This window comes from Dermacentor albipictus, chromosome 1, assembly GCF_038994185.2.
Source record: "Dermacentor albipictus isolate Rhodes 1998 colony chromosome 1, USDA_Dalb.pri_finalv2, whole genome shotgun sequence".
Taxonomy (NCBI): Eukaryota; Metazoa; Arthropoda; class Arachnida; order Ixodida; family Ixodidae; genus Dermacentor; species Dermacentor albipictus.
This window is the reverse complement of record NC_091821.1, coordinates 80,165,737-80,706,021: the sequence shown is the minus strand read 5'-3', so window position 1 is coordinate 80,706,021 and position 540,285 is coordinate 80,165,737. Positions and strand designations below refer to the sequence as shown.

The 540,285-nt window shown below is 46.5% G+C and overlaps 2 protein-coding genes and 1 pseudogene across 3 annotated transcripts in view; 2 read left to right on the top strand and 1 right to left on the bottom strand.

The window, feature by feature from the left end:
• The first annotated feature begins 56,181 nt into the window (after positions 1–56,181).
• LOC135915098 (frequenin-1-like) lies at positions 56,182–348,881 on the top strand. Its single transcript, XM_065448095.2, has 8 exons — positions 56,182–56,692; positions 267,444–267,468; positions 274,861–274,909; positions 291,199–291,288; positions 313,349–313,427; positions 316,062–316,150; positions 332,280–332,354; positions 336,618–348,881. Exons 1-8 carry the CDS (start codon positions 56,629–56,631, stop codon positions 336,708–336,710), a joined length of 564 nt encoding a protein of 187 aa, XP_065304167.1. The 5' UTR covers positions 56,182–56,628; the 3' UTR covers positions 336,711–348,881.
• Positions 348,882–385,206: 36,325 nt separating this feature from the next.
• LOC135915070 (uncharacterized) lies at positions 385,207–402,414 on the top strand (annotated as a pseudogene).
• A 30,544-nt stretch (positions 402,415–432,958) lies between these two features.
• The window catches only part of LOC135915097 (frequenin-2-like), a 305,612-nt gene continuing 198,285 nt past the window's right edge, over positions 432,959–540,285 (bottom strand). For both annotated transcript variants that reach the window (XM_065448094.1, XM_065448093.1), the window contains exons 2-8: positions 498,218–498,242; positions 488,367–488,415; positions 482,105–482,194; positions 447,134–447,212; positions 443,120–443,208; positions 442,188–442,262; positions 432,959–436,361 (exon numbers count right to left, since the gene is read on the bottom strand). In XM_065448094.1, coding sequence (XP_065304166.1) covers positions 436,269–436,361; positions 442,188–442,262; positions 443,120–443,208; positions 447,134–447,212; positions 482,105–482,194; positions 488,367–488,415; positions 498,218–498,242 — 500 coding nt within the window. In that variant the 3' untranslated portion in view covers positions 432,959–436,268. The remainder of the gene's footprint in view (positions 436,362–442,187; positions 442,263–443,119; positions 443,209–447,133; positions 447,213–482,104; positions 482,195–488,366; positions 488,416–498,217; positions 498,243–540,285) is intronic.

Sequence of the window (540,285 nt, the reverse complement as noted above, 5' to 3'; positions counted from 1 at the left end):
GGTGTGGGTTTGGCCGTTCTTTCGAACATTCGCTTTCTTTTCGGCTGATTTTCTACCCTGTGCACGCGGCTCCCAGTACCGGGAAGCCAACTGAACATTTGCTCGCGTTAACCACTTTGTCTTTCCTCTCCAATATTAGTTATCGTATACCATATTATATCATAATTATCGTCCAGCACGTGGAAGTACGTAGCATGCCACGCGATCAGCCAGGCCACCGTCTCCAGAATAACATTAAAGTATGTATATACCCCTCCTGGCTAGCTGCGATCATCTTCTTCTAAGTGCGTACATCAAGGGGGCGCCGTTTTCCCCACGTCTTGAGACACGTGCATCTCGCGCATTAGTATTTGGAACGCCGGCATCCTGCATTCGATGCGCTGTGCCTCCGTCGGTCGTTCTGAACTCGCAGCCCCTCCCGAAAGCCTCTCACACCAAGGAAAACGCTGTCATGGCGGGTGTCTGCCCCTTGGCCACGCAATGGGACGCGAAGAACTCGTCGTCGCTTAACATGGCCGGCCCGAGCAAGACAGGAAGAGGCCCGTTGGCGGTCGCCGTGACCGCCACGGGGAACCTGTTCCCGCATTCAACATCCATGGATCCAACATTCCTGGATGGGCCCTGCACTTGCGTCTCCGTGGGCGGCAGTGGAATTTTGGCCGCTACGCTCAGCCTGCACGAAGTCACGCCCTTGTTCACCATGTGCGGAATCCATGGGTTGCGCCGGTTCATTGTCCACAAGTGCCGTCCAGTGGAGCCCATGGCGGCGGATGCGCCTGGTGCTACGGCAACAGCTGAGGCGCCTGCGTCCAAATCGCTAGCAGGTGTGTCCGGTGGCGACGTCAGGCCTGGGATTCGCGGCGGTGAGGCGGCCGTTGTTTTAGTGACCTGCTGCTTCCGATGACGGCTCTGGGAGCGGGAGGACCGCTGGTGCCACTCGAGGGATCGCGGCCTCCCGAACAACGGCTGGGCTGCATGTGCTTGGCCGTCGGAAATTTAGGCAGAAGGTGTAGCCATTCGACTGAACTTGGACAATCTGTTTTTCCCGAAAAATATACGCTATGATGTTTCACTTTCACTGCTTCTATGCTTGCTTTGCCGCGCGCATTCGGAGCTAGCTTAGATGTCTTTCGTAGACAGGGTACGAAGTAAGTAATGTAATGGCGAGGGCAATAAATTCAATTTGCCAACAGGTTTTGCTTCACGTTTGACAAGTTGGTTGCAATTGTCAGTTTGTAAGAGTGCTTGGCTGTCTTTGGTGCATGCAGTTATCGTGTGTTGGTTATCGCATCAGGCGAAACCCGCTTCCCAAACGAATGTAGGCAGTATTTATTGAATGTCCTCGCGTTATTCAACTGTTCGTAATTACAGGTGCCAGCCAAACGTTATGTCGGACATGGTGTAAGCGAAGGAGGCCAGCCAGTGGCGGACAGCACTTACGAACAAAAGAACTTGGTGAACTGGAACCATAGTGTCCTTATTCAACATTGCGGCCTTGTTTTAACACGCAGCCGCTGGGCGAGCCCATGGGCATAGCTTACGTGCGACGTCTTTAATAGCACCACTTTTATGGTGCGCTGAAGGATCATAAGGAGAACATTTGCCTCACAGGCTTGTTTTTAAACACAATGAAAATAGAAGCAATGCGAGAAATAGCATGCTCTGGACATGAGGAGGCGAATTCGGAAACATTTGCGCTGTTAAGGACTGTTTGTAATTGGCAGGACACCTTCGGAAGTGTTATGTTTCCTATCACAATTTTCCGGCGCCTGTTCTTACGAACTAGATTCGCCTAAGAACAGCTATGTCAGTACGGGGCCAGAAAGCTCTATTCCTTTATTCTTTATTCATCAATTACCTTGCAGCGTCCAAAGGCGTTACAGCAGGGAGGTTACAACATGGAATAAAATACATCTTCATTCACACAATGCACTCAATTGCTTTTCAGTCAGCCTATTCCACTGTTTATATGTTCGAACAAAAAAGAGCCGGCATACATGTTCGCCTTGGCAGGGTATTCGAGGATTTTGCAACTATGATCAGTTTGTTTTGAAATGTAATGAGGTATCCGTATGTAAATTTCCCTATTAATTCCAGTTTTATTATAGTAAATCGAATATAGAAATTTTAATCTCAGTTTATTGCGGCGGGCAGAAAGAGATTCACTCTAGCTCAGCCTTCATTGCTGTGCAGCTCTCCCTCCTTCCGTATCGTCCCAAGACGAACCTGACAGCACGGTTTTGTATTTTTTCTAGAGCGGCAATGAAGGTTACCTCGTGGGGGTCCCACACAGCACAGTCATATTCTACGAGTGGTCGAACACAAGTTCTATATGCCATACGTTTTAAATTCGTATGTGAACAGCGCAGGTTTCTCTGAATGAAATTCAAAGCTTCACCAGATTTTGCTATGATACTGTCTACCTGAGGTTTCCGCGAACATTCAGACGACAGTAGCACACCTAGATACTTATACGTACTGCCTTGCTTCAATAGTACATTGTTCAGATGATGCCGTGACTGAATTCGCTTCTTCTTTTTAGTAAATGCGAGATGTACACACTTTGTTATGTTCAAAGTCACTTTCCATTTAGTACACCAATCATGAATAAGTGATAAGTCGTTCTGAAGTTCAATTGTATCATGGTGGTGGGCAATTTTTTTATACACAACACAGTCATCCGCAAACAACCTCATAGAAGATGAAATTCCGGCAGAAATATCAATAATGTAGATCAAAAATAATAGCGGACCCAGTACGGAGCCCTGTCGGACTCCTAACGTAACATCTGCGTATTCGGAACATTTTCCATTCAGTATTACACATTGCCTTCTTTGGGAAAGGTAACATTTATTCCATTTAAAAACAGTTGCATCAGTGTTTATGGTATTAAGCTTAAACAATAAGATTGAATGTGTTACCGTGTCGAAGGCTGCTGCAGATAACCTATTCGGAGCCACGTGCGCTTCTCCGCGCATGCGTCGATGGTCCCTCTTTCCTTCCTTCTCTCGTTTCTCTCCTATATATATTTCCGAGCTGGAAATAAAGCGTCGTCTTTTTGCTGTGCGAAGCGGCCTGGATTTCATCGCGTAGCTGCCGGCGTTTGGCCGGTAGAACTGACAGTGGCGACGAGGATTCTGCTGCAGCAAGGAAGCTAAGCAGAAGGAGCCCACCACCGACCATGGCACACAGGCTACCGGAATTTGAGGACGAAAAAGATAAGTGGCAGGCGTACGTAGGGAAGGTTGAAGCCTATTTCGAAGCGAATGATGCGAAGGACGATGCTAAGCAAAGAGTCCTGCTGGTAGCTGCGCTTGGAACAAGGACAATAGAAATTTTGAACGGAAAGGTAGCCCCGCGAAAGCCTAAGGCCTTGACCTACAAAGAAGTTGTGCAGACGTTAACAGCTACGACGAACCGGTACCGAATGAAATTTCTGAAAGTTTCAAGTTCTTCCATCGCTGCCAGCAAGAAGGGGAATACGTACTACATGCATTCATAGTGGCAATACGGCAGATGGCACACAACTGAAATTTTGGAACTATGCTGGACAGAATGACAAGGGACCGTATTGTGTGCGGCGTCAGCCGAGGCTCTTGCCCTTGCCGTGTTCTTAGGGAAGCGCGAAAGAGGAGTCACGCTCCAGTACACGTTTCATAGAGAACTTGTTTCTACGGTGGCAATGCACCGTGCCGCTATATTTATTCAGTGCTAAACGCATTACCGTCGAAAGTCATTGTGAGATGGGTTCTGCTGAAGTTTTTCTTCAGAGACACGGGGTTTTCACGAGGGAAATGTTTCGCCTCTTACTGAAGTTTTATCCGACGCGGTGGGTCAGTGGCACAGGCGTAGCGCTATTGAGTACGAGGTCACGGGTTCTATACCGGCGGTGGCGGCCTCAATCCCCTAGCGACAGGCAAGGATGCACGTGTGCCATGCTTGGCTTACCTGTTAAAGAACCCCAGGCGGCTCTTATGGCCTCCCTCACAATCCACTGTGCATTTTCGTGAAGTTAAACCCTACAATTTACTGAAGTTTCCTAGGGATACTGCCTTGTTCAGCGAGTGGTAACACTGAGAAGTAACTGTTAAACGTCACCAATCATCTAGTTTAGTAGGGTTTTGCTGCTCATTTGTAATGGGTTGATTTGAGGGAGTGGAGTCGTCGCATGTCTTCGTTGTGTCTAGTCGCCTTGTTTTTCGTTGTTGACAGCGATTGCGATAAATGTCGTGGTTACACCATATGACCTATTAAGCATGTTTAACCACAAATGTTAAATGGAGACACACGAATCGAGACAGTGCCGCATGCCTTTGCCGTGCAATGCACGTAAAGCCCCGTGCACGACGCTCCTACTTATCTCGTTAGAAAAAAAAAATTAAGTGTGCATTCAATAGGTGACCTTGTGATTGTAGGGGAGAGAGGCAGGGATAAACGAAAAGGGAAGAGGGAGGTAGAGGGTTCTACTGTTCTAGGGAGGGTGATTGTAGGTGGAATTCTTAACCATAAACGATAGGTTGGTTATTCAGCCCGGCCCAATCATGCGTCTCGCTATACGTGCGGTGAAAGTTGATACCAGAAGATGTGATTACAAGTTTCCGTGCACGGTCAGCTGCAGAAAGTTACGGCTTTCCATTTTCCAATTCTCGGTCCTCTTCTCCTGATATTCTCTGTTCGTTGTCCGTGTCCCCGTACATGGTACGCAATAGGACATTCACTCTCGTTAATCTATTTGTCTGTGTTATCCTAGTTCTCTTTCTCATGGCTATTCGCAGTCGTTTTCTTCTATGCAGGTAGATTAAGGGGGGCGCTGCGGAGTTTTACCCACGTCTTAGGGCGCGCGCATCTCGCGCATTAGGCTCTGGAACGCCGGAATCCGGCAGTGGATGCGCTCCGCCTCCCTTGGTGGTCTGGACTTTCTGCTACTCCCGGAAGCCTGCTGTCGCCACATAAACGCCGCCGTGGAGGGTGTCTGCCCCCTGGCTACGGGATGCGGCACGAAGTACTCGTCGCTGACTACGACCGGCCCGTGCAAGACAGGAAGAGACCCGGTGACGGTCGCCGCGTTCCCCTGCGAGTACCTGTTCCCGCATTCAACATTCCTGGATGGGCCCTGCAGGTGCGTCTCCGTGGGTGGCAGCGGAACATTGTGTGTGACGCTCAGTCTGCCCCAAGTCACGTTCATGTCCACTGTGTGCGGAATGCATGGGTTTCTCCGGTCCATAGTTCGCAACGGCCGTCCAGTGGCGTCCTTGGCGGTGATTCTATGGCTGTCGCAGCCCGTGGCTGCGACAGCAGCTGTGGAGCCTGCGACCACACCATCGCTGGCAGGTGTCTCCGGCGCGAACGCTTATCGTGGGTCCACGGTGGTGAGGCCACCGTTGTTTTAGTGACCTCCTGCTTCCGATGGCGGCTCTGGGAGCGGGAAATCTGGTGGCGCCACTCAAGGGACAGCGGTCTACCGAGGGCCGGTTGGGGCGCGGCGCAGTTCGCCAGGCACGGCCATGGATCGGGCGGCGGCACCACTTTGACATTTTCATTATTGTAGCGTTAGAAAGTGAGCCATTCCACCGGAATGACATCATTTTTGTTGCGATAAATATAGGCTATATTTGCCTTTCATTGACTGCGTGCTTATTTTGACGCATACGCGCGGCGCCTGTGCGATCTTGGCATTACATTACATAATTGCAATTAATTATGTAATAGGAGACGTACTGTCCTAGTTATCAAAGTGCCAATGAGGCATATGTAGGCACCCCCAGACACCCGCAAATGGCATCTAACTGCTGCCCTTTCAGCGACGTACTGATAGGGTGCAGTTTTTTCCGACTGGCAAACCTCACGAAATATGAAACATGCCACTTGGATGCGCTCCCACTCGCATCATAAAGCAGTGCGCTCGAATAAGTTAATTGAAAGCAACTGCATTGCCTGTCGCAAACCGCAAGAGACAGCGCAGCACCTTCATAATGGTACGGACGGAGCACCAATAGCAGGTTTCGAGGATTTGCAGCTATTCCGTCCTCTCAAAGCCACACTTATTATCCGTCTGTCAAGGCCGACTGATCATATTGATAATAAGTCCCTTGATAACGCGGCCGAAGCGCCACTCTGACCACGCACGAAATGCGAAAAGCAATGTAATAGGCATCATCATCATCATCAGCATCATCATCAGCCTAATTACGCCCACTGCAGGGCAAAGGCCTCTCCCATACTTCTCCAACTACCCCGCTCATGTACTAATTGTGGCCATGTTGTCCCTGCAAACGTCTTAATGTCATCCGCCCACCTAACTTTCTGTCGCCCCCTGCTACGCTTCCCTTCCCTTGGAATCCAGTCCGTAACCCTTAATGACCATCGGTTATCTTCCATCCTCATTACATGTCCGGCCCATGCCCATTTCTTTTTCTTGATTTCAACTAAGATGTCATTTACCCGCGTTTGTTGCCGCACCCAATCTGCTCTTTTCTTATCCCTTAACGTTACACCGATCATTCTTCTTTCCATAGCTCGTTGCGTCGTCCTCAATTTCAGCAGAACCCTTTTCGTAAGCCTCCAGGTTTCTGCCCTATATGTGAGTACTGGTAACACACAGCTGTTATACACTTTCCTTTTGATGGATAGTGGCAACCTGCTGTTCATGATTTGAGAATGCCTGCCAAACGCACCCCAGCCCATTCCTATTCTTCTGGTTATTTCAGTCTCATGATCCGGATCCGTGGTCACTACCTGCCCTAAGTAGATGTATTCCCTTACCACTTCCAGTGCCTCGCTACCTATCGTAAACTGCTGTTCTCTTCCGAGACTGTTAAACATTACTTTAGTTTTCTGCAGATTAATTTTCAGACCCGCCCTTCTGCTTTGCCTCTCCAGGTCAGTGAGCATGCATTGCAATTGGTCTCCTGAGTTACTAAGCAAGGCAATATCATCAGCGAATCGCAAGTTGCTAAGGTATTCTCCATCAACTTTTATTTCCAATTCTTCCCACTCCAGGCCTCTGAATACCTCCTGTAAACATGCTGTGAATAGCATTGGAGATATCGTATCTCCCTGTCTGACGCCTTTCTTTATAGGGATTTTGTTGGTTTCTTTGCGGAGGACTACGGTGGCTGTGGAGCCGCTATAGATATCTTCCAGGATTTTTACATATGGCTCATCTACACCCCGATTCCATAATGCCTCCATGACTGCTGAGGTTTCGACTGAATCAAACGCTTTGTCGTAATCAATGAAAGCTATATATAAGGGTTGGTTATATTCTGCACATTTTTCTATCACCTGATTGACAGTGTGAATATGGTCTATTGTTGAGTAGCCTTTATGGAATCCGGCCTGGTCCTTTGGTTGACGGAAGTCTAAGGTGTTCCTGATTCTATTTGCGATTACCTTGGTAAATAGTTTGTAGGCAACGGACAGTAAGCTGATTGGTCTATAATTTTTCAAGTCTTTGGTGTCCCCTTTCTTATGAATTAGGATTATGTTAGCAATTTTCCAAGATTCCGGTACGCTCGACGTTATGAGGCATTGCGTATACAGGGTGGCCAGTTTCTCTAGAACAATCTGACCACCATCCTTCAACAAATCTGCTGTTACCTGATCCTCCCCAGCTGCCTTCCCCCTTTACATAGCTCCTAAGGCTTTCTTTACTTCTTCTGGCGTTACCTGCGGGATTTCGAATTCCTCTAGGCTATTCTCTCTTCCACGATCGTCGTGGGTGCCACTGGTACTATATAAATCCCTGTAGAACTCCTCAGCCACTTGAACTATCTCATCCATATTAGTAAGGATATTGCTGGCTTTGTCTCTCAACGCACACATCTGATTCTTGCCTATTCCTAGTTTCTTCTTCACTGTTTTTAGGCTTCCTCCGTTCCTGAGAGCCTGTTCAATTCTATCCATATTATAGTTCCTGATGTCCGCTGTCTTACGCTTATTGATTAACTTAGAAAGTTCTGCCCGTTCTATTCTACCTGTAGGGTTAGAGGCTTTCATACATTGGCGTTTCTTGATCAGATCTTTTGTCTCCTGCGATAGCTTACTGGTTTCCTGTCTAACGGCTTTACCACCGACTTCTATTGCGCACTCCTTAATGATGCCCATGAGATTGTCGTTCATTGCTTCAACACTAGGGTTCTCTTCCTGAGTTAAAGCCGAATACCTGTTCTGTAGCTTGATCCGGAATTCCTCTAGTTTCCCTCTTACCGCTAACTCATTGATTGGCTTCTTCTGTACCAGTTTCTTCCGTTCCCTCTTCATGTCTAGGCTAATTCGAGTTGTTACCATCCTATGGTAACTGCAGCGTACCTTGCCGAGCACGTCTACATCTTGTATGATGCCAGGGTTCGCGCAGAGTATGAAGTCGATTTCATTTCTAGTCTCACCATTCGGGCTCCTCCACGTCCACTTTCGACTAACCCGCTTGCGGAAAAAGGTATTCATTATCCGCATATTATTCTGTTCTGCAAACTCTACTAATAACTCTCCTCTGCTATTCCTAGAGCCTATGCCATATTCCCCCACTGACTTGTCTCCAGCCTGCTTCTTGCCTACCCTGATGAAGTCGCCCATCAGTATAGTGTATTTTGTTTTGACTTTACCCATCGCCGATTCCACGTCTTCATAAAAGCTTTCGACTTCCTGGTCATCATGACTGCATGTAGGGGCATAGACTTGTACCACCTTCAATTTGTACCTCTTATTAAGTTTCACAACAAGACCTGCCACTATAGAATTCCTGTATGTTACCAGCTATTTCCTTATGAATCAGGAATCCGACTCCTAGTTCTCGTCTCTCCGCTAAGCCCCGGTAGCACAGTACGTGCCCGCTTTTTAGCACTGTATATGCTTCTTTTGTCCTCCTAACCTCACTGAGCCCTATTATATCCCATTTACCACCCTCTAATTCCTCCAATAACACTGCTAGACTCGCCTCACTAGATAACGTTCTAACGTTAAACGTTGCCAGGTTCAGATTCCAATGGCGGCATATGTTTAAAAATCCCAGCTTTAATTAATTGCTCGCACCGCATCGACAGAATGCGCGCGCAGCTATGTTTCGCGCCAGGAACTTGATTCGGACCAAAGCTAAATGCAAGTGACGGTTTTAGTTGTCATGAGAGTGTATAAGTTCTGCAAAAACAGGTTCATGGCACAAAATAAAAGCAAATGAACAGACCGGGAAGTGACCCACGTGTTAAGGAAAGGCAAAACCGATGGGTTAAAGAAAGTAAATAAGCGCTTTTAGATGAGCCGAGTAGGTAATCGGGACGACTGCTGAAAAACAAACAAAAAATACATCAGATTTCAGTGTGCCCTTATTACCTATGTATTCGTAAGCGCAGTAGAACACCAGCGTAGAGGACGTGTTCGAATAAGTGTGTTTCAGCAGCCTCCCCCCCCCCCCCCCCCGCACACACGCACGCACACACACACACACACACACACACGCACGCACACACGCACACACACACGCACGCACACGCACGCACACACACGCACGCAGTACCAGATTCCGCTTCATCACATCTTCGGTGGCTTTCTTGTTGACGGACGCGTGAATTCTAAGGGAGGCATCTGTTATCCTTGTCTAGAGCAAATCTGACGTCCATGTGGATCATGTAAGCACAATCTTTCACATAACTGCAATGAAAGAAATTGAGTGGAAAGAGGTAAGGTCCGCGCCTTCCAATCTATTGCGCATGAAAAGTCGCATCCAGTCTGTTTTGTCCTCGGCAGATGTGTGCTGGTGCACCGTCTTGCCAGTACCACAGAAGTGGAAGACGTGACAGCGGGACTTCGCTGAGAAACTCATCCACCACTCCTTCAAGGGTTTCGTCCACGTAACGCTGTCCGGTCAATGTGTGATCGAAGAAGATGGGACTGATTATAGCACCGGCGTAAATTCCGCACCCCACATTGAACGACCACTGGCACTGGCGCCGATTGCGCTTTACCCAGTGTACATTGTAGTCACTCCAATAGAGTGCATTATGCAAATTTACCTGGGCGTTTCTCTTGAAAGTGGCTTCATTTTTGCGCATGCATGATGTTGCTCAAAAAATTCGGGGACCCATCCGCTTTTGTGGGGACCGGATTCGAGAAATTCAGACGATTCTACAGGTCCCTATCTTGCAAACATTGTTGTTGGGTAAGGTGGTACGAGTGGAAGGCCGTCGTTTAGAATCCTCTAAACTGATGACATGGAAATTGGTACCTGGGCGGCCACGTCCCGCACGCTATCATTGGGGTTTGAGGCCATTAATGCGTGAACATCCGCGCGTAGGCTAGGACTTAAAGATGGAGTCCTACGCCGCTGTTTCTTGAAGCTGCGGGTTCGTCTGAAGTTTTCATCACTTCTGATGATAGTCGACGCGTTTGGTCTACCGTCACACTCCTTCCTCTTGTTGTTTTTTGCAGCTCCCAAGGCAAGGATAAATTTTACCTTCTGCTCATTAGAGAAAGACATGAACGACTGGGAGGAAACGAACCACACCTTTAAACATTTGCACTGATGTTGCCAATTCGCTTTTGTGTTGATAGGTATTGTGGCAAAAGAAACAAGAAAAGCCGTTCAGTTTATTTATGTTAAGACAACCCCAATCCCGGCTTGTTTCCAACTAACACCAAACGCGACGTGTTCGGCCGTAGCGCGGCAGATAAGGCACTAGCTCGATCACGATGTTTTTCGTTATTTCCTTTATTTCGTTCTGGATAACTCAGAGGGAGCATGTTCGAGGGCGCTGCTTTTTGATGCGGGTGGGAGCGCAGTCACGTTGTATTTTTCATATGTCGCGGGGTTTACTTATCGTCCGAAAAGATTACTACGTAATTAGTACGTCGCTGAATATACCACAATTATATGTCCCTTGGCTGTGCCTACAGGTGCCTCGCTAACACTTTGATGATTAGGATTTTAGTTCTTGAGTTAGAAAATGAGTTACAATTACCTAAATGAATCTCAGCGATGAAAAAATTACTGGCACATACTCTACTGTACCGGAAACAATATGCAATAGGTTTTCTTCGAGTAACGCAATCGCTCTTCTTCTTTAAATTTAAGTGCATGATATTTAACTGGGATATCCTGTATATATTTATGACCTCTCGGTGCAAGTGACGATGTTTCATTTCCTTAAAATGTTGTAAATTATGAGAAAAGATTTTTTTATGAGTCGTTAGCACTGCTTAATGCAAATAGAAGCAATAGTGAGACAGATATCATTCAGGTTCACTTCACACGCCATTGATAAAAGACTCTGCCGAAGGGGTGACTGAAGTATACAGGTTTTTTCAGGGTGAAAAAAGCACGCAAAGCAATATTAAACGAGGTGAACATACAGCAACACATTCATTCTTTAAGCATTTATTTATTTATTTATTTATTTACTTAAGATACTTTCAGGGCCCGAAGGCATTACAGAAAGGAGTGAGCGAACATAACAAAACATTTGTGCAATATACAAAGACAGATTCAACGTGGCGTTTCATGAATGCTGGTTTTGAAGGTGTCGGTATCCAGGATGGCTGCAACGGTGGCGGGTAGGTGGTTCCAATCTTTGCTTGTGCTAGGGATGAATGCATTACTGCAAAGTTTAGTACGTGAATACGGCACACCAACTTTGAAACTATGGTCAGAGCGAGATGATATGTATGACGGTTGGGTGATGAGCTGTTCTTTCAACAAAGGGTTCTGGTGGTATATTTTATGGAATAGCGAAAAGCGGAAGCATCTACGACGGAAAGAAAGTTCTGGCAAGTTAAGTGTTGTCTTCATTGAGGTAACGCTAGCATGTCGGGAGTAGTTTGATAAGATGAAACGCGCTGCACGATTTTGAATGGCTTCTATGCTGTTTATGAGTATAATGTTAGCTGGGTCCCAAATGGCGCATGCGTATTCAAGTTTGGAGCGAACTAATGTTTTGTACAGAGTTATTTTCAGTGACGATGGTGTGGATGAGAAGTTTCGGCGCAAATAGCCCAACATGCGATTGGCATTGCTACATATAATGTCGACATGCATGTGCCAGGAAAGGTTGCTGGTGATGTTTAGTCCAAGGTATTTGTACGACGAGACAACTGAGAGAGGGCTATTATTCAGGAAATATGTATGCAGATTAGTAGTATTAGTACGCTGCGATACCCGCATGCATTTACATTTGCTTAGGTTAAGCTTCATAGACCACTTGTTACACCATAACAGAACGTTATTAATGTCGTCTTGGAGTTTACGAGAATCATTGAGGTCAGTATTTTATTATATATAACGCAGTCATCAGCAAAAAGTCTAATAGTTGAAAATTTCACACAGGAAGCAAGATCATTAATATAGATTAGAAAAAATAGAGGACCGAGAACCGACCCTTGCGGCACGCCTGACGTTACCGCGAGGGGCGCAGACGACGAATTCTTAGCGATTACGTATTGTGTTCTATCAGCAAGAAAGTTTTTAATCCAGTCCAGTACTAGCGGGTCAATGTTAAGAAGGCTAAGTTTATAGATTAGTAGGTTATGGGATACGGTATCGAAGGCTTTAGCAAAAATAATTTTTAATTGGCTACCTCCTTGTAATCCGAAAAATATAATAATCTTTGTGCTGTGTGAATATTTAAATATAATTTCTATGTGCATGGTGTTTACAGTGGAAACTTAAAGCGATGCATATAGAAGTGAGAAAATATGAATGAGGCAGCCGCTACCAGCGCTTCTAGTGCGCTTGTCTTCCTACTGTCAGTATTTGCAGAAATACAGCGGAAATAAGAATTAAAAGGCGTGCACGTCAGCGCCAACCATGATGCAGCAAGCTCTTAGCCGCAATAAAATTTGAAGTGATAAGGTCGAGGCAAGCGAAAAAAAACCTCAAATAATGGGGGTTACAAAACTGGCAATGACACGATAGGTCGAGCGGGGGGTAGGCATCGGCATCGACGGAAAAGGAACTCAGCCCCCCCCCCCCCCCCTCCTGGAAACTCTGGAGGGTGCTCGGGCCCCGGAGCCCACCGTTGTCGGCTCCTATGACCGTGGCAGGGGTCTTACTCCTCGTTGCTGAACTTTCATCTCCACTCGCACTCCTAGAGCATGTGTGCTAGAATGGAGGTTTGCCCGCAGGACGGGCAGGCGTGGTCGCGATATACGTCGGGGTACACTTCGTGTAGAACGGCCAGACACGGATATGTGCCTGTCTGTAAGAATCTAAGAGAAACGACTTGCGCCCTATTCAAGTTCGGGTGAGGGGGTGGAAAGACACTTCTAGACATGTAGAAGAATTTCATAACTTCCTTGTGAGTAGCGGGAGCGTCCCTATGGCCGTAGGCGGGAGGAGATTCGGTGGTCTTTAGAGAGGAAGCGTGGTCGGTGAGGTCACACGCAGCCTCGTGAACAGACTCATTGAGATTCGGGGGAGCACCCTCGACCGACCCTACGTGAGCCGGTAACCAGTGAATCGAATGATGCGTGAGAGCACACGGACTAGAGACGCTAAGAAGACGAGCAGTTTGCGCGTCGATGCAACCCTTCTGAAGAGTTCTAAATGCTGTTTTGGAATCGCTATAGATCTCGAGCCCATGACCGTCTAGCAGGGCGAGGGCGATGGCGGCTCGCTCAACGACTTCAGGGTCTGAAGTGTGAATCGAGCCGCTATTGGTAATCTTACCGCTGAAGTCAACCCCGACGGCGGCAAAGGTCTTCCCATCACTCTACTCCGCGACATCGACGACCCTTGCTCTGATGTCTTGTTGCTTGATCTGTTTGAGGATCGTTGCTGCTCTGCCTTGCGTCTGCACTTGTTGTGGACGGGATGGACGTTTCGGGCCCCCCGGGCCACTTCGAACTTGCCTCGCACATAGGGATCGGGGTACTGACAATCTGGAACCTCGCAGGGTGGTAATCCAGCTCTTAGAGGATGCATTCGAGGTCACGTGAGTATGTGGCAATGCGTTCGTATGTGCCGCTCTTCAAGGAACCTCTTTCACGCCGAGATGGGTCACTGTAGATGCGGGACTGGGTAGGTACCGATGCCCAGTGAAACGTTACGACGGCGATTTGGAGCATTGGGTATGCGCCTCTCGGTCTGTGCTGGTCTTAAATGAACCTCTTTGATGCCAGCTTGGATATTTGCCAGTAGGTGTGTGGCGATTTTCAATGAACGTTTTTGACGTCCACTTGGGTAACCGTAAGGGCAACTGGCAATGTGCGGCTCTACAATGAAAAAAAATGATCCTTTAAATTTCTCCGATACTTGTTAGAATCGAACCCGCGTCAAAAGGGTTCCTCAAGGACAGCAACACGACGCTTTTGCAAGATGCCCCACAAATGCACTGTGTATGTGCCACCTTTTCATGATTGGATTGGAGTGAACTTTATTTATGCCTGCAGTTGGGCGCTCGCGCGCCCCGACGAGGGCCTACGTCATCTAGGAAGTCGCCGTTACTCGGCGCGGGTCTCCGCTCGCCGTTGCCGGCTCGCTGGGTCCCTGCCTTTCGAGTGCCTCGAAGACCTGCTGGACGGCCCAGAGCTGTTCATCTCAGTCGTAGCTCTTCGCGGCTGCCTGGAACCGCGGTGGCAGCGTTCTTGATTTTGCATCTTCTGGATTTGTAACGCAGTCCCACAAGATGTGCGTGTAGCCTGCGGTCTCCCTCCGGCAGACTCTGCACTTATCGGTCGGATATGTCTCAGGGTACATACGATTCATCAGTCTCGGCCTCGGTAGCGATTCGGTCTGGAGCTGTCTCAGTACTACCGCCTCCGCTCGACTCAGCCTCGGGTGCGGGGGTCGGAGAGTCCTGCGAGCCAGGCGGTAGGCCTTCGTTATTTTATTGTAATCCGTCATGCGGTCCTTGGTTTCTTCGGACGGTCTGTCGCCGGGGCGCGGTTGGTTAGCACTCGCGCCGCTGCGTGTGCCGTCTCATTGAGGTTCTCATTGCGTTCCGACGCGTCGCCCGCATGCGCCGGGAACCACTTTAGTCGTACTTTTCGTTATTGTAGGCTGACCGCTCGCAGTACGCGTTCAGCCCCCTTGCAGATTTGACCTTTGGCGAAGTTTCGCACCGCCTGTCTCGAGTCACTGAGCACCGTGTGGCAGTCTGCGTCGGCAATGACCAGGGCGATGGCTACCTCCTCCGCTTGTTCCACTCCGGCGCTTCTCACGCTCGCTGCCGTCCTCGTGGCACCGGTTGACGCCTCTATGACGACCGCTGCGAAGGCGTTCCGTTGGTATTCGGCCGCGTCCACGTACCACGCGTGTTCGTCGTTGGCATGCTGGTCGATGAGAGCCTTAGCCCTCGCCACTCTTCTTCCCTTTTCATGAAGGTCTTTCACGCGAACGCTTTAGCGAGCTGCGCCATGAATGTACGGGGCATGTGCCACTATTCAATGAACCTCTCGCCAACATGGGCCAATCAATGAGCAAGTGCCACTGAGTATGCGGCAAGCGCGGGAACAATTTTCAGCGTTCGCACGTACCGACGCGCTTCGCTTCTTGTCTCTGAGGCCACGCGTGTGCTTCTCGGCAGCGCGAATAGATGGCGCCGCGTGTCCAAACGGAAGGGCGTAACAGGATCCCTGTCGCCGTATGACGCGTTCCTTAGCGTTCGCACATACCGGCGCGCATTGCAATTCGAGGGCCACGCGCAGGCTTCGTGGCGGCGCCGCTACATGACGCTGAGTGTTCTTAGGGAAGCGCGGAAGAGGAGTCACGCTCCAGTACACGTTTCACAGAGAACTCGTTTCTACGGTGGCAATGCAGCGTGCCACTTTATTTATTCAGTGCTAAACGCATTGCCGTCGACAGTCATTGTGAGATGGGTTCTGCTGAAATTTTTCGTCAGAGACACTGGGTTTTCAGGAGGGAGATGTTTCGTCTGTTACACACCACGCGGTGGGTCCGTGGCACCAGCGTAGCGCTATTGCGTACGACGTCACGGGTTCGATCCCGGCGGCGGTGGCCTCAATCCAATAGCGACAGGCAAGGACGCACGTGTGCCGTGCTTGGCTTGCCTTTTAAAGAACCCCAGGCGGCTCTTACGGCCTCCCTCACAATCCACCGTGCATTTCGTGACGTTAAACCTTACAATTTACTGGAGTTTCCTAGGGATACTGACTAGTTCAGCGAGCGGTAACACTGAGTAGTAACTGTTAATCGTCACCAGTCATCTTATTTAGTAGGGTTTTACTGCTCAGTTGTTGTGGGGTTGATTTGATGGAGTGGAGTCGTCACATGTCTTCATTAGGTCTAGTCGCCTTGTTTTTTGCTGTTGACAGCGATTGCGATAAATGTCGTAGTTACAACATATGAACTATGTGGTATGTTTAACCAAGAATGCTAAATGGCGACACTCGAATGGAGACAGTGCATGCCGCGTACCTTTGAAAGGCTAACTCCACCTGTATATCTTGGACCATCTTCCGTAATGTCGTCTGTGAAACCTTTCGTTGAAACCTACCCCGTCTTTCTGCGCTCTTAGACGTTCATCACCACATAAATCCAACTATGGCTGATGGAGAAGCCATAGGTTGGGTACCACTGATGTTGTCTATTGGAGCAAGTACTCTGAACTTTAATTAGTGAATTTTAAGAGGGCCTCCTGGTGACGCGACCCGTGTGATGCACATAAAGCCCCGTGCACGACGCTCCAACTTCTCTCGCTATAAAAAAAAAATTAAGTGGGCATTCAATCGTTGACCTCGTGATTGTAGGGGAGAAAGAGAGAGGGACAAACGAAGAGGGAAGTGGGAGGCAGAGGGTTCTATAGGAAGGGTGATTGTAGGGGGAATTCTTAACCATTCACTGCCTAACCAATAAGTTGGTTATTCAGCCCGGCCCATTCATGCGTCTCGCTATACGTGCGGTGAAAGTTGATACCAGAAGGTGTCACTACCACTTTCCGTACGCGGTCAGGCGCAGAAAATTACCGCTTTCCACTTTTCCCATTTTCGGTCCCCTTCTCCTGATATTCTCTACTCATTTTCCCTGTCCCCATACATGGTACACAATTGGACATTTGCTCTTGTTAATCTCTTTCTGTGTGTTATCCTAGTTCTCTTTCTCATGGCTATTCGCAGTCGTTTTCTTCTCTGCAGGTACATTAAGGGGGGCGCTGCGGAGTTTTACCCACGTCTTAGGGCGCGCGCACCTCGCGCATTAGGCTCTGGAACGCCGGAATCCGGCAGACGATGAGCTCTGCCTCCGTTGGTTGTCTGGATTTTCAGCTGCTCCCGGAAGCCGCTTGTCGCGACGGAAACGCCGCCATGGAGGGTGTCTGCCCCTTGGCTACGGAATGCGGCGCGAAGAAGTCGTCGCTGAATACGACCGGCCCGAGCAAGACAGGAAGAGACCCGGTGATGGTCGCCGTGGCCCCGTGCGAGTACCTGTTCCCCCATTCAACATTCCTGGATGGGCCCTGCACGTGCGTCTCCGTGGGTGGCAGCGGAACTTTGGGTGTGAGTCTCCACCAAGTCACATTCATGTCCACTGCGTGCGGAATGCATGGGTTTCTCCGGTGTATAGTTGGCAACGGCCGTCCTGTGGCGTCCATGGCGGTGATTCCATGGCTGTCGCAGCCCGTGGGTACGACAGCAGCTGTGGAGCCTGCCACCACACCATCGCTGGCAGGTGTCTCCGACGGGAACGCTTTTCGTGGGTCCACGGCGGTGAGGCCACCGTTGATTTTGTGACCTGCTGCTTCCGATGGCGGCTCTGGGAGCGGGAAATCTGGTGGCGCCACTTTGAAATCTGCGGCACCACCTTTGACATTTTGATTATTGTAGCATTAGAAAGCTAAGCTATTCCACCAGAATTAGATAATTTTTGTTGCGACAAATATAGGCTATATTTGCCTTTCATTGACTGTGTGCTTATTTTGACACAAGCGCCAGGCGCCTGTGCGATCCTTGCATTACATTACATAATTGCTAATAATTATGTAATACGACACGTACTGTCCTAGTTATCAAAGTGTCAATGAGGCATTTGTATGCGCCCCCAAATGACATCTAACTGTTGCGCTTTCAGCGCTGCAATCGGGTGCATTTTTTCCCGACTGGCAAGCTTCACGAAATATGAAACATGCCACGTGGATGCGCTCCCACTGGCATCATAAAGCAGCGCACTCGAATAAGTTAATTGAAAGCAACTGCATTGCCTGTCGCAAACCGCAAGAGACAGCGCAGCGCCTTCATAACAGTACGGACGGAGCACCAACACAGGATTCGAGGCTTTACAGCTATTCCTTCCTCTCTAAGCCACAGCTTATTCTCTAATTCTTATTCTCCGCTTATTCTCCGCTTATTCTCCGCTCTAAGCCACACTTAGGCCGACTGATCACATTCATAACAAAAGACCCTTGATAACATGGTCGAAGCGCCGTTCTGACCACGCACGAAACGCGAAAAGCAATGTAATAGGTATAATGTTTCAAAATCGCGGCTTTGCTCGCACCGCATCGACATAGTGCGCGCGCAGCTATGTTTCGCGCCAGAAGCTTGATTCAGACCAAACCTAAATTAATGTGACGGTTTTAGTTTTCATGAGAGTGTATAAGTTCTGCAAAAACAGGTTCATGGCACAAAATAAAAGCAAATAAACAGACCGGGAAGCGACGCACCTGTTGAGCAATGGCAAAGCAGATGCGTCCGAGAAAGTAAATAAGCACTTCTAATGAGCCGAATTGGCAATCGGGACGGCTGCAAACAACAAAAAAAGAAAAAAAAAGAACGTCAGATTTCAGTGTGCCCTTATTATCTATGAAATCGAAAGCGCATTAGAACACCAGCCAAGTGGACGTGCTCGACTAGGCGACTTTACCCAGTGTACATTGTAGTCACTCCAATAGTGTGCATTATGCCAATTTACCTGGGCGTTTCTCTTGAAATTGGCTTCTGTGCGCATGCATGATGTTACTCAAAAAGTGTGGGGACCCATCCGCTTTTGTGGGGACCCGATTCGAGAAATTTAGACGATTCTACAGGTGCCTATCTTCCAAGCAAAGTTGCTGAGTAAGGTGGTACGAGTGAGCGGCCGTCGTTTAGAATCGTCCAAACTGATGACTTGGAAATTGGTACCTGGGCGGCCACGTCCCGCACGCTAGCATTGGGGTTCGAGGCCATTAATGCGTGAACATCCCTGCGTAGGATAAGACTCAAAGATGGAGTCCTACGCCGCTGTGTCTTGAAGCTGCCGGTTTGTCTCAAGTTTTCATCACTTCGGATGATAGTCGATACGCTTGGTCTACCATCGCACTCCTTCCTTTTGTCGTTATTTGCAGCTCCCAAGGCAAGGATAATTTTTACCTTCTGCTCATTAGAGAGAGACATGAACGACTGGGACGAAACAAAACACACCTTTGAACATTTGCATTGACGTTGGGAATTCAATTTTGTGTTGATAGATATTGTGGCAAAAAAAAAAAAGGAATCCGTCCACTTTATCTACGTTAAAACAGCCGCTATCACAGCTTCTTTCCATCCAACACCAAACGCGACGTGTTACTTCGGCCGAGGCTCGGCAGGGCCGCTATTTTGTAGCGATGCCTTATGCCTTATTCTATGCTATTTTTATCATCCACCACACAGGGCCGCCTGATCCCGTTGATAATGTGGGCAGACCGTCGCTCTGACCACTGGCCAAGCACGAAGAGCCTGAAAACGCATAAAATCGGAAAAGGCATCGCTACAAAATACCGGCCCAGATAAGGCACTAGCTCGATCACGATGTTTTTCTTTATTTCCATTATTTCGTTCTGGATAACTCAGAGGGAGAATGTTTGAGGGCGTTGGTTTTTTATATGGGTGGGAGCGCAGTCACGACGTATTTTTCATATTTCGCGGGGTTTATTTATCGTTCGATAAAATTACCACGTAATTAGTATGCCACTGAAAATACCACAAATATATTTCCCTTGGCTGCGCCTACAAATGCCTCGCTGACACTTTAATGATTAGGATATTACTTCTTGGGTTAGAAAATTAATTACAATTACTTAAATGAATCTCAGTAATGAAAAATTTACTGGCACCTACTCTACTGTACCGGAAACAATATACACTAGGTTTTGTTCGAGTAACGCAATCGTTCTTTCTTAAATTTAAGCGCATGATATTTAACTGGGACGTGCTGTATATATTTATGACCTCTCCGTGCAAGTGACAATGTTTACATTCCTTAAAATGTTGTAAATTAAGAAAAAATATTTTTTTGTGAGTCGTTAGCACTGCTTAATTTAAAGAGAAGCAATACTGAGACAGATATCATTCACGTGCATTTCACACGCCGTTGATAAGAGACTCTGCCGAAGGGGTGACTGAAGTATGCAGGTTTTTTCAGGGTCAACAACATATTCATTGTTTAAGCATAGGCTATCCATACCTTTAGAAATAATTTTTAATTGGCTACCTCCTTGTCTTTCTAAAAATATAATAATCTTTGTGTTGTGTGAATATTTAAATATAATGTGTATTTGCATGGCGTTTACAGTGGAAATTTAAAACGATGCATCTGCTAGTGCTTCTAGTACGCTTGTCCTCCTACTGTCAGGATTTGCAGAAATAAAGCGAAAGTAAGAATAAGCGAAAAGAAACCTCAAATGATGTGGATGACAAAACTAGCAATGACACGTAGGTGGAGGAAGGGAGGGGTAGGCTCCGGCATCGCCGGGAGGGGCGCTCAGTGCCCCCCCCCCCCCCCACCCCGAAAACTCCGGAGGGGGCTTGGGCCCCGGAGCCCCCCGTAGTCGACTCCTACGGCTGTGGCAGTGGTCTTGCGCGAAGACGAGCCGCAGCCGTCTCATCGACCTTTGATGGGACGCTTGGAGCTGACGCCGCTTTGCTTGATTGCGTTCTTATCGGCTTCCCTGGATTGCTGCCAAGGCGAGCCTGCTCGGGCATTCAGGATTTCACTCCATGCCGCCCGGTCGAATTCTGCTGTGGGCATATCCATGCCGCTCACCTTGTATTAAACGAAAAACAAAAAAAAAGGTAAATAATAAACTTCCTTGGATTAACCGGGATATCCTGCACCTGTCACGCCGGGTCAGTAGACTATGCAAGTCCAAGCATTCTATTCCTGCGCTTCGCGTTCCTTTTGAAAAATCCAAGGAAGAACTTCGTACTCGTACTAAAAATGCTAAAGATTTCTATATTTCGGTACAGCTCCCTCTACTACTTAAATCAAATCCTCGCAGTTTCTGAACATCAATTTTACCTAGTGCAATGTGCCGTACTTCTTTCAAGATTAACGACGCTATTACTAACGACCGCGCCGTAGTTTCGAACGCTTTTAACTCGTACTTCCAATCTGTTTTCATCCTCGATAACCATGTAGTTCCAAAGTTTATTTACGATACACAAACTAGTAAATTAGGCGATATCGTAATAAGTTTTGATGGTGTCTTAAACCTAATATTGAATCTCGACACTAAAGAGTACACTGGTTCAGATGGTATCCCGAACTCTTTCCTTGTAAAGTACTCCCTACGGACAGCTCAGTACCTTGCTGTAATCTTCCAGAAATCCTTAGACTATGGTGAAGTACCAACTGAATGGAAAACAGCCAATGTCCTGCTTTTGTATAAATCAGGTGACCAACAACCTCTCTCTAACTACAGGCCGATGTCTCTCACGCCGCAGTCATGCACGATGTTAGAGCACATTATTCACAACCATATAATCTCATTCCTTAACTCCAATGATGTTATAACATCTGCCCAGCATGGTTTCCGTCGTGGTTATAGCACTGTAACGCAATTAGCCGATTTTGTTCATGATATCGCTTCTAACCTAGCCATAGGTAATCAAGTGGATGCCGTATTTATTCAATTTTCTAAAGCTTTGGCTCTGTGATTCATTCTAAACTACTGGTAAAATTAAACACCATAATAAATGAACCTTGGCTTGTTTTTTAGATAACCAGCTTTCTTCGTTATCGCTCACAAATTGTTTCTTTTCATTCAGTGACTCAACTCCTGTCGACGTTACGTCAGGCGTTCCTCAGAGATCTGCTTTAGGCCCTTAATGATTCCTAATATACATCAATGATTTCCCTTGTAGCACCTCAGCTAAAATCAGACCTTATGCAGATGATTGCGCATTATACGAATATATTAACTACACTAATGACCACGACCGTCTTGCCCAATCCCTTATGTCTTTCTGCACTTGGTGCAAAACGTGGCAAATGAGCATCAACTGTAGTAAAACAGTTGTGATGTCATTTACCAATAGACAGAGCCCCTTCTCGTTCGATTATTCTCTGGATGGCATCCAACTTAAAAGAGTGTCTCAGTATCAACACTTAGGTGTTTTTCTAACGGAACGTCTTTCACGGTCAAACATGCTAAATATGTAAACGAGACAGCCCTGAACAAATTAGCGAAAAGAAAGCCTTTCGCTTCTTACGATCTGAACAAATCCGGTTATTTGCGCCGCACTTTAGCTAAGACCCCCCGCGATGCTAAACTGCCATCATCATCATCATCATCATCATCATCATCATCATCAGCAGCAGCAGCAGCAGCAGCAGCAGCAGCAGCAGCAAAGCAAAGCAGCAAGCAGCAGCATGGCTACGGCCTCTGCAGGGCAAAGGCCTCTGCAGGGCAAAGGCCTCTGCAGGGCAAAGGCCTCTCCCATACTTCAACTACCCCGGTCATGTGCTGATTGTGGCCATGTTGTCCCTGCAAATTTCTTAACCTCATCCGCCCACCTAAATTTCTGCCGCCTCCTGCTACGCTTCCCTTCTCTTGGAATCCAGTCCGTAACCCTTAATGACCACCGGTTATCTTCCCTCCTCGTTACATGTCCTGCCCATGCCCATTTCTTTTTCTTGATTTTAACTAAGATGTCATTACCTCGCGTTTGTTCCCTCACCCAATCTGCTCTTTTCTTATCCCTTAACGTTACACCCATCATTATTCTTTCTATAGCTCGTTGCGTCGTCCTCACTTTAAGTAGAGCCCTTTCGTAAGCCTCCAGGGATCTGCCCCGTACGTGAGTACTGGTAAGACACAGCTGTTATACACTTTTCTCTTGAGGGATGATGGCACCCTGCTGTTCATGATCTGAGAATACCTGCCAAACGCACCCGAGCCCATTCTTATTCTTCTGATTATTTCAGTCTCATGATCCGGATCCTCGGTCACTACCTGCCCTAAGTAGATGTGTTCCCTTACCACTTCAAGTGCCTCGCTACCTATCGCAAACTGCTGTTCTATTCCGAGAGTGTTAAGCATTGCTTTAGTTTTCTGCAGACTAATTTTTAGACCAACCCTTCTGCTTTGCCTCTCCAGGTCAGTGAGCATGCATTCAATTGGTCCCCTGAGTTACTAAGCAACGCATTATCATCAGTGTATCGCAAGTTACTAAGGTATTCTCCATTAACTCTTGTCCCCAACTCTTCCCAATCCAGGTCTCTGAATACCTCCTGCAAACACTCTGTGAATAGCATTGGAGAGATCGTATCTCTCTGCCTGACGCCTTTCTTTATTGGGATTTGGTTGGTTTCTTTATGGAGGATTACGGTGGCTATGAAGCCGCTATAGATATCGTTCGGTATTTTTACATATGGCTCGTCTACACCCTGATTCCGTAATGCCTCCATGACTGCTGAGGTTTCGGCTGAATCAAACGCTTTCTTGTAATCAATGAAATATATATATAAGGGTTGGTTATATTCCGCACATTTCTCTATCACCTGATTGATAGTGTGAATATGGTCTATTGTTGAGTAGCCTTTACGAAATCCCGCCTGGTCCTTTGGTTGACAGAAGTCTATGGTGTTCCTGATTCTATTTGCGATTACCTTAGTAAATGCTTTGTAGGCAACGGACAGTAAGTTGATCGGTCTATAATTTTTCAAGTCTTTGGCGTCCCCTTTCTTATGGACTAAGATTATGTTAGCGTTCTTCGAAGATTCTGGTACGCTCGAGGTCATGAGGCATTGCGAATACTGGGTGGCCAGTTTTTCTAGAACAATCTGCCCACCATCCTTCAACAAATCTGCAATTACCTGATCCTCCCCAGCTGCCTTCCCCCTTTGCATAGCTCCCAAGGCTTTCTTTACTTCTTCCGGCGTTACTTGTGGGATGTCAAATGCCTCTAGACTATTCTCTCTTCCATTATCGTCGTGGGTGCCACTGGTACTGTATAAATCTCTATAGAACTATAGATGACCACAACAATCAAACCTCAGCCCTCAGTCCACGCAGCAGAGGGTGCTAAGAATCTCTGGTTCCGGACAGGCCCACTTGGAATCTGAACCTGGCAACGTTTAACGCTAGAACACTATCTAGTGAGGTGAGTCTAGCAGTGCTATTGGAGGAACTAGCGGGCAGTAAATGGGATATCATAGGGCTCAGTGAGGTTAGGAGAACAAAAGAAGCATATACAGTGCTAAAAAGCGGGCACGTCCTTTGCTACCGGGCTTAGTGGAGAAACAAGAACTAGAAGTCGGATTCCTGATTGATAAGGAAATAGTTCGTAACATACAGGAATTCTATAGTATTAACGAGAGGTTGGCAGGTCTTGTTGTGAAACTTAATAAGAGGTACAAATTGAAGGTCGTACAGGTCTACGCCCCTACATCCAGTCATGATGACCAGCAAGTGGAAAGCTTCTATGAAGACGTGGAATCGCCGATGGGTAAAGTCAAAACAAAATACACTATACTGATGGGCGACTTCAATGCCACGGTAAGCAAGAAGCAGGCTGGAGACAAGTCAGTGGGGGAATATGGCAGAGGCTCTAGGAATAGCAGGGCAGAGTTATTCGTACAGTTTGCAGAACAGAATGATATGCGGATAATGAATACTTTCTTTCGCAAGCGGGATAGCCGAAAGTGGATGTGGAGGAGACCGAATGGTGAGACTAGAAATGAAGTAGACCTTATACTCTTTGCTGACCCTGGCATCATACAAGATGTGGACGTGCTCGGCAAGGTGCGCTGCAGTGACCACAGGATGGTAAGAACTCGAATCAGCCTAGACTTGAGGAGGGAACGGAAGAAACTGGTACATAAGAAGCCGATCAATGAGTTAGCGGTAAGAGGGAAAATAGAGGAATTCCGTATCAAGCTACATAACAGATATTCGGCTTTATCTCAGGAAGAGGGCCTTAGTGTTGAAGCAATGAACGTCAATCTTATGGGCATCATTAAGGCGTGTGCATAGAAGTCGGTGGTAACTTCGTTAGGCAAGATACCAGTAAGCTATCGCAGGAGACGAAAGAACTGCTATTGTATAAAACGTCAATTCGCTCTGTTCTAGAATATGCATCTGTCGTTTGGTTCCCCTACAAACAATGCGACGTAAGCTCGGTCAACAACGTTCAACGAAAATCTAACTGTTTCATTTGCCAAAATTACAGCCGCACTTTCTCACCAACACAGGCTCAACAGTTTTTTAACATTGAGCCATTACTTTCACGTTATCGCGTTGAAGCCTTAAAACATTTATATATATTAATAACTCCACCTGCGGTCTTTCTGATAATAACTATATCACATTTACTAACGCAAATTGTACACGTAGCTCCTACGCCTTGAACATACACCTATTTATGCCCGCACTAACACATTCAAGTACAGTTTTTTTCCACTTACAATAGAGCGATGGAATTCTCTACCCGATAACATTCGTTCACTATCACTAAAAGATTTCATAGGTGCCACTGGTAAGCACTTCGCTAACATCTAAAGCGCTTCTCCTTAGTCATTCATCTTTTTGTGTTTATGTGTGTTTTGATGTGTAAATTGTAATATGTAGTAATGTAAAATGTTCCCACACCTGCTACAGCCCTATATTGGGCTGCAGTATATCCAAACTATGTATATATATATATATATATATATATATATATATATATATATATATATATATATATATATATATATATATATATATATATATATATATACACGTGGCTGCCCTACAGACTAGTAAATGCGCGAGCCATAAGCCGGTGCGGTTGGCGTTAGAGCTAGCGAGACTGCGTTCCGCGGCTCAGCCGGAGTCGATGTATGCAAAGTTCCGGTGATTGATTCGAACCTACGCGAGATCACATCACTACAAGGCTGTACGATAGTCGAGGCTGAAGAAGCGGCCGTCGCTCTAGCGGCAGCGGAGGGATATCGGTCTAAACGGCCTCTAACAATCATTACAGACTCGCAAACAACGTGCCGCAACTACCTACGTGGCAGAATAGGGCACGGAGCGCTCCGCATACTCCGCTCCGGAGACCACATAACAGCACGACAAACAAAAGAAGAACGAATTAGGCATACGATAGTATGGGCGCCGGGACACACGGGAGTGGCAGGGAACCAAGAGGCGGACAGGATAGCTCGAGGGTATACTTATTACCGAGCATCCAACGTAGGCGACCTCGAGGAGACCGAACCTGTACCCCAAGACTATTCGGCGATACTAGATTACTACAAGGGCTGCAGAAAGCGGTATCCACCACCGCACAACTCCCTTAGCAGAGAGGACTCTGTCGCGTGGAGGCAGCTACAAACGGGCTCGTACCCGAACCTAAACGTACTCAGCAAAATTTATCCGACACAATACAATGACAAATGCCCCTGGTGCCACGAAACACCCACGCTGTACCACATAACGTGGGCATGCCAGAAGATAGACGTGGTCCCCGTTATACCAAATCCGAGTGCTAGAAGATGGACGATTCCATCTGAAGACCGCAGAAGACCAGCGAATCTAGAGCTAATAATGTTTTTCACTCACTCACTCACACTCCGCAAGAAAGAAGAGATTTGAGGCACTTCCCAGCAGCTTTCGCGAGGTGTTAGCGTTCAATGGAAACCACTTTTGGCACCATAAAAGCAGTCTTTGCTTTGTCGAATGCGGAGCTCATGCGAGGCACATCAGTCTTGCTCGGCCACCTATAGCGACGCTCCGCGTGCTAGAGGGAATCTCGTTCCTGAGCGAACAAGTTTCCCAACTGCGAGAGGAGAATGAACGTCTTCATAAAAACTATTCCGGTGGTGGGGAGCAACATACCAAAGCCCTCGCTTTCCTTCGAGCATAGGTTCGTTGCCTGCGCGACGAGCTGTCGCGACGTGCAAATACGTCTGTCGCCTTCGAAAGCTCTTCTGCCTTTACTACCACTTCTACTCCTGGCTCAATACGACCTGATGTACCTGTATTTCAAAGCACAGCTGAACAACGAGCTGCCGTTTCCTTGCATGATCTAGCTTCCTCCGCTGGAAAATCCCCGGAGACTGAACAAAAAAGCAGAAGTCCTGCCTTGGTTGGAGCCCTAAAGACTTCGACGTTACCTGCAGCTCAACGGCCGCAACGATCTAAAGCTATTTTTGTTTCTATGTTGAGCGCAGAAACGACCTCTTCCGACCTAACCAAGCTCTTGAAGGCCTTGAATAATATATTCATATGAATATAATATGAATATGAATATCAGTCGTATTCCTTTCACGTAGCCGTCAATGATGAAACTCTTGAGTGCCTGAACGACCCGTCAATGTGGCTAATGGCATGCGGTGGGATTCTACACGACGACATGCTTCATGCTTCCGAGATAACCCCCAAAGATCAAAGTGGCGTGTAATTTGGACATCTTTCATCAAAACGATAGTTAACTTCGCACCATGGCGCTTGCATTTTTCCGCAGTCCTTTAGTCTTCTGTTCCTATTTTTGTTATTTCCGAAACTTTGCTTCGGAGTGAAATTTACTCTTCAGGCTTCTTCAAACCGCACTACAACGTCTTCCGCAGTGGCTAGGACTTGTTGCCACGCCTGTTTCTCGAACCTCGACCGGCTTTACTATTGGGTAGCGTGGCGTTGTCGGCGGGCTGCAGGCGTTCCGGTAGACCATGGCGATCAGGCTGAGACGAGACGTTTTCTAGTGCGAAACTTGCACTGTTTATTCAATGGTTGGAGAAGAATGACAAGAAGAGAATGAAAGAATTTAAAAAGTACATTGCGGGGCCCCTTAAATAGGCCCACTAAAATCGTAGGCGGGATCTTGCTCACGTCAACGTCGTGTGACATGCACTGAGTACCCGTTGTTGCTTCGCGGCTGCTCCACTTTCCTAGGCGACGTTGCACTTGCCTGCCTCCGCTGGCGGCAACCCGCGGGTACGAGATGGGCAGCTGATCCTTTCTTCTAGGCGACGTTGGTTCGCGGAAAGGGTCTCCTCTAGAGTCGCACAGTTTGTGAAAAGGGTTCTCCGCTAGAGTCTCACACCCACAAAGGGGTCTGTAAGCACTGCGGGGCGCCTGCCAGACCGGCAACCACTCGAGAGGACCATAGCCAATTAGGAATCCATCCTTCGTTTAAATTAGGCATGGACTTTGAGCATCCTTTTTGCCCCGGGTGTTACACGCCAACCATAACGGACTTCAATGGATCTCAACAAAAAGGTGGTGGCGTATTGACTGCTGTTGACAATTCACTGGGATATGTCCGGCGCAACGACGTAGAAAGTGTACAGGAGTCGATTTGGCTAGAAGTCAGCCTGGCGCGCTGGGAAAATTGTTAATTAGATCTTTCTCTGTAGAGCCGAATGTTCCGCCTGTTTTGTTTCATGAGGTCATATCTTCTATCGAAACTATAATATTTTCTCACAGCAAGCACTGAGTAAACCTTCTTGGTCATTTTAATACGCCTGTGATTGACTGGAACACACTTACATATTCTCATTACAATCGTTACGTAGAGAAGAAATGCAGCCTGTTGTTGGACTATTCGTTCTTCTGTTGCCTTCAGCAACATACCTTGATCTCCATCAGACGTTTCTTTTAACTGCGCGAGAAAACGAGGACACGCGAAAGAACCACACACCCCACCACGAGCGCAGACTCAAATCGCGTAGTTAAAAGAAGTGTCTAAAGAAATGAACCAACTAGCCTGCCAGAACGTCCTACTTAATCTCCAATTCCTGTGGCGACGTCTTAGACCTTTGCATCTCGAATGTTCAAGTTTTACATGCCTCTCGTTCTGAAGTGTACCATGTGCTTCCCTATAAGTTTCATCCGTCACTAAAGATAATTGCCTCCTAGTCAGCCCTGAGGCAGAGCTCCTCCAATGGTACAAATGATTCCTCTCGCTTTACTTTCAAGCGTGGTGGTTATGTTGGTTTATGATGTCTTGCCCAACACCAATTGGTCACTGCATGGTTACAGACAAAACCGATGTTGGTGACTAAGTATATCAGCTGACGGAGCCTGTTTTGAGCAGTATGCGCAAATACATTTCCCAGTACAGACCTAAACTTACTAACTATCCCCACTGGTTCTCGTTTGAACTTATAAATGGCCTAGAGCCTAAAGAAAACAAGCACCGAACATCAATACTTATTGTGCCTAATGAGTGAAGAGAAGAATTACGCTTTTTTAGGGATCTCTGTAAACGACTTTATATAAGCGGGATCACGACTCGTATATTGCATTCTTCGAAAAGAGGGCATTCGACTGACCGGCGGAATGGTGGTAGTTTATCCGCAAGCACTCTAATAAATGTGGAGAGTGTTTTCGCCTGTTCGAGTCTAGCGGAGTAGAAGTCCCAGCACTCGCGGATTGTTTTGCTGCCCATTTGTTAGCTGGGTGTCCCAGCTAACTTTAGCCAGAGTTTAATGATATGCAAATTCCACGTAGCTGGACCGAACCAAGGTAATGATGTCTGCTGTCGCTTGCAGATAATCAAACATGTTTTTTCATTACATATAATTAGATAAATAATCTTAATTTATTAAACCCCTTCCGAAATATTTTAATTTCAGGAAAAGTGTCAATGAGAAAATTGTAGAGGGACACGAAAAACTCCCGATACAGCTTTCTGCTGATCAATACGTGCGACATAAAAGTGTTTTTCCGAGCGTGAAAAAAGCGCGCAAATGCACGCAACGTGCCTTGAGCGGCCATTCGCGCGACAATTTTGCATGCATTCGCGAGCTTCAGCGTGTATTGTAGTACGTATTTGCGGGCTTTAGCACCTATGTAGCACGTATTGAGCAGCACAAAGCTGTATCGGGAGTTTTTCACGTCTCTCTACAATTTTCTCATTGAGACTTTATATCCAATTATAATACTTCAGAAGTTGTTTAATTAATTAAGACTAATTATCGAATTATTTGAAATGAAAAAAAAATAGTTGGTTATCTCCAAGCGAAGGCAAACAACATTACCGTGGTTGGGTACAGCTACGTGGCATTGGTATATTATTAAACTCTGGCTAAAATTAGCTGGGACACGTCTGTGTATATGTTCCCTTCCCTCTCCTGCCTCTACCACCTTAGTAGCTTCCTACACTTTACGCACTTCACACCTTTTCCCACTCCTAATGCTAACGCACACACACAACTAAAAAACATCCCAGTGCGGAACCGCACGAATTCTGTTTGCGTGTCGGCATCTCAACGCCCGGCGTTACGAACGGCCTGCAGGGGCTGGCGAACTAGCGGAGAAGCGACCGTCGAAACCTGCCAGCCCACTGCGATGACTCGCTTTGGGAAAACAACAATGCGCCGAGTCAACAGCCCACCGGTGCCACCATGTCTGCTGCGGCGACTCACTTTGTAAGGACGACAATACGCCGCGTCCCCAAGCGAGTGGCGCCGGGATGTCTAGACGCAGTCGGCGGCCCAAGTATTGTTTGTGGAGTCGCCGTTGCCTTCACGGTTTGATTGGAGCGGGGGAACTCCCGGAAGAAGAGGTTTCGCGGTGCCGTCTCACAGTTAATAGAAGTCGTCAGTCAATGGACAGACGCGGCGGCCACTGTCTGCAGGGTCAACTCTGGGACCAACAGGCGCCGGCTCAGGGCAAGACCCATGTCTGCGAAAACCCTCTCACCTCGGTGTGGTCAGTGAAACCTGTGCGGAAGTGAGTGTGTAAACCCTCCCCCTCAAAGGCGGGTCGGCTACGATGATTGGAATGCGGCCGCCGTGGCCGCGATTCGATCCCGTGACCTCCGTGCTCAGCAGCCCAACACCATAGCCACCGAGCAACCACGGCGCGTTTGCCCGTAATGAGTACAGATGACGATAAATGTAAACGAGGTGAAGAGAGAGGGCGCTTTGAGGCACCGCACCGCGACGACACTGCCTAAGATGACCATCTCTATGTGTATGGCTACTCTGGCTGTACAACAGTAAACTTCATTGCAATATTACATAGCATTCATGCTATGTATTAAACCTTAGTTTCTGTCTCCATGTGCCAGAAGGACCATTTCTTCCACCTCCTGACAAAGTGTTCCCGTGGCCATGCAGAGAAGTCAATAGCACTCTGCGGCATTTTACCACCACCACAATAATAATAATAATAATAATAATAATAATAATAATAATAATAATAATAATAATAATAATAATAATAATAATAATCAGCCTGGTTACGCCCACCGCAGGGCAAACGTCTCTCCCATACTTCTCCGACTACCCCGGTCATGTACTAATTGTGGCCATGTTGTCCCTGCAAACTTCTTAATCTCACCCGCCCACCTAACTTTCTGCCGCCCCCTGCTACGGTTCCCTTCCCTTGGAATCCAGTCCGTAACCCTTAATGACCATCGGTTATCTTCCCACCTCATCACATGTCCTGCCCATGCCCATTTATTTCTCTTGATTTCAACTAAGATGTCATTAACTCGCGTTTGTTCCCTCACCCAATCTGCTCTTTTCTTATCCCTTAACGTTACACCCACAATTCTTCTTTCCATAGCTCGTTGCGTCGTCCTCAATTTAAGTAGAACACTTTTCGTAAGCCTCCAGGTTTCTGCCCCGTACGTGAGTACTGGTAAGACACAGCTGTTATACACTTTTCTCTTGACGGATAATGGCAACTTGCTGTTCATGATCTGAGAATGCCTGCCAAACGCACCCCAGCCCATTCTTATTCTTCTGATTATTTCAGTCTCATGATCCGGATCCGCGGTCACTACCTGTCCTAAGTAGATGTATTCCCTTACCACTTCCAGTGCCTCGCTACCTATCGTAAACTGCTGTTCTCTGCCGCGACACCTAAACATTACTTTAGTTTTCTGCAGATTAATTTTTAGGCCCACCCTTCTGCTTTGCCTCTGCAGGTCAGTGAGCATGCATTGCAATTGGTCCCCTGAGTTACTAAGCATTTTACCATAGGACAGGATAAAGTTTAATCTGATGAACTTGTTCGAGAACCGGTTCAGTGTTGCGAACCAGTACACGAACCCTTATAAATTTTTATTTCTCCGAACCGGAATTTAACCGGAGCGATATCAGAGACGATGAGCCCGAACCCGAACCAAACCAGTATATTTTTCTGTTTGACACTCTGATTAACAGCACAACCAGCGTGTTCGTTGTGCCACAATCATGAGGATGTGAAAATTTACGTGTCAGTGTGCCCAGAGTCCTTCGAGGAACGAAAAGGTGGCCTTGACGGGCTGGAGCGTACAGCTGACCCATGTGGTGACCATGGAGGGTTTGTTCTTTCTGAAATACACTGAATATGCAGGAGGGAGGTTCTTAACTTTTTATCAAGCTGTTTTGTTAACCTTCCAGTTTCTACCCCATATCTTAGCAGAGATATCATGAAATAATTGTAGTACACTTTTACTTTCAAGGATAGCGGTAAGCTGAGGGTCATGACTTGGTAGTGCCTGCCGTAGGGCTCAGTACACCGCCATAGCTGTGCCTAACCATCTGTTTCCGGACAGAAAAATCCTTTTTAATTCAGAGGGCAGTGTTTGGAAGAGGCTTTGTGGGTAACTTGACAGTTGGCGCACTTCAAACCAATTACACGGCTGTTGTCTTCTTAGTGGGGCTCGATGCACCGGGGGACAGTGCGGGATTTCTACAAACGCCCTTCACATGACCGATTTCTGACACTTATGTCATTGCAGTGTTTTAGGAATAAGCTGCCGAAACTAGTGGCGGAAGTTGCCGATCTTCACGTAGGAGGCAGTCAGCCTTGAAGAAAGTCAACCTTGAACACTATTCACACACAGCACGTGGTACCAAGGTGACCGGCAGGCACAATACAGTGGCGTAGCCGGAAATTTTGTTCGGGGGGGGGGGGGGGGGAGGGAGGGGGCTCACGTTCCAGCTCGGCCTTCTTCTTATAGAATTTATCGAAGCATCAAATACATGAATAACAGCATTGCCATTGCCAAAGATGCTGCGAACGAATTCTTGAACGCTACGCATGTCAAGGCAACTAAAATATGTATTTTTTCATAAAAGAATGTTCTCATATGTCTCAAAAATTGTGCCCGAAATAACGTATATCAATGCTTCCATGTTTTTTCTCTATTCAATAAGTAAAGAAAACATCACATGAACTTTAGAACTATATCAGTTGGAAACCAACAAACCAGTGCATGCCGCTGATATGAAAAATGTAAAGGCCATGAAATGAACAAGTTGAAGACAAATATTTTAACGAAACTTTGTCATTCAAGAACGTTGCTTACGTTTTTGTACATATGCAACCAGAGAAAAATCTTAATGACGCTGTCCATAGGTTCAAATGTATTGTAACCATTGCTGTCAACGGTCGTGTATTGTATATGCACCGATGTCATAGTTGCAGCAGAGAGCACATATAAAAAGCCATTCTGTAAAATATACGAGGGTGATTCAAATAAAAGTGAGCCTACGCGAATGTGTGACAAATGGGGCACCTTATTTAAAAGTAGTTTCCATGAGCACTTAGACATTTGTCCCACTGACTAACGAGTCGCGTGATTCCCGTGTCATAAAACTCATTGGGTTGCTGCTTCAAAATGTCGGTAACTGACTCTTTCACGTCATCGTCCGACACGAATCTGGTTCCCCTGAGCTCTTTTTTTCTTCAATTTCGCCAAGATGGGGAAGTCGCAAGACTACAGGTCTGGACTATATGGCGGATGTTGCAGTGTTTGCCACTTGAACTTTGCGAGTTTTGTATTAACCACATCAGCGACGTGGGGATGGCCATTATCGTGGAGCAAGATGACCCCATTCGACAATTTTCCACGTAGTTTGCTCTTGATTGTGACACACAGCCGATCCGGCGTTTCAAAATATCAAAAACGATTGATAGTCTCTCCTGGTTTAGTAAATTCGATCAATAATGGGCCCTGACGATCGAAAAGAAAGTCAACACCTTTCCGCAGAAATGATTGCCTTTGCTTTGTTTGAGGCTGGCGAATTCAAATGTTTCCGCTGTAAGCTTTGCCATCGTGTTTGAGGCTTGTAGTAGTGGCACAATGATTGGTGCCTGGTCACAATTGCAAACAAAGAGTCGTCACCTTCATTGTGCTACCGGATTAGTTGAGTCAAGGCCGCACCGAACCTCTCCGTCTTCTGGAGGTGGTTCAAAATCTTAGGCACCCATTTTGCACACAAGAGCCGATAGCCGAGATGTTCATGAATTATGGCGTGACGCGAACCGCGACTGATGTTCACACGCGCCCTACCAATTGATCGATGCTTATCCTCCGTTCTTCTCTAATGAGCTCATCAGCCTTTGCAGTTGTGTTGGGGGTGATTGCATGGTGGCTTTGGCCCGGTCTTGGATCGTCTTTGCAACTTTCACGTCCTTCTTTGAACCGTTTGCTCCAACGCTTCATAGTGTCCAATAAAATGCAATGTTCAACGTACACTGCAGTCATACGGCGACTAATTTCTTTTTGGGAAACACCTTTAGCTGTCAAAAACCTCACGACACCACACTGTTCAACATTTAGAGTGTCCATTATGTCACGCAACCATGTTCAACCCAGTGTATGAAACCATTAAAGAACGTTTATCCTCACACCTGCATTTAACTTGTAAATGAGAGATGCCTGTGTGCTACGCGCATGCTTCGCAGATAACGAAAAGAACCATTATTGCTCCGGGTTGGTTGGCTCACTTTCATTTGACTCGCCCTTGTACATTAGAAATGCGAAGATATACGGAATATACAAATGCGAAGATACAGCCTGAAAAAGGGCAAAAAAGTGTCACAGGAAACAAAGTTCACTGCACGTATACACAAAACCTCGCAACAAGATATTTAAATATACGGATAAGTCTCCAATAAATCTACGTATCTAAGAAAACATCACTCTACATAACGCGCCAAAAAAGGCAAATAAACATGTTGCGCAACTACAGACTCGGAGATCACAGCCCCTCTTCCCTCCACTCCCAACTGATCTATCGCGCACGACAGGAGGCGGCGCACCTCCTCCCTGCTTTTCTCTCTTGTGTACACAATACTGTGCCACCATCGTCGTCGGCTCTCCCATGCCACCCCCACCCAACTACAATTTCACTTTCACATACAACACGCGTCGCGTGGTCACAATGTTATCGCCCTTGGACTTTGTACGGAACATGAGGACGACGGCGATGGCAGTAATGTGCCTTGAGCGTCCATATAATTGCTGCCGCAATAATATAATAAGAATATCCGGCAACTGAAGCGTTCCGTGGCCCATTACATTACGCATAAGAAGAAGTAGTAACAAAATCGAACTTTCACCATACTACAATTTGCTGCCCCGCAACAATGTGTTTTTTCTTTTGTGGGGCGGGGTCACGGAAATGAACAAACGCAAAGGAAAGCATATTGGCCACAATCGAATGTCTACTTTGGGCACCTAATGTGGCTACCGAAGGAATATCGAAGAAAACGTGAGACGCTTGCTCCACAAAGAACCATACGCATACTGCTCGGTATCCTACACCGGCGAGACAAAATTTTCCAGAGAGGTTGCGCTTCACCGAACGCGTTGCAATCCGTCGAGTCCCCGCAGCAGGGTTGCCAGGTTTTTGGTAGAAAAAGTAGCCGAAAAAGCCCGAAAATAGCCAAAAAAGTCGCCAACTGCTGCAAAAGCTGTAATTGGTAGCCAAAAATCTAGCCACGGTGCGACAAAGGAACATTTGCCAATTTTTAACGCGAAAATAAATGGGTGAGAAAGACCTATAGTTTCCTGCTGCGCCGATGACAACCAAAAATCAGAGAACGAAACAGTAGTTATCACATAATATTGTATCGTAACTTAACATAATGTCTGACCAACTGATGTTCTTTGATAATTTCTGCCGCACACGTTCGTGTGCGGCACACTTTCGACTTCCCGAGATGCATATGATGCATCTCGGGCAGTCCTGGGGAGCCTGGGGTGACACGTCGGAGAGGCCCATCGAACATTTGGTGGCTATGATATATTTTCAGCTCATGAATTTGCTTCCGGAGCTTGCAAGACACACAAGCGTGGCTTTGAAGATCTGACGCTTAGAGGGCGCTCTCGGGGTGAGTGTGATTCGGCCACTACCTATACCAATTACCACCTTCAAAAGGAGCGATAAAGTAGCCAAGTCCCTAAATACAATTTTCGGTCGCCAGGACCTTCTAAAAGTAGCCAATTTGGCGAGAAATCGCCAAATATAGTGATGACGGCGAGCGACCATGCATTGTTTCTTTTTCTCGTCTGCTAGCCACAAAGCGTCGAAAACATTGCCCGGCGAAAATCCACTCGGCAAGAGAAAAACGAACGCGCATCGAAGTGCTCCGCGCAATGGTCGGGGCAACACGAGCCAGAGCATGCGCTCTCATACCAGTATACAGCGCTTTGTCTCATCGGACCTTACTGCGTGCTTTGACAACTTGTCTGATAGTGTGTTGAATTGGCTTGTCTCGTCGTATGGTCCGATGTTCTACTTTAGAAAAGTCAATGCACTTTTGGCGTCAAACGTTTATAACAGCATTAAACCAATAAGGTTCCGGAATTGAAAGTCTAAAGCACGACTTCGGAAATGTCAATGTACCTTTCGCATCAAAAGTTTATGAGAACTTCATACCCGTAAAGTGTCAGAATTAAAATCCATGCGCTCCGTAGATTCCGTGGCTTCCCCGCGATGCCGCGACGAGCCCGCTCGTCATCAAAACGCCCTTGGAAACTTTGTGCTCGGATGGGGCTCCTTGCGTTATGTGACTCCCGGTACATGGGCATTGCCGTGAAATCCAGCCCGATTTCGCAATGTTCACGTTGACATGTCTTTTCGAGCGTGAAAAGGACATTCTAGACAAAATCCAGAATGATTTCCAGCGCCGGGGTTTGTGTTTGGCGACGGTGCACGACAGCGCGAAAAAAATTCGGGGGGGCTAAAACCCTATAAGCTCCCCCCCTTGGCTACGCCCTTGGCACAATAATAGTGTTGTCTCTGGTTAGTATGACAAGGAACGAAATATGGACATTCGGGATGTCACTGTCAATATCGTAGATGAAGCCCGGTACAGTGAGTGCACTGTACGGTGGGATTATGGATAGGACCTAGATGTCAGCCAGCTACGTGATATGCTGCTGAGTACTCAACACATTGATGCTCATGGCATCGATTGCCAGTATATTTGTCCTGGTGTTGAGCCTCACACTCTTGATCTAGTTTGGTGGGATGTTTATAAGAAACAAGGCTAGAGCTTGCCTGCTGAGCACATGTAAGTAATTAAGAAACGTTTTCCGCAACAAACAGGATGGTATGAGGCCAGTGCTTAAATGCAGTTTCGACGGTGGATGGACTTTACGACAAAAATGCTGACACTTTTTGCTTTGGCGTTGCCTTGCAGCAAAAACTTAAAGCCATCTTTCGAGGACGCATCAGTTGATGCGGAATAGAATGCTGTGTCCTCGTTGCTAATTGACGTATTTCCTCGCTTCCTCGAAGCAGTTCCAGATTACGGAACGGAATCGGCCGTGGCCTCGGGAAGTTGTAAATTTATCGCCGCATGATTGGCAGCGACGGCTCCCAACACTGCGGTGAAAAATTTAGCGAAACAGAAACTGGCAAGTTGTGTTTCGTTAAAAAATGACCTTGTCATCGTCCCCTCGTCGAGTACCATATGCAACACTGTGCTGACGGTGAAGAACTAAGCATTGTCATATTTGTGAGTTAGAAATCTTAATCTACATTGGGCGAAGTTGTGTACGCAAAAACAAGCAAAACTCCAATTACAACCGTATAGCGGCGAGCACACTCGTCGGCCGTCGAATCTAAAGTGACAGGTCATGTTCGTTCGCTATTCATGATTCACCATACATTCCACAGTGATTGCAGGAACTCGCGTTCATTCGAGAATGTACAACGCTGTTCTTGTTGGGCGTGCAATCTGGTTAGGCAGGACACTTTGGCTACAGAACTGGTGACAACACGCCGTAGTGAGAAAAAGAATTGGATAGAGAAGGAGTTTAATTAAAGCTGAATATGTAATAGTTGGTTAGAAGCACGACGACCGACGTAGGAAGCGAAAGAAGGGACTTACAAGAATTTTTTTGCGCAAGCAGAACAGGTTTAATATACCACGTGTTGGCACAACAGAAGAGACAGGACGGTGACACGTGTACGGATATTCGCTTCCAGCATTACAGCAGTAAGATCATGTATATAGATAGCGCAATTCTTTGTTAGACAATGACAGTGAAGGGGAAGTTACACAGAGCTATTCGGACTTGAGTATTGCACGCGTCTCAATTATCCCTCTAGTTTGCTTTTGCGGTGACTGATGATTTGTGTGCCTTCGAAGATCGGTCTGCAGTGATAGAGTTCAAGACATGGTTCTTATGCTCCTTAAATCATTAATTGAGGCAGTGCCGCGTCTGGCCTTTGTATTCTACCATTGCAGAGCGATCTTCGAAAGCACACAAATCATCAGTCGGCAGAAAAGCAAACGAACCAGAGAGATAATTGAGGCCCATGCAATACACAAGTCCGGAGAGCGCAGTGTAAGTGCCCGTTCATGGTCACTGTCTGATAAAGAATCGCAATATCTAGATACGTACATGCAGCTGTCTGTTGTAATGCTGGAAGCCAAGATCCGTACACGTGTCACCATCCTGTCTCTTTTGTTGTGCCATGGCATGACATATAAGGCTGGTCAATGTGCGCAATAGAGTTGCTGCAAGTTAGCGTTATTATTGTCCCGTCTCCCACTTCCTATCTCGGTCGTCGCGCTGCTAACCACCAAAGATACAACAACAACAACAACAACAACAACAACAACAACAACAACAACAACAACAACAACAACAACAACAACAACAACGACAACGACAACGACGACGACGACGACGACGACGACGACGACGACGACAACAACAACAACAACAACAACAACAACAACAACAACAACGACGACGACGACGACGACGACGATAACAACAACAATTATAACAACAACAATTATAACAACAACAATAATAACAACAACAATTATAACAACAATAACAACAACAACAATTATAACAACAATAACAACAACAACAATAACAACAACAACAACAATAACAATAACAACAATAACAATAACAACAATAACAACAATAACAATAACAATAATAACAACAATAACAATAATAACAACAATAACAACAATAACAACAATAACAACAATAACAACAACAACAATAATAACAATAATAACAACAACAACAACAATCTTTATTTCAGACAACAAGGTCTCGGATACAAGGGCAAAAGGCAGATGTGTTCTGCCTGACGGGACCCAAGCACCCGAATATACACACTCAAAGCCTGTGGCAACAGAAAGAACATCATACACTACCGTCACATATACAACACAGTTTTATACAAAGTAAAAAAAAAACCGAACAATGTACAAGCTAATCTTAAAGGAAAATTGGTACAAATAAGGAACCCGAGGATCACAAAAAAATTCTGTATACACAACCTATTGATTGTTAGGCCAGGAAAGGAGGTAAGCTTTAACATTCTTTTTGAAAGAGTTCAGGGACACACATTCCTGAATAATTTCTATGGCCTGTGTATGTCTGTTTAGAAGACTGGGAATTAAGTATGAAAGCATTTGGGTTCCGTAGTTGGTCCTCACCAACTACGGAACCAAAATTCGCGTTCTTCCACCTTTATAAAGATGTCAGCCGTGCTTTTGCAGTGCTTGCAACTTCATATGAGGTGTTTGAAATGACATAAATAAAAAAAATAACTTGAAATAAAGAAATTAAACCTATATGACTGTCAAAACGTCGAAGAATGTCTTGACAGGCGTAAGTATAACAGTGGTGCCATCATGGCTCGGATTGCGTCCCCCCTTCTGTCTTAGGGCCCTAGGAAATCACTAATCTGTATTTGTGCTCGTGTATCAAGTGAAGCATTTGCTGGCTGCTAACCGCGCTGTACTGTTGCGGCGGCAGGCACACAGCACGTGCTAAATATCACCAGGTTACTTGCACTCGGTGCTCAACGACGTACGCAGTTGCCTCCTTTTAAACAAAAAGTTTGGAGGATGCTTAAGCTTCGCCCTTAAGAGTGGAACGCGATAGCATTCAAAGATACCTTAGTGTTTCTCATGCTTCCTGGCAACTGCAGCTTATGTCCCCGTTATTTTTCCTGTAAACGCTGGCGGCGAACGCTATGCACGAAGGCGGGCATTCTGGGGTGCGCCGCTCCTGCTAAGACAGACCTCAAACGGCAGCTGCAAAAAGCGATTGTGTTTGAGTTTTCGCCTAACAGAATTATATTTTCTTGTATATTCAGATTACAGCCCGATGCTATCATGCCTGGAGGTTGTGTGTGAGTCATACTTTATGAATTTTCTGACGCATTTTACTTTGAGATATTCAATTAGTTCAGTAATGCCTATGCGCCACGCGGAGGGCCTGCGTGGATCGGGATGTGTTGTTCGGGATGATTTTTGCCATACGGACGACGTCGTCGCCGCCGACACCAACACCAACGCCGACACCAACGCCGGATTTTCTTCTACGCGGTGTCTTTAACGTTATCGCCAAGGTAAATATACCTGGTAGTGAAGCTTTCATAGGAGCCCATACGTTCAATACATGGCGGTTAATCGGCGGTTCATGGGGCTTACAGCCATCTCTATGTGGAGGGAACACTTCCGGTGGAAGAAAAAATGATGTGATGCCATATCCTTTGAAAACTGAAGTGAGGTCATTTTGTTTTCGAAGGCGCGAAGTTTGTTTTGTTGGCCTGCCTTTAGAGCTATGTATTAAAATGCCCCGCCTTGCGACTTGATGGCCGGAAAGCAATGCAGGAAATGGCCAGCCGTACTGTTGTCGAAATCGTACCCCTGCACAGAACATACTTTCTTTGGAGGCCGACGAAAGCTTTAGGTGTAGAATGCTGATCCTATCGTCGAATGCCAAGCCCGTCGGCCAGCGCAGTCACACGGAAAAAAATACACAATTATCTGGTGGTCGTAACTCAGTACTTTTGACTAACAAGCTTAAGAATAGATGAAGCTAGCCGCGTCACCAATTTCAGACAAACTTCGACAAACGAAAAAGCACAACGTGTGAGGGGTGGGGGGGGGGGGGGGGGGCGTATTTCAACAGGTGAACTTTACGAGCGCGCTTTTCTGCACATTTCGAGAGGTGTATTGCATTGCGAGTGATAGCGGCGTCAACGCCCCCTGTAACAATGGGTGCTGAAAAGAAATGCATTTATTAATAATAATAAAATTAAATTAACTTGTATTTTCTTAACTCGTCACGAATATTTAAAATTGACCAAGAATGTTATTTTCTTTGAATGAATCTAAATGCGTCCCGCTTGAATAAAAAAAAAAAGCTCTTTTTTCTATCCCAGTGTTTGTTCCCTCCAAACATAGTCGCGCTTCAATCGCTGCTCCCATAACCATCCTTGGTGATTTCGGTGACAATTTGTACTGAACCGCTTTTCACCTGAAGCTTCGCAACCTATTTGGATCGACCTTGCTATCGCGTTTACACTGCTCGTGTGAGCTACACACAGTCTCAACTAATGAATGGCGCCCTCAGCGTGCTTGTCTAGCATGTCCAGGAATTCTGGACATTCTCCTTCGGAACTTCACAGCAATGCACAAGTGTAACTCAAGGGGAATTTTTTTTCAAAGTTATATTTCAGAATATCGGCCGAGAGTCAAAAAGTTTCAACTGACTACAACAAGAGGGTAGTCCCTTCTAACAACATATGCATTTTGGCACTTGGTCGGAACATTGGTGGTGCGTTAAATCAGTTAAAGCAGGTAAGAGAGGGGCGGTGAAGTCCCACGACAGGAGGAAATCGTTTTGCACTCTCCCGGCAGATGGCACATTTACTTGAAGAGCGCCAAATTTAAACCATGAAGCGATTTATTGCAGTTGGCATTGAGACGGTATAATGGTAGAGGGAGTGTTATGAAGTCTGTTAGCAGGCGCAGGTTTTTTGAGAGGCAGCCGAGATGGTATAGAGTGGTTATGCCCGTGCATGTCTTGAGCGTGCTTGGGTATGGTTGTATGCGAGGGCGTCTGTGTTTGCCCATGTGAGCGAACATTTTTCTGCTTACACCTACTCTTGGAAACAAACACGATGTGGAGACCATTAAAACCCGTATTTAAATCCACGAGGCAAGAACGAATGACACTGCATTTGTTGCATTATCTCTTTCTGAAAGCGAAACCAACGCAAAAAAAGCGCCTGTGACGTCAGTATTGCCGCCCTTGGCTGGCACGGCCCCTTAAGAAGTAGCCAAGTGGTTCCCTTTCGTTATCTTGCTTCCGTCGGTGGCAGCGCAATGTCTTGAGTGCAATCACGCGCTGAATCTGCACTATCATTCAATCGCGTATCGTTTCTGTGACCAAGCAAGCTTTCGGCAGCGCACGTTCGTTGCTACATTGACATTTCAACTTTAAACGGCTTGCTTTCGGAAAAACAATGTGAATATAAATTAGTCGTCTGGCCGCAAGGAACAGGCTCACGGAGCCATACAACTCATGACAATTGTCTCAAAAGGCTTGAAACGGTCAGGTCGATGTTACCCTCGATCTTTTTTTCGCATCAGTTACGCTTTTGCAGAACACCTAATTGCAAAATATTTGTTCTTAGCTCTTACAGGAGCATCGTTAATAAACATAGTTCATTCAACTACACTATCTCGAAGACAGGCTCCAAACTGCTCATTTGCTTTAGTCACCTAGGATCAATTATTTGAAAGATAATTAACATACCTTCGTGAATTACGCACACAACTGCTCAACTTGCTCCGTATCCGGAGGCTACCACCTGAACACTCGAATAATAACAATAATGTCAGTAAGATTTACATTTATGTAATTCTTTAAATTTGGTGCCGTTAAAAAAGACCGCTTGTATATTGATAGTGTAGGCATCTGATAAAGCAGGTGCGAATGCTTGGACAGGTTTTCTTGACGCAATTCAAGTTGATGAACTTAGAGCGCATGCGCCCAACCGTGCACCTCTGTCGTTACAATGTATTCACCTACATTGTACAGGAAATGCCTCAGCGCCACGGCACATCACAAAAAGTGTGCGGGAGCATTATTTGCTCCCTACGCGTATATATAAAGGGTGTCCCACGTAACTTGAGACAAACATTAAATATATATAAATGGAACGTAGCTAGACAGAACAAAGGTAGTGTTGTTTGCCGTCGCTTGGAGATACTCAGATATTTTTTTTTCATTCCGCCTAACTAGATAATTAGTATTAATTAATCAAGTTCTCAAACATTATAATTATATAGAAGGTATCAATGAGAAAATGGTAGAGCAACGTGAAAACTCCCCGACACAGCTTTCTCTTGCTAAATACGGGCTACATAAAAGTGTTTTTGCGAGCGTGAAAGAAGCCCACAAATGCACGCAATATTGCCGCGAGACTGGCCGCTCGAGGCACTTTGCGTGTATTCGTGGGCTTCTTACACTTGCGGAAAAACATTTTTCTGTGGCTAAGCAACAGAAATCTGTATCGGGAGTTTTCATGTTGCTCTACGATTTTCTCATTAACATTGTCCATATAATTATAATATTTGAGATGTTGATTATTTATGACTAATTAGGTCGAATTAGGTAGAAACAACACTACCTTCGTTCCGTCCAGTTACGTTGTATTTACATATTTTTTATGTTTGGCTCAAGTTACTCGGGAAACCTTATATACGCATAGGTATTTACATTGTTTGACTATGGGTATGACTTTTTGTTGAATTCACACCATGTAATTATTAGTCATTTCATTAAAGATCATCATTCCCGATTTCTCTGTGCAAATCTAAGGCCTAGGTTTGTCGCTGTGTTGCCACAGAAATACAGAGTCCACGTGAGAGAGAGTTTGATTACGGAGATGAAGAGGAGGGCGCTATTTCCTGCAGCAATACAGAAACTAATTAATTAATTAATAACCAAACAAACTGGCTTACTGAGCACCGGGAGAAGCACGTCTTAGCACTTCGCGAAAGGGGCGAGGGATATCAAGAGAAAAAGCGAGAAGAGTCCTGGTGGCAGGCGAAGTCCCAATTCTAGAGAATACAAGAGGGCGTTGGTCAAACCAGTTGAATTCCAGTGTAGATGCGTCATGTGGCGAGTAAACGATTGCAGACACAACCCAACATCCATCCTTTGCAGTGGTATAGGCACCCGCAGTTCATGGTAATAAACGCCTCCTGAATACCATTCTTGGCAATTATTCCGTCATTGGCCATACCTTGTTGCGTATTTCTTAGAGGCAGGCACTGTGAATTACAACTCCATTGTCGTGACAGCTTACAACTTAGAGAACAAGTCCCGCTTTTGACTCTTGCGATTGTGGGAATACTAACAATATGGGTTCAGCGAAACGCTATTCTAAACAGGCAGTTTGAAATAGCGTATCTCGGCTTACATGCGTAGGTGAGATACGTTACATGTGTTAAACGTAAGCAACACTACCGCATGTTACGGTGCGCGTCCCTTCAGAACTGAGTTTAGTGTACGGGAACGCCAGCATAATATGACGTTAGAAGACAGGGTGCTGTTTTGGGTCTCCTGACAAACATATCCAAGTCATCTAAATGCATTAGCAACCATCCTGTCGTTTCTAGGCCGACGCATCTGTTAGAACTACGGAGGATGGACACAACGCCTGACGCTCCCCTTTCGGCTCCAGGAGCTTAGTATTAGCCACTTGGATGGCAGACTGCGCATGGAGGAAAATGCCTCGGAAACTTGTCCTAAGTACTAATAAGGTACTCAAGGCCACAAAGACAAACTGTGCTTTTCGAAAATGACTTCAGACTGTATACGAATGCTTGCGACTGTTAGCGGTCATTGCTCTTGGAGTTTGTCCCCTCTGGCTATCCCTTCGCTATTCTTGTTATCTTTTTTGTTGTTTATCTTTCCCTCGTTTTTTCTCTACTCGTTATCAGCGTGCAAAGAAGGAACTCAAATGAACCGTTTCGAAGTGGACAGACCTTTAAATATGCTAAGGATATTTTTAGGTGAATTTCCCTTTTCTGCCGTCCGGTGAAACCTGAATAAAAAGCAATAAAATCTTCTTTTCTCTTGAGATATCCTGCTAATATTCAAGTTCCTCTATTTTGCAATCTGTTAGAGGGAAGATTTAGTTGTTATCTGTAAAAAATTTTGTTAGAAGAGTAAACGCAAGCGGAGCAAAAGTATATGGTCCATTTACCCGTATTCACTCAACGAAAAGGTAGCATATCTTTACTGTCACGTACAAGGGACAGTGAAGAAGAAAGACATTTCCAAAATTGTGAGTCGTGAATCTAACCCTATATTTCGCGCACTTGTCCTCTGAAAAAGAAGTAACGCTGAAAGCACAACGCACTGTTTCGCTTTTACTGCGAAGCTCTATATGGCTACAGTTCTGTGCACTTTTGTTCTCCGTGAACAAAAACTATCATCATCAATGGCTCATACCTCCGTAAGCATTCATGCTCCCATAAGCAAGAAACAAATGCAATGCCTCATAGCCTCGTAAGGCAGAGGCTACAAACACTCAGCAAAGTGAAGCGAACAATGCTTAAATTCTTTATAATCACGCATATAACATACAAAACAGCATGTCGAAAAACGTCATCATCAATAGTTCATACCACCGTAAGCAATGGCGCATATCCCCCTACTGAACCCTTCTATCGCGTTGGTGTAGACCTCTTGGCACGTTTCCCCACATTTTACTGATGCAACAAGTGGATTGCCGGCTAACTGATTTTACAACTTTGTTCGCGTTCACCTGAGCCCTTCCGCAACAGACGTAGCCTACTTCCTGTTGCACAACACCATTGTTCACCGCGGCGCTCCTCGTCAACTCCTTACCAACAGGAGTCGCTCCTTCCTCTCTACAGTTGTGGACTACTTGCTCCGCTCCTGTTCTACCAAACACAAAGTTAGTACAGCATACCATCGTCAGATGAACGGTCTTATACGAACAATAACGACCAAGCTTTCCATGTGTGTTTCTAATAACCATCGTGATTAGGATACTGCTCTCTCTCTTTTGTCCCATTCGCGTACAATTCATCATGCCACGACACAGCAGGTTGCTCGCCATATTATTACTTGTACAGCCGAGATCCAGCATTCTTTTTTAATACAATACTGCCTACCACTCAAGAGTCCGTGTCTCAGTATACAAGTGATGTCAATGCTCGAGCCCAAGAAACACGCCAAGTTGCTCACCGTCGACTTTGTGATTCTCAGAACAAGCGGAAAAGCATTTGTGACAGTCGTCACCAGGTCGCCGATGATATTACCGCCCGCCCCTTCGGCCTCTCAGAAAAACTGATGTCCCGCTACTCCGGCCTTTACCGGGTCCTCTGTCAGGTAACCGACGTAACCTAGGAGATGTCTGCGGTCGCACCTACTACTCGCTCCATCCAGACTTCCCATCAAGTCGTTCAGGTCAGCCGCCTAAAATGCTACCAGTCCTTTTCTGCCTAAAAAGCAGCAGGACGGCGCTTCCACGGCAAGTGGAAATATGTGGCGCAGCTCTGCACAACGCTGAGGAAGATGATCACGAGCTTAAGTCCGAAGAAGTGAACGCTTCAATGACTAGCCCTTTGTAGGCTTGGATTTGTCAATTACTGTAAATTACTGTACATTCTGTAAATTAAAAAAATAAATTATGGGGTTTTACGTCCCAAAACAACGATCTCATTATGAGGCACGGCGTATAGTGGGGGGAATTCGGAAACTTTCAACCACCTGAGTTTCTTTAACGTACACCTAAATCTAAGTACACGGGTGTCTTCGCATTTCGCCCCCATGGAAGTGCGGCCGCCAAAATGTAAATACGCTACTCGCCTTGCTTCATCTCTCAGCAAAAATATTATTATAAATCGAACCTAACGAGAAGCTTTAGCTCCTACATGAGAAATGAGCAATGCTTTCTTCTGACAGCCGCTGCACCGCAATTCATGAGTTATGTTGAACCTAAAAGAAACAGTTAACATGAGATTTCAGAAAGCAAATATCTATCTAGCTTCCACTTTTTTTAATTATAAGAAAATACGAGATTTAAAGAACCAATACTTGAAGTATACGACTCTCTACCACAGCAATTAAAAAGATATCAAAATTCTGTAAGCTGCACCTAATATTTCATTTAATGCGGACAAAAATGATATATCATATGGCACCGTGAAATACACCACTAACTCGTGAATATGGCATTCGCAGAATTTTTACAGGCATTGTAACAACTTCACATAACTTATAAATTCATACATCTAATTTGAGCGATTGAGATTCTCCAAGGGATGTAGTTTAGAGAGATGCGATATCAGTTTTTATCCGAACTAACGGATTTGTAAACTTCGTACTTCTATTCTTTTTTCAGATTTGCCGATTTCCGATAATTCTTGTCAATAATACCATGGCCTAATTCAAATTATTATGGCAGCGATCACTGTGATCTAACGTTCTCTCTTGAATGCAACAATTCTCATTCAGATCGGTTGAATGGTTCAGTGATTTTCTCATGAAATCATTTATGCTTTACATGTATTTGATCAGCCGGCATCGAAGAAGGGCCCTAGCTAAAGCTTCCTCTCATTGAATCCCACCAGTTCTTAGAAAACACACGAAACATAACGCGGACCATACGGAAGCCCGCGGCCGCAGTCGTGCACAAATAAAAAGACAAAACAACGAAGAAAGGGAACCCAACGGAAGCTTTGCGGGAGCTGTTATCTCAGCCAGACATCTCACCCGGAATGCCGACGAGCTGTCTGGCAAGATGTCTAGCAAAATCGTCGATTCATTGTCAGTCGAGCAAGTAGCAGGCTGTCTTCAAGATAAGGCTGATACATAAGCGCGCTCGGTTCTAAGTACCGAGGTGAAGCAACAGTCTCAGGGTGAGCTTCCTTTTATTAAGCTTTCCTTAGCTGTGCATCATGACATACGTCACGGCACGAATTTCAAATCTTTAAGGTCGATACGCCACGTGGTGGCGAAAAAAGAAACTAAACGTATGTCCAGAATTCCTGGGTATGTCTCCCGGGGACGCTGCTGGTCAATGCAAAAAAAAAAAATAGCATCGACGATCAGGGCCAGTCCAACAAGTTCGCAATCCGATGTGCAAGATAAGAGTTCTGAAAGATGGGATGGAGGAAAGATGGGTGTGTCTCCTTAGAAATGGCGTCTGACTTGACGCTTCCTATAACGCTGCCATATCCAGGTAACCACTGCTAAGGGAGCTTGTGACTATCACACGTCGTTCGCGCTTGTATAGAGCTTACTTCATAAAGTCATCATGATCAGTCTATTTTTAATGTCCACTGCAGGACAAATTACCCCTGTATTGCGCTAGCTGATTTCAACTTGCGCCTGCAAGTTGGAATTTCATAGAGTAGGTGTCCGATAGTATCAAGAGGTAAGGGTGGGTATGAAAATTATCCCCTTTTGGGCCGGCTGATTAGGCGCCTTTTGCGCCTAGCGATAACTAGATAACAATAATAATACGGTGAAGAATGACCAGCAAAAAATCTATAACAACGTGCGCTTGACAGTAGTAAAGTTTTTCAAATACGCGCGCACCTCAGTGCTGTCAACCCCGGAGATAGACCGGCTCTTTAACACAGAAGACGACGAACACGCAACGACAATTAAATCGAGCACAACGATTTATTGAGCATTTGTAGTAAAGCGTGCTGGCCAGTGAGATATCGAAGAATCTTTACAGTGAGCGAGGCTGCAAAAAAAGAAAAGCAGGCATGAGTGGATTTGAGGTATTCACCGTTGAACCGTGCCGCCGCCTCCAAGCTTTCACCTAACCGAGCTCCCGATCGCTTCTCCCGTTCTTGTGCTCCCGATTGCGGCTGCTTCTGTCGTCGCTCGCTTCAGCCAATCGCCGGATTTCCGCGGTCATTTGGGACGTGATTGCATGAGTCGGGCTTGTAGCTTGTAGGGTCTTGGGAGCGGTGAGTGTGCCCGGCGAGGTTTTTCCGATGCGCCCCGCAGCATGGGAAGTACAACAGAATTCCGCCCCCCTTGTTTTAGGTTAAAACCATTTCGGCCGTGAATTTTTTCCTTCAGGATATTTTTTTTTGCTTGACATATTTAGGGTGAAAACGCTGTCAGAAACATTATTCAAAAAGAAAAAGAATTAACATGACAATTTTCAGCAGTGTTGCGGGTATTGCGTCAAATGATGCCACCAGGGCTCAAAAGTTGTGAATCAACGGGTGTGATGTATTCTCTGAAAGACGTAGAGCTTTCTTGCATTTTAAGTTAAAGCGACTTGAAAAAGATGGATTTTATTTTCGTCAAACGTTACGTTGGATCCTGCAATGTTCAAACAAAGAAATATAACTGTGCCAAATACAAAGAAGCTTATCACAGGTGCCAAGACCTCCTGTTCGAAGTCGTGGTACGCGCTGAGTTCTAGATATTGTTGGCCAAGCTACTCCGAAGCGATCTTCAGTTTCATTTTCATCTAGCGAACAGGTAGGGCGCACGAATTCAGTGAGTCTTCTTTCTTTTTATTGGTGAATAATCTACATGCTCCTGAACGTCATATGGGGTTTTATCAAAATTCCAGCTAAATAACAGCCCCGAACGATTGCGCATACCGAAAAACAACAAACATACCGACTATGCTTCTGGAAAATGCGTCGGAAAATATATGGAAGAAAACAAACTGACTACTTCCAATCTCACTTTTACAACGCCTGAGCCCTGATGGCGTCAAATTCGCATACTACAAAGTGAGCTGCTATATAAGTAGTGAACATCTTTTGCTCACAATTTTTTTTATTGAGCAGCTATTCAGCATAATTTTATTGTACAATAAAATAATGAAGCCAGATGTCCAAGTTGTTTGGCGCTGAAGACACCCTAAAGTGAAATTAAGTGCGTTCCTGCTATTGTTGAATGTTTTGTTTGATTTTTCCGCAGAACAATTGTTGTCTTGCACTAGTCGACCTTCTGGCGATTACCTCAAAACTGCGCTGGCTTCCGGGTGAACGCTTAATTTTTTCCACGAGGGCGAATCAGAAAGTCTTTGTCCTTATTTTTTTAAAGCCAAATTACGGCTGTATATGCGAAGTCAAAATATCCATTCCCAGCTGTAGACCTTTCTTGTTCGGGCCTGGCCCTAACTGCCGGTTGCTCTGCGGCAGGGCGCTGCTGTCCGTTGTTGAAGATGGCGATTGTGCTTCATAAGTCCACGGCGTACGAGCAACGAAGTCTGGCAATCAGAACTGCCGACAAGCTCCAGTCATTTCACTGGGAGAGTCTGGACCATCCACGTTACAGTCCGGTCGTCGCCCCTTGCGATTTCCAAGTTTTCGGTCCGCTGAAGAAGTTCCCGGCAGGACCGCGATTGACGTGTGACGATGAAGCCAGGACAGCAGTCCCACGTTGGTTTCACAGTCAGCCGGGTGAATTATACCACGGAGGCATCTCAGATTTAGTGCTGCGATGGGACAAATGTCTGAACCGGTGCGGGGACTACGTGGAAAAATAGTGTAAGGTACGTAGAATAGTACGTATATTTGTAATTACCTGTATGTACCTTATTTTGGCTAGTAAAAAATAGGGACAAATACTTTATGATTCGCACTCGTATTTACTTTGTATTATGAATTGTGTGGGAAGTTTTCTATAATGTTGTCAATTGACAGCGCCAGGGCCGAATCATGAATAACTTTGCGTATTACGTTTTCCCCGGCCTTTACTAAATAATGGCGAGAGGGTTGTAATACATTTTAGCCGCAGGTTCAACGACTGCCTTTCAATGGTACTGTTCGCAGTAAAGCCCGACCCAAAGAAGTGCTATTGGCAGCACCGTGGCATGGCGTTATGTTGTACTTTCTAGTCCCGATCGTAGTAATAATTGCGAGAGATTCACTGTCGGCAGCGTTCTCAATGCAGAAGGGTGTAACAGGTGTTCATAAGTATTAAAAATCACAACTTGTCTGTATTGCCTACTCTAACCTATAAGTTTGCTTTGCCACCGTAATTCCAATAGAAGAAAAAAGCCAGCTTTACAGGCACACCATAACGCACACATAAGGGTTAAAAAAAAAAAAAAACTGGGAGGAAGCTTAAGCTTCGCCTTTAAGAGTAGAACGCGATAGATTTCAACAATCCCTGACTGCTTGTCACGCTTCCAGGCAACCGCAGCTTTCTTGCGGATGCGCGGAGACGAGCGCGATGGTGTTGCCGGAAGGAAACGAGCGGCACGCGCCCCACGGAAAACGGGTTTGCATTTGAGTTCCCGCGTAGCAGAATTATGTTTTCTGGTATATTCAAGTTAAGCTCCGACGCTATCATATCTGTAGGTGGTGTTTAGGGCGTACTTTACGATTTTTCTGACGCATCTTACGTTGAAGAATTCAATTAGTTCGGTAACGCCTCTGTGCCACGCGGAGTGCCTGCGAGGGTGTGGCTTGGAATGATTTTTCAAAAGCCAATGACGTCCGACGCCGACATAATTTTTTTTTGCGACGCGGGGCCCTTAACACTATCGCGTTAAAAGGCGCGTTATGAAGCAAGCACAAAAATTCGCTGTTTGTTTATTCAGACTTTAGTACAGAAAGGGATTGCCAGCGTAACCACTTATATTTTGAATGACCTAAGCATGTTTCGACGACATGTGTATTGAGATTTCATTTCATCATTAAAGCCAAGTGCGTAAATTATTTAGGGTTCTAGCTACCGCGCCTACTTCCACGGTACTAAGGGATCTAAATTTCTAGTTTCAACGGGCAATTAATTTAATGTGTAAAAGAAGGCAGGAATGTTCCAGCGTGTTATTTTGTTAATTGAGTGGTTGTTGTGCTATGGCGTTTACAACGTGGTGCCTGTATTTCTCGGAACTTTCAGGATGCCCGTGGACTAGTTGCAAAAAGGAAAAAGGGAAAAAATTACTAAAGAGTTATTAAAGTCCTTTCATTTGCTGTGGGCTACAATATCTTTATATTGTGACACGCTAAAAGGCTGACGCGTTGGTGTGATTTTAGTACTTTTGTTGACAGAAAAATAAGTTAGAAAAGGAACAACCATACAGACGTGTATCTTCTGTAATTACTATGAAAAGGTACGTACAGAATATAACAAATGCTGAATCAATCAATCAATCAATCAATCAATCAGTCAATCAATCAATCAATCAATCAATCAATCAATCAATCAATCAATCAATCAATCAATCAATCAATCAATCAATCAATAACTGTCCTTCTTACAACTCTTGCATGTCGTCATTTGGCAGCGACATAAGACGCAGGCAGATGTAGCGCGCAAGGAAATGGGAAGTTAACTGTTTATTGGCTGAACGTTTAGCTGCTCCTCAGCAAAAAGACTTTTCAGTGGTGGGGATCATGACGGTGCTGTCAACGTTGTCGGATCGAATGACAGCTTGCTTATCAGACATCATTGTGCGTTTCAGATGGACTGGTGGCCTTCGCAATTTCGAGAAGTTACTACACGCATCTATTATGACGAGCTCGTCTTTTTGAAAATTGTTGCAACAATTGTAGGCAGAATGCAGCCTGAAAGGAAGCGCGTCTTGCGCAAAACCAGAAACACGATACGGGTGGCAAAAAAAAAAACACGGAAGGCATGCACAAAGAAACACGCGCCGCAAACGCCCATTTTCAAGAAAGCATCGCCTCGATCCTGGAAGCGGAACATGTAAGCGAAAACGAGCTGAAAGCACCGAAAACTTCGCATAACCTTCAAACAATAAACAAAATGCGATCGAACAGTTCACTAATGCACGAAAGATACCTTCAGGCGCACGACGGGCATAACTTCAGGGCCAGCGAGACGTAGATGAATCTGCGTCACTCCGTTTCGAACGAATTCATCGTTCTCGGCTCGTGCTGACAAAGCAGTTCGTATGCCAGAACGGTTCGTAAAAGCAGGCACCTGCCAATTTTGATAAAGAACATATCATTACCAAAGGCTTTCGGCCAACAGCTGACTATTGTTGCGAACTAAAGTATTTGTGAATTTGACCGAAAGCCAAGTCTGTAAACAATTTAGGGTTAAAGGTGCCGCGTCTACTTTCATGGTAGTTGGGATCTAACTTTCTCATTTCAATTGGGCAATGCATTTAATATGAAGATCATCATGTAAGGAACAAAGCACCAGCTGAGTAGTTTCTCGCTATTTCCTCGTACATGAAAATGTTCCACGCCAAAAACACATTTAATAAATGTGTTAATTGCGCCGGCATAGAGTCGGTTGGCTGTTGGCTTGTAATCTGTAACTGAGCAAGCAACTCTTGGGCATGACGCAGAAATTCGGGGACGTCAGGGATAACTTACTTCTGAATAACTAGGCAGCAAGGCATCAAGATTGCCATAAAGAGTCTCGAATAACCCAATTTCTATCGTTTCTTGAATGGCCACGTTGTGTCCCCTTGAATAATCGTAAACGTTTGTCTACGGGACTTGCTTTTTGCCAGATCGACTTAATGGTGGTGGTTCACGAATCATGGTTATTGAACTGCGTGTAAATTGAACCACCTGTTGCATAGCATGACTCCATCTCACTTTTAAGCTCAAAGTGTTGTACGTGCGACAAGTTCAGTGAAGGCACTGTCATGTTTTTCGCGGGAGGTTCGGTGTGCTGCGTTCCATCGTGACCAGTGAAGGGATAGCTTTCTCTCTCTCCAAAAGCATGCAGCCGATAATCAATTTATTCATTTAGTTGCTAATAACATAACGTTTATAAGTTAGTCGTTTATTGTCATTAAAAAGCATGACATGACTGTCCTTAACGTAAACCGATATTTTATTTGTTTAGAATTTGAAGGTTGACGTGAAGTTGCACAGACAATCATTCTACCACCTTTAGTTATTTTTTTCCCTACTGCAGCGTGCACTGCTGCGGAATAAAATTAGGCAACTTTGCCAATTTTTACCAACAGACCATCGTAATTCGTGATTAAGGTAAACGTGATGAATAAGGAAGGCTCATGTCCGATTTTCTGTTTTCGACGTCAACGTTGTATGGCAAGCGTCTGGTCCAAGCGTTCCTGCAGACCATTTGTTTGTGCTGGAACGTGGGTGGGAATTACAAGGAATTATTCGTGCGACCTAATAATGTTTACATTGACGATATTGAGATCTTTTTTATTTAGGCGTTGTTCACTTGTTCGCGCTGAAATCTTGTTGAGATGCTTGATGTGTCTCCGTCATGTTTCCACTAGCGTCCTCATATTTTTTCTAGCTCCAGAAAAGTGCGCGCTGCTTCTGCATCCTTGCCCATTCCGCTCGCGAGGAAAGCCCGGGATGTCGTACCGGCCAAATTACGCGTCGAGCTTGTGCCATGTCTTGTCGTGCAAGACTGAGCACGAACTTTTATTACTAGCCGAATATTTATGCACGGAGGTTGGCTGTTTTCATGTCAGTTCAACGTTCTATGGGCTGCGCGGGCGCAAAGTGGGACTGCGTACGTGCCTTTCGTGACTTCCAAGAGCGCATCTCGTTAACATCGTTGCAGGGGAGCAGCGCCGGCGTCTGACGAAGATGGAGAGAGGCTAAGAGAAAACGGACACATAACGCTGTGCGTGCCTTCGTTTGTGCCTCCCTTCGTCTTTGTCAGATTACTGCGCTGTTCTCTCGTATAACGATGAAACGACTAACAAGCCCAACGCTAAACAATATCAGACTCAGCTATTTGTTTCTGCATGCTCCAGTCTGTTTTGGAGTACGTCGGGACCTCGCTCACGCACTATGGCTTTCTTCGCGCTTTCCAAGCATGCTGCGGAGGGTGTGAACCGTGGGTTCGGCTCCTACCGGTGGCAAGTTTTTTTGTTCCACCTTTAATTTTTCTTTACCTTAGCATTTCTACACTTCAATTAAAGACATCCAATAATTTTCCTTGTGCTTTTCTTGGCTTCACATGGTTGTGACTAACAAAAATTGGGCCCCCTGTTTCCCCTTCTTTCCGACCACGTGGTGTTTCTTTTTTAATTATTTTAATTTCTTCCATGTGAAACGGTGTAGCCGCTGCGGTTATACCTTGCTCAATATCTTAATGTCATTATTATTTCAAGAAAAAGGACCTTGTTATCTTTGCGATTTGAGGTCACTTACCAGAACACACTTTTGATAGTTCTGAGCGTGCACGTACGCGTACGTGTGCTGAATCCAATATGCTGCCTCGTTTGCGCATGCGCCGTTACGGTAATCCTCTGTCTTGAACTTGCTCCATATTGTAGCATAGAAAGGTTTACCGTAGGGCTACCGTATGATAATCGGCATGCAATAACTTCAATAGTAAGCGATAATTACACCACATCTTAGAAACAGTAGTGACGTCTGCGTGCATACACTCGATTGCCGATAACTAGGCGGACGCAAGGCACCGCGAATGACTACTGTAATTACAGCGCGCGGTGCAAACCTCGCTACAAGGTATCGAGGCGACATAGGTCTCCTCGTCGCGGGAAAAGTAAATTTAGCAACCTCCACTGAGTTGAGTGACCTAATTACCGACAGAAGACGGATGCCAAGTCCGCTTATTACTTTAAACATTACAGTCTGTGCGCTTCATTTAGGTGCATCCCTCGCACCTTATGAAATACGTTGCGACGACGCATCGACACCTATTTAACGACGTTGGAGTTGCGGTTCCTGCCCGCGCGCTTTTTCGCTCATTGAACGGAGGCATGGAAACGGCTCGCACAGCTTTGTCGCAGCGGCTCCGGCTAGTAGCGTGCCGCGCACGGGCAATTCCTTTTCTCCCTTCTCATTGTGTACCGGTAATGCCCAGCGAGAGATGGCGACAGTGCAGCTTAGCTAAAAGTAGGACTTCGCGGCAGGGGCGCCGTGGCTCCGCCCGGCGGCGCACTTCTGTAGTTAGTCGTGAGGTGGTGCTTTCACGCGCGCACACAGACAAAAGAAAAATGTAACGATTTTTTTTTTCTTCGGCCGTACTGCGCCGATCCCTCGCTCTTTCTCATCGCGATTAGATTGGCCGGGGAGAGAGCGTTCGCCCCCTCCCCGCATCGGCGGCGGCGGCAGCAGCGGCAGCTCGGTTACGCGCGCGCCGCCGTCGGAGCCCGAGCCGAGGTTTTCGCTCCCGCACACGGCGGCAGTCGGCGCTGGCGCGGTGCGCACACCGTGTGTAGCTAGCCGTCGCTGGTGGGCCCGTGTCCGCACCCGTCGCGCTCTCGCGTCGTCCGCCACCGGTGAACTCGAGCCGCCGAACGCTCGCCATCAGATATCGGGACACGAGCTCGGCAGACCACATCTCGAGCGCAGCGGCCGGCGCTTCTGTGTCTGGTCGGGCGATGCGGCCCTGCCGCAGCGACCGGAGGTGAAACAGCCCCCGCGGGAAGGAGAAGCCGACGAACAGGCAGGCCCCGTGATACCGCGGCGGCGGTAGGTCGTCCGTGACCGTCGAGGCCCGACCTTTTCCCCGCCTTCGAGCGCGAAGCCGGCCATGGGCAAGAAGAACAGCAAGCTCAAAGGGGAAGTCGTCGCCCGGCTTGCCAAGGAGACCTACTGTGAGTACACGCCGAGTGTGATGTCCCTTCCGCAGAGGAAACGCAAAGTGTTGCATGGCAGACACTTCTCGTCTGCGTCGATCCACACGCGAACGCCCGCCAAAGGCCTTCTGCGTGCGAATCGACGTCGAATAGTGGCACACTGGCCCGTTGTGGGTGGGCGCACTTACTCGCACTGGGCGCAGACAGTGCCGCAGCGGAGTGGCCGGAGCAATAGTGTGCAGATCTCGTGCAGGTCGCACGAGTGCCCATAAAACAAGAAAAAGACAGCAAAATAAAACAAGACCACGGAGACTTACAACAGCGCTAAAAGAGGCTGTTGATTGGCACAGATGTTGCCTGCACATCATTCGCGGAAACAATCGCGCGTTTCGCTCTCGAAGAATAATTAGGCAGCGGAACGAAAAGCTCTGCGCTATTACCTATAGTTCGACTCTCGAAGGTCGGCCTCGCCAGTCATGGGATTTAGATGACACTTCTGAACGGTTCCGATAGTGGCCGGCGAGGAGGCCAACGTCAGAGAAGATACGCAAGCACATTTTGCCGCTTACATTGATGCGCGCGATATAACCTGGAGAACGAAACTGCGACGTTTCGAGTGTGCCCTGCGACGGTGGCAGCGATCGCAATTAGTTTAATTACCCAGGCGCGTGGAGGCAGCTGAGGAAGAGCGCGTGTGCGAGAGGAAGGGAAAGAGGAGGCTGGTTGATGGCTTTTCAATTGCTGTGCAGCGCGCCATTGGCAACAGCACGAGCACAAACTCGCCGCAGGAGAAGCAGTCGTTGCTTACACAGTTAAATGCAGCGCACTGACGCCTCTATTCCGCAGTACTTCAACAAAATAATACATGCTTATTTTTATCACTGCTGGCCACTTCCCCCAGATTCACTGAATACCGATAAGCTGCTCATAGGCACCCACATGCACGCTATACTATTCGCGTGCAGCTGCAGTCTTCGTTTCAATGTTGTGAGCTTGTTGCTTCGCACAGAAACCGAGTGAACGGGCATCCGTGGAATCTGGGAAGGCGCTTTAACTACCCTATAGTTGCATAAGATTGTGCGTTGCAACACACTATTGCTTTTCCTTGTTTTCGGAAAGAACGTGTTTATCGTCATCAAGCAGAATGCTATTTGGGATACAGTGTTGTTCCACGTTGAAAAAAGCCAGGAGGAGGGGGCTTGTCCCTTCCCTGGTGCCCCGTCCACCTGTTGTCACAACTCGAAAAGTGCAACTGCAAGTGAGTGTTATATCAACGCGGCGACCTCCGCTGACGGTTACTGCATATGCAGTGAAATGCGGGCTGACTGGCGAACCGTGTGCCCTGGTTGTTGCATGCTGCAGCTACAGTGGTGTATTGTATTACCTGTTTGTCAGTCGTTGATATTATGAACATTTGGATATTCAGTTTGCCCGCACCGCCACCACGCGGCGCAATACGACTTCCATGTCGCTCAGATTTCTACATTTCTGCAGTAACTTAAACAGTGGCATTTATCACTGTCCTCGATTGATCGACGCACTCAATCGGTGACGCAACGAAAAGTAACGCCCCAATGCCAAAACTTAACTAGCGAACATAAGTTCGGCCTTCGCTGAATGACGTTTGCAGTTGTGCGCACGACATGTTCTTCGTAGAGGCAGATGTATATTTGCGACTATGCTACAGGAAAACTGCGATTCAAGAACTCATACAATGCATGCCAGAGACGCGCTGTTTAAAAAAAAAAAATGAAAGCAGATACCTTTTTCTCTTACCAATTTTCGTTATTTCACTCTATCAGATGCCTTCATCGCAAACGGTCCCTTACTGCGCGGAAATCTGGTGATTTAATTCCTCTCCCGTATTAACTTCCCAAGCGTTAGGAACCAAGTTTCTGGCAAAAAAGGAAAAAAAAATCGCTTTATTTCTGGCGTGTGGCTATGTGTACATTGTACAACATAAATGTGGAAACAAAGGAAAAAGGGAAGATTTTCTATTTCTACTACAGAAAATTTCTTTCAATTTAGGTAATGGAGATTATTTCATTGGAAAAAATTACGTTTGTGTTTTCTGTTTATCGTCAAAGACAGAGTTTTTCTTGATTTTCACTGATTTGCCCCTCATAAGGTAAAGTGAAAAAAATACCATCAATACTGTGAGCGAAATTAGATTTATTCCTCCCTTTACTATCCTCAATTAACATTTGTGTGCAGCTGCATCGGCCACGCAAGTTCAGGCATATCTTGTACGCGCAAAGCCAGTTGGTCGTAGCTTCTGAACAAGGTACGGCTACAATCAGAGCGAGTATTGAGCTTCACTATATAAAATCGTAGAGAGGTTACTTGAATGTGTCGCATAGGGCCTGGTGTCTTGGCGTCAGATGTCTTACGTTCACATGTCATATGTTCTACGTAGCGTGCTTATCTGTATAGGTACGTTCTGTGCATGTACAATTGTATTCCACCATTTGACTCTTTCGTGCTACGTGAACGTTGCAGTCATGAGGAGAGTAAAAATTATTCCATTAATGAAAAAAATCTATCTAACATTTCTTTTCTATAAAGTTACGTAAAGGAATGGAATATTTTGGTGAAATCACAGAAAAACAAGCTAACAAAAGGGAGGAGAAAAGATAAGTTACAAAAATTGCCGTACCTTTTCTTTCTTTTTCAGAAAGATTTTTTAAGTAGGATGTCTCGTCTATAAGGCGTTACTAGTCAGTGGACGCTGTAATAAGATATTCACGAAATACGGTGTTGTAGCCTTTACTTGCTTTTAACTAAGTTATTCATTTTAGGACGTACATTTTTAAAACACTGAAGCCACGTAATAATAAAGTCGTATCCACTGAGCGGATATTTTGAAACTGGCATCAGTTTCGATCTCCAGAATCTGGTAAAAAGTTGCGCATTGCAATTAATAGAGTCCCGAATTTCTGTAGAGTGAAATTTTGAGGATATTAGCTGTAGCGCCAGCGTATTTTTCGTAACGCACTTAAGTCGACAGAAAGTGGCACTAGTCTAAGGATCTCTGCTAAGCAGACATGCCTTCACTACGACTCGGCTTGAATCTCTCAATTTCAACATGCATCCTACGGTAAGTAATTAAAAAGTTAATTACTGAAAGTTTCCTAATCAGGTGACTGAACATTGCGATTCGTCGTGAAATGAATGTCTACCTCTCCAGAGTGAACAGGCGGAATTGTGCTGTACGCCCCGGGCGAGTTTAAGCAATACCTGTTCGAACTAGTAAAAAGAAATGGAAGGAGAAAGCACGGCGCGTGCCCTACATTTTATGCGTTCACGACGATGACGACGATCTTTTCATCCCGAATTGCTGCATTCTACAAGCTTTGTATCGACATATGCGACGTCCCCCGATAAATGATAGGCGAGCGCATATATAGCTTTAAACATCATCAGTCGCACCGCGATGTAGGCGTTTTGCATTGCGGAAGCGCATGCGTAACGGTATGAAATGGTTTCTGCTACGGCCTGGGCGATAGTGTTCTCGATAACAAATACGACTTAGTTAAAATAACCTCTTCTGTTCTATTTTGTTATACAGGGGTTGCTGTGGAGATGATGAGGTAAAGAGTACCTCGGCTGCTCAGTTAGGTAGTACAAAATAACGGAATAAATCATAATCTTAAAATAAATGAACGACAAATGAACTGAAACAGATAAAGAGAACATCGCAACGGAGAGTTCACTGAAGTCTCTCTATGCTACTACCCAACTAATACATAAGCTTTGCACTCCTTACATTGGCGCAAGAGTCATCCACACACTAAATAGATGGTAGACACGTTCGTTCAAGTTCAGTCCACGGTACAGAGAATACGCGCGTCACTTCGTGTATCACTGAACAGGTCTACTTGTCATAAACGCTTATCTGGCTCTGTGTGCACTAAAAACAGTATTTTTAAAACCTAAAACCCCATAAATGAACGCGTGTCGTGTCTGTCTTTCTAGAACCGATTGCAATTATTAATTGCGTTCAGTTGCCATGCAGTTTCCGCCTCACTTTTTTTTTAATTGTGAGCAATTCATCCGTTAACGTGAAAACAAACAGGACAACAACGTGCCAATCAGAATATATGTTATCAGAATAGAAAATGTATACACTACTTTGGCGCCAACACTTTTCGTACACTTAAGTATTTTTTTAAAGGACGCTTTCTTATCGCATTCAAGATGCAGCTTGCCCCAAATTGATATTCAAGAGCCGTACTCGCTGACAGCTGCGTGTGGCAAAGAAGGGAAAGCTACTGGAGTGGAGCTGCTGCTTGTGTGTTACTGCGTCAATTATTCCGGCAGCGTTATACAGCGCTTCTGGTTTCTTGATTCAGATACTGAATCAGCGTAGCTTCCGCGTGCGATGGTTTCGAATTTGTCCAAACGGGGAAGAGAAAAGCATTAAAAATAAGGGAAATTTAACACTTGGTGTGACGTAATGGTTCTGCGGAACCCGCAAGGTGGAGAGAAGTAATTCATGAAGGGAAAATCAGATATCCACCCATTCGTATACCAATTGCGACAAAAGAAACCCATACGGGTTCCTCGAAAGAAAAGCCTCGCAGTTAAAAAAATTCGTCCTGGTCCGGGACTCAAACTCGGGACCACCGCCTTTCCGGGGAAGATGTCTGATTTTCCCTTTATTAATTACTTCTCTCCACCTTGCGGGTTTCCGCAGAACTATTGCGTCAAACTCTTGCCATTGCTTCGAGTTGTTGACAAATTCGACTTCGCCCTGCCACCTGCTAGCCGCCTGGTTAGCTCAGATGGTAGAGTGGCTGCCCCGGAAAGGCGGTGGTCCCGGACGAGGACAAATTTTCCTTCAACTGCGAGGCTTTTCTTTCGAGGAACCCGTGTGGGTTTCCTTTGTAGCAATTGCTACGAAGGGGTGGATGTCTGATTTTCCGTTTATTAATTAACACTCGGTGATTTATTTTGTCATATTTTGATGTTGTACATACTATGGTTACGCCTTCTCTTCTCCAGCTTAGGCTAACGTTGACAATAATAGCATTTTTTTAGAAGCGCTCTTACTTGTGCGCGCTTACATTCGTAGCTTTGCCTTAATTTCCACAGAAAGTTGTTAACGAGTACCAATCAATCAATCAATCAATCAATCAATCAATCAATCAATCAATCAATCAATCAATCAATCAATCAATCAATCAATCAATCAATCAATCAATCAATCAATCAATCAATCAATTAGCGACACAATAGCCGTAATACATAAGGAATTTCTATGCAGAAGTTCCCAAGGTTAGAAGCCGTTGAGGGGACTTATATTATTACAACAAAACAAAAACACTACTATAGCGAATATGTGATAAATAACAATATCAGTATGTTAGATATAAAATAAAATAAAATAATAAAATTCAGCGTAGTTTCAACGTGGTGGAAGAAAGAACCACAGTAAACATAAATAGCGAGTTTAGATGCGGGTGCACATGGTAGGCTATACACGAACGGTGAACTATATCCACCGTTCCGTGCGCATCAGTTTCAGATAGTGCTTCTCCGGTGAAGCGCGAATGCCGGGAGCTTGCGGGGACCCACCTCTACAAAGTCCCTTCCCGGACTCTCTCCGTTTCCGGGTGAAATGAAGCTACACCGCTCTTACGAGTAACCTCTCAAAAGCAGTCGATGCCTTTCGGGCATCGAATTTCGCTCCCTCTTGCACGGGCATTTGACCTTGTGTGCTCTATACAGCTTTGATCAGCGAAAACTGTGGTACTTGCTTTATCGCGAATCCTTTCATCCCCGTGAGATTAAAGTCAAGCAATTTTAGGAGCGGACGGTCGCTATAGGAGGCCTTTATTGAAGCGAAGCGCAGTGTATCAATATGTCTCGAGCGGGCGCACCGATTAGTTTTCAGGCGAGAAGCTCAGCTCAATGCATAAACTAGGCAAAAAAAAAGATAATAACGAAAAACTATGACGCAATGTTCACCCATATGCCACTTATCGTTGAGTGGAATGTCGAGCTGCCCGCCGTGGGAGAGCATTTCGCTGCTGAGCAAGGTGGCGTGAGTCCAGCTGCAGCGGCATCAATTTCCGATGGGCGTTCAGTACTAAAACCCGTCTGCGCTGTGGTTTCAGTGCACGTGGTCATCATTATTCTATGGCCCTTCATTGTACGCCGTCTCTCACAGTCCGAAGGCTGCTTTTGCGCGTTAAATCCCGTCAGTCTAGAGTGCAGAGTCTGCACAAAAGTGGCTATGCCTCTCTGGTTTGATGGCATCAGCTGAGTTTGCATTAGCGGTTCGTCGTTCCTGCATATTTTGACACAGCATAGACCTGTTAGAACAACTCCGCATTTAGTAAAGTTCCTGCTAATAGGGAACTAGTTCGTCGATAACTATTGAGTTGTACGGCTTGATATAGCACAAGAAAACCTAGATCAGTATACGGTATCCTGCTCACCGTGTCCAGCGATGACTGGCGTTGGCTAGTAATCGACGCAGCGGGAAGCACGCTGGTGGGGATAGCAGCACTACTGTAACATTTATGACCTAATAAAACGTTCATTCAGCTCTACACCCAAGTGTAAAGTTCCAGATGTTTGTTCATTGCTTTTATACGCGCTTCACGTCTTGTTCGCTGGTTTTTACTGCACATTTTCTGATCCTTTATTATTTTCTCCTCTTTCATAATTCTTTCTCGTGGCAAGATGACCAGCCCTCACAGTAAATAAATGTCATGTAAATTTCGTAGTAAAAACACTTCCATCTCCTCCATCTAGAAGTGATTCGTTTTTTCTGCTTATACTACGTGCTGTAGTACGCGATCAACGGGTACTAAATTGTCAGAGGGCCTACGCTTTCGTTTTTCGATATTCTTAAGTACGATTTGTAAGAGCCTCACCTAAAGTAATACCGGTGTCACAAGGGGGCACTTTCTATTGTGGTCTAGCCCAATCAGAATCGATCGCGATCGAAAGTGTCTCGTGTGACCTGGGTATAAACCTGCTGACGGCGTCCACACTTAGCTCGGAATCGTCTCGCTTAATATGATCATGTTCTACGATATTATGTTAAAGTGCTCTCTGATCAAAGCGTCTTAAGATGAACCTTCACAATCATGGCTAGCGACACCCGTGTACTTAGATTTAGGTGCTCGTTAAGGAACCCCAGGTGGTCGACATTTCCGGAGTCCTCCACTACGGCGTGCCTCGTAACCAGAAAGTGGTTTTGGCACGTAAAACCCCATAATTAAATTAAATTAATCATGGCTAGCGCATAAAACTATCTCCCACTTCGTCGTAGGCTTCGATGTCAGCGTATTCCTTGTAGCTTTCGTTTTGTTCTATGCACTGCAACGTTCCATTACTGCAGAGGAGTGTTTAATGCGCTGAACATATACAAGTCTTCGGCTTACCTTTCGCTTAATTTACCTGTAGGTATCGCGGACAGTAGCATTATTCACGGGGGAGTTACTTTGGATACCAACAAGATTTTTGTTCTTTGTTTTTTGTGCAGAGCTCCGAGAACCGAATGTGGTTGATGCTTAGAGGGCCCTCGTGCTGCACTGTTGCATTGCTGTATGGCATGTTACAGTGAGAAGAAGAAATGTAAAAGGGGTTAGAAAACAAATGCTTTTATGTTAGATTTCCACTATCCACCACCTAAGAGGTTCAATTAATACATTCACCACCAAATACAACATTTGCAGTGTATTCCCAAGCCGGTCAATCCGCCTTACTTCTGCAAACGCTGAATCCCGATTTCTCTTTTCGCATACTTCCAGAAATTAACGCGCAAAATATAGCGTGAGGCACTCGTTAGGTGTGACGCAAATACAAGACGAGAGCAGTTTTCGCTTCAACGGTCCAAGCGAGCGCCAACAGCAGGCAAAGTTGCATCAGAAAAAGTAGGGGCGATGGGGGGTCGCTTACTCAACACTGTTGCAATGGCAATCATATCTTTAAGATGGGGGAGCCTGGCTGGGGATAGGTGGTATTCGCCCCCGACATGTCACCTCACTTGCGCCGCCATCGAGTTTCCCATAGTAATTACTAGAGGAAACTCTGGCGCTGTGATCGTGCAGCCACCACGTAATGGGAAATACATGGATTTGTCTGCTCTTGGGGCTTGTGGATTCAGACGCTTCTGTGGCTTTGTTTACTGTACGCTTTATCTGCCTTTCATTGTCCTAAATTTCAGAGCAATGTATATTTTTCTTAGTGCAGAGTTATCTGCGAACACAGACACACTTGCTACTAAGCGCAGCGTTTCAGCCTGTTGAGGTAGCCAAATCGAAACGCGCCCAGCGTCTCGACGGGCTGATTTGCCCGCAAGAAATTCACACGGGGGTTAGTTCTATGCCGATCGTCGATGCATGCGTCCGTGGCGTAATGGTTTCAATATCGGGCCTCTGTATCATAGTTTTTATGTTCGAATCCTGCCGTAGGATAGCTCTAAAAATGTTTATTTATTTAGTTATGACCCAGTATTTCGTCACGAAGCCGTTTGAAGCTAGAAAAACGAAGTTTAGGCAAATCCACGTACTTCTTATATTTACCATGCTGGCTGAAACGTTCCGATTGCATCTCCCATAGACACTAGCCTCGGATTTCTCTCTAGTAATTACTGTATGAAACTCTATGTGCCATGCGAAAGGGCACCGCAGAATTACCGTTTCTGTTGAAGCTCCCACTTCGGCTGTTCGGCCAGCTCACAATCATCATTAGATACTCCGTAAAACGCACATGTTAGGACACACTGAACGCCATAAAGACGGTGTCCTCGAGAACTAATTAGTTCATCCTCACGGCTTCTTATAAGAATAGCACTGCCGTCGATAATAATTGCCGTCACCTTCTCAGGCGCGGCAACAGCGGCTGTAAACGGTGCGGGAAATGTGCTTTTGTTATGTGCTATGTTTCAGTGAATGTTTGGCGCCACCAAGCAGAACACAAAGCTTCTAGATTTCTGAAATCACTCCCGGGGTAGAAAATACTTGATTCGGACTTTTTTTCTTTTCTCTTATTCTTTTTTCTTTTGCTTTTAATCAGCTCAAGACTGTGCATCCCGTGCAGTCGCGTAAAAATATTTTCGCGATGCTTAGCAAAAGCCTGCCTTGTTAGTGGTTCAGATGCATCAATATCCTCACGTAATCTTTTTTTCTTTAAAGCAATAATCCGAGAGAAATGTGACATTCTGACTTTTTTCTTACAGAAATTTGGAGCTGTAATCTAGGTGATCCAATGTGAATATGCGCTTTGTCAATTATCGCACCACCAGTCCAGTTATATATACCGAAGACGAAAAAAAAAAAAGAGTAACTATGCTACTGTCAAGGCGTGGAATCTAAGCCCACCTCATGCAGACACAGGCGCGCTCACAAATTAACTTTGTTTTTGATACGTACATAAATATTTCTCCGTATCTTTGCAGTCAATTCGTAAACTGCAGGTCGTTGATAATGACGTGGTTACTCATTCTTATTAAGGTGTCTCGACTGCAATATATATATATATAAAGTAGGACCAAGCACGGGAACAGCGCGACCGCTGTTCGCGTTGTCGGAATCTGTACACCCGGATCCTCAAGGCAATTTCCTCAAGGCATCCTCAGGGGAATTCACTTCAGTATTGTCGCTTGTAATCCCTGCGCATGCGCTATACTAGTATATTAGACGTAATGTCTTTTATTGTTTGATATATTCACAATGTTTTCCTCGTTTCCAGTTTGCAGTGTTATATCCCTAAATTGCAATGCGGCATTTCCAAAAAAAAAAGTTATTACGATAATTTAGTTGGCACCATGTTAATTTGCTTTTAAAAAATCCATGCGCTTACACGTCTCGCAAGATTAGTACTTTAGGCTAGGTGTGTGCGAGTATTCGAAATTTCGAATACGAATCGAGTAGTCTCGGTTCGAGAATTGCCTATTCGAAATTGTCGAATCTTTGTTTCGCTTGAATACTATAAGGGACAACAGTCCTTGCAGTATACAGGAAAGAAAGGCTGATGCACACGGAGACTCATCTGGATTATTATTTATTTAAGCAGGTCCACATTTGTTGTACAGACGATCGAGTTCGTCAACAAACACACGGAGGAGTTTAGTTATGCATAATAATTACTCGGACATTTCATATTTATTTTTATCCTTTTTTTTCTCCCACTCTCTTCTGGAATCTTTTAATCCCATTCCCCATCCCTATACAGAGTAGCATGCCAGCGGTTATATACGCGCCGCAAAATTCTCTGTTCTTCTAATAAAGAGCCCTCTCTCACCAGCCGTTGAGCAAGCATGTCTCATCTTAGGCAGCCGAAGAGTTCACTGTTTCGATTTAGGCAAATAAACATAGTATTTGACCAATCTCGTCATGTTTGTGTTCCATTAATATGATGCCCCTCGCTGTAGTATTGTCCTTTTGTGCTACTTAAGGACGACGGGCTTGTGCGACCATCTGTGACTATTACTGCAATTTCTGTAAGGCCACACACGTCAGCGAACTCACCGCAATTTCCTTCTTTCCTTCCCTCCTCTCTTTCCCTGCTATCTTTGTTTTCCCCTTTCCCATTCCCCCGGTGTAGGGTAGCAAACCGGACGTTATTCTGGTTCACCTCCCTGCCTTCTCCTTATCTCTTTCCCTCCCTTTGCTCTGTCAGTGAGCATTAGACACACTGTTACATGGATCTGGGATCCATGTTTTTATCGCTTTCAGGGTCATCGTACACCAGATGGGATCGCACTGTGTCACGGTGCGCATGTACTGAATAATGTAAACAAGCCTTATGTTCCAGTACAGTTTCCTCAAAATGTTTCACATTACGTTTTTAGAAATTGGAAATATGCGATACCGTATCCGACATTGGACGGTGGGTTTTCTCAAGTACTCGCATTCGCGATTTCATTCGAAAGTTTTGGTATTCGCTCAGCCGTGTAAATTTATATCGTTTTGCCCGTACTCACTACGAATGAGAATCAAAGTAAGAGCACGACAGAGGGAGGACGCGTCGAAGCACCGCACCGTGTGTCACATCCTCTGGCGACGGGACTTCCCAAGATGACCGTCTTTATGTGCATGGCTGCTGTATCTGTGCAGCATTAAACTTCATTTTGATCTGTCTAAGAAACAGTGTTCTTTTTCTGCTCACGTGCCAGAAAATCCATTTCTTCCACCTCCTGACAAAGCCGTTGCAGACGCGATGCGGCCAAGTCGATAGCACTCTGCAGCATTTCACCATATGTGGCAGGATCAAGTTTACTGCGCTGAACTGGTTCGATAACAGATTCAGTGTGGCGAACCGGTTCGCGATCCATTAAACATTTTTATTTCTTCGAACCGGAAGTGAACCGAAAGGGAATTAGAGCGCGCCGAACCCGAACCAAACCCATATTTTATTTCGCTTCGCGACACCCTGGTTAAGCACCATCGCCGCCATCTCAATTTCACAAATGCCCCGAGAAACTCGAAAGTCCAGAAGGTCGCACACTGTCGAAGTACACGCACCACAGGTAGCTTGCCGCGACCGAAGACTGCATTTTTATTGTTTACCTATGCTGTCTGCGGCCGAAACCGCGCGTCTGCCAGCTGAATGTCTTAAACACACGCCGAGTGTCAGTTATCGCTGCGCTGTCTGTAGATTTTCACTCTCCATTTATGATAGTGCTCCGCTTTAAATCGAGGCATCGCGTACGTTATTTTCTGCGTATAACTTCGCCCGTTGAAGTGGTCAACCGTGCGCCGCGGTAGCCTAGCGGCTACGGCGTTGTACTGCTGAGGTCGCGGGTTCAAACCCGACCGCGGCGGCGGCATTCTTGTGGCGGCGAAGTGGCAAGCGCTCGTGTATACTTAGATTTAGGTGCACGTTGAACTACTCTACTACGGTGTCCCTCATAATTACATCGTGGTATTTGCACGTAGAACTGTGGTATACATATGTTTGAGTATCAACAGATGGCTCTAGCGATATTACTTGTTCGACCATTGTTGATTACTTCGTATCCGTCTTCCTATGAACCTCTTGCCTTTGAATTTATTTCGGGCCCTGAAGGTTGGCGTGAGGGGACGGTGACTTGTTAAGGTAAATGTTAAGATGAATTGAAAGCGCAACTGGGGAAAAAACGGCACGGGAGAAAACAAACCTGGTAAAACAACCTTTTTTCCCCCCAGGACACAAGTATGCTCTGTTAATGAAACTTTCTCGAAGGTGTTCTTTTGGTCTCTTTAAAACGATCTTTTTGATTTTTTCCCCTCACGATACCAAAAGACCCCTAAAAATGGCTCTGCACCTTCTTTATCTCTTGTTTATATATATATTCCGTCATTGAAGTTAAATATGTGCAAGGTGTGGGAGAGGGCATAAAACAAGATGTGCCAGTGCGCGCTCGTCATGCTAATCCGGGCAGGACTTGGTCGGTAGCATATGGAAAACGCGGATTTTTGGTTGCCATTGCCGAACACGACAACTTACGGTTCGTCGCCTAACCTTTAAGTCTGCAGCTGTCGTGTATGGGCCGCGGCATGCTCAATTTCACACGAGTGCTGAGGAAAACAAATGCTGCCAGCCGGGGAAGGGGCACTATTTGGCTTACTCGCCGGCTTTGAGCAAAGGTGGACATGCCTCTGGATGCGATATTTTTGAAAGAGGCGCTTCAGCGCGAATTTGCATTTATATTGGCAGCACGTATAGACGCGTAGATGTGTGTTGGCTTGCATGTGTATTGCAGTAAAGCAGGGAATGCGATGTAAGCACGCTATCAAATCTCGTTGACCGACGGCCTATGAATCGTCCCCCCCCCCCCCCCCCCACCTTTTTTTTTGTTCAGCATGAGTTTTCAGAATGTCGTCTGCAGCATGTGTGCTCGATAGACGTTAAATGTATTTGCACGTTATTTGCGGAGACAATGACATAATTTCTCATTCCAAGATGGCTGTCCAAGCATACGGCAGCTGTGGCTTTCAACAACAGTATGTGTCTACCCCACGGTGATACAGTATTGTGAATGAAAGTTTCAGGATGCAATAGAAATCGATTTTGTGTACTGACTTTGCCATCGATACGGCAAGCTTTGATTGGCATCTTGGCTATACGCGCCGCTCGAAAAAAAAAAAAAAGTCATCAAACATCGCTGAGAGAATCTGGAACGCTATTCGCCGAGCTCTTCTATCGTAGTCATTCGTCTCAAACCTAACTTGAAGCTAGCTATGACGGAATAACCAAGTTCGCAACACCATTCAAAGCGCGAAGGTTCATTGCGGATTATTAAAACATTACTGTTATAACAAATAGTGTCATTCCCCAAGTTAAAGACAAATACTTTAATGATACGCTCCCTAATCTTACGAAAACGGATCCTCCAGAAACTATGGAATATCGCGAACCCTAAAGGTATCCACTCGATGTACCGGTATTGACGAGGGAAGGCGGCATCACTTTACCGGTAAAAACTGTACCGAAAAATTCACTAAACACTTCACTGAAGAATTCACTAACAAACGTCCACTAAATGATTCGCTGTCGCTGTCACAGCTGTCCATTTCACACCCTATCCCAGCAATGATAATTACGGAACACGGCGCAGCTAGCGCTATCAGTCGACTTCCACACAAAACCAGTATTGCTGCAGATGGCATCAGCGCCAAACTACTTAAATTAACCTGACATCATTCAGCTAACCTGCTCACATCAATCTTCCAGTAATCCCTTGATTCTGGCTGTATACCGACCGGCTGGAAACCTGCATATGGAGTCCCTATATTTAAATCTGGAAACAGCAATCGCCGTAACAACCACAGGGTGATTTCACTTACGTCCATTTCGTGTAAGATACCAGCGCACATCATATACTCACAGGTGATGAGTCATCTCAGCCGTACCAATTTACTTCTTGACACCCAGAATGGTTTCCGCGAAAAATTATGTCAGACACAACTTTTCGAACTTTTGGCAAGAGAGAGAGAGAGAGAAAGGCAAAGGAAAGACAGGGAGGTTAACCAGAGATTTTCTCTGGTTGGCTACCCTGTACTGGGGGAGGGGAAAGGGGATGCAAAAGGTGAGAAAGAAAGAAGGATAAAAAAAGGAAAAAAAAACTAAGCACACAAACCTGACACTGCACTACATATGCCCGTCTACGTCGATGTCATTTTCATATACTTTTCAAAGGCTTTCTACCGCGTTCCCGATAATCGGCGTAATGCGTAATCAGCGTCTCGGTGAGAAAACCACTCCATGGATCAAAGAATTTCTAAACAGTTGGTGTCAGTCAGTTCAACTTAACCATTACATATCTAATCCGACTCGAGTAACCTCTGGGGTGCCACAAGGGAACGTGCAGGGCCCTCTTTTTAGTTTACATGAATGACATGACATCTGGCATATGTTCGTCAATCCGTCTTTTCGCGGACGATTCTGTAATTTATGAGAAAATAATTTGCACAGCCGATGTCGCAGAACTGCAGTCTGATTTCTCAAGGTTAAAGGAATGGGGCAGTAATTGGCAAGTGGAAATTAACGTCGAAAAAACCGAGCACTTAAAATTTACTAACATTTATTCTGCATGATCTCTTATAAAATAACTAACACAGTAATAGAAGAATCAACATCATTTAAGTACTTGTGCGTCATACTTCCCATTTCAGCCGGGCTGCTCATATCGCGCATATACGAACGCTTTCAAGAAATTCGGCCTCCTTAAACGACGCTTGCATTTCGCTAATAAAGATAGAAAACTGCGCGCTCTCAATTAATTGATTCGGCGCTCTCTAGAATACGCTTCTATCATATGGCATCTTCACCTGGTAGGTCTTACTAACATGCTCGCAATGGTACAGAATAAAGCCGCGCGGTTTGTCACATCATCCTATCCACGTTTCATAAGCGCTTCATCACTGAAAGCAGAACTTAGTCCTGCTACACGTGTCATGTGCAGGCAACATACTCGACGTATCGTTCTTTCCCGCACTTTCCCACAGCAACGCATCGTTCGCCCAATGGCACAATTTTCCAGCCCCTCATACTTAAACCCGTCTCGATCATGTGCACAAAGTAACGCCCATTTTCGACCGGGCGAAGGAGTTACAAAATTCACCTTTAGCATTGTGTGTAAACGAATGGAACTCCCTTCCGTCTAACGTCGCCGAGGTATCAAATCATTCAGCGCTTCACTCAGCGCTGCTGGGCTATTTACAAAATGATAAACATCGCTTGGCTGTATCTGCCTGTCTTCCTTTTATTTATGGTCTTTGTACGCGATATGTATGCAGTGTTCCAATGTATATCATCCAACGTATTTATCATCAGTGTTTTGATGGCTCTTTAATAAGATGTTCTGTACTCATCAATGTATTTGGTCCATTTTTTTTAAAACCATGATGCTCTAGACACCTTGGTATAAATTACTCGCTGTTTCGTTTTTCTTGTTTTGTTGTTAGTATTCTTGTCTTCGATTTATATTGTCTATAAATAAGATTTATATTCTCATTGCATTGAGTTGCCTAGGCCGCCGGCCACTCGGCGCATGTGCCTCCCCGTCTCCCCTCCTCTCCTCCGCTTTCTGCCTCATGGTTCCGCTGTACCCTTCTCTTGCGATAGCGCTTTTCTTTCATCTCCCGCTGAGCTCCGCGTTCGCTTTCATTCTTCGCGGCGCTGGTTCACTCGGTTACGCCGAAACAACGCCGACGCTCGCCGCAGGAATGGGCACCTATAAGAGCTGCGCTCTGAAACGCGCAGATGACCTCATCGTTTTCGTCATTAGCGTGCGGGTTCTATTCGACACTTGAATCGCAGCTCGCGGTAGTACATGCATCCAGCGAACAAGCCTTGTCGCGCGCTGACTCGCGTGCTCTGAGGGAAATTACAGTGTCACCCGCAGGGCCGGCAATTTTATTGCTCTTTCCGCGTTGCTCTGGGAGAGAAAAAAAGGACGGAGGATTAACAAGGGGGCACAATTTTTTTGTGGACAGCTGCGAGCAACGCCCACACAGCCGCTCTGCGTATAACGGCGATGATTTTCCAGCTGAGACACGCGGCGTTGGAGGCGACAGGCGGAAGTGATTTACGCGGCCAGCGTTACGCCCTGGCCGTTTCAAGCCGTGCTTCAGACGCTAAGTTGGTGCCACCGCTGCTAGGGGCAGCAGGAGAATGCGAAGTTTGTTCGCTGGATGTGTTTGTGCAGCGACAGTTTTTGTTTTGCCGTAACTTACGTCCTCCCTGTGCTAGGCAGTCTGAGGGTCGAGCTTCCATATGCGCCGTCCATCGACTTGCGCAAGGATGACAACGTCGCTACAATGGAGGAGGCTGCCGGGCACTGCGCTTCACTAAGCTCCGTGTCAGCTTTTACGGTGAGCTAGAGGCGATTGCGGAACGTTCGGAAGGTTTCGGACCGCCTAATGTCGCGCACGTTCTCGTGCGTTCGGGTATAATCTCGGGCGCTCTTACACAAGCGAGTCGGGTTTTTATTTTCGCTTTTATTCTTGCTTTTCTTGCGGTTGAAGTAGTAAACCGTGAGAGAATTCAACGTGTGAAGAAATCAGTGTTGAGAACTTATGGAACTCAAGGGAAGGGTCCTTAATCATGTTCTGGGGACCTGCGGCGAAATACATTTTGCTTTTTCTCTTTGTGTTCTATTCTTATTCTAGGGATCTTAAAAGCAATATTCGGAAGTCAGTTATTGTTTTCTGTGATTTTTTTGAAACTATATTGCCACAGCAGTATGTCGCGACTTCGAGCTATTTTCTTACACGTATGTCAAGGCATTCTGGAATGAGGACGCCTCTCTAAAGCTACATTCACCCAATAAAAAATGTTTATTCTCTTTGTCTCCTAAAGTAATACGCCTGTCAACATATTAACATTTCATGTCAACATATCAACGTACTCTGCTTCTTTTGAAGAAAAATATGATGCGTTATCCATATATGGGTATCGATGACTCAACGCTCAGCTTTGATTTTCCCGGCTAATTTGTGGCCACTGTAGTGATCGTGCGTTGGTCCCTCGGTATCAGTCACTGACCCGCATCACGGGGCACGAATATGTGGCGGTTGATTGACGACTTTCGCCTTTAAACTCAAACCACAAGAGGTGCAGCTGCTAGCAAGGGATTGTCGCGGGGAGATAATGCAGCTGTTACAAGAAGCACAAGTCAAGGAGGGCAAGCGAATTGCCAAGCCCGTAATAAGTAAAAGCGCGTGAACTGAGAGGGGCGCGGGCTCTACAGTCGATGACATGCGTGTGCCATATTGTCTCTCCCTGCCTGTCCCTGGGACAAGACAAGTACGAACGAGACGCAAGCGTCCTTACGGAATACCAACGGGCCAAAACTGCCACACCCATTTCGGATATTCTAGCTCCTCGGTGTGTTTCCCTCCTTCCGGATTCAGTGACGTTGCATGTGCTTTGGGTCAAGCTCTCCTCGGATGAAGATTGCTGCAGGCCTCCAGATTGTCCGAAAAATCGTATCATCTGCCGCACGCAGGACCCAACGTAACATACGCAGGAAAGAGACGACGAACTTTTTGGATGACTTATTCACTAAACGTTTAGTGAGTCTTCCAAAAAGTGCGTCGTCTCTTTCCTGTGTGTGTGTGTGTGTGTGCGTGCGTGTGCGTGCGCGTGCGCGTGTGCGTGTGCGTGCGCGTGTGCGTGTGCGTGCGCGTGCGTGCGCGTGTGTGCGCGTGTGCGCGTGTGCGCGTGTGTGCGCGTGCGTGTGTGCGTGTGCTTTTGCGTGCGTGTGCTTTTCTGTGCGTGTGTGCGCGCGTGCGCGCGTGTGTGCGTGTGCGCGTGTGTGCGTGTGTGCGTGTGTGCGTGTGTGTGCGTGCGTGTGTGTGTGTGTGTGTGTGCGTGTGTGTGTGCGTGCGCGCGTGCGTGCGCGCGTGCGCGCGCGCGCGCGCGTGTGTGTGCGCGTGTGTGTGCGCGCGTGTGTGTGTGTGAGAGGTCGTTTTGTTGAGAGATCGGCAATTTGAGTTCGAACTCTCCTCATCGTCATTCCTATGCTCTTGTATGTGCATATTGGAGCATAATGCAAAAAGATAAACGTTGTGTTTGAAATAGGTCATCAGTGTTTGGCGAAGGCTTGCAATTCTTACTCCAACACGATGTATGAAGTCTCACGTCTACGGTCCGGCGGTCGCAACACTACCTTAAAATTGCATGTCGTCGTCGCGATAATGAGTTGATCATAATGTTATGTTTCTGAAGATTTTGTGACTGCTTTTCTACGGGGACTTAATGCAAAAGCGCCATTTCTAGACAATTTTAGTGTAGACTGAAAATCCCCAGGTGGTCTTATTCCGGTGCCCCCCCCCCGCACTTCGGTACGACGTATCGCTTAGCTTAAGCATTGCTTCGTGATGTAAAAAATCAATCAATCAATCAATCAATCAATCAATCAATCAATCAATCAATCAATCAATCAATCAATCAATCAATCAATCAATCAATCAATCAATCAATCAATCAATCAATCAATCAATCAATCAATCAATCAATCAATCAATCAATCAATCAATCAATCAATCAATCAATCAATCAATCAATCAATCAATCAATCAATCAATCAATCAATCAATCAATCAATCAATCAATCAATCAATCAATCAATCAATCAATCAATCAATCAATCAATCAATCAATCAATCAATCAATCAATCAATCAATCAATCAATCAATCAATCAATCAATCAATCAATCAATCAATCAATCAATCAATCAATCAATCAATCAATCAATCAATCAATCAATCAATCAATCAATCAATCAATCAATCAATCAATCAATCCAGACTTTGAGGACTTTCATTATGCCGAATGCAGCGTTCACCACAGCTATTTGCGAAACCCAAGGCTATAGTAAAGAGCACTTGAACTGTTATTTGAACAGAAAGCCTGCCTAGTGGAACAGTGCAATTCTTTTCCTGGTCCTGGTAAAAGTCCTTTTGGAAACTGAAGACTCCCTATGCCGTTTCAGCAAAATTTGCTGTATGCGAAAAGTGATGTCCTAAGTGGAACCCTGTTAAGGTAGAGAATAATTTCAAGCCAGGGGACTCGAAGAAATATACCAAGAGGATCTGATAAAACAGTCGAGCCAATCAGGGATACAAAAAGAACATCTTGGAGTCCGATTGAATCACAGCGTAGCTCCGAGCTTTGTTTAGCGAAGGTTTAACGCCCAAGCATACGGAAATGAACGGAAGGCAAACATAACCCCAAGTTAGAACCATTTATTGGAACACAAGTGAAGCATGCAATCCACCGACGGCAATCATTGTGAAAGATATGCAAGCGCATTAAAGAACAAGATCAATCATGGTCTGCTGTCTTTCTTTGTCAATCAGGAATATCCCGTGGATATCGAGCTCTTTTATTTATATATATATTTTTTGCTTGACTAAACAGTGGAGTATATCAGGCATACTTCATGAACAACAAGGAAGGGAGATCAGCGGAACGTCGGCAATCCTGTTTGATAAGGAACTTGTTGACGTCTCGGAGTGATTTCTCACTGTCGGGTATTATATTCATTACGTTCAAGTTATACACGATTGCTTGAGTTGTAATGTTTACACTTCCCCACCGATAAAGTGTATTAAGTTGGCATTTTGCTTATCCTCTTTGCTTCACGTCCCATCCTTGAGCTGTCATCTTAGGCCTTCGCGAATCATGCACCAACCGGCCGAAGTAATCAGCTTACCGGGCCATGTCGATATTGAAGCAAACGCCCCCAATGCAATTTGCTGAGAAATGTGCTTCCGGAAGAACAAAGAAAATTATACCACTGTTTGGAACAGAAAGACAGGATTACTCCTCATACTTTGCTCACGGCCGCATAAATATTGTGATTCCTAACCCTTATTGTTATCTGCAGAAAGGCGGTGGCACATATTGTGCTCGCTGCAACTCATCTGCATTGCCCTTTTTGCTGCCGCCAATGTTGGAGCCCAGTTTAGCAACGCCGCCTCCATCTAAATCCCCTTCCCGACATCGCCTTGCCTCTCGTGCCGTCTCGCAGCTGAAGCTGACGGGACGGGGCCGTTTCCGAGCAATTCTCGCGCGTGCTTTCCGTCTTATGAAACGGTGGGCACGACAGAGTGGATTCCGCAAAAGCGCCCGCTGGCGCGAAACGTTCAGCCAGCGAAGGCGAGCGAAAGTTGCGATTCGGTTCGGTGGTTAATCCCTGCTGTTCTTTCCCTCTTTTTGCCGTCTTACAAATAGGGGAAGACGTTTCGTAAGATGCAGCAAACAGCCCAAAAAGGAGGCTCGAAATTAGATTACTTCGCGAAGGAGTGTAAAATTGTTCGCCGTATTCTTTCCTCCGTTTAGTTAGCAATGGCGGCCACCTGAAATTGGATTGGAGCGTCGAGGATACTTCGCCATCAAAGATTGGGGTCCTTGGACAACAACATGCGAGTTGTGTCAGCACAGCGCTCTTTAGTTTTATTGTGATAGGAATTATATGGACACTCCAGGCGCATTTGTGCCATCGCCGTCGCCGTGACAATCCGCATAAAGTCCAAGGGCGATAATAGTCGTTGCACGCCGTATGCTGTATGTGCGAGTCAAAGCGCGCGACGGTGAGCCAATGATGGCGGCTCTATCTCATGCGCACACAGGAGAAAAGGGGGGAGGAAGCGCGCCGTCTTCGGTCGCGCGCAAGGCACCGAGGATGGGCGTTCTACTCCGGCGGCTGCTGCGTATGGCCAGAATCCTTCCAATTTTTGAGTCTTTCCAAAAATGGAAGGACTCGGGTATCCTGCGATGGGGACAGAGACCACCTGCGATGGGGACAGAGAGCACCAAGTACTGATAGCTTCGTGTGCGCTGTGTTTTCGCCGCTTAGTTCATGTTGGAGAGGCAGCACGCAGGTCAATCCGTTCGCTGCTGCTGCCGCACTTCTCAGTCCAGTTTTTTAAAAGCGAGTTTCGGCGATCATCGAGTGAGATGTGTTCACGTTTGCTTGTGCGCGCGTGACACCATGCCTGCTAATTTATCTAGCAATCCAGACGCGTCGCAAGAGCGCGTTTGAGCGGTCACGGGTGAAACACGCTGGTGCCACAATGATATGATGTTTCTGTCTCGAGTGAGGCTAAGTTCAGACTACGTACACAATGCGCGGATATTTCACTAGAAAAGCACGCGTAAACGTAGCTAGCGTAAACATTTTATTCAGCCTAAGGGCTGTAGGAATCGAAACAGGCGCCAGCGTACTTGTTGAGATGCCGAACAACTGCTACATGGATCCAGCTACGACGAGCCTAGGTGGCCAATGAATGTTTAAGTTCTGGTTTTCGTTGTCCGCTCTTGGAACTTCCGGCATTCCCACTTAGAGCGACGGCTAATCCACAGAAGCGACGTGTACTTTTGGGAGCCACTGCTTTGCGAACTGTGGTGGCCCCTCTGCTTGCGTTGTCTATTTGTGTTTGCGGTGCGTCGACCATCAAATATTTATTTGTGTAACCTAGCTGACACTGCAGACATCGATTGGCAGACACTGATAGACATTGTAGACGTCGACTTAATTTGCCTGTCCTGATATATATGAGTAACTGAGATGCCAACGTAAACGATCAGCAGCGTTTAACATAACGATACAGCGTAACGATACAGCTTATGATCGCTTTGATAATGATTCGACCGTAGTTTGAACGTAGTAAAAACCAACTGCATCGCTCTCACGGTTTGTAGTGCCGTTAAACTTGCCGCCTCCACGGCTGTGGGGGCTATTATGGCCTTTACATCGACCGACACGCATGGTGCTGCAAACGAGCGCTTAGATACAACAAATAGCGCAATATTCTATTCGCTTATGACGTTTTCTTTCACGATATACATCGGTGTAAATATATTTCTGCATAGAAAAGAAGAAAAAATGGCCCTGATTGAGCAATATACTGAAGCACGCAGCACTCGTGATCAGTCCCGTGCTTGCAATGTAAAGAATATATATTTTTCCAAGCGGAAAAGTTTAGCCTGTGTGATGTCTTCTCGGATTTCTCGCACGGCTTGAAATGTCCTCGATTGGCGATACAAAATCATTTGGCCGAGTGCCGCAGTTGCTAGCGTAGCAATTCATCGGTGGCTCGTCTTTGCTGTGCCACCCGCCACTTGTTTAGGACCACTGCGCCTGACATTTTCGAACAGCAAGCAACGCCCTGACCGTATCAAGATTTGAAGGTGTCAGGACATCAGAGCGCTCAATTGGTAGGCAGATGAACTGCTCATTTATTACTGAGCGCTGCCTCGTCAGTAGTTGACTTCAATCCCTAAGCATTATTTTGTAAGGATTTATTTCCCACTCTTTCCTTATCATCCAATAATGGCGGCGCACTGGCGTCCGAGCCAATGACGAGGATCGAAAGAATGAAAAAATAAGTGCCTCGTTGCAAACCAAACACGTTCTTACGTTCCTTCGGTTGGAATCTGGTTTGGCTTAACATTGATTGACGTGGCCGATGGAAAAAGCGATTTATCACAGTTTAATGTGCGAAAACAAACACAACATTCGTTGCAGCGATATATTTTTTTAAAGCGTCTCGCTCTCTTTCGGAAAAAACCGCGATTTCCTTATGACCGTCTAACCGCTTCTGCGGGTCGATCTCGAAGATAGCGCAGTATAACAGAGTGGGAAAAACCGCACGGTGGTTATGGTACCACCATGTGGTCGTGCCGGTGATACGAACAGCGTTGGTATACGTTTGGAGACGCTGTGCCTTTGGTTAAGACGCAGATGCTGCTGTTTGAGACACTGCGCGGGGTTCCGAACTGATCTTTGAAGACGTGGAGCTTGAAGGACCGGTTGGCTCCCGCGTATGGGTAGGCACGGTGGTAAAGGGAGCGCTACTCCTAATGCATAATGCGACGTAGTGCCACGAAAAATCACTTTACGAAGCACGCTAAACGCATTCTTGGATAGCAACCGGGATTGGCTTTCCGTAGTCTTTTTTCTTTTTGTTCCGTAAACTCAAAGTAATAGAGCATTTTTACTTTTCTCGTTTCATGTCTTCTTCCTCACCTTTCTGTGGCTGAGTGGCTGTGACGTCCTGCTGCTCATGAGACTGAGTGTTCGATTCTCTGTCGCGGCGGCTGTATTCCTACGTATACCTCTCTGTGTCCGTTAAAGAACGCCCCAAGTGGCCTAAATTATTCCGTAGTCCTCCGCTACGGCGTCTCTCGTATGGCTTTGGGACGTTGAACTTGATAATTTGATATTCTTACCCGCCGTGGTTGCTCAGTGGCTAAGGTGTTGAGCTGCTGAGCACGAGGTCGCGGGATCGAATCCCGGCCACGGCGGCCGCTTTTCGATGGGGGCGAAATGCGAAAACACCCGTGTACTTAGATTTAGGTGCACGTTAAAGATCCCCAGGTGGTCAAAATTACCGGAGTCCTCCGCTACGGCATGCCTCATAATCAGAAAGCGGTTCCGGCACGTAAAACCCCATATATTAATTTCATATTCTTCCCTGCATTTTATAGGATATTTTTAAAATATTATTTACGACGCTGCCACTCTTAATTTTAAACACGGGAAGACTTCTTCGGCAAACGACTCTTGCATCATCCGTCATTTGTTCCAGCCCTCTTTAACAAATTTCACTTCCTGGACAAAGCAGGCTGACTAAGAGGCGATGGCGTGACGAACGACATCTATGCCTGTGACGTCATGCATCTTTTTTTTTCGCGACTTTGTCTACGCATAAGTAACATAGTCAGACGAGTCTGGAGGCTCGCAATATTTGTCTTGTTGGTATTTTCCGCGCTAATTGGGAATCAAACTGAGCACGTTATTTTCGACCTTTTTAGTTCTGCACTCGCAGCCTTAACCTGGAATTCGTTTCGCCACAACGCGGAAAGGTCTTTCCATTGTCTTTTGTCGCGCACTTTCAGCTTCGGGTCGGAAGCATCCAGCTTCGACTAATGATACGTTTGCTCCGCACTTGTTCCTATGCTGTACACGCGGGTCTAACGCCTTCTGCCGAGTGATGTATCGTTTGCGGCCTGTACGATCACTGCTTACCGGTCAAGAGGGGCGCGCAGATCAAGTGCCGCGCTCAACAATGGTTCAATATCCAGCGGTGCTCGACGATGAATGCATCGAGGTCTCCTTGCACACCGGTGAAAGGGAGCCCCAGGGAAAATGGTGAAATATATTACGAAAGCAAAAATAACACGGGCGACGCTAGTTATTTGTGAATGTGCAATGGAAGCGTTCGATCCGCATACGCGGAAACTGTTCCGGATAGCCTGTCATCAGCTAATTGAGCTATAGTCATGCGTATTGCTGCAGTAGTGCAAAATTGTATATTTAGTCCCGTTTAGTTCAAGTGCGCGGAGGTGCCGAAATAAATAAAAAGGTAACACGAATAAATCATAACCGCCGCAGTGGGGGCTGCACTCACTTAATTCGCATTGACAACTCTCAACAAATAGCAACCAAACAACAACAAACAAACAAAATCGGGCCTCAAAAATCTTGTGGGCGGTGCGGAAGGTACACAAACGCCTTCGAGGACCCCCTAAGGGACCTCGGATCGGCATTTGTGTGCCATTGTTCTGGACGGCAACCTCATTAACAATTTTTCTGGTCGCACGCATTCGCACATGCGCCCCAAGTGTAGAGGCTGAGGAATGCGACGAGCAGAGTACTATGCCCTTTCCGTTCTGCAAAAAAAGCTCCGTGGCCCCTGCGCTCGATGCATGTGCCGGCGCAGTCGGAACAGGGACCCTCCATCGCTTGCACACGAACCAATTGGACAGTCTCTTAGAAAAAAATGCTTGTGCCTTATTGTTGCTGTGGCGAGAGTAGGCAGCAGATACAAGCGCTGTAGGGGTTGAGGGACGGACTTCGGGATGAAAACCCAAAACTTGGGAGGGTTTTATTCTACATTATGTACATAGAGGTGAGCGACAAGTAACAGTTGTACAGTCATTACGGGCCAGCAGCAACTCGGACGCTGCGGCCCGCGGCAAGAAGTTCGAGAGAGGTGAATCAGGGAATCAGGGAATGTCCCAGAATGCTCAGGTCTCTCTGGAAGGCTTCTTATAAACCCTTCGAGCACTGTAAGTCACGTCATGTTTGACCAATGGGAGAGTCCGCTCCGATGACGCCACTTTCAGCCAATGGTAGGCGCCCGTGTCGCGGTGTCACACCTGGCGGCTCTCTGTGGTCTTGCCTCGCAGACTGGCAATGCACTTCTAACGAGGAGAAGGGGAGGGCTGCTCATGCTTCATTGTCCGAGGCCCACCTGCTAATCCCGGCGGCGCACGAACTTGTTGGCACGTGAACTTGTTGCCTTAAACTTGTTTGCTCGGCCGCTCCTCTGGAATGTGCTTTCCTGCTTCGGCATTCCTCAATTAGCTGTGCTGCGTTTCGAAGTGGTTTGGGGAACTCGAAGTAGCCTCAGGAAACGGCGCCATATCTAACAGCTCGTCCTCGCCCCGGTAGTTCTGAATGGCCGGTGAACTCAATTCGCTGGCCATGAGGAACGCTGAAAGAAGTTGCAGGGTACTGGGGTCGAGCCTCGTTTGACAACCCTCGGGATCCTGGGCCCTGGAGAACAAACGTCAAACAAACAAAACAACACAGCGCTGCACCACGCGTAAGCGCAGGCTCTTCACCCCTGACTCGCCAGACTATTACTGTGTCAAAATCAACCCTGATCTTTTATTTCCCCAATTTCGACAAAACAGTTCCAACCACCCTTCCAAACAGCTATCCATTTCTCCTCGATTGCCGACAAGACCAGAGTACTATTGCTGTTGCAAAACAAAAGGGTCGTTGACGATGCAAACAACAAATGAAAACAGCCGAACATAACTTAAGTGGCCTAACTACACGAACAGCATGTTTCCAATCTATCGTAGTGGCGTACTTATCGCACGTATTGGTGCCACTGAACAATCTGGTCAACCTCACAAGTACATAATCACAAGCGCACTAGCCTTGTGGTCATTAAACAAAACGCGTACTTGCGTTGTAGGCAAACTCTTCATTACGCTTACTCACGTTTCTTTCCTGAAAGTCCTACAGGACACGTGACTTAAACGAACAATTAAACTCGCGGGACTTACACACTCCGCAGAACCCTTAAAATGATGCGTCTTCTACTAACTCTCTCCACGCACGCTCACTAAAGAAGTCAGAATACGGCTGCCCTCCACACACACTAGCAACCCAGTCATAAAGTCTGCTTCCTTCCGTCCACGCAGGACACGCGCTAATGGAACTAAGAACGCTTCTCCGTGCAAATCATGCACTCACTGAAAATCTACGCGCTTAACCTTAGAAAATTCAACGCTTAAAAAGAAAGAAGGTTAAATAACACACGCGCTTTACCATAGGCCTTTCGACGATAACCTTGACCTTCAGGTTACTCACACACACACAAAAAAGCCTATCTACTTATTAATGAGCATCTCGCGAGACTACAGGTTTACCAAAAACGCATCTTTCAAATCTCGAGCTTCTCGAACGAAAACACAAACAAAGCTCAAACCTTACATATTGAAAGAAATCCTAGTCTCAAATCGCGAAAACATTCCGATGCTCAAAATAACAAACAAAATAACACGTTTTACTACGGAAGCTCTCTTGGCCTCCCTTTCCAGACGCTTATGTCTGACTCATACTCTGAGCCGTCCCCGAGCTGGTCGCGGCTTGAAAACTACTCTGGCTGCCGAGAGACTACAAAAGGGCTGATTCACTATCAGCTCCCCCAAGACGTTACGGTCTCCTGCCAATTTGCGTCCTGGCGCCCCGCTTTCCTCAGAAACTCGACTGACCGCGTCGCTACTCCCCACCTGGTCTCGTCCTGCCACCTTGCGTTTCTTCGAACTGCACGCTGAGCTATGAAAAGAACTACGGAACGACGAGGAGATTAACTGCCTCGTGCCCTTTGTCCGCGCAGAACATGCTTCGCGGTCCCCTTTTGACCTGTGGCTCGAACGTATAGGATGCGTCAACATCGTCAGTGACCACCGCACCTTTCTTCTCCTCGCGCCCTGCCCATTTGGGTTTTTCGCCATGTTTGGCGGCGCTACATTAATTACCGACTTTCGGTCTTTAACGCGCTTCTTTTTACGGCGCTTTCTCTTTGCACTCGCCTTCATGTCGCCTTCTCGTGCCTCGTGCTGGCCGGTACACATTTCGTCGGCCCGGATCGGTCTCTTACCCGCACAGTCTGAGTGATTCTCACTTAAATCAACACTCGCTCTGCCTCGACTGGCGGACAGCTCAACCAACTCTGGCACAATGCAGCAGGCTTTACTCGAGTTAGACAACTCGCACTCTTGCGAACTGCCCTCTGCTACATTGCCCAGCTCACGCTGTGCATCGGCACACAGCCCGTCGGTATCGATCGCTGTCTCACGCGCACAGTCCGAATGATTAATAAATGAAGCATTCCTATCTAGGTTATCTAGACTGGCGGAGAGCCGCACCGATCCCTGAACAATGCAGTTGCATTCTCTTGAGCTACGCAGCTCACAATCCTGAGAATTACCCTCAACTGCATCGCTCAGCTCGCACTTCACTTCTGCACGCACATCTGGCTCTACATGGGTGCTCGCTTCTGTCGGATCAACAGTACCCTTTTCTTCGCTAGCAACCTCGCTAACATTACCAGCGACACACACGCTCGGTAACTGTGCCAATTTGTTCGCAGCTGGCCTAGCTGTCTCCACAGTCATCTGTTGGCACAGCACCTCGTCGCTCTCACTGCGGCCTTTAACGGCCTCTGTTGCCACTAAGGCATCGTTAGCGGCTAGCCTTTTCCCTTCACTTATGAATCTGCAGCTAATCTCACAGGCACTACTCTTCTCGTCGGCTTTTGGCGAAAGTCCGCTAGACACTTCCTCATTCTTTCGCTCTGTACTACCTACAGAATTCTCAGACAGCCGTTGTCTCTGTGCCAATAACTGATCACAATGCTGTATCTCTTTGATCAGTGCTGCCTTCTCTCTCTCATACTTTTGCTCACGCTCAAGCTTATGTTCCTGATACTCACGTTCGCGTTCATTCTCACGTTCGTGACGCTGACACCTAAGAGTAAGTTCTTGAAGCTCCTGCTTCCGTTCATTCTCGCGTTCTTCACGCTTAAGCTCACTCCTAAGTTCACGACACTCCCGCAAACGTACACGACGCTCTCGCTCCCGTGGTTCCTGTATCACCTCCCAAGCAAGCTCAATGCTTTTATCATCATTGCCACTATCATTAATCGCCTTTATGATAGCTGGCGTTTCCATCCGTTCGTTCGCCTCAACTCCCAAATCGTCGCACACCAACAACAAGTCTAACCTCGTCAACCTTCTAAGATCCATGGCAGCTGCCCCGACAGGTGGTCAAAACTGTTTTCCTTAATTAATTTGTGCAAACACACAATGCATCAAACTCCCGATTCCCAGAACTATCAAAATTGAACACACAACCTTTGAGTCTGGCGAATCATAAGGAAAAAAACCACGCGCTCACTTACGGTTGCAGCACCCTGCCATCCGGTTCATTCGTCCGCTGTTCCCGGTTCCTCCGGACTCCCTGGGTCGAAGGCTCGCTCCTTCTTCGCTACTCCCAGTTTCTTCGGACCTCTTTCGACGAAGGCTTTCTCTTCTTCGCTCTTCCCGGTTCCTTAGGATCTCTCTTGACGAAGGTTTATCCGTAGCGCTGCCACCAGCTGATGCATTCGGAGGCGATCCTACCGCTGCCAACCAGATGTAGGGGTTGAGGGACGGACTTCGGGATGAAAACCCAAAACTTGGGAGGGTTTTATTCTACATCATGTACAGAGAGGTGAGCGACAAGTAACAGTTGTACAGTCATTACGGGCCAGCAGCAACTCGGACGCTGCGGCCCGCGGCAAGAAGTTCGAGAGAGGTGAATCAGGGAATCAGGGAATGTCCCAGAATGCTCAGGTCTCTCTGGAAGGCTTCTTATAAACCCTTCGAGCACTGTAAGTCACGTCATGTTTGACCAATGGGAGAGTCCGCTCCGATGACGCCACTTTCAGCCAATGGTAGGCGCCCGTGTCGCGGTGTCACACCTGGCGACTCTCTGTGGTCTTGCCTCGCAGACTGGCAATGCACTTCTAACGAGGAGAAGGGGAGGGCTGCTCATGCTTCATTGTCCGAGGCCCACCTGCTAATCCCGGCGGCGCACGAACTTGTTGGCACGTGAACTTGTTGCCTTAAACTTGTTTGCTCGGCCGCTCCTCTGGAATGTGCTTTCCTGCTTCGGCATTCCTCAATTAGCTGTGCTGCGTTTCGAAGTGGTTTGGGGAACTCGAAGTAGCCTCAGGAAACGGCGCCATATCTAACAGCGCAGAATCACGGCGTTCAAGGCATGGCGCATCACTAAGCGAACGAGGCTCTTCGCTCGCTGCGTCACATATAGAAGGAAGCGGCGATGTAATTTCCAGCAGCAACTACGGCTGTGACATTTGCAGCTCTTACGCCTGCTATTATGAGTTCCTAGCTTATTACGTAGGTCGCATAGTACGCCGTGCGTTCATCAGGGAACACGCGAGACTTCTTGCTAAACAGGTCGCAAGGTGGCGGCGAACGTGAGAGTTCTGTGCCTGTTGAACGATGCCGCCTCTACCAAGGCATGCGTAAACTCGTAGCGAAGCTTCCATAAAAGCCCACATGGCAAGAAAATGGCGGCTCGTTGCAACCGTCGTCGTTTACGTATCGGGGGGACAAGTAAGAGCAAGCAAAAAATAACAAAAAGTAGAGTGACGTCACAACCAGAAATGGTAGTGACGTCAATATATTGTGCTTCTTGGCGCGAATGTTTGAATTTCTTTAGCGTCAGGCATTTGGACCGCTACGCCAGCTTTTTTTTATTTTTTTATTTTGAGGCTGAAGCGGAATTGTGACTCGCCTCAGCTGAAGTGCCAGCGTGTCATTAAACTATAGGAGTGGCGTATGTGTTAATGTGAAAATAATTAGGCTGTTATTGACGGCAATTGCTCCAGTAGGTTCCTTAGAAAGTTTAGCGAATAGGACCGAAATAAATGATAGTGCCACAGAGATTTCAAAAGCAACTTCACTTTTATTGGTCTAGAATAATGGAACCAATATAACTGACGAAACAAAACATGTTTCAGTGGATGAGAAGTAGTATGGCCAGCACACAGTCGTGATGTATAGCAACATATGCGAAATCTTTTCACAAAATCATTCGTAATTCCGTGCGACAACATGTATTCATATCCAACAGTTATCCGACAAGACAACGTTGCCCTACATTATCATTCAGAAAACATTCGACTAACTAATTTTGCTGCCCGTCGGACACTCAGAGCCTATTTTACGGAGAGTGAAAGAACATAGCGCGACGTTTCTTCGCAGAGCGTTCCGCATTTATCGTCACGACGAGACAAAGCGCGTCAGATTCCACTGCGCGAATTTGCACGATAACAAAATACTTACTAACACCTTTCGCCAATGAATGGCGTTCGCTAGGTCAGACAAAATTTGAAATGAAGCCCCACCACACTTTTAACAAACAAGCAAGGAAATAATAATAAAAAAATGGCAGTGGCTTAGCTCGGCTATGCCAGGATATACGTAGCGAAAGCTAAGGCATAGCATGGTGAGCCTTGGTTAATCTTGATTGCAAGTCCAGGTTAGTCTGGTTGTCTAGCTATGTTGTTGCGTTTCGCCAGTCGTTCGGCGCGCTGTTCGCCTGTTTCCTGGGTGATTCGTTTCCTCGTCATCTCGTTCCGATGTCGATTCCAGGTCTCCTCCTGCTTATCAGAATTGTCGCCGTCAATACTGCCGCTTCAACTGTGGTTGCGGCGCACGCGAGCTCTCCTTTTCAATCCTCCGACATATTACCAGGCATGCGACGCAGCTGGCGAAGCGAGCGGAGGCGAGCGCAACGACGAGGAACGCAAGTGGCGTCATACCAAACGGCGGGTGCGGATGGGCGCGGCGCTGCGCAGCGGCGGAACACCTGTGGCTCGGTGCTACTAGTGGCGCATGCGCAGTAGTAACTAGGGAGCGAGAAAGAGAAATACCTGCGGCGAGGCGCGCGTTGTGACGTCATGTGCCTCCTCGGAGCACTAAAGCTTTCGCTTAAGAGAAAGCTTTAGCTCGGGTGCTATCTAAATACATGTAAAAGGAGAACTAATTTTTCTCGGCAACCACTGCACCAAATTTGACAACGTTTGTTGCATTTAAAAGAAAAACTTAAAATGTAGTGACTGTTGGTTTCTAATTTACGAGTTAGGTCGTCAATTTTTTATTAAAAATTGGCAAAAATCGAAAATTTCCGAGAAACGGGACTATCAAGTTTACAACTCTGTAACTCAACAACGATAAATGATAATACAATTCTGGGAATTGCATCTAATAGCGCATCTAAAGCGGACAAAATTTATATGTTACGCATGAATATCAAAAAATTTAGAAATATGTAAATACAGCTTTTGTAGAACCTTTCTAAACAAGTAACAAGTGCACGTAAGATGTTAAATGACATATCGATTTTGTCCGCTTTGAATGATGTAATAGATGCTTTGTACAGAACCGCGATATCTGTTCTTGATGCAGAGCTATGAAATTGTAAACTTTGCACTTGTATTTTTTTCAAACTGTCGAATATTTGGAAATATTTTAAACAAAATTCAAACCCTGAATCGAAATTACACTTCCAATAGTCATTAGAATTTAACCTTCTCTCTCAACTGCAACAAATTTCATTAAAATCGGTCCAGGGGTTATCTCCGAAAAACGTTTTTGCGTTTTACATGTATTTGAATAGGCCGTGTCGGAGTTCGGAGCTAAAGCTTCCTCTTAAAGAAAAAAAAAAAAACTCGGATGAAACCGCCTCGTTCAAGTGAGCAACGCCGTTCTGCACGACATAATAGATGACTTGCACAGTCTTGCCAAGTCCTGAGCCAGTATCACTGGTTACAAGAATACCTTGATTAGTGCGAGTTGGTTCATCTTGACAGAGTTCATAAGAAAGCGCTAAAGACGAAGAAGAAGGAACACAACGCCAGTCCTGTAATATGTGTTCTTTCGTCTTCGTTGTTAGCGCTTTTTCATGAAAACTGCCAATCACTAGTTGGTAGGGGTCACGTAGAACGACCTCATGAATTGTGAAATAGAAAAAAAAAATTAACATTTGTTGTTTTAGTGCAGCAAAAATATTTGAAATGGAATATTTGCTCGTATGAGAGTATCCTGATTAAAATTTTCGGTTTCACATAGGTTTTCTAGTATCAGTGCTTGTCCCCCCTTCACCTAGTCACGCTTCAATCGTGTACCACTAACTGATATCTCTGGCGATCGGTTATGGCGCGCTTTTCATCCCAAGCTGCGACCTATTTAGATGCACCTTGCCTGTACTCTCACGGGCTCACTTTCTATTTTATTTTCAGGAGTGATCTGTCACGTGTCGTTTGGTACAACTTAACAACATAGCATAAAATAATAAAAAAAGCCTTACGCAAGCAGACGCTATACTTTTTTCGATGTTTCTATAACGTCTGGCCTTAACAAACAGGAAAAAAAAAAGACATGAGTTCGTTCTGGCACCGTGAATACCACGTCACCTTTACGCGCTGGAGCTTATGCAGGTGGTCAATCCGCGCATCATCAGTGATTTACATCAGCCAAGAGGATAGCCTCCGCATTTCGTCGGTCGCATCTGTAACTCTAGCGCGAGAGGTGGCGGCGGCGATAATTTGTCCGAGGGGGCAGGAAGAGAAACGGGATATAGCGCAGCCTATCCCCTGCATCGGACCTCCTGCCGTTATTGTTAAACTTGTCACCGGTCGCGCTTTATTCCACCGCAATTTTCTACCGCTTGTAGGGATAATGCAAAGCGCTGCAACTTGCACCGCGGGTCGGATCGCTGTGCGCGGAGTGTCGTACGTAGGCGGCCGGAAATCGCCACCCAGTTTTCTCCCCTCGCGCGCCGACAGCCAGCCCGAGTCGTGCCGGTGGTGCGCGCAGCGATTGTTATCGATTTGCTGCGCGCCGCCTCCAGCTCGCGGCGGTACACGCCGCCGGATTTATTTTACGACGCGCCCGTAAAAAAAAACAAGAGGCCATAGCGCTGCTGCTTTGCTGCGTCTACGAGAGCCCCCCCCCCCCCCCCCCCCCCCGAGCCGAAGCAGCAGCAGAGGCAGAAACGAGATTTCCGCGCGCAGTGTTTCTCCGCTAAGCTTTGTTTTTCCGGCGATGTCGACCTCCTGACTGTTCGCAGTAAACAGCAGCGCCGAGGGTTTGGCTCGGCTCTAAGTGGCTCTCGAGTGCGCTGTTCTCCCCGCCTGTAGCCGCGACTGGCGCGCACCCACCATGGCGCCTGTGCACGGGCGCGATCAAAGGTTTTTCTTTTTTTTGGTTGCGCTACACTGCCAGCCCGCACTGCAGCTCCGCACGGGTCCCGCTTTGTCGTGCACTTGAATTACCAGAACAAGTGCTGCTAGCGCGATGGCAAAAAAAAAAAACTGTCCCTAATTCATAATTAAATTATCGAGGACTACAATAGAGAGATAAGACAGCAATTATAACGCGCTGTAAAGAATATTGGGTGGTGACTTCATAGCGAGCCGGTGATGTTCCTCAGCTTTGTGAATGGGGACAATCAGTCTATCAGTTAATTTTTCCAAAACAAATCAGTGCAATAGTAGTCAGCCCACATAAGTACAAGGGCTTGTGTGCGTTGCTGGTCACTACGTACATAGCTAACTCTGTATATAATCATTGTGTTGGCCCTGAAACAAAACTAGAGGAAAAAGAACAAAGAGGAATAGAAAAAAATATATGCTCAGCCGGATAGGCTCAGTTTGAGCTACGAAGTAGAGGGAAAAGCTTGGGTCAATTTCCTTCTTGGCAACGCAGCACTTCGCATATCGTGACTAGTTGGTCGAATGCTGGCAGTGCCTCTGGGTGTTTGTGGGACTATCTGGCGATAATCTCTCTCTCTCTCTCTTTCTCTCCCATACGCACACTCTGCTCATGACTTAAAGTTTTGCCTAATGCTGATATGTGTACGCCTGGGTGACTGCAGTCGAGAAAGAGGCACCATATTGCACACATTATGCTCATTTTTCTTCACCGCAAGTCGCCATCACCATAACAGTTATCCAGCGAAATTTACGTTTGCGATGTAGCCGTCATCATTTATCTATTTGCCGAATCCCTTCTATTCACAGAACGTCAATTTGTCTAAACGATGACCTTGCCAACGGGAAGTAACTTGGATTAGTTCTTGTTAGCCGAATCGGCAATGATAGAGCGGTATACCACGAGAGTAAAAGAGCTGAAGATGTTAGCCCAGCAAAATGCCTGACGCGCTGTACTCAGTTGCTAAAATACTTTGTGCACAGGTAGCGAACTAATGATTTGCTTCTTGCCGATAGCCCAACTGTGCGCATTTCAGTGAACAATGGTAAAAGCAGGAACTATAGGGCCAGCAAAGTGTAACGTTTTACGCAATTACTTTCCTTTTCGCTTATCTTCAGTGATCCGAACGGCGCTCTGCTTACCTTAGCACCATGACCGGCCGCTCGTGATTGGTGGTGCGATAACGAAAGAGCAGAACCCACTGAAACGAGTCGTTACGTTATACCTTCCTAGCCATGGCTTACTTCTGATAAGGTGAGGGAGGGGAGGGGGGAGGGTCATAAATTTTTGAAAGTTTCAATTTTCTTAACAGGAAGCCCCCTTTTATACATGCGCACGCGCTCACAGACCACCGCAGCTGAATTTAAGCTCGGGACGGGCAGCGTTTTAAAGCAAATATGGGTATCGGTAAACAATCTTCAAGTAAGTTTGCAAGGCCTTTCTAAGAGAGATTCCGCCTGGGTTATCTAGGTTATAGCTAGCGCTCGCGAAACTTTTTCCGCGAAGCACGCGCCAGAATGTTATCCTGAATCCCATACTTGAACATCTTTGGGGCAGGTGCTTCTTACCTCAACAAACTCTACTCTCGAGGGTACGGCAGGTAAGAAAAGGATGCTGTGCTTCGGTGAACTATGTTGAGCCCTCATGGTAGGTGGGTCCACAGAGGCCCTGAGCATCCGCCGCTTTGCTTTCTGGTTCAGGACAGTCACGTAGTCGTCGTCGGAGCTGTCATCGCTCTCGGTCGAGTCTATCAGGGTAGCCTCGCTGTCGCTCGATAGGCAGTTCCGCTTCCTTGAGGCTCCGAACACGGAAGCCGTTAAGTCCGGTTTAAGTGCGGGCGACTCCATTTCCATTCCCGTCGAACAGGGAACAGTGTTCCACTTAAAATGAGGCTCTTCAACAGGCAAGTTGCATCGGTTGAGCTCAAGACACTGTTGCCAAATGGCATTGAGGACGTCAGAGTCAACTCTCGGAAGAATGTTGTTGCGGTAGAAGTAACTCAAGCGTCAGCGTTAAACTCTCCGAGTGCTGTCACTGTCCTCGGTGGCATGAATCTTCGTGCCATCATCCTGCTGGGAAAAGAGGTTATACAGGCATCATATATGACATTGATGTGGTCATCTCAAGCGAGAATCTGCCACTTTTGATTAAGCCTGCCATCGATGGGACCCAACTACTCCAGGTGGCTCGTCTCCCCAATGTGTAAAACTCATCTTTAAATGTGGATGACTTCTATTGCATGCCAAGGTCGGTCACTTCCGACATGCTGTCCGGTCTTTTGTTCCCAGGCGACTTCTGTGTAGAAAATGCGAGAAATTCAGTTGCGTGAGCACCGTCCGTGGAAGATCTACGATATGTTGCCGTTGTGCAGCACAACATTCTGCAGACAACTGCCAGGCTAAAGCTTATAAGTGTCCAAACTATCAGGAGCCCCACGACACCACATCAGAGGATGTCCAAAAGTTAAGCGGGGACTCTCCGTCTCGAAGAAAATGGTGAGGGATCGTTCGACTCATCGAGAAGCAGCTGCTGACGTCAGGGAACATCATGCTCGTCGCAGCGACTCATCAAAGAATTCTGCTTGGTGCACAGAGAATATACATTTCGCAAAGCCTCTTGATGTCGACTTCGCTCCACCATCGCTGCAGAATGTAGCTAACCCGCGCATTGATAATGCAGCAGCTGAAAAGAATGCCGTGGATGAAGCATGGCCACCATTGCCAAGGATAAGCCCTGCGGATAAACTGCAACAAGGAGTGACACAACAATGTTCCACACTTCACCTATAGGAGCTGACAGAGCATGACCACTGGAATGTGAAGATTCTCAAGTCTTTGATGAATGTGATTCGCATGCTTGTGGGCAACTCGAATGCGTGAACAGCTCGGAAGCGCAGTTCAAGTGTTGGATGCCCTGATCCCAGTGCTTGTAAATCTTGCGTAGGCACAATGGGTCTTCCACTGCCTTCACTCCGTGATGGAGTGCGTAGTGCGACGATAATCTAGTGGAGTACCAGATGACTGAAATCATGGATCTCATGTTTTCGTCAATACGTTTTCACCAACCGATTTCCTGTAGTGGTAATATGTGAATACAACGTGTCAAAAGCGATAAGTCCCTCTTGGTACGAAGCTTTTATGGCATCGACGTGCGGAGAATCCAGCAAAGTAATTGTTTACAGTCACACAGAACTAACTTACATTACTAATTTGGTGGAACCTCATGATGAAAACCAATATGTGTCTCAGCATTACAAAGAATAAAGTGGCCTTCACCCTTATCGGCGCCTACATCTCCTCATCTAGTCGGTTCGAGGGAGACCGACTGCGCTGCACCCTGACGGATACTCCTGGACGCTGGATTTTAACTGGTGTCTTAAATGCATACCATTTGCTTTGTGGAAGCTCTAGAATTGATTGCATGGGCTGGAAACTTGTGGAATTTCCTTCCGACCATGAACCAGCATCTTGAATGATGGCAGTCCACGTACTTGCGTGGCTCGACTTATAGCAATTGCTTGGATTTGAGTTTGGTGTCACGACGTCTTGGTCAAAATGTTCGATGGTTCCGACCTAACTTAGAATCACAGGGTTTGGCACCTCCTCCTTTTCTACTTCCCGACAAGTAAAGTGGCCAACCTATAAGACAAAGGTGGAAGAGTCATGCATAGAAGGTCTTGCCTGCAGCATTGAGGACCTCATACACAAGTGTCCTGGAAACGTCTAAGTACACTTTTACATACACAAGAAAACGTACTAATTCCGACATGGAACTTGAGCGACTTCGACCGATTCGAATGGCCGAGAGGCGATACAGGCGCACCAAATCAATTCATAACCTTAGATACGCTCGACGTATACAAAAGAAATTCCAACGTTGTATGGACAGACTGGAGGAGCAACGGTGGAAGACATTATGCGAATCACCTGACCCTCGCAAGCCACTGTCTATCATATGAAAGACGGTGCGCGGCCTTGGCTTGTCTCCACAACAACGGCATCCATTCTGCACCCCAGCCCTCCATCAAGGCCGTTCGCAGATTGATATAGCCGAAGATTTCTGTTTGAAGTATGCGGGTAGTGTGGTCACCGTCAATGGCAAAATTCTGGGTGAGGTTCCTGCGACACGCTTCCCAGAATTAAATGTGTCCTTCTCCCTCCAGGAACTGGACGCTGCTCTGGCCACATACAGGCGCTCATCGTCGCCAGGGCCGGACGGCGTCACCTACGCCGCTTTATGCCGCCTAGGGGGAGATGGCCGAGGTCCACTTCTGGAATGTTACAATCAGGCATGGAATGGTTCCGTCGTTCATCAACGGTGGAAGTCCAGTCGCTTGGTACCACTCCTGAAGCCTGGAAAGCGCCACTTGACCTAGCAACTTAGCGACCCATTGCGCTGTCCAGCTGTGCTGGGAAGGTAATGGAAAAAATGGTTCTTACACGCCTAGAGTTGTCTTGCGCGCCACGACGTGTACCTCGAGGCCATGGTTCAATTTAGGAGAGGCCGCTCCTTTGTTGACAACATAATCGACCACGTGACATTGGCGCAACAAGAAAAGCACCCTAAACTTATATCGGTTGTGCTTTTCCTCAATGCGAAAGGCGCCTATGATAATGTAACGTATGAAGCCATTCTTGATGCCCTAGAAAATAATGTATTTGGTGGACGAATGTTTCGGTGGATTCGGAGCTATCTATTCAAAGGTACTTCTTTGTGCAAAGTGCGGATGGCTGATCCGCTGACGATTACACATGCGGTGGCGTCCCGCCGGGCGGGGTTCTCAGCCACACTTTTGCAATCACCTTGCAATCATCGGACTTGCCGAGGTTCTACCACACACTGTCAACCTTTCCATATATGCTGACGACATACGCATCTGGGCATCGCCAAATACACGGCCCCAGTTGAGTTGCGTGCATGGCTCCAAAAAGCAGTGACCATGTCATCGTACCTGCTTGCTCAAGGCCTTAGCATTTCAACCGAGAAGTGCGCCTTAGTCGCTTTTACCCACAAGCCCTTGACCTGGTAACCCATTTCTATCGACCACCGAACATTTTCATCTCGCTGATTCTTAGGCGTTATTATTGACAGAGACCTTTAATGGAGCCCCCACATCTCACACTTGAAGAAGAGGCTTAGCTCTATCGCCCATATACTGTTTCGCGCCGATAAAAGGTGGGGCATACCCGCTGTGATTGCTTAGTGGCTATGGTGTTGGGCTGCTAAGCAAAAGGTAGCGGGATCGAATGCCGGCCACGGCGGCTGCTTTACGATGGGGTGCGAAATGCGAAAACATCCGTGTACTTACATTTAGGTGCACATTAAGGAACTCTAGGTGGTCGAAATTCCTGGAGTCCCCCACTATATGGCGTGCCTCATAATCAAAAAGTGGTTTTGGCACGTAAAACTCCATAATTTAATTTTAAAAGGTGGGGCACGTCAGTGACATCTGTGCTTCAACTATACAGGAGGATCTTTCTAGCATACTTGCGATATAGCACACCAGTGCGGTCCAATGCTAGAAAAACTAACATCCATGTCCTACAGAGCATTTAAGGCCAAGCCCTTCGAGCATGTCTGGGGTTACGTCGATGTGCTTCAACCATAGCAGCCACTGCCATCGCGAGAGACCACTAAATAATGACTTCTACAGCTGTCGACGCACTCTGGGCGCATGTTCGCCATATATCAAGAGTTCCTGACCACCATCAAGCTCTAATGCGCGATAAAAGACCCAAGGTAGCACTTTCCAGATCAATTGCGGCTCACCAGCACTCTTTGTCATTGACATACTCGCCCGCAACAAGAACGCCATATCCTCTGTGGTGCTTGAAAAAGCTTCCTGTGTACCTTGCTCTTCCAGAAATTGTGAAGAAAGCTAACCTGACCTCTCTGGCTCTCAAGCAGATCACATTGAAACTTTTGCATTGTTCATACGCTAACCAAATTCATGTTTACACGGATGGTTCCTCTCTGAAAATTCGACCGGCCCCATTGTTATACCATCTCAATCGGTCGTCATCAAGTTTAAGATTGAACATGTCACAACATTTACAAGTTTAGAACTGGTCGCTCTTCAGGCTGCTGTGGAAGACATTGAAGAAGAACCACCTAGCAAATGGACAATATTTTGTGACTCGAAAGCAGCCCTCCAAAGCCTGCGAAGTTTACGACGTGGAAATTGCGACCAACTGGTGTCCGAAATAAACGAAATTTGCCATTTCTTTTCTCAAGAGGACATGATATAATCGTTCAGTGGCTGCCGGGACGTTGTGACATCGTTGGTAGTCACCTCGCCTATGACGTTGCCCGATGTGCCAGGCTGGAGTGCCGACACTCCTTATACATTTATCGAGAGTAGACGCTCCAAGAGAGCTTCGCAGTCTCGCGCGTACCATCACGCTGTTACTTGCGTACTCGGCCGAACTCTAACCATCGATTATACAGTCTCGACCCATCACTGAAACTGCAACTACCACCAAACCTTTCATGACGTGGCGCAACACTGCTGCGTTGGCCGTGGGTAGTAGTAGCCTTCACTCACTCCTACAACTATCGCATTGGAATGTCGGACTCATTCATGTGCGCAAAGGGCAAGCGTGAGGAGCCCATCGATCCGCTGTGGCACTGTTCTCGGTTTAATAAACTATGCCAGTCTCTCCAGTGTACATTGAATGGGCTGGACGATAGGCCATTTACAGAAGCAAGGATGCCGGGAATCTGACTTCACAGCTCAGGAACCGGCAAAGCCATTCGAGCTCTTCTACATTGCCTGAAGGCGACAGACTTGAGTGCCTGACTTCAGATATGCCGCACCTGGCTCACTGCATCTGAAAGTGCGATTAAGACTCACGTCTTCTCTCCCTCTTTTTCACTCCCCCATACCCCTTTCCACGTGCAGGGTAGCAAACTGGACAAAGTCTGGTCAATCTCCCTGCCTTTCCTTCCTAGCATCTCTATCTTCTCTCGAACGTCCACTTCCCCGTATACATTGCTTATTTAGTTAAAGTATTATATATATACTTCTTCCTTACTTTCTTTCTGCTCCTACGCTTTTGATCCCCCGGTTATTGTGCAGCTGAGAGAGCAGCAGTGGACAAGGCATATCTTCTTCCTGTGGTTGGGACAGCACAGGGCGCTCGTAAAGAGCGACCTCCGACGGAGTCGCGGGTAGAAAAGAATCACTCAGGCGAGAACAAGTGCAGAGTGCAAAGCTGCAAGGCTTGTAAGCATGGTCTTTTTTATTAAGAGCACCCGGACGCAAACTGGCTGAAAGGAGCGTTCGATAACGGCGACGCGGAGGAAACCGCACGGACGAGAAGAGGAGCTGCCATGGGGCAGAGGGACACAGTCAAAACTAAGCGCACTCGTTCCATGACTGCTGATGTCGCCACGCAAGACAAGTGCGACGACCAATCGCAAACGGGCAGTGTGCGTAAGCCAGCAGAGCGCTGACCTGTTTTCTCTGCCTTGAAATTTGCATCAGTTTTGGTTTGGGGGGTGGGTGGCAGCTGGCAGGCGGCGAAGCAGACGGGCGCGCGACCTTGCGAAAGGCGATTGCGACACAAACAGCGGGGCTCATCCGTGTAGAAGGTGAGAGAGAACAAGAAAAATGACGAGAAACAGTTGCTGGGCAACGATCTCAAGAGGAAGAGAAAGCGGAGCACTCGAAGAAGGGCTCTACGATGTGCTAGGGTAAGCGGTCGTCAGGATGAGAGGACGACATGTCAACCCACCGACACCTCTCTGTGTACGCGCGTTCTTAATCAAGGGAAGCGGAATAACAATCGTGAGCGGAACACTGAAGCCATGTTAACTACATCTCCTCAAGTGCCTCTCTTCCATTTCTCCCTCCAATTTCCCTCCCCATGATGCGGCACTGTCACCGGCGCGCCGCATAGAAACAGATGCACCCATTGCTGTCCCTTAACACGTGGATGATATTGAAATATCAGCTTTTTTTGTGATATTAGTAAAGCATTCTGACCTTCTGACTCGTGGCACGCAACGGCGTAGGGCGCAAACAATACGAAATTCGCAGCTATGAAACTTGGGAGCCCGGGAAAATTAGTCGTCTCTCATTTGTGAAGGTTCAAAAGGACAACGGGAAAATCTAGGCATTATTGGGCAAACGGATAGGGAGTTCGACGACCGAGCTCATTTTCTTCGCGATAAGACAATAGACAGAAGGGACTAAAAAAAAGCCCTGCAACATTTTCTGTTGCAGGCGAAGCAAGTATATTAAATGGTCAATTTTGTTATCGGTTCAAATATCCGTAAATATCTTCTTCCCAGTGTAGGGTATATGTACCAACCACGCATATATTCATTGGTTGATGAAATGTTTTGTTTTGCGAAGGGGCACTCTTTGGCCTAACATGAGGAAGGGGAAAGAGTAACGTATTTTGTAAGCGGAAGGCGACGCTACGGGAAGAGCTGCATCTACAACCAGTGTAATAGCCCGGATTTTCTGGCAAACGTCTGGGCTGACTCCAGGGATGCGCAACGGTCCTTTAGTCCGCCCACCGGTAGGATCCACTCCTCGTAGCTCGGCAACACACACAATGTCGCTTCTACGAGATTCGCTTCACAGAATAACTTTTTAGTGGCATGGGTGTCGATAGACACTTTTGTTTCTTGCGCAGAACTTCCGGTTCACCTCCTGAGACGACTGGGGACGAAATTGAAATTAATCAGAAAAGAAAAAGTCGTACAGCACAAAATTTATGGGTTATCGATATAATATCAGAGCATAAGTTTAGTTACAAGTTTAGTTACTGAAGTGTCTGGAATAATTAGATTTAATTAAAAATCACCGTTTAGCGCACATCAAAGCACAGAATCGTAGGCTTTAGAGACCCGCCACGTGGAGCACGACTTTGGCGAAATTCCTAAAAACCCGTAAACAGAAAGCGGAAGTAATGACGTCACTAATTAGGTCACACACAAGCTGGTAGCATATTTAACCGGCTAATTAATGGAAAACAGTTTCCTGGCATAGACTGAACATCTCCCTAGCAGAGCGGATGTGACGTCATTCCCTCGCCTCTCGCTTCTCCTCTCCCGGTGCTCACCTGCTCGCTAGTTCGCTCGCTTGCTGGCAACAGCTGCGCGCGTGCGCGCGCGCGCTCGTTACATGCTCTGACGTCAGCACCGGAGAGGGCGCGCAAGGTGGCCTTCGTGCGCCGCTTGCTAGGAGGCTACGCCCCGCCAGGTGGCGCGCGCTGCACTTCCTCCTCGCCCTCCCTCGCTCGTCGCTCGCATATCGCGCCAGGGGAAAGACGTTCGCTGGCTTAACTTAAAGAACACCAACGCCGAGGTGCGAGTGCCAATAAGAGGCACCCAAGCCAAAGAATAGGGTAGCCTACCATTTTTGTTGCCTAAACCAAGGAGTAACTATGGGAAATTCTCCACAAGCTTTGTCTCAATTTCACTATGGAACCTCTTACCCACTAAGTTTAAAGAATATTCTGCCATTAGTTCAAAACAAATTCGAGTTGCGCGCGTTCTTGCAATACGCGTAAAATTGACTTAATATATATTTCATGTATGTTTCTTTTTTCTTTACTTTATAGCCTATGTTTAATTATTACGTATTTAAGCTAGTACTTTTATCTTGTATAATACGTCAGTAACAAATCTTATTTTCCTGTTGTAAGTATTAACAGCAGGTCTCGCCGTTAGAGTTTTTGACTATGGGACCTCTTTCTGTATATATTTCATACCTAAATGTAGTTATAGTATGTGAAATAAAAAATTCAATTTCAATTGCGCTCTGTTGCTCATCTCTCTGTACTTCGCCGAAGTGCTGGTCCCCCAGAATCTGAACTAGGCTACACCGGTCAGCCGAAGTTTGTACCGTGTTGGAGAGCCTGTCAAGTGCTTTTGCTCGCCCTGTTACTATTCTTCGCGATGCTTGAAAAGCCGAACACACTGCTGAGAAACCACGCATGCAAACCACCAGTTGCTTCTACGAAAATTGTCTGACGCCACTAAACGTTTCACAAACGCGTAGGGATCGTATAAGCGCTCACATGTCGTTCAAAATTTAGCATTGCGTTTTCTCAGCGAGCAGGGAAGAGGAGCGTCGTCGGGTAGAGGGTCTTGGTTCTGGTTGGACTCTTTTAGCATGCCGTTACTGCACACTATGTACCAGACGTTATGTGAGCCAGTTGAGCTACATTAGTCATAAATCTATCCAGTCAAAAAAAGAAAGGACAGACAGAGAGAGATGGAAAAAAAAAGCTCTGTAGTATTTCTCGTCACTTTGCTTCTTAGTGTTGTCTTGCCTCCATTTGGTCTTCTCCACTTTTATACAGGGTATGTGCTACAGTAGTCACGCAGCAATTAGTTCGCAACGTAGTTCTATTGATCTTTTCTCACTCTGCGTTCCCGTTGAAGAGAGACTACCTGCACTGTCACCTTTATCTCGCATAACACAGTAATCACCACCAATAATAACCAGTGTGGGCATTTCATATTCAATGCGATTTTTGTGCGGTCGTCAGTCGTCACTACCTGCTCGGCCACGTGCAAACAACCTACTAGTGAAGATTGAGCAAGCGATGTTATTACTAATATTTATTATTATTATTCTTTGTTCACAAGTGTATAACATGTCAGAATTTCAGTTCGGTGGACACCGCAAGAACATTGCTTCAATAGCATGTATTGCAATTACAGCAGCAGCGCATCAAGACATTTATACAGAACACGGTAGGACTAACATTTTGTTCCACGTGGTCTATCGGGAAAACGAAAGGTTTCCCCAAGTTTCCATCGGGTTGGTGGTTCTACTTCCGACATCGGATTGGGAGGTCTGACGTAAACTGCGTGGTTATTTTGGGGCCGAAGATTCCATTTTCCATGTTTTGCTTTTTCTGCTGCGGAGGACCTCGTTTCGCGCTTAGCGCGAACGCTTTGGTCTTTAGGTCGATAAATTTTTCAGTCCTCTCGCGAAGGACCGTGCCTTCCAGCTTGAATTATATACTGGGTGTTCCAGCGAACACTTTCAAACATTTAAAAAAATTGCCTGTGGCAGATGGCACAATTCTAGTCCATGGAATGTTCTACTCGAAGAGGCGGACATTGCTTGGGGAAAAAAATGAAATGCATAATCGACGAATTAACAAAAAATACTAATTAGGTTTCTAACTAATAACCTTGTGGCACATGTAGCAGTTTACAAATTCTAGCCGTGGAGTTCGCCAGGCGGATCCACTTGGAACGAATTCTCAGGATGACATCAGTTTCGAGGTATTCCCGAATTTTCCGGAGAAATGCATTGGCGATTCAGTTGCTTTGGTGCTTCAATGCATACAACGACGTTTTGCTAAGGAAGTAAATGGAACGACTGTGCATTTTTACCGCATGTTTGACGGCGCATATCTCGTAAATGGTGTCATCTGCACAATTCTTTTCAAGTGGGTATGCCTTGCAGTCTCACCCACTAGAATTTCTGAAAGAGAGAACAAATGATAAATGCAAGGTAGGGAGGTTAACCAGGACTGAGCCCAGTTGGCTACCCTACACTGGAGAAAGGGAAAAGGGGACGGAAAGATTAAAACAAGAAGAGAAAGTCCACTGGGGATATCATTCAGTCACTCAGTCAGGATCACAGACGCTGACTCAAACCGGTAGCTTTCAACTATCGCAGCAGTGCTTTTGTGGCCTTTTGTAGCTGCGATATGCGAGGCCATGGTCTCAAGATCTTGCTCAACGTGAACGCCTTTCTATCTATTTGATTGAGAGCTGTGCAGAGGTCATGTGTTTCATTTTCAAAAGATGGGCAGCAGCACAGTAGATGTTCTATAGTTTCCTCGACACCGCAGGCATTCCAATAAAAAAAACGTATATGTATTGGTGAATGCGATGCCCAAGCATAAGCGGCACAGCATTGTTTCCTCATTACGCGGAAGCCCTGGCAACAGCCGCAGTTGCATAGGTGGATCGAGGGAATGCAATCGATGCTGGGTGGATTCAGGTGTGTGCCACTTTTCCAATATCATGTGGTGCGCTAGCTTGCTTAAGTGCTGGGCTGCGTCAGTCCGCGAAAAAGGTACAGAAACAAGGTTTGCCCTTTCGTGTGCTTTCCTAGCAGCTTCATCAGTGAGGTCGTTGCCAGAGATGGCCTTTGTAGATTGCAATATGTGCCATAGGGTAATAAAGAACTTAATTAGCGAATTGTCGATTAGTCCATTACGAATTTCAATTTATTGTGGAAGTAATGTCCGCCTCTTCGTGTAGACCAGCTCATGGATTAGAATTGTGCCATCTGCCACAAGCAATTTTCAAAACGTTTTAAAATGCTTTGCCGAAACACCCTGTATATTTTTTTCAAGATTACCTACAGCTATGCGATTAATGTTCTTCAAAATGAAGACGTGCTCTGTGGAGGCTTCTGGTAAAAGACGTTCGTGCTTCGCACATTTTGTTTCCGCGTTTGCGCGCTTTCGTTCACTAATTAGCGTCTCAAGTATTACGTACTTCCCTTTCAACACTCTATACGCCAACGCCGCTTTCAACGACTCACTTAACGTTGAAGATTTTTTTCTCATTACTGGGCACGCAGGTACGCATGCATACGTCCGTTTCATGGAATTGCTGATTTATAGCATGTTAAGGTATCAAAAAGGCTGCCATGTTCTGCTTGTCTGGCGAGCAGTTCGGAACATCGGCGAGGAGCGGGATTCTGGCCTCCCTCTCTCGCCGGCTTTCCAGCTGCTCAAGAAGGCCATGCAGTATTTTTTTTTAATTCTAAGGCAGAAACCTTTTATGGCAAGATATCCCGCAAGAATAGCCCGTCAGAGGCTGCCGCAGCTGTGATGCAACTCATCAAAATTTTGCCAACCATTCACTCCTCGCGTACGTTTCGTTTGAATCGGGATGACGACAAATAGCCACCTAGCCCGTGCAAGTTTCTTACGCGTAACCATATCGTACTGTAGAAGTCTGCCTCTCTATGCCTCTCTCTATGCATTCCCTCTATGCCTCTCTCTGTAGAAGTCTGCCTCTCTCTATTCCTTAAGGTTGTGGAGGCCTGTGACGATCCCGTCCTGCTTTTTTTCCACCAATGCTGTAATCGTTTCTTGCTGACCCGCGCTGGTAAGCTTTAAACCCCAGCGCTTCTGGCAGGTGGACGTTCTCTATGGTTATACTTCTAGGTGAATATCGTGGCACTCGATTAAAGTGTGCCGAGTCTTCTCCGAAACTTTCTGCAACACACTAAAGTATAATCCTGTGGCGAATATCTGTTTGTGTATGTTTTAATGCGACTAGCACTCTTTGGGAACTTGGCCCACTTTGAGAGAGAGGGAGAGGAAAGACATTGCTGTTAACCAAATTCACCCTCATTTTGTTAGCCTGCACTGGGAGAAGTGAACACAGAGAAAGGGCGGAAGAGTGAGAGAGAGCACTAATTGCGCACACTTGAAGGTGAACAGCAAGTCTACGAAAGGGCCGCAGAGACCTGCCTACTTGTGGTATTGCAGGAATGTTTTCATCACTGTCTGCGCCGGCCAGGCGCACAGCGAAGGACCAACGATATTCGTTTCTGAAGAGCAATGATGCCTGCTGAAGGCGTGCAAGCATTGGATGCAGTGCGCCCAGTACATGTAAGGCACTTTAAGGTGACGGTGCCCGCTGCCTAATATAAAGCATGCGAAGAGCGTTAACAAGTAACTGCAGCATGGAAACGATCTGCCTGTCTTGCTCTGGCAATTTCTGGAGAGCTGATGGGCAGTTCTATGCTGTCGCTGTCCCTTGCAAGGTAGAAAATGGATGGTGGAGTGTAGGTCAGGAAGCAGCCGCCGCACTCTCCGGAGCTTCCTTGTTCTTGGCATCCTTCTCCTTAGAATCACGTCTAGTTGACCTGGGTGACAAAGGAGGTGGCGACAATGGACGTCGCCTTCGCGTAATAGAAGGTGTGGAGGTCCTTGGTGAATGTTGGCGAAAGGAGCGTTTGTCGGCGTTGTTTCCTAACGTCAGCAGCTTCTCTGTGATACGAGTGGTTCCTCGCCATCTGCTTCAATATGACCATTCCTTTTTGAATGATGGGACATTCCTTGGAAGCCGTACCATGGGGTCCGAGACAAAGTACTTGAGAACGATGACATCGCAGCTGTAGCAGCGGGAGCACTACGTGTCGGTTGTGCACAAACTGCACCCATGTCCAAGCTTCAGGCACTTCCTGCACTAGAGTAGTCCTCGTATAAAGAGACAAACTGTATGCCATAAATGGCCGTCCTTGAGGTCTGTGACGGAAGCAATTCGCCATGTAATATAACATTCACATTATATTACACCGTGGACGTACCTTCGTGCGCAATAACAGCGTAACAACAGCTCCACCTGTAACATACTTAATGCGTATCGGCAAATCCGCGTTGATAATGGTCTTCTCGATATTGTAGATGACACCATTAGTGACCTCCTTGCCGGGCAGAAAATGAGAGTGGACTTGCATACCGGCCAGGTTGGTGACCTAACTCAGGGTCTCTGACACGGCCGCATGCTCTACAGGATATTCTTGCGGGTGTTGGTTCAGACGTCCTTCGTCTCATTTGGCACCAGCGCCTCGAGATGCATAGATACACTTTTCCTGTTCACTGCACCTACTTTACGGTATGCTGTCCATACAGAGCCTCTTTAACATACCGACCCAAGTTGCGTGCTAGCTTTGTCCACTAGGTATGTTCTGGCTACTGTGTTGCCGAGCAGACAACATGAACCACTGGGTCTGTGCCTCCGAATAGACAACTTGCTCCTGGCTGCTGTCTGGTGTAGTAGACACCTTGGGTAACTGGTGATGTGCCTCTGGATATGTGCTCGAATGGATGCGCCAAGGAGACACGGGGGGTATGCGACCTTAAATATATTAACACAATAACCCCTCATCTACGTAACTTCGCTGCAATAGCTATTCGTCGAGGCTATCACCGACAGCCGAAAGGCTGTTGTTGTACTTGACGATGTTGTGCTTTCGACCAGTGCTGGTAGTGGTGAACCAGTCAACGCTTCATCCTGAAGTGTGTGCACATATGGGTATATAGCGAAAATGTAAATATAGAAATGTTTATAGAGCGAAAATGTATTATAACAATTAAATGTAGCACGTCAAGCTCTTTAATAGATACAATGCACTTGCACATATCACATCTGTTTCTCATTACGCCCATCATCATAACTATCACATTAATCGTCATAATATTCATCATAACAAATACAACATATCATCAGCGAATTGCACACCCGTCACAAGATAGATTTCTCATCGTATTAACATCGTCACTTATCTTGGGCGAATGACATTGAATTGGAAAGGCTTCGTGCACTACGTCGCCGAGCTGAAAGGAGGTACAGGCGCACGAAGTCAATTCTTGACCTCAGAGAAGCTCGGCGCATGCAAAAGAAGATCAAACACCGTATGGATAAGCTAGCGAATCAAAGATGGAAGTGTTTCTGCGACTCACTAGACCCCCTCAAGCCATTGTCCTGTGTATGGCGTACCCTACGGGGTCTTTGCTCAAGTCCCCAGCAACGACACCCATTCAACGCCCTTGCTCTCTATCAAAACCGCTGTGAGATAGACGTCGCAGAGGAATTTTGTGCGAACGTCGCCGGCGGCACAATTTTTAGTCCCTGACATGGCTCTAGGCAACATCCCCGGCCCACGAGATGCAAGTATGGACGCTCCATTCTCTATGGAAGAGCTAGAAGCTGCTATGGCGCTCTGTAAGCGTTCGTCTTCACCAGGGCCCGATGGCATAACATATACTGCTTTGCGCCACCTAGGCAGAGAAACACGAAGAGAACTCCTCTGCATTTTTAATAGTTCATGGCAAGATGGTGTCGTCCCACAGGAATGGAAACGCAGCCGCCTGGTACCGCTTCTAAAAGCAGGAAAGTCACCGCTCGAACTGGCATCCTATCGGCCTATAGCTCTTGCCAGCTGCGTCGGGAAGCTCATGGAACGTATGATCCTCATGCGTCTCGAATGGTACCTTGAACACTACAAGATTTACCCTGACTCTATGGCGGATTTTCTACGGGGTCGTTCATCGATTGACAATGTCATCGATCTAGTAACATCTGTGGAACAACAAAAATATCGGAAGCGATTATCAGTAGCACTCTTTCTTGACGTGAAAGGCGCTTACGACAACGTTTTCCATCAAACCATTCTAGACGCACTTTTGACAATCGAACTAGGGGGACGAGTATATCGATGGGTCAGTAACTACTTGACACAAAGGTCCTTGTTCGTACGAACGGAAGATGGTCCGACTACCGACCACTACACATGCCGAGGCGTTCCCCAAGGTGGTGTTCTAAGCCCTATTCTTTTCAACCTTGCGCTTCTTGGGCTGGCCGAATCTCTACCGGAAACAGTGAGTGTTTCAATCTACGCCGACGACATCTGCATCTGGACATCAGCGGTCACTCGCCTGCAGGTTCGCGCACGGTTACAGAAAGCAGCAACACAGGCATCTGACTACCTTCACGCACAGGGCCTTACCATCTCAACAGAAAAATGTGCGTTAGTCGCTTTTACGCGAAAAACGATGACTCCTTATCCGGTATGCATCAATGGTCAGCCTATCTCCTACAAGAGAAATCACCGGTTCTTGGGCGTCATTGTAGACCGAGACCTCACTTGGAGCCCTCATGTTGCCTACTTAAAGAAGAAGCTCACATCTATTGTTCACGTTTTCAAGTTCATCGCCGGCAAAACATGGGGATCGTCAGTAGGCTCCATGCTACAGTTCTATCGAGCACTGTTCATCGGATTCCTACGCTACAGTTCTCCCGTGCTTGCTAAAACATGCAAGTCTAATCTTCGAGAACTTCAGAGCGTGCAGGCGCAGGCACTACGTGTTTGCCTAGGCCTTCCGCGCAGCGCCTCAACAGCTGGAACCATTGTAATGGCTCAAGACCATCCGATCACGACTTTTATTAGTACCGAAACGCTTAGAGCCCATGTTCGTCATGTTTCACGGATGCAGTCAAGCTCTCTTGCGTGCCTGCCGGAACGACGACCACAGGCGTCCTTCTCCAACAAGGTCAGCATCCATCGTGCCTCCTTACCATCGGGTTTCACACCCTATGCACGTTCAACCTCAGCTTTGTGGTGTTTAAAACAACCTCAAGTGCGTCTTACGGTTCCAGGAATAAGAAAGAAGACCGACCTGCCTACCTTGGCCTTGAAGCAAGCAGCTCTGGATTGTTTGCACACTTTCTACTTTGATCGAATACACATATATACGGATGGCTCTTCCACTCAGACCAGCTCCACCAGCGCAGTGGTTATACCATCACGATCACTAAGCATCCAATACAAGATTTCTCATTTGACAACATCGACTGGTTCGGAGCTTGTTGCCCTCCGAGGTGCCGTTGGTTATATTAATAACCAACCGGCTAATCGGTGGGCTATATTCTGCGATTCCAAGGCGGCCTTACAATGTCTTCTGGCATCTCTTCGTCGCGGGTCATGTGAACAACTCGTGTCGGAGATACGAGAAATGCACCATCTCATGATCGCGAAAGGACACGACGTCGTGTTTCAGTGGCTGCCTGGTCATTGCGGTATCTCCGGCAACGACCTCGCTGACGAAGCTGCTAGAAAAGCACATGAAGGAGCAACCCTTGTTTCAATACCTTTATCGCGGACCGACGCAGCCCAACACTTAGGCAAGCTAGCGCACTCTTTGACATTGGAGAAGTGGCACACATCTGAATTCACTCACCATCGCTTGCATTCTCTCGATCCCTCTATGCAACTGCGGCTGTTACCAGGTCTTCAGCGAAATGAGGAAACAGTGCTGTGCCGCTTACGTTTGGGAGTCGCATTCACAAATGCTTATGCATTTCTGATTGGAATGGCTGATAGCGCCAAGTGCAATGCCTGCGGTGTCGAGGAAACCATAGAACACCTACTGTGCTACTGCCCATCTTATGAAAACGAAAGGCAAGACCTCTGCACAGCTCTCAATCAGCTGGATGGGAAGCCGTTCACCTTGAAGAAGATCTTGGGACCATGGCCTCGCATATCGCAGCTACAAAAAGCCACAAAAGCGCTGCTGCGATATTTGAAAGCGACCGGATTGAGTGAGCGCCTGTGATTCGAACTGAGTGACCGATTGATGTGTCCAGTGGACTTTCTCTTCTTTTCATCTTTCCGTCCCCCTTTCCCTTTCCCCAGTGTAGGGTAGCCAACCGGGCTCAGTCCTGGTTAACCTCCCTACCTTCCTTTTATCATTTTCTCTCTCTCTCTCTCTTGGGCGCAACGCCAACTTTTTTTTTTCCTCAGGCAGTCACCTCTGGCCTGAAAAAGCAATGCACCGCCCTTTGTGTTATGCAACTTGGGGCGTCCCTAAACAGCGCCCATAGAGGCCGTAATCGGGAAACAAGCGCGGTTTCTATGAAAGAGCGTCATTTTTTGTGAGTGTACACTCAGGCGACCAACCGGAAATTTTCTGATGAAGCATATTTGCCACGCCTAGCTACATTTCACGAATGAGTGGCATCGTTTCTCGCGGCGGAAAACTTATCCTGAAATTGCATGCATGTTTGGAGATGGCGACTGTAAGGAAATCGGTCTTTCTTTCTTTTTTTTATAGAAAGGCAATTTGCTCTGACACTGCTACTTGAAATAGATTTTCAGTGACTTTTCTTTGTCACGTTCAGAAACTCAGCTTTCATCTCGTTGTAGCAGCGTGTCTCGTAACAAAATTGCCCAAAGGCGTCTGTTTTCATAACGCAGTCATAAAATCAAGTGCCGAAACATGGATATATAAAAGTGATCCGAGTCGCGAAGGGCTCTTTCAAGGCTTAATAACTAAGCACCCGCCGTGGTGGCGTAGTGGCTTTGGCGTCGCGCTGCTAAGTTGACTACGCTACTCGGCGATTTTCGAATTCTCTGCGAATTTTATGTAGCATGCTTCCAATTTACTCTGCACTGACAATAGACTATGAAGCGTTAAGTCTGGAATCCATCTCTCCAGGCTTTTTCTCACGTTTTTCGAAGGATTGTTGTGCTTTGTGTGCACAAATGCTTGAAACGACTTGTGAGTGGCGGTGATTTCAATATTAACATTTTACTAAATGTGCCGAAGTCACGCAGACTACGTATTCTCTTGGATTCAGTTGTATGCAGAAACGTAATTACAGTAGCCACATGCACTTGGGCTCATGTCCGAGAGCCGGCTTGACTTGTTTGTCACAAATTGCGCAGACAGTTGTCTGCAGTCTGGTGTAATCGCAGGAAACATAGGCGATCACTTGTCCGTGTATACGTTCCGTAAAGTGAATCGTGCATGTAGGAGCTCGCATCATTCTGACTCACTTCTGATTCAGTTAATTAATCTGAAAACTCTTAAATAATTTCGCATAGAAATCGAAAAAATAAGTTTCAGCCTGCGCTTGATTGCACAGAAGCAGATGAAGCTTGTAACATATTCATGCGTACGCTTCTCAACGTTTACGAATAGTGTTTTTCCGTATAAAAAAGTAAGAAAACCGAAAAAAAATGAGGAAACCATGGCTTACAGATGACTGCCTCAGAATGATCCGCGAAAAAAAAATTGCTCTATAGAAAATTCGTGAAGACTCGGGAACCTGCTGATTTTGGCTCTTTAAAAAAATACCGAAATTTTGTGAATACATTTCTCGGTAACGCTGAGAACAAACGTTTTGAAAACGTCTTTAATATAGCAGTAATTCGGAGCGATGTCGTGTGGCGCGAAGTAAATAAACTTCTACTGCCTGAATCTCATCACAGCAAGAGTTAGAGCTAACAGTTGATAACAAAGCATTTAGTGGTGAAGATTTAGCTGACAAATTTAACGAATACTTCACGTCACTAAATTTAAGAGAAAACTTTAGCTCGGGTGCTCCTATCTAAAAACATACATGTAAAAGGAGAATTAGTTTTTCTCGGCAACCAATGCACCAAGTTTGAGGAGCTTTGTTACATTTAAAAGAAAAACTTAAAATCTAGTGACTGTTGGTTCCGAATTTTCAGAAAACGAAACTATCACGTTTACAACTGTCACTCAGCAATGAAAAATGATATCATAATTCTGTGAATTGCATTGAATAGTACATGTAAAGCGGACAAAATTGATATGTTACGCATGAATCTGAAAAAAAATTAGTAATATGAAAATAGAGCTTTTGCAGAACCCTTGTACACAATGTAACGAATTCACGTGAGGTATAAAATGACACGTGGAATTCGTCCGCTTTAAATGATCTAATGGGTGCCGTTTACAGAATCACGGTATCCATTCTTGATGCAGAGCTATTAATATGTAAACTTCGAGCTTCATTCTTTGTGAAACTTTCGAATTTTTGAAAATCATTTTAACAGAATTCAGGCCCTAAATCTAAATTCCGCTTGTCACAGTCACTAGAATTTAACCTTCTCTCTCAAATGCAACAAATTTCAGTAAAATCAGTCCATCGGTTATCTCGAAAAAACTTTGTTGCGTTTTACATGCATTTGGATAGGCCGCGTCGGAGTTGGGCCCGAGCGAAAGCTTCCTCACGCATGGCGTAAATGCGACTTCCTTTCCAAAAAAAGAAAAAAAAAAACGCAGACACACAGCATTTTTCGAACCTGTGGCAGCAGCAGAGGTATACTCGGCTGTTATGTCATTAAGGAACAGCACATCGCGCGATTTAAATGTACGGGAGATTAGACCCATTACTTTTGTGCTTGGCTTTTCTTTTCTTGTTGCAAGCCCTTACTCATATCTTCAAATATTTGTTTATCTAGTGGCATCTTTCTTGAGGAAATGCAGCACGCGAAAGTGATCGTTTTATTTAAGTCCGGCATCAAGAACGAGTTAACAAATTATAGGCCGGTATCTGTACTTACTCTGATTTTTTAGGGCCTAGAAAAGATCATTTGCAAGAAAATTTCGTCATGTTGTTATAGGTACACTATGTTATCAGATATGCAGTTATGCTTGCGGCATGGAATGTCTACAGAGCTTGCTCTGCTAACGCTGAAAGAATTAATTCCCAATAATTTTGAGAACAAAATGTTGACACTAGGCATTTTTGTAGACTTCTTCAAAGCCTTCGATTATATTAACTACGAAACCCTATTTGCAAAATTAGAGCATCACGGCTTTCGCGGGATCTCCCTTAAACTTTTGCGGTCACATCTTCAATAGCGAAAACAGTACGTCTCTGTTGGATCAAAACTTTCATCAGTACGGACATTAACACAAGGTGTTCCCCAGGGAAGTGTACTTGGACCTATTTATTCTTTATATTAACGATACCACAAATATTACTAAGAATGCACAGTTCATAGTCAACGCCGATGATACTGCCCTTTCTTTTTTCCTCGATCAATTGGCATTGCGCATCTTTAGATTTAGCAGACACGGCTTTAAACTTATTATAAAAATTGTAGTAACTCAAATTCATTAGTGATTAATACGAACAAAACTAAGGCTGTACTGTTTACGCCACCGCAAAATCACGTAATCTGTAACACTGCTCTTTATCTCGGCGTAGACTGAATAGAATTAGTTGACAATTAAAAAAAAAAAAACGTTAGAGGTGATTTTTCACAAACATTTAATTTGGAATGCACACGTAGAACGTATTATGTCTAGCCTGGCAAGAAGATGTAGTATACTTTGTCGATAACGGTGGAAAGCCTACTTTGGACACTTAATGTGGCTACCGAAGGAATATGTAAGAAAACGTGAGACGCTTGGTCCACAAAGGACCATACGCATGCACCGGCGAGACAAAATTTTCCGGAGAGGTTGCGCTCAAACGAACGCGTTGCAATCCGTCGAGCCCCCACAGTGATGGTGGCGAGCGACCATTGTTTCTTTTTCTCGTTTGCTAGCAATAATTAAAGCGTCCAAAACTCTGCCATGCAAAAATCCACTCGGCCAGAGAAAAATGAATGCGCATCGAAATTCGCCGCGCGATGGCTGGGGCAACACGAGAAAAACGCATGCACTCTGGCTGGTTCCGGCAGCCCGCGGGTAGCGAGAACAAAGAAAATTTAAGATGCTCAATGTGTCCTCGCGAATAAATGTTTATAACATTAAACGCACAAAGTTCCGGAATTGAAAATATAAAGCACGACTTTGGAAATGTCAATGCACATTTCGCATCAAAAGTTCATGACTTCATACCCATAAAGTTTCCGAATTGAAATTTATGCTCTCCGTTGATTCCGTGGCCTCCTCGAGATGCCGCGACGAGCCCGCTCACCATCGAAACGCCCTTGAAACTGTGCTCGGATGGGGCTCCTTGCGTTACGATATGTGGCTCCCGGTGCATGACAAACCCCCCCCTCCCCTGGCTACGCCCCAGATGTGCGGGTAAATGTATTTTTTAAATATATATGTTTGTATATGTATAGCTGTGGATGTGTTTTGTACTTCTGTAATTTATTTGTCTATTTTTTATTTGCTGTAACTGATTGCCAAGGAAAGGGGCAGGAATTCCGTCAAGCTGCTGCTGTGTAGCTTTTCTTTCCTGCCATGGCATTTTTTCTTTCCTTTTTTATGTAAGAAGAAAAAGGAAAAACTACGGAAAATGTGAAATAAAGTTGAAGGTGAACTTAATAAACGCCTATGTTCCATGCATTGGGTGCACGTTCAAGAACCCCTGGGTATCAAAGTTAATCTGGAGCCAAGTTACAGAGTGAAGCTAGGCGAATCCGTGAGGCCTCCTCGTGAGTCTCTTGAAGGTATGCCTCTAAGATTAATACATGTCGGCACGGCGGGCTTTGTCGCAGCAACCGCGAACATTAAAATTCGTGCGCGCGGGAAACCGAATTCTTCGACGATAGTGCGTCATGTTTTGCGAATGGCGCCGAAGGCGTTTTGTGCTGCGCGCACACTTCTTCCTGCCGCGATCGCCTACAGTTGTAGCGCTTGAGCAACCACTGCGTGCGAGGGTCTCCGGGCAGCGGATCTCCGATGGACAATTGAAAGGCGATCGGGACGCTACTGATGGCGCAGCCAAATGGGCTTTCTTCGAGCGGGGGGTTCGTTTTCAGGCACCCCCGCGTCCCCTACCGCCCCCACCCATTCGGCTCCTCCGTGTGCGGACGCAAGAGTGGGCCTTCCTCATTCATCTCACTTTCACTGCGCGCGACCCTTTCCCTCATTCGCTTGTATGGGTGATCACCTTTCACTGCTCTCATCGCAAACAGGGATCGATCAGATCAAAAAGAGAGAAGATAAACAAACGTGGCGCAGGCGATAAAGAGAGGCACCGAGGCCAGGCGTGCGGCGAAGGTGTACCGGTCGGCGAGCTAGTTACCATTGCGGGCAAGAGCCGCAGTTTCTTTTCCACTTGCTCTCTATCGAATAAGGTTGGTTCGAGAGAGACCTCCTTCGGCTTTTTCGCCAGTTTGTTTACGTTACTTTTATTCTCTCATTTGGGGCGTATAATTCGGGACCTGCAACGTGCGCTCTTCTTTCTGTTGCGGTATCTTTCACTGGCAACAGAGGAGCTCCAAAGAGATAATGAAGGTGGTGTTGGGTCTCCCGTCGTTGCTTTTGAGCTTTCGCTCAGTTTGCTCGTTGCTTTTCTTTGCCCGTTCGCGCCCCATGGGGTCCCATTTAACGGGCCCATCGTGGACCACAGGTATAAACTTCTTCATCCAGGCTCTCAACGTCGTGCGGCTTGTAGGGTGGGGAGTGTAATGCCGAAAATGAGGACACAGATGTGCACGCCACCTGCGACGGGGACCAGTGTAAGGAGACAGCGCATCGGAGTAGTAGTGAGATGGCACTCGAACAACTGTCTTTCTCCGGTTCTCTTCATTATAGCGCACTCGAGTGATGTTTAGCCTAGTCACGCAGAGTAGAATAACTGCAAACGAAAAGAGGCGGAACAAATAATCGAGACACTAGCCACGCAGGCGGCGTATCAAAGCTGCCCGCAGCAACGGCTCTTGGAAGTGGCCCCTTTTCTCGTCTTTCGGGCAGGCCATCGGCCAGACCATTCCTAATCTGTAGCGGCCGGGCCGGAACAGCAGCGCGGCCAGCCGGGCGCGCGCGAACGAGGGCTCCCTCGAGGTTCCTGCGCGAATCAGAGACGCGCGAACGCCGGGAATTCGGCAAACGGCACCGCCCGAGGCCAGCGGTCATCAGGGCGTGTAATGGCGGTGACAAGTCCCTCCGAGTGGATTTCGCTAATGACCCGTGCTGCGGCTTGGGCGTCACCTCTTTGCTGCCCAGCCCGGCAAACGACGTCCTCTCTCGCGCCATGAAACACCCACTTGGCGCCGCGGTGGAGTGGCAAGCGTCCAAGGTTAGGAAGAGCGAAGACAGCGCGGAACGGAATGAACGGAAAAAGCTGCGCAATTCAAGGAGAGGAGCAGCATTCAGTGCTGCATGCCGGGCTAGTCAGCGCAATAAATGGTGCAGCGCATGCTTGAACTAATTACGTAAATATGGCCCGCGCAGCCGCTTAGCCGAAACAATAGTCAGTAAAGCGTATATGCTGTACATAGTATACATGTACGCATACACAGATGCGTCGCCTCCGGTTGGTACGAGGAAATCTAACGATTATAAAATATGCATTTTCATCCCGAGATATGTACCGTTGAGTAAGCTTCATTTTAGTACACCTGAGCGTTGTAAAAGTGTAAGCAAAGAAAAAAGGAAAACGGTAGGGTTAGGAGTATGGCATTTTTGATCAACGGGTCATCTGTAGTCGGACGATCGCTCCTTCTTGTGACGCGGGCACTTTCAGGTTATACCTCCCGCAGTAGCTTAGTGGCTATGACGTTACGCTGTTGAGCTCGAGGTGCCGAGTCCAGTCCCGGCAGCGGCGTCCGCATTTCGGCGGGGCCGATATGCAAAAACGCCCGTGTACTTAGGTGCACGTTGAAGAAACCCAGGTGGTCGAAGTCCCGCACTACGGCGTGCCTCATAATCATATCGTGCTTCTGGCACGTAAAACACCAGCATTTAATTTTAATTTCTAAATCATAAAGACAGGTGTTTTAAGTTGCCGTGAGGTAGGTCGGAGGAAACTGAGAGCGTGTCGCGTAACATAGTATAAAGTCATCCAAGTTGGCCTAGCATGTGATCATGTAACGTCAGAGCGCCCGGTGGGTTTTTGTGACTCTCGCCTTGGGCTTTCTGCAAGAAGGCGAAATGGTCGCAGCAAAAACGTGCGTCTGTGCGTCCTCACGCTGCGACGAGGAGAACGAGAAAAATAAGCATTTGTTGCAAGAAACGAACATAGTTGCACAACAATATAGGGAGGAAACGTTTACAGCGTGGTTGGCGCGGAACACTCGAACAAGTGCTCAACGGCTGAAACCTGTTCCGGGAATCAAACATTTCGATCCGAGTTCTCCGAGTCTCAAAGGTTGCATGATGGGCCAATTTTTGGATCCACAGAAGCGAAATAAAGATTAAAAAAGCAAAGGGAAATGTGTTACGGACAGTTATTTGCCGAAGGCTGTCGGCATGACGTCATGCTCCCTCCTGGGTTACTTCATTCATCCACGTTTCATGGCTTTCCTTTCTTTTTTTGAATACTGCTTGCATTATTGCCCCTAATATCAACATTCACTCGGTGTTAGTTTAAACAGAATTACATTTGATACTGTAATATGATACGTTTTAACAGGTACAGAATAAGTAGCACGAGAAGGTATCCCAAAGTTAAAAACTGTCGGGGGGACGCACTAACAAAAAATATAAACGTTAAATTTTAACATGCGACAGTCAGTCGATTACAGATATTTACATAATTTGAACAGAACATCTTGTACAACGCAAAATGGGACTATACAGAAATATTAGCAAAATAACACTGCTAAAAAATTATAACAGAGAGAGAGAGAAGCGCACACTTTGTGTGATGACGAAAGAGATAAAGCCGCAGGACAGGCGCTACTCGCATATGACGTTTAATCAGGGCAGACAATACACAAATGAAGTAGGGAATTAAGGGGCACAGAGCACGCCACTCATAAGCGGAAGATACATTTCCAGCCGTTTTCCAATCTGGCAACACAGCCTAATGGCAGCAATTTTTCCATAAGCTCTCTGCTCATTGTTCTCTCCCTTTCGCCCTCGTGTGAAGTGTGCACTAGTTCAAATCCGCAAATATGAACAAAGTGGACCAGCTACGCGTTAGTTATTTCACGCAGTGGTAGGGACGCAGCGTGTCACGTGCTGGCGGCGTTTAATATTGTAACAGGATCAGGTAATCGCGGACGCAGGTGAGTCCTTCTTGCGGGGCAAGCTTAGCGTACAGGAGATTTTCGCTGGTCCGTGCCCTACATGTACACAGTGCTCAGCAATTGAAACGCGTGTGGCTGCCTGTAATATATTCTGCCAGTGCTGGACGCTGGGAACATAAAGATCCCGCATTTTTTTGTGTCGCATGAAGACACGAGTGTTTGAGAGGCATTGTCACATGTATTCCACCCCTCATCGAACACCGAGCGCTCCCCGGTAATGGAAGAAGCGCTCACCCCCATGCTGTTCGAATATAGCGTTTATATGGCTGAGCACTATACGTGAGTGTCCTAGTTGGATTTTTCCACCCCACCCTGAGGTCTCTCGATCACCTCGCCGGTAGAAACTCACGTTATATCTGAAAAAAGAAAACAAACAACAAACGCGGCGGGGTGTTTAATAGAAATTGGTGGATTACAGGAGTTATTTTTACGTTATTTACCGATGGGTATAATGTCCCGCGTCGACGCAGGTGTTATATGTCAGAGGCTGTAGTGAAAGGCTCTCGAATAATTTTGACCACCCGGGGTTCTTAACGTGCCACAAAAAGCTCGGTACGAGGCCATTTTGCGTTCTTCTCCCGTTCGCAGTGTCTGCTGGAATCAACGTCGTTGCCAGAGGGCCCGAACCACCGAGTTACCGGTGTGTATGTATCACACACTGAGTATTAGGCGTCGCCGTGTTGTACAGGCCATACGCTGCTCGCAGGCATCCATCTTGGCCCACCCTAATTGAAGTTCAACCGTATAGAGCAATGACGCGTAGTGGGTTTAAGTATTGCGTTTCTGCGGTGCTGCAGCCCACGCCAACCCTAGGTATAGGGGCCCTGTGCTGAAGCATTTCACTGTAGGCAGCTGCGCCAGAACACGCAGTCTGGCGAGCAGAAGAAGCAAGATTGGAGGGACCGATAACTATTATAATTATTTATTATTATTATTATTCTTAAGTTACAAAAATGGAAAGAGGCTTGTTTAGGGCGAACTGTCCCGAGATTCCAAACATACTACTCAAGCAAGAACAATGGAAAAAGAAAAGCAACGACGGAAAAATTCTCAACACGCGCTAGACACGCAAGTCACAAGCACAAAAAAAAAAAAGTGTCTCCACATGGGGCATTAGCATAGGCAGCATAGTCGGGTATAGCTGGGACAGTCATCGATCACACAGGGCGAGGGTAAGAGTGCACACAAGTTCTTCAAATACCTATCAGTATATGCAACATCCATATTTACACATACACCTGATCGCAAGGGACAAAGCTGCCACGATCTCTACATGTTGAAAGAAATCGAAGCCCTGATATCAATACGTTCAAAAACAAGCACAGTACAGAGCAGACTATAAGGTAATACCATTCATAGGCAGTGAATCAGATTGGCGTCCACTAAAAAAATCACGAAGGGCACGCCTCTGCCTATCAGGGCATGACCGTGGTTCGAGCACTTGGCTCAACGTGAGAGGACGTCTCTCCAGGATCTTCAAACGGTCACGCAGGCGAACCCACTGCTGGTGAGAGCATCCTATAATAATTTGCTTCATTGAAGCGTCGGAGTTGTTGCTCAAACTACAATCTGGAGACATTGTTATGATGCGACGCTAGGAATAAGGCGTGAGGGCTACGCCTAAACGTAGAGAATGGAATAGCGTGTTCTATCAATAATTTTGTTACGTTATTCGCAATGGCGCTTCAAAATGCTCTCATCTAGGCAAGGGCAGTGCGTGAATGGGACAGCACGAGAGTTCCCAAGCTTGAGCTTTGGACTAGACAAAGGTCAGCGTCTGACACTAAAACAGACGTCTCTTAGTGTTTGGAAGGGTGTTTGATTTTCCTCGCAGTACTCTAGCTGCTGCCGTCCGTGGTACTGGTGGTATAAATGAGTCGCAGCGTCCCCTGGCCGGTGTAGTGCGGTGACGGGGCAGTCTTCGGGGCACTTTGGTTCAGTCAAGAATAAAGTGTACGTAGCATTGCTCTGCCTGCTTGGCTCCTGGCCGCTTTCTGTGGCTGTTAGAACCAAGTCGCCTTTTCAACAGCCTCCGTTCTTTATTTCTTCCCGGGAATCCTAGGGTAGCTCGGCGTGCACAAAAACAGAGGGGACAGTCCGCTCTGCAACGACCGTTCGACGATAATCGCCACACGTGAGGATGTGAGAGTGGGCCGTCGGGTGGTTCATTCAACCCCATTCCCCCCAGTTCTCCACCGCCTCGTGTCTGCAGGAGGAGGGAACCGTCGCCGTGTAATCGATGCACTTGCCAGGCTTGGCGTTGTCGGCGGCACTCCGGGTCCCGCGCCGCCGTATACATTACGACGCCCCGCTTGTCGGCCACCCTGCTCCGCTTTCTTACCCCTGTGCGTGCGTGTGTGGGCAAGAAAGGCAGCCGCCGCCTCGGTGTCTCTGCTGAGGCGATACTACATTTGTCGACACCGTAGAATTTGCGATACGACGAGAGGGGAAATGTGGAGGGCCTGTCTGTCTTTCGCAGGTTTGGTTTCATTTTAAACGCCAAACATTCCCTGAATGTTTGACATCTCAGTCTTTAGTATTCGCCTCGCGTGTTCCTTGTTCCACCTACCACGGCTGGCGTTTTGCAAGGAACAGCAGCAACAGCGAACTTGTTTTGTTAATTTGTTTGTTAAACCATCCGAGTAAGGGATTTTGGACGTCGCTACGGGGTGCCAAGGCGAAAGTTAGTTCAGTCCCGAATCCAAGCAACAGCTACCTCTCAGACCTCAGGTGGCTTGCCTTTTGCCTATCCGGGAATGAGAAGTCAAGGGTGTCGATAATTAATTAATTCGTTCGTTCATTCATTCACTCAATTTTTTTTCTGCGAATACGTGGGGGCATTTCATCAAGAAACGTTGAACGCATATGCGTGTTTGTGTTAGCAAATTTGCATGAAAGAACGCAGACTGTGTCTTGAACTATACAACCGCACATGCCCAGTAGCCTTTCTGTTGGTTAAATATGAGGAGGCGAACCGGCGTAAGCAATTAGTTTGCACTACTCTCTCTCAGCAACAGCTGCGATTCAGCTTTTTGGCAGGCACCAAACACGCCGTATATCGTTCGCAGACGCTTCGATCTCGGGTTCGCAAGTGCAAAGTGCGCTGTTCGACGTGGGCAGATGATTGGAAAATAAAAGTGCATGAGGCGGCTCTGTTTGATAACCCCATCAGCGTCGGCTTTGTGTAAGCCTTAGCTCCTAGTGAGGGTCGTGGAGAAAGAATGAAGGCGAGCTGGTGAGCACCACGGAAGTTCTTCTGCGCGGCACGGGAGGGCCCTTGAGCTTTGGCGCACCCCTTCGATAACAAGCTCTCGGCGGCCTCCTACAGAGCCCACGGAGTGCTGATTAAACCACGCGAGCTCGTTCTGGGGCACTGGAGCTTCGCAAATGCAGCCGTATTTGCTCAAAGTTGCTCGCAGACGTCACCGCCTCGGAGAAAAGCGCTTATGCGTGTGGGCAAAGGCGACATAATAAAATTCACCGATGGAAAAGGCGGCGTGGGTTTGAGTTCCAAAAGATATGAGGGGATATGCAAGTGGAGGGTGTATTTTTTTTGGAAGTTCTTGTGGTCTGGTTTCGCCTTTGATGAAACTTGTGTTCTTTTTCAGTGTCCTTTCTAAATGTTCGGGTTTTGTAATTTCTGCATTTCTAGAATTTCATTAGTTTGCACATTTATGTCGATGTGCTTAAGTCTTGCAAGAGCTTTCCGGGACCCTAAGGATGCCTTTGCAGTTATTCACATGGGGGCAACATTCAGGTGCAGCCGTATGACCGCAACTTCTTGAGAGAGGATGAGCAGAGTAGAATAGCTCTGAAGACGGCCAATTGCGAGTCGAAGTGCCCTAGATTTGATTGAATGTTGTGATAACTAACGACGCCCTCTAAGAAGTAAGTGGCATCTTCCATCCAATTTTCCTGAACGAAGTGTCACTGCGATGAAAGAATGAGCAGCAGCTTCTGTGGCGACGTCTTGCGACGTAGCTTTCAATCAAAGCGCGTGGATGATTTGCTGAAATTGCCGACTGCTATCCAGTGATGTGCTCTGCGCAAACGTCCCGGCAGCGAGAGAATCGCGAAAAAGATAGTTTCCTGTCTTTGCTGTTTCAGACTCGTGTCAGACGCGAACGTGGCCACTTTATGGTTGATCACAGAGCTACGATATATGTCATCACGCCGGCAGTGTAAGCCTATACGCTACTACTCCACTATGCTTTCTGCTATAATATCTGCTAACTTTTAATGTTTGAGCATACCACGTTAGTTCTTTACTTATCCTGTGCTGTTCCTGTTCTGCACATATACAAGGTGCTTCACGGGAAACTTTCAAAAATTTTTAAAATTGCCTGTTGCTGATAGGACAGTTGTAGTCCATGAACTTGCCTACTCGGAGCGGCGGACATTACCTGCAAAAAAAAACAACAACTAACAAACATGAAATGCTTAATTGACTAATTACCAAAATTTCACTAATTCAGTTTTCAACTAACTGCCTTAAGAGGAAGCTTTAGCTCGGGTGCTCCTATCTAAATACCCGTAAAAGGAGAATTCGTTTTTCTTGGCAACCACAGCACCAAATTTGACGGGGTTTGTTGCATTTAAAAGAAAAACTTAAAATCTAGTGACTGTTGGTTTCGAATTTTCGATTTAGGTCGTCAATTTTTTATTAAAAATTGGCAAAAATCGCAAATTTTCAGAAAACGAAACTATCAAGTTTACAACTCTGTAACTCAGCAAGAATAGGTGATATCGCAATTCTGTGGACTGTACCTAATAGCACATCTAAAGCGAACAGATTTGACATCTTATACATGAATCTAAAAAAATTTATTAATATGTAATTACAACTTTTGCAGAACCCTCGTAAACAACGTTACAAACTCACGTAAGATGTAAAATGACATATGAAATTTGTCCGCTTTGAATGCTCTAATGGATGCCGTTTACAGAACCGCGATATCTGTTCTTGGTGCAGAATTAGTTTGTAAACCTCGTGCTTCTATTTTTTTCAAACTTCTGAATTTTTATAAATCTCTTTAACAAAATTCAAGCCCTAAATCAAAATTCCGCTTCCAACAGTCACTAGAATTTAACTTTCTCTCTCAAAAGCAACAAATTTTATTAAAATCGGTCCAGGGGTTATCTCAGAAAAACGTTTTTGCGTATTTACATGTATTTGAATAGGCCGCGTCGGAGTTGGGCCCGAGCTAAAGCTTCCTCTTAAGGCTCATATTGCAATTTACAAATTCTAGCCGGGGTGTTTCGCAAGTGGGATCCTCTTTTAACGAATTCTCAGGATGACACCAGTTTCAAGATTCTAATTCCCGACCTTCGCGGAGAAATTCATTGCCGTTCTAGTTACTTTTGTGCTTCAATGCATAAAACGACGCTTTGTTGAAAAAGTAAGTGGAACGACAGTGCATTTTTCCCGCAGGTTTGACGGCTCTTATCTCGGATATAGCGTCATCCAGACAATTATCTTCAAGTGGGTATGGCTGACAGTTCCACCCGCAACAATTTGTAAATTGCGATAAGTACCATAAGGCAATTAGCTAGAAACGTAATTAGAGATTTTTGTTAATTAGTCGATTATGCATTTCAGTCTCTTGTGCAAGTGATGTCCACCGCTTCAAGTAGACCAGCTCATGGACTAGAATTGCGCTCTCTGCAATAGGAAATAATTTTTTTTTTTGGAATTGTTCGCTGAAACATCCGGTATATATATTGTGAGCGCAATGTACGACTGCGTCTTTCATCTTCCTCATGTGTATGTAACATCACATGCAAATATCCCTCACGTGTACATATCATCAGCGCGCGTCGCATCTTCGTCGCGCCAGCTCGAGCTCGGCGAGAATAAAGCTTCGCAGTCTATAGAGCTGCCTTTATTCAGTACAGTTCTACTCTTACTTGGTACTCTGGTGTTAGGATACAGTCACAGGAACGTTTGCCGAGTCGTTTATAACTACCTCTGCGACACAAAAAGATTACATTATTGATATTTCCTATTCTCTATGATTGATATCCTATTCAATAAATATGAAATAATAAAATTGAAATAGCAAAAAGACAAATTCCCAACAACGACGACGACGACGACGGAGAAGACGACGGAGAAGAAGACGACGGAGAAGAAGACGACGGAGAAGAAGACGACGGAGAAGAAGACGACGGAGAAGAAGACGACGGAGGAGAAGACGCAGAAGAAGACGACGACGAAGACGAACATGCTTATTCTTTACATCGACCATTTAGTTTAGCAATTTATAATATGAAGTTCTTCGTGCTTACCTGCTTATGCGAGGCTGACTAAATTATTACACACCATTTTATTTATTATCGGTTTCTTTCATATCTTCGGTTATACTCCCTCTCTCCCCCCCTTTTTCTTGTTTTATCACATTACCACCCATCGCTTGTGCAGCGATTCATCTCATATTCGTCTGCCAGTGGACACAAACTTGCGAACGCTGACCCGCGGCATCGTTCGTGAAGATCTTCGCGGGAGATGCTCTCCCTGTGCTCCCGAAGCTACCATCCCTCCACCGACCGGCTCGCGCGACACCATTGAAGACGAGATCGCGTGGGCCTCGCTCACGTCTTACGTGTTCCGACGTTTCCACGCTGTCCCCTGTCACCTGCAGCGTGAGTGTACCTACACCGTGCGATCATGCACCTATGACTTCGTTGACACGACCATTATGTGCACGGCCGTATCGCTCCACTTGGCGTTCCTGCCAGCCCTACTTGTTATTACTGTGGCTATCGAGGGCGCATCTCCCGGTTCTGTCGACGGCCCCAGCAAGATGGGCCCCGCGACTGCGCTCTTCAGGAATGTAGCGACGTCCGTCCACCCGTGAGCGACCAGCGGACGTCCTACCACCGGCCGCCATGCACCGGTTTCCTGCAGGGGTCGCTCTCTCCTCCATGTGCTGCCGATGTTCTCAACTACCGTGAATCTCGACTATCGCGCCTTAAACGAAATCACACGCAAAGCCGTGTATCCCCTGCCACCAATCGATGACGCGTTGGACTCGTTCCAGGGCGCGGCGTGCTTCTCCAGCCTCGATCTTCGATCTGGCTATTGGCAAATACCGATGCACGAATTCTACAAGGAGAACACCGCCTTTGCCGCCCAGTATGGGCTCTACAACTTAAACGTGATGCCTCTCAGACTCTGCAACGCGCCTGCCATATTCGAGCGCATTATATAGGCAGTGTCATACGCGGTCTCAAATGGAAGACCTGCCTCTGCTATCTTGACGATATCTTTGTATTTTCTTCAACATTCCTGCAACATCTCCAGTGTTTGGACGAAGTGCTCTCTTGTATTGCCAAGGCTGAACTGCAGCTGAATACGAAAAAAAAAAATTCCGCTTTGCGAGCAAGACCATCAAGATTCTCGGACATTTCGTTAGTAAAGGAAGAATTCAGCAGGACCCCAAGAAGACTGCGGCAGTACCAAACTTTCCCCCTTCCTTTGTACAAAAAAGACCTGTACAGTTTCCTCGGTCTCGCCTCCTAGTTCCAGCGCTTCATACGCAACTTCTCAGTGCTTGCGTCCCTGCTCCATGAACTTCTCGCAAGTGCCGCGCCCTTCGTCTGGTCAGAAGACTGCGAAAACGCGTTCCAGGCTTTGAAACGCGTCTTCATGTCCGACCCAGTATTGTGCAATATATATATATATATATATATATATATATATATATATATATATATATATATATATATATATATATATATATCGGTAACGGTAAGCAGTAACGACCAACTTAAAATTCAAATTGCGCAAATGACCAAACTCAACTGGCCAAGCAACCAGTGCAACCAATTACGCGCCTGCTCATTGCAAGGGTGGCCCGCGCGATCTGGAACGCCAACGTTCAAGTTTCCCGGACCAGATCTATTCCATCGCAACTGCGCTTGCATAGGGACGCCGGGGCGTTCACACTCCAACGCCCTCGTGCGTTACGCGTTTTGCATGGTAGCCCAGGGAGTGCGCTTGTCGCTTCCGTTGGATGTTCTGCGAGATTCGCGCTTGCCGGCCCCCGCCGCTGCTGCGTTCAGGTTCCGCTGTAAGGTCGCAAATGCGCGTGCTCGCGCGCTCGTGCATTTCTGTACGTGACTCCCTCTCTTCTTGCTTTCGCTTCTCCGAGCAGGCGTGTACGCGCCACTTCCTCGCGCAGCTGTTGCGCGGCCTCTGCGCGCAGGTGCCATCGAGCGAGCGCGGCTGACGTCATTGCAGGGCTTCTTCGCCGCGTGCGCGGAAGTGCAACGCCGCGAGCTCGCGCGCTTTTCCCGGAACGGTTGTGAAGCGCGGTAGACGACGACGGCCCCGCGGCCTGTGTGCGCGCATCGCCGGCTGTCTGCGGTAATGCGACGCCGCTTGTAAATCAAACCGATGAAAACAACTACCACGAGGCTGACTCGTCAGCTGAAAGGACGAGCGCGCGCGCCTGCATGTATACCTGTGCTACCGGGCGCGCGCAGCTGCTGTTTGTCTCGCGCAGCTGCTGAATGCGTGGCCATTGGGTTATTGTATCTTGTCGCTCTTATGATGGCACGAACGAAGGCTGACAGGGTGGATGAGTGATTCACAAACGACGACGCGTTCCAATATGTCTCTCATTTTCCTTCTCTCACTCTCTCTTTCTCGTATATGTACCCGATGATATAAATAATGATTAAGCGCTCGGTTTTAAATTTCATCCAACAATTAGAGTACCGTAGTAAATTAGTTCGTCGTTCCGTCTTTTGGTGTGACAACGGTGAATTCGCGACTGCAGTACCGGGTTATAGCCAATTAATTCTGTTGGCCTGAACCGCACCCTTTGAAAGGAAAGGATAACGAGGTGAAAAGACGAGCCGCTAGATTGCTCCTTCGTGAGCAACAGGAGGCCTGTTAAGTGATTAACATTATTTGGGCCCACTTGAACTTACTGCATGAAGCGGGTAGCGCGGGAAATTTTTGTACGGTAAAGGTCGGTACTTGAGGAACAGCTGGCCACCATATTTGTAAAAGCCAAGGCGGTGTCTAATCTAAACCAAGGGCTTTTACTTCCTTTGATCAGTATGAAAGCTGAAATGGAAATCCAACCATGATGAACGTCCGGTCCGCTACCACTCACTAGGAAAAGCGTGTAGATGGGGAAAGGAATAATAATAATAATAATAATAATAATAATAATAATAATAATAATAATAATAATAATAATAATAATAATAATAATAATAATAATAATAATAATAATAATAATAATAATAATAATAATTCCATTGCCCGTCTAATAAAAAAAAAGTACAACTATCAGGCCTGCCAAAGTCACATTGTGCCCCGTAAAGACGCCAGCGATCCTTTGGGGGTTGAATCCTCCCGCCTTTAACCGTGCGTACCTTAGCCGTGTCTGGGGAAAAGGGATCCTGGGGGTTGAGTCGATGCTGAATGTTTGAACCTTTAAGGCCCCTCGGTGGAGGCAACACACCCCTTTGGCCTTGGCTTCACGTAGACGGCACCCCTGGACCGACCCATCTAGAAGAAATCGGTAGTTCCCTTTTCATGTCCTTCTCATCAGTCTTGGTCTTTCTCTCTCACTTTACATGTCTTCTATCTTCTGCTCGCTTCCTTTTACTTCCAATTTTTCTCGGCAGCAAGGGTTAATCTGGTGTAGTTTACTCAATCTTGGGTATAATACATTAGGTTACAGTAGCTAACTACAGCTGGACGTGTGCGTTTCTTTCGGGTCTGTTAGCGTTCCCTTGTTGGCCCGGAAACTGCACTAACACTTCCGGAAACTGCGCTAGCACGCTCCACCGTACGAATTGAGACGGTGCCCGTGCCGCATATTCCCGATCATGCCCTACGTGGAAAAAAAGAGAAAGGTGCCATTACACTGAAAGCTAAAATGAACATCTGCTTTCAAGAAGAGCAGAAACACGCTTCCTACCTTTACACCGCAGGGTATGCTGATGCGGCGCGTAAGGGGGCCGCGCCGCAGCAGACTCCAGCATCTGCGCGGCCCACGAAGAGTGTGGCCGCGGCTGGGCCACGAGCCCCCCTTGGCGACAGTAGCCAGCGCTGCTTTGCCGTCCCTGAAGGAGGGCCCATCGACCTTCGGGTTATTGGGCTCCAAGACTTCGTCTCTCGAGGCGAAGCCTACACGACGTACACATCGCTCGAGTGTCCAGCGTTTTGCAGGAGGCTATGGACGCTACTCCAAGCAAGGTGGCACAGCCAGCGCCTAAGGAGCGGTGAAGTTCTCTCGACCACTCTAAGAAGAGAGACAAAACCAGAATTACAGGGCGGGAAACGGCTCTGTAATCTAGAGAAATACTTCTTTTTCGTGCACAGAGCACCAATTCACCTTCAGTATGGACACGAAAATTATACAGTGGAACGTCAGAGGTGTTATCAAAAACTTTGACCATGTTCAAGAACTTCTCCATGAACTCACTCCAAGGGGGCTGTGTGTACAGGAAACCCATTTAACATCTAGACATAGATTTCCTTCTCCAGTATGTTATTTTCCGTAAATATCGCGAAGATGCTCTCGCATCATCTGGCGGTGCAACCATTATATTGGAGAAATTTATAGCGTGTCGGCATTTACAACTACGAACGCCCCTTGAGGTAGTGGCTATTCGAGCCGTACTTCTAAATAAACTTATTATCGTCTGCTCTCTCTAGATACCCCCACATTTTCAGCTCCATAAACATGAATTCCAATCATGAATAGGTAACTACGAGAACGTTATCTGGTTCTTCGTGATTTATTTGCACACAGCAACCTATGGGGCGACTCTCAATGCGACGCGCGAGGTCGCCCGATTGCAGTTTTTTTTTCTTCTGGTGTAGCCCTTTTGAATAGAAATGAATCTGCATATTATAGCCTTGCAAGCAAAACATATTCCTCTCTAGATCTTAGCATTGCATCGCCGACCTCTTTACCTCATACATCTTAAATAGAATGTTATTAAATATTCTTACGGGAGTGGCAGTTTCCCGATAGTTCTGTGCACACCGAAATAGAATGAATGTCTTCCACTGTTTCCTCGGTGGAAATCTGATTCAGCCAACTGGGAACAGTTCCGAAACCTCTCTTATATCGTGGGCTGTCATCTGTGCTCTAAGCGTAGATGCTGCGGATGAGTACTTTACGGCTTTTCTGATGCCGCATCCAAATGTATTCCTGAAACAAGCGGATTGTCTAGCAAACGCGGTGTTCCATGGTGGAACGATGAGTGCGATAACGCGTGTAAGAAGCAGAACAAAGCATGGGGGCTGCTTCGCGATTCTCCCACAATGGGAAAACCTGATTAATTTCAAGCATGTCAAATCCCAGGGAAGGAGAACGCGCCGAGAAACCAGAAGATAGAGTTGGCAAAAGTATATGTCCGGAATTAACTTTGCACAGGTGAGACAAAGGCCTGCAATAGAGTAAAGAGAATAAAAGGTTGATAACCTTACTCGCTACCCTTAGTACATACTCAGGAAGACAGCATGGAAGACCAGGCGAACTTTCTGGGCAGACATTTTGAACACATAGCCAGTTCGTCGCGCTATTATGAAATATTCCAAATATACAAAACACCAATCTAACGACAGCGGTTAGAACGAAAAAGTGCAAATAGCGAGGTATATAATCGACCATTTTGCGTAGCAGAGCTTCAAGCATCGCTAAACCGCTGCAATAAATCTGTACCGGGTTCCGATCGCGTAATTCATGAAATGTCAAAACACTTACCCTCTGAAACACAATAAACCATTATTAGCCGGCCATGAGTGATAGATGGTAAGAAAGGATTAGAATCGAGTGAGAGGAATCGCTACATTAAATCGTCCCAGATCACTTTCAATTTTTATTTTTTCTTATCATCCGTAGCGCCGAGTACCTTATCCCAGAGATAACGCTGTCGTGGCGGGGATCGAACCAGTGACGGATAGGGATAGTAATGACAAATGAAATGCGGCGTAGCAAAATACGTTCGAATTGTTGATTCACTTAGCTGTGGCCGGACGGCCCGTCGTATATGAACAGCTTTACCGGCGAGAACTTTGTCGACGGTTTGCTTGAATGCGGTAGGGAATCTGGCCACCCACGATATATCCGACGATGCAAGCCGCACCCCTCCGTTGGCGTCACCAACCCTTGTGCGTTCCGGTATAACAAGTGACCAAAGGGGATATCAGCACTCATACGCCAATGGGCAACAGTATTCCTTGAACGTCGACAAATCGACAACGGGCCCGTAGCCATAGAAAGCTGCTAATCGAAAATGAGTTTAAAAACAGTACCATAGGCCATGTTTACTGACCGCACATGCCTTGTGTTACGTCTGTATTCTGTATCATATGCGCGCTTGCTTTTATCATTCATAGTGTGTGCGTGTGCATACATGCTCTACATCAATCATTGCCGATGACGTTTGACTGCCACGGGTCATGTTTACGTTCTGACATTTTCCGGCGGAAGATTTATATGTTAGGGTATGATGTACTATCGTGAGCAATAGGAGCGGGGACACGCGAACACGTGGAAAATAGCCTAGAAACCGAGTTGGAGCGGTACGCGGATGGCGCTGTCGAAAACAGAGGGGAAAGGGGGGCGCTCTTCCGCCAACTGTTGGCACTCCCACCGCGCCTGCGTTCGTCGAAAACGGCAGCTTACGGCATTTAACTGGCTGACGGTAGCCGATGAGACGGTTACGTGCACAGTAACTTAGGTATTAATTTTTTTTTCATTCATTTTTTTTAGTGCGCAGCTCAAGGACGTCCTTTCCTGCGTTTACCGTAAAGTATTTTCAGATATACCCTCATAGGACCTGATGTATATCTTATGGAACGCTTCGTGTCACGCGTTCCATAAAGACGGACAGATTTCCCAGGGAAGTAGCTCTCGAATGTTTACACTTCCAGACAGTGTGGCTATTGGCCACGCTTCGGTGCACAAAGTTATCCGTAACCGCAATATCAAACATCTTTATCAATGTGCGCTGGCAATGCGAAGTTCCACACTTTGTAGAAAGAGACGCGCGGTGGGAGTGTTAACGGTTATTAGAACGGCGTCCTCCTTTGCACTTTGTTTCCGACGGCGGCCGCTATATGTCGCCCATAGCAGGGTTCGAGGCTATCTGACACGCACTCCTGTGTTCCCGCTTATCTTGCTCACGATAGTACTTTCCTTAATGCGAAGTGTTTTTTGCCTCACTCTTCGCACTTTGCGGCAGGTAGGTAGCGAGATAGGTTCCCGTCTGGCCTCGCTTTTAATAAAAAAGAAATATATGCGTGACCGACGGTGGAATCGAACGTCAGCCGTCGAGCACAGCAGCCCGGCGCTTTAATCATTAAACCACGATCGCTTTTTACAGCGAAGCCGTATATCTCTGGCATCCAAGGAAATTTCCGTGTCGTTGTGGTAAGCTAAAAACTCGCCCATACGTCTGCCGATGCCGAAGATAGTGCAATGCCGGGTCGACCCGCGGCAGAGGTGCAGTTCGCCATTAAGGGACCCACATACACAGCTTCACTGGTCATCCTTCTCCGCAGAGTGGAAGGGCAGTGAGATTTTTTTTAGAGCGAAGCTGTTAGCCTATAGTTTGTAGATTCTTTGCTATCACGCATGCAACATTCAGCACAGCATTCGTTTGAATTAAGAACAAGCACGAAACAAGCATACAAACCACATAATTGATGGCGAGGCGCTCCTGATAACAATGCACAATACGCAGCGTTTCCCGCATACGTTTCCTGGTAAAGATTACTGTTGCACAAGCTGTCGCGGCGACAGCAGCTTGCGACGTGGGGAGTGACGTCACTAGCATTTCATATATAACAGAACCAGCCTAGCAACTGATTTTATTGTCGTTGCAGTACCGCTACGGGTAAGCAACGCATACTTAGGCCTCCCGAAGAGTAGCGTGAATACGAGTAGCGGCAAAGGGAAAAGAAACGGCAATGCAACCAGTGGTGGCGTGCTGCCCAAATTACAGTTACTCCCTTTACTACCATTACTCAAACTGAACATTACCACCATTACTATAAAGCAATAAAGCGTTGCATACTCACTTCAGCAGTTGTAGTGGTGGTTTTCAATAGCTTCGCTGGACATCCATTTTCGCAGGTCCGGGGTGGCAAGGGAATTTTTTTTTCTTTTTATTTAACGCTTGCACGCATAGTTCTCTCGTTCCGAAGCCAGCCAGCTTTTTAGAGCGCTCAACGCGTGCGCTTCGTATGCTGTTCGGGGAGCTTTGGCTTGGTTCACATTTCGGTTAATTAAGGTATTCTATGTAGCCACCATCATATTGTCACGCTGTAGTGACGGTAAAGAACACTGCCGAAAGCTGTGAATCACGAAAGTAACTTTATTGGGGGAATCTGTGCCCAGAAAAAAACAAGCAACAGTCAAGCACAACGATAGCGGCGAGCACAGTTCGCGATTGTCGAAAAACTGGTCAGCAGGTCGAGTGCGTCGGCTTTTATGCATGGCTCGTCTTAAAGCCTACATAGCCGGACCATTTCCGCTTTCAACTTCATTGTGAACAAGGCTCCCGCGTGGGAGCCGCAACGTCTTTTATAAACATTTGTCGTTGGTGTCCGCTTTTTTTAACTCTTGTCATGACTCGTCGAAAGCATAGCCTAAGGTTCCAGCGTGATCGCTGGTGCCCGCGTGCCTTGCAGAAAGTACTGCACAGTTCGCGTCGCGCATATGATCAGATTACACGAGGTGCGGTGGCAAAAGACAACGGATAGAATCATCGACAACATTCGCGAAACTTGCGATTCATGCAGGTGCGTCCCGCGCTGAGCGACAACGTTTAACATTTGTTAGCCGGTGAAAAGTGGTCACCGGATAAACAAGTAGTACTACAGTAAAAAAATTGGAGGACGCTTAAGCTTCGCCTTCAAGAGTGGAACGGATAGCGTTATTGCGCCCCGTTCGCACCGCCCACTCATTCGCTCGGCATGCTCTTGAGTCGGCCCCAATGCGCACAAACGAGACGAAGGGGAGAAGTGGCCGAGTGGCGCGCCACCTGTCGGGGCAGCGCCGTACATTGCGAGGAAAGAGTCTTCTGTGTTTGCCGCAAGATTGCTCTGCGTGTGCGCCAAGCGCAGAAGAAATGTAGCGGAAACGTACTTCGCTACTTCTTTAACTGCGGCTCCTGTAATTTACATGCTCATAATTACTGATATACACCGCAGTATAACTTTCTACGGCACGTTTCTAAGGCAACACCGCATTCACTAGAGGCCATCTCCGTCTCACACTCCGGAGACCCTGGTTCAATTCCACCCAGCCCATCTTGCAAGTTGTTTTTATTTAGGAATTGCCTCTTGGGATTTTTCACTCATGGCCAACGCCGCCGACACCGACGACACCGGCTTTTCTGCTTCACCAGCTCTTTAACGCTGTCGCGTTAATATACGGCGATGATACATAGCGTACCTTTCGCTGCCGCGTAATTTCACAAAACACGAGCAGACTCGGGTTCTTTGCCGTATTTTAAAGCTTCCTCTCCAGTAAATGTGGGCGATTTCCGGCGTCCGCTACAGACGCGGCCACATCCTGTACGACAAACGTTGATGAACTCGTTGACCATTCATCGTGTATACGTTGCGACGAGCCCAGGCGACGGAACTCGTTTGTCGGCTGTAACTGTACGGCAAACGCGTGCGCGATAAGGCTTTACATGCGTCGAGGCGGAATTTTTCATCTGTAAGTGAAGCCGGCATGTTTCTGGCTCGCATTAATACGCGAAGGAATCGCATCGTGCATCTTGTTCACGCTTGCAGTATAGCCGCTGGGGCCGTCAAATGTTCCTCCAAGTTTCCCGGCGCACCTTATACTCCTTAACAATATATAACTTCGCGCTGTGGTGGAGTTGTATATTATTCAAAGTTTAACGCTACGACCCCCTCTCTTCATGGCCGTTTCACGAGGTGAAAAGAAGTAGTGAGTGTGAATTGGTAAAAGCGTTTACATAGCCTGAAGTTCTTTCACCCATATCAACTCCAGCGCAGCATGTGCCCACGTCGATGAGTTTATTCAACAGGTCGTGCACCTGGTAGGACGGGTTCGGTGGAGTCTTGGCCGGTATTGCGTATAAGTTACAGCAGTGCTTTGTCGCATTGCTGGTACTGCTGTAGTGTTACAGCGCTCTTGCGCTATAATGCAATGTAGAGTTGAGAGCGCTGTAGATTTTGGAGCACTTTGTTGCAGCCATTCCTAAATGCTTCGACACTTGGTGCAAGGCTAATGGTGCGGAAATCGAAACGTTTTTTCTCTCTTTTTACCTTACCTGAATTAGTAAATGATAAAAATTCTGCCTTGCTGCCAGGTTGTCTAACCTGCGACCAAGGGGTTTGAAGCAGAACACTTGTATGCTTGAAGCAACCGCGGACGATACAAATGCGCCCCTGGACGCACAGATTTCCATATGGAATGTTCCGAAATCATTAGTATAGGTTTAAGATTCGATGTTTCCAAGATCCCTCCACATTGGTGGAAAAAAAATTGGACAGCGAGTCCGGAACAATCTTGGTTAAAATAATGTTGGCGTGGCCGCTAGTGGTTTTCTTTTTCCCGGTGAGGTGCAGAGAAAGCTCATGAATAATTCACCCTACTGCCACGTCGCGCCCTTATTTCCGTAATGCAAGCGCGATACCTTCCACCGAACATTTCCGCTGGTAGAAGCTGACTTGTAGGTGCAAAATGGTCGCCGCGTGAGTGGCGAGCAGACAGCTTCGATCACTAGAAGCGACTTGCTCGCCGACCCTGTAGACCGGCAAACACATGAGCGTATACTGTCGAACGAGGGTGCAAGACACGTGGCAGCTACACCAGGTACGTCGTGGTACAGGCAGCATAAGAGGCCGGTGCACCTTTTCTGCGAATTAAGCCGAAGCGCGGCAACGGGGCGGGGCTCTCGTGGCCGTATGTTTGGGCCCTCCGCACGTGTTGGTGTCTTCGGATAGACTGTGCAGCACGACCTTGGAGCACCGGGAATTCGTTTCGCATAACGGTGGTATTAAGGGTGGCAGTGTGCAGATTAGTGCGCTTCTCCCATGTTTTTCATGAAGCGGAGGAGAAGGGTTGTTGCTTGATCAAGGCGGACCTAGCCTTGCAAAAGTTGCCGGCAATTGCCCCGCCTGAACGCCACCTATAAACCGCGATACGGTCTGAAACACTTCGAAGTCCACCTAACAATATCAGATATCGAAAATAGATAGAGCCCAGTACGTTGTACGTTTTCCAAACTACGACTACCCACACGGCTCACCAGTCACTTCCCAGCCCTGTATCGCAGATGAATTTTAGGAGGAGCCGGAGCACCTCTATACTAAATATCTAATGTTCTCGCGGGAAGAAAATATAACTTGCCATTCAGTGTGGGGTCGTCCTGCGTTTGAGTTCATTTCTTAATATCTTACTTTCTGCTTCAAATTCGAGACACTTTAGTATGTAATGTTCCATCTTACCAATAGCTTGACATGCACACACGGCGACAATAAGCCAAGTCCTGTCTTGCACCACCAAGCTGGAGTTTGCGCTGAGTCTGTATGGATGCGATATCGGAGAACGGCATCAATTCTGTTAAGCCCCTTAATCACACAAGGTTGAGGTGGTGGAAATCACAACAAACGGAAGTGGCTCAAGATGGTCTGCTTCATGTCTCTTTTTGCGCCCTGGGGTGCCTTCTTCGTTGGCTTGAACTCCAGCGCTTTGCGCACCGTGCAGACTGTCAGCGGCCTCGTTGCCTGCTACACCGATATGGGAAGCTACTCACTGTTACACAATGGCAAACCCGATTTCTGTAACTCTTTAACAGCATGTAATGCACGCTGAAATTTACTTGTCAACGGGAAACCCGCGCGATGAGTTACAGCGCAGCATTGTTGTCTGAAAGGAGAACGACAGGCTCAGGCTGATAGGAATTCAGCTTCCGCGAGGCTGTTTTTGAATTACTCGCCGTGCTACGCTATGCCGTGTGAGGATATGTGCCACGTACAAAGTGCGTTCAGAATATTGTCTCATTTTTCTTTTAGGGTCGTAGTACTTGTATGAGGGTGCGTGTTGGCATGCGCGCATTGATGGCATTACAATCGCGTTTGTGTGTCGTCAGACATCAGTGATCGTTAACAAGACTGAAAGGAAGCCTCCAGGAACTTTCTGCCACCAGACCCCTATCCTGTCCTGCACGAATTCGGACGACAAGCGACATCTGTATACTTCGGCGTCTGCGCATTTATATGACATCGATCCCGGCTATGTTAAACATTATCTGAGGGTGACTACAACGTACTCAAAGACGAAGTTGGCAGTGTGCAGCATGCCATGAGGACACAACAGCGACTGCAGAGAACCTGCAGTTACGGAAGTGCGAACAGCAAAAGTCGCGTAGGGGACGCGTCCCGGTGAACGCTGCCATTGCCACTACGACTAAAGAACTTATGAGGAATAGATTCGTTCGACCAAATCACCTGGCGATTACAAGATAATCATCGGATCCTTGTCGACTTCAAGTTCAGCGAGGGCCTGTAGGACAACATCTAAAGTACGAGCATCCATATGCTAGAAACAAGAGGATGGCACCGTGTCCCATCCGAGTATTTTTATTAAAGACGTTCTTTTTGTATCTCCCTCTTTTGCAAAGCAAATTCCGAGCCTCCACGCAGGAGAGCAACATCGCTTGGCACGCGCTGCATGGTCGAGGCAGTGGAAGAAAGCCTCCGCTGAGTGGAGCTCGCCTCCTCGCACCGTCGCCTCGAGAAGTTTCATTTACTTCTATCTCACCTATTCCAAAGCTCGTTTAAAAATTATTTCGGTGAAACGGTCTTGGAACGGCGCTTGAGAGTTTACCGCTTATAAACAATTTCCGACAAGACTCGATGGACGGCCACACGGCGCGCACACTAATTTCTGCACTTTGCCAATGCCTTCGGAAGAAGCAGCTGTTATCTAGTCGTCTCAGCCGCACTCCGGAAGCACAGAAATAGCTTCCATTTCGGAGAGAGAGATTTAATGGATCTTGGAGCGGTCTGCCTGGCTGCATGCCTAGCATGCTTCTCCAGATACATAGGATGAAAAACTGAATGGTGTGCACAGTGCATAACAAAGAACTGGGCGCATCAATGTTGTCATCACATCAACGCAGCAATTTAATTGGATGAGTTGGCTCAGGGTATCAGAACTGCGCAAAACTGCCACGTGAACCAGCTCTCCCTTCTGCTATATCGCACGCGGCTTTCGCGTGTTCCTCCCTGTCTTTTTCATGTTTTTGAACATTTTTCGCACTCGCATCTCACTGAGCGAGGCCAATGTACGCGCGTAATTTCAATTCGATCGTGGCAGCGTTCTCTTACGCTGCCGTCCAAGAGCACCGTCAAGGACAGTGAAGCAAAGGGAAGAACAGTTCCGAAAAAGATAAATAGAAAGAAAATAGCGCATCATCGTCTGCCCTGGTAAAACTGCAGTGCGGGCGCGTGTCCCGCTTGCCCTACAGCGAGAGCACGCACCGGCTCTATACAACGAGAGGGGTTTTGCGACTATGAAATTTTAAAGAGAGACGAAGCCACGCGTGCAGAAGGCGACCCGCCCCTACATTCGTGTCTCCAACGATTGTCCTGGAGTGGGCACCAGATCCCTTTTGCCGCAGCCCAAGGAGCTGAAGCCGAAGCAGACCGCCGTCAGTTGCAATATATATACATGCATACTTGCTCCGGCCAAATCATACAAAGCGGGCAGACGGGAGTGCCGATGAAGTGCTGAAGCGCTGCCGCTGCGCAGGTGCGTATCGCTATATGCGAGCGCGTGCGTGCGTGCGTGCGTGCGGAGAATGGCTCACGCAGGCTGCTCGAAGTGGTCTGCCCGCAGCATGTGGCCCCGATGAAGCCACGGGTCGCCAAAGAGCGCCCAGCGTGCGGGGAAGCGCATCACTGCCACCGCGCACTCTGTATACATTAGGCGCACGCGTAGAGTGCACGCCAGCACAGGGAAGGGAGTCCCTCGAGAGCTGGCTGGGCTGCGCGGATGCAGCGTTTGTGCGGGTTCGCGTGATTCGCCGATTCTCGCGTCGGCCAAACAGCAGCGCCTGCCTGCCGCGCGCGCCGCGTCTTATCGATGGGGAGAAAGGGGGATGGAGCAGCCACTACGTCTTCTCCGCAGCTTCTTTTGCTAACCCCTCGCGAAAAAAAAAAAAGGAAACGCCATGAATATTTGATCGAGGACCAAAAGAGCGCGGTGCTGTGTTTGCCCCCGCGATGCGCCGATGCCGCTGGGACGAGGCAGTGGTGCGCTTTCTAAAGAAAGTGGCGTTGCGACGGGACTGATATAAATTTACCGGGAACCTATTAGTATGTGCTCACGTCACAGCAAGAAACAAGAAAGTCGTGAGAGCAGCAATAAGTAAAAATGGTGGGTAATGGAAATCGGTCGTTATAGCGAGGAGTCAGCGAGCGTATACAGCTGTTCTTACGCGAACTTATTCGAGTAGTTTTGGCGGCGAGAAGGTGTAACGCTTTGGCAAGGCGATTACCTCCGCCGACCTACGTGGGTGCCATAAACGCAAAATTACGTCTAATCTGAGCCGTGTGATGAACGCACGCCTTCCTGAAACACGCCGCGACACAGTGCACTTGTGTACTACAGAATATGGCTCCGGTCGTTGTAGACCGGGTTGACTTTCTCGCTCCTCTAGCGTAGTCGCGCGCACTCGCTCGACTTGTTCTTGCACTTACGTTTTCAGCGTCGTTTTCTCTCAATAAAAGGCGTCGGCGCGGTGTCGCAAGCGCTCGAGCGGCGCCGCGGAGGTGCGGAGGTTTACCTGCGTTCGTGCGCACGGCACGCGCCTCGCATGTAACGCGGCTCGGGTCCATTTCTCATCCGCGCCATTGAGGTAATGCGGCGCGACAGCCGCCGCGCTCCATAGCTCTGCGAGGGGAAGGCCCGTGCAAAGGAAGCGCTACTCGAGCACGAGAGTCGGTGGTGCTCTTCGTCTCGACAATCTCGGAAGCTGCTTCTTCTCTTCTCTGCAACGAAAGCTGCAACTCTTCTTCTCTCGAGGCGCGCGCCTTCGAGCGCGCCGTATTTTTCCGAGTACTTCTTTTCTATTCATGTGCTATATAGTATATGTTTCCATCACTTCGTAAGTGGTGGTGCTACACCGCACCACGGGTAAAAACGGAATTATGCGACGACTATATCCAACATCCCGCCCGCAAAGTGTGGCCTCAAGATAGGCCAATCATCGCTGTTGAACGCCGTACCGATATGGCTTGAGGAGTGGTTTGATATTCGGTGCGAAGTTCGTGATCAGTTATGCTGCCTAAAGGAGCGTTTTTACCGTCCGGGAGAGGAATGGGGAGGAGAACCGGGCCCATTTGTGTGTCTGGTCGCTTTTCGTTATCCCATGTGCTTTTCTTTCTTTATTATTAGTTTTTTATGCGTCGTTGACAATTACGCTAGGAGTAGAAATTGGGCAGGTGGCTTGAGAGTGGCCACGATAACTCAACGGGACGAATCGCCAAGCAATTCAAAGGTACCGCGTTTATATCTCACTCTCGTTGATTTGAAACAGGTTGTACCCTAGGTCTTCTGGAAACTGTTTTCAACGTTCATATTTCTAGACAGGGGACTTGAAAACCGTTTGCTTTCTGTGCACTTTGCACCCTCCCCCCCTCCCATCTTTCTACTTTAGCAAATGACGCCTTGAAGACGTTTTTCTCATTTTTCTTCTTCTATTCTTCTATTAAGAAAACAATTCCCCATCGTTTGCGGCGATCGATACGCACCCAGTTTCGTGCCCTTAAAGAGCAGTAGAGGGAACAAAAATTAAATTGAGAAAGAAGCGAACGCGAGAAAAAAATATTATAAAAGAAACAGAGCTGTTCTAAAACGTCAAGAGCACACAGTTGCGAAAAGCTAGCGAGAAGCGGGGTGGGAACGAAAAAGCTGAAGAACAACGAGCAGAGGACGACTGGTGACAGTATGGCGGAAATGGGGAGGAGGGGGAGCGAGACGCGTGGAAGAGAAGTAAGAAGCGAACGTCGCCCTTCGGGGCGAATTAGGAGAGAGTCAGCCTTTCTACGTTTATGTGCACTCACATCGGGCACGGCGATCGTTTGCCTCGAAACGACGGACCGCGAGTCGATGTGCCCCACGGTGCGTTTTGGGCAGCGAGTAGAGGTCGTCCTAAGGAATGGAGGATGGGGAGGCGCGGCTCTTATATGCAAACTGTGGCGGGGCACGCGAACGGAGCGGCATTGCCGGATGGCCGTGGGAACAAACGAGGCGGAACAACAGCGGGCTACAGAAAACACGTATAGTACAGAATGCTACAGTAGCGTTGAACGAAGCCGAAAACTGAAGCAAGTAGTGAGTGGTGCTCGTTGCACGGAAGAGCTGTTTTTGTCCACAGGCATGGGAATGGCAACTATGGGAATATGATTATTGTGTATGTGTTTGTCTGTGACTATAGTGCTGTTTATATGTTTATGTGGTGACTGTGCATACCGTAATTATCACCCAGCACCTGGAGTAGCATGGCAGGTGGTCAACCAGACTAATGTTGTCACTAAAGTTTGTATCTCTCTTTCTCTCTGTCTCCTTCTGTATTGCGTGCAAGCACGCAATTTGACGAATATCGCTAAAGGTGGGGCAAAAACAGGGAGGGCGAAAAAAAAAGAAAATAAAGAAAGCGATAGGCGTGAGCGTAGGATAACGAGCACGGAGGTGCTCTTGTCCCTGTGCTACACATACCTGCGACAGCCGTCGTGCCGGCAATGTCGCGCATGTGCTTCCTATGGTTAAGCGCTCTTTTTCGGTATTTGTAGGGTAGCGCCGCCTTTCGAAGAAACGACGCGGCACTGCTTTATTCCCGAACAAAAGTATGTCAACGCAAGCTAATTTTGGCGCGTGGGTGAGCGCAGCAGATGCGGGCTTCAATATCTTAAGAAAATGCTGGATTTAGCGCGTGGTGTTTTCACAGCCGAACTATTTCCACTGCCTACGACTCATCTGACCGCCTTGGTGACGTCGTAAGTTCTGTTAAAGGTTACTACCGAAAGTTGGTGGATGACCTACGGGAAGGAAAAAAAAAGGGTTATTGGCTGTTCACATTTTTCTTTTTCTACAGTCAGTCAAGAACGGCTTGAAACTTTTGAGGACTTCAATAAAGTTCTTGATTGACTGTAGAAAAAGAAGAATGTGAACAGCCGGATGCCAGACCATAAACCAAGAAATGGGCACCTGGGCACCGGGCACCGGGAGACACAATTATAATTAAATTAGGCTAATATTTTATATATATGCGTGAGAAAAGAAGACAGGAGAGGATCATTTAAAGCGAAGTAAGGAATAACGAAGGTTTTTTTTATCACATTGTGGATGACGCTGCCCGATCGGCCAACGATGATGCCCATATTATACCAATACCACTGTCAAGAACCGATGCAGCAGAAGTCTTCACTCCCTCGCACGCGAGCTTACGCAGACTCTGTTGAACAAGAGTGAATTTACGAATGCACGTCTCCACAGGTTGGATCCCCGTCTGCAACTCCGTCTTCCACCAGGGTTACCACGAGCGGAAGCAACACTTCTGTGCTGCCTGTGGCCCGGCGTGGCACTCACGAACTCCTATTCCTTCGGCATTAGAATGGCCGACAGCCCTACTTGCGACACCTGCGGCTGCGAGGAGACGATCGAGCACCTCCTCTGTGACTGTCCCCGTTACCATGTGTCAAGAAAAGTGCTCGTGACCGCGCCCGAAAAACTGCACAATCCCCCCTTCACTGAAGAAAACGTTCTAGGACACTGGTCCAAACGGGTTTCGGCACCTAACGCCTTAAGGGCTTTGCTGGAGTTTTTAAGGGCTTGTGAATTGTGCGACCACCTTTGAATGTAGTAGTGCGTAACATCGCGTTACTGTGTGAATTTTTCTCGATCTTTTTCTTCTCTTCTTTCTCCTTTTATTCCCTTTGCGCCTTTCTCCAGCACAGGGTAGCTAGCCGGTACTTATACTGGCTAACCTCCCTGTCTTTCTTTCCCTTTTGTCTCTCTCTATTCACGGAAGCGAATATGTGGGGACAAATATGAACCACAGTCATGGACGGCAGACCGAGCACACGATGACCGCTTGCCCCCAACCATATTGAAAAGGAACCAGATGGAGAAGTAGACGACTCGTCACGGTCGTCATTGTTCTTTATTAGGTAAGCGGGACATGTCCTTGTCCAAACTCGAGAGAAAAAAAAGAAGAAAAAGACGTAAGTGGCCTACAACATATGTAGTTCGCAAAAAAGATCGCTTCGCATAACGAGGATGAATGTCGCACCGGAAGAAACGAATCAAGATGTTGGCTCTCGTGGCGCAATAAACGGCAGAAGTTCATCCTCCTGCTCCGGCGCAAACCTGCCTTTCTTTCGTAGGTTTTGTTTTTACCAATTGTGCGTTGCTTTTTCCAGAATGTATAGAGCACCGCTAGGCTTCCCTAACCCTTTCTTTTGTTTCTCGTTGGCGGCGTGGAAGACGAGGCAGCTCTCACGGCTTCCGTGCAGGCGGCCGATCTCTCCTCCGGTGTGGCGTTTTTCGTCTGCTCCTTCTCGTCTGCTGCGGTCTGGAAGACGGCAGCTACAGCGGTGGTGGCAGCGGGCGCGCATCGATTGGCGAGGCACCGAAATAACGCAGTGCCCGCCAGCTTCCTTCATGCGGCCACCCCTCCTTCTCTCGCCTCCCCTTCCTCACCCCAGGCACCAGTTTTTGTTTTTTTGCTATTATTATTATTATTTTTTACCGTGGAGTGCCCAAAGAAGGCTGCTTTAGCTGCCGCAGTATTCTACTCTGCACGCACCACCGCATACCTCCCTCGCGATCAACGACTAAAAAATTGACACGGGCGCCCGAGCGCTCCACTCACCCGTTGCGAGTTCCAGTGCTACGCTCACTTCCAACGGTCTCGCAAGCTCTCTTTCACCACGAGTGCCGCACGAATTTCAGCGGTCCTGCCTCGTGAATTGACGTCACGAGCGGCGGGGAAGGTAGCGCCGTTGGCGATCGCGAGGCTCCGCGACAGCGATGTAAATCCGCAAGGTGGACCACTGCGACCGCAGCTATGTGGCCGGCCACCGCGTCGTTCGCCATGGGGTAGGCGCACCGCGGGCGTTAAGTCGTTCGAAGCGAAGGGACATTAATGGCTGAAATGTCGTGCGGTGCGTAGCCTGGCAGCTCTGTAGCAGCCACGCGCATAGTCTGGCGCACATAGATGAATCCGACACAGATGGGTGGCATCCCTTGTGCTGCGAAGGAGCATTTCGTAATCAATAATAATAATAATAATAATAATAATAATAATAATAATAATATGAAGAAGAAGAACAAAGGGCTCTCCCATTGATCTCGAATTACTAATGTTCGTTCGCAGCCCAGCCTATGGCTGAAGATTTACTTATTTTGCCCCCTCATCTGATGCTCAGTTGCCGTCGAATATCTTTGCCTTCACTTTTTTAATCTTATAGGCCTCCAGTAACCTGCTCTACGCGTTACATGACCTGCCCAACTGCGCTTCTTTTTTTTTATCTCACTTAGGGTACCGTATACTGGCGTTCGCTCTTCAATTCGTGCTGCCATCTTTCTGTCTCTTAATCCTACGGCTATCAGTTTCAGATCAATGGCTTCTTAGATTCGCCCCGAAGTGTATTTTTCCTCATTCTCCATGTCTCATCCCCGTAAGTCAGTATTGCATGGATGCACCGATTGTATACTTTTCTTTTCGAGAAATGTCTGTAGGTTGCCGTTCATGACTTCAGAGCGCCTGCCCATATGCCCTCCAATCAAATCGTTTTCGTGTGGAAATTGTCTTTTCATAATCTGGCTTCCTTCTGAGTACTTCGCATAAATAGCCGTGATCCTGTGCAGCTTCATAGGATGACTACCTATCACGTACTCTTGTTCCCCGAACTGTAATGTTATTGAACGTCACAATTAAAGATATCTATAGCAGCTCCACAGCCACCGTAGTCCTCCATAAAGAAAGCAACAAAATCCCAGTAAAGAAAGGCGTCAGGCAGGGAGATACGATCCCTCCAATGCTATTCACAGCGTGTTTACAGGAGGTATTCAGAGACCTGGAGTGGGAAGAATTGGGGATAAAAATTGATGGAGAATACCTTAGTAACTTGCGATTCGCTGATGAGATTGCCTGGCTTAGTAACTCAGGAGACCAATTGCAATGCATGCTCACTGCCCTGGAGAGGCAAAGCAGAAGGGTGGGTCTAAAAATTAATCTGCAGAAAACTAAAGTAATGTTTAACAGTCTCGGAAGAGAACATCAGTTTACGATAGGTAAAGAGGCACTGGAAGTGGTAAGGGAATACATCTACTTAGGGCAGGTAGTGACCACGGATCCGGATCATGAGGCTGAAATAATCAGAAGAATAACAATGGGCTGGGGTGCGTTTGGCAGGCATTCTCAGATCATGAACAGCAGGTTGCCATTATCCCTCAAGAGAAAAGTGTATAACAGCTGTGTCTTACCAGTACTCACCTACGGGGCAGAAACCTGGAGGCTTACGAAGGGGCTCTACTTAAATTGAGGACGAGGCAACGAGCTATAGAAAGAAGAATGATGGGTGTAACGTTAAGGGATAAGAAAAGAGCAGATTGGGTGAGGGAACAAACGCGGGAGTAATGATATCTTAGTTTAAACCAAGAAAAAGAAATGGGCATGGGCAGGACATGTAATGAGGAGGGAAGATAACCGATGGTCATTAAGGATTACGGACTGGATTCCAAGGGAAGGGAAGCGTAGCAGGGGGCAGCAGAAAGTTAGGTGGGCGGATGAGATTAAGAAGTTTGCAGGGACAACATGGCCACAATTAGTACATGACCGGGGTAGTTGAAGTATGGGAGAGGCATTTGCCCTGCAATGGGCGTAGCCAGGCTGATGATGATGATGAACCTTCAAACGTCAATAACCTTCAAACCTTGATCCTTAGACTCTGTCTGTTCAAACCCTCAATTATTCCTTGTGTGTAATTTACAGTGTTGGTGAACTTGACAAGGCAAGTGATTAACCCAGAAGTGTTATTCAGGCAAGCTGAAACCCTCCTTAATTGGTATTGTTCCATTTATTTTTGAAGAATAATAGTATAGCCGTGAAACTTCGGTAGATATTGCCTAAGATATCCACGTAACATAAGTTAGATTCCAAACGAGCATAAACGACAAGCATTAATGCTGGACAGTTTTCATCGTGCGCTTATATACCGGAGCGAGTTTATTGATGACGTTGAGACGAGTGAGATAACCTGAGATACGATAGGAGGCCACTATGCGCAAACAATAAACAAAGGTCTGATTCGGTTTAAACAGGAGACACTATTTATTTTCAGTAGGTAAAAAAAAGAATAAGACAAAAACCGAGAGGGAACAAGGAGCGTTGGAAAATCCGAACAGCGCCCGAAGGCGTGTTCGCGGTATGTCTAAGCGCCCCGGTGCTATAAGCACAGGACGTGCGGGAGGGCCGTTCCTAACAGGAGACCGGCCAAACCACGGCTAGCGCGCGCGGATGGCCGTGTTCTGGAACTCGGGAGTCAACATTTCGCGCCCTTCGGCGGAAGGGAAAAGCGAAGAATAACAAACGCCCGGGAGTGGCAGGGGACATTGCTCGGGCACCCTTGTGGCGTCACTCGCAGCCTCTCGCCGCGGGCCCCGGTGGCATACTTGGCTTCCGACGCCGCCAGAAGGGATGCGAGCTATACATTTGGGGTGCGATCTTGTACGCGTTCCAAAATAGAACGGAGGCGGTTCGTTCCACCGAGCCAAATACGATTCGTCAATTTGAACCGTGCCGAACGCCATGACATCTACTGTGACGTGATATCTGCTGTCAATCATTCCGTGTCATCCGCTATCGGACGAACGGAACGGAACATAGCGCCTATTTCGTGACGTAAAGAATGGACCGCCTCCGTTCTATTTTGGAACGCGTACAAGATCGCACCCTTGGACGCTCGCTTTGCGTTAGTTTTGGGAGAGGCAAGCGAGCTAGCGGCACGGATAACTGTCTCGGTGCATTTTGCAGCGGCGATTATTCGTATTGCGTGATTAATTTATAGGCGGAAACTGCCCGGTCGTCACTGTGAAGCCTTGCGCCTCACAATCGAATGCCGCTGGCTGTGCCAGTGACGCAGTGGAACAAAGACAGCGGTTTCTTCAGTCCCATGATGACCCTCGATCGTTACAAAAACTGTGCGTGCATGTTCTAGAGGTGCGGTTACATTATGCTTGTAGGACCTATGGTTGCATACACCCGAAAACGCGTGACCCTTACTATACCTTACACACACCAGACACAATTAATAGAGGAGGAGAACAACAACAAAAGAAAAGCAGAATAAAATAAAGACAAACAAAAGAAGTGATCGCTCAAAGGGGTATAAAATCGTAGTTTATATATCACCTAAGGAAATGGTCGTATAGACATACCCTATCACCTCCTGATAACGCATCAGCCTCACTTTTCCTTATCTTTCCCCTCTGGAAGTGCTTAAGATAATTAAGCTGGGCCAAGTATGCTAAGCATACGAGTTCTTCGAGAGTTTGAGCATGTTATGTGGAACACTCGTATAACCATGTGAGCGCTTCTACAGGCCGAATAAAGGAAATTCTGTAGCTTAACATCCCGAAACTGCATAGCGCGGCTTACGAGGAACGTCGCATAATGGAGAGCTTCGGATCAATTTTCACCACCTGCACTCCAAAAGAAGATTAAACTCTTTGGGGCGTATTCTTCCTACTGAAAAAAAAAATTTCCCTGTAACTCCCATTTCCAATAACATCATATGACGTATGCAAGAAGACGCGTATTTATATCGTCTTCTTTGTTTCACATCGCATGATTGTAAATAGGTGTATGGGGCATACGGTTTTTGTTTTTCACTAGGGTTGTCCCCCGGACAGTAATCCTCGTCTGTCTTGCTTGCGTTTCCTTTCCTTGAAAACTCTGCGCTCCGTACTTTTCGGCAAGGAATGGCCATGTAACGCCGATAGCGCGTGGGCCGTTCGCGACCTGGAATAACCGGGCGCGCAGCGTTCGAGATAGGAAAGGCGCGCAAGGTAGGTGACGATTATTGTTCGGGGACGGGATAAGCCCCAAAAGGTGCATACTTTTCGTAGAGGGTTGGTTTTTTAATGTGCACCCAATGCACGGTAAGCGAATATTTATTGCGTTCCACCTTCATTGGAAAGCGGTCGCTGCGGCCGGGTTCTAACTCAGGACCTCGTGCTCAGCAGGGAAATGCCATAGCAAATGAGCCATCGCGGCGGGTCATCTGAAGGCAGTATAGGAGAGGTGACGTGGACGCTGTACCTCACGATATATATATATATATATATATATATATATATATATATATATATATATATATATGTACATAAATACATATGTATATATGTACATAAATACATATGTATATATGTATATATATATGTAGATATATACATATATAATATGTGTGTGTGTGTATATATTAGTCCACATTCATTCATGAAAGTTCTTTATGAGTGTCGCTAGGAATTCGATGGAATCGAAGCATAATAACGTCGAAAAAATACAATTTAGCAATTGAGTTGAAGGAGTTCACCATTCTTTTGACGTACGTGAATGAAAAAAAGATTACTATTGTTCTGCGAGGGAGCAAGCTATACTTCAGAAGGCGCTGCGATGCAGGAAAGTTGCGCCTAGACTGGTTCTCTGCAGGAACGGATAATTTTCGCGTCGTGTGTAACCTGTGTTGGCGCCGGAGCGTTTTCTCTTCACTTTTAAGCGCCTGAACGTGCAACTATTTTCGCAAGAGGCCCATTTGAACTCGCTAACTTGAACATTACCTGCGACCATAACTCCAAACTCGTTTTGCCAACGCACACGCTACGCCAGTGCGACAGATCAAAGCAGAGAGAGAAGAAAAAATAGAGGGAGCAAAAGTATATAGCCAAGTGGAGTTACACCCGCGTAGGAGAGGCACTTGAGTGCCAAACACACACGTGCACGAGAGAGGCAGCAGCGCGTTCAGATGCAGCCAGTAAAATGTCGCTTGGTGGATGGGGTGGGGAGGCGGAGGGCGTTAAAAGTGGTGGCGGCCACGAAGCCATTGATCCAACGCACTTGGCGAAACCAGAAGTGAGTGATGAAGTGAACACAGCCACTTACGAGAGAAAACACTTAAAGCCTTTCTCGCGTTCAATGAAGCGCCTAGACTCGGCAGCAGTGAGCCGCTAGTTCACCTAGCCATAGGCCCATGGTTATAGCACCTCCGTGTTTCGCTGTATTCACATGTTCTCTTCTGCCAGTGTTCCCGAAAACACTTCGCGCGCGCGTGCGTAAACACTGGGGTTATATACTTTTCTGCTGTCGGGTGTCTGTTGATGAGCTGCCGCGCTGGCTGGGGTTCGTTCCGTTCACGGCAACCGAGCGTGCTTATTGTGGCGGTGTGCGCGGCGCATGCCGCATCGGCGGCGCGAAGTGTTCGCGTGTCCGCCAGACATTGACCGCCCCAGGGTGAAGCGGGGAAAAGCGGGGCACGGTGTTTGGGTTTAGACGCCGCCGTAGCCGTCTCGAGCTGACTGCGCTCCGCATGTGCGGTGCGAAAGCTTCTGGCTGCGGAAAGCGAGTGGTGCCCCCCCTCTCTCTCTCCTCCTCGCCGTGTGCGTGCGGACGAGGCGCAACGTGAAGTCCACGGCGGCAGTTGGCTGGGCTACTGGGTCGAAGAAATCGTTTCGACGAAAGGCTCAAAAAAATGCGAACGCCAACGAAAGAAGCGAAACAGCGGCGCATTTGTTGCACGAATGGAGCGGGGGAGACGGAACGCGAAGGTTATAGAATAAGGTGATATAGAGGAGGGGCATTCGGCAAGGTAAATTTTTGTTTTGTTTTGTTAAGTGATTGGGGGTTTGAATTTTTCAAAGATGCACGGCCAACGTGACGGGGGCGATGGTGTTAGGTGTGTTTTCAGAGTGCTTCCATTCAGTGCATGCGAACGCGCTCGTTTTCATGTTTATTGACCGTCCCTTTCTTTTCTTCTCTGTCCTCGACATCCGCAGGGGGTTGATACGTATAGTTAATGTGCTCGTGAAGGCCTTGCTGCGCGACTGATGCGCACAGCTATGTTTAGTGGGCAGACGTTGTTGCGCGATCAAGAACGGCCGTGTTTGGACATTCCTCCGAAATTTTTGATGCGCTTAGCCTGCCGGTGGAGGCTGGGTGTCCTCCCAGTTAGCCTTAACCAATCGGTTCGGGGCGTGTCTCCTGCTCGTATCGTTTCTGCCCCACCTCTTGTATTGTTCCTCACTCACATCACGCTCACTGAAGTGTTCACGAAGTACGATTAGTATTCAGGACTTAATAGCACCTTGCGATCAGAAACTCCAATGGCGTGTCTTTGTACCTCTCTATCCGGTTTGTCCTCTCGTCAATACTTTTATTTTCTGCTGTGCATAATAAAACAGGATAATTTTTTTCTTCTAGACTGTACTTTTCGACTCTTGGTTCGAAGACTATGTGCCTTCTTCTCTGGCTAAAGCTAATTTAGAAGAACAGAAACTAAAGTTTTCCGATACTGGCAGTAATCTGCAGATTCAGAACAAACAGAAGGGCTTCGTTCACATCAAATAAATAAATAAATAAATAAATAAATAAATAAATAAATAAATAAATAAATAGACGAATAGATAAATAGATTCTAGGGTTCTATGTGCCAAAACCACAATCTGATTATGAGGCACACCGTAGTTGGGGACTTTGGAATAAATATGACCACCTGGTGGACGGTACATGGGCGTTTTTGCATTTCGCCCCCATCGAAATGCGTCCGCGGCGGCCGACATTTTATCCCGCGACCTCGTGCTTAGCAGCGTAACGCCAAAGCCACAAAGCAACCACGGCGGTGTAAGGCTAAAGACGTAGTAACAGTTACCTTTAATTTCCCGTATTCTTGCTTTAGATTCTTCCGATTGTCACTCCCCCCCTCTGTCTTTCTTTATAGTTCATTTTTCACCGTATAGTTACCATTGACGATAGTTTGGTATAGCAGAATCTTTAGTTTTCCTGAGCTTTCGTCGCTATAATACACAACAACGACTACGAGCGCACATCGTGACGCGCCATGACATTGCCTCGAGTGACCTCCGGCGCCGTCGGAAGCGGAACACGCACCGCGACAAGCGTCGCCCATCGGTTGTCACCGCACCGTTGCTGCTCGGACCAAACACTAATTGTTTAGCCAGCCTCTCGACCACGGCGACTCGTACAGGCTGGGTATAGCACTTCAAACGATGATACACCGAAAAGCGAAGAGCAGGAGGGGGGAGGTTGCCCTGTGACCTTGCTTTGTAGTCGCTTCGCTGCATTGCAATTCGGGTTTGTTGTAGTTATGTCTTATACACGTCAAAAACACATAATATAACGATGACTAGAATAACATTTGCAGCCTGTATTTCTCGATTGGCCTCATTTGCATTTTTTTTTTTGCGTACCTTTCAGCTGACTGCAACGCCTGCCATGGCTGGACATTTGTCTTGCTTTGGCTTCGAAACGAAACAACTAGACAACTATTTTTCCTCGGGATAAATATTTTGTCCCCAGTAAATGAGCGGTACGTTGAGGACAAACACCAGCGAAGTTGCACCAACGGTATTAGATAGTTTTAAGAAGCGAATAAAAATGGGACAGTTACTCGTAAAGCTCGTATCTATAGCCTCCTTTTATTCCTGCGCGCCTTTTTTTAATCTGGATGTACTGGTCAGTTCGCTATCGCGGTGTATTGTGCAACCTCGGAATGTCGCCTGCAACAACGTCAGGGTTTCAGTGGAAAAACACCGCTTTATTAGGCTTAGGCGCAGCACGAATATCCAACTCCAGAGATATGACCGAAATAAGATGCGATAGGTGGAGACGAAGTTCGCCTTGCGTGAGATCGTTCCGCCAATATTCAGTCCACCTAAGTGGAAGAAAACTGTTGCCGAAATTTTCTTGCCCTTGGAGTCAATAACGTGGGTACTGCGTCACCGAACAATTTACTCAACGCCAGTCCCATGCCGAGGCTGATGTCGTGAACTGGCAGCATTCCATTCGTGCGTCGAAAACAGCCCAGTAGGAGCGGCGCGATCACGTAGAAGAAGTGTTTCGCAAATAGCCACGAGAACAAATGACGCACGTACGTCATGACGCGAAAGAGACAAGGAAAGGCAGTGTCGAAACGTGATATATAGCCGTGCGGAAATAGCCCGTCGTAGTCACTCGTACGGTGTTGCAAAGCAACGAAAGTAGCGAACAAGCGGAAGAGTGTTATAGCTTATTGATTTCCTCGTCGTGATTTGCGGGCAACTTCGTCTTTTATTGCATTACGATTACTATATAGCCTATCGAATCAACGGGAAGCTGCTCCTCACTGCAAGGACTAAGTGTAATTGCATACTACTATAGCCTATACAGCCTTAACCTAACATACACGTGCACGCGCACAGAAAATGAAATATCGACAACGAGCGATACCAAAAGAAGGGTGCAGAAGTGTACCAGAAACACAGCGGCGAGTGCTACGCAAATGGTGATACGAGAAGGCCTCCAAGTTACGGCAACTCTGCCAAAAGCTTTGTTTTCGCCGGTGCTACTCGGGGTTACGCCGCCGCTGCCTCGTTAATGGCTTCCTACCCAGACCCGCCCTGCCCACCTCCTCCTCAGTCTGCACCATCTCGCTTTTGTTCCTTCACCCCACGCTCGGGGCACTGTTGCTCAGATGCTCAACGAGCTTCTGAGCAATGACATGGATAATGAAAAATGCGCTTTCTGTAGTCCCTGTATGCCTACCCCGCATGCATGCAAAGAGAGAGAGAGGGGGGGGGGGGGGTCACCCTGGCCGACTTACGTCCGTATCACGGCGTGTGGACAGGAATGCGTGGGTGATTCCTGCGATTGTGCAATACCGGGCCGATCCCTGGCGTATGTCAGGCAGGCATCAAGTACCCCGCCAACTTCCAAAAATAAGTCTAATGTCTTGGTTCCAAATAGAGCCACATAAATTCGGCGTTGTAAGGGAAACACTATATATATATATATATATATATATATATATATATATATATATATATATATATATATATATATATATATATATATATTGGTGTTAGAGTTTCGCCAGCTAAGGCATGCTAGTTAGTTCATTTCCCTCTATTCATTGGTGACCTGGTACCCACTCCAAGAAAACCTAACGCATGGAGGGCATAGTATACGGTTCGCACTCTCAAACGGCGCCCAAAATGACGGGTGTCGTTAACGACTCTGGTTAGACTCCATTAATGACTTTTTGGAAGTATTAAATGACTTTGGTTCTGCATAATGCAGCGCTTCATACATGTGGCCGCATTTCGATGGGTGCAAAATGCAAAAACGCCCGTGTACTTAGATTTAAATGTAGGTTAAAGAATTCCAAGTGGTCCAAATTATTCGGGAGTCCCCCACTATGGCGTCCCTCATAATCAAATCGTGGTTTTGGCACGTAAAACCACATCACTTAATTTTTTTCTTCATTAAAGTTAATACACAGTTTATATTTATTTTTCTTTGTCGTCGTTCCCCAAACCAAGTGAGCATAACTAAATTCTTTCTTTCTTTATTTCTTTAAAGACCCCATACGGGGGCATTACATAAGGGGTGGGATTACAACAATAGTTAAAACAATATTGGTTAAGGTGAGAGAATCGATGACACTTGTTCCGTGTTTTCGGATGAACTGGTGACGGCAGCGATGTCGTCAGGAAGGCCGTTCCAGTCTACAACTACACGAGGGAAAAACGAGGACGAAAAGGTGACAGTGCGCGTTTTGGGGTGAGTGACACTTAATGAATGACCAGTACGACGTGATGTTCGTGCCGGCGGGATAATGTATGGTGCAATGGCGAGCGGTCTGTGGGTTAAGATGAAGGAGTTATACAATAAAAGCTTCATGTGTTCTGGGAAAGCATATTTAGTTTTATTTACTAAGGTAATAATTTATTGGCTTTTAGCAGCTATTGGCAGCAGGAGCAGTATATCAGGCAATCACTGTTCGCATTACAGGGAAGACTTTATGAGTGGCTCAGGATCGCCGTGATGTTACACTATGCATAATTTATTCGGCAGTTCTCGCATCGTAGTCATGTCTTAGCAAAGATGGGTCGATGGTGGCATTCGTTCCTTTGAATGGCGCAGTCTGAGTAATGTCGAGGAATGTACAGGCAATGTACTGCTTCCCGCTAGTTTACGGGATACGGTGCACAAGTGGACATGTTGCAAGAATTTTTATTTTCGAGGATACAAGTTTATATACAGTCACCTTCATTCAGCCTTGAATGGCGATCGTTGTCGAAATCAGACTGTGCTGTCAATGCGCAATTGTGCGGGAATGCATTCAATCACTGCACTCCTGTTTTCGATTGCCCATGCTTTGCTGCAGTATCCTGGTATAGATCGCTGCGCATGCCTTCCAATGACGCGTTTTAATTGTAAAGAAGGCTTACGAACCAGATGTATGGAGCACGGAATTATTCAGAACCAAAGTCATTTAATACTTCCAAAAGGGATACTTCCATCAAGTGAAAAATAGTCTAGCCAGAGTGGTTAACGAAGCCCGTTATTTTGGGCACTGTTTGAGAGTGCGAACCATACACTACACCTTCCATGCGTTAGGTTTTCTTGGAGTGGGTACCAGGTCACCAATAAATACAGGGAAACGAACTAATTCGCATGCCTTAGCTCGCGATACTCCAACACCGAGCAACCCCATTAAGTAGCCCGAGACTTAGTTCCCCATAAGTGTCAGAGCTGAACATCGAAAACAACGCCGTAATTGGCTCAAGGAATACAAGCACAACAAATTGCTCTTACCATCCCCAACATAAACACACATTAGAGAGGACGCTGTACTAATTCACTAGGCACAAAGGACTTACACTACCCAACGATGATATACAACATCACGTTGATAACAGACGTGGCACACCAGCGTGTCAAGTATTAGGCAAATACCTTAAGACACTCCATACTCGTTGGGAACGCGCCAGGGCACTCTCTTCTGCACACTTTTCAATTCGCCCCAAAATCCCTCTTTGCCTTGTTTACACCTGGAAGAGCTGGACTGTGCCACCGCAAGAGCTTCGCCCTGCACTATGGTCACTGCTGGTAGTCCGCATCAAACATAGTATTATATTTAAAGAAATGGACTCAATTTCAAGACTTCGGACTCAGATGGACTCCATCTGTGACGACTCGAAGTAAGAGTCGTTGTGAAATGAAGTTTACATCTTTCTCTTCCATGCGTCATTCAACCCTTTCGTTCCTCGTCACCAAAGCAGAAAATTCAGCCGCGATTTAGGGGTTAATGCGAAAGAAATGCATTAGGCATTTGGTCGCACCTCTTTGAGGTCTTGCCTCCACGATTTAAGTCGTTCTCCACATTGCAAAGTTTCGTTCAAGAGCTCATTCGACACATTTCCTGCTTCTTCGAGGAGCGAAGTACAATTGATGGTGTTCCGGAGCGCACCACCCGCAGTTACACTGTACATTGTGAGAGTCTGTTGAACCGGCACTTAGTAGGTTGAGGGTGCGTGGCGGAAACAAAGCGATGCTTTATTTCCAACGTTCCAATATATATATATATATATATATATATATATATATATATATATATATATATATATATATATATATATATATAATCATTTTTCTGCTATTTATCAACGACCTACCTAATGTTCTAACCACTACAGACTGTATATTATATGCAGACGACACCACTATTTTTACTTGTGCTAACGATGTCGACGAGCTACAGCAAAATGTTAACGTTGATCTGCATAACATAACTTCCTGGTGTCAAAAGAACATGTTGTGCATCAAACCTCTAAAAACGGTTTTTATGGTTTTTCATTCCTCCCCGACACTAATTTCGAACTCTATATCGGTGCGTCTTGAAAACAACTTAATACCAATATCTGTTAGCACTAAGTTTCTTGGCGTAGTTTTAGACAGGCATCTGAAATTCAATCTTCATGCGCAGTCACTTGTCCGTAAGATATCGTTTGGAATACGCGCCATAATCAAAACCCGCTCGTACTTTCAGCCACACATTATCCATTCCCTTTATCATGCACACATTCACAGCCATTTATCTTGCTGCATATCAGCCTGGGGAAACACATACCTCGCTCACCTCAGCCAACTTCAGCGCATGCAGAATCAGGCGATTCGCCTCATGACTTTCAGCCATTTCCTATCGAATGCAACGCCACTTTATTGCAGTTTAAACATTCATCCTCTTCATCAGCTCTTTCAGTTAAAGTTAACAATCGTGATCTATAAGTTATTTCGTAATATTGCACACATAGATGGCTTTGTTACTGAAACTTTTGTAAATACTAACACTACTAGGTTCTCTGAACTCGATAATCGTCTTTTGCCTAAAGTGTGCACAAACTATGGTAAGTTCACTACCAATTTTGCGGGAATAAAACTATGGAATTCTATTCCACATACCATAAAATCATCCCCCACAGAGCACATATTCAAGAATCAGGTTAAGAAATACTTTATGCAGCAACTCTCTTCATCCTAACCACTGCCTTTGTGATTGTAATCATAATTGACTTAGCTATTGTACTACACGTTTATTACTCATATTTTTATTGTATTTTACATTTCATTGCTTGTTCACTACAGAAGTCTTCTTCGCAATTTTTTGCCTTACTAAATTATTTAGTCTGTAATGCCACCGTAACCAATGTTTGATCTGTATTGTCTTTTTTATTTTTTCATGTATGGGAGTCCCCCTGACAGTTTGTAACTTTGGGACTCCCTGTGTAGTGCTCATTTTGCATACAATTCTTGTAAATCTGACATCATTGATGAATAAACTTGAACTTGAACTTGATATATATATATATATATATATATATATATATATATATATATATATATATATATATATATATATATATATAACGTGACCAGCTATCAACATACTTCCACTTTGGCAGTCCTAATGCCAACGCATTAAAAAAAAAAAACAAGCTCGAAATGTGCCCACATCTACCTATTCATCCATACAGCCCTTCCATATAGACGGCCGCGTGAGGATTGCGCGCTCGCTTTCCATAAGGCGATAATCACCGACAAATTTCCCAGGACTGAGCGCGCCCACGATAATTGCCCATATCGACGTGTGTGCGCGCAGGCTTGCTAGGTTAGCTCCCGAGAGCCAGCCGGCGGGTGTAAATGGCGTCTCAGCGTAGAAGACGACGCGGCGTACCCGGGGAACGGAATGCTATGCGCGAGACTCTCCAGGCAGCGATGGCCTTTCTCCGTGGGTTCTCGCTGGCGTGAATGTGCGAAACAAGAAATCGCTGCGCGTTTGAGCGGCGGGGTTTTGTTTCGATTTCCTTTGCCTGCATTCTCGCTGTTTCCCCGCTTCAGGAAGTGCCTTAGCTTTCTTTCTTGTCACTTTTCTTCCCTTTCTATCCAGTGTGCTCCTACTGTGTGACTGAAAAAAAAATAATAAGAAGCGCGCACGCGTTATTTTTCTTTTTCTGTCTACACGCCGTTTATCATCGAGTCCGGACGGCGTTATGTGTTTTCGAAAAAGCCATTTCGTGTAGCGGCAAAATACCGATCGCCTTGGAGAGAGGAACAGGCGAGAGAGAGAGAACAGAAAGGGCTACACTGGTGGCAGCAGGAGAAGCATCTAGCTCTTGCGTTCGAACTCACGAAGGCTAATATTGACTTAGAGATATAGTTTCATGAATATTTCTTTGCATAGCATTTGTTCGTGATTTGCTTAAGACACGGTCTTCCCCCGCTGATTGGCTGTTTCCGGCGCACTCGACAGATTCGAGCTGCCTATGTAAGCTAAGATAATGAATTGCTGAGGAGGGACCGCTAAATGTTTTCCTTTTATTTCCGGGCTCCGTTGGAACGAGTCTGGAACTTGAACGAATCGATAACCAAACGAAGACGAACCTGAATAAATCAAGATAAATGGGCAGGAGCGTGCGGCCAGTCTTAAGAACAAAAAAAAAAGAGAAGAAAATAGACAGAAAGGCGAGGGGGGCGTAAGGACGCACAAACAAAAGCAGGGAAATTATGCGAGCCGGAAGAAAGAAACGCAACCGGACAAAGACGTGCACAGCCCTGACGGCAGCGACAAGCCAATAGGTAGCATTGGACATTCAAACGTAATGTGCAATATATATATATATATATATATATATATATATATATATATATATATATATATATATATATATATATATATATATGACAGATATTGAAAACGCTGCGCCAGTTACTCAAAATCTGCTTACAAAGGCGCTCTATGCCCTTTCGAAGGCACAATTACTGAGGCCATTGTCCGTAAACACATCAGTAACGAAAACACCTTAATTATTTTCTTGATAGCGCGATTTTAGTATACCTTTAGTATACTAGTATGCTTTTGCCAATAATCTTGCCCAAAGTGCCTGCTGTGGTGTCTATGGTGGCTATGGTGTTGGGCTGCTCAGCACGAGGTCGCGGGATCGAATGCCGGCCACGGCGGCCACATTTCGATGGGGGCGAAGTGCGAAAACACCCGTGTGCTTAGAATTAGGTGCACGTTAAAGAAGCCCAGGTGGTCGGGATTTCCGGAGTCCCCCACTGCGGCGCGCCTTATTATCAGAAAGTGGTTCTGGCACCTAAAGTCCCACGATTTAACTTGCGCAAAGCGCGGCACACATGAACATGTTTTACAGTGCGCGGGAAGATGCGCAGCATCACATTTTTTTTAATGCAATTGTCGTGCGCCCCTCAGCCTGTCATTAATGCAACGTTCAGTTTGTTCAATATAGAACTTGCCGCAGCTCAGGGGAATTTCATATAGAGGAATCTCAGCACAACGCCTGGAAAGCTTTGTGTGCCTCTTTAGTCACGCTAGCTGCTGTGCACGAGAGATTTGCTGGCACAACTGTGCCAACTTGTTGGGAGCTGGAAACACAGCAGGAATACCACACCAGGTAGCCGCCTTCAGGTTATGGCTAACCCTGTGCACATACAGAACCACCTCTGGTCTTCCATGCTCCCTTTCTCTCAAGTGCTCCTCCTGAGTGCTGATTTTCAATTTCCGCAGCAAATATTCGATGACAGCATTCAAGACCAACTGCGTGCGAAGCCAGTTTTTGTAAGTCCACTAATCTGATCAGAGTAGGCTGCATCATGTGCGTATGCGACCTGTGCAGCGCCGACTGCAGGCAAAGCAAAGCGATGACGCGCTTAAGTTATGAGATTGCAGAATCGTAGGCTGCAAAAAAAAAAAGGGGGGGGGGGACACCAAAAACCTTTCACACGTTGTGCCGAGGGTGTTGTATATGAAATTATCCTGAACTGCCGCAAGTCCTCTATTGGACAAACTGGACGTTGCATTAATGACCGACTGAGGAAGCACGACAATGGAATTGGAAAAATGTGATGGCGCGCATCTTCCTGCGCGCTGTAAAACTTGCCTTGTGCGCCGCGCTTTGCGCAAGTTAAAATTATTGGCGAAATATGAGATCAAACGGCGAGGGAACGTCTAGAAGTATTCCGTATAAGGAGGAAAGGGTCCGCTTGTGTCAATGAAACTTCTATCACGCTGCGTACCTCAGAATTGTGCTTTTTTGATAAACGTCTTTTGGGATATTTTTGATGTCACGCTTTCACTCTACTGCGCATGCTTAGAAGTCTTCCTTGTTTTGTAGCTTTGGCCGCCAATAAACAGTTGGTAGTTGGCATTCCTCTGCCTCTTACTTGTCCCCATTTCTTATATTACATACTTTTCCCCAGAAACAACATGTTTAGGAAGCATAGGCACTAACTAGCCTAAGAACAAGTTCTTCTGGTGTACCGTGAACCTTCTAGCGTGTGTATGAGTTCATGTTGTGAGAATTTCTTTCTTCTATCCTTTTTTCTCGCCCCGTCTTTTTCTCTTCCCTTTCTCCCTTCTATTGTACAGGGTATAGCTAATCACTACCTTTCCCTTACCACTTCTCTGACTCTACTCCGAGTCGCGTATAACTTAGGCATCATATAAACACTATTTAAGGCAAATGGCCAACATTTAGCGATGAGCGTAGCTTACCTATAAAGATGTGAAAATCTGCCCCTTTATTAAGTGCTTATTCTATATGCTTACTATTGAGGAGAGTTCTTGGTGGCAGCGGAGCCTCGAACGGCAGTCAACATACAGAACTACGAAAATGTCCATTCTCCGCGCAATGGCCTCAAGAAGGGGCAATGGGGACAACCGCAGGCAGCATGTCACGCACGGCTCGCTAAATCTCCCGTTGTCCGCCTGTTCCTGGGTCCGGGGTATTAATGTACACTCAATGCGTGTTTCCTGCGCCTTCGCTTGCTTGTATCGGATAATCAAGTCCGTGATTAGCTTTGAGATACACAAAAGTGAGCCTATTGTGGATTTCTTCAGGTGATGTAAAGGGAAAGAAGCTATTAAAGCATCCTACATATCGTAATGTTTGGGCGAAAATCTTTCGTACAAAATGGAAAAGGGATTAATGTATTTTGCAAGATTGTTCAGGCATTCCGTTACTGTACATAAACTGCTGCTTTTGTGAACCGCCCCCAAGCAGTCCCACGAAATAAAGGAGACAGAGAAATAGCTCTCCTCGCATTTTTTTCGTGACTGTGCACTATAATGGAAGTACGATTCGTGCTTTGGACGTCAGCGTTGAGGTGGAGCCACCGACCGCCAGGTTAACACTCGCCATGGCAATGCCGCCAAACGTTTGCGAACGTGTACTAAGAGGGATACACGAATGGCAGATGCCGTTTTCCCAGACGAAACGAGCCAGGGAACTATAACGCAAACATTGAGACTGCAGAAGAAGGTTTGAGCTACGATGCTTGAGAAACCCTTTGAAAGTGTTAGTCCACGGCTGACAGACGAGTGCCTAAGCTTTGGACGGCTTGCCGCTATAGCACCCGTCTTTGGACGAGGGGGGATGGATGGTGCGCATCCTTTCCTACTGCGCCGTGTTAAACCACGTCCTCTCCGTTCGTCTTGTCGTTGATTCGCTTTTGACATTTCAACCTGCTGACGTTTTACACCAGTCTAACGCGCTTCATAAATGGCAACCCGGCAGTATTCGCAAGGTTAAATCCGCCTACGGCTAGCAACGCCCCTCCCTACTCTTTCCATATCTTTCTTATTTAGGTGCTTTCACCCAGGTAGCTATGCACTGCGGTTGCTCAGTGGCTATGGTGTTGGGCTGCTGAGCACGAGGTCGCGGGATCGAATCCCGGCCACGGCGGCCGCATTTCGATGGGGGCGAAATGCGGAAACGCCCGTGTACTTAGATTCAGGTGCACGTTAAAGAACCCCAGGTTATCGAAATTTCCGGAGTCCTCCACTACGGCGTGCCTCATAATCAGAAAGTGGTTTTGGCACGTAAAACCCCATAAATTAATTAAATTAATTCATCCAGGTAACCAAACAATACGGGTTCCTAGAGAAAAAGAAGTTTGTATACCACAGCCTATTAGGTTCGCGACGGCGAAGCTTCCGCTGTTTGCACCAAATGGAAGCAGAATATACTTGCCTATGGAAGGTAGGTCAAAGGCCATAGAAACCTATATTTTTGTAGTTTCATTGCGCCAAAGCGATGATTATCTCTCCGCAGAAGCATATTATAAACAAAAAAAAACCTCCTGTTATGGTTAAAATGCGCAATAAGGCGTCCGTGACTAATTTGTGCCCACGCTTTGGTATTTACAAGCGTTAGTTGGCGTGGTCTTCAGAACCCTATATTCACGATCCCAAACAGCCTTAGGGAGTTCCGCAATTCCTCTGCTAATTTTCCAATAAGAAATACTTAGCTGTACAGCATACTGCCAATTTTTCGGCGTCACATAGGCTTTCTAGGCTAGAAAAAAATTAGCTCGGTGGTGCGTGTGGCGATGTTGGCAGCAACGTGAAGCGGCGCAGCTTGAACGGACCGCACTGTGGACTGATAAATCGTGCGTTTGCCTAGCCTAGCGTTTGCTTTGGTCAGGCCGGCATGAGGAGGAACGTTGCAACACGACACAGGGCTGGCACAACGGTGGTCAACGTAAAGTGTCGCAGCCTAAAACTGCGAAACGTAACAGGCCTCACCGCTTTCTCTGAATCACTGTATTTTGCATTTCTATGAGAGCCCACGTGAAGCTCTACTACATGGCATACTGGTATTGCGTAAGAGGTCGTGGTGTCGAATCCAAGCCACGTGGGAATCGCTGCGGGTGAAAAAAAAGGAGAAAAATGCGACCATCTGCGGAGATTTAGGTACGTCTTTAGGAACGTCAGGTGGAGAAGATTTATCCGAAGCCGCCCGAGAGAGCTCTCCGTTTAGACTACGTACACATGCTTTGCTACGTAAACACCAGTCAATCAGCCACGTTGTTTCTCGAAAAAAAGTAAAGGAAGCTCTCTGAAGCCAGTGTCGCCTCTGCGCCAGATGGGAAAACTGCTACGTTCACCCTGGCTTACATAGTTCGCAAGTGGTCTACCTGAGCCAGGCCGTATTCGCAGCATCAGTAGCCCATAATAGTTACGCCGCGACCATAGGCCCTTCGCAGCAGAGCCTTTCACTGGCCCATTTGGGGCGCGTTTTATATGCAACGTTGGGCTCTTTGGGGGCCTAACGTATGGGATTTTTTCCGCCCTCAATGTCTAAAGACTTGGGCTCTTGATGACCGGGAGGAAGTGAGAGCAAGAAAAGAGGCTTTAGTGATGAAAGGCAGAGGCTGGGCGGTTGTTCGGCTACCCTCCAGAGGGATTGGGGCAAGCAAAATAAGAAAACAGAAATGCAGGCGTGTGGCTGTGTGCGAAAGGGGGGGTGGGGGAGCAACTACATGCTCCATAGTTTCTCACTTTTACGACTGCCGAACATTCATGGTTGGCCGTTAATGGCGCCCCGAGATGGCGTTTCACGCGCGCTCTGAGGTTTCCCCTTATTAGCAGGGGTTGCTGCTACGGCGCACCCCAGGCGCGCTCGTATTCTGAAGTGGTATTTCCTTCAATATATTTTTTTTACTCCGTCTAAATTTAGGGCACGGAACTTGGAACGTTTAGGAGACGTCGGCCATTTCTCCGTCACCTCGAACGCAGAAAAATAAAATAGCACTGCGAATTGGAAGAAAACAGGAAATAGAACATGCAATTATGCTCATCGATAGCGAACTAGGCGACACACAATTCCCAGGATAGTAATGCGCATTTGAACACGAACCCTGTACCTGCTGCTGTGGAGAGAGGGTTGAAGTGGAAGCTCATTGTTCCTCTTAAGAAAAGAAAAGCTAGTGCATAATATGGATGGTCCAGGACGTCCGAGAGCGAAAAAATTGTGCGGAAATATTCCTGTTCTGGAATTGATGGGTAAACGTTGTTAACGTGGAAGTCAGTAGCAATAACGACAAAATACTACACTAAATGACGCGAATAGGTAAATTAATAACTATGGCAAAAATTATACAATATTACAATCATTTTATTGAGTACAGAAATTTAACAACTATGCATATATAACAAAGAAAGCGAAAATAACTACACGACGATAGCAACAATGAGGTTACACAAATCGTTCAAGACAGCGCACGTCGTATTTACACCTTGTGAGAGTGCAATTCAAGGCGCAACGAAACAAGTACCATGAAATAACAGGGCTAAGATGACCGAACTTCCGTTTCTGGTAGGCAGATAACTGTCCATATTGTTTTGATTTCAAGCGACGATTAAAGAACCGTAACACGTATGGTTAATGTCGAAAGGTATGAAATTCAACAAATGTATGCCACCAAGTTTGCCATAATTAGTTATTACTTTTCGTATAATGAGGTTATAGTAGTTTACAACGCTAGGTTTAATAATGTTTCTGGCCATATCCACTGATATATCGAACAGTCGTATTGTGATTGGCGAGTGACAATTTGGTAGTGGAAATGGAGCGTCGAGGTCACGACGGCAGGAAGCTTTTCGAGTGACTGCTGAGCAGGCCGGAGTCGGAGAATGCGCTGCCCTTGAGGGAGAAGGAAGTCGTTCTCGGCTGCTCGTTCGCTTAAGTACTCCAGGCGTTCGAAAGAGCACAGCGGTACGCACTGTAGTTCTGCTGAATCCGAGAGAGTCCTTTCTAGAAGGCTCGTATTGAAAGTTCAGCAAGCTTTGCTCAGACGCTTCTGTTCCCGAAGACTGTACAGTTTCCGCGTTTTTTTTCTTTTTTCTTTTTTTTTTGCGCAGAGCCTGCAGCAAAGCGTTCTACTTGAATAGATTGTACCCCATCTTCTACATCTGCGGACCCATATTGTGCATCAATATGGCACTAAAATAGGTTATTTCAAATTTGACATTGCCAAATAATTTTTATTCGAAGTGACTCCCGCACGGCTATCAGTCGGTGGTGCCGCGCTAATGCTGGCTCCCCTGTTTTACGGGAAGTACTTAAGATGGTCTCTCAACTCACATCTGATGGAAGGAAAAGCGGCAAAACCCATCTCACGATGAGTGTCGCTGTCAACGCTAATCCGTTTAGCATTGAATCAATATAGCGACAGAACGTATGGCCACCGTAGAGAGGAGTTAAGTATGAGGCGCGTACTGCAGCGGGATTTCTCTTTCGTGCTTACCTAAGAACACAGGGCGCCATCTAGCGCCGTCGCCGCGAAGCCTGTGCTGCGTATTTGACTTGGGGAAGACGTATAGCCTAATACAGGATTAGGAAAGGAGTGGTATACTTGAATTTGCTTGAGAGGTGGCAAACAGAAGCTATAGAGAGCACAAACCATGCATAGCAAAGCGCTCAGTATGAGATGAAAAGCTTAACAAGGCGTTAAAGAGTACTGAAGCAAGGTTTGAGTACGGGATACTTGGTATTCCATGGTATCAATCGTCACTTACAGCGCATACATAGACGGAGGTCCGTCTATGTCGTCCTTTTTTGTCCTCCGTCTATGTATGCGCTGTAAGTGACGATTGATACCATGTTAAAGAGTACACCGAGACCGCTAACATCGCGGAAGTTTTGTGCCATCTAGCTTCGGGCGGTAACGTGTTCGCGTTCTGCGTGTCACGGGGCTCACGTAGTAGGGGCCACGACCCCTACTACGTGAGCCCCGTGACACACGCGACCACGGATTACAATGTCTCCTGGACCCGACCAAGCTTTCATTGCGCCGTCTCCGATATCGGCTCACGAGATTATACAACTGTCTTCGGGATCTGCCCATCCTACTCGGCGAGAAGCAGAACGAGCTCACGCGTCAAAATCCGTGGAGGAAGGCGAAGAAAGCTTCGCATTAATAAAGAAATTGTGCGCTTGATAGCGTGTGTTCGTTGCAGTGAGGCTATTTAGGTACCGTTTTGTTGTTTCGTTGCGTAACCACGTGTAGAACGGAGCTGGTCACCGGCAGATTTGTGGGGGTAGTACAGACTGCTATATAAGCCGTTACTATCTCTAAGGCAGCGCACTTGTTAAGACATAGACTAACACTAAATCACACAAACACGAGCGCTCGTGGTTGTGTGATTTAGTGTTTGTCCTAATAAGTGCGCTTCCTTTGAAACAACAACGGCCAACCAGCTAGCCGACCAGTATATCTTGCGTATATAAGCCGACTCGCTATATTTGTGGGGTCTTGTGTTGAGTTATTTGTTAAAAGATGAGTGACCGCGAAATCCCGCGAAACAGTCAAAGAACGCCATCGCTCCTAAAATTTTGCCTAATCGTCGATCATGGCATTTGACACACCGGCGTTCTTGAAGTTGTTGACCGAAGAGCAAAAATATTACGGCCGAGTATGATTTTCTGGTTTCGGAACCATACGTTTGCCGAAAACGCTGCTTATCGGTATGGATTCTGACGTTGCAGCTTCATCTCATCTCCTTGAGACGTTTTGCGCAATAAAGGGGAACAGTTACGCCTCATGTGGAAGTGTTTTGAAAAGTAAACAAAATTCAAGGTTGTGTCCCACACAACTGAGGTGCACCCTTCAAGAAAGATGGCGAAGGAGAAATGCAGAAGAAGAGTAAGGTTTAGTAGCAGAAGTAAAGAAAAAAGAAGGAAAAGGTTGCGTATTTCGCCTGGTCACAGCGATTGGAATTCTGGCAAAGAGGCGGAAAAAATCTCGACGAGTGGGAATAAAACTAGATAGCAAAAAAAATAGAATCAAAAGCGCGAAACAAGGGTCGTTAAGAACAGCTCGAAGCAAAGAGCACAAAGGAGGAGCGGTAGGCAGCCAGCGAGGAAAATGTATTTACTCTGGCCGAGCGTAAACAGCCGTTCGAGAGGCGAGATGAAATCCATATGAATTCATTTATGTGTACCGGGGAAAGATGACAGAAGAGAAAAGGGGGTAAAAAAAAAAAACATTGAGCTGTCAAAGATTGCGGTTATTTGCCTCTTTTTTTTCTTCTTGTGAACGTGTTCAGTCTTTTTCTCTATCAAGCTCGCATTCTAGACGCGCAGCATGACGAAGTCGCTGAAGCCCAGCGGGGATCAAAAAGAAAAGAAGGAAAGAGGGGGCCGAAATGACTGACAAAAAGGAAATTGCCCATGCTTTGTTTTTCTTGTCGCCAGCATTCCCCAGCTGACATTTGGGCGCCTTTCGACAGCGGCCCCACTCTAGTGCTTTTGGCATTTTTCACAATTCCCTTCCGACCTGTACGCCTTTGTTCAATTTCCTGACCCCCCCCCTCACTTTTCCCCTCCCCAATCTCCTCAGCTGCCCCGCTTTCCTGATTACTTCTCGGTTTGTTTTCTTGTCCGGTGTCCTTGTAAGAAAACAGGAGCATAACCCTGAAATGGTAATGCATTCCACATTCTACCCTTATTTTCTTGTTCTTGCTTGCCGGCAGTGTTAGCTTCGCTGAATTTAAAATGCCGACAAAGAAAGATTTTCTTGCACGCTGTTCACGTATCGTCTTTATTCCAGTTTGTACAGCTTGCTTATTGTCGAACTTATTGTCGATCAGAGCCGTGTGCTTCGAGTTGTCTGCCTCGTTATCCGCCCCTGTGACAGCGGATTACCAAACATCGCGTGGAGTGATCTGTCGTGCTGCGTTCCGATTTCCGAAAAGGCGCTAGGATTAGCAATTTGTCTGACTTGAGAGCGCATAAGTGCACGAAAACAGCAATTTGTGCATGCTCTGAGTCTATGCTAAGGTTTCCTTTCTTTCTCTGCTCATGGCCGAGTCTTGTTTCAGTTCGTGCTTTTGTTTTGCCGCTGCAGGGAACGCGCATGCGCACCGCGGCATTCGGAGAAACGAAAACCTCTCCGAGAAGCCGCGACTCGTTCGGACGTGAATTGAGATGCTTCATCATCATCATCATCATCATCATCATCATCAGCCTGGTTACGCCCACTGCAGGGCAAAGGCCTCTCCCCTATTTCTCCAACAACCCCGGTCATGTACTAATTGTGGCCATGCCGTCCCTGCAAACTTCTTAATCTCATCCGCCCACCTAACTTTCTGCCGCCCCCTGCTACGCTTCCCTTCCCTTGGAATCCAGTCCGTAACCCTTAATGACCATCGGTTATCTTCCCTCCTCATTACATGTCCTGCCCATGCCCATTTATTTTTCTTGATTTCAACTAAGATGTCATTAACTCGCGTTTGTTCCCTCACCCAATCTGCTCTTTTCTTATCCCTTAACGTTACACCCATCATTCTTCTTTCCATAGCTCGTTGCGTCGTCCTCAATTTGAGTAGAACCCTTTTCGTAAGCCTCCAGGTTTCTGCCCCGTAGGTGAGTACTGGTAAGACACGGCTATTATACACTTTTCTCTTCAGGGATAATGGCAACCTGCTGTTCATGATCTGAGAATGCCGGCCAAACGCACCCCAGCCCATTCTTATTCTTCTGATTATTTACGTCTCATGATCCGAATCCTACTAAATACATTGACTTAGGGCAGGTAGTCACTGCGGAGATGCTTATGGCATACATATATATTGTACTGGTCGCGGTTTTCGATGTGTCACCGAAGGCTCTTTCACACAAATCTATAATTATAGCCCTGTCCATCACCGTATCATAGGTCCCCGAGTTTCTCATTTAGTCACCTATGGTATTTGCTACTTCGGTGTTTTACGCTCGCGTGACACACATTTTCATTATACTGCTCTGACCGCGAATTAAGCAGCCTGAAGTACCGCTATGTGCCATCGTTTACCTGTCGTGCCCGTCTGCGCTACAGCGTTTGGCGCAGGGTACACACCAACTGGGCCATCAGCGCTCATTGCGAGCTTTGATCTGCAAAACGGATCCTGAACCCGTTTGTCAATGTGTCGCCTGTGTTATTTCGTTATAATGTTGTACATCATTCTCCTGCGCGCGTCTTTTTTATAACTTGATCGGGTCGCGTTGGGTCGGGTTGGGTCGGGTTGGGTCTGGTCGGGTCTGGTCAAGTTGGGTCGGCTCTGGTCAAGTTGGGTCGGCTCTGGTCGGCTCTGGTCGGCTCTGGTCAGCTCTGGTCGGGTCTGGTCGGGTCTGGTCGGGTCTGGTCGGATCTGGTCGGGTCGGGTCATGTCGGGTCTGGCCGGTTCGGTTGGTGTCATCACCTTCAATAAATTTTTACCGCCATGACATGCGACTGAAACAACGTTTTCTGTAAGCCACGGGGTGAATGTATATAGCAATACGGGAGACCAGCGCTAAATTATATTGACACGTGGATTTGTTTATCTTTTGCGGGCGAGCGCTTTTCACCGTCTGACGAATGTTGTGGCTCTGCGCGGGCACGGCCGCATGGATCGGAAGTATCACGAATGTTATCGATGGTTCTGTTGTCACTGAAGCTTGTGTAATCTGCATGTGTGACGCGAATTGTATAGAACTTTTGGGAAGACGCGCGGGCGCCACCGATTACTCTGGAACCTTCGATGACTCGCGTATAAAAGCCGACGTGCTTGACCACCGGCGGATCAGATTTCGACGATCGCCGACTGCGTTCGCCGCTATCGTTGTGCTTTAAGTGTGACTTGCTTTTGTGGACACAGGTTCGCCCAACAAAGGTTAGTTTCGTCATTCACAGCATTCCTACTGTGTTCATTTACCGTCACTACTACGCGACAATATTGACGAAAGAATTACCCAAGAAGGCGTCGAGAACAAACCGAAATAGCTTTGCAGCACTCGTAATCATTTTGCTCCAATCTCTTTTCCAGCCTGACCAGGAACGTGCCCATTGGCCGATGGGCCAATACGTCCAAGTGCTGCTACTTGCTGTTCCCAAGGCGCTATTTTCGCTCGATGAAAAGTACATAGCTTCAAGACTCTCCTCCACCGAACGACACTGTCGCTCCAAAATTAGTGAACAGTGAATTCTTCCTTGTTACCTTCTTTCTTAAAGTTTTCTCCAGAACAAGATCAAGGTAGCCGACGGCGCTCCAAATACAAATCAATTTTTTCAATAACCAGGTACGTCGGGAAATAAATTGCTTTCGTTCAGCGCACTGACTTCTCCGCTCTAGCGACATACCTCTGAAAGCAACCCGAATGAAAAGACCACGCTCCATACCAGAAACCGAACGAAGGAACGCTCTGGAAATATCTCTCCAGAGGGACCACATTTACTATGTCAATTTGTTTGTGTCACTCTTAGTTTGTGTATTTATCGCGGAACACTTACTGCGTTATATGAAGATAAACACATTGTCCGCATGATTTTGCCAAAACAGACGTAGAAGGCGAGATGGGATCGCAGGGGACTTCCTCAGGTTTCTCGACTTCCCTTTAGTAATGATTGCTTGGCTGTCACACAGGTGCCACTATGAACGCTATATTTGTCCGATGAAGGTAGACACCATAATATTTGCGCAGCGTAGAGGGTCTGTCGCTTAGAGAAAAGCAAAAAAAAAGAGCAAGAAAATTATTCGTCAGAGGAGCATGAATTAATTTATGGGGCGCGGCCACTCGTAACTTCAGCCTTCTCTGTTATTTTTTTTTTTGCGGCGCGCTTTGTGCGTGCGTTTTTGTGACTGCGCTTTTTTTTTTTGCATTCGGTATCTCTTACACCTTGCCTGTTGACATGACATTCTCTTTTTCTCCGTGCAAGGAATGACATTTGTGACTGCAGGTATGCTGCAGTTAGTAGCCTACCTGCCGATGACGTAGACGAAATATTGTTGAGACTGGCAAGCTGAAAACTAAATACGCGCATCGGATCACATGATCCTGCTCAGCCATTGACTGTTACACCTGTGTTGTCCTTTGTGCGCCTCGCTCACAAGAAACAAATGTTACTTTTTATGGTGCCACACATCAGGGGGCGCTATAACGTAAAGCTATTCCAAACTTTTTTTATTGCATTTCTGCAATCAGCCCTCCACGACTGGTCAAAACTTTTTCGGGCCGCCTCTACTTCCCTTGCCGTCACGCGACTTCAGGAAAACCGCGAAGACCCCTGCTCTGATAGGACGTGTACACTTATTATGCGTGATTAGACTGAACAAAAGAATAATTATTTTTGATTGCACGCCCTTTTAACCATCAGCCCTCCGCTGTGGGTCAAAAGTTTTAGGGTTGTGCCCACTTCGCCTGTCTGTCACGCAACGTCACAAAACCGCGAAGACTCACCACGTCAAAGTGACGAGTACGCATTAAAGTTGCATTAATATGCCGAACAAAACTGTTTTTTTTTTCGCAATAGCTGGAGACTGCCCCATTACCAAAAGAATAGAAGATGGCTGCCCGCCGATAACTCTGGCACTGGCTACTTGGAGCTTTCGGGGAGAATGAATGTATCTGCACATAGTAAACATTTTTGCGTGGTCGCATAACGTTGTCGAGCCGTCCCGGCACGTACTAGACATCGCTTTGCCAACTTTTCTTCGCCGTGGATTCGCTTTAGTGGCAGGCATTTTTACAGTGGCAGGCCAATCGCTGACGCCGGCACTGCCCTCCTCATCAGGTTATCTGCTTTCACTGCGCTAGCCTGGCCCCACCCTCTTCATTTATGTGCGCTCCTCGCCTCTTATCAACCAATTAGATAAGAATAACCTGTCCAGGTAAGCACTGCTATTAGCTTTGAAAGCAAACAAATGTGACCTATAAACCAGAAAAGCCTTTCGTTGGCCTGTTCAAACAAGGCACTCGCTGGCCGAGGCTTGCGTTGGCGGTTACGTAAATTTTACGTCAGGAGATTGGAATAAAAACAGATTGGAATAGTCTTATGTTATAGGGCACCAGGTTTCACATATCGTTCAGCATAAATTTAACTCATGTACATTTTGTACCTTAACCGCAACCTCGACGCGTACCAAGATCCCGGCGCTATCTTCTGTTTCATAAAGATCAGCGACAAGACTGCACTGTATCCCCTTTACTCTACATATCAGGTATTGAAGCTTGTCAATGTCAAAGGTGTGCAGTTTGAAGGGAGTCTTGTCGTGCGCGTGCGGGCTTCGGGGCCAACATCATGAAAACCAGCATTTGTCTCGCGGTTACCGAGACTAAAAAAAAAGTCAGTTGGTTAAAATTAATGCACAGCCCTCCACTATGGCGTGTCTCATAGCCACAGTTTTCTTTTTATTTCTTTGTTTTAAAGGAAGCGTGGTGTAAACCTCGCTAATCAATGAGCCAAAAACCTTGTTACACAGGTGATGCCCGCGGACAAAGCACGCTGGGGAAGCTGTCCTCCGTGAAGTACTTAGCTGGCATTCTCCGGTGGGCGTATATTGCACATATACTACGACAGGCTTTAAGACAAGTCGGCCTCGCTTCCAGCCTCGGTGCGCATTTGACTGATGCGCGCTGGTTTGCGGCACTGACGCGTGAATAAATATCCTCCCATGCGGCTCTTCCTGGCGCAGGCCTGCAGTGTTTGGGAACACACTGTGGCGCGCACGTCCCCTCACGTGGCGGCACACCCCGCCTTTCGGCGGCGTCCGTCAGACGTGCGCTGGCCGCCACCACTTAGCTGCCCCTCTCTCTCACTCTCTCTCTCTCTCTCTCCATCACGTCAGCGCGCCATCTACTCGTGTCAGCTCATGTGTTAACTTTTGTTCTTTCCGTAAGAGCGTGGTCTGCCGGCGACGTAGTGGTCTTGCTCATCTATTTGCGCATAGACTCTGCTGTACCAGCGACAGCCTGGCGTTTCGAACGGTTCATTGACTTCGTCGCACTTGTACGCTCACGTCTTCATTAGAAAAACTAGGCTTAAAATTTAACGCGGACTCAGTTGAGGTCGTCGCTAAGTGGGTGTCACAGTTTGTTATGAAGGGCGACAAAGTGAGGCTGAAATTTTCTCTCGCCGACAATTAGATGCCCTTTTACGAGCGCGGACGTCACTTTTGCACTGGTTCTTAAGTATGCGCCAGCTGTATAGTACTACTCTGAACAGCAGCTACGCTTAGGTGGCGGAAACATGCACATTAAGAGGCAGACCCACCGTGGTTGCTCAGTGGCTATGGTGTTGGGCTACTGAGCACGAGGTCGCGGGATCGAATCCTGGCCACGGCGGCCGCATTTCGATGGGAGCGAAATGCGAAAGCACCCCTGTACTTAGATTTAGGTGCACATTAAAAGAACCCCAGGTGGTCGAAATTTCCGGAGTCCTCCACTAAGGCATGCCTCATAATCAGAAAGTGGTTCTGGCACGCAAAACACCATAATTTAACATCAATAGGCAGGAAAATGGCCGACAGGAGATCTAATTCATACACCTGCCATGCCTTCACATTCTACGACCATTCGCCTGAGTGACTGGCCCGCACATTACAACTGTACGTATTTATATAGGACTGGTTTACTCCTTTCTTTTTTTTCTCGTTTCTTGCTGTTGTCTTCTCGTTCTCCTGTATCTTTTTCTCTTCATCTCAAATACCTCATCTGAAGTAGCAAACTCTGCATATAGCAGGGCCAACATCCTCGTCTTCCATTAAACTCGTTCTCTCTCTCTCTCTCTTATTGCAACGAAGAAAGAAAATAGCAAGCTTGCCCAGATTCAAGCTTCCGGTTGGCTACTGCGCATGTACTGCAAGAAAGGAATAAACCTTTATACCTTTGCTGGAGTCGTTCTTGTTTTTCATGTTGCTGGCTGTATTTCTAAACGTTGTCTTTTCAATGTCGCTGATGTATTAGGTTTGGTGAGATCATAAGTGAGCAGTCTACCAGGTCTCGTCTTGCCTCGTCTCAGGGATATCGTATAACTTTGAAATTTAAAATGAAAATTAAACATGACGGAACCCTTTATTACGGTCCAGCGTGGGGTTATCTTGTGATTGGCCTTTCGTTATATATTTTATTTCAGTGACTCACCAGCACATCGGAGAATACCAATAACATTGAAATGGAACCCTTGTTTTTAATTAGGAACGTTTCCGTCAGATAATGGATTCGATCCCCCCCTCCCACCCCGGTCCGTATCCAGAAAGAAACTAAACTGTCTCGGGAACGTTTGTACTTAACATCCTACACTTTCAATATAAGCAGATTTTTACGTTGGAGCGATGCACATTTCCCTCCCCGCCTTTGCCTTGTGTATCACAATAATGATTTCCCAGAATGCCTTGCGCTTCGCATCTATGAAAAGCAATTATTTTTCTCTCGCCATGAACAGAGGTCACGTTAAATTAAAACAGCAGATATGCATGGGTTGTGCAGTCTGTTGCAGTCATAACATTTCTGTTCCACGAAGAATAAAGGCCTCACACCAGAGGCCCAGGACGGAGAAATTGAAAAGGCGCTTTAAGTTTCCTCATTACGAAATTGCGGACGTCTCACTAAACGTTTACTTTTTTTCCTTTTCGGTTTGAAAAGCAGCACAACCTAAAGAAACCGATAGTAATTTTTGATGCGAACCGCCTTAAATACAATGACAATTCGGTGCCTTTCATAGTGCTGTGGATGATTCCTGAGTTCAACGTTTGATAAAAATGGTCCCTTATTAAAGTTTTCCCTCGACGCTGTGTGCACCACGAAACAGTGAAGATTATACTCGCGATTCATCTATTAAATTTCGCTTAAGTTCACCCAGTGCCACACAGAGGTGCCCAGGCCACACGCTTAGTGGAGTTACTGCATATTCTATCTTCGGGGGCCGTATACAGCAGCTCTAGCGCTTATATACTAGCACGCGAGTCATGTGTGCGTGCAACTCACTGATGGCGCACCAAGTGGACAAGGTGTCTGCGGGGCATGGTCTGACAACGTAAAGATCCGCAGTTGTGTGCTGCCTGTGTTTCCTACTGCCGGCGAGCTGGCCTCTCTGCGAATGACTCGCTTCCCTTTATTATTATTATTTTTTGCCTTCGCCATGAAACCATCGCTGATTACCTTGAGATAAAACATCAACGCCGAAATTCCGCCGCGAAGGGTTTTCTTCCTGAATACATGGTCGCTGATTTCTCATCGCCAGGGGGAAGAAGAAGAAGCCGAGGCGAGTGGATGCGTGTCACATGCACTCCGCAGTTTTTGGACTTTTTGACCCGTCAAACCCTATTGGACCACCAAAATTTTGGCTGGGATCGACGCCGGTACTGAAGAGGACCACGAGGACCCCAAATTCAAACCGGTGGGTCCAATATTTTGGATTTTATCGGACCTTGAATTTTCTCCGTGGTCGGCCGGACGGTAGGCCTAACGAGACCTAGCACGAGAGCGGGGCTCCGCGGGCTCCCCGGCCTCGGCCCGAGGTAGAGACGACCCGGAGCGAAGTCCCGAATACCCAACCCCAACTTTGAGTAATCATCGACGAGAGGACCGACAGGTTTCATGGCGGAAACCCAGGAAACCATGGATGAAGATTTTCACGACGCCACCGAGCCCGTCCTCGTGCAAGATCGAAGCGGGCCCGCGGCAGGCACCCAAGCCCCGAAAGGCAGCACCCCAACGACAGGAAGACCACAGGCAGAAAGCAATAACGACGCGGACCCGGAATGGGAGATCGCCATGTCCAGGAGACAGAAGAGGTGCCAGCGAGACGGCAAAGGATCGAGCAGCCAAGTTTTGGCGGGAACGGCGCTAGGGAACAGAAATTCCTTAGGCGACGAAAAGATCACAGGCGGCGCGCCAGCTGCGCCGAAGCGAGGAGGAGGAGAGGGGCTGCCGCGGAGGAGACTGCCTCCGCTCCCGAAGGACGATTTAAAGATAGTGCTCAGGCCGAGTGGACTCGCAGTCAAGAGCTTGCAGACACACCAGGTTGCGCGAGCGGTGGTCGCGGCCACCGGATCCGGATGCAAGGCGGAAGACTTGATCATCAGGCTGCGCAATGGCTCCAACATCATAATAGTAAGCACCGGCAACGAAGAGGCGGCCCAACGTATACGGCGCATCACGCAGCTAACGTTCGGGAACAGCAGCTACGCCATCAACGCACACGTGGCGGCGCCGGAGGGCACGTTGCGGGGGGTCATCCAACGGGGTGGACGCGGGGACCTCGCCAGAAGAGCTCAAGGCGAACCTTAGAGTCCGAACGCAAGGAGTCAAGATCTTAGCAGCCAGGATGCTTGGACGGTCGAGCACGGCAGTCATCACATTTGATGGCCCCATAATCCCGAAGCAAGTACTCTACTACGGTGGAGAGATGTGGTGCTATCCATACCGCCCGACGAGACAAGTATGCTACAAATGCTGCCAGCAGGGGCATCGGTCGGACGTCTGCCCGAATCCGGAGGCCAAGGCCTGCAAGCAATGTGGCTGCCAAAATCCAGCGGAACAACACCAGTGCACACCCAAATGCCTGATATGCGGGGGCGACCACGTTGCAGGCACGCGGGACTGCAAGCAACGACTCAAGACGGCAGGCGAGCTGCGAGGAGGTCCCCAGGGACATCAGCAGCAGAGGCGCAGCCGCAGCCGAAGCAGAGGCGGCGCAAGAAGACCGAGGTGGTTCCGAGACGAGGGCCAGGACCAGGGTCAGCAAAACTTCAAAGCCTACCGGAGCGGGTCACGGAGCTGGAGCCGCGACCGGGGCCGAAGCCAGAGCCGAGGGTCCAACCGGGACGGATCCTATCCACCCCTGGGCGGCACGGGCCAGCAGCAGCAAAAACAGCAAAAGAAGAGCGGCGGCGGCGTTAAGGTGAGCTGGGGGACCGGCCCTCCCAAAACACTTTTTGCTTCGCACTCGGGACCACACACTAACAACACGCAGACAGCGGCCGAAAGGCAACTAAGTGAGGAAAACAAAAGTCTCAAACGCGAACTCGAGCTAAGCCGAGAAGAACCGCGACAACTCAGGAAGAGGATAGACGACCTAATTAAAGAAATGCAAGCGCTCAGACGAGCGGGGTACTCGCCGATCAGAACGCCAACGCCACCACCGCAGGCCGTGGCACCAGTGCAGCAAAACACAGAGGAGAAAAGCTTCAATGATGAAATCAGGAATTTCATGACTAGCGTGCAAAACCAAATGCAACAGATGCAAAATCAGATGCAACAAACGCAACAAAAGATAGCTCTGCAGGACCAGAGCTTCCGTAACTACGTCAAAAATCAAAACACGCAGAAAACCACTAATGACGCCAGGGATAGGCTATACAATGACAGGAGATTCGGATCAGAAACCCAAGGTACAAGCAACAGCAGTAACAACGCAACATGGCAGGACAAAACCAACTAGAAGTATGGCAGTGGAACTGCAGAGGGTACAAGCGCAAGCAAGGACTCCTGCAACAGTTCATATCTACGCGAGAAAATCCACCAGATATAATCATGCTACAGGAAACCAATAATACCCCCGCACTCAGGGGCTACACGTGCCAGGAGAGTGGCCGCACCGCGACCCTCATCAGTAACAAAGTAGTAACCATAGCGCATAAAGAAATCGAGGACACCCAGATAGAACACGTGATCACGGAGGTGATTCCCAAAAGGAAAAGAAAGGCTAGAAGTACGTACATAGTAAACTTGTACAGCCCACCTAAACAGACAAAAGGAAACTTTATTAAACTTTTCGCGGAGGCCAAAAAATTGGCGGGACAAAACACCCTAATCATAGCGGGAGACTTTAACGCTAAAAGCCCACGCTGGGGCTATAAAAAGGAAGACAAGAAGGGACGAGGCATCTGCACGGCGGCAGAAAACACCGGGTGCGAGCTGCTAACCGATGAAAACCAGCCGACTAGACAGGGAAACAGCGTCAGTCCAGACACGTGTCCCGACCTAACCTTTATCAGGGGCGCCAAGCAGGCAGAGTGGGAAAACCTGCTCGAGAACCTTGGCAGCGACCACCACATAATAAGAGTCAGCACGGTGGCAGACAATGTCAAGAGGAAAATTGGTACGGCTCGGCTGACGGATTGGGACGCCTTTAGAGCACACTGTCGACAGCTAAAGGGTAACATTACCTCGGTTGAAGAGTGGAGCCAGCAACTCAAGCAAATTCAGGAAATGTACACGCAAGAAGTGCATAGAACCGAACAAACACCGGAAGTAGACAAGCGGCTCCTCAGGCTCTGGGAGGCTAGACGCGGGCTCACCAAGAGATGGAAAAGACAAAAGCTAAATAAGAAGCTAAAGAAGAAGATAGCGGACATCACTAGGCAGACGGAGGAGTACGCGACGCAGCTGGCCAGACAGGGGTGGCAACAGTTTAGCAACTCGCTGAACGGGACCCTAAGTACGGCCAAAACGTGGCGTATCCTCAAGGCCCTAATGGACCCTAGCAAGAACAAGTCCGAAAGCGGCAAATCGATCCAAAGACTGGTCCACCAGTACGAAGGTTCCGAAGAGCAGCTCCTGAAAGAAGTCCGAGAAAAATGCTACGGGAAAGACCAAATCGAAGGTTACAAAGGAGATTATCTCGGTGAGGAAAACCCGAAAATGGACCGACCCATCACAAGAGCGGAGGTCACCGAGGCCGTGAGAGCGGCCACCAAGAATACAGCGGCGGGAGCGGACAAGATTCGAAACTCGCTCATAAGAAACCTAAGCGACGAGGCAGTCGATCAGCTGACGTCGTACCTCAACATGCTCTGGCAAGAGGGGAAGGTACCGGCGGAATGGAAACACGCCATCGTGGTCATGATACCCAAGCCGGGCAAGAAACTACAGATCGAAAATCTCAGGCCGATCTCGCTTACGTCGTGCCTGGGAAAACTGTATGAGAGAATAGTCACCAGAAGGATCCAGCAGCACCTGGAGAACGGGAGGTGGTACCCTGACAGCATGTATGGCTTCAGGGCCAACCTATCGACGCAGGACGTCCTCCTGCAACTCAAAGAGGAGGTGCTCGACACAATGCCCAAGGCGGGTGAAAACGTTGTGATGGCGCTCGACATCAAAGGCGCCTTCGACAACGTCAGCCACGCGGCCATAATGGAGGGCCTCAACAACACCAACTGCGGAAGGAAAGTACACGACTACGTCAAGGACTTCCTAACCGACAGAACGGCAACGGTAGGGCTGGGGGAGTTGAGGAGCGACACCTTCTCCACACCGTGTAAAGGCACACCCCAAGGCTCCGTGATATCGCCCGTGCTATTTAATGTGGCGATGATCGGCCTGGCAAAACGACTCGGCGAGATTCAGGGCATCCAACATGCGATGTACGCGGACGACGTCACGGTTTGGGTCACGCAAGGTTCACTGGGAGAAAAACAAGAGAAGCTACAAGAGGCTGCGCACTGTGTCGAAAAGTACACCAGAGAAAGGGGACTGGTATGCTCCACAGAAAAATCCGAATTACTGAGAGTAGGTAGACACCCCACCCAAGCAACGCTGGAAGTAACGCTTGATGGTCAAAACATCCCGGAAAAGAATATGATCAAAATCCTGGGCATGTGGCTACAGGGCAGCAGAAAATGCAGCCACACCATCAGCCTGCTGAGCAAAGTGACGGAGCAGGTGGGCCGGATGATCAACAGGGTCTCCCAAAAAAGATACGGCATGAAAGAGGAAGACACACTCAAACTCGTCGGCAGCCTGGTCGTCAGCCGAGTCATCTACTCGCTACCATACCACGCGATGACCAAAGGAGAGAGGGAACAGGCGGACACGATAATCAGGAAAGCATACAAGACGGCTCTCCATCTGCCAAAAAACACTTCAAACGAAAAACTGCTCCAACTGGGCATCAACAACACTTTCAGCGAACTGGCGGAAGCCCTGCTTGAAACGCAAAAAGCCAGACTCAAAAGCACCCCTGCAGGGAGAGCGCTCCTGACTAGGCTGGGACGGGACACGAGTGGACACGTAGATAGATACGCAGACATGCCCGACTGCTTAAGAAAAACAATAAGTGTTAGGCCAGTACCTAAGAACATGGACCCCAACCTCCACGAGAGCAGAAGGCAGGCGCGAGCCGAATACGTGGAAAAGACACTCGCGCTACTAGAGAACACGGTGTACACGGATGCTGCCACGTACCCGCGAGAAGGGAAGCGCGCGGCCACGGCGGTGGTGGTGGACGGCGACGGGAATCTGATCACATGTGCGACGGCAAAGGCAGTCGACACAGCGGAGGCCGAAGAAATTGCCGTGGCGCTGGCGGCAGTAGAAGGATATAGGACAGGCAGGCCTCTAAACATCTTAACAGACTCGAAGGAAGCGTGCAGAAATTACACGAGGGGCAGGATTAGCAAAGCCGCCCTCAGAATTCTTGGCGGAGCCAACTTCGCCGAGAGAAACGTTACGCACAAGTTAATCTGGATTCCGGCCCACGCAGGCATAGAGGGTAACGAAAGGGCAGACAGCCTAGCTCGAGAGACCACGTTCCGAGCAGAGCAGTCGCGCGCCCCGGAGTATCACCCACACGCTTGTGAGGGAGGATACACAGAAATCTTAAACTTATACAGAGGGACGAGAGCCAAATATCCCCCACCGCACAAAGCTCTAACGCAGGAGGAAGCAACGAGTTGGCGCAGATTGCAGACAAACTCCTTCCCAAATTTATACATCCTAAACAAAATGTACCCAACACAATACAGAGACACCTGCCCATGGTGCTGGGCCACACCCACACTATACCATGTCACATGGGAATGTAAACACAATAAATCATTCCACCAACACAATAACCCGAGTGCGGAGCAATGGGAGAGTCGGCTTACCAGCTGCGAGCTCACGGCCCAAAGGGCCTTAGTGCAGCACGCTAGTGAGGTAGCTAGGCTCAGTGGAGCCCTGGAATAGGGGCCCACCCTTGCTGGAAGAGGCTCCAAGTCGCCGGCGCCCAAGACGACCGAGACCTCGAGACGCTAAATCCTTGAAGGAACCAAAATAAAGTTTCTCTCTCTCTCTCTCTCTCTTCTCATCGCCACTGCGCACGCGTGCTTACAAACGTGGGTTGGCAAATAAAGACTGAGACTGACGTCCTGAGATATTTATTTCTGAAAATTATTCATCCCTTTCTACATGCCGCCCAGTGAGTGAAATGCGCACGCGTCCCACCGTTTACGGCTTTGGTCGCTGGGCTAAACCCGCCTGTTGCTACAAATTGCCACCACCACCACTTGCACCATAACAGATAACACGCGAGTCGAGTAATCTTTTCGCAGCTGCTTCAAAGCTGGCTATACCTTGTTTAATTTCGAAGCAATGTCCCTTTTTACCGTAACGTAAGTACATAAAGAAGTCGGAGAGTGCCGCTTATCTTGGACTATAAAACGGGTAAGGGGGTTATTGCGATGCTTCGGGAGGGATCAGTTAAAGACATTACTTCCACATGGAACCCGACATGGAACCACGCGTATTTAACTCATTGGATGCAAATCTTTAGGTATCAAAAGATGGCTTGACTTATGTTGTCTATGCTTGGCAGAAACGACGGGACGGGTGCATTTCACTTACTGGGTGGCATTAAGGAAAAGAATAGAACTGTCGATTAATAATTTTCGAGAATCTAGATTTCAGAACACCAGTACCAGTCTTTTTTGAACAACCGATATACTTATGGACTCATACGCAAAGACTGTTTGGTTGCCTGAAGTTCTTTGCTTAGGTGATAAAAAGAAAAATATGGATGACGGTGGGGCTCATCTACACTCGGCCACAAAGGTTTGCGGACCACAGGTTCTCGTGACACGTTCAATTCTTGAGCAGCGTGTAGCAGTAGCCAGTGAAACTGTATATGACAATGTTATTAGCACATTATAGTAGAGAACTGAAATGCAAATACTAGGCTGCGTTGTGAGGTTGCGAAGGTATTCAGCTTTCTCTTCTTCTCAGATTTCATGGTCCGTAATGTTTTGTGGCCGGGTGTAATTGCGTTGTTTACTCCTAACTATCTGTTGCTTTGTTCAGTGTATTCAGTGTATTCAGCGTCACCACGGCCACTCGCCGTGGTGACGTAGTGACTACGGCGTTGCAATGCCAAGTTCGAAGGCGTGGGATCGCATCCCGGCTGCGGGGGCTTCATTTCGATGGGGACAAAATGCAAGAACGCCCGTGTACCGTGCATTGGGTGTACCTTAAAAAACCTCAGGCCGTCAGAATTGATCCGGAGTCCGCCACTATAGGCATGCTTCAAGATCATACCATGGTTTTGGCATGTAAAACCCCAAAATTTAATTTAGGCTTTTTTCCATGACGTACTGCCGACGCTTCTGAAGTGGTCTTTAGGGGCGGATTCACAAACATTTTCGATCGTAAGAGCTGTTTATCATTCAACGGCCGCCTTCCCCTGCTGAATGGTGCCAAAACTTATCAACCGCTTCAAAGTGTAGTGTGAAAGCTTTGTGAACGCTGGAACAGCATTGATTCACAAAACAGTTCGCATGCAGCTATGCTTCATAAGAATGAGTACTGGCTGCTGGAAAGTGACAGTAGACAGCGAATAATCCAGCAAACGACCAATAGCTCTGGCGAGATAGCAATTTAGACACCCGATGGCACGTTTGGTGTTTCGATGATCTTTCTTTTCTTTTTTTTGTAGCAAGTGCGTCAGATTTAGTGGCCATCATTCACAGCTTGGAATACATTTATTTAGGTTTTATTTCAGGCATAACACCAGCTTCACGGTGCACAAATGGTCTAAAAATAACATTGCATTGCGAAATCCACTGGAACTGCGGTGGCACATATGAGACTGTTGGCTTTCACAGACAGTACTCATATCGGTAGGCGTTCATCACGAAAATCTGCTGTAATTCGTGCCCAAATTCGCAAAGTTTTGTTTTTTTTCCTAAGTGATATTTGTCAATGGCTAGTCGCCCTCGCTAATTAGATGTCTAGCATAAGAATTGAAGAATTCGTTGGAATTTGTTCGTTGGAACAAGTTTAGCGTAATAGCTCATTGTGGAATGCGGGCCCGGAGCTGCATCTTTAGAGTGAGAAAAGAGAACACTTGTTTTGTGGGCCTATACACCACTACAACCGCTCTAATAGCCCACATGATGTCTGTGATGCCAAATACAGCAAGCAAAGTGCACTTGTTAATCAACCACAAAAAATTGCACGCGTCACATCTGTTATCAGCATTCGTGTGATATCAGTCTCTACAAATAATTAATTAGGTCAGAGCGAGTCAGTCGGTCGGTCGGTCAGTCAAAGCGCCCAAATCTGGACAGAGATCTCTGTACGGAGATCTAGCAACGCTTCATTCATTCGCAGTCAGTCATTGGATCGGTTGACGGATTGGTCGGTCGGTCATAGCAGTCGGTCGGTGGGTCAGTCCGTTAGACTTGGGCGACTATATAAACCTCTCCAGTCTCTAACCGTGTCCGTCGTATCCAGTCCTTCCTAGACTAACGTTCTGTGCGGGCACTCTAACGGCAAGCGCGCCGCTGCAAGAGGCTCGGTCGCCGACGAACGGGTCCCGCTGTAGTGGTGCCACTTTCCTCTCGTGCCTTCGGCGCCTCCGGGAGCTGTTTACTCTCGACAAACACGTTTCTCCATGGCCTCAGCGTTGCTCTCGTGCACCGGGATGGGTAAAGCGAGGAGCGGAGTCGGCAACAAAGGGAGGCAAGCGCTATCCCAAGTTTTCTTTTTTTTTGTTACTCTGATCAAAATCTATCCTTGCGTCTGTGCATGGACCTAAGCTTCTTTTCGCGTGCGCGTGTGCACAGGTATCGTATAAAAGCTCACCTTCGTTTTTGAAATTTTCGTAGAAGAGCAATTTTTGCTTTGCGAGACATTTCCTTGAAGGCACAAAATCTCCATGCACAAAAGAGGGGTCGAAAGTCAGGATATATAAGGTATAATTGGAAGACACCCAGGATAATAAGACCTGTGATAAAAAGGAATTCGCTTTAAGAGACTAGTGTACTATAAGTAGGTACAGACCGCCAGAAATATCCATTCTGTCGTTTGCAGGAGTGTAAACCTGAAGTGAGAGTAGAAATTGCTGAAGCAGCGCAAATTATTGAGCAGCTGTAGCGCTCGCAGTCTCATAATGTAATAAATTTTGCATAAAATTTATTTGCATTTTGCATAATGCATAAAATTTTGGTATTAAAAGCGGTGACTTTTCGAGCAGAGGACAGAGGGTCCTGATATGAACTCAGACGTTTAACTTATTGCTCCTGCATGAAGTGGGCTTCCGTAACTGGAGCCGTGTAACTAAGCTAATAAACCCTTTTTCTTTCATTTCCTACAACCTGACGTAGCAGTCGATGTGCTTGGTGGATTCCTTGCCCTAACGCCACCCTAAGCCGCAACAGTCTTTCTTCTATTTAATTCCTACGGGCGACAAAGGCCCTCGTCTCGGATGATCACCTTTCCGACGCAACCCGTATAAATATTCTCGTAGGGGTTTGCCTACAGTATGACACCATCACCACAACCATCATTGCTAATCAGAAGCGAAACATTTGGAAGATGCTTAAGCTTCACCTTTAAGACTGGAACGTGATAGCATTCAAAGTTCTCTGACTGCTTCTCACGCTTCCCGGCAACTGCAGCTTATGTGACCGTAATGTTTTCCGGGAAACGCTGGCGGCGAACGCTATGCACGAAGTAGAGCTTTGTGGTAGAAACGCGGCCTCTTGCGTGGGCCGCGATGGAAGGATGGATCTTATGAGCGTCCCATTTTGAATGGGGCGGTGGGTTGCACCACCAAGCACTTGTTATTTCATTGCCTAATTGTGCTACCTATGTTAAAGAAGAAAAAAAGAAAAGAAAAAAAAGGACCCACGATGAATTCCCATACCGAGAGTTTCTGAACCCCTATTGTGAACTTTGTTTTTGTACGCCTCCGTTGTTTGTCGTTTCCCTACTTTTCTTCCACCTATTTTCCATTCGGAGGCGAGCGCCATCTGGAGGTGTTGCAAGGAACTGGGCGCGCCGCTTTATGACCTTTGAGATTTGAGATCTCGGAGGTCATAACCGCTCTATGAATCATAGAAACGCTGGAAAAGAGGTTTGTGTTTTGAGTTTCTGCGTAACAGAATTACGTTTTTTTCGTAGATTCAAATTACAATCCGACGATATCATGTCTGTGGGTTGTGCGTAAGTCGTACCTTACTATCTTTCTGACGCATTTTACCTTGAGAAATTCAATTAGTTCAGTAACTTTCTTGCGCCACATGGAGGGCCTGCGCGGTTGGGTATGCGTGGCTCGAAATAATTCTTGCCGAAACGATGGTCGACGCGGGACGCCGGATTTGCTGCGACACGGTACTCTTAACGCTGTCGCGTTAAAAATGGGCGAGTTGGTATGGAAGCATGGCTAATTGGGAGCGCCAACGGAAACGAAGCGCCCGTCGTCTTTGATGGGCGATAGGCTCGAAGCGCAGTTGAAAACGCTGCAATACGATAGCGCATGAGCTCAGCCACGTGGCTTTATTTCCTATTTCTCGCGCTTTCTTTCAACGCCGGAAAAATATCGCCACGCAGCACGTGCGTCAACACAAAAAATTGGATCGGTCGCTCCTGAAGCCCCTCTACAACTTTACGAAATGCACTTGGCCCTAAAGTGAATATTAGAAATTTGGAATAATCGATAACGGGTAATCAACTAATTAAGCTGGAATGCAAAAAAAAAATATTTCGAGGAGCATCACATGACGGCAAACCACATGTCGTTGGTTTGACCCAACTGCGGTTGACTTAAAACTTGCTTAACCACATTTTAAATCATTGGTTCAAGTGACGGGAAACAACCTGTATAGTGCCGAGAGCTTGTTTTCTGGTAAATTTTTTCATCTAGCCGGAAGAGGAAAACCAAAATCTGTTTCCGCGTCTTTGATGTATGGACTGAGAGAGATTTAATGCACTCCATTAGCTGCTTGAATCAATATTCCGTTCCTCTTTTTCGTGCGTTTGCTATTGGCAACGCCAGCAAATTAACAAAAACGCACGAAACAAGACACCCACTGTTGCGCGCAACAAATGTAAAGAGAATACAGGAAGAGAACGGCCACATAGAGACGAAATAAGGTCTTTCAGCGAGCTTCCGTTCCCCATTTCCTAGTTTCCTTCCTTTCCGCGGAAATATTTTTGGAAGCATTTTCGCTACAACCCCGATATTCCCCACCCCAGTGCAGGGTAGCAAACTGGAAACTCGCGTCTGGTTAACCTCCCTGTCTTTCCTCTCCTCTCTCCTCGTTCCTAACTCCGGAAAACGGACAGTTTCTTGCACGTACGCAGTACGGACACTGAACGCTGTGACCGGTCTGGAAGGAGAGCAAGAGGGGGAAAGTTGATGCTGTGCCACAGGGCGTCTCGTTCTGGTCTCCAAATCCGCATTCAACGCTCGCAGTCGCCCCCACCGCCCACGCGGCTTCGGTCGCGCGCGCTGCCATTCGAGGCGCACGGCTATACAGGATGAGACGGGACGAAGCCGGGGCTCACGGTACTAACTTCCTACTTTGCTTTTCGAGCGCGCTAGCACCGCTCTCTTGCATCTTACGTTTCCACCCGCTATATATCAGCCACCATCCATCGATCAGCCGCAGCATCCCCCCTCCGCCCACACGTTTCCTGCGCTCACATTTTTTTTCCGCAGTCGGCGTGCCTGGGGCACACCCCGTTGCCCATTCGCTGCGACGCAAGCGGCACTGCGGCGGCTGACTCGCCATTCGCAAATGAACAAAAAAAAAAAGCCGGCGTCGCGAGCCGCCCTCCACCTCTTGCAGCTGCCGCTGTCGCCGGCCCGCAGCGCCGCGTCTTTCCAGCCTATACGCTTTCAAATTGCAATTTCATTCCATCCTCGGTGTCACCACATCTCGCTTGCTTAGCCGGGTTCGTCTGTCCTCCTTTTTTTTCCCCTTTTGTACTTTTTCATTTTGCTGACCGCTCTCTTTGGAAAAATGGAAATGCCGAAGTGGTTGCAGTCCTGAAAGTGCGAACCTCGCCGCTGACGCTGGGGGTGGGGGGGTGTGGGGGTGAGGATTTGTTTCTGAATAAATTCAGCAGCTCGCGATTTCTTGCGAAGGCTTGATATCCAATCGGCTTGGGCAAACCATGCGCGTATTTGTCGCCAAATCCGGCGCAATCCCTATAGAATGTCCTTGCGAAACGACACTAAAATAAAAAAAAGGAAGGCGTAGCCTGTGGTATATATATATAATCACAACCATGCAAAGTAACAGACAAGAGAAAGCGAAATAGTAGAGGAACGGCACGGAGATTAGCCAGACGCGCGTCCAATTTGCTACCCTGCATTTTAGGAAAGGGTATAGTGATGAGAGAGGGCACAGTTTCGTGCGCGCAGTTTTAAAGGTTCGCATCGCGTTTACACATGGTCGCCACGACCTGTCGGCTTAAGGACGCTTTCGTGGCTTTCTGTGCCATTGATGCGTACGGCCATAGTACAAGGATCTCGATTTCCGGAAGTCCAGCCTGTTAAACGCTGTCTGGAGAGCTTCACGCTCGACGTAGCCGACAATGAAGCCGGTCATAGAAAGCAAACGGGAAGGTAATCCTTTTGTTTAATTGAAATGTACACATAGTAGCCCAAAGGGAAATGAAAATAGATAAGAAATTGAGGAATCATTCCACTCTCTGAAGGTGGATGACCAGCAAAGTTGTAGCATATCATACAGGGTTAAGCAAGAGTACATGTATTTATTTTCACCATTTCGTAAAGGTAGTGACGATAGCTTTGTGATTATTTTGATTTACACTGATTGGTTGGGTTACAATCTTGGACAGATTCTTCGCCGAAGTTAAATCCATACTGTTAAGAACGGCCCGATGACGTGCAAGTTTTGCCTGCCAGTTGCGCGAACGGGCGTCATCTTTTCCTGGAGCGCCGCCGCAAACCTCTAGCCACGGCGTCACCTCGTCGCCATTGTAACTAAACGGCCACCCGCCGTGGTTGCTCAGTGGTTATGGTGTTGGGCTGCTGAGCACGAGGTCGCGGGATCGAATCCCGGCCACGGCGGCCGCATTTCGATGAGGGCGAAATGCGAAAACACCCGTGTGCTTAGATTTAGGTGCACGTTAAAGAACCCCAGGTGGTCGAAATTTCCGGAGTCCTCCACTACGGCGTGCCTCATAATCAGAAAGTGGTTTTGGCACGTAAAACCCCAAATATTATTATTAACTAAACGGCCTCGTCGTGATTGGGTCTGAATGAGTTCGACGAAGCAGGCTTTGTGCCGCAACCCGACACCGCCAACCGGGTCGGCCGCGAGCGGGGGAGTTGCCGCGGGAACGTCGTCGGGGACCCCTTCCCACGCGCCGACCAAGACGCAGGACAATGGCTACCCGGACGCGCTACCCGGGTCAACTCCGAGTTTTACGAAGCCCCTCTGACGTCGGCTCCGGACCGTGCACCTGTGTGTGTGTGTACGTGTGTGTTTGTAAGCCGTCCCGGGGAGAGGCGGCATGTTTACAATGGCTGGACGAACGTTTCCGTCCCCTTGGAATCAAGGGGGGACCGAGTGTTTATAAACCGCTGTTGTGCGGATGCTCAACACACTTTCTTAAGCAGTCATGTTGGACTGAGACACTCTCTCAAACAGTCGTGTTAGACTGGCGTACTTTCTCTCGAAGTCATGCTAGACTGATGAACTGCGTGTAAATACTGTAAATAAACCCTTACTCCTCGTTCTCGATGAGAAGCAGTCCTTCCCTTCATCAACGTCCTCAGCGTGGATAAGTTGGACGGCGGCATGGGCCAGCTACCTTCTAATTCATGCTGGACGCCAATCTTGACAACGGATCACGAGCGATGGGATTGAGCCCCCAATCCTGACAATACACGATCGTTGTTGAGCAGTTGAGCGACTTGGATTGGCGTGGCACCCTAGCACAAACTGACTGAACATTTCTTGTTTGGTTTTGAAATGTCCACATTGAAGTCTCCAACGGTCATCACAGAGGTAGTGTTAACAAGACTAGCCCATGCAAAGCGCATGGTCATGAACTTGTCTCTATCATACTTGGGTGTGCCTGGAGAAATATAGACAGTGCATATAACAATTTTGTCTTGCCTTTGTACGGCACAGACGACTACCCCCACAGTCGCTGGCATTGTTCTCTTGCGAGTGAAGAGTGTAGGATAGTACATACCTTTGTCCTTTGTGTGTGTCGCAACACTTCGAGCTCGTGAGCGCATGTGCTTTTCACAGACGATTCGAGTATATCCATGGACTTGAAGAAATGCAGCTTGATTTATTCATTTAAATTATTCTTATTAATGTTTATTAATATTGGGGGCGAAGGGCTTGAAACCTGCTTCACCTCCGCCGCAGGACCGGCCCGGCATTTCACTATCTCCGGTAACCGCCCACGCTCACCATTCTTTTTTTAATTCTTGTCGCACGGACACGCAAAATACATGGTACCCTAGCCATATACAGCTTCGCTGTAAATGTAATCTGCCGCAGGTGGGGATTGAACGCACATCCTCCGCATTACGTTCTGGTGCGGTGCATTAATTGCTGCACTGTAGTAGAACTACCTGCTACCTCACGTTCGTGCGCGCGCTTTGCGACCTTATAATGCTCCTTTCTTTCATTTTCCTTGATATAACATTCAACTTGTTATGGTATCATTGCACTTGGAAAAACATTTATGTGAGAACATGCATCGTAAATCAGCTTCGCACCATTTGCTACTTGTGGGTGAAATTTGTGGGCTCGTTACGAAAAACTGAATTGTGTGCTTGACGCGAAAAAAAAAAAATGCCTGTATAGCCGCGCTTTTACGCGTTCTGCAGACCCTTATTTGGCCGGCTTGTCCCGCATGTTACGGCAGCCGTTAAAGGGACAGTATTGCTGAGGTGACTGCATTTTTTTACACCTGAAGTGGATGTAACCGCCTGAGCCTCTCGCAGTGCTCACCCTCGTTACAAAATCAAGGCCTTCTCTAGTCTTTCTTTCTACACCCTTTACCCTTCCCCCAACGCCGAGCAGCACGTCAGAACGTTGATTCAGGCCAACTTCTCAGCTTTTCTTTCATAATACATACTTCTCTGTCTGTGCGTAGAGCATTGATGATGATGATGATGATGATGATGACGCCTCAGTTAATGGCACAAACCCACTGAGGGGGACAGGCCACGAATCGGGTGGTAATATGATTCAATAAATAAAATAAAATAAATTGGTTAATAAATAAATAACACGAAAAAAGAAAGGAAAACGAATAATCCAAGATGCAAAATAAACTATGAATACATGAGATAAAGTATTGATAAATTCTATAGTAAGCCTTGCGGTGATAGGAATGTTAAAAAAAAGGATAAACTTAAACTTGAGTAAGGTAAATTATGAATAATAATAGTAAGATTTAAACTGTGAATTTTTGCTTTTACTTTTTGAATTTTCTAGACTGCAGTAGAAATAAATCAATTCTTGAAACTAAAAACTATTAACAAGGCATTCTTTTTGTGCCACATAGAAAATTGTAAATGGTTAGGCAAACGTTCCTGTGGCTATGTCCCAAAACTGTTGCTCCAAGGGAGAGTATAACAGTGCTGCTTAATGGTAATCCTAAATTTTGAAGTGGAATTTCTAGACATAGTTTTCTATGAGTAGAAAACCGCCGGCATGATAATAAAAAATGATCTATAGTTTCTGGTTCATTGCAGAGGTAGCATAGAGGGGATACCGCCAGACATCATCTGTGCAAGTAAAAATTAAGTGTTGGAATACGGCAACGCAGCCTGATAAATCAAACTTCAAATTTCCGGTTAGGACACCATTGCCGGTTCTAAGAATAATTTAAGTGTAAAAAATCTGAAGATTTTGTTAATGACAGAGCTTTTTTGTCCTCGCTCAAAGAAAATTGCCGATATCTGTTTGTTTTTACGAGTCGTACATGGTGACATGCCAACGTACCTTTTTTTTTCTTCCTTTCTTTTTTGTCGAATGACTACATACGACGTCAAAATTACACATCCTCTCGCTTGAGCATCCCGTTCCAATTTAGCAGCTGAGATTCGGCATGTCGCGAAGTCACTGCGTGCTTCAAAGGATACATAAGGATACAATGGATACACGGATGCATAAGTGCTTGTCCCCCATGTAACTATGTACGTTCGAGAGTTTTCGTGCCCACTACAGTTGTGCGTTCGCTCTGCTTTGTGCTCAAGCTCGAGTCCTACGGCAGCTCTCGAAAACGGAGCCAAGCTTGGGACAAGCAGTCACTGCGTCAGGAGACACTAGCACAACCATTTATTCTCGAAGTGAAAGTACCCGGTCAAGCCCCGACAGTTAGTCCACCCGGACAGGTGGACTACCTGTCCGTATGTCCGCTGCTGTTCCAAAGCTTTGTCCCTAAAACCACTGGCAGCTGCGCAAGCATGTCGCTTTCTTTGCGTCAGCGCACGACTCAAGTGCTCTAGAGGTACGTGCGGACGTCTGTACAAGAGAAGGCTCACATTCGTGTTGCACAGTGCGCTGCAGTTTATTCAGATACCACATTCATATTGCTGTCTTCATCTGATTAATATCGAAATATAGCACTGCATGTGCGTAGTTAGTTTATACTGACACCTACTATAGATGGCTAGTGCAGGTAACAACTACATATGAGCAAGCAACCACTTCTTTACCACTGTGGCCGTGTGGGCGACGACAAAGCCGGTGACGCCGCTCCAGCTGCTCACAACGACCGCTCTGAGTTGTACCCTGAGGCTCGCAGCGATACTTAAGCTGAGACCCGTAACGAAAATTTAAATACGATTCTATATAGCGCGTCACGCACCGTGATTGTATGGATGTAGATATTGGCGTTCGTTTCCTCTGTTAGCCGATGAACTACACAGCTTGAGGGTTTGGCGTCATTAGAAGCTGCAAAGCGAAGCTATTTCACACACTTCTTAGATGAAAGGTTAGGTTATGCTCTGTTATCCGGTAAGAATGAACTTGTACATGACAATTTAGCCGGGTTATGATGAGCCATCCGAATTTACACGTACTGAACCCGAGACACTGCACGGGTCTACAGAAATTTTCTATCGGTTGAAACGCGTCAACTCCGCGTCGGTTGGATCAGGGCTGGCGAGGTCAGTTCAGTCCGCCCGGTCGTCGAGCAGTGGATTCAATCAGTTCAGTCATTAATTTCCAATCAGTCAGTAAAGGCAGTATAGTTGTATCTAATGCAGCTTGTGCTTTGGAGGACGCCATTTGATTTTATCGGCTGGGTTTAACATCCAATATGTACCGCGTTATACGGAACGTAGTGAAAGGACTGATTCTGCCCAACTGGTACTTTTCAACATGCACCAAAATCCCACTACACGTACGCTTTCGCCTTCCGATTACATCAAAATACAATAGCTGCGTCCTGCGATGACGGGATCCGCAGTTTACAGTAGGAAAAAAAAAAAGGTGTGGTCGAGCGACGTCATTGCGATGAAACGACGCGATTTCTCTAGCCACCGCACACGATCCAAAGGCCGTGGGTGTTCATGTTGTCGTTTTTTTTTTCGCATTCATAAAGGGCTCCTACTGTACATGCATACCGCCCTCGTGATGAGAACATGCGAAATAGAGTGCTAAAGTTCAGCGGTGTTGTGAAAATGGCCATAGATGGTCTGTTGCTTCCTGTGGTTATTACTAAACACTGCATGGAATCAACCAGATCCTTAAATTGTAGCAAAAATTTGCCCTAACTCTCCAGCTCAAATAAAGAAAGACTAAAAAGAGCTAAATAAATAAATAAATAAATAAATAAATAAATAAATAAATAAATAAATAAATGCTACTGGAGGCACCAGCTTATACAAAAAAGACGCGATAATTCACCGTGCATGGCAATAGGTGTGTGCTCTTCCATACATTCGGTAGGGCTGCGTTCTGAACATTGTTGACACAAATTGTTCAACCGGTTTGCCTCCTTGATTCCTTTATTATTTCTTTAGAAGTTACCGCATAACGCCCGACGCCATTAGAGCAGGGAACTTAGTGTTGTATACGACACATGCTTATCTAGAGAATGACCTCGTCGCTCATTAAACGTGTTTCTCCTTTTACTGGTCGGCCAGAAAAATACAAAAAGAACACTAGTATTTGTTCGACCCAATCTGGTACACTCCAATTTTCGAAATCCTGAGCGTTGCGCCTGGAGAAACAATGAGGTTATTTAAGATAGGTTTCTTTGGAAACTGCAGTTTAAACGCGGTATATTGAGAATAAAAGCTTCAGATTTAGTTTATTTCGACGAAAAAAAAAGCGATTCCCAATGGAGGTCACTTTTGATCGACATGCGTATGTTTTTACCGTCGTATATATACTATCCAAAAATGACCCTCCGGATTTGTATTACCTCCGGAATGGTGAAAAGGGCGACCTTCGTAGGGTCTCAAACGACGAAGCCCTTCTCCAAAATATGTTGGACACGGGTTTAGATAAGAGGCATTTCACAAATCTGGCGTGTTAGAATCTCAGTTTTTTACCGCATGTTTTTTTCTACAATCTTAAGCAACGAAGTCGCTTGTACTCGACTGTAAGCAGTCAGCTGACAATTTCCAGTCAAGGCATACAAGTATGGCTGTCAACTAGACATGCGACCGGTTTGTGAGATTACGCATGGGGTAAAAGTGTGAAACGATAGGGGGGGGGGAGGGAAAAGGGGAAGGAGGGAGGCACATCAGTCAGTGTGAACAACTGGGGCTACTCTTTCACAATGACAGTCGGTCACCGAGGGGAGTCACTTTCATAAACTGTAATTTTTACCCGAGTTCCATTGTGATGCAAACATCACTTACAGTGCATACATAGACAGAGGAACCGTAAGAACGAAGAAGACAAGCGCTGAAAAACTGTTTGAAGAAACCAGTATCTTAGTTTGGCATCCTATAGGCAAGTCTATAGATAGTCTGTACTGAAGCAGCAGCGATCGCTGAAGGTGACTCGGTTAGTAAGCCGTCAATTGCATTAACAAATGAACTTGCTTTTCTGAGTTCGCGCATGCACGCTCGTTCCTGTTAAGAGGTGGTCATGGTTCCTTTGAATTTTGAATGCATACTCATGCCGGTTTTGTGCTTTGGAGGTGTCTTGGTATATATGCGTGTTACTCAAGATAAAAATCAATTGGAAGTCAGCGCTTGCTCTCGTCGTTCTTTCGGTCCCTCTAGGTACGCGCTGTACGTGATGTTTGCAAAGGAATAGCAACCCGCACGCACCCAAACCCTGCTTCTATTGTGAGCCCGCGACGCATGAGACCATAGTCTAGGAACCTTTGTGTCGCATAAAAGGGAACTTCAGGCTAGTTGGTCTTGCATAATACGTAAATCACAGCGCATTACACAAAGGACAGCGCTTTGTGCGCTTTGTTTCTGCGGTCGTCCGTTGTCTAGCGTGCTGTGATGTGATTTACCTTTGTGTCGGAAAATGGTCTTAAACTTAGCCGGTTTAAAGGGTAGCTTACCGGGCTCAGCCTGGTTAACCTCCCTACCTTTCCCTTATGACTTATTACTATTTCTCTCTCTAGCCGGTTTAACATAGTGCAACGGACTACGCGTTTAACGTCACAATGATTACAAGAACACAATACGTCTTCGACTGTCTGCTCACAGTTGCACAAATAATAAATGTGCGTGTCCGGCATCTCAATGCGTAATCAGTAAGCTTTCGTAAAAGCTACACATAACACCTAATAGGAGGCGGCATACTTGCTAAAAATAAGAACGCGAAAACAACAGAAACAGACATGAACACACATTTTCGCGCTCTTGGTTTTAGCTGTCAGAATTAAGGTTTCAACAACGGAATCGGCGAAGAAATGTATAATCCGATCGGGCGTTGGTGAAGTGTTATATAAGACCACCGGCAATTAGTTTTGTGCACAGAACAAGCCATATTACTGCACAAGTGCGAGCCGTGGGAAGCCGGTTGCATACGTGCGCGCCCAGACGCCACGTATCGCAACGAGGCTGGATATCTTCGACTACCATAACTAACTCTATCATATCAGCAACATCTATTAATAATAATTCTGGAATTTTACATGCCAAAACCACATGATTGGAGGCACGCCGTAGTGGGGGAGACTCCGGCTTAATTTTTACCACCTGGAGTTCTCTAACGTACACCCAATGCTCGGTACACGGTCGTTTTTGCATTTCGCCTCCCCCGAAATGCCGCCGTCGCGGTCGGGATTCGAGCCCGCGACCTCGTGCTTATCAGCGCAATGCCAAAGCCGCTAAGCAACCACGACGGGTATATACAGCAACGTGAATTGGGCGCGTATATTAACGCGACAGCTTTAAGGAGCTCGCGTCACAGAAAAGCCGATGTTGTCGGCGTCGGCCGTGAGCGAAAAATCCCGGAAGGCAATTCCTAAATAAAACACCTTGCAAGATGGGCTGGGTGGGAATCGAACCAGGGTCTCCGGAGTGTGAGAGGGAGACGGTACGATTCAGCCATAAGTTCGATGGTTCAAAGTGAGACAAAAGCGCTTCTAGTGAATGCGGTGATGCCTTAAATTTAAAAAATGGGGTTTTACGTGCCAAAACCACCTTCTGATTATGAGGCACGCCGTAGTGGAGGACTCCGGAAATTTCGACCACCTGGGGTATAACGTGCACCTAAATCTAAGTACACAGGTGTTTTCGCATTTCGCCCCTATCGAAATGTGGCCGCCGTGGCCGGGATTCGATCCCGCAACCACGGCGGGTGGTGTTGCCTCAGGAACGTGCTGTAGAAAGTTATACTGTGGTGTACATAGGTAATTATGAGCATGTAAATAACAGAAGTCGTCGTTAAACGAGTAGCGAAGTACGTTTCCGCTATATTTCTTCTGCGCTTGGCACACACGAATAGCCATCTTGCGGCAAACACAGAAGACCCCCTCCTCGTAATGTACGGCGCTGCCCCGACAGGTGGCGCGCCGCTCGCCCGCTTCTCACGGGAAGACTACAAATGAAGCGCTCATGGGAAGACTACAAATGAAGCTGTGCGGGGTGATATGGGCTGGACTAGTTTTGAAGTGAGGGAAGCTCGCAGTAAAATTGGGTATGAAGAACGGCTGTGCAATATGGAAGAAAGCAAATGGGCTGGGAGAGTGTACAGGTATCTGTACAGGAAAAACATTGATTTACAGTGGAGGAAAAGAACTAGGAAGCTTACCAGCAAGTGTGCGGCCTGTAGGGTTGGTAACATAGCAACAAAGAAGGTAAAGCGGAAAGTCATAGAGGCTGAAATAATCTCATGGGTGGCGGCAATGGAAAAGAAATCTGCCATAAGTAACTACTTAAGCGGAAAGAACGAAATCAGGAAAGAAAACATTTATAACTCAAAGGGAAGCTCATTACTTTTCGAAGCGAGATCGGGATGCCTTAGAACACGCACCTATAAAGCGAGATATAAGAAGGAAGAAGAAGCATGTGCTTGCTGCCGTAAAGCTAGGGAAACGATGGAGCATGTTTTATTAGAATGTGAAGACGTCTACCCAGCGGTCGATTTAGGCACCACTGGCCTCCTTGAAGCCCTTGGGTTCGGCGGGAGCAGTGGTAAAGCAAACATGTCCGCAATAGGCATTATAGTAAGAGGCGAGTGGAGGATTGGTGGAAGAAAAGTAGAGAAACGACAAAAGACGGAGACGTACAAAAGCACAGTTCGCAAGAGGGGATCAGAAAATTTGGGCGTGGTAGTTCATGGTTTTTTTTTCTTTTTTCATTGTTTAACCTAGGTAGGACATTAGGCAGTATAATAGCGAGAGCTTGGTGGCGCAAACCACCACCCCGTTTCAAAGGGGACGCTCATAACGTCCTTCTATCCATCCATCTCCCCTTCGTCTCGTCAAAACCATGCCGAGCGAATGAGTGGGCGGTGCGAACGGGGTGCGATAACGCTATCGCGTTCCACTCTTGAAGGCGAAGCTTAAGCGTCCTCCAATTTTTATCATATTTGCCTACTTCGAAGACGCTGCCCTTTAGGTGGTTTGTCTAACAGGAGCGTGGGGTCCACCGCAAAACGACGCCACAGCATTAAAGACTAGACTCGATTTCGCCATTGGCTACACAATTATTAGCAGCGGCTTTTCCGGTGAAGCTGTGCAACACGCGCACGGGGCGACGACTTCCGGCGCGCTGCCGGCCTGAGTCCGAGAACAAACGCCCAGGGACTTGGAGGTGTGGGCCGTGTGGAGCGTTCGTTCGTGGAACAAAGCCTTATTCGGGAAGCGGATCCTATTATTAGGCCGACCGTCTGGTGAGGAATCGATACCTTCTTTGCCCAGCGGCGATGAGCGCGCCCTGCTGGGTAAAGGGTGAGAAGCCCGGAGAATGTTGGAGGAAACAAAAGCAGAAAGAACCCACGCGCGCGCAATCCAGAGTGTGCGATGGTCGCGCTCTCTCTATTATTTCCCCTGCCCTCTTTCCTGCAACGCCGTATACACGCCATTGTCTTTTCCCGCGTGGCGTGCCTCGTAACGACGTTCCCTGTACGGCACCGAGCAAACTAGAGAAATGAAGCCGCATAAGTTAGTGTGCTGTAGAGTAGCTCCGCTAGCCCGCAGTTCTTGTAGGCTGACAATGGTGGCGGAGTTGTGCGTCGATTTTGCATTATTTGTATTGTGAGCCTCATCAAGCAGATCAGTGCATATGAATGGCAGAACTGTTGAACGTTTATGTTAGCGTAATAAATGCGTAAAACAATTTCATGGAAGAACGCATCGTTCCTTGCCTTTGCTGGCGGCATCCGCCTGATTGTCGCAGGTGCTGTACGCGTCGCTAGCCTTGAAATATATTTCTGAACGTATACAGCCCCCTGCGTATACATCCCCGAATCTCGTAGATATTCGGCAGATGAGACAGAAGTATACTCAAGAAGAAATAACCTGCATTGTGAACTTGTGACATCTGTGTCACGACTTGTAAATTATTCGCAGAAATTTTTTCTTGACAGCTTTTTGCATCGCTAGACTTTCGTCTTCTTAGGGTTTCTCCTTTTATTGTACGTCGGAGCGTAGGAGCAGCTGGCCCTTACATTGAATATGAAAAAATCTAAACGTTCACTCCGCAATAGATACCATGGCTTTGCTTCGACAATCTGGAAGCTAAAGGACTTTTTTTGAGATCGGGAAAGACTGAAGGGTTAACAGTAACGAGTTAACAGTACAGCATTTTCTCGCCACACATATATCATGCGTCAAATTTATGCCAGAAGTTGGCACTACGAGTATATGAAAACGCTGCAGGAAAGGTCGGTGTTCCACCTCTGGTGCTGGAGAGTGACGTGGCTTGTCTCGAAATTCAAGCGTTGGTGGCCTTGTTTTTCTGTGCCTAGCACCTCCTACCAACCAATCAGTTGCGCCGGGTCGGCTGCGCAAAGGTTATAAAGTAAAGCTATAAAACAATAAGTTCACATAAAATGAAACTTTGCCTAAGTAAACGAAAACACCGGTCTCCGATGTGTTCCTCCATGCTTTGTGAAATGAAACCTCAATATAGAAAACGACCAAAAATAAGAAATGGGGTATAGCACACTAGTGGTCTGGGAAGTGATATCGCGCTACAGAAACGCTTACCAGCGAAGAAAGTGCTAGGCTGGAACCTGACGTCTGAGAGTTTCCTGTAGGCTTTTGCTGCCGATGCTCCACGCCGTTGTAGTGAGGGTCCTCCGGGAAATCTCCCACCGCCAGCTGCATTTCTCGGTTTATCACACTTTCCATCCCCCTAACTACATGTGGCACAAATTAACAATCTCCGCAGTGCGCTTGCACTGAAGCAACGCTATGAATGATAATGACAATAAGTGTTGAGTTAACGGACTCTTCGTCAGTGAACAGGAGGGTACCTGTTTACTAAAATGTTCGAATGTCGAAAAATAGCGCTAGCTACTGGACCGCAGGAAAATGAACAGCAACCCGCCGTGGTTGCTCAGTGGCTATGGTGTTAGGCTGCTGAGCACGAGGTCGTGGGATCGATTCCCGGCCACGGCGGCCGCATTTCGATGGGGGCTAAATGCGAAAACACCCGTGTACTTACATTTAGGTGCACGTTAAAGAACCCCAGGTGGTCAAAATTTCCAGAGTCCCCCACTACGGCATGCCTCATAATCAGAAAGTGGTTTTGGCACGTAAAGCCCCATATGTTATTATTATTAAAATGAACAGCACAAGCGCTGAGGTCCTTCGGTCCTGTAGTCAGCATTATTTTCCAGAATGTTCATGTTCATGTTCATACTTCTTATGCTCGGCCGAATTCGCGTCTATTACGACCGTTCAATGAACTCCGCTTAGAATAACCCGCCGTGGTTGCTCAGTGGCTATGGTGTTGGGCTGCTGAGCACGAAGTCGCGGGATCGAATCCCGGCCACGGCGGCCGCATTTCGATGGGGGCGAAATTCGAAAACACCCGTGTGCTTAGATTTAGGTGCACGTTAAAGAACCCCAGGTGGTCAAAATTTCCGGAGTCCTCCACTACGGCGTGCCTCATAATCAGAAAGTGGTTTTGGCACGTAAAATCCCAAATATTATTATTATCCGCTTAGAATAACACTGCCAGTATAGTTCCGGTCGCATCTTCGTTGCTAAAGCAGGATATTAGACATATAGTTCTGCCCTTACTTTTGATAGATGGTCGAGTAGGAAGTTGCTGGCCCCAGACATTGCCTAACCCTCTGCTTCGTCGCGCTCAACACGACCCATGCTACGGAGAACCCCTTCAGCACTCCACTGACCTGCCTCAGCGGCAGTGCATTCGAAGTCGCGTCGCCTCGATCGATTCATTCAAGGGAAAGAGAACGCGCGCACGCGTGCCGCGCGAATGTGGCGTTACTATATAGTACCTCCGTGTGTGCCGGTGGCCCCCAATGCCGCTTTGCCTCCTCCCACGCCCCCTTCCACTCACCCCCCCCCCCTCCTGAGCCCACCTGTCCGCCCGGCTCAAAAGGAATAGGAAGCCTTTCAATCTTGCGCGTGACTGGGACGTGCTTAAGTTCGTCTGTGAGACGTGCAATGGGACCATGTAGCCGAAAAGCTTGCGCTGTTCGGCAGAACGTCCTACTCGCAGAAGGCTATGAACACTGTTGCTGCTGTAGACTACGATATGTGCGCAGGTAGACCGGTACGTGGGCGCTTCCATGATGAGAAAACTGCACTTTTCATTGGCAGCTACTACTGAAACTTCGCGTGCCACCAGCAGCACCATAAACCGTAGCTAACCACCGGAGGTAGCGTGCTTTAGTAAAAGTTGTTGCTATTTTTCGCTGCCAAATTTAGTTTACATGTACATCTTGACGCAGGCGTGTCTGTACCTTCTGACCTTACCGAAATGGTTTTTGCGCTAGAAGACGCGGACAAAAACGGAGGGGGGGGGGGGGGGGGGGCGTGCATGGCACACTTGTTTGTTCGCGTGTTCTAGCGCAAACACCATTTCTCAAGGCATAACCAATTTGGCCAAATCACCACTTTGAACTTACCATGCACCGACACATTAGAATGTGAAAAGGCTTGCCCTACTCTGCACGTTTATGGCCATCGACTGGGCCTGTGGTAATGCATCGGACCATAAAGCAAGCGTTCATGCACGAGCGTGTCCATTATTCTTTAGGGTATCGTGAAATTTTCCCGCAACGTTTACGGAATGACGTCAGGATTTTTAAATTTGTATACTGAAAGATCCATAGCACCTTCTGGCCAACGCTGGTTCCACATTGAAACATGCGTCAATTCTAAGCGCGCGTTCTGGCAATGTTTACGCCAAAGGTCAATCGCGTTTGTAGGGCGGACTCCGCTGTCATTGTTTGGTCCTAAACGTTGCGCTTCAGCGATGGTCAAGTGTAGTGTTAATAATTACTCAGAGCATGGCCACATCCGTCGCTGGCGCAAAAAGCTATTCGCGCATTAGGGCAGTTCTGGATGTGCATGACCGTTTGTGGTCATCTTGTGCATCGTCCCGTTGTATGCAGTGTTCCCTCCCTACATTTCTTACTGTCCCCATTTTTCCTTGCCCCCTGCGTTGGGTAGCGAACGGGACGCTCGTCTGGTTGGACTCCCTACATTTGTTTTCTTTTTCTTTCTCTCACCCTCTCTCCCTCCGTATTAACAACTTTTCACGGCGTCGTTTTTCTGGTGTTCGGCTGTCCGTGGTCGTTGCTTCGCACCTCAAATGATTTCCGTGTGTGCGTGCAAGTCCCTCAGCGGTAAGCGCTCGTCAAAGTGTACTTCTCCACAATAAGAGATTATTTGGGGAGAAGCCGGCTGATGTAATCAACGTGATAGATGCGCGGCTCTCCACAGGGCGAGGTCCGGGCTAACTTTAGCCAATGTTTAAAAATACTCGGGAATGCTGTCAGAGTACGTGACTAAAAGCATGCCGTCGGCCACTATTGATCGAATCATGCAATTTCTGCTTTTCTTTTAGTTGCATAATTAGACGAGAATAATTAGTAAAGTGCACGAATCTCATATTTAAGAGGATAGCGTCCAATGAGGAAATTGTACAGCTTCCTTGAAAACCTCCCTTTCAGCGATATTTACGTTCACACGTATGTGCAATAATTTGCTTTCCCTCATCATAATGAAAGCCCGCGAAGTATGCATAAACCTCACGTGACTGCGTTTTTGCGCGCGATCGCAGTGCTGTCAAATTTGCCACACATGAAGGAACAACACCATTAACCTATCGTGAAGTTGCAGGCGCGGTTTGAGCGGTGAATTAAGGAAGCCACGGCAGCGGTTCGGTAAACGGTTACGCCAAAAAATGCAACCGTCTTCTTCTTCCACATCATTCGCCGGCGCATCATTTTTGCCACTACGAAATAAGCGAATGAATTAAACTTCAGGGGCTACATGAATAAACGTGGTGGCTCTCGAGTCTCCCCTCGCATCGGTGCTTGTCATCATTCTATCGATCTCGTGTACCTACACTGGCTAGAGTGATAGAACAGTTGCCCGCTGCGGTGGCGCTGCTAACTGCGGCGTTCTGCTATACTGGGTATCATTACCGTGTTAAATGGGGCGATGTGGCTGCGGTGAAAAATAACGCAATCGAAAACGCGCACATGCAGGCCCTTATCGCGATAACCTTCATAAAGGCGCACATTTTTCGGCCTTGACGGGGCAACTTGTAAGTTGAAATTACTGTGAGGTATGTTTGGTGCTTCAGTCTTTTTTTTTTCTTTTTGGCGATTGCAAACGCTGCAGCGACAGAGGTGCCGCACGTAAGCTCTAGCCTTGTAGAGGCGCTCAAAAATGAAGAGAGCCGCCTTATATAGAGCGTATCGCCGGTCACACTTCCCTTGCAGGTTATGGTAATGAGGTTTGGAATTTCTCACTTGTGTTGAAATTATCTACTGTACTTCAACTCTGTGGCGAAGCTCTCCGTTGTCAAGAGTCAAGGGACCGAAGCACCCAATCGCTCGCCTCGCGTACCTCGCTGGTACCTGCTGTAAATTCGGCGATTTCTTTCCGATGTGTTCAAAGTGCATAAATAATGAACTTTGTAGCTGTCTCAATCGTTCCAAATTCTTCTGTCTACGTTTTTAACCGTAAGAGAGAGAGAGAGAGAGAGAGAGAGAGAGAAAAGCACCCATCAAGGAGGTCGGAGAGCACGGTGGCGTCGAATCCGCTCGTTCCCGCTCGCTAGCACAGAAAATGCTATGCGTAAGTTCCACGATAGGGTGTACGTATACGAAGGAATGCGGGGTGTACCCGGGAAAAAAGAAAAAAATTGCGCGGCCTGAAAATCGGTATAACTTCGTAAATGGGAACTGTCAACGGCCGCCCGTAGTGCGGTGCTCACGGTTTCTTTTCTTGTTACCTCTTTGTCTTTTGGTTTCTGTGTTTTCCTTGCGTATCTCGCTTGCTCCTTTGGAAATCGACGTGAAATTCCCGGGTGTCCTCAATTTTCTTGCTGTGCAGGGAATGAGGATCTCTACGTCGCACGATGCCTTGGGAATTTATTTTTAATACAACGCTATCACTGATTATGATATCGTGATAATGGTACAGAAAAGAAACGCGATACAGACGTGAACTGAAAGAAAGCTTTTACGTGGTCAATATTAGGCAAATTAGCGTGTCGGCGAGAGACATATTGGGTTACGACTCTTATGGGAACACCCCGTGCTCTAAGATAACTTATACAATTGCATAAAGCAGATTATTTCCTCAATTTTCTGGTCCCTTCTGACCACTATATGCGCTTCAATCATACTCCCGGCAATTTCAAAAAAACTGTTGTTCAATTTATTGTACCTCTTTATTTACCGAGCGGAGAATGGGAGAAGTTAGCGAGCTTCAAGTTTATTTTGCTTCTTTCGTTGCTTCTGAATTGCATTAAGTGCAGAGGAGAAAACCATGCACCTTGTTTCGCATAGCAAATGCTGAAGATATCCACTCTTGTTTACATTTTTCTTATTTTTTTGTTTGAGTGGGCCTAATTTTCATATGTACCGTTTGGCTAAGCGATAGGGAGCTGCCGGCATCACACGTTATTAGGGCGAAAATTTTAGGTGTGTATGTTGGTGGCGCCCTTGGCGAAACTGCGCCGTGACGAAAAATCGCCGATGCGGGAAAGAGTAAAAACACGTCATAAGAATGCTCTGATTGGCATCAAATTTCACAGGGAGGTTCCTGTGAACAAAGTAAATTTGTGGCTTTGAAAAGAAAGTGTGGTACAGTTCGGTCTGGGTGGGAATCGAACCTGGGCCTTCGGGGTGCGAGACGGGAACGGGGAACTTTAGGTTTCTTTTGAGTTCCCTGTGCCTTTTCAGTTAAAATCTTACTGTAGCTAAAAGCTTATTGCATCATTGTTGGCGTGGAAGTGCACGGATTGTAATTCATACTTTCGCTTTATTGCTGCAAAGTCTAACGATAGAAGGAAAAACGCATTAAGGCACCAGTGGCGGCTACTTTATGCGTATTTTTTCACTTCAACATTTACAAAATATTTCCACTGTAAACACCATTCACAGACATAATATATTTAGTTATATACACACGACAAAGTTTATTATATTTTGAGAGAGAAGGTGGTAGCCAACTAACAATTATCTAACTGTATGGATAGCCTATGCCTAGAGAATGAATATGTTACTGCATGTTCACCTTGCTTCAAATTGCGTTGCGTGCATTTTTCGACCCTGCAAAAAACCTGCCGATTTCAGTAACCCCTTCGGCAGAGTCTTCTATCAACGGCGTGCGAAATGTACGTGAATGATATGGGTCTCAGTATTACTTCTCTTTCCCGTAGGCAATGCTAACGACTCATGAAAATGAAACTCTTCTAATAATTTGCAACACTAGGGATGGAAACATCGCCACTTGCATGCAGAGGTAATAAATATGTAGGAGGGGCGTTCATAAAGTTCATATTATTGGCATGAAGGAACAGAGACAAAGAAATGAAATTTGAGCGGAAGTTTATTCTCTTTCTACATAATCTCCTCCCAAGGTCACGCACTGTTGCCAATGATAGATGAGCTACCGCAGGGCATCGCAGTGAGAATTCAGGAAGAGCTAAACTTGAGTGATCACGTCCTCGACATCCCGAAAATGTTTCCCGCGCAGTGTGCTTCAAGCACACTGCACGGGAAAGCACACTGCGCTGGAAAGTTTCTTCAAGCGCAACTGTTATTAAAGGTAATATATATGATAACGAGGAGAAAATATACTTATTTACAATAGATACATTTACAAGGTTGTAGCTCAGTAGCCAGAGTAACACCATCTACCGATCGTCGTGGATTAGAATGGTGACGACACAGGTTTGACCAAGCGGTTCATTGCCAAAACCAAAGATGTCTTCATAGGACATCAGAATGCGGCGAAGGGCGTCGGCGTAAGCAGGTCGTAAATCAGTAGCTATCATTGGTGTAAGCTTGTCATTGCGTAAAGTAGGAGGTGCAGAAGCTGCAGCAGTGTCAAATCATGGTTTGGGCGTAAGAGTAGCTACTCCAGTCTATCAAAGGGGACAGTACCACGAGAGATACACCCTCAGAAAGCACTTGCAGACACGAACCAAAGTTCAGAAGGGGAAGCTACGCTTGTTTGTTGAGAAGAGTTACATTTGAGCTTCGTAGTGCTATTCGACGGGCCAGGAGGACCTCGAAAAGTGGGGACACCACGTAAGGACCATCTCGAAGTGGTAGAGAAGGCGACATAAGGACGTAAGTCGCAGTGTCAGGTTGCAGTCGAACAAATTCAGTAGAATGAAGGCGGGACTTGTGGTCGTCGGTCGGGTCTGCAAAGTAATGGGGCAGTTCAAGGCGAAAGGTGCCGGTTGCACAGTCGATAAGTGGTCAATGGACAGTCAAAAAGTCGATTCCAAGAATCACATCGTGGGGACACTCGACCAGTACAGTGAAAAGGACTAACACTGGACGGCCAGCAATGGTAACACGGGCGGCGCACATTCCAGTCACGGCCGTTGTACTGCCATTAGCTACTCGGACGACAGGCCGACTCCATAGGTGTCAGGACTTTGCGGAGACGGCTACGGACATCTGACCTCACAACCGACACCTGAGCGCCAGAATCGATGAGGGCTTGAACGGGTACACCACCAATAAAAATTTCAACAAGGTTCGGTCGAGCAGCAGGGGTTAGCAGAGGTTTCGCAGTACGATTTGTCAATGCAGCCTCACCTCCGGGGGCTGCACTGCATAATTTCCCGAGAAGCGGCCCGCGCAGGACGGGGACAAGGGACGTCGAGGTGCAGGCGAACGGGACTGACGGCGAGGGCGAGCGGCTAGTAGTGTTTTCCTGAGAGGGAAGGCCGGCATGGCATGGTTCAGAGAGGGGCTACAGAGGCCGAGGGTCTCGGTCGAAGTGGCGATCAGGATATGGTCGAGGCGACGAATACCAGCGGCGACTACGGCAGTGGCGGCACATGTGACCGACCCGGGAGCAAGCAAAGCAAATTGGCCTGTCATCCGGTGTTTGCCACTTAGAGGGGTTCCGATATCGATTCGGGAACGACCGTAGAGGTGCCGCAGAAGCATTGACAGGAGCGGTAGGGGGTGGGACGTGGGCGGACGGCAGACTGGATGTCCGTGTTTGAAATTTCTTGGCGGACAACAGCTTGAATGAGCGAGATGGTCATGTTGTCATGCGTTTGAGGGCAGTGAGAACTTGGCGGCATAGCCTCAAGTTCGCGACGCATGACTGTGTCAAGCTTGGCGTTGTAGGTAGATGTGACGGCGGAGGGTCATAATGTGACATCGGAGGGTCATTGTAGGAGGAAGTGGCAGCCGTATTCGGAAGTATCACTGCAACGTGAATAGACGCAGTAGAACACAGCGCACACGAAGCCACCAGCCATCTCGGGTCGGCTAACCTCCGAACCCACCGCAGATTGCCTCCAACCTTCCCCCCTCCTAGCGCGCGCACGTCTCCCTGCTTTCTTCGCCCATCCCCTTGTGCGCATGAGAAGCCGGCGTGCACCCTCTCCGCCTTCCTCCCTTGCGAGCGCGAGTAGACACCACCATATCAAGCCAGCATGTTTCTTGGCTCATCGCTTTTAACACAGATGAAGTAACGATATAGGAGGGCACGTGACCTCTTGCGCCGAGATCACGGAGCAAGAATCGAGATTTGCTGAGACATTCGTTTCTCAGTAGCTATATCAGTAGTTTTTATTCGGTGCGCGCTTGTTCAGTTGCCTTACCGTGGCTCTGCCTGCAAAACGGGAACAGTATAACCAACCGTGCACTTTGACGCGTGATCGCGTGTTGGGCCAGCATATGCGTTGAGGTATGCTCTCTCCTATCTTTTTCCTCGCTCCATGGCCTTTAACCTCTACACTGCCTCTGAGAAAACGATAGAGCAGTGACGCAAACGTTGACTGCGAAATTTGATCGGTCTCGTTCGCGCTGGCGAAAGCAATAGCTTTAAATTACAGCGATAAGTGTAGTTGGGAAACCGGAAGTCGCCGCTACCCTGCCACTTTGTCAGCGGCAGCGCACTAAGTTAAATGTTCGGTGCTCTTTCATGCTCGGCTCGTTTGAGGGCACTGCGATCGCCGTGCGCAAGAATGTAGTCATGTGATATTTTTTAGTATCTCGCGGTCTTCTTGAGTACTGGGTAATTTATTGCATAACATGTCAGAAGTTAAAAAGTGCTCAATCGGACGATTCGCAAAACGCTTTAAAACTGATCAGAAGTTTTCGCTAATTATCTAATTATCTAATTGGAATACAACAAATGGCTCTATTTTTCTAATAAAGTGACTGACAAGAAGTTTTTAGTCGTGTACCTTGTAGATATTATTTTAATTATTTTAATTAGGTTAAATTTAGCTGGGACACTTTGTATACTACTGAAAATTTTAGTTAAACAGACTGTTAACTTCGCCTATGCTCTCCTTGACTGCATTGTCTCTTGGCTTGATACAAAGGAGAACCAGCTGCATTTGACAACGTCAAGGACTCTTTGTACTGGTCTTGATGTACTCAAGGTCAAGCAGAAGGTGGCATCGTAAGAAAACGCTGCCGATTTGTTAACGAGGCTCCTGCGAACATGTGAGCCCAATATTATTGTACTGCATGCTGCAGGGAATTAACAATCTCACGTTGAAAGCAGGGGAGAATCGCATCATCTCAAGCAACTGGACCCACAACAGCTATTGGCTGACTTAGTGATAGCAAGAACATTCTCAGTAAAACAATTGTTGCTCATTTGAGTAAAAGAAACGAAGGATATACGTCTGCGATCTAAATAAAGAAGAAAAAAGAAAACTTGAAAAACCATCACATCTTTGCATTGCCGGCGTACACACGACAGTTACGCGTTGATGCCTCTGCTGCGCATGGCGTCCGAGATGAAAATCATAACGTAGACACCACGGCCCTCCGCGGGGTGCCGCTCCCAGCCGCCTAGCTGCCGAGACGCTCAACCTTCGGCCGGGGCCAGTGGGACATGTTTCCCTTGCGCCCACTTGCCGCCTCACCTGTGTAGCTCTCAGCGCGCTAGAGGAAATGAAAGGAGCAAGCCGCCTCATCGGTCCGACAACTCTATCCAACTTCGCTTGTGCTTTAAGGATTCGAAATATTTTTTGGCAAGAGATTCGTGAGGTGAATTAACTTAACATTAAGGTCATTCTGTGATTAGTTAGCAAAGTGCGTCAGTCATGCATATAATCACGCTACGAATACGAGGTACATATTGCCACTTCTGAATCTATATACACGGTGAACAATTGTAAGTTTTATGAAATTTAAAAGAAATCTGCTGTGGTAGATAGCGTAATTGTTGTTCTTAATTCAGCTGGATTTTTCGAAGAGGCGGGCATTACTAGCGCGAGAAATCGAAACACATATTCAAATGATTAGGAAAAAGTCACTAAATAACTCCTTAATTAATTACTTTACAGCACATATTGTAATTTACGAATTTTAGCCGGTATGCTTGCAAGACGTATATCCACTTGAAATTAATTTCCAGGCTGACACTAGTTTCGAGATATTTCCCAAAGTGTGAAACGAAGTACATTGGCCTTGCAGTTATTTTTGTGCCTCAATGCATAAAAGACCGTTTTCTTAAGCAAGTGGAACAGTGCATTTTTCACGACAAGTTTGACGGCGCATTTCTCTAAACTGGCGTCATTCTGGAAACTAATTCCAAGTGGATTCGCCTTGTAAATTCACCAGCTACAATTCGTAAATTCCCGTATGTGCTATAATGTAATTAATTCAATAGATAATTACTATATTTTTGCTAATTTGTTGAATATTTGGTTCGATTTCTCCTGCAACTAATGCCCGCCTCTCTGAATCATCCAGCTCAGGTACTAGAATTATGTTATCTGCAACAGCCTACATTTAAGAATTGCATAAAGCTTAAAAATTATCACCCTATATATAGCAGCATGAAGTTAATCCGATATCGACAACGCCACCTCTAACGCGCGCTCCGCTAAGACCATCTCAACTAACCCAGCTATCGAGCAAGCGTTCACGTTTACGAACATTATGGTGATCTGCGCACATCGATTTATTCGAAGCCACAACTGCGCATAAATCGAAAGTATGAAGAGGCAATACGACGTTGCTCCGCTGTTTGCTGCACAACCTGTCTTGCTTCAGTTTCGCGTGAAGCATTGGCTGCAGTAAACAGCTCTTGTATTCAACGCTGCTCAGTGTGAACCGTTGGCGTTCCAGCCTGAAGGAAGCAACGTCTCTTCAAGATTGCTCGTTCGGTATAACGAACAACCATTATCCTGCGCAGCTGCGAACAATACTGCAACTGGATAGTCTGCCCGTACTCGAAATTCGGTGGTGCTTGAGCTCCTGCGCGATATTCAGGTCAACAGTTCACACAGTGACACTAGTGTTTTAGTTGTGGAGCATGTGCACAGCACATAATCTGGTGGACGTGTGTTTTAGTGAGGAACCAGTAACACGAATTCTGCACAACTATCTTCGACAGCATGCTTCGGCGAAATAGTTAAAACAGCAATTTGCCATGAATTGTGCCAATGAACTGAAAGGTCGTGCTTTCTATTAACGGAAGACGTGAAAATTTGCTTCGCAAAGTTAAGTGCGCTTGATCCTCATCACGTGCTTGTCGTGAACTAAATGAGAGCATCCCGCAGAACTACGGGAAAAGTATCTCGGACAGCAGGGTTATCGTTTGTTTCCTGGAAAGAATTTTATTGGACTAAGGCCTTCCTGGCGCATTGTCAGGAGGGTCTTATATGTTAAGAGTATTAGTATTGTTTTTTTTTTGTTACGCGTTAGCTTAAAGGCACCGACATTGCGGATATGTTTCAACTGAGTTGTGTTTTCTTTTTCTTCCTTTTATTTTTGCTTTCTGGCGCACAAAGCAGTGATGTACTAGCAATCCAATATTGACGCTCTAAATCGCTTCGATGGGCAAGCTTCGAGAGGTAAACAAACAAAGTTTGGCGTATAAGAGTCTGAGTGGTAAATTCAAGCTTTGCAAAATTTCAAGATCGTAAGGTAGTTCACACAGCTATAATGAACTACGAATTTAGGTCGTCTAAGGCCAGTGAAGCGTAATTGTTCGCAAAGCGTTTCAACTTATCACGTTCACTGCTCTCCGCTAACTTCGGTGTCAGTAACAGAAGTGTTATCATGAATTCGTCTTCATCATCGTGTCGCTGTCATGCCGCTGTTGTCATGCCACGGTAATCGTTGCCATGCTACTGTGTTTCCAACGTTCCCACATTCTCCCCTGGTTAAATAAATCTATGTCTGTAAACAAAACGAAAACAGAAAAAAAGGTGCCACATTTAAGTGTTTGCTGTGCCTTCTTTTTTTCGTCTGCCCTGCGACGAAAAGTAGCCGTCCCCATTAAAGGCGTCAACGCCTCCTTTGAACAACACCAACGGCAACACTTTTTATTAAAGGCTGAGTAAACTTCATAACGGGCCTCACCGCTGCTGAGGCGCAGAGAAGAGCTGCCGCTGACAGGTGCACTCGGGCCGGAGTGTTTGTGGCGATGTTTTCGCGCCAAAGATCGACGTGCTCCCTCCGCTCAAACGGAACGTACGCTGAAAAGCTTCTGTAAACATCTGCTACCGTGGGCTCTCGATCACCTTACCACTCTCAACAAACGTGTGGTGCATGTCTGCGGTAAACGTGCGTTCGACCAAGCACTTGTTAATGTAAAAGGTAAGAAAGAAAAAAAAGGGAATAAATAAAAAGTTTGACGCGATGGCGGTGGCAATCGTTCTATGAGAGACTGTAAACGGTTTCACGCTAAGCTCAACTCGCCTATGCTGGCCATCGTCGACCGCGCAAATTGTTGTTGTGGCCGTTACGTCCGGCTCGAATTGTCCAGCCATCTGACGGCAAGCGAAACCGTTCCTGCGTAAGAAAATCTAGCTGCCCGATGTCCGCGTGAAACGGCGTATTGTCGTGATCATTATGTGCCGGCGCCCATCCCGCTACATCCTGGCAATCTATGCGGGCGGGAGTGGCGAGGGAGAAGAGAGAGTCTGGAGAGGAGAGGTCACCGCCATTCGGCATCGACAAACCGCCGAGCGCGCCCGCTCAATCTTCATCCTTTCTCGCGCAGCAAAGCGTTGCCGCCCGCCTCCTTGCGGAATAAGTACCCGCAGGACAACACGGCGTGTGCGCGACCCGCACCGCACGTCCCCGGCTATTTTGGACGAGGTGGTATGAAAGCGGGCTTCAAAAGGAGCCATTGAACGACGAGCTCTGCTTTGGAGATTCTTCCTTTTCCCAGCGATGGGTTCCTCTTTGCCGACTCAATGGAGACGACCGCTTGCGCGGCGCGCTTTTTGCGTTTTCGGAGCCGCAGCAGCAGCTGCAATCGCGTTCCTCCAGTCTGTCTGACGCTTCTGCAGGTCATCTCACTCGCTCGCATATTTCTCCGTCTTAAATTTTATGTTTGTCGCTGAATTCAGCGAGAAGAAGCAACAGATGCGATTGAAAGAGTTTTCGTTATCCGCAGCCCCATTCCCCTCTCTTCTCTGTCGCGTCTCATGCTTCCATTTATACTACATATTGGTTCAGTCCTCCGAGCTCTTGCGTTTGTCGTCGCGAAGTGTTCGAACCAGACGTTCCTTGAATACAGCTGCGAATATCCAAGGAAAATAAAAAAGAATGCTGAGTGAAGAAAAAGAGCTGAAAAAAAAGGATGATACAACGAAAGAGGCCATGCCCATGTGTTCTTCTATACATTGCATACTTAACTGGCTTCGTTATTCTGGTAAAAGTAAATTGGCTTGGTAAAAGCTTCCGCGTACGATGTCTTACAGCACGTTTACTTTTGCTTTGTGGCACCTTAGGGCTCTGCGTGCCGCAATACGATTATTTGCGACTATTTCACGGTCATTTCCATCTGGCATGTGTTGTTCTTGGGCTCTGCCTAAGTGCTGTACATGGCCCAAAGTACCATATTTATTTCAATATAGGTCGAACGTCCATATAGGCCTACCCCTATAATAGAACTCACCAAGAAATTAAAAAAATATATATATATGTAATTTGAATATAGGTCCACCCATACATATTTAATATAAGCGAGAAACCTAGAACATGGCACAGGTTTATTTGCCGTAAGGTTGGCTACTAAGTCCTGCTGCTTGATATCCCAATCTACATCCCCATCGCAACTGGCAGAGAAGTCGTAGTCGTCCGATGCTTCGGTGGCGACCCCGACACCCAAAACGAAGTCGTCTTCGGTGCGGTGGAGTTTTTCGAATACGCTTATAGTTTAGAACTCTGTAACTCGGAAAAAAATATCACAATTCTATAAATTGTACCTAATAGTACATCTCCAGCGAAAAAATTTGATACGTTATTCATGGCTTTTGAATAGACCACTAACTTGTGAGTAGAACTTTTGCAAAACCTATGTAAACAATTTAACGAATACACGTAAGATACAAATTCACATATCAAGTTTGTCCGCTTTGGGTTCTCTAATGGATGCAGTTTCCAGAACTGTGATATCTGTTCTAGGTGCAGAGCTATGAATTTGTAAACTTCGTACTTCTATTTTTTTTTTCAAGCTTACCAATTTTTGAACATAGCATTAAAAAGTTCAAGCTCTAGATCGAAATTACTCTTCCAACAGTCACTAGAATTTAATTTTCTCTCTCAAATGCAACAAATGTCATTACAATCAGCCGAGTGGTTATCTCAGAAAAGCGTTTTTGCGTTTTTCAAGTATCTGGATAGGCAGCAGGGGAGTTGGGCCTGGGCTAAGGCTTCTGATGTCTTCAAGTGTCTGTCTGTCTGTCTGTCTGTCTGTCTGTCTGTCTGTCTGTCTGTCTGTCTGTCTGTCTGTCTGTCTGTCTGTCTGTCTGTCTGTCTCTGTCTGTCTCTGTCTGTATGTCTGTCTGTTTTGTCTGTCTGTATGTCTGTTTTGTCTTGTCTTGTCTGTTTTGTCAGTCTGTCTGTTTTGTCCTGTCGTAAAACTTATATGCGCCATATCAATTAATGTCATGCGTTTATGTGGGTGTTAGATGTTTGGGGTCATGAACGGGAGTCTGCTAAAATACTACATGCATGCGCACGCGTGCCGCTTTGCACCTGCAGAACGATTTCTGTTAGCCGGAGCGGTGTCAAGTTAGTAAACGCTAATCAAAGTTGAGCGCTAAATCAATGTCGTTCATTGCCGATATTGAGGAAACTAGTACAACATTTTCATGCACGAACTATCTTACCTCAACATAAAAAGTATATCTTTATCGCAAAGTAATTACCTAGTCATTAGGAAGCGCCGTCAAAATCCATTATGTCGCGGCGGGCTGGCGCGGGAACTTCAAAGTGGCCCTTTTTCTGGCCCACCAAGCGTTATCTCGCGGTAAGAGTGGTCTTTGGCATCGTGGAAGTGTGATTTAGGGATGCAGAATAAATCATTTTTTTGTTTAGTGTCCCTTTAAGGTGCTGTGTGTTTTTATGGTCAAAATTTGCACAAGGTGTATAAGGGATACACAGCCCCGGGTTCAAAATTATGATCGAAATGGAGAGGGAGTAATTCATGAACGTTGTAATTCTGGAATTATAGTAAGCGTGTTTAATTTTTTTGCACTCCACCCTTCCTGAAACAGCCCACAGCCGACTCGAATCGCTCGTCCGACCTCATGCTTAATATCAGTAGTGTGACGAAATAATCGGATGATGTGATTCCTGTTAGAGTAGCATCAGAGATATTTTTTAACGCGACAGCATTATGGGCCCCGTGTCGAAAAAGAATGCTGTGTTGGCGTCTGACGTCGTTTCGCGAAATATCATTCCGAACCACAACCACGGAGGCCCTTCGCGAGGTGCAGAGGCAATACTGAATTCATTTCTTCAAAGTAAAATGCATCAGAAAAATCGTAAAGTACAACCTAAACACAACCTACAGACGTGATAGCATCGCACTGTAACTTAAATATACCAGAAAACATAACTCTGTTACGCGGAAGCTCAAACACAAGCCCCTTTTCAGAGTTTCTTCCATTCATAGAGCGGCACGGCTTGCTCGGTTTCTTGCAACAACACCATCCAGATGGCGCTCGTCTCCGCGCATCCGCAAGAAAGCTGCGGTTGCCGGGAAGCGTGACAAGCAGTCAGGGATCTTTGAATGCTATCGTGTTCCACTCTTAAAGGCGAAGCTTAAGCCTCTTCCAATTTTTCTTTATTATCAAGTGAATTAAAGATCGCTAATTTGCTCCTAAGTGGGAAAGAAGCGACCACCAGTGCTTCTGCCTGTACAGCGCGCGAGAAATATGCGATAGGAGCGATGCCCAAGACGGCTGAAAGAAGACAACGATGCACGAAAGCAGGAAACCGAGAAGATGAGCAGACGAACAAGACAAAAGACAGGACTTTCTGCAACAGGCGTACAAAAGCGGTGCAGACACAAGAACGGCGTCGTATATAGTTGCCGCAATAAGCGTCCGCAGCCCCTTGCCCTTTTATCCGGAGAAACGACTCGATTTAGTCACAGTACGGCCTTAATTACGCCTTCGCCGCGCTCCGAGACACGGCCCCGCCTGCCTTCACCTTCTCCTCTTCGTTAGCCTTTCTTTCTTTCTTTCTTTCTTTCTTTCTTTCTTTCTTTCTTTCTTTCTTTCTTTCTTTCTTTCTTTCTTTCTTTCTTTCTTTCTTTCTTTCTTTCTTTCTTTCTTTCTTTCGTTCTTTCCACATCACAACAGAAACGCAGTTTCCCTTTATATTTGCGTTCTGATTGCCTGCGCACTCATCTCGCGTCTACCTCCCAAAACTCCACAATTCGCGCTGAGCCTATGCACGTCCAGCCGACCGCTGCACGTGACGCTTCATTTCTTAACACGAGTGTATATTGGATATCGAGAACGGTGGCATGAGCGCTGGTCGACAAAGATTCTCCCCACCCACTCCGTCTTCCTCCCACTTCTCTCGCTCTTGCGTACCTTCCACGGTTTGGTCGCAATCGCGAACTGAACGATCGATGAATCCGCGACTATGCATCAGACGGCTAGAAAGCTCTGATTAGAAATTGAGAGCCAGAAGAAAAACGACAACAACAAGGGCCTGCACTGTACAAGAGAGGCAAAGAAGCGCGTGGTTAAGCGAGACTGTCTGCAGATAAGCGCTCGCTGTTTTACCGCGGAGAGCAGCGAAACAGCGAGTGGTGCCCAAACAGAGTAAGCGCCGTTTCCAAATTAGTTTGGTCTGCGCAGTTCCCTCTGAGGGCAACCGGTTCGTAATGAATACATCGCTTAGCGCAGCGCTCTCCACTCCCGTTTGCCAAACGTGCTGCCGACTCGTGGTTCATCAGGAAGGCCCACGGCCGGGCTTCTCTTGCTGGTGGTTTAAGGACAGATGGTCTGAAGGTTGTACCGACTCAGTTTTGTTAACGATTACTCGCCTGCTTGCTTGTAAGTACGGAACCGGCAAGACTTCGGGTCGAAGATCGATGAACGCTGGCAGAATCCTCGGTGCTGTTCCAAAAGTGACGAGTGTGATCCACGACGGAGTTTCGATAGAACAACTGGCTCTGACCGTCGCAAAGCGATATAACGAACTCAATGATGCGCAGAGAAGCACGAATTGGCTCACTTGCTCACCGCTGCGTTCCCACGCACACCGTCGTGCTTCGTAATATGAAACCGTGAGTGTGATTGAGTAACAGCAAGTGGAACTGCACCAGAGTCCAAAAGAGTGAGTGCCGGCGCATGTGAATGTATCTGAGAGTGCCCGTGTATGTAAGTGTTGAATGTCAGCACACTCACACTCATTTCAGCACTGCAAGCGTTGGTGTGCACGAAAGGCCAGATAGGCAAAGAAGCGTGTGGTTAAGCGAGACTGTCTGCAAATAAGCGTGCGCAGTGAGGGTGAGTGAGTTAGTGAGTGAGCGAGCGAACGTCGTGCAACTTTGCCAAAGTATGCAAGTTGCAATTCGACTCTGAAGCCCCGGCCAACGTTGTATTACACATATAAACAGTCACCCGCACATCGGACCTCGAGAGATGCGGTGCAGTATGAAGAAAGCGTAGTCTCGTTAACATACGGTGTGCAAGACACTGCGGCATGCCTGTTCATGTCGAAATCACCGGCGGACAGAAACAGTCACGTAGTCTTCCAAGCCGAACCGCTGTATGCAAATGTTGTGTTCTTCATTCAACGGTACATACACTCCGCTAGAGCGGTATATGCAAAATTACAGTTTCTTCAGATCTCGCTTAAGAGGTGAACGGCGAAAGCCTACTCTTCCTCCTCTTGTCATTCGCCTCTTTCTCTTTGCCTCTTCTCTTTCTCTTCTTTCTTTATACATTACTGCTTATTACTAAGCATTTTTTAGTCATGTGTAATCAATTGTGGTCATTATAAACCGTCGATAGACATGTTGGTCATATCATAGCCATCAGTAGTCATTACAAGTCATTTCAGTCATTATTAGTCATTACTAGTCATTACTAAGCATATTTAGTCATTTATAATCAAATTGCAGTCGTTACAAGTTTTCGTTAGACATATTTGTAATTTAATAGTCATTAATAGTCATTACAAGTCGTTAGTAGGCATTTTATTCATTACTGCTCATCACTAGACAGTTCTAGTGATTTCTAAACAGTTGTGCTCCTTACAATCCGTCGTTAGACATATTGGTCTTTTCGGAGTGATTAATAGTTATTACAAGTCATTATAGTAGTTATTATTAGTCATTACTAGTAATTATTCACCTCTACCAATCTTCATTCTAACGTTATCATTCACTAACTGTCGCTATCAATCCTTTTTCATTCTTCAATCTGTCTTTAATATGTCTTCATATGCCGTGATGACGCTTCGGCGCGCACTCCAGCGGTCAGGTCTGCTGACAGAAACTTCGCCATGAGCCTAGAAGGACTTTCGCCTTAAGAGGAAGCTTTAGCTCGGGTGGTTCTATATAAATACATGTAAAAGGTGAATTCGTTTTGCTCGGCAACCACTGCACCAAATTTGAGGTTTGTTGCATTTAAAACCAGAACTTAAAATCTAGTGACATATCGAATTTGTCCACTTTGAATGATCTAATGGATGCCGTTTACACAACCGCGACACCTGTTCTCGAAGCAGAGCTATTGATTTGTGAACTTCGTGCTTCTATTTTTTCTTTTTTTCAATTTCCAAAAATTTCAAAATCCCTTTATAAAATCAGACCCTAAATAGAAATTATGCTTACAACAGTCACTAGAATTTCACCGTCCCTCTCGAATGCAACAAATTTCATTAAAATCGGCCTAGGTGTTATTTCAGAAAATCGTTTTTGCGTTTTAGTTCTATTTGAATAGGCGGCGTCGGAGTTGGGCTGAAGAGGAAGCTTTAGCTCAGGGCCCAACTCCGACGCGGCCTATTTAAATACATGTAAAACGCAAGAATGTTTTTATGATATAACGCCTGAACCCATTTTAATGAAATTTGTTGCATTTGAGAGAAAAAGTTAAATTCCAGTGACTGTTGGAAGCGGAATTTCGATTTAGGGCCTGAATTTCGTTAAAAATATTTTCAATTATTCGACAGTTTCAAAAAAAAAAATAGAAGCACGAAGTTTACAAATTCATAGCACTGCATCAAGAACAGGTATCGCGGTTCTGTGAACGGCATCCATTAAGTCTTTCAAACCGGACAAATTCAATGTCATTTTACATCTTACGTGAATTTGTTACGTTGTTCCGCAAAATCTGTATTTACTTATTACCAATTTTTTTTATATTCATGTGTAACATATCAATTTTGTCCGCTTTAGATGTACTATTAGATACAATTACAGAATTTTGATATCATTTTTGATTGCTGAGTTAGAGTTGTAAACTTGATAGTTTCGTTTTCTGAAAATGTTCGATTTTAGCCAATTTTTAATAAAGTAATTACAACCCAACTCAAACACTCGAAACTAACAATCACTAGATTTTAAGTTTTTCTTTTAAATGCAACAAACCTTGTCAAATTTGGTGCAGTGGTTGCCGAGAAAAACGAATTCTCCTTTTACATGTATTTATATAGGAGCACCCGAGCTAAAGCTTCCTCTCGATGCGGCCTATTCAAGTACACGTAAAACGCAAAAAACGCTTTCCTGAGAAAACTTCTGGACCAATATTATTGACATTTATTGCATTTGAGAGAGAAAGTTAAATTCTAGTGACTGTTGGAAGCGGAATTTCGATTTAGGGTCTAAATTTTATGAAAAAGATTTTCAAAAATTCGAAAGTTTGAAAATAAAATAGACGCAAGAAGTTTATAAATTATTAGCCCTGCATCAAAATTAGATATCGTGGTTCTGTAAACAGCATCCATTAGATCATTCAAAGTGGACAAATTCGATATGTCACTAGATTTTAAGTTCTGGTTTTAAATGCAACAAGCGTTCTCAAATTTGGTGCAGTGGTTGCCGAGAAAAACGAAGTCTCCTTTTACATGTATTTAGATACGAGCGCACGAGAGCTTCCTCTTAAGAGGAAGCTTTAGCTCAGGTGCTCCTACCTAAATACATGTAAAAGGAGAGCTCGTTTTACTCGTCACAGGGGGGGGGGGGGGGGTCACACGCACTCTAGTTTCCTACAATATACTAGAGGGAACTCTCGCGCAGAAGATCGTTGATCCACCTTGCAAATGATAGGAAGTACACGGATTTGTCTGATCTTCGTGCTTGGGGATTCAGACGATCTTGTGGCTTTCTATATTACGCTTTATAAGCCTTCGTTGTCGTAAATTTCAGAGTAATCTATACTCTTCGAAGTGCAGAAGACGCTGCGCATACGCACAATCGCTACGAATTGCAATGACTGTGCTTGTCGAAGTGACCAAATCGAAGCGCGCCAAGTGTCTTAAAGTGTTGGCATGCATGCAAAAAATTCATAAGGGCGTTTCACATCGCTCGTCGATGCAGGCGTCTGTGGCTTAGTGGTTTCAATATAGGGTTTCTGTGTTAGAGGTCCTGTGTTGAAATACTGACTTCGGACAGTTTTAAAAATGTGTATTTAATTATTTATTACGCAGTACATTGTTGAAAATGACGAGTTTGCAAAGTCACAAAGCCGTTTGAAGCCACAAGGACGAAGTTTAGGCAAATTCATGCACTTCCCGTAATTCACATGTTCCTACAACCACTCCCATTGCAGCTCCTGTAGACACTGGCACCAGAGCTCCATCTAGTAATTATTGTATTAAACTCCATGCATGACAGTCGGGCTAGGTAACATGACGTCATGAATCGGAGTGAAAAAGCCTTGGGGTATCTAGGGTGTGTTGGATTATCTGGGCCAGTGGGGACGTCGTTGCTCTCCGTCGCAGCCAAGCGCGTGCGCAGCAATTGCTCTTCGGCTCCGAAATGAGTAGGCCACGCGTCATGCGTACTCCTTAAAAGCAGGCAGCTTTCGATCAGCAACGCCGCGAGCAGAAGCTGGAATGAGCTCGTCTACGCCGTGCCGATGCTGCAGCCCGGGCACAAGAGCAGGCTGGTGCTGCCGAGCGCAAGCAGCAACTGCGCACCGAGGATCCTGCAGCCTACCAAGCAGTCGTTTAATGAACCGTCGGGATTAACCCAGTGATAAACACTGGAGCCGCACGTTTCAGCTTCGCTGGTTAAGCATCTGTACCAAGTGCTTGGGTGGTGATTTGTTTTTACTATCGCTTCTTGCGCAGCAGGGATTGGGCAAACTCTATCATAACCAAGAATTAGACTGAATCCGATCTACATGAAATAAATGGACGTAGCTACCTCCCCACCCCTTAAAAGAAAATAATGACCAGAGCTGAAAGAACACATTTGACGTTCTGAGACTCTTGCTATTATCAACGGATGCGGAAGAGCCCTGAATCGTTAGTTTTGAGTTTTCTGTGATTATTTTAATTTTGGAGAATGCTCACGCTAACTACGTTGCTTTGACAGACTCGATACACTTGGAACACCGCGCAGCACCTGTCTTCATCCTGGCGATGCAGGGCTAGCTCCGGCAGAACGACGCCGTGCATTTTCCTTCCCCCCCCCCTCGATTTATATAGTACGACCGGCAAAACTGTCGCGTGGTGGCAGAATCTCACCGCACGCTGGGTTGCCCTTAGCGATGCTCGCTTCAGCACACAGCTTCGAAGCACAGATTCGAAGCACAGCACAAATTCGAAGGTCGAGGTTTCTTTTCTGTTTTTCTGGTTTTTTTTTACACTCATAAGAAAGCTTTTGCTGTCATTGTATCCATATTATGATATCATCGTCTAAATTCATCTGGTGTGTTGCACGAACGGAGCGTGTTTACCCGTTGTCTTCACGAACTCCGTGTTTGCGGGCAGGAGACAGTGACAAACGCACGCACGCAAGCACGCACGCAAGCACGCAAGCACGCACGCACGCACGCACTCTCACACACACAAGGCAGAACCAGCAATCCAAGGCACTTTGATGTATACGGCCTCCGGAAAAAAATGTGACGAAAGTCAGAACTATGGAATCTGTCACGCTTTCGCAAAATAACCGGGACGCGTACCACGGGACAACCTGTGGTTCACACACAAAGACTGATTTCTCGCTCAGAAAGAGCGTTCGATACATTGATTTGCAATGTTGTCGGTCGAGCGAACACGCCACAGTGTGCTCTCCGGTCACGATATCCCCACCCTCGCCGCGCCTCTGCCGTGCCTAGACGGCCATATTCACTGACCGTGCAGACTGGAACGCAGCGTGCGTGCATGCGTGCGCAGCTAATTTATTGATAACGCAGTTCGGCGTGTATTTCAACGCCATTCGCCCACGTGCACTATCTGTGTGCTCTGGCGAAAACAATAAAGCAAGAAGAGCACATCTTTTGATAGCGCAGCTTGAGTAAAGATTGCGTGGACTATACTGCAACTGTCTCGTCATGCAAGATAGAGCACCGATTACCCGCGATGCGGTGAGCAATCACCCTGACGGAACATCATTTGTTGTTGAATTTGTTGTTTTATGGCGCAAGGGCCAATTATGACCAAAGAGCGCCAACAGCATTTGTTGCTTTGGCTTTTGAGGGTACGCTTACAACATAGTTCTGATCTTCCGCACGTGCTGCTGGAACACCGCTCCCATCGCCCGTCGGCCCATAAAGCGGTGAAGGCGCTTTTGTGTTTCTTAAGGACGATGGGTATGTGCGACCATCTGTGGCTATTAAAGCAATTTCTGTAAAACCACACGTGTCAGCGAACTTGCCGCAATTTCCTTCTTTCTTTCCCTCCTCTCTCTCCCTGTGATCTTTGTTTTCCCATTTCCCTTTTTCCCGGTGTAGGGTAGCCAACCGGACGTTATTCTGGTTAACCTCCCAGCCTTCTACTTTCCTCTTTCCTTCTCCGCACGCCTCATGATTTGCTTTTAAGACATTTTGTGAGGGTACAGAAAACTACCCACTTGGTGTGAGATTACGAAAGGGCGTGAACGGAGAGTTCAGCCGAAAAGGCCAGCTGAAGCATCGAGTTGAAGGATTAAAAACAAACCAAGTAGCTTAGATTGTGTCTCCCTTCATCTTATAGTGAGTTTAACATTGGCTAAGCGCTAAGGCACACTGCTTCAGGAGGTCGAAGGTGACGAGCATTTGTAGAATGCTCTGCCGACCCAGATTAAGAACGCTTCTCCAACTTTGCGATGGATCAATGACATTTCGCTGCTGGGCGCAGGGTCGCGAGGGGGATTCTCACCTTCATTTCATTTATTTAGCCTCAATGCCTTTCGCTGTTACAGAGAGGAGTGGGTGGAAACAAAAAGGGAGGAGTTATACCAGGTGTTGACATAGTGATGACCTCAATGATGAAGAGCCTGTGAAGGAGACGACGGAGGATGGCGGCTGGTTCGATTCAAGGATGATTCTTGGTACGAATGAAGTGTCGTGCTGTTTAGTTGAGCACGTTGGTGTAGGGAACTTTAGCTGGTGGTCGATTTTTGGCGAGATGAAGCTGCGGGAATTAAATAGCGCCCGTTTTAGACCTTTGCTATTATATTACATTTTATAAAGTAGGCATAGAGGAGAAATGCGACATCGCATTGAGAGGTCAGAGAGATGCAAAGTTTTATTCGTTTGTGAAACACTAGCAAAACGAGAAAAGTTGGGAAAGATCAGTAATGAGGAGCGATTCTGTAGGGGTTGGTGGTCGAACTCCTGTGTGCCGGAATCGAATGCAACTCCAGGACTGAGACATTTAATTAGCGCTAAGCAGACGCACTTCGAGAGCGAGAAGCGCACATGATCCAACGTTATAGACCCTGAATCTTTCCTTCACATAAAACACGGATTTTGCGGTATACACAGGACTCAGACGAGGAGAAGCAACGTTGATTTCGTTTTCTTCAGCAAAGAGATATCGAAATAAGTCGATACAGAGGTTATTTTTCAGACAGGAACAGTATTTTGTGGCGAGAGCCGGCGACTAGGTGCCTGCGCACCTATCACCCGCTTATTTGTATTGAAAACTATTCTAGTATTTCGCTATCAGCCTGCCTCTATAAGCCATCTGAACGCCTGAGGATCTCAATACCTTAACACGCACCAACTAGCCTAACTTTTTTCTATAATTGGAATGCAGCAACGCCCGTGCACCGAGCTTATATTGAATGTTCAAGAATCTCAGGCGATCATAATTTCTTGTCTCTACCGTCGCATACACTTCAGTGCGTGTGACCCTGTGATGCCACGCCGTTATATTATTTCATGCGTGAACGCAGAAGTAGCAATGAACGCGATGCGCTAGCAATAGGTGCCGAATCCTATTTACAATACATAATTATTAATTCGAAAGCATTATATGCCCCATTGAGCCAAACTCCGATGGCGTCGACCGAAAGGTGGTACAAGGAATGGCTGACCGCGCAAAGAGTAAAAACGCGTCAAGAAATTCTCGGATTGACGTCGAATTTCTCAGGGAGGTTCCTGTAAACAAAGTAAATGGCATTGAAAGTAAAATTTGGTAAATATCGGTATGGGTGGGAATGGAACCCGGGCGGGGCAGTGGGAAGTCATCTCCTGTGTGTCCTTTATACCAACGTCAGAAGCGTTCTCAATAAACACACTAACTTATCTTCCGCCATTCCTTTATACCAACGTCAGAAGCGTTCTTAATAAATACACTAACTTCTCTTCCACCATTGATACTTGTACACCTCACATTGTTGCACTAACAGAAACCTGCCTCCCAACGCCCGTGTCTGATTTTGAAATCTTTCATGACGCTCATCGTTACTCGATGCATTGTTCAGATAGGATGGCAAGACGTGGCTTGGTGGTGTTCTGCTTGCCATTTCAAAAGATATTCCTTCTACATGCATTCAAATCTGCAGCGAGTTGAAGCTAGTTTTCGCTTTGGTAGTCATCGATCATCTGAAAATAATTATTGGTGTACGCTACCACCCTCCATCCTATTCGCCCACATTTACTAACGAACTCCGTGATGCCATAAACTTGATTCGCACACGCTATCCTACATCACCACTTTTTATACGCGGAGACTAACTTTCCAAGTATCTTGTGGACTACTCATCCGCGTTATTCATCGCCGCCCTTGTCACAAGGTAAAGATTTCTTAGATTTATGTACATTGTTTTCGCTAACGCAGTTGGTAACGCAAGCCACTAGGACTGTAACAAGTACTGCAAATACTCTAGACTTATTCCTACCCACATATCCAGAGCTAGCTATAGATCTAACATATCTGGCAGGTATCAGTGATCATCTTCTGCTCAATTTCGTCAGTAATACGCCACGTCCTAAAACGAATGAAATTAAAAAAAAAACATCCTAGATTACAAACGGGCTAACTTTCCCGCTATTAATAATGAACTATCTGCATTTATTGATCATTTTCTTCTTAATTTTGATACTCGCTCTGCCGAAGAAAATTGGCTACTGTTCAAAACGAAGGTACACCAACTATCCGACAAATATATTCCTAAGCGCGTCGTCAAGCACCTTCAAGCACCCCAGTACAATTCATACATCAGGCGACTATCTAACAAAAAGAAACGTTTGTTCCGTCTTGCCAAACTTTCACCTTCTATTGAGCGATGGTCGACATACCAGACTGCTTCCAACACATATATGAAAACCCTGCAACTCGCAAAGAACTTCTTGTCTTCTACTTTACCATCTATTTTGAAAACAAATGTTAAAACGTTCTGGCGCATTATACGCCCTGCACACGACCCTTTAATTACATTGCAAGATACCTCCGGCAACATAATACCAAATAATCCTTGTGCTACCACCCTGAGTAGAACATTCACTGAAGGCTTTTCCTCAAGCTCGACAGTTGATCTTCCAGATATGCTGCACCACAGATTTTCCGTTATGTCACCAATAACTATTGATGCTCCTGTCATTGCTAAATTAATCGAGTCTTTAAAGCACGATTCATCTCCGAGCTGTGATGAAATTAGTTCTAAATTCCTAAAAAGTACTGGCGCTTATAGTTCAATTATACTAACAAAACTGTTCCAGCAGTCGTCGATTCATCAAGCTTCCCTAACGACTGGGCAATCGGGAAGGTCGTCCCGCTTCACAAATCCAGTAATAAGCACTTGCCTCAAAATTATTGTCCCATTTCACTCACTAGTACATGCTGCAAATTACTAGAACATTTTAATTTTTAAAAATTTAATTTAGAACATTTTAATTTTTAAAAACATCGCCACCTTTCTTGATGACAACTTTTTTTTTCTTCTGCGCAACATGGTTTCCGTCAAACATATTTCTGCGAAACGCAGTTACTGTCATTCACTGATCAATTACATTGCATCCTTGACCAGTCATCTTGCGCCGATTGCATCTTTTTAGATTTCGCGAAAGCTTTTGACAAAGTATGCCATCAATTGCTGCTTTATAAATTAAGTCATCTTAATCTTGATCCACATGTCTTTAGATGGATTCAATCTTTCCTTCTCTACCGCTGGCAGTTTGTTTTCACTTATGGCACAACCTCACCACTTACTAACGTGCTATCTAGTGTACCACAAGGATCCGTCCTCGGACCACTTCTATTTTTAATTTATATTAATGACCTTCCATCCACCCTGCCTTCTGCCAGCAATCTTTTTGCTGACGACTATGTAATTTTCCGAGAAATGCGTAACCTCAACAACATTAATACTCTCCAGACCGATCTTAATTTGGTGTCTAACTGGTGCAAATTTGGAAAATGTAATTAAATATTAATAAATGGAAGTTCATGCGCGTTTCTCACCGCTCTAACACTCTCCCTTCTTATTGTGTTAATGACATTCCTCTTGATCCCGTCGCATCATATAAATATCTAGGCGTACATATATCACGAAACTTAACATGGAATGCCCATACTGAATGCGTTACCAATAACGCTAATCGCATGTTAGGTTATTTACGTCACAACTTCTCTGCTGCTCCATCGCCCTTAAAACTCCTACTTTATTAATCACTAATACGACCTAAACTTGAATACGCGTCATCTATTGGGACCCTGGGCATGAAAGTCTTCTATCTTCTCTCGAACTTACACAAAATAACTCCGTTCGCTTCATCTTTTCAAATTACAACCATACTGCAAGTATCACAGCCATGAAAACCAACTTTTTTCTCCCATCTTTAAAATCTCGCTGGATAATCAGTCGCCTCACTCTATTTTACAAGGTATATCATCACGTCACGCTACACGACGATTTTGTTTCAGCACCGGAATACATCTCCCATCGCATTGATCATCGGCACAAGGTTGGCATCAAAACATGCGATACTAAAGCTTGTTTTCAGTCCTACCTTCCCCAGACATCTGTCGAACGGAACCGCCTCCCTCCCGATATTGCAGCCATTGAAGATAATCAACGGTTTCGTGATGCACTAACAACCCTTGTTTATTTTGGAGAATGTTGAAATCATGTTCTAACAAAATTCACGCTGTTGTATTTATCACTGTATTGTCTTTAACCTAACCTATATTACCTACTCCCCTCTGTAATGCCTTCGGCCCGGAGGGTGTAATAAATAAATAAATAAATGTATAAATAAATAAAAGGCAAAAAATTCTCGAGTTAGCTCGCTCCGTCTACTCGAAGTCGAGCTACTAAACGAGCGCGTTTCCATTACGACAGCTTCAGCACTCTCCGTGTGCAAGATAGGGAGGCTGGGGATGTGAGAGTGCAAAGGAGGGCGGGGGGAGAGGTAGGAGAGTTATTTCTCTTTTCGCGCCGTTGAGCAGAATCGGTACATGCTCACGACAGCGTGCTTTTCTCCTCTCTAAACAGGAGAAAGCGCGAAACGAAAGAGGCGAAGAAACAGACTGCTGGCCTTCTTATGTCTGGTTGGGAGAGCGCGGCCCTCTCGACCGTCGCGCGCGCGACCGTAGAGACGGCGAAAGCCAGCTATCGGGTGGCTCCTTATACCCTCCCCCCCCCCCCTCCCCCCTTCCGCCACTTCCGAAGAAAGGGACCTGAGAAACGACAAAAAAGTACGTAAGGGCACATGAAGAGATGTAGAGAAGAGGGCGGTTGGGGTGGCGAGGCTAAATACTCGGAGGGAAGAACAATACGAGAGTCGAGGGCCAGGCTAGGCATCGGTCGTCGTCCAAACACTCCTCCGCCTCCGTGCTTCACGTAGCGAGAGGAATAGAAGTGAGGAAGGGTGGAGGGGGGCAGGCTGTTCAAGGCTAGATATGAGCCGGAGAATGACAGTAACAACAACAGAGCTTGGAAAAAAAAATCGAAGAACGAAAGATAGCAACCTGCACAATGCCGAGAGGGCGGCCCACAAGGAGAGCGACCACAGCGGCACGTAGCTGGTGGTGCAAAAATACTGAAATTGCAAGATGGTTGCTGCCTAGGGGGAAGGTTGGGTGGGTGGTCAAGGGAGTATGGTAACTTAACGATGTTAGTATGCGCAGGTTATGTCGGAGAAATTGACAAATTCGCTGCAGCTACGCATATAACAATGTTATTCGGGAATTTTATTTTTTGTGCAAAAAAGAAATTCGCTACTTTTACGCATTTTACACATTTCTCCGACCGGCTGTCAGTTGCCAGCTAGCTGGTCTGCATGTGATGATGCGTGACGGACGCGATTTTTCGGGAAGGACACGTGGGAATGACGCTGACTGAGAAAACTACACAGGAACATGCTGTAGGAGATTATTAATAGGCACTGCTCCGGCGAACCCTAAATAGCTCCGCTGTCCCCCCATCTCAGAACGTATACTTTTGGCGTATGATATTTCATGAGAGATGCGATCTCTCGCCGATGTTTGGACGTGTCTCGTTGCAACGGGAAGATTGAGCATTGTCGCGTTGCTACGTTTGTGCAGATATTTGGTATGGTGCCTTTAAAACTAACATTTGTCGCTAGTGGTCTCCTCCTGTCTGTTAAATCATCATGCGCTGGACACTTCTTTAACAATATCTGCGCCTAATCATTACTGCAAGCTCATTACGAGCCAACTATGCCAAAAATCCTGTTAATTTCACTGATTCGCGTTTAGTGAGCTTCCCTAACCGCCATGATATAAGTTGTCAGAATGGAGCGCTATATAAAGTGGTTGACTGCATCCAAAAAAGCAGCGGGCACTGTAAGTTTGCAGAAAATAATTACACAAGAAACTGCTCGTTTCCGAGCCAGCACTGTAACAAAAGGGGAAGGACTGCATCAAGATAAAAATTGCTGGAGAGTTCACAGCCTACTGTGGAAATATAAGATTCGTTTTGCAACTGCGGTGGCCAGAAATATGGAAGGTGTCTTTGTTTATTTAGGGCAGGCCGACACGCTGTGATAATTTCACGATTCTTTTACCAGTCTGCAACCCCCTCCTCCCCCCCCCCCCGAAGTAAGAAGAATAACAGAAAAAGAGAGAAAGGACTGGAGTGAGCAGGGATATTACGAACAAAGATGCGCGGAGTTAGAAAAAGAAAGAAAGGGAAGAAAAGACAGCCGGCGGCTCCTCGCAATATATATATATATAATATATATATATATATATATATATATATATATATATATATATATATATATATATATATATATATATATATATATATATATATATAATTTTTACCGGCCCGCATTATAGTGCCTCTTACACTTGTTACATATACACACACAACAAAAACGAAGAAAGAAAACAAAAAACAAGAATAAAATATACCGGATGGTGATTACCGACATGCTGCCGCTTGCTGCTCCTGTTTTCATCTGCGCCGTGCGAAAGCTTGCGTTTTTAAAAGAAGCCCGAATTTGCAGTCTCGGTAGTCCATTTGTTAAGGAGTTAGATTGTTACACAGAATTATTTTTGTTTCATTTAAGATTAATTCGTTTAATATGTATTCTCTTTAGGCAGGTAAAATGGTGCCTTCATACCGGCACCCATATATAGTCTTATTACTGTTTTCTTCTTCGACGAGCCATGAACGGTACAATATTTTCACGGGATATTGTTAGTTTGAAGTTATATGTTGTGTTTGGCGAGCGATGACCCAGGCGGCAATCAGTCAAATTTATCGACTCCTATACCTTCCTCATCGGAATGGCCGACAACACCACGTGCTACCGTCACATGCAGCTGGGACGAGACCTTCGCACACCGTCTCGAGGTCTACATACACTATTGTGTGGATAGGAGAGTGATATGTCCAGTGGTTGACGGACTGGACAATGGACGACCATCAGAACAAACCCAGAGGAACTTCGAGTAGAAAGCATTGCTCAATTTCCTGAAGTTGACGGTCTTGCATAATACATTTTGAGAACGCTGCCTGCTACAGCTGAATTGTGCGCGCAGTTTACGCCGGCTGTGTTTCTCTCCTTTCTTTTTCTAGCCTCATACATGATGATGATAATGTTTCCATCCTTCCTCTTTCTAATGGGTGATCTACGAGAGAATTCATGTCTATAAATGAAGAAAAAAAATGTAAATGTTCAAAATTTTAAAAAGTGTACAACTACTGTTTCGTAGCCTGGCGTTTTCCAGTCTGGTTGCTCATCGTGCTTGCCAAAAGTCAGCGATAGTGCCACTGCAATATTTTCTTTTTATGCCCGACGGAAATAATATACCCAGTCACTGACAGACTGAAGAATCAGTGGCTGTCAGAAGAGAAACTCCTAGGCCAGTGCTCCCAAATTAACTCCGCGCAGAAGACATTGCTTGCGCTGCTTAAGTTCCTGAGATCTTCCCAACGCTCATAGATTTTTTTGTACCCTTAGTAAAGAAACAATTACGGCAGAACTTGTCTCACGATGACTGTCGACGGTAAGGCAATTAGCATTCGAGCAATGTAGGGACACACCGTATTGCTGAAGTCACATTTACTTGACATGTGTATTGGTCATCATAAGACTTTCGTTGCTTCAGCTATATGCTAGGAGGGAAAGAGACAAGGAGAAGGCAGGGAGGTTAACCAGAATAACGTCCGGTTGGCTACCCTACACCGGGGGAATGGGAAAGGGGGAACAAAGATCACAGGGAGAGAGAGGAGGGAAGGAAAGAAGGAAATTGCGGCGAGTTCGCTGACGCGTGTGGTCTTACAGAAATTGCATTAAAAGTAACAGACGGTCGCACAAACCCGTCGTCCTTAAGATACACAAAAGCGCCTTCACCGCTTTATAGGCCGACGGGCAATGGGGGCGGTGTTCCAGCAGCACCTGCACAGAAAGCGGCCGATTGTCCAGTTTTTGAAAAGCTTTGGCAAGTTCTTGTCTCTCAGGGGTGTATCGTGGACAGTGGCACAGCAGGTGGTCGATGTTTTCTTCGGTGTCACAGACCTCGCATGCTCCACTGTCAGTCACTCCAATTAATGTACCTTGGAAAGTGAGTTCCATAGCACAGTGAGACGATATCAAAGTATTAGCTATATGCTAAATACTTTGATATCGTCCCACTATGCTATGGAACTCACTTTCCAAGGTCCCCCATGAGCATGGCGGCATGCGGACAACTGTATGATGCCCACGCAGTGACGACGCTGGAATGACGAAGAAGGAACGACGTTGATGGAACGACAAAGGCGGTATCATGACGGCGACATGATCACATTAAGATGCATGTTCTTAAACGCTGACGATGGTATAACGGCTACAGTGTGACGACATGAAGACGATGAGATGACGTTGGCGTGAAGACGATTGCGTGACGACGATGGTCTGAAGACAACCGGATGATGAAGCTTGAGTGATCACGATGGCACGACCAGGACGGCAAAATAACGATGGTATTACAACGGCTGCATACAACGACTGTCTCACGACGGCGCAATAGTGACGATTACAAGACAACGGCGGCATAATGATGATAGAGCGACGACAGGATGATTACGATAGAATGACGAACAAGGAATGGCGTCGGTGGATCGAAGGTGGTGGTATGACGATAACGGCATGACGAAAATGGGATGATGTTACTGAAATGATGATCGTAAAATGACAGCCTGATGAGGACACATGACAACAACAGTATGACGACGGCTGTGTGACTGATGGCTGACGACGACGGTATAATGAGAGTCTGATGCGAATTCAGAAAGACAATGATGGTACGAACACGACCGCATAACGACGATGGTATGACTGTATGACAATGAATGCAAGACGACGACGCAATGAAGGCAATGGCGTGACAACGCTATGAGAAGAATGGTATGACGGCGAGTGTATCTGGCGTCTGTACCATGAAGCCTGTATGACGACGATAACGTGACGACGATTGAACCACCACGGCGGTATGAGGACGGCAGTCACAATTCAATGACCGCATTATGGTTATATTAGAATGACAAAGAAAGATTGACGTCTATGTAACGACGACGAAGGTGGCATGACGAAGACGGTGCGACGGCAACGGAGTGATGTCTCTGAAGTGATGACGATGGTAAAATGACAGCGAGACGACAATGGCATGGCGAAGACTGCGTACGACGATGACACGCGGAGAGTCGGACGACAAAGCTGGCATTAGGTTGATGCAACTACCACGACGGCATCACTTGCCGAGCACATACTTAGTGGCTTGAGCTGTTCAACAACCTGGGCCACTGGGTGAGGGTAGAAGGCGTGATGACGAGACGACATGACGAGAGTCAGATCACGAAGCTGAGATGACGCTGGTAGCACCACGATGGCGTGACGACCACGAAAGGCCCTAGTATATAGAAATATACTAGAAATATACCTAGTAGCGCAAGCAGGCAAAGAGACCGCAGTAACGAGATTGACGAAAAAGCTCTGTCAAGGGGAAGAAGTGATAGGTACGTACTGGGGTTACGGCGATACGTTATAGCTGAAAAAAAGCATAAAAAACAAGAAATGCTTTCTTCTTCCTTAGGCAGATGGCCGACATAAGCCCAGTGTACAAATTAGAGACACCATATGACAAGACTCAGAGCAAAAAACAAATGTTTTGATGCAAAAACAAGGACAGCAGTGAACGAAGAGTAAATGGTCGTTAAAAAAAGTATACTTGCGGTACCATCGCCTAACACATCTCGGATCATCTTTTTAGAGCGCAGCTCTTAGGCGAGCGTCGGCGTCGGCGGCGTAACTGGTCAAACGAGCTCAGTGGAAGATGAAAGAGCGAACGGCGGACACTAATGAGAACCGTCCCTTCAGTGACGTTCGCGCGGGAAACGGGTGTCATGCGAACCCGCGCAACCGCTCGACGCGTACTCGTATCTGGTCTCCGCCGGACCTCTCGTTTGTACTATCGTCTGCTCGCGTCAGCTCTCGCTGGAGCTTGTTCGGTTTGCTTGGTTTGGTCTCGTTAGCGCTTGTTTCGATTGTCCTAGTTTGCAATAGTTTTGTAATGTGATTCTATGAGCGACGCGAACTGCGTAGTACTTTCTGGAAGCCACGCGACACCAGCGATTACACTGGAACGTTTGACGAGTCATGTATAAAAGCCGACGCCCTTGACCCGCGGATCAGATTTCCGACGATTGTCGACTCTGCTAACTGTCCCTCTCAAGTTCTTTGCCTCAATATATCGCGAAATGAAAACACGTATAGAGTTACCCGCAAATTTCGCGTTAGGGATTATCGTAATCGTCGGTGAATTTTTTTTTCGTAGCTTCGTTTTCTATTTTCCTTTGCTCTTACTCATTGTGTGACGAAATATTAGCAATAAATTATACCATAAAATAAAATAAAAAACAAAACACGATCGCTTGCAATTTCGCCGGGAACTCCTACAGTTAACAGCAATTCCCGGGTGGCCGCATTTGGGTCTTCATCTTATTTTTCTATCCTATTTTCGGATAAAATTTGTTGCAATCATTTCTCTGTATAGGCGTGCGTGCGTGCGCGCGTGCGTGTGGTTGAACCCACGCACGTGCAGCGCTAAGTATATTACAGGTGATGGGCATCGTCACGTTTCCCCACCCATGAACACGGTCTCCCGAAGCGCCCCAGACATGTTTATCTTTATTTATTGATTCTTCTGTCTTAGTCTCAAACTTTCGCTTGTCTTACATTTGTTTTCACCCAAGGCATTCGCTGTTTCTGACGACACACATTTTAGCTATCGAACTGACGAAAGAACAAAAAGAAAGTTGCCTTCGTTATTTCTTTGCTTGATGGAAGCCCGCAAGCAAGCTGCCTCCTTCAATTCTCGCGCTGCTCTTTGAAGAATTTCTTAGCTGAAGTTGTTTTTAATACAAGATATTTATTTCCACCAAGTTCGTTGCATCGCATTTCGAGATCGTTGTCGCCTTACTCACTCTTCTGAAACTACCCCTTGGGCAGCGGCATACTTATAAAGTGCAATTTTTTTTGTTGTTGGGGGTATTGCTTTTGATTGTATAGTATTTGTGCTCTTGTTCTGGCGCCGATGGAGGACTGATAGATGCCCTTCGTGAATATTAAGTGCGTTTCCTGTGATGACGTTTCGCAGTGTTACCCACTCGGTTTCTTCGCGCGCGCACGCGCGCACAGACACGCACACTCTGTCACAGGGATGGACATACGGAGATTTCGAACGGAGATTCGCGCGCTCAGAATGGTCCTTGAAATTTCAGTGTGCTGAGTAAACCTAACGATTTATTGATTTTCTGCGGGGCGTAATACGACTAGCGCCCGCATCTGCCCAAGCGTTGTGCCTAAGTGTCTTGCTCTTACTCATTGATCTTTTTGTGTGTGTGTGCTATGAGTCCTCTGCAGATTCTGTGAGATTTCTTTCGTTTGCCGTGATGTACTTCTTACTTTAAAAAAAAATTCCTTTAGCGTGTCGCTGGTGTTCAGAGTAATCCGTAACTGTAGAAAACAGTAGAGATTAAAACTTCTTGTGTTTTCGAAAGCCTTTTTGAGAAGTGCTACAGCGCACGTGTTGATGCTCGCGCCATAAAAATCATTATTCCTTATCGCGTATCCCGCAAAGTCATATAGACCCGTAAAGCAGATGTTTAATAAAGTCAAAAGCGAGCAAAAAAAGAAATTGCTGATATCTACTCAACGTTTTCGTCAAAGGTTTTAGTAGTCTAGCGTTGCTACAGCTTTTGAGTAGTACTAAAACAAAAAAAAATAAAACAAACGACCAGAATCAAGTAAATTATCTCAACAAAAGCTACAGGTATCAATCAACGATTGTAAAATAATAGAACACAGACAGAAATGGTATTTTTGTTTGAAACAGGGCGATGCTCAAGGTGAAATTATAATAACATCTACTCTGCCAGATGCATGAATGATATTTTCGATAAATGCAGGATGACTGAGATGGTTCGATTATAGAACGTGTAAAAAATTGCTGGGCGCTTAATTTCTCATTTGGCGTAATGCAAGATGCCTTTTTTGAGTCATTGAGGAGAAGTTAATAGATTATGAAATAAGTCGTGTTTTTGAACATTTCTTCGCGGCACATAATCACATATTTATTGTGGGAATCATTCCTCAATCTTCTGTTTCTCTTTTACTCCGTCAGAGGAGCTAAAATAGCATTTCACGGGCATCTAAATGACGTATGGGTCCTACAGGTTGATCCGTGAATTCTTCGTCAAATTTTGCGTCACTCATAAAGGTAGTAATTACGGCGATGACACAGGGTCAGTCGTGGATGAACAAAGGACGCATAGGAGCGCTGTTCAAGTTGCCTAATATAAGAGGCCAGCGTATGCGAATTTCCCGGCGCCAACAAACGACAGAGAGCATAGATGGCACAGGGATATTCTTTCTGTTATTGTCTTTTCATGGCGTGACAGTTTTGGAGGCTGTGTGCCAAGTAACGCTCTCTGTCATCGAAATCAGTTCAGCGTGCCTAAAGTTATCGCCCATTGGCTGTGGGTGGACTTGACTTCTTGTGTACAGGTAAACATTGCAGCAGCAAGATACTCACTTTTGACACCAACATACGGCGCTGCTACTCGTTCATGGGCTAAAATAAGCTTGCTGTTTCTTTCACCGATCATGTATATTTACTTATCTTATTAGCGTTTTTTTCCCCACTACTTTCTATTGCCAGTCTAACAAATATTGCGGAAACGACAGGAGGAGGAGGAGGAGGAGGAGGAAAAACTTTAATCTGGTCCTGTACAAGGTGTTGCCACCTGCCTGGCTAGTTCCATGTTGGGACCGGGAGGTCAAGCCTCCTAGCCCTATCACGGGCGTACTGGACAGCCAGGACTTGAGGGATATGATCAGGAGATCTGATCATTCCTAAAAACCGATTCCGGGAAATGCCAGGGCCGAGCGACCCACACTCCCAGAGCAGATGTTCAAGCGTGCATATCTCCTGTTTGCATGCTTTGCATATAATATTCATGTCTGCAATGTTATACCATTTCTTTATTTGTGCAGGTGAATAATAAGACTCTGTCTGTAATTGTCTAAGTGTAACTGCTTGTGCTCTGTTTAGCCTATAGTGAGGGGGTGGAAACTCCCTCCTTCCCATGTAGTAATGTTTTGTAATTTCATTGTATGTAATGAGCGTATCTCTATGTAAGTTCTCCAATCCAGCAGAATCAAAACCATATGTAAAAGCGGCCCGGTCTGTAAGGTCGCGGGCGACGCTGTTGGCCGATTCATTTGGATTGACGGGAATGCCATCAAGTGAACCAAGGTGCGCCGGGAACCAATAAATGTAACGTGTAACATTTGTTTGCCTTTTGTTAATTATTCTCGCAGCCTGCGGGGCAATCTTTCCCCTATTGAAAGCTCTAATAGCCGTTTTCGAGTCGCTATATATTTCGATGAATCTATCGTCTGTTAGTGCCAATGCAATGGCAACTTGTTCAGCGTCTTCAGGTTTGTTAGTGTAGACCGTGGCGCAGTTTGTGCAATTGCCCTGGTGATCTACTACCACCGCCGCGAACTTAGTTAGATCTTTGTAGGCAGCCGAATCGACAAAGCAGGCTCCTCTGCCCCCTTTATCCATTTTCTCGATTAACGCCCTGGCTCGTGCGACTCTCCTGTTGATATTATGTTTTGGGTGCATATTCCTGGGTAGAGGTGCGACAATTATGTTGTCTGCGAATTCTTGATTAACTTTAACGTACTGTGCTGAATCCGTAATGGGGTTGATCATGATCTTGTCCAGGATTGATCTTCCCGTGCTGGTTGTAGATAGTCTCGCTATTTGTGATGTTTCTTGAGCCTCCGCGATCTCCATGGTCGTGTTGTGTATTCCTAATTTGAGCAGTTTTGCAGTGCTGGTTCGAATTGGGAGCCCCAATGCGCTTTTAACAACCTTCTTGATCACTGCGTCAAGCTTTTTGAGTTGAGACTGCGTCCAATTGTACATGGCAGCGGCGTATGATATATGACAGAGTACGAATGAGTTGATTATCCTGATGAGGCTATCTTCTTTCATGCCCTTGTGTCTTCCTGCCAGGCGCCTGATCATCCTGCACGCGTTATCCGTTTTAAGGGTGATTTTCTTCACCTCGGTATGGTTTCCACCGTTTGCATCAATGAAAAAGCCTAGTACCCTGATCACGTTGACTCTGGGTATATTGGCACCATTTTCTGTATGTAGGTGTATATTGCTTTCCGATAGAGGTTTCCAGCCCTTAGGCCTGCCCCCCTTTTCACGTCTATAAAGTAGTAACTCCGATTTGTGGGGGGAGCACCTGAGTCCAGTGGGCCTCAGGTATTCTTCCACCGTCTTGATTGCTTCAGTCAGTGCGTCCTGTATCTGCCCTTCACTGCCACCAGCACACCATACAGTGAGATCATCAGCATATATGATATGGTCAATGCCGTTAATCTTGCCCAGCTTTCTGGACAGACCAATCATGCACAGGTTGAAAAGGACGGGAGAGATCACCGATCCTTGGGGGGTTCCTCGATCTCCGAGCTGAACCACTTCCGAGTTTGTGTCTCCGACCTTTATCTTCGCCGTGCGTGCTTCGAGAAAGGATTTGATGTATTTAAACATCCTCAACCCGAGTCCAATGTCTTCTATCGTTCTGAGGATGTACTCATGCTTGATTCTGTCGAACGCTTTTTCCAAGTCTAATCCCAATATGGCCTTAGTATTTCTAGAATATCCGTCGAGTATGTGGTGTTTAATTTGCTTCATGGCATCCTGCGTGGAAAGTGCAGACCTAAAACCCAGCATGTTGTGAGTGTATATATTATTGTCTTCTAAGTGGTCTTTTAGCCTGTTAAGGATTGCGTGTTCAGCGACCTTCCCCACGCATGATGTAAGTGATATTGGCCTTAAGTTGTCCAAGCTTGGAGGTTTACCCGGTTTGGGTATTAGTATAACCTGTGAAGTTTTCCATTCTTCTGGGACTTCGCCTGAGATCCATGCTTCATTAATGAAGTCTGTCAGCGATTCAATGGACGGCTCATCGAGATTTCTAAGTGATCTGTTTGTTACTCCATCAGGACCGGGGGCTGAATTTCGATTTAGTTCACTTAACACCCTCCGGATTTCGGATATGGTGAAGGGTTGGTCGAGTTCCGGTTGAGCGGCTCCCCTGTATTCTGATGGAAGTGGCTGGTCCTGCTCATTTCTAACTGGTAGGTATTTGTCAATTAGTTGTTTGGTAACTGTTTCGATGGGCTGATCCCTAAGGGCTACGTGTATGGCTCGGGCAAGGCTGTGTCTTTGGTTGGCTTTAGTGCCTTTTTCATCCAGCAGATGCTTGATCAATTTCCACGCCTTGCCGTTCCTGATTTGCCCATCGATTGACTCACAAAACTCGTCCCACTGTTGCTGGCAGAGGGTGTTACAGTATTGTTCGATTTGTTTGTTAAGTTCTGCGATTCTTTTTCTGAGCCTACGATTTAGCCTTTGTGCCCGCCACCTTCGGGTTATGGCTTCCTTGGCTTCTATTAAGTGGGCAAGTTTCGAGTCCATTGCCTCTACATTAGTATCTGTAACAATTCTTTTGGACGCTGTTTTGATGTCCCTTCTGATGCCCTCACACCAGTCTCTGAGATTGAGTTTGGTGGTTTCTTTTCTGCTTTGGGCTCTTAATTTACGAAAAAGGTCCCAATCTACGACCTCGAATTCTCGAGTTCGGCCTTTCTCAACTTCCAGTGTGACTTCTATTACGTAATGATCGCTGCCAAAATTCATGTTTGTATTAGTCCATGAAACATGCTCTGTGTTCTTAATGAACGTAAGGTCAGGTGTGGTGTCTCTGCAGACAGAATTGCCAAGCCTTGTAGGATGTGTCTTATCCGTGACTAAGACCAGGTCTAGCTCATCCGCGTGATTCCACAGATTCCTGCCCTTGGCATTCGTCCTAACGTAGCCCCATAGCTCGTGGGCTGCATTGAAGTCTCCTAATATAATCAGAGGTCTACTTCCAGCTAAATTAGTAGCCTTTTCGAATAATCTCTTGAAGTGTTGTTTCTGGTGTTTCGGATTACTGTAAATGTTGAGTACGAATAAGCTATTGTTCCTTTGATTTTTGTGTGAAGTTGGTACTACAACCTCAACCATGAGGTACTCTAGGTTTTTGTCTATGACGCCTAATTCATGTGGGATGTGTGTAAGCTGCTTATTTACAAGCACGTACAGGCCCCTACCGAACGTTTGACACTCTATGGCTCTGTATCCAGTGAGTGTGACATATCCATATCCTGTCTCTTGAAGTGCGATAATATCCGGTTTAGACTCTAAGGTATTGCTGGATGATGGAACGTTTGTTATTGTACCCCCCGCAATTCCACTGCCATATTCGAAATTCCCTCTTATTGTGAGCCATATTGCATATTCATCTCCCCCGCCTGGGGAGTTAGTGTAGCTCTGAGGAATGACGACCCGCATTGTTCCCTTACGTCCATTGACATAGTCATCATTTCCAGGGTTTTAATTCTTTCGCCAAAAGCCTTCAGTCCCTCCTTAGGGTCATTCAGTGCCGTCTGTATATGGCCTACATTCATTGTCAACTGTGAGACACTGTCCATAAGCATCTGCATGTTGTCTTTAAAAGACGCCAGCGCTTGTTTGACTTCCTCCATCTGTGTTTCAGTGTTCTTGAGTTTACTTTCAACAGCCCTACGCTTGGCTGACATTGGGCCTTCACCAGCAGGCGCCGGGACTGGGGCTTCTTTGCGTGTATTAGTGCTATCTTTGTTTTCTGCTTGTTTAGCCTCGCTTAAGAGTTTCCTTATTGCCGTCATCTCTCTAATCATGTTCTGATTCATTTCCCTTAGTTCTGCATTCTCTTTCTTAAGTCTTTCTATTTCACGATCCTTACTTTGCTCTGGGGGTGGGTCACAAAGCATGGCACTTACCGGATCGGTACGCGCGTCGTCGGCCCAGATAAGTCTTGTTTTATTGTTGTCCCGGTGAGGAGGCGTCTTGTCCGCTATGGCCGTTCCCTTGACTTTGTCGGCCCATGTGGATCCGTTGATTCCTTCCCCGGGTTTCGATGCAGCCTGTTGGCTCCGATCTCTTGATCCGGATCGCGTCCTGGATTGGGATCTGGATCTGGGTCGGGATCTGGACACGTTTCTTCCCCTGGAGCGTGAGCGACTGCGGGACCTGGACCTGCCGCGGGACCTTGAGCTTGGCTGCGTGTCGTTATTGTCCTTGTTGACGTTGGTTGCTAGTGCTCTTTCGTTTCTCCGTTTTCTGACCACGTATGGAGTTGTATAGCGCTGCTTACACACTTTGTCCGCAGTTGGGTGTGGGCCACCACACAGTTCACACCTGGGTTGGCACTGATGTTTGTCAGTCGGATTCACTGCACCACAGCCTCGGCATATTCTCTCTTGCGGAGACGGGCACACATCAGCTCTGTGACCGAGCCGACCGCAAGCGTAGCATACGTCGACTTGTTTCTTGTATAGTGAACACCTTACAAGGACCGGGCCATATCTGACGAAATTCGGAACCTTGTGTCCATCAAAGGCGATGATCACCGTACCGGTATTCTTGATTCTTTTAACGGCGAGAGCCAAAGGGTTTCTTGAGTTGACTATGTTCTTCTCCAGCTCCGTCGGGCCATCTGCTAAGTCAACGTTCCTTATCACTCCCTTGCACGTGTTGTGAGGTGCAGCCTCATATGCGTTGATCTCGAAGCTGCATCCATTCAGGTTAATTGACCTGATTCTCACATATTTCTCAGCATTCTCTCGTTGCGGCGTACTCGCCACAATTATGTTTTGGTTCACGTTCGGGCATATGATGTCTGATGCAATGTGGTCCGAGCTTAGACCAGCTGCTTCAACGATGGTTTTGCCTATCTTGGTAGAGCCAATCTTGCTAATATTGAGTCCGCCGCGTGGTCGGAGTATGATTTTAAAGTGATCTTTCGGCAAGTACGGCATTCGGGATGCCCTGGCGACCCTGTTCTTGACTCGACTGCCGTTCTCGAATGTTCTAGGCGACGTAGCCATATGAGGCCTAGCTCCGGCTGAATTGCCGCTAACAGCGGATCTGGTAGAAATTCGCCTAGAAACTGCTGCCTGCCATCCGTACTCTTCGGTGCACTTGTCGGGAGGTAGTTCCTCCCCATCCATCATGACTTGCATGCCTGACTCGCCTCCAATTGCCATACTCAGGCAGCACCTGGCCTAGCGCGGCGGCAATGGTGGCTGCTCGAAAAAGTCTCTTAAAATGTGAATAGTCGACCCACCGTAGAAATCCTGGTGTCGCCGTAATCCTCTTGATGCTAAGCGTCGATTGATGTAACCGAACCAAGGATACACTCAGACTAATGGGTCGAAACCGATGTTGAAAGCGGGAGCCGATCTTTCTCCATGTTCTTCGATGCTTCTTCTTCTTCTTCTCAATCTCGCGGAAACGACAGGCTGGTTGTTGAAGCAGAAGGCTCGCTGAGTGCGGCCATCAGCAAACAGTATGCAGAGTTTGTCCCGGGGCCTCAGTTTGATGACCCCCTTTGTGGCGCTGGCAGTCTAATTCAAATTATTATTATTATTTGTTTTGAACACATATACACATATACACAGGTAACAGGAAAAGGAAGGCGAGGAGCAGGCTGGCAACTGCCACCGGAAGGGGCACAACGACTGCCTACTCTTCTGAAGGGAGGCGACAGCAACACAGAAATGGAAGATAGGAAGGAGGGGAGGAAAAAGGAAAAAGGAAAGGAGAGCAACAGGACAAATCTAAAGACCAAAGTAGAACACTGCAACAGGACAAATCTAAAGACTAAAGTAAAACTTTGCAGTCGGAATTAAAGTGACGCCGCGTCGAACAGCCTCCACAATTATCAACCACGTCCATGGCTAGTTCGCTATGCGGCTGATTGTGTTCTCCACGATGAGACACCAAGTAAAGCTGTACGTAATCACCGTTTCACGTAATCACCTGCACGTAGTCACCGGTTCACAATATACACTACAAGGTGTTTGAACCCGCCACCTCCCATCTTCGAAGGAAGAAGCGTTAGGGTACAGTACTGATCACACACAGTAGGGCCGGTCACTGATTCAAATGACCACATTGCATTCATGCACCAGTTCCCAACAAAATCTTCGAGGTTCATATGTCCTCCTGTAAAGCATGCTTTTCTGTTCAGATACCCTTTATGCAAAAAAGCGTGCTTCAAAGCGCAGGTGGCACACAGAACCGGCCTCTGCTTTTCGAGTTTCTCCGCTGCTGTCGCCAATTATATAAGTGCTTCTCGTCTACTGTATGCAGGAATGCATGACTTGCTGCGGTGAACCCTTTGTGATCGTGGCCTACGTTACGCAGCATATCACCCTACTAAGTGCATTTCTTGAGGAATGCTCTGTACGACTGCGAGACTGGTATACCTTCACTTCAGCTCTCCGAAATCGCTGTGGCGTTTTCATAGCGCAGAGATAACCGATTAGTTTCGGAGAGGCCGACATTCATAGTTCAACAGCTGTTAGTGTTAATTCGCGCATATGCTAGAAAAAAAAAAGAAAAAAATTGCAGAGATTATGCACTCTGGGAAATGCATTTTGCAGGTAGCTGGCTATCCAGTATCGTTTGGGATTCTGAACAGCGTTCCCAGTTAGACCAACGTGTTTGTGTAAGGCGATCAGTTGTGCGTGGGACAATAGCAGCGAAGCGATGACGATGACAACGACGATAGTATGACAGCGATGGCGATGACGCAATTAAATAATCTTGCTATTATTTTTTTTTTACTCAGGCGAAGAAATGCTACAACTTCTTTCGTTATGACCTGATTTCATCCCGAAAACGGTACAATGTCACAGAGCGTCGACGTAGCGCTAGCTGCTTAGAGTCAAAAGCGTGGCAGTTTGGGCGAGTTGGTATGTCATGACTGTTTTAGGCTTGTAGCGCAGCTCAGAAAGAGCAAAAAAGGAAGAAGGTACGGGTAATCAAGCGCTCACTCTGTTTTCCGTTCCCTTTGATTACCCCTACCTCCTTCCTTTTTTGCTCTTCCGAGCTGCGCTACAAGCCTAAAAAAACTGCTTAGAGAAAATGGCTGGGGAAAGTGGGCAGATCTCGAAGGCGGGGCAGTCTGAGCCAGCGTTGGCTGCCGTGAGAGATGATTGGAGGAAACTGGCGCACTCTCCCTTTCGTCAGAAAAATTGACGCAAGCCGTAGACAGCCCTGAGATTTACTATTGTTCACGCGTTCCATTCCTGCGTCTTTGACCCAACGGAAACTGGCGCACGCCCACAATCTGTCGCTCCTGCTGCGTACTGCTGCGGTGTGACGTGGCACACGCGCGAATATTCTCTAAAATCCAGTTGGCGCTAGAACAGGAGAAGGATGCATGCGTCTATCTCCTAATAGGCGGTCATCTATGGTTCAGTATCACCATCAGATACGCATGTGTTTTACAATGAAGCTGTTAATGGCTAGGCTTCCGTGAAATTTTGTTCGGCGTCAACAAAAACTATCGTCATCAGCAATGGCTCATACCCCCCCTAAGCAAGCAAAAAATGTAATGGCTCATTCCTCTCCTAATGCAAAGGATATATATATATATATATATATATATATATATATATATATATATATAATATTGTCCATGCAAATGTATATAAATAAATGTGTTCGTAGCTTTGCTCAAAGTGCTGTGTCACCTCTGTGTCGTGCGCTAAACAGCTTCGCCGGTCATCCAACTTCACAGAATGGTGTGGCTCATATTTAATGAATATTATTGAATGGGGCCCGAAACTAGGCGATACAGGAACCTACGTACCATAAAGTGCTCGGTGTGAAGCAAAGAATGCTTCGCTTTAAAAAAAAAGAAAAAGAAAATATTAATGTGACATATGTCAAAAACCGTGACAGGCCGATATAACGTTTTTTTTTTTTGCTTCAGATTCCTGCAAGGCCTCTGAAACGAAGTTACGAACGTGCCGCTGCAGCATGTGCATGGAAATGAAAAATCTATCTTTCGTTACTACATGCAACGAGATATGTACTGCGCATATACTCCATCCAGAAACGGGCGCGTACACTTACATATCTCTACTTAAATGACTCAGTGTATCGTTCTGTTGCCATTATAGGAATGTCAGATTCAGTCACGTTGCGCGCAAAGAGCAAGCGGCGTTCTCTCCACAGGTTGTTGTGCCATTACCACAAGCCCGGATTCCGAATCTGCAAGATGCGGAATCTATCCTGCGAGCGCCATAATTCTCCCTTCACAAGTCAAGATGCTGCGCCTTCGTGCGGGAGAAGCCTCGGCGGAGCAGCGTGTTTTGACGTGTCCGCGTGTGCCCGACGGCCCGGCGCCGCACCTCCCTTGCCTGGAGGTCACCGCGCGCGCGAACTTTGAACCGAGTGGCCAGCGCGGTCGCTGGTTGGACCCCTCGGACGACCGTCGTGTGCTGACTTTGTATTGGGCCGTTTGAGTGACAATGGGCCTCGGGGATTATAAAAGCAGCAACACGCCGCTCGAAAACAGGATCCGCCGACCCCACCTGGAGAGAGGGTCGCTCCCGACTGGGGTGAGATGTGTCACGCGTTTTCGCCGGACGCCGTCGTGCGAGAACAGTCGCGTTTGTGTGAGCTCTCGGCCCCAGTGCCGATCCGTTTATGTCCTGTATGATAACCTGTATATAATGTATAAAGTCCCTTTTGTTATTCTCATCGACGCCAGGCTCGGAGTCTTCGCTACCAACGCTCTGTCACGAAACGGGTGAAGAGCGCTACGGGACCACAAAGCCGTAATCGTGGTGCAGCGGTGCAAGTTCGTAACACTGGTGGCACCGGTTGGGATGTCGTAACACTGGTGGCACCGGTTGGAAGTTCGTAACACTGGATGGCAGCTACGGGATTGACCGGCATCAGCTACCTCGGCGCGGTGAGTGCCTGAAGTTTACCTCAAACACCAGACTTTCTTTGACACAGGTTATAGTAGCTTAAGGAAGGATTTGGTGTTGCATTGTGATAACCTTGTGTGTTTCAAGCCTAGTAAGAGTGTTTTGAAAACCAGGGGATGCTGAGGGGGTAAACAGGGCAGTGTGTGAAATACTTGCGTATGTCTTACTAGTAGTGTTATAGTAGCGTACGGCAGGTATATTCAAAAAGGGTAAACAGCAGGAGGACAGTGTGAACGATGGAGAAGTACAAGGTGAAGGAACTTCTCGAAATTTGTGAGGAGTTGGGCATTGAGTTGGGCTCAACCAAAAGAAAGAATGCGATCCTTGAGGTCATGAGGACTGGGGACGTAACGGCTGAGGAAGCCGCAGAGGCCTGGGCGGATATCAATGAACGTCGGGAAAGGGAGGAGAAGGAACGTTGCGAGCAGGAAAGGAAGGAAAATGAACGACGGGAAAGGGAGGAAAGGAGAGAACAGGAACGTCGCGAAGAGGAAAGGAGAGAACAGCAACGTCGCGAGGAGGAAAAGGAGGAAAGGAGAGAGATTCGTGAGCACGAGCTTAAAATGAAAGAGTTGGAGACCCGAAATAGCTCGCCAGCGCCTAGTCTCACTTCTAATGTTCCCAGAATACGCGATCAACTTCCACCCTTTGTCGTCGGAGAGGATATGGCCAAATACCTCGTGAAATTTGAGCACGTGTGCGAACGGAATAGCATTGAGCGATCCCTCTGGGCACAGAATCTGTTAGCGTTGCTTCCTGGGGAGGCATCAGACGTAATCACTTGCTTATCGAAAGAGGCGTTTGAGAGCTACAGTGATGTGAAGGAAGCGCTACTGCGGAAGTACAAATTGTCGCCCGAAGCTTTCCGGCAGAGGTTCCGGTATGCAAAAAAGGGCAAGGAGTCGAATGTTGACTTCGCGTTTCGTCTAAAAGCCGACCTGGTGGAATGGCTGAAGGGCGAAGAGGTTTACGACGACCGCGACAAAATTATCGAATGCATCGCGTTGGAGCAGTTCTACCGTTGCATTGATGAGGATGTCCGGCTCTGGCTGCAAGATAGGCTAAAGGAGGTTAAGCTAAACAAGGCAGCAGAGTTAGCGGAAGAGTATTACACCCGCCGCAGCTTGCACAGCAAGGCAGTGCGCGTAGAAAAAGCAGATAGGAGAGATGGGTTTTCCGGGAAGTCCGACGAACGGAAGCAAATCACGCGTCGCGAGTTTCGGAAAGACGAGTCCCTTACCAAAGAAACTGTAAGGGAAGGACAGAATGCATCTCAGAATGCTAACGATGGTCCCAAGCAGCGAAACGATACGACGCGTTCTTTTGAAAAACGGAAGCCGTTAACCTGCTACAATTGCAAAAAGCAAGGGCACATCGCTGCAAGCTGCCCAGAGAGAATTGCTTTTGCAACGATACAGGAAACTCACAAGAACATACGTCTATTGGAGCCCTATGTGCAGGAAATTAAGGTAAACGGCAAGAAGTGCCGAGCACTGCGGGACTCTGCAGCAACTATGGACGTTGTTCACCCGTCTTTCGTCTCCTCGAGTGATTTTACGGGAGAGTGCGTGAGGATACGGCAAGTGGCCGAGAAGGAGAGTGTCTGTTTACCGATCGCAGCGGTTATCATTGAAGGAGAGTTTGGAAAACTTAACACCGAAGCCGCTGTGTCAGCCGCCCTCCCGGAGCAATTTTCCTACCTCTTCTCAAATAGCTCGGAGCAGCTGCTGAGGGATCAGGGCAAATCATTCTTTGCCGACGTGGCGTACATGGCCCCCACGCGATCCAAAGCGCGCCCGCTGTCGAGGGAACTTGACTTAGCGTCGGTGAGCGAAAGGCGGTGCGGCACACGGACTGATCAGGGTAACTTGAGTGGCGAGCAGTCACGGGAGAGGCAGAGCTCGGAGGCTGGCCTAGACGAGCGGGTCCTGGAAGTGAGTGGGAGTGACGCGTGCAGTGCTAGCCGCGATATAGACTCGACGCCGCAATTAGGCGACGCGGGCTCCACACTCGCTCCGGTTTCCGCCAGCCGGCAGGAGCAGGCTGCAGTTGAAAGAAAAAGTCTGATTCGCGAGCAACAGGAAGGCTGTTCATTAGCCGATCTGAGGAAGAGCGTCAAACGGGGAGGGAAAAAAAAGGGGGTTTCATTTGGCAAGGAATCTGGCTTATTGTACCGCCGCTACACGGATAAGCAGGGTCGCAAATATAAGCAGCTTCAGATTCCGCGAAAATATCGCCGGGAAAAATGAATGGCCTCATTTGCTTCCTCAGAAGTATGTTTTCGGTCCAAGTGATTTCAAGGGGACCATTCTAGTTGTCATTATTATTGCTGATTAATAATTGTTTCTATTTTGTTGTGTTGTTAATTTGAAAACTGGTTGTTTGAGCCTTGTGTACTAGATCGTACACCTGCCTCTTGTTGCAGCGGGAGAAAAAAAAAGGGGAAAACAATTTAGTTAGGTTGATTTGAATTATGGCCTTGTCTGGTGTTTGACGGGAGACAGAGGGCACTTGTTCGTGTTGGGTGTTGCCTTTTGCCGGTCGGTTTTGCAAGCTGCAGAACGACCAAGCGGGACCAGTGGCGAGAAGCAAGGTCTTAGGAACGACCCGAGCGGAGCTGGTCAAGGTGCCTTGGCGACGACGTGGTGAGCAGAGCTCCTGTCCTGGCGAGTCGGACCTGGGCACGTGATGTTACCTGGCGTCCCGACACTGGACGTGAACTTGGACGAGCCTGACGAACGTGCGCGCCTGGCATCCGAGCCACGTGGAGGCAGCTCGTCTTCCCGGCGCCTTATCTGAGGGCGGGGATGCTGTTGTGCCATTACCACAAGCCCGGATTCCGAATCTGCAAGATGCGGAATCTATCCTGCGAGCGCCATAATTCTCCCTTCACAAGTCAAGATGCTGCGCCTTCGTGCGGGAGAAGCCTCGGCGGAGCAGCGTGTTTTGACGTGTCCGCGTGTGCCCGACGGCCCGGCGCCGCACCTCCCTTGCCTGGAGGTCACCGCGCGCGCGAACTTTGAACCGAGTGGCCAGCGCGGTCGCTGGTTGGACCCCTCGGACGACCGTCGTGTGCTGACTTTGTATTGGGCCGTTTGAGTGACAATGGGCCTCGGGGATTATAAAAGCAGCAACACGCCGCTCGAAAACAGGATCCGCCGACCCCACCTGGAGAGAGGGTCGCTCCCGACTGGGGTGAGATGTGTCACGCGTTTTCGCCGGACGCCGTCGTGCGAGAACAGTCGCGTTTGTGTGAGCTCTCGGCCCCAGTGCCGATCCGTTTATGTCCTGTATGATAACCTGTATATAATGTATAAAGTCCCTTTTGTTATTCTCATCGACGCCAGGCTCGGAGTCTTCGCTACCAACGCTCTGTCACGAAACGGGTGAAGAGCGCTACGGGACCACAAAGCCGTAATCGTGGTGCAGCGGTGCAAGTTCGTAACACTGGTGGCACCGGTTGGGATGTCGTAACACTGGTGGCACCGGTTGGAAGTTCATAACAAGGTCAAGAACCATTTGCAGCTCGAAACACTAAGCCGGGATGCGAACGCTTAAGGGACTGCCTGCAAGACCAGTCAAATTTTCCGCCTGCTTGAAAGGACCCACACGCTATGCTCGTTGCTTCTACTGTTGAGCCCGATAGAAAGTGACATGCTTTTATCGTCATTCTTTTATGGTGTCGCAGAACATAATTGCATACAAAATGAAGGCCGAGATTGAGCCAGAGACTGCCTGAGGCCGAGAAGGCCGAGACTGCCTGCCGCGGCTTGTGAATAAGTTGCGCCCTCGACAAAAGCGAACAGCCTGGCTGCGACCGAGTCGAGCGCGAAAAAATTTCGGTTAAAATGTGAAGGGGGAAAGAAGGAGTAAGCGTTATAAATCAACCTAATTAGGACGTATTGTTATTTCTGCTATAAGAAAAACAGTAGCCGTCAACGTTATAGAATGACTACATCTATTTATTTTATTTTCATCTTAATAAATAAAAGGACGTCGTGCCTGGAATCAGCGCGAGCAAGGCTCATGGACCCGCGACGGCTGGAGGCTTCTTGCTCTCCCTGGAGTCTCTGCCCTGAGGAACGCGCGATGAATCGAGGAATTTATTCATGACGGAAAGGGAGCGCGTCCGCTACACTATTAGTCGGCCTTTCTGAGATCGATCTTTGTTAAGTTAGCGGAGAACAGACACGAATTGCAGAATGGCCGACTGCGGTTGCAACGCCGAGAAACGAGCAAGATGGCGGTGGTTAAAGGCGATGTCGAGGCGCTGTATACTCGCGGATTCGTTTATTGCGCAACTTCTCTCTTCGGCAGCGAGTCTTCGTTTGCTTGCTTGTTTTTGTATTGCAATACGAGTCAGGTTCTTTTCACGATGAAGGAAGAAATGTAAGGAGCAGGGCTGGGGGATGGGGCGTATATATGCTTAGAACAGCGCACCGTTTTCTTGAACTAAACGGTATGTCTGAACAGGATGACTTTATATCGGACGCTTTGTAGATGTTACTGTGGTACCTGTACATTGTTACGATTGGCGTGAAGCACCCAGTGCAAATAGGATTCTCGAAAAACCATGCCCAATCGGAAAGCGCAGGTTAAATCCCAAATTCCTATGGGTGTCTCTGGTGGTTCCCCGTCTGGCTGGCGCTACGCAGTCATTACGGGCCTCTCTGTGTGAGTGAGACAAATTTAGGGGGGCGGGGTGTTCTTCCTCGAACCAAACGGGACCCACGGGTTACCGCCAGTGGAGGCAAACAGATGCAACATCGCTTATGAGAGAGGGAGCAGCCGCCAATCGCCGACCAGACTCAGTACTTACGATGTGCGGATAGCGTGAGCAAAATCCCGCCTACGATTTTAGTGGGCCTATTTAAGCATCCCCGCAATATCTTTTTTGTATTTTCTTCTTTTTTTCCTACTTCGTTAGCATGGAATAAACAGTGCAAGCTTTTCTCTAGAAATCGTCTCGCCCCTGCTCGGTCGCGATGGTCTCCCGGAAGCCTGCGGCCTGCCGACAATGCCACGCTACGCAGTACTGATGCCAGTCGAGGTTCAAGTAACTGGCGTCGCAACAACACAAACATATATGGCCTCTCGTAAATCTTGCGGTTCATATTTGCTGGTTTTCCAAGGTCATGAACTATCGGAACATAGCTTCTGAGCTTCAGTTCTTAGTTTAGTCAATAATAGCACGAGGGCGAATCAGAAAGTCGTTGCCCCCATTTTTTGAGCGAAATTACGGTTGTAAATGCGAAGTCCACATATCCGTTCCCAGCGGTGAACGTTTCTTGTACCGGCTCGGCCTTAGCTACTGGTAGCTCCGCGGCACGGCGCTGCAGTCAGTTGTTGAATGCGGCAGTTAATTGTGCTTCACACGTCTACGGCGTACGAGCAACGAAGTGTGATTCGTTTTCTATGGAGCAAGGGACGAAGACCCATCAAAATTCACAGGGAAATGCAATCCGGGTATTGGGAAGGTGTCTCGCTTTAAAAGGGTGAGGTGGTGGTGTTGTGAGTTCGCAAAAGGCCGTGAAGACTAGCATGACAATGAGCGTTCGGGGAGGCCGCCTGTGTCGCTGACTGACATTTCTCAAATCTAGTGCAGTGATGGGACAAATGTCCCAAGCGCTGTGGGGAATATGTGGAAATATGGTGTAAAGTACGCAGAATAGTACGTATATATGTATTTACCTGTATGTAGCTTAATTTGGCTAATAAAAAATGAGGGCGAAGGCTGTCTGATTCGTCCTTGACCGCCCATTCTTTTTTTTTTCTTGGCTCTCAATGGGGACAAAAACAGACATGTACCACGCGTAACGTATTGCTTCTCGTAAAGTCTGTCGGTCAGTCCCTCTCCCTTCGACGGGCGTAAACTGCGTACCGCGTCTTGCGAGCAGCGCGCGTACCGCAGCTGAAATGGAACGAAGTGGGGCGAGCAGCGTCGTGAAAGTGCGTGATCTGCGAAACCTCAATAGACCCTCGCCTCGCGTGTGTTTAGCCTTGCTGCCTCTCCTTTAGTGCATTAGCTCCGACACTGGGCAAAAAGAGAAAGAAAAGAAAGAAACAGCGAGCAAAGTATGGCGGTCTGCCACAGCGCGTGCGTTGCCGCAGCAGAACGGGTGCCGTCGCGTCAGCAGCGCATACCAACGAGGGCGGCGGGTGGCCTCGGGCATGCCCCGAAATTGGCACCAAAGCCGGCTCTGCTCGCCAAACCCACGCACGGAGCGTCCATCCCTCGTTGCAGCCTCGCTGCGCCGACAGGTCTCCCCTTCACGCTGTGCACACCGCGCTCCCTTCGTGTGCTTAGCCTCCTCCCGCCGCGATCTGTGCGTTAACCGCGCGCCTACACTGCTCGCTCGCTGGGCACACATTCGCGCAGAGTGTGGCTGCCGGCAGAAGTGAAAGCGAGGATAAGATGGGGCTGGGCAGCCGCGCAAATGACGTCCCGGCGATTTGTTTCTTCCGGCGCGAAAACCGCGCTTGTACGTCTTCGCAGACATCTCGTTTGACGGGCCGGCGAACGTATTGGCCGGCACGTCCGCTACGAGCACCTCAGGTTGGCTGCAGCGGTTCGCTCGCGCGGGAGAAACACGCGAGAGAAGGGCGAGATGAGAGGCGACCGGAAAGCGATGTGAATACAAACGGAAGTCTCACGCCCTGTGTAGCGTGAACGAACACAGAAGCGAGCTTCCCCCGCTCCCCCCCCCCTTTCCCAGCCACCGGTCTTTCAAAAATTTTTGTGAAAAACGCACCCGTGACGGTTTCCTTTGATAGGGCGCGATTCAAAGGGTTTTTCGAAGCCCGTTTCTCTAGCGAAGCCGTAACGCAAGAACGACCCAAGCCTGTCGTTGTGTTGTAGCGGGAGCCGTGGTACTCGAGATACGTGTATTAATGGGCTTGTCTTCTCGAAGAATCAAAGAAGCACGCTGGAAAATCCCCACACACATTTGGCCTTGTGAGTTATATTAATTGTGCGTGAGAGCGCTGCACTTCTGCTCTTGATTGTCCTCAACCTCTTGTTTCAGCCAGGGGACTAAATCGTAATTCTTACATTTCTGTATGTTTTTTGTTTCAGAAAAATTACAAGAACACAATAAGCATGTGTGATCATATAATACCTTGACGAAATCCTTACCGTCCATAAAAAGGTCGCAGTTTCGCCCGATAGGCGAAGCATCGACTGTGATCGCAAATTAGTAAACAGCTACGCGAAGTAAGGATAATAGTTTTAGAGGCTGCATAAACTTGGAAACATTCGCTAACTAACTGAATTAACAAGCATGGTGTCAGCGCGCACAAGCAAACATGAACATGTCACACTCGCTGTCAAAACGCTGGCGTGGGCAATCGCGGCAGCAGTAGCGAGCGAAGTGACCTTCGTGCTGTCTGTCGCTTTTACGCAAGAGCGACGACAACACGGCGCGCACAAAAGTATGAGCCCTTTGCAGATCCCTTTCAAGATACAGCGCGCGCGACAGCGCGGGGCCGCCCAAAGTACGCACTCGTTGGCGGAGTCGAAGCAGCCGCCTCCTCCCACCCGCGCTGCGTCCCCGCTTTTTCGTCCTATCGCGCGCGGGATTGAGCCGCGATCGTCAGTTCCCCTTGCGCCCGATCGCGAAATACGCAGTTGCTGCCGGAGCACAACGCCGCACCCCCCCCCTCCCTCTCATAAGCCCACAGCCTTTCTCACCGCGGAAGACAGCGCGTTTGCTCTCCGCCTTCTTCTTTCACGCGCGCCAGATTGAGCCGCAATCGTCGGCTCCGTAGCGTGCTTTCACTCGCACATGCAGCATGGGACGCGCGGCGACGGTGTTAACGCCCTTGGACCTTATACGGAACATCACGGCGACGGCAGAAATGCGCCTCGAGCGTCCATACAATTGCTATCGCAATAGTACTATCAGTTTTCTAGTCTATAAATGCCAAGGATCGCCGAATGAGGCTGCGACGGCAAAAAAAAGAAAAAGACTAGCAAAATGGCGGCGGTTGAGCGTGATGTCGAGGCACTGGCTACTTGCAGACTCGTTTATTGCGCAACGTCTTTCTTTGCTAGCAATTCTTTTTTTCTTTCTTTGTTTCTTTGTTTCTTTTCGTTGAAATACGAGTCAGGCTCGATACGAGCGATCAAGGCTTCCGTTTGGAAGCCGAGACGTCTAACTCCTTCAACAACACCATTTTGATCGGCGTTCTTTTAATATGAATCTATTTCCAAACCAGGCGAAATGTCGTCGGATTATTGATTTCAGTCGCGAAATACACAGGAATGGAACAAAAAAAAATTTTCTATGACCACTCGTTGGTGTTTTAATTTCATCTACCAGTGGCGCGCTGCGTTTTATTCAAACATATGTGGAGACAATTTCTTTTGCCTTCTTGTTGCATGTTTTGCTGTACTTGTCTAGTTAACTGCAAGCTTTTCATAGCTATGAGCTGGAACAATATCAGATTTCGGCATCAAAACCGTGAAGCCGCAAAGCAAGATGTGCGTACAGCTTGACGGCTTCTATTGTCACCCATCCACCTGAACAAATAACCATGAGGGAACAGAGGCAGCATATTAGGTATGAAAACGGCGTTCAACAATGAGATGCTTCAAACATTATTGTGAGATATGAAAGAAGCTAGGAGAACTCACAGCTGCGAATGAAGTATTTCACAATAAGCTGAAATTCTTTTCGCAGCTCCACAACAAACGCCTATCACGCGCAAAAATATTCATAATTGCCGTTCAGAGACCTCGTAATGTTTGTCAATGTTTTCTTGCAGTCAAGCTACCTCTTCTTGTAAAACTCTTGCTTGGGCTAGTTGGTTCATGCTTGAATGAGTAAAGGCAATGCGCAAAAACCAGGATTGAAGGACACAAACGACAGGACCGGCGCCGGTCCTGTCGTTTGTGTCCTTCTTGAGTCCTGGTCTTTTGCGCCTTGCCTTTACTCTTCTGTAAGCCATGCAAAATTAAACCGTTCGTTAGCGCGACTAACGCGAAGCAACCAACACTGATTGCGGCTCTCCTAAAATCTTATAGTGGTATAAGGGGTACTCGTCATTGATTTTTTTTCTTCATAGCCACTGATACGCGCCCACGCACATTCGGTCCCAAAACGAGGAACTGCACTCGCGGGGGCAGTTTCCGCCGCCGAAAGCCGAAACCGCAAAAGAGAAAAAGAAAATATTAGAGCCAGTTCGCACAGCGGCCGCCGATGAAGCGCGTCTGTCGTGCGCACGCAGATACAGCCAGCGAACTGTAACAACAGCCTTACGAGGGCGGCAATACCCCCAAGCGGGAACCATCGCCGGCAACTGTGCAGATGCGGCAAGTCGCGCGGGATAACGGCGGTGCAGGAAACGGGAGGACAGCAACCTAACGAGGCCTGTAGAATCTGGGCGGCTAACGTGCCGACGGCACGACCAGGGAGCGCGGACAGAAAATGCGACACGGCCGCAAACAAGCTGTGAGTGGCAGGGCGTGCAAACGCGCTCAAATGCGCCGAACGGCTCTTCACTAGCCATGGGAAATACGAGGGCGATCAATACGCAGGATGTTTCGCAAAGGATGGACGCGGTACGCATAGAAGCGAAACGCACACTGAAAAAAAAAAAAGATGGAAAAGCGGCTCAGTCTGCATTGATCACAGTGAGTGCTCTGTCGCGAGTACGTACTCTGCTGTTTCCCGTGGGCGTGCGTCTATCTTGTCTGCAGGAGGCTCTTCTGAATGCGCTTCTTGCGTGCGCCTGTGGAAGAGCACTGGGAGACCGAGGGGGCTTCCAAAAGTGAGGACACGATTTCTCGTTTTTCGCCTTAGGAAGATACGTCTACTGCAAGCAGAGAGAGTAACGGTACTGAAAGTTAACGGATGTGCTCTACTTCGGTATGTAAAGCCAAGAATTGGACGCTCAGTGATGATCTAGTGGTTCGAAATGGCAGCCTACGTTCTCGGTACGACTGACTCATGCTCAAGATCAATTCAATATACAAACCAGCACTACGAAAGCGTGCTGACTGCACCATGCAGTATACAGGTCATACGAGTATACGTGCTCATCTATGTTCTCTTCTTTAAAGAACATAGCGAGTTGTTCCACGTAGCCAAAATGATCATTAACCTAGGTACACTCTACTGATGTGCTCTACATATAATGGTCTCTCATACGTATTCTATATCCAGAAGAAGAGCACGCGCAGCCAGATCGCCGACCTCGCGCAGTCATGGGGAACTATGTCTCCCCGCTTTCACTAGATGACAGCATACACGTCTTCCCAACAGAACGAAGTTCGCTGCAGCATGCGGCTTCACGCACCTACCACTTCTAGTATACATGTGGTAAGTGTCTTGGCAACATGAACGGGCGTCTGCTACACCGTCACTGATACACTTTCTGCGTTGGCTTTAGCAGGGGAATAGCGAACTAGCTGGGTCCTATTCCTGCGTGCAGCACCAGTGTCGGTGTTAACCCAGTAGGACCGAGGCTCATCGGCTGGGGCTTGTACGGTCGCTTTGGACTTGAGGTCTGTCAACCAGACGTCGTCTCCGTAGAATAGCTTCGGCAGGTCGCGGACTCCGTGACGCCTGTCGAAGTCTTTCCTTGCACGTTTCCGGTACTGTTCGTCGAACTTCCGAAGGCTCCCTTGATCCGGCAGTTGGGGTGTCAGCTTGGACTAAGAGGAAGCTTGGTTCTTAGCCGACGACCAATCAGTAGTTCCGCAGGGCCATACCCATTCTTCAAAGGAGTTGTCCTGTAAGCTCGAAGGGACATGTAAGAGTATTTCGTCTTTGTCATGGAAGTCTTCATGATTTTTACCGCAGCCTCAGCAAGTCCATTGCTCTGAGGATAGTGAGGGCTAGAGGTAATATGCTTGAAGGCGTAGTCCTGAGCGAAGAGTGAAAAACAGAATCTACGAAAAAATGCGGGCCGTTGTCGGAAACCATTTCCCCAGGAATCCCGTGGCGTGCAAAAAAATGACTTGCAGTGGCTAACTACAGCTGCGGACGTAAACTTCTCCAGCCGAGCCAGTTCGGGTATCTTAAATAATAATCTGTTGCTATCAACCACCACTGGCTCTTATAGTGAAACAAGTCCATTGCAATGCGTTGCCAGGGTTTTCTGGAAATTCGGAACTTTTTAGTGGCATTTTCCTGTTACTTGTTTCGATGCATTGCTGACATTGCTTCACCAAGGACATGACATCAGCTCCTATAGTAGGCTACAAGACACAATCTATGGCTCGAGCAAGTGTCTTTGTTATGCCGAAGTGTCCTTCATGTAAGAGTCGTAGGACTTTGCTTTGGCAAGAGGCCGGGACGACAACTCGGCGACAAGAACAACACAGCGTTCCCATTCCTCTTTCCAGGACAAACTCTGCAAGACAGCTTCGTCACCTGTCACGTAAGCTCTATTTAACAGAGTGCAACACAGCAAATATAAGGCACATCAGGTTGTACGAACTGAACCCTTCGCTACAACACCGACCTCCACCCGGGCTTCACCGACGTGAGGTATCGCTTCTATACCGGCTGTGGTTAGGAGTGGCTTTCACGAAGGCGTACACTACTTTGATCGGAATGACCGACAGTGCTGATGCGACGCCTGCGGTGTGGAAGAGAACATCGAACATTCGTCATGCCATTATCATCGATTTTTGTCGGAAAGAAAAACATCTATCCTATTGCGACGACTGGAGGATCGGCCGTTGTCTGTGCAGCTGCTACTTGAAGACCATCCCCATTGCTCTTCGGCCCACAAAGCTATGAAGGCACTTTTGTCTTTCTTTAGGGCGACTGGCCTATGTGAACGCCTTTGAATCGCTCAGGCCCCTCGCGTGCGTGTGCGAGTTCACCGCAGCTTTCCTCCCCCTCCCGTCCATCTTATCTTTCTGTTTCCTCTTTCCCATCGCCCAGAGTAGGGTAGCCAACCAGACGCATTTCTGGTTAACATCCCTGGCTTCTCTCTTTATTTCCACCTCCTTCTATAACAGTCATGAGGGGGACGCCAAGGTTAATTCCACTGCAGCAGAGGCTTTGTCGTGTTTTGCATACTGTTATTATTATTAGTGCTTTTTTATACATTTGTCCATTATGATCCTACCATACCCTTTCCTACTTTGGCCAATGAGCCATCCTGTCAATAAATGATCTATTCCTGCATTCATTCGTTATGCTGTTGCAGACTTTGTGCATTTTGTTGCGCTGTACGAAGGTAGGCATTCGAATCAGTGTTAGCAAGCCGGAACTTTTTTCTTGTTAACATCCTTGCCTGGCCCTCTTTCGTTTCTCTCTTTCTCAAATAAGTGGTTGCGCGGCGCGTTTCTGACAGTAACCGTAGAGACGTGCAAGTAAACTTACGGGGCTTCGCGGCTCCTTCTTTTTTTGGAAACATAGTACTGAAAACAAGCTGAAATATAATGCGTCTGCTGCTCAGCACAAGGTCACGAGGTCGATCCGAGCTATCGCGTTTGCACGATTCGACGCAATGCAGGAGCACCTGTGCACTGACATTTCAATGCGTCCTAAATAAGCGAAGGTCGTGAAAACTAATCATCCACTACGGCATTTTTTCAAGCCCAAGTGTAACTATGACTATGTTGTGTTTATACTCTACAAGCGGATCGTACAAGCGGTGGTGTTTGCCTTCCGCTTCCACGCCCCTTTTTCTAGCTTCCCTTCTTGTATTATGGCAAAGAGAACATATTCCTGTGTGACCTCCCTGGCTTTTCTCTCTTTGGTCTCCCCTTTCTGTATACTTTTGACCTTACTTATAAAATAGTAAGTACAAGAAGTAATAAATCGAAGCATGGACGTGGCAACAAATAAAAAAAAAAACATAAAGGGTTTTGTTACCATCCGGATCAGCCACCGTCTGCTTCAAAATCTGCAAGGTCAGTTCCATCCTCATAGGCAATCTCATAGCTGGGGCAACGTTGTGCGTATGCAAAACGTGACTGAAATTATTGCCGCGCCATGCAACCTGCATTTTTTAGCCGCTAATGAATCTTCAGAACTCTTAAAAGTTGGAGCTATCTTTGTATTGACTGTACAGAGGATGATTGTTCTGTCAACTCGTGCTGTGACTGGATGATCGTGCTCTGGCTATGCATATGTTATAACATATTATAACCCAGGCACGTACCCAGGAGGAGGGGGCGCCCAAGCCACGACTCCTCACACACATTCCTAAAGCTCCGACAAATCTATCTATACGCGGTCAACATTTTGCCGCTTTTTACAGCGAAAGCTGTATATGACTAACATTCCGTAGTTTTATCGGCGTCCGTCAACAGGAAAAATCATCATTTGGGCCGATCCTGGTGATGCGCAAGAAGGGTCCAAGCTCAAGGGCACATACCCCTGTGGGCTCGGGAACCTGAACGAGCCCTTCAAAATCTTCGGGATGGGCCCACTTATGGAGAGTGCTGAAAGCCTGCTTCACCTTCACCGCAGGACGGCCCGGCATTTCACTACCGCCGGGATCCGCCCACGTATGGGGAGGGCTTAACGCCTGCTTCACCTCCGTAGTGGGTTGGTCCGGCATTGTACTACCATCAGGATCGGCCCACGTATAGGGAGTGCTTAACGCCTGCTTCAACTCCGCCGGAGGTTGGCCCGGTCTTGCACTACCTTCGGGCCGACGCCCGGCGGTGGTGAAGCACTTTGCTTTCAGTTTGAGAGCTTTGACTGTCGTCAGCTCTCGCTGCGATTCCATTTTCACACAATGGAATGGTCGTGAATTTTTTCACTCTCTTTGGATGGCGGTAGTTATCGGCATCTCCTGGGGTGTAAAGGCCGGTTTTCTCATCTATTCGGTGCCCGCGTGATTAACTCGTGATGAGTTCAGTTGTCACCATCTATTCAACGATCACGCGCTTCGTTAGTTAAACTTTCTTTCTTTGGACTGATCCAGGGACCAGGAAAGGAATTCGGTTCGTAGTCAGCTGCTGTGTACGCTCGTGGAATGAGTTGCGGCCAGAGAAATCGCCAGTTGCGTTTAACTTTTCCTTTTGCTTCATTACTTCCTCGATTGACGGCTCGCCGCGGCGCTGGCAGATCCTCGGAACCATATACCCGCAATATGGGTTGGATAAGGTGGAAAATAAAATAATGCGAGAGTGTCCATCATAAGGCCCTGCAATAACGGTTAAATCCATAAACAATATGACTGTCACTTGTTACCTCGTATGGCTTTTCCCTAATTGTATAGCAGTTTTCGTGCAAAATTGGCAACTGGAAACAAGAGTCGCAGGGTGTGTTTTTTTGTGTGTCCAGATATCTATCGTCTTCGTTTATCCATACACCAAAGTGTTTGTATTCGTTTGCATGAACTGTCCGGCCTGTCCGGGCCCAGATATTTATAACACCCTCTGCTGAGTTGCAAGTCTGACCACCGCCTTGATCAGGTGCTCCGCAGCCACTCAGGACTGAGGGCCATTTCATTCAGCAGATCATTTAATTAGGACAGGCCGCCAATGGAAACTTACTCTTGCAATGTTTAACACCCGAACCCTCTCGAGTGAGGCAAGCTGAGCAGGACTCTTCGAAGAACTATCAGACATTGGTTGGGATATTATCGGCCTTAGTGACATTAGAGGACCTGGTGAGCTTTACACATTGCTGAATAACGGCCATGTCCTATGCTATAGAGGTCTCCCGGATAAGAAGCAATACGGGGTAGGATTCCTAATCCATAAAGTCATAGCGGGCAACATTGACGAATTCTACAGCATTAACTAGAGGGTAGCAGTACTCGTAATCAAATTTAATAAAAGGTATAGATTAAAGATAGTACAAACCTACGCTCCAACGTCGTCACGACGATGAGGAAGTAGGTCAGTTTTATCAAAATGTTGAATTAGTGATGAGAAAAGTGCAAACGCGGTATGCACTAGTAATCGGGGACTTCAATGCAAAAGTGGGAGAAAAGCAGGCGGGTGAACAGGCAATTGGCAACTACGGTGTCGATTCTTATAACGCTAAAGGTGAGATGCTGGCAGAATTCACAGAAAGGAATAAGCCGAGAATGGCGCTGGGAAAGTCATGTAATGTGCAGACTAGATAACCTCTGCACATTACATGACTTTCCCAGCGCCATTTTTTTTCTCTTAATGTCTATTAGAATATCGTCTATGCCCGTTTGCTCTCTGATCCAAACTGCTCTCTTTCTGTCTCTTAAAATTATGCCTAGCATTCTTCATTCCATCGCTCTTCGCGCGGTCCTTAACTTGTTCTCGAGCTGCTTTGTTAGTCTCCAAGTCTCTGCCCCATATGTCAGCACCGGTAAAATGCACTGATTGCATACTTTCCTTTTCAATGATAACGGTAAGCTCCCATTAGGGTAACATTAGGGTAACAGAATGGGTACCAAGAGAAGGGAAGCCCAGTAGAGGACGGCAGAAGACTAGATGGAATGACGAAATTAGGAAATTTGCGGGTGCTATTAGGAATCGCTTGGCGCAGGACAGGGGTAATTGGAGATCGCAGGTAGAGGCCTTCGTCCTGCAGTGGACATGAATATGCTGCTGCTGATGCTGATGCTCACATGAGCTGTAACGCTACTCGAGGAGGATGTGAGCAGCGCCGCTCGCGGCAGCAAATGAAAATATTGCCAGGCAGTGTGTTTGCGTACTTGATTCAGCTTCAGTTTATTGTTGATTTAAGATACATAGTTGGTTATTGGCAGTATACAGGCGAGGGTCCCAAATTCATATGACTGCAGCGGGACCCTCGGTTTAGAAATTAAGCGATGCACTAAGGGAGAGAGCCAAGGCAGTAGCCAAACATGTAGGAGAAGCAAAAATTAACATATTTAAGCGTTACTTGGGAAAATATTTATGGATCAACATCTTTTTACTCAAAAAGTAGGTAGCGAAAACGCCGCCGGAAGCGGTGAATAATTCCTTGTGTTTTGAGTGACGCTTTTACAGTTATCAGTCGAGCCGCCTGACGTAGCCACTTCTCTGCTGTGCTTATGTGGGTGTTTTTCTAACCCTCCGCGGTGGGCGCAATGCGTCTAGAACCTCAGTGTCTTGCGCTTTACGCCGTTGTACGGGACTGGTGACCACGCATCGTTAAGCAACTTCCCAAATAACAACACGAGTTGGTTTCGGCACTTAAATTGGTAGAGCAGTAAATGAGGGTTCCAAAAGAACTGTGATTGTTCCGCAAATATATATATTTCCTTACAATTCTTCCAGAGCTAATTAAGAAAAACGCTAATACAAATCTTTATTTATACTGTCGCTTGTTTAGTTGTTCTTGGCAGTGTTCTTCCGGTGCTTCTGTCATGCGTGAGTCCATTTGATGAGGTTCCTTGTTTTCAAGTAAGGGAGCGGTGTATCTGACAGGCGTACCTGTGAGGTACACCTTATTTCAATTCTATTTCGCGGGTTTACGCGTCTTTATGGCGAATGGGGGCATTATTCACATTTGTATTGGTAAAAGTACCGCCCCCCCCCCTCATTTGCATAGAAAAGTTACCTTGGGTTCCCCCCCCCCCCGACTACTCAGAAACCGAAAACTGATTAGATGACGTTGTAGATGACGCAGCAAGTCCGTAAGGGAGTCGGGAGCCCTATATTCTGGCGCGGCGCTCGTGTGTCGCCCGTGACCCATCTTGCAGTGGCTGTTAGAGGAGCTAGCTAACGAAAAAATTAAGACGCTGGGTGCCATTTAGTGTCGCACTTTTGCATGACGCTCTTTGCTGCTGCTGTCATCAAGCAAGTGCGATGCTATTCCGCTTTTCATGTGTTGCGCTCCTTTCTGACCATGGAAACAAACTGCCGTTTCTATAACTACCATGGTGTTAATATACGAATCGAGGTGGGAAATCTCCCGATTCCCCGAGGAGGAGGGGGGGGGGCGACGTTGCCAAAAGAGTCGCGAGCGTGCGACACCATCCGCCGCACACGGTCTCATCGGTGCCACTTGGACGGTACAATAGTCAACACGATAGGTGTTTGCGTTCTTAGGTCGGGCTTATTTTGGACGAACGCAGAAGAAACGCTGGTTTCGCTAACGAGCTGCGCCGCCGGTGGCCAGAGTCGCGGGTGCGGCAAACAGGATGGCGGGTCTAGCACGCAGCCGCCGTGAACGGGCGCACCGGCGACGTTGGAACCGCCGGGGGGTAGAGAGATGCTGGCGCGTTCTTTAGCACGCGCGTCCATCGATCCGGGCAGAAAGCGCGTGCCTCATTGCGCGCAGCTGTTGGCGCCGCCGCGTTCACAGTGATCTGGGAAGCACGGTGCTGCGGCCCGCCCCAAGTTGGCGAGGCTTCCTCAAAGCAGACACCGCGGTAGAGTGCGGGGAAATAAAACGGTGATGATGATGATGATAAATTAATAAAAACTAGCTGCAGGTTTAGCCGCGGAGAGAAAGCGGAGACAAGAGACGGATGTGCGAGACGCTAAGTGAAGGAAGGAGGAGGAAGTGGCTGTACAAGCGCGAGCGGTCGGCAAGCTTTTGCTAAGTTGCACCGCGACAATGGTAGTAAATACTGGCGCGAGACGAACGCACATACTTTGCTAGACTATGTGTCATCGCTTTTTTTCTCGTCGATTAAACGGCGCTCCAGCGATGGCTTCGTCCCCGCTGCAGGGTTCGTGAGGAAGTTGGTGAGTGACTGTCGCGACACGTTTCCTGCGTGAGAAGGGGAAAATGCCGCGGCCTGGAGAAGTGCGCGTGACTTCGCGTTGTCGACACGCATCTGGAAATCGGCGCCAGCAATGGTGCGTTTCCTTTCGAGACACGCCTCGATCAGTTGCTACGTTTTCCCAGTGCCCTTTTCTGGTAAAAAAACGGGAAGAGCACAATTACCGGCAGCTCCAGGAAATTTGTGCAACGCGAACTCAAGTAATATTTCAATGTTTACCAGATTTTAACTGGTCGGCACTACCAAACGGATCATTTGACTATTCATTTGCACATGTTTTTCTTCTTTCTAAAATAAAGTGCTACAATTTCATTTCATTCGCATAGTGCACATGGTCCTCATAACCACACAACTATATACTGCCAGGAGCCACAAATCGTATTGCAGGCCTTTGAAGTTACTGTGAAGGTAATTGCCCAATCAAGCCTCACGCATTACTACGTCATTCCATTTTACGCTTTAAAAATTGTATACATAAGCCATAGAGTTTGCGATAATATTCATATCGAAGCGAAAAGAAATATGTATGCAAGAAAAAAGTAAAAAAAAAAGCAAGTACGACATTTCCGCCGGTGGCTGTCGAACCCACAAGGTCATGTGGCGTCACGTGGTATTAATATCTATCTGCCTGTCTCCTCGAACATTTTCGTTCATCAGTTTTTCTCTGAGCCTCGACATATAGGGCGGTAAATAAAGCAAGCTAAGTAGCCGACACCGCCTATCTAACGAGCTTACTTATTGGATAACGTTGCCTGCTTTATGTTTCGCGTTGTGGTCATAAGCTTCGTGCGTCTCGTCCGTGACGAGTATGGCAGTGTCCTGGAAGTTCTGAAGTCCTCGAGCGTTGGTATGTGGGCTTATTGATAAGTCTTATTAAATCAGGATGAGGTGTAGCGCAACACGGGGTCACGAAAATAAGAATGAAGGTACGACACACACACAAGGTAACGACACCCGCAGAGCGCTTTCGTGTGCGTGTCGGAGGCGTCGGTGCGTGCGACGACATTACAACCGATGTCACCAAAGCCGGGCATATGCGTAGTTCGCTTTGTGCTTTTCTAGAGGCACACTCATCTTGTTCTGTATTAGTAATCGCTATATAGTTGATATAATAATGCTTCGCATAAAGAGACATACTATGGCCGATTTGACAATTTATCGGCCATTTCTTATTTGCAGAGTGTTTTTTTTTTTGTGAGCCTGCACACATGACTTGCACAGTACACCACAAAGCTCGAATTCGATAATTAGAAATGAATAATTTTAGTTATTGAGTTTTTAGATATTTAGGATTTCAAGCACGTTACATTTCATTGTCATTCCAATCCGTGCTTGACTGTGTCTCGAGACATGCGTAAACAGGAACTTGAAACGGACACTTGAAGCGCGATCATCCCTGGGAATCGAGATAGTAAGAATTTCAAAACGTAAACGGTAAACCCAAATATGCGGACACCGCGCCATGTCGTGTCAGCCACGTGAACTTGTATTGCACCAGTGCTAGACGTGAATGGCTTTCAAAAAAAGTTAAAATGAAGTTTTGAGGTTTTACGTCTCAAAATCACCATTTGATTATGAGGCACGCCGAGGGGGGGGGGGGGGGGAGACTCCTGAATAATTTGGAACACCAGGGGTTCTCTAAGTACGCGGGTGTTTTCGCATTTCACCATTAAAATCCCAAATCATCATCATCATCATCAACATGATCGCATCTCGCCCCCATCGAAATGCGGCCGCCGTGGCCGGGATTCGATTCCGCGACCTCGTGCTCAGCAGCCCAACACCATAGCCACTGAGCGACCGCGGCGGGTTGCATCACTTTCCGCCAGAGTATTCCTAGAAATGAGGTCAACGGTGGCCTCCCACAAGCCCTATTTCAGTCCACTAAAAGAAATTGTCTGACTCAAAGCACGTGCGAAGCTTTTTCTTTCTTAGAAAAAAATGAGCAGGTTGGCAAACCATACTGGGTGGGCGCTGAAAAATGAGTAAACAAAGTAAAGGCTGATTAGGTATGAAGATAATTTGTACGTGTCTTCAACATTGTTATCTAAATATAACTAAACTTGCAGGCACTTTTGGAACACCTCGATAGGAACATTCACGAGTATCTGCTCATCGTTATGTAAACCAGTGTTGAATAATAGCGCCATTACACTGATTTTATATTGAGAAACTTCATTTAATACGTATGCCACCCACCGTACTGACTATGGCGTTGTGCTACTGAGCTCCAGGGCGCGGTATCGAATCCCGGTAGCGGCGACCGCGTTTCGATGGGAGTGAAATGCAAAAACGGCCTTGTACCGTACATTGGGGGGCACGTTAAAGAAAGCCTGGCGGTCAAAATTAGTCCAGAGTCCCTCACTACGGCGTGCCTCACAATCAAATCGTGGTTTTGGCACATAAAAACTAATTTTTTTAAACGTAAAAAACATAATCTTTTGCTCTTAGTAAGAACACCGCTAGCAGCACACTTTATATAGGATGATCAAGGGTGGAGGGGGCGGCAACATTGTTCTTCAGATCCTGCACGCAATCGGTTCCGTGCTCCTTAATTATTTTATTTCAAAATTTACCATCCGTCAACCATAAGAATTACGAGCGAGCCCGTGCGTTTACCAAGTGCTCGTTTGCTGCACAGTGACGTCTTCCTTTTATCTGCTTCACGTCGCTTTCTTCGTTATTTTTTTTTCTTCGTGAACGAGGGAGGAAAGCCGAGTTGATTGCTTATCTTTTCCCGCGGTTCCTCATTCACTTATAATTTCTATAGTTACGACTTGCGCGAATCCTTATCGGGCATCCGCGCGCGTAAAGTGTCATTTAACTCGGCTGTAATTAAAGACTACGTCGCCGCGATGTCACTGGGAATGCCGAGCACTTGATTGTTGGGAGTATAAGCGCGCCGCCAGTAGCAGCGACAGTGGCGAATATTTCACATCGGTGTTTCTAATTAAATTGCTTCTTAATGGGAGAGGTCGCTGGGTTGCCTGGAGACGATAAATTAGTGCCGCTTGCTGCGACGCGCGTAAACTTGGCTGCGCGCAGAGGCATCGAAAAGGAAGAATGAGATACGTTAAAAAGGAGCGGAGGAAAAAAAGTGGCTAGGTTTTGCTGAACCGTGCGGATGCCGCAGTGTTCGCTGGGTATGTATTTTCTGCCGGAACAGTCGGTTATTTCGCGCGTTCAAAGTTCGTTTGCCGTCGCTAATTGTGCGCGCTTATGTGTTCATTTTTTCTTCCTTGCCATCGCTCTCGGGTGCTGTAATGGGCCTGCCATTACGCGATAAGGACGGCAGGCGTGGAGTTTTATTTAAAGTGCTGGTAATAAAATGGAAAGGGAGTTCGGAGGCCACGTCAAGAGCGTTCGGTGGGAGTAGCGCGAGGAGCAGTAGAAAAGAGGTTGGAGTGCGTGGCTATAGATGAACGTGTGGTCCCTGCATACCTTCGCAGAGCGTGAAAACTCGCGGGCGTGGTATTTCTCGCTTTCTTTTTTTTTTAGTATAAGGGAGTAAGACAGGCGAGGAAGTAAAAGAACATACAGTTGTGAGAAACCAAGACAGGAAAAAAAAAAAACAGAGAGAGAGAACGGGACAGCGGGGGCTTGAGCACGTTCACGTAAAATTGGTTTTTATGCATTCGTTGCTGGCCCGTGTTTGAGGCCCTTCGGCGCAAAAAAACAACAAAAAAAAAACAAAAAGAAATTGGAGTTTTCATTTACAGCAACCATCGCGGCTCCGTCAACGATGCAAGAAAATGGTGGGCCCGGTGTTGTTAGCTGCAACGTATGGCGCCGTATGCGTCAATTTTGCCGGCGCATCGTTACCTGCGGAGCTCCCACGAAGGGAACAGTCGGGAAAATGGCCGACCGTACGTGCATCAAGACCGACGCTGTAGATATAAAAATAATGTTGTATGCAAATGGAATCGGAAAATGACCGCGATGAAGGGAGTATAGACTGGTCACGGCGTTAAACTGAGCCACCAATGTGTTTAATTTGTTTTTCTGTCCCTTCATCCCCATTTTTTCGGGCATTCTTTCGCTGTTCTACTTCCCGTTTTGTGTTGCGTGTGATGGTAGGTAGCCCGTTAGTGCAGTTGACGAAATGGTTCAGCGCTTTGGTGTGCTTTGGGTACGCGTAATTGAACTGCGAGTCGAATCGAATATCGCTTGAAAGCGGTCGATAAGGAGAATGTAGAATTTCAGTTCACATGTAGTGTTTGCTGTTTAGGGCATTTGCTGATTCATGCATTTCAAAGACGAAAAATTGTCATTTTAATGTGAGTGTAAGCGTTTTTTTTTCTTTTGTGTTTCGTTTTTTTTTTCTGGTAACGGGACTGGCAAATTGAAAGAAGGAGGAATTCATATGGCTGCGGGCCAAAAGCAGCGAGGTTGGACTGTCGCTCAGAAATAGAAATCGCTCACATTAGCAGACATGATTCCGTTATATCGACCGTTTTAATAATTTCTACTTTTAGTAGAACAGAATGATAAGACATCGAAACGACGTCCAGCCACAGTCCTCGTAGTACGATGGACTCACTGCATGTTAGTCCGCTTGGCAGGTGGTTCGTTAAGGAAGGGCCAATTAAGCACGGTAGACAGTCGGTTAAATTTTGTTTCCTGAATGCAGACATTTCTGTTCTGTATAGTACATTTGTTAGAGCGTATAAAGCGCACAAACTTGATTCATGAGTTTACAGCTTACTCGAATTATTATTGTGTTTACGAGGGTTTCACAATTGTTCTACTCACAAATTATAGGAGCTTAAGAGAATGCATAAATTGGGTCTGCTTTCGATCCATTATTAGATGCTATTTGCAGAATTAGGATATTTTTTTATTAGTGAGCTACAAAGTTGTAAACTTGATATTTTAATTTTATGGAATTTAGGAAATTTTAAGAACTTGTCTAAGCAACCTATGGCATAAATTAGCATTCCTTTCTTGAAGCTATATACTAGATTTTAAAACTTTTTTTTTAATGCAGCAAACCTCATCAATGTCGGTGCAGTGGTTGCCGAGAAAAAACAATTTTCAATTTCCCACGTACTTATTTTAGGAACTCCCGAGCTAAACATTATCGTAAGAACCGGATTCCGGGAGCAAATCATATAGTAAATATCGAGAGGCTGACGGTGACAGCCATTTATAGCTGGTAGCAACTTAATGTCATGGATTTGTAGTAAGACAGCGCTGGATGCAGGCTTTAGTGAAAGGGGGGGGTGGTGCTGTTCCAACACGATCGCAAACAACAACAGCAACAAGAGAGCAACAACAAACGAAAGAAGCGTTGAAGTGCTTTTTAGCATATTGGAAAGAATCGCTCACCTCAGCCACCCCCCAAGAATAGGAGCTACTTCTCAAAGACACGTTAAAATCCAGTCAGTCTTGTTCGGCTCACCAGTAGTAGAAACCACGTGTACCTTCGCGCATTCTGCATGCATCGGATTTCGCACACGCCAACGCCGCGCATTCTAGCGTTATTTTGGGGTTTTTGTAAAGAAGCGTGCGGAACGGCTTCTCAAGTGCCTCTCTCTGCTCTGTCGGCTCATTGGCCACATAAACTGGCACCACCGCTGTTTCACAGTCACTTACGAGTAGCACCAAGTGCTAGAAAGTAAAAAAAAAATAAAGAAAAAAAAGTGTCAGGCACGTGCGAAAAAAGAAATCCAAGCCCCTCGAACACGTGGATCCTCATAATTCCTTCGAGCTTCCCAAGTGACTCCCACATCGTACAGCTGTCCAGTGCCACTCGTTCACTGCGCGCCTCTAATTGGATGCAAACTCGCTTGGAATTCATCAGCACATGCGGGTAGAATGCTCCGCAAGGCGGTCACGTCCAGCCGAGCGAAGAGCGGCACAGGAGATCAGAGCGAACGAGATCATCGCGGCAAACAGGCCGGCACGAGAGAAGCAAATGGGTGAGGGACTTAGCCCGAGCTCGACAGGACCCGACTCCATTAGCATGGAGAGCACTATCCCAACGCGGTTACTCTCTGCGTGACCACAGAAAGTGTAGTTCGCTTCAACTAACTCTGCCTCCGTCGCCTCGCTGGATTCGCGTACTCCGGTGCTCTCGCGTGCCATCACATTTCGCGTCGTGATCACTGACGTGTTTTGCTTAACCTTAAAGAAGGCAAAACAGCAAAAAGAGGATAACCTTGCGCTCCCACGCGAAGTGCGTGCTCGCTGAACGTGTCCACAACTAATCTGGAGTTGATTCGCGCGTCTAGAGGGCATCGTGTAAAGTCATTCGGTAATTTGGTGGTTGCAGCTGACATAACGCCTCAGTGACCTCTCTTCGACTGATTCTTGGCGTTAGAGGCCAATTTACTTCCACAAGGTCTTACGTGGCTTGCACAGTGTTCAACTGACGCATAAAGTGCGACAGCGGGCTTGTGTGAAAATTGAAAACGAAATGTGAAAACGTATCACATAATCTGTGTCGAACAGTGGGGTACCAAATGCCCCCAACTTGTGACAGTATTCACAAGCGCAGACAGGCAATTGCTGCAATAAAACGGCGTGCGCGCATAGTTTGGCTGCACGGAGTATATCTGGTGGGCGCTTGGGACTTTCACTGTGCAGGAACTATAAATGCACGACAAACTGCGAGACCGCAACATTTTTTAAAATGACATGGTTGGTATAAAAGTGGTTGGTACCTCTAGCTGACACCGGCTACTGCTTTTGACATGGCAAACAAAACGTAATCCCTAAAATCTCCTAAGGACGCTAAATACAATCAAACAGCACAAACACATGCAAAGTTCGGCGACTAGTTTAGGAAGCCACAGAAGATAGTGCAGGAACACGCGCTAACATGTATGCACACATGCATAAGCAAGCACAGTTATAGAGGTTGATAAAACGGGACATTGTTGTTTGCGGACCCGTCTAGATCATTGCAAAATATGCTGGCAAGTGCGTGAGTGCGCTATCTTTATTGTTGCTGCCTAAGGAATTATAGCGTTTATACGGTTTTACCTTGGCAGTGTTGAATTTTTGCTTTTCTTGCGAAATTCAAATCAAGTTTATTTTCCTTGAAATACAAGGAGGTGGTAGTTATAAAAAAGCTGCATGAAACAGCAGCTTGACAGGCAATTTCCCCTATAGTAGGCAGCACCATGGCAAAGAAGAAAAAAAAAGGCATTTCCGCAAATTCCTACCACAATAGTTTTTCTTTTTTTGTAAATATTGTGAACGGAATTTTTTTACGCCCCCGTGGCATGTAGCACAATTTTACGTCTTGAGCTGGAATACTTCAAAAGACATTATTTGTACGAGAAATGGAAATTAATAATCGACAAACTAAACAAATTTCCCTAACAACTTTTAAACTTTACTGCACATGTTCCAATCTACGAATTGTAGGTGCTGAATTCGCCAGTAATATCCACTTGGAATGAACTCTGAGCATGGCACCACTTTTGAGAAATGTGTTCCCATTACGACGAAGCGCACTGTTGTTTCACTGATATATGAGCTTCAATGCATAATAAGGGGTTTTGTTAAAAAAAAAAAGTGGAGCACCAGTGCACATTTTTACCGCCAGTTTGACAACGCTTATCTAAAGACTGGTGCCAGTTTCGAAATTCGATTCAAGTGGATGCGCCTTGTAAAATCACTGGATTCAATGCGATTAGTGCGCTAAAGTAATTAGAAAATTAATTAGTAAAATTTTGGTAATTTAAAATTCCATTTGATTTACACTGTAAGTAATGTCCGCATCTTCGAGTAATGCAGCTCAATGAGTAATAAAGAAAGAAACACGCTGTGAGTCTCACGATGATGTCATACAGATCGCTGGCTAACGTTTTTTCCACGGACGCGTGGTTCTGGCCGCCACTCCGGATTCTATCGGCCCTGAGCCTTTTATCGTCATACAGGAAAAGAAGCTAAGGTGCAGATTCCCATGGCTCGAAAAGAACTTTACAAAAAGTTTTTTTTTCCATATATTTTATTCTTTCCACGTGCCATCGACCTCACAACTTTTTTTGTTTACAAACATGAAGCTTGTCTATCCATATTATAAGAAAACGCAGAAATGTAACTTTCCCTCATAGGCATATTTGAGAGAGAGCAAATAATAAAGGAAAGGTAGGGAGGTTAACCAGGACTGAGCCCGGTTGGCTACCCTATATTGGGGAAAGGGAAAAGGGGACGGCATATTTAATTTTGTAATGTAACAAGCAGTAGATGTAGTACAAGCACTTGTTACAAAGGCTGTGACAGAACATCCATAGAAATAGCTATGATATCTGGGAAGTAAAAAAAAGACAAGGAATTAAAAAAGAAACTATCAGGTAAAGAAACACGTCCTACAAGTCTTCTCGCGAAAGCCAATGTGGGCAGGATGAATTGTAACTTCTGCAATAGTTGGATATCACTCGCGTGATGGTTAAATTCAAATCCTCGGGTTTAACGAGCCAAACTGAGGCTCGCCGTAGTGGGGGACTCCGGAATAAGGTGACCAGCAGCGGTTCATTAATGTGCACCGAAAGCACGAGGTACACGAGCGTTTTTTTTTTTTCGCATTCCGTCCCCATCGGAATGCTGACGCCCTGGCCGAGATCGAACCCTCCACCTCGAGCTCAACAGCGCAATACAGCAGCCACTAAGCTACCGCGGTGGGTCGTGCAATCGTTGCGTTTTTTTTTTCTCTCCTTTTCGCTCCGCGCATCGATTCTCCCACAGTGGCCGAGCCCAATTTGCCTCCGGTTGCTCTGCCGTTTCAGACGTCCAATAAGCCAGCGAAGCAGGTAGCGACGCATTGCCGACACTGGCGTAATTGGGAGCCTGCTCTTGGTTCCACTCAGATGCGCGGGGCGGGCCACGGCGAAGGAAGAAACATCCAGAAGGCGACCGGTGCACACCACGTGTGGCAAGGAGCGAATCACGCAAAGCGCCATGTGCTGCCGCCGCTCGGTATAGGTGCTCCCGGTAGCGCATGTTGCGTTGCGGGTTCTTGTCTTTTTCATCGATGCGAGAGAGCCGGCTGACGGCATCAAGAAGCGAGCGAGGAAAAAAAATGAGAGTGATAAAGAGAACGATAGAAAACAGCTGAACTGAGCTTGCTCGCCAACGCGGGCGAGATACTTCGACGATGCTATCTAATCCGAGGGACCGGCCGGCCAGCGAAATAGGGAAGCGCCGAGGGCAACGCTTATACGTGGCCTCGGTAAAAGGGGCGTAGGAGTAGAGCCGTGCAGACTTTAGGTACAATAATGCATCTACGACAACGGCGAGGAAAGACTGTGTGGCGACGAGCGACCACGCAGACCGTTAAAGTCTCGGGAAAGCGACACTCGATCGCTTAGCGTAGCATTCTTTTTAATAAAGTCCTTCGGAACGCTAGCCCGTGCCGGAGCGTGCCAGCCGCTCGAGCCTCGTGTAGACGCGAGCGTCCACGTCAACTCTCGTGCGACGCCGATGCTGCTGCCGCTACAACTGGAAAGCGATTGCGGCTTCTTATAGGCGTCAGCGAAGTACAGGCTAGGGCAACGGAGGAAGAAAGTTATCTCTCGCAGGGGTGGCAACTGAGGGGCGCAAAAATGGAGCGTAATTGGTTGAGCTTGCGGGTTACTGCATGAGTGCTGTCGTTTCCTATTTGTAAACGTCACCAGTTGTAACTGAACTGCGATAAATTGCATTGTAAGTAATTCATTGCTTTGCGATAGTGACTAAAACGTGTTTTTTTATTTCTCCCTTCTTTTTTCTTATTTTGCAGTTACAGAAAAAGAAGTTCGACAATGGTGAGTAAACCTTCTGTGCACCCTTTATCGCGTGCTGATAAAATTTGTTTGCCTATTTGCTCAATAAAAAGAGAAAAAAATGTCACGCTAGCTAGCACTCGCGCTTCATGCTGTGCAGAGTGAGAATTTTTACATATCCACTTGGATGCTCTCCTTACTAAAGCCTCTGGATGTTATAAATGTAGCGACAACTGCCGGTAGCACGTTGTAATTTACGCCAAGGCAAAAACATTTAACTTTGGCGCCCCTAATGCGTCGGTTACATTAAGCGACGATGTGACGTTAGGCGGAAAATTCGTTAGTTCGGCGCCTTTACAAAGCCGTCCATTCCTAGCCTTCTTTTTGCAAGAACAAGTGAGCACAGGTCGCCACGTGTCGATCTATGCACCTTCGCGATTGTGGAAAGTATGCGTGGACGTTTGCTGATTGGTTGCTAACGGACAGCAATGGCGTGCGCAGCGCGCGTGGCCTGCTGTCTCCTCCTGGCCCATATTACGGGGGCGCGCTGTCGAATCGCCTAGCTCGGCGGCGAGATCAAAGCCCCTCACTGCTTTTCGAAGATCCAAGGGCTTTACCGCTTACTTGTCCGGTGTACATCCTATATTTCTCCCTTTCATAAAATCCTCCAGTCAACTAGCCTCTTCATTTTTTTTTCTGTCGCATTTCTTCTTTCGCCTCCCCTAGCAATGTGTCCGCATCGCTTCGAGCATACATATTAAAAAAAAAAAACAAGATCAAATGTAACAGTGCTTCGTTTGGCGTCTCAGCTGCTAAGAGTATGAGAATATGCCGAGGCTTTTGAATTGTTCACATCGATAACTTGCCTAAATTGTGAAAATTGTGGTTGTAATTGTCCCAAAGCAAGAAATTTATTTCGAGAATCTAGTGGCTTATTACCCCTGTCCTGCGCCAACCGAATCCGCACTAGCGCCCGCGAATTTCCAGATTCAGTCACTTCATCTAGTCTTCTGCCGGTCTCGACTGTGCTTCCCTTCTCTTGGCACCCAGTCTGTAACCCTAATAGTCCGCCGGCTATCTAATCTACGCATGACCTGACCTGTCCAGCATCATTTTTTCTCTCTTAATTTCAATTAGAATATCGTCTATACCCGTTTGCTCTCTGATCCAAATCGCTTTCTTTATATCTCTTAACGTTATGCCTAGCATTCTTCGTTCCATCGCTCTTTGCGCGTTCCTTAACTTCTTCTCAAGCTTCTTTGTCAATATCCAAGTCTCGGCCCCATATGTCAGCACTGGTAAAATGCACTGATTGTACACCTTTCTTTCCAATGATAATGGTAAGCTTCCAGTCAGGAGCTGACAATGTCTGCCGTATGCGCTTCAACCCATTTTTATTCTTCTATGAATTTCCTTCTCATGATCAGGGTTCCCTGTGATTAGTTGACCCAGGTAAACATACTCCTCCACAGACTCTAGAGGCTGACTTGCGATCTTGAACTCTTCTTTCCTTGCCAGATTATTTATCATTATCTTTGTCTTCTGCATATTAATCTTCAGTCCCACTCTTACTTTCTCCCTGTTAAAGACCTGAATCATTTGTTGTAACTCGTCGGCATTGTTGCTGAATAGAACAATGTCATCAGCAAACCGAAGGTTGTTGAGGTATTCGCCGTCAATCTTTACTCCTAAACCTTCCCAGTTTATTAGCTTGAATACTTCTTCTAAGCACGCAGTGAATAGCATTGGAGAGATTGTGTCTTCTTGTCTGACCCCTTTCTTTATAGGTACCTTTCTACTTTTCTTGTGTAGAATTAAGGTGGCTGTGGAATCTCTGTAGATACTTTCTAGGGTATTTACGTAAGCGGTTTGTACTCCTTGATTACGCAATGCCTCTATGACTGCTGGTATCTCTACTGAATCAAATGCTTTTTTTGTAATCTATGAAAGCCATATAGAGAGGTTTATTGTACTCTGCGGATTTATCGATAACCTGGTTAATGACATGGATGTGTTCCATTGTAGAGTAACCTTTCCTGAAGCCAGCCTGCTCCTTTGGTTGACTAAATTCCAGTGTTATCCTTATTCTATTGGAGTTATTTTGGTAAATATTTTATATAATACTGGGAGTAAGCTTATGGGCCTATAATTTTTTAGTTCTTTAACATCGCCCTTTTTGTGGATTATTATAATGTTTGCATTCTTCCAGTTTTCTGGGACCCTTGCAGTCGATAGACACTTCGTATAGAGAGCCGCCAGTTTTCCTAGCATTAGGTCTCCTCCATCTTTGATTAAATCGACTGTTATTCCATCCTCTCCTGCCGCTTTTCCTCGTTTCATGCCTTGCAAGGCCTTTCTGACCTCATCTCTAGTTATAGGAGGAGTTTCTGTATACTGTTCATTATTGTTTTGAATAGAGCGCTCCTGAGTTGTCTGGGTACTGTAAAAGTGAGTACAGAATTCTTTCGCTGCTTTTACTATATTTTCGAGATTGCTGACGATATTACCCTGCTTATCTTTCGGTGCATGCATCTTGGGTTTTCCTACACCATGCTTTCTTCTCACTGATTTCATGCTCCGTCCATTTTTTACGGCTTCCTAAGTCTTTATCACGTTATAATTTCAAGTATCCATTACTTTCTCTTTGTTGATTAGTTTTGACAGTTCCGCGAATTCTATCTCTTGAGTTGGACACTTTCATTCTTCTGTCGTTTGTTTATTAGGTTCTTTGTTACTTACGAGAGCTTACCTACTGGATGCCTTGGTGCTTTACCTCCCGCTTCAATTGCTACCTCTGAAGGCAGTCTAGTTACGGTTTCATTCATTACCTCTTTGTCATCTTCATCTCTCTGTTCTAAGGCTGCATATATGTTTGCAAGCGGCAGCCTGAATTGGCCTGCTTTTACCTTTACTGCGTATAGGTTGGCCTCTTTCTTCCTGATCAATTTTGCTCTTTCTCCCTTCAAATTGAACGGAATCCTAGCCCGCATTAACCTTATGATCAGTGCATTTTACCCTACCTATCACTTCTACATCTTGCACTATGCTGGGATCAGCAGAAATTATGAAATCTGTTTCATTCCTTGTTTCACCATTAGGGCTTTTCCAGTTCCACCTTTTTTGTTGCAACGCTTCCTGAAGAAGGTGCTCATTATTCGCAGCTTATTCCTTTCCGCCAATTCTACCAGCATCTCTGCTCTAGCGTTCTTAGAATCGACGCCGTAGTTGCCAATTGCTTGTTCACCAGACTGCTCACTTGTGCCAAAATTAAAAAAAATATATATGTATATGCGAGTGCCACGTAGTTAGGCAGAGCCAAGGTAGATTTTTGAACCAAAAGTGTTTTTCCAAGCCTGAAAGAAAGCTCGCGAAACACAAAAAAGTGCCGCGCTACTCGTCACACGGTCATTTTCGCGAGCTTTCGCGGGCTCATTTGAGGCTCGGAAAAAAAAAGTTTCATGTAGCACATATTGAGCAGCAGAAAGCTGGATTGGACATTTTTCAAGAAGGTCTACAATTTTCACTTGACAATTTTGCTCTGAATATAGTATTTAATGAATGTGATTAGTTATTATAACTAAATATGTAATTAGGCTAAATATAAAAAACATAGTCACACTTGCTCCAAGCGATGGCAAACAACATTCACTTGGTTCTGTCCAGCTGGCGCTCGTATAGCTTTAAGTTCTGCCACACGTTACGTGAGACACCTTGCATATGATACGCATAGGAAAACTTATTCTAGCCTAACGGAATAGTAATAAGCAACCCTACATATTGAACCAGAGCCAAGTTCTCTTTAGCAATAGAATGCACAGGGACTGCAGTGTTTTAAAAAGTTTTTGAGGTATACAAAAAGTTCGTAAATAGACATGTCATAGACATGTCATTGCGTGCCTCATAATCAGAAAGTGATTTTGGCACGTAAAACCCCAGAATTTAATGTTTTTTAGACATGTCATTTTCAGAATTTATAGACTTGAAATCGGTGCACCAAAAATACAAGGCTACCTGCTTACGATTTATCAGCCGTCTGTGATGTATTGATGGAGGAAAACCTTGGGTTGGTTCTGTGTGGCAGGCATTAATTGCTGTATCATATATGCTACAAGATGCAGTTATGGGTTGTCTTATGGAAGAGCTTTGTTTGCGAAAGGACGAGTTTATTGGAAAAATATGTTTGTACAGGCAATACTGTTTCTTGCGTCATATTAAGTGATGAATTGGTAAGAACTATAAGATTGCGGCCGTACATACGATAAAGCTAGTGTGGGGCCTGCATGTTCCAAGAGCTAACAGCAGCATCACCAACCAACAAATTAAGGAAAGACAACAAAAAAAGATGGCCTTTGCTCGGGCATATCTGGCCGAAGAACATGTTCCCTTAGTGTCTTTCTTTTTTTGTCACAGGAAAATAAAACTTCATACCATAAGAGTTTAAATACGGTTTCTATTTGCTTGAAATAAACGGTGGCTAACCTGCCCGAGCCACAATATTAGAAAACAAAAATCAATAAAAGGTGAAAAGCAACTATGGGTGCATTACACCAAAGTTTACTTCAAAAAGCCGGAGTAAGCAAAAATCTAAAAACATCGCTCGGCTGCACAAGTGGGTTATCTCATGAAATTAAATTGAGCGTGACGGTATTCGCAGTTAGCGCTGGGTACGGGCTATAAAGCACCGACAAGCACACAATAAACATCCAATGACACCACGGACACTACCACCATGAAGCACAACCCAGGGCCCGCAATTTTGAAAATCTTGAATTTGATTTTCGATTCTTTTTGTCTTGCCTCACGCAGAGTGGCCGATCGCAGCGATAATGGCGGCGAGGCGGCAGCCCAGCCACGTTCGATCGAACGCGGAAAGGGCCGAAAGAATGTAAACTGAAATGGATCGTTAAAAAAATGCGGTCCCTGTGCTGAGACAATTGCAAGCCAGAGCGAAAGCCATCTAGAGAAAACCGCGCAAGATACCTTCGTACAAAGGACGAGCATGGCACGCAGTTCGGCACAAAATGCGAAAAACAGAACAACAGGGTCGCGACACAAAGGTGGTAGTTATGCAATAAAAGCGGTCACAACACTTGGCGCCACCTTTCACCTCTTATGCGGTACCCTGCAATCGAATGCGCGCGAGGACACGTACTTGCCGCGTCTTTTTGACATGGCAATAAATTTACGTAAGCACCGATGCATTTCATTTCTATAAGCGAGAATACTGCGAAGGTCACAGGGGTTGGACTTTCTTTTGCAGTGTTTTTTCTTTAGAATTTGAGCCTCTCGGATTCTGTCATTCTTCTCGCTTCGTGCATAATGAGAGCCTCGAATTTGGCAGTGTTGGCGCCATGAGCATTCATCGACATAAGGGTTTATTGGCCAGTTGGCCGCTCCTAAGGTCACGTATTGCGTGACGCGGGTGGTTAAACTGAGGCGGCGAATTCGCTATCTTGGCTGTGAGGGCGCTGGCCAACATGCCCCGGAAAAAGGGAGAGAAACAGAGAGACTGTTAACTGGATGCAAAGAACAGAAACAAAAAGGACCTTGAGGATTTACTAATCAAATCAAACATTTATTTTTTCAGAGCACGATTACAAGAAGCATATGCAGAACAGGGTCCCAAGGTCCCAAAACCGTGCCGGGACCCTGAGGGTCCCGTAAGAATGAGAAGAAAGAAATTAGAAGGGAAAATCTCTGCGATAACACAAAGGGCAGTGCCTTGCTATTTGAGGCTCGAGCCGGTTGCCTAAGGACGACAAACATACTGGAGGAAATATTCGCAACTAGATGAGATATGTGTGTGCTGCAGTAAAAATCTGGAGATTACTAAGCATGTTCTAATGGAATGCGAAGGGGTGCACCTAGTGAAACCCCTAGGTAACGTACACCTTCCAGAAGCGCTTGGAATAAAATGGACGAATGCATCAACCGGTCAGCAGTCGAGATATAAGCAAGATATGTTCAGAATATTAATGTAAAAAAAATAAGGCAGGGCAGAGATTGATATGACCGGATCCGTTACAGGCATAGGTAGCGGTGCAAGGTAGAGAAGTTTTGAGGAAGAAAAAAAAAAGCTTCAAGAGATGCATAGAAAATGCTAGAATGGAAAACTTATATAGGATACCTGAATAACTCACGCAGGCTAGTTGACCATTTGTAAGCACCCTGTTCCAAAGGGGATGTAAATAAGTCATCATTATCATGACTAATCTTGTACACATACACAAATACACGAGAAAGTAGACGAAAGGATGGCCGCCTCGGCTTCCGCAGTTTTCCCAAGAGGTCATTGTTATTATGTTTTCATACTGTTACCAGAAGCACCCGAACAATGGATGGACCAATATTGTGGGAATCATTTTACGTTTTCTACTCCGCCTGAGGACAGCCGAAAGTGCGAACGGGCGCCTCTGCGTCGGTAGGATTCTGGAGCTTTACCTAAAACGCAATACCTTTTGAATGTAGAAAATCCAACCTCGAGAGGCTTCGCTGCATATTTTCTTTCTCACCACTTTCTCTCTTCACTCTTCTTTGTGATTCGTCTGTCTTCCTTCCCGTGGGCCTTCCTATTCACTCCACTTTGAGCTAAGCAGGCGTTGTGGCCCCGCTCGTCTCGGGGTGCTGGTTTGGTTTGCCTATTTGTCAATGCGTTCCGCGTCTCTAACTTATGTCCCTGTGGCGAGTCGCCTTCGGTTGCCCACACATTGCCCTCTTCCAGCGCTATCCTCTTCTTCGAACCTTCGCAACGTGCTCTCTCGCCTTCGTTCGCCCGTTGGCTGTGGTGTGCCCTACGGATAGGGCAGGAAATTAAGCGCCCAAGAACGAACGAACGTTGCCGGTCGGCTAGTCGGACCTCGCCCACATCGCGAAACGTGGCCACCATCGCGCGCAACGCGCGTGATCCAAATGTGTCAGTTGGTGATCTGCAACTGGCAAAAAGGCGCGACAAGCTGATTGCTGCTCTGGTAGCTCGGGTGTTGTCGGCGTTACCAGAAGCGCGCAAATGCCGCGCAGCGCGGCTTTGGCTAGCGACATTACTGTTTCAACCCCGAACTATGGCACGGCGCTCTAAAAAGGCGTTAAGCGGCGGTATACATCAGCTGGACGGCCTTATAAAGCGAGTCGTCACTCTGTTCCAATTTACTACGTGCAGGGGTCAGTTAAAAGGCACATGTCTTACGGGCGACTTGTAGCAATGAAGCTGAAAGTTGTTTGGGATGAAACAATTGTGAATTTCCGCGAAAGAACTATATATAAATGCATATAAGGAAAAGAAAAAAAATACAATATGCACCACCATTGTTCTTCGAGTTTCATGAAAGCATGGATGGGAATGCCGCAGCTGTAGCAATTATAAACAACAAAAGCACGTGAAAAATTTATCAGTGTTTAGTCTTTTCTTACCTTTACGTTTTTTTTCTTCCTTTATAGGTACAAAGGCTTTCTAAAGGACTGCCCGAATGGATTACTCACAGAACAAGTAAGCCGAATTTCAACTACCCTTATCATCTGTTAGGTTGTGTATTGCTTGCTATACTGGGTGTGTGAGTATCACGCAGCGAGAACATATTTACTGGCGTACGAGGTGAAAATAACATTCTTTTTTTTTCACTTTTCGCATTTAAGCCTCGCCTCACGGGAAATAATGCGATGTATTGTGGCGGCAGACAATTGCACAATGAAACGCGTTCTTTAGTTTCATAAATGACATTAGAGAGAGAGAAAAATAGCAATACCAGAAAAACGGGCGATAAGGTGCAGCATGCGTTGCGAAAGAAGTAAAAGTTTTCTCAATGCCTGCGCTGCTTTAAGCTCGATCACATTTAAAAGCAGGAATAGGGCTGTAATACGTGTGTGTGAAAGAGAGGGAAAGGATGAGTGAGTGAGTGAGTGAGTGAGTGAGTGAGTGAGTGAGTGAGTGAGTGAGTGAGTGAGTGAGTGAGTGAGTGAGTGAGTGAGTGAGTGAGTGAGTGAGTGAGTGAGTGAGTGAGTGAGTGAGTGAGTGAGTGAGTGAGTGAGTGAGTGAGTGAGTGAGTGAGTGAGTGAGTGAGTGAGTGAGTGAGTGAGTGAGTGAGTGAGTGCGCGCGCGCTCTCTAGTCTGGCAGTTAGCACCAGCAACGCATTTTTTTAGGATTAAACTTTCGTCGCTGGCAGCTGGCTGGAAAAGCTGCGTATCCATTTTTCTTCACTCATTGCTTTAATGATTTACCGCAAACGATTAACAGCTAGTTCACATGAAATATGTCACAAGACGTCTGAGGAGGCAGAGTTATTTAAATGATATAGAAGCCGGTAATTTTTCTTTCATTATTTTCAATGCTGCACGGGGCGTTACGAAGAGGACTATATATATTACAATATATAGTAAAGATAGCGCTTTTAATAGATCGTGGTACCGAATTACTGCCTGCGGAGCCGAGAAGAGCGTCCCAGCTGGACACTGTCCTCGGCACGACGGAGTTCGAATGAAGATTTGTACGGCATCTCGGGAAATGGGCCTTGAATGTGTGCGTGAAGCGAGATATTGATGCAATGAGTGTGTGACTGGCTTTTCGAGTAACTTTTCGACTATATCGCAGGCCTTACTGAAGCAACACTCCAGAAACAGCGAAGTTGTAACTGTTACGTACATGTGATCCTAACCGTGCTTTAATTTGTTCTTTGGCAGTTGCCTTTTGCACAGAAAGCAAACATTTATTAATATGTCGCCTGGCTAATCATTCCGAGGTCCACATTTGTGCGATTTGGCTCCTGCTGTGTGTTTCACCTGCGCTTTGTTTAGCGGTGGTTATATTTATCCGGGTAATGCTATCATGAGAAATAGTCCCGTGAATATAGTGGCGTGTTGCCTTCGTGACTAGAACACAAGCATATAAACGTCTTTTGATCAGCCGTTCCAATTCGTCCTCTCTCAACTAAAAATAAAAACTTCCTGCTCACTTTCTTGACTTGACGAGCCTAAAGCACCACGTGCTTCCCGTATACCGGGTGTTTCAAGAAACCCGTTCGAAATTTTGTAAATATAAGGAAGACGAGATATACAAATTATTTTCACTGGACTGAGTATATCACAGATGCATACAACTTGAGGTAGTAATTCGACAAGTAATTGGGCAAATTATACTATTTTTGCTTTGCCAGAAGAGCCAGAAGATTGACCACAATGGAAGACTTCGAAGCTTGTCGTCTGCTGTACTCATAACCATTTCCAGGCGTGCAAAAGGTAGGCCCTGCCAATTTTTACAGCGTAATGAATTCCGGTCAATTTCACCTAGAAAAGCGAAACTGAAGACCCGAGGGACGCAACTGTCACGCCCTTAGCTTAGTCCAATGAGTGGCGTGATTCCTTACGCCTCACCGTCGGGCGAGCATCAAGTGAGCGTCCTTATCAAGCCACGATCTCGCTCGCTTCATGCTTGCGTGACGGTGAAGCGTAAGCAGTCACGTCACCCTTCTACCTTAAGCTAAGTGCGCGACAGCTGCATGCTTCGGGACTTCAGTTTCGCTTTAAATTAAATTCTGAGGTTTTACGTGCAGAAACCACGATATGATTATGATGCTCACCGTAGTGGGGGACTCAGGAATAACTGCGACAACCTGGGGTTCTTTAACATGCGCCCTTCAGTGTCGCTTTTCTGGGTGAAATTGGCCGGAGTTTATTGCGCTGTAAAAATTGGCAGCGCCTACTTTTTGCACGTCTGGAAACGGTCATGAGCATCTCGCTCGGTGGTGTTCCATTGCGGTCGATCATCTGGCTCTTATGGGAAATATCTATTAGTTTAATTTGCAAAAGTACGTGTATAATTACTACCTCGAGTTATTTACAAATGTATGCTTCTGAGGTAAAGGCAATCCAGATGAAACCATTTATCTATCTCATCTTCCCTATTTGTAAGGAATGTCTGACGCATTTCATGAGAGAAACACCCAATATGCTGCAGCAGTTTTCCCCTGCTAGCGCAACATTTCTATGTGCTGCTACGCATAGTTGATTGTGGTTCCAAGAAACTGACATTCTATTGTATTTATTTTTTAGTTCGCAGGGTCGACGTTAGAAGCACATATGACAGGTCACAAAATGAAGATGCCGATATTGTTTCGATTAAGCTCTTCTTTGGCTCTGCCGAAGTGACCGCCGACCTGCCGTTTTGAACAGTGAAATAAGGTAGCGAGCTGAAGCCAGACCTGGGGCATAAGTGTGCATCACGTATGTCACATTCCGCAAAACGCCTGCCTAATAAATTTCGCTACTAAGCAAAATCTTCGTTCATAAAGTCGCTGCGTTAAGCAAAATTTTTGTAGAATGAAAAAGAAAAGCGAAAACGGAGAGAAAGGAATTGTTGGCATTCACGAATGGAATAACGGGACTGCAGCTAGTTCATCTTTCCGACAACCAAGACAGGTTCAAAGAAATCCAATCGCGAAAACGGCGCACATGCACGAGCTGTAACGCCTGCACGGAAGAGCCGCAGTTTTCTTACTGTTTTTTTTTTTTCGGCATAGCTTTTGGTCAGAGCGATGGGTGCATTTCAGCTCCAGTTCATCTTGAGAGCAACATTTCCCGACAGCTCAGCGCGAGCATGCATTGAAAGCTTAGGGGCGCGCACGGCACACTTTGTCGCCCCGGCGTGTGCATAAAGAGAATGCAGATAGCTCATCGGACTCACTGGCCGCCCTGGGCATGCATACAAACCCCTTGGGCGTGTATGTATTATGCCTCGGAGGCAGTGCGAGGAATGCGTGCACGTTTGGTATTTTTTTCTCTTTTTATTGTTCTTCGGACGCTTGAGTTCTGCGAGCACCGCTCTCGGTAGCTCGTATTCCCGCTGCGCGTCGTGCTGCACGCCGTTGCCGCGTTTTTAAGGTTCCGTAGTCATTGACGAGATGCGCTCTCATTCGAAATCCCATAGCCCCTCGACTCCCTCACCCTCTCGCACATAGCTTTCGTTGGAAAGACTTCCCCTTGTCATTTGGCTCAGTCCATGGACAATGGAGGTGCCACGTGCCTGACAAAGGCAAACGAAAGAGAAGGCTGGGCACCGACCTCTATAAATACATAGCTGCAGTCGCTGCTTGAGCACGTCGTACTATAGGGCGAGACCCTCGTTGAATGTGCCGAGTGCACTTAGGTCTGGCGAAGGAACTAACGCTGAAGGGGAGTGGTGCGGTTGAGTACGGAAAGCGGACTAACGAAAAAGGGAAGAAGGGAAATCAAGAGGTGAACGGCAGAGGGGGTAACCAAATTAAGTGTCCAGTTGACTATTTTGCACACGGAGTTGGGGTGAGGGCAGAAAAAATAAGAAAGCAAGAAAATATTTTTGAAAAAAGGACGCATCAATTCGAACATACTATAGTTTTTTAATGAGTCCCGCTTCTTTAAAAATCACACTAGCGCTTTTAAAGCAGTTCAGGCCGACGTCGGCTGGGACCAGGGTCCAAGAATTTTTGCTTCTGTAAGGGGACGGTTGGTCACTCTTGTCAAGCGTGGTGCCGAAGACTTTTCTTTGTGCATTGAAACAACGACAATCGCACAGATGGTGCGCTACCGTACCTTTGCACCCGCAAACTTCACATTCTGCACTTGTGGGCATTCCAGTGAGGTACGCATTAGTAAAAGCTACTCCAAGCCATAGGCGAAAATAATAGTTACCTCCCTTCGTAGTAAGCCATACGGAAGGCGGAGCTTCAGATGAGGATCCAGGTAACAAAGGCGCTGGTCTTTGAGTCTGCCGAATTCCATTGGGCCAACGTAAGCTCGTGAGCAAGCGCATGGAGCTTTCCCGCTGCGTATGTTCTTGACATCGCAATCGCGACGCAATCGTCACTGTTATGTGAAGTTCAAGCGGCTGCGTCTGTTTGGTGTTTTCCAAGGATACCACAGTGACTTGGCAGCCATTCTAATACCATGTCATGTCCTCTTTCGTGCCTCCGTGACAAGTCCTTCATGGGGTCCACGGCGTAATGCAGAGAGCAAACTCTAGAGGACGACCTTACAATCGCAAAAGATGGACCATTTCTGGGGTGTTTCTGTATGATTAGTTGCTGCACGGAGAGCTGCAAGTTCGACAGCCGTCGTTTACGTCAAGTGCGATGTCCTGAATTTTATCATTGTAGAATTAGCTGGGTTAAATACTGCAGCTGTTAACTAGGGTGCAAGACCGTCCCACTGGTGGTGCGGTCCGTGTTGAGTTCGACTCATATAGTCTCAATAATACTGCCTGCTTCAGTGCTGCTGACGGCATTTATGCCTTCTTCTGGATGCCTGGTAAGGCATTAATAAAGCATCAATGATGTCGGTAAGGCATCAATGGTAATGCATACTCGAGGTGAATGCAGAGACCACAGTGGCAACGAAGGCCATACTACTCGGACGTGATTCGATGGTAGCGATGCTCCGTGAGTAGTCACGAGACGGCTAAAACCCGTATGCGGACTAATATGTTGACAGGCAAGCAAGATGGTGAAACAGTGTCCTTGCGACATGTAGAATGTGCACTCTTAGAGCGTCCACTGCAAAGTATGTTGTTATAGAGTGGTCACGGGCTGTGGCGATTGTGGCTGCTGTGGATGCAGGCTTAGGGTGGCCGAGGCACGTCCGTGGAACTTGGGCTTGTATGCTCTGGACTGCGTGAAGGTTCGTTTTACTGGTGCTACCCAGTAGGGGAGGCTGTATCTTAGGAACCCCATAAATAACGCATGGTATAGCTATGTCAAGAATTGCACAGGTGCGCCCCAAGACGTTACTCCGACAAATTTGAATACATGGGCTATTGCAGTGAATATCTTCTTCATATATGAAATATGCGGCGTCCAAGACAAATCACGGTCGATGATGACTCCAAGGAAAGGGTGGTTTCTTTCGTAAGCCATTACTTGTCTATTTATGCTATAACATATGAAGTCATTGTTTTGCGTGTAAATGCGACTAATCGGCGTTTTTCTGAGAGTAGTTCTAGGCCTTTCGCATGCAGGTAAGGAGACGTTTGTGTGACCGCCTTCTGCAGCCTCGCTCGTGTCTGCTGACGTGTCACGCCGGACGCCCAGATGGAGATACTATCTGCATAAATGGATATCTGCACCGTCCTTGGCAACGCTCCAACAAGGCCTAACAGTGCTACGTTGAAGAGCGTGTGGCTTAACATTCCGCCTTGCGGCACACCTTTGGCCGGCTAGATGATGGGATGCTATTCCATCCTCGGTAAATGCGAAGATGGGCCTATGCTTCAAACAACTATAAATCCAGCAAGGTGCACGGCCACCAATTCCCACATCAGTCAAAGCATCGAGGATTGCTTGGCGTGCTACATTATCGTATGTGCGTTTGACACCAAGAAACATCGCCACCGTTAATGGTTTTATACGCTTTTGATGTTGAGCCGATGTTACTAAATCAAGCACCTTATCGATGGATGACCGACCGGGCTGGAAGTCCGCTATTGCATGCGAATATACCTTATTATGTTCGAAGTACCATTCAAGGCGCGTCAACACCATTCTTTTCATTACTTTGCCAACCCAACTGGCAAGAGCGATGGGGCGGTACGATGCCATGTTTAATGAAGATTTAAAGCTCTTAAGTAAAGGTACTAGGCGGCTGACCTTCCACTCACAAGGAATCAATTCGTCGTGCCAGGATTCGTTGTATTGTTCCAAGAGTACACTGCGGGCTTTTTGGTCAAGGTTTCCAAGTGCCGTGTATATGCGACTCCGTTGGGCTTAGGTGATGATGACTTCCTACATGTCACAAGTGCAGCTTCTAGTTCCTCTATGGAAAACTTGAGATCCATGCGATAGCCCTCGGATGCCGCAACATCACGCCGTGTTGATAAAGGAGAGACGGCAAGCCAGCAATTATTGCGCAGAAGTCCTCGGCAACGTCGATCTCACGTCGTACTTGATGCAGGGCAAGATGCTTAAAAGGGTGACGCTGTCGCGGAGACGAGTTCTCCCTATATGGGACAGCGGCTTAGCATTCAAGGACTCGCAGAAGAATTTCCACTTTTGAGATTGCAACGTATCGATGCGGCGCTGGATTTTCTTTTGGGTCCGCCTCACCTCCTTCAGATATAGAATACATTTGGTGCGCCTGTAACTTCTTTCTGCTCGTCGGCGAATCGCTTGAAGCCTTTCCAATTCACCTTCATATTCTGTGTACTTTGGAGAAGGTCCAAAAGTGAACATAGCCTCTTGCAGTGCGTTTCGAAACTGATTCTCAAGGAATGACGGGTGGCCTTCTTGACGTTCGTCTTTCATGAGCGACCTGAGCTTTGTCCACTCTGTTCTACGGAGGGCACTAGATAGGGACTTGATCTTAAAATTGATAGTAACATGATCATTTTCGTCAATTTTTATGTCTAAGAACTACTTTACGCTGCTTCGAAGACACCGAGCGTCCAAAGTCAAATCCAGACAGCTCATGTAGGTCAGTCTCCGTGAATGTTTTGGGCTGCCGTCATTGAGACAGCAAAGCTCTTGGTCCGAGGCAAATACTACTAGTTTTCCTTCATAGGAGTCCATCTTCAAACTCACCCAGAGTGGGTGTTGTGCGTTAAAACCTCCACTAAGAATCCAAGGGCGAGGTGTTGCTGATAATAAATTACCCAGTTGTGTGTCGAAACGACTGATTGGAGAAATATATGCAGCGACAAGAGTGAATGTCAGTTTCTTTGTTTTTACAGTTAAACACACTTATGGCATTCCGAGTTTAAAATCAACTTCACGCTTCTTACTATGAGTGCGAGAATTCTTCACTCGGTTGGTAGCCAAAATTATGGCCTCGGGCGGTCGTTAACTTTTACTTTTAATGGTTGGTGAACGCTGGGCCGCCTGAAGATCTTTTCCTACTCGGAGCGCCATGATTTCAATTTTCCTCTCATCGACTGGTGCACCTGTCCCCCTTATGTGGCACTTATGCAGAGCTTTACAACTTAACTTCAGATTTTAACCTTTCCCAAGTTGTTAAGCAATCAACCCGTAGTAGTAAGATTTTAGATTTAATTCTAACAACTGCGCTTGAGATAGTTGATCAAGTTATGTCTATTAAAGGCTTTAGTGACCTCAATTTACTGCAAGTAACGCTTAACACATCCTCATCCTTTAAATTTTTTGCTACAGAAAATATGCGCGACTATAACAAAGCTGATTATAACGTTATTAATGCCGATTTAGAAACGTTCTTTACTCATATCCGGTTACCGTCATTTTATAGTCGATCGCTCGAGGAAAATTGTATACTCTTTAGGAATAAGATGTCTGCTTTGCTAAACCAGCACGTTTCTCTCATTAAAATAACTAACGATAAGTCTAACCCATGGTTCACCAAATCACTACGCTCACTTCGAAATGGGAAGACACGCCGCTACGATACAAGCGCTTGCGCGCCTAAGCAGCTTGGGGTAGCTACAAGGAAAACCTAAGTACTTGCTCGCCGTCCTCCACACAGCTAAAGATAATTACTTTAGCCATGACTCACCATCGCTGCTGAAATATTATCCCCAGAAATTCTGCCACATTATATGCCCTGACTGGTGCAGCAATTTTATTTCATTACGCGACAAATATAATACTCAACTCCCTGACAATCAGTGCGCGTCTCCTTTCAACGCTTTTCTTTCCCTCGATATTCACTACAGAAGATCACTTTGATCTTCCTGATGTACCGCACCTTATCTACGAATACATGCGCCTATAGAAATCAGAGTTGAAGCTGTCGCATCTCTTATAAATAACCTTAAGCTATCTACATCCTGTGGTATCGACGGTGTTAATTCTAAAATACTCAAAAACGCCATTTCTGTGTCCAGCAAAATTTTGTGTCATATCTTCAGACAATCATTAGCGACCGGCGTGCTGCCCACTGAATGGAAGACAGCTAAGGTGGTACCCATATTTAAATGAGGTAATATATACTCCTCGGAACACTAACGTCCAATATCATTAATATGCGTATGCTGCAAAATTTTATAACATGTAATTGCGTCTAATTTTTACTGCCATCTAGAAGGCAATAACTTCTTTTCTAATCAACACGGACTTAGGAGGAGCTTCTTTGTGTGAGACACAGTTATCAGAATTAACTACCGTCTTACATGATAATATAGACGACAATCTACAAACTGACGTTTTTTTTTTACTTTTCAAAAGCATTTGACCTTGTAGCACATTGCCGTTTCATGTTAAAATTATCATCTCCTAAATTAGGTTTTATTACCTTATCATGGATTCAAAATTTCCTGTTAAATCATTAGCAATTCAGTTGCCAATAATTTTCCCTCTTCTCTCTCACATCTTACTTCAGGTGCACAGCTGTGCAGCGTTCTTGACCCATTACTCTTTCTAAAACACATTAATGACTTCCCCAATAATATATCTTCACATGTACGAAATTTTTCTGATGACTGCGTTCTCTACCGCTCCATTAAGTGTACTAATGATCATCTAGCCTTAGAACGTCATCTAGAGCTCGTTTGTACTTGTAATAATTGACTAGTGAAGCTCAACGTATTTCAGTGTAATCTCTTTCAGCCACAAACAAACCACCTCTACATTTCTGAATTATTTAAATATCAGCATAGTTTTGCACGATACACACTATAAATATCTTGGTGTTGACTTCACTCCTACCCTTTCGTGGTCATCGCACATCACTTCCATATGTGCCAATGCTTCTCTATCCTTGGGGTACATACGCTACAACTTAAATAAACCTTTCTAAATGAACTTACTTAAATTTTGTCCGACCACAACTCGAATTCACTGCATCTGTCTAGACTCCTCATAAAAAGTATTTAATCGAAGAACTGGAATCAACTCAAGATAGGGTTGCACAATTTATATCGCGTTTTTATGACTTCAACATAAGTGTATACGCAATAAACGTATCTGATAGATCTTGTTGATACCGATGTTTGCAGTTTCTGGGACCAATTTAAACGCGTATTGGCTTCTGTTGCATTGAAAACTTTATACCGTTTAAACGTAAGAAGGTGCATAAGCATACGCACTGTGTGACTTCCGCTTTTCCGCTTTATTCACGTCAACCGTAGAGCGAAAAGAATAAAGAAAAAGCAAGCTGACCCCAAACCTATGTCCGACGCTCTAAATAACCTCGCACATGCAGTGCATAGCTCGAAAGAATACTACTTCAATACGTCACTCCGAAACTTCATAAAAAGTGACCCAAAGACGATTTGGAACTATATCAGCGGAAAAAAAAAAACCCATATCGAGGTTTTTGTCGATGGTTCAATGGTATCTGATCAGACTTACACTGACCAGCACTTCAATTACTATTTCCATAGCGTATTTTATGCCCCTAGTTCTTCTCTACCAACCAGAAAGGTGGACCATGCTGTAAATGTAAACTTTATTTCTTATCCTGGCGTCGTTGCTATGTTGCTTGACTCAAAGGCTAAAACTTCTTGTGGTCCCGATAATATCCACAACATATTTCTTCGTTGCTTTGCCGAGCCTGTTGCTAAATACTTAGTTATTATTTTTCGTGTCTCTCTGTTATCAGCGGAATTGCCAGATTACTGGAAGACAGCCCGAATTGGGCCGATATTCAAGAAAGGCGACCGTCTACTGCTATAAATATATCGCCTGATCTCCTTAACATCTTCGTGTTGTAAATTTATCGAACAAATAATAGCTCACAAATTAAACGAATTCTTAGAAGAACACTCAGTTTTAACAGATCATCAACATGGATTTCGAAAAAAATTTTCTCCTACAACACAATTAGTTATTATAGTTCATACCTTTGCAGTTTTTCTAGATACTAACAGTCAAATTGATGCAATATTTCTAGGTTACAGCAAAGCGTTCGATACATTTCCACACGATAAACTAATTACAAAGCTTCCGATGATTTGCATACCACAATTATTCCTTTCCTGCATTTCAGCCTTTCTAAACAACCGCAACCAATACGTTCAGATGGCAAAACACTCTGGCTGCCTTCCGGTAACTTCTAGCGTTCCGCAGGAGAGCGTACTTGGCCCTCTACTTTTTTGCTATATATAAATGATATTGTGAATGTGGTTAACACCCCAGTTCAAATTCGTCTATCTGCTAATGATTGTGCTTTGTTTAAAAAACGTTACCTGCATTAGTGACCAATGGGACCTTAACTCTTACTTAGGCAATGCGTTAAAATGGTGTGAGCAATGGGGAATGCTTCTTAATGCAACTAAGTGTGTCTATCGACCCATGACGCGCAAAAAAAGTCCCCTTAGGCTATACTTACAATTTGGCTACAGCACCTTTACTGAAAGTAGCCTCTTCTAAATATTTAGGCTTTACATTAACGAGTGACTTATGGAACTTGCACATAAATACCATCTGCTCTGCCGCTTTAGGGAAACTAGGCCTTCTGCGCCACAAACTCAAGACTGCTCCACCTAGTGTTAAACCACTCTCTTACTTTTCGTTAATTAGGCCAAAACTTGAGTACGCTTCCACAGTTACAGCATACAACAGCATAACGGGCGGAGAGCAAGCTGGTAACCTGGAAGGTAGACAGAAAAATAGGCGGAAACAGGGAACATGGAGGTTTGTGAGAGAGAAAACATTGTAGCGGGGTAGAAGCTGGGAAACAGGGAGACATAAAACATCAGCTGCACCGAGTAGAAAGCGCCCGATTGCTTAATTTTTGGCAATGAGTGCCACCAAAGTCTTTATTTCACTACAAACAGCATTTCTAAGCCAATACGCGTCCACTCGTTCGCCCGTTCGCATTTACGGTTTTTCACTGTTGGAACTTGCGCCACCTTGCCTGTGCTCGTCACGTCAGAGGCGTGCCTCTTGGAACCAAACTTTCTTGGCTCTTCTCGTTTCTGATGCCATTCTGATAAGTTTGGGCCGATTGTAATCGAGGCATATTTTTTCCTGAACGCTAGAATTTTCTTCAAAATCGAACTTTTGTTTTTACTGTCCGAGCAACGATTATACGCATCTACAGAATTGTTATAAATCAGAGTTGCTCCAACGCCACCATGGCTGACCACTGATCACCGAAATCGAGTGGTACACGTCACGAAGACCTATATTCCTGCTTCAGCAAAGGGAATCTGTACCAACTGTTTCGATCACCATTTAGTCGCCCACGTTAAGCTTTCTTCATATCTTTCGCTGCGGCAAAGGAAGCAAGCACTTCATTAAGGGGCAACGGCACGAAGAAACCAGACAAGAAATACGGACTGGACAGCACCTGTCCTGTGCATCTTTCTTGTCTCGTTCTTCCGCGCTGCTTCCCCGTAATGAAGCCACACCAACAAGCTCAAGTTTAGTCCCTTTTGAAGCAATCACAAATGAATAAAACAAAGGTTATTCCTGCCACATTTGGCCATGCGAATGCAAGACAGCTAGGTTGCAAAAAAAAAAAGAAACCTATCACGACCTATAACTTAATGGGTATTTATTTATTCACAATACCTTACAGGTCTATTGAAGGGCATTGCGTAAGTGGGGTACTTAATTAATGTGTAATGCAACCTGCAGGCTGGCCGCTTGCGCTGCGAGCAACGGTCAACAGTATCCTTCGGGAGGCTTGTGTTCGTTAAACGAGCTTCTCCGCATAAAGACCGTTTAAGCGGCAGAGCACGCTTTACAACATAGATTTTATTTCTCAGTTCTCCGAGTGCGTGCGTCCCGTTGCAAAGCGGGAGAGATAGAATTGAAAGGCTAGAAGGCCAATCGGACGGCGCACCCGGTTTGCTGCTTTTCACTGCGGGTTTTGGAGTGCGCTTGTGTTGTGTGGTCCCCTCATCAGAAAGTCCTGAAAGAAAAAATAAAAAGAATACAAAGATTGGCAGTCCGTTTCATATGCGGTAAATACCGACGCATGGAGTCTGTAACAGACTTGTTAAAATTTTGTGAACTATAGCCTCTGGAGCAACGCAGACGTAAGTATAGGCTAAAGTTTCTTTTCAAAATCGTGAGTGGGCGAACAAAAATAAACAAGGATCTATATCTACACCCTCCAGGAAGGAGATGCGATGGTCTAAACAATAGCAGAGATATTCAACCTTATTTAACACGTACTGATGCTTTTCGTTTCTTCTTTTTTCCTGACACGACTGAAATGTGGAACAGATTGCCTAATGCAGTTGTGAGCAACGAGGGCTCTGCCGAATTTGAATATGCGTTAGATACTTTCTTTTGCGAGGATGTATACTAAATTTTTGCTACGAGCATTTTTGTTGACTTTTTTTGTATAACTACTGTTCTTTACTCCTTTTTTTCTCGTTGTTGCTGTTGTTAACTACCAAGAGCGCCAGTGAATTTGTATGTTACATAGAAAATTATCTATCATGTATTCTTGACACACTACCCTCCCTGTAATGACCCCAAGAACGGGGTTGACAGTATCAAATAAATAAAATAAAAAATAAAAATACGCTGGAAAGTCTGAGAGCTGCCCAACAAGAAGTCCAAGGGCATACGCTGATGAGCTGGGGTGGGCAAGTGTATCGTAAGCTGATTTAGCAAAATTCTTTGAGTTGACATGAACTGTGGTGCCCATGATGAATCGCGTCTCTTCTGCTGTGACCGAGCACAGTTGAAATTCCGTCAAGGTGTGGATGACATCATCATTGACGCAAGCAATGAACCGGCACCGCGCCCTACGCATACTGTCTTCTCTCTTCACATTCCCAGCACCGCTGCGTCAAAACTTGTCCCGCTCCACCAAGAAACCTTCAATTGAATAAGAAAGGGGGGAGGGGGAGGAAGTGGATGTCGGTGCGCAGCATGAAGGCTTACAAATTCGCACAGAGTGAACTGTAGTTTCACACCTCGTTACTGGGCAAGCCTGCGCAGTTATGTTCAGGCATCCTTGCTTATCTTGTGTAGTCATCTGAAAGGAGCTAAAGGTACAGTGTTGCAGCCTCTTTCGGTGTCATTGTACATATTTAAAAAATATCTTGACTAACTACTTAAGCTGTGCAAATTTTGGCAAATAATTTCATTCACGGTACTTGTTGGCCAGCTAACCATTTTCTACCAAAGAACGACGGAATGCGCTGGCGACAGGCAGGCAATCGACCACTTACGTACTGGGTTTGTGTTATAGTTCCCCAAAAATTCATGGTGGCATAGCCGCGCTCCTAAATTGGATCCAAGATCCTGATTGCCACGTTGGTATTCTTTTTTCTTTTTTGAGTCATTTGAGCGGAGAAGATAGTCCCCTCACCTTTGGGACAGCAAAACAAGTCAAACTGCTGTATTTCCATCCTATCACCTAGGTACCCCACCCTGACCCCCATTTCCTTCCCACCGAGGATAATAATCCAGGGTGGAAGCGTCATTTAAAAAGCAAATTAAATGCGTTTTCAAACAAGCAAATCTCCCGCATTTCGAACTCCAGCAGGTAGTGCACTGAGACTGTTCATAAACCAATGGTATTTTGCAAGGCAGACAGAAAAAAAATGGTATTAAAAAAATAAAGTTCAGAAGTCAAGTTTATAACCACGTAAGTGTCAAGAAGACATTACATTTCTGTAGACTGCATTCGTTAGGTGTGTCTAATGCTAAAACAAAACTCATATATAATGCATGTGATCTTTGGAAGATAACACTGCTTGGCAAATAAAACTTTTTCAAGAACAATAAAAAAAACAGTAGCCTAAGCTATAATTACACTTAAGTCGCAACCTGCATCTGATAGATATTGTGCGCGTTAAACTTTTATTCACGCGCAACTTCAACTGCGACGTACCTGTCCTCATATTCGAGCTACGTAACTGGAAATCTAAAAGGCGATCCTTCACTTATTGAAGTGGTCTCGTATTGTTCAATTCTTTCTTCAAAAGAAAAAAAAAAAGCTGGCACCTAAGTAATAATAAAAATCAGTTCTGCGGAAACTAGAAAGATGAAGCAAAGTTCATGAATGGGAAAAATTTTCATCAACCCGAGTGCTGCACGCAGCTATGAAGGAAATCCATGCTAATTTCTCAGGAAGAAAGCTTCGCAGTTGATTGCTTTCCAATTGTAGCTTCGTGCTACAGTCGGGTGAATAAGTTTTTCCGTTTCGTAAATAGAAATGTTCTACGAGCAATCACTCGTTTAATTTAAGCACGACAAACTTTTGTTCGCATCAGGTCAGTGGCAGCCTAATCAGAGGATGTCTGCGTGTCACTTGTATTTCACTAAGTGAAGTGCACGACACAATGAAGAGAAGCAGTTTTTGTTCGGCTGTCTTGTATGGCCCTAGAGTGTGTGCTAAGGGGATTGTAAGGAAAGAGTAATGTAACAGTGGGTCTCAGTAACGTGGTGGAGAACATGCAATGCAAAAGCTCGACAGAGTCCCAATCTGTCGCAGAGCGGCATGTGAAGTAGAGCTGAAGGCACTTTTTAAACCCCACGGCCAACAGGAAGGCGGTAGAGAGCAGGGGCCTATAGCCTCTTGGAGGGGCAGCGCAAGACGATGAAGACAGAAGGCAAGAACACACAGGACAGTGCTGTGTGTTCCTGCCTTCTATCTTCGTCCTCTTGCGCTGCTCCTTCAAGATGTTCAACCAGTGCCAACTCGCCCAAATGCCGAGCCTATAGCCTCTCCGTTCTGACCAGGGCAGTCCGAAGCTCACCTAGTCGAGTGAAACAGCCCGCGTGCGGTTGCAGATGAGTGTTAAGTTCGTTAAGGAACGTCGCGACAGTGATGCAGGCCATTGCACAGACAGCCCACCCCCTTCACACATTTGCTAGTCGTGTTAGGCGCAGCAGTTGCACGCACGGTGGCTTTCCTAAGCGTCGACCGCAACCCTAAATCCTGAATAGCAAGTGATTCTAGCCGATAAGCCAGGGTCCATGCACACAGCGCATTAGAAGCGGTGTCCTACGACTGATATTTTGTAATCTCTACGTATTTGCAGATTCTCTCCCAGCTTTCATACAAAAAACTGTAAAAATATATTTTTATTGAATCTCCACACTCGGCCCGCTCTTACGAAGAAGCAAATTATGCTTTCGCATCAAATAAGAATTTAGATTATTTGCTGTGACAATAATGAGCATCAATTTCATGAAATGCATTTAGACTGGCGCTGGTATTTTACGCTGTCTTACGTGTGCTTGCGAAACGCAGATTCACCCAACGTTTCCGGCTTGAACGCCAAAGGTTCTTCGCTTCCCTTCTCGACTGCAGCGAAAAGACGGAGTCTTTCACCTCACGCCAACATTGGGTTGCAAAATGCGGACGAACGAGAGAACACAGGAGAGCGGAAATGACACGAGTGCCGCCATTCGGGACAGTTATTGCCGCAGACTGTCGTGGCGCACGGTACAAGGTTCACACCTGCCTACGGGTCGACGCTAATGGCCAGTGACAATCTCCGAGGAGGAAACGGAGAGGCAGCGGCTGCTTGCAGCGCGTCCGACGTTGTTCAAATGCGGGCTTTTCTTTTTATCGCCTTCTCTCTCCCTCTCCTTCTTCAGCTCGTCGCTCGGGGTCGTTGCCTGACAGCAGCTCGTGCGCTACGGGTTCTCCGGATTACGCCTGTCCAACCGTCACTATTTATTTCGCCTGGCGCGGTGGTTGGATTTTCGCGTGTTGCCCCACGGAAGCCTTGTTACGCCCTCCGACGACGTTAGCGTGTTGACTCTGCCGCTCACGTATTGTGCAAGCCGCTTGCACAGGCGTACGCAGTGTTTACGTAAACGGGTCGCCCCGCAGTGGCGCGGCCCCTTTGCTGTGTGGCAGCAGTCTCCGTTTCGTGCACTACGCCACTGGCCCTGATGAATGTTTTCTCTTGCTTGCTTTCTTTTACGCAGGGTTTCCTGAGAATATACAAGCAGTTCTTTCCCCGGGGAGACCCCTCCAAGTTCGCATCACTCGTGTTCAGGGTATTTGACGAAAACAAGGTAAACGCAACGAGTGAGCTACATTTCTTATACGTGCCCCTCGTAGCGTTAGGGCAGCTTATTCTTCTCCTTTTTAAGCAAGATTGAACCGTTTAGGACAACTGATGGGCACATAATGTATGGTTTTTAAGAGCTGTTCTAACTTGTGCGCTCTTGTAATGCGGCGCACTCTGCCTGAAGAGCACGTACGCGTGATCTAAGTTGAGGTATGTTACGTGTCTATTCTTGTTTGCAACAGGTGCATTTGAATTGAGTGAACTATTCGCGAACGCGTTCCAAGTTTAATCATTTCTTTCTTTCGTACTTCACAAACTGCATTTGAAGATGCTCGTGCCTGTGGTGTTAACTTGCCGCTTATGATATAGTGCCTGCTTGTTAAAACCTTGAAGTACGTACTATGCGTGAGCGCATTCCAACATTGACTGAAGCATATTTTATTGCTTCCAATTCATAAAAGCCAATTACTATATGATTTCTCGTATGGCTAAGAGAATATAGACTAGCTGGAATCGTAACGTCTTATCAAAGAACATTTAATTAAATGGAAAGGTATGAGCGCTATCATGCCAGACTTCATTAGTGAAATGCTTTCTTTGTTTCTGTAGTGCTTTTAATTATTTGTCTGGTTGACTCAGTGGGTTCTACAGTTAAGTTGGAATGCAATTTGCATTTTGATTGAAGTGGATTGCAAATAATTTACGGGCACTTGGATTTAGGTACGCGTTAAAGAATTCCACATGCACAAAATAAATGTGAAGTTCCGACCTACGGCGTCGCTCCCCGTCACAAATGGAAGTCCTCAGCAAATTGAAACGCAATTCCAAGACAGCACGGAGATAATGCGCGTTCTCTTTGCGGCACTACAATAGAATTTAGCAGGACTGCCCTCAAGCTGCGTGAAGAACGTTATTGAAGCAGTGTTGGCGCTGGAATCCAATCTACTAGGGTACTACGATATTCAGTGACCAATCCGCTTGTGTATTATGAAATCGACGAAGCAATAATGTCACCCCAATCGACCAAAATTGCCCTTTATAATGCAATGGAACTGTTGTAGATTAATACACCGAAAAACTGAGCTAAACATTTTTTTTAAAGGAAACTCACCGATTCTAATTTTGGCTATTTCGGAAGCCGGACTACGAAATCGAAGATCGCTAACTGGATAGGTCGCCCATACGAACCATAACATCAACTTTTTTCCGGTTGGAACTGTCACCTTGTTTATTCGTCACGAAATTACCCGTGTCGCTTTGGATGTCAGATATTTTTGTTCTAATGGGCTGGAAGGAGTGGCCATTAGGATGTGATGCAGATAAAAAAAGTCAGTATTGCACCTGTGTACATGTCCCCAAAGAAAAGATTCCAGTTGAAACATTTCTTTAACACCTCCGTGAACGCTGCCAAGCACCTCGCTTCATATGCGCATATTTTAATGCGCATCACGGCATGTAGGGCGACAAAAACACGGATGCTCCTGGGAAGCAGGTGGCGAAATTGATTTGTCAGCTACCTTTATGTGTCGCTAATGATGGTAATGCGACGTTTTATTGACTACCTGCATTATCAAGTACAATTGATCTTACGCTGCATTTAATAACATTCATAGAAAAACAATAACAGCACCATATCGGATGGGGAGGGATCATCCGCACTAATATTGTCCTAATATTGGCAAGGTTATCAAATGGGAAAAATGCAGAGAACACCTTGTGAAGTCTACTAATGAGCTTTTTTCAAGCGGTGATAGCAAGCAAGGCAGTAGCAACTACCACTCTAAAGCTGCCCCAGCAATTTCCGGCTCCCAACCTAAAGATCTGTAATCTGTGCCATGGACGTAGAAGAGCAGAGAGGCAGCTTGTGCTAAAGAAGGGAGACCCTGCTCTGAAGACGGTGTTTAACAGACTCAACGCAGCTATTCGCCGACACACCAAGACACTGTGGAGGAATCAATGGAATGCTTTTTTGAGAAAAGTTAAGTGTGCTTACACCTTTGTCTAGAATATTGGGTGCGGTATATAATCTATCCAGTCTGCTTAGACCACTAAAGTCTTTTATCGCACTTTGCTTATTGAAAGAAAAGCCTTTGATGTCACTGGCTGAGGAGTTTGCAGACATTTACGAGCTTGTAAAATCCGCATTGACGTCTTTCTCCCTTCCGCCTGCTACGCCATGTGTGCGATGCCTTATTCACATCGAGGAAGCTGCACACAGCCTTAGACTCCTTGTCTAAGTGCGCAGGACAACATCCTCGATTTGGTAAGCCACATCTAACATGACCAAGCTAATGGGGTCCCCACACTTGTAATCTTGATTGACGTATCAAAGGTGTATGCCAATGTCATCCAGGGTTCAATATCTTGCCGACCAGCGGACATGGGAGTCACAGATCACCTACTACGTTTCATTGATAGTTTTATCAGTGGGCAGGAAATGTAGGTGAAACTGTAGACGGCACTGGGCAGAGAGAGAGCAATATCACGAGGTGTACCACAGGGAAATGTATTGTCACCCATGCTGTTTAATGTAGCCATGGCTGGTTCAACAGATGCTTTGAAGAATTCATGCAAGACAGTATATGTGGCAATATATGCAGGTGATATCTCCATTTGGCTATCCGGATACCAGCACAAGCGCTTGGTCATAATGGCTCAACGGACAGTAGTGTCTGCACAAACCTACCTTTCTTCAGTAGTATTAGCTACCTTGGCAGGCAAATCCAGTTTTATGCTGTTCCCTGGGCTACGGCGAAGACTGACCCGGATGAAGATTAGCCTCGCAAGCACGTCAATTCATTAAGCAACTCACGTACGATTTCTTGGCATAGTACTTGATTCCGAAATGTATTGGAGACTCGCTGTAGAAACCATCGTTTCGTCACTCGAATCGAGCTTGAATGTGGTGCGAAGGGTGGCCAGTGCAGGCTGGGACAGTCATCCATCTCAGATGTTGAAATTACACTCGGCACTGGTAATGAATCGTGGACTTTTCCAGCTGCCGTTAATATCACCGTCAAAGTCCCAATACGATTGATTGGAGTCTCTACAGCTGAAAGGTGTCAAGACAGCTCCAAGTGCGCCAAAGACAACTGCTAGCAACAAGGTTTTGCACGAGTCACAGTCGACCTCTTTCCGCCTCCTTGCATATCAACGTCTGTTCTTGCAACTGTGCCGCCTCACTGAGCTTGAGGCAGGAAGAGCGCTTCGTCAGAGTCTTGGGAAGCGGACGAAATCTCGCATATTTGTGACACTCAACACACTTCATGTCTTCATCATCATCATGACACGAAGTGTGTTGTACGTGACCTGAAATTTATTTTTAAGAAATATACTGTCAGGAACCACCATGGTCGTATGAGAGTGTGGAGTCTCAGCTTACGATTACGCATATTCGCACCAAGCGACTTACACCTGTAGCCGAGGCAAAATATTTGGTGGTAGAACACTTCGACAGAATGTATGACAGATATCTGCAGTTGTACACCGATGGCTCTGTTGACAAAGAGAATGGAACCAGTGCAGCAGCGCACGTGGTACAAACCTGGTATCGCCTGGGCTACCGGTCTTGACCGCGTTGTCTTCTACGGCATGTGAAAGTGTCGCCATTGCAGCAGGCTTGCGGAAACTGAATTCCTATCAGCCTCAGATTGTAGCTCTCTTTTCAGACAGCAAGGCTAAGTTGCAACTATTACTGCGCAGGTTTCCCCTCGTCTAGTTCATTCAGTATTCATTACACGCTGCAAAGAATTACAGAAAGCTGCAATTACAATCGTGTTCCAGTGGGTAACAGCCCATGTCGTCGTCGCAGGCAAGGCCGCGGAAAATCTTGCGTGCAAAGCGCTTACGTGCAGGCCATTGAAGAAGGCTCCCTAGGATGCAGAATGAGACATGAAGACCATCTTAAGCCACTTCCGTTCGTTGTGGTCTCCACCACATCAACCTTGTGTGATTAGAGGACTTAACAGAACTTATGCCGCACTCCTTTATCGCATCCGCACCGAGTCAGCGAAAACTCCAGCTTGGCGGTGCAAGACAGGACTTGCCCTATCATCGTTATGTGTACATTGTCAAGGTCTTCGTGACGTTGAACATTACGTACTAAAGTGTCCTGAATTTGAAGCAGAGCACAATAAAATAATAGATGGACCCAAGCGCAAGACTGCACCACATTCAAACGCAAACGATGTTTTGTTCCCACGAGGACACTGGATATTTAGGAGGCAGGTGCTTCGGCTCCTCCTGAAGTTCATCCATGATACAGCGATGGGAAGTGAATGGTGAACCGTACAGGTGGTCGTGGTTGAGAAAACTAGCAACGTATTAGGCTCCGAGTCAACTTGTTTTTGGAGCCTCGTGTTGTTAGTTCAGTTATACTGCGAAGTGTTTCAGACCATATCGCGGTTGATAGGTGGCGTTCAGGAGGAGCAACTGTCAGCAACTTTTGCAAAGCTAGGTTCAGCTGCAGCAAAAAACATCCCTTCTCCTACCGCTCCTTCGTCGTCAAACTATCATTTTTAAATGTATATAAGTCCAACAAATATGTTTCTATATGGGCTGCCCACCCATAGGAACATGTTCAATCACCAACTCGCCCAGCTTGCCGTGTTAATCCAACAAATACTTTTTTCTTTATCATAAACGCAGGGCTACCGCGTGGAAGCGATACCCACATTATTACCCGCCCGCGTCCAGAAACTTCTAAAATGAGCCGGAACACTCTCGCTTGCCATTTGCTGTATTGCAATCTTTTACAACTTTTAGTCCTTAATAACGCGTCAGGGTGATTTCTCTTTTCACCACTTACGAGCAAACCCACGTTTACTCGTTTCTTTACTCGGAAGGATATAGACGGTAAGGGAAACAAGATTACTGCACGGGCGGCTGCGCGGATCTCGCAGCACAGTCAGTAGCAGTGCATAGTAGATGATGAAGCGCCCATCCTCGTATTGGTGTCGCTGGGCCTCGTTCTCGGAAGCACGCAACTCATTGTCCTGCCGCCTACGATGGGTATTTGCTGTCTGGTTTGTTTTGTGCCCTTCGGGTTGGAGACCCCGACGTTCCCTCTCTGCAGCGGCACGTTGAGCTTTCTGCTGCTTCCCCTGCCGAAGTTCGCGCCTTACGAGGAGGGCTCACCTCCAGCTGAGACTTACAGACCGGCGGACATGCATTACCGGTCAATTATTAACAGAACACATGTTTCTGCTTATTGGTGGCTGAGCCTTTCAAACGTACGGGTACGTGTTCAGTCGTTTCGTGCTGGCGGTGTCATCTGCAATGCTACAGTGTGGTTAAGTGTTGAGAACGTGGCATGTTCACTAGATGGCACCACGAGCAGAAGACTGCGCAAATGCATATTCGCCAATCTGTGCCCACAAATTCGTCTCCAGCACATTACGCGTCTGGTATTCGCTGACTTTTGTTACTTTTGTGAGTGTGTGGGTGGGGTGTGTGTCTCGTTGTGTTTCTTTTCCTTTAAGAAACGGGTCTTGGTTGTTCCACAGTAAATTGGGCATTGAACATCGCTATCAATGATAAATGGTCAGTAGATCTCGGCCTCTATTCAGAAAAAACAAAACATAAGAAAGGCTCTTACATTAGAACTGTTTAACAGAGCAGCTGCCAGCAAATCGTGATGGTGGACATATTATTAACAAAGGCCAATGGTAAACACAACTTACGAATAAATAAGTTTTGTGAATTCAGTCCCTGTTCTATTGTTAGGCACGAAGCCACAGTAGCGTTTGAGCTAAATTAATATTCTGTTAATGACTCTAAGGCGGCTTTGTTAGTGATGTATGTTTTCCCATTCCAATATACCATTTTACAGTATGAAATTGGAAACTGTTAAATATTTTGAATCGTATGAAAATATATGTGTGTCCTCTATTCTGTTCTGCTATTCCTAGGATGCAGTAGTGACTTTGAGGTAAAGAGTGCTTTCCACTTCTATTCCACGACTATTCCACTTTTCTGTTATACAGCAAAAAATGAAGGAAACAATGGTAATACTAAATGAACGAGCAAAAGAACGAAATTTAAACTAGTAAATATAACAACGCCCCAATGGAGAGTTCACTTGACGTCTGTCCATGCCGCAACCCAAATAATATCTACACTTTGTGGTCCTTTGCTGTAAGGTTCCTCCACGTACTGAATGGGTGGTAGGTCCAGCTCCACACATCAAGCTCCGTCCACAATACAGAGCATAAGCTCGTTTCATACCTAACGAGACTACTTATTACAAATGGCGATCTTTCTCTGTGTCCACTAAAAGGTATCTTAGGAATATGTTCGCCTTTTGCAGCAGATGACTAGCTGACCTCGGATTGAGTGATCTTTTAATGTAATTTATTGTGAATGGGTGCGTGTTCAAACTTCCTATTTTTATTGTTAACGTTTTTCCTTCCATGGCATATTTTGAACACTCGAGCAGAATGGGGCACATGATCTCAATTTCATGGCCACAGCAGCACTCAGAAACAGACTCACTTCTTTATCTTCCTTAAATTAAAAGATATAAATGATTGTATAAGAGGATTAAATTTCAAGATATCATTCATAAACAATACATACATGTCTTTATTATGTGCCCAAAAACATAACTAGGTTTTCATATATGGTACACAGGAACTATGGTACAACGGCGTGTCAACAAGTCAATAAACACAGACAGACGAGCCGATAAAGTCACCATGCCTAATATATAATTATTTAGTCATTGACTTTCACAAAAAACAAGAAAGTTAACGCGCCAACCACATGACCGTATGGTTGACGCACTCATTCGGCGCTTTGTACTGAAAGAGTTTGGCCACGTTCCGCCGTGCTCCTGACTTCGCTCTACATAAGGTGCGTGCGCAGCACATGTTTCAACCGGAACGCATTTTTTACGCCTGCTAGTAAGTTTAGCGGGGCGTGGGACTCCCGGAGGCGCCGGACGTTTGTGCGCATGCGCGAGTAAGAGCGGGCTCGATAGAGAAAATGTGGTAGCTTTTGCTCCTTGAATATCTGATTTTGCCTAGGCACTACGTAGAAGTGCCGGCATTGCGGAGTGGGGTCGAGTTTAGGCTCCGACGCTGGCTGCCCGCGCGGTGAGACAATGGGCACGAACGCGCCATTTGGTGATGGCTGGGTCTGAAGGTGCGTCGGACGGATTTTCTAGTGCCTCTAGCGCTGATGCTATGTCACTCACGCCCCATTAAATCTTTCTTGCCCCTTCTGGCGCTCTACCTTCAAAAAAACATCACTGATATTTCCGGGGAAGCAGTATAGGGGCCGTAGTAGAGGCCCGGCTTCCTCTCCTGGTGCAGTATCTTCGCTCTTGGTAGGCTTTTCGTATGCTGCTGTCCGCGACTTTTCAGCAGCATTATTGAGTGGTCCCCTTTGAGTGAAATAAACGCACAGCGCTTAAGCAACCACGGTTGAACGGCACTGCCTGGTGTCACGCTGTGAGGATTATTGGCTGTGCGTCTCGCCCACGTTAGGCTAGATTAGCTTAGGTTTGCGTTACTTTAGGTTAGGTTAGCGTAAAAGGCATTAGAGTGGCGCGGCATATTCTCACCGCAGTTACGCCATGTGTATTTTTGTCTTTGCGTCTCGGCCACGTTACGTTAGCTTAACGTTAGGTTACGTCAGGTAAGGTTAGCGTAAAAGGCGTTAGGGTGGCGTGCCGTATTCTCACAGCGATTACGCCGTGAGGATTATTGTCGTTGCGTCTCGGCCACGTTTGGTTAGGTAAACGTCAGGTTAGGTTAGCATAAGAGGCCTTAGGGTAGAGCGACGTGTTTTCATAGAGGTTGCAGGGGCTTCGAGTGCCACCGGCGGCATTTCAGCCATTTGCGTTCAACGGCAATTGCTAAGGAGCTCTGCCTTCTAGATTTTCAATATATGTGGCCCGGCCTCCAATATATGGTCCCTACTTCTCCCACAGAAACATCTGTCATGTTATTTTCACGGTACATAGCCGTAAGGCGCGAGATAAGTATGATCCGGCACGACTGACTTAGCACGAGCGCCGCAGGTGCGACACAGTCTGTCTGACACAGCGGTAGCCAAAGGGGGCGTCAGTGCTTGCTGATTCACCTATTTCACCGCACCTGCAGCCAGCGTCGGAGCGTAAACAAACTCGACCCAACTCTGCAATGCCGGCACGCCTAGGGACAAAGGCATATACAACACGCGCCAAGAAACTTCACCTCCGTGGTGCCTAGCCAGAGTGATATATTCGAGGAGCAAAAGCCCCCCCTCCCCCCATTTTCTCTCTCGTGCCCGCTCTTACTCGCGCATGCGCACAAATGTATGGCACCTCCGAAGGTGCCACGCCAAGCTGTACTTATTAGCAATTGTAAAGTCGCTACCGGGACATATCATGACGAGGTCGAGGGACAAATACGATTCGCGTGCGCTGCTGTTCTTCGGTCGCCTGCAGTTTCTGTGTTGTTGTGGATCCTGCAGCCGCCGCTCTCACTTTAAGTGTCCGCATGTTAACGACGAGGAAGACGAGTTCTACATGTCGGCGAGCACGAGCACGTTTAAGTGCTCTCATTGTTCCAGGCTGAATGTTTTCGGCAGTGCCGCTAACCAGAGACCTCAAGCAGTTAGTGCGACGGCAACCGGCCTGCAGTCGAAGCTGTAATCAACTTCATGCCGTCGTACAGTCCCTCTGCGACAAAATTGCGTTCTCACGACTACCGTGTTAGAGTTGAAGACAATCAGAGTCTCCGGTTACAACTGTCGCAAAACACTGAGCTTATGCGTCAATCGACCAAGGAACAGAGGGAAAGGAATGCGTGGCCACCACTAAAACTACTGTTTACAATAACAGTCACAGGAGGCCGCGCTGCCTCCTGCCCTTGTTGGGTCGACACGGAACGAGCGCGAGGCATTCTTCCTGGATCCTCGAGAGCCAACGCCTAACAAGACTTTCAGTAGTGGAGTATGGCGGCAAGGCGACGGTATGTCAACGTTCCAGCACAAGAGGCGGACGCCACCGTCAGCGGAGCAAGTGGTTCCAGCCGACTTGTATGCGTGTGTGCGCTTAGGCCGCCTGAAAAGCGGTCGCTCTTCGGGCCTCACTTGGCGTGCTTCAAAATTACCGCATACTGGGCGTCTTGGTAATCTATACTTGAACCTGCAGCGCGAAATTACACAATGCGCAAAGAAAGACGGGATTGACACAGCGCTGATGTCGTCAGACAGGACGGACTCGACGCTGCGTCCGTCCTGTCTTTCTTTTCGCATTTTGTAATTTCGTGCTGTAGCTTCAAGCATCGTCTGGCGCCTACGGCAACATGTCAGGACGTTTCTTCAGCACTGGAAGACGTCGCTGGGAAAGACTCTGTTCGATGCTCGATATTGAACACTGAGCACGAGGGCTACTCTTTTTACATCACTGCGGGGAGGAATTTACTCGAGAAAATTAACTCAAGATGTATCTGCAACACCGGCTGACTTTTCAGGCCATTATTCGGGACGCTGAATGAGCGAAAAAGCGTTGCTGCCGAGAGTACCTAAAACGTATCTTGAAATACTCAGTCATTTAAGAACACGTTCGCAGTCTTCGAACTAAATTCTCAACTTTCTCTGAAAACGTTTTAGCTAACTATTTCGACCTAATCTGTCTGAGCGAAACCTGGCTAAATAATGATTTTGTGTAGGGAAATATCTTCCGTCAGAAGATATAGTACAAAGACGTGACCATCCATATGACGAAGCTGTGAAATTCGGTGCAGAGGTTGTAATTGCCGTGCGAAGCAGTATTACCACATGGTGACATCGGAGTAGTTCCGCTGACTGTGTCGCTTGAGGTTGTTTCAAAGCGCGGAAGAAACCTGCTTGTATGCCCAGCTTATTTTCAATATAATGTAAGCCGGCACGTTATTTGCTGAACACAGTAACACCTTTGCTGATAGAATTGATGAAGATAATTACATGTTGCATTTGATAGGTGACTACATTCTGCTATCTGTTGAGTGGAACCTTTTCTGGCCGGCTTCCTGTTCTTTGTTAGGGGCATACGGCGATGCGCTAATGTTCCTTGTCGAGTAAATTTCTTAAACTCATACAATTAACCTGTATTGCAAACACAGCCGGACACATATTACATCCCGTTGGCAGCTTATCCTATCAAAAACATTTCTGAGGCTGACGAGGGTATTGTTACTATAGAGTAGTGGCACACGTACTCCCCCTGCGATTCACTGTCGCAATAAAGAAGGACGCCGTGCGACGCATTACAAATGAGTCGTTTGCTTTTTCCTGTGGTAACTATCACGGGCTTTACTACAATCTGAACGATACAGATTGATCCGCACTGTATGAAACAAAAATGGAAACGAAGCAGTTCGTGTGCTGACTGAGTGCACGGGACGTTCAATTAATCTTTTTATTCCTTGAAGCAAACGTCAACCAAGGCGCTACCCTCAGTGGTTTTAGAAGGAGTTGCGCTCTTTCCGTAGAAAAAAAAAGTTGAAATATCATGAAAAATGCAAGGGCACAAAGTTATCCTCGTACGTAAAGTTCTCCGAACCACAGTTTCTTATAATAATTACTAGAGGGAAATCTGGCGCTGCTATTGTCTAGCCACCATTAAAATGGTGATTAGTACAAGGATTTGACGTAATAGTTCTGGGGAAACCCGCAAGGTGGAGAGAAGTACATAATAAAGGGAAAATTAGACATCCACCCGTTCGTAGGAATTGCCACAAAGGAAACCCATACGGGTTCCTCGAAAGAAAAGCCTCGCAGTTGAAGAAAAATTCGTCCTGGTCCGCGACTCGAACCCGGGACCACCGCCTTTCCGGGGCAGCCGCTCTACCATCTGAGCCAACCAGGCGGCTAGCAGATGGTAGGGCGAAGTCGAATTTTTCAACTTGGCGAAGTTTAATTTGTCTAATTTACTCTTTATTAAGTACTTCGCTCCACCTTGCGGGTTTCCGCAGAACTATTACGTCAAACTCTTGCCTTTGCTTCGAGTTGTTGACAAATTCGACTTCGCCAACCCACGACTTCGCCACCTGCTAGCCGCCTGGTTAGCTCAGATGGTAGAGCGGTTGCCCCGGAAAGGCGGTGGTCCCGGGTTCGAGTCCCGGACCAGGACGAATTTTTCAACTGCGAGGCTTTTCTTTCGAGGAAACCGTATGGGTTTCCTTTGTAGCAATTGCTACGAACGGGTGGATGTCGTATTTTCCCTTTATTAAGTACAAGGATTTGTGGGATCTTCGTGCTTGAGGCTCCATAGGTTTTTATGGATTCGTTTAATGCGGAAAAAGTGGACGACGACGAAGTGTTTCTGTCATAGAACGCTTGTACCTTTGTCTCGCTTTGTTTATTTCCAAACTCTTGGAGCTGCCGCTCCCTTGTTGCGGCAATGGATGAAGAAGCCCTCGAAGACCTTCCTGGAGTCAAGCCATCACGTGGTGTCGCGTCCAGGAAACGCGGAAATGCGTCAAGTGACACGGACAGCGAGTCAACCGAGTTGTACTCGGACAGCGTCGACTCGTCGGACGACGATTTCACACTTGTCATGAGCCGAACCACAAAAAGAAGACTGCTACGGAGGTCATCGTCGCCAAGTGTCTCCACCGTGAAGACAACACCACAGCGCTGGCCGTACACCATGCTCTTCATGCCTGTGGACCCAGTGTCCAATCTGCGACTCCTAAACAGGCAAGTCCTTTCCGCGTTTCTTGAGGGAATCGCGCCAAACGAGATAAAGGACGTGAGAATAAACTCACGGAAGAATGTCCTAGCAGTAGATGTGCTACACCGTGGTGCACTGCAAAACCTACGGCACGTAACGGAGATCGACAACATACAAGTTCGATCCATGATACCTACAGGCTGTAATGGCACTGTCGGCGTCATTTATGACGTCGACATTTCTATACCAACCGACGACTTACCTATATTAATAAAGCCAACTACAGAGGGCACTCTTATTAAGCACATCACAAGACTTGGCAACACACGTTGCCTGAAGCTGTGGTTTGAGGGCGACAGCCTTCCCTCACACGTCAAAGTTGGCCACGTCCGCCATCCAGTCCGCCCATACGTACCGAAGCCCCTGCAGTGCTACAAATGCTGCAAGATGGGACACGTAAAAGGTGTGTGTAGGAGTAACCTGGTGTGCCCACGGTGCGCTGAATCTCATTCAGCAGATACCTGCCGCGCAACTGTGTTGAAGTGCCCGAACTGCCATGGTACTCATGAGGCTTCATCCAATGATTGCCCGCGGGTGAGGAACGAGCGAGCAGTGCTCAAACGTATGGTTCGGGACCATTCAACACACAGAGAGGCTGCCACTACTCTCAGACGACGACGACATCGCCATCGCAGAGCATCACGAAGAGTAACATCTACTGAAAGATATACACCATCATCTTCCGGCAAAGCGGCTACCGTATCAACGCCGACTTCCACAAAGACAGACACTGCGAAAACGAAGAAAGGGGCAAGACTCGCACCTCCTGAAGAGTGGCCAACACTTCCACGAGCACAACCTGCACCGGAGTCACATCAAATTGCGCCGCCCTCAATGACCTCACAAACCGAGGATGCGACGACGACTGGGGATCGCCAAGTCGTAGTGATGCTGAAGTCACTTATGGACGCCATGCGCATTCTACTCAGCAGCATGAAAACCCCGTCGGCACAGAGCGCACTGCAGGTGCTGGACACCTTGAGTCCGGTGCTTGCGACTCTAGGGTAAAACCACGGCCCGAAAATTGCCGTCGTTTCAAGAAGAGGTCAAGAATGCATCTGTCTTTCAGTGGAACGCCAGAGGGCTTAAGTCACGCATGTCCGATTTCAGACAGTTTGTATTTACGCACCAATTCCCCATTATCGTGATTTGCGAGCCCAACCTGTCAGCTCCCATCAGACTGTCCGGGTATGAGTGCTTTATGTCCTCTGCCCACGGAGAGTGCAGCAAGGTCGTTGTGTTTATACGCCGTGACTTGACTTATGTGCATCACACAGTGCCTCCTGACGAAGCAAATCAATACGTTTGCTTAACAGTAAAGAAGAAAAAGCTGACGTTCACAATTCTTGGAGCCTATTTATCTCCAACAAGTCGTCTAGATTGTGAGCGCTTACGGGGAATTTTGACATCGACTCCACAGCCATGGGTGCTCACCGGGGACTTTAACGCCCACCATTACCTATGGGGAAGCTCCAAAGTGAACTCTAGAGGCAGAACGTTGGTGTCCTTTGCCTATGAACTGGAATTTTGCCTGTCAAACGATGGTAGCCCTACTTATCTGCGTGGATCAGCGTATAGTAGTTGCTTGGACCTTACCTTCGTTTCACGTTCGCTTTCGAGAAGAGTGCACTGGTTTTCGGATTTAGAAACGCGGGGTAGCGACCACATCCCAACCTATTTGAAGATCGAAGGTTTGACTAGCTCCAAGTCCTCCAGAACCGTCCAGTGCATCGATTGGCCTAAATTCAAAACAATAATGGAAGACTGTTGTCGTGACGGCACCTCCTATAACCTACAGGGCGCGATAAAGGATGCCATACAAACAACCACGCATTTCCTTTCGAAGAGTTCTTCCCGCACCGATTTCGACGTCGAACTAGCGAAACTTCGAGCAATTCGCCGTCGTGCGGAACGAAGATATAGACGCACGAAGTCCAATTATGATTTGAGATTGGCTAGACGAACCCAAAAGAAAATACAGCGTCACATGAACAAGCTGGCTTCGCGACAATGGGTATCCTTTGGCGAGTCCCTGGATCCGCGAAAACCTTTGTCGCTTATATGGAGGACTGTTCGTGGCCTTCGCACAACCTTTGGTCAGCGCCACCCGTTTAAATCTCTGGCACTCCATCTACAATGTAGAGATATTGATGTCGCTGAATCTTTCTGCAGAAAGATTGCTGGCGAAGCAAATTCCGATGGAACGGGTACGGGAACGCTCGACCACCCACCGTTACCACGTGATCCCCGCATGGAATGCCCTTTTTCTATGGAGGAACTAGAAGCTGCGCTGGCTTTGTGCAGGCGTTCTTCAGCGCCAGGACCTGACGACATTACATACCGTGCCCTGTGTAACCTAGGAGACCAAGCTCGGAGGGCACTCTTGCTCCTGTACAACGACTCCTGGCAGACGGGTACGGTTCCGCAAGAATGGAAGTCAACTCGCCTCATTCCACTTCTGAAAGCTGGCAAGTCGCCTTTGGACATTTCCTCATACCGTCCGATAGCACTTGCCAGCTGTGTCGGAAAAACAATGGAAAGAATGATTTTAACACGTTTAGAATGGTACTTAGAGTACTATGAAATCTACCCAGATGCTATGGCCGGATTCAGACGTGGCCGTTCGTCAACAGACAACGTTGTTGACTTGATAACATTTGTGCAACACCAAAAGGCCTGTAAGCGACTATCTGCTGCTCTGTTTCTAGACGTTAAAGGGGCTTATGATAATGTCACCCATGAAGCCATCCTTAGCACGTTAGAAGCCATCGGACTTGGTGGTAAGATGTATATGTGGGTGTGCAACTACTTACAGAGGAGACCATTCTATGTAGACACAGAAAATGGCCCGACATCCGAGCATTACGGTAGCCGAGGAGTCCCTCAAGGCGGAGTGCTTAGCCCGACTCTTTTCAATCTCACCCTCTGTGGATTAGTTGACAACCTGCCAAGCACCGTACGACTTTCCATCTATGCGGACGACATCTGCATTTGGACATCAAGCGTGACACGACCTCAGCTTCGCGCTCGGCTTCAGAAGGCTGCCTCAATGACATCTTGCTACCTTCGTGAACAGGGACTTGAAATCTCATGCGGAAAGTGCGCAATGGTGGCATTCACGAGGAAGCCAATGTCTGGTTACGGCGTATCCATTAACGGACAACTTATACCATACAGCAGAAGTCACAGATTCTTGGGAGTCGTAATTGACAGAGACCTGTCTTGGACTCCGCACGTCAATTACGTGAAAAAGCGGCTGACTGCTATCTGCCACCTGTTCAGGTTCCTTGCTGGAAAAAGTTGGGGAGTATCTGTACACGCTATGTTACAGCTGTACATGGCGTTGTTCGTTGGATTCCTGCGATACAGCCTGCCTGCAATATCCAACACCTGCAAGTCTAACCTGCGTACGATACAGAGCATTCAAGCCCAAGCCCTTAAGATATGTCTTGGCTTACCACGCAGTGCATCGACGGCTGAAACCATTGCCCTTGCGCAGGATTACCCAATCAAGACGCACATTACCGTTGAGACAATGCGTATGCATCTCAGGCATTATGCTAGGACCCCTTCCCACCACTTGGCGAGCCTCACTGCTGCAAGGCCCTGCTCGACATTTAGCGGCATTGTCAGTGCACATCGTGCGTCGTTTACTTCAGGGTACGCACCTGCGGCCAAGCCAGCGTTTCCTCCGTGGTGTTTGAGCCGTCCACAAGTGCATTTAATGATTCCAGGACTACAAAAGAAGACAGATCTACCGGCCCCTGCTCTAAAACAGCTGAGCTTACTTCTTCTGCATGAAAAGTACAGAAACCACGTCCACATCTATACCGATGGATCAACTACGTCGTGCAGTTCCAGTGGTGCCGTGGTGGTACCAACGCGAGGAATGACACTGCGCTTCAAGACATCGCATGTCACGACCTCAACGGCAGCAGAACTAACGGCCCTGCGTCGAGCACTGGAATTCATTGAATCTGAAGGAGCTAGAAAATGGGCTGTGTTCTGTGATTCCAAACCGGCATTACAGTGCACGCAGTCAGTTCTTCGACACGGATGCCATGACCAACTGACATACGCAATCGCGAAACTTTACCATGATGTCCAACAAAAAGGTCACGAGGTCATTTTTCAATGGGTACCTGGCCATTGTGGAATCAGTGGCAATGATTCCGCCGATAACGCTGCTCGTACAGCACATCATGAAGAGCAGAGCGTTCCGATTCCGCTTTCGAGGACAGACGCCGCTAGGCAGCTTCGACACTTGGCACGCAGTCTCACACTGACCGAGTGGAACTCGCCAAACTTACGACTTACACGACTGCATCAACTAAACCCCTCCCTGCAACTCCGGCCTCCACTCGGACTTCCTCGACGTGAAGCTACGCTTCTCTGTCGCCTTTGGTTAGGGGTTGCGTTCACAAAGGCATACTCTACATTGATTGGAGTGACTGACAGTGGAGCATGCGAGGTCTGTGGCACGGAAGAAAACATCGACCACCTGCTGTGCCACTGTCCGCGATACACCCCTGAGAGACAAGAACTTGCGAAAGCTTTTTAAAAACTGGACAATCGGCCGCTTTCTGTGCAGGTGCTGCTGGAACACCGCCCCCATCGCCCGTCGGCCCAAAAAGCGGTGAAGGCACTTTTGTGCTTCTTAAGGACGACGGGCTTGTGCGACCATTTGTGACTCTAATTGCAATTTCTGTCAGGCCACACACGTCAGCGAACTCACTGCAATTTCCTTTCCTTCCCTCCGCTCTCTCCCTGTTATCTTTGTTTTCCCCCTTTCCCGTTCCCCCGGTGTAGGGTAGCCAACCGGACGTGATTCTGGTTAACCTCCCTACCTTCTTCTTATCTCTATCCCTCCCCCCGTTTAATGCGCTTTATCTACCTTATTTATCCTGATTTTCAACGCAATCTTTACTTTTTAAGCGAAGCTTGTAAATTGGCTCACTTTCCGTGACGTTGTGGTCTCACGCATGCGGGCGCGCACGCACACACACACACACACACACACGCGCACACGAACACGCACGAACACGCACACGCACGCACGCACGCACGCGCGCGCGCGCACACACGCACACACGCACGCACACGCACGCACGCACGCACGCACGCACGCACACACACACACACACACACACACACGCACACACACACGCACACACGCACACACGCACACACGCACGCACGCGCACGCGCACACGCACACGCACACGCACACGCACACGCACACACGCGCGCGCGCGCAAAACAGCTGCTCCCAGAGCAGAGCAGCTGCTAGAAAAGGCGGCTTGATGAGTTGACAGCTGTTCAGGAGCGTGAGTTATTAGCGAGGGTTCCAGCTGCATAGGCGCGCGCTCACGCCACGCGCGCTACCAATCAGAGCCGTTTTACTTCCACCGGGGAGGGCAAGGGAAGAAAGGGGTTTCGCGCGGGCTGCGCCAACTTCGTTTCCGTTCAGTTCATTCTGGAAAAACAGATGGGACGGCCGCGCGTTGTGCGTTCCCCCGAGGAATTGGCAGCCTTCGACGAGCAGCGGCAAGACGTCGCCCGTGAAAGGACTACTTTTATTGAAGAGTGGTTGACGTGAAATGAGCAGCTCTTTTGAACCTATGCCAACGACAGTGTCACAAATGGCTCCGATAACAGCTTTATCCCATCTTTGCGAAGTATCCTTACGAATTCCTACGATTTCACTAATCTGTACGCAGAACAATTTTCTTCTGTACATATGAAATCAACTAGTGCTTCTGGTGAGCATGACACAGGTTTTACCTATAGTGACTGTTTAATAATTCCGACTTTTTCAGAACACAATGTTGTCATGGTCATAATAGGTTGAGACAAGCGTTGACGTGCTCATGACGAAATACCAAGCTTTATTGTGAAACGTTACTCGCCAATTTCTGACCGGATTTTAACGGACACTTTGAATCTCTGCGTGTACGCTTGTCTTTTCTTACAAATGGAAGTCTTGAATTGTGGTCCCTCTGCAGAAAAGTGGTAACGCGACAAACGCAAAAATTATCACCCAGCCTCGCTTTTTTCTTCTTTCGCTAAATTTTCTGAAACTGTTCTGCTCCAACAACTGTTCTCTTTCTGCAAAAACTAAATTAGTAATTCTCAACACGGATTTGTTTGAAGCCGATCTGTTGAAGCTAACCTTGTGTCGCAGTTGGTTCCTGCTGCGCTAACCTTAAGCAAGTAAATACCGTGTATTTCAACCTTTCTAACGCCTGCAAACTTGTCTCATATGGTCTGCTTCTATAAAAACTATTATTGTATGGCGTCGGCTCGAACCATTGTGCACTGATCAAAGGCTAGATCGCATCATGGGTAAATTATGTTCGAATTGGCGCCAACTGTTCTGTTCCTTATGAATTGCTGCCTGCTGTGCCTCGGTATTATGCATGGTCCCCATTTTTCAAATGTGTTTATTTTCCACGATCTAGGGGTATTGAATGACTCTGGGTTAACGTTCAGTGCACACGTGTCAAGTGTAGTGAATGATTCGTATATATTATGCGTTATATCAAGGTCAACCAAAGCCTTTTTAAATGTTAAATGCGTTCTACGTTTCCATTTTGCTCTTGTACGACGAAAACTTGAGTTGTTGTCAGTTTCATGCAAAAACGTAACTCGCGCGAGCGAAAGAAAAATTGAAAGCGCTCAAAGACGATTTGTTCATTTGCTATACGATCGCTTCTTGGGGCACAAATATTATTAAGACTACGAGCACATTCTGCGGATGTTCCACACTGTCACTCTCACTGCTTGTAGAAAATACCATGACCATGTGTCTTTATATAAAACTATGCGCTGTTAAGTTTGATGCGGCAGCTTAACTTCTGCTCCTTTATTTACGGTGCCGGTACCAGGCTTGCGCAATCTTTGTGTTTTGATGCGAGAGCGTCAAATGGCTCAGGGAGCGAAAAAGCCGGCGTCTGTAGCAGCCGAACGGCACCTAAATTCCCATTGGCTGCAACGTCACGTCACGAGCGTGCCTCAACAGAGCAACCATCGGCTGCGATGCCATGGCACGAGTGCTCATCGACGGAACAGGGTGGGCGAAAGGGAGCACCTGCTGCCGCAGTAGCGCGCCAGGTGTTGCGTGAAGGGTGAGGGCATCGCTGCGCCGCCAAATCATCCTCGCTCTCGCTCTCGGAAGCGTGTGTCATCCGCGCGTTCCTTGTCCGCTCAAGCTCTCGCCTGCGTTTTAAATGCTCCTTGGTATGGTCAAATCGAAACTCGCAAAGTGTTTCAACGTGCTCGCTTTGCCGCGAGGAGTTCATAATTCGAAGGACCGCTCAGTGGCGTTCAGTTGGACATTAATGCTTTCACATTCACAACTCATAAAAAGTCCTTAGGGGTCCTTGATTTTTTTTTTTTTACGTTCATGATGCGTGTAACCTGCTGAGCCTTACTATCCATTTTTTAAACCAGCACGGTTGTCTACGTTTAGATGTTGGTCTATTTTATTCGTGCGTGTGTTCTTTGGCTGACTTTCTAAATAATGCTTGAACTTTGATAAAGTTCGTATTGGTTCTCTTTCATGTTTTTTAAGTATCATGTGTGTTTGTTTTTTGGTTTTGTTGCGTACACCATTACCAAGGCTCTGTGCTGTTCGTGGGCACTTGCAGAAGTAAAGAAATAAAAGAATTATTTTAATGAGCCATTTCAGACATGTCACTCCATGCAGAGGCCTACGTTGTAATCGGGGGCGAAAACTGCCTTGCGTGGTTGCAGTGACGTGGAACACAATTCAGCCATTATTATTGTGTTGTGGGCACGAGCACGAGGGACGTTTTTCTGGCTCATTTTCGGCGGGAATTCGCTCGGCGAGCGTGTGTTCACTTCACGGTGACTCCACGCACGCGTCGATTTTTCCCGGGGCAATCTGTCTCACACTGCCGATTGAAGCAGGCACCCGCGGTGTTCATTTCGCGAACATTAGCAGTGCGCTTGTAGCGCGAGTATATACAGGCATGGAGACTGCGACGAACGCTGCGCCCAATATACGCCAGAAGTTGCGCGCATAAGGCTCCCATATATATATATATATATATATATAGACGAGGGCGAATCATAGTCCTGCCCCCCTCCCCACTTTTTTTCTTCTTTCTTTTAGGCAAATTACGGCTGTAAATGCGAAGTCCACATATCCATCCATTCTCAGCGCAGGCCTTTTCTTGGACCGGCCCGGCCTTATCTGCCGGTACCTCCGTGGCGCGGCGCTGCTGTCAGTTGTTGAACAGGGCAGTTAATTGTGCTTCACACGTCACACGTCCACGGCGTACGAGCACCGAAGTGTGATTCGTTTTCTATGGAGCAAGGGACGAACGCCCATCGAAATCCACACGAAAATGCAGCCCACGTATGGTGAAAGGTGTCTCGCTTTGAGAAGTGTGAGGTAGTGGCATTGTGAATTCGCAAAAGGCCGTGAAGTTCGATGGTGATTCCACAGTCAGCTGGACAAGTTCTACCACACGGGCATTTCAAATTTAGTGCTGCGATGGGCAGATGTCTGAACCGGTGCGGGGAGTATGTGGAAAAATAGTGTAAGGTACGTATAATACATATACTTGTAATAACCTCTGTGTACGTACCTTATTTGGCTAAAAAAAAAGTAGGGGCAAATACTTCTTGATTCACCCTCGTAGTAAGAGGTGAGCTAATCAGGGACCGAACTGACAAAGGTTCTGACAACTGACAAAGGCTTTTGGTACGTAAACGCTTTTCGCCATGAACGATAGGCACCTCCCGTGCCATGTCACAAAGCACCGGCAACGTCATAGCGTGACGTCACCGGCGCACGTGTAGTGACCCTGGTTATCAAAACATAACGCAACCAGTTCTTGGCGTAGCGCAACCGTGCAGTGGTTGATGTGGTTGCAGGCCACGGGGATGTTTTTAATAATTATTAATTATTCCGTGGTCCTCCACAATCATCTTGTCAGCCACGTTCGTTGTACCGTGTGCTGGACAATATTGGTGCGGGGTAAACTGCGCAATGTAAAACTGGCAACGCCGGTTTTTTTTATTATTTTTTTAGTTGCGGAAATGGAACACGTAGTTGTTTGTGGTGGGCCGTGCGATGACCATCAACGACACCGGCCACGCTTGTGCTAGTGTGTTGAGCGCAAACTTTGTGCTGTGGTGATGCATATTGTTACGGAAGGATGAAAGAAGACAGAGGAAGATCACGAGATGCTGGGTGCTGCGTGATGTTGGTGGTCAGCCATCTTGTCTACGCTGACCCTTCTTGTATATATATTGTAAATAGAGTCTTTATATAATTCTAACATCCCCGTAACATTTTCAATGCGAAAGTTTTGGTCTTCTCAAATTAAAAGCAGTTAAGCGAGGCAGCAAGCGGAGGCACCGTTTAACAGGAGGCACCGTTAAAATGTGCAGCTGCTGTGGTAAAACGTACGGTTTTAAAGATCAATGAAATTGTTCGGATCGTGTGATATACGGATGGTGCGTTTTTACGAAATCACTATATGTTGACTTGATGAAGCGGTGTGCATGTAGAAGCCGTACGGTGCCACTATTAATAGGACGATCCATGCACTCTCTAGACATGTGCCTTACTTTGAAGGTGCTGTCACTTCAGAAAATCGCAATATCAAAAATCACGATCGCAGCAATTTCGGTACAAGCAACGCATCTGTGAGAAAAGATCCAGCCGGCTGAACGTTTTTTCGCTAACCAATACCCTTCCCCTGGCGCGGCAGGTAGGCAGGGCGTTCACATACAGTGCCGTCACGCTGTTTGTAAACAGAAAAAGGTCTATGATAGCGCAAGAACGTTTTATGAATACGAGCATAGTTACCTTCGGTCCCAGAATCTATAGTTGATTGGGCGATTGCTAGGCTGATTGAAGTAGGACTAAAAGAAAAATAACAAAAGGAGAGCTGGAATTCTAGCTGGCCATGAAAGAATATCGGCAGTACGTGAGAGGGGAAAACAAAACAAAATAAAGATAAAGAGCAGGTGATCGAAATTCGGTCCTTGTGCAATTGCCGTCGTCATTCAACTCGCAAATGCTAACTCGATAGCTGCGCTGGGGACGTGCGCAGAATACACGCCGAAAGCGCTGCTTGCGTTGGGCCATGCTTCCCTGTCGTACTGCCGGTCTGCCCTGCTATTGTCTATCCGCTTTCCTGTGCGCAAGCATCTGACAGCACGGAGCAAGTTGTGAAATTTCGTGTGCGCGTTGTCGGAACTCAATATCATGAACCGTACTGTATGCATTTCTTCTTCTTCTTGTTTTGCTCCTCCTCTCCAAGTTTATAGGTTTGTCCTTTGTGTCATTCTCGAACTTGTTCTGCATTTATTTTCTTTCCAGGACGGCTCCATAGAGTTCGAGGAGTTCATCCGAGCGTTGTCGGTAACGTCAAGAGGAAACGTCGAAGAAAAGTTATTATGTAAGAAATGCAATCCCTTCTTTTTTTTTCTTTCCTATATACCGTATATGCTTGCTCAGAGACTAAAACGGCATTCAGGTGTTATGTCACGAGAATTATCCTTGGCGGCATGAATTCTTAACTACAACACAGCCTGAAAAATGCAGTAAATCATATATTTCTATTACGTCACCCCTCTCCGTAATGCTTGCAGACCCTGAATGTATGTTAAGTAAAAAAAATTAGTATTGTTTGCATAATCTGGCCTTGAATACGGCTTGCGAACTTTCGAGTGTAGCCGTCCACACTGAGTTCGTTCTGATTAGCCCGCTTGCGCAGGTTTGCACTATACTGAACGAGCGCACAGTTGAAAACCAGCGGAGAAGGACAGGGAGCCTGCGTATTGCTAGCGAAAGCCATTGCGCAGTTCTGTGCAAGTCGTTGTGTATTTTCACTTCGCAAAGAAGAAAGAAAGTTACTCAACTATCCTTTTAATGAGTCACTGACTCAGGCATTTAAAGAGTTGTGAAGCGTGCATCGCGCGGCATTTAACTCGGGCTCTTCTGAGTGGCTAATGCTTGCGTAGTTTCTTTTGACTCTAGGAAGGCGAGTGTCGCGGCACTGTTCCTTAGGTGGCATTCTTGAAGATTTGCTAGCGGAATTCGCGTCATCGTCTTAGCGTTTGTTGCAGTAGGTCGCCCATAATGATCGCCATCATCACGTTGAGGTAAAAGAAGTGTTAAGCGAAGCCGGATACACGGAGCGAGAGCGCAAGAGGCGCAAGACCGATGATGAGATAAGGAGGAAAAAAAGAAACAGGAATATCCGAAGCAAATTGTTTCTCTTCAATTATTTCTCCCGCAAATCTGTGCGTCTGACTGCGATTATAGATTCACTAGCTGTCATTGCACTGCTTCGGACGAACCTGAGGTTGCTGTCATTCATTTAAAGAGCGCATACCTTTTAGGCCAACATAGGAAACTACGCAAAAGTTAGGTTATCGGAAACATTCCTTTCGTGTGTTTGTCAGCACGCAGTATATTTTCGATTGAATTTATTATCATCGATAGTCTGTTTTATGCCGTGTATTAATTGTGGTTAATAAAATAATAATGCTGGTGTTATATAAAAGCATGCATAACCAGGATCCATTACTGGGGCAGCAACTGACGTCATGGTTATCTTTGTGGCGTTAATTTTTTTTCTTGTCTTATCGCAGCGATAACTGGGTAAGACGAACTGTTTGCATTAAGTGGTTCGAAAGAATAAAAAGCGGTTGTAGCGTGTGCAGCCATTTACCTCAGCTTATTCCACATTTATATTTGGAAGAATTGAACTCGGCTGCCCCGCTACAAGTGCGAGTGAGCCACACACGTTACTTCACGTGCGCTTATTAATGCACGGGGCTTCTCTCGCACTATAGCGCAGGACTTCTTACGTGTTGAAACTGCAACCTGTGATCCGCATTCTTGACACGTCGCACTCACGTGGGAGGCGTGTGTTGCCCGACCTTGCTTGTAGCTCTTATGCGCATAGTATGTCACATTTGTTAGCAACTTATTCGTCGTGGCGCTGGCGATGGTCGTTATTTGAGACGTCCGCCTTTTTAACCGCCACTTAAATTCCTCAGGAGCAGTACCAAACAAGTGTAAAGGACAAGCTACATGTGCGCGTGCCGGCGCGCGATAGATCATGCCCGAGTGCCTCGCGCATGCGCAGATGCTGAACGACAGATCGCACGCGTCGAAGCGCGGCACGAGCACAGATATCTTCTCTAGACAAACATTGATGCCCTGGATGCCTCACAAAAATACCAAACAATGTCTGTACCAAGGCGAAACTAGTGAGCCAAGACTCGCGCGCTGACGCGCACGAGTCTTGCAGCTTCAAACCACCGTCCCTCGCGAGGCGCGGCGAATGCAAGGCGCGCGCTTTCGCGCGCCAGCAAGCGTAAAGTGTAGTTTGGCCCTTATGCGTTCCATAGCTAAAGCGCTGCCAAATGGCACCAATTCACTAACGTGCTTAGAGCCATACAGCGTGCAGCCAAAGTACTTTTATTACAGCAAGCAATAAGATTTACCTCACAAAGTCCAGCTACTCGATACGCATCACTAATATTGGCTTCCTTTGAACCGAGTTTCTTGAGCTTGTAAGCGATTATGCAAACAGTTTTGCCTGGAACCAACTACATTTGTCGCGAAGGATAAAATTTAACGCGAGCAGGGTCAAGTGGCTGCGTCTTTTCGTGCGTTAGTTTGCTTTTGGATTTAAACTATTGATTAAGCATAATAAGCAGGCATCCTGTGCGGGTAAACTCGGGCAATGTGAAAAATGCAATAGAAGCAACGTGGGCGTTGGTGCAAGCTGCCCGAATCAGCGGGATCATTAGGCACTCATGTGTGGCACTTATTATTGGTTCGCTGAATAAGCGGAATGCTTTAAGAAGAACGCTTTCGTATCGCAGGCGAATATAACACAGCTGTTGACAGTGTGCAATCGAAACGTTTGTGATTTAGCTGGACATGGCTTGGCGTCTAGCTTACTTTTTGTGAATTGCTGATATTCTGACATGTGATATTTTACAGATGTGGCTCTGATTGGCTTGCATGTAGGCCAATTCCAAACTTGCTTTATTTCCCCTCTCTCTCTTCGCAGGGGCGTTCAAACTGTATGACGTCGACAATGACGGCTTCATTACACGAGAGGAGATGTACAACATTGTAGATGCTATATACGAAATGCTGGTGAGTATGCAGCCAATTGTCACTCCAAGCGTTTGAAGTCGACATTTTAAGTAATAGTCGCGGAAATGATACCCGTGCTTTGAGTTTCGGGCTCCACATCAAAGCTAGCTCCAAGAGCGACGTGATTTCAGGCGCTCATTTCGCTCTATCAGTACCCGCTAATCCCGAGCAGGGACTGCACCAACAAACGCTGACAACCTGTTGTTCAGTGCACTGAAGGTCTCTTCTATGATGTTCCTATGTTGAGCGTCATCACTCTTCGCTGTAGGACGACTATAACTTGCGTAGATGGGTAGCATGCGCACCGATGCGGCGAAACTCTCAAAGTTCGTCACGCGCAACAGGTGCTCGCACCTGACTGGCCATTGCTGGGCAATCGTGATAGCCAACAACAGGCAACAGAGAAGGCGTAAGCCGCCGCCTGCGGTAGCTGAGTGGCTAAGATATTGTGCCGCTGAGATCGCGAATTGGATCCCGGCTGTGGCGGCCGCATTCCGATATGTGAGAACGCTTGTGTACATTGCGTTGGGGGCACGGTAAGGAACCCCAGGTGGTCAAAATTTATACGCAGCCCCCTACTACGGCGTGTTTCATAATCAGATTGGGGTTTTGACATGTAAAACTCCATAATTTAAAAAGAATTTGTTTTTCCTTCTACAGGCAGCATATGCCAATATCGAAGCGTTTTACGAGCTCCGTGAATTCGGTCCTCGACGGGCTGGCGTCCGCAGTGTACCGCATCCGTAAAGCTACTCTGCTTTGTTTCGCATGTTGTAGGACGTAATCAGCGTTTGACGCTATGAGGATCATGTGATAAAATAACGCCAATTATGACGCTGCCGCCACCTTCCACAATGTCCCCATCCACTGTCCTTTTTTTCTTTCTTGCTTGATAACATGAACTCTTCCCTAGACAAGTGAATATCGCGCACCCGTCTTCGACGAGTCGAGCGCTTTTGAGACGGCACTGTCACTGGAGGACGAGAATAACGCGAGAGGGAATAACCGTAGGAGTAGTGTGGTAACATGTTTCTATACGTGCGCAAGATGCATGGCGGCTGTCAGTCACTTGCTTCTTAGAATGAGACTACGGCTAATTACCGCTTAATTTCTTGAGGTGGATTACCTGAAGAGTTCATTGGCCACGAAAAATTGCAATGTTCAACTATACAATAAGCAAACTATCACTGATGCTTGATTTATTTTAGAGCACACGTTGCAAATGCACAAATAAACCCAGGTCGTAGTGAATTTGAATTTGTCTTTATTTTCGTGTGTGATATACCATGCATAACGGTAAAAAAATCTGCATGGAAGCAGCTTGAGTAGCTACAGCGACCTCTTGCAACGGAAATAACACCAAAGTGATATATCCACAGTAAAACTAGGCAAAGGAAGAATGTCCACCGGAATAAAGTAGCAGTAAGAGAAAACAGAAGTAGCATACTCAGTCGCACCAGAGATATATGAAAGTAATTACAACGATTGAGATGAAAAACCGAATTACCCGCCGCGGTTGCTCAGTGGCTATGGTGTTAGGCTGCTGAGCACGAGGTCGCGGGATCGAATCCCGGCCACGACGGCCGCATTTCGATGGGGGCGAAATGCGAAAACACCCGTGTACTTAGATTTAGGTGCACGTTAAAGAACCCCAGGTGGTCGAAATTTCCGGAGTCCTCCACTACGGCGTGCCTCATAATCAGAAAGTGGTTTTGGCACGTAAAACCCCATAATTTAATTTTTTTTAAAACCAAATCATAGAGTACGAAGTCAAGAATGATGTCATGCCAATTAAACAGAAATATAAGGGGCTAGCACTAGTTTTCAAGTCCGTACCCAAAGGTTGTTTGAGGTTCGCTGGTATTCGCGATGGTACTAGTTTTTCGAAATTGCCCCTCATGGCAATGTGGGACAAAACTGACTGGAACAACACTGGATTTCGTTGCCTACTTTAAGAACGGTTATCTAGAAACTATTAGATTCCTACTAAATATATATCTCTTCATTATCTCTCGGCTTCAGTTTTCCAATTCCGACATACGCCATAAAATGAATATTAGTGAAAGTTTGCTACTGAGCTAACTGAATATTGCGGAATATTGCACACACACATTCACGCACGCACACACGCGCACGCACACACGCACGCACGCGCCCACACATGCACGTAGATGAACGCACGTACAGTCACACAGGTACACACGCTTACGTACGCACGCACACACATGCACACGCAAGCACGCACACACCCGCTTGAACGCGCGCACACTCACACATGCACGCACGCACACACACGCACGCACGCACACACACGCACACACTCACACGCAAGCACGCATATACCCACATGAACTCACGCACACACGACCACTCACACTCACGCAATCGCAAAAACGCACACACACACGCGCACACACACGCGCACACACACGCTTTAGCGTCCTCCTTACGCATCGTATAGGAGTGTTCCTGCGCTGCAAGCCCTTTTAAACTGTCAATGCTCGTGTAATGTTTCAAAATAACCATAAATAAATGTGGGGAAAAGCCTTCCTATCAACTGCAATAGAAAGTGTACGCCAATTCGCACGTTTGCGTGTGTGTGCGCACACGCACGTACACAACCATATGAACGCACACACACTCACGCACGCACACACTCACACTCACGCATGTGCACACATCCACACGCACGTACACATGAACGCACGCGCACTCACACACGCACGCACAAACGCCCACATGCACGCACTTACTCACACTCACTTAAACACGCACGCACACTCACACATGCACGCGCACGCACGCTCGCGCACACACCCACTCACACACGCACGCTTTAGCGTGCACCCCATGCATTGTATAGGAGTGTTCCTGCGTTCAACCCCCTTTGAACCTCTCATTCCTCGGGTAATGTTTCGAAATAACCCTAAATGAATGTGGGGAAAAGCCTTCCTATTTACTGCAATAAAACGCGTACGTCAATTAGAAATAAATGAAAGGAGGTTAAAAAGCATCTATGCCCTTCCACTCTGTGAAGAAGGATGATCAGCGAAGCTGTGTATGTGGGCTCCTTCATGGCGAACTGCACCTCCGCCGCGGGTCGGGACAACGTTGCACTATCATCAGCATCGGCCCACGTATGGGGAGTGCTTAACACCTGCTTCACATCCGCCGCGGGTCGTGCCGGTATTGCACCATCTCCAGGATCGGCGCACGATCGGCACCATCTCCAGGATCGTTTCGCGCCGTGTGCCTGGGACCACTTTGGATCCCACGGGGAGTTTTTTTATTACAACGACGACACTAAAATTTCTTTGGACGGTAGAGGTATACAGCTTTGCTGTAAAATAAATCAAAAAGCGCAAATTTATAAATATACCAATTGGAAACAACGACAACCAGTACACTCTGTGAAGATGGAATGGCAGCGGAAGCACCTTGCTTTTCGTTTGACAGCTTGGACTGTCGTCAGCTTTCGCTGCCATTGCATCTTCGTAGAGTGAAATGGTGGCCATTTGGTTGAAGCGTCTGATGATGGGAGTTCATGTGTTTGAATGGATGATTTGTTTGTCAGGGTAGTTTACGATTGCTTTATCATCACTGTGATATATACTCAATGGTTCGACTGCCGCCATAAAAAGGTCCTTGGCTTGAATCATATCAATGCACGTCCGGTGATACGTGGCAGGTATCCTGGGGTTGGAGTAACATTGCAGGCCAAACTCTTCCAACATGTATTGCATGAACCATTTTCTCTGGCTTAGAAATGTATAGATTGAAGTCTTCGTTGATGATCACAGGTGTGGTATCATCCTTTCTAACGCAAAGGAAATACGTGATCCTAAACTCCTTGATTTTGTAGATTTCCGATCATCGTCAGTTTGTTCTGGAACCATAGACGGTCACACACTCTGCAACTAAATCCGAAATGTTTATCCAGAAACGCGTGCTTCAGGTCGGTACTTAGCATGGGCACCTTTGAAGTCGTTCACTCGGTCCATCCAGTACCTCTGCCGCCGTATTGCGTTGCGAGTCTGGAGTCGCTGCTTATTCGGAGGTGCCCGGGATCGCGAGTGTCATTTTCGTTCAGCATCGCGGGAAGGTTCTTCGTCGGCGGTCGTTTCGCGCCGTGTGCCTGGGACCACTTTGGATCCCACGTGTGACAAGAATAGTTCAAGGGGGCGTCACAGGTTTCCGAGCCCACAGGGAATGTACCATTGAGCCTGGGCCCTGTCTGCACTATCACCAGGATCGGCCCACATGAGGTTTTCTTTTTTTGTGTGTGGCCGGACGTCGAAAAAACTACGGAAGGTTGGTTATATACAGCTTTCGCTGTAAAATAATTTGGGAGCCCAGTAGCTCTTGGCGTCCTAAGGGTAGGGTCAGCGAGCGTATAAAGACCTCGCATAGGCCATTTATCATGAATAAAATGATTTGATCCGTGGAGATTCAATGACTGGTCTTGTATTGTGCCCATGTGTTGAATTGGTGATCGACAAATCGCTCGCGGCCGCGATCGATGCCACTAACCTCGAGCTGAGAAGCGCAACTTCGTAACCGCCGCACTACCACGGCGGTTCGTTTGCGTTGAAAGCGGAAAAGCAGCGGAGGCTATGTTGAGCTCAATAGAACAGCTTTTGCAGACGATGTTCGTACAAGAGCATGATCTGCGCGCACACGCCTTTACCCTCACTGCTTCCGAAGGTGCGTTCCATGACACTGCGATCACCGTCGGGTCCATCGAAGCTGCCGTGAGATTATTGAAAACGTGGAAAGCTGTAGTCTACACTTGGTTTTTTAAATCCTCGGCCAGATGCGTTGACTGTGAGGAAATTTTTTTTCGCTGATTCCGCACTCCGGAAGCTTTTGTGCGCAGTAGGTATACATGTATCCAAGATAGTACAATGTGAGCCCGTAACAAGTTAGCCGTGTGAAAGGGAAAACGCGCTTTAGTTATCTTATGCGTTCACGTCTGCCGCACTCGTTCGGCAACGGGCATATGTGCGACGCACGGGGACCTCCCAGAAAGCGGCTTCTCCCAATGCCTCTGCGCTTGAAGACGTGCAGTGTTCGAGCCCATTGCACGACGCGCATTCTTCGCGAGTAACGTTTCCCTTCGTTCCCGCTTCGGAAGCACCCGCTTCGAGAGGAAACGCTTTAAGCGACGTGCTTCCGATCCGATTAACGGAAATCGGTCGCACGCCTCCGCCGTTGGTGATGAACAGCCTCCGCCGCTGACAGCGAGTGTCTGGAATGCGGAGGGAAGCTCGCCTCTCTCGACTCCCGCCCGCCGCCTCCGGAAGAACAAAAAGAAAGAGAAACAAAAGTGCAAGCGATTGTGGAAAGAAACTAAGAAAGAAAAGCTAAAGAATGAAAGAAGAAAAGAAAAATAAAGGAATGGAAGAAATAAACAAGAAAGGTCGAGAACGTGTATCCCCCGCCGCGTGCATCGAACCAATGGGCTGTCATCAATTCTCGTCTAATCCGAGCGCCGGCGCCTTTCCCGCATAATTCAACGCGCCTCTCCTCGCGCTCTTGATCCGTTTCTTTTTTTTTTTTACTTGTCGCCATACACCGAGCACTCCGCCCCGCTTGTATATCAGGAATACGCTTCGTTCTCTTTCTTTTCTTTATTGTTTTTCTTAGTCTCTAGTTCGCTTTTCTTGCTTGTATGTTGAACTGGGCCAAGGCCAAGCACGTACGACGTTTCTTTCCCGCGCCTTTCCTTCCTTCCTGTAACACGGCTCCTTCTCGGGAGTCGCTGTTCACTATGTGTAACTCCCGCTTTGGAGCTTTAGCGCTTCGTAAGGCGACTCTTCTGCTTTTTTTTATAATGAATTTGGTACTGCAGCATTATTACTATTTTTGTGTGTTTGTGTGCAGGGCGATGAAGGCAGCATAGAGTTGTATTTCGAGAGTCGCATTCCCTACGCGTCGTGAGAGCTGCTGGTCTCAATTACCGGCAGCCGTGTCTGTAGCGGCGCGGTAGCACTTCGCTCCATAGCTGTGATGCGCGAAAGCGAAGCCGAATAAGCAGGGGAAGCGGCGCGAGGAGCATGAGCCTGGTCGGATATTTCCGAGCGCCTACAATGAATCATATCATATATATAAGCGTAGCAGGGGGCGGCAGAAAGTTAGGTGGGCGGATGAGATTAAGAAGTTTGCAGGGACGGCGTGGCCACAATTAGTACATGACCGGGGTTGTTGGAGAAATATGGGAGAGGCCTTTGCCCTGCAGTGGGCGTAATCAGGCTGATGATGATGATGATGATGATGATGATGATTATGACAATGAATCCCGGGCCTGGCCGAAATCAATGCCTCGCGTAGCTCTCCGTCGTGCTGCCCAAGCGCAACGCGCGCATGCGTATACAGTACGTGTATGCATGAGCTTCAGACAGCGCGCGCGTATTTCATGTCTCGCTTAACGCCTTTGAAATTGGTCCTTATTAAAAAAAAAAATGTTTAACGTTTAATCAACTTCTTAACGTTTTCTTCTTACTCATTAATCGTCGCCGAAATGGGACTCCCAGGCTCTGCGATTAGCCAAATTCTCATTTCTATGAAAGAAGCGAGGAAGAATCTCGGCTCGTCGTCGTCCATCTCGTTGCTCTTGCCCTAGACGCTTTCATTTTTTTTTTCGTCTAGACGCTAATAATCATTAGGAAATAAGTGGCACGGAAAATGAGAGCATGCCTTCGAGCAACGGTTAGTTAAGCCAAGAACCTTTTCTCTTAGTGTTTTCTGCTCACTGCGCTGTCAATTATTCGGCTTCTCAGTCTCAAATAATAATATTAATAACAATAAATGCAGCTTGCAGATTCAGTTATTAGCGTATAAGTGCCGTATTGTCTCGAATAAAAGGTGATCTTCAAATTACCGCGCGTAGTTTCTGACGCGCTTTTCTATTGTCCAGGCACGTTTCTAATTCCAACCTGGCGATTCAGTTCCGAAGGCGCAGATAGATGTATTGAGCTTGCGAGCGATCTACTGATGAATGGAAACGTTAGCACTTTTAACTTCCATCAGCAAGCGTGTTCTTCGGGGCTGCTTGACGCATGTGCATAGACTCAAAAGCGTTAAGCTTTATGAAGGTGAATATTTTCACATTTTATAGGTAATAACGACATATTTTACGTTAAATAAAGGCAAAAGCTGCACGGGCTTGATGACTCAGTTAACTTTTGTTACGTGAGAATGAAACATCGATGTTATTAAAATTTACCTGGGCCTTATATGCTAATCGTCAGTGATAGAAGTCATGTTATACATGCCGTAACGTGGCACCTGGCGCCACCTTTGCACATAAGGTTGGCTCATGAAAAATATATTCTGTTTGATGATAATTTTAGGCTTGGCCAGTAGTAGTCAAAACGTCCAAGCTCGAGGGCATGTTACCGTAATTTACGGCAAAGATTACCGGCTACCTCTAAAATGCGAGACTGTGCGCCATTATCCAAGTTATCGATTTCATGACGCAACTTGCAGCCCGCTGCAGTGTGTTTGGTTGTTTCAGGGCCTCATAAAATGACAGGAGGTCCAGCGCGTGCTAGAAGCTTAAAGCATCATCACTTGACAGCGGCCCTGGGGGTTCTAACGGCTGCAATCAATATAATAATTGGACTTGAATAGGGTGCATATATTCGGGTGGATGCCATGCATTTCGTTCCAGAGACGTTAGATCGCATTCACTCTTCGTTGGGCACGATTGGGGAATGAATTGCACTGTATTGCCTCCCTCTTCTTTGTCTATATGCATAAAGACACAGCTCAAAACGCTCACACAGAGAGGAAAAGACGCAGGTGCGGCGTCGCGTCTGTGTCTTCCAAAGTTTGCGCGTACAGCCGCGAGCAATAGTGGAGAGACCACGGCTCCCGGCGCGGGAGCAGCTGCGGGGCCGCTACGCGCCGCTGCCATCTCGCGTCGCGTAAAGTCAAGGGACTTCAGCGTCGCGTAAAGTCCTTTAGCGTCGCGCACTCGCTTCGAGAGTATCCCGAGTGCCGACAAACTTCACCCTCGCTCTCGCGCTGGTACTTATCACGCTTGATAAGTTTCTACAGCCTTAGGCACAGTTACACCCTTTGGGGTGTACACAATGATAATCATCATCTGCCTTCCTTGCGCTTCCTTTCTTGAAAACGCAGCGCCCGCTACCTTCCTGTCGGGAATGCTATGTCATGCTGATAACGCGCATGCCGTTTGTTACTGGGAAGTACCGGGCTCGCCGCGTTAAAGAAAGGAAATGCGGACAACACAAATCACGATTGTCGTTGTGTGGCAAAAGGGTGTAATTTTGCTTAAGAGTGTAGGGCGGACTGCTTCCCTCCACCTCCGTTTTCGGCGCGCCTTGACGGTTACGCGTCGATGCCATGCCTGTATCGGCATGCTGTTGCAAGGCACGTGCGCCTTCCACTCCCGAATCACCAGGTAGAGACGAATACATCGAGGCGTAAAATGCAAGGCACTGTGGATCCCCGCTTCGAACACCCTCTTCAATTATTACATATGTTTGGCACCCACGGGCTCTTTATTGCCGTGAGAAATGAACAATCTGAACGTAACATTAAGCTAATACTTAGTGAAGTTGCATTAACGGCAATTACACCAGCAGCTCGTAGAGCGTGGAGGTAGAGCATCTGTAGAACCCGGAGTTCCATCACAAATACACAGCTGCAGTGGCCACCAATAGGTGCATATCTGAACCCCATTGGAAACTTACGACCCGGGATTGTGGACAGCCGTAAAACAAGAATGACAGATTTTTCGTGCTCGCCCCGACGTTGTCTCATCACTGTATGATTCGATGCCGCGCCGAGCTGCTGGTGTAACTGCCGTTAATGGCAAATTCACTATTAGTAGAGTGTTACGTTCAGATTGTTCATTTCTCACGGCACCAGAGAGCCTGCGAGTGCCAAACATTTGTAGTACTTATTTGAAGGGGGTGTTTGAAGCGGGGATCCACAGTGTCTATAATTTTACACCACCTCGATGTATTCGAGGTAGTGTGTTTTCCCCTTTCCCATTCCCCCGGTGCAGGGTAGCCAACCGGACGTTTATCTGGTTAACCTCCCTGCCTTCTGCTTTTCTCTTTCCTCCCACTCGATGTATTCGTCTCTACCTAATGATTCGGGAGTCGAGTGGGAGCCGCGCGTGCTTTCCAACAGCACGCCGATACAGGCACGGCATCGACTCGTAACCGTCAAGGCGCGCCGAAAACGGAGGAGGAGGGAAGCAGTTCGCCCTACTTTCCCTTCGGAAACTTTAGGCGCTTTGCTATGCGCGATACCCTTCGCCGCGACCGTCAGCAGCAGAGCAGCCGAACGGTGCACTAGAAATTTATCAAGCGTGATAAGCACCAGCCCGAGAGCGAGGGTAGGACCTAGCGAGGGTGAAGGTTGTCGTCACTCCGGGCACTCTCGAAGCAAGCAAGCCGCGCGAGATAGCAGCGCCGCGTAGCGGCCTCGCAGCAGCTCCCGCGCCCGGGGCTGTGCACTGTCCACTTTTGCTCACGACTGTGCATGCACCTTTCCCACACAGCACATTGATATGAATTCATGCCAGCTACCGGAGCTGTCGACCTTCTTTCGAAGTATCGGCATAGTGCTTGGAACTATCCTTTTTCGAGTAATGTTCTTGAACAGTGGCGCGCCTGCAGCGTCTTCTTACCTTTTCGTGTGCTTTTAGCACTGTGTATACATTTGAAAGTATGAATCCATACCAATATGCTCATCAGTCAGTTCTTGTTCTTAATATGTTAATGTTCGCCCATGGGCAAATCTGAAAGGGTTTTCAGATTCGCATATGCGCAAAGAATGCGTGCCTTCTTTTTCTTCTTTTGTTTTTCCTCACTAAGGTGGTACAGGAGGAACATATTGTATGAAAAAGAAGAGGCACTTATTTGTCTCACTGTCCTATTGGTTTTGTCATTGTCAACGAGCGTGGACATATGCGTCATGCTGTCAATTCCCACCTCCAAGGTGATGCTGGCCTAAAAATACGATCATCAGCAGCCAGGATATATTCGTGCATAACTGAAACTGGACACGTACATATTGCACAATTTCTTTGTTTGTTGCGCAATCGCAACGCCAGCGTCCCCTTCGTAAATGGCTCGCAAGAGTTGTCAGAAAACCAATTATTCGCAGAGAACGCTTTAACGCTTGTGCTGAGTTGCCACTGGGATGTGTTATGTGCTGTGAAGCCGACGAGTGTCAAATCCATTGATTACAGCGGCGGACGCCGTAATTTGCGATGCATCCCAGGAAGCTCTGTCTCGTCAGTCACTTAGGTTTCTTTCCCCCTCTTCTTATTCGCCATTTCTGCGTAATCAGCGGGGCATTTTCGGAATTGCTTGCTCGAGCATGGAGTATAGAAGATTCATCAGGCACTTGCCTTTCTTTATCGAGGGGCTCATCGGGCTTGTAGTTCCCAATTTGCTTCGCAGCTCTCAACGTAATTATGCGTCACGTTATTACAGTTATCTGATTGTCTGACAAAAATATCGAGTGCCCGCACATGCGTGTGGCATTTCCGTCATTCAGAAATGTGTATAAATGTGTCGCAACGCTAACCTAGGCCATCCCAGATAAGGCACTTTCTATTGCTGGAAAGTCAAGAAGCCTAGCCCCATGGAAAGTTTGCTCGTAATCTTGCGATTTCACTCTTGGCCGCTATAAGAACATCTCGCGAACACATTTCAAGAATTCAATGTGTTACAAGAAAAATACAACCCTTTTTCTGAGTTTTGTACAGATGGATTTAAGAGAAGTCAACATGTAGGATGTATAACGTAGTACGAGAACAGTCAGAAGGGTTAATCACATTAACGCAGATTGTTCCAATCTTCGCAGTGAAAATTTATGCCCTGCACATAACCATAGGAAAAATTATCTCTGGCATATGCACGAAAGCAGTAATCTAGACCGACACATTAAATGCACTAAAGTCGCTCAACGTACAATCATCTATGGAAGCCTTCATTGACTACATTCTACAATTGCTGGTCATTGCAGAAAGCCATGATAAAGTTATTTGTTTTTGTTGGGTTCCGAGTCACATTGGGATCCCTGGTATTGAAAAGGCAGATAGTTGCGCAGCAAACTCTGAAGACAAAGAAATCCAAAACGTGCTAGTCGCACTGAAAGATAGTATTTTAGCTGTTGGTCATGCCTTTGGTTCAAAATGGCAGCAGGAATGGGCTTCCTTATACCATAGTGAACTGCGCCTCATGAAGCCGGCGCTTGGAGAGTGAAATACTTGTCATCATCAAGAACGTTTTGCTGAAGTGATTTTATCCAGGCTGCGGATAGGACATACACATACTCGTACTTTTCTTCGGCTCAGCTCCTCACCCGGGGCTGAGCCGAGCGGAGGCGGTGCTGTTCAGACAATTGCAAACTGGTTCCTTACCCACCCCAGTGTTAATGACTCATCTATACGCGAAATTATATGTCAGTTATGTGTGCCGCGTGTGCCAGCTGGAGAGGGCCACCCTGACGCACATCCTATGGGATTGCACCAAGTTTCCTGATGAAGCTTCGACAAGTACAACGATTCCGCCGCGACTCGCGGCTGCGGCGGAGTGCTACGACTACGCAAGGCAAACCTGGGCCGTCCAGCAGGTCTCGGCGGCTCTTGAAAGACAATCGCCTCCCAGAGCGACCGACCGCGGAAGTAACACGCGCTGGAGTTGAGTAGAGACCACCCGCTGAGAAGACGTCAGGGCCCGCGTCACGGCGCCATTTAGTCATGGTGTCGTTCTGCAGGCGACTACATAAAGTTGTTTCTCTCTCTCTCTTAAAGGCCAGCAAGGACCGAACTGCAACAAATGCCGTAAACTACTCCCTGTAAATTGTATTTTATTTACATGGTCCAGCTTCAGAAACCCGAAGGCAAACATTTTTCATTTTCACAGCGAAACTGTCTATGGTTAGGATCCAGGGATTGCTTCGTGGCGCAACGTTGACAGAAAACTATCGTCATCAATGGCTCATACCCTCGTCAGGCAGAGGTTACAAGCACTCAGCAAAGTGAAGCGAACAGTACATATATTCTATGGAATCCGAAAAACGAGCATCCGAAAGGCGAGCAGAGGTATAGCCGTTCGGTTGCACTGCCGGGGGAATGATGTGCGCATTTTCAAGGCTACTTCCTAATTGAATGCCAGTGAGAGAGGCGGACAAAAGCGGCAACTCTGGCATCATGCGCACATGACGCTCGACGCCCCGGTCTTTGTTTCCAAAGAACTCGGTAAAGCGCACGATGCTTTTGACTTTAGGATCGCATCCTTAGCTGGCGGTTCTTTAGCGTGATGAAATATCGTGGCAAATCAAGGACGCATTCAACCGCTGCTGAAGCTCACTGCTGAACTCGCGGTCGCTGCGAGAATACCTGCACTGATGAAATGCCTCCCGGTAGAGCTACGATATGTAGTCACAACTATAGGAGGTCACATTGCAGAGACCAATACGCCTTTGACTGAGTCGGTAAAACAAGAAGAAAACGAGGACAAAGAAGGGGGAATCCTAACAGCACTATCTCTACGCTGATAGTAGCCACGACTACTTCCAGATTTCACCGTTTTAAGACCTTTTGTTATAAAAGACATGCGTCGCTTTCGATGCCGCGTCTCTTCTGTAGCGCCTGTTTTTCTTTCCTGTTGTCTGCTTTGCGGGCTTTAATTTTGCAAGTGCATGCGTCCCTCCTAGCAAATAGGGTGCGAGTTATGCGGCTACAATGTAAAATAATGTGCACCCTCGAAAGAAAATAAGGGCGTATATCGGTCTATAATTCCTATCCTCACACGCAAAAAGGGGAGGGAGTTATAGACCGATCTGTACCCTTATTCACTTTTAACTCTTCCGTTACCGCTAGAAATGTGTTCATTTTCACTACTTTTTTGTTTAAAGCTTTATTTCAATACGTAATAGGCGCAACGTATACCACGGCACGTAAAATTATCGACGAGCAATGGTATTTAGAACTGATGTAAAGCAGTGACAATTTCTCAGAAAATTTTTGAAAATTCTTGTGTGGAACTTCAAATGGAGTACATGAAGGAACATGAATAAAAGTAATAAGTTAGTATTTTTAGTATAAGAACTGACAGTAAGAGAAAGAAAAAAACTGATATATATCAAATATGCGTCTGGCTCATATAGTTCCCAACTTTTGTAAGTCAGATCACGCAAGAAAATTATTATGAAGTTGTGTTGGTGCCATCGTGATGTCCATGCTGTGCGCGAAAGCAGTAGCTTGGCGAATGTGAAAACGGGTAAGTTGCTTTTGTACAGGAAGCATTTGTTTTTACTCACGGCAGCATGAACCTGGTTATCTTTTTTTTTTACTGTATTGTTTAGGCTCGTGACGCAATGGTTGTCAGTTCAGGAAGCATGCAGAGGCCTTCTCATACATGATTATTGCGTTCAATCAGCATTTTTGTGGAAGCAAAGGTGGTCTAGTAAAACTAGTGCTTGGGCTATTGCTGGAGCCTCCAGATGCGTTGTTCAGTTCCTGTACGATGCTGTCAAGTAATGCGGAGTGTTGTGCAACATTGTACAGTAATGAATAAGGGCACTTGCACCAGCGGTGTTCAAAATGTAAGAAATTAGACAGCTAGCAAGGCTTCGTGGAAGGTCGATCTGAAATTGTCTGTGTGTTCCTGTATGAGTGAAAACGCCACTTGACGGGAAGGATTACTCGTAATAATTTTTACATGCACTGTCGAAATGCTTATGGATTAAAGCAACCCACGATGGGAAAAATACGTTGCACTTGATATTACTCGAACCCAATTATCGAAACAACATGCACTCATGAGCGTCTACTGTTGTTTGTGAAATAGTCAGAACGGCCTAGACGTCGGATCGGAAAATTCGACAACACCAGAGAAGCTTCTGTGTCTTCACGGCTCCTGTCAATTAAAAATTATGTTGCCGAGTCAAGCATAGTGCAAATTTTGCGTAGTTTTGTCCAGGAAGTGCTATAAACACTGGAGGCTAGCTGCGACGAAACCTCTAGACGAAGTTTTATTTTCCCAGACTTCCCAACATGACTAAACTTGTAAAACCTAACAAATACGTAACATTCAGTCGCCTTTTGAGACGTTGCATGGTGTTGCTATTGGAAGAATCCCAACGGAAATGTTTAAACAGCGCATAGAAAAACTGTCGATCAAATTCATCTATTTCTATAGGTGCGGTAGGGAAAGAATTAAGGGTGTAAATTATTTTGCAGCGTATAGTATGCTGTAGTAAATCTTTCGAATGCATGTCCAGTGTATTTAAGGATCTACATCCGAAAAAAAAAACACATGAGCATTGTAATGACCTATCTGAAGCAATGGAAAGAAAACTTGTACAACAAAGAAATACAATGTCATCTAAAACAATCTTAACATAATTACCATCTTTGAGAGAAGAAAGGTGCACACTCCAAAATTGGAATACGCAACAACTAACGCATCAAGTAAATATTGAGCTGGAGTCTATAGCGTCGTGTTTTCTGTGCTTCTCGTTCTCGCCATACGTTTTTTTAGCGCTAGTTAAATATGTCCTACCGTCAGAAATTTCTATTTGAATTGCACCAGACCTTGTGTATAAAATGAACACAAGCACGCAAAATAGCACTCGCAGTGGTACGAAGACCAGTACGAAATCGCGTAGCCAAAAGCACAATTTCATATCACAGGGCAAGAACTCTCCATTCCGACATTTATTAGACCCCCCCCCCCCTTTCTTTAGCCTCTAAATGCAGCATGCCGCAAATTCTCTTTCTCTTTCTCGATTTCTTTTGCCTTCACAAATCATCGGCTCATTTCACAAAGCGTTCAGTCTTGACGAATGGTTTCTTAAAGTCTAATTAATGGCTTGAATGTCGTACCGACTGCTGCCACGATAAGAGTGCCCGAACTAAGGATTGCACATCCTTCCTTCTAAAACAACTGCGATCTTATCTCTTTTCTAACTCCAGTATTATACAACAAATTTAGTTATTCGGAAATTTTTTTTAATCTACTATAACTGTCGGCGTTTGCGGGCTCTTCGTAAAAAGACAAATGTTGTTATCGTTGTTTATGAAATGATGTTGCCATAACTGTCGGCGTTTGCCGGCTGTTGGTAAAAATACAAATGTTGTTGTTGTTATTGTTGTTTGTGAAATTATGGTGCCCTAAAAGAATATGCCACAAAAGGGCCGGCTATCCCAAACATCAGGCAAACTGCAGCGACTAAGGAACGTAGAAATACCGAAACAAACGAAAGAACAAAAAACACAGTAGGGAAAAATAGCCACGGTATCGAGCATCTCTTAACTCAGGCGTTGTCGTTTTCATTTGAGTTGTGTCCCTGTTTGCACGCCCACCCTTCCGCATCATGAATTCTATAGCGAAACACTGGTAAAATTTGGACACGAGGCAAACTGGGACAACGCAGCAAATGTGAGAGTTGAAGGCGGTATCTCGTTAGGCTTGGACTTGGTATCGGTAATCATCCAAACTGCCAACACCCTTGAAGTAACGGATGACAGTCTGCATCTGTTCTATGCGTGACAGCTTCGAAGCCTCTTTAAGGCTGCATTCACTTTTTCATTGGGGAATGCCGCGCATTGTGAACACACACACAAAAAAGGGTGTCCATACGGACAAGAAACGTCAAAATTTTCTGTCGTTTTACAGTCACTGACAGAATAATTTTCACCATGGTTCCCTGACTAGACAATGTTCCATCGAACGTTGCGGCGAAATTTTTCTGAGTGAGTCTGTCCTCGCATTTCGAAGCCAGTTCAGCAGATTGAGTAGCTATTTATGCATTATTTTGTAAGTCTTTTGCACAAACGCAAGTACACGGCGGGACGATGCGCCACCAGGCATCCTGTTGCCTTCTGGCCCCCTGCTTGTCAGACATGTTTGAAAGGAAAAAAAGAAAACGAAGGAAACAGAGAAGAACAGAACCATTCTGCTATATGTAGCTCGTGCCACCAATGTGAATATTCGCTCAAGACGCTATGTAAAAAGGAATACCTTGGAGTTCCGTGCCTATCCCTTTTATCAGCATATTTGCACTATGAATGGCATGTACTGAAAGGCTGTGCTAAATAATCGAGCCATCTTGTTCGTTCACCTTTTCGCAGGGTAGCCAAGAAAAAGAAGACGAGGAAGATGACCCAAGGGCCAGAGTGGACCGCATTTTCGAACAACTGGATAAGGTATGGCATTATCCTGCTTCTATCTTCACACACGCACGCACGCACACTTTTTTGTTACTTTAATTGGAATTTCTTGGCTACAGAATTGTACCTCGTGTGACATATATAATAACATTTTTGTGTTGAAATAGGATGTGAAAATTCGGGAAAATAATTATTTCTTGTATTGGGCCGTACTCTTAGTAAACAAACTAATCTTTAGTAAACGCACGTTTTTACGACAACTAAATGCGAAAAACCAGAGTAAGCAATCAGTGGAAACAATCACTAATGGCGTTAGAATTTCGTTCACATATTTTAGAGAAGCGAGATACCACGCGCAACGCACGCATTTCGCTGTGGTTACGCCCCATTCGGCAGCCGGAAAACATCCAGGGAGGTGCTTTTCCAGCGTGAAGGACCGTAGACTATAGCAGTGTAACCTCGCTATTGAGGTGAGGGCATCTGCGGTGGCTGCGCGAGCAGACCGAAGCAGCGTATGTATGAGAAATGCGCGGAGTAAAATATGTTGGCGGCGCTAAACGAGATCTCTGCTGGTACGTGTTTAAAGACCCTAATGCGTCATCGCGAAATCGACTATAGGTCGCAGTAATGATAGCAACCCACCGCACGGGTAAGTCATGCGTGACGGGTGGAGAAGACTGCACTACCGCCGCATGCAGTCATGTGCATTTCAAAACGACGTGCGCATGTCTACACAATGTGCCGTGGTGCGCCAGCAAGTATCACTTTGGCCCCATTGAGCAGCCACATCACGCCGGTATACGTGCCCCGTCCGCAGCCGACACTTATAATACGCGTTCTGCGCACTCCACCCAAGTGAAATTCTGCGCAGCATTTACAAATGCGTTCGCTTCTCGCGCGTAGGGGCATGCGCACAGCACTGAGCTCCCGCGCGATGTAATGTGGCACCTTTCTTTGCCTCCTCTCTGAGGGCGCTTACTCGGCCTGTGTTGAGTTGGGCAACGCGACGCTCAGAAATAAGGCCGCGCTGGTCTTTTTTTTCCCCTGCGGTGGAAGAAAGCCGGAAGGCGATTACAAAGAAAGTCAATCACGGCGCTGCGAGGGGAATCGGTTGTTAGCGCGACGTCGTCCGTCGTCGCTATTGCTGCCTCGGCTGTCGCTGCACGCAATTAACAGGGTGGAGTACGGCGCGGCCGACTTGAGCCGGGGCGTTCATTACATTAGGGCATAAACGGCACTCAGACGCAAGGGCGGATACCTAGTTCGCTGGTGCGTGAGTGGCGCCGCGTTTTGTTTATTGCCCTCACTGGCGGCATTCACTCGGTTGGGCCCTCACTCCACCCTCTTCCCCATTACCCCCCCCCCCCTTTCACCTTCTGTGTAATGTATGCTCCCAGCAGAAACAACGGCGGCAGCAGCCGCCGTCAGATACAAAAAATAAGAAGGGGCGAATGGGATAAATAAAGGGGATACGTGCTATGCTTTCGCCCATTACGTTCCTCCGACGGGGCACGGATCGAAAGAGGGCGGGTGCGTGGCTCGCGTCTTGTGTGACGTGCGCCGCAAATCCGATTACAAATGCGCGAGCGCTTGCGCGTCTAACGTCTGCAAGACACGGTGCGTGCGGGTGAGCGCTGCCTACCACGGGAATGGAGTTTTCTTTTTTACTTACCCAGGTAGCCTTCGTGCTGTTGCGAGCGCAAGAAAGCAAGAAAGGGAGAAAACACCTGATCGGAGCCGCTATCTCCCGATATATCATTGCTGCACTCGCGTGCACGTTGCTCAAGCACGCGATTTGGCCTTTGGATGCAGTGTTCTCACCAGGAAAGCAACTCGCCGCGATGGCTTAGCGGCTGTGGTGGTGCACTGCTGATCCCAATGTGGCGGGATCAAATCCCGGCCGCGTTTCGAAGGGCGCGAAATGCGAAAACGCCTGTGTCCCATGCATTGGAGGCACGTTAAACATCTCGTGGTGGTCAAAATTAATTAGGATTGAGGTCTCTCACTACGGCGTGTCTCATAATAAAATCGTTCATTTTGCACGTAAAACCCCAGAATTCAAACTACGAACCTGTGGGTCTTCGCAAAATTGGCAAAGAAAGCAAAGAATTGTGGCAACGCCCATCTCACCATGACTGTCGACGGTAACGCGTTGAAGCATTGAATCAATGTAATGACACAACGCGTTGTTATCGTCGAAAGGAGTTAGGTTTGAGGCACGTGTTGCAGCGGGACTCCTCTTTCGCGCATCGCTCAGAACACACAGCGCCATCTAGCTACGGCCCCTTGAATACGTTTACCGGGCTCCCCTCTCGCGCTTCTTTTTGCACAACCTGCGCCATCTAGTGACACTGCCGAGAAGTGCGCGCTTGGCCTCCGAGACGAGCAGCGGGGCGCGCCGGTCCCTGCGGACGCTGAGAATTGTTCCCTCCTCTGCCGCACACTCCGTGGCACGTACTCGGTGACCCAAGTTGGCGAGAGGTTCATTGAAGCCCGGCACACACCCAGTACATTCATTCATGGCGCAGCTCACTAAAGCGTTGGTGTGAAAACCGTTCATTGAAAACCGGTACATGCACACCCAGTTAGTTTGTGTCACAGCCTGCTAATGCATCGGGCAGCTGTCCTCGAGGAATGCTTGTGACGCGGGTTTGATTCCGCTCAACATCCGAGAAATTTAAGGGATCTTTTTTGGCATTCTAGAGCGACACATGTTCGTGTGCGTCCCCCGGGGGAATAAGGGGCATGCACTTGACCGAGCAGGCGGTGGTGGCTGGGCAGGCGAAGTGTTGTCGCATGTGACTGACACGCAGATATTCGGGGGTGGGGAGGTGGGTATACGTACCCGGTTATTACATATGTCGCTTTGCACTTGCCAACCGACATTTTACAAATTTGTGCTGCGCATTATTTGTGATTGGAAAAGAGATTCACCTGGCCGAAACTCAATGCCGCGTGCGGCAGCTAAACTTACTTTTGTCAGATGACCTTCGCTTTGCTGTTGCAGGAGGTGCTGGCAACTCATTGAATTGTTTCTTCCCTACCAGCTCGCTGGATAATATAATGAACAAAGTGTTATTACATGAAAATATGAGGCAAATATGAAAAACAGTCCAATTGGCAATCAGATGTGCTAGGACTACACTGTGCAGAAAATGCTCCCACGCACGTGTTGTTATTGCTGTTGTGCACGGTGTCCACTACAGTGAACATTAAACAAAAATGTATTACACAGAAAGAACGAGGCTTCAATCGGGCACCATACTTAAAGGTAATCCCTCCCAAGACTTCTTCTATCCCGCGTAGGCAATTATACGTACCAAACCGCCGTGTCACGAGAATTATAAGTGAAAGTGCGTAGATGCGGGCGTATTAGCCACCGGAACATCAGGATGCTATCTTTGAAGCTGAACCGGGGAAAAATGGTGGTCGGCAGCACCCTCTGAGGTAGCCATAGAAAACTTCTGTTGTCCAGCGGAGTGGGCGCTATGCACCAGAACTTCTCGGAAGCATTAAGCCTGCTCCAAAAATCGCCGAAATCTGTCCACTGTAGTGGGCAGCATGCAGCAAGTAATTTTGTCATGATTTCTGTTTTGGAATAAAGAATCTGGTGTCAAGTTTAGACATATCGTAGCGAACTCAGGATAGAAGAGGTTACATTGAGGTTGGTGTCCGAAATGCTAAATGCCAGTCCTGCGTAGCGATTAAATGAACTTTGTTTTACTGTCTATGCGTTTAATCCACATTTTTTCTAAGGTAGAGTGTAGTAACGCGACCAAATTACAGACGAGCTTTTTCTTAGCTGACTTATTGACAATGCGCAAATGGCTTTTGTGACGTCTTTGCGACGGCTGCTCGAACACTTTCTCTACAATAAAAGCGTCTGCCACGTCTCTCAGGGGCAGGAAGGTTAGGGGCTGACCAATCAAAACCTGTCTATAAAAGTGCTTACATGCCCGTCGAGGTGGTCTTAATATCCCTATAGCTATTCATCCTCGGAACGTTAGCATGTTGCATGGTTAGCACGGCTAGTGGGACAACAACGGCGTCATCACATTACCCGTGCCAACCATCTGCCATACTTAAGGCGCCAACGATGAATGCCTCTTGACAAAAATGAGTCCGCCCATAGAAACATCGGGCTCCACCTTTTAGAGGGCCTTTCATTTGTTTCGACCTTCCGCCCACTGCGTGACATTGATCGCGCGTCCATACAACGCCCCTTCTAACGTTGCTGACGCTTCTTTTCTGTGTATTCCTGCCGCACTGACTCTCTCTTTTCTCCTTCTGTCTTCGCAGAACCAGGACAACAAGCTGTCTTTAGAAGAGTTCAAAGAAGGCTCAAAACACGACCCGAAGATCGTCCAAGCTTTGTCCCTGTACGCACCATAGTAGACGCTTCCCCTCCACGCCTTTCCTGCCCCCCTCCACCCACGACCCCCGTCTTACCCGCCCGGGCGAGCCGCCCGAAGCCTGTGCGAGGCTCCGCGGAGCCCGCACTCGAAGCCGGCATGTTTTTTTTTTCTTTTTTTCTGCGGACAAGAATGATCCATCGGGACAGGCAAGAGGGGGTCTTCCTTCCGCTCCCTTTCTCGAGCACATGCGCTTTCCACGGCTCACCGCCGCCTCCTCCGCTCCCTCTCCTGTTCACGCCAATCATTTCAAGCCACTGTGTTGCTCTCTCTACCGTTCATGTCTCTGGCGGAGCGAAGAGGCTGCCATCGGCGGGTTTCTTATAAGCCGTCGCCTATCGATTTCACTTTGTGTGTCTCATGCGCCGGTGAAACGCACACAATTTTGTGGTGCATGCACATAACACGCGACAAGCCTAACTTCTTTCTCTCTCTCTTCCACAACGTATCTGGGGAAGGGCAAATTTCTGTTAATATAATTGGCATTCTCTCCTGGTGCGCGCACGTAAGTCGCATCGTTTTGACGTGGAAAGGCGCTGCCTCTGCATGCATCGTACATACATAAAATCTGGGGTGTCGCCTAGACATGTTCGGCGGCGATGTCACGGAGCCTGCATGTTTCGTGCTGCACACCGAGCGAAATTCCTGGGGCCTTGTAGAACGCAGGTATAAAAGAAATCAACGTGCTAGGATTGCCGTGTATTATATCGTAACGCGACGAGATGACAGCGAAGAAGAAGAAAAAAATGACCTACGCGTCATCGTTTCTTTTCCATTACATATCTCGCGATGCACTTACAATTATTTGCTTGGTCCCTCACTGATTTATTTTTTCACTCTGCTCTCATGACTGAATCGGTGCGAGGTTACGAATCGCTTCTCAATAAGTCTTTACTTTTTTTGCCTCATCGCAAGACACATGACAAGCTTTCTTTTCCTCGTATCCGTCGATCAGTCGTTCCTTTTTAATCAAAGCAGCGAAGCGGACGTTTAACTGGTGTAAGCTTTCTCGCGATCAGAAAAAAGAAAGGTAAAGAAAAGGAAACTTTCTAAAAGTACGTCAGCAGGACTCCTTTCTTTTTTTCTCTCTATTTCGGTGTTCACTTTATCATAAAACCAACCCATCAAAAACAGAATAATGCGGACTTTTAGCATTGCTTAAAAAAGAAAAAAAAGAAAAAAAAAGAAATCAAGAACGGCCGGCGGAATTGTTGCGCGCTCTCTCTGTCCCTATGCTTTTCCTTTCACCTGCCAAGAAATTATACGACCCAAACTACACCCTCGAAACAAGTTAAAAGCGTTAAGGCCAATCTCGCACTTTTGTCGATAAGTAACAAAGCATTCGATCTAGTTTTCTTGTTCCTCCTTTTTCAACACGTAATTACACTTTTTTTTTCTTTTCTGTGCATTGTGTTGGTGCGGCTCACCTAAACACGTTCATGCACGCCTGTGAGGGCTCGAGAGAGCGTTGTGAGCAGATAGCGAATTGCATACGCACTGAACGAGCCTTTCCGTTCCTAAAATTGGTTTGCGACTGCCAGGCACTCGCGTAACTCCCAATTGATTGAACTGCGTTGGAAAGAGCCGTTCTTGTACACAAAAGGCTTTGTTATTCTGGACCTTGTTTTGCGCAATATGTTGTTGCTCTCAGATTAGTCCAGTTGGTTTAAAGATTATAATTTCATGCAGACGTTACTGACACACAGAAAATTGGCCAGATCTCAACGCGTTCCGTAATTGTACAATCTAACCCTTGTTATTATGTAATGATCCTCTCACACGCTCAGCAATACTTCGTTTTCGTCCCCCCACCCCCTCTTTTTTTATTATCACCTTAAACTTCAATGTCGAAAGCTGTCGTTTCGTACACTGTTTTCATACTATGAGAAGATGGTGGATGCTTTTCAATAGCTACGTGAAGGAGCTGAACGCCCGGCTGGGTATTATGTACACCGTCAACACGGACGCCTACGATATGACAAACGCTGTTCAGTTCCTTTGTCCTTGTTAAATCGTGCTCTCTATTGTGCATTGAAATATAGCTTCGGCTCATAAAGAATAGCTTGCGGATAGCCATCTTTTGCGAATTCAAGGATCAAAACAGTTATGCTGTAGGTTGCGTGAAAACCAATCCGCAACGTCTCCTGGAGCTCCACTACAATTTAATGTCGTTCGGCTGTCCACCTCCTCCTCTTGCTTTATTTTTTTTCCTTTTCTTTCTCCCCTTTTATTGCGCTGCCGACATGTGCACCTTTGTTTACGGATGTTAACGCACAGTTATCGCTGTCGTGAAACGGACGCATTCGCAGTAACTGGAGTGAGAACACGTCTGCTCTCACGATATCGGAGCAATGAATCGAGCGATCTCTAAACGAATGCAAAAAAAAAGAAAGGGATGAGAATAAGGATGATGGCCACAGCCGCGTCCATTACGCAGCGTTCTCCACTTGGCGACGCCCGACTTGAGGTGGTCGGGATGCCTCGATACGAAACAAGCTCCTTGCCCGATATACCCGGTCTCCGTGTAAAGCGAGACACGGAAGATGAAAGTTGCGGAAAAGTGTAATATTTACGAATGACGCGCTCTTGGTCGCGTTGGTGAGTCTTCTTAGTTTGTTAGTCGCAGAAGTTAAATCGCTGAAGCTAGGTAAACAGCGGTCATTTCGTATGTCACCGCAGTGTCGCTTCGCAGCCCTGGTTTTCCCGGGTGTCGTTCACCCGGAAAGCAGCGACGCGGTATTCGAGAAGACACGTCGTATCGAGGAGGCCCGAGATGGACTCGCGCGGGCACGAGTCCACGGAGTCCTCGCATCCGGTATTCCCACGAGGCTAGAGCTCCTTGCGAGTCGGCAGCTCTTTTGGTCGTTGTTTTTTTCTCGCTTCGCGCTCGCCCGGCAGTTTGTTTGTTTCTGCGGCCAGGGTTCATTCTTCTTCTTCCCGAAACGATCCGCCAGGGAGACCCTGTGGAGAATTCCGGTGTGCCTCGCGGGCGGCAGGAAAGAGAGAGAAACTGCGCAGCACAATGTTTTTTCCTCTTTAATTTTTATTCTGTTTACACCGCTATGTATGGGAACAAAAAGATAGCAACCATCTTGAACCCTCATTGGAGAATTTCCTTCTTTATATACTCCGCTGCTCAGACAAGTTTGCCCCCTTCTTGCTCACTCTGTCTTCTCAATCTATTTCTTTTCTTCCTATCCCAGTTTCGTTGTGCGAAAAAAAAAAAGAACGAAAACTGATTGGTTCATTAAGGTGAATTGAGACTCAAAAGTAGGTTCACGGCGCTCACCGAGCGCGACGTGGATCAGCGGCACCCAATCACGCGACGTGGCTGGCACAGACAAGGTGTTCACGGCGCCAGTCTGTTCGAATGGGCCACGTCACATTCGATGCGCGGAATGAACCGACGATTCGGTGCGCTGTGTTAATCTTGTTTTAGTAACTACGTTTTGCGTAGGTTCCCTATTCGAACGCAGCTTGGTTTTCACTCCTGGGCGCTTACTGTTCGCAAAGTAACGCAGTCCATTCCCCGGAGTCTGTTCTGCATACGCGTATGTAGGCTAGGCCAGCGATAGCAAGCAAGCGGAAAACAGTCCGGTCGCCGAGATCCCCGCTTTTTATTTGACCCGCGAGATCAGCAATGAAAGCTTGCTTAAAGAAGGACGCTTACACGAGGAAGCTTGGGCTCTACTCCACCCCCTCCCCCGCCCCTTTTTTTTTTCTTTTTTCTTAGACAGTTCTTTCAAGAATGAATTTGCGAAGGCTAACTATATTTTCACGATTGTTTCTCCAGCCGCTGTCGTAATTCTTCTCGTCGCTGCCTTCAACAAAGCCGGTTCAATTCTTGCGCAATGACCTGCCCACCTACGGCCCGAACATCTGATGGTATTGTGTCGCGCGTGTGTCCGTTTAATTGCACGGCACTAAATGGGATACCGCAACGCGCTAAACCCTGAAAGTAGCAAGTTACACCCCCTTTTTATGAACGCCCCTGACTTTGCGCGATAAAGGCCTCTCAGCGTGTATAAAGGTTGTAATTTTCTAAACCTTCAGGTAGCAGAGGTTCCAGGGTGAGTGTTTAAACCCCGGTGATTAACCGCAATGGAAGGACAATATTATACAGCGCAAGTGCGCGTTAGCCATGGCGCCTGCAGCAGTGCCGCGCAGTCGCAGCTTCAAGTATAGCACACTGTGATAAGCGTGTGTAGGCACGCTTAGGTACGTACGGCTTTAGCAATTTTAACCAAGTGTCGTAACTTGCATTCGGTGTCATTATTTGCTTGTTTCATTTTTTCTTGATCTTTCCTTCCTTCTGCAATAAAAGCGAAGCATGCTTTCCTAACACGGGATTCAGGCATACTATACACAGGATGGAGCCGCTCCCTACTTTCTTCTATTGCCCCGCATCAAACTATTGCGATTTACTCGTTCAATACGTGTGATTACTCTGCAAAGTCTAAATGGTCCATTCTGAGCTTTCCTTTCACACATACGGTCATTTCTATTTCCTCATGGACCGACTAAATTTACTTATGAGGCGTTCTTGGGGCTAGATGAATGTACAATATTGTTCTCGCGCATCAACGAAACCTTCTTCATTGAAATTTTGTTTCATTTTGCACAAAATTGTTGAATTAACTTTGGCAGCGCTTAAGCACGCTGTTCTACGCACATAAATACATGTCGAGAACAACATGAAAGATAAGAGGAAAGTCAGTTTTTTTTTGCTGCTCTTGTGCAGTTCGTACGGAAAGATCATATTAAGCCATTGCAACATTGATCTTTCTTGTTATAGGAATTTAAAGAACGCACTAGACAGTACTTCAGGGTGGCATCAGTATGACTGATGAACAGGGTTTCTAAGCATTCTGCGTGCTGTGTGGATCCGGCTTGCACTCGCTCACTGTTCGTTGCTTATAACCGTTGTCGAGAAAACGCATATTCATGTTTATAGTAAGATCTTGATGAGGGCTAGTTGGTTCATACTTAGAACTGAGGTGAAACAGCGCGAAAAAGATTTGTTTCCTTGTGCCCTCGTCTTTTTCGCGCTGTTTCACCTCAGTTCTATTCATGTTTATAGTACGCATCAATATATTGTTCCGCGTTATTTCGCATTTTGTGCGCTTCATGTATTCGCATTTCCTGGCGGTATGCAACAAACTCGCTGTTGCTTTCCATTCTGCTACAGGATAGGATAGCAGCAGTAAGAAACCCTGCGTTCTCTGGCACAACATGTAATCTCTTACAGTTCAATCCCCGCTCATACAATGTTCTTGAAAGTTATACAATTACACGAGCATGATACAGCATGGAGATTTGAAGATGAGCTTTAACGTGAGCATAGGAACGTTGTATCGGTAAGGTTGCTTTTTTCCCCCGGAGTTCGCTACGAATCAGGGCAGATAATTTTAAGGCTAATTTTAGTTCACCTACATCCAGTTCATGGCTCCTCTTCGGAACTATTGACTAGATATGTCTGTTAGCATATAATATACCGTTCACATATGTATCGTTCTGCGTGTATTTATGTATAATTGCCCTATGAGAGCGCGTTCTTTTCTTTATTGCCCCTTAACATCTTACATTTACCTACGTTTGAGACCGGTGATTACCGTTCCCACAAGCATTCCACTACTATTCTATCGACTTTGAGCAATCTATTGCTTTCATTTACGTGAAAAGATCGCAGAGAGTGCACCACGACGAAAAAAAAAAAAAGCCAAGCATGATCTCAAGGTTGTGGACCAACTTTTACCACATTCTTTCTTTTTCTGTGACACGCGATGCGCAACACGAAAACGTATTATTTTGATAATCCGGGGACTAAGCCTGACGAAGAAGAGGAAGCTGCGTATTGCGCCGTTGCAGCTTTCGGGCTGCGGCAAGGGGCGAAAACAGCGGCAAGCCTTACGGTATTCGCGACACCGGGACGTAATTAAAGCTTCAAGTTTCCGCCGAAAAGTATTATTTGGACACGCGAATTACTCTCAACTCTTTAGTTGTGCTTCACGTGGCTTCGCGTTCAGACACTGCAGTTACGCACCCGATCACCCCCTGCTCCACTTCTATCTCCTCTTCCATCCTCTTTTTATCGCCAAGGCGCGAAAGCAGGATGCGCGCACTGTAACATATTCAAAAGGCGTACACGAACAGCCCGGTCCTTCACAGCTTACGTCCCATTCACTTCAGGCCCAAGCTGCGTTTAACAACAGGGGAAACGCTGCATCACCATCAACTCCAGCCGCACACAGGCACCACACTCATATCGTCCGAAAGCACTTCCTTCGAAGCGCGCGTCGCCTGACACCCGCACGGAGGAATTGTCGTAAATGCCACTACTCGAGCCGCCACTGTCTCTACTCGTCACTGCGCTACGAAGAGTAGCTGCCAAACTGTGCCGAAATCTTTAAAGAAAAAAAAAAAGAGCCAACTGCAGAGTGCGTCATTTCAGAAATGTGCGACTCGTTCGAATTGTCACATGCTGCAAATAATTAGGCGTGAGCACAAAGATGCCTGTAGCGAAGAAATGTAATTACGTTGGTTTTGGGAATGTATACGCGCGACGTGAAAACGGAACGCGAAGATTTTGCGGCCAACCAGCTCAAGAGAAGGAAGAGCTCAGCTTTGTAATTTCCTTTCTCTCTCTCTTCTTCCCAGTTGTTGGCGTTTGACCACCGACTTCCAAAACCACAGTACGCTTTACGGCTGCTGCCCCCGGGCCGAATTCTTTGTACGCATATCACACAAGCGTCTTCGGCTTTAGTCGCAGCCCGCACAACGGAGAGGCGTAGGCGATAAATCTCTTTTTTTTCTTCTTTTTTTTCCACCTCGGACGACTGAAAGAGTCACAAATCGTCTTCTCTTCTGATTACCCGCAAGTTCGGTGCAATGATTTTTGATCAATATATACATAGCCACCGAGAACTCTTGAAGAACTTGAAGAGAGCTGCCAACAGGCGGCGCAGCATTATATCAGTCCCACGCACATCTCACGTAGGCTGTTGTAATGCACCATTTCCGTTTTTATTTCGCTATCAGCAGCACTCCCTTGAAGGAAAGCGGCAACTATCGTGGCAGTTTGAAGTCGGAGGACATAAATTTTACATTGAAACGCTGTATTCAATTTATGATTTGCAATTGTCTGGGCGTGACGACAGTGGCAAATTCACGTTTACCGGGTGACTCGTCTATCGGCAGGTGACCTAACATCGAGGTTATATTGTCGGTTTAGGCTGCAGACGATTTGACACCACTTGCTCTCCAAGTAAAATCCTGTGTCGTCGCGACGCGAGAGCGGGCTGCAAATGTTGCTAAACTTGCGAAGGAATGCCACATAGACGTAGCGCTTGTGTTTCTTGTCGATTTTCGTGAGCCGCCGACTCTCGTGGTGGTATTCACGACCCTAAGTAGCCCGAAGAAGCGCTCGGTTGAAGCGCTCGTCCACCGTCGGTCGTAACTGCCGTTGTAAAGGGGGTCTCCGGCCCTGTGCCACGAGGTTGCCTCTCTTCCGAAAGGTGCGCCAAAGTCACCTGCGAGGGGCATCACGGTGAAGCTCGCCGCTCGTCTGCAGCCAGGCGCGCGCAAGCTTCACGCGTCGTTCGCCTCCTCGGAGATTGCACCACGAGGCTTGCAAGACTCATCTCTGGGTTTGTTTTAAGCCAACTTTCGCTCGACATCTGCCGCTAATCCCAACGGGCATCTCGCATATGGGCATCACGATAAACGCATAACTAATCCAACTGAAAGAAAAGAAAGAAAAAAAAATCGCGCGTTTTCACATTCCGCGAGGGCTGTTTATGGGTCTCTGTTCCTCTATGTTGTCACAAATCCCCCTTTCCACTTCGGCGGTGGAGAGAGAGAGGCGTAGGAGGAGGCTACACAAAGCAATGAGGTCGAGCTGTACATGGTGTTGGAACCTCGCTTTATCAGTTCTTGCGGTGCCCTCTTTTATCGCACGCTACGCTTAACTGTACAGTTCTCGCAGAGTTGGTGTGACAGGGTCTCTCAGTAGGTTTCTGGACGACAGCATAGCGTTCGCTGTACCCTCTTCTCTCAGAACAGCCAGAACCTTGCCACATCTTTTTTTCCTCCTCGGCAAACACCTGCCGTCATTAAATAGACATTGGAGAGCAACGCCAAATCAGCTTAAAATGATAAAGGATTCTTTTCCAACTCCGTATTCGTTAAGTTCGCAGTAATAGATTGATTATTAAAGAAAAACTAGGACCAAACTTTACCGAATTTCGCGGCGAAAAATCAGCGTCGGTGGAAACAGTGGGGAGTCACAGATATTGAAGTATTTGTCCAGGTTTGGGACGTCTTGGCACATAAAATTTTTACGAAGCTTGCCAGGTTGAGTGTTTGATTATATTGTAATGTGATATAGTCCTCTTCTAACGATAAACAATTACTTAGACACCAACAGACGCCATGAAAGTTGATGGCGTCACGGTAAACCGACGCGGGAACATTAACGTTTCTGACACACTAAGCCCCCCCTCTGGGTATAAGTGACCGCTTTGATTTTTCTGAAGGTTAATTTACTGATACACCGTAACTTAATATTCCTCTTCCAGTTATGGTCGTCCAGCGCGAAGCATTAGGTCAGTGGCCTCACGTGAAAGAGCACTGCGCACGCAGCGCTCCAGCGAGATCACCTATCGTGACCAGTCTTCTTGTCTTCGTCCTTTCTTCGAAGGCTTAGGTTTCCTAGTTTTTTTGCAGGCATTCTTCCATTTATGGATTTACTTATGAATCATATTAACTTCGCGAATTCGTATACAAACTTGAAATTCACCCCTCTGCTTTTTTTTCGGTAGCTTTTCTGACGCTTTTGTCCTGCGATAATGTAGCTTGATTCCTTTTGCACGGCGTCACCACGCTACATGTGCCGATCTGACGGCCCAGTGCTGCGTACCCAATCAGCGATGCTGTCGCAGTTAGGTGTGGCTCATCGTACTAAACTAACTTGTTGCCGTAAGGCACCCGAAGAAGCATATCATTTGAGCGTTCGCTTCTTCTTCCTCCTTCTACTACGCTCTCTCTCCCGGTCGTACTCTGCTGTGTTTAGTGCTCTCATTGTTCTCATTACCTTGTCTGTTTCTCCCGGAGCGCGCCCTTTAAGTCGCAGCTATTTGCTGTTCCTGCGTCATGTGTCATTTGCCACGTCCCCCCGATTCGCGGTACCATTGCAGCCTCCTCAAAAAGACTACTGCTAGTGCTACCACCGCCACCACTACCCGAGTCGGTCGAAGGCTATGTCATACGTTAGTTAGAATGTTGTTTCTTGAAAGGTTGTGGTCCAATTTTTTCTCTCACGCTGCAGCGCACGGCATCTGTCTGGTAGGAAGTCGGTATGCGGAGGCAGTGGGCGGTATTGCTCCCCCCCCCTTTTTTTTTTAATTTGTCGTCTGTCCAGAGTTGGACAGACAGGAGGTGCATAAGCATTTCTGCTTCAATATTTAATGCAGTCAGATGCGTACGTCTGTCAGCGGGCTATAAATAATGCGAGTAGGCGAACACATTCTTTTCCAAGCGTGCAAGATGATTGTTTTTCCTTGCGAGCTTCCCTGTTTCTTTTATTTGTTTGTTTGTTTGTTTGTTTGTTTGTTTGTTTGTTTGTTTACCACATCGTTACCACTCTGGGACTGTAAGAAAAAGAAACCACTGTTAGCTGTACAATACCGTCGTGTGTTCGTTGCCGGTTTGGGCTTTGTACCGTGCTTCCTCCAGCCGGATGCCGTGCGCCGACGATGTATCATTCCAGGCGTGCCGGACGGACATAGCTGTGCTGCCCAAAGGTGAAGGTTGGCTCGTTTACTGTGGCACTTGCTGCACTGCAGCTGCTGTGAGCCATTCGTTTTCATGCCCGGCGGGTAGAATTGCTGGTGCCAGTCATTCTAAGCACACGCCTCTCTGTCTCTCGTTTTATCTCGAGAAATCGTGTTTTTTGCCAGATGTTGCGTCCGGACAGCAGATGCTCGTGAATAAACCAATGACGGGCCGAAAGCGAGTCAGCATTGCAATTGGCGGCTCAAAGGCGCCCCTCCGCGAAATGTTCGAATCGTCGAGGGACGTCGGGACTGCAGTGTGCATTGTTGTGCCGTAGAAGCTCAGCGTTCTTTAGAGTGCATTACCGGGAGCTTTCACTTCGACGTGTCGAACACTGTGGCTGCTTTCCTTTTTGTTGTCGTTGTCGTCATTGTTGTTGTTGCTGTTGGTTTTTAACTACTAAATTCATCGCGACGAATGGGTGACTTGCAAAGATGCTGCCTATGCCAATAACCGCTGATGCGTGGTGAACGTCGTCTGCATTCAGGTATTCGGTGAATCAGACTTGGAGAAGGCTCGACACTCAATGGGCATATCTTTACCGTTGATGATGATAGCACTTTTTTTGTTTAAGGCGGTGATTATAGTAGTAAGGAAAATGTTTTTTTTTTAACGGTAGAATTGATGTTTACAACTGAACATTCCGACGGAAAAGCGTCTAACTTGTCGGGCAAACTAATCGAACACATTATTAGTGCACCATTATCTCCATTCTGTCTAAAAAAAAAAAGTTTGGCTCCGTCTTGGCGTTTGAACATATACGTTATCGTGCTGCAATGCTTTCGTTCGGAAATTGCTACTGTTGTTAAAAAATAAATTGCTGTGCGAAAGTTTGGAAGTAAAATCCCGGTTTCTGGTGGTGTCAAAGCTAGTATATGGAGGTGAGCTCTATAATTTGGATGGCCTCCCCAACAAACCCCTTATCTCTTCGTCGAGAGCTACGCAAGAAGAAAGGAAAAACTGACACCAAAGTCAAAGCGTTCTGCCTACCCAACAAAAGAATATATATATCGCTGCTATAACAATAAATGTCAGTCTTAAAGTTGGTGCAGTGCACAAATCTCGCGTGATTTTGTTTTTGACGCTGCCGCCTTTTAGAGAACCAGCGACTACGGCGCTACGGTTTCATTTCCCGACTAAGCGGTATTAACGTTGTCGGCGTTATCTGGCGGGATTGGTGTCATTTATTTTTATTTATTTTTTATTTCTATAGTTGGCGTGTGGTCTTACTACGACGATAGGCGTGCATTGACCACAGGGAAACAGACTGAGCGACGATATTTTTGACAACAATCATTGCTGAAAACTTCTTGATCCTCAAGCTTGGTAGGAGTGTTGTCGTCGTTTGCTTGCTTTTGTTTTACCTTCTGCGACTGCGTCCCATTCACGGAAGTTAAGCAGCTACCTTGACGCACACTTGCGTCAAGGTAGCGATCTTCCACCAAAAGTCACCAGTGCTTAACAGCGCAGCCGACGTAAGGCGTGCTTGCTTTCTCTCTGTATTCGCCTATTTTCTAGCGGTATTGCTCCGATTGTTAATTCCAGAAGGTTGATCTCCGAACTGCGAACTTCAACCAAGAACTAAAACAGCAGCAATATCAGCAGCAGCAACAACAACAACAACAACAACAAAAGAAGTGGAATGTTTCGATGGAGAGGTTGCATGGTACGAGTGAGAGCCTTAAAGTGAGCATCCCAGCACCTGATGGCAATAATGGGCCATGTCCTGTTCGGCACGCCCGAAATCTGTGTTTCTCTTGTGATTATGGTGATGACGGTTACAGTGAAGTTTTTGAGAACACAATCATTGTTTACGGACTTTCACACAGCCACTGCTGCATATTATATTGCCCGTTTATCCTTGCCCCACCTCACAGACCAAACGGCGTTCACACAATACTTGACGCTATTTTGAACCTATTTTGATGTTGGTTGCTGTATTCATGGTATGTGTTTATGTGGGTGTGGTTATCCCCCTCCCAATGAGAACATGTGACAGATTTGAAGCAATGACGGTGAGGAAAAAAAAGAGGACCGGAGATATTTGTATATATAAAGCCTATTTACACCTATACATAATGTAGGCAGTTATACACTCAAAACTCTGTAACAATAACAAAATCAAATTCACTGCTTTAAAAAAAGGTGACCGTTTTAAAAGATGCATTGTATAAATGCGGAAAAAAGGTGGAAAGAAACTCTATTCGGAGCACTTTCGATTCCTCCCACGCTGTTCATACCTAAGGCGCACATCTAGACATTGCTGACCGTTTTGTAAAAACAATTCTTGGAAACGAAATAAATGTTACATGTTTCTCTGGGTGCGTGTTTACTTTTAGCTGCCAACGTGGTACAGTGACAACGCCGCAGAACGCATGCTGTGACCTAGAAGTGTAGGTTACATTTATCTGCTAGAGAGATGATTAACGCTGACAAGCACTGCTAGCCAATCTTTATTATCACAGAAACATCAACCGACCGGTTCTTCAGCGTCCTTATGACGTAGCGCGGCAAGTGATATAGGCGAGAATAAGCGCGTACCAGCGAGACAGCAGCAGCAGCACAAGTTACAACGGTGTTGATTACAGGTCGACGCGGCAGGTTAATGGTATTACGTTATTCTTTTCTTTTTGCATATTTTCATGGTTGCAGACAATAGAGTGGTTTAAAAACAGCCAGTTAGCTTATCCGAAGAGCAGCGCGCCTTACAAGAGCGCCGGAAACATCGCACCCACATCACTGCGAAGAACTGACGCGGCAGTGCTGACGCATGCTGCGTAGTTAAGTCTTCAACCAGAGTTTCATCAACGTGAAGCGGCCAGAGGTGAGTGCAGTTTAAACGTAAGTACCTCTTTCGTAAATGGATAAATCTTATACACCCATCTTCTCGTGAACGTTTACTATATAGCCACCAGCGTGCTGCAGTTCTAAGCCGGCTAGCTAAGGTGATCACAATTACGGTCATGCACAGCCAGATGTAGGGCCACTTGAGACTTCTTTGCACTCCACTTCCAGAGAGATGGAGAAAGAGATAAAGAGAAAGAGAGGTTCAATGAAGAAAAAGAGAGAAAATGAACCTTGTACTGACCATATGGAAAAAAGGAAGGCAAGGTAGACAGTTGGGGGCCGAAGCCAGTGGCCTTCCCTGCAAGAGCCACTACGATAACGTGCTAGACACCACCTCCCCCGCCCTCGCCCCCGTCCTATTTCTCTCCTGTGACTACATTGACGGGTGCAGAGCTTGCAGCTTACCTTGGCGCGATTTGTGTCGTAATTAAAAAACGGCCCTGAAAATTGTCCACATTCGTTCATTCAGAGGCAGGAACACACTCATTAATATCAGCCTTGTAACATGCACCGTGCGGGCGTGGTCGTGATTGAAGTCCACCCTCGGCAGAGGAAGATGATCATGTCACTTTTCGGTTGACTGCCAGGTCACGGCGGCATCATCGGTAACGGGCATGCTGACGACGCTGCTCGGGAAAATGCCATGCATTGACCCACAACACTGAAATAAATAAATAAATAAATAAATAAATAAATAAATAAATAAATAAATAAATAAATAAATAAATAAATAAACAGACTAACCGCTGATCCTCTAGGGACTAACTGGGAGGGTCTAAAAGTTGCCCTCACTTTTAGTCTGCAGTAGTTGCTCCCCCAGTTAGGCCGCTGCATTTGCTCCCGCAGTTGGTCCAAAATTGGTTCAAAATCTGTGGCAGGTCATTTAGTCCCCCAAGAGACTAACAGCCATACCCGTTTTAGTCCTTTTTGGCTTAGAGTGTAGACGCAGCCGCCGCTGAAGTCGCCATTCCCGGCAGAGGCACGGGGACATCAACTTGCCTCCGTGCCACGAACCATGCCGGCTCTCCAAAGATGTACGCAGAAATAAGGAAAAGACAGCTGTGCTAGCGAAATAGCGTTCTGGCTCGCAAACACTTCGTCTTTGTCTCCCTCCTCTGGGCGCGAGGACAACCCAGAGCATACAGGTGAACCCAAGAGGAGCTCGACGCCCCGGTAACTAAAGTGGAAGTCAGGAATGTGCTGAACGAACTAAAGGGGCGTTCGGCGCCCGGGCCGGATGGTATCTTTAACAGACTCCTGCATAAGATCGATGAGAAATCAATAGAGAAACTTACGGAGCATATAAACCGCACGTGGGAAACTGGCTCGGTCCCAAAGGACTGTAAAATGGTCTCTGTGGTCCTTATCCCGAAATCAGGTAAATCCCTCACACCCAAGTACACCCAAGACCAATCTCGCTCACGTCCTGCGTGGGCAAGGTGGCTGAGGACGTATTTCATGACAGAGTAATGAGATCCATCGAGGAGCCAGAAGTGTTCCCGCATAACATGGTAGGCTTCAGGCCCTTTCTATCCACCCAGGAAGGCATATGCCTCTCATCAAAAGACAGATAATCGACGTGGACACCAGCGATATCAGAGGTATTTTGGCGTTAGATCTCGCCAAAGCCTTTGACCCCTCACACACAGATTCATTCTGGAATCCATCTTGCACCTAAACTTAGGGAAACGCTTTCACGCTTACGTCAGCTCTTTCTCAAGGGACTGCAAGCCACTATTAAAATTGGTCAACTAAGGTCTGACGAGTTCAAGTTAGGGACTAAGGGCACTCCGCAGGGTGCTGTAGTCTCCCCCCTTCTTTTCATCATAGCGATGAAAGGCCTCTCGGAAAGGCTGGCTAGGGTCGAAGGCGCGAATCATGCGCTCTACGCAGACGACATCACCGTTTGATGCGGTGGGGGTTCCAATGGGGCCATGGAGCGTGCCCTTCAGGAGGTTTTGGATGTTACCGAGGAGTACTTAAAAGAAACGGGACTCTGTCTATCACCGTCAAAGTCAGGACTACTGCTTTATAAACCAGATTGCAGTGGCAAGAGACACTCTACCCCTCTCGACCATATTCCCATTAACCTATATGCGGAATCTGGTCAGATGTGCGCCTACCCAGAGTACAGTCCACAGAGGGCATGCCTTCGCCACAAACTGGACCAACTGGACGACCAACCGCTATCCAAAATAAGAATTCTACAACATCGAAAGGACCTACCGTCACAGAAGAAGGCCGTGCAAGCGCTATTGCGCTTCTTGCGATCTACCGGCCTGTGTGAACGACTTTAGCTGGAACGCCTTTTGTGTGTGTGTTTCCATGTGTGCGCGTTCCTTTTTTCTCCCCTTCTTCTTTTTTAGTGTTTTCGTCTCTGTCATCTTTCTAACTCCTCTTCCCCATCCCCAGTGTAGGGTAGCAAACCGGAGACTCATATCTGGTTAACCTCTCTGCCTTTCCTCTTCATTCTCTCTCTCTCTCTGGTCATATGATCCCCAGAGTCGAATCCGTCAGAATTCAAGGTCTGATATTAAATGCAAATGGAAGCAACGATCAAGCTGTTGTCCGCGTCAAGGCAAAGACGGAGAACATGCTCCGATTAATCACAGGAGTCTCGAACCGCAGATGCGGCCTCAGTGAGAGCAATCTACTTAGGCTGTATCATGCGTTCCTCATGAGCCACATAAACTACGTAGCATCGGCGCTCAACTGGTACCGCTCGGAAAAGACCAAAATTAATGCTCTGATGAGATAAAGAATCAAACGAATACTGGGGATTCCCACTAGCGCTAGCGCGGAGCAGCTCCTACACTTAAAGGTTCACAATACCCTGACGGAAGTAATCGAAGCACAAAGGATGGCACAAACCGTGCGCCCCTCGTCTTCGAAGGCAGAGGCATATTAGTGTCCGCAGTTCTGGCCCCCTTGGTCATCGACGCGAATGCCATCATGCTCTCTCACACCATTAGGGCGACCTTTCAGGTTAGCCTTTTCCCACGGAATACACATCCCTAATATAATGCGGCTAGACGCAAGGCACGAGCCCGCTCCCTCATTGACATTACGCACAAAAGCCTGAAATAAACTACTTACCTTGATGCTGCCCAGTATGGGCGCAGAGATTTATTTGTAGCTGTTGTAGCAGATCCTCACGAGATAATCCTTAATGCAGCTTCAGTAAGACACGCCATAGTAGTGGCGGCTGAACAGGCTGCCATCGCGCTAGCTATGAGTCACCCCTCGCGGCCTTACATCTACACTGACTCGAGATCAGCCATATGAGCCTCTCTATCTGGCCTAATCTCGAAAGAGACGTCGGCTATAATCAAGCAAAGACCGCCTGATGCTTTTCGCACTGTCGCATGGTTTCCGGTGCGCATGGGAACCAATGTATATCCCAGCCCACCCAACCCGCATCAGCTAGTTCATGGCCATGCGCGAGGTCTAACATCCCGCAATGGTCCTGATACGCTAAGCAGTCGGGATTCTGAGCATAACTCTGACCCTTTACTCTCTTTTCATGAAATAGTCAAAAACTATCAGCTTGTGCTCAGGCAATTCCCGCTCCCACAGCCGAAGCCAACTAGACCTCAATCTTCCACATTGAGAATGTTACAAACGGCATCTTTCCCTTCCAGAGGAAAGTTTAGCCGCTTTGCTACGGACATCGACCCACACTGCCCTGAGTGCAATGAAGAGTATTGCTCGTTAGCACACATGCTCTGGCAATGTTCTGCGTTACAAAACGTCTCTTTTAATAAACAAGAGGACTGGGAAGAGGCCCTTAAAAGCGGCGATCCCCAGGACCAACTAAGGGCTGTCCAAATGGCCCGCCAACGGGTGGGGGACCATGGTCGTCCTGCCCCAACGTGGGAGTGGCCCCCAACTACGACTTAGTAGTTCCTTAGGATCCTAATAAAGTTTGTTGACTGACAGACGGAATATCCGGCTGCACTACGCCAATAAGAAAATATTTATCTGTGCAATGAATCAAAAGTGGAATTACGGGCGTTAGAATATTTGAAATTTAGAATAGGGAAGGAATGGTCTTTGCAATTCGATTCGTATTCAACTCGACAGTGTACACTTCGAACACCTCCAATACTTATTTCTCTTCAAATAGCAAACCTTATAGGAGTCTACACGGAGGCAGTGATGATTGCCCCGAATAACTGCAGGGGAACCAGGCACAGAGCCACCAGGTGATGAGCGAACGTGCGGAGTAGCTGACTCGCGCTCAATAAGTTCCAGGGCCATTCATTAACGGTGCCTCGCCTTTACACAGCTGAAGAATTTCTTTTGTCCATTGAGAAATCTCGCACTGTTCGTACCCATTTAAAGGGACTTGTGGGGCTGCAGCATTACACTCTGATCCTCTAACGGGCACAGCAATGCCTACGTGCACATCGTGATATGCTCCGCCCGTGCTTTGACTACGGTCGTTGCGATGGCGCCCTAAATACGATGACATTTCTGTAGTCTTATACGAGCTTCTCGGTTGACTGGACATGCATTTCTGAACGGCACAACATATGTGAAATGATGGAAATATGTCCCCGGCTTCTTTTTTTTCCCTTTTCCTTATTTTTCAAACTCCCCGTGGCCACTATACTTTTTTCATCCTTTTTTTATTTTCAGAAATAGGAATATCACGGTATTCGCTTCAATAATCGAAGGTTGTTTTTCTCGAATACCCGTATGGCGATTCAATGCTAAATTTTCGCTATCTGAACACCTCTAGTAAAAAAATTGCTGCAGTATTCTTTCGAAAACTATGTAATAATATTAATGCATATTTTTTTAGGGCACCCACAAGGCACGAAGATTTTAAACGACTTTCTGCTTTATTCTTGACTTACAAGTGCAGTCTCAGTTCACCAGGATTTTGAAAGCTTTCGCTACCCAGTCACCTCTGATTACAATCGACTCACAGAAATTTAAACTGTCATGACTCAATATTCCGGTTAATTCAAAGTATCTTTCCTGTTTTCGTCTGTTGGATGCGTTAACTTATATTCAAGGCTCTTAATTTAAGCGACTTATTTCAGCTAACTCAAGCTTCTCAACAGATTTCATTCAAGTTGATTCTGCAGTTACCAAAAGAAATCACTGCTGCGCTTTACATGCATTTGAAAAGTAAGGACTCCGGGTAAATTTTACTATTGGAAATTACACGCCAGACTAAAAAAGAAAGGAAAAGAAAGTAAGAAAAAGTTACTTTGCATATGGCCCGCCGTTCATCAATAATACTCACGCTTTTGGGCCGAGCTGCGCCGAAGCTTTGGCAGTGTTAGAATGAACTCCAATTTCTATACTCGTGCTTTACAAATTTTCTGCTAACTAGATCTTGCTAAAACTGAGCTGCGGTCAGATATGCACTGGACATTTTTTTTCTTGCAACAGCAAACCGTCTCGTGACCTTTCTATACACTTCAAACGCACTCGCGGCGTCGGCGTCACGTCCAGGCGGTTGCCTGCGTGGGCGGCGAACGAGAACGGGCCTTGAGCGCACACCCCCACAGCCTTCGTCAGTCCGAGGACTAGAACGTGCTCGCAGTTTGCAGCGCGGGTAGCGCGTGATGAGACGCTGGCGCGCAAAATAAATACACCGGTATGTCTATCGTCTCGTCGCGGGGTGAGAATGGCGGGCACTTGTAGAATGCGCTCCGCGGACATGTCCCTACGACGCAGCCCCTGCATGCGCATTCATAGCGTTAAACGATAAGCGTTCCAGCAGCGCATCTAAGCAGACCTACTAGCAAGCTACTTCTCTTTGACGAACATCGCCGAATGGCTCCTGCAGAATTTTTGTTCTACTTGCTTCTCTCATCGCAGCCCTTTTCTTTTATAAAAGTAGTTTTTATTAGGAAACTGTACATATTTTGTTGTTGGCACTATGTGGCAACTCGGAGACTAATACGGGACGGACAATCGAAACGCACAGTCTGAACGGCGCCTGAACGGACAGTCTGAACAAACGGGGGCAATCTTCTTAAAGGGGACGATGGAAGCGCTGGACATCGATTGGCGATCGCCATTGATCAAAGTGGGAGTGCATTCGTGCACCTTAAATTCAGACATTTCTTTTTTTTTCAGTTATAACAGTAATGGTGACGGCAACTCAGTATCTTGTGTCAGCATTGTTCCTTTTATTGAGCCCTGATCGAGCGACAAAAAGTGACAGCGTATACTGCACCGCCAATCACTTCCTCGCTTACTCGCGCAAACGCAACGATGTGGCGAATGTCTGTGAAAGCACCAATAAAAGGTTTCATAGCTGGAATATCAGTATTTTAATTACATATAAAAAGGTACGCTCGCATCGGCCCACGTATGGGCAGTGTTTACCGCCTGCTTCACCTCCGCCGCGGGTAGGCCCGGCATTGCACTATCTTCGGGATCGGCCCGCGTATGTAGAGTGCTTAACGCCCGCTTCACTTCCGCGGTGGGTGGACCCGGCATTGCACTAACTTCGGGATCGGCGCATGTATGGGGAGTTTTTTGCTTATAACGACACCAAAATTTCCTTGGACGGTAGAGGTATACAGCTTCGCTGTAAACGTAATACAAGAAATGCTCGGACGATTACGATTCTCCCAAATGCGCAATTTGAGCGCAGCAATATACGTGTTTTCATTTCGCGATAAATTAGCTGGTGCCGGCAATATGTCTCGTGCGGCACATACCAAACAGAGCGCGACTGCCTCCGTAATCGGCAGATTGCGAGAGGCCGCGCGTGGCTGACGCCTGGGCGCGATTCACAGCAGCCACCTCAGGCAGACTTCCGCGCATGCAGTGCTTTGGTCAACAGACGACGCGTAGAGTGCCTAGATGCATGCGATCGTGCGAACGTAGATGATGCGCGGGAGCGCATCGGGGAACCCTAACGACAAGCGCTACTCTGGCGCCATCTTTCAGCCATTCGTTGCCGCAAAGCCCGTCTTGCGCTGCACAACGCTTTTCTTCTTATGCTTTCGCCATATCCTTCTCCTCCGCTTTCCAGCTCATGGTGCCGCTGTACCCTCCTCCTCTGCCTTTCGCCTCGCGCTCTCTTTGCTATCGCCGTCTTTCATCCCCCCCGGCCCCCCCCCCCCCCCCCGCGCGCGTGTATGTGTGTGCACTTTAATTATCTTACTGTCTCCCCTTACCCCTAACCCAGTGCAGGGTAGCAAACTGAATATGTACCTTCCCGTTAATCTCTGCTGGAGCGGGAAGTGCGCGCTTGTGCCAAAGCGAACGTTTCGTGCTGCTGCGCGCTTCGCTATTTCAACTGTGCAGCGTCTACATATCTTTCGTTTTCAGTTTTTATTTTTCTTGCGTGACGAGCCTGGAATGTTGGTATTGCCGGCTCTACCTACCTACCCACGGTTTTACATTTAAATAAATAAAAAGACACTCATATTAAGCGACTTTAAACACTACAGGTGCGCGTGATGACAGTGCGTATGAAGCCACCAGCCATCTCGGCCCACCCTCCGCCCTGGAACTCGTAGCCACAGACCTCCAAGAGAGGGCGCGCGAGATGCGTATGTGCTCGGCCACTGCCAAGCTCTTCGCCTCTCCTCCTTTAGTCCTACAGCGGGGCAGCGCGGCTCGATCGCGTGACCTCGAACACTTGGCGCGTGGGAACATGGCGCGCATTAAGCCCCCATCCTTCTCGGCTTGCCATCACAGCGGAAAATCACGTGACCACCGTCATAATGCGCACGGGCCCCTCATTCTCCTTGGACTTGGACTTTATTCGGAACTTAACAGCTTCTGAGAAAATGCACCTAAATTGAAATTGTTCCTATGATTTGCTGTTGCGAAACAAAAAAAATAAGGTCCCTCTGGAAAATAAGTGCGAATGTATGCGCCAGTGATCATATCTTAAGTGGTGACAACGACCTCTTCTACGCCATATACAGGGTATCCCACATAACTTGAGCCAAGAATTTAAATATGAAAGGCGCGTCGGAAAGAATTGAACCTCAAGTCATACTGTTCGCAATAGTCTGTAGTAACTCAGGCAAATTTTTTTCCACATAACTCCCTAATTAATTAAGTTTAATTCCCAACTTTTTAATTAATGGCTGAGGACCCTAAGTATGTTACGCAGATTTGTAGAGCGTCTTAAGAAACCACCGATCGAGTTGTTTCCTTTACGATACGTCTCATGTAGTCCTTTTTTCTGGGTTACAAAGAAAGCCCGCGAAATATGAAAAAAAAAAAAACACGTGATGGAACGTTTGCGCAGTGTCAGTGTGCTGCTCTCAAGCGTACGTTCGGTGAACAAGGTCGGCTGCATCGTAACTGGCAGCGCGAAAGCGGCAGGGCGTTCTTTATCTAATCGGCGGCGTTCAGCCAGCAGCATGCATTTTCGCTGTCATCGGACGGGAGCCGACCTTGTTCACCGAACGCACGCTTGAGAGCAGCACTATACTACTGCACAAGCACTCCGTCACGTGGCTTTTCTCATATTTCGCGGGTTTTTTTCTTGGTGACTTTTTCTCAGATACGTAGATTTATTGGAGTCTTATACGTATATTTAAATATCTTGTTGCGAGGTTTTGTGTATATGTGCAGTGAACTTTGTTTCCTTTGACACTTTTTTGCCTGTTATCAAGCTGCACCTTCGCATTTGTACATTCTATTGTATCTTCGCATTTTTAATGTACGAAGGCGAGTCAAATGAAAGTGAGCCAACCCACCCTGCGCAATAATGGTTCGGTTCATTATCTGCGAGGCATGCACGAGGCACAGAGGGATCTCTTATTTACAAAAGTGACGCGCAGGTGTGAGGATCAAGGTTCATTAATGCTCTCATACACTAGCCGGAACATGGTTGTGTAACATAATGGAGACTCCAAAAGTTGAACAGCGTGGGGTCGTGATGTTTTTGACAGTTGAAGGTGTTTCCCAAAAAGAAATTAGTCGCCGTATGACTGCCGTATGCGGTGAACATTGCATTTCATTGGCCACCGTGAAGTCTTGGAGCAAATGGTTCAAAGAAGGACGTGAAAGTTGCAAAGACGATCCAAGACCGGGCCAAAGCCACTGTGCAATCACCCCCAACACAATTTCAAATACTGATTAGACAAGAACGGAGGATAAGCATCGATGAATTGGCAGGGCGTGTGTACAAAAGTCACGGTTCAGGTCACACCATAATTCGTGAACATCTCGGGTATCGGCTCTTGTGTGCGCAATGGATGCCAAAGATTTTGAACCGCCACCAGAAGACGGAGAGTTTCGGCACTGCCTTGACTCATCTAATCCGGCATCACGATGAGGGTGAGGACATTTTGTCTGCCATTGTGATCGGGGACGAATCATGGTGCCACTACTACGAGCCTGAAACACGACGGCAAAGCTTACAGTGGAAACATTTGAATTCACCACCCCCTAGAAAAGCAAAGGCCGTCACTTCTGTCGGAAAGATGTTGTTGACTTTTTTTCGATCGTCAGGGGCCATTATTGATCGAATTTCCTAAACCTGGAGAGTCTATCAATCGTTTCCGATAATGTGAAACGTCAGATCGGCTGCGTGTCGCAATCAAGAACAAATAACATGGAAATTTGGGGAATGGATTCATTTTTCTCCACGTCAATGTCCGTCCCCACGTCGCTAATGTGGTTAATGCAAAACGGGCGAAATTGAAGTGGGAAACGCTGCAACATCCGCCATACAGCCCAGACATGTCGCCTTGCGACTTCCATATTTTGGAGCATTTGAAGAAACACCTCAAGGGAACCAGATTCGTGGGACGATGACGTGAAAGAGTCAGTTACAGACTTTTTCAGGCAGCAACCCAAATAGTTTTATGACACGGTAATCACGCGAGTCGTTAGTCAGTGGGACAAATGTCTAAATGCTCATGGAGACTACTGTTAAATAAAGGACCCCGTTTGTCATATGTTCGCATTGGCTCACTTTCACTTGACTCGCCCTTATATATTTTGCAGAACTCCTGCTTTCTATATGTGCCCTCCGTTGAGACTTCGTTACGTTCGTTACGAATTTCGTTACGTTACGTTACGTTACGAAAATTTTGTTACGTTACGAATTTCGTTTCGTTAAATTCGTTACGAATTTCGGAGCAATTACTCACAGTACACGATCGGTGACAGCTGCTCCTGCGGAATACATTCTAACAAAGGACAGCGCCATTGAGATTTTTCCCTGGTCGTTGCATATGTACAAAAATGTAAACAAAGTTCTTCAATGATAGAGAAAGAAAGAGAGAGAGAGAGAGATGCAAATGAGAGAAAGGCAGGGAGGCTAACAAAGTTTTAATAAAATATTTGTCTTCGACTTGTTCATTTGATGGCCTTTACAGTTTTCATATCAGCGGCATGCACTGCTTTGCTGGTTTCAAACTGATATAGTTCTAAATTTCGTGTGATATTTGCTTTACTTATTAAATATACAAAAAACATGGAAGCATTGATATCAGTTATTTCTGGCACAATTTTTTAGACATACGAGTATATTCTTTTATGAAAAAATACATATTTTACTTGTCTTGACAGTGCGTAGCGTGCAAGAATTCGTTTGGCGCATCTTTGGCAGTATCAACGCCGTTATTATTCATGTTTAATGTATTTAATCCCTCGACAAATTCTGTAAGGAGGAGGCCCAGCTGGAAAGTGAGCCCCTCGTACGAAATTTCTGGCTACGCCACTGCTCACGACGTAATTCTAAATACCAAAATATGGCTATATGATGCGGTAAAGATGTGAATCACGGATTCTGTGTTCGTGCTATCAAATAAAAGGCATTGGCTGATTGTACCATATGAAAAAAAAAACAATATCGGGCATGTTATGACCCTGTCATTACGAGTTGAAGTCAGGCGTCGTAGCTAAAAAAAAAAAATTTTTAATATACCTGCTGCCACCTCGAGGCGGCAGGCATAACCTTGCATAATAACTAAGCCCGGGCTCCGACACTGTGACTCCCAAACTTGGCACCATAGATCTCTGAGGCCATAAGTTCATGCGCGCGTCGTCACCGACCTTTGCGTTTCCCGCTGTCGATTTGTTTTTGTTGTTCTTATTTTTTCTGTCGACCAGCAGGAGTTTACATGACCGCACCAGATTCGCAGATCGTAGGCACGGCGCGGTTTTTCTGTCCGCGCAAGTCCCCTTATTTGAGTGGCCAATGTCAGCTTGTCAGCTCACGAGCGTAACCGAGTGACCGTGATTCCCTTCCTAAAATTTCAATGTTTTCAGCCCTCAGCTTTTTATAATATGTTTTGCCATTATTTTGCAGCTCTAAATACAGCCCATTGAGCGATGTCTGTCTTTTTACGTATGATGCGTGCGATGAAAAAAAGAAAAACAGTTGTCGTTTTCTTGACACTGCGGGGTCGTTATCCTAGGCAACGTCTAGACACAACCGTGGCATGGGGCAAGCGGCGGGAAAAAAGGAGCAGTTTCTCGCGCGCATCGGTGGGCAGGTCCTTTACAGGCATGATTTCAGTTAAATCGTTTCGAGCTAATTAAGCTAACAAAAAGTGTGGCGAGGCAAGCTGTTCCTTCCTCCCACGGTTGCCACAAGCTTGCTGCACCACGCATCGTGGATAAACGCCACAGAAACAAAAGCTAGGCAAGTCGGTACGGAAGCACGATGAAGTGGCGCAGAATACACGACAGGACAACAAAGTGGAGCACAAGCGAATGGGCACGTATTCTTTCGTCCTGGTTTTCATTGTGCGGTCGTGTATTCTTTACCGCTGTCTCACCCCGTGGTTAAAGGAGCGGTGTTGTGTCGAAGCTCCAAATCTCTTGCTTTGCTTTTTCACCTGAAAGAACCTATTCTATACATGCGCGTGGAGTTGTGGACGAGAAAGTCAGCCACACTGGAACCAACACTGAAGTGTAACGCATCACTAGCTGTTGACTGCCTGGTTGGTTCATACTCACTATCATGGCCGCTGGATTAAAAAAGAAGAAAAAAAAAGAGGTGCGGCCTGCCACGTCAGGCGGGCTGTAGTGGGAGCGAATGCCTCAGCCGTAGTTGCGTTCTCGGCCGCTTGCTGGGCCGAACGGCACTAGCTCTCGGGGACGGGAAGCGTCGGTTGCCACGGACGACGGCGTGCGAAGTGCGTTCCTCGCGCATTTTCTATGCCGATCCCGGACAACAGACCCCAACTGGTAGCGCCGCGGCAGATGCTAGCGTTTTCGATGCACGCAGCAGGCCATACCTTTCTTTTTTTTTATCCAGCGGCCGTGTCACTATGGTGTAATTAATAGGACGCGAAAGAATATGAAGTGAGAACGGGGCAAGAAAGTGCGTCTTGCTGGTGCTCTCTGTTTTCCCGCTTCGTGTTGCTTCGCGTACTATTATATCACAGAAAGAACACTGAAAAGTGGAGGTGAGTTTTCTGCTGCAGAATGGTGCTGCTGCGTGAATCTGCGTGTTTCTGCTGCGTGTATGGTGGACTCAACATGTGTATAGGAGAAAACGAATGACGAAGAACGTCGAAATAATTTTTTGTGCATAACGAGGAATCATCTGTTCTCCCGAGAATATCTTTAGAATTAAATTCCTGCTAGATCTTTCCGCTGAAATTTACCTGGAGAACAACGTCATGAGCCTAAGAATATTCTTTACTATGTCGTGTGTCATTGGGGGTGGCATATACAAATGCCTATTCATTCCTAATAGGAATGACCGACAGCACGGCGTGCAATTTGTGCGGGTGCGATGAGACTCTAGAGCGCCTTGTGTGCCTCTGCCCATCATTTGACGCTCAAAGACGTACTCTACAAGCTAAACTCAGCCTGCTAGATAATAGAGTGCTCTCGGAGGAAAATATCCTGGGACCATGGCACATGCATTCTTGCATGCGAAAGGCCGCAAAAGCCCTTCTGCACTTCTTGAAGGCTACTGGACTGTATACGACGCTTGTGACAGTGGACATTCCTCTGCAACTGACTCTGCGAATGATCTACTTAGTATTTTTCTTCTCTCTCCTTATCTATTCTTGACCTTCCCCCCTCCCAAAGTGTAGGGTAGCCAACCAGGCACGTGCTTGGTTAACCTCCCTGCCTGTCCCTTCTCGTCTCTTTCTCTCTTTATTGTTCATTCCAACATTACCGTTTCTTTCATTTTTTTAAGGCGAAAGCCTTAAGTGTCTCATGAGTCGAAAGATGCGTTGTGCGGCATTATCGAAAAAATGACCGTCCGGCGTTATGGCACCGAAATGCAATGACACTAAAATAAACGGTGCCGCCCATGACCATTGGTGGAACTCGAACCCACGACCTTTGGCGTTAATTAACGCAACGTTAATTACGTCAATCGAACCCTCGATCTTTGGTGAGACCAAAATTCAATGGCACCAAATTGAGGGTGCCATCATTGATGGTTGAACCAACAATTATTGGTTGGAGTCGAACTCACGGCCCTTGTAGTTAATTAAGACGAAGTTAATTAAGGCCCAGTTAATTAAGATAGAGTTAAAGTACTCGTACCCACGATCTTTGGTGGAGAAAACGATTATAATAGGAAGTAACAACGCATTCGAATGAAAATGTTAAGTAATTTAATGAACGTCTCGTGAGCGCGCAGGCCTTCGCATTCATCCTCGTTAGCGTGTCCTAAAGAGACTGTCAACTTTTATAATATCGCAACGCCTGTGGTATAGAAGTGTCGCGAACTGATGTTTGCTCCGCCATTCCAAGCGGCAGCTGCCGAATCGATGCTTCAGTGGCGAGCGCCGCGCACGGCGGGAGGGAGAACACTTGTAACTGCTCTGTCTGCAGTTGAATGGAACAGCCCGAGATGTCCCGCACTTTGTTTGTAATCTCGGAGGCCATGGTTCTTGAATTGTGGTTCATCACTTCACCGCTCCATGGCATAACAGTAGCGCTACGGTCTTCTGCAAGGCGGAAGGCGCACTCGTCAACTGCCACATAAGGATCGAGTGACATATCGTGTAAGTATGAGCGGTTTAACAACGGGGGTGTGGATAGACTTGACGTGACACATGACGAAAGGGCGCCGGGGCAGTAATATTACAGTATATGGGTTAAAGGGCAACTCCGTTGTTGTCAACGTGATAAGAAATCCGGTCGACTCGCACCTTTAGTGGCCTTTCAACTTCCCGTTGGCATGTTATACGACGCATACAAATTTTTTGTAGTTCTTGAGTCTTTCAAATGCAGTCTCTCTCCCTCTTTCCCACACAGCATGCGCCGAATCAGCGCTTACCCCGTCTCGAACTGCCCTCTCCTGTCGCATCAATGCAACTCGCCCTTCCTACCACATTACCGCCATATTGATTAATGTGATGCGCTAGAAATACAATACAACGGACCCCTCGTCGCATTAATGTAAACACTGATGGCTTATTTAAGTTAGTTTCCTTTACATTGTTTTGTTGGCATGTGGCGGGACACTTGAGCAGCATGAAGGGGCTGGGAGCGCAGTACTGGGCGTACTTTTTTATTTTGATTATACGGTGTTGAACCTTTGTTGTTTTTGCACTGTGTTACTGAAGCAAATGATGAATATTACGAGTAGAATCATCGTAAAATACCAGCCTATATTTTTATGGCTAATTAAAATACTGATATTCCAGCTATGAAACCTTTTCTTGGTGTGTTCGCAGACATTCGCCACATCGTTGCGTTTGCGCGAGTAAGCGAGGAAGTGATTGGCGGTGCAGTATACGCTGTCACTTTTTGTCGCTCGGTCAGGGCTCAATGAAAGGAACAATGCTGACACAAGATACTGAGTTGCCGTCACCATTACTGTTATAACTGAAAAAAAAAGAAATGTCTGAATTTAAGGTGCACGAATGCACTCCCACTTTGATCAATGGCGATCGCCAATCGATGTCCAGCGCTACCATCGTCCCCTTTAAGAAGATTGCCCCCGTTTGTTCAGACTGTCCATTCAGGCGCCGTTCAGACTGTGCCTTTCGACTGTCCGTCCCGTATTAGTTGCTACATAGTGCCAAAAACAAAATATGTACAGTTTCCTGATAGAAACTACCTTTATAAAAGAAAAGGCCTGCGATAAAAGAAGCAAGTAGAACATAAATTGTGCAGGAGCCATTCGGCGATGTTCGTGAAAGAGAAGTAGCTTTCTAGTAGATCTGCTTAGATGCGCTGCTGGAACGCTTATCGGTTAACGCTATGAATGCGCATTTGGGTGCTGCGTCGTAGGGGCATGTCCGCGGAGCGCATTCTACAAGTACCCGCCATTCTCACCCTGCGACGAGACGATAGACATGCTGGTGTACTTATTTTGCGCGCCAGCGTCTCGTCACGCGCTGCCCGTGCTGCAAAGTGCGCGCACGTTCAAGTGCTAGGACTGAAGAAGGCTGTGGGGGTGTGCGCGCAAGGCCCGTTCTCGTTCGCCGCCCACGCAGGCAACCCCCTGGACGTGACGCCGACGCCGCGAGTGCGGCTGAAGTGTCCGTTGCAAAAGAAAGGTCACGATACGGTTTGCTGTTGCAAAAAAAAAAAAAAATGTCCAGTGCGTATCTGACCGCAGCTCAGTTTTAGCAAGATCTAATTCGCAGAAAATTTGTAAAGCACGAGTATAGAAATTGGAGTTCTAACACTGCCAAAGCTTCGGCGCAGCTCGGCCCAAAAGCGTGAGTATTATTGATGAACGGCGGGCCATATGCAAAGTACCTCTTTCTTCCTTTCTTTTCCTTTCTTTTTTAGTCTGGCGTGTAATTTCCGATAGTAAAATTTACCTGGAGTCCTTACTTTTCAAATTCATGTAAAGCGCAGCAATGATTTCTTTTGGTAACTGCAGAATCAACTTGAATGAAATCTGTTGAGTCGCTTGCGTTAGCTGAAATAACTCGCTTAAATTAAGAGCCTTCAAAATAAGTTAACGCATCCAACAGACGAAAACAGGCAAGTTACTTTGAATTAACCGGAATATTGAGTCATGACAGTTTAAATTTCTGTGAGTCGATTGTAATCAGGGGTGACTGGGTAGCGAAAGCTTTCAAAATCCTGGTGAACTGAAACTGCACTCGTAACTCAAGAATAGAGCAGAAAGTCATTCGAAATCTTTGTGCCATGGGTGTGCCCTAAAAATATGTATTAAACTTATTACAAGGTTCTCTAAAGAATATTGCAGCAATTTTTAACTAGAGGTGTTCAGATTGCGAAAATTTAGCATTGAATCGCCACACGAGGATTTGAGAAAAACGATCTTCGAATATCGAAGCGAATACCGCGGATAATCTTATTTCTAAATATTAAAAAAAGGATGGAAAGTGTATAGTACGGGGAGTTCGATCAATAAGGAAAAGGAAAAAAAAAAGAAGCCGGGGACATATTTTCATCATTTCACATATGTTGTGCCGTTGAGAAATGCATGTCCAGTCAACCGAGAAGCTCATATAAGACAACGAAAATGTCATCGTATTTAGGGCGCTATCGCAACGGCCGCAGTCAAAGCACGGGCGGAGCATGTCACGAGATGCACGTAGGCATTGCTGTGCCCGCTCAAGGATCAGTGTAATGCTGCAGCCCCACACGTCGCTTTAAAAGGGTACGAGCAGCGCGAGATTTCTCAATGGACAAAACAAATTCTTCAGCTGTCTGGAGGCGAGGCACCGTTAATGAATGGCCCTGGAACTTATTGAGCGCGAGTCAGCTACTCCACACGTTCGCTCATCACCTGGTGGCTCTGTGCCTGGTTCCCCTGCAGTTATTCGGGACAATCATCACTGCCTCCATGTAGACTCCTATAAGGTTTGCTATTTGAAGAGAAATAAGTATTGGAGGCGTTCGAAGTGTACACTGTCGAGTTGAATACGAATCGAATTGCAAAGACTATTCGTTCCCTATTCAAAATTTCAAATATTCTTACGCCCATAATTCCCCTTTTGATTCATTCCACAGATAAGTATTTCCTTATTGGCGTAGTGCAGCAGGATATTCCATCAGTCTGTCAACAAACTTTATTAAGATCCTAAGTAACTACTAAGTCGTATTTGCGGGCCGCTCCCACGTTAGGGCCGGAAGACCATGGTCCCCTGCCCGTTGGCGGGCCCTTTGGACAGCCCTTAGTTGGTCCCGAGGATCGCCGCTTTTAAGGGCCTCTTACCAGTCCTCTTGTTTATTAAACGAGGCGTTTTGTAACGCAGAACATTGCCGGAGCATGTGTGCTAACGAGCAATACTCTTCATTGCACACAGGGCAGTGTGGGTCGATGTCCGTAGCAAAGCGGCTAAACTTTCCTCTCGATGGGAAAGATGCCGTTTGTAACATTCTCAATGTGGAAGATTGAGGTCTAGTTAGCTTCGGGTGTGGGAGCGGGAACTGCCTGAGCCCAAGCTGATAGTGTTTGACTATTTCATTAAAAGAGAGTAAAGGTTCAGAGTTATGCTCACAATCCCGACTGCTTAGCGTATCAGGGCCATTGCGGAATGTTAGACCTCGCGCATGGCCATGAACTAGCTGATTCGGGTTGGGTGGGCTGGGATATACATTAGTTCCCATGCCCACCGGAAACCACGCGACAGTGTGAAAAGCATCAGGTGGTCTTTGCTTGATTATAGTCGCCGTCTCTTTCGAGATTAGGCCAGATAGAAAGACTCGTTTGGCTGATCTCGAGTCAGTGTAGATGTAAGGCAGCGAGGGGTCACTCATAGCTAGCGCGATTGCAGCCTGTTCAGCCGCCGCTGTTCCCGTGTGGATCAGCTACAACAGCTACAAATGAATCTCTGCGCCCATGCTGGGCAGCATCAAGATAAGTAGTCAATTTCAGGCTTTTGTGCGTAAAGTCAATGAGAGAGCGGGCTCGTGCCTTGCGTCTAGCCGCATTATATTAGGGGTGTACATTCCGTGGGAAAGGGCTAACCTGAAAGGTCGCCCTCATAGTGTGAGAGAGCATGATGGCATTCGCGTCGATGGCCAAGGGGGCCAGAACTGCGGACTAATATGCCTCTGCCTTCGAAGACGAGGGGCGCACGGTTTGTGCCATCCTTTGTGCTGCGGTTACCTCTGTCAGGATATTGTGAACCCTTAATTGTAAGAGCTGCTCCACGCTAGCCCTAATGGGAATTCCCCGGATGCGTTTGATGCTTTATCTCATCAGAGCAATAATTTTGGTCTCTTCCGGGCGGTACCTGTTGAGCGCCGATGCTACGTAGTTTATGTGGCTCATGAGGGACGCATGATACAGCCTAAGGAGATTGCTCTCACTGAGGCCGCATCTGCGGTTCGAGACTGTTGTGAATAATCGGAGCATGTTCTCCGTCTTTGCCTTGACGTGGACAACAGTTTGATGGTTGCTCGCATTTGCGTTTAGTATCAGACCTAGAGTCCTCACGGATTCGACTCTGGGGATCATGCGACCAGATTCCGCATATAGACCAGAACACGCTAGTCTCGCACCCAGACTAACCGAACGCATACTCTCGCACCCGGGTTGCCCGGTCGACCGGCGCTATTTTGTACTGGGCTGCCAAAGTGTGTTCGTGCCGGTGCGGTGTTTTCAGCCTGCGCCGATTTCCATCCGCAACGAAGAATGCCAAGCTGCGCCACCGGTGGATAGCTGCAGTGAATAGGAAGAACTACCAACCCAGTGAAAATGCACGAGTGAGTATTCGATCTGTGTATATTTTGGTGCCACGTTCAACCTTGCGCCCTACAAACGTAATACGCAGGTTTGCTCCGAGCACTTTCTGGGCAACAAGCCTACAGAGCAGAATCCCGCGCCGGTGCTTCGCCTTGGCTATAACAAAAAGGCAAGCCTTTTCGTGTTTTCATTGAGGCAGAGCTCCCGACGGTTAAGCGGAACAGTTGAGTTTGCGGTTAGCGATACTTGTAGCTGGTGCACGGAATGACCATTAAGCATGAACGACAAGTTGTAGGCCTTGCTGGTGAGCGTTATTGCTAATGAAAGTAAACCGAAGTCTGCTCGTCACGTAGCATGCGTCCACAAAAACGTAAACGACGACTACTCGTCGCCGAAGGTGTTCTTGCAGCGCACCTACCTTTACGAGCTGGTGTTGTATCTTTCATGCTCGCCCTGTTATACGGGCTTTGACTGCACATGTAGTTGAACATTATAACTACTGTAGTACCTCATTTTCCAATGAGTGCAGGTTTAGCATCATATGCTGCTTGTTCGACTGCTGTAGGCTTTTGTTCTGAATGTTGTACTCTTAAGTGGTTGCACGATACAACTGGCCTGGTGTATTTTCTATTTCATTTTGAGAGGACTTTATATCTTCGCAAAAGTGATGACATGGGAAAGAACTACAGCCCTTCTTACTATAACATCTATTTTGTTTTCAGTGTGCAGGTGGTGAAGGGCAGGCGTCTGCTAACCAGGCAGTCAAACGACCTCGCCAGTTGGTTGCCAAGCGCGTCCAACCCAGTAGAGACCATTACAAACAAGACCAAACTGAAAGTGCAGATGACAGTGTTCTGCATGCTTTAATAATATATGGCACCAACACAGTGCTGTAAATTCCTTCACAGGTTACGTGCCAAAAAGCTCACAGGTGTTCTACCATATAGCGCGCGGTTTGTACAAACGTAATAGCGTACCTACCCGATGTATTCGCTTCTGCAGTCTGCGCAGCACTCAGTGTGTCCATTGTGGACTTGCACGAGGTCTTGAAGTTTGATTGAATCCAGACAGCGAAAATGACTGGTTAGAAAAAAACGTGAAACACGCCTTCCGCCCAGCTAAAAAGCCAAAGTTTCGCTTTCGCGCCGGGTCGCATCTCCCGGCGTGGCAGCCCAGGCCTGCTATTTCGCGGCGCTTGGGATAGATGGCGCGACCGGCGCTCATCAATATGGCGGCGCCCTTTGAATTCACGGTGTTCTGGTGTATAGGTTAATGGGAATATGGTTGAGAGGGGTAGAGTGGCTCTTGCCGCTGCGATCTGGTTTAAAAAGCAGTAGTCCTGACTTTGACGGTGACAGGCAGAGTCCCGTCTCTTTTAAGTACTCTTCGGTAACATCCAAGGCCTCCTGAAGGGCACGCTCCACGGCCCCATGGGAAACCCCACCGCACCAAACGCTGACGTCGTCCGCATAGTGCGTATGATTCGCGCACTCCACCCTAGCCAGCCACCCCCCTCCCTTGTACATACGAAGAGATGGCGCGAATCCTGACACCAACAGAAATGTCTGCGCTCGGAAGACGCCGCCGCATCAAGCCGCCATCCTACTCAACTCTCCCTCTATCCTGCAACACACGGTGCGCGGCCGCTTTCTTATCGTAGTTGGATTTTATACTTAACATCACGGCATCGATGACGGTGAAAATTTGCTTGGAGTTTCCATATAATTGATGTCGCAATAAAAGCTAGTCGCAAAGTGAGAAAAAAAGATAGGCTTGTTAGTATAACTAGATAAACCGTAAATAGAAATTCAGGATTGGGGCCGTTAGATGGAAACATAGTGTGGTATAAAAGCTGGATAAACAGGGGTAAAGTGTCTGAGACAAGCTGGCCGACGTTTCAATAGGTGTACCTACCTTTGCCAAACCCGCCGTGGTTGCTCAGTGGCTATGGTGTTAGGCTGCTGAGCACGAGGTCGCGGGATCGAATCCCGGCCACGGCGGCCGCATTTCGATGGAGGCGAAATGCGAAAACACCCGTGTGCTTAGATTTAGGCGCACGTTAAAGAACCCCAGGTGGTCAAAATTTCCGGAGTCCTCCACTACGGCGTGCCTCATAATCAGAAAGTGGTTTTGGCACGTAAAACCCCAAATATTATTATTATTATTACCTTTGCCAAAGGCGACCTTGTCATGCAAGACGTATCAATGATCTAAATTATTAGAAGAGTGACGTCATGTGGCGTTACCGGTGGTGGCAGCTTTCCTTAGTGTCGTTGGCGGTAGCGGCTTCCCGTTGGAGATAGCCACCACCGCCAGCGAAACCACGTGACGTCGGTCTTCTAACCCTTTAAAGCTAACACTGTACTGATGGAAAGGCCAGCTTTGACAAAGAAAGCTTCACCTATAGAAACGTCATACAGCCTATCTGAGGCACTTTCACCCCTTTATCCAACTTTATCTCGCAGATAAATCGTAAAACATGCATGCCTCACGGCGCTCTCGTGGTGGAAAATGTTACATCCAATGAAACAGAGGAAGGAGGGGGGGGGGGGAGCGCAGCGTGTATTCGTTTAGCCGTACCATTGCAGCCACTAATGAGTGCCGTAAACATTCTAAGAGGCGTGCGTGATAAAAACAACTCCGCGGTAAACAACCCGTGAGATGTGCGTTTGCTAAGTGTCATGCTTCAACGCATCAAACGGTATACGACGCTCTCGCGTTTTCGCAAATCCTTTCCCGGGCACTATGCGCATGCTTTTGGCTTTTGTCGACTCTGCGCCACGTGTGCCCGCGTAAGAAATATCAACGCAGTGTTTGGCTCAAACTGCCCTTGTTCTTTGTTCAGGAGCATCAATGTCCTCACCTACTTCTCGTGAATAAGCCGCAGGCTGAGAAAAATATCAAACCCTGCCTTCTTCTTTTGCTGCTGGCCCGAAGCACGGTGTTGTAAATTATATTATACAATGTCCATTCGCGCTGCCTCCGCCACCACAGACCACATATGGGACACTTTGCTCACGACCAGTGCAGTAGTAGATACTCGAAGCAAAGGGAAAATTTGCTGCTCTCAAGGCAACGAGACTTGCAGGCTACGTACATTCCATGCGGACACAGGGCTTTTAGTAAATAAACTTTGTCTTTATTATGTGTATAGGAACGATTTCCCTGTATTTGCGCAATCCGCTCGTAAACAGCCTGCGCTTATTCTTTATCAGGGCGCTTTGGGTTCTTTTGATGTGTTGTATTAAAAAAATGGCTGTGGCTTAGGTAAGGTTAAGCCCAGGATGCGAAGCATACTAGCCTTTATTTTAGTTGTTGAACCACTGTTTAGCCTGGTGAACTGCTGTTGCTTGGCTATATTTGGTTCGGCTAGACGAAGAAACAACTCATGCATTACTTCTTCGCCTTCAAGAGTGGAACGCGACAGCGTTCCCGTCGACCCGCCAAGGGGTGTAAGACAATGGGCTACAGGGCAGCGACTACGCGCCCCGCATTGGACGCGGTGAGCGTCGAGCAAAGCAGCGTTCGGCGCGGCAACGAAATGTGCGCCTGAGCAAGAGACGCACGCCTTAGAAACAGCGCGTTTCTAAGGCAACACCGCATTCACTAGAGGCGCTTTTGTACCGCTTTGAAGCGTTGTACTCGTGGCTCAGTGGTAGCGTCTCCGTCCCACACTCCGGAGACCCTGGTTCGATTCCCACCCAGCCCGTCTTGCAAGAGTTGAGCCAAAGCCACTTCTCCTCTGTCGTGACGTCACGGTGTCACGTGATTTCATGGTCACCGCCGCGCCTGAGGAGCTGGGTTGAGCCCTCGTAATATGCTTCGCATAAAAACAAAACGTCGCTAAAGTCACGGCGACGGCGGCAACACGAGGCGTGCGTAAAGGAAAATGGCCCGAGCTCGGGACTATACGCTGCCGTCCATGCTGTAGCCCTGTTCCGCGCCGCATCGACACCACCCCAATTTTACGTACGGCACCGTGGCACGAACCCTGCTGGGTTTGAAGCGTGTAAGTCTTCAGAATATCTCCTTCGGGGTTTCTGCACTGAGCTTTAGCCGCAGCAACGCGTGCATGGCTATTCGCAAATACGAATGTATCTTCGCAATTCAAGGATAGTAACGTGTTAATTTCGTGAAATAATTTAATGCTTCACAAAATTCAGTCATTTTATGCTGTCCTTCACGTTTTCCTCCCTAATAATAACATGTAATTAGTCTGCTTCAATATAATTGATATAATTTCTAACTTACCCCACCGTTACTTTCATTGAATTTTTTAAAAAATTCCCACTTTCTTTTACCCCTTTAAACATCTTCCGTGGCGTGTAAGGAGCGAACAAGCAGCTGTTATAGAGAAGATTGCGGTGCCTAGTGTTGTCGCAGTCAGTGTATTGAGCGCTAAAGGATTCGCTGAAGTGTGCAGGTTTATTCCGACCAATGCTGCACATTTTACTTTATTGTACCCGTCGCTTGGCATTTTAACCACATAAACGAATGTACAGGTCGGCTGGAGATGATATCGTCTGAGAGGACAGTGCCTCTTGTTTTAGCGGAGCTTATTTTGTTTAACTTAAAAAGCACGCGTATTACGCTGTAGCATGGGTCTTTCACCACCGAAATGTATAAAGCGGCTCGTGGCTGCAATATTTCTTTAATGTAATGCTTTATTTTGTGGCCTGCATGAGGACACTGATGTGTATATTCTCACTGCAGTTGCGGCAACTGCGACTCTGAGGTCTAACAGCGAGGCTGCGCAGCTTGCGTGTCATATATGCTTCAACGCATCTTGCGCTTGGCGCTGTCGCTTAACGTAGTCGTGGCTAAGCTACTAAAGGTATGTCTACTTAGCGTCTGCACGAAGCAGCGATGCGAACAAATTGCCAAGCATATAAGGCCCAAACAAGAATAATCTATGTCGTGACAAGAGCGATAATTGGGAGAAATAATGTCAACCATTCCTGACGTAGTGAAGCAATATTTTGTAAGTTTCGCGAACATCGCGGCGAAGGTCTTTATGGGCCGGTGGAGTGCGAAGCAACTTCAGTGGTGTTCAACATGGTGAAATTCTTTAAATAAGGTAAATAACGATATAAACGTTTTAGTCTTCTGGAATTCTGGGGTTTTACGTGTCAAAACAACGATTTGATTATGAGGCACGTCTTAAGGGTGGGGACCGGGGGGGAGGGGGGGTACTTCGGGTTCATTTTGATCACCAGGGGATCTTTAACGGGCCCCCAGTGCACGTTAAATGCACTTTCTCTCTACCTCTCTTGGTAGAAGAAAGAAGGGTTCTTTATAGAGTATTTTTATAGGTTGAAGAAGCTTTAATTTTTTTCTGCAACCCCACTTCCGAAGCCTGCATGAGTAGAGGGAGCTTGTCTCTACGAGATGAACGGCGTAGATACGCAAACGAGGTGGCCAGCACAGTATATCCCACTAGTGGTTACCTGGATACTGCGGCGTTATGGGAGTCATACGCTTAGGGCCAACCAGGCCGAATTTGTGCAATATATTGTTACGGAAGGATGAAAGAAGAGAGCAAGAAGGGATCGCAAGACGCTGGCTGCTGCGTGTTGTTGTTGGTCAGTCATCTTAACTACTCTGACTCATCATGTATATATATTATAAATACAGTCTTTCTATAGTCCCAACATCCCCGTAGCATATTGGTGGGAGGTGCTGGGTACCACGGCTGGAAACAGAGCTCCTCAGTGGACGTCGCATCACCGTCCGCACCATGAATGACGGTGAGCACTCAGGATCAACGTCGTTGCCGCCTCTTACGTCACCACCACCAGCTACGTCGATGTCACCTTCGGTTGTAGTTGTGCAACCCAAGGAACTGATGGTGCCGACGTTGAAGAGTGGGTGGCTATGTACGAACGTGTGAGTGGAATCAACAGATGGGACCCTACGCTTATGCTAGCCAAGCTTTTGTTCTATTTAAGAAGCACGGCAAAGGTGTGGTACGAAAACCACGAAGAGGAGCTAACTAGCTGGGACCAATACAAAGAGTAGTTGACAGAATTGTTTGGCAAACCAGCCGGCCGTAATATTGCCGCAAAGCAGGAATTGGCCTCCCGTGCCCAATCCCCCACGGAGTCCTATGTCTCGTACATCCAGGACATGCTGGCACTTTGTCGTAAAGCCGATCACGACATGACAGAAGCTGAGAAGGTCGGGAACGTGCCTAAGGGCATTGCTGACGACGCCTTTAACCTGCTCATGTGCAAAAGCTGCCCTACAGTTGATGCTATCATTGAAGAGTGCCGACAATTCGAGCAGGCCAAAAGCCGGCACGTCTTGCAACTATTCGCCAAACTTCTCAATACTGCCGCAACGTCGACGTGTAAAGATTAACACGCACAGCAGCATGCGTCGCCATCAGAGGACGTGGTGCGAACCGTGCGACATGAACTGGATGCGATGGCGCCCGAAGCTTTCTGTTCGCGTAGCCCTGTTGCTACCACTTTTTCAGTTCCCCTCGTACAAGCCATCGTTGGCCAGGAACATGAAAACATTGGTTTACATTCTGTCTTTGCTGTCGCCAATCCTAGAGCTAACGAACGCTCTTCTACTATTTTCGCTCGACCCCGATGCTTCTCTTCGCGTTATCGCAGCGCGACTGAGTGGAAAATTGCGGACGACCATCCGACATGTTTCACCTGTCGCCGCATTGGTCATGTCGCCCGATACTGTCGCAACTCGTGGCCCTCAACACCTCGCACGCCGACCAACCTGAGCCGTTTTGATGGAAATGTCCGCGATGTTTCGCCCACCGCCGAGTCTAACAGCGCCACAACTCTGCTAGGAACACGTGGTACAGTCGCTCACCATCGCCGCGCGGACACCAGTCTCGTTCACCACAAACGCGTTGCCCATCTTCCCACTCGCTGCAGTCACGTCGCCTTTCGTCCCCTGGGGCTTTTGGACGGACCCTTTCGCAACACTAAGAAATGCAGCACTCGGAGGTGGTGCTGCATTGCCTACTACTACACCAAATCCTCTGTCTTTGCCCACAAGGAGAAGTGTAATAGACATTAAAATAGACGGCGTGCACTCGTCGACACTGGATCCCACGTATCTGTGATGAGTGCTAGTCTACGTAGACGTTTAAAGAAGGTCTTCACCCGAGAAGGTGCCCGAGTGCTTCGTGTGGCCGACGCCGGCGTGCCGGTTGTTCTTGGAATGTGTACACGTTTAAGTATAGCCGGCCACCATACTTCTGTTCTCTTTGCTGTGATCGACAACTGCCCTCATGACGTTATCCTTGGATTGGACTTTATCGACTCATTCTGCTCTCATCGCCTGCGCGATCGGCGTTCTTCAGTTAAAACTGCCTCAACTCGCCGATGCTCCGACCACCGCCCCACCGCACTTATGCTCGCTTCACGATGTGCGTCTGTCACCCGACGCAGTTACTTACGTTACGTTGATCGCCCAGCCACAGGTCCCTGACGGTGAATATGTGCTGCGCCCCATCATCGACATGCTTTTGAACCGGAACGTTGCTGTTCCGCGTACGCTGGTCACGGTTACTAATAACGACGTCGTTCTACCACTTCTCAATTTGAGCGTGTGCCATCAAGTGATTCCAGCCGGCATGCTCTTGGCCAGTGTTTCTAGTGGTGCCGAATTTAACACTGAGAGTCTGAATGCCGAGAGTGGTTTGTTAGCGCCAATTTCAGCTCACAGATCTGGTTCCTTAACGGATGACTTCGCGGAAATGATTGCACCTGACCTCACTTCTGCACAGGCCACGGACATACGTCACCTGCTTGAATCGTACAGCGACATCTTTTATTTTGGCGACAGGCCTTTAGGTCAAACATCTGTTGTTCCCCACCGTATAAACACTGGAGACACGAATCCTATTCGCCGGCGTCCCTATCGTGTATCGCATGCTGAACGCCGAGTAATCCAATCGGAACTGTACAAAATGCTGTGCAAAGGGGTCATCGAGCCATCAGCCAGCCCTTGGGCTTCGCCTGTCGTCCTTGTAAAAAAGAAAGATGGTACCTGGTGTTTTTGCGTCGATTATCGCCACATTACCAGAAATCAAATAAGAATAAACAAAGAAACATACATTCGCCCCCCTTTAAAACACAGTGCGCGTTTAAACCACAGTGCTAGTGTACAACCTTATAAAACACGCCTTGATGGTTTCGAACACTCGTTCTTTCCTTCGTGTATTACTATATGGAATGGCCTTCCGGATTGCACTGTTACAGCACAAAATGTTAACGAATTTTGTAGTCTATTAGACTTGTATTACAATCAACGGCATCATTGAGACTTGAACATGCTTACTGTTATTCTGTGTATATTTGTTCATCCTGCCTGTAATTTGTGTTTGACAATGATGTATAATGTTGTATTGTCAATGTTGAAATGTAATTTTTTTATTCTTTTCCTCTCCTGTAATGGCCCTCAAGTGAGGGCTACAGTATTCCTAAATAAATAAATAAATAAACAAGATCACGCGAAAAGACGTCTACCCACTACCACACATCGATTACGCATTGGACTGCTTGCACGGAGCTAAATACTTCTCGTCCATCGATCTTCGATCCGGCTACTGGCAGATTTCAGTTGATGAAATGGTCCGCGAGAAGACGGCCTTCATCACGCCGGATGGCTTATATCAGTTCAAAGTCACGCCCTTTGGCCTATGCAGTGCTTCTGCGACATTTGGGCGTATGATGGACTCTCTTCTGTGAGGCTACAAATGGACCACCTGTCTCTGTTACCTTGACAACGTCATTGTTTTTTCTCCCACGTTCGGCAGCCACTTTACCCGACTAACTGCCATTCTTGCGGTCTTCCGAAAAGCCGGCCTCCAACTGAACTCCACGAAGTGTCAATTCAGGCGCCGTCAGATTACCGTGTTGGTACACCTCGTTGACGCATCCGGTGTCCAACCGGATCCGAAAAACGTTCGCGCCGTACGGAGTTTTCCTGCGCCACGTTCTGCTTCTGACGTGCACTGCTTCGTCGGCGTGTGTTCTTATTTTCGCCGTTTCCTCAAAACCGTCGCCTACGTTGCTCGGCTTTTGACAGATCATCTAAAGAACACGCCATTCTCATGGGGCCCAGAGCAGTCTCACACGTTCGCCGCTCTCATCAGATTTCTGACCACCGCTCCCATACTTGACCACTTTGATCCATCTGCACCGACCGAAGTCCACACTGTCGCAAGCGGCCATGGCATCGGTGCTGTTCTTGCCCAACAGCAGAATGATACCACGTGCATGATAGCTTACGCCAGCCGCCTGCTGTCACCTGCCGAGAGAAATTACTCCATCACTGAGCGGGAGTGATTTGCTTTAGTTTGGGCTGTCACCAAGTTCTGGCCATATTTGTGAGGCCGTCCGTTTTCAGTCGTTACAGACCACCACGCACTCCGCTGGCTGTCTTCCCTCCGGGACCCGACAGAACGACTTGGTCGCTGGGCTTTGCGGCTCCAGGAATTTTCATTTATTGTCAATTACAAGACTGGACGCCTCCACAGGGACGCTGACTGCCTTTCTCGTCACCCCGTGGATCCACCTGATCCTGCTGCGCATGATCCGGTGACCTGAGTGATGGCTTTTAGTGACATGACCGACATGCACGCTGAACAACAACGTGACGAATCCTTACAGTCCATCATCACCTGAGTGCAATCTGGCAGCACTGACGGCACGTGCCGCACGTTCGTACTGCACGACGTCATCCTCTACCGCCGCAATGTCAACCCTGTTGGCTCCGAGTTGCTCCTTGTCCTTCCTCGTTATCTGTGATCTGTCACTCTCGAACTTCACGATGCACCGACGGCTGGACACCTTGGTGTTTTGTGTACATACGACCGCCGGTTCTTCTGGTCGAGGCTCTACCACTCTGTGCGTCGTTATATCGCAACTAGCAAATTGTGTCAGCGCCGGAATAAACCTCCCCTGCAACCTGTCGGACGACTCCATCCCATTGAAGTCCCCTCTGAGCCTTTCTTTCGCGTAGGCCTTGACCTGCTTGTCCTTTTTTCCGACGACGACTAGAGGGAATAAGTGGATCGCCGTCGCTACTGATTACGCGACACGCTACGCGATAACAAAGGCATTGCCGACTAGTTGCGCAACAGACGTCGCCGATTTTCTCCTCCACGACGTCATTCTCCCCCACGGTGCACCTCGACAGTTACTTACAGACCGCGGCCGCTTGTTCTTGTCTTGAGTTGTCGACGACCACCTCTGCTCTCGTGCCACTCAGCACAAGCTGTGCATCGCCTACCACCCACAAACGAACGGTCTTACGGAACGTATCAACCGAACAATCACAGAGATGCTGTTGATCTACGTCTCCAACTGTCACCGCGACTGGGACGCCACGCTGGCCTACGTGACGTTCGCATATAACTCGTGCCGACATGACACCGCAGGATATTCACCCTTTTGTCTTTTGTATGGTCGCGACCCCACACTGCCATTTCACAACATCCTCCTTTCTGAGCCATGTGTTGCAACTGAGTATGCTCGTGAAGTCATCGATCGCGCTCACATGGCACGTCAAGTCGCCCGATCTCGTTTAGCCTCGCAGCATATACAAAAAGAGCGTTATGACCGATACCATCGCGATGTTAAGTTCACGCCAGGTGCTTGGGTGCTCCTTTGGTCGGCATGTCGTCGGGTTGGCCTCTCCCAGAAGCTTCTCTCTCGCTACACAGGGCCTTATGAAGTGCTACGTTAAATTAACGACGTAAATTACGAGATTTGGCCGCTACAATTTGGTACATCCTCAAGTCCGACGCCTCTTGACATCGTGCACGTTTCGCGGCTGAAGCCTTACTTAGCTCGCAATTATTCGCCTACCATTCGCCGAGACAGCGCTTCACCACCCGGGGGTCCTGTTACGGAAGGGTGAAAGAAGAGAAAGAAAGGAGGTCGCGAGACGCTGGCTGCTGCGTGTTGTTGGTGGTCAGCCATCTTACCCACTCTGACTCATCTTGAATATATATTGTAAATACATACTTTCTATATTCCCAACATCCCCGTAACAATGTGACGCAGTTGCCACTTTCTCGCGAGGACGTGAAAGCTCTCAATTTGCACATTGGATGGCGCATGCAACTTGCTTGTTAGGTGCACCTCGTTTCTTCGTCGACCCGCTGTGGCTCTTCAGCGTCCTTTGTGGAATGGGCAAGTAATCTGAGGGTGTCATTCGTTGATATAGGATTTGTATGGCGTAAATCAGTCGGTTCTTTTCTAAGGTTCTAAGGTCGGGCAAATGAGTTCGCTATCGTACCCGCAGTTCAATGTTCCCGTGGACACTGTCGCATGTCGGCGCTGTCGGCGCTGTGCCACCTCGCGTTTCGCAGCAAAGACCCTTGTTTGATATACGCAGACCCATTAGGTGACGTTAATTTCTTATGTGATTGGTACAGAAATCACCACTTAACCCCAGCCAGAGTCTTTGCATCTTCACTTGCTCAATTTAGGACGTATACACCAGAACACCGCGAATTCAAAGGGCGCCGCCATATTGATGAGCGCCGGTCGCGCCATCTATCCCAAGCGCCGCGAAGTAGCAGGCCTGGGCTGCCACGCCGGGAGATGCGACCCGGCGCGAAAGCGAAACTTGGGCTTTTTTGCTGGGCGGAAGGCGTGTATCGCGTTTTTTCTAGCCTGTCATTTTCGCTGTCTGGATTCAATCAAACTTCAAGACCTCATGCAAGTCCGCAATGGCCACACTGAGTGCTGTGCAGACTGCAGAAGCGAATACATCGTGTAGGTACGCTATTACGTTTGTACAAACCGCGCGCTATATGCTAGAACACGTGTGAGCTTTTTGGCACGTAACCTGTGAAGGAATTTACAGCACTGTGTTGGTGCCATATATTATTAAAGCACGCAGAACACTGTCATCTGCACTTTCAGTTTGGTCTTGTTTGTCATGGTCTCTACTGGGTTGGCCGCGTTTGGCAACCAACTGGCGAGGTCGTTTGACTGCCTGGTTAGCAGACACCTGCCCTTCACCACCTGCACATTGAAGACAAAATAGATGTTATAGTAAGAAGGGCTGTAGTTCTTTCCCATGCCATCACTGTTGCGAAGATATAAAGTCCTCTCAAAATGAAATAGAAAATACACCAGGCCAATTGTATCGTGCAACCACTTAAGAGTACAACATTCAGAACAAAAGCCTAGAGCACTCGAACAAGCAGCATATGATGCTAAACCTGCACTCATTGGAAAATGAGGTACTACAGTAGTTATAATGTTCAACTACATGTGCAGTCAAAGCCCGTATAACATGGCGAGCATGACAGATGCAGGTGTTGTACAGTTGCACAAACCATGACAGGGCGCGTAAAATTACCATCCCTACTTAAAGCTGCATCATCAGGACCCCTTTGGTACAAGACAACAACCGCACCTGCATTCCAAGAAATTAGCCCCACCAACTGCAGATACCTGTTACCAAACCTGTTTCGCTTGTGCGAGGCCATCGGATTGTTGGCGCACCCTTAGAAAAGAAAACAGTAAAAAAAAACTAGTGAGAATGATCAAGATTTTGTTACAAAATACAAGAATAATTAAGCACCTTATTTTCCTCGCCATATGAACGGAAATATTTTGCGCTTTGCCCCGCATAACAGCCCGCACGCAGTTTAGAGCTCAGGAGGCTCAAATGAATTCGTTACGAATGACACCTGCAACACCAGCTCGTAAAGGTAGGTGCGCTGCAAGAACACCTTCGGCGACGAGTAGTCGTCGTTTACGTTTTTGTGGACGCATGCTACGTGACGAGCAGACTTCGGTTTACTTTCATTAGCAATAACACTCACCAGCAAGGCCTACAACTTGTCGTTCACGCTTAATGGTCATTCCGTGCACCAGCTGCAAGTATCGCTAACCGCAAACTCAACTGTTCCGCTTAACCGTCGGGAGCTCTGCCTGAATGAAAACACGAAAAGGCTTGCCTTTTTGTTATAGCCAAGGCGAAGCACCGGCGCGGGATTCTGCTCTGTAGGCTTGTTGCCCAGAAAGTGCTCGGAGCAAACCTGAGTGTAACACGTATTACGTTTGTAGGGCGCAAAGTTGAACGTGGCACCAAAATATACACAGATCGAATACTCACTCGTGCATTTTCACTGGGTTGGTAGTTCTTCCTATTCACTGCAGCTATCCACCGGTGGCGCAGCTTGGCATTCTTCGTTGCGGATGGAAATCGGCGCAGGCTGAAAACACCGCACCGGCACGATTCCCTACGTGTGTTGTGCTCTTCGCAAACAGCGCTAAGCAACCTGCTCCTTTTCCGCTGGTTGTTTTGGCATCCAAACACGACGCAATGATGCCCAGATGACTTCTTCTACTTTGGATCCGTGTGAACGGGCACATCTCCGCACTTTGGAGCCCTAGAGCTGGCGCTTGCCATGTCTACTGGTCGCCGGCGAACACACTTTGGCAGCCCAGTACAAAATAGCGCCGGTCGACCGGGCAACCCGGGTGCGAGAGTATGCGTTCGGTTAGTCTGGGTGCGAGACTAGCGTGTTCTGGTCTATAGGCAATTTTTGAACCATATTATATGCCTTGATTTGTCATTTATGTAAAAAAAAGTCGGAAATTGTATTTTTGTTCTTTTCATGTCATGATAATCATCTTATTGTGAGAGCAAGAGAGAAACGGAATAGATGAAAGGCAGGGAGGTTAAACAGACGCACGTCCTGTTTGCTACCCTGCACTGAGGAAGAGGAAATAAAGGGATGAAGGTAGATACGAGAGAGAGAGAGAGCAGTTTCGCGCACATTTGAAGGTGCGAACCGTGTCTATAAACGTCGATTCGTTGGCTTGAAATAGCGCAATAACACGTTCGTGGTTTTCTGTTCAAATTAAGTCTTACAAATATGCCAAGCAGCAACTTTCATAGACACTCTTTCTTTCGGAGAAGTACTCGCAGCCTTGCCTTCAATGTTCACGAAAGGGAAACATTGTCATCTACTCGGTTGTAGCATGAAGTTGCAAAAGAATACCAAGAAACACGTATGGTGCTTTGTTTTATTTTGTTTTTTTGTTGCTTCGTGCTACAGTTGGAAGCATGAGCATTTTAGCAGAAAAACCCGCATGGGTTTTCTTGTAGCTTCATGCTTAAGTCAGGTGGATGACAATTTTTTCCCTTTCGTTAACATTCCCCCACCTTGCGGACTTCCGCAAAACTGATTTGTCATGCCTCCGAGATTGCAAAAAAAAAAGCAGAAACTGCTTGCACGATCTTGGAGGCCATTTTCACCGTTTATACTGCCTCCGGTCATGCCTGCTTGGTGGCACCACTTCCTTTGAAGACATTCACTGCACAGAATCGATCTATATACGAGCCTACGTTGCTGGATACCGTAGTCTTGTATTCTTGTTCGAATTAATACAGCTTATAGGTAGGTAACACCATAGGTCCATCTGGCAACTTGCTGTTCGGCATGTCCACTAGAGATGCTGGATGGAATGTTACTGCTATCTTCGAAAATAAAAAAAAGTACAATCATTGTATTCTGCCGGTACTAACCTACGGGGCTGAAACTTGGATGTTAACAGAGAAGTTTGATAAGAAGTTAGAGATCGCACAAGGAGCAATGGAACAAGAAATGTTTATCGGTGAGAGACAGGAAAACAGTGGTGTGAATTAGAGAGCAGGCGGGGGTAGGGGATTTTTTGGCTCACAGGGAAAGGAAGAAATTGCACTAAGCAGGCCATGTAATCCGTACGGCAGATAACTTGTGATCTGTTAGTTACAGAATGAGGCACCAAGAGAAGCGAAGCTCTGTCGACATCAGAGGACTAGGAGCTGAAAAATTGGAAAATTTGTACCCATAAGATGGTGGTCAGCTGGCGTGACACATGGGTAATTGGAGATCGCTGGAAAAGACTTCGTCCTGCAGTCATAAATATGCTGATGATGAAATCTAGTGGAGCAGACATCGCACATCAGAATTGCTAAAAAAAGCGTAAGGAAAGCATTACAAGGACATGCCTTTGGGCTGGCAAACGTTGGCCGGCGGCCCTGCGTTAGTTACTGTTATTGCTTAAGTCGCCCTGAGTATACTTCTTCTTTCTTTTTCATTCTTACTCTTTATTCCACCTCAAGCCTTGCGTAGCGCTTTATTTATGCATCTTTTCAGTTGCTCTTAGCATATCGTTGCGTTGCCTCTTTCGGTCATCGTTGCTAAGACTTGCTATAATAGGTAGACGCGTTGAGCACAGGACGTAATCAGCGCCACGTGGGCAATGACGCTTTAGTCATAGATGTCCTAATAAATGTACGATGTTCATTACTCCAGCATCCGTCCACTTTGGTTTGAAAATCAAATAGAAGTTTTGTTTTCGGATTATGCAAGGGGGGGAAAGCAAGCATGCACCTGCAGCTATAAAAAAACACCACCTGTTACTGCGACGATTGCCTGCGACTATTAAAGGTGGGGAACTTGCGACAAAAGTACAAGTGTTACTGAAGAAACTTTATGGCAATATTATCGTCTGCGATAATCGGGAATGCAATTATATATCGTCGGAGTGTCACTACTATCAGAGTCATTTGATACATTCCTACTGGTCACGAAACTTCAGGCCAAGTTTGCTACAGGGACAGCAGCTGCCACTAGGGGCGCCACTGTAGAAGAGGAGGCTACGATAGGCGGTTTCGTCGGCTTGCTTTGAAGGTTTAGATTAGTTTAGATGCGTTTAGGCCCGATCGCCCTCTGCCGACCCGACGCAGATTTTGGTCGGCCGACTTCTTGCAACAGCTGAATTGTGTCGACGGCGGTGTCGGCAGGAGTGAGGTCGTCAGCAGACAAGTCAGACAATTTTGTTGCCACTACTGCAACGACACAACCGCACCCCGCGCAGACATGACTGTCGAGGAGTTTTTTTAAAACTCATACTCAAGTCATTTAGCATATTCGCGGAAAGGAACACTTGGAGCGCGCGCACCCTTTTGTGTGTGAATGCTGATTTATGCGAGCGGTGCATTTGTTCACACCGGCATGCCACACACTGTTGGTTGTTCGCTTCAAATACCCTGTAAACCACGCAGCGCGTACATGAAATAATTACGAAATGTTGCAAGACATGCTGATTTACGGATAACAGCACCGCCGCATCGTTCTAGCTGAGGCGAGCTGAAGGATATGAGCGACTAGCGGGTTCAGGGGGCCCATTTCAAAACAGCGACTGAAAGTCGGGTGGCTGCTACTGATAGCTGGTGTTGCCTATTTTTTTAGAACTTTTCATCATGCATGCAGTGTGCTCGATAGAGTATTGTTAAAGGAAACACTGTGCGTAGAAGTATTCAGTTAGATATTCGGTAGCGTGGTCGCAAGTGTATGCACCTCTTCTATAGCATGACGGGGAAGTTTAGTGATCAATAAAAAAATGGCTGTGGCTTAGGTAAGGTTAAGCCCAGGATGCGAAGCATACTAGCCTTTATTTTAGTTGTTGAACCACTGTTTAGCCTGGTGAACTGCTGTTGCTTGGCTATATTTGGTTCGGCTAGACGAAGAAACAACTCATGCATTACTGCTTCGCCTTCAAGTGTGGAACGCGACAGCGTTCCCGTCGACCCGCCAAGGGGTGTAAGACAATGGGCTACAGGGCAGCGACTACGCGCCCCGCATTGGACGCGGTGAGCGTCGAGAAAAGCAGCGTTCGGCGCGGCAACGAAATGTGCGCCTGAGCAAGAGACGCACGCCTTAAAAACAGCTCGTTTCTAAGGCAACACCTCATTCACTAGAGGCGCTTTTGTACCGCTTTGAAGCATCGTACTCGTGGCTCAGTGGTAGCGTCTCCGTCCCACACTCCGGAGACCCTGGTTCGATTCCCACCCAGCCCGTCTTGCAAGAGTTGAGCCAAAGCCACTTCTCCTCTGTCGTGACGTCACGGTGTCACGTGGTTTCAAGGCGACACCGCCGCGCCTGAGGAGCTGGGTTGAGCTCTCGTAATATGCTTCGCATAAAAATATTATCTGAGGTCTTTGCTACTATTAGACATAATTACTTTAGAGGGCATGGGGAAATTGCAAAATTCCAATTCTCCAGTACTACAAACCGTAACCTTATGATAGAAAATTGGTGTCGATACTATGTAGCACCAGTTTTGAGAATTAGGGACAAACTGTAACGTGAACCACACAATGCAGTTTTAAGTTAACAGTGGCACACTGCGTTTTCCCACAGTGCAGAAATATACGAACTTGAGCAGCAGTTCTAATTATGTACATATTTCGAGTATTTATGCGCTGTTCCACGAGCCCAGAAGAAGGGACCATCGACCTGCTGGCTGGTGGCCTCAAAGGTCTCATCCGACGTGGCAAGGCCTTCACGTCAAATGCAGCGCCCGGAAGAGCGTGTGTCCAGCGCCTCGCAAGAGGCGATGGACACAACAGCCAGATGGCGCCACCAGCACCTAAGGAGCAGCGAGACTCTCGCGATCGCTCCAAAAAAAGACAAACCTCGCGTCACGGCGCCCGTGAGCTTCTCCATCTCTTAAACACAAAGCACAAAATACATTTATCATAATGGAGACACAAATACTACAATAGAATGTTAGAGGACTTCTTCATAACCTTGACGATATTAGAGAACTCCTACACAAACATAATTCAGGGTTGCTGTGTGTTCAAGAGATACATCTGAAACCTACAAACAATAATTTTCTTCGCCATTACACCATCTTCCGAAAAGACCGTGACAAGGCTAACGCCTCCGGTGGTGTTGCAATAGTTGCGGACTAGTCAACACGTCCCCTTTCAGACGCCCCTTGAGGCAGTGTCAGTTCGGGCAATCCTTTTTCATAAACTGGTCATTGTCTGTTTGTTCTATATACATAGCCCCTAACTATCATCTCAGGAAAAGCGATTTCCATAACCTCATTAATCAGCTGCCTGCCCCCTACATCCTCGTGGGTGATTTTAAAACCCACAACACGATGTGGGGAGATTCGCTATGTGACGCGAGCGGTTGATTGATTCAAAATTTTCGTCTGACCTCTAGTGCCTGACTGTTTAATAAGAAGGAGCCGACGTATTACAGTGTCCAACAGAATATGTATTCAGTGATAGATCTAGCATTGGGATCTTCTTCTCTTCTGCCTCACCAAGAATGGAATGTCATCAATAACCTTTTCTGAAGTGACCACTTTGCTGTAACTTCAAACCGGATAACTCTGCATGAGAACGCTCCGCATACCTGATGGAAATTAGCATCGCCGGACTGGGAACATGTTAAGGAATCATCCTATGTAGCACGAGATTTTTATAAACGATTTTACTATAGATGGTGCTGTTGCATATTTTGCCACTTTTATTATTGATGAAACCGAAAAGTTTATCCCGCAAATGAATGGCGATTGCTTCATAAGGCGTGTTTCCTGGTGGAACGAAGACTGTAGAGAGGCGCGAAGGAGGCCGAACAAGGCATGGGTCATAATGCACAGATCGCCAAATGCCGAAAATCTGATTCAATTTAAACAAATTAAATCACCGCGGGAAGGCGGGCACGACGTCAGACAAGGAGAAAAAGCTGGGTGATGTTCCTCTCCGGCATTAATTCATACACACAGGAGACAAAGTGTAGAATGGTTCAACAAAGCGAAAAGGGCCACAAATACATCCGTTGCCTCTGGTGAACGACCAAAGGAATACCTTGCAAGAGCAAGCAGACTCTCTTGGGGAGCACTTTGTGCGTGTGTCGAGCTCAATCCATTATTATGAATCCTTTCTACAACCAGAACGAACCAGAACTGAAGCCAGTCGTACGTAAATGCAGACAGAACAAACCGTGTAACCGGCCTTTCAGTATTGCCGAGCTGAGAGCTGCCTTGATCGCATGCAAGAGCTGTGCACCGGCACCTGACAGTCACGTATGACATGATCAAAAACTTACACACTGACACACAAGTTACACTACTCGCACTTTTCAACAATATTTGGGTTGCCGGATACTTTTCATCCACATGAAAATAAGCGATTGTGACCCTTGTTTTGAAGCAGGGTAAAAACCCTTCCTTGGCGACAAGTTATCACACGATAGCTCTTACAAGTTGCCTGTGTAAGCTTTTTGAAAAAGTGATTAATCGTAGACTCGTACATTTCCTTGAACTCAACAATGTACTTGATCCCTGTCAGAGTGGCTCCAGAGAAGGACGGTCCACAACTGACCACCTTGTGCGCATTGAAGTATATATCCGCGATGCATTTGTACATAAACAATTTTCTTATCGATATTCCTCGATGTGGAGAAGGCGTATGACACAACGTGGCGTTACGGAATCTTGCTAGACTTGTCGGGAACGGGCATCGATGGAAATATGCCAAACATAATAGAAAGTTATTTGTCGAATGGTACCTTCCGCGTGAAATTCGGCAACGTATTGTCGCGGCTTCTTATATACGAAACTGGTGTACCCCAGGCAGGCGTGCTTCGCTACACGCTCTTTATCGTGACGATGAACACGTTTCGTGCTTCATTACTACGAGCCATTTTTTATTCCGTCTACATGGACGACATTCAAATAGGCTTCAAATCCTATAACCTCGCAGTATGCGAGAGACAGGTACAGCAGGGCTAGAACAAGCTGTTCAAGTGGGCAGACAAAAACAGGTACAAAATCAACCCCCAGAAAAGTTCTTCTGTTCTTTTTACAAGAAAGAGAGGCTTGGTTCCAGATCCTTGTGTTTAATTGTGTGGACAACAAATACCTGTCAACAACAAGCATAAATTTCTAGGTATTATACTTGACTCCAGGCTTACTTTCATTTCACACATTAAGTACCTTAAATAAAAATGTCAAAAACAATGAACTTACTGAAAATTCTATCCCACACAACATGGGGTAGCGACAGCAAGTGTTTGCTTAATCTTTATTAGAGCCTAATTCGATTACGATTGGGCTATGGGGCAGTCGTATACAACTCTGCCGCTCCGAGCACGCTAAAGATGCTAGATCCTGTCCACCATCTGGGTATCCGCATGGCCACTGGCATTTTCAGGACACGCTTATACGCAGAATCAGATGAATGGTCACTCCATCTGCAGACAACTTGCATCAGCCTCGCATATTTTTTTCAAAATACACTCTAATCATGAACATCCATGTTTTAATACCGTTACCGATATGACGTGTGCTACACGTTTCCGCAATCGCCTTTCTGTAAGACAGCCTTTTTCGCTGCGTGCGAGGGAGCTTAGCGATGAAATGCATGTCCCACTCCTCGAGCATCATCTAATGCATCCAACCAAGCTGTTACCTCCTTGGGAGTGGCAAGCGGTAGAATGTGACATATCTTTTCTAGAAGTTACAAAGCGGGCACCAGAGGTCGAAATCCGATTGCATTTCCTAGAACTCCAGTACAAGCACTCCTGCACAGAGTTCTACACAGACGCTTCGAAGTCAAAGGCCGGGGTGTCCTGTGGAGCCGCCGGTCCATCCTTCTCGGAATCCGATGTACTGCATCCAGAAACAAGCATTTTTACGGCCGATGCCTACGCACTATAGTCGGCTGCGAATCATATTAGAAGACCAAAACTCCAAAAAGCAGTTCTATATACAGAGTCTCTAAGCGTCGCGAAGGCTTTGATATCACTCTGTAAGCACAAATATCCAGTACTTAGTGAATTATATTCCGTCCTGTGTAAAGCGTATATATCTAACCAGCATGTCATTATTTGCTGGGTGCCTAGCCATAGGGGCATCGAGGGCAATGTTCTGGCGGACGAGATGGCCACGTCAATTGCATCGCATGCTATTAAACCTACCGCTGCTGTCCCTGCCACAGATCTGAGGCCTTTCTTACGAAGAAAACTGCGAAAGCACTGGCAACGCTTGTGGGATGCCGAAAGAAATAGTAAACTGCACGGGATAAAGCCACAGTTAGGTTTCTGGTCCTCCGCAGCAGTGTCACGCCGAACAGATGCTCTATTCTGTTGTCTCAGGACAGGACACACCTACGGCACCAACAATTTTTTTCTCACTGGAAATGAGCCTCCAACCTTTGGTAAATGTGGGGAAATGCTGACCGTCCTGTACGTCCTCTTGGAGTGTCGGGAAGCCGAAGCTGAGAGAAACATTTTCCCTTTGTACATTGCCAGCCCACCCCTCTCCATCCTGCAACATTTTTTGGTGCAGAACCGTCCTTTGACACCATAGCCGTTTCAAGATTTTTGAATGATGTCATATTGCATGTTTTAGCCTCATAAATTAATAGCACATCCTCTTTCCATAGGATGCCGCTCTGATAGCAGTTTTGTATAGCACATGCCTCCAGGCCCTTGCACCTCAAGGGCTCTGTTAAGGCAGTAGTACTTCTCGCAAATGTTTATCTATGACACATTTTACTATATCATCATTATTTCACAATGTATCTTTCGAGTTCATTGTACAGCTCATTAACCATGGGCATAATCTTATGTCACATAGGCTTAACGTACTTTGCAGTGACTGTTTTTAGGCCCCATTACAGCCACGTAACATCTGCCTCTCGTTATTCATAGTTACACTGCGAACTCACAAACACCGGCCTGGCGCTCTTTGACTACATTTGGCCCTTGCGCCACAAAACACCACATTCATCATGATCATCGAGTATTTATTTTTCCCAACTGGTGCAAGATGCGGTTTCTAGTAAAAGGTTATGCTTTGTGTGCTGGCTGAATTCTGTTCTGAAATTACATGTCACCTTTAGGCAACAGTTATAAACGTTAATTGCTGTGATATATGTATAGAAATTTATCGCACATATTCTCATGTCCATCGCTGTTACGAAGCGTGCAGAGCAAACAAATTTCATAAGAACTTCTTCACGAATTCTCTCTTCATTTTAATAATCTGAGGTAGTCATCGCAGAAATACGTGGCGTAAAAAAAATTGTATGTGCTCCAGAACTTTAAGCGTGCTGAACGATGTGCGTTGTACCGACGGTTTCATTATTAGATCAGGGAAAAGTGTTTCTTTGCTCCCGCAAAAAATAAAATACAAATTATTTAGAGCCGCCTAGAACGAATGCACGGCAATTACCTGGAGCTTAGTTTTGCGCCGTCAGTCATGTGTGCTTTGCGGCACCCGAAACATTGTGGGCGGCGCGTGTACAATTTCTGCGCTTACGCATCCTCAAAGTGAAGCAGCAGCTAGGATCTCGACTTCCTTCTTGGCAATCTGCTAGTGGTTACTGTACCAGATGGCGTGTGGATATCCGCACAAGGCGAGACAGTACAGAATCGATGACTGAAGGACGGAATTATACACTTGCTTGATTATTGATCACTGTAGGGAAATTAATGCGCCTTTATACTCAGTCAAAGAGACAGCCAGTGGCGTAGCAATGGAGGGGGGAGGGTGCTAGATGGCGGGGAATGTCATATATGTCTGAAGAACCCCCACTTTCCGCCGGCTTTACTGGGTGTAAATGGTAAAGAATGCTCCGGTAACCAGCAGCCCCAGCTTATGTATCCGATGTACCAGATGTGTAGAGCCGCAGAATAGCAGTCTGCAGCTTTAGGAACATCCTACGTAATAATTGGACGAAGGTGCAGGCAAAAAAAATTAATTCGCCAAATGGTTTCTGTGTGGTCAGTATGTATATAGTGTTCCAGTAATCAGTTTCGTATCATTTGTATTATTTTTGTGTCAGTTTCGCGGTGTTGAATAACAACGCTGTCTCCTAGTCTCAGCTAACCTCTCTTTATCATTTTGTTGTTGTGTGACTTCATGTCACAAATACTGTGTGTTGTTTGCATGGAATTTTGTAAAAACGTGAATGTTGTGAGGTTATTTTCTGAATTTCTATCAGGTTATGTATTTGTGACCACTAGAAGCTCGGTATTGTGCAAAATATGGCCAATAATTAATAATGTATATGTTAAATTACTGCTTCATTCGCAATTACAGAGGAAACGCTGCAATTCGGGAATTGAGGACTCGAAGTAATATTGTTAACTCAACAAAAACTTCACTAAACAAAATCGTCTTGAGTACTAGAGCCTGCAGTACTTCGGCACTGTGGGTGGCCCAATATGGCAGTACCAAAAGAAATATGAAATAGTGCACCAATGACGTCGATATCTCCACCCTCTCTATTGCGAGTGCAGACAACAGTAGCGCAAGCTTCCACTGGCACGGGCTTCATCGCGACGTTCTCTTCTTTTTTTTTTGTCATGTTGATGCTTTGTTAGTGGCGCAGCATTTTGGTATGCCGTGTATGCCGTGTAGTTGCCGCGTATGCCGCTCATAATATACCGGTGCGTATAAAGGAAAAATTCATAATTTTGTGCGCTATTTGTCGACTGACAGTAACCAGCATCTCCGAAGCGCTGCATGCGATGTTGTAACCACACGTTCCACTTAATTTGCAACCTCAATCACACTCTTAATTAAAATATCTATCTAATGTAGCTCAGCATATTTTACATTTTGCGCTTTAAAGAGAGGAAGTGCGACTGTGTTCAAAGAATACCAATATACTCTGCCCGTTGCAGCTCTTGATTTACAACTCCAAACCCATCTATGCCCGCAGTGAGAGTTCGCGTCTAATAAGTTCACGTAGAATGTCATTCTTGTCAAAATTTTCATCTCGATTTGGTTGGGAATTCAGCATAACTAGGTTTTTTTACCTCATTTTTCCTTAGGTTTATTAGGTTTTATCGAAAGCGTTGCCAGTTGTGTTCGAATTTTTAAACTTTATTTTTATGAAGAGCATGTTGTAATAAAATCACTGACAGCTATGTATTTCACTTAAGTGCGTTTTGCACATTGTTCTTTTGTTTTTCACGTCACATTTGAAAACGAATAAAAGTTTGGATGTAGGATTGACGAAACTGAAAAATTGAATTTAAAAATTGAAAAAGTTCGTTCTGATATTATCGAAAATACAGAAATTTTCTGACCTTTGATAGGTCGCTTTAAAAGAATGCTTGCGACCCAAGCTTCAAATGCATGGTCTCATTACTGCGGTGAGTTGACCATCTTTTCCCTATCACCTACTTCTAAAAACTTCCAAACCGCAACATTTTCAGAGCACTCAGTAAGAGAAATGTCAGAAGAAGTGCAGTCATTGTTAAATCAGTGAAAAAGCAAGTGGTCTTCGTTACCACATTTAGTCGAAAAGAAACATGTTTTCACCTCTAAAGTATTACACTTTTGCTATTAAGACATTTTTTTTTCAGGTCGTGCTAAGTGTACTTATAAGACCATGCATTGTCTGGGGGGTGGGGGGGGGGGGGGAACAAGGCTCCTCATCTGCGGCTGTGTGCAAGAAAGCATTGAGATGTCTGATAACACGTCACTAGCAAAGGCACTAGTGATGTGCCTATGCCTTTACGGTATGTAATATGTAACATATCCAGTGGCATAGGGCCAATTTTTGTGCGAGCGACTTAAAGCCAAGAACAGGCAAAGAAATATCATGGGCGCAAACAAGACTAAAGGATCTGTTCACGGCGTTGCGCATTTAAATCAAACTCAAATTAAGACTTACGCTTTCTCAGCGATCGAAATATGCTTTAACCCTAAGTTTTGTTTACAAGCATCGACGTTTTATTGTATCATATTTTCTGGGAATGAATATTGGGAATAAAAGAGTTACCCCGGGAAGCAACATGTGTCTAATACTTTTTTCGCTGCCTAGAATATTCGTCTTTCTTAGAGAAAGAGGCCAGTGAAAAAGAATTTGATCAGGTATTTTGGGCCAACAGTCGGAAGAGTGCAATATCATGATGATCATAATGCGGGAAATTCTTTCCTGACTTCCCTGTACTACACAAGGCTTGCCATCTTCGAACGCGTGGTGCCGCAGAGCATGGTTGAGAGGGAATTCGTTCTTTTGTGCAAGGAGATACCGAGGGCCTCGTTTTGCGTCTTACCTTCCTTGGGGTCGTTGAATGTGCCAGGGATTTGCCAAGCCCCTTCTTAGTGTATCAGCTTCAGTGTCACCGGTGGGAGCGTCTTGCGCAATCTCTCTGCAGCATACTCAGCGTCTACTTCATTGGAGTGCTGCCACTGTCATAGCGTCTTGGTTCGTCACAGTCTGCGCTGTCGAAACAGAAGGTAAAGAAGAGGACTACGAAGAGCTTGGTGAGCAAAGTCCGCTTCAGAGAAGCGACCCAATCACCCAAGCCGACCAGGGCCGGTGCTTCTTCGTTGCTTCCAACGCAAGCAGAGAAGGAGCGAGGGGGGATGGGGCATGCTCCACACTCCATCCCCTTGCCCCCTCGGGAACCCTCCATAAGCGTAGAGATCGGTCACGCCATAATAAGCGTAGAAAAAGGGTCCTTATCACCTCTGCTAAGCGTGAGGAGGGATTTCTGATCATTCCTAGCAGGCGTGATTGGTAAGCGTTGAGAAATATCACGCTTAGATTAAGCATATAAAAAATTGCAAACGAACGCTTAGATAAGCGTGGATTTTTTTTAATTTAGTGTAGACGAAGATGGAAACAAACTGGAATGGGAAGCAGCATTCATTTTCATCTGAAAAATAACAGCGGGATCCTTTTAAGGCAATGACGAGGTTGTATTTCAAGAAAAAAAGAGCGTGAAAGAGATCCAAATGGAGGAAAAGGAGCTGGTGCTGACAAATTTCAGCTGGAATAAAGCCGAAGAGAAAAGTCCTAAGCGCACAGCCACAGGGCTAGACGGGGTTCCCGTTATGCTGATTAATGAACTATGACCAAAAAGTAAAGACTCTCTGGTGAAAGCGGTGGAAAAAACTTTAAAAGATAAACGAATACCAGACAGTTGGCGGCAAAGTAGAATGAATTTAATTTATAAAGGTAAGGGGCAGAAAGATCGAATTCACTCGTATAGACCGTTGACCATTACATGGGTAATATTCAGGTTAACAATGCAGGCAATCAAATCAAAGCTTCAAGCATGGGCAGAGAATAATGGCATTTTGGGCGAACTTCAGAATGGCTTCAGAATAGATAGACGTTTGTGTGATAACTTATTTGTTCTTACTCAGTGTATTGAAATATCAACAGTAGAAAGCAGACCGTTATATGTGGCCTTTTTAGACATTACACGAGCGTATGGTAACATAGACCGGAACATGTTGTGGGATATTATGGAAGGGGAAGGCCTAGGTTACGATTATCTACAGCTTTTGAAAGAGATTTACCTAGAAAATACCGTTTTCGTTGAATGCGAAGGGATGAGGAGCGAGGAGAAAGTTGATATCAACATGGGACTGAGGCAGGGGTGCCCTTTATCCCCACTGCTGTTTATGATGTACATGGTGAGGATGGAGAGGGCGCTAGAAGGAATTAATATCTGGTTTAATCTCTCATATAAACAGTTGGGTACAGTAGTAGAGCAGCAGCTTCCAGGTTTATTTTATGCGGACGACATTGTGTTGCTAGCTAACAAGCAAAGTGATCTGCAACGCCTGACTAATATGTGTGCAAAGGAAGGCGAGAATTCAGGTTTGAAATTTAACGTTAGCAAATCAGGTGTTATGGTATTCAATGAAAACAGTGAACAGACAGTGGAGATACAGAGTCAAGAAATACCTCGTGTAACAGAATATAAATACCTTGGTATATGGATAAACGAATGAAATAGATATATGGAAACACAGGAAAAAACCATCACAGTAAAGAGGAAGAGAAATGCAGCCATAATGAAGCACAGAGCGCTATGGGGATACAATAGGTACGAGGTCCTCCGAGGTATGTGGAAAGGGGTAATGGTTCCAGGACTTACTTTTGGAAATGCGGTTGTTTGCTTTAAATCAGGGGTGCAATCAGGGCTCGACGGGAACCAAAGGTCAGTGGGTCGCCTCGCATTGGGCGCTCACGGGAAGACTACAAATGAGAGAGAGAGAGAGAGAGAAAATGATAAAAGGAAGGTAGGGAGGTTAACCAGCACTGAGCCCGGTTGGCTACCCTACACTGGGGAAAGGGAAAGGGGGACGGAAACTACAAATGAAGCTGTGCAGGGGGATATGGGCTGGACAAGTTTTGAAGTGAGGGAAGTTCACAGTAAAATTGAGTATGAAGAACGACTGAGGAATATGGAAGAAAGTAAATGGGCTGGGAGTGTGTTGAAGTATTTGTACAGGAAAACATTGATTCACAGCGGAGGAAAAGAACTGTTGGAAGCTTACCAGCAAGTATGTGGCCTGTAGGGTGAGCAACACAGCAACAAAGAGCATCAAGCGGAAAGTCAGATAGACAGAAATAATTTCATAGGTGGCGGCAATGGAAAAGAAACCTGCCATGAGTAACTACTTAAAAGGACAAAACGAAATCAGCAAAGGAACAATTTATGACAACTCAAGGGGAAGCTCATTACTTTTCGAGGCGATATCGGGATGTCTTAGAATTCGCACCTATAAAGCGAGATATAAGGAGGAGGAAGAAGCATGTGCTTGCTGCGGTAAAGCTAGGGAAACGATGGAGCATGTTTTATTAGAACGTGAAGATATCTGCCCATCGGTCGATTTAGGCCCCACTGGCCTCCTTGAAGCCCTTGAGTTGAGCGAGAGCAGGGGGAAAGCAAACATGCCCGCAATAGAGATTAGTAAGAAGCGATTAGAAGATGGGTGGAAGAAAAGTCAGGGGGGAAACGACAAAAAACGGAGACGTACAAAAGCAAAGTTCACAATAGGGAGTAAAAAATTTCGTTTATGAGAATGCGTCGTGCGTTTTTTTCTTTTTTTTCTTTTTTAACCTAGGCAGGACATTAGGAAGTATAATAGCAAGAGCTTGTTGGCGCAACCCACCACCCCGTTCCAATGGGGACGCTCATAACATCCATCCATGTAACGAAAATGTGTTATAGCGTTATCGCTCACATCTTTGCAACCGTGCTACCCAAGCGCCTTACTTTGGTATCGTTCTGTAGAGGGAAGAAGCCATTACTCTACCATGCGTGTGTCGTGTGTGCAGATGGCCGTCTTTGTTGCGCCACACATGACGCAATCTGAGCGAAATTTAGCCTCACGCGCGGCGTTCATGGAGGCGTAGCTCTGCAGTACTTTTGCCCATCCGAGCAGGAATGGTCACGTTTGGGAGAACTCACAATACCACAGTGGGCATAATCCATCAAACTCAGACTGGTGTTCATCAGGAGTTGTAAGGCCTACAAATGTGCAGTATTTCGCGACAATTTCACGCTTGCTCCGCTGTCCCCTACACCGTCTGCAATTCGCACAAGACGCTTTCCGTACCCCACTGCGGTTGCATCCCTGATGCAGTCTACTCGTCAGCTTTCCATGGGATACGATGTCGTGAGCTTGCGCGAGTGCTTTATCTACATGCTTACTTCAAAGTCCTTAGAAATATGTGCTAGGTTAATAGGACGTATGCACATTATGCCACGTGTATCAGCTGAAGCGTCCGAAAAATACCTAAAAATATAACTTCGAAGTTGATTGAATGATTCTTTACTAATAGTTTTAACAGCGCTGCGGCACATTTGAAAAGCCTGAAACTTCGTATTTAGACAACGAATAAATAATAAAAGATACGCTAAATAGTGTTCTCTCACTTGGAATGGTAGGCGTTGCATCGTACCAAAAAACGTGTAGCGTTTTCTGAATGAACAACCCCCGTCACAGCTGTCTAGAGCTCAGGAGTGATGCGCTTCTGAGACTCTTGGTGCCGCCTGCCCGAAGAAGCTCGGACGACAAAGCTGCTTCTGAGCATGCGCTGCCAAGTGGACAGCGCTTCGTTGCTCGCGGTCTTCGTCTGCTTTCCGCAGCTCCCCCTTTTTGATGATTATGTGCCCAATGACAGAACGCAGAAGCGCGTGTTTTTTTTTTTTCACGCTTATTGAGCGATTGCATTGTCTTGCGAGAGTGCACGCTGATAAATGATCGTTGCTGTCATCTACCGCCTGTTATGATGTTGCCTCACCTTTCATCGAGTGTAATCATCACGAAGGATAGCTGCGCAATACACATCGCTAAAGCGTCTAGATCTTTGCAAATCATCGAAAACTGCCGGCAGGACCTCCTAGCTTACGCAAAGCGAAAAAATAAAAAATAAATAAATTGCCCGCGTCTGTCGCGCTGGTTATCAGTAAGCGGCTCGTTGACAGTAAGTGGTCAATCCGGGAGCGCGGTGCCGTTTTCAAATCAGTTCGATTTTGTCTTTTTGCTCTACCCAGTGCAGAGAACACTGGTAACTGCGAAAGCAGTTTGTCACTGACGGTATTGCGATGTCGTGGCGGGCATCAGCATAGCGGTGCATAATGGACTAACATGAACACATTCTAACCAGAATGGAAAGCTGTCTTTCTCTGGCCTACAGTTATTGCGAAAGTTACTCAAAATCAGCCGTTAATGTCAAAAGTTAATCTGGCGAGGCCAACGACAGTAAATAAAAATACAAGGGCACGGCCGGGCGCAAACTTGCGGGCCAGTTGAGAACGCAGGAAGATGCCCGCGTCATCTTCTGGCTTTTCGTGGCCCAAACCAGGCGGTGCGCCGAAGGTATACCGTCCACTCGCGGAGCTCAGCGGCGACATAAAAGCTTTTCGTCACTTTCCAGATACATGGGCTTTACCCATGCCTATGACAACGAGTATCGAAGCCCTGTCAACCTATAGCAGTGCAGTGTCAGAAACAACTCTGTCGTTGCAGCTTCCCCGGTTAGACGGTGTAAAGAGTCTAGTCTATAAGTGGCATATGCCGCAACTATTAGCCCCGAGAAAGAGGAATGGCGCCGCCTGGCGGCAGCTTCACATGACGTCACGGCCAGGACCCGCGTTTCGGCAGCCCGGGCAGCCGCCCAGATAACGTGCGCTCGCTTCGTCGCACCGTGTAGCACGGTGTTTGCGTTCGCTTTTTGCTTGCATCAAGCTTCGGATCAACGACGAAAACAGCAGGGATCGTGCTTCAGGTAAGCAAACAACATTTGTGTGTACAATCGTCCTCAATGCGCGAACGACAAACGCACGCGCTCCGTCGTGCACACTTGGAAAGCGGTGCTCGGGCGATCGCTTTCGGATATAGTTTCACTTTCACAAGAGTTCTCCGCATGCGTCCGCGTATGTGTCCGACAGCGTTTTCTTTGGCACTGCGCCAAGCTTTCTATCTAAGCACTGTGCCAAGAGCGCTGTCAAGTCTCGCGAAATCTACCGAAAGTGACAATACATCCGAAAGTGATCATAGAAAATTCCACCCTAGCTGTTGTGTCAGTTTTCTTGTATGCTCACTGACGCACCTTGTTTAATTTCATGTTTACCTTGTAATAGCTAGCTGTTATCGTTTCTGTTTATGTACACGAACGAGTTGAAGGTGGTACTAATTGCTGGAGTTTCTTTCCTGCTGGCCACTCGTCTCAATTCGTGCAGCGCCGCAGCAGCCGAGCTGTCACATGTATTAGTTTACATAACTTGCTTTTAAATTATTTTTGTTCGCAGTTAAATTACCGCTGAGCAGCATCAACCGGTATGGGGACAAGGCGTGCGAGACGAGCCGGTACCTCACTGAGGCGGAGGAGGTTTATTATGCGGGCCACGTCTTTGAGTGCGCCGTCTAAACAGCCGAGAACGCTCGTTTCGACTTTCTGGCGTTCGTCTTGCAAACGACTGCTATCAACAGTGCTCCTCATGAAGTTAATTATTTATTTAATTATGAGGTTTTACGTGCCAAAACCACTTTCTGATTATGAGGCACGCCGTAGTGGAGGACTCCGGAAATTTCGACCACCTGGGGTTCTTTAACGTGCACCTAAATCTAAGTACACGAGTGTTTTCGCATTTCGCCCCCATCGAAATGCGGCCGCCGTGGCCGGGATTCGATCCCGCGACCTCGTGCTCAGCAGCCTAGCACCATAGCCACTGAGCAACCGCGGCGGGCTCCTCATGAAGTGAAGATTACTGTTTGCGACACGGTGGTAGATAGAGCCAGCTGTTCGTGCAAAGCAGGGTATGACTACTCAATCACTGGCCGGCTGCTGGGAAGAAACCTTGTCCTAGTATGCGTAAGCATACCCCCTAATTCAAGTTGGCCTACCCCTAAACTTTAGTTGGCACACCCTCAAATTTAAGCTGGCTCTCTTGCAAATTTAAAGTTGGCCTACCCCCAAATCTTAAGTTGGTCAACCCCCAAATTTCAAATTGGCCCACGTCCAAATTTCAGTTAGCCCAGCTTTACCATAAGCTTCCCGGTGCATTTTCCATGAATCCCTGCATCCTTACCTTCCTTATATCCCCCTCTCTCTCCTGTATACTTAGGGTATTATTTTAATTGCTTTAAATTGTTCTTTATCGCTTATAAAGCTACCCATCTACATTTACACTATTATATTAAGTAAATGTCGTAATTTTGCATATTACGCATTTTTGAGCACACAAAAGGCATTACACTTTTCGCGTGATGGCACTAGAATGCTTATGCCCTATACTGAAGTTTCCATTTGACATCCGAAAGCACATGTTGCACTGTGTGATTGGCACTGTTTTCTTTGATATTTAGATATCGTAGGTGATTTTTTTATTGCAAACAAATCTGTTTAATGTCTTCCATGGCAGATAGTGCTATTCTGTCAGATCAACTGTATTATTGAAAAGGTGCGCATTACTTGCACGATAAATTGCAACGTAGTTAGGTAACATCAATGATTCGCTAATTTTCTTCATCATTATTAACTTTGGGGCACATGTCCCAATTGCAGAATTCAAGCCAAGCAGTATTCAAGTCACATCGATTTAGCAGAAATATTTGCCTAGCACCAATTTTCTTTTGTATATGTGGTGAAAACTACCTATATAAACATGTTTTTAAATGCACTCCTGTTCCATTTAAGCTAGTAACTTTCTTTTTTTGCAGCGAAGCTGTTTTTCAAGTGTCTATTTTTACTAAAACGTCACCTGTTGTAGGCTGCAAGGAGCATTAGTCTTGCAGAAAAGTTATTCCTTCAGACTGAAACTTCACATCAGTCATTGTTCTAATGCATGGTAACAAGTTTAATGAATGTATGATTAGGCATTATTTATCGAAAAATATTATGCTTAAAGACTAAGACCAATTTGTAAGGTTTAATGTCTTTGGAATTGATATATCCTAACCATTTTTATTTTACAGAAAATACAAGTGTAAACACATTGTAGCTGTACTGCTGCATATTAATGCTGCCAGGACTTTCGACAAGCTCTCGCCAACTGACCAGCCACAGAAGTGGGGCAAGGAGCACAAAGAGCGTGCTAAACAAAAGTATGAGCCAAGAGCTATAGTCGACCTTCCATGTGCAAAGAAGGTTTGTACATATATTATTCTTTTAAAACTGAGAGGAATGAGAAGGAAAACAGCAAGTACAATGCTGAAATGAAGGGCAGCTCACAATTTCTACTTTCAATGTTGGTTTGGTGAAAATGCTCTTGTAGATATCCTTGCTGTTTGCATTTTCTTAAGCTGCAAGAACAGTTTCATGACTTCAGCAAAGGCACTATCTTTACTGTAAACTATGTACTGCAAATGCTATTTACAGATGCCTTTGTCATAGGCACAGAGTACGAATGAAGTCATTAGTGCTAGCTGTTGAGTATAGTTAACAATATGCACACCTTAGGTGAATGCTTGACATCTCTTCGTCTAAACAGAAGTAGGATGTAGCACTCTTTGATGACGCGAAAATATGAATTTTTTGCTTGCTTATTAAGTTTGAGAGGTGGGAAAATGAATCCACAACCTTTCATGATAAATGCTCAACTATCGAATGGGTGCCGTGACTAAAGTTTTCATCTAGAACATAACATTGGTGCTTCTCTTCTTGCTACATCTTCCAGGCAAAAATCAAAAAGACTCCCCAGTTGGAAGGCAACATACTTGAAAGACTTCTGGAGAATGTCAGCTATCAATCTGCAGCAAAATGCACTTAGACAGAGGTACTGAATTAGGTATGCATTCAAATTTGGTTTGTCTTTTTGAATCTGAGTCTCATAAAGGACTGGCCAGCAGCAGCTGTTTTGCCCCTCAGTATAATTTCCTTATCAAGTGGCAGTAATGCAGTGTGCAAACATGTCCCAATACTGCAAAAATTTAATTTTGCATATCTTTCCTATATTGAGTATTTGCATTGTAGTCGATGACACGCCTGATGAGCTGCACTGCAACATAATTGCTTAGTCAGGCAGTGTGCAGTGCTTCGTTGTGATTGCAACATAATTATTTTAAAAAGCACGTCATCAATAACTACAGTAGCAAATAACCAGTTTTAAGATGTGCCAGCTGTATTTATGTGAAGCTTTAGGCAGTTCACTGAGTTTAGCTAAACCTGAAAAATATTAACCATATTTTTAATCACACATCTGAGGCTGCGTGAGGTGTAAGTGAGGCTCATGCCTTCCAATATCCTTCATAGGCAGCTACATGTAGCAAAATGTAATGTTTATTGCACCAAACCTTGAGACTCTTTTGAATAGACTCGAACGTGTCTTCAAGGCATTTCTCCAGCTACAAATATTTGCTGCTAAGGATATGTTGCTTTGAAATCTTTAAACAGTGTCCGCTGTTCAAACGTAGGTGTCATGACTACCACAGCAATTAATTATCCAAGCATCTGTGTACTTTGCATCCAAAACAAAAAAGATTTTATCTGCTTCATCATATTTCTTGTGCATGAATCTTAATTGCGCATTATTTCTGGAAAAGTGTATTTCAGCAACGGAAGCCATGTTGGAGCCAACCATAGAACCAGGATGTTCCACTTCTGAGCCAGCACCCAGAGACTTAACACTAATTGGTTCTTTGAAGGAGTTAAGAAGTTTTCTTGGCATCAGTGGTGAAGTGACAACAGAAGAGCTACTTGAACACTTGCAGGAAAGCAAGAGTCACGAAGACATTATAATGATTGAAAGTTAACACGAGATCAGGCAAAATGTAGTCTCTGGTTGAGCCACAGGATAGGCATGATCACAGCTTCTATTGCCTACAGCATATTTACCCGTGTAAAGACGTTGAGGACAAAGATTGGCTCGCATGATTTGAGACCCTTGCTAAAAAAGGTGATGCGGCAGAATAATGTCCGTACAGCAACAATGTGTCGTGGCAGTGCACTCGAAGGCAGTGCAAGAAAATGTCATGAAAGCCAGCGAGCCACTCATGAGAATTTGGTTGTAAGGCAGTGTGGACTTTTCATTATGGAAGGCCGTCCTTACATGGGTGCAAGTCCAGATGGATTAGTAAAGTGCAACTGTTGTCCTGAGCGGGTACTGGAAATCAAATGCCCTGAATCCATGAAAAAAATCTTGGAAGAGAATATGGAGAAAAACAAAGAAAAGGCTTTGACTCAGAACCTAAAGCGTACAACCACATATTTCTGCCAAGTGCAGGTACAAATGGGCATCATGGCAGTTCAGCATGCAGATTTGTTTGTGTTTGTCAGTGAAGAAGATAATATTTGCGTTCCAGTGCTATTTGATGAGGCATATTTCAGCGATGTGGTTGAAAGATCTTCCTATTTCTTTGAGCAGTACATACTGCCACATGTTCTTTCTACATGAACTGCCTTGTTTCAGTTGCAGATGCAATTTTTTATGCATTGCACATAACCAAACTACAGCCTCCCTTTTTGAGGCACGAAATGACTCATATATGAGGTTTAACATTCCAACGTAACAAAAGGCTTATTAGGGATGATGTTGGGGGATGTTTTGCATCAATATTAGGTTTGCTACAGCGTGACTAAAGCTTGGTATATAAGCATTTTGCTTATTTTTTGCCCTCTCACTAGGAACAGAACCGAGAAATGAACCTGCGACTTCATGTTCAGCAACAGAATGCCATTGCCAAATTAACTCAATACATAAAAAAAAATTGTATGTGCAATCAGAGAAAGCACTCCTAGAAAGTTTGGAGACATCTGCAGTTTGAGTGCTTTTACTGATGTTCAGTGCAGTCCACTGTTAGAGGGAACAATGAAATGTGCGGCCCTTGCTTGGCTGGCAACCTAGCTGCATGTGGCTGCGGAAGCAATCTTAGTGCACTGCACAGGTGGGTCGAAAGGGGTGAGAGCTAACAACTATAAGTTATCTGCTCCAAATCTAAGTGATTGTACTGCTTCTAGAAAGGAAAATCTGGACATGCTGTGCACTAAAGTGCTTCCTTTAACAGTGGACCCCTCTGTACAGTGAGCAAGAAAATGCAAACACGGTAGCATGCTGTAGCACACAAAAAATAAGCATTATGTAAGTATTAAAACACATTTGTGTGTAAACAGCTGAGTCGTGCAGTGGCTAGAGCAATTTGTGATGCAACCCCGAACCATAACAGACACTCGAATGACAGGCTAGGAATCACAGGCAAAGCATTTGTCTATGTGGCATTCTATGCATTTAATTTTTTGGGTCACTGCATTATGCGATGCGACTGTGATATCGTAAATATAATTTTGATATCAGAAATTCATCCTGGGGAATAACAGTAGTCATTTGTGGTTTAAGTTCCATGCACAGCTTTCTACAAGGGTATCAAATCATGCTTGTATTTACATTTTGTGCTAATTCACATGGGCTTCCATTGATACACTGATAAGTGCGAAGGCACCGTGTTAGATGCTCTCATTTTTTTGTCTACTGCTTATGTGGTCATGTCTGTGGGATATTTGGCTGATACTGTGGTACTATGGTAGCCAGACAATTGCTGATCACTACAGCAGGCGTAAAAAATCGGGTTTTACGTGCCAAAACCACTTTCTGATTATGAGGCACGCCTACAGTAGGCGTCTGTAATTTTCAGTATTTTTTTTTCCTTTTCGGCTGTTTGTTTTGTGATATAGTTGGTATGGCAACTAGCACGACTGTGTTGTGAAGACGAACAAGTGCCTCATGCAATTAAATTTTTGGCTGACTTGTGTTTTGTGAAGCAATTGTGATATGAGAATGCTATAACTGTGATATCAGAAAGTCATTTCAGGGAATGACAGTAGTCACTTGTGGTTTATAGTCCATGCCTAGATTTCTACATGGGTATCCAAGTATGCTTGTATGTACCTTTCGCGTTAACTCACATGGGCTTCCAATGATACAATGATAAGTGCAAAGATGCTTTCAAGATGCTTTCATTTTTTTTGTCAACTGCTTATGTGGTCATGTTTGTGGGACATCTGGCTGACATTGCGATACTATGGTATCCAGACAACTGCTGCTCATTACAGTAGGCGTCTGTAGTTATCAATTTTTTTTTTCATTTTCGGCTGCTGTTTGTTTTGTCATATAGTTGGTATGGCAACTAGCACGACTGTGTTGTGAAGACGAACAAGTGCCTCATGTAATTAAATTTTTGGCTGACTGTGTTTTGTGAAGCAATTGTGATGTTAGAATGCTATAACTGTGTTATCAGAAAGTCATCCCAGGGAATGACAGTAGTCACTTGTGGTTTATGTTCCATGCCCAGCTTTCTACATGGGTATCCAATCATGCTTGTATGTGCATTTCGTGTTAACTCGCATGGGCTTCCATTGATACAAGGATGATAATTGCAAAGGCACCACGTTACAAAGATGTTCTCATTTTTTGTCTGCTGCTCATTTGGTTATGTTTATGGTATATTTGGTTGTTACTGCAATACTAATATTAGGGCAGCCAGACAACTGTGGCACAGTACAGCAGGCATATGTAGTCTTACTTGTTTCGTTTCTGGCAGTTGTTTGTTTTGTAATTGGCGTTAACTGGCATTACTGTGTTGTGAAGACAAACAAGTGCCTCACCCAGTTAAATTTTTAGTTAGCTGCATACTTTAATACCACTGTGATAGTGTAAGGGATTATAACAAAATGACACCAGACAAACAGTTTCCAAACCTTTCTGGTTTGGCAATTGCTTGGCTTGCTTCTGGCACTCTGGCCGTTTGTTTCCTGTGACATATAGGGTTTCTGTTATTGTGGTAGAGAAAGAATGCAATCTTCAGGAGCACTACATTTTCTAGTTCTGATGTATTGCCGCCTATTTTGTCTAACTGTTATACTAAAACAAAGATATGCTGACAAGCACTACTGTGATATGCAGTGATGTAACTGCATTATGAAACAGGACAACAGTGAAGAATGCAGGCACACTGTTTTACGCATTGCATTTCTCATAAAATGTACAAATTGAGATTGGAATCATTGAAATAAATTTAAGAGACGTGCATTTCTGGTGCTCAGGAAAACTAAACGTGGTGCTTCTTGACAAGAAGCACAAAATCTGTTCTTCCAGTTTGCTTTACTAACCTATTAGTAGTGGGCAATTTTGAAATAAAACTAGTTAGAAGGTAGCAATTGGAAAAGGTAAAAGTAATATTCTTGCATGCATATTATTCTTCAAAGCATACACCATGAGTACTGCATTTAAACGCCTTCAGCTGCTGAAGTAGTTTTATAGTAGCTACAAAAATTAGGTGTTCGCACATCGAAAAGTATGCCACGAAGCAAAGGCTGAAAGGCAGTCCATGCTAGATGGTGTTTACTGTATAGTATCTTGTTGTACACATTCTGCAAGCACATTCTGCAATATGTGCCACGTGCAATTTAATAAAGACGCAAGACGCAATTGTGTACTGAGGAAATGTTTATTTTCTTTATAAATGCTCGTTGCGGGCTTTTTGTGCATTCATCCAATGTTGTGGCACCAGGTAAGCAGCAGTAGTTTCCGTAGGAAGACCCACCAGACGACGTCAGCTGAAAAAATTAAATTACAAGCATTACTTTTGCATTAACATGTAAGAATAATGCATGTAGCGGAAAAGTGTGCGACAGTGGTGAACGGGCGGCATTACAAGCAAAAGTAGTTTGTATTTACACACATGGCGTACAATATGCCCAACTCATCCCAAACAATACCGTACATACCACAAAACCGTTCTATTTCCAAGCATTCCCGTCGTCCCGGGCGCGTTTTTACAATTGCTAGTATGTACAGCGTGGCGTGGCGCTTTTGACGGTGCTCGACGTTTCCGTGCAGGCGCGAGTATGAGCGAGTGTCAGAGAGAAAATTTGGGGGCCTTTGCTCCTTGATTATGTGACTCTGCCTAAGCACTAAGGGGGAGAAGTTTCTTTGCCCGTGTAGCCTGCGTTTGGCCCCAGGCGTGCCGGCATGGCGGAGGGAGGTCGAGTTTACGCTCCACCGCAGACTGTCCGCGCGGTGAGGCAGTGGGTGGGCACGAACGCCCCATTTGGTGATCACTGTCTCTGAAGGGGCAAGGTTCTGACTGGTGTATAATTTGCGGGTCACTTTGTTAGTCGCGATGATAAATTGCATTTTTTACAAGCATTGCTCCAAGAGGGCCCATGTAACCGGCAAACGGAGGCCTCAGGAGAGCACCTGAGGTTATAATAAAGCAGGCGGCGCAGGATCTCCGGGGCACCCAAGCGGTAGCGGGGGGCGATCAAAGCTGGAAGCAGGGCGGCCCGTGGGTTGAGGCCGCGGAGGCCAAAGCGTGCCAGGGGGTGTTCGCATAAAAAATTGGCTGTCCGCTGTCGCGGACAGCCGATCTTATACTCCCCTGGCACGCGCAGGCCTCTGCGAGCCCCAACCCACGGACCAGTCGGGCTTCTAGCTTTGATCTCCCCGTTGACTCTCCCCGCCGCCAATAATGCGAAATAGTGACACGTTCTTTTAATTAGCAAACAACACGAGTGGATAAATATAAATGCGTAGAGCCGCCAACTTGCGACGCTAGGTACAGCGCTAGCGCGCCCCGCGACTTGTGCAGGCGCGCCTAGGGACAAGCGCATACAACACGCGCTAAGAAACTCCTGCGTAGTGCGTATGCAGAGTCGTATAATCAAGGAGCAAAAGTCCCCACATTTCCTCTCTCGCACCCGCTCTTACTCGCGCATGCGCGCAAACGTCCGTCGTCTCCGCAAGTGCCACGCCTCGTTGTACCTACTAGGAAATGGAAATACGCTTCCCGGGCCTTATTTCCTGCACTTTAATGGCACGAATGCACGGGCTACTGCGCATTTCCAGAACTTGGCCAGAACCGACGCGATATAGTACGCTACGAATACACAGAGGCGGCCGCAACACAGGCTCTCAACCAGACCATGCTGGACGCTCGCGGAATTCCTTCTGCTCGCATGCTGTTCTACTCGGTGCTGTTCACAAGACGGAACTTTCGAGTTACTAGTTCCTGGCGCTTGAGCTCCTTGGCCTTATCATTTGCGCGTTCTGCCGGCGCAAGCAACACACTCCCGTGTTATCATTCTTGACAGGTGCTCGTCGCGTTTTCGACTAGCGTGAGTCCGAAAGGCTTAAATAGCTGCGGTGCCATAATTGTCACAAACTTGTCGCAGTAAGATTCAGTACGCGCCAAACTTTGTGACCACGGCCTAGCTACTTTTCGCTGCGTCACGACAGGCGAGGTGAGCGTGCCTCATAACAAAAAAAAATGTACCGAAAATAATTTTCAACAATGTTGGGCGTCAGAGGAAGCGCCAGCAACTTGTCTAGTCAGTGCATTAAAGCGCGAAACTGCGTACCCCGGCCGAGCTGCTTTTCGCTAACCACGTCACAGCACCAGGCGTGCTCACTGCGCTTGAAAAGTACCACAAAAAGTAACGAAATTAGTTACAATAATGTTGGGGGCCAGAGCAAGCGCCAAAACTTGTCGCAGCAAGATTCAGTATGCGCGAAACTGTGTCACAGCACCCTGAGCGAATTCTTAAGAGAGACTGGTTTGATGGACATATGGTGAAACCCTTCAGCGGTATTGTGCGAGACGCTCGGGCGGAGCAATTGCCGGCCTTGTTCGCCAGGCTAAACCCGCCTGTTGCTACAATCCACCCCCACCACCACCGCCACCACCGACTAGCGTGCTCAAAAACTACCGAAATAAGTTAAAGTAGGATTGGGGCTCATAGAAAGCGTCGCAAACATCTCCCAATACGATTCATTAATCCAAATTAACTGCGCCACGACGGCCGCGTTGCTTTTTGTTAACTGCGTCACAAGTCTAGCCTTGCTTGAAATGCGTCGCAGACTGTCGAACAAAATTTATCACCTTGCCATAGTTCAATAGTGCAGCGGTGCCATGTCGAAGTTCAGAAGGAATGCAAGAATTCGCCTGGAGCCCACCAAACCTGGCTAAATCCAAAAATAGAAAAACAGGCAGATGGGTGAACCAACAGGCCAACGCTCAAATGCGCGACCGGTCTCTCTCGCTTCGGCGGTGTGTCTGACGAATGACGCAAGCATCTGGCTCGGCATTCGCCTATTCACCTGTCGCTAGGCAACGGAAGTATGCCGCAAAGTTTAATTTAGTTTATACGCGGATATTTTTGCTTTTCCCGGGAAAGAATTAAAAAAAAATAAAACAATTTCTGCTAATCTCGCATTTCACATTCCTTTTTTTTTCTATGCTCGCGGCACCAAACAGTCGGCGTCAACACTATACTAAAGTAAAATTTTTGCTTGGGCTAGTTGGTTCATGCTTGAATTAGTAAAGGCAAGGCGCAGAAGAACGGGACTCAAGAAGAACTGATACGACAGGACCGGCGCCCCTCACAACTCAGTTGTGAGTGGCGCCGGTCCTGTCGTGTGTGTTCTTCTTGAGTCCTGTTCTTCTGCGCCTTGCCTTTAATAAGTCAATACTATAGCGTGACATATTTCCTGTTACCACTTTTCGCCGAGTGTCCGCTCTTAGGCGCTATTCTTGACATGGGGCGCTATTCTGGACACGCATGGCGGCTGCACGGCCGCCATTATCCGCCATGTTTACTCTCTGATTGGCAGTCGAGAGGTCACGTGTTTTGAAATTTGTGCCGGGAAGCGGAAATATTGCAAAATGCAATTTTGTGTTTTCATCAAGATGACGAAACGTGACGTGGAGCTGCAAATATTATGGACTAATACATTTCTTTGGTCCTTGGCAGATATATGGTGATGTTAGTGCTTCAAAAAGAATGTGAGCGGTAGCGTGCAAAAGCCAGTGCAATGCATCTGCAATTGCGCGAATATGTGGTGGCAATCCAAGATATGCGCCATGCCAGCTTGCTGATTGGCTGAAGGAATATCTCGTGGGGAGCGTCACAGGAAGGGCTGTTTCGTAAACGTCATTTTGACGATGCGTGACGTTGCGCAGGGCCGCCGTTGCTGAGATTTCCCACCATAATTTTTGCTGCGACGAGCCGCGCGAATTGTGCTAATGGGCAGCCATATGCAATGGCAGCCGAGAGGAATGCGTATCGCCACATTTTCCCCGTCGTTTGGCACCACGAAAATCTTTTGTTCATAACGCGTGCTCATAGTATTTGCATCGCTCTCGGGTGGTGTTGGCATTTGTGTTTTGGGCCATCGTTTTTTAAAAGAACGCGTTTATACAAAATAATATTGGTTGAATATAGCAAACTTTCAGCAATGTTGTCCACTTTTCACTGCTACATTTGTATTGTAATCGAGATTAATGCCTTTTCGCACAATCAGACGTTATGACAACGGCCTCTTTCTAATTTATAAAAAGAAATGTACGCAAGGCGGCGCCTTGAAGTTTCCTCCCGCGGTGCGAGAAACCAGCGAAATGAACAAGAGATGGCAGCGCCGGCGCTTGCGTCGCTCTAGTGGATATCTCTGGCGCGCGCAACGCTATCGGTGATATTCGGCCGTTTCTCAGCCAGCCGAGTCGGGTCACCTGCGCTTCAGGAGATAGAGATAATGTGGCCTAGAACGTGCGCGCATCACCACTGGTAGGTCGCGTATGTTGTCTCAAGAAAGAAAACAAGCGCGTTGGCGCCAACATGCGATGACTCATTCCATTTTCCAGAGACACGCATCCGAGCTACTGAAGCAGACGACGGCTTGTACGCAGCAGACGATGGAAGCGAGAAGCGTTTTCGACAGAATAATCATACGCCTTGAGATAGCTGCTTTATTTTTACTGCGGAGGAAAACTGTTTTGCTTTACCGATAACGCTACATTCAGCGCCCTCATTTCAGTTTCTTAGGCGAAACGTCAAGTTGGCGTCACGTTACGTAAGCAAAACCGGGCCACCAGCGCCATTTTGTTTGCGTCGCGCCTACGTCACGCATCGAAGAAAATGGCGGAATGTCCAGAATAGCGCCCATGCATGGCGGCTGCACGGCCGCCATTATCCGCCATGTTTACTCTCTGATTGGCAGTCGAGAGGTCACGTGTTTTGAAATTTGTGCCGGGAAGCGGAAATATTGCAAAATGCAATTTTGTGTTTTCATCAAGATGACGAAAAGTGACGTCGAGCTGCAAATTTTATCGACTAATACATTTTTTGGTCAGTGGCAGCTATAATGTGACGTCAGCACTTCAAAAAGTAACTGAGCGGTAGCGTACAGAAGCCAGTGCAATGCATCTGCAATTTCACGAATATTTGTTAGCGTTCCAAGATATGCGCCATGCCAGCTTGCTGATTGGCTGAAGGAATATTTCGTGAGGAGCGTCACAGGAAGGGCTGTTTCGTAAACGTCATTTTGACGATGCGTGACGTTGGGCTGGGCCGCCATTGCTGAAATTTTCCGCCATAATTTTTGGTGCGACGAGCCGCGCGAATTATGCTAATGAGCAGCCATATGCAATGGCAGCCGAGAGGAATGCGTATCGCCACATTTTCCCCGTCGTTTGGCGCCATGAAAATATTTTGTTCATAACGCGTGCTCATATTATTTGCATCGCACTCGGGTGGTGTTGGCATTTGTGCTTGGGGCCATGATTTGTTTAAAAGAACGAATTTATACGAAATAATATTGGTTAAACGTAGCAAACTTTCGGCAGTGTTGTCCACTTTTCACTGCTGTATTTGTATTGTAATCAAGATTACTGCCTTTTCACACAATCAAAAGTTATGACAACGGCGCCTTTCAAAGTTATAAAAAGAAATGTACGCAAGGCGGCGCCTTGAAGTTTCTTCCCGCGGTGCGAATAACCAGCGAAGGGAGCAAGAGATGGCAGCGCCGGCGCTTGCGTAGCGCTAGTGGATATCTCTGGCGCCCGCAACGCTATCGGTGACATTCGGCCGTTCCTCAGCCAGCCGAGTCGGGCTGAGTCACCTGCGCTTCAGGAGATAGAGATAATGTGGCCTAGAACGTGCGCGCATCACCACTGGTAGGTCGCGTATGTTGACTTAAGGAAAAAAAACAAGCGCGTTGGCGCCACCATACGATTACTCGTTCCATTTCCCGGGGACACGCCTCCAAGCTATTGAAGCTGACGACGGCTTGTACGCAGCAGACGACGGCAGCGGGAAGCGTTTTCGACAGAATAATCATGCGCTTTGAGCTAACTGCTTTATTTTTACTGTGGAGGAAAACTGTTTTGCTTTAGCGAGAACCTTACGTTCAGCGCCCTCATTTCAGTTTCTTAGGCAAAAGGTCAAGTTGGCGTTACGTTACGAAAGCAAAATGGGGTCATCAGTGCCATTTTATTCGCGTCGCGTCTACGTCATGCATCGAAGAAAATGACGGAATTTCCAGAATAGCGCCCCTCGTTATTCTGCTTTCTCTATGGTATTGCTACTGTGTTATTTAACGTCCCTGCCACGTGACAATATCCCGATAGCGTCGCTCGCTTTCTACCGTTCAACGTGTTGCACCTGCGTAACGACCAAGGCACTGCTACTTTTTTATTTATTCTTCATCGAATCTACCCAACATTTTTTAATTAACATTACTGACTCTCTTGGTGGAAAGAAATATGTAGTGGTCTTTCGGTCGCGTGTTGCAGGGAACGTTGCTTAACGCGAAGAGGTCGGCAAGCGCTGGTTTGCGTTCTTTGCCACTGTTGTCGTCAATAAGGTTGATTGAGTTGAGGCCCTCCAGTATGTGCGCCTCGATGGGCGCTGTCCGGAGGAGTTTCGCGAGACGCAGGCCAGAAGACTTACATCAATTCGAGGCGGGTTTATTCCGAAATGGGGACTCGTTCGCGGCTGCGCTGTTGCTCAGCTGAGGCGCGGATGAAGCTGGACCATTCAGAAAAAAAGCAGCGAAGAACCTTAAACTTTTGCCGCATTTGTGGGGAATCGGGGCGGCTCTTTAATGCTGAGTGCGTAGTTTCCGACAAATTGTGAAATGGTCACGATTGTTTTATACGTCACCTTCAGACAGAACACTGGGTTGCTTGCCGCCTATGTCAGCTTCGTAGGCAATGTGCAGACACCTGCCGTGGTTGCTTAGTGGCTACAGTGACGGGCATATAATCACGAGGTCGCGGGGAGGATTCCCCGCCACGGCGGTCGCTCTTCGGTGGGGGTGAAATGTGAAATCACCCGTGTACTTAGATTTAGGAGCACATTAAAGAAACCTTGGTGGTCCAAATTATTCCGGAGACCCCATGCACTACGGCGTGCCTCATGATCAAATCGTAGTTTTGGCACGTAAAACGCCAGAATTTTTTGTATGTGCAGAAACCCACGAGTTCAGAACGTGGGGTCTAGTTTCCCGTTTTCATCACCACATGGGCGTGCTCACCTTTAGAAACTCGAAATTGCGACCATTGCGTGAAAAGTTACCTGAAGCCAAACTACAGGCAACAAAAACAAACAAGCAAGCAAGTAAGGATAGAAGCAAACAAATGAAGAAATAAAGTTAGACTTGCGGCCTTGGGACTGTCCCTTCAGCTCGGTGCAAGGATGTGGCGACTTCCACGCAATAGCCTTATTTTGAGATTGTAGAGATAATCGCTCGGCCGGTAGTCAATCTACGGCTCTGAACAGCCGGTTAGATTAATATATGTATCAAGAAAGACGACGACGAGATGTGTGGACCCCTGCACTTTTCCAGATAACAAACTGCATTTATTAAAAGCATTTAAAATATTGCAACAGCGCCGCTTTATATGAAGGGTATTGGGCAAGACTAAATGCTAAATAGCACGACAAAACAAAGCAAGAAAGAAAGAGATAAGGTTACGAAAATGTTGATGGTTCGCAGAAGGAGAACTGCGGAAGCGCTGAGCAGAAAAACAAACTGAAGCAGTGAACATTTGAGCAAGAAATACTAGACTCATAAAAAATATTCATATTATAAATATAAAGAAATTTTCCACAGAAACAACTTCCATCAGAAAAGACAAGCAAGTACACAAACAGAAGAAATGAGCATAAACCATGCAGGAAACCGTTTTGGAATTCACGTTGAGGTCAACATAGCTTCTTGTCTCTCTTTCTCTCTCATTGTTTTTCGTTTCGTTGTTCGAGACGCTGAGAGCACGTCAATGTTTCTTTTGCACACTACGTTTAGAACGTTGTTTATTGCTCGGTGCGACTGTCAATTTGTTACTTGATCAAGCTTGGATTCATTGAAGCAATGACCCGACTCACCAAATTGCACTAAAGAAAATTTGCACTTTGCTTCAGGAGCAGCGAACGCACTAAAAACTAGAGGGTGCTTTTTCTCTTTCCATATTAGCCAATGCGACCAAAACAAGTAAGATTTAAGGGCCGACCGCATTTAGAGCCCGGGTACGCCTTGGTCACATATCGCAGTTTCAAATTAGGTGCCGTAATTACTGTTCTACTGCGTTTCTTCCCGTTCGCTTTTCATTGCGGCACGTCTGTCGGTAATGTTTACACTCGCAACAACCTGTACATGAAAACAAAGCCCATTCGCGCTGATGTCGATTGTGAGACCGTCAACATTGAGCGCACTTTGCACCAACAGGTACAATACGCAGTCGAGCAGTTCTACAGCGAGCGCTTCTAAAACGAATTCGCCTGTGTAACGAAGGATTTGGTATGTCCCGGCGAAATTGCTACCCTTTAGTATGTATAGTGAACGCCTCTACAGCAAAGGCCACTACAATGAATTTACCTATGCTATGAGGGAATTTAACTGTCCCCGATCGACTTATTTGCTTCTTTTCATTGAACGAACGCACATAGCGGTGCTGGGACTGCAATCCACAGCCGCCGCTGAGCTTCACTGCGCATAAGGAGTGACACACGAGGAGGGTCCGAAATCCCCATTATAGCTGCGATACACTCTATCTACCGGCGTAAAAAAGAAGAACAAGAAAAGAAAGGAAAACCTAGCAGTGTAGACGGACGATTACTTTGACGAGCAGCACTAGCGGGGCTATAGAGTTGCGTAGCGTGGCCTAGTGCCAGAAATAGCAAATCTAGGCACAACGATCATCGCCATCCGGCTGGGCGGCGGCGAGCCGCACGAACTAGCAGTGGAAACCAACGCTGGCTATAACAACATTCGACGCTGCGCAGCTGTACTTTGCGACGCTGCCTGGTTTCGCCGCGCAGCATGCCGTGAACCTCGACGCCGCAAGGTCTACTGCAGCTCGCGTTCCGTCGGGCGACGTGTGCAGAAGAAAATTGGTTACTTCTTTTACTCGACATATTAAGTTCATGTTAAGTCATTATGTTAGTCTGCTCAAAATGCTTAGCCTGGTCGATTCCAAGCGGTAGAGTGCGCAATCTCTACAACGATCCAGACCTGTATAACAAAGGATTTTCCAGGTCCCAGGATCTTCGCCATAAAGTCGTTTGACTGTACATCTCATTCTGAAGAGCTAACCTATTTCCTTTACTACTTAGCTATTGCAGCTTACGGGCCTCACGACAGCTAAAACACATTTCTGATCCCGCTTTCTGCTCGTATAATTTTGGTTTTCATAAGTACGCTAGGCAGTTAGAGAACATGAACACAGCACTCCAATCTTGACACGAGGATGGCAGGGAGATCTTGTCATATCTCACCCCCAGCACCATGTTTTGCTTCCATTAATGCAACCTGCGTAGACGGATTTATGTACAGTGAGACTTTCCTGGAAATGAAGTTGGCACATAAGTGACACGAAAGCTGCATTAGTGCATTTCTGTTCTAGCATAAAAAGTCAAATATACAGGAAGATGCACTTATACATTACCCCGCCAGCGCAACGCAGAACCCCGGCGACGATAGTGCATGAGCTATGTTTTTCAGAATGCTCACTAGAACTTGACATGAAGCAACAAGCACATGCCATGGCAGACTAAAGCTGCTTCAGACGGCTGATAGAACGCATCATTTTCTGGAGTGCTGCCAAGAAAGCAGTGACAATAATTGGGGCGTTAAGAAAAACGTACTTTGTAATGTGAACGATAAGCGTAGTGGTAGCTCTAGCTCGGCTAATCAGTCAATTGATAATTGCTATCACGGTATTTCATTTTATTCTTTTGTTTGTGTTTTTCTATATCTTTCTTCCTTCAGAAACAAAAACACTTTCACTGTGGGTCCCCCAGCGCAATTCCGGGGCAGGCCGTTCTGTCGAATTTACCGGAAAATATAAACTTCTCACCATATGGCTTGCCTGTCAACAGTGAAGTCCTGTACGTCAACGTTATCGCATAGCCCGCTGTCTGCCTTCCTTCCGTATCTACATTTGCTAGGTGACCACCGTCGCCTTTGTGGTGTATGTGCTAACTCAAGTTAGACCTCGCTATTCCTGTCGTGTAACGAAACGTTGGAGTGGCGCTAGCCCCATTGGAACAAGGGACACTACAATTTCTGCATGAGGCACTCAGCACCCGACTTGATGTTTATACTGGCAATGTTGTCAACTCTCGCTATATATATGTATACTAATTCGGCAGGCGCAGTTGTAATTCCAACGGAGTATGGTTAAATCAGGATAAAACGCCGCGGACACCGACGCCGACACCGACGCCGACGACACCGGCTTTTCTGCGACACGAGCTCCTTAACGCTATCGCGTTAAAAACATCCTGTCTGACAAGTTTTACGTGACCGGAGCTTCCTGCACTTCGAGCGGCACTTGAATTTATTTTTCATGAGCCACTTCATCGGTGGACGCATTTTTTTCTTTCTATTCGAGGGCAGCTTTCTAAAGCGTTCGAAGTTGTATGCACCACGGACCTCATGAACAACTTGCATCGGAGGTGAGACAGTTACACAATCAAGCCGTGGAACAGGGACATGATATATTTCATCATTGGCTGCCGGCAAACTCAGGTATCAGAGAGTGAGATAAATGAGAAACCAAACGCAGCAAGGTTAACCGAAGGACAGATATCCAGTTTGCTACCCTGCGAGGGGGAAGGGATAAAGGGAGACAGAAAGATAAAGAAAAAATACACATACATAAAAAGAGAGGGAGAGAGAGAGAGAGAAGAAACTTCATTAATGAATGGCCGGCAATTTCGTTGTGGTGGCCTCAGGTGGCGGCTCCAAGTCCTCGGACTCGGGCGGCATCTTTGGCTTGCCGGACGGCCCAGAGTTGGCCTGCCAACTCTGAACTTTTGAGAGCCGCCTCCCAGCGGCGGCGACGCCGATGGAGAAGGTCCCCGGCGGGCCCCGCAGCTGGGGCGGCGTCGGGGAGAAGCGAGCTCGAGGCTTCCCGTACTGTGGTAACGGCCGCGATTACGGACGTGTCGCGAACGGAAGTGGTCCCATTACCGTGGTTACCGGCACATTCCCAGAGCATATGTCGCAGCGTTGCTCGCTGTCCGCAAGCTTTACAGGCATCTGTTGGATATAAACCTGGGTAGAAGTGATGTAGGACCGCGGGGCTAGGGTAGCTGTGCGTCTGGAGCAAGCGTAAAGTTACGGCCTCATTCCTGTTTAACTTGTCGTGTGGTGGCGGGAATGTGCATCTTTGGAGTCTGTAGTGTTGGGTGAGATCTCTGAACGTGGTCAGGCGATCGCCCCACGCCCATTGTGATTCTTGTTGCTGTGTTTCTGTTGTAGTGTCCCGATCCGGCATATCCGATGCCCCCGCTCTCGGGGGCGGAGGCGGCCACATAATCAGCGGCGGCTCGGCGTGTGAGACCTCGAGCCGTGGCGTGGGCCGCCTCGTTGCCCGCGAGCGGGACATCGGTGTATGCCGGGGTCCAGAGGAGGAAGACTGTAGAATTTTGGGGTTGCGAGGGCGATGACGAGCCGCCATCGTCACAAATTTGGAGTATGCGGACCGCTTCCCGCGAGACGCGACCACGCGCGAAGCCGCGGGTTGCCGCCTGCGAGTCGCTGATCACGATCGCAGCGCTAGGCACCGTGGCCAGTGCTAGGGCTATTGCAGCTTCTTCGGCCGCCTCCGTGTGTCCTGTGGTCACTGTAGCGCTCGCGAGGCACTTACCCGTGCGGTCTACAACCGCGATCGCGTGTGCGCTTTTCTCTCCTTCATATCGCGCAGCGTCTACGTACACCGCCTCCTTGTTGTTGCCAAACTTCTTCTGAAGGTATCTTGCTCGTTCGTTGCGTCTCGCGGCGTGGTGCGTCGGGTGCATGTTTTTGGGAAGCGGCGGGATGATCAGGCGGTCGCGGACCGAGGCCTGAATCACCATCTTTTCTCCATGCTGAGTGTGGTACGCGATGCCGAGTGTCTCAAGGATGCATCGACCCGTCTTTGAATTAGATAATCGTTCGTACTGCGCAATGTCGTGCGCCTCGATTAACTCGTCAAGTGAGTTGTGAAGCCCGAGCTCCAGAAACTTGTCAGTGCTTGCGTTGAGTGGTACGCCGACCGCCCTCTTAAAAGCCTTTCGTATCATGCATTCGACCTTGTTTTTTTCGCACCCTATCCACTTTAGGTAGGGGGCAACATACGTTATGCGGCTTATCGCATAACGAGAGATCGCATAAGAGAGGGAGATGAAAAAAAAAAAAAACCGCACACCCAAAGGAATGCGGGAGCGTCACAGGGTGCCGCTGGTGATACTGGACAGACAGCCACTGCCACAGAGAGAAAGAGAGAAAATAATAAATGAAAGCCAGACAGGTTAACCAGAATTACTGTCCGTTTCGCTACTCTGCCCAGGAGAGGGGTAGTTGGCGGGAAAGATAGGAAAACGAGAATTCGTTTGCCCGAGTAGTAGGAAGGCAACTGGTAACGACTATACTTTTTTCATTTTTTAATTCAGTCCCGATGCTTTAAAAAAAATAAACTACCGCTTTGAGAGCAACTCGGCTCAACGTTGGCTGTGACCAGGGTCCAAGAATTCTGTAGAGAGCTTTTCTTTGTGCACCGAAACGAAGACAATTACACAGAACGTATGGCTTCGTATGTTTTTCCTTGTACCCACAAACGTCACTCCAGGATTTCTGGTCGTTGAGATGATGAACGTGTAGGCATTAATGAATGCTACTCCATTCCATAGACGATGAGTGAAAGTTGCGTCCCATCGTGGTGAGCCATGCGGAAGCCGGAACAATAAATGGGCATCCAGGGAACAAAGGCGCTGAATTGTGAAGTCCGCCAGTGGGACTAATAGAAGCTCGCGTGCCTCTATTGACTTCGGCATAGTAATGCAGTTGGCGCTGTCATCGGCAGATAGAGTGGTTGTGTCGGTTCAGTCATTTCCTGCGACACTTGGCAGCCATTGAAAATCAAGATCATTTTCTTTCTCAATTGCCCAATGGTAAATGTGTCTTATGTGCACAAGTTGTTCGTGCGATCCACGGTGTAATGCAGAAACTAAACTATGGAGGTGCTGACTTGGAATCGCAGGAGATGGGAAATTTCTTGGGCGTTTCCTGATTGACGAATCGAAGTGTCGCACAAGTTAGGTGGCCGTCATCGATGTCAGATGTGATGTCTTGAATTTTATCTGGACAGATTTAGCCGGGATGGACAGTGGACAGTGCAGCTGCTAAACTACAGAGTGCTTAACCAATCCTTTGTTGTCAATGTGTAAGAGGTAAGCGGCCACTGTGGGCATCGTGCAGTAAGAGCGATGTACCCTGTTTCAAATATAATGGCAGCATTTGGGCCTTCTTCTTGGTGCCTGCAATGGTAAGGCATACATGAGGTATATGTAGGGACCACAGTGACAACGATGGCCGTGCTTCCAATATGTAATTTGACGAACGCAGTATATTATAACAGTTATCACAATGAACGTCGGTGCTAAAGGTAGCTACTGCGCTAGTTCGCTTCCTGCTTTCTGCCGCTCCTTGTAATAGACTGGGATATGTGCGGCCTCAGAATTTTCTGCGCCGACCTCCATTTTCATACATATTTTTTTTTTCCTTTCCCACCTAAGTCCATTTCTCACCTTCCCCCGTGCAGCGTAGGGAACCAAACATTGTTCTTGTTAACCTCTCTGCCTTTCCTCTCTTTCTCTCTTTTCAGGCAAAAGGCGCAGAAGCGACGACACCCAGACTTACATCCAGAAAGCGCCACTTCTCATTACATCTCATTATCACCCGAAAAATTGCACTATCAGAACGCGACTGCGCACTGACGCACTGTGACACCACCTTGTGTGTAGACAGTCCCCGTTTCTTTCTGAATAAACTTGTTGGAAGTGGCGCTCTGCGTGTGTCGGTATATATAGGGTGTCCCAGCTAACGTTTGGCCAAGCTGTTCACCAAAAAAAAAAGAAGACAAAAAAAAACACATACAACTCCGGCGAGCTAACACCGCAGGTCTTATAATTGTATCTTGCACCGTCCTTTTTAAAACTTTTTTTTATCGTTTAACAGCTTGGGTAACGTTCGCTCCTTTTGCCTAAACTTCCCAAACCAACATTCCCAAATGTTCACCTTAATTTCTCTCTCTCTCTCCCTCTAACTTCGGGGCTAAGGAAACCAGAAAGCGAAGCGAGCAGAACTAGAAAGACAATGAGAAAGCATCATGCCTGTCCAGAGAGACACTGTCGCATTCATACAAAGTGTGCAAGGTGCGAAGCATCGCTTTTCGTTGCCTCGGTGCCGGATCTTCTTATAATATTACATTGATCCCGTTCCTATACCTTGAGCCCACTGTGCGGTGGCCTTCGTATCGCATATTTGAAACAGAGCACACACGGGCGAACACGCCAACGGGTGTAAAGAACGACAAACATGAAAACTAAGCGGTTTGTACGGCACTAAATGCTGCAAAGCACTGAGCATCGCTCACGCGTAGCTTTAGCCGGAAGGCCATAGGCCCAGCTGCATCGTGTGGCATATATAATGGCTAGGCGTGTATAGCCCTTGGCTTATCTGATAGGTGTGGATTGAAGACTGTTACCGTGGTTTTAGGAGGAGGCGGAAAATGAGGAAGGAAATGCAAGAGGTCAACTAAACGCACGTCCGGTTTGCTACCCTAGACGGGGGAGGGGTTTAAGGGATGAAAACGAAGAACGGGCAGGGAAGGAAGAAGGTGCTTTCAGTGTGAATACGTGTGGTTGTCCGTCACTTCACGCGTATGATAGACCATGCAGGCCTGTCGATTTTATGAATCGTAGCAATGTCCACGTCACTCTATAAGCCTTCGACGCGTGGGGCATGGTCCGAGAATCTTATTCTCTGAAGATGGTCCATTGTCTACTTGGTTTAACACACCCCGAAGAATGTCGCGTTCGATGTCAAAGAGATTACAAAAACACAACAAGTGTTCGATCGTCTCTTCACAGTTGCACGAGCCGCAGATCGGTATGTCGGACATTCCAATAAGGAATGAGTAGGCTTTCGTAAAAGCCAGCCCTCACCAGAGGTGGCACAGCAAAGTTGCATCAAGGTGGGGCAATTTCGATGGAATGTGCAGCTTCAATGTAGGGTCATCCGGTGGAGACGGAAGCTGGAGAAAATCGGGCTGTTCCACGAAGTTTCAGTCTTTGTTTGAGCAAGTAAACGAAGACGCCTCGCAGCGTCTGCAATTCATAAAGGTATAGGAACTGTCAGGGTTCCTTTATGGGCTGACCGGACGGCATCATCAGCAAGGTAATTTCCGACGATGCCACAGGGCCCCGGAAGCCATTGGAGGATGATGACATGTCCGTTTATTAGGGTTTGATCGAGAACCTCTCTGGTCTCAAACACCAGTTGCTCGTTGGTCATCCGTTGTAAGGCTGACTGGAGGCTGAAATTAAGGGCTGTCTTGGAGTCGTAAAAAACGACACACTTTTGAGGTTTTGCCTGTACGATGTAATTAACCGCGGCACGTATGGCGGCAAGTTCTGTTGCCGTAGAGGTCGTTATGCGGGACACTTTGAACGTCATTGTGACTTTATTTTAGGAACGTGAAGGAGTGTACGTGATGGGCATCAATCCCTCGATGGAGGCGTCGTGTGCGTTGCGCGTGTATATATATATATATATATATATATATATATATATATATATATATATATATATATATATATATATATATATATATATATATATATATATATATATATAAAGCTGCTGCCTCTGAGGATGCCACCCATTATGTAATTGGTGGTTTGTCAGCTTCGACCTGGAGGGCATGAAGTGCTCCTCAGCGAAAGCGTCAGAGCTACCCTAACGCAAGGTCGCCGAGTCAGCCCCGCTATGCAAGCGTGGTAAGCCTCCAAATTTAGCATCAGTGTAACAGTCATTAGGCTTGGTCCCTTCAATACCAGCAAGTTCACATTTCAACATTGGTTTCAGTGGTGACTGGAAGCTCACGAAGGCCTGTTCAATCAAGTGTCTTGTTTTCATCCGCATCACGCTGCGCTAAACTGTTTCATACGCTTTGTACTTCTTCGCGCATGTGGAGTACGAAAAGGCAGCAAGCTGGAAGACAACAGATGTTGTCGAAAGCTTTCTGTTCTCATGCCATTTGCGACTGGTCCGCCGCCTTCGGTAATGATATGTACAGCATCAGGAGTGACTGCCACCTGCTTTTATGAAACGTTTTCGCGTAAGTTTTTTTCTGTGAGTATATGGGTGAAGATTTTCTACACATTTGACGAGCTTTCAACACAGTCAGGTGTCCTGCACGGTGTTCGCGAGGGTAAAAATTGACTCGCCATCCCAGCCCTGCGAAAGTGGATGTCCAGTGAAGCTATTGAAAACCACCACTACAACTGCTGAGGGGGGTACGCAACGCTTTATTGGTTTGGAGTAATAGTGGTAAGGGTAATTTAGAGTAACGGTAATAATGGGAGTAATTGAAGTTTTGACAGCACGCCGCCGCGCATAGCCGTACTGCGACAACATTGAATTCAGTGCTAGGCTGGTTCTTTTATACAGGATGTTTCATTTGAGCAAAACTCTTCAAAAATATGTAAATGCTGCGTAGCTGGACTGAACCAAGGTATTGTTATTTGCCGTCGCTCGGAGATACTCAGATTATTGTTTGCATTCTTCCTAATTAGATATTTGGTCTACATGGAGAGAGAGAGAGAGAGAGAGAGAGAAAACTTTATTTGGTTCTTTCAAGGATTTAGCGTCTCGAGGTCTCCGTCGTCTTCTCGGGCCCCGACGACTTGGAGCCTCTTTCGGCAAGGGTGGGCCGCTATTCCAGGGCTCCACTGAGCGTGGCTACCTCACTAGCGTGCTGCACTAAGGCAGCAGCACTTGTCTACATGGAAACTCCCGATAAAGCTTTCTGTTGCTCAATACATGCCACATAATAGTGTTTTTCCGAGTATGAAAGAAGGACGCGAATACGCGCAAAACTGCTACGCGTCTGGCCCCTCGAGACACTTTGCGTGTATTTGCGGGCTTCTTTCCCGCTCGGAAAAACGCTTTTATGTGGCACGTATTGAGTAGCGGAAAGCTGTATCGGGAGTTTCTCATGTTGCTCTACAATTTTCTCATTTACACTTTTCATATACTTACAGTAACTCAGAAGTTAATTCATAAATAATTAATATAAATTGTGTAATTAGGCAGAATGTAAAATAATTTCAGGAACTCCAACTGACGGCAAACAACATTACCTTGGTTCGGTCCAGCTACGTGGCATTCGCATATCTTTAAAGTTCGGCTCAAGTTACGTGAAATACCCGGACGTCACTCCCCATGTCGCAAGCTGCCGTCAGAGCGGCAGCTTGCGCAACAGTAATCTTCATCGCGAAACGTATGCAGGGAGCGCTACGTGCTTCGCATTGTTATCAGAAGCGTGTTATCATCAATTAAGCCGTGCGAATGATTGTTTTGTGCTTGTTCTCTGTGGGAACGTATGCTGTTCTTTATGTTGTATGCGTGATTCCAAAGTATGTATGCACTGTTCGCTTCACTTTGTTGACTGCCTGAAGCCTCTGCCTTACGGGGGTACGAGCCACTGTTCATGGCCCTGCACGGCCAACGTGATCGGCCCACATTTTTACTGACGGACACGGACACGAAAAAAATGCCGAACAACCAGAGGCTAACATATTCGCTGTAAAACACGCCTGTTCCGCTGGAGTTCAGGGCCTCCATTTCCAAAAAGCTCTGACCCTAGAATTCTTGGTCAGAAGAAATGTCAGCCAATCTTGATGCTGGACATATTACTGAAAGCGACTGGCCAATGCCAAATAGCACTTACGAACGAAAAGTTTTGTGCTACGGGCCCATGTCCGGTATATTGTAGCGATCCCTTCCGCTAGATTCTATGCGACTCTTCTCATCCACCGTTCACGCAAGCCGTAGCCCTGAAGCATTCATATTAGAATCCCCGACAACCTAAATACTACGTTTCAAGAGCGTCCTATCGACTGACTTAAGAAGTTGATTGTGTTCGGAGTAGCGAAAAAATAAAATAAAAATCACCACCGAAGCACTCCGTGCAGATGGTTAACGAGTGAAGCTGAAAGTGCGGGCTCGGTGCTTATCACTGGGTTAATCCCGATGGTTCATTACATGACGGCTTGGTAGGCTGCCGGATTCTCGGTACGCAATTGCTGCTTGCGGTAGGCTGCACGATCCTGTTCTTGTGCCCGGTCTGCAGCAGCGGCACGGCGTAGACGAGCTCTTTCCCAGTTCTGCTCGCGACGTTGCTGATCGAAAGCTGCCTGCTCCTCGGGAGTACGTATGGCGCGCGGCCTACCCATTTCGGAGCCGGAGAGAAACTGCTGCGCGGGCGCTCGGCTGCGACGGAGAGCAACCATAGAGTAATATAGTAAACGTAAAGAGTGGACACTCCCGTACGTAGGTGCCTGCGGCCGACTTTGGCTCTCAGCGCACCTAGTGGAATCGACGAAACGCATCAGCCCCCAAGATGGCCGCCGCACGCCGCTAAATAACGGAGGCCATGATTTCAGTTTCGTTTCTTTTGTTGTTTTTAGTGACTCATACCGTTGTTTTAATCGAGTGGTTACATGTAGGCGCTTGTGCCGCTGTTTATATGTTGCGACGACGAGCGCGCAAAGGTGTTTAAGTATATGTTAGTTTTATTTAAATTTGTATTTGCTGTTGCAAGGTGTAACTTAGCGAAAAAATGAAGCCAACTGTTGAGGAAGTAGAACTTTATCGCTAGGGATATTCTACGTCTAGTAACTCACGCCAATAAATGTACCGTGTTCTTTAAATATAAATCAACATGCTGCACATCAAAGAACTCAGAAATAGCAGACAACAGTTTATTGCAGCACGATTGTAAGACGCAGATACATTAAATTGGGAAGAAACTGCGAAATGCAAGTATTACGAGTGTCACACGGCGCACTTTTAATCGCGATCAAGCCCAATCCGATTTGAATTTATCGGTCGCGATTGGTTCTTTTGCGCAAGCTGGGCGAGAGAGCCAATCGCAGTCGAGAATTGAGATCTGCATCGGGCTTGATCGCGATCCAAAGTGCTCGTGGGACATCGGTATAATGGAGAATAGTCGGAAATTAATGGCGTGATGGCAATAACTTTACACAAGCAAAACACATACAAGACGTGCTGCAACTATCCAGATAATGAAAAAAAAAAATCTGCGCCGGCACGCCAGCATTTAATTTGCTCAAAATGGGATTGTTTTAGAAGGAAAAAATATGACGCTTTTTCTTGTATTTGTGCGAAGGAGGGTGAACTAAGGTAGGGAAATTATGTAGAATGAATATGTAGAATTATGTAGAATGCGTAGAATGACATACAGGAGGTAAGCAATACTGGAGGCTTCTAAGCGATTGAATGTAGACGCTACTTTTCTTCGTTTAACCAATACTCGTGGAGCCTTCAAAGCTTTAAAATGTAGTTACTGCGTTCCTCCGCGTAATGGATATTTTTCTCATCTAAGGTCAAGGAAGCACTGTTATAAATGCTAAGGAATAAGAAACTTTCTACGGTAAGGACTCCATACACAATTAAAACATGAAAGCACGTATCTTCAGCCCAATGCAAAACAGCTAACAAGGCTCGAGCGCACATAGCCTGCTACAGAGGTTCAGAGAGGGTGCATTATTGCCATACTGCAAATATTACACGTTGTACCGCTTTAGAAATAGCTACATTTCTTTCGCAAAAGTGGAGCACCCTACTTTTTCAGAAACCGCTGCGCCTAACACAAATCTCTCTGCACCGAACGGCATGTGCTCATAGGCCGCATTTCCTAACAAACCCTTTTATTTCCCAACCTCGTCATTGTATCGAGCGTGCCTCGCAGCTCGGACATTGCCGCGTCGCTGTTATCGCTAACATCACCATTCATTGGTGCGCATAAAAAAAAAGAATGCGAAATGAAACTCGGCGTAGCAAATGGGCAGCAGCTGTTTATGGCTTCAAGGCCGCCGTCACTCGTTAATGCGGCTAACAGAGACGTAACGAAATAGACTCTTAAAAAAAATTGCACCCTTTTACCACACGACAATAATCGTCATCTGTCTTGTCCGCATTTCCTTTCTTTCACCCGGCGAGCCCGGTACTTCCCAGTAACGAACGGCATGCGCGTTATCAGCATGACAGCATTACCGACAGGAAAGTAGCGGGGGCGCGGCGTTTTCAGGAAAGGAAGCGCAAGCAAAGTAGATGACGATTATCGTTGTGTGGCAGATATACACCCCAATGCCCAATGCTGCCTGGGACAATGTGTCGCGGTGTGTTGTCGAAGCCCTGACGAGAAAGCGACGGCATCGCAAACGTTGAAAGAACATGTTTTGACCGTTTGGACCTTGGTTTGTTAAGTGTGTTAGGTTGGCGCTGTAGGGTTACATGCTTTATGAAACTTCAGAATAAAAAAAAGAAGGTACTACTGATAGAAGACATAGACAGTTCTACTTCTAGTGGCTCGACAATCAAATTTTATTGAGGGCTTTATTATGCATTGCTCGTTTATGTGCTCATTGAAATGAGTGTTTTAGGATTTTGAGAACACAAACTTACTTGTGGTAGGAAAGGTTGCTGCTTCCTGGCAGTAGTCTAGTGTCGCAAAATGGGTAAGGGCAAAGCCATGCCATAACGCTTCGGAAGCGGTACGTCAATATAATATATAAAGAAGCATACTCGTAGGAGGCCACAAGCGTCCTAGCTAGCACTGCATCAGATGTGCTTAAAAGTGCTTGAAGACGTTCAGCAATCGTGACAGCCGACGCAGCCTTTCGAAAGAGCGAGAGACTTCGCAAGTGCCTGTCTTCTGCGAGAAAAGTCTCGTGTTTGTAGCGAGCCGGCATCGTAGCAGACGACACTTGTAGCAACAAGCAACTCACAAAAATTCACAACACAACAATTTAATTTTTATAAATACTTGAGAGTATTGTTATATAAGTACATGCACGGTTGTTATTGCTGTTGTAAAACTAAATGAATAATTATTCTCTGGCGTTAAATCGGGAACAGAATCGCACAAGAATGCATACCCTGGTGTGCCCTGTTGATAAACCGTAGTAAATCGTGCTTCAATCTCAAAGTCATACAAAGTTTATGTAACGTGTTGTACGTTATATAAGATACTGCAGAAATAAAATTTGATTCTACGCGATAATATTTCAGTATAGCTTCGTTTACTGCGCCGCAAGCAAATGCCACTAGTCTAAAGATCGAAGTCAATCCGAAGCCTGTAATTATCATCATTCCCACGTAGGTTGAGGCAACGCTCATGAGAACCCCCGTAGACACTAGCGCCACATTTCCTTCTAGGGTATTTATTTAGAAACTCTATGGCTTCACCTGACCTTATGCGGCATTGTTTCATTGATCTAATCACGGGTCTCGAGAGGCCACACTTGCGCTCTTGTCACATCGTTATCGTGGATTATACAACAAAGGGCGTGTGTTCCCGTAGAACAGTCTTGTTTTTCGACTTTTGCGTTTATTTATTAAAGGGTAGTTAAGATAGGAGTTCAGAAAAACCACGCATGTTAGACAAGGCGTGGCGTGGCCATACTGCGGGCACTCAAGTCTGTCGCATTCAGGTGTACTGTAAAAAAAAAAAAGAGAAAAGCTAGTGTTGCTTTCTGGGCTGGTCAGCTGCGCAGCCAGGACCTTTGCTACGGTGAAGTCCGATCGTCCGCTCTTTCCAAGGTGGTGAGCCCGAATTTTACGTCAGGCGACTATACGCCGCGTGACCATGGACGTCCTTGATCTGCAAAGAATTGAGAGCACCGCTGGGAAAATTCAGGTTTGTACAATCGTTTATTTCTCACAAGTGAGGACTCTCAGATCACAGGGGAGAACGGGGGTCAGCGTTGAGATAGTCACGCTAACTGCCGTGGTTAGTACACTCTACAAAGAGCAGTGGATGAATGACTTGAGGCGTCTTTATTTTGCTAGGAGGTGGAATAAATATCACAAACAGCCAAAAGAAAAATAAATAGCATTATTTACGCGACTCTTTTCTTTTGCGCGCAATTCTATAGAATTCTTTTTCAGACGGCTGCTGGATTCTGTGCATATTCTTAAATAGTGGTGCGAAATAGACGGCTGTAGATAAGTGTCTTGCCTGAAAGACGATGTTGTGTGTACCACGTGTTAACAAACACCAACATTTTTATATCTCTGATGTCACAAAAACATGGAGCGCATCAGCATAGAGACGAAGCACCCGGAGGACAAAGCTCGCAGTACAATTTTAAGGTTAACGGCGGGAAAAAACACGTTGTCTGTAGCATGCCGACAAAGTATCAACTCCGATTAAGAATATCTGATGCCCAGGAAACTGAACCAGAAACCACGCCCTTAAGTAGGTTTCTTGCGTGGCATCACATGATATGAACCATACATCGCACGGAATATCCCGTGAGACAGATTCAGTTAGAACTAGCAGATATGTGAGTAGCTGTTCTAACTTCGCAAGCATGCAGGTATTAACGAGATTTTTTTATGCTTTCGCACGCATGTCTGCATTACATGAATCCGCGTTTTTCCTATATGCGGGGAATATGCATGGACGTGTCTCATTGTTCAATGGGCTGCACATATGCTTAGCATCAGTACATCATGAAAGCGGAAATTGCGTAGTACCTGCATTCACAATGGCGAACTCTCAAACAATGTGAAGTGGTCATACCCTCTTTCGTACAGTAGAACATACTCCACACAGACGCGACGAACACGCCACGCAAGCTTCAACCTTACACAATACCACGCATCCAAGGCAGCAGAGATTCACCAGTACAGTTATCACTTTATAATAACTCTCAAAAAGCGCGCCTAAAGTTTAATCAGGGCATGCGATAGCAAACTTTTCCGAGGTCTGTACAATGTGTTCGCAATAACGTATTGTTTTCTTTTTTCGCATCAGCGATTTAATCTTTTATGCCATCGCTGTTCGATGCATGCAGTTAGATTCGTAATGTATATGGTGATATTAATCACATTTAAATATTTACAAACTAGACTCAAGGTACTTAGATCAGGCAAGTAGGCACAATAAAACGGGAGGCTCATCTATGACACTCGAGGAGCACCGCAAATGTCCCGTTGCTCAATGTGTACAATGTCTTACGACTTCGAGACACCAGTCTTGTATACGTTGGCAGCTACAGTAATGGCTAACTTCTTGTAAAGGCTAATTCTGCCGTTTTTTTTGATGAATTGGCTGAAATGGCTCTTTAGATATTAGCTACTTTATGTCCACTAGTTTGAAGCTCCTCAGCAGGAGCTGCTATCAGGCATGGAATGAGTGCAGCAACAAATAATAACATTTGGCTTCATGATGCGCTCAGTGTTTAATGACTTAGCATGATCAATTTAGTAAAGAGAGCGGGGAACATGATTTTTGAAGGAAATTGTTTGAGTATTCTAGATAAAATGAGGGAATTCTTCCTCATTATATAGTGCACAACAGGACAAACTTTTCCGTGTCATAAATTTACAGTCCGAAACGCCGTTTTTTTTTTTCGTTTTCTTGCCCCTAGTTCTATGCTCGCAAGCGTCAAAAATATGCATACCTACATCTAGACGATGTCAATTAACAGTTGTTGGTGAAAGTTTACTTGGCATGCAAACACAAGAAATAACAATGAAAAAAAAAAGGAGTCGTATGCTCTAACCACGAAAAGTTCCCCCATCACTGTGGGAAACGGGGCTCTCGTTCGTAATATCTATGTCAGCCGTTTCCCGGCGTCCATTTCTGAGACCGCAACACCTGTGAGTATCTTGGCCTAAAGGTACAAACGCGTGCAATGGGTGAACGGCCAGGAGAACTACAAGTGGGTGGTTTCGGGTTGTTGGCTCTGAAGCACTGCGCGCGGAGCGTGGTTCTATAGGGAGGGCTGTGCACTCTCAGCTCCTTTGGCTCACAGGAGGACGGAGCTGTGTCACAGCTTTAGCTCTCTTCATTTCTTTTTTTTTCCTTTATTTTATTTTTGTCGCTACGATGGCCACAGGCTCGTCGGCTTGTCTCTCTACGCTTGTTACAGGGCGCGACAGACTCTACTTTGACGATCGCTCTCTCTCCCTGATCTTTCTTTCTTTTTTAACGAACATCGTCGTCCATCCTTTCTCAACAAGTGCCCCGCCTTGAGGAAAAAATAACAGTAAAGTGAGAGGCGTGTTGTGATTTTCCCGTTCGTAGCAGGCCACCTGCTTGCTGCGCAGATGACCCTCTAGACATTGCACAAACTGTAGTCTCACAATCTTATTTGCTTTTGCGTTTTTCGCCTGCGTAATGTCTTCGTAAAATTTGTATGTAACGCGCACAGCCACGCTGCTTGAAGCAGTTTGGCGGACACGACTTAACGATGGCGTCTCAGGTGCTTTCCATCGGTAAAGACGGTGTTTCCCGCCTCAGCTCTATGACAGAGCGCAGATAACCTTCTCATTGGTTTAGTGGAGCCGCTATTGCTTTACGCGTCGCGTAAACTAAGGCGCGCACGCGTGTTTTGATGCTGAAGCGCGAATAACGTCGCTTCATTGCCATCATTGTTTCTTCTGCCCGTGCACGCAGCCGCCGAGACTCGACAAATACGGGGTGGCCCCGTGAATACGCAACGTTGCGACTTCTTTGGTTATCGATGGTTAACAAAGGCGTTGTATTTTTTTATTATTATTGAGAAGGCAACGGCAAACAATCTGCATTTGGGGCTATGAGAACGCTGACGCAGCAGAGTAAGTCGTAATGGGAAAGCGAAATTTCTGCTTCACTGTTGCTTTAAAGAACAAAGAGAGGCAATGAACAGATAATAATGACGCTTGTAAAGAGGGAAGTTAGCACGTAGCAGTGAAAAAAGAAAAGAACAAAAAAAGAAAGAATGAGAGGGACAAGCTCGCGGCATTTGCAACAGCGAAGCTCTACTGAAGACGAGAGAAAGTGAGGACAACACGACGCATCATAAACGGAGCTATGTTGTGCTTCAGAAACGAGGTAATGCGTTGGATGTTGCCTCGTTTGAGGAGAAGTGGCATTATTGCGAACTCAGAGGATTACTTTGTAGGTTTTACTCCTGCGGGGACCTCGGTGAGAATTTTGCTGCCTTCGCCAGCGTTTATTTATTATATTTGTATTGTATTATTTTCTGTTTAGTCGACGCAGTCGTAACACCCGCCTTCGTCGAGCCGTTCTCGTTCCCTGAGAGGCCCCTCGAGTGCAATGCGGCCGGCGAATAAAATGTCTGGCTGGCTTTATCAATGGGCCGCAGGCGCACTCTTAACAACTCATCGTGTTTTCGCTCATTGCAGCGCGCTCAAACGCGGCGCCGTATCGAAGAAAACAACTGACGTCATAAGGCGCGAACGATGATCGAAAGTGCACTGGTGCGGTTCGCTTCCTACTCTGCTTGTACGGTCATTTTGTGCTTTTGGAGCAGTCCTGTAACCGCATTGTTAACTTGTCTATTTCTAGCCAACGGAATATTCATGGCGAATGTTTCTTTTGTTCCTCTATTTATTATGCATTTTCCGGTTTGATTGTGCTCCTCAGGGTTGAGCGCAGAATAGAAGTAGATATTATATTATATTATATTATATTATATTATATTATATTATATTATATTATATTATATTATATTATATTATATTATATTATATTATGTTATATTATATTATATTATATTATATTATAGGCTCTTTAAACGTACTCTGTTTTCACAAAACGTAATTTCCTGGCCTATACAAGGAATTTATATTCACCGCGCGCTACCATATGCATAACGAAGGACGACGGTGGAGTCTCGGCTGATCGAAGCTTTTAAAGTTTTCTAAGGGAAAGGAAAGCCTTCAATAGATGCCTTTCGAAATGATTTGCATTCTTTCATTTCGTTTCCCTCTGTTATCAGCTCTATATACGAATTCGGAAACGCGAAAACGTCCCCTTCCCGCGAACAGAGGCGTATTGCCCTCCTGACAGACGCGTGATCCTAACGGTCGGACCAGAGAGCGCAGAGAGGTCGAGAGACGGAAAGAGGGACGTTGGGCATTTATATGAAACGTCTGTCAAAACTATACTGGCCTAGCCTGAAACATGGCATCCTGTAGGACAACAAAAAAGAAAAAATCGTTTCAATCGGCAATGCTTGTGCAGAGGAGCCATTGCTGCACTTTTCACTGACTCCCGCCTCTCTACCTCCGACAACAACAACAATAACAAAATTTTAAAAAAGCTCACTCTAGATGAAAACCTCCAGTTAGACGCAAGGTAGGAGTGTCCGCGGTAGGAATAAGCGTGACACGCTGAAGTGAGCAGCATGGGTGACGGAAACAAGTTCAAGAATCCGCACGCAAGCATACGTCTCCCACGAAGAACATCAGAGAGAGTCCTATATTCGATGCACGTCCCTCCTACTGCTCCTCAGTCGTTGCCGTGGCAAAAAAAAAATCAACTTTGAGCAAGAAATGTGGGGAAAACAGGAGACGGGGACCCGTCAGGCCGGTGCAAGTGCCAACTGGGTTCGTCTCTGTCAAACCCTCCAGTCGCCACTTTCGCACGGGAAGCGAAGAGCATCCCCTTCCCTCCGTTCTCGCATATTTTCCCCTTGCGCGCGCCGTGTCTGTTTTTTGCCGATTCCAGCCCTTCCAGAGCGGGGCCAGCAGGCCTCTGAGAGAGAAGGCGATGAGCCTGCGGCCCGTCTCTCCATCTCGTTCTGTCTCGGTGCCTGCACTGCGCACCAAGCGCACGGCGAAGCTGGCGCCCTACGGTGCGTGCCGACGGGTCACGTGGCTGCCCTACAGGCGGATCTGGTGGCGCCCGACGGGGCTGCCGCTCATGAGCGCGCACTACGGAGGCGCTGCCGGCGAGCCGAGCGGCCGCAGTGACGCAGCGGAAAGGAGCGCGCTACACGACACGCAGCGCCCGTGCGGTCTCCGCTGGCGAAAGCGGGCCGCAGGTCGTCGTCGGCCGCAAGCGTAGCAAAACAACGCACGTAGTACACCGGGGCTGTATACGTGTGAGCACGCGTAGCGCGACTACAAGGGTAGCACTAACGATTGTCTCTCTGCGGAGAGCGAGGTCCGCTCCTGACGGAGACAGAACTGACGGCCGTCGCAACGTTTGCCCGTTTCTGCTTTCGAAGCCGGTGTCTTTGGTCTTTCGACGTGGGCGGTCGTGCGTGCGCAGTCGTCCCATGTTTAAGCATCGAGTGGCTGATTTACCTCGAGCGATTAAGCGCGGTTTTAACCTCGGCGACTTCTGGTTTTACACTCCAAAAACAGTTGCAGGTGTACAGTTGGCACACAAAAATAATCATGATCTGTCTTGCCCGCATTTCTTTAACGCTGCAAGCCCGGCACTTCCAAGTCACGAACGGCATGCGCGTTATCAGCATGACAGAGCACTCTCGACAGGGCACTAGCGAGCGTAGCGTTTTCAAGAAAGGAAACGCAAGCAAGGCAGGTGATGATTATTGTTGGAATGCAAATATACACCCCAAAGGGTGCAACTGTTTTTAGAATGTATATTTGCCGCTTGATTTAAGGGTGGCTGTCGCGCCCATTTTGTTTCTAAAAGAAAATAATGATTGATGAGTTTGATTACACCGATGTTGGTAAATAATGAAAAGAAAAAAGCCAGTACGTTGAGGTTTGAGAACTGCTTCCTAAAGTCTAGTCGTGATGAGCTTAGCGAAAACGTCAAAGTCGCAAATGAAGAACGATCAATTTTATACAACACAATGGTGGTCTCCGAAGAAAATGAAAACGAAACTTACTCGTGTACCACTAAAGGCATGTGTCGCCGCTCAGCCAGTAAAATATAAACGCAGCACAGCAATGTTCGACATGTGTTAGGCAATTATTTGAGCTCGGCGTGCTGAGCACTGCTTTGTTAGAGGACACAGAATAAGCAGGCGCATCGTATCTGCTCAACAGCACGCGGAACTGAGCTTTGATGCTGTGCACAAACAAAATGAATGACACTGTGTGGATGTGAAGTAACGGCGACGCGCGGTAATTGGACAGTCCCGCATTATGAAAGGGCAAAAACAAATAATGCGAAACTTTGGTGGTCGCAGCCCGAAAACAATCGCGACTGCACCTTTAACAAGGCCGGCAGACAGTAATCAGGTTCAATGAGCAGCTAAGCGAGAGGAAAGAGAAATGCTGCCGTTCCGTCAGGCCATCGACTAAGAGTCGTTACGTTAATTGCACCGCGGTTTGTAGCGCCGAAGCCGGTAATCTCGGCAGATATAATGAGCCTCTTCTTTACACGCGTTGCCGCCATGCGCGCGTTCATCGTAGTTTCCTCTCCAGCTTTGTCCTGTTCCTTTTTCTTTGATTATTTCTCTCTTTCTCCCACTCATTATCGTTTCTCGCTCACTTTTCTTGCTTCTTTTTTTTTGTTCTTTCATTATTTCGCTCTCTTTGTAAGTTTCTTTGTTCCATCAGCTCTCACTTTCCCGTTTTCTCATTCCTTCTTTCGCTTTTTTTTTTCTTTATCGTTATTTAACTATATCTTTCTTTATCCGGCTCTTTCCATTGCTCATTTTTCCTTTCGTGCACTCTCTTACTATCTTCTTTCTTTATCATTCTCTCTTTCTTTATTGCTTCATTTCTCGCTCGTTTCTCGCTTCCCTTGATCTGTTTCTTTCTCTCGTCCTTTCTCTCCCTCTTTTCCCTTCTTATTTCTTTTTCTTCTCGTTATCTCTGTCATGTTTTGAATCTTCCCTTCCTTATTACTTTATTTATATCGTTTTTTCTTCTCTCTTTCTATATCTAATTCTATCTTTCTTTATTTCTATCTACTTTTATTCTTCTCTCCCTTATCTAGTTGTTTCTACCCCCTTTTCTTTCTCATCCTTTCCTGCCTCCCTTCGTTTCATTTCTATCTACTTCTTTCTGTGTCGTACCTATATATTTCTTTTCTCGTTTTTTTTCTGGTGTTCTCGCTTTCTTTATCCCTTTCATTACTTCATTATCTGTTCTCCTCGATCTGTCTCTCTTCTTTATTATATCTCCGTTTAATTCGTTCTTTTTTTCTCTCTCCCTTTCTTTGTAACCTTGCCCTTCTTTTTTTCGCCTTTTTCTTTCATCTCGTTTTGCCTTTCCTTCTTTTTTAGATCTCATTTTATCCGTGTCTTTCTCTTCTTAATTTTTGTTTGTTCTACCTCTTTCTTTGTTATTTTGTGCTCTCTCTGACCTTTTCTTATTCTCTATAATTCTTTATAGAGAACTGAGAAAAATAATTTAAGAAATATGATTTTGAAGACGGCGGGCAGTGTGGTGGCCAAATAAAAGCGGGTGTGCTTGCCGCCCGCTTGAGATCGAGAAGGCGTTTAGTAAACTGAAGCGCGCACCGCCGTGGGCAAAGTGCAAGCCATGCACTCCTCCGCAGGGTAGTGACAAATGCGCCTTTCGCTTTGCGTGCATCCGAAAGGAGGATTCTCATGGGCACGAAGTCCTTGAATAGGTTACTCGGCGGTCAAGCCGGAGGACAGGCGCAGCAAGTTAATGACGAGAAAGCGGCCTTCTTTCTCTATAGTACAGCTACACTAATTGGGAGCATCGCTTGTTTTTGCAGTTAGCCACCATCGGTATGCTTCTACAATCTTTCCCAGCAGTTCCTGGAGCGAGGGCAGCAGTTTGTAGAGAACCAGCCAGAGTTTCTTTGGACGCATGTTTTCCATGTAAATATTAATTGCACTTGGCCTGCATTAGAAGGACGCTGCTGAGGCTTTTATAGCGAGCGTGAATTTTGAAGTGTTGTTAGCCAGTCCCTGTAAAGCTCCATGGTGCCTGTACAGATTGTTGTATTGCTGAGAATCAGGCATTTTGGAACCACTAGACGTAGTTTTCCTTCATAATGTTTTCATTACTGCAGCAAAAAAAAAAACTAGTGTTAATATCATATTTAAAAAAAATACAAAATGTTGAGTGCTGCTGTATAGGCTGGTGCGAAGGCGAATAAGTAACTGAAAGTACGAAAGAAACGAGCTGAAAAGACTTGCACCGAACCTAGTATACCTGTATAATGTGGGGAAAATGCGCAATTATTCAGGAAGTCACTGAACACAACGGTTCTTGCACATACCAAGTCAACAAGCGGCTGAGTCATGGCTTTTTGCTAAGAGTTGTAAAAGGCGACGACGACAGCCGTGGAAGCGTCGACGTGATATGCAGTTCGATTTTGTTGGTTCTAACCCTATCTTTAGTGAACATTTACTCAGTTTTCATTCTGATACGCTTTATCGTTGCCAGATTCATGCGGTTGGGTACTGCAAGACGAAGAAAAAAAAGGGCTTCTTTGGCAGATAACAAAAAACAACGCGACGTGACAGGCATCGCAGAACGTTCTTATAGGCCTAAGTGCGCCGCTTGAGCATGCTGCTAGTGAAGGATATAAATGAAGCAGGGGTGACGGAGAGTGTGTATACGATTTCTCCTTTCGCTGTATGCAGAGATGAGCTAACAATCAACTTATTCACGTGGATGTGAGATGAAAATTGGGGAGTGATTGCAGGGCATAGAGGAGAGACGAGCAGGGATTCTGCTGTCGTTTTCTGGTTCTCACAGCGCGTCTGTTTCATCGAACGAAGATATGACACGGACACCCTCCATGCGCCAATCAGCATCGACTGCACGTGGTCGTTCAACGCTCGGGGGCTGTGCTCCCGCCCTGGGCGCTTCGTTCGGATTCGCATTTCAGTGGCGCCGCCCAGCGCCGTCAGTGCTGCGGCCGTCGGGAGGCAGCTGTCTACACTCCGTCGCCCGTCGTTTACCGTTCGCAAAAGGAAACCCAGCCCTCGGCACAACGCATAGGAAAGACGAGGCCAGACGAAAGAAAGGAGTGAAGAAGAAGGTATGGGGAACAGGAACAGCGTAGGGGTAGAAGGTAGAGCAGGGTGCAAGGCGGCTCTCCGAGGGCAAGTTAGGATAGCTGCTGCTGCTACTGGTTGTCGTAGTCGTCTTCTTCGTGCGTATGCCCAAGGGGAGAGCGAGTGAGATAAGGAAGCGGCCGTTCAAGCAGAATACAGAGACAGGGCCTGCACGATCTTGGGGTCCTGCTTCGAGCCTTCCTTGAACTCGTCCAGGGTCAGCTGGTTGTCGTGGTTCTGCGTATGTCAAAACAGCCAGTATTGGGGTGGCGTCAGTAACTGCAATAACAACTGGTACCCCTTTTCACGCGTACAAAGAGCGCTTGTACAAAGAGCGCAGGAACATAACGAGGCGCGCGAACGCCCGCTGGAAGCGCGTTTAATCGCGCTTCCAGCGGTGCGATGTTACGTCGTGTTTGGTGACGTTCGGCTACCCCTTTTCTCTCACGATTTTATGACTGCTAAGCAGGTGACCTATCCTCCGCTTGCCACGGTCACGCGGGAGCAAGGCGCTTTCCATGCAGCATAGTGAATACGAATGGCCTTGTGTTCCATCACCACTGCGAACGCAGCACCTGGAGCCTGTGAGCAGGTCTTTCGAAGCAGTGTAAATGCTTGTCTGCAAATGCCGCTTTCGTCTTTTACATGGAAACCAATGCATAGGCCGAAGCTGTGCTCATTGCAAGAGTACGCGAGGTACGCCGTCTGGACTGTGCGTCCCGCCGTGCTCCTAACGGCGAGGGGCGAGCGCGGAAAACAATGCATTGCAATTTCTTATCGAACCTGATCGCCAAGAGCGTTGACATGCGAGAGATGAACCTGCGACGTAGAGTGAACTGATGTCTTCATCATGCATGGCGAACAGGCCTAGTTATGGCAAAACAGTCATTCAGTAAGACCCATCGGACGCTGTTACCCCTTCTCTGAAACTACGCAATCGCAACAAACCAAGCCCAGGGTCAGAAGGTCGACTGCTGAACGCCTTTTGGTATTGCGTCCTTTCACCTCCGTCGGTGTTCTTAGGGCGCTGCACGTACAAATGAACAACTTTCCTTGCACTGGGAAGAGGAGTAGCCGGCGCCATTAAATGCACCAACTCCTCCTTCAGTTACATATCATTTCGATAAATTTGTATAATCCTGCCAGTGTGTATAAGCAATGTTTATTTTAGCGTATTTTCCGAGATTGTGGCGCACATTTCATCTTTGCTGTAAAACAAGAATTTTGTAAAAGGGCTTGAGTTATGACAAGTGCAGATTTTACGTGTGCTTTGTCTGAACTGAATAACAACTTTTTACAGCGTCATTAAATGTATCTTTCTCCCCACTGTAACCCGCAATACGGTCAGATTGAAAACTGCTATGCTTGACCTTATTGCAGATATACGCTGCGTCCCTATATCGCAGTGCTTTAACCAAAAAGACATTTCACTTTTTTATATTGTTTATTTATTCATATTGTAAGTTTGGATTCGTGGCACCATAAGTTACTAGCATCTAAAGTCTTCCGCGTTGTGTGCAGGACTTCGTCCCGGTATCTATGGTGCAGATTAAGAGACTCGTGTCTTGACTAACGCTCTCTGGGCACGGTTGGAGGGCTGGAGGTAAGCGTGCCTCGTATGGGTCGGTTATCCAACTGTTGTCCGTGACGCTAAGTTCGCCCGAAAAATAAATCAAAGTTTGCACAACCAGCACGCTAACTCTTTGTCCTCGCCATGTCGCATCAGGGGGCAAACAATATCCGCGGGCAAGTGCTCCGCCCTAGCGTCTGCTCTTAAATATGTAAGAGCCTTCAGTGAACTTGCTGAGAGGAGACATCTTGTGCTTCGGCTTCGTGTGGTCGCCTTCCTGACCACTCTTGGTAGTGTTATTACTCAGGACCTGTTCGAGCTGCGTTATAACGCTGTGACATGCACGCTTAGCTCCTGTCATATGACATTAGTTTAGAGATTGGCGTGTTAGCACTCTAGGTTTTACTCCTCAGTTTTTTTTTTTTGTCTTCTTAACGCTCACATTTTTTATGTGACCACTTCGCTGTTTAAGCAGAGTTACCTAGTGACTATCACCGTTGCGCACCAACCCTGTACCGGCCGAGCACGTGCTAGCTGTAGCCGGGTGGTTCTTGCACGTCCGGTCCTTCAAGGAAATACCCGGATGGCGGAAGCGAATGGAATATTCATTCGGCGAGGGCGATGGTAAGGCGGAAGCTGAGCCTCCGTTTATGCATGAGCAGCCCATTCGCAAGTGCATGTATATATATATATATATATATATATATATATATATGTATATATATATATATATATCGATTGGATGCTCGGCGGCAAGAACCATTGACCGTGGACGTAAATTTGCGGGGTACCGCTTCATTCCCTATTCATATACAGCGCGTTTTCTTTTTCCGAACCTAAACCTAGATGGACTAAAAAAACTGAACAGATTGCGCCACAGAAATTAAAGTTCGCCATGTGTTCGCGATGTGGAGCGCTTTAAAATCGCAATTCCTTCGTGCATTCTAATTTCCTTCTATGCTCCAGTGAAGTTTGTGATGACGGTGTTGTAAAACGTTCATCTCGCTGCAGGTTCATCGTGGTTCCGCGAAGGGGCGACGAATGTGTATCACGGTAGCGCACCCCACGAAGCTAGAACGATTTAATGATGTTGCCCTTGTCCGTACGTTGTGCATCAGCTTTATGTGGAACGTCAAAATTTACAAAGTCACTCTAGTCGCGCAAATTGCGGAAGTTGATCATTAGGTTGTTCTGGACGTCGTAAACTCCTCCATATCGTTAAATTATGTAATGACGCCACTCTTCAGCCAATCAGAGATGCCGTAGTAGCCCCGCTCTGAGCCAGTCATAGCTGAGAAGATAGCGAATTCGACAGTATGGCTGAATGTCACTATGTCGAGAGTATAGCACCCATGTCTTCGTTCCCAACGATAAGCAGCTAAGGCTCCTGCGGATTCTGGTAAAGTGTTTTCTTCTTCGTAGCCCGATAAATGCAGTGGTATTTTTCACAACTTGACACTAACCGCCTTGCGGGGGTTTTGCTTGCATGCACAGAAAAAGGCCTATAGCCACGAAACAGAATTGAAAGCTGGGTGAGTTTGTTGCGGTAGCATCGTGCGGCATGCCCTAGAAAACACAGCATGAGAGAAGAAGGAAATAAACAAATGCTCACTCTCAACTAAATTTCATTGGAGAAATACGCAGAACACAAACGATGCGAGAAACATACAAAAAGTACGTATGTAGTATAACTGCAAACATATGACAAGAACAAACAACAAATTTTGCAGAAAGAAGACGTGCTAATCAAATCCCGTTCTTTCTTAAGCCACGCTCAACTGATTACGTAAAGAAGGGCAGCAATTGTAGAGGGGAAGACGTGATTTAGACAGCTGTCGCAGCTGTAGTGTGAACGAACACTCGGCACTGCAACTGTCCGAAGCTCTTAACTTTATACGATCAGGCGCACGTTGCCGTATTCAAAAGCTTCCTGCAAACTTCAATTTCGCGGCCATAAAGCATTGCGTCGGCTTTCTCTCTTCAGCAGACATTTTCCTATTCATGCTACGCTTACTAGCTTTTCACAGCCTCTAGGACTGTCAGAGCGAATATTTTTATTTACGCTCAGAGCCATGGTGACGCTGGCTAACTTTTCCAGAGCTAGGTCTAGTAAACATAAATGCCCAAGTTAGTGGACGTATGCATAGCCGTCGCCGTAGTACAATTAGCAGTGCAACGCACGCGTAATGGGTAGGTTGTGAGTTAGGCTCCCACCGGCGAGAAGTTATGTTTTCGTCCAGCTTTATTTCCCTTTTCTTTATTACTTTCTACATTTTCAATTTCAGCCACAGCTGAATTCCTCGATGCTTTCCTTGGCTTCATTGTCTGTTGGCATTATACGGTCATATAGCATGTGTAGTGCAACTGGCGGTGGTGGACCGCCGTCAGTTGCACTTCGCTCCTCGAGGAGGCAGCGCGTGTGTCGAGTGAGCTCCTGAACAACACTTGGCAATGCGGTGAACGCGGGTTAAATCATGGATCCGCGACTTTCAAAGAGGTACGACGTAATTCTAACGCATTTCTCTCGCATTTGCCACACAAATCCGCACTGAATTTTTGTTATTGCAAGGTTCCAAATTCACCTCTTTATGATCGAGCTTCTTTTTTTTTTTAACAAGGAGAGCACAAGATTACCATTCAAAGTGTCAAACATTTAACGCTGCACCCTAGACAGCCCCTCTTCTATGTCTGTTAATGATCGTAGTGGTAAGTGGTGGTATTTCCATTATTTATTGCTCTGCTGATTCTTTTATTTTTTATTACTTTTTTGAACGAGCTACCTAGCCTCAAAGTACTGTCGAGCAAGCATACAAACTTACTTTCTCTCTCTCTCTCTCTGTCTTGTTTTTTTTTACTTCTCGCCTAAGTGTGTCATTCCTTATTTCATCATTTATTTTATTGTCATATTTTTTTCATTCATGTCCATCAGCGGGCTTTTTTTCCAATTCACTCATACAGTGCCTTAATCCGTACAGAAGGGAAATGGAGTGGCAGGAGTGTAATACTTCCAATATTTCCACCTCATCACTCAGCGAAACCGCGACAGAAAGACAACGTTACCAGGATATCTTTAGATTTTAGGGGGAAATAGGGCATTCAGCGCACGGTTCATTTGTGCTCACAGAACTTTGTGGATTCTAAATGACCAGCCGGATTAAAATGCTCTTTAATATAGTGCTTGATTTTTGTGACGATAAACGATTGCCATTGCACGAATTCAGTTTGTTATGGAGGTTTTGCATTTTTCTCGTTTAACTGATAAAAATGCATACTTTTCAGCGTCTGCTTCTGGGTTATTTTTTCAAGCCACAGCTACTCCGGCGTTTCGAAACCGTCTTATTTGGGCTTAAACTCGCAGCTTATCGGAATTTTTGAAGAAAACGATTTTGCGTGTAAGTGCAACATGCGATGGAGGTGCTTTGATGTTGAGCGTCGCTTGAAGCTGTTTGCCCCGCAGTGTTTTGCAAATATAGGCTCCCTGCTCTTTCCCGTCTTCTAGAAAGGCGTTGTTTACATACCAACTCTACAAATTTCATGTGTTCTCAGGTGAAAGACGATGACATAACGGGCACGCGACCCGGTAATCCTGCATCAATGCATCACTGAACTCCCGCATTCACCGCGTCTTCTTCCGCCCCGCTCTCTTTCTAATCTTTCCATTACTCAAACCCGTAGGACAGCCAGCCACACGCTTTCCTGTTTGAAATCGCTGCCTTCTTAATTTGTTTTCTTCTCCTCCCTCTCGAACAGTACTGGTGGAACTTAAGCGACTATGCGGAATGAACGCTTACTTGACGTGTACCATGCATGATTCCTACTGCATGGTTACGGCAGTAGCATGATTTGAATAGATGAAGGCGCATTTCTCTGATATCAGATTTTGAAACACACTGCTGCGTGCGCACAATATGTGACTATCGAACTCAAAAGAGTTTTCGGAATAAATTTAGGGAATGCCCTATAAGTTAGGCAAATAAACTTACTCGAATACACTAAAAATCGCAAATATTAAACTAATAATAGTAATAATAGTAATAGGGAAAAAAACGTTCGTTGTAAACGTCATGACAGCTTTTCATTCGCCGCTGACAGATGACGCTGGTGGCCGATGTGCCAACTCTCTAGGATAAGCTCCTTTCTGGCGGGCCGACATCGCAACGGCCGCCGACGTTGAGCAAGCAAACAGAACGTCCTCAAAGACCCTATCATTTCACATGTGCTGGGTCATGCAGTTCGTAACATTGAGTCAGCCTTTGCCACGTGTGCAGGTCGGCACCGGCTCGGCCATCTCGCTCGACTCGTTTTTCTCGGCTCACGATAATGCCCCAATGGTGCTGCTCCAAACATGGTTGCCCCAGTAAGCCCCAGTTTCGGCACAATATTTTGCTCCACATGGTGGTTTGGCCGATGGTCCGAACCGTTCCTATCCGAACACGCGAACCACTGCTCAGGTGTGCGGATGACGGCACGTTTGCAATGCCCGTGTAGCATACCTTGTCCAGTTGTTCGAATATTTTGTCCACCCTCTCTCGGGGAGACTCCTCGGCGTTTTCCTTCGCTTGGTTTCCCTATTGAAAACAGGTAGAGGGGAAAGGGGGTAAAAGAAGAAAAATAAAAAGAAGTCAAATACTAAATGTACTAAATGAATACTAAATAAATATTGTTCTTCTCTTGACTGGACGAGAAGCATGGCGTCACTTACGGGCGCCAGCGGAGATAATTGACGTAGAGGTGGTGTAGTAATGTAGACGTATATCGGAAATACTGAAGATGTAGGACGCGAACAGAAGCATTGGTGGCGTCAACTCTTGGCAGCTTCTTTGAAAAAAAAAAAAAGCACCCGAAAGCAACGACTGCCTGCATTCCCGCTCATCACCCGGAATAAACGCGTTGACAGCGACGTAGGCATCTAGAAAGTACGTTTGCATGTAGTATTTTTCAAAGAGCTTTGCAGCTCAAGAGAGCTTGCAGCGCATTATGGCTGATCAGGGCGTCGCAAGATGTCACAGCAAAGCCACGGTTGCCGGCTGCGCCTAATGAACGCCTCTTCGTTAACACAGATTTTTTTTTCATTACGCCCGAGAACGCAAACGAATACTACCACTGGGCTTTCGGGAAATAGGGAGTACATTTTAGCGCAATTATTCCGCTAGAATTTCTTTCTTTCAATTTTTTTCTTCTTGCAAGGTTGTAATGAAACGTTGGCACCTAAAAGTGGCGTCGATGTTTACTTTTCACGTAAACTGAATACATAATGATGGGTAAATGTGCATGCAGAGTAGAAGGCGGCACTGAGCAGAATAAAGGCCACAGAAACAATGTGAAAAATTAAGGCAGGTTGTGAGGTGCGCGTACACGCGCAGACGGACACCTGATAAAAAATTCGTCATTCAAACAAGATCTCGTGCAGTTTTCTGCTCCTCACCAGCATCTGGTAAATGGCGTCGACGATGTTGTACATCTCTTCTCGCGTGATGAAGCCGTCGCTGTCCACGTCATACAGTCTAAACGCCCCTGTGATAGGATGAAAGAACATTATAACTGAATTGGATTGAGGGCTTTTACGTACCAGAACCGCAATTTGATTATGAGGCACGCCGTAGTGGGGTACTTCCGATTGATTTTGAGGACCAGGGGAATCTTTACCGTGCCCCAAATGCACGGGACACGGGCGTTCTTGCATTTCGCCCCCATCGAGATGCGGCTGCCGGGGCCGGGATTTGATTTTGCGACCTCATGCTTAGCAGCGCAACACCAAAGCCGCTAAGCCACCGCGACGGGTCGAACGTTAAAGCGGGAGGAACTATTGCGATAAATTTGAACGTTCCTTTGCGCGTATGTAAAGACCCGTTGGTGCATGTACTTTCGTCTGCGGACCCATCTCACGGGCACGTAGTACATTTCCTTATCGCCATCACCCTTTCTTTTTACACGTAACGGCTCTAAAGTGCCGCCGCATTTGTCGTTTCTCGTTACTACTGAACAATTACATCTTTAGCCACACTGTGCCTTCGTTTTCTTGCGCTTTTGGCAGGCAAGTATGCATACTTAAAGCTGAAATCGTTAAATATGTACGGCAGCCACGGCACATACGTACATACGTGGGATGTGGCAAGTTCTATCATGGCGCGTGAGAGTAGAGCTACAATACACTAAACAAAAGCCGCATGACATACGTAGCAGCCAGGATTATATGGGGACTAACTGGAAGCCGCGGCGACCGCATTTCGATGGGGGCGAATTCCAAAAACACCCGTGTACCGCGCATTGGGTCCACGTTAAACCTCAAGTAGTCAATATTAATCCGGAGTCGCGCACTACAGCGTGCCTCATAACCATGTCGTGGTTTTGGCACATGAAACTCCAATATTTTCAAAAATTATAATAACAAAGAACACTTTAGCATGCGCAAACACTCAAACATACAAAAGGGAAACAAACATCCGAGGAAACCTAAGGACTCCTGGTCACTTGGCAGTGCGCAAGCATTAATGTCCAATTGAACGGTGCTGAGCTGTCCTTCGAGTTATGAACTCCTCGCGGGCAAGCGAGAACGCTAAGACGCTTGGCCAACGCGTCCTATATAACTCAAGGCCGGTGCACTTCGATCCCCGACGTCATGCTACCTCACCCGGCTGCCATAGAATTTAATAGGGACTCTCCCTAGCAAGCCTTATGCTGTATCTGCTGTTGAAGTGCTTATCACTGTATACAGTATATCGTAATCATCACCCACAATCTACGTAGCATGTTATAAGGACAGCCAGGCTAAGTTCTCCAACACATCATTAAAGCTTGCGTCTCTCTCTCGCGAGTAAGCCGCGGTAACATTCACGTCCCCGCTTTCGTCACGCTGGGCTTAGCAATGGAAATTGCGGTCTAAGTAGCATGACGTCATAAACCAGAGTGTAGACCTGCCATCAAGAAGGTGCTGGTTTAGCCAAGTGGACAAGACGCTCAGCTTCTGAACGTGGAGTCATAGGGTCGAAACTCACTCCCGCCAAAGTTATTCCTTCCGAATTTATTTAGTTTTATATATATTGACTTCTTTACAGTGATCAGCGAGGCGCAATTAGAACGCATCTAAGGGCTTCCGTGGTCAAGGAACGCGTGGATAACACAGGCTTCCAAGAGCGAAGGTGACGTGGCGTCAGGGCGATTCCCTCTCTCCTCACGCAACCCCTGGCGCGTGGCAGCAGGTGTACCCTTTCGCCCGCTCTGCTCCATCGAGAAGCACTCGTGTCGTGGTGTCGCAGTCAAGGGAAATTTAGGTGCCGTTTTTTTGCTTGTTCAGACGACAGACGCCGGCTTTTTCGCTCGACGGGCCATTTGATGCTTTCGCATCAACGATCCATAACACACAACGGACCAATAGGAGAGGTCACGAAGCTCGCGCTGAACCCATACCTGCAAATTTTAACGAATTTTACAAAAGCGTTGCGTTTTTGTTCTCACGCATACTGTCGCATCATTGTCTCTTGTGTGTCGCGCTGCTTCTTCTTCAGCACGGAGTACGAACTCGCATTCCGTCCTCCTTAGCTAGAAAATACTACAACATAGTATTATTATAATAATAATATACTGTATTTCTTGAGCGCTCATCACTGCTTCCCGACACAGAGCGCCCTTTCATGGATCTATGCGTATAAAGACTCACCGCTAACGCAGGAAGTGGGGCGCCAAGCTGTTTGCATGCAATCCTAAGAACAGCATTCCTCCTTCACCACTTGTGTAGGCGAAGTCACTTTTCGTGGTGAGATTAGCTTTGCAGTCAATATAAAGAAGCCGTGAGGGCCATGAAGGCCCGAATACTTTAAGTATAACAGATTCATTTTCCGGAAGAACGGATTACTTTATGTAAATTTAACTTACGAAAAAACGTTGCGAAAGAAGGTTATGACGTTAATCACCGCCATCTCGCTAATCTACCACTTGTGCAACCCAGCTAAGTGTCTGCGTGGCGCTCAAGGAAGTGCCCGCTACATTCCGCCATCAGTGTTCTTTTCTGGTGTATTCTTGTGCTTTTGCACATACTTAGCTTAGTGGAATCTGCGTATCATTGTCTGTTCTTTATTATGTATTCTCGTTGGCGTCCAGCTGAAAACGTTTGTGAGTGACCAGCAGTAATACATTTTTTTAACATGCACACATGCACTTTTGCACAGAGGTACCTGTGCAAAACAATGAGGTGCAGATAATGCTCGACAGAGACTTTAGTACAGTATACACCTTTGCAAATCAGATAAGATACCCGATTATTGCGACGAGCCTCTACCAATTCTGGTCTTCCAGTGTACCAAATTGGTACAGAGCGGCATTTTTTAGGTAGCCTGTTGGTAGTGGTATATACCTGGTGCGGAGTCGATGGTACCGTCTCGACAATGTTCACTTGCAAGGAATTGCAAAATATGCTATCGAAGCTGCAAACAATAGTATAGGTACGATCAACGCAGATGCGCGAAATATAAGGTGTGTGTTAGTAAACATCTTACCACACTTAGCGCCAACGTTCTGTTTTTTTTCTAGCATGGAGTCAATGCATCAGCAGCCACACGCCGCTATCAGTCGTCTTTTGTGGCTTTTCTCAAAAATAAGAGGCACATTGGTTAAAGTGTCTTGACACTTGCTTGCAAGTTTCTTTCTTTTTTTTTCAAGTCTCGTTGAACGCGAAAATTGCTATGCCAATGTCAAATAAATGATCTAAACAGGCTGTTCCAACCAAAGACCATCTGCATTGCAGGTAATTTTGCCTTGAATGAGGCGGACCATACGTACAAGCCACTTTTAACACGAAAGCTTTTTTTTAAAGGGAACGTTGTCGTGCGCCTGCCAAGTATAGTTACTCCTAATGCACAGTGCTTGTTCGCCAACTCTATTTCTTACTGTCTGGAGTGAGAAGGTAGACGATCTAAGCACTGCCTTTTTCGTTACTGTCTTTCTCTGCGGCTCCTTGAGCACTCATTCTTGTCACCGTAAGGGAAGAAGTTAGCACTATGCATCGTTAATTGAATGTGGTGATAGTACTACCTTTTGCTGGCTTTGAGTCACTGTCTCTCTGCCTATACTTATGCTGACGGCCTCAGCATAGTACATACTGGTGCTAAGTTTCATTTCAGGAAAATGGCTAAGCGCTTTTTCCGAGGACAATTTGGGGCTAAACCAATATTACAGGTATACATTTGTTTAAGTTACACGATTCTTCACAAACCTCAAATTGAATATACTCGTGGATAATCTGCGACAGCGAGGTTACGCCAACGTATATTGACACTTTCTCTGCTGATTAGTGCACAGAAAAAAAAATGCTTTCTGCATAACACGAGTGCCGTAAAGCACCGCGTACTATGCGCTACAAAACGTGCCAGTTATCGAAAATATTTTTTGCGATCTTCCTCATCTCACACTGATCTGCCTCTAAAAAAATCGTTTCTCGACTTACAGTCTAACTTCTCTTCTACGTTCCCTCTCGACGTCACCGACAGCGCTCTGATGAACTCTTCAAACTCGATAGCACCATCCTGCGAGAAGAGTGGAAGAAAAAAAGAGAAAAAAAGGAGATGAACCATCACTCAGCTAGGTTTATACCCACTGGCGACGAAGTCTTTAGGAGAAATTCAGGGAGACTTACATTGGAAAGAGCACAGGATCAAATGGGTAACGAAGGCTACATAGCTATGACCGAAAGTAAAAGACAGCAAAATTCAAAAACAACCGAATGAAACGATCCGAATGGAACGTTTCCTTTTGTGGCATAGGCTGCTTCGTTACAAACCGCTTAGACAATGAGGTAATATGGGTTTTGGGCAGCTGAGCCAGAGATTTATCGGTAGGTCGACAAGCCATGGAGCAAGAACGACAGTGTCGCTTACTTTGAACACACCAGTCATGAACGCGAGCTTTTCATTCGGTAATAGCAGGCAAAAATCACTCCATCAGCTAAAATGTTGTGTATTAACACAATACCCCCACCCGCGAAAGTTTTCGGAGCACGGCTTCCACGAAAATTTTAAATTTCATCGCTAATAGCGTATCCTTCTGTGATGTGAAAGGTATCGTGTATCCTTCGGCGTGCGACCATCACACTGCATCACATGCAGGTTCCCCGGTTCACCGGTGAAGATGCAACACAATCAAGGGTTTTTTCTCGGATTTCGTGCTTTGAAACCTTTTGTGGTCAACCGTAAATAGCGAGAGATAGAACTCTCATAGTTGCTGCACTGTACACGATAACACATTCACCATTCGCTGTAGCGAAGTTCATTGTTGCTTACGCTTAAAAGTGCTGCATACATGTACACCAAGATCTGCTGCTAAATTCATGGGACAAAAATAAAGTAAACATATGGTACATTTGTACCTATTTTTAACCCACCTTCCTAATTATTCGAAACGGGCTTATAATCGAGGTTTGTCCAAGTTTTCTTGGCGGTTTGGCCGCCAATAACAGATATATATTTAACCATTTCCCAATTTCCCGCTACTCCTGTAATGTACTATTTTGCGTGACAATGACCATACGTAGCCAAGCAACACCAGAACCAACACGCAGGGACACGCAGCTCTATGGAGCTGCAGAAGTGCCCCTCCGTACGATGGTCAAGACACTGGTTTAAAAGACGCCAGGCGCGTGCTCCTGGTAGCGCTGGCAACCTTAGCGGTTACACGTGGCACGAAACCGACCGGCTCGATGTCACGATGCATGGCTCCATTTACGAGATGCCTGGTCTCCTTTCACCTTCCTAGTAACCTAATGCTTTGGAAGCTGCTTTAGAGGTCGGCAGCACGCTCTAAACACGTTTCTTAACGTCTGTGCGTGATTTCTCGAGCTATCAGAATGAATTGCAGTCTTCCTTTGGGCAGAATTCTGCTACGTTCTACAGATTTTAATGCAATATTTTGACGCCGCCGTAGCCTACCACCGGAAGGGGTCAAAGGAGTCGCCATTTTTATTCTCGGATATGCAGCTCCAGTAGCAAGTAAGTCCGGAAATGTTCTTTCAAGCTTGCGAAATCGCTGCAAGTGTTCGTATATCGCATCGCGTGAGGTGCCGCGAAGTCGCGCTCCACCAGAACTGTCATTAAGTATCGTACTCCAATCGCCTACACACGATGAAGCACGAATGATCCCTTTTAAGAAAGAAGAGCCCATCCACTGGGCAATAGTTCGGGACCTATATCCACTGAAGTACTACAGCGCCAAAAAGACGACTCAAGAAGGGACACGGACGAGCGCTATCCACGATCAAAACAGTCAGTCAACGCAAGCGCATGCTATAGTCAGGATCGCTAGTTGACTTGAGCTCTGAGATGCAACGACTCGTGCCTTCTGCTCGACGTGCAAACATGAGACGAACATTTCGCGCTTCGCTGCTTAAGATGATACGGCACGCACATTATATCGCTCGTTGCGTTATATCGTTCGTAGTGCGTTCGTTGAGGAGAGGAGGAGTCAATGTCTACATCTACTTCGATGCTGCGGAAGTGTTACCTTCCAACTAGTGTGCGAGCAGACGTCTCTGTTTACGCAAATAGATGGTTTTTTTAAAGTATTGGGTCTAAGAACGTTGCTCAGAGGAAATGCTCACTTATTTGTGCGAGCACAAGGAAATGTCTTTTAAGATCTGCTGGGCAAGAGAATCATCTTGAGCAGGGAGGAAGTCGTGTACAGGAATTACGTGGTCAAGAAGAGGATACTTCACGCACATTCCCTTATTGGGGAGGAAAAAAAACTTTCCGAGCTTCTCCAGAGATGCAGCAGCAGCGGCGATAGCACTGCGGGGCAGTTCTCGAACATGCGTAAGCGGACCGGAGGGCATGAGCGTGTTAAGGGCGTAGAGTTCTGACGTCAAGATTGGCTTTTTCGGTCGAGTCGCCTAGCTGATTTGCGCGTGTAAAGAGGGCTAATGCCACAGAATCACTTGGCTTAAACAACACTTGGGGATTGGAAAGCGGCTACTTTTGCGAAAACGAGAAGGATTGTCGAAACAAAACTGAAGTAAAAAAACCAGCCAAGTCGAACGAAAGAAACAAAAAACACGATGGACGCTGCGACGCAAGCAGCGCACAAGCAGTGCAAGCAGAAGAACAAGCAGCGCTGGGAACAGCCGCCTACTGAGGGCAATACAGGGGCTACTACAATCTGTACTTAGAGTGCGAAATTTCTGGCATTGAATCAGGTGAGTTGAGTATTTATCTGCCATGCAGTCTGTTGTGGGGCAATATTCGCTATTGGCCGTGTCTGAGTTCTGTGGACTCGTCTTCTGCCCTGCAAGGCTTGAGTATTACTTAGACGACGTGTGTAAGACATTCAACAAGACGGCGATTATGTTTCCTAGGCCCCCATGGCGGCTTTTTACTTTCTTCTTGACTGAGTAACCTACATAATCCGCAAAGCTTCCTCGGTGAGCTTTTTTTTTACCTTTTTGCTATTTTCTGGAACTCCGGCTTTTTTCGTTAATTTCTTCATGAGGTAGGCGGTGTACATGTCGAATAACAAAAAATAATTTATCTTTTCTTATGAGACGCGGAAAAGAAAAAGGAAAATATGCCTCGTTAGGGCAGCTACCACAAAATTCCAGAGACTACTACGAAAAAAAAAACATAACAAGAAGGCTATCTATCATATCAGCACTTTTATTTCGTATGTTTTCAGATGTCTTTATGAGCTGCATCCGGATATAAAGCGTTTGGTTAGCTAGCTCTGGTCTCCGAGGTTGTTTCTTTATCCTCTTCTGTTTGATTTGTTCTCCTTAAATTGTACGAACCATTGGAAAATATCACGTTATTAGCTCGTAATGTCATGAATCGCGGAAGCACTGTCTGCTCTTTGCGTGCTTCGAGTGTTTCTTTATTGTATTGAACTAGTCCAATTTTTTAGTTGTTTATTGACTGCGACAGTATGAGACGTTTGGCCTACTGAAGAGCCCTATATCCTAAAATCTGAAACAAATAAAATACACACGCTACACGAGAGAACAATGCGGTCAGAAGAAAAAATGGAAATAATCAAAACTTTTCGCAACCGTTTAGAGTGAAATAAACTATACGTACTAAGAACTGGACATAACATTGCAAATATATGCATAAATTTGTTCTTATTTATGGCAGTTTAATGGCGAGATGACAAAAGCAGTACATATATATTTATGAGTACTCCGATTAACAATAATTCAGATTGTCGGCACCATTACCTATCCCTTGTTTTGCTTGGCTGTTGTCCACCTGTCTGATTTTCACGAAATAAACCTTTATCGATTGGCCTCACTGTTTATATTGATCACGTCATTGCGTCCTTAAGACACGAAAAAATGTTACGTGCCAAAAAATTTTGCTGGTTCTAACTTGCCGCCTCGTTTTCTCCAGCGCTCACGGAAACCCTCACAACCGATGTATTTGCGTTATTCCTGAGTTCTTTATCAAAATAGTGCTAAATTATTTGCGGATACCTGAACTTTGCTTTTTTGTTGTTTGTACCTATGCGCTCTTTAAGCTAAAAATTTCTATATGCCTCATTATACTTCGCTGCTCCTGTTCACTGCATCACGTATCTTACATTGTGCTGCGCCCGCACACACTACAACGCCCTGGCCATCCACTTCAAATTTCATCCCTACGTTCACACACTACTACTCTTTCAGTCTTATCCTTTCGGGGCAGCAATACTGGAACGGCCTTCTTCACCAAGTTGTACCGGTCAATTGTTCATCGATGTTCTTGCAAAAAGCTAACAGAACTTGTATTTCAACGAAACAGCAGCATGTAACTTCACCCTCTGTAATTCTAACACAGGGGCCCTTGAGGAAAATATAGGGGAACTGAACTGAATTCTTCCATAATAAACTGTGGGATGAAATTTTTTAAGGAACACTAAACGATACCTTTAGTGTCAGTTAACGGATGGGAGTTGTTTCATTCTCTAGCGTCGACGGTATCAGTAGTTCTAGGTCACCTTTGGCGAATGGCCAACAGCCTGAACAGGAAAAGAATATACATAACTTTGCGCTTGCAAATTAACGAAGTATTTCTTTTTTCTTTTTTGTAGAATTCTGTTAAAAACTTTCTTTTCCGGTGCAATTTCGAAAGCGCTTGCAAAGTAGTATGCCAAATCTCATCCAACCCCGCCATAAGTCTGGGCCGTATAAGCGGCAAAAGATGCTTAAAAATTCTCGTGACGGAGATCTTAAAGTAATGAAAACTGTTCATGAACGCCTGCTTCGTGAAGCGTTCGTTCTTCCATACTGCCAGGGCGCAAAATAGTTAGCCTAAAAGCATGAAACATTTCTAGGCAGCATGAACCAGGTTCTATCCAACCTCTTCGATAGCCTTGCTCGTCTAGCAAGGTCTCCCCAAGCACCGTTCATCACCACTCATGGCACAACAAGAAAATAAAAGCGAAAAAACATGAAAGTGAAGAAGAACCTGCACGACTACACGAGCCGAACGAAGGAACGCCCTGCCGGCAATCTACCAAATGTTCGCTCATCAGCACCAGTATGCCTTCGGCCAATCTATTGCTACTGGCGAAAAGTATGCCGCGTGCCAGCGGAAAAAGAAGTCGCGGCGAGGAAGTAAAAGTGCCGACGATTAATCAGGGCATCTCTGGTTAACTTCTCCTTGCGTAGGTTCGGCCTTGCTCTGTGCACTTTGTGACGTTTCTTCTGGTGACCCTTTGTTTTATTTTCATCGGGCTTCGCTACTAGGCTTTTACTACATGAACGTTTCTAATGTCATATTTATATTTTCTGTGTGAGACGAATAAGGTTCTTTTTTTTAGTAACAAAATATTCACTATTTTAATCCTATTTAATCTGTATATGCCTATACGCGTACAAAGTTTCACGCAGGCATACCGAGCAGTTTGCTGGCAGCAACAATTTTAAACTCTAATTCACTGCACGAAGGATCGCTTTGAAGGCTCCGACAACAGTGGGAAGATTTTCTAGAGCGTCTACAATTAATCTGAATGTTTGGAATTTGTCCATCGTATTTGTCCTAATGTGCACGTTATTCTTAAGAAGTCTCAGATTGGTGCATGTAGTAGTCTCAGCATTTTGCGGCGGAAAATTTTTGGTTTTCCGGCAATAATTGGGATAAACCTATAATATCACTGATGTGTTTATTTCCAATGGCACCAACAAAGCAACTACAGCATTCAAGTTAGCCCGGAATCATCATGAGCATCATAGTATTTATATGTCCACTGCAGAACAAAGGCCTCGCCCAGCGATCTCCAATTACTCTTGTCTTGCGACAGCTGATTCCAACTCACGCCTAAAAATTTCCTAATTTCATTACCCCACCTAGCTTTCTCCCATCCTCGACTTCGCTTCCCTTGGCACCCATTGTAACTCTAATCGTTTACCGGTGATCCGCGCTACGCACTACATGGCCACGTCCATTTTTTTCTCCTAATGTCAACTAGAATACCATCGGTCCGGAGTGTATTGACTAAAGCAAAATGTATTCCTGTCAAACTTATCTGTAATACAACCCACAGTTCTGAAACGACGCAGTGTTGAACACCATATAGCAATGCAAACCACTACTAACCGAGCTTTAAATTATGGGGTTTGACTTGCCAAAACCACTTTCTTATAACGAAGCCCGCCGTAGTGGGGAACGACTGAAATTTGGACCCCCTGGGATTCTTTCACGTGCACCTAAATCTAGGTACATGAAATGCGGCTGCCGTGGCGGGGATTCAATTTCGCGACCTCGTGCTTAGCAGCCCAACACCATAGCACTAAGCAACCACGGGAGGCACCAACGGAGTTTTGTAATTCCTCATTTGCCCAATTATCTCACCCACAACATTGTCCACACACGCTCTTGACATGCCCAACATCCCTTCCAAATTACGTTTTGCTAGTTCCAATTATTTTAATGCGTGAGCATTCTTAAGGTACTTCACGGACTTTCCAGGGGCTTTCTGTCTATCTATGTTTGCATCTAACCATTTTCGCGCAACGTCGGCCCCTGTGTAGTCTAGGGGCGAATGGGTAGAGCATCGGGCTGAGGTGCTGAAGGATCAGGGCTCGAAACCATCCGTCGGACCAACTTAAGACACTGAGTATGTGACAGTGTGCCGCTCTTCAAGGAACCGTTCACGATAGGAGTACGCGTTCACGAACGCGTACTCCTATCGTTTGGGAATGGCCGAGAACCCGATGTGCGACTCCTGTGGGTGCGAGGAAACCATCGAGCACTTATTGTGTACGTGCCCTGGCTACGATGTCCAACGCCTCTCTCTGCGGGTAACTTTACACCGACTGAACTCGACACCGTTCACCGAGTCAAAGGTACTCGGACCGTGGCCACACCCGTCACTGGCTCGAAAAGCGATTCGTGCACTAGTGCAATACTTGAAGTGCACCGGCTTACGGTACCGTTTATAGTGTCCCTGTGCATAGTGTCCCTCCCACGCGCACTCAGTGCTTACTCTCACCCTTTTTTCCTCTTTCTATTCCCCTTTCACCCACACCCAGTGTAGGGTAGCAAACCGGATGCTCTTCTGGTTGACCTCCATGTCTTTCCTATCCTCGTTTTCTCTCTCTCTCTCTCTTCGAGGAACCTATTTCTCGCCGACATGGGTCACTGTAGATGTGGGAGAAGGTATGTACCACTCTTCAATGAAACTCTGTGACGCCAACTTTGAACACTAAGTATGAGTCAATCGGTCTATGCTAGTACTTTTTTTTTTCAATTCTTTATTTAACATCGTCATGAGGATGTTGGGTGCATCGACAAAAAGCCAGAAGAAAGGCTTGACAGAGGTCGACGCACCCTACAATCACTTGGCAACAGTATCGCAGTGTATTATACAGCATGTGTAAAGCATTCGCAATAACAACATTGACACAAATGAAACGATATTTCAACATTACAGGCAAAAACAAAAGCAAGCACAAAGCACTATGACATAAGTGTCAGCAGTACATAAATTAACATCAATTCACAGCGCTTTATTTAACGTCTGTGGAAGATTGTATCTAAGCATTTGGCGACCATAATTCGTTCGCGTTTTAGGCACAAACCACGTAAAGCCAGTGCGGGTAGCATACTTCAGTTCCTTGCATTTCAAGATTGCCAGGTCTAACATGAATGTATTATTCTGTCTTATACTTGTTTTATACCGCCTTAACAGTAAATTTTCATGCAGTTGGGGAAGGGGGGTGATGCCAAGTGACGCAAAGATCGGTGCGGTATGTTCAAATCTCGAAGCATTAACAATATTTCGAACAATTCTCTTCTGAAGCATGTGCAGCCGTCTGATATTGGTAAATGACGTGGTGCCCCAGACCAAGATACAGTAGTTAACGACTGAAGAAAACAGTGCATTGTACAGCATTTGCTTAACACGCTTCGGTAGGAAATATCGCAGTCGGGACACGATACCAACAACCTTTGACAACTTGCCCCTGACCATTTCAACGTGATCGTCCCACGATAAATTTTCGTTAAAAAAAACACCCAGACTTTTGACCACGGGAACTATTTGAATGGACGACGAACCCATTTCTAAGCAGATCTGTGGAGTAGAAGCAATCTTGTTACGAGGCCTAAATAATACAGCTTTACTTTTTTCTGTGTTTATGATTAGCGAGTTCGATTCAGACCATTCATGAAGTCGGCGCAGACACTCTGTAGCTTGCTGTTCAAGATCTCGTACATGTGCTGCTCGAAAGAACAGAGTGGTATCATCTGCGTAGATCACAAATGTTGGGATCTTACTTAAGCAGACTATATCGTTGACATAAAGGAGGAAAAGCAGAGGTCCCAGAACACTTCCCTGGGGAACGCCAGAAGAAATATGTTTAACATCTGATAGTGCGTTGTTTACTGTTACTTGTTGGACGCGGGAACTGAGGTAGGATCTAATTATGTCAAGACATTTTCCGCGAAAACCATAGTGTTCGAGTTTGGCTAACATTGTTTGGTGATTGATGCGGTCAAACGCTTTCGAGAAATCGATGAAAATACCAAGAGTGAAAAGCTTTTGCTCAAAGGATTCCAAGATTAGTTCTTTTTGGGTTAGAAGTGCAGTCTCTGTCGAAAAGTTCTTCCTAAAACCGTGCTGGCTTGGCGTTAGTATGTTAAATTTCCCACAGAAACTAGACATTCGGGTATACAGTATCTTTTCAAAACACTTTGAGAAAATTGGAAGAATAGAAATTGGGCGATAGTTTGATAGGTCGTTTTTGTCTCCACCTTTATGAACAACGGTTACTTTAGCAATCTGCATTCGTTTAGGGAACACTGCATGTTCGAGGCAACAATTAAAAATATGTTCTAGGACTGGGCTTACTATATCGGCTACATATTTTACTGGCTGAATCTTAAGGTCATCTATGTCCCGTGAGCTACTGTTGCGGAGGGTCAAGAGGCAAGCTTTGATTTCGCTGGTGTCTGTTGGCATCAAGAATGCAGTGGAAGGAACTCGCGAGTCAAGGCATTTTACATTCGGGGGGGCACTATTGCTATCTGCCAAAGACACGAAAAAATCATTAAATTTTTCGGCTAATAATTTTCCACCCAGTGGTATGTTGTCTACTAAGACTTCAAGCATGCCGCTGGCATGTGCACCTCGATTCAAAATTTCATTTATTGTTTTCCATACAAGGTCACTCCTTTTTAACACGTCTGGGTTGAATAACTTTTCCATATACTCTTGTTTTGCTCGGCGTAGAAAAGACGTCACTTTGTTTCTATACGTCTTAAAACGCGCCAGGTCATCCTGTGATCTGCTTTTGATGAAGCGGTTATAAAGATCGTTTTTTTGTTTTATCATATGAAGACATTCGGCGCTTATCCAGGGTTTACGAGCTTTACGAGGTTTCTTAAGCGTCTCAAGTGGAAAACTTTGCGCATAAACAGACTTAAATGTGGTAATGAAGGCATTATAAGCGTCCTCTGGATCGCTTTCACGGAGCACAGTACTCCAGTTCACACCTGCAAGTGCTGACCGAAAAGAATTCATTGTGTTTTGGTTTATGCGCCGGTATAGTACCGCAGGAAACAGGCGTTGCTTTTGAGGAGTTAAAGAATCTACAAACAAGAATATGGGCAGATGATCACTTATTTGGACATTAATGACTCCTGAGTGAAGACAGTCAACTCGACAGTTAGTAATGAAGACATCAATTGCCGTCCCTGTCTCTAGCCGTGTCGGTTTATTTATGAGATTAGCGAATCCATTGCTGTGTAATATGCAGTCGACTTCATATTTACGCGCAGAAGAAGATAAGAAATCAATATTAAAATCACCACCCAGAACTAGATTAAGGTTGTTTTCTGTGATCCACTGCAGATATTCATCAAGAAAGCGACCAAAATTCGAAACGCTACCTCTGGGTGGTCTGTATATAACGGAAAACACGTTTCTTCCGCTTTGTAATGACAGAATTTCGTAGTCCTCGTGGGTTAGAGTGAAGTCGACAAGAATATTGCATTTGAACGTCTTTTCAGTTGCTATCATGACGCCACCACCTCGTTTATCAGTACGATTCTGCACATATGTATTGTAGCCGGGTAGGTGCATAACATCGCTACTGCTTTGATACCAGGTTTCAGTAATCATTATTACGTTGAAACGGAAGCTCAGTGTACAGAAAAATGCTTCTAGCTCATCACCTTTATTGCACAAGGATTGCGCATTAACATGAAAAAAGGACAGAGCTTTGTTTTTCTGAGTAAACGTAGCACAAAGGTCAGAAGGCGACACGGTTGAGCACATTTTAAAGTGCAGTTTGTCAGTTAGTTGTTAGAAAAAAAAATACTTTGCATCTACGCTATCTTATCTAGGTCTTGTACGCAAGTGATGCGCACAATCGCCGACGACTCATTTTTTTTTTTTTGACAGGTGTGGAACAGTATTCCCGGAATAAAAACATTGAAATTAAGGGACTTCCAGCAAAGGGAAATGAAAGCCTTCCGAACATGTTGCAAAAAATGGGCGAAATGATCGATGAGCCGATACTGGAAAGTGATATAGACGTTTGCCACCGGGTTCAAACGAAGAACAAGAGAAATACAAATGTAATTGTGCAATTCAAAACTCGAGCAAAGCGTGACACTGTGCTAGCGAAAGCGAAGAAGACCAATCTCGCAGCAGAAAGCCTTGGCTATAGCGGTTCAGATTGTGTGTACGTTAACGAACACTTGTGCCCACTGCTGAAAAAATTGCTGGGAATGGCAGTGGCACGAAAAAGGGAGCAGAAGTGGAAATTTGTGTGGACGCAAAATGGGCACATTCTGGCCAAGAAAAATGAGTCGTCGGCGATTGTGTGGACATATTTGGTCACTGTTTATGTGCCAGGTGCGTGCAGCTCTACGATCGCAAAAAAAGATCCCTCAAACTCCTCCGATGCTGGAGGGAATCGAACCCACGGGATACTGGTTCCCCAAGGACATCTGCCGGATGCTTTAGCAAGCTGCGCCCCAAAGCATTGTGTATGTGCCACTTTTCAACGAACCTCTCACCAACGTGGCTCACTGTGTATGTACCGCTTAGTGTGCGGCAACGTGGGAACAAAACCAGCGCTCGCATTCGCTGCCGCGCCACGAATATCGTGTCGGACTCCATGCGGGAACTTTTCGGCAGTGCCACTAGATGGCGCAGCGTGTCCAGAACGAAGCGCGAGAGAGGAGCCTGGTTACCGCATGACGCGTTTCGCAGCGCTCGCACGCGCCAGCACGCTATGCACTTCGGAGGCCACACGCAGGCTTCGCGGTTCGGCGCTAGATGGCACCGAGTGTTTTTAGGGAAGCGCAAAAAGAGGAGTCTCGCTGCAGTACACGCCCCACACATAACTCGTTTCGACGGTGGCAGTACGTTGTGTCACTCTACTGATTCAATGCTAACGCATTACCATCGACAATCATAGTGAGATAGGTTATGCCATAATTTTTCACTTTCTTCCTTTCGTCCTTCTTTTCTTTGTTTGCTTCTTTCTTTCTCACTTTCTTTTGAGGCCGACTTTGTACTCCTGCGAGAATCTTTATCTGTCGAAGAGTCCTTTCTCTGACGCTGGGCATCAACGTTGCGTGAAGTCATCCAGCGTATTCTTTCTTGTCCCTTGTCGCCCACCTCTTTTCACTGCTTTGCTGGGAAAACCGAGAATGTATCACAGACGCTACGACCTGCTTCCTCAGGGATGTTTGGTGAACCGAAACAAGCGCGCGTGGCGTCATGTTGCCTGCGCTCGCGTTTACTTTTTATTTACCCTGCTGGATAATGTACCGCTTTGTGGGTACCCTGGTTACAGTGTACTAGAATATGAGGGTATGCTCACTGCGCACCGCCGGCAACGGAGAGAGATAAAGCCGCTGATGTCAACTTTGAAAGAGAGCTATACATTCATATTGACGTTACGAGGCCGGGTGTGCCACAGAGAAAGTGCATATTGCCTACACATACAAAGAAGAGACGTCGAAAACACGCACAGCGAGCACCGCGGCGTTGGAGCGCAAACAGAAAGGGCGCGAACGCGGTCATTGACGCTACATGGACCTCGACGGTACGACGCTACTCTTCTTTGCATGTGTAGCAATATAAGCTTTCCTTGTGTATGTATAGCTCCATTTCCAAGTTGACATCGGCGGCTTCACGTGCCCGGTGCCGCTGAGCCCACTACCCTTATATTCTAGTACACTGTACCCTGGTCATGGCTGCTCCGAGTACAGCTGCACACGAGTTGCGCTTTGCCTGCACCTATGATGCCACACCGCACAGAGCCTGGCCACGAAGCACTCATCATCCCAGGGGAGTCGATTCAAACGTTTTCAACGTTGCCCACGAATCCACGGTGTTTCATGCGTTGCGCTGAGCTGCATCTTGTCCGTTACGCCAGGGTCGTGCTTTTCGTAATTAGCTATGATATATCGCACCGCGTTCCCGAAGCAAACTTTCTCGGAAGCGCCGGCCGATTTGCGCCACTGTTGCGAATATATGGCGCATCTTTAATAAGAGAGAAAATTACTTTATGGTGCACGCAAATGCAAGGAAAGTCCACAGCATCATCAACAGCCGTGCTTTGTAATAATTTCGCATATTCGACCCTCTTTTTTTTATCTAGGTTGCAACTAATGGGTAATCTGGGCGATAACACCGGCCTGCTAGCAAATGGTGAGCAATAAAACAATCCCAATAAAATACGACCTTATGTTAAGTGTGCATAAGTTTTCCGTATGTTTAATATAACCGGCTTGCGGATCTGTGCTTATTAGCAATGCACCACTGGCATGCAGCGCCGCAACGTGCCTAGGGAGGTGCGTATAAGGTGGGGTACTGATAAACTGGGGGTGAAGTAATGAAAGGCTAAACGCACGGCCAGCGCTAGCCTGCCCGTTTGGCAGCGCATGCTCAGAAGCAATAGACAAGGTTTCTCTATAACTACTGTAATTCCCCGCTAAAGAGCGCAAACGCACGCTGCAGCATAGTTGTTTTTTATATAGCCGTATACAGGAACACTAGTGCATCCCAATGCCCCCATGCTCTTGAAGGTCGACGGAACTGTACTACGAGCTTGAGGTGTTTTCCTGTAAAGCGTGCTTTGCTGCTGACGGACGCTTGCTGGGGAAAAGTGCCCTTACCAGTTGCACAGTCCCGTTTGTCAGAAGTGGATGTTGTGCCCTGTAACGTAAAACTATTCCAATATGTTTCTATTCCAATCTCCTGTCGCCAAATTTGCGTAACCACCAACGCAAGCACCGGGCGGTCACCCGCAGGGTTGTCTGAGCAGACCAATCAAACGCTCTCCTCGTTCATAGGAGGTCACTTTTGTTTGCCTGAAAAACGAATAACATTGCCTACACTGAGCGGCTTGTCGTATCTAATTGGCTGACAAGAGGCGAGGAGAACGCTCAAGTGGAGAAGGATTCGATGGGGCCGAGCCACTGCACTGAAAGTCGATAACTGGATGAAGAGGGTGGTGCCGGCGTTTACGACTGGTCGGCTTTCCCTTACTTGGTGGCTGGTCGAAAATCGCAGCGGCATGCAACGGAAGCTCAAGAACGACGCTAAAACGGACCCTCAGCAAAGAAGAGTTGGCAGAATGTGGGGGTAAACGTGCCAAAAGTGCTCGAAAAAGTTACACGGCCACGCAAGAAGTTTTATTATACGCTAATACACCCATGCTCACCGGCAGGTGCGAGTAGCCAGCGTATGAGCGATCGGCGGCAGCCATCTTCTATTCCTTTAGGAACGGGGCAGCCTGCAACTATTCCGAAGAAAATTCCGTTTTGTTCGGCATATTAATGCATCTTTATCGCGTACACGTCACTTTGACGCGGTGAGTTCTTGCGGTTTTGTGACGTCGCGTGACAGGCAGGTGAAGTGGGTGCAGCCCGAAAACTTATTACCAATAGCCCAGGGCTAATGGCGAAAAGGGGTCGAATCAGAAATAACTTTTTTTTTTCTTTTTTCTGTCCAATCATGCACAATCAGTGTCTACATATCATATCAGATGGGGAGGTATCGTGGTTTTCGTGACGTCGCGTGACAGACAGGTGAAGTGGGGGTGGTCGAAAAAGTTTTTGACCAATCGTGGAGGGCTGATAGCAGAATTGGAATAGAAAAGTTTGCAATAGTTTTACGTTATAGCGCCCCTACTTCCACCTCTGAGCTTGTTTCGCGCTACCTGCAAGTATTCTTTTTTAGTGTGAGATCATTGTATGCCCCATCATGGGGAAAATCCGGCATCCGTCTGGCGTTAGCATCCGATGGTATCAAAACCCACGTGACCAAGTGATGAGGTCAGTTTCCCGGCGCCGGACCCGCTGCAGCTTGCATTGCCCACACCTGTAAAAATTGAATTTGTCCAATTCGAAAATTGAGGCGACCCACGTTCAAAACCGACCTGGCCCACTCACAAAATTGACTTTGCCCGATTCGGAAATAGAGTTGACCCCCGTTCAAAACAGACCTGTCCCAGTCCAAAAATTGACTTGGCCCACCCCCAAAATTGACTTTGCGCAATTCGAGCACATGACCAAGTGAAAAGTATCGCGCGGAAGAGTCATACTGATTTCGCATTCAGTGCACGTAAGGAGGCTCAAGTATGTCTAACTTTTTTTCTGGCCCTCTATACGTACAAGCGTCTCTACAACGAACCTTCAAACGATGAACTATTCTAGCCCATCATAAAGTGGATCGGCGCATCACAGAGTATCGAAGTTGTTTTATGGGCCGTATCGGGCAAGGCAGAGAGAAAAAAAAATAATCTCTGCTTCGACCAGCGTTGAACTTGTTAAATATTTTTACACGTATTTCGTCCACAAAACTCTCTGTGATTATTGTCCTTAATCAAGTCACAAGAATCCAGGTGGCTATGTGGTGGCAAAAACTCAGAACTTTTCCAGAATAATGAGGTGTTCTAAGACTTTTTTCTTACAAGCTGTAGGGATGAATTATCCGGGAATATAAAATTTTGCGCGAAATCCACGCATTGTGAACTTTGGGCGCCGACCGGTCGAAACTACACCACTATGGCATTGTTATGAGGCTGACACTGGCATCTATGCCATGTGGCGATGTAGCAGCAGCCCGCTTCTTACGCGCTTAGACGTCGTTTGCAGTGAAGTACGAAGAGACGCATCGAGATTCCTTTCTCTCTCTCTCTCTTTCTTTTTTTAACCAGTCTGGCGGTTAGTACGGTTACGCTGAACACCACACATCTGCTGACACTAAGAAAAAAATCTGCAACGACTGGCTGCCGTAAAATATCAAAGGTAGGGCGCTTTGACGGTATCACTTGTACGTATTACTACAGCATATATTTTGACTGACTGATTGTTAATGAGATTAGCAAGTCCAAGCTACAAACGGATTAGGAGAGACGCCATGACGGAGGACTCCGCAAATCATTTTGACAACCAAGTGGTCCTTGAAGTGCATCCAAAGCGTGGTACAAGGATGCCATTGCACTCGGGTCTCATAGAAATACTGCCGCTGTGGCTGGGAATCAAACTCGCAACCTTGTTCTCAGCATGGCTACTGATCAACGGCGAACGATTATAGCGTATTTTACAGCCACTGTGGCTGGTGCTGCGGAAAAGCGTTCGCGCTTAAAGCGAGGTGTGATCGGTCGAATACGCGTGCACATCTTGAACGAAAGCACGAAAGGGACGGCATTGACGGAGCGGGAAGGCTAAACAGGCAAGACGAGCGTAAAAACGTGCCAAATTCCAAATAACAAACAGACGGGGCCAAGTTTAGGGCAGTTCCTGCCATTGCGTGCATGAAAAAAAAAGTTCCTGCCATCGCGTGCATGAAAAAAAAAATATGACAAGAAGGTGACGCTGCGGCAGTGAATGTTATATGAAAAAAGAAGAAAAAAAGGAGAAAACATATCATCTCTGACTTCCAACATTCCTTACCGGCACGTGCACGCAAGCTCCCTGCATAGATGGGCTCTAGACAAAACTCACGCCTACGAAAAATTGTTTTAAGGAAAGCAGGCGGCGCGCACCATTCCCGTTGTTGCCCACTTCCCCTTTCTCAGAACGCCCCGAATTCCCTACTCGGGCTCCGCTTTAACGAGTTCTGCTATAACACACCTTTATTCTCTCCCTTTTTTAAAATCATTTAAATGTCTTCATTTTTTTATTTTTTATTTTAAATATTTCGCAAGATGTATATTTGGAAGCCGCACACTGCATTGACGGGTGTCTCCATATCAGTGAAAGCTATGCGGTGAAAAAAAAGAAAACAGACTTCTTTCTTATTTTTTCAAAAAGGGGGTGACAAAAGTAAAAGGCTCACGGTCTCAGAGCAGCGAGAGGTTAATCTTCAGCATAAAAGCAAGAGAAAAAAAACCTTCTGCAAGGTATCGCCATTGTCCTCGTGCTCATTTTTTGCCTTCCTTTTTTTCTTCCAGCGAACCATTTCAGGTCGCAAAATTGCCCGTCGCTCATCCTCCACGTACGCCTGCAAAAGCTTAGAAAAATCAACGCGAAAACAAAGAGTACAAGAAAGAACAACGACGCAAGGAATGAAATCGAGTTACAAGCGTCCTCGGTGCGCGAATTCTCAGTCCACGCTTTGTTTTTGCTTTCCTATTGCATTCAGGAGAATAGCCAGGCGGAAGAAGAACTTAAAAATGTAAAATTAGAATCCCATTTCGTTGCCATTTTAGCATACGTACATGTAGCGATAACATTGAAGCCCGCCGCAAATCTGAGAACGAGATGTGCATCCCTACCTGTGCTGTGCTCGTAAAACTAATCGCTTCAACATTTTTTTTCTTTTTCTGAGCTATAGTTTGTTTGTTATCAATCACGCTCACGGTACACTTTTTTTAATTGTAATTCTGGAGTCTGTAGCTGCACTAAGCGCTACAGAAAGATCACAGAGGAAGTAAATTTTTGAAGTGATCGTAATAATAATATTCACACTCGCATTCGCACCTTTAGTATGGGGTGCAGTAACGGGTACTTCATATCATGAAAACAAGCAAAGTGTCATAAAAGTTGACAGTCACTTTAGCGCACGCTGACGAGGATGAAGGCGAAAGCCTGCCGCGCTAAGGAGACATTCAATAAATTACTTGACATTCTCATTAGAATGCGTTGTTGCTTCCTATTACTTGTTTTCTCACAACAGAGATCGTGGGTTCGATTGCCTTAATTTACTTGACCTTAATTAAAACCAAAGGTCATGGGTTTGCCCATCAATGGTGGCACCATCAATTTCGGTGCCACTAAATTTTGTTTCTACCAAAGGTCGATGGGTCGACTTCTATCATAGGTCGTGGATTAGAGTGCCTTAATTAACTCTATCATAATTAACTGTGCCTTAATTAACTTCACATTACTTAACACCAAAGGACGTGGCGTCGACTCCCACCAAAGGCCATCACTTCGACTCCCAGAAATTTTGTGCCATTTAATTTTGGTGCCATAACGCCGGTGGGGCAATTTTTTGATAATGCTGGACATCAAATTTTTCGACCTATGCGCCACTTAAGGCTTTCGCCTTAAAAGACTATACACAGCGTGGGGCCATGGTGCCCTGACAGATTCACGAGATTATGCGACAGAGGTGATACATGCGACCAACCCCCTCACCTCACCTTTATTTTTCTAACTGCGTTTGAATACCAGGTTGTTAATTGAAAACGCGAAGGTGTTGTTAACAATCAGAAAAAGTTTAAACACTCCTTACACATTAATTTTCACCGAGGAAAGAGCTAGAGCAACAGATTATCTCGTGAAAGTGCTTGTTTGTAACCCGCGTTTATGCATGCAGAGTACAACTGTTTTTCTTCGCGCGTTAAATATAGGAGAAATTAACTGTGGCAATCTACAGGCGGCGCGAGCTCTAGTTAGAAATTGGAAAGCAATGTGTATAGCAGCATGCTCATAAATAAAAATTCCATCTCTCATGTCACCTTCACCAGATGGCAAAACTAATGTCGCAGGAATGAAGGGGTAAGTAGAGAAAAACGAAACACGTTCGTACATCTACGGACCGCGATCAGCACTGTCACTAGTGTGCGCCGTACGAAGAGTCGAGCAACGGGCGGCCACAAGGACATCAAAAAGAAGAGGCAGCCTTGCAGATTACAACCTGTTTTTCATTTAATGATTCGTCGCTTACATTATTTTGGTGATACGGAACGACCGTTGAGTGCTTCTCCTTCAAATCGTAGTGTGGAGCTACACGTGAGAGAGAGAGAGAGGCCGATAAACGCACGACAGCGCTGTTCTCCAACTGTATGCTTTGGACAAGAAGAAACTGCCTGCATCTTTGTTGTATCAAGGTATACATTTTATACACTTTTCAGGCAAGAAAGCCGGTCTAATATGTTTTGCGGCCTTCGGATAGCTCACCTGTGGATATCACTGTTGCTTACTCGGATACACTGCAACTCCAAAAAAAAAATTCACTTTCTTGAAGCTGGGAAAACTTGTGAGCCTTCACTTTGTTCCACAACGTGCTTTGTAAATCTTGTCAATACCTGATAATCGTAATATTTTTCATATGATAAAAACGATAATGCTCAATCTTGTTGCCGTGGATGAACTCCTTTCCAGAGTGGGACATTAAAGACAAAGGACAAACGTTGTCAGCCTGTTTTTTCAGATCAAACTTCAGACGTAAGATTACATTGCCTTTTTTTGAAGAGAAAGGGCTCTGCAAAAATGAAACGCGAGTGGCGGTGCCGCCTCTTGAGATAACCGGCCTCTTGCATCACGGATCGTGACGCCGCAGCAACGGTTGCGCCACCTTTTCAAGGCAGTACTTCGGACAGACAAGGAAAACCCTTTTTAGTGCGCAAAACGTTAAAGACTGGAAAATGGCGACAGGACAGAGCGTACACTAACAACCAAGTTTATTACTCTGATGGCGGGAATATAAGTACTGTCGTAGGGGTAGGTGTAAGTGGGAGAAAGAAGGGGACAGAGGGCAAATAGAAGCGACCCTTTTTCACAGATGAACTAAGTGCGTAGATGCTTGTCCAAAAACACGCATCGTCTCAAGAGATAGTGACACTCATCATCTAGTAAGTTAGCAGACGGCGCCCTCACACATCTCTTTCCTCCTGCCTCCCGAATAAGAAAGGCTTCATGAAATTCAAAACAGTCTGAACTTGAGCTGGTTGCTACGGCTTCATTACCGGGAAAGAGCGCCGGTCCCATCTATCCTTTCGGTCTCGTTTTTTTTTCTTTTTTTTTTGCGCTGTTACCCCGTCATGAAGTCATACAAAGAAGCTCAAGTTCAGACGATTTTGAAGAATATTTATTCTACACCGAGCACTGTTTCTGCTTGTGTCCTCTTCGAACCCAGCGCCTGTCCTGTCTATCTTTCTTGTCTCGTTTTTTCGCGCTGTTTCCTCTTATGAATTCATGAATTTCGCGTGCTCTTTTGTCCCTGTATTAGGCCACAACTTGGCAATCGTCAAATCTAGGGCTGCACTTGCACTTGAAACATGGACTTGATAAGTGGCTACCTATAACAGACCCGCGCATCAAACCTACCTGGCCGATGTAGCACCACACGGTGAAGAAATACGGCGTAATGTTTCACCAACCAGCCGAAGCAGCTTCCTTTTAAACTGCATAGGTATGTGTTTGCTGCCTCAAGGAGTGTGATAAATTGTGACGTCTTGTGGCAGGTGTGTGCCGCCCCAACGACTGGCAGCAATTCTTCATTATTTTATAATACTGCTTCTCTTTAAAGAGGGATAAATAAAGTTTTTCATCATCCCATTCGAAAATAGATTAAATAATGCTTGCAAACGCTCGCAATGTACTTTCTGCCGGCAAATGACAGTAGATGACAGTAGAATGACGTCATGCCACGAAGAAAATGCCGTAACGTGCAGGATATAGCCCAAAAATTAAAAAAAAATATTGAAGGACCTTGGTTCAGCTAATGTAACATACATGTATATGCATTTTTCGTATTTTGCAGTTACCGCTGCATTGTTCTTGTTGAAATTTTGCTGGAAGATCGTAGTTTGAAGTTGTGACGGTTCACTTTTTGCAACAATGAATAGAGTGAATGCCAAACGCATGGCACACGGCGTGCCTAACCGTCGCGTTTGTCTACATTAACAGACTCGTCCGTCGGGTGTGTGCGACGGGATTATGCGCTGAATGTGCAAATCCTACTCCCCTCTTTACGACGCTCAACCTCTCTAGGCGAAGGAGTGGATTCTTTTCCGTGGCGCCCTTTGTGGGTTGCGTCGACGTACCCTGACAAAGCCCTCCACCAGGGGGCAGCAGAGAACGAGGATGCCCGGATGGTGGAAGGTATAATAAAGCCCGATCGTATCTTCTCTGCCCTTGCGTGTAGGTGGACGCACGCTGAACGCTTTCATATATTTTTTTTTTCTTCGAGCGCACCTCTCACCCATCACGATGTATTAAACTTCTGTTATTTGTTTTTACATCTCGTCTTGCCTGCCGAACCCTCTCCGATGGTCAGCCTGGTTCTAACTCCAAGGAGATTCACAAAACCCCGTCCCCTTAACAGAGTTTACGTCGTTCAGTGCAACACTTGCCATAGTTGATTACCTGGTTTTTAAGAAAAAGCGCAACGTTGCCTTCGCTTATGGGGATGCGAGCTGCTGCCACGACGGCGCAAGCATGAAGTTGTGTCACCACCTGCCGGCAGCTACAGAAAGCAGCCTGTCAGGGAGGTTTACCACGTGTTGTCCGCTCCTCCGAAACACGCAGTGGCCCTACCTGACCGGTTGCTCTACATTCATCAGTACATAAAAAAATAAGTTTGTAGGTTTTAGAGCACGTGAGCGGAGTTTCATGCCTGCACTTTGGCTGCGTACGTTTAATACTGATGTTGCACAGGTAACGCCTTCTGAATTTGCTGACGTGATTTTGCATCGCACTCACTGGCACTGCTGCTAAGAAAACCATGTTAGATTATCAGTTCTCTTCTGACAATGTGGATAATGATTGCGCAGCAGAAAGGATCTGAGAAAAAAAATCGCTTAGCTTGCTCTAGAAAACGTCTTCACAACTGTTGTAGAATCTATTTTCTGAGTTTTACCAGGAAAAAAAAATGACTCAGCAAAAGATCCCTATCTCTCTTTCTTTAAGGCACCGCTTTCTGAACTGTAATAAACATAAGCGAGAAAAAGGCGCGAAAGACGAGGCTGAAGACATGCGGAGCTCCCGTGGCTCCGGAAACTTAATTATTGAACGTCATCTGTCGGACATTCAGTGTGAATGAAATCACGGCTGCAATAAATATTTAATGCCTGCGGGCGTCTCATATTCCTGACAGGGTCGTTATTGCTTTTAGAAATATAGTGTGCAGCTTTATGCTGGCACACCAGGAGTAACGACAACGCCAGACATACGTATCGTTTTTCGCGCCTTTATGTGCGAGCATTAATTACGGCATGACTTGAGCGCCTCAAGTAAAGGAATGCTACAGTTTCGCTATCTACCTTTGATTGTTTTACCCTGACGGTTTGCTGCCCGCTTCCGGTGTTGGTTTGAGGCAGATTCATCCAAGGACATCCTATTTGTCTTCTTTTTTTCTTTTTTAAAGAAGACCGTGGCTGTGAACAGCTGCTGGTTCACATTTCATTCTTTTCATTCGTTGCTTCCGATGCCTGGAATGTTATCTTGTTGGCAAAGCAACCTTGACAAGTTTGTTCATTTTTTTTATTCTCTCTGGCGCGACAACAGAGCCGGTAAACGGAAGGCTGTATGCAAGATCGATACGGGCGAAACGGCGCAAAAAGACTGCGGTAAATCGAAACTGCATGCACGTTCTTCCTTGAATGTGGACGTCGCCTTTCGCGTCCTGGCGCAATCTTTTTCCGAGAAAACAGGTTTGAGGATGTCCGTTTTCTTTTTTAGTTTTCTCGTTGGACGGTAATTTCATTCTCGCCTCATATCGCACAGGCTCGATACGTAACCCAAGAGTTCTCTCAAACCAAACAGCATAAACGGTTGCTCAAAGAGATGTACGCTAGTACAAGCACAATTTTCTACCTTCGTTTTCCTCAATTCGGGCTATACGAGATACATCCTCCGGCTCGGTATGAAATACGAATTCTCTTCATTTCTGCAAAAAGTGAAGGAGTTCTCATTCATGTTTTAGTTCTCTAATGTTGTCGTCAGATTTCTGCAGATGGTTCCGCTTCATATTTAAAAACCATTTGAGCGCAAAACAAACAGGGACGAAGAAAAGGAGTAACGCAAGGACGAGGTGCTCGTCCTTGTGTTGCTCCTTTCCGTAGCCCCTGTTTGTTTTGCGCTCAAAGTGTTTTTAAAATGGAGTCTGTTCCAACTAGGCCGACTCGAAGTTATGCTTTGGTTCCGCTTGCCTCATTTTTTTTCTTCTGCTGGGTGTCTTTTTATTCAAGTATGCAACGCGATTGCCACAACGACTTAGCGAGTATTGCATGCAAATAAGCCGCTCATAAGCTCTGCTCGCACTTTATACAATGTAGTAGCGTGCAGACAGGCGCCCGTGCGCGACGAAAGTTGTCTAGACGAAAATCTTCCGCACCTGCGCCCGTTTTCAACCGGTACGCTTCACAGAGCTTCTTCTAACGGGATTGAAAACGGGTATCTTCCATTTCGTCGCATGCTGTCGTTTTACCAGGTGCTACAGAAGTATAGCACATGCAAATAGAACTGTTTGAATCCGAGGACGTCGGATGTACGAGGGTCAGTCAAATGGAACCCGAATGTTTTTTTTTGTTTTTTTAATTATGTATTATACGCACGCAGCGCAAAGCTGTATTACCTTAAGACAGAATTTCCCTCACGCTTATTGCAAGTTTTCCAGCGTTTTCTATTGCCGCAGACAATAATTCGTTTGGGAGTGTGCGCAACCACTCGTGCTTCACGTGGCGTACCTCTTCATCAGAACAAACCTTCTTGCCACCCAGGCCTTCATTTAGCAGTCGGAACATATGGAAGTCGCTCGGGGAATGGTATGGTGAGTGTGGGGGATGCGCAAGACACCATACTTCGGGTCTGTTATTTTCACAACTGTTGCACGGGCCGTTGGGGCCGTGCATTGTCATGTTACAAGAGAACACTTGAAGACAGCAATCCAAGGTGTTCCGATTTGATTGCAGGCCGAAGAGGCCGAATATGATTCTTTAGGAGGTCAGAGTATGATTCACTAGTGGTAGTGGTCGCGCGCGACATGTAGTGCTCCAAGCTGACGCCTTTTTTTTTTATTGAAGTGAATGTTAGGAGAGGTTGGCGCCTTTATGGTGGCACCGGCTACTCCTTGTCACTTGGCAAACGAAACAAATTTGCGTACAAAGGAAGAATAGCGACACAAAATATAACACTCAGTAGAAGACCGGATCAATAAAAAATATACAGTTCAGCAGTACATGAGTCGCAAAGTTCTGTGCACTAGTTCTGTCCACGTACGCATATATAAAGCCAGATGTTTTGAACAGCCAAAACACACAACACATGTAATACACTGCAAGTACAGAACAGAAATATACATGTTGCGTAAAAGATGCGATCACCCCATAACCCAATTATGAACCACGATCAACGTTTATGTAACTCGTTAACGTATTCGGATCATATGATACCTAATATTTTCCCAAAATGTTGGTCTCCTCTAAAAACTTTTTCAGAGCAAGAAGTGCTCTTTTTTGAAGGCCCGCAGTTGGCCATGGGCCAAGTATCTTTTTAAGAGTGAATGGTCTTCTGTCTAATATAAACAAATTAGCATGCAGTACCATCTTGGTGTATCGTATTTCGTGCATTCGAGAAGAAGATGATGCACATCTTCGTCTGGATGGCCACAAGAACACTGCGGGCTAGAGACACGTTTTATCCTGTACAAGAAGTGCTTCGTAAATGCAGTACCAAGACGCAGCCGGTGTACCAATGTTTCAAATTTTCTGTTGTCTCTTTGAGTTTCCGGCATTGATAAGTTTATACACGGGTCTATAGAGTATAACTCCGAGTTTTTAGTTTGCTGGTCAAACCAGGTAGTTTCGCTGAGGCGACAAGAAAGCTGTCTCAGGATCACAGGGACTTCACTACGCAATAGGGGAAGATTGGTTGTCTCTGCGTTATTGTGCGCTCGATTCGCAGCTGCATCCGCTGCAGTATTACCAGTAATATTGCAGTGCCCAGGTATCCACTGAAATGCAATTACGTGGTTCATTGCGCTTGCTTTTGTAAGTTCTCTGAGTGTCTCATACAATAGCGAAGTGTTCAAGGAATTTTTCTTATTGTTCTGCAGTAATGTGAGAGCGGCTTGCGAATCGCTAAAGATAACCTATTTTTGCGAATGTTTTTCTGACGTTATGAAACGCAAAGCACACAGGATTGCAAATAGTTCTGCCATGGCGGTAGATGTCTCCCGGGATAATTTAAATGTTTGCTCTAGCGCTAAATGTGGAATGACGAATGCTGAAGTCGAGCAATTTTTATGACACGAACGTGGATGTACTGGGGATATAATGAGTAAATTTAGAAGAGCGCCAGTTGCTGTGCGGCTACTATGAACATGTCTCTCTTTGTTATAATCCCGTGAACCAATAATCCTATTTTAGGGCATGTTAACATCCAGGGAGGGTAATTAACATCCACTTTTTCGACCCAAAAGAGGGTCAGCATGGCCTTCCCGGATGATGGCTGTGTTTCTGACCCGGACGAAGAGCACCGGCTATGGACGTCACACCGGTTGCGAATTTGTGACTCCATTCGTAGATTTTCCGCTGGGACACACATGCATCACCATACTGGACCTTCATCCTGCAATAAATTTTGATAGGCTTCACACCTTCACTATGCAGAAACCGAATAACTGGACGCTGTTCCTCCCTGATGCAATTTGCAAGCGGGGCGGCCATTCTTATACTGTTCCTGTGCCGATGTCTTTGCACGTGCGATATGCTGCCGCCTAGTGGACAGCCGGCGCACTGTTAGGGACTTATCTGCCAGCGTACAGGCTAATGGCGTCATCTTTCGCTCTTTTGTTACACATGTGCGGTTTTCATTTCACTGACCCATACAAGCTTGCGCAGATGACACTAGATGTCGACGGAAACCGACACTTTTGGAGTAGCGTGCAGGCCATTCGATGCATTGACAAAAGGACCGGATGGTCTTAGAAATGGGGTGGTCTGGCCCCTCATAATGTTTGATTAGGGAGAGTACAGAGGAAGGAGAGGCTTAATACACCATTTATTGGCGACCAATAGTATATGGGAGGCGCAGCGTTCTCAACAATCCGTACTGAAAAACCACGGTTGCGGCTATTTTTGACAATGCTATTTCTTAGCGTGCATAAGCTATAAGCTAGATGTACGTTAAAATGGCGTACGTAAGCCACAGAAACATGATAACGTACATACTACGCGCAGTGAGGAGAACGCAGATTCTTTACGCACACGTAAGACATTCACGTTTGCTCGCGTACGCTATTCTAAAATTCCTTGCTGGTCCCCCTTATTAGCGCGACGGCACAAGTTGTGAAAGGCGATGCATGGCGTTAGCGCTGCGAACCTCGGTATGCCGCTTACCACCGCCATTATATTAGCGGACAACATTCTATGGCGAAAAAACAGGGGCGGAGCTTCCTTGCGCCTGTTATTGGGTTTATAGCCCGGCAGAGTTTGATGGGGGAGCGGTTCTTTGCAGGACGTTCCAGCCGTCGGGCCTCTTCCTTTTTCTCGCGCCGCGCACAAATCAAGATGCCAGTGAAAGTAAACAATGCGTCATTATTTAGTATTATGGCGCCTCTATGTCAGCGCCGCCCCCCGCCACATTCTGTCGGAACTGTTCGAGCGGCCGTACGTGCGCGTGCATTGGTCAGTGCAGCGCGGTCGTGTCGCCTCGCGTTTGTTGTTTCAACGATGCTGCGCACGCGTTCTCAAAGTTGACTTTTTGGACTCGCGATGTGAGAGGAAAAGTGCTTGACAATCTTATCGCTGAAAATACTCCGTCATTCCCGTTTTCTGCGCACCTTTGTACACCAGCTGAATGGAAAAAAACGACACCCATGTCTTACATTTCGCCGCCACCCACAGCGTAGCGAAAAGCCGAGAGCAACCTTGTTCATCTAAGTCATGATGTCTAAATTTGTGTCTTGGTGAGAAACGGTCCTCGGGAAATTTTCTGATGCACTAGGCGCTTGCCGTATAAATCATTTAATCGAGGTGGTGAGAAGCCTGCTCAAACTCGATCTGTAATTTCCAACAATCCCGTGCACTGGGCATCCAAATCTCAAGAAAATGTTCTTCGGGAGCTTTGTCTTGTTCCGGCTCAGCATTTATACTCACACTGATTGTGCCAGTTAGATGTAACGAGGGAGATGGAATATGGAAGTAAACAAGCAGCAAGTGTAAACTTGAACTGATCTATTTTGATGTTTATAACAAGCGCATAAACTTGAGCTTTGCATTGTCATTGCTGACGAGTTTGTGTGCATGACCTCCTGTAGTCATTCTGGAAATGCATTGAAAGTGGATACGCCTTGCGATCTTGATCACCGCTACAGTTCGTATATTGCAATATATAAGCCGTAAAATAATTATTAAGTTAATTAGTGATTTTTAATTAACGGAATGTATGTTCTGATTTCCCGTGCAAGTAATGTCCGCCTATACGAGTAATCCATGTTAATGACTAAAATTATGCCATCGGCAACAGTCGACTTTTACAGATTCCGGAAAACTTAGAAGAGATCACCCCGTATATTATGGGAATAAATATTCCCTTTCCTTTGGTGACATGTGTAACTATGTTTCTCTTTCTCAAATTGCAGTGATCACCATAAGAGTTGATTCATAACAGAACTAAAGCAAATGTGTCTTTCTGCAAAACTTTTAGGCCCTACAATTACAGTGGTTTCGCTTTTCACTTAATAAAGAGAATAAATTCTGTGGTTTTATTTATCATTACGTGTTGTCAGGGACTTGGAAATAATTTTGACTACCTGGGTTTTTTTAACGTTCACATAAGTGCACGAGGGTTTTCGCATTTTGCCCCCGCATGAAATTCGGCAGCCACGGCCGCGATCGAAACTGCGACCTCGAGCTTTTTTAATACGCAGCTAATGTCTCGTTGCTGATGCCAGACTAGTTCACGCCAGACGCGTGATTGTTATCGTTCTTATATTTCACAGGCACGACTTGTACCTTCACAAACACACATTACCTTCCGCTATTGGTAACCCTGCCTTATTTATTCACCTCGTTCTGTGCTATATCTTTCGACGGCATGACGCAGCTAAAGTTCTACGGTCATATGTTGCATCAGTCTTTTTGAAGGAGAACCTCTAAAACATTTAATGTACACCATATGCATTAACTTTGTGCTTGAAACAAATTTGATAGTATAAGCGAAAGCGCGGCAAAAGCGACTAGTTATCTGCTGGACTCGAAACTTATTCTAAGGTTGCGGTACTGTGTGTTCAACCTTCATCTCTAGGGTGAGATGTAAATATTTCAATCCACGTAATCGTACAAACTGTCAAAATTAGAATTTTTTTGCACAGTCAGCGAGCCCAGAACCTAAATTCCCACTGTCCGTCGCAGCGCGCCTTTACCTGTTCCGACACAATACGGCGGTGAAATCAGACGCGTGACAAAGACAAAGACGCGTGAAGGAACCAAGAGACTGGCTGAGGCCCACGCCAGCTGGAACGTCCTGCAAAGAACCGCCCCCGTTTGACAGCGCTTCCTGTTTCTTCGAACAGATACTGAATCAGCGTAGCTTAGACGTGCCACGGTTTCGAACCTTCCCGAACACGGAAGAGAAAAGCCAAAAATGCAGTCAAATTTAACACTTAGTGCCGTAACTTGTCTAATTTCGCTGTTGTAAATAACATGTTTATGTTATCTCTTAGCCAGCTTAAGCTAACACGCATGCAATTTCAGAAGGGCTATTACTTGTACGCATTTTGCTTGCCTTCATCGCCGTCTAAAATTGTATGCGGCAATGGCGAGATTTAGCGTTACGTGATACGTGATACGTTCCCGTGACAACAGGGGGAAGGCGGGAGATTCAAATTCAACATGATGAGCAAAACGAGTACAAAAGCGGGAGCCAACGTTTCGACAAGTGCACTTGTATTTTCCAAGGCGACATATGCTTTCCTTGGCACAGTATATATAAACGGGCATCTATTCAGGTTGTCCCACATAACTTGAGCCAATGTTTTAAACACGAAAGGCACTGCGGACGCGAGTTGAACCCACTGCATAATGTTGGCACTGGCCTCTTGTTACTCAGGCTATCTTTGTTTTTATTTTAACCTTAACTGAAGTATTAGTTATGTTTATTTAATTAACTTAATCAATCAATACGCCAAGTTGTAAAGCACCTTGAGAAACCTCTAAGGTAAATTGTTTCAACACGATGTATCTCACGTGGTCCTTTTTTCCGCGTTCCAAAGAAAGACCGCGAAATATGAAAAAATACCACATGACGGGGCGCCTGCGCACTGGTATTGTGCTGCTCTCAAGCGTGCGATGATTGAACAAGGTCGGCTGCAGCGAGACTGGCCCGCAAGAGGGCGTTATACCTGGTTTAGGTGTAGCTTCTAAGTGTAACGACGACAGAAATACGGAAAGAGAAACAACATATTCGCTGGAAAAGAAAAAGGAAACCGAAAAGCTGGTGGAACAGGGAGATACCAGAAGCGATCGCCGAACGACAGAAAGCATCCCAAGAGCACGGGCAGGTAAAGAAGGCGCAGTTGCCGCAGGATGAAGTAACCTGTAAATGGGAAATGCACCGGGAGAAGAAGTCAATGGTTCAAATACTGGTGCAAGCAAAATTAAAAAGTGAAAATGAACGTTGGTTGCCAGGAATACGCGCGAAAAAGAAGGCCGCACCTAGAATATTTTGGAACCACATAAAAGTATTAGGCAGGAAGTCAACAACAATACAACAACATATTCCAGACGAAGATGAAAACAGACTGGAAGGAGAAGCGGCAATAAATTACATCCAAAAAATAACAGCCGAATCTTTCCAAGGCAATGACGAGGTTGTATTTGAAGAAAAAAAGAGCATGAAAGAGACCCAAGTGGAAAAGGAGCTGGGGCTGACAAATTTCAACTGGAAGAAAGCCGAAGGGAAAATTCCTAAGCGCAGAGCCACGGTGCTAGACGAGGTTCCCGTTAGGCTGATTAATGAACTGGGACCAAAAAGTAAGGAAGCTCTGTTGAAAGCCGTGGAAGATACTTTAAAAGATAGGCGAATACCAGACAGTTGGCGATAAAGTAGAATGAATTTAATTTATAAAGGTAAAGGGCAGAAAGATAGAATTCACTCGCTTAGACCGTTGATCATTACATCGGTAATATACAGGATAGCAGTGCAGGCAATCAAATTAAAGCTTCAAGCATGGGCAGAGAATAATGGCATTTTGGGAAAACTTCAGAAAGGCTTCAGAACAGGTAAGCGTTTAGATGATAACTTATTTGTTCTTACTCAGTGTATTGAAACATCAAAAGTAGAAAACAGACCGTTATATGTGGCCTTTTTAGACATTGCAGGAGTCTATGACAACGTAGACCGCAACATTTTGTGGCATATTCTGGAAGGGAAAGCCTTAAGTGACGATTGTCTACAAATTTTGAGGGAGATTTGCCTAGAAAATACCGTTTGCGTTGAATGGGAAAGGATGAGGAGCGAGGAGAAAGTTCATATCAACAAGGGACTGAAGCAGGGGTGCCCTTTATCCCCGCTGCTGTTTATGATGTACATGGTGAGGATGGAGAGGGCGCTAGAAGGAAGTAATATCGGCTTTAATCTCTCATACAAACAGGCGGGCACAGTAGTAGAGCAGCAGCTTCCAGGTTTATTTTATGCGGATGACATTGTGTTGCTAGCTAACAAGCAAAGTGATTTGCAACGTCTGGCTAATATCTGTGGACAGGAAGGCAACAATTTAGGTTTGAAATTTAGTGTTAGAAAATCAGGTGTTATGGTATTCAATGAAAAATGAAAACAGCTGAACAGACAGTGGCGATACAGGGCCAGGAAATACCTCGGGTAACAGAATATCCATATACCTTGGTATCCATATCCTTGGTTTATCCATATGCCTTGGTATATGGATAAACGAAGGCAGTAGATATATGGAAACACAGGAAAAAACAATAACAGTGCAGGGGAACGTAAATGCAGCCATAATGAAGCACAGAGCGCTATGGGTATACGATAGGTACGAGGTCATCCGAGGTATGTGGAAATGTGTAATGGTTCCAGGACTTACTTTTTTGAAATGCGGTTGTTTGCTTTAAATCAGGGGTACAATCAGGACTCGATGGCAATCAAAAGTGAGTGGGTCGCTTCGCACTGGGCGCGCACGGGAAGACTACGAATGAAGCTGTGCAGGGTGATATGGACTGGACTAGTTTTGAAGTGAGGGAAGCTCGCAGTAAAATTGAGTATGCAGAACGACTGAGGAATATGGCAGAAAGTAAATGGGCTGGGAGAGTGTTGAGGTATCTGTGCAGGAAATACATTGATTCACAGTGGAGGAAGAGAACTAGGAAGCTTACCAGCAAGTATGCGGCCTGTAGGGTGGGCAACACAGCAACAAAGAACGTCAAGCGGAAAGTCAGAGAGGCTGAAATAATCTCATGGGTGGCGGCAATGGAAAAGAAACCTGCCATGACTAACTACTTAAGAGGAAGAAACGAAATCACGAAAGAAACAATTTATGATAACTCAAAGGGAAGCTCATTACTTGTCGAAGCGAGATCGGGATGCCTTAGAACACGCAGCGATAAAGCTAGATATAAGAAGGAAGAAGAAGCATGTGCTTGCTGTGGTAAAGATATATATAGGGAAACTATGCAGCATGTTTTATTAGATTGTGAAGACGTCTACCCAGCAGTCTATTTAGGCACCACTGGCCTCCTTGAAGCCCTTGGGGTTCAGCGAGAGCAGTGGAAAAGCAAATATGTCCGCAATAGGGATTACTAAGAGGCGATTGGAGGATTGGTGGAAGAAAAGTAGGGAAACGACAAAAAACATGAGACGTACAAAAGCACAGTTAGCAATAGGCGATCAGAAAATTTGGTTGTGGGTGTTCATCGCGTGTTTTTTTTTTATTGTTTAACCTAGGTAGGACATTAGGCAGTATAATAGCAAGAGCTTGGTGGCGCAACCCACCACCTCGTTTCAAAGGAGACGCTCTTAACATCCATCCATCTGTATCTGGGCATGCGGCTTTTATTGCATGACGGCGCAAATGCATGCTGCTGGCCGAGCGTTGCCGAACCGATAAAGCGTCTAAGGCCACGAAAAAGAAAAGACGAAAGCAGCTTTTTGATTCTTCTTGAAAGAAGGAAATGGCGAAGCACGTGGCAACGATGGAAGGCGATGACGGCTGCTACAATTCAACTTTTGTACACAAATGGCCTTGTAGTAGTTTTCGAATTGAACGATGTTGCTACAACTTTCAACCTTAGGGCTCGAATAACAGCGGATAGATCAGACGTGGACAAAGCTAACTAATGATAAACTAAACATTGGCTATGTTCAAGGAACATTACGCATGTCTTCTTCAGATGATGTATCTTCGCACTGGCCCCGTCTGCTGTCCTTCTCACACTTACTGTCTACCAGACGTTCTTTCTTGGTCTCGCACCCCGCACGTGCGCATAGCATCGTGGTCGCAGCATCAGGTGGCCGCGTCTGGCTTCACACTTGTGCACCGTGACCGGCGCGTCAGTCCCTGAGGAAGTGCGCCCACAGGCTGTTTCAGCTTACCGGATGTAGATGATACCTTATGTACCTCATTAGAACCAATCCCAGCGAACTGCAATATATCCAGTGCTCCTCAGGCGCCCGTATCCCTGCGTGTTCTCCACAGCTACGCTATTTGGCTGTGGCCAACGTTGAGCAGCAGATATGGCTTACTCCAATGAGGAACGAGCGGATATGGTTTTGGTCTAGGTGCGTCAAGTGGACATAGAAGGCGCGTAGTTGAGCTATTTCAACGCTGGTATCCAGGTACGCGTCCGAGCTCAATGACGATTGTGCGTGCATATGAAACGCTGAGACAGACTGGGACTTTTACGAAGAAACGACATAAATCTTCAATCCTTGGCGAGGACGTGGAGACAGATAGTCAGTCAAAGTTTTCTTCAGAAATTTTCTCCAGCTGGAGTGTCAACGTCTTCAGTGTGGAGAGTACTTAAGAGGCAACTCCATCCGTACCACGTGCAGCTGCGCCAGATGTTGGAGCCCCGCGATTTCCAAAATCGAAAGGACTTTGCCAACTGGATTTTGATCAAGACGGAAGAGGACCCTGGCTTTGTCAACAAAATACTGTGGACCAACGAAGCTACATTCTCACGTAATGTCCAAGTGAACATCCACAACACTCACTATTGGAGGAACAAAAACTCTCACTGGGTTTTGAAGACACGTCACCAATATCAGTGGTCGGTTAATGCGTGGTGTGGAATTTAGGGTGGCACTATCACTGGCCCCGAGTTTTTTGATAACACGCTTACAAGCGAAAGATAGGTCAACGACCTCCTTGATGGGGCGCTTGAGGATTTTCTTTGCGAAGTTCCATTGGCTAGGATTAATGATATTTGGTATCAGCATGATGGTGCTCCCGCTCACGGCAGCAGCAAAGCTTGCAAGTGGCTGCGTGAAGTATTCGCGCAGCGGCGGATTGGATGGCGTGGGCCCATTGCTTTGCCGGCATGGTCACCAGATTTAATTCTCCTCGATTTCTTTCTCTGGGGCTACGTCAAGGATCAAGTATGCCGGACACGAACCACAGTATCAGAGAACCTAAAAGAAAAAAGGCAAGTCTGCAACTCCATCCCTGATACCATGATCAAGAACGCCTCGGAAAATGTGCCTATGAAATGTCAAATGTACATTGCAGCAGATGGGGACCGCTTCGAACCCGCATTATAATTAAAGGGCGCTTATTGGAGTGAAGGTCACTGGGAAATTATTCCGGCCCTAACGCCGCCTGCCCACCCAACCCCATTACATTCTGTTGGCAGGCTGCCAGCTCTTTCCCATTTCAAGCATAAAAAAACAAAGCTATGCTCTTGTTCTCTTTCGTCTCATTAGACGCTTTATTGCTTCGGCACCGCTTGGCCAGCATTTGCGCCATCATGCGATAAAAGCCACATGCCCAGATACCTACACCAGGCATAACGCCCTGTTGCGGGCCAGTCTCGCTGCAGCCGACCTTGTTCATCCATCGCACGCTTGAGAGCAGCACAATAACAGTGCACAACCGCGCAGTCACGCGGTATTTTTTTTTATTTCGCGCGCTTTCTTTGGAACGCGGAAGAAAGGACCACGTGAGATACATCGTGTTGGAAACAATTTGTTGAGAGGCTTCACAAGGCGCTCTACAACTTTGCGAATTGATTAATTAAACTTACCTAATCTGTTAGTTAAGGGGGGAAAAATAGCCTGAGTAACTCGAGGCCAGTGCTAACATTATGTATTCGGTTCCACTCGCGTCCAGAGTGCCTGTAATTTTTAAACTTTGGTTGAAGTTATGTGGGACAACCTGTATATACTATGCCGAGGAAAGCATATGTCGCCTTGAAAAAGACAAGTCCACTTGTCAAAACGTTGGCCTCCGCTTTTACCTTGTTCTAGTTTTGCTCATCGTTCCCGTGGCAAGCGCAACGTTAGGCCACCTGCGCAAGCGCGTCGTCTACTGTAGCAGGTTGCCCTGATTGCGTAACAGAATTGCAGTGCCAAAACCATCCCAGACCATTCGCTTCAATCGGAATTCACCCTTACTACTTGCTCTACGCCACGACAAAAAAAAAAGAAAATGGCGAGACCAGCCATGATTTAGTTTAATCTCACGCTGAGGGCAAAGTATTAACAATGTTTCAACGCGGTAGCGTTAAGGGCACCCTGTGGCAGAAACTCCGGCGTCGGTGTCCCGCGTGCAGCGTCGACCATCTCCGCCAAAAATCATTCCCAACCACACATACCCGATCACTCTTCTATCATAAGTTGCTCATACCTTGTCTTTCCTTCTCTACAATGTCATTCCTCGTAATTTTGAGAATGACAGCCCCCAATTACAAATATAATAAAAAGAAACACTGACAGTACATATCTTTTATATTACATCTTTTCAGACGGAACTATTAAAATTGCGAAACAATAATAGGAGATCAGCCCACGCCAGAGGCCATTTTCCTACCAGAAAGCTCGCCCTTGTGCATAGCGTTCGCCGCCAGCGTTTCCCAGTAAACCTTACGGTTACATAAGCTGCCATTGCCGGGAAGCGTGAAAAGTTGTCGTGAATCTTTGAATATGTGCTATCGCGTTTCACTTTTAAAGGCGAATCTTAAGCGTCCTCCAAATGTTTAACATTGTGACTAGCATCATCTCCAACAAATCTCCTTCGCCGGTTCCCATTTCATGCGTACATCTACTCTCGATTACGGGAGAGCTGGTAATTTTTTTCTTAGCTTTATGACTCGGGCTGTTTATAATCTTTACAAATTCTTCAGTTAGAATGCCAAAATATAAAATGACTTGCTCCGCAGAGTGGCCATCAAGGTGGTGGTCCCTGTGATAGTGCACCACCATATGTTTAAAAGCTTGGTAAACTGTACAAAGACTGACTTTGACCCCTATTACAGAGCTTGATATTCTGTATGTAGATATTGTAAGCCTCGATATATGACTAGGCTGCTGCGAAGAGCTAGTAAGGCATCAGGCGTCAGTCGCAAACCATTAGCATAAGCACTAAAGCGTGAACGACCTTCTTCCAATTATCCTCCTGAAACCAAACACAGAAAAAGAAATATTGGGAGTAGGGAAGAAAGCAGTGTTATGCTGTGGGCAGGCGAAGTCATTTTTTAGTTAGGTTGCTTGTGTAATGAAGGTGTAACACAGCAGTTACTTCTAGATTTACTGATTTGTTTTCATGCTGGAAATGTTGTCAGCTTTCGTAGCTGAATGTCTCTTACCTTGTTCTCGTCGAAGACCCGGAAAATGAGCGAAGTAAACTTAGAAGGGTCTCCCTGGGGGAAGAAGAGCTTGTATATCCTCAGGAATCCCTGCGGAAGGAGGGCGGCGTGTCATTGTAAGCGACTCGAGACGAACGTCTCGCGAACTTTGGGTGGTCGAGAAAGAAGAATCACACGCCTGCTCTTTTCGCGAGGAAAGATCTAAAGATGAGGTCCTTAATTGCGATAGCGGCAGCATATGTCAAATCAAATAGGCAGCTTGTTGGAAGATCGGTTTAGCGAAAGCAAGTACTACACGTTTTGACAACTTGAGAACGGAGAGTCGACTGGCTTAATTAGAAAGTATAATTAGGTTTGCCGAGTGACTGTGGTGGCGCCCCTGTCGGGCAGCCCCCTAACTTCCAAGAAAGAGCAGAGGGCAATGACCCCCACGTGGACGCCAGGCGAGGTAGCTGAATGTCCCAGAAACTGGGGACAATGTATAGTGACTGGCGGTCGCTACAAGCTTATCAATTGAGCCTCGCTCACGTCAGTATACGGTATCTCTCGTGATGCTGTTTATTTAAATTAAATTGCGTGGTTTAACGTTCCGAAACTGCCCAGTGGGTTATGAGGGACGCCGTAGTGAACTCTGGATTACTTTCAACCATATGCGGTTCTTTAACGTTAATCCAATGCACGGTACGCGTGCGCTTTTACATTCCCCCTCCATCGCAAAGAGGCCGCCGCGGTGGGGATCGAGCCCATGACCTCATGCTCAACAGTGTAACCACATAGATACTGAAGCTCCGCGGCGGGTAGTGATATTGTTCGCTTGTGTAGTTTTTCTGTGGCGACCCCTAAGGGGCCTTGCATCGTCGCTGCCACATACTCGGGCCCAAGTAAGCGGTCACAGCAAAGTCATTTTCAGAAATGCTTGCTAGCCCCATATATGATCGCCGAGTTGCCCCGCACTGCGACGAGGTGATCGTGTCATTGATTACAGCATCACCGCCTCATGACCGTATCATCGATTACAGTGTATCATATCGATAAAGCAGCCGGCCACAGCAGGCTGCCGTATCCAGTGGCGGCTCGTCGCCCCATACCCTATCCTTTTTTCTGATTACCTTTACAATGGCATTCAGAAGCTATACCTTTAAAGCTAAACTCACGAGCCCGCGCTGATGCAGAGAGAAAGTGTGCGCTTATATAAGTAACCCAACTCCCCCCTTTCTCCTTTCCTCCTTCTTAAAGAACAATGTTTGCGAACCGAATCAACTTACTGGCCTCATTAGTAACTTTTACACCTGTCGCGTGGAAAGAACAATAATATTTGAAGTTACCGAATGTGTGAGCGCACTTGTGCAAGGTTAATATAGACTCGTGGCCCTGGGTCAGCGGATATATGGCGTCCTGCGCAATCGTGGGTTATATTTTCGGCAGATATGGCCGCATTCCAGTGACAATTGGAATGAAGAACAAACGCTTGCTCTTCGTATTTTATGCAAGTCGGTCGAAATTAATCCGGAGCCTCCCGCTAACATCGTCCACCCGTCCTCACTTTGCATCCTTGGGGCGTAAAACCCTGCAAGCTGTAACATTCATTTGGGACAAGTTTACGAGAAATTAGATGCTGCTATTGCTTTGAGCCTCGAAAACGAGAATAAATTTCAACGGAAAATTGCAAGTAAGGAGCAGACAGTCGACCGGAGTCCTATAAGATAGAAATGAAGGGCGCTTTCACCTTTTACACTGCGCGTTTTTGTAATACGCGAATGTAGAAATCGCCTTCTTTCAACGGACCACGCCGCGCAGATCAACATCCGTTTACTCATAATCACCTGTTACTGTACATGTAACATCAACGCGGACTAAACGTCCCAACAAATAATTGTTTTCTTCTTTATCTTCTAGAAAAATAAACTCTTACTTACTTTGCACATTGTGCTCGTTATGGATTCATTTCGAATTCATCGGAACGTCATGCATTTCATGTAAGCGGATGCGTTAGAGTTTATATGTGCTAAACCCCTTCTCGCGCAACTAGTGGACTGGTTGTACAATGGTGTTCAGCCAGGTTGAACGGCTTCAGTAATTTGTAATCGAGAGCAAGAGTGACTCCAATTTGAATTCACTCCGCTGAACAAAAAAGTATCATTTTCTCCTGAAGGCAGCGTTTATGCTACTTTTTTCGGAAGCGATTTCTCAAATGCCGCGTTACATAAGTAGCCAGTGAATTTGGCGTGCATTTCGGTTATTGCATCTTAAAAGGCAAGTGCTGCGTGTGATAGCACGCCACTGATAAAAGCACTCTGCCAACTGCGCACGTGTCGCAAATGGTCAAAAGCCGAGCGCCGCTTGCTAGCGGCAGTCTTTTACGTCCGAGTCAAGAGCCAATAAGCACGGGTCAATAAACGTCACTCTACCGGGAACTCGGCTGCCCCTTCGTCACGGCTGATGGAAACGTAACACCAAGGTAGGCAGTACTGTAGGCAAACAAAGAAAAAAAAAGAACGAATACCGCGGCAACTAGAACGCTTCCGCAGGCGATGCTTCTGTTTGGTCTCGGCCGAGAAATAGCGGAGCATCTCAAGTGCCAGAGCGCGATCTTGTGAGGCTTTTAAAACAATGTCACGCGCAGTGTGCCACGGAGCAAGCACGCTTTACCTGGAAGCCTAAACAGCATTTGCGCACTCTCGGAAAAAGAGCGCGGGAGTCGTATAAACAGGAGCTTGCGCAATCCGCTCTTCGTGAGCGCATTTCGATGCTAGTGCATGGTTGCGTAACACCAATCTTTCGAGTTGCGCGCACGTGTGCCCGCCGCTGTCAATCTTCTGACGGGAATACAAAGCGAGAGAAGAAAAGGAAACACGGCGCCAGCCTTCTGTTGCTAGGAGACCAAGCTTAAATAAACAACAGCGTCCAAGCTCAAATTTTGTGTTCTTATTTGTGAGTGTGCGTGCGTATGTATGTGTGTGCGATAGATAGATAGATAGATAGATAGATAGATAGATAGATAGATAGATAGATAGATAGATAGATAGATAGATAGATAGATAGATAGATAGATAGATAGATGGATAGATGGATAGATGGATGGATAGATAGATGGATAGATGGATAGATAGATAGATAGATAGATAGATAGATAGATAGATAGATAGATAGATAGATAGATAGATAGATAGATAGATAGATAGATAGATAGATAGATAGATAGATAGATAGATAGATAGATAGATAGATAGATAGATAGATTGCATGAAAGCAGAAAAGAACGATAGGAATAAGAAGTTAGGGGAAAGCACAACGTGCTAACAAAATCACTGGTCAAATTAGTTTTTCAGTTGAACAATAATAATAAGCTCGCAGAAAACGAAACGAGAAAAATATTTTGCAGGTGCAACGCACGCCTTGGCATCAATGCGAAGCGAAGCTTTGGTGAAGCAATTAATCGAGTGCTACAGATTTGCCCATTTAATTCCTGCGTCTTTGGCGCAAAGGAAACTGGCGCGCGCGCACATGCTGTCGCGCACTCCTGCGGCGCAATGCGACCCACGCGGCGATCATCTCAATCATCTGATTGGCGCGAGAGAAGCGTACGCGCGATTGTGACGTAATACAATAAAGGACAGCCGAAAAGCGATCGTGGCCTGATGGTCAGAGCACCGAGCTGCTATGCTGGTGAGACCGGGCTTTGATCCCGCCACGAAGCGAGCAAATAATTTTTTTCTTAACGTGTGAACTATTCGGCAAGACAGCGGCAGCACTCAGCAGCCACGCTCAGGGCAGTCCGCCAGGGTTCGCAAAGGGAGCTTCGCTTTAAAATTAAAACGTGAAAATGGCATTTATCTTTCCTCGCATGCAGCGCTCTGAGGTCGTCGGCCAACCATTTTCGTAATTTCCGCAAGATAACTTAGCTTTATCTCGGAAAGGAACCGCTAGTTGTGCTTTAAAATTACCCACGCCGTCCTGGAGGCGGATGGCTTTTTCAACAAAATATAAATGATAAATTTATGTAAAGTAATCTTTGTCAATTGTGCTTGGTGTTGCAGCGTCTTTATAAGTAATACAATAATCAAATAAAAACACTGATTGCGTGAAAGAAACAAAAGCGCTTTCCGTCAAATTAGTTTGAAAGCCTACTGGTCTCGTCTTAGACGGTGAGACGGCTGCTCAGCCAACACCACCTACAGATAGCACAAGGCCTGTTCACTGCGATCCATGACGTCATGCTACCTGGTCGGAAATTTCGCTTGCGAAGGATGGCGTGACGAAAGCGGTGACGTCAAAATCACTACGGCTTACTCGGGGGCATCCCCGCTAGATTTTGTGATAGCCGAGCCAGGTTGCCTTACGTCATGGATCGGAGTGAACAGGCCTTGTGCTATATATGGGTTTTGTTGACTCAGCTCAGCTGGCTCAGCCACTCGTGCGTGTTGTGGGTATTGTTGAGTGTTGTTCGCATTGTCCTTGGCCTTGCGACCATTTCCGCTTTCACGGGAAGACCGACCACAGGAAACTTCGGAACCATTGGAATTATCGGAATGTCAAGGAACGACTGAGGCCGACAAGCTCAGATCGGACGACTAAATGGCTACTTCGGGGCATCAGGGGAAAGCTGCCAGAGGAAATGAGGGCGTAAACCGCAAGGGAAAGCAGGGCGAAAGGGAGAGAAGCTTGATGTCGCCACCATTTTTGTTCTGATTGTGATTTACTTTCGTGCCGCCCACCACCAAGGGAGAAATTGGCGCTTACTGCAGGCCTGACGTACTTGTGATGGGCTTTGACCCAGCCATTGGAAGGCATACGCAGCTTCTCTGACCTGACTGACCTCTGTCTCACTTAGAAAGTGACAATCAGGCAGTGTAAACCCTAAAGAACTCGAGTGCCATAAATATGTTTTACGGGGCCCGCGTTTACAGAAAACGTTCTTACGCTAGAACTTTTTGAGCAGCACATTCCAGCCAATCGTGATGTTGAACATGTTATTACGCAAGGCGGCCGACCAGGGACAATGAACTTTTACTAACGTAAAGTTTGTGAATTTGGCCTGTGGGCTCTCTTATGCTAGAATTTTTTTTTTTTTAATGCGAGGGTTACTGCCTCAGGGCATACAGGGGTATGGGATGCGGGCGAATAAGGATGATTAATTGAATGAAAAAAACATTTGTGGATCTAATAAAATCCTGGAGGGATCCTTAATGTGGTCCCTGCGTCCAAGCAGTGTAATGGTTAGGATTACGCGGCGAAAGTTCCGCTGCTGCAAGGTGCCGGAGCCTAGTCGGTTTAAAATTAAATAATGGGTTTTACGTGCCAAAACCACTTTCCGATTATGAGGCACGCCGTAGTGGGGGACTCCGGAAATTTCGACCACCTGGGGTTCTTTAACGTGCACCTAAATCTGAGTACCCGCGTGTTTTCGCATTGCGCCTCCATGAAAATTCGGCCACCGTGACCGGGATTCGATGCCGCCACCTCATGGTCAGCAGCTCAACACCACAGCCACTGAGCAACCACGGCGAGTGACCTCGATGGTTTCAACGCAGGGCAAACCAATAGAAATGTTCGTAACAGAAAATTTCAGTGAATCCTTATGTTGGACATATAAGTAGCCAAGGATGCTGGCCAATGGCGAAGGGACCTTACGAAAGAAACGCTTTGGAAATTCGGCCCCTGATACTTAAAAAACAGGTTGGTTTTATGAGATGATGCGTCTATGTACAAGAGGCCGAATGGCGAGCATTACTGCCTGCGTCAATTATCAGAGATTTATAATTAAAGAGGGAGGAAGGAGTGGCCGTAGGGCAAGAGAGAATTTTCTCAATGACTAGGTCGAAGCAGACTGAAGGATATGTTAAATTAATCTAACGCTTTCGACTGGAGCTTGGTGGTTCTTGTTGCTTACTGGTCTTCGTGTGGCATGGAATGGTTATCTAAAAGCTATGATTTGTCAGAGGTTCTAATGCTAGCTGTTCCCTTAATTTCTATGTGGAAGGCTGTGGACCTAAATCATACCTCAACCACGTGCTCTGATGGGCTACTTGAGGTGAGACCCTTGGTCATGGTTCCCTTTTGTTGAATTAGGAATCTACTTTCACGTGGTATTGAATTATCATTTTTGTGCGAGGTTATGCTGCATTGCATCCTGTTCAGCCTTGTCATTATCTTTAAAAGTGTAAGGTCACGTTTTCTAAATACGACAGAAATATAATGTTAAAGAATTAGTGCACTACTATTATTTGCCCAAACCGATCAACGCCTTAGAAACTCGACTTACCTGCTCAGTGAGATGCCCTGAAGGACAATCTTTCACAAATCCCTTGTACCTGTAAGAAGAATAGAAGAACCGAAAAAGTTAGAGCGGAGCATGCGCTGGTGCAATACGCATAGTACATCGCCTACAGAGGCGCCACCAACAGCCACCTCGCGGGCGCTTTTGAAAGCACGCTCGGGATGCAGTAGCAGACAACAACAGTTTGAAGAAAGGAGGGCTGAAGTTTGCGGCAGCAGTTTTTCATTTGTTTCGGGCGCCAGATCGCTACTACAGCGATGACAGCTGCAGGAAAAGCGCAGGCCGCTATGAGAGGGGACATGTGTACGATGTTACCGGAGTTTGGGACAAACACGTCGGCATACGTGCCGGGTGTGTCCCGCACACAAGCTCAACGAAGCCCAATTATTCGAAATGGTGTTCCTGTTAAGTAGGCGCTTCGTTTTGTTGACGAATGCGAAGTCTCAATAACTTTTACAGTGAAGCGGCTAGCTTCCAGTTGGTCGGGGCTTTTCGTGTCCTCATGCGCAGTGCTGACACAAGAATCTGGGCCAATCCCGGAGACAGTTCAAAGAAGCCGGAAGCGTACAGTGCGATACTTCTGAAAGAGGCATCACATGACGTCGTCAGGTGACATCATGTTTGACGTGATGACATCAGATTACGCCATCAGGCGATATCGTCACGTGACGATGCCGTTATGTTTGTATATTCAATTAAATTCCCGGGTTTTACGTGCCAAAACCACGATTTGATAATGAGGCACGCCGCAGTGGGGGACTCCGGAATAATTTTGACCACCAGGGGCTCTGCCATGCCCCCAATGCACGAGAAGCGAGCGTATTTGCATTTAGGCCCCATCGAAATACAGCTGCCACGGCCGAGATTTTATCCTGCGACCTCGTGCTTAGCAGCGCAACACCATAGCCGTTAAGCCATCGCATATGCGAATTACAATACGAAGCTATCATGTCTGCAGCTTGTGTGTAAGTCTTATTTTCCGAATTTTTTGACGCAATTTACTTCGAAAAATTCAATTAGTTGAGTAATGCACTTGTGTTTCGCGGAGGGCCTAGGAGAAGGACGGATGTGTGCTGCATTTCCGCAGACGTGATTGCACGCGTGGCGTACGCGTACACACAATGTATCTGTGTCTGTCCTTGATACGTAGGCGCTCTGCCCGTTGCATCTGTCGCACAGCGTGTGCTGCGACCGTAATCGACATTATGGCAAACAATGTCCAGAAACCATACGTACACCTAGCGGCCGCGACCGCTCAGTCTTCAAACAGCACCTGGAAAAGGGCTTTGTCTTTGAGTTTCCACATAACAGAAATATGTTTGTCGTGTATTGGAATTACAATCCAAAGTTATCATGTCTCCAGCTTGTATGTAAGTAGTACTTTACGAATTCTCTGGCGCAGATTACTTAAAAAAATTGAGTTACTTTAATAAGGCACCTGCGCTTGGTGAAGGGCCTAGGGAAATGAGTATGTATGCTGCACTTCCGCACACGTGCGTGCGCGCGCGACGTACGTCGCTTGAGGTGGTGGTGCCTGTATGACGTCGACAGCTGCTTCCATTTACATCCACTTTCAGAGAGTGATGTGGAGATGAATATTTTTTTTATTATGCCTTTGCCGTAATACTGTTCCTGCACATCAGTCACAGGTGCTCGTTGTTGTTGCATACAAATATCTCAAACGACTCTACACGGCGCAATGCCGGCACACATTGTAGTAATCTTGCTACCGATGAATACACGTGACCTTACCGAATAAGTGCTGTAAATTTCACCTCATGAAAAATAATTAAAGAATTGTTAATGGAAATGCATACTGTAGCAGATGAAGTCACTAAACGCACAGGTGCATAAAAGCAGCTCGAGTTATGGCTGCACCACCTGACACATTCCCACCGTATGTTGACGAATTGCTCAATCCGGTGAATTTTGCACAATTTGAATTTCTCTTAGTGGCCTGCTTGGATCGTGCAAAGCTAAAGTCTTACGAACTTTTGAGTACTTCTTTTATTATTAGGGAAGTAAGAAATGACATTGTCCTATGGCGATGGGCAAAACGAGAACAAGGTGAAAGCAGAAGCCAACGTTTCGACAAGTGGACTTGTCCTCTCCTGCTTTCACCTTGTTCTCGTTTTGCTCATCGTCTCGAACTTCCATCTCCCGCCTTCCCCGTGTTTTCCCTGGATTGTCCTATGGCATGATTCAAACAGAGGACTCGCAACAGCTCGTTTTTACTTTTATCAGCGTACGTTTACTTGAATTCATACTGCCACTATAGTTACGAGTCTTACATTTCGTGTAATATTCTAACATGTTGCTATCGCATTCATTGCTTCGCCCGTATGGCGAAACTGTGATTTTTTGTCAGACATCAAAACCTGTAAACAGCTGAGCTAATTGGAATAAGCCGCGCTGAAAATGGAACACACACTAGTCCATGCCTTATCATGTACCGCAAACAGCTGCTGAAAGCATAAAATATTCACTTCAAATTACTGCAGATTAAAGCCGGCGACGGATGCATAACTTTGGGAAGCAGTTCAAAGAGCATCCGGTGCCGGCAGAGCCTCGATTGGGGTGGTGTTAGGTTCCGTCCTCGCTGTTTCTGTGAACAACATTGAAAATTAGATATTTTACCATACACCACTGGTCGTAAGCAACAACACATTTTTTAGCGGGTTAAAGTCAGCGTAAATGTTGTGGAAGTTATACGCATATGTTGCCAGCGTTTGTTACGTAACTGCTGCACGCAGGGTCAGCAATAATTACTTTGGTCTCTTATTAGATTACCCTGCGTTGCCGCGTTTATGCAGTTTTTATTCACGCGAGCTCCAGCGGCAGTTTGTAGAACGGCGCATAAAAAGCCCGCACTGCACTGGACTTAGCTACGTCGGCCAGCACAGTTATGCTGCCCTTGACAAAAAAAAAAATAGACGTCTGGAAAATAGCTCTTTCACTACATCTGAACGAACGAAAATACCGAAAAAAAAGTATTTCAACGAAACGTGATAATCTTGCTATCATAGAGAACGAGAGTGAACGAACGGAAACACTGCCGGAGGCCCCTGGACGCCGGCTGAACTGTAGCAGACGACAGCCGCGAGTCTTGGCCGTGACGTTACAATCTTGATGATCATGGTTTGATGACATCCCCTTTGAAACGGGGCGCTGACAAATAGTCATCTAGCCTCCTTGATTCAATCAGGTATGCTACACATGCTTTTTATCAAGCATTTTTGTAGACATCTCCTTCTTCTTTTTTTCTTTCAAGATGCTCCTTGTACCGCTAGCTATGTTTGTAAGAGATTCGGTTGTATCAATATCTTCCCAGATTTTTTTTTCTTAAATACTCTAAACGGCTCTTGCTTATCTCGACTACTGACCGGTTGAAGCTTCCGTACACTTTAAACACAAGTGCTTCTATAGGAGGTGCACGTTACCTGTGGTTCTCACTGGATGGATCCCTTCACATTCCATTGAGATGTGCTGAGTGGTCTCCTGATTTTTGTTGCAGCATACACGTGCCTCATCTAGTTGCGAATGTTTGCTCCGGTATGTTTTTGTCCTTAGGCAACCGGCTCGAGCCTCACATAGCAAGGCACATCCCTTTGTGTTATCGTACATAGTTTTAACGCGATAGCGTTAAGGAGCTCGTGTCGCAGAAAAGCCGGTGTCGGTGTCGGCGTCCGCGGCGTTGACCGTGAGCGATAAATCACGGCAGGCACTCCATAAATAAAAAGCAACTTCCAAGATGGGCTGGGTGGGAATCGAACCAGGGTCTCCGGAGTGTGAGACGGAGACGCTACCAGCCACGAGTTCGATGCTTCCAAGAGGTACAAACGCGCCTCTAGTGAATGCGGTGTTGCCTTCGAAACGAGCCGTGGAAAGTTATACTGCGGTGTATATCGGTAATTATGAACATGTAACTTACAGAAGTCGCAATTACACGAGTAGCGAAGTGCGTTTCGCTGCATTTCTTCTGCGCTTTCCGCACACGCAGAGCCATCTTGCGGCAAACACAGAAGACCCCCTCCTCTCCATGTACGGCGCTGCCCCGACAGATGGCGCGCCATGCGCGCATTGGAGCTGTCGCGGCTCGGATTCTCTCCCCTGACAACGCTTCGCCTTGCTCCCTCTCTCTCTCTCTCTCTGCAGAATCAAGCGTCCTTCCTTTCTTTAGATCACTATCTGTCTATCTCTCTGCCCGTGCCGATCACGACGTTTGGCTGGCGTGCATCATTTCCCCCTCCGGGATACCGAGTTCTTTGGTTCGCTCCGCTTGCTCAGGCGCACGTTTCGTTGCTGCGCCGAACGCCGCGTTGCTCGACCATATGGCTCGACGCTCACCGCGTCCGATTCGGGGCGCCTCGTAAGTGATGGCTGCCCTGTAGCCCATTGTCTTACCCCTCTTGGCGGGTCGACGGGAACGCTGTCGCGTTCCACTCTTGAAGGCGAAGCTTAAGCGTCCTCCAATTTTTTCCTTCTAATTTCTTTCTTCTAATTCTTGCGAATCTCCATGGTTCTTTTTGTTTCCATTCTTTGCATTCCATTAGCTGTCTCTGTTTCTCTCACTTTCTTTCTGATGACTTCTGGTTGTCTACTTACATTTTAACTGTACTTGGTTGCCAAGTCCCTTGACCTCTTCTGACATTCTCAGTCCACGCTATTCAAGTACAGATACTTGAGCACTCTAAATGCCTATTTATTTTCATCCATGTTCCTCAGTCTTCTTTAAAAATAATTTTGCCCTCGGTGTGTCTTACTTCAAAAGAGGCCCAACTCATGTAACCCTGCACTGCCTTGTGGTTTTACCGAGGGCTCCCAAAGCCAACCGGCCTAGCGATCTTTGGTTATCTTCTAACCCCGACAAGATATCTGATTTTAAGCATAGAATGGCATTTGCGAATGTTAGTGCTGGTACTATAACTCCTTTCCAGATTCCATGCACCACCTCATACTTATTGCGGCTCCGCAGTGTTGTGTGTTTCATTAATGCAGCATTCCGCTTCCCTTTTATTTTCATATTCTCTTGGTGTGTGTTCTAGTAAGTCTTTCCTTCGTTTACCTATACGCCGAGGTATTTATAAGGCTTAACTATGGGTATGCCTTGCTGTTCAATTGACACCACGTAATTACTCGTCTCTTCATTAAAGATCATAATTCTCGATTTCTCTGCGCTAAACGTGAGGCCTAGATGGGTCGCACCCGCCGTGGTTGCTCAGTGGCTATGGTGTTGGGCTGCTGAGCACGAGGTCGCGGGATAGAATCCCGGCTAGGGCAGCCGCATTTCGATGGAGGAGAAATGCAAAAACACCCCCGTACTTAGATTTAAGCGCACGTTAAAGAACCCTAGCTGGTCGAAATTTCCGGAGTCCTCCACTACGGCTTGCCTCATAATCAGAAAGTGGTTTTGGCACGTAAAACGCCATAATTAAAAAAAAGATACCTAGATTTGTCGCTGCGTTGCCACAGGTACTCGCAAGTGTCTGTATATCAATTTTATTGTCCCCTAATAGCACTATGCCGTCCCCATACATCAGTCCACTTAGCTTCTGTTTCACCATTTGTCCATTACGCATGTAGGATAAATCAAACCCTAATTCGCTATGTTCCAGACGTCTTTGCATGCCCTTAACATAAAGCGTGAACAACAATGGATACAGGACATCCTTGCTTCAGTCCTTGGTGAATTCTCACCACTTCCTCACAGTTTTCACCACAACTTGTACTCAGTTGTCTCTATATTATATATCTCCCTCAGCAGCTCCACGAAATTGTCCTCTGTGCCTTCGTGCTTAAGAATATCCCATAACAGTTCCCTGCCTACGCAGTCATAGGCTCATTTAATATCTAGAAATGCTATCGAAAAATGTCTATTCTGAGCTACTGAAATATCTATGCAATGAGTTAGTAGAAACATATCCTCTAGGCACTGGCCTGGCCTAAACCCATTCTGCAGTTCCTCCAGTACATCATTTTTCTCCACCCGCTTCGACAGTTCCAATTTTATGGCTTGCATTGCCATTCTCTGTATCACCGACGTTACTGTAACTGGCCTGAACGAGCTCGTCTTATCCTTATCACTTTCGCCTTTGTAGATGAGGTTCATCTTGCTTTCACGCCATCCGACGGGAACTTTCTTCGTTCTAATCACTTGCTCTATGACACTAGTCAGCAGTGCCTTGCTTTTTGGACTGAGGGTTTTGAATAGCTGTATTGGGATATTGTCAGCGACTGCTGCCTTGTTATTAGGGACATTTTGTTCTTGGTATCTTTTTTTTTTCAATAAAAGCTTTCTTTGCTAAATTTTGATCTCTCAGGCTTCTGTGTTGTTCCTGGATCTGTTTGAGCCTGAATTACGCGTTCTTTCGTGCCGAAGCTATCCCTAATAACGTCTGTGCAGCGCATCATCTCCTTCGTAGATGTTACCGTCTTCGTCCCTTATAGCGTTTGCAAATTTTTAGTTAGAACTTTCAGGGCTCTTATATGGTTCAAGAATATCTTTAGGGCGCCTTTTGCTCTTTTTGCGAATATGGCGCACACAACATTCACTTGCGCATTTAATTTTCTCTTGTGCGAGCTCCCTCGCGATTTCTTTTTTCTTTTCTTGGTATTTGTTCCATCTAAGGAGCACCTCTTCTTAGTGTAATCACAACTTTTTTGGCTTCTCGATGATCCTTAAACGCCTGCTTACGCTCTCCTATAGCTTGATTAATTTTTTAAGTGGTTTCCTCTTTGCAGTACAACAATTTGTTTGCCGTGTATGTCTTATTTTCTGCTGCATAACGTCTACCAGTTCCTTATATTTCCGAACGGCTGTAGGAAAAGCCGTCATTTTCTTCACTGTGTTTTTTACGATCTCTGCTATTTGCTCTTTATTCATTTTTTTTTAGAAATTCTGATGCTATTGGTTCGTGTTTTGCGTTAGTATCTTTCTCGAACTTTAATGTTAAACGTCTATGAACGCTACCCAGGCTATCGCAACGCTCGCAGCGCCCTCTGTAGGTCGAGCTCGAAGACAATGCAAAACGCCGTAAGTGGAACAGCATGGTCAAAAACCGGCGTGCACTATACCCTGAGCAAGGGTGTGCGATAATATGGACCGTGGATTCAACGATGAAGTTGGTTTTCGCCTCTACCTGTGAACGTAACTTGAAATATTGAGGAATGCAGCCCGAACATGGCATTCCGAACACGTCAGTGCACTCGTCAGTTTAACTTTGTGCGTCTGAATTGAATCCCGTGGTCCGTAGGATACTTTTGATCACGCGTGTACTTTATTACTTTAGCGTCTCCTGACAGTGAGGGTATAACTTTTCGGCAAGTAATGAAGCAGTATAGACGCAGCATCTCCAAGTTTGCCCAATCGGCGGCTATTAAAATTAGAAAACTTGCAACATTGTGTCACTGGCCTGTCGTATGCCGTCCTTTTAAGATAATTATAAAAATGACGTTAATATTAACAGGTTCTCCTCCTCATTTAAAGGAATATTTTGGTAGAACTGATGCTAGTGTGTACCTTTTTGCTCGTATTGTGCTCTGTCAAATTGTGTGAAGTACTTAAGGAAGATCAGGGGCCGAATTCATAATGGTTTTCGTTCGAAAATGATCTTTGTTATTGGCCGGCCGCCTTTTTCTAATGATATGTGCAGCATCAGGATTCGCTGTAATTTGCTCTTACGAACAATTCTAGCGTAAGAACTTTTTGTGAATTTGGCCGCACTACATTTGTCTCCGTAGGGGCTATATTATGTTGTTGTAACATCCTAATATATGACTGCCCTATTCTATAGTTTTCTTCTACTTTCCTTGTACTGTAACTATTAGTAAATTTGATTACGTGCATTAAGAGGAAGCTTTAGCTCGGTCCCAACTCCGACGCAGCTTATTCAAATGCATTTAAAACACAAAAACGTTTTTCTGAAGTAACCCCTGGACCGACTTTAATGAAATGTGTTGCATTTCAGAGAGAAAGCTAAATTCTATAGACTGTTGGAAACAGAATTTCAATTTAGGGCGTGAAATTTTTTTAATGATCTTCAAAAATTCGACAGTTTGAAAAAAAATAGAAGTACGAAGTTTACAAATAGCTCTGCATCAAGAACAGATATTGCGATTCTGTAAACGGAATCCATTATATAATTCAAAGCGGGCAAATCCGATACGTCAATATATAGGTACGTGAATTCGTTACGTTGTGTACAAAGGGTGTGAAAAAGCTGTATTTTCATAATGCTAGATTTCTTTTTTTTAGATTCATTTGTAACATATCACTTTTTTCCGCTTTAGATGTACATTTTTCTTTGCTGACTTACAGAGTTGTAAGCTTGTTAGCTTCGTTTTCTGAAAATTTTCTATTTTGGCATTTTTTAATAAAATATCGACGATTTAAATAAAAAATTCTAAACAAACAGTCACTAGGTTTTAAGTTTTTCTTCTAAATTCAACAAACCTCGCCAAATTTGGTGCAGTGGTTGCCGAGAAAAACGAATTCTGCTTTTACATGTATTTAGATAGGAGCACCCAAGCTAAAGCTTCGTCTTAATATATAATTTCTTCATACTCCTTCATATTTAGGGTGAATATGCACGACATACACAAATAAACACTATATTTGTGTTGAGCTCGTAGGAAAGGTGATGCGTGTACGGGCCTCCAGGCACTGCTAAAATTTGTCCGTGGCAGCCTTTCTTTCGCGTGGATATGGAAAGCCCGCAACCATTTCTTGAAAAAATAAAGGAAATTTGATTTGTGGATCGGTAGCGCTGAGGAAGCACCCTGCAAGCTTACCAAACTTATCGAAATACGGCAAAGTTCACACAATTTGATTTTGCAAAAGGTTAGCGTGTAAAAGTAACTCATGGTGAAAGAAAATTAAAACGTGCAAATATATGATAATTCACCTAAGTTTGCGATTATTTAAGACCTATTTCTCGTTTACAGAGCAAGGGTGGAACGCAAGCTTGAGAAGTCGAGGTTTATTAGTGCACGGAGCGAAAAGGGGACGCTTGGTGTCGCAATTAATGAAGCAAGCGCGTGAAGTTTCGACACTCTCTCGCGAGCGCATTTTTCTCGCACATTCGAGAGGTAAAAACTTGCCTTATGCTGCCGCTCAGGGCTTGTATGCTGTCGAGCGTCGCAATGAACGAACGACGGTGATGACGTCAACCATGCCTAATTATTTTTCGAAATATACATATATATATATATATATATATATATATATATATATATATATATATATATAAACAAATGATAGTTCTCGATAAAGAGAAATCTTCGTCATATCTCAGAGTGCAAAAGTTTTTAAACTCGTATGCGCGCGCTAGCGTCACCTACTGCGCACGGACGTTCTTGAGTTGGAAATCGAAATTTTTCTTCGACTAGGAATCGCGTGCAGAAAATACCACGGAACTTCTCAGTAATGCAATGCTAAAATAAAATCTGTTCTCCACGCTCCATTTGCTGGGTGGTAGCGCCGCGCGCACTCTTTGATCGTTGAAAAGGGAAGCATGCGTAAAGAGCGCACCTGAGAGCGTGGCAAATTTTTTCCAGCGTTTCGCGGTAGTTGTTTCTTACGTGCACCCACCAGTGCGCGCAGCCACGGACAAGAGTCCAACAAGCAAACAGTTCCTGCCATTAGTTAACGCAAAGCAGTAGCCGCAGAAAAGCATTGGCAGTTTCCCGTGGATGGATGCGAGCTTTTCAGCTGCATTAGCGAGTGTCGTTGACTTAAGCCTTGAACAACAATCTGAGTCTCGAGCGAAAATTAACTTCAACACTGTCAAAGTGTGAGTGCGAGAGGCGGAAGTAGAAGAAAGAGGGCGAGCACTTACCACTGTCGAATTTCTTTTTCGGTAACTGTAAAAAAAACAGAGAAAATTATTATGAGAAAATTGCAGCCGATATATATATTTCAGTGTAATAGACAGCCCACCACTGAGTTGCGCAAAGACGTGATTTAAGACGGGCGTAAAACTTCTGTCAATCGTTCGAGTTGATAACAGGATCATAACACTTCGTATGCACAGAATGTAAAAAACATTTTACTCGTAATAAAAACTGTCAGTGATTTCGCAAGGAAAACGCTAAAAACAAGTCATGAATAAGAACGAAAGTCGATTTACAATAAGAATGCAATGGCAAATAAAAGAAACTGCGGAGCGAAAGTGTTCTTTTGAGTGCATCTTGAACGAGCCACTACGCCTCTTACTGTGCACTGTTAGAGAGACAGAAAAAGGTGAACAAGCTTTGTGAAGCCCTATATCTTCTAGCACCATGAATGGGTAAAAATCTGCATGTTAGAGCTGCGAAAAGGAGCTCGTAGCGAACGCGTCGTTTCCATCCTAATAGCACATATGTTAAGGGGAACGAACGAAAAAACAAACCCGAGAACCGTTCCTGGTGTGGCTTGAGGAAAAGTGAGATTGTCAAAATTATGCGTTAATGGGCAACTTGGCATGGTGGGCTCAAGTACACAGCACCTCACACAATCATATCTTCTTCTAACTCTGCGATCTTGCGCCCGATACACAGAGAAGTTCTTACACTCAAACTGTTCGCAAAAGTATAAATGCCAGCCAGTTGTGACATCGGAGATACTATTGGCGAAGACGGCCGGCCTATGGCAAACAGCCCTCACGAAAGAAAATCATGGTGAATTGGACCTGGGCCTGTATACGACGCCTAACGAACCTAGATATTAATGATACAGTAGCCTGCTAGATTTTATGCGAACGTTAAGCTGCTGTGAGCGTCTTAATGCTAATGAAGTGCTCTACATGAACGTGGATGACCTTGTTCGTTGCCCGTACAGTGTGGTCCATTGTTAAATGGCCATCGCATGCATGTAATATTCAAGCGACAAACAGCGTCAAGACAAACGACTGGATCTAGATAATAAGGACGAGCCAATGCTGATACTTTGTCCTCAGCTCGAGGTGAGACGAAGCGATGGTTGATATTACTGTTTATTTTAAGCATGAAATGCTTTTAGCTCGCGTTGTCAGCGGCCTTCGACTGACCTTCAGCCAAAAGTCAGAGCTTTATCCGGACACTCAAACGAGAGCATCCGGGCAAGTTGCGAAAACAAAAAACGAGATCATCCGGGCAATTAGTCAAAACTTACGAAAATGTGGTCTCTGCCCCCCCCCCCCAACCTTTTTTATAGGACCCCATTACATACGCTAATTACCACCCGAACAAGTTGCAAAAAATATTGCTTCCGAGTTCTTCCTAATGTTTGTTCACAATATCACTCAAGCTGTAACTTATAGTACGCTGAAGTTTTATTTGTCATTCCCGATGGCGACGTTCACAAGGCAGATAGAGGGCACCATACACTTCATTGTCATCTTTTGGCGCTGACACAGGGTTGCCTGTGCTCTTTTGAACACCAGCAGTCCATGAGTTCCGCGGCGCGGGTTTTGCGTCACCTCGGGTGTTGGCGCCACACTGCGTGGTGCCTCCTTCAGGCGCTTTTTTTTCTTCTAGCTGGGCTGCAGTGCTCGCCGTCTCCCTGGCGTCTTTCGCTGTCTGTTGTGCCGCCTTCAGCCGGTCTCCTTCTAGCTGGACAGCATCCATTTGGACCAGTGTCTAGTACGGCGTGGCGCGGTGTAGTGGGGTTTGGTGTGGTGGGGTGTGCAGCTGCAAACCTGCACTACACCTATTTTAAGATGGTGGCTAGTATCATCTCCAACCAATCTGCTTTGCAGGTTGCCATTTCATGCTTACATCTACTCTCGATTATGGGAGAGCCAGCATTTTTTTTTTCTGTCATGGCAGAAAGCAAGTTGCAATCGTAAATACAGATCGAACCGGGTGGACTTTGGGGCGGACTGGTTGATGCCATGTTGCACAATCACGCTGTCCCCGACGGAAGTTGCCGCGCGGACTTCCGGATGGCAAGCGAAATTTTCTGACTGGCTAAAACGGGGCAGACAAGCGACAGCGACGGATGTTGACCGAGGTTCGATAATGACCGCGCACAGGGCTTAGGACGTACATGTTTATATTTTGTTGGTAGAGACTAAGCGGCAAATATGATTTGTGGTCTACTTACACAGTTCGGGGGGGGGGGGGGGGAGGCGTCAAAATCGCTCCAGCGCTCCTTTATCGGACGCAAAGCGCCTATACGTGCAACAGAACAAGGCTGATTGGCATTTCTGCCTTGGAACAATCGATGAGTCCCGGGTGGTACCGTGATTTGAGCCCACTATATTCCATGAACAGTGTGAATTCTCAGTCAGCAAACGGTCGCTGAAATTGTTGAACCTACAGAAATACATACACAAGACTGAGATTTTTGACGGTGCTAATGTTTTTCAAGTACATATTTAGTACCATTGTGTGCTATCAAGACTCCATTTGATTTCAGCGCAATAAGATGCACGGAAATTATGGGGCGTATTATATCAATTGTGTTGAAGTCATTTTATTGTGCTTTCATACTTAGATGATGGAGGCTTATGGACAATAATTTTCTAAGCCTATATTTACTGCATGTTGAAGAACCTACAATTTGCAACATTTGAAGTAAAATAATAGCGTCCCGTCTTTTCTTTTTTTTTCCTTTTCCTGCACAAAGAATCGTATAAACTCTAATTTGTTGCTTCTCCACTAAAATACTTTGTGCCCGAAGCAACTATTTCTCACTTGCAAATAAATTGCCAAATCATTATGAAAAGTTACAGATGTCAGTACGTTGTAGTAATGCAATGCAAGCACTATGCAGAGAGCTATGCGAAAACATAGGCAAAACAAAAGTACTTCTTCTAACTTCACTAAAACCCGCCGCGGTGGCTTAGCAGCTATGGTGTTGCGCTGCTAAACACAAGGTCGCGGGAATGTATGCCGGCCACGGCGGGCGCATTCCGACGGGGTCGAAAAGCAAGAACGCCCGTTTCTCGTGCAGTGGGGGCACGTTAAAGAACGCCAGGCGGTCAGAATTAATCCGGAGTGTCTCCCTATGGCGTGCCTCATAATCAGATCATTGTTTTGCAGGTAATACCCAAGAATTCAATTTCATTTTAATAAGGAGAAATAGCTAGTATTTTAGGTGACATTGGGGAGGGCAGGAACAGGCACCCAGAAAACAGATAAATGTATAGGGATGGAAGGGAAGCAAATCAGGTACAATAAGTTATAACACCGAATTACAAAAAAAAATATCTCTGAAAGAGCCTTTGCAACAACCGCAAATTTTGAGAATTTTCATTCAGTGACGTCTCCTGCGAAGTTTCAGCTTTTTTCTCAACGAAGTCTCATTCGTATCCAGCGCGAAATTTCAACAAAATACCCGCTCGCAAAAAATGCATCAGTGCAGTATGCTTTGCCGGTATCGATCTTCGCTAGGCCCCGCTTCCAACGCTGCAGCATAGTCAAGAGGCCATTTCGAGAATTCATTCTTGATCCCCTTTTCTCTCTGTCCCGTGCTTACCGTAAGCACGATCTCCTCCCTCGTTTTCCGTCTCCCTTTCTCTTTCATCGCTAATGTCTTCAAAGCACCCACCGTGGTGAATGAGTGGCTATGGACTTCTTCTGCTTCGCAGGACGTCACCGGTCTGATTCGCAGGCGCGACAGCAGCATTTTCACGGGGGCAGAATACAAAAATTCTGGGTACCTTGATTTAGGTGCACAATAAACAGCCATAAGTGGCTGAAAATAATCTGGCGCCCCTTCACTGTATGGTGTCTTTCATAACTCACGCGTTGCTCTGTAGGGCGTTATACCATTATATTGTTTTTTTTGTTTCTAACTTTAGACTTGAGAACACTGAGCAAAACTTCCAACCGCATGTTGTCTTTCCCATTTTCCGCTTTTTCACGATTCTGTTAAGTTTCTTTTTCTGAATTCACTCGTTCCTGCAGTAATACGTTCAAAGCAACGGCTCCAAAGACTCTCAAGGCTAGACGAATTGAATTGGCATTTGTGTACCCATAAAAACAGGTGTCATAGGCGTCTGCATGTCAGTGATCTGTGAAAACACGACACTGCCTTCGATGACGTGATATTTGTGAGGCCCGGAACTGAGCGCGATAAAACAAAGGACGGGGGACGCAACAGTTCGAAAGCAGTGATAAAATATGGCAGCGCACTTCGAAACAAGGGCTCAATACAGAATAAACAACCACGAGAGCTGTCGCTCGAAATGAGACGATGTGAACATCGAAGGCTGCAGGGTCTATACAGCGCTCTTGGTTGTTCATCATGGGTTATGCGCCCGTGTTTCAAGATACGCTGCGCTAGCTATTCCGTCACGGCTAACCAACTAGCCCACCAATACGTTGTAAACCAAAGCAATGGTTTAATTTAAACCTACTGAAATGAAACAGCCATGCATAATTACCAACGGGCGCAATGATTGTGGCAATGGGAGAAATGATCTCCCTATTAGCCTGCACAGCACCCTGGCAATTGCTCCTATGTCACGTCTATATGCGCTATGTTAGTTGTGTTATTTGTCAGCCGACTACTTCCAGGGTCGTCGTTCAGAGCCTTTTTCATGTAACGGTGGATAGCCGTGTAACGCGGAGCAAATGTGCTATCACTGTTTGACTCATTCGTTTATTTTCTTCAAGAAATATTATTATTCAATCCTTTGTGTATATATATATATATATATATATATATATATATATATATATATATATATATATATATATATATATATATATATATATATATATATATATATCAGGCAGATCTAGCTACAAGAAGCTTTTACATGGTAAACGCTTGCTTTAAACACAGAAAGGCAAGCAGCTGCAAGACTCATTGAAAATCTACGAAAATAAAAGAAAAGCGCAATAAAAGAGGACCTAACGCATTTTTTACCATACCCGAAAATTACTCCACTCAACAGAGGTGATGCCTAAATTCCCCATTCAACGCACTACCGTTCTACGGCGCCATCATTTTCGAGCTTCTGCAGGCGAATCCTCCGACCTGTCTTCGACGTCACCGCCGTCGCCATGCGGCATGCGACAGACATAACATCTTTGCAGATATATGATATCGCGTATCCGGAGGGCCTTGAGACACGCGCTAAGGAACATAAAGTCGGCATGCTGCATCTGTGAATCATATGTAACCACAACCAAAGTACTAGGAGGGTTTTTATGAGGCGACACCGACGTCGATGCTATGTATTCACGTAGCAGCACTACGCTTACGCGATTAGGCGTCATTTTCTGCAAAGCACACAGAGACGCTGCCAATTTAGACACATGGCTGTTAAGGGCATTTGGTGCACCGTTCTTTTTTTTTCGGTACGATTGAGTCATGTGATGAGTAATGCCCGCACTGTCATGGCAATACAGCCAATCACGCATCGAAAGTTGTTCCTCAAGAACTTCTACGTTTCACGAGCGTGTTTGATGCTTCAACAACCCCGTCCCTATGCTGAGAGCCTATTGGACTTTGCCAAAAAACGCGGCAAGTTGAAAAAAGAATCATCGGCTCCCTCTTGTGTAATGCGTACAGAATGTTGGGTATCGACTTCCTTTATCGTGCTGGAAGGTTTAAATTGGTCAGCCTGGGAGATGCCTGAACGACAACTTAAGAGAACATAACCAAAAATTGAACCGATACCGGGATGGTCATGTGTCTGCGCATTGCGGGGATTGTGGGTGCAAACCCTTGTTTAAGATTAAATGCCGCGTTTTTTTATAGAAATGTAGATAAAGTTACGCAAAAAGTTGTTGAAGCTACTTTAATAGCGAGGGCCGCTGATAACTGCATCAGCTCCCCTTCAGTTGCCCCGACTGCAAGTGAATTTGCGTTCCTGGAAGCGGCTGGTTTTCATGTGCAGTGAGTGGGCCTTTTCGGCGGGCGGGCCTACAAATACGGTGGTTTTCTGGAAATAAACACTCAGTTGATAGTTAGCGCTCGTCCTGTTGTTGTCTCGCTCTTTTCCGTGTCTTCCAGCGCTGTGCACGAGCCCCCCTGCCAATCAAAAAACCCCCACAGTTTTCGCCTGCATTTCGTTGGCGCAAAAACGCTTCAGCAAATTATTAAGTCAAATAACGTCGCAGGTACAGCTCACACTTTACACTTGCTTTCATAGCTTCACAGTTCTCAATGTTCCACAGATCTCGTCTTTAAGTGGAATAAATGAGTAATACTTGTTGGGGGGCTAGTTGGTGCATGTTTCCAGAAGAGGGTTATAGCGCCGAAAAAACACAACACAGAACAGAACAGAACAACACGGAAGCCTTGCTGCAAAAAATGAAAAAAGAAAGTACAAAGAAGGGCGACCAAGATGTCGTCCCCAAAAGCAAAAGTAGACCGGTTGTCATCCCGTACACCCATAAGGTAGCGCACAATTTGAAGCATGTAGCGGCAAAATATAAGATTCCCGTGGTTTTTTCCGCCCCAAAGAAACTGGCTGGTTTGTGCGTTAAAACTGACCCCGACAATGTAAACAAAACTGACTGTAAAAAGAGACATGCAGCCCCGTTTGTTAAGTGTGCCGTGGGTGTTGTATATCAGATACCTCTCACATGTGGAAAGAAGTACATCGGACAAACCGGCCGTTGTATTAATGACCGATTAGCAGAACATAATCGCGATTTAAAAAATGGCACTGGTTCCCATCTGCCGCATCATTGTAAAGCCTGCGGAGAAGAAAGGAAGATCAAGTGTGTGGCAAGGCTGAATGAAGCAAAGGTTTTAAACAGAAGTAAGGACCAGACTGCCCGTGAACTGTTGGAGGCCTACTATATTAAAAGAAACTGTAGCGATTGTGTTAGCGCCCCATCTATCGCCATTTATAAGAATGAAACTGCTTTTTTAGATACACGGGCGTGAGATACGTGTGTACTTAACCTATCTTTATCCGCTTTATGTAAAAACCTCGTGCGCATGTGTGGTTCTTGCTGCCCATCTTTGTCCTTATATTCATTCGCATACGCGGTGAATAAACAGTTGGAAGTTGCGCCTGTCCCATCTCGCTCGCTCTGTGTTGTGTTTTTTCGGCGCTATAACCCTCTTCTGGAAAGTGGAATAAAGCCTACTCCTAGTTTTCTCTTTCACAATGCTCCGTCAGCGCACTGAAAAAAAAAAAAGCGGTTTTTACATGAGAGGCGACAACGAGCCTACAAGATTTTGATTTTCGCCGCAAACCGTTTTCGAAGCGCACATTATTTTACAGACTTCTTCAGCGGTTGGCACTCGAGCCTGCCAACGTAATCTGCCGATGATGCCAGAGTAAAAATTGACCTGAATGGCTCCAAAAACTTGCAAGAAAACGTGGGGGGAAAATATAGTTTCAGAAAGGGAGGCATAATTGTCTTATCGCCAAAAGCATGTCATCGCCACAATCAACCAATGGAAACAATGGTTACTCAAGAAACCAGAGTTCAACGGGGCATTTGTTCGATAACACCTAGTAACGTCAAAATGTCTCCTATGAAACGAGATGCTTTTGGCGTCGGTGGTAGTGGCGGTGTGCTGCTTCAGCTGGTGCAAGCCGGACAGTAAGTGCTGGCATTTTCTCCGCCTTGTCCCCGCTTGCCAGGACACAAAGCTGTAAACACCACTCAATTAAACATGTAACACTCATCCAGCAGCAAAATTCCTTTTTTCTTAGCATTTGGCGGCGCGTAACGTGCACCACATCAGACAAGCACCGTTCTGAACCACCACCTTGACCTTTGCGTCTGGGCTACTTAGTAGTCCATGGAAGAACGAAGTCGCTTTGGGCACTGGTGGCCTTGAAACCGAGAAAATAAAAGCAGCGAGACTTTTCACTTCCCTTCTTCCCTACTTCGCTCTGCGTTATAGGGAAGTGTGCCTCCTGACTGGAATGAAAACAAGGCTCTTTTCGCAGAGGGAGCCATTAAAACTGTACATCTGTTCCTCCTTCGGCGTAAGTTTTCAAATCACGCTCCCCCGCCCTGCCCTTTCCTCCGCCACCGCTGGTGTCTCGATGGCCGCGTCCATTATTTCTCCTCCCCTTTTTCTTCTCGTCATCCTCTCGCTCCTTGCCTTGTAGCCCGCACCAGCTTGGGGAATTATTAATGAGGTCGTATAAGGAGAGCCGCGCGACGCGTACGTTTGGCGAGCACTTGGCTGCTCACGATCGAGAAAGAGCGCGCGCGCGCACACACACACACACACAGGCGAACCGGCAGACGCACGCGCGGGCGTATACTCGCGCCTACGCAATTGTCAGAGGAACAGCAAACCGGGCGCGGCGGCGGAGAGCGCACCGGAAGAACAATGAGTGTTCCTGGAGAAATTGGGGCCCGGTCGCAGCAGCGGCGAATCAGCCAATACGGCGCGGAAACGAATGGAGAGGGGCGCCACTCGAACTCGAACTTCCTACCCCTCTACTGGCTTTCCGCCTGTTCGTTTGTGGCGTGCGTGTGTGTGTGTGTGTGTGTGTGTGTGTGCGTGTGCGTGTGTGTGTGTGTGTGCGTTCGCGCACAAGTGCGGTGTGCGGTACGGGCCCATAGGCGGCGCGCCACACTCCCACCGAAGCGCGCACACCCGCTCTATAAAAGGCGCCCTTGAAGCAGAGAATGGTGTGATTCCTGCCGCGTAATGAGACGCGAGAACTGCTGCTCGGCCACCGCCGGTGTTCGTCGTCGTTGGTTCAGCGCGCACGGCTGAGTGTAGGGCACAACTCGCAAGCAGGTTGGCCAACGGAGAATAACAGTGTAGAGACGCGGCTCAAAGGGCTGCGGTCGCTTCCGAAAGGCGGCGCCAGCTGAGAAGCGGGTGCGCCTTTTCCTCCGAAAGCCGAGAGGGGTTCACTGATGCTTGCGATGGAGTGAACTCAAGCAACTTCCACGGCGACTTTTCGAATACTTAGCTGCGAGAGTTTGGTTTCTGAGCCCAGTATAGCCTCTTATATTTCTTAAATATGCATGACTGGGAAGTCACACCTCTAAGCGTAACCGGCTGCCCCTTGTCAAAGAACATGAACACAATAACAAAAGCATGTGCATGTATCAAGATAATCGACTTATTAAAATTCATATGGCCCACAATGAACATGTATACCTTACGATAACAAATGCACCAGCGATGTATAGTCCGCAACCCGGCGCAGACAAAAAAAAAACGAAGAGAAAAAAATATCATGAGAATAAACAGAGTGACAAAAAACAGTGACATAATGGCATAAAGAAGAAGAACTGCTCAATTTTAATGCACCAAGCAACGTGTGAACGTGGCTTAGGTTATTTAAAACTAACCTTATTACGTCGTTCGAAGTATATGGGGTAATGTTCTTTGGCAAGTAATACTGATAGTTTACAGAACTTCACCTAAGCTCGAAGCCCACGCAGAATAACTGAAACAATAAATTTGTAAAGAAGCTGGATTCAAACCGCTGACGTCAAAGACCGCACAAATCCCTGTACCAGACACGCTAATCTCTAAGGAGACGGCCAGGTGCATTGTGCATGACTTGCAACATACGCTAATACGCAACGCAAACACTCTGGATGCGCCGCCATTAGATATGCCTGTCCACGTAGTGAACGTGAGAGAGAGATTGTGTGACGTAAATTAAAGGAGCCAATCAGATAGAAGTGTCATCTGCAGTGATCTCAATCTTAGCAGATGGCAACAACGTACACATATTTTATTGATGTCTCTTATGACAGTGGATGGTGTTTTTATGCATTTTAATCTCCTCATAATACTTGCTTATGTTACTTCCGGCCGCCGATTTCTAGGTCTATCTTCCCCTTAGCGGGTAGGTGCCATAGTTGAGCATCACCACCATCATCATCACGACGGCCCCCTATACACTGGGCACAAAGATCATTTGCTCGCCATATGGTCAGTGAAAGTTGCATTCAATTATAACCAAACTGTGAAAGAAGATTTCCATATTGGTAAGTGTAGATAGTTCGAGAGCCTATGAGAGTCTCGGACATGGTTATTGGTTTCAGAATTAGTGATCTGTGGCCGTTTCGAGCTCTACTGAATTATTAATGATGAGCCAATTCAAAAATTATTTTCTGGAAGAAAAGTTTTTTTTTTTTCCATCCGTATACGGATGTATACGGATGGAAAACGGATTTCCATGTATACACAAAGCAGAAACGTGCCACAGATCAATTCTTCCTTTTTCTTAACCAGTGTTTTATCGACTTCTCTCCCCGTACGCCAGAATATTCAGCTCTATCTCTATATTGATGACATTGCCTTCTTTCTCTATGTCGTGGTACCAAAACACCTTGTATACGAAAATCTTATCGGCCTGAGCTGGAGCCCCGGCAAGACGAATTCTCTTTTCCTTCAATGTCAGCAAATGCACTTTTTTTTTCTCGTATTGAAAATTCCCGTTCTAGTCTGTCTTCTTTATCGGCACGAGTTGGTTCCTCAGGGCACGTCATTGAAGTAGCTGTGAATTATTTACCGTGGTAATCTAAACTGCCAGACGCAGATTAAAGCTAACGCTCGTAAAAGAGAACGTGCAATGACATTCTTGTCTCAATTCAGCAGTAAAAATATACAAACGTCAGGAGGCCACATTGGTCATGTCCTATCAACTTTATGCTCACGCCATTCTCGAATTCACTTGTGCTTTTTTTTTTTGTACAGGGAAGCTGTCTATGGCTAGGATATGAAAAAAAGTCTGTTCCCCCCCCCCCCCCCCCCCTTCGCGATATGTTGACAAAATTGAAATTATGGGGTTTTACGAGCCAAAACCACTTTCTGATGTTGACAAAAACAAACCATCATGTGGGCCGATTCTGCTCATAGTGCAGAAAGGGTCCAATTTCAATGGCACATACCCCTGAGGGCTCAAGAACCTGTACCGTGCCCTTAAACTACCCTTGTCACACGTGGTATCCAAAGAAGTCGCAGACCCAAGGGTAAGAACAGATGTTTTTGAAAAACTGTCTTTTACAACTTCTTCAAAAAGGACTGTTAAAAAATATTTGCGGCACCAACCGCGCCATCGCGCTTGAGCCACGGCTCGTGCGTTCGTCGTCGTCGTTTTCTTCTACAGCTGGTGCAAAAAACAGCAACCCTCAAGCGTCGTCGTCTTCCACAAATGGCTCCGTTGCCGCTCATCATTCCAGCGAATATTTTCGCTTTTCTGTCGTCGTAATGGGGAGGCCGCGTTTACAGAGGTATGAGCCATTCATTATCTTACGTGACGGACACATTTAATAACAGAGGTGATACAAGAATGTGTGCGCATACCTATATCACCCAGATGACCACATATTATGGAAATACATTTGTTCAGTATTCTCGGTCTCATCTGTATTATGCGTTAAACAGCTTCGCTGGGCATCCACCTTCACAGAGTGGAATGACATGTGTTCTTTTTTTTCAAGATGTACTATCGTGAGCAGTATGAGCGTGAACACGCGAACGCAGCCTCGAAACCGAGCTAGAGCGATACACGTGATACACGGATGGCGCTGTCCAAAACAGAGGGGAAAAGGAGGAGGAGGGGTGGGGGGGGGGCGCTCTTCTGCTAACTGTTGGTACTCACACCGCACCTGCGTTTGTCGAAAACGGCAGCTTACAGCGTTTCACTGGCCGCCGATAGCCGATAAGATGGTTACGTGCACAGTAACACATGGCGAGTCGTTTTTTTTTTCATACTTCTTTTTATTCATTAATTTATTTATTTTCGAGAGCGCAGTTCTTAGGCGCCCGTTCCTGCGTTTAGCGTAACGTACTTTTCAGATATAATCCCCTTAGGACCTGGAGCCCTATAACGTAAAAATATTCCAATACGTTTTTATTCCAAATCTCCTGACGTCAAATTTGCGTTACCGCCGACGCAAGCATTGGGCAGTGACACGCAGGGTTGTATGAACAGACCAATCAAACGCCCTCCTCGTTCATAGGAGGTCACTTTTGTTTGCTTTAAAACCGAATAACATCGCCTACACTGAGCGGCCTGTCTTATCTAATTGGCTAACAAGAGGCGAGGAGCACGCTCAAGTGGAGAGGGATTCGATGGGGCCGAGCCAGTGCACTGAAAATCGATAACTGGATGAAGAGGGTGGTACCGGCGTCTGTATTTGGCCCGCTTTCCCTTGCATAGCTAGCGGTGGCTAGTCGAAAATCGCGGCGGCATGTAACGGAAAGTTTAAAATACTGCTAAAATGGATCCTCAGCAAAGAAGACTTGGCAGAGTGAGGTCGTATACGTACCCAAAGTGCTCGAAAACGTTACACGGCCACGCAAAATGTTTAATTGTACCCAAATAAACCCATGCTCTCCGGTAGGTGTGAGTAGCCACTGCCTGACTGATCGGCGGCAGCCATATTTTATTCCTTTCGGAACGGGGCAATCTGCGGCTATTCAGAAAAAATTTCAGTTTTGTTCGGCATATTAATGCATCGTTAACGCGCACACGTCAGTTTGAAGCGGTGAGCTTTTGCCGTTTTGGGACGCTGCGTGACAGGCAGGTGAAGTGGGTCCAGCCCTAAAGCTTTTGACCAATAGCCGAGGTCTAATGGCGAGATGGTGTCGAATCAGAAATAACTATTTCTTTTGTTCGGTCCAGTCATGCATAATCAGTGTGTACACGCCATATCAGATGGGGAGCTAACACGGTTTTCCTGACGTCGCGTGACAGACAGGCGAAGTTGGGGGGGGGGGGGGGGGGGAGGGGGTGGCTCAAAAAAGTTTTTGACCAGTCGCGGAGGGCTGACTGCAGAAGTGAAATAGAAAAGGTTGGAATAGCTTTGCGTTACAGCGCCCCTGATGTACATCTTATGGAACGCATTGTGTCACGCGCTCCAGACGGACGGACAGATTTCCCAGGGAAGTAGCTCTCGAATGTTTGCGCTTCAAAACAGTGCTGCTATTGGCCACGCTTCGGGGAAAAAATTATCCGTAACCGCAACATCAAGCAGTTCTTCAATGTGCGCTGGCGATGCGAAGTTCCTCACTTTGCATAAAGAGGCGCATGTTGGGAGTGCCAACAGTTATTAGAACAGCGTCCTCCTTTCCACTTTCCGACGGCGGCCGCCACGTATCGCCCATAGAAGCGTTCGAGGCTATCTGACACGTGCTCCTGTGTTTCCGCTCATATTGCTCACGGTAATAAAGCTTCTAAGCTGCATCCTATATTAATACAGGAAAGGTAGGCACTGCGTGTGTGCTTTTATCTGCTGAATTTCGTAGCTACTAATCTGCTTTACCTAGAGACTTCAGTTATTAGAGACTAGATTGTTAGTTAGAGACTAGATTGCACGTTTAAGCAGACTAATGCACATAATTTTCTGAAGACTCTACCATTTAACTCTCTTCTGTTGGCAAACTGTTTCCATCACTTCTCCAAATTCTTTCTTTCCCGGTACATTGGCGTCGCTAGTAATTGCACAAAGTTATTTTCGTACTGCCGCTGCTTTCGCTACTTGAAATTAGCATGCCGTGTTTAATTTCTACCAGTTCGAGCTCAACTCAGGTTTACTGGCGAAGTCACGACGAAGTATTTTCAAACCATGCAAAGCCTATAGAACTCGTGTTGTTGAATTTCTACTCAGGTCTCCTGCCTAAATTTCCTTATGACTCTGATATTTTCATCCTCCCTGCCTTTACTCTCTTCTATTTCTTTCTTTCTTTCTCTCTCTCTCTCTCTCTGTCTGATATTTTCATGGATGCAGCTCAAACTTTAGAGAAGGCCGGAGTGGTCATTTTTTTTCTACACAACCTAACTTGTATTTTGCTTTCCATCTGTCTGATTATACCTCGATTTTTCTCGCAGTTTTTGGCGATGGTCTTGGCTATCATTACGTCACGTCTTCAGCAAACTGGGGATAATGTTTACCGATACCCTATTTGTTAGCGCTCATTAAATCTGTACTCATTGGTGTCCTATTGTGCGTATATTTCCGGCACTTGCGCCGAACAGCTGGTCTCAAAGTCCGCTTTGTGTGAGCGCCTGGAGACACTGGAATCTTTTGAAAGTCGGACGATTTTCTCAAATTGACGTCGCTCAATGGCCCTGTTTTAAATGTTCTCCCAATATTTTCATCTGTTGCAGACACTTGATTTAACCGCCTTTTATTTTCCAAGTGCACTAAAACATCGTTCCTGTTTTTCGCCGATAATATTTTACAGCTGCAATTTTTATGGAACAGGAGCAATTGCCTTTCATGACAATGCGAGGTGACCTTATCAAGATTCAGCGTCAGAGTTCCGCATATAAACATTTCTCATCATTGATCTACTCTTTCTATAACTAACTCTAGCGGCCATCGTCATCTTCCTTGGCCGTCTTTTTTACATGGCGCGCTTCGGCGCGTGCGTCTCGTGCCTCGTGCTGCGAGCTCCGAAGAAAAAGGGACGAAAAAAAAATGACTTCCATTCCACTCTGTGAAGATGGAATGGCAGCGAAAGCTGACGACAGTCAAAGCTCTCAAACGAAAAGCAAAGCGATTCCATCGCTGCCATTCCATCTTCACAGAGTGGAATGGAACGTACGGGACAGTGCCTGTAGCGCACGGTCCCGATTAGTCACGTCACGTACATTTCCGATCCTCGTCAGGTCGTTGTCGAACTACAGACGCTCGCACACTCTGTAACTAAATCCGAAGTGTTTATCCAGAAAGTCTCGTCGGAACTTGGCACCCGCACCTTTGAAGTCGTTCACTCGTCCATCCGGTACCTCCGCCGCCGTATTGCTTTGCGAGTCTGGCGTCGTTGCTCGTTCGGAGGTGCCCGGGCTCGCGATTGTCGTTTTCGTTCAGCATCGCGGGAACGTTCTTCGTCGGTGGTCGCTTCGCACCTGTGCTGTTTACATTCTCGTTGCTGTTTCCTGCGATGCTCCTCGTACGCATGTTGTTCTTCGGATGTACGAACTATACGTGTCCACCACATCGATAACGCATCTGTTGAATGGCTCATACCCCCTTAATCAATGGCTCATACCCCCGTAGAGGCGGCCTCCCAATTACGACGGCAGAAGAGAAGTGAATTGTACGCTGGAATGATGAGCGCCAACGGAGCCAGCTGTGGAGGACGACGACGCTCTCGCCATTGCTGATGATGAAAGTTTTTTGCACAACGGAGCCAGCTGTGGAAGAAGACGAAGACGAACGCGCGAGCAGTGGCGCTAGTGCGTTTGCGTGGTTGGCGCCGAGAATTTTTAAGCCCTTTTTGATAAATTTGTACGAAACGTTTTTTCAAACGCATCTGTTCTTACACGTGTGCCTGAGACCTCTTTGGGTCGCACGTGTGACAAGAATAGTTCAAGGGGGTGTCACAGGTTCCCGAGCCCACAGGCGTATGTGCTATTGAGCTTGGACCCTTTCTGCACTATCACCAGGATCGGCCCACAAGACGATTTTTTCTGTGGCTGGCCGCCGAAAAAACTACAGAAGGTTAGCCATATGCAGCTTTCGTTGTAATAAAACACAGCTTCTGGGTGCGAGCCGTTCTCGAAGGCAAGCAAGCAAGCTTCTTCTGCTCCTGTAATCGCTCCGAATGGTTATCAGGGCTTTCGCTCGCTGACCCGCTCATATTTGTAGTGGCTCTAACTTCAGTCCCTATATTGTGGTGACCCAGACGTGGTTGTACGACGAGCATGACGTCATGGACGGGGCCACGAACGAGGGACCAACGACCAGCGCAGAGGTCCTCGCCACGGTGCAGATTCACCTACCGTCCTTTTGGCCACAAATTCCTGCAGCCTGGTTTAATCCTGTGGAGGCCATCTTCGACCTTCGGCGCATTACCTCGCAGCGTGCGTTGTTCCTCCACGATGTCTTGGCACTGCCTACAGAGGTGGGCGAGTTCCAAGACCTTGTGGACGCATCCCATGACACCGCTTCCTATGACCACTTCAAAACGAATAGTGCTGCAACGCAAGTCCGTGTCTGTGCGCAGGCGTATCCAGCAGCTTCTCCGCGAAGTGCAGCTCGGCGACCGTCGAACGTCAGAACTTCTATGTCGTATGCGGCGGCTCCTCAGTGACTGTAGGATGGACGCAAACATCCCGCTGCTGGTCTTTCAGCGCCTGCCGCAGAATCTCGTGGTTGCCTTGGCTACCACACCAGAAGACATGTCCCTCGACAATCTTGCAGAGCTGGCCGATCGCGTCGCCGATTATTCAGCAAGAGGCACTGTGGCAACAACAACCGTTCCACTGTCGCACCTCGAAGATCGGCAGTCTCGCCTTGAGCAAACGATTGCTGAACTTGCTGAGATCACTATTGCACTACGGTCATCGCTCCACCGTCGTCAGTACGACCGCGATTGCCGTTCCAGATTCCCTTCTCGGTCCAGCTCCCGCTCTAGCCCTCATCATGGCGCATTTTGATGGTACTACAACAAATTCACTGCCACCGCACGTCAGTGCCGTTCCCCTTGCAGCTGGTAGGGAAACATGACACATAGTCACTGATGGCAGCCGGTGACTCTTACTATATGACAAGCCGCCTATCTACATCACTGACAGGATTGCCGGACAACGATTTCTCGTGGACACAGGGGCAGAGGTCAGCGTCGTTCTTGCCGTGCGACTAGACCGGCATTGTCCCAGAAAACCGCGCATGTTGAAGCAGCCAACACCTCTTCTATCCCCACATATGTTTAGCGCTATCTTGCCATCGAGTTGGGTTTCCGACGCACCTTCCAATGCGTGTTGCAGACGTACTCATGGTCATATCGGGTGCGGATTTTCTGACCTCCTTCACCCTTAGTGTAGACCTCAGCGCTAGTCGCCTCGTGGACACGACGACTGGGATGTATATACAAGACATCATCACGCCTATGACTACAAGCACTAGAATGGTACGACAGATACCATCATCTGCATTCGCCTCAATTCTGTCAGTCTTCCCAGCCATCACGAAACCTTCCTATCTTGAGCTGCCAGTACGTCACAACGTCACGCATTATGTTGTCACCACGGTGCCTCCCAGTGTTCTCCCGACCCAGACGCCTCGCTGGTGACCGCCTTAACCATCGCAAGGAGGGATTTCGACCACATGCGACAACTGGGTATCATCCGTTCTTCGTCGAGCAGTTGGTCTTGAGCTCTCCACATGGTACCAAAGCGTGACCCAGGGGATTGGCGGCCATGGGGGGACTACCGTGCGCTCAACGCGCGCACCGTACCTAATTGCTATCCACTCCCTCACATTCATCGTTTCGCAGCAAACCTAGCTGGAACAGCAATATTCAGCAAGCTAGGTTTAGTGAAGGCCTACCATCAAATCCCTGTCGAGCCAGCGGACATCCCAAAGATTGCAATTGCAACGACATTCGCGCTTTTCGAGTACTTGCGCATGCCGTTCGAGCTGAGAAACGCTGCTCAGACGTACCAGAGATATATCAGGGTTACTCCCCTTCGTCTCTGCATACTTCGATGAACTCCTCGTGGCTAGTACTTCCCCCGAACAGCATATCAAACATTTGCGCCTGCTAGTTTTTCCGCTCCAGGAACACGGCCATCTCATCAACCCCGCAGAGTGTGCCCACGACATTGAGTTCCTCCGACACCGCGCGACTCCCGAAGGAAACAGGCCGTTAGAAGAGAAAGTTCGAGGCCTTGTGCGAGTTCACTCACCTAACGTCACTGCGAAAGCTTCGTGAGTTCCTTGGGCTGCTCAATTTCTACCGGCGTTTTCTTCCTAACATAGCCCGAATTATTACACCACTGTCTAAGCTTCTGAAGACCATTATAGCTTCGTCCACTCCACTGCCGTGGACGGCCGACGCGCCGAAGAGTCTTTCCAAGCTGCCAAAAACGCATTCGCAGATCCCACCCTGCTGGTGCACCCTCTACATAATAATAATAATAATAATAATAATAATAATAATAATAATAATAATAATAATAATAATAATAATAATAATAATAATAATAATAATAATAATAATAATAATAATAATAATAATAATCCTATTTTATCTCCACTGCCAGGACGCCTCTCCCTGTGATCTCCAAATACCCCTGTCCTGCATGTTACACCAATGCGTCTTATCACCGATGCACCTTGTGCGGCTGTCGGCGCCATTTTACAACAGTTCCAGCGCCACTCCTGTTGCGCACTCGGAGTTTTTCCCAGAAGCTGAAGCCTGCAGAAACGTGCTACAGCATGCTCTGTCGCGAGCTGCTCGCGGTATACTTTTTCGACACCTACCTGCTGGACACCTCTTATTTTTCTTAACACGAAACAGATCATTTTCTTTCTTTTTCCTTTTTTCAAGCAGCTCTGCAGAATGTTCCTTGAATTTCCCACAAATCGTCTAGATTTGTGGTCTAGAAACCCCGTAACAATGCATCATCGTTATAGCGAAGACGCAGACAAGGGGCCGAGAAGTATAAAATTTAATAAAACTGCGCCTAAGGAACGGACCTAGGCTTCGCAAGGATTCCATAAGGATTGTAGGTTTCGTTATGCAGGAAAATGACAAAGTATCGGCGTGGCTGCAGAAACTGACCGCACAACTTGAACAAATACTTGCTATGATGCTAAGAATAACCCAGCAAGAAATAAGAAGGAAAGTACACGATCTACGTAAACTTGTAAAAGGTATTTTCTTTTCCTGAATTATGTAACCTCTCCCATACGCTAAGATAACACCACGAAACGCAGAAGTTATATTTAGGAAGTGTACTAGGCTTGTGCCGCGGGTTGCAAAGTTCGAGGACAATCATAAAATTGAAGCAAACTACCTGTTTAACTATCTAAGCGTCAAAACATGCATTCATAATGAGGTGCAAATACAACGACTTCAATCATCTTGTCAGGATAGACAAATACTAAGTTGGCTGGGATGCGAAACGGGTAACTTACCACCGATACCGTCGATATAATCACCACTGGCTGATTGGCCTAAGATAAAGGTCGACTTATTCCGAGCAATATGTACCCGGAAAGGAATCGGAAACGACTATCAAATTAAGATAAATATGCTTAGGACATACTGGTGCGCTAGTTGTTGAGACATGGTGGAATATGGCAGTGCACTTCGAAACAGCGACGTTAGGCAGGATGAACAAACACGAGCGCTGTACTGCAAGTGTCACATGACAGCAAGATGAATACGTTGCAAAAGACAGATGATGAAAACTTATACTACAAAGAAGCCAAAGCGTTTTTAGAGACGCTCAGAATAACGACCTGCTATTACGCATAACCAAAAGCTGCAAATGCATATGCATGCACATCCTTCAACCCGTAGGTATACAGTGGGTTGGAGGGCATCCGGAATTGCAAGGAAATCTGAGAGCGTATCAGCTATACCGCGCAGGCAACCGGGGACCTCCAATTTTTTTGGCATACTGAAGGCAGTGATAGGAGCCCCGGAAAAAGGGAGGGAGAGGCAACGCCTAAGGCTATCTCCACAGCATCCTCGATGCATTCAAGGCAAGCATTGTGCCGTTACAAAAAGCGCAAGCACCGACCTTACTCAAACCACACTATAAGCATTATAATAACACTGCCACAGGCTCCAGTAAACAGCACGGAGGAAGCCTTTCTAATAGAAAGAGAGGGAGAAACAACGAAAAGGCAGGAAGGTAAACCAGAAAAAGAGTTGGAGGGCGATTCAAACTCTAGTTGAAGTCTATCAAAGACGATGCATTGCTGAGCGAGTTGAGAGTGAGAATTGGGCGGAGTAGCTGCGCATGGCACTCTGTCGCGTCACCACCCGTGTGAGGGTAATGGGAGGAGCGTTGGAGTGCTTCACTGACTAACTGCACTGTCTTCTGGATCTGCCCATACTTTGACGTATGATGACGTTTTAATAAATTCCAAGTAATTTCTGTTGTTTTGCAAGCCAGAATTAAGATCTGATATGAGTGGAAGAAAAACATTTGTAGCGCAATAGTTTCTCTTCTAGAAGTCCTGTGTTTCAATCCCACCAACGGACAATTTTATTCATTACTTGTCCAGAACATCACGGTGACCCGTAGCCTGAGGGGCACACACCCAGTAGCACATATCGACCGACACTTCAAGATTTCTCTATCTTCGGTTTCAGCCGACGAAAAAGGCCAGAGATTCAGATACCCGATACGGAAAGTGGAGTAACTCGCTAAGAAAGGCATTGTCTTTAGAAGTCTGGTTTGCTACATCCCATGGGTGTCAAGGGAAAAGCGATTTAAAAAGATAGGAAGGTAGAAAGGCGAGTATGGAAACGGAAATTGGCACCACCTAAATGAAGCGCACACGGCACTATCACAGCTTATTTCGCAAACACGTAGGCCGCAGGAAGCGCTCTGGCTGCCTTTAGTACCTTTAGCACACACGTTCGTTGTGATCACTGTTCTAGTATTTTATGCTCTGAAAGTGGCCGGCTGTTCAGTGTTTCTAACGTGACGACACAGTACCTGCCTGTCCGTGCTATAACGCAGGCAGATGCACAGGAGATAAAATTGTTTCTTCAAAGTGGCAGGTATCACAGGGAGGGATGTCGGCCCATCCAACTATGAACGAGCATGACTTCGTAAACGCGACAAGACACAGCTGGCACAACAGAGTTTGTTGACACCTTGATAGCCGAAACAGTAGGCATATCTCCAGGTTTGACTAGTCCCAAGAAAAGTAGGTTACTGTTCTTTTGACTCGTTAAATTCCACAAGGTCAATGCACTATTGCGCGCCATTGAGCGAAATTTAACTGGTGCGTCTATTCTTCTCAGTGGAATTAACACATAGCTGCCACTGTCTGGCGAAGAATGGGCGGATTGGTTAGTGCAATCAGTTTCACTGACGCCACAGTGTTCCGGCAGCTACTGATAAAGTGTATCGTGCCTATATTTTACTGCTCGATGGTGTAAGTGTTAGCTCCGACACATTGTGTTCATGAGATCCGCAGTGCATTGAACTTTCGATGCTATGGAGCACTGCCTTCGTGTTACAAAAGATGGTCCAACGATGAAGTGGCCCCTGAAGAATAAATTCGATTGCGGCTTGAAGCGCAGAAGGCTCCACTGCCGCAATACTCGCCAGACAGGATGTCTTGATCTGGATTTCAGCGAGTTCACTGGAATAACAACTGCCTCTGCCGAACTAGTAGATGTAACAGGACTGTCACAGTGCACATGCAGTCAGGTGCTGTACAACTTGTATACGATATGTAGCGTTGTTTGTTTTAACAGTACTAACGGCACTCCAACTTTTCTTTTGAAGCCAGGAATAATTAGGTGCACCTTGGGCTGGTACATACACCACAAAGGCGACTGCAGTCTTCTAGCAGGTGTAGAACCCGATGGCAGACTGCCGCGGTGCTGTGCAGCGATGTTGATGAATGTTGTACACGGCTTCAGTGTAGGCAGGCAAGCCAGATGGTGCGATGGTAGCCGAGTAAGATGTCTTATACGTGTTCTAACGACATCACAATCGGGTGATCAAGTGCGATGGAGTCACACATCAGGAGTCCAAGAAAGGTCCGGAGCACTTGGATTTGGAAGTTATGAAGTGCACGGATGTTGGTCACGCAAGCGTTTCCAGCCCAGGCGTGCTATACCTCAGGAGCCTAGGAAAAGTACACAGTGAGATTGTAGCACCTATTGCACCGGTGAATTCCGGGACTTCCCGCCGAGAAATGCGAGATGATGACTAAGTGCTGGTCAGCTTTTTTCTTCATTGTTTCAATAGATGAAGTATGAGGGCTTTAATATAGACCCGGTCTATGATGATCCCCAAGAATTGATGTGTTCTTTTATTTAGGATCACTTGAGCAGTAATTCGAATTGCGTATACGATGCCATCTGTTTCCGAGTGAACGCAACCAACGAGCACTTTTCCGGTGAAAGCAGCAGGTCTTGTTTGTGTAGGCACACGGATACCTTCGTCGCAGCGTTTTGGAGTCTCGCCTTAATTTGCAGGCGTGTTACACCTGAAGCACATGTGCCATATGTCGTCTGCATATATTGATATCTGTACGTTTGGTGGCAGTGACTCCGAAAGATCAAATAATAGAAGATTTAAAAGTGTAGTGCTCAACACCTCACCCTGCGGAACACCACAAGAAATGAGATAGGAAGACGTTGGTCCATCTTCAGTCATGACAAATAAAGATCGTTCACACAAATAGCATGGTATCCAACGCTAAATATGGCCACTAATTCCAAAAGCCTCCAAGGCGTCCAGTATGGCCTGATAAGCCACGTTACCGCACTCTCTTGAAATAGCGGTGCACTTTTTGTATTTTTTGTTGTTGTTTGTGTGTAGTGTCATAAGTTACGTCTACTGTCGTTGTGTCACCCATGTTCCTTTTCATTGTTTATTTCGTTCTTTCTTGTTGTGGGTATTTTTTATCTTACGCTGCGTAAACAAACAATCCCCATGGCGGTCTTGAGCCACGTTTTGAGGCGACGACAATAACAATTCCATTACTACGACAGCATATGACAGCGTTTCGGATCGTCATTACTCGTAAAGTACAAAGATGCCAGAACACGCGCAGGGAAGCACCTCGTCAGCAGCCAGATCATCGGGCTGCACAGGCAGGCTTTATGTCAGCATGCGCCGCAATATTTGTTGACATGATTTCGGAGGTACTAACTCTCATAGAAACTATGATATGAAAGGGTGAGTGCATTCAGTTTCTCCGTTGTACTTGCAGAAACTGTGCTATGCCTGGATGCGCTGAGGTTGGGCATCTAGACGAAATGGAGAAGGCATTGTAAATGAGAAGAAGAGCTGCCGCTTTAGTCAGCGAAGCGATAAAAAAAATTGCAACACAACAGCCAGCATCACTTTCTGACGACACACTCCTCCCGCGCACGACGTTGCAGAGAATCTTCAAATTGTGTTCTGATTGACATCACGCCTGTAACAGGCACTAGCTTCAGCAAATGACGACTAGAATTCATCAGTAATCGTTCTTTTGAGAAACGTCTCTCAACACGTAATCAAGGGGCGCAGACACACCGCCACAAGTGGTCGTCATGACGCGCAATACATTTCGTTCTCGAGCACATCCGATAGCTCCTACGCGAAAAATTCCCACGTAGTTTACGTGAAGATGATGGCCTTAACTATATTTCCAGTGGGTTCAATGGAAATCGTATGAATAGCAGCGTTGCACTTTATTGCTTGAAAGTGCACACTGCTTGTTGCATGCATGAAAAGGAAACCATCGATTGAACGCAGAGCCAATTACAAACCCAACGCTTGGATTCGCTGATGTAGCGGCGTAATTATGTCAAAACGTGCCTACCATTCCGTGGGTAGCCATAAACTCTTCTAAAGCCTAACCGTACGTCATGTTATTTGCTAATCATCCTAACAGCGGTGTAAAATTGACAAAAAGATTTGGCTTGCCTTTCCACTGAACACGCGCGGCAACGCTTCCGATTTGAGGGAGAAAAAATGGATTGATTAAAGAAAGCACAAATCAACCCCGACAATAAGTGTAATTTCTCTTCACATGGTGCGACAGACCTCACTTTCAAAATTTATACATTACTGCTTTCTTTTCGTCATCTAATTTTAGTTTCATAACTTTCCACAAACTAAACAAATGTTCTTATCGATGGTTTCTGACTTGCTTTACCATTAGACATGTACCTGCGCAGCACTTGCCCAAGATCAGCACATCAGGGCTGCACTGCTCTGGGATATTGAAGCCGGGGTTAAAGCAACCTCGTCTATTTTACGGTGCTCGGAACCCGCCGTGGTTAATCAGTGGCTATATGGTGTTGCGCTGCTGAGCACGTGGTCGCGGGATTGAATCCCGGCCACGGCGGCCGCATTTCGATGGGGGCGGAAACACCCGTGTACTTAGATTTAGGTGCACGTTAAAGAACCCCAGGTGGTCAAAATTTCCGGAGTCCTCCACTACGGCGTACCTTATAATCAGAAAGCTGTTTTGGCACGTAAAACCCCATAATTTAATCTTTTTTACGCTGCTCGAATTTTGAAACACCTGCCACTTGGGCGAGCGAAGCTGTCAGCGCTTACCTTGTTTCGCAACATAATTTGCTAAACTGGCAGCAGTTAAATGCCAACCGCTCCGACCATCTCGTAGTTTTTTTACCTGCCCGAGACATTTCTTTTTTTTCTAACGCTATCGCAAAAATAACGTCGTTGTTTAACTTAGTTTTCCGTCTTGGTACCTCAAGTACGAAAAAATTATCAACTGTTCTGCTTTCGTAATGCGTTATCGCCGCCTACAGACTTACAAATATCACGTGGGGAATTTTGGAAATTCGTTCAAATTTTGCATTTCTTCTCTTCTTTTGCCTTAAGCCTCGCTTTCAAGCCCCCCCCCCCCCCCCTCACCCTCTGTATCTTTCGTGCAACTGCTATTTTTTCATTAGCTCTATATAGGCTCTGTTTTGGCTTTCCAGTTGTTGCTGTCTCTCTTTGACTCATGGTTTTACGAGGATACTTATCCATAGCTAAAGAAAAGAAACACGCTGGGACGCTCTTTCACATTTTTTATTATTTTTTTATTTACCCCCTAAAGAGTTCACCGCAGCTCGTCAGAGCTGTGTAGCAGAAAACACACCCCAGTGCTTTCTTGCGCATTCAGGGAACACGAAGTGTCTGCGTGCCAGGATGCTATTTCTCTAGCTCAGCTTTTTTCTCCTGATTTCTGCGTGCATCTCTGGAGAGCCGCCATGATTAGTGGCGCAGATGCAAGCTGACGTCCCCGTTTCTCTGCCGGGGATGACGATTTCAGCGACGGCTGAGTCTATAGCAAGCGGATCGGCCTCCAGAGTGACATCGACGGCGACGATGCCAGCATCTGTTCGCTCAGCAGTGAGGACTTCTCCGATGACGCCTTCGAGCTTGAGCGCAGCCGCAAGGCGAAACGAAGACACACCACCAGGGCGTCCATGTTTTCGAGCACGTCAGCGGTAGGACCAACACGAAATACCGCAGTCAGCACGATTATATTATATCAGAACTCGCTGCCGACAGTCTGCCTCGGTGAAACGTGAAACTCTTTAAAACATGATGACCTAAAACACACATGCCAACATCATCCGAGAGCGATGCAAATACTATGAGCACGCGTTATGAACAAAAGTTTTCATCGCGCCAAACGACGGGGAAAATGTGGCGATACGCACTTCTCTCGCCCGACATTGCATATGATTGCTCATTAACATAATTCAGGCGCCTCGTCGCACCACAAATTATGGCGGAAAATCTCAGCAATGGCGGCACAGCGAAACGTCACGCTACGTCAAATTGACGTAGTACGAAACGGCCCTTCATGTGACGCTCCCCACGGCATATTCCTTCAGCCAATCAGCAAGCTGACATGGCGCCTATTTTGGATCGCCACCACATATTCGCGAAATTGCACATGCATTGTACTGGCTTCTGTGCGCTACCGCTCACTTTCTTTTTGAAGCGCTAACATCGTAAAATAGTGGCCAAGCACCCAAAAAAACGCATTAGTCGATAAAATTTGCAGCCCCACGTAACGTTTCGTCATCTTAATGAAAACGTATAATTGGATTTTGCGAAACTTTCGTTTCCCAGTACAGAGTTCAAGATACGTGAGCTCTCGACATCCAATCAGAGAGCCAACAGGGCGGATAATGGCCGCTGTGCAGCCGCCATGCGTGTCGAAAATAGAGCCTTAGAGCCCCAGCACAACTTGATCCGCACTCCTAAAGCCACAGCCACAGCCGATGCCACAGCGGGAGCCGGAACGGGAGCTACGTCAAGTGTGATACAGCCATTGAGGAAGGAAATAATAACAGGGAGCATGCAGCAACGCGATTGAAGCCGATGTGGTGACCCAACACGTGGTGAAAACGTCAGAACGCGCGGTAGGTTTTAGTACTCCCCGGTTGATTTCTTTTCTTTCTTTACACATTCGCAACCATTTTAAACTCCTTAAATAAACAAAAACAAGGTTACCACGGCAGCATATTTGCTTCATGCCATGCTCAAGTTTCTGGATTGTGGCATCGAATCGTGGTCTTGCGGCGTGTCCGTTCAGTGGGCCGCATCACAAAGAAAGCCTCTCAAGCGTGTTGGAAGTTGAAGAAGGCATATGCTGCAGGCCTCTCCGAAAGGTGAGCGGCGTTGCTAGACTGCTGACTCTTTTTGCGGTAAGTGTGCGATGCCGTTCGTGTTGCAGTAAATTGCATAGTAATGGTCGTTGTCATTTCAGAAGCTAAGCACGAATATCCTTTACTTATAAAGTGAGGCTAAAAACTGTTCTGCAAACTGCGGTCAGTTCTCGTGTGAGGGATAACGCAAAGTTTAGTTTATGAGTTGAAGTCTCTTTCGTATCCCCAATACATGCTATAAGTTTTACCCGCCGTGATTGCTTAGTGGCTATGGCGATGGGCTGCTAAGCACGAGATCGCGAGATCGAATACCGGCCACGGCTGCCGCATTTCGACGGGGGCGAAAAGCGATAGCACCCATGTACTTAGATTTAGGTGCACGTTAAAGAACTCCAGGTGGCCCGAATTATTCCGGAATCCTTCACTACGGCGTGCCTCATAATGAGATCATGGTTTGAGACATAATGAGACCACGTAAAACCCCATCATTCTTTGTAATAAGATCGCATGCGTCCGATGACCTACCTCTCTACCACTTGTTCGTGTTTTCCGTACGCAATGTTCGAAGCAGAGTCAGTGCTTTGGAACATAGCGGAGACCGCATCACCCGGCCGTATATGCGTCTCAAACTCCAATAGCTGGAACATGTGCTGTTTGCAGTTGCCGCTTTTCTTGCGAGCAGATAAATTGACAACGCACCGCGTTTCACGAGGAAACAGCACAGCGCGTACGTAGCAAATGCAACTAACCGCTTTTTCGGGGAGTCATCGTCATCTGAGGGAATAAGCTCCACCGCGTTTCGCCTGCAAGAATGACTCCGCTCACGCAATGGGATCAATCGCATGCATGCAAACCTTCATGCGTAAGATGCCACTGATTCAGCGACGATGCAAATCAATAATGCTCGCATAACAGGGCAAAATACAGACGGGCAATGCCTCGGTCAAAAATGTGACGAATACATATCGCTTATTATCGCTCACAACGGTCTGTTTACTTCGGCGGAAGTACATAACCTGTAGCCTAAATGCGCTGACGTTGGATTGTGAACCTCTCACAGCTCGCCCAAAGTGCGGAACACATGCCTTGCAGGAAAGAACCGAAGCGGGGGGAACAAGCATCCAGAGAAAAATGTGACCAGAGATACAGGCAGAGCAGCTGAGCAGCCATATGAGCAGCTAGGAGCTTCCGACCGAGCGCGCACACAATAAAATGCTCCGGTAACTAAACGTCTCGGAAAATCTCGAATTCGCTCCGTGATCTCGGCGCAAGGGTTCACGTGTTGGGTGACCACTGGGGCTTCACCGAGTATTCGCTTGCTCAGGCTAGCTGCGTGACGTAATGCTCCCTCCTATCTTTTTCCTTCCCGCATGCATGCAGCAGACCGCTGTAGAGTGCACCGCGCGGGTTCCTGACAAATTGCCCGAAGAAGACCGGCAAGTGATTATGATATACGGTCTCTGATAAGTACTTTTGAAATGCTCGTGAATAATCTGCATACTCCGTCAGCACGAAGTGTGGCGCAAGTGCTGGATTCTCTCAATTCAGCGCTTGCAAGTCTTGGGTAAGCATGATGGCTCAGCCGCAGCGTTTTATTAGCATTGAAGTGAAAAAGGCCGTGGTTTACTTTAATGATATACTGGCACGTGCTGCAACGTACTGCTAACGACCACTGGCTCCTTGGGCTTCCCATGTGACTTTAAGGCCCATCAACAGTTATGGGGAAGCGCCAAGATTAGCTTCAGACAGCAGAATGACGGCAGCACAAAGTATCCACGGGGCACTTTTGTTTCGATTTACCTGATTTCAAGGTGCTTTTCTGAGGGCGCACACAGTGTTCACTCTCTGCGGCTTTTGTCTTTCTATCCCCGCTTTCCCTTCCCCCAGTGTCGGGTAGCAAATCGGAAGCTCGTATGGTTGACCTCCCTGTCATTCTTGTACTTGCTCTCTCTCTCTCTCTCTCTCTGGGTCACTCGAGTTGCTTTCGGCGATACTAAAACTAGCGGCAGACAGAGACGGAAATCACGTGCTTTTATGTTGTACTGGCATAACAAGCAGCATCACAGCTCCCTCGCGAGCAGGAACATGCAGAATAAAATTATTCGGCTGTCATTTCATCCAAAGCTGATTGCAAGTATATGGGTTAACGATCACTGAAGAGTTTGAATGTTATAGGAAAAGCAAAAGTGACAAAGATGAAAAGACTATGGCAGTGCTGGTGGCTGTCTATCGGAGCTCGCAACAAACGCGCTTACCATCTTGCATCTGCTCGTATATTGAGTGCCTTGTGCAAGCGAAGTTCGCGCGCACGTGTGTGTGTGTGTGTGTGTGTGTGTGTGTGTGTGTGTGTGTGTGTGTGTGTGTGTGTGTGTGTGTGTGTGTGTGTGTGTGTGTGTGTGTGTGTTAACTGACTGCAATTTAGACCTGTTAAGAGAATCTCGACTAGCGGGACCTCGATCACGCACCGAAAATTGAACATTTGAAACAAAGATTAATATTTATCTAGAATCACCGTCGCTGATAAATACAGCGATAGAGTCTCATCGTTCATTCTAGCAGAACTTTGTCAATGTTTTCCGGGTCCGAACAATATGTCTGGCATTAATCTTGGGCTTTGTGTCCCCCCAGAACTTCCTGCGAGGTGCCTGGGAAGGACGGAGGGTCCCTTAGCAATCACCGACGTTGGCATCGTCTCAAAGTCAGAAGACACGCACCCAGACACACGTACAAAGAGAGAGGAGAAAATGAGAGGGAGAATTGTAATCAGAATAATCGGATATGCGTAATCACCGGATCGGGGTTGGTACTCTTGCCTGTGAACACCCATATCGTTGTGCGCGCACTCTGAGATTACAACCTTTGAAGGTACCTTACCTAACTTTATCAGGCTCTCTCGCATGGCAACGGGATCTTTTTCTTTTTACCTGTGCTCCTGTTTTTGCTTGTGTTTGCGCTCTCGTAAATGCACAATAGACCCCGTCTGTCTTGTTCACTCAGAACCTTTATTCTGCGCCTCTTTCTTTTCCGTGGCTGCAGCGGGTTCCGGAATTGGAGAAGTTGGTTTCAGCGTTACATGTTTTGATTCGTTTTGCTTCCTTCCAGAGAGCGCAAGACATGCTGGCCGGCTCCACAGAGAGAACTATGCTGTCCAGTGTTGAAGTTTGGAGATAAGGCTGCCATCTTCAATTCTGGAGATCGAAGGCTAACTCGATGCCGAGAGCGCGATTGCGAAAAAGAAAATGGAAGAACGTCAATCATAATGCGCGATGAGTTTCCTACCCTGCACACCAGTATGTGGGGTGGAGGAATAGAATACCTCTGTCACACCGCACGTGCAATGTCATTCACAATAAATGGCATTCATACCTAATGTCATTGCGACTTTGCATTCCCCGTCTGCACGGGTATATAAAATGGCATTCGCGATTGATGGCGATCTTTATCGGCACCTTGCGCACGCAGGTACACGAAAATCGACATGTATACTTCCAGGTTGCGCTTCGCCCCGCGCACATTGGTGAGGTGGTCTTTCCATACTTTCTGCAGCGCGCGCGTCTCGTCGTCGGTTCAGTGCCCTTTTCGCTTCCCATTCTCCGCTGACAAAACTGCAGAGTCGGCTTCCCTGGTTGGTGGATAGGCTTTAGCGCGACACCACTTCCAAAACGATATGCAGAAATGGACAAAAAACAAAAAAAAACAGATGAGCGTTTGTAAACACGACCGACAAGAGGTGCTAGCGTCCAGTCGGAGTCTGGGAACAAGAATATAGCTGCACAAACAACTTCAACTATCCTGCTGTACGTCATAAAATGATTAAAAAGTTCATAAGGGCAATTATGGCAACCTTTAACTTGGTTACATTTCGTCTTAACATATCGATTTCATAATTTTTTGCCAAGTCCTTGTCGTCGAGATTACACAAGTCGCGCTTGCATGAGTTCTGGAAGCTCATTCCATGGGCGAATGCTGTTGGCTGCAAATTCTATTTACTATGCACGTGTACAAGCAACAGAAATGACATTAAGACGCAAGCTCATTCACTGCGAATGGCATTACACACTCCGTGTGACAGGGGCATTAAAAAGGGTGCGAAGGATATGCCAACAGGCATGCGCGTAGCGTAGAAGTGTAGCCGATCACGGCGGCTCACGTTCTTCGGGGACAGCATCAGCGCTCAGGTGGTTTCCTGCGTGAGGAAAGGACGCGGTGGTGGAAAGGACGTACGTTCCGTATAGCGGCCGGTCGATATATACATGTACAGAACAAAAGGACATTGTAATGAATGGATTTAAAGAAAACGTTACAGATAAGCATGGAGCGAGAAAGCACATTCTCTATTTCGCTACGTGTATAGTAAAAAGTAATTTGCCAAAATGAACTGCTGGCCCAGCAATCTAAATCCTGTAATAAGTTTCTTTCTTGGTAAGAGGTGTTTTGCCCAACGGGGAGTAAGTAGTCTAGGCGAACCACGTCTGATTCTTAAAAGTTGTGCAAACTCATCTAGGCATCATGTGCTCGGAATTGCATCAGCGAATTCCCGACTGCGCAAGTACGCTGGAGAAGAGAGGAAAAACCAAACTCGCGCTACCTCGGCGTCCCTAATTATTCCTGAAATCATTAGTCCCTCACTTCCCCGACGAGCCATTGCAATTTATGCGGTGCGCTTTATTATCGGGATTCTTAACGTTCGCTAGCGCTTACCTTCAAAACTACTACACTTTGTCCCTTGAGAAATCCAGTATGCGTTTGCACTCCTCCGTTCAATCTTTCTTCATTTTTATCATCTGGCCGCTCTTCCAACTCGTTAAGAACAAAAATCACACGGTTTCTATAGCGTCCGCAAAAAATAACGATAAGCATACTGCAACCAGATTTGAACGACGTTGCCCGGCCTCAAAGGTCGCCTTTATTATTTCTCTTAAGCGGCACATATTTCTTACGCTCAGCGCGGACGAACGGCAACGCCAGATGCGTTGCCCGGATGCTGCGGGATTAGCGGGTCAGCCCAGGAATTCGTTAGGAGCGTAGCTGGCTGCTATGGAAACTAGACAGGCCTCGCCAGCCGACTGGCATTCCGGCCAGAGTGCGCGGACTCGTGGTGCAGATAAAAAGAAGAGCCGCCAGCGCATAGACTACGCATGTTTTTCGCCGGCGCCTGGCACGCTGTCTCGTTATGAATGAGATATAGCTTTGAGGTACCGTGTTCTACTGTGCTCAACGGGCGGCGTTTTAGCTCAGCGTAACTTTCTCTAAAGGTATATGTGAGCCGACCCTTAACGAACCGCGCTTATACTGAAGTACTCTTTCTTTTTTTTTCTTCAGTGCCGCCTTTTAAACGCAGACAAGAAGATGGTCTGAACGCGTCTTGGGAAAAGTGTTCACTCACCCGAGAATTGATATTAGACAGTTGTAGTTGGGCGTCCGCAACCACTCACGTACGCAGCGCAGCGCGCGACGTCGTGCGTATACTTAGCGAAGCGAAGCGCACGAAATTTGAATAGTAGGCGGGACGCAATATTTGAGAAGGGGATTGCCAACTTGCACGCGCAGGAGCCGGTAGTGTGCTAGTCAGCGTCGTCATATGCCACCTTCTGAAACTTCGTAGCCAATGTCGACAGCCACGAAGTCAAACCAAAAGCCAGAGTCATATCTTCGGCAAGAGCCATATCAAAAAATGCAGTCTCGTGGAGACGCAGTAATACGCGAGGACGTCCCACAAAGCCCGCACAGCCCGCAGTGTATACTACGAAGCTTCTATGAAGCTTCTTTCTACGAAGCTTCTACGAAGCTTCTTTCTACGCAGCTTCTATGCGTGCATGCATCCTGCGCACTGCGCGCACGCACTGTCACCTCTGCGGGTTTCCTGCGTACGCAGAGCTGTTACCGACGCTCAACTAAAACTATTAGCTTTAGAAAATAAGCGTACACTTTCGTACCCCAAATTGTCTTGCGTTATTCACTGCGAGCAGTATTTTTTTTTTCTCGTTACACGTACCTTACGGCTTGTTTGTGAACAGACGCTCGTGTTTGAGCACTCGTATTTAGCTTTTCCTCCTCTTCGTCGGTAAACATATATGCCTTTGACATCCTCGTCGTTTATGTAAAATGACGGCTTTTGTAATTTAAGATGACTAATTTCGTATAAGTAGATTAATATTTCAGACTACCTATATCTTAAATTGCCAGAACCTGACCTTAAAACCATACTGCGCAGGGACTAGGAAGCTGTGAGCTGTTACGTAGGGCTTACAAGAACTGACAGCAGTAAGCACTTTTTTATTATTATTATTAATAACTACTTAGTTTATGAAAAGTGATGAAATAATTTACGTCGGCAATTTGATCTATGGGCACCGGGCGCTGGCCGGATGGCGTTGCGGCTGTTTTGGCTTCCTACAATAACCAGCCGACACCAGCCGCTTGGGATACGGCGGGGTCGAGACGATTTTCTGAACAGGCGCACGCCTGTTTAATGCCATGCTTGAACTCGAACTCTATGTACGCTCGCACCTCATATGCAAAGCACTTCCCGATCCACGTCAGCGTCCGAACGCATACGGCCATGGCCGGTCTGAAGCATGCGCATGCGCACCGAGTCACACGCGCACTCCAGACTGGCCGCGCATGAAGCACAGTTGTACCATTGGCGTCGGGAACACACCGTAGCGCCATCTGCTGGAATGGCGTATCAAGCGACATAACGTGATGCCGGCTGGGAAGTGCTCGGCATCTCCGGCGGTAAAAGCGTGGATAAACGCATGTGATTCAGAAGAGTAAGGTAAAGGCAAAATAAAACAATGTTGCGGCAACCCACCGCGGGATCTAGCTCCCACGTACTCTTCGGCTGTCCGATACATATATCTAGCGTAATCCTGCTTGTAAGCTACGGCTGTGTTCAACCCTCTTAATTGCACATTAAAGAAACCAAGATGGTCCGAATTTCCGGAGTTCGCGCCACTGCGGCGTGCCTCGTAATCAGATCGTGGTTTTGGCACGTCAAACTCCATAATTTCAATTTCAATTTTAACTCCCTTAATTATAATTTTTACGGACTTCAGCGAAAAGCCACAGCAAGCACGCGCAACTAACGACACGTGGTATATCGACAACGAAAGGCGCGCCGTGGTGGTGTATGGTGGCCACGGCGTTGCGCTGCTAAGCCCGGGGGCGCGGGATGAAATGCCGGCCACGAGGGCCGCATCTATATGGGGGTGAAATGCAAGAGCGTCCATGTCCCGTGCATTGGGCGCTCGTTAAAGAACCCCAGATGATCCAAGTTAATCCGCAATCTCCCACTACGGCGTGCCTTGTAACCATATTGTTGTTTTGGCACGCAAACCCCTGAATTTACTACATTTTACCATGAAAGCGAATAAGAGGAGTGATGGTATACTTAAAGTGCGCTCTAGCTACAGCCACTCAGAAGAGAGAGAGAGAGAAAAAAAGCTTTTTCTTGAAACGCAGAAAGCTCTGCCAGCGTATAGAGGAAGGGACGGGCGGGAAAGGGGAAAAAAGCAAGAAAATATATGGTCGAAGGTGATTGTGTTGATATGAACAGGCTAGAGCTTGTCAAATAAGCCAATATCTTGAAGGAATATGAAAATGAGGTTTAAAGCTTGACGTAACTTTGGGGGAGAAGGCTTGGGACCTAGTTCTGGAGACAACGGAAATGAGAACGACGGCAGTACAATCAAACGGGATTTCACTACAAACGACCGTTATGAGCTAGGTAACGGGACGAACGTCCGTTGGCAAAAAGCTTGGGCAATTTCTATACAACATAAAACTTACGGCTGTGGTATGGATAATCGAACCAGCCAACATGAATCCTCAAGCCTAACGCTCTGATAACCTATTCCACATCCGCCTTATACTCGCTCCACATCTGTTTTCTACTGAGGTCAACCACTATAAGCTTGGAAATGGGCTGAACGCGTCTGCCCCGGCCGAGTCAATTCTCGAGAATGTGTAAAACCATGCGCTGTAGGAAGGCAGGGGCTTCGACACGGCGTGTGTAAAACCAGGGACGAGAATCAATAAATAAATAAAGCTTCGCACCTGCTCTCGCTACCAGTACAGTATGCCGCTACAGAAACAGAAGACGCTCTCCATCGGACCGGAGGATGCAGAGCCACAGTCGGGGCCTTCGCATCGACTGACAAGTGACCGAGGCCGAAAAGGCAGAAGCCCCGAAGTAAGCAGCCCGATATCCAAAGAAGAACTTCTAAAAAAAGAAAGTGCAGAAGTCGAAAAGAAGCTGGCCGGAAAAGAGAAACAGGCGTTAGAAAACACTGCATAACTGTTCTTCCCCAAAATTTAGATAATGAAATCAAAGATGCAGAGTCAGCCGGCTTTTTATTTATTTATTTATTTATTTGTTTATTTATTTATTTATTTATTTAGTACGTACCTGGTGTCAAGCACAAGAAACGCACATCGAAGCGACGTTAGGTCATGGCGCGACAGACGCCAAATCACATTATAACTGTCAAATATAAATATGAAGCTCTTGATACGGCATACTGACGCAGGTTCATAGGCACAATACGTGGCATTACTTGACCGAAAGGGAGCCGGATCTTGCTAAGGGCTCCGAACGTACATCTCACACCGCTCTCAGTCAAAGGCGAGCGCTTGAAAATGACGATCCTTGTACAGGGCGCGTCAGCTAACATTAGCCAGAGTTTAAAATATGAAAATGCCACGTTGCTTGACAGAACAAAGGTAATGTTGTCTGCCGTCGCTTGGAGATACCAAACTATTTTTTTCATTCCGCCTAAATAGAGAATTAGTCTTAATTATTTTACCAACTTCTCAAATATTATAATTCGAAGAAAAGTGTCAATGAGAAAATTGTAGAGCGATGAAAGAAGTCCGCAAATACACTCAAAGTGCCTGCATTTACACTCATTACACTCATTTTGCCTGCATTTGCGGGCTTCTTTTACGCTCAGACAAACAGATTATATATATATATATATATATATATATATATATATATATATATATATATATATATATATAATGTGTGTGTGTGTGTGTGAGAGAGAGAGAGAGAGAGAGAGAGAGACAGGGTGGAGGGGGAGGGAGGGAGGGATTACTTTCCTGCCGCGTTAATACAGGTTAAGCCAACGGAAGTGCTTGTCAGGAATGAACTGGTGCAGCTATCATGTCGTTTTCACGTCGCAACGTACTCGATAGTTACCGATAGAAACGCTGACATATTTAATGACTGACTCTCAAATCTCACGCGAATTAGTGCGGATAAACAAGGGGAGCTGTCTGCATATTTTTTTCTACTTTTTATAGCTCCACACTCCTTAAGTTATCTGGTTTAAAGCTCGAAACCACTAACAGGCTGCCAGAGAAGCTCTCATGGGGAGTTCCTCATTAACTTCGAACACTTGTAGTTCTCTAATATGCACACAAAACACGAGACACAAGTGCTTTTTTTTTCTGCATTCCGTTTAAGCGGAATGCGGCCGCCCCGGCCCGGAATCGAATCCGAGACCGCGTACTCAGCGGCACAACGCCGTAGCTACCAAGCCACAGTGACGGGTCATCTTAACTTAGGAGCTAGCGGTATCATACTCTGAATACCAAAAAAAAGAGAAAGAAAACAAGTCAGCCGTATATCCTCCAACGCTAACGTTTTCAGCTCGATTCAGATAGAAATGCACTTCCGGACATTGAGCAGAGGTGGAATTGCAAGCGCCCATTATAGAACACTCGGCTGTCTACAATCACAAGGGCCTCGCGTGTGTCCTAAATAAAGGCTGCTTATTTTCTCGCGTCAACTATAGCCCAGCTAAGGGCTGCGACGGTGAATCATCGGGCGCCCCGAATCGAAGTTTCGGTGCTGTCTGTGAAAACCTTGCAATTTTCCATCACAGCAAACAGTGTGACGAGAGCGAAAATAGAAGAGGGCGCGGGGGATGCTTTGCAGACTGCCCTGTCGCTCTGCTTGCGCTGCGAGATAAAAACGGACTATATACCGTCTCCCCGTTCATGATGTTTTCCTGTGTATTCCAGCCGCGTTCCGGATTAGGCGTATGTCCCGGAAACTAGCGACAGCGGACATGCTACTTTCAGCCAGTCACTGAACTTGGCTCAATTTGTTTGGTCTTCTACTTACTAAAGGCGCTGAGCATTAAATATTTGCAGTGGATAAACACGAAGTACCGATGCGAACGCTGAGTGAATCGCTTTAATATGCAAGAGGTGTTATCCTAGAAACTCTTAACGAGCTATTAATGAAACAGGGGTGTACGCTAGCGTGATTAAAAGAAGGGACACAGGAACACACACAGTGCTAACACTTTTACTTTACATAGCGCCGTGTGTGTCCTGTGTGTCTTCTTTTGTCCCGTCTTTTAATCGCGCTACCGTACACCCCTTGAAGATGCATTACCAATAAGCCCACATCGCAACCCTAATGAAACAGGTTTCTAAGGGGATATCCTCGCGTGTTTTCTGTTTTGTTCACGTCAGAATGCAAATCAACTCAGAGTACAGACAACATAAAAACTGCGTCATATATTCTTATCATGTGGTAAATTTTTGTTCAGTGGCTACGGTTTCATAACATAATACTCGATCTCTGTAACTATAAGAAGTTACTGTTCGCTTTTGCGAGAAGAAATTACGAAGAAGAAAAAATAATCCGCCATTTACGCTTTCTTTCTGTTTTACTTTGCGGCAGAATGCACAAAGAGTAGTCTGTGCTCCAAATCGCGTACTCCATTAGGAAAAGTTAAATCTAAACAGGGAACCAAGACGCAAATTTTTCATGCTGCGACTCACTTTTCTCAACGTGAAAAGATGCGGGAAGCACCTGGGGGCTCTTTCCAGGCCTCCGATTTCTCGGCCAACCAAATCTAGCAGCGCAAACAACTTTTCAAGCTTGGACACTATTCCTGCAACATCGAAGCTTATGCATTTCAGTACTGTCAACCGCACTTGCGCGCGTTCTTTTGGTCCGCTTGCGTTTTTTCTCACTCACCTTCCGGAGCGCTGGGCCCTTTCAGTGCTATATACGTGCAGCGCAGTGGAGCCATGGAGGGGGGCGCCAGTCGTTCGCCCGTCGAAACAGGAAAGATGTCGCACGGCGATACTGCCTTGTAATGAGGAGCAAGCGGAGGAGAAGGGTGGTGCTAGCTGCGGGTGGATCTATAGCCTTGCAAAAGGCATGCCCCCCATTGCCCAGCCTGAGTGTCTCCTCTCGAAGTGCGCGACCCAACATGATGCAGGATTAACGCAGCGTGATGCAGGTGTGACACGTCCGCTGTCTTGGATATCTTGCGGCAGACTCTTATAATTGACCCGCCAACTGCTGCTAGCCATCCGCGAACCGCTCACAAGCACGAACGGTTTTGCGCACACGTGCATTGTGAATAGAGCGAGATTAGTGGCAGCTGAAGATTTCTACTTCAGATGTTGGTTCGTGATTGAAATTTTATCAAAAGAACAGGGAAAAGAAGTAATGAGAAACCTTTAGGAATACAGATATAATTCAAACACAGAATGCAAGGCTCAAGGAGTGTCTATAGGTCCTGACTTGCCTAAATAGAACCGAAGAAGGGCTATACCGAAGAACCGCGCCGGAATTAATTAAAAAGCCCGAGCACAGGCATGATCTTTTTGGCACAGACATTCAATATTTAGGTCTGGCAAGGCCCGCGGCCATATATTCCCTCACAGTGCAAACGTGTTATACGCAGATATTGAACAAGGTTCGATATGTCTCTCCCTAAACGTTTTCAAGCTCCTTAAAATTTTATTTTGCTTTTCTTTTTTTCTTTTGCTGTTCTTTGTACCGATGCTTCAGTGGAGGTAGTGTTCTGCCTGACGAAAAACTTGCTGAGAGAGGACAGACAAGATAGCAGCACGTGTAAACTGGATGTGGCTCGAAAGGAGGAATACAATACGCAGGAGACGATCACGCGCCCTCTAGGCTACCCATCGCTTGCGTTTCTTTAATTTTCACTTTCAGAGCCATACTTCAATCACATCGAGGGTACACGGCCAACTACTCACACTATTCCTAATGATAGCGAAACTCGTTACGCCAGCGCGTATCAAGAACAAACTGCTGCAAGTTCCTACATTTCAGGCAATGCGAGAACTTAGGCTGTTGCAATCTGAATCAATGTCGGCTCTTCCAAGCAACAAAGAGTCGACAGCAGTACTGACGCTGCAGTAATCAATAACAGACGCGCGAGAACAACGGAAATACAAATTTCAACAACCGAGTTCTTTCTTTTTTCGGTCGTTTGTGTCTACCTTCACCGCAGAACGCTAGACAGTCCAGTGGTCACGTCTTTCGCAACATTGCGCTGTTCTATCGAGATGGAATACAACCGGTGTTGCCCTACAATGGCCCAGCTCTATGGAGCAAGGAAGCTCGCAAAAGAGGGCTCTCTTAACGCATCGCGGCACATACAGGGTCACTCGACGACGCACACGAAACACCTGCGAAGATTTTCTTTTAATGCGGCGGCAAGAGTCCGACTGTCATGCGCACACTTCTCAAAGCTCAATACGCGAGCGGCTGTACGTGGCGAAATGGATACACGCGTCGCGAATATTTGCACCTAAGAGAACCGCACCGAACTACTAACGCACAGGACACGGTCCGGACATGTTAGTGCACCAACAATATAAATAGACAACGGTGATTGAAAGAAATTGTTTTGTTTTTTTCCCGTTTTCAATTCGCTTCCGCGTTGCAAACTTCGGCAACTCTGCAGGCTTTATTTGCCCGACGGCATTTCCTGCCGGTTCCGAGACCTGCCTGTCACCGAGCAGACTTGGATCCGAGAGCGCGCGACCGCAGCCTTAAACGCGCAGAAGTTGCGCGCGACTTAAATAAAATAAAAAATATATATACAATAAAAAAGACGTCCTGCTTTGCGGGTGAAGGAGCTATTTGGTCGCTCCTGTTCGGTCACTACAAATGTCCGTTGCTCTCCACATTTAGTTTTCTTTCTATGTTGTTATATCTGCTAGAATGTGTATGGTGCGGACACCCCAAGGCGGCTTGAACGCGGCCTGAAACTGACGCTGCGCTCACCGCCCGCGGGTGAGCGCAGCGTTATCACGCGTTATCTGCTGCGTGGAAATAAAGCACGCTTCTGTCGTCGCGTATGCACCCTGTTCGGATCAAACCTCCAGGCACAGAAACCTTTGAGTTTGTTTTGCGACTTACATATTATTTCCACGTTAAATAAAAAAAGAACATTGTAATGCGATCATTATCGATCGTTACTTTCCTGGTATTTCGCAAATTGGCCCCGTTAAAATGAACTCGGCCATTGAAAACTGCTCTATTTATTGTAATGTAAACGAAAATTTGACAGAACCCATCTCACGACGACTGTCGACGGCAATGCGTTTAGCATTGAATCGACATAGCCTCACAACGTATTGCCACCGTCGAAATGACGTGTGTATGAGGCGTGTACTGGAGGCGGAACTCCTGTCACGCGCTTCCCTAAGAACACTCGGCGCCATCTAGCGCGGCCGTCTCAAAGCCTGCGCGTGGCCTCGGAAATGCATCGCACTCCGCTGCGTGCCGCGCATTCCAGAGGAAGAAACGCGTCTTGCGGCAAACGGGCGCCCCTCTCGCGCTTCGTTCTTCTGCAGACGCTGCGCCATTGGTGGCGCTGCTGAAATGTCCGCGCGTGGCCACCGAGACGAGCAGCCTGGCGCGCCGCTGCCTGCGAAAGCTGAGAATTGTTCCCTCGCCCGCCGCACATGCGCCACATACTTGGTGACACAAGTTGCCGAGAGGTTCATTGAGAAGCGGCGCACGCCCAGTGTATCTGCGGAGCAGCCTGCCAAAACATCGGGTTGCTATCCTTGAGGGGTTAACCCTTGTGACGTGGTCTTGATTCCGCTCGGCATCGGGGAAACTTAATGGATGTTTTTCGTCATTGTAGAGCGGCACATTCCCAGTGGCACATACGTAGTTACCCACGTTTGCGTCAGAGAAGTTCATTGAAGAGCGACACACATATCGCACATATCCAGTCACCCAAGTTGGCACCAGAGAGGTTCATTGAAGACCAGCATAGACCGAGTCACACATACCCAGTGTTTCAAGTCAGCGTCAAAGAGCTCCATTGAACCGCGGCACCTATCCAGTCCCACACCTGCAGCTACCCATGTCGGCGTGAAAGAGGTTCGTTGAAGAGCAGCACGTATGTACATATTGCCACGTACTCAGTGACCCAAGTTGGTCCGATGGTTGAGTTCAAACCCTGTTACCTCAGCACAGTATCCCGATGCGCTGCCCATATGACCATAGACTACCTCGTGAACAGTTAGGCGGAAAAACAGTTATATACCGAAATGCATACATACATAGTTATAGCCACCGGAAAGTGTTTGAAATACCCTGTGAAAAAAAAAAAGGGTTTTACTGCGAAAACCACGATCTGATTATGAGGCACGCCGTAACGGGGGACTCCGCAATAATCTGTACCGCCAGAGAGGTTCATTAAAGACCAGCACAAACCGAGTCACACATAGCCAGTGTTTCAAGTCGGCATCAAAGAGTTCCATTGAACAGTGGTACCTACCCAGTCCCCCATCTACAGCTACCCGGCACATAACTACCAGGCACTTCACCCGGCTTTTTAACGTGCACCTAAATTAAGTACAGGGGTGTTTTCGCCTCCATCTAAATGCGGCCGCCGTGGCCGGAATTTGATCGCGCGACCTCGTGCCTAGCAACCCAACGTCATAGCCACTAAGCAACCACGGTGGGCTGTAGCCTAACAATGGTAGCACATTAAAAGAACGGCGTATTTATTTTGGCTCGTATCTATGCATTTCATTAAATGCATTATCATATTTATTCACTAATCTGTTTTTCTTCTCTACTTTCTGCACACTACAGGCCCAAGTGAAATCAAGGAGGTGGTGCAATGTCGTGAAGGCAAAAGATGTAAAATGTCGCGTTGGCCAGATAAGCAGTCAATTATAGACGGACATTGCCCGCCTCGTTTCTTAAGATGCACTTTCCGGCACACAATGTATTTACTGGGGCCCTATAACGTAAAACTATTCCAATATGTTTCTATTCCAATTTCCTGACGTCAAATTTGCGTAACCACCGACGCAAGCACCGGGCGGTCACCCATAGGGTTGTCTGAACAGACCAATCAAACGCTCTCCTCGTTCATAGGACGTCCCTTTTGTTTGCTTGAAAAACGAATAACATTGCCTACACTGAGCGGCTTGTTGTATCTAATTGGCTCACAAGAAGCGAGGAGAACGCTCAAGTGGAGAGGGATTCGATGGGGCCGAGCCACTGCACTGAAAACCGATAACCGGATGAAGAGGGTGGTGCTGGCGTCTGCGATTGGTCGGCTTTCCCTTACTTAGCTTGTGGTGGCTGGTCGAAAATCGCGGCGGCATGCAACGGAAGCTTAAGAATGACGCTAAAATTGACCCTCAGCAAAGAAGAGTTGGCAGAATGAGGTAGTAAACGTGCCGAAAGTGCTTGAAAACGTTACACGGTCACGCAAGAAGTTTTATTATACGCAAATACACCCATGCTCTCCGGCAGGTGCGAGTAGCCAGCGTCTCCGCGATCGGCGGCAGCTATCTTTTATTCCTTTCGGAACGGGGCAGCCTGCGGCTATTCCGAAAAAAATTCAGTTTTGTTCGGCATATTAATGCATCTTTATCGCGTACACGTCACTTTGACGCGGTGAGTTCGTGCGGTTTTGTGACGTCGCGTGACAGGCAGGTGAAGTGGTTGCAGCCCGAAAACTTTTCACCAATAGCCGAGGGCTAATGGCGAAAAGGGGTCGAATCAGAAATAACTGTTTTTCTTTTTTCTTTCAAATCATGCATAATCAGTGTGCACACATCATATCAGATGGGGACGTATTGCGGTTTTTGTAACGTCGCGTGACAGACAGGTGAAGTGGAGGGTGGTCGAAAAAAGTTTTTGACCAA

Bases quoted from the DNA above. Each gene is read 5' to 3' on its own strand.
- LOC135915098 (XM_065448095.2), top strand. From the start codon at position 56,629: ATGGGCAAGAAGAACAGCAAGCTCAAAGGGGAAGTCGTCGCCCGGCTT. The intron at 267,469-274,860 runs GTGAGTAAACCT...CTTCCTTTATAG, and splicing joins GAAAAAGAAGTTCGACAATG to GTACAAAGGCTTTCTAAAGG. The intron at 291,289-313,348 runs GTAAACGCAACG...TTTTCTTTCCAG, and splicing joins GGGTATTTGACGAAAACAAG to GACGGCTCCATAGAGTTCGA.